General features: G+C 38.5%; 3 protein-coding genes and 4 long non-coding RNA genes across 60 annotated transcripts in view; 2 read left to right on the top strand and 5 right to left on the bottom strand.

The window, feature by feature from the left end:
* LOC135410610 (uncharacterized) overlaps nucleotides 1-5480 on the bottom strand; it is a 12491-nt gene extending 7011 nt beyond the window's left edge. Inside the window, exons 1-2 of the long non-coding RNA XR_010428780.1 lie at nucleotides 5236-5480; nucleotides 338-549 (exon numbers count right to left, since the gene is read on the bottom strand). This is a non-coding gene — a long non-coding RNA (uncharacterized LOC135410610). The remainder of the gene's footprint in view (nucleotides 1-337; nucleotides 550-5235) is intronic.
* A 48707-nt stretch (nucleotides 5481-54187) lies between these two features.
* On the bottom strand, nucleotides 54188-70066 carry OGFRL1 (opioid growth factor receptor like 1). Of its 2 annotated transcripts, none has more exons than XM_064650195.1 (7): nucleotides 69692-70066; nucleotides 68154-68240; nucleotides 67524-67602; nucleotides 63744-63822; nucleotides 63587-63653; nucleotides 63299-63444; nucleotides 54188-61311 (listed from the first exon to the last, which is right to left on the bottom strand). In XM_064650195.1, the coding sequence occupies exons 1-7, from the start codon at nucleotides 69938-69940 to the stop codon at nucleotides 60555-60557; spliced, it is 1464 nt and encodes a 487-aa protein (XP_064506265.1). In that variant the 5' UTR covers nucleotides 69941-70066; the 3' UTR covers nucleotides 54188-60554. The 2 variants fall into 2 exon arrangements, with proteins under 2 accessions (XP_064506265.1, XP_064506264.1); XM_064650194.1 differs by having other exon boundaries at nucleotides 67524-67605; nucleotides 69692-70065.
* A 75209-nt stretch (nucleotides 70067-145275) lies between these two features.
* On the top strand, nucleotides 145276-177611 carry LOC135411954 (uncharacterized). The gene is made up of 3 exons (XR_010429400.1): nucleotides 145276-145443; nucleotides 156104-156187; nucleotides 175432-177611. It is a non-coding gene; the product is annotated as an uncharacterized LOC135411954 (long non-coding RNA).
* On the bottom strand, nucleotides 151045-157727 carry LOC135411955 (uncharacterized). Its single transcript, XR_010429401.1, has 2 exons — nucleotides 156403-157727; nucleotides 151045-151854 (listed from the first exon to the last, which is right to left on the bottom strand). It is a non-coding gene; the product is annotated as an uncharacterized LOC135411955 (long non-coding RNA).
* ASRGL1 (asparaginase and isoaspartyl peptidase 1) lies at nucleotides 161765-183035 on the bottom strand. Of its 4 annotated transcripts, none has more exons than XM_064650200.1 (8): nucleotides 182927-183035; nucleotides 182096-182213; nucleotides 181428-181687; nucleotides 177605-177747; nucleotides 172476-172630; nucleotides 168123-168241; nucleotides 166062-166172; nucleotides 161765-163423 (listed from the first exon to the last, which is right to left on the bottom strand). In XM_064650200.1, the coding sequence occupies exons 3-8, from the start codon at nucleotides 181612-181614 to the stop codon at nucleotides 163188-163190; spliced, it is 951 nt and encodes a 316-aa protein (XP_064506270.1). In that variant the 5' UTR covers nucleotides 181615-181687; nucleotides 182096-182213; nucleotides 182927-183035; the 3' UTR covers nucleotides 161765-163187. The 4 variants fall into 4 exon arrangements, with proteins under 4 accessions (XP_064506270.1, XP_064506269.1, XP_064506272.1 ...); XM_064650199.1 differs by lacking the exon at nucleotides 182927-183035 and adding an exon at nucleotides 182732-182836; XM_064650202.1 differs by lacking the exon at nucleotides 182927-183035 and adding an exon at nucleotides 182732-182836 and having other exon boundaries at nucleotides 181428-181683.
* Nucleotides 183036-213004: 29969 nt separating this feature from the next.
* LOC135411946 (uncharacterized) lies at nucleotides 213005-258079 on the bottom strand. Its single transcript, XR_010429396.1, has 4 exons — nucleotides 257786-258079; nucleotides 252521-253912; nucleotides 220702-220840; nucleotides 213005-215843 (listed from the first exon to the last, which is right to left on the bottom strand). It is a non-coding gene; the product is annotated as an uncharacterized LOC135411946 (long non-coding RNA).
* On the top strand, nucleotides 256191-574393 carry RIMS1 (regulating synaptic membrane exocytosis 1). Of its 50 annotated transcripts, XM_064650188.1 has the most exons (36): nucleotides 256201-256698; nucleotides 376846-377059; nucleotides 378294-378305; nucleotides 401310-401363; nucleotides 404790-405133; nucleotides 407339-408210; nucleotides 438858-438925; nucleotides 439672-439782; nucleotides 441657-441756; nucleotides 446217-446340; nucleotides 452581-452627; nucleotides 453809-453921; nucleotides 454959-455089; nucleotides 455416-455587; nucleotides 455707-455863; nucleotides 457091-457162; nucleotides 463711-463867; nucleotides 464369-464494; nucleotides 468482-468544; nucleotides 471905-471982; nucleotides 472334-472447; nucleotides 472910-472999; nucleotides 478316-478399; nucleotides 482477-482554; nucleotides 484843-484914; nucleotides 488958-489140; nucleotides 490518-490630; nucleotides 496064-496093; nucleotides 504463-504575; nucleotides 512600-512766; nucleotides 533073-533305; nucleotides 563062-563203; nucleotides 568009-568121; nucleotides 570462-570563; nucleotides 571636-571775; nucleotides 572156-574393. In XM_064650188.1, the coding sequence occupies exons 1-36, from the start codon at nucleotides 256535-256537 to the stop codon at nucleotides 572372-572374; spliced, it is 5172 nt and encodes a 1723-aa protein (XP_064506258.1). In that variant the 5' UTR covers nucleotides 256201-256534; the 3' UTR covers nucleotides 572375-574393. The 50 variants fall into 50 exon arrangements, 49 of the variants coding, with proteins under 49 accessions (XP_064506258.1, XP_064506219.1, XP_064506211.1 ...); XM_064650163.1 differs by lacking the exon at nucleotides 401310-401363 and having other exon boundaries at nucleotides 256203-256698; nucleotides 407339-407832; XM_064650140.1 differs by lacking the exon at nucleotides 401310-401363 and having other exon boundaries at nucleotides 256203-256698; nucleotides 463714-463867.
* The last annotated feature ends 2323 nt before the right edge of the window (nucleotides 574394-576716 follow it).

Raw genomic sequence — 576716 nt, 5'->3', positions numbered from 1 at the left:
CTTCAGAACACCCAACCAGTACTATGCTTGTGTCAGTCCTGGGAACATGTTTCCAGGGTACCCTTGAGCCCAGAGCCTTGAGAACTACAGGCCTCGCCAGGGGACCACAGCTTCACCATGTCCTTTCAAAACAGCTGCAGCCTCACCATCCAAATCACCATGCGCTATCTATAGTGTTTACATAAAAAAAAATTTTAGAGTTATTTATTCCATAAGTTAAAATAAACAGAGAAAGGGGTTAGATCTTCTGCAAGAGATACACGTATGCACACAGAAATACAGATAGATAGATAGATACATATATGTAGCAAGTGAGATGATAAAAATTAAACCAAACCTTCAGCTATCAGCTTCAGCCTCAAGAAAAGGCAGATTAAGCTGTATGCCCAGTGGACTAGCACATCTCTCTTCTGGCAAAGTAGAGAGGGAGGGAACATTCTACAGCCAAAAACTCCTTGATTGGAATGGGATTTCAGGTTGCCTGGAGGTGTATCTGATACACAGCAAAATAGCAGCTCCTTGTGCAGATCTCTTCCAGGGCAATGTGGCCTAGGGAAAGCTATAAAAAAGAGGTTGCAAACTTTTTAGTACTTAATATATTAGCACAGTCACGTCAATTTCCAGGGAGTAGTCTGGAACACCTGGGGAATTCACAAGCACTGCTACTCCTGTCTGCCTGGCACTGTGGTGCACTAGGTGACAGGGCAGGCACAAGTTTGCTTTCATCTCTGGAAGGCAGCAAGGGATCACAAGAACTGGCTGCTGCAAGCCAGCTTCTGGTGGAGAAAATTGCAGATCACTGTGCTTTTGAGAGAGGACAAGTTGATTCTTCTGAATGTATAGTATATAGATGAAGAATTTGCTTTCCTAGGTACAACTTTTATTTGATATCATATAGAATGGCTTGGGTTGGAAGGGACCTTAAAGACCATCTAGTTCCAACAGTCCTGCCATGGGCAGGAACATCTTCCACCTAGACCAGGTGGCTCAGAGCCCCATCCAACCCAACCTGGAACATTTCAAGGGATGGGGCATCTAAAATTTCTCTGGGCAACCTGTTGCAGTGCCTCACCAGCCCGACAGTAAAGAATTTCTTCTGAGTATCTAATATATTGCAAAATGGTTTGTTGTTATTTACTGAATTACTTGGTCTGCTTGAGTTTCTTGCTGGAATCACCCACATTTTATTTTTAATTTGACTGTAGATAAAGTTTGATGCTCTGTCACAAAGTGGGAGTCCTGTGAGGTCTCCTACTGTTGTTTTGGACATCCAGGCCCTTTTTGTGCCAGGGACAGCATTACCAGCAAGCCAATTATCTGCAAAACTGTGCAATGGACATTCACACTTTGGTGGCTGCTTATACAGTTTTTAATAACCTTGTAATCTCAGCCAAGACTGTGCTTGGCAGGACAGAGTTTTGTCCTGTCTCTGGACTGTGCCTGGCCAGAAGTGCCTCTGCCAAGATGTAGCTCTAACAGGATTAGTCTGGAACAAGTAACGAAGCTGGGGAGTTGGTGTAATGAACAAAATATGACAATTTTTTTCCTTGATGTGATTAGCAGATGAAATAGGACTGGTTGACAGCACCAGATAAACATTCTATAGCACTCTTTAAATATTATAATGGACTGTTAGCAGTTCTAACAGGCATTAGTTCAACTCAGTTTTGTCTGGGTTGCTCTCAGCCCAACAGCTGCTCTCTAGCAGGAGCCTGGTAGCAGGGATCACATCATATATTTTCTGAAGAAAGCTTGTATCTCAGCCTTTCACAGTTACTAAGGCAAAGGCATTTTGAACTGGGCCCCTGAAAACCTTGTTTTGGGTAACATTTAGAGTCAGCAGGATTTCCAACACTGTCTTCACCAAGAGCCCTAAATCAAAGCATCTTTTGTTGGAATTCTGGTAATGATGTATCTGTTTGGAAAAGAATTAATTAGGATGAAAGACTATGGAGTACACATTTAAAAAAAGAGGCAGACTATGAGGAAAAGCTTCCCAAAATTCATACAATTGTAACAGTGAAAGAAACTTCAAAACAATTTGTCTTAGTTTAACAAGACACAAGTGTTTGCTAAGGATGGCAGGTTTAGGAAAAAAAAAAGAAATTAAACTCCTCCCTCTAAGTTGTTATAACCTTGAAATTAAGAGGCTTCAGGTGAAAGGTGTGGAAAAGGAAAATAACAGCTCTTTATTAACATATATACATATACATACATATATATAAAACAAACCCGAATAAGCAACACTGGTGCAACTACAACTTTCGAAACAAAATCCTGCTTCCCCAGGTGGCGGCTGCTGTTCCTCCCCGGGGCAGTCGGGGGCTGTCCGCAGGCTGTTCCGGCGGCTCAACAACTGCTCGCAGCCGTGTGATCCACGGCGGCCCCACGGCAAACAATGAAGGGGGGTTTCCCCCAGGTCCCACGGCTATGGGTGCGATCCTCGGCAACAGCTCCGGGCTCCCCAGCTTAGGAAATATCTGGCCGCAGCGGCGGGCTGGGGGCGGGCAGGCAGCTGCCGGAGGGAGATGCTCTGCTCTGCCGCAGCAGCACAAGGCGTGGGCTGGGGCAGGCACCTCGCTCCGAAACCTGCGGCGAGGGCTCTCCCGGGGCTTATCCCAGCGGCTGCTGTGATGGCCGGCAAAGGACTGGGGCCAGCTCCAGTGACAGGACAGCGGTGACAGGCGGGGGAAGGCTTCTTCTCGGAGGTTGAACAGGAGAACAAAAAGGTGGCTGCCGACTCCGTTGGGCGACGGGCAGGAAGACCCACAAACAAGGGTCCTGATGCGTGGTGCCGGCCGGTTTAAAAACAACTCGACCCCGCTCCCGCGCCCCTCTGCACGCCATCCGGCTCCTCCCCGCCTTCCCCTACCCCGGAGAAAGAGGGGGTGGGGGGTTGCGTTTCACTGTATGTGCACACTACCAAGAAATTGATATTGGGAAAAAATTCTCTTTTCAAACCTATAGCACAGCTCTAGAGCCAAACCCCTGCTTTAGAGCAGAACCAAGTATTTTAACACGACCCATGAAACATGTCTCTCTTCTTAAACCTCCAGTGAAGGCAATGTACAAACTTTCCTAAAAATTCCAGTGTCTTATTAGCCTGAGAAACCGATTAATAACATAGAACATAATTTTGTGTTATTACAAATTTAGCTATCCTCCTGTTGTCAACAGACAAGAAATCACTAGATAGTTAACCACTATCCAATTTTTCTTTGGCATTTAAGGGCTGTTATTATATTCCCTCTCTCTTCCATTTTCTAAAGAAAACAATCCATATATTTGAGCCTTTCCTTAGAAGTTAGGGTGTCTGAATTACATTGGGTTTTTTTGTGGATCCTCTTTTCTCAAAGGAGAGAATTAAAGCTGGACATAGTATTTCAGCAGCACTGAAAATTGCCAAATTATTAACTCCCACATCTTATCTAATGCTCCTGCCAATACATCTCACGACATTTTTCTTTTTGAACACCAGATTCCTACTTTTGACTCTTGTTAAGATGGTGATTCATTGTAATCCTAGATCCTTTTGTGCAGAGTAATCTCAGATCCTTCTCTCTCAGTGTTCCCAAGCTTGTATTTGTGCATTTGATTTTTTCTTTCCTTAGTGCGGTACTCTGAACTTGTCTTTATTTCAGTTCATCTTATTGATTTCAGGCCATTTCTCCAGTTTGTCAGGATCATTTCAAATTCTAAACGTTTTCTCCACAGGGTTTGCAACCCCTCCCAGCTTGGTGTCATTAGCAAATTAGTATACATGCTATTCCATCTTTTAAACAGCTAATGAAATTGTTGAACAGAACTGGCCCAAGAGAGCCCCCCACGGGAACCCATATAAAATGCTTCTCTGGTTTGATAGGGAGTGTTGATAAGAATGTGAATCAATCTGACTATATTTTTTCAAGCAACATGTCTGCTGGACAGTAATTTCAATAAGGACACCTCCCGCTGTACAATGAAATGCTGGAGTACACTATATAGAACTGTGTCAAAAGCCCTACTGAAGACATCACAGTGATGATTCTCTTATGCAGCAGGTGTGTCAAGAGAGGAAATCAGATAGGCTTGATATAATTTATTTTTCACAAATCCATGCTGGCTGTTTGTTATCACCTCATTATTTTCTAGGTGCTTATAATTCAATCATGTAATAATTTGTTCCTGGATCTTTTCAGGTAATGAAATTATGCTGACTTCTTCAAAATTCTCAAGGGCTTCCTTTATTCCATTTCTGAAGACAGAAGTCATGTCTATTGTATTTTGTCCTGTGAAATTTCTTCTGCACTTCAATGAGTTCACAAAGATAAACTTTTCAGATTGTCTCTGTTTGCTTCTTCAGGCTCAAATTCTCCCTGAAACACTCTCTCTGTGGCTCTGCAAATGTCCCCCACCCTCCAAGGCTGTCCATGGTCTTCCTCACTGCAGCCTCTGATGCCATGCACCATCTTGCAGACAAGGGAGACATCTCTAGCTTTCCTCCACCTTGAGCTGCTCCTTTCCCACAGGTCAGGGGCTCTCCCAGCAAGTCCGGCCCTGTGCCACCTGTCAGGGGCACTTCCACTCCAAGGAAGTAATTTAATATTAAGCAAATTAATTATTACAGACCTTAAATTCTGAGAGAGATGCTTTTAGTAAGAGAAAGTCTTGGTGTTTCTTGCGATCTATGATTCTATGTATGCAGCCTAGTGTGGTAGTCGGGTGAGTTCTTCAACATGAAATTAAAGCTTGAACTTGACTAATTATTATTCAAAATATTTTTTCCTTTGCTCAGTTTAGTATATCTTTTTGTTGTTGTTGTTGTTAGTATTAATATTTATTAGCTTCTAGAAACAATTGCATTTGTGAGAACCAGAGCCAAAAAAAGAAGAAAAAAGGCATTAATATATCAGCCTTCAATGTGGCATTTGTTACATGCTCTCCTTCTGTTATGTACAGCCTTTCTTTCACCTCCATCTGCCTTCTAATGAATTTGAAAGTAAAAAATAATAGTAAAGAGAACAAAATCCACATTTTTCTATTGCTTATTCTTTCAAAGTGCAATTCATTCAGATGGAGATAATTTTCCTGAAGAGCTGATAGAGTTTCTTGGGACAGTTACACCAGTAGTAGGAAAAACAGAGTAGGTGTCCTATAGAAAACTGTCTCTGTTGAGAGAGACAAGGTTACAATCTAATGTGAGTTCTCCTTTCCCCTCCAGTCTAAATTTTTATATGATTAAAAGAAGGAACATACCGGTAAAATCAGAATTTGGTTAATTAAGTCCTACTTCAGCTAAGGATCTTCATTTTCAGATGTAAACATCTTCATGCAGGGTTATTTCTGTCCTGAAGTCCTGCCATGGTGTTTCTCCTGCAACCAAAAGCTGACAAGTGTGTGCACTTGCAGCATGCCAGCTAGGCAGCACTGGGTGTTGGAAATGGGTGCTGGCTTAGCAGAGAGAAGAGCACAGTGCTCACTGTGAGACTGAGTCTGTGACACCCACCAGAAGGAAGAGGGAACAAGTTGGAGAGGAAACTGAAATGATGTGTACCATCCTCACATGTGGTGTTGATTACAGCCAAATCAACAACTTTCCATATTGGCTCTGTAGTAGACATGCCATTTTCAAGGTTCAATGCCAACTGCTTTTCCCCTGCATTTCTGTTTTCATGCTGAGAAGTGATCAGCATACTGATGCAAACCACATAGCTCCGCTTTTCCCCTAGCTTTGCACTGGATATTTGAAAGCTGGCAACCTGGAATCATAAGTGCAGGGAAGTGTCGCTTCCAGGAAGAATCTTTGCGCTTGACAGCCTTGACTGCAGATGTTTTTCTTTGTGAACTTCTCATTAACAGACTTCTATATACACCTATACACAGATTATAAGGTATTTAACCAATTTCCCGGGGAATCTGCACTTGATATAGTACACGAACGTAATACCTTTAGCTTTGGACATGACTTTCATTGCAGCTGAGCATGGATAGACCTCCAAGAAGCCACAGTTCTTCCTCAGCCAAGACCTCCAGCACATCTGCCACATAGAACTAAAAATAAACAGACTCTCTATTCCATTAGAAACACATGGAATTTTCCAAAGAGTTTTTTTCATTTTACACTAGGACGAAGAGTTGAACTGCAAAACAGAGGTGTGTCACCTAGAGAAATGGCCTGCAATATTTTATTATATGTTGCAAAAATACCATATCTTAAGCATAATCCTCTAGATGCTGTCTCACATTGCACATGTAGCTATGCACTGATTTCTTCTCAAACTACTGCCTTAGTGGCATCATTTATGTCATTTATATGACTGTGCAGTGATTTACCACTCTGTAGTAAATATTGTTTTTTGGTGGTGAACCCCAGGTCTCAAGAGTTTGTTTATCATGAAAATAGAAAAGTTTTCATCATTAAATTGTCAGAATTTGCAGGTTGTTACCTGTGTCTGTGCCTTTCTTCTCCAATATGACCTCAACAACTATAGGACAGAAATATTCAGAAAAGCTCCCCTGTTCTCTACAAACCTTACTTTTCTCCCTAGGAGAATTAATTTCTATTGAACAGGTGGAAACATTTATAAAATCCCACAGGGAAGTAAAAATAACATCGTTTCTGGCATCGACAAAGAACCCCCCCACGGCTTTCACAGGAGGATTTGCCCTAAGGAAATACTGCTGCAGCAAGTATAATTACAGCAGGGTAATACATACTGGAGAGCCAAGTTATAGCAGCTTTATCACAGACTGTCTTATATCACTAAATCAGTTTTACTACATGTTTAACGGAAGATTTTCCTTAGAAACTGAGGAGATTGTGACAGGGCTTCTTTCAACTAATCTCACTCCTATGGCCAACTCAATAGATTAGTATTGACTGTACAATTCTGATACCCTGGGAGATTTAAATGTATTCTTTAATATTGTCCAGGCTTCCCTTCTTTTTCTACCCATGTTTTTGTAAGACTCAAAACAGTCCATCCATATCATCATCCATTTGCTTACTCTCATCATTCTTACTGACACTATGTTGTTTTGTGCAGATGCTGGAAGTGGACAGTATTCTTTTTGCTTTGAGTTGTGGTATGCTTTCTTAGTTTTATCTTATCCTAGTTATACCTGGGATACTGCAGGGTTTTTCACCACCTCCTCCTGCCCAAGTCCTAGGTAATATCTGGGGGTAAATTTCCCTCTTTTTCCTCCCAAGTACATAGTGGAGTCTTAAAATGGCAACTTCCATCTGCTCTTCACCAAATGCTCTTCCAGTTCCTAGCATCTTCGTTTTAACAAAGTCCTGCAAGGATGAGCCACCTCTCTCCACCCACTTAAAGCACAAGTCTACATACTCCGCAACAAAGTGGAACTCTAATTTCTATCAAGACTATTGCATTTTATTTATAATCATTTGGAGCAACAAAATGTAAATCTCTTCATGGAGGAATGTGACTAGAGCCATGTTCCACATGCAGACAGGTGCACTGCGTGTGTGTAGCAATGGCTGTGTTCCCTTCTCACTCCTCTCAACCCCGTAGCAATGCCAGGACACCTTCCCTGTCCATGAGAAAGTGTGGCAGAAGCCCTCTCCTTTCCTTGTGCCATGAAGGGGCCCAAACAGACTTTTGCTATTAAATTCCTTTATCCTGTCCCCACTTTCACTGCACTGTGGACTTTTTGACTGAGGCCATGTGTATGCATTGTAAGAGGTTTAACCAAAAGCTTTCCACAGTCGGGTACTGCATCAAGTGGCTTTCAACTGAGCTGTCAGGTTTTATGGGCTGTTTCATTACAGGAAAGAACAGAACAGCATCTTTCCTTCCCCCCAGCTGTACATTTGGGAGTCCACTGTTGTCCAGCAGGTGCCCCTAGTGTCTGCAGTGCTGGGGAGAGCTGGGGAAGCAGTGTAAGAGGGAGGCTGAAAGCAAGTGCAGCAACAATGCCCAGAGCTCCCAGGAGGTTCCTTGCCCTGTGCATTGCTACTGCTTGCAGCTATAGGGACAAAGCACTTTTAAAGTAGGCAATTATCTAATTCCAAACTGTTGCAGTAATCAGAATCCAGGTTTTCCTAATCAAAGCAGGAAAAAAAAATAGTAATCACCTGTCTTACTCTGTTAGGCACAGAATGAAACTCCAGGAGACAGTTATCTTCCACATGGCACCCAGCTGGTAATGGGCAGAGAGCACCAAAGAGTATTTCTAAAATCCCAAGTTACAGTCCTCTAAGGCAATGAAAGGAGATTGGAAAAATATACAATATTGCTGAAGATTACAAGAGAGAGTAAAGAAGCACTGGTTACTATTGAATAACCCTTTGGGAACTGCTACCTTTTCATATATCTTTGGTTGGTTCATTGAAGGGTTTTTGTGTAGTAAGGCTGATTCAGGTGACAACTTGTGCTGGTTTGGGAAACGAGGCTTCTTTTCTCTATTTTCTTCCTACTAATTACGATGGTCTGTGTAAAAGCACTGCCCAGTCAAAGATCAAGGTCCAGCTGTGCTAAAGCTTTGCAGAAAGATTTTAAAAATGTCTTTCCTTTCCAGTGGAGAGGGGTTTTTTAACTCCAGGTGCAGTGGTTTATTATGATACAGATGATCAAAGAAGGACTAGCTGTCTCAGAAAAGGAAAACAAGTACCAGGGGCCCCAATCGTGTAGTTAATGAAGGGAAATGAATGGCCACTTTATATGTGGATGTTTTTTCAGGAGTCTTCTTCCAATTTGAAATCAGCGAGTTAATCCACTTTAACAAAAATCAGAATAGCTGTTCATGTATCCTGTCTCCAGCTACAGGTGAATGCCAGAGAATTTTCAGCTTGGAGACTCTTCTGAGCCTGATATGTTTTTCTGTATTGAGTGATCCAAAGTAGATCTCTCCTCCACATGCATTTGTCCAGCCTTCCCCTAAACCTATACAGACACTTTGCATTTACGGCTTCCGCTGACGGCAAGTGTCCCAAGCCTACTATCACTGTAGGAACAACTTTTCCTAGTTTTGTTTTGCACCAACTTCCTGTTAGCTGTATTTGTAGGCTCCTACATCTTGTACTGGAAGAAAAAATTGCTCCTTCTTCACTCTCTTTGCGCCATCATGACTTTATACATCCAGATTATTTCTGCTTACTCCTATCTTTTCAGATCTTGCCCCATTTGTTCTTTCAGCCAAAACTATGGGAGATTTCCCTAGATTTGATCCTCTGTTGTACTCTTCTCTGAACCTCTCCTCACATTTACAGGTCATTTTAGAGATTAAGCAACTTGGAACTGCACATGCTATTCAAGGAAAATTAGGTATCCCTTTCCTCTGGGGTTGAGCTGGAATACAACCGACATTGCTTATACATACAAGGAAAACTGGACCATCCATCTTCAAAGCAAATTGTGTTTTGCAGTGGCATCTCTGCTTCAGCGCAAGCCTGTTAGATGCTGAGAACTTCAAAATGCAAAGTGTCCTCCATTTTTCTTCAAGTTGTACAACTCCAAGTTGGTTTTGGTGGCTTTTTAATGCAATGGAAAAATTTTTGTTCCCTTTCCCTTTTCTTTTTACAGTGTGGCATTTTTTTGCAGGAGCACAGGGGCATATTAGTTTTCTTCTTAATGAAATTTCACTAACACTGTAATAACAAAGAGACACAATAATACATTATTTTAATATCTTCCCCTGTGCACCGATGATGCCTCTTTGTTGACGCCTCTTTGTTGACTGCTGATCTAGTTGTCATGACCTTAAGATAGACAAAGGATGCCTTGTCACACTAGGGAACAGCTAGGATGCTTAATTAAAAACAGTAAATCTAAGGTTTTAATGGTAGCTGGAGTAAATGACGAAGTTTTACTAAATCTTCTCTCTGAACTTTAACCTCATTTTTTATTTGAATTTACAAGTTGAAACATCATTGAATATAACTCCTGACTCTAATGCGCTTTATTAAAATATGCAGGCAGGTTTTTTCCAATGGGATAATCTACTCGGTAAGAAAAATCGAGCTGATTAAATGATGCTCACTTCATCCTCATTACAAAGCTCTTTCAGTATAATAAAATGCAGCCATGTCATGGCTCCTGGCTATTTGCAACACTCATTATTATCCTTTTTACACCTTTTCATAATTTGTCTCAAGCTTTTATTGACATTTATTAATGTATCTGTTCAGATTGCAAAGTGATCTTCTCAGGTTTTACAGCCAGCACAGGCTCAAGTAGGGTACCCAAACTCCTATATCAGGCATCTGACCTACACTTGTAGGTCAGGGAAAAGGCATCTACCATCTGACATTTTGACAATCCCATGGCTCAAAGCACCTTTCTGCTGTAGGTATAGTGCCATCCATGCCAGCAAAATCCTCCTGATGTGAGCACAGCTTCATATGGATAAAAAACCAACTTGGATATTTTTGCACATATAATTTTTTTGGTTCTTCAGTGTGATCTAAAACTGCTTCAGACCACCTTTGCCAATTGACTGAGCCTCTTCTAGAGCATGAGTTAATATCCATGGTATTTTTATGTTATTCAAATTCTGAAAAGCATACAACTATGTCTTAGGGGTCCTGAACACACATTTAGCTGATTAAGTCCCATTTCAGGTACTAAACCTTTTTCCCTGTCTCAAGGGGTGGTATGTTTATAGTTGGATTTTTAAAAATTGTTATTTATTTACAGGTATGAATGGAGCTTTTCTTGCCCAGTCATCTGCCTTGTGACAATTCTTCTCAAATTCTGCTCTCCCTCCTCCTTTCTCTCTCTTTCACTGGTGACCTGATCCCTTTAATGTAATTAGCAAGTTTTGTTCCTTACTTTAGACCTGCTCTGTTCCCATTTCAAGCCTGTCCTTCACCTCTATTATTATATTTCTTTCCTTGTGGGTTTATTAATTGGCTATGTAGTTGGACCACACAATTATTGTGAGAAACATTATCCAAAGGAAAGACTGTAAGAAGAATGTACAAGGGAATGGGTAGTTCCTTGTGATTTCCCAGTAGTTCCAGAAAATGTTACAGTCAAACAATAGAGTATTAGAAAAAAGCCTAGAAATAGTTGAAAACAATGATTGTGCACACACACATGCATGCATTCAGACAAGAGGGCAACTGGATCAAAAGTGTAAATAAAAAATAAAAGTCCTCAAAATTTAGTAAGAAAAGTAAAATCAAACATGGATCAATAAGTAGCCACTTAAAGTAAGGGCACCAGAGAGACGTTTTTTCAAACATGGCAAGAACAAAAGGAACAGTGATCTTTGTTCATTATTAACATTATTAAATCACTATTAAATAAGTAGCCATTTAGGAAGGATGTAACAAATAATACAAAGGAGAACAAAAATACCCTCAATGTATTTTGCTATGGGCAAGTGGAAGCAATGTTTCAACACAAAAGGAATATAGGATTGTGAGATTTATATAAGGAAGTCACACAAGTTCTGAAAAATGGGTTGTGATTGATAGCAAGTTGAGTGCAGGCCATGTCTATAGGTGTGGTACCAATACATACTTTGGACATAGAAAATGAGGCATAACAAGCAAAACTTTAAGAAATATATCTGACAGTAATGCAATTTCTTCTAGGCATCTCTATTTCAATAGAAACACTGACAAATTGGACATAACTAAAAGAAGAAAGTCCTGAGAATGATTAAAGGATTGAAAGATATGCCTTGTAGCAAGCCACTCAAAATGTCAATATATTTGGATTATCAAAGAGAAGGTTAAGGGAAAGTCTGTTTTCAGTTCAGAAGGATCTACAAAGGGAAGAAAATATTGCTAATGGAGGATCTTCAGAGTTAGTATAAGAAAACAGCTGAAAGTTGAGGTAAAAGAAATTCACACGAGAAATAAATTGAAAGCTTTATCAGGGAAGATAATGAGATCTGAAATAATACACAGAGATATTAAACCAGCACTACATGTGCCTTTCTAAAAAGGTAGGTCTTTACCAAATGATACGAGATGGAGAGAAGCACGAAATAGTAATGTGTTCTTGGAAATCCTCTTTATATTGTAGCAAGTCTGACTAGAAGGTCAAAATAATTTCTGATGGTTCTTGAAAATCAGTAGAAGAATTTTGAATTACTGAAATATAGATTTGTTTATGAAAATGCTACCTTTTTAGAATTTGGTCACAACCTTCTAAAATTCTCAAAACCAGTGGGCATTTTATTTTTGCCATGTTTCCATCAGAATCCCCCAAATTTTTCATTCATTATTTCTTCCATTAAACCCCAGAATCTCAATGATTACTTCCTTATATTTTCCATTTCTTATTTCCTTTTTATTCTAATATTCAACAGATTGTTTCAGGGAAAAGGGAAGTGAATTAATACTGACATCACAAATCATTGTCTAAAAAAAATGTCTCTAATTAAACTGAAATATATTTTACCTGTGGAGCTTTCTTTTTTTTTCATATTGAATGTAAATCATTACCTAGTATGTCTACCAATTGCTCATCTGATGAGCCTTGACCGGGAACTTTGCTGAAAGCGTTAAGGAATTTAATGAAACACAAAATTGATGCCAGGAATTAACCATTACACAGAGGAGGGAAAATGCAGATAGCAGTGCATAGTTCTCCATGTTACACTGCAGGAAAGTAATCTGGTTTTTAAATGACAGCTCAGCCACAGGATAATTGTACTCTTTAATACACAGAAACACAGTGCACCTTGCCTGGAAAGAGAAGATTTTATAACAGTTTAGTCATAGCTATTTTCAGTGACTCAGAGAGTTGCAATGACATCCGTAAAAACTCCCACAAGCTTGGAATTAGCTGTGGGGTTACTGATGAACCTAGTGATGAAGATTTTTGCCTCATTGTTACCTGTTTGCCTTGATACACCATGAAAATTCCTCCAGACTGTAAGAACACTAATATTCGTACTGTGAGCAGAATGACCCAGGTAATTATATGTGGGCTGAGCCTGACATTAATCTGAAAGCTGTTTGGGACTTACTACTTAAAGAATTAAATGTTGACAGCATAATTAATACTGGTAAAGCATGGAAAATAGATTTGGTCAAACACAAATAATTTCCTTTTTGATAAGTTTGCAAATTTAGTTATCAAAGATAACCACCTACCTTTAATCCATCCAGACTCCTTAATAAAAGACACCATTATGGTAATAAATATGGAGTGCAGTATCAGTAAAATACACCTTAGAAGGGATTCAATGTTGCCTAGCAATCCAATTTTAAACAATTTTCAGTGGGGAATCAGTAGCAAATATTCAGCAAGCATTGCCTGTAGACTGAATATTACCAAAAGTTTTGCAAAGATCTGGAAATAATCCAGAGCTCATTCCTGATAGAAACTTTGGATGATACTGGTCAAGTGGTAAATATTGAAGAAGGCTAGACAGTCTTCGGAGACATCTGAATAATTCAATATGTAAGCCTGTTCATACAGACAATATTTTCATACAGCTAACACATCCTAATATATGGGAAAAGAAATTTTAGCCCATACCAAGAGAATCGGTATTTATTGGCAGACCATGGACTCTTGAAAACTATTTGGGATTAGAAAGAGTGAAAAGGTGAAAGGAGGCCACTGTGAAGAAAAATGCCGATCTTCTCAGTAGTAAGAGAGGACACTGAGCAGGGGCAAAGAGATGCTTTTACCCTGGGGACAAGTGAGCCTGATACAGAACTGCTCCACATATTTTTAACAGCAACATGTTTTGGAACAATGTTGAAATATTAGAGAATGTGCATAAAAGATTCATGGAAATTATCTGAGAGTGGGAGCAAATGCTTCTCGGTAAAGAGATTTTCGGTATTTTACAGTCTAGTTACTGCACTGAGCTTTTTGTCACGGTTCCTGTTGCTTGACCTAATTCTTCAAAAGGTCTCTCTGTGTAGTGTATCAAAAGGGAGCTTGAAAGGCAAATTAACTGCAAAGTGTACACCCCTTAATGAGAAAAAATATTGGGGACTACATCTTCAGCCATTCTGGGAAAGTCCTGCTAGGAACCAAGGCAGGTAAACTTAAATGGGAAACAAGACACAGCTTCTTAATGATGAGTGTGCTTGGCCTTTGCTAAAAATTCACAGTGGTGGTTTTCCTCCTCTCATGGTATTCACATGAGGTCTTGAAGGCATTTAGGAATATCACTATATTAAAAATGAGCTATTTGGCTTACTGTAAAATGCAGGGGGGAGAATGCCTTCACTCTGGTTATACAGGAGGCCACTGTCTAACAATATAGTGCTTGCTCTGGCCTCAAATTCTGTAAAGTACTGCCATTGATTTAAGCTGTTTGAAAAAGGAGTGATCTGGATGCAGTATCAGAGAAATTGTGTTTTCCATGAAGGGCTAATGAGGATATAAAATTCCCCTGATCATTCCCTTGTGTTGTCAGACTGTTATGTCTAGCAGTTATTTTTGAACTCTTGCTAATAGACAAGAAAAGAGATAGGGGATTAATCAGAGGAAATTCAGGAGACTCTTATTTCCTCTTCTCTTTATTCCCATAGCAATGACAAAGATGAAGCATCCTCTATAAAAATGCCAGAACTGCTAAATCAGGACTCATCTGAACACATTTGTGTTTACTGCTGCCCTTGTGATTCTCATGCTGTTTATGTGGCTTTTATTATTAAAGTGATATTGTTGAAATCATACCTAGCACAAGAGCTCTGTATTTATTCTTCCCCCCCCCCCCCCCCCAAGACTTTGGTCTCAGTTTTCTTTGATAAATGATGTGAAGCAGTAAATTATCTTCCAGCTATGCAAACACTCATCCTTTCACACCTCGCCAGACACAGCTATTCACACCGTCCACAGAGCCCTGATCTTCTGTCATCACTTGTCTGCGTCATTAAAAGAAGAGGCAGATGCAGTGCCCAAATCAATGGGAGGAGTTCTGCAAATACAAGTGCATCAAATGACAGAATATTTTACAACAGAGCAGAAAGTGCTAATAGAGCTGTTTCAAGCCCTACCATGCTTTTTCTTCTCCATTTGCACATCTGGCAATCTGTGACTGCTTAAAGTCCATTTTCAGTCCATTTATTCTAGACTAGGACTTCATAGGTTGCATAAGTTCAAAATGCATTGAACTTGTGAAACCCTTTCCTCAAATAGCTGTCTCCATGTTTTCATATATAATTTCTGTCCTTTCTCCCACTTAGTGAAAGATATGGGAATGCACTGCTACCATCACTCAACCTTGCCATCCACATGACATTTTGCAGATGTTTACATGAAGGAAAATTAAAAAGTCTTACTCATGGTCACTCAGCATGTCAATGTCCAGGTTCAGTCAGGTAACCCTGAACTGGTGACACCCCAAAACCTCAGGCATGCAGTCTATCATGCACTTTTTTTCTATTCTTACTTTCCCATTCAAGTATTGCATAGAGCTCAGCTGGTGAGAAGTTTTTTTGAAGTTCAAATGAACTTCAGCACTGGTGTGTCCTGTTGCATTTCTGTCATCTTCTTTTCATGTCTGATTTTGACTATGGTCTGAGGTGACACAGGGTTTGATAGGCTGTATAAACATGAATATGATAGAAAGAAGTGAAGGTTCAGAGTGAGTCCAAATGTCCTCAATTTCCATTGAAATCAGTGATTCTCAGCATCTCACAAGAGTGGGTTCTATATTTCTACACTACATACCATAAATTATCATCCAAAATGTCAAATTAATCTTGGGCAGCAACGAATGACAATTTAGGTCAGAATTTGTATTTCATGCAGCGCTGGAGGCACACTTCTGCTGCAGAGAGGAATGTGCTCAGACAGCAATTAAGCAGGGAAAGGCACAAGGCAACTTTATTGCAACAGGTTACAGATATTTATACTTTTCATACAACACACATGTCAACCTGTTATTGGTACTTTCATGTAAACATACATCACACCATACGCATGTCAACCCACTATTGGTACTTCTGTTCACGTGTATAAACTCATCTTTTGATAGGTGGTCAACACTTCTTCATATGCTGGCAAATCTCAAAAACAGCACCTGTTATTTACAGCAGTTTTTCTCCTTATCTGCTTTCTCATTCTGGATTGTTTACATTCTTTGCAACTTCACAGCTGCAACTGCTTGAATTCAAGGCCTGAAATCCAGTTGTTTCCCACACAGTTCATTTCAGTAAATAACAGAGAAATGCAAACATATAAAAATTCAAACTTTCTGACATAAATAGAGGTTTGTAAAAAGACTATAGGAAGGAGTTTTCACTCTCATTTTTTTAATATGCAGTCTGTTTTATTTCTTTTGTGCCACACTTGATTTTTTGTTTGAATCACATCTTATTAAAGCGGTGCAGAAAGAAGAACTGCAGAGGATATTTAACAGACCTAATAATTGAAGTTACAGTGTTGGAATTAATAACCAGATTAAAAATATATATATAGTGCTTTATCAGGACCAAAATTTGCCAAACATTGTAGCATTCTCTTGTCCAGAACCTCTCTCTGATGGCAGTGTCATGCTGAGCTGATTTTCCTTGGCACATTAATTTCCATTTTGGTGAAAAGAAATATATTTATGGGCCTTGGATCCATCAGACTACTGACAATTAATGCTATTCTGAAAAAAATGATCAGAGTATGTCTGGTCTTTAACACAGCAGAAAAGGAAAACTTAGCTACTGTAAAAATATGTCTCCATTATCTTCAATAACAGGAATGTAACTATATCTTGAACACTTCTAGTGTATGAAATACATAATAAATGAGCACTGAGCAGGGCTTGTCACCAGGACAGTAAAGTACTTGAAAGGAAAAACTAGAAAAACAGATTTTTCCTAGTCTTTCCCCATAAACCCTCCCCTTAGCAGTGCTCTTTGATTGTGATTGGGATGTGGCACTTTTGTAAATGTTGTCTGTCAGATGAGATACGTGAGTCTTGACCAGCTGTATACAGGACTTGGCAAAGAAGTGAGAGGGACAGTTATTAGGCAGAAAATCAGGACAAATTCCATCTCTGCCTTCAGTAGTACCTTCAGGAAATGATGTTGGTCTTCTTCACTTTGTTCTAAAATAACAAACTACCTCTAAAAATTGTTGGTATGGAGCTGGATTGTGTTCCCCCAGAATAAGATTACTTTCCAACAATGGGTCCCCTGTATAAAGACAATTTAATGCATTTCCCACTTACCATTGAGTTTGTTACTGCTATGGCAGCCAGGCTGTGGTAATCACGATTGCTGTGATGTGCTCTGGATTGATCAGCAATGTGCTTTCCTAGTTCTGGGGTTTTACTCAGCATGGAGCAGCAGGCTGCCTTGTCCCCCTGCATTTACACATGCACCGGGTAAAGGCAACACTGAATGTAGGAATAAACACTGAATGTAGGAATTTCCTTCCTTCTGTGAGGAAGGAAATGTCATATTAGACCCATATTAGACCTGGCTTTTGATAGGAATGGACCATGAAAAATGATGTGAGAAATAAGGGAAGAATGACAGTGAAGAAAGGGGAAGTGAGAGAGGACTCAGGAGTGGGACAGGGTAAGGAAAAGCAGTGAAGCTGCTCCATCTCACATTGTGAGATGTGAGATGGAGGGGTTGCTCTAAAGGCTGAATGAAATTGCATCATGTTTTTTGAATGGCCACTGATTTTCCTTCTGCTCACTGTGGCAGTTTTGCAAGTATTATTACTACTTTGTACAACTATAAAAAGCTCAAAATGGAACCCTCGAAAGAATACCTTTACAGTGTAGTATCTAAGGCATTTTTGGAGCTTTTAAATTGAAGACTGCTACATTAAAAGTAGGTTATTGGCAATAATTGCATGTTAAAATCTTGCAAACCTCTGGTTTCTTCATTCCCATCACTAAGGCTTTTTATATCACAAGGTTTTATTCATTAAATTGTAGCCTTACATTAAACTTGTTCTGCATTGTATCTAGCTTTGGTTTCTGTAACAATAGCTTATCCTTTTAACTATGTAGCTTTCCAGTCCTTTTGTAGCATGACAGGAAGATGAAGATGCTGAGTTGATTCACAATAATTATATTGTTCCTTTGTAAAGAATCACAGAGCACTTTCCTTGAGTTCCTTAATAAAGACCTGCATGTAATTAAGCATTAGTAAGACCTATCAAAACAACCTACCTGGAAAGTTGATGTTTGCACAAAAATTCCTATCTTTGTCCTCCACTTTGATAATTGTTATATTAGAGGATTTTTATATGAATTAATTAAATTTTCTTTCTAAAATATTGTCCTCCCTTAAGCTTTCCATGATCAGCTAGAATTTTGACTTTCCAGCTGAATTCATTTTAGCCTTTTCTCTTAGCTCATTGTGATTCAAAACTGCTTCTTCATTTACCCATTTTCACCAAGCTCTGAAATTTGGCCAATATTCGACATCTTGGATATCTAATCATGGGCTTAACATAGAAAAACTAAAACTCATTCTCTTGCCTGTCAAATTCTCAAACTCTCTCATTCTCTGCAAATGCTGCTGCTGCACCGCCACTGTCCCTGTATTGCCCCGTACACTAGGTGGGTTCTGTTTTTCTCCTTTCTCCAGACATCCGGACCATGTTTAAATCCAGCAGAAACTCCTTCTAAAGCATATCACCATTGGTGTTTTGCACATTGCCATTCAGACCCTCCTCACCTCTCATAGCAGCAAAGCCCACAGTAGCACATTAGGTTCCTTTGCCTGTATTACTTTCAAACTATCAAAAGATAAGACAAAAGGCAATGTATTCCTGAGCCAGCAGCCCAGCTCTCCCACCCTGCTGAAAGTCTTCACGAGTTCCCCTTTTCTGCTGCTGAACTTGATATGTTACACTGAGGCTTTGTACAGTTTTACCTTGTCCTACTTTTCTGATTTTGTCTTAGAATATGTCATCTCTATGCCTTTCATTATCATGCTACCAGCGCTGAAGGTGTCCTCTTCTGTTTTGCTCACAAAAGACTGTAATCTTCTTCGCACATCACTCCTTGTACATGCTGTACTCGCCCTGCAGTGAGACCGTGATCCTGTTTAAAATCCTCCTCAAGAGCTCACTGCCTTCTGCAGCCTACATGTGCAGGCTCCAAGAAATTAGTCATCCATTGATACAGCCAGTGGACACTGAAGCTGATATTCTTGGGGTTTTCTTATACTATACTTACAGATTCAGACTTAGTTGCTTGTTGGAAGCACAGAGCTGTGTTTTATGTAACCACAGCATTGTGATTATTCAGCTCATCATTGTGCTTATCTTCCATCTGGTTCTTCATCCTTACAACTTGTTTTGAATTCCATTTTAAAGTTTTTGGGACACAGACAATGTCTTCCTGTGTATTCGCAGTCTTTCCAATCCCAGGAGACCTTGTTCTCAGTTGAAGTAAGATGTTGGATGCCATCATGTCTCAAATTACATTAAAAAACAACAGTAACAGTGATTATGTTCCAGAGTAAGAAAATAATGCAAAATTAATAGTACCAAACAGGATTGAAGTCTGAAGTGTGTTTCTGGATACATAGAAATAAAGCCAATTCCTAGTTTTCTTATTAATAGTTAATAAAAATATTCCAGGACAAGTGACATTCCACAGCTGTATTTTTACCAGTAGTCAGACAGACATATTGTGCAGTGGTCTTAAGGCTAAGCATATTGTAGTAGTGAATTTCCAAGTGAATTGTTCCAGTTATGATCATCTTTTCATACTTGTCAAGATACTTCAAATAAGTAGGCAGCTGAATTCTAGGAGACCAGACAATATTGAAGCTATGTATGCTATATTATGCTTAAAGGTATAGCATTTTTATGTATTTCTAAAAAAAGAAAACTGCTCTGACTAGGTTCTGTGTAGATCTGTTCACAAGAGTAGGCAACTTTTATAAAGAGAAATGTGCAGCCCTGTGTGGAGCTTGGTGTCCCCTGAGAGGGGACGTATTGTGAGCCAGTGGGATGTCCTGCGGCACTGAGGGAGCATGGTCTCGGGCAAAGAGCATCTCTCACAAATTTGTCTACTGGATATTTAAAGGAATAAAATAGTAGTGAAAAAGCACAACTGGGATCTAAATCTGTTATTTTTGCCTAGGCAGTAGCACAGCTGTAGCAGGTTGGAAAGGTAGCCTAGAATCATTCCACCATAACCAGATGGGCAGACACTTCATACAGGAAAGCCCATGCTGGCACGACAGTCAAATGCCAATGACTATTATAAAGGGCAGAAGATAAACAAATATGTCATTGAATGTGAGATACCAGTCTACTTTTCTTTCAGAAGAGATAGTGATGTCTGACAGTTTTAGGTTCTAAAGGCTCAGGCACATTGCTGCTAGAAGCTGGAGCAGAAGTCACATGTGTCATCACATGTGGTCCCCTGAATTGAGAGCTTGTCTGTCGTTAAGTTGAAGTATTAGAGTTACAGTTGAGAATGGTATTTAAATCATACTTTTCAAGGTATTATAAAAAGAAACAAAAGGTTTCATGTGGACTTTTGGCAAATGAGACTCTCTTTGAATTGGCACCAACATTAGGATTTAGTTTTGCCTTTTTACACAGCTGCTGTTGTCACAGGATGAAGACTTGTGAACATTTTCCCAAACGTATTATGCCTTATTAGAATATAGAATATGCTGAGTTGTAAGAGACCCATCAGGATTGTTGAGTCTAACTCCTGTCCCCGCACAGGGCACCTCACAAATCACACCATGCATCTGAGAGCGTTGTCCAAATGCTTCTTGAACTCAGACAGGATTGGTGCTGTGACCACTTGCCTGTTCCAGTGCTCAACCATCCTCTGAATGAAAAACCTTCGTCTGATATCCAACATAAACCTCCCCTGACTCAACTTCCTTTCATTTCCTCAAGTCATGTCACTGGTCACAAGAGTGAAGAGATTGGTACCTGCCCCTCCACTTCCCCTCATGAAGATGTTGAAGACCACAATGAGGTCTCCCCTCAATCTCTTCTCCAGGCTGAACAAACAAGGTGACTTCAGCTGTTCCTCATACACCTTCCCCTCCTGACCCTTCACCATCCTCATGGTACTCCTCTGAACGCTCTCTAACAGTTTAATGTCTTTTTTATATTTTGGTGCCCAAAACTGTACACAGTACTCAAAGTGAGGCTACATCAGTGCAAAGTAGAGTGAAAAGTATTCTTAAGTCTAATCCCTGTGCTTTTTCTTTCAATGAGTTTACATGTAAATGGTAAAGTAAACAGGGATTTTCAACCCTGTCTGTAATTAAGCAAAGCACAGTTTATAGGGAAACATCTCTTTTATTAGGGAAACTGATACAGTTGAAGAAGAATTAGCTGGACAAGCTTGGCAGTAAGTTTCAAGTAGTGAGGGGTTAGGGGATTCAGGGAATCCTGAAAGCAGAACTTGCCTAGCAAACTGCTTTGGAGAGGGTTTAGTGAGGCAAAAAATTCTGGAGATGTTATGAAAAGGAGCTGCTGTTTGTTCTTATTGTCCACACAATGAGCTCCTAAACCTCTCGAATCTTTCTATAGTGCAGATGCTGCTTTGAGAGATTTCTACTTTAACTATAGCCTGCTGATAATTTCTCCTGGTAGTTGCTCAGCTTGGTAAGGTTTGACCTTTTCTTGCAGATGAAAGCTGTAGACAATGTAATTTTAAAATCCTAGGGTCATTTACTTTAATGATACAACATACACCAGAAAATAATATCCTAACTAACCATATGTCAATAGAATGCAATTATTTAGGACAACTAAAATTATATTTTGAAGGCAGTCCAGAGTAAGTCTTCTTTATGAAAAAAAATTGTCTTGGTGTGTTCTGTTCTGAAATGTGTAATTTGTTCAAGTGTATCCCATCATTTGTTATGAAGTGAGTTAATTAGTAGAAGTGATAACTGTAAAAAAAGCAGCAAAATTGTTAGCCTATTGTTCCTAAGGACAATAATTCTTTTACATGGCTGTGCATAATGGGTGGAAATTTATTGTGCAATAGTAATGGGAGGTAAGGAGCAACTATTTTATAGTGTTACCTTTAAAATCCCCCTTACTCAGTATTTGCTGACATTGCATTATATCCCATAGATGTTTTGCATGTATTTGTAATAGAAGCAAAATCTTAAGAAGATAATAAATCACTGGTGTCCATGTTAAGAAATAGCTTTTTTGGGCATCATCAGAAAAAGTAGTAGTGATTTCAGTATCCCCTTTTATATGGATATGTGGGCTAGAATTTACTTTTAAATGATGGCAACTGTGGCAGCTCAGCTGGAATGCAGTAGTGGCATTCCTTTGAATGCAGTAAGTGAAGAGAAGCAAGAAGCCCAGTGAGCAAGTTCAGCTCTGACTGAGAGCCCCAGCTGGGCCACCTCCTGCCTCTGTACCAATGTGGGCATAGGCATCTGTTCCCATGCACGAGTCTTGCTTAACTATTCACATCTTCCTCTGTTGAGGGCTATTCACATGCCCTTTCTTCAAGGAAAATTCCTACAGTTCTCAACACACAGCTATCACCAGGTAAGATCATTCTTTTTGCTGCTAGTTGTTTTAGGATACACTCAGGAAGAGGCTTCAGCTAAAACCTGGCTCTACTGTGCAAAAATAGGAAATGTGCTTGCCTTCTCTAGCCTGAGACGTTCACAGCCTGACTAGCAATGTAGGACGCATTTACATTTCCCTAAAGAAATCCCTTTGCTCGTTGTGTCGGAGCTATTTCATCTCAGATGTGGAAGGATTACAGGCTCAGCTGGTTAAAAACCTCTCCCACAAGCCCAAACCATTTGAAGAGCTCTCTGTTCTTGCTGCACAACAGGACTAGTGGTCAAACTTGAGGGGAGTCCAGAAGATGCCCACAGGCCTCCTGCATGTTTCCCAGGAGTTGTACAAAACGAAACTCCATATTTTACTGCTATACAGGTGTAGATATAATTCAGATAGGAAGATTTCTCTCCAGAGATACCTTGTTCCAAAATTGATTATTTAGCTGCAAACTGACTAATTCTGCTGCTGTTGCTTCATCCAAACCCCAGCTGAACACAGAAGAAAGATGATTCTTTCTCTATTCTGTCCCTGGTGGACAATACCAAATTACCCTGTCCGGTATTTAGTTCTGCTACATTTTATTTTTTCTTGGGTAGCTGAATGGTGCAAATTAACCCTGCAAAAGGCGTGGAGTTACTCTGAGAGAAACAAACAGGGTACCTGGCTTGGCTGGGACGTTTCGCTTACCTCACACACTCCCCTTAGAGAAAGTAGCAGAAGCTGATGCAGAGACCCGTAGGTTTGGATCTCTTTGTGTGATTCCTGTATAATGGGAAGAAAAAGAGTTAAAAACAAGCCTGTGGAAGCTGCCCAGGTTGCTAAATTGTGCAGTGCCCAAGGCAGCACGGGGCTACCCAGTTGCAGAGCTGCTGCATGCACACTGCCTAAATCTGTGTTGGGTGGTCAGGCAATTGTGGAGGCAGCAGGCATGTGATCCTATTCCTCCTGCATCCCAAGCATGACAGTGGGTGTTCCACATGACTTAGCCGTGTTCCTCCCATTCTATTTTTTATTACTTTGGAGCTGGGAATGTTTCTGACCCTGTCTTTGTGCAACGCCTCTCTCTGTATGGGTCTCTCTCCTTGCAGCTGTCTCTGGAGAGATTGTACTTTTAATATATATAACAAGGACAGAAGTAGTTGGGTTTTTTTCCACATAATAGGAGAAAAAAATGTCAGATAGTAAATACTAAAATAGAAGGCTGCCCATCATTCCTATGTATTTCATTTTAGACTAGTATTTGTCATTTATAATAAAGCAGTAAAGTTTTATGAATTCTGGTGGTTTTGTTTCACTGCCTACTCAAACTTTTGAAATGGGGTTAGTAAAAAAAAGAAACAAAGAAGACAATAATCTATACAAGTGCTAGAAATGGGAGCACGGGGGAGCAGTTTGAAGCTGTACACCCAACTGTGCAAAAATGTGGTTTCTGATACTGTCTCAAGCTGGTCCTGGTTGTAGGGCTCAATTCACAGACAGGACCTGGATGCCAGTCCTGGTTTTCTAAACAATTTAAGTTTAACTCTCTTTTTCCTCTGCTCTTTTCATCTTTCCACTATCGTCAGTCAGCCTTGCTGTCTCCTCTTGTGCCCCCCATCCTCCCAACCATCTAGGACCATCTGTCCTTCTGCCCCAAACTGTTTTGTCAGATCTTCCAAATTTCTTTGGAAAAACTCTTTCTCAGTTCTGCCAAACCACTGTCTTAGCAGCAGCTCTTGTCCTTCCTGTATCCTCCACTCTTATCTCATAATCACCATCACTCACTGGGTCATGCCAAATATGGATGTAAGCTCTTCTAGGCACAAACTCTGTCCTTACATGTTTGTTCGAGGTGTGTAGGACATACTTGATAGCTTAAAAATAAAGCAGATGAGTCATATTAAGCTATCAAGGCACAGTTTTTAGAGAACTGAGGGTGGAAATTTCCCAAAAGCTCTGTGGATTTTACAGGTGATTCTCAACCATAAATCTCATACAGATCTCATGTGGATCTCACTCTGGGTCTGGGGCAGGATTGAGGAGGTAGCCCACAGGAAACCTACATTAAGGACTGGAGAGCTATGGGTTGGGTGCTAGGAGGAAACCCCTGCCATGTCAGGGAATTAATTTCGAAAAAGGCAGCTCTTGAAAACTACTTTTGAGACAGCCAAAGGCATGGGATTTCCTCCAGGTATTGACTCAGCAAGGCCAGGTGCCTCCACCAAAGGCTCTCATTGCTGTAAATCGTTCCCCAGGTATAATCAAAAAGTTTGGGCAAATCTGGAGTAGGATCTATTTTGGCAGAAACAAAGCAGTAACCTTGTAAAAGAAGTCTAGTTTTTACCATGAGTATGAAGACAGACTGTTGATGAACGTGGGGGGAAAGAGAAGGATGACATGCTGGATGGCAGTAGGGGATGTGCCTATGCTGATTAAGCAGCTAAAAAATGCTTTAAACCTTGTCAGCAAAGAGGTGAGGAATTTAATTAACAAACCCAAACCTATTACCTTGAGGCAGGGTTGAATCAGTGCATGTTTGATATTAAAAAGAGAAAAGTGCTTTAGCCTCTTTTGTACTTTTTTACCATACCAGAGAATATTTTGGTGCTTCAATTACCATAGTGGTATGTTTAAGGAAGCTGGAAGAATGAAAGATCAGTTACAGAATCAACATTTTGGTCCAAAACCTAATCCTTACCTTGTTTCTCTGTAACATCTAGGTGTCAAATGCAGTAGTTTGATGTTCACTCATCTCTGCTAACCATGCTCAAACACTTTCAGATTTAAAAAAGTACTGGTTTTTAATTTCTGTCAATCTTTGGATAAGCTCTGACAGATCCAAAGTGATTTCAAATTACAAAGATGATTCAAACTTTAAACATACTCTAAACTACACTGCAATAAATCATTCCATTTCCTCTCCTGATGCCCTAAGCCCCCAGGGCCTGTGCAATAACCATTCTTTTATCCAGTCTGCTTCATCCTTCAATGAAGCAGATTAATTTAATAATTTTAACATAGGGAATTTTGTTTCTCTCTAATCCCTACAAGTTGGAGTATATACCCTCGACACTGACAAATTGAAAGTCCATTCAAAACCAGAGCAATAGAAAGACCAAGGGAAATCATGACACCTATCAGTTCCTGTGGCAGCTCTGCTGCTGTCTGCACTCATCAGAGCAGACAGGGGGTAGGATCTGAAGGAATCACACTTTGAGACAGACTGAAATGTGCAGGGAAGCTGAAGACATTGAAGCACTGTGAACTCTTCCTTTGGATGTAATACTGTAAAGGGAAAATAATTGAATTAATCTGAGGCTTGGCTGATGTTGACATTTTCAGTGAGAGGAGTCAACTTATAAGCTTCTGCAGCCTTCTTGCTGACATGAAGTAATAGTTTGTTCCTTGCGATATCTTAGTCACTTAACATTTCAGATACACTGTTTGAAGTACATTGGGATGAAAACCACTCCCTAGATAAGCATAAGCTGCTAATATAGAAGGATACTACTTCTTTGTGATGCCTTTTCCTCTACTCTCACTTTAAAATGAGATTTCTGTTGGCAAAAATCCACCAGATTGACAGTTTTATAGACTGCAGCTCTTATGCACATGACAAGAATATTGCAAATTGCTGGACCCTAGTCAACCTTCTTGCCACACTATCCAAGCAAGTGCTTACCAGGAAGGAGCTGCCTCACTAGAGAAAAGTTCACTCACTGCAACACTCATTCAATTTATAACTGGTTTGTAAAAAGTGTTAATTGGTATTCTAAAGTAATCAACAAGTTACTTTGAGACTGGAGTTAGAGCATAAAAATGCTGAAGAAGGAAGCAACAACACAGTGTTTATCTCACCAACTTGAAATATCTTCACCATAGAGACAAGCTACTTGTCTAGTAGTCCTGCATACTATGGGGAAAGAAACAGGACTACCTAGGAGGATTTGTCCCAGTTAAACTGGATCTTACATGCCTTGTTTATATGCGGGTACCTACATTACAAGCACCTGAATTTGGACTGATGAATCCCATTCCAAATGACATTTAGATAGACAGAATTTTTTTTATTTTGCTAGTCTAGGTTCAAAGTTATGACTTCAAAGGAAGAAAAAAATACTATGCTGTGATTAAACTGTGATTTTGAAACATGGCATTAGTTTGCTTGGAGTACTAAGCTACCACTTCAGAATAGATAATAATAATAATAATAATAATAATAATAATAATAATAATAATAATAATGCTGCAAAAAATATTTTGGGGATAGAGTGACCTGTTTTCAGAATCTTAAAGTGGTATTAATATTATTTATTATTTTAAATTTACCTGCAGACTTCCAGAAAAGTTCATGCAACTTCACAGACAAATAAAGGTGACAGGTCTTGACTTCAGAGCTTAAAATATTAATGAAACTAAACATAGGAAGTGATGACAACAAGTGAAGGATAAAGTGGGACATGATAAAAATAGTTCACAACAGTATAACAGCAAGACAGAAGCACTTTGGGGTGGCTAGGCCTCTTTAATTCCTTTTTGGCTCCTCCAGCTACTCCTTTGTATATGTGAAGAGGGTGGTAGAGAAAAGTCGAAGAACTAGTCCAGGAAGAAAAAGTGACAGAACTGAGACTATAAACTTCAGGAGTTCACCAGTTCCACTTCAAGCCAGTGTACCAAATTACTCTCTGAAGAGCTCACAACAGTGGAACAAGTAAAAGTCTGAAAACATATTAAACAGTTTGCTATTCCACTCTTTATTGAAAGAGGTTAAAGCAACTTAAATAGAACTTCAATTAATCATTCCCATCCTGATGGACAAATTTCAGTCTAATGTAATTGGAAATGGCTGTTGAAACACCTTGATAAAAAGGTTTTAGATGAGAATGCTAACAAAGAACAGTAAAAACTGGCATGTCTAATGCAAGATTGTTTTTCCTCTTGTCCCCACAGTAATTTTCTAACCCAACTATTGAATTTCTCATAGTATCCGGAGGGATGCTGTGAAAGCTGCCATTCAGCTGCTCTAACGGAATCCTTATTGTCTGAATCAAGAAGACACATTCAGCTCATGAACCCAAACCAAGTTTCTTTTTTTTTGCTTCCAAGATTTTTTTGGACAATGCTTTCCTCGTATAATTCCAAATTATAGATCCAATTCACCTCAGGCTACAACAAACTATGTTTGGCGAATATTAGCGCTGAAAGAAATGAGGCTGCACACACAGAGTTCGATTTCGGGACTTGTCCGCCAATCTTTCCGGCGCTCCCCTTTTATTAGATTTCCTTTGTAAACAGCACCTGGTGTTTGTCTTTTAGTTAACTGAAATTCCCAAGATCATCCTAAACCTGTGCCTTGATCCCACACATTCACCTCACATCCGGTGGTGGCTGTATCCAGCCATGAGAGAAAAACACATGCTATCATGTGTTCAAAGTAGTTTTCCACTTTGAGAACACAGCACTCTCTTTGTCAAAAACACCAGTCAAGGCCAAAACACTCCTTTTTGATTCTAATTAAGTGAATGTAGCTGCTGTTGGCTTAACTTGTTCCCACAACTATGGTTTCAGAGTGTTCTGGGAGAAGATGATTGATTAGGTGCGTGACAGAACACATACTGAATTAAGCAGGGTCATCTAACCACTTCCCAGTTAATTACATCTTCTGGAATGACTTGTTAGTAGCTCCCCTCACACAGCGTGACAATCCTCTCCTCAAGTCTTTAAGATCATCAGCATTTGTGACCCTTCTGTACTGATATCCCTTGAAACGACCTAAGACCATTGTTAAGGAATCACACATATGACCTTCGACAAGGGTGACAGCATAGGGTTACAGGTATAGCTTCAATCCAAAGATGCGTTCTGGATCCCTTTCCCCCCATGGTGTGGGGCGGCCCAGTTCTAGTTCCATTTCCATCTGAGGAACCATTTCCGATGGCTTGAGGTGGATAGGGAAAGGGAACTCCAGCACCAGGGGTTTCTTCAGGTCCTGAGCCTGGAGGGGAGAGGTGCTCTCCCCTCCTTCCACCCACGTGGTCTCATGGCAGGCACAGAGACAGCACACCGGCGCGGAGAGGAGGCAAGAGAGAGTTTATTGTTGTGGGGGTTACATTTATAGGGTTTAGGAGGATTCACAGAGTAACCAATTAGAAGTCTCAAGGGGCTTACAGGAACACCCAATCACAGGAAGGGGTTAACAAGGTCCAATGAGAACACCTTAGGACATCTTGCCAGGACATTCCTGCATGGGATAACACTTGTCATGGGGGGTCTTGGGAAGAAGAAAGTATGAATTAGCAAAGAGACTACAAAAAGCCATTTTGAAACATGTTTAAACCACAGTTTTCTCATATACTGCAGATTTACTGCCACAATGCACAACAGCGTGTGTGATAAGCCAGAGTATTTATCTATAGCTTTATTAGCAAGACAGCCACAGTAAGTGGCAAAGAGGGCAATAGCTGCGTAGGAACTGGACATGTGCTGGTCGACAGATGACTAAACAAGAGCCAGCAGTGTGCTCAGGCAACCAAGAAGGCCAATGGCATCCTGGCCTGTATTAGAAGGACTAGGAAAGTGATTGTCCCTGTGTGCACTGGTGAGGCTGAACATCAAGTACTGTGTCCAGTTTTGGGCCCCTCACTGCAAGAAAGACTTTGAGGTGCTGGAACATGTCCAGAGACAGGCAATGAATCTGCTGAATTTCCTCTAGAGAGTAAATCATATGAGGAATGGCTGAGGGAGCTGGGGTTGTTTCGTCTGGAGAAAAGGGGGCTCAGGGGTGATCTTATTGCTCTCTACAACTACCCGAAAGGAGGGCGTAGCAAGATGGGAGTTGCTCTCCACCAAGGCAACAGGATGAAAGGACATAGCCTCAAGCTGTGCCAGGGGAGGTTTAGGTTGGACATCAGGAAGAATTTCTTCATAGAAAGAGTTATTAAGCATTTCAACAGACTTCCCAGGGAGGTGGCAGAGCCACCATCCCTGAATGTGTCCAAGAAATGAATGGATGTGGCACTTAATGACATGGTCTAGTTGACAAAGTGCCGATCAGTCAGAGGTTGGACTCGATGAACTTGGAGGTCTTTTCTGACCTAAACGATTCTGATTCTGTGATATGTGCAAACTGGGGATATGATATAGTGTGAAGATAGGTGACAAGAGAAATGGAACTAATGTGAATAAGGTATAAGGCATGTGTACATACTATGCTTCCATATACCACATAGAAAACTGATTATTTATGTGAAGTAGCAGAAATAATGACATCTACATCTTTTAATGAGTGAGTGAACTGGAATAATACAATGCTTTATACAATGAAGTCCTACAGCATATTACAGAGATTGTACCATCTGGAATTCTGTTTTTTCATACTTTATATGTTAAAATAAACACTAATCAGTGAAATCTGAAACCAAAGCAGTGCACACTGCACTGAATTTCTTGTTGCTAGGCATCTTTTGTTCATACTGTGATGCAAAGCGTTTTGTTTCTAGTGTCAAAAAAGGTGGTAAGATTTTCCCACCTTGTAAACATTTAATCAGGCAGTAGAATAGATAAGCAAGTGCTGAACAGAAGATTGACTAGATCCATCCTCCTTTTAAATTCCAAGTGAATACAATAATTCAATCCAGTGAAACCAACTGTTCCCTCTGGTCCTTCTCATGCCTTTATGCCACTGGCTTTGTTCTCAAGCTAGCAGGCTGGCTCCTATCCACTTAACCTTGTTTTGAGCCCAGTAGCTTGGATTTACCAGTAATATATTGACATGGTTTAATCCCAGACATAGCCACTTGCTTGCTCCCCCTCAGTGGGATGGGGGAGAGAATTGGAAGGGTAAAAGTGAGAAAATTCATGGGTTGAGATAAAGACAGTTTAATAGGTAAAGCTAAAACTGTGCACACAAGCAAAACAAAACAAGGAATTAATTCACCAATTCTGATGGGCAGGCAGGTGTTCACCTATCTCCAGGAAAGCAGGGCTCCATCATACGTAATGCTGACTTGGGAAGACAAACATCATCGCTCTGAAGGTCCCCCCCTTCTTTCTTGTTCTCCCAGACTGATACTGAGCATGAAACCATATGGTATGGGATAACCCTTTGATCAGCTGGGGTCAGCTGTCCTGGCTGTGTCGCCTCCCAGCCCCTTGTGCAACTCCAGCCTCCTCGCTGGTGGGGTGGGGTGAGGAGCAGAAAGGGACTTGACTCTGTCTAAGCATTGCTCAGCAATAACTGAAACATTCCTGTGTTATCAACACTGTTTTCAACACAAGTGCAAAACATAGCCCCATCTCAGCTACTTCGGAGTCTATTCCGGCCAAAACCAGCACCCATGTACTTCAGCAAGTCATTGAGTTCCAACATGAATGTGCCAAGAGGAGAAGCAACACTTTCCCTGAAAATTGTTCCCAAATTATTCACCTGGACTGCTTACAAGATGAATGTGACTGTGTCTAGGTTCCAGCTACCAGTTTCTTCTGTTTTCTCTTTTTTTATCAGTAAAGGATCTTACAGTATTTAATGTATTTCCTTATAAAATTACATTATAATCATCTTCTTTTGAGTGTCTGTTGGATAAACTAAATTCATCAAGATCTGTATGAATATCACTGGAAAGTCTTTTCCAGTAGATGCAAAATAGTTTTTGTATGATCTCCAGCATTTCAACATCCTTTAAAAAACGTGAACATCACAAGTAGAATTCAAATAATCTAAATTTAGTTGTCTAAAACACAGGTGTCTAGTCCAATATAGGTCTGGCTGCAGTTCTGGCTCTCTATCCAGTCAACAAAGAGAGACAGACAGTGACAGGAGGCAATTTATCCCACCTCTATCAGGTATCTAGGAAGGCTAGATGCCCTGCAAAGGTGCCTAATTGAATGAATGACACGTCTGAACAGTTAGCTTAGACTATATTCCTGCATTTTTAATCATGAGTGCTAGTTGAGATGTGTAGCACCGCAAAACTGTACAAATTCACATATCAATCAAAGAGGAAGATATCACCTCCCACTCATTCCTTACTTCTACTAGTAATACACCCATCAACAGAAGTAGCTTTTTCCACTTGGAATTTATATTCAGTTGCTCCTGAGCTACAAGCACAACATTCATTTTTAGAGTCACGTTTACAGCATACGTTCACACATTCTGTAAATAGGCCTGTGTACTCCCAGCTTCTGCATGTGTTTTTTTTTTTTTATTCAGTTGTTACAAAAATTCATGCTGAATAAAGAAGATCAGTTTATCAGACAGCTCCATCAAGACTCCCTTACCACTCTGTCCTTCTTATTGTCATACATGTTTAGCAACTCTTCATGCTGGTCTGGGCCCTATAAATGCATTATACACTAGGACCCAGGGTGCTGTCAATAACATTTACAATGATGTTCCTGCTTTGGAGAGATTACGAAGTAAAACAGTACATCTGTTTATCATTCCTTGCAAATGGTGTAATATCCCATATTGCTTGAGTTCTGAGGAGAAAGAAGGAAAGAAACAACCTCACAGTGAGCTTGAAACTTGTGTTACACAGTACTTGGAAAGGGACTGTTATGCCAAACCTATAAGAGAGGATATGATTGAGAAGGGGATGCAGTGGTCTCAGATCAGTTATAATAATGGCCACGGTACGATGGATTTTCTTAATCCAAAATTTTGTACAGCAAAATTGCAGTTGTTACAGTCTCACCCAGACAAAACAGCTGCTGAGATAACTCCAACTTCTTTCACATAATCCCAGCAGTTTAAGCATAAAATACCAGAAGCTGCTGCTGCTAAAAATATGCTCTGTATACAAATAAGCTGACTTGAAGAACTGTGACTCCCTTTACATTATATGGAGGACTAATAATAATCTGACTGCAGCTCCTCATAGATAATCCTGGAAAAGCTCTTACATTACCACACCAAATTGAAGCTCTCTTGATGGAAGAAATGTAACAAAAATCTGTAGAAATGCCACTTCTGAAGTCAATGTTCTCAGATATCTTCGTTGAGCATCACCACGCTCAGCGGTGACATTGTCAAAGCTTGAAAGAACACTGCTGAAGCGTTTTACACGATTTTCAAAAGCAGTTTCCTTCTCGCTGAAAGGATTAAAAGTATTTAGACAAATCATCTCTGTTGGAGCAAGAGAAAGGTCGCTATGTGTCTTACTTTTATTTACTGGATGGAGGACAGTTTTGTAGTATACTTCTCGACAGTAGCTCCTTTTCACTTTTAAGAAAACATCTTGTCTTTTGAAATCAAATTTGCCACTGGGGAAGTGTTTTGCTGTTGATTGGAAACCTACTGCTGGAGAGTTGAATTGAAACTGAATGTAGCTGAAAAGAATTCAGTTCCTGTGTCTTTTTTAATGGAGTCAGAAATACTATCGTTTATGTAAACTGCCAAACTAAGAACATAAAATACCTAGATGTCTGAGCTATAAAGTTTTAATCCACAGTTTGATATTGGGTTCAATTTTAGGACTCAGGAATAAAACGGACACTGCACTTTGTGATAATGTCTAACGGAAAGTGACTCTGGAAACATCCGATATTATTTCAGGCCCCAGTATCACAACCCTCAGCTCCCTGCTCCCCCTCCCATGGCAGAGATGGCTGAAAGAATATAGCCATTCCCCCTCATTCCTGTGCAAATTCTACATTTTTCATTACACATCAGATCAATCTGGTTTTGGATAATCTAGTTGATTTTATTTTAAAGTAAATTATATAATTTCTTACAGATTCTAAGTGGCTTCATGTGCCTTGGGAAAAGTATAATGGTCAAAGGAGGGAATCACAGCTTTTGTTGTGGTATGCCACTATCTGTCAAATCTTTGAGTGCTGTAAGTGGAAATGGCCCTACAGGCTACCGTTTAAACTATGCAGTGATTCTGCATCCATGTCTGTGCAGGACAGCAATTGCTCTTCTTTGATGTTGGTCTTCATAATCATGTCAATGATAGTAAATAATATTTTGTCCCAAAGCAGGGTGACATTGCCCAGTGTGGTGGGTTGACCCTGGATGGACATCAGGTGCTCACCAAAGCCACGCTATCACTTCCCTGGACAGGAGAAAGAAAATATAACAAAAGGTTTATGGGTCGAGATAAGGGTAGGGAGAGATCATTCATCACTAACTGTCACTGGCAAAACAGACTTGGCTTGGGGAAATTAATTTAATTTATTGCAAATCATATCTGCGTAGGATAATGAGAAATAAAACCAAATCTTAAAAAACACCTTCCTCTCCTCCTCCCCCATCTCTCCCTTATTCTCAGGTTCAGTTTTGTTCCTGATTTCTCTACCTCCTCCTTCCCAGTGGTGCAGGGGGTCAGGGAATGGGGGTTGAAGTCAGTTTATTACTCCTCAGTGGGAAGACTCCTCACATTTCCCCTCCTGCTCCAGCGTGGGGTCCTTCCCTTGGGAGACAGTCTTCCATGAAATTTCTCCAACATGAATCTTTCCTATAGGTTGCAGTTCTTCATTAATTACTTCAGTGTGGGTCCCTCACAGGATCACAAGTCCTGTCAGCAAACCTGCTTTAACATGGGCTCCTCTCTCCATGGGGTCACAGATTCTGCCAGGAGCCTGTTCCTGCATTGGTTTCCCATGGGGTTGCAGCCTCCTTCGGGCATCCACCTGCTCTGGAGTGGGGTCCTCCATGGGCTGCAGGTGGATTTCTGCTCCAGCATGGGTCTTCATGGGCTCCAGGGGGACAGCCTGCCCGATCATGGTCTTCACCATGGGCTGCAGGGGAATCTCTGCTCTGGCATCTGGAGAACCTCCTCCCCCTCTTTCACTGACCTTGGGGTCTACAGAGTTACTGCTCTCACATGTTCTTACTCCTATCTCTGACTGCAATTCTGCAGGAGTTTTTTTTGCCCCTGTTATGGGTTAGAAATCCGAGAGGGGGAATTTTTTCTTCCCCCTGCGCCCCACTGTAGGAAAGACGGAGTTTGAAAGGAAAGGAGGGCGATTAGCGTTACAAAGGACTTAGCTGGCAAAGCCGAATTCCTAGCTAATGGCCCATCAAGGCTGGAGTGGGGTGGGGGTGGGGGGAGTTTTTGAGATTTTGGTAGCTGGCCCAAGCTCAGGGGGGGAGTTGCTGGCCGCCCTCACACAGAACAGGTCAGTGTTGCTGGGTGCTCTCTGTCTGGAACAGAGACAGGGTCTGTGTGCAGGCATTTTTTAGAGAAAAAGTTTGGAAGCCAGGCTTTATGGCTTCTCGTCCTGGTGAAGCTGGATCACTGGTCTCGGCTGGCTTTGCAGACTGCCTCGTGACTCCAGCCGGAGCCTACTGTGTTTTCATCGGAGAGCTCTGTGCGCACCGAGGGAGAGAGAAGAAGAGCCTTGAGACACCGTCATCTGGGAACGACAGTGAGTTCCGTCGGGGGTGGACTACTTTCCTTTTCCCCTTTCTTCCACTGGGGAAGGGGTCCCCCATTTTCTTTATCGGCCTCTCCACGATCCCAGACCACCCCCAGACCCCCTTCCCGTGCGGTGACCCCAGAGCCCGACAGCGCCCCCTGCAGGCCAACACAGAGCACTGCAGGCTCTGCACCTCCAGCGATCCAACAGCGCCCCCTGCAGGCCACGATTAGGACTGCGCTGAAGGACAGAGAAGTATTCATTCAGTCTTTTTTTTTTTCTTTTGTTTGAAGGGCACTTTTTGGGTACAGGGCTATTGTCTAGGGGTTTTTTTGTGTTCTGTTACTGTTCTTGCCAACATACGTATATCTTTTAATAAAGGGTTGTTATTTCTTCTGTTTTTTCCACACTTCCTCGATTAAAGCCCCTTAATTTTGAATTCACAATTGCTGAGAGAGAAGAGTTTGGTTTGTCTCATAACTCATCCTCTTTAGCAAACTTTCCAGTCTCTTCAAACTGAGACAGCCCCTTATAAAATATCCTATTCCAGAGGTGCTATCATTGTCACTGATGGGCTTGATCTTGGTCAGCAGTGGGTCTGCCTTGGAGCTGGCTGCCACTGGCTCTTTCGGACATAGGGAAAAGTTTCTAGCAGCTTCTCACAGAAACCAACACTGTAGCACCCCTGCTACCAAGGCCTTACCATGCAAATGCAATATACCCAGAGTGCCCACTGGGAATCTGCCTGGGAATGTGCTGTCTGACATGAGCCCAAGCTATTCCATGAAGCATACTAAAAACAACAGAGACAGTCCCCCAGAAGATGTTCAATTCCCTTGTGTATGGCTGTGTCTGGCAGTGTAGGTGTAGCCTGAAGGACCTGAGAAGAAAAATTTTTCCCTGCTGATCAAAACTGGGTGAAAGAGCAAGTACATAACCTGTAACATGGTTACAGGTTAAGCAAATTTGGGTTCTAATTTTACTTCCATTAGGATCTGCTCAGACTTATACAGGACATGTTTTTCATTAAGCCATTTATTAATGTTAGTGATTTTGAAGTTCTTAGTTGTTTGTAAGTACTGTCTTAGCCTGTTCACAAATAACAGAGCCATATAGTGTTGTTCAACTACATATATGTTGAACCTTTATAGCTAGAGTACAGAGACTTTCAGGTTATATGAGTGGAGCTGCAGGGATGCTGAATAATGTTATCAGACAGTATCTACTCCTCTTGTTCTATACTCTAGGTGTGGAGCATGGGAGCTATATTTAATATTGATAACGTGGTATTAAAAAGACTGATTTTAGTGGCTTCAGCATGTGTTTCTTAAAATTTAAGTTATGTTTCTTTTTTAAGGGAACAACATAGAAATAGTGTGTGATGGTTTTGGCTGCAGTAGAGTTAATTTTCTTCTTAGTAGCTGAGATGGGGTTAGGTTTTGCATTTTTGCTGGGAACAGCGTTGATAACACAAGGATACTTTAGTTATCGCTGGGTAGTGCTTAGACAGAGCCAAGTCCCTTTCTGCTCCTCGCCCCACCCCACAGTGAGGAAACTGGGGGTGCACAACGGGTTAGGAGCGGACACAGCCAGAATAGCTGACCCCATCTCACCAAAGGGACGTTCCATACTATACGGCATCATACTCAATATATAAGGCTGTGAGAAGAAGGCAGGCAGGAACGTTCAGAGTGATGGTGATTGTTTTCCCAAGTCATTGTTATATGTGATGGAGCCCTGCTTTCCTGGAGATGGCTGAACATGCGCCTGCTGGTGGAAACTGGGGAATGAATTCCTTGGTTTGCTTTGCTTGCATGTGTGGCTTTTGCTTTACCTGTTAAACTGTTTTTATATCAACCCACGTCTGATCCTCTCCCCCATCCCACTGGGGGAAAGTGAGTAAGCAGATTGGGGCTTAGTTGCCAGCTGGAGTTACATCACAAAACAGTGACAAAGAAAATATCCCTTGGGAAGTATCTGCTTGAAATTCCAGATGGATCTAAGAAAGGCAAAATGCAGCTGTCCCAGTCCCAGACAAAGGGCTCTGATACGGCAACATATTCTCATCTTGGCAGATATTTCCAGACTTCAAGACTTCACTTTGTTCCCCTACATAGTTTGTTTCCCCTAGAAAGCACAGGCCTGGAGCAGAGTAGCTATTGTACCAACACAAAACAGAAAGACAGTGCTCATCCCAAGAGGTTGAAGATGAGATCTAAAATCTATACATCTAGTTCTTTAGGCAGAATGTAAAGAGGCAAACCACAGGTGCCCGCTTTTCTTTGCAAACACTCCCTTAGGGACCCAAAGCTGCCTGAGGCACACCTCTGACCTGTATTACGTGCTGTTACAAACAGTTTGATAGGTATCAACCACAGATACTCCAGCTCTTCTTTCTTGCTAGAGCTCCACACCAAAATTGGTTTTTTTTCTGCTCTTCAGCAGCTAATATACATTTCCCCCCCCCCCCCGTCCAAATTTGTCTGTACTCAGTTAGCTACTTTTATTATTAAAAGCAAAGGATGGTATTTTTTTCATGTTAAATCTTGTCAGGTGGATCAATAACAAAAGAAGGCTACACATGTACAATAATTAGTTAACACAGATGAGTCATGCCCTTAATTTACTTCTGAATCTAGATTTTTACTTCAAATATTTTGCTCAGGTTCCTTTTTGCTTTTTTTCTGCTACCTGCTGTAAGAGTTAAAAACTCAAATTTCCTGTGATTTAAACTGTAAACAGACGCTTTAGAATAAAGGAAAGCATTGGGAGACACCAAATGAGCCAGCTTTCTGTCACTCTTTTTAGGCTGATTACAAGTCTCACACTGTGCTATGCCCCCCTGGAGCATTCTACAAAAGATATAAAATCTGTTGAAAAGGTAAACGAAATTCATCCAGGAAAAAAAAAAAAAAGAAAAAGAAACGTTTTTCTGGCAGTCTTTGTTCTACCCAGATAAGGTACTGCTTTGGTATCATTTACAGTCCTATGCACAGCGAAGCATGCTGACATTCAGAATGGCTTTAATGCAGTATCACTGTACTTGGGAGACTTCCTAGCCTGCACCAGGTTTTGCCATGTTGGACTTGCCCTCCCCTCCAAATGGCTGTTGCTGTTTTATCAGAAAAAAAAAATTGCTTTCAGACTTCCCACAAAGCATGCTATAATGAGTCTCATTAAAAAAATAGGAATTTAACCATCTCCAGAGTTTAAGACTGAGAAATAACAGGAGTGCTACAAACTATGTTAATGTTATTTTAATCACTGGTTTCTTTTAATCTTCCACACATCAGGGGTAGAATAGTTTCTCTGAAGAACAAAGCATTCAAATACATATTTTCTGTTTTCCCTCACTGTGTTAATGAAACTGGGAAGGTTTTAGGGAAATTGAATTATCCTCCTTTTTAAATATTCATTAATTTAAACAGGAAGACTGGAAAATTGGTCACTAGCTATTCAGTAAATAGCACTCTCAAATTGGCTATGTTCTTGTAATTGCTATGATATTTTTTTAATAACATTGAGTTATTTATGCAGTGAAATAACATACATTCTAAACCATTAGTGTGGTTATTGTTCAGCTGTTTTCTGTAGGGCTCCTGCTTAAAGAAATGATATCTTGATATGACCTTGTACATACTTTGTGAAAGCATTGAGTAAAATTTCTCTATCAAGCCAGAAGCAAACCTCAGGGAGCCCACAGCCATAAACACCATAAAGCTCAAAACGAAAATTATGTAAGCACTTTGGGAAAATGCACACTAAATTCTATTTTGATGAAATTCTTGAATGTGGGATTCTTGAATATGGACGTTAGGCTGTTCTCAGCTTGCTCTTTAAAATGCAACTTATACTGAGTATACCTGTATTCCAGACTAGACATATTCCTGTCCCAGATTTCCTAGACAGAAGTTCATGAATGTGCCCACAGAGTTTGCAGTGGCCTGGGTGTACCCAGCCTGACACGCATCTGCTGCTCAAATGATGTGTTTGTAGAGTAAATCTGAGGTCTTCTCCGTGTGTTTGACTTACTGAGGAAGCACTGACTGTCTGTCCAACACACAAGCAGTACATCTGATTCCTCACCATTGAACTGTGTCCACCAAAGTGCTGAGCTGTATATGTGTAAGGGACATCTATTAGGAATTTGAGGAGAATGGGAGAGGTGCCTGTCCTTCAGTAATAGCTGGAGATCTGGAAATCCAGTTTATGTCTGGAGTCTTCTTTTCCCACTCATACTAAATTTTTTGGCTAGAAAAAGCAAATCTTGTGGAGAACCTTGATAAAAGCACTTTTAAGTACTGCAAGTAAAGTTGGGGAGCATTTGAGCTAAAAATGCAGGAGTCATTGATGTTCACCTTCACATCACATAGTGCCTGGTCAGGGACGATGCTGAGCACTACCAGGAATCCTATCCCCGATGTACAGTTAGTCTGTGCACTTTATCACTTAGTTGGGTCTTCATTTGTTGGTCACTGACTGCTTTCACACAATGATGAATGAAACTGCCCAATATGTTAAAGGAAAATTTCAGAAGACAAATGAGAAACACAGATATGGGCTACAAAAATAATCATACTTCCTAACCTTTACAGAAGCGCACTTCTTTACTAGTAAAAAGAAACAGGAATGTATACATTCCATTATTACAAAGTTTTCTATTCTATATACCATACATACTACAGCCAATTGCATCTATATACATCAGCTTATTCCAAATACTCCATAAGAATGTGAATCTTCTTCAACCACAACTTTGAAAAACTTTCCTGTTTCCAAGAGTCAAAAATACCAATTTTTTCTCACATCTTCTGAAGAATAAAGTTATTACTGACCTAGTAATGGTCAATGGTGAATAAAACCTGGTAATAAAACCAGGGGCTACATTTTTTTTTCTTTTGATTCTATATGTGTTCTTTACTGAAGTCTGTGCTATAGTAAATCTTTGGTTCAGGGCAGACAAAAAAGGTACAACAGTAACTCCTGAAATACAATTTTTGGAGAAAATATGGGAGCTTGGCCAAAGAGGCAGGGTATGTTACACACTGTTTAGAGGGGGTTTAGGCTCTTGTCTCACTCTTCTGTCTTTCTCAGCAGGGGATGGAAATTCTGCCTCAACTCACAGGGGGAGGTTGTTGGTCAGTGACCAAAGCCCTGGGACATAGGGACCCTGTTAGACACATGCGTGTGCTTAACTACAGCGGTGAAAGACTTTAGTGCCTGTGTAATCCCTCTGCCAGCCATCACCAGAAGCAAAAAGCTCCTGGTTCAAGTCTTACTGGCTTTCTTTCAAAGTTAATAAACAAATAATGATTTTTATCTAACTCTACCAACTTTGCCTACATGCTTATGTCCATGAAGGCAGTGGATCTATAAATATCAATTTCCTCTCTGTTCTTATTGTTTCGTAGATGAAGACACATAGCCTGGTAATGCTTTGAGCCCCCACTGTCTGCCTCATCTAGGGAGTACTGTGGCAAAGCAATGTAGAACCTGAAGGCAAAAGAAAGCTTCCCAGGTATCTGTGGAAACAGGCAAACCAAGGCGACAATTCATTGCCAGAAGCAAAGGGCAATTATCCAGGGCTGGAACTCGGGGAAATGTAGCAGGTTATGGCATTTTCTTCTGACACTTAACAAAAACTCTTGCTGCTAGAGACTTTCCATGTGATTGGCTGTCCATATGGCTCTAGATAATAGGCCATAGGAGTCTTTTAGGAGTCTGTGAAGATTTAGAATGCTGTATTTTTGTCATATCCAGCACAAGCATAGACTAGGAGATTTCTTTCCTCTTTGGAACTGTCCAAGCATAGTTTGAAGCATTTGCAGACTCCTACAATATTTTTTCATTCTATTTGTCTTCTTTCAGTTAACAATCTGAGTCTGTTTAATATTTCTTTCCAAGTCACACTTTTTAGCCATCTCAGCATTCTTGTTGCTCCACATCATCCTCAAAGCTGAGTACAAAACCTTGGATCGAGACCTCTAGGTTACGCCTTCAGCATTACTCAGCATTATTAAGTTACCATAGCTCTACAAATCTGTTCACACTACCTATCACTAAATTACCCATTCTCAGAGCTTCCTTCCTGCCTCTATGAAGGAAGATCTGCTTACTTTTGTTTGTCCTCATAGCACAGAATCATGGAATAATTCCATTTGGAAGGGACCTTGGGGCTGTTCAGCCTCTGCAAAGAGCCTGTCAATCTCTTGCTCACTCTTCCTGACAGGGTGCAGCTGCTAACCTCCTCTGCAATTCCTTTGCCTGCCAACAGCTCCCGCTGCACATGTCCCGCCACAAGGACATCATCACTGTCCCCTACCCAAGGCGAAGGAACCAGGCACTGCCTGGTGCCTGAGGTTTGTATAGTGGCATCCTCCCACAGAACTCTGTCTGGATCGAGGTTTCCAATATGCTGGCCCGGGTTTCCTCCCAGAAGGGAGACCACGTCCCATGGTGCCTCCCCACTGTCTCAGGTTTATGTATATAAACCCTTTCTTGTTTTAGCTATATATACACACCGTTCTTATATTTTGGTTCTTCCAGTTGTCTGAAGAAGGCTTTTTCTACTTCTTCCTGATCAGATGGTCTGTACCAGACACCCATCACCCATCATGACATTCATGATGATTTAGCCTCTAACCCTGACTCATAAGCTCTCAGCTGGCTTGTGACCCTTCCCAAAGCAGAGACGGCTGCATCCCCATTGCTCTCTCACATAAAGGCAACTCCCAGTTGTGCCAATTTCCCAAAAATGTATGTGGTCTTGCCTCATCATGCTGTCATGTAGGCTAACCCTTATTTGTGTGTGTACCCGTAGGATGGCCCCCTTTCTGCTCCTTTCTGCCTTACGTTGATTATAAGGTCTCTTGTCCATATCACCCCACACCCTTTCCTTGCCAATCAACTCCTCACTTCATTGTAGGTCATCATTATTTCTCCCCCCCATCACTTCCAGTGTAAAATTTCTCCTCACCAGGTTGGGCAGCATATTGGCAAAGACATTTTTTTATCCCTACTTGGTCACAGGGATCCAGTCACTTCCAAGAAGTTCTTGATCACCAGAAAGCCTTCCAAGGTCTTGAAGACAAATCTTTGTTATTGACACCAGCTATGCGATCCCTTGTTGACCTGTAGGATTTATCTAGTCTGCCTCAAGACCTTTCCCTCACTGACAGGACTGAGGAGACACTTCTTTGGTGCCTGTGCCCTTGGCTACCACTCTTGGATCCATGTAGTCATGCTTGATATGCTCCAGGTCTCCCCTGACATCACTGGTGCCTCCATGGAAGAGCAGCAGTGGGTAACAGTCCTGGAGCTCACAGAACTTGGTAGCATCTCCACAACCTCCTGGATCAAACCTCCCCAGAAAACCTCCTCTAATTAAGTTGCAGCTTTATCTCCAGAGATCTCCCAGGAGCATCCCTAAGAATCCAGAACTTCCCAGATCTCTCTGAGACTAACACCTGCTGCTGGTTCCCTCTGTTAGCTGTCCTGTTGGGTATCTCCTGCTTTGGCTCCCTGGCAGTGCTGTCCAAAGTGATGAAGGCAGGACATATCCACCTCTGAGGTCTCTGAGGCATTAAGAACCCTCAGGTGGGACAGACGGTGCTGAAGGTCTGTGTCCTCACAATGCGGCTCAGTTTTGGCTCCCCTGCTGGGCTGGCCCCATCTCTGCCCTACACCAGGGGAAAAGCCAGGCCCATGTGAAAGGAGAAGAATTGGGGTTTTTTAACTAGCCTCCTCTTTCATTTTTCATGACCTTTTTTGAATAAAAAGTTGTGGGAATTTTTCCCACTAATATTTTGTTTTGAACAGTTGGTTTTGTTGGTACTTGTCTTGTGGGGGTTTGACCCCACAAAAATCCAATCTCCAAGCTTCCCCCCCCCGCCCCCCCAGTTTACCTCAACAGCGAAGAGAAATTTTCAGGCAGGCATATCTCCATATGGGGAAATGGAATATATATATATTTATTACTATACAAAATAAATACTGTACAAATTAAAGCAATTATATATGCACAATATTAACACACTTCTATCACCCCTCGAGCCTCTCCCACAATCAGTTCAGGAGAAGCCCTCAGGCTGATAGGTAAGCAGTCTTTCTCTCATTGGGGTATCAGGGAAAAGAGTTCCTTCTAACCACCCCCCACCAGTCTCAGCTCTGTGCTGAAGTCTCCTCTTCATCACGAGGTCCAAGGAGATAGCTCTGAGTCCTTCCTCCTTGGTTTCATGAAGGCTTCCTCCCAGGAGTAAGATGCTGTTTTAAGTTCTTAAACTGGAACACGCCTGCTGCTAATTGGCTCTCTCACTCTTCTTCAGCTGCTGCAGCTCTCAATTTCGGTAGTCCACGTCCAAAACCGACATAGGCACCTCCGAGCCTGCTTGGCCCATCTCCAATTTCACCTGGAGTTCTTCTTCTCCTGGCACCAAGCTTCTTTCAGCCCGTCTCCTTGGCTCAGCTTAAAATACCGAACCTTAAAATCCACCCCATGCAGTGGGGGAAAAAAGCCCCCTAGCTGGCTACAGGCGTTCGGTCCAGTTATGAGCTGTCCTGAGCTCTGCAGTCTGGCTGGGGGGGGAAGAGGGCCTGGTTGAAGGCTTGCCTCTCTCCCTCTTACCTCAGCTGTTGTGAGTGTCTCTCTCACAACACACACACACTCCTACATGCTGCCTCCAGCCCCGGCCGAGCCAGGGCTGAGGGGCACAGGCCCACCCCCCCGTCAGTGAGGGGCCCCCATCCACCCCTCTGGCTTGTCTCTCTCTCACACTCTCACACGCACAGACTGACTGCCAACAGTTTCTGGTTGTTGTGTATATCTAATTTTCACAGGAGCGAACAAAAAGAGCTGGGATTGGCTCCTCAGGGGGAACTCTCCTGGGACCCAATCACCTCTAGGACCCTCAGCTCCCGGGGGAGGCAACTCAAACCAAGACATGCCTAAAGAAGGATACCCTGATGAGGAGGGGAAGTGCTTCAACAATAAGCTCGAGTACCATCATGCCCAACATGGCTTTTCATCTTGTACAAATTTAGGTGAGAAGCTGCTGCCTTCGAGGCCTGACTGAAATCAGACAGGAAAACCAATAAATTGTGAAGACTGTGACCTTTCTTTGTGACAGAATTGAAAGGACAGCTAAAGAAAAGATGCACAGCACAGTTCAAAGTTTTGAAAAGAAGAAAACAAACTGGAAAAATGTGGGGGAGAAAGTTCTGGATTCACTGCACTTAAGTACAGGCTTGATTTGGGATGTGTCAGTATCCCACTGATCTCAGAAGGTTTGTTTAGTGAAATGCAACACAGGCAGTCAAGTGCTTTGGCTTAGCCTCTGTATTTCTTAAAACACCAGGAGGTATCTCAAGCAGACCAAGATTCAATCAGTGGCTTTCCCTCAGCCCTGAACAAAGGTTTTTGAAAGGTGATGATTTTGAAAACCTGGATGTAGAAGGCCCTGGGCTGGCTGTTGTTTTGTGAGTGAGTTGTAATAGTATTGCCTGATTTAGACGTTAGCAGTTGAAGAGATGACCTTATTTTTACTTTGAAAAAATGTTATCAGATGTGACTAATTGGAGACTGGAGGCAGGGGAGAGCTTAGAGGCACAGTAATTGTTCTTGTCTGATCAGAAGGATCAAAAGAGAATCCCTTAGAGAGTTAAATTTAAAAATGAGATTCCTGTGGCATGTGGATCATAAGATTGATTTTTTTTCTGGACATGCCTGGACAAATAGAAAATCCTGAACATGTTTAAATACCATTTTGTTGCCAAGGAGCTGAAAGATTTGTTCTCTTTACTACATGTCTTGTTCTACATAATGATCACATTTCCATTAGTCTGCTGAACAAAAAAAAAAAAACCAACTTCTGTGCTTTCAGGAATAGAAATATCTGGCTGTGAAATATGTGTTTATAGGAATTTCAGTGTTGTGGATCTGAGTGAATGATTGCTAACAATGATTTTCAATCGAATAATTTTGTTTCGAGACCACATTGACCCTCTGTTTTATGGCTGAGGACACATAAAGACCTACTTACTCAGACACTGAGTCTCCTGTGGCATCAAGCCAAGTACTGAGGCTAAAGAATGGGAGACCTTTGAGAAGCCCAGCACAGCCAGCTGCTAGCACCAGCCTGCCCAGTTCATCCTCTGTGGCCTGTCACCCGTCAAGTCTTGGGCCTGGGGATGTCTGAGCTGTTGTTAGCAGTTGGTGCTCTGGGTGAGCATGTCTGACTATGAAAAATAGAGAAGATGCTGCTGTCCACTTTATCTTTCCCTCTGTCTGCACATGCCAGCATTTCTGAAACAGGACCTTTATTCCTCCTCCTGAATACTTCAAATCTTAATGCCACAAAATGCAATACAAAGTGAATAAATTTAAAGGTTTCTGGTGGAGCATTGTACAAAATGCCCTTGGGAAACTCATCATAAAGGAACTTCTATAGTATTATACAGCCTCATTCAGCAAAAGGCCTCTGGGAGAAGCAGATCGTGGTGCACACACATGGGGCATTCAGAGCAGAAGGTGTCCCATGCCCAGAAAGCGCAGCTGGGATTCCTTTCTTTAGAGTGTGCCTCAAGGTTTCCTATTTTTTCAGTTACAATGAGGTTTCACCACAGAGGAACATAAAAACTGGTAAAATGAATGAAGTCGATGTCAGGCTGAAAAATTCCCAGTCCTTTCTCTTGAAGTAGAAGAGCAATATTACTTGTTAAGGGAAGAAGAGAGATTTGAAAGTGAATTGTCTCTACAAGGTTTCCTTCCCAGCACTCCTGCTCTGTCAGGGCTCATCTATCACCTTGAGAAAGGGATGCACAATACATACATCCATGAGGCACTCATTTCAACAGATCATTTCTCTCTCACAATGGTTTTCAACTCTATCATGCAGGCAGCTGCTTTGAGTGGCTGAACCTGTCTGAACCTTGCTCAGGATCCACTCTTCTCCATTTGCCTTCACAGCTGCACAGATGCTTTTCAGTGGCAAACCCTGTTCTTGGAGAATGGAATGAGGCACTTCAGAGTGAGACCATTCCAGGCACATGTCTGCTTTGCTCTGGGGCTATTTGGAGAAACAAGCATGTTTCACACAGGCTTTGACTTCTGACCCTCTTGCTGTTTCTCTAGCTGAATTTTCCCTTTTCAATGGATGCACAGCCAGGTCACACCATACTAATGACAGAAATGGCTGAGTTTCCTTCTTTGCTTCTGGATTTATCTTCACCACAGGGCATGAGTTAGATACAAATAAGTTGGTCTCCTTCTCAATGTCCTCTTGACATGCTAGTCACAGAGCAGTCTCAATGTTGAAGATACTTCTGTTCCTGTTTCAGGCTTTTCTAGAGGGGTATCTTGTTAATGCCAGTGCCATATCTTGGCTTTCCTCTCTGCTGTTGGTTTTATTACCCATTCCTGCTAGCTAAGGACAGAAGAGCGAGTGCCATGCTCCCTGACTGCCCCTTCCCTTTTGAGGCATTGCACTCAGCGCAAGCAGGACATAGGGTGCATTTTTCTGTGCTGCCCAGCTAGGAACTTCATCTTCTCTGGCATTCATATCTCACTACATTTTTCTTCAGCCTAACTAGCAAGTTTTGTAAATTGATGTACTATGAATACTAGTGTTTTCAGCACTGGAGTGAATCCCAGAAAAGAGAACCAGCATTTTTTCCATTAAAAAAAAATAAAACTTGACTTTTAAATATGAAGAAAATAATGTAGAAAATATAGTACTAGAATAAAATGCTAATTTTTTTAATATTTTATGGCATGTATTTCCATGTTGCTTCAGTATTACAGTCAATAATCAAAAATAGGTCAGCTCCCAAATCATGTAGGACTGAAATGCATAAGAGAAAAGAAAAAGAAAGAAAAAGAAAGAAAGAAAGAGAGAAAGAAAGAGAGAAAGAAAGAGAGAAAGAAAGAAAGAAAGAAAGAAAGAAAGAAAGAAAGAAAGAAAGAAAGAAAGAAAGAAAGAAAGAAAGAAAGAAAGAAAGAAAGAAAGAAAGAAAGAAAGAAAGAAAGAAAGAAAGAAAGAAAGAAAGAAAGAAAGAAAGAAAGAAAGAAAGAAAAAGAAAGAAAGAAAGAAAGAGAGAAAGAGAGAAAGAGAGAAAGAAAGAAAGAAAAAGAAAGAAAGAAAGAAAGAAAGAAAGAAAGAAAGAAAGAAAGAAAGAAAGAAAGAAAGAAAGAAAGAAAGAAAGAAAGAAAGAAAGAAAGAAAGAAAGAAAGAAAGAAAGAAAGAAAGAAAGAAAGAAAGAAAGAAAGAAAGAAAGAAGGAAAGAAAGAAGGAAAGAAAGAAAGAAAGAAAAAGAAAGAAAAATACTGTTATTTCTCTTCCTTTGTAAGTCTGGTTTGATTAATCTCAGACTAAAAGTTTTAAGCTTTCCTAATGTCCCACTAGGAAAAGAAACATTTTAAAATAAAAGGAAGACAGGCTGAGCTTTCATATAATTACCAGATTGTGGTATCAGAAGAAGGATTTATCCTTTGGCTGATTTGAAAGAAGGAAAAAGTCATGTTATCCCATTTCACAGATGAAGAACAGAAACATAAAAGCCTAAACTCTTCCTGTCCCACTTTGAGCTTCCAACTGGGACAGCTGTGCTAGGAGCAGCAGTGTTCCCTTTGGCATTCATGGAGCGAAACAGGCACCTCAGAGATCAGTTTCCTAAGGCAGCACTCACACTACCTACATGAATATGCTCAACACTGACAACTCACTGCTTTCACAATCACACACTAGAATCCCAAAACCACAAACTGTCTCAAATCGGAAGACTTAAGAAAATGCACTCCAGGTGTTTTCCATTTTCTGTGGCTGTTAGGTAGAGGTGGCTCACAGTTTTTTCTTAACCATAAGACTCAAAAAGACTTTTTTCAAATGTAAGTGTAAGATTCTTGAGTAATCTGACATCTATTGTCAGATGTAAAGGTTTTCAGGAAGAAATGATGTGGCTCTCACAGGCTTCAGACTAAAGATGGAGAGACAGCAACATTCCATCTCCTCTCTCCAAATGATAGATTTGAAATGCCACTTTTTCAGCAGGGCTTCCCTTCCCTCTTCTGTTGCTGTTTCAAATAGCCAGCCCGACCAATGAAGTGGTAATTCATGGCTGGATGGCTGGTATCAGATGCTCCCCCTGCTATGTGTCCCTGCCAAGGCTCTGCATACAATTTGCTCTATTGAAAAGCCAACTCATTTCCACTTGCAGCCAGCTCTATTCATATTCCTCTCAGAGCTAGTGACAATAAATATTATAAAATCACACAAATCCAGATGGTGTGGGTTGGAGTTGCCAGCTGTTCTACCACTTGTGAATTGCCTCTCTTGTCCTGCAGCTTGGCTTCCACAGAAAGCATCTCATCAGTTTCCTACGGTCTCATTGCATTTCTTTACAAGCCATCCCCACCACGAGATATTTTCAGCTTTCACTGTAGATATATAAAGGAGAGAGAAGCAAAGCAAATTGGAGACAGAAAACCAAAGAATCTTTCACCTCAGAAATTGAGGATTATTTTTCAAATAGTGACCTTAACCTCCCAACAGCTTCCCAGTTTTCATTCCATGAAAAGAGACCACTTCAATGGCTCAGCTGATTTTTACTAATTCTCTTTCACAGGAGACTTATAGCTAAAGGAGAAGCAAAGGTTCTCCAATCTTGCAAAATCAGGAGGAAAACAGTGCCAAATGGACACAGAAATTGAAACGCTGTCATGACCTGTGCTAATAGTGCTGTGTAAATCCTAAATGTTGTGATGGTTACCTCGTTTTAGCTTTAAGTGTTTGCTCTGAGTTTTGACTCTATGAGCCTGGGGTGGTATCTGCAGCCTTCAGTCCAGTGAAGTTACCATTCAAAGGATTACCAGGATTAGGAGAAAGACTGTAACGCAGGTATGGTCAACAGGGTTGTCACTGACATAGACGTGAACATATGCGACTCCCACTAGTTTTGGTCCTCGTATTGACTTTCTTACGAGATTTTTTTGTTGAAAAAGAGTGCAGACGAGAGTGAGTGGGAGGCAAGGGAGGTGAGACAAGCCCAAAGTCAAGCAGCAAGAACAAGGAGAGAGAACTGGGAAAGCCTGAAGTTTCCCAGCAAGAACAGGGAAAGAAAGCCTGAGCGCAGAAGAGCAAGTAAAGTCACCAGCTGTGGGGCCATGCTGTAAGCCAGCAGGTTTTTGGGCTGTGGTGCCAGAAGGTAGCAGGCACCAGCAGTGAAGCAGATGCTCAGAGCTGGTGCCATGGTTTGTGGCCGTGGTGATGGGACAAGGGTGTTTGAGGAGGGAAGAATATCCTCAAGGGCTCTCCAGGCTGGTGTTTTGAGGCACAAGTGTTTTACCAGCAGTCTATCTCATTACATTTCCAGCAAAGACTATTCAATTTATTTAATCTACTCTTCCCCTGGTCTAGCTGCAAAATCAAAAAAATAATAATAACAAGGCAGGTCCAGACAAGCCATGAGTCAAGCCATCCAGCTGGGTTCAATGAGAAGCATGGTTGGGCACAGACACAGCTGCAGCATAGCTCAGGCAAAACCCAGGAATCTGGGCCTGAACTTAATCCCAACTGCAGTGGAGGCCCCCGGTGAAGGGTCTCATGGTTTTCTGTCACAGCTCATTTTGCAGCAGTGTGATCCCAGGTTACAGGGATGCACGAGATCAGGGCTCCATTTGAGCACAGACAGCCAAACTCTTCATGGAATATTGCAGAGCCTGTTGGTGCATTTAGGACCAAAGAAATTAGGAATCATAAGGATATTTGCTCCACTAGGGCCTACAAGGGTGATTGCTGGCCCTTGAGAAAATCCTGCTCAAGGTAGGCTCAGGACTTTTGAATAAACCTTTTAGTTCATGTTACAGGAAGGTAAAATTAGATTTGCAGATCCATAAATGCATCAAGACGTTGAATGCAACGTAAGTCTCTTTTGAAACATTCATTTCTACTTATCTCCAAGTCAGTGACATCCACTCAGTTCTGGATGAGAAAGAGAGTAGGAGAGGAGGGGAGTGCCCACCTCTGGTCTATACACAGCATCTCACAATGGCATGAGAGGTCCTCTTTTCATCCTCAAGCCATTACTTCAAAAATATCCTTGCGTCAGAAACTCTCCAATCCAATACACTCCTTTCTCTGTCTGTTCTCTCAGCATCCCTCTGTGAAAAACCCTTAATGTTTCATTAAGTCCCACCTGCCTCCTGATGCTGGAATTTTACCATCAGAGACTGCCCACAAGTGAGATATCAAGCACTTCAGAAACATTTGACTTAATAGGTAAGACAATTTAGGGCTAGGCAACCACTGAACTGGAGTTATCTGGTCACAAATTTCACATTTTTAAAATTTTATATTTTTATTTCATACCAAAGGATCCAGTTAGCAAAATCCTATCTTTACCTTTGATTTTAGACCACTCATACCAAAACACTAGGATTTATATAATTTCCCAAATTATTTCTGAAAAAAGTGGATGAAGCCTGCTGGTATTTACTCAGATGTCAGTGAGAGAGCTGTGTCTGGCACCGCTTTCATTCTGCACCTAATTTCAACAAACAGGTCCTAGAGGAGCCAGATTCTCTCCAGCAAAGATCCTTGAACTACAATTACTAGTGATTCTTACTATATAAATTTATCATTCTTCTGAGTTTATATTAAAAGATCTTTGTAAAGTTCTGTCCAAACTTTGCCTTGAGTTTACCTGGTAGGAGTCCCATTATCTCAGTAGCAGTGCAGCAAATGACTCAACGGAGAATGTGCCACTGGGTATGTTACTCAATCATCCACATCTGCTGTGACACATCTGAAATAGGCATCAGTGTTCCCAGTCGTGCCCCAGGGAGGTACTTATTCTAAGCGGGTGTGACTCAGCAACATTTCTTAATTATCTGATGGTTGCAGGAGACTTCAAGATTGAAATGTTGTCAGCAGCATTTTATCCAAAGTGGTGAAAAGCTTCTAAAAAGCACTACTGGGACATATTCTTGCTAGCTTTATGGCACTAGGCCTTCCTTACCATAAACAAACTCTGATATCTGAGTGTGGTCTTTTGAAAAATTTGATATAAAGCCACAGGAATAAGGCTCAGTGCAATCATCTACAGATGTGTCCTTAAAAGCAATGGTACTCCCCATGTAGGCTGGGCCTGAGCTGGGCTCTCCATTTCCCAAAGGATTGTGGCCTTCCTTGGCTGCTCCTCAATGTTGGCAATGCTGTGCTGCCTTGGCACAGAGGTCAGAGGTCACCATCCTTTTGGGTGAATGGAGCTTGGCACCAGGTATCTGCACAGTTTAGGGATGGGATAACAGCAAAAGCCTTGAAAATATGTGGTTGAGAAAAGAGGCCCTAAAATAGGTAACAATGGGCTGTTACCTATCATTAAAACAGGAAAACATGGAAAGCTGGGAAATGACTGCTTCTGCCTTGGGAAAGGGAGCAGCAGCTCAGCAAGGACAGAACAGTAAGCAGCAGGGTCAGGCACCTGCCACAGCCTGAAAAGTATTGTCCCCTCCAGGACTAGGCAGTGCGTAGCCTCGGGGGGAAGTCAAGGGCTGGGAATTGCCTCCAAATTCAGCCTTCTAAAAGGACCAGTGTGTGAGGCCATGAAAGACGATGGCCACCAGTGCTAGTTCCATGTGTCAGCTCCATGGTGTTGGGTACTCACAGCTCATCACCATCAAGATCACCAAGAAGTGCCAGTTCTGAGTATGTGATGGTGGTAACTGAGGAGGAGTAAGAATCGACCACCTGTGAGGGGGGTGTTGTTGATGCATGTCAGCATAACAAAGGTTTATTTCACAGTTTAAACCGTAAAAAAAGGTGCCATTATCACTGTGTCCTTATCATAAAAGAAAAAAGGAGAAAAATAGAAAGAAATCTATTTTTAAATGAAGAGTTAAAATAGAGGGTTTCATAATGATCTTTTCAAAACTGACTGAAGAACTGGACTGCTCCTGAGCTTCCTCTGGAAGCAGAGACCCTTCATAGGCTTCCTGAGAGCACTCACAGAGTATCAGCATTAGGCGCCTTGTTGTTTTGAACAATTCTATTACACTTCTGCATTTTCAGTTAACTAAGTACTACAGAGCTGCCTCCAATGGACTGAGGGTCCCATGTAGGGCTAAAGATCCGAAGTCCCGGTTCTCAGAAGTAATTCAAGGCTCTAATTTCAGCTGCCTTTTTGGAAGCTGAAAATTCAAAGCTTCCCTGTTTAAGCTTTCAGAGGAAATTGGAGAAGTGAAAATGTGAGGGGTTTTTTTTTCATTCTGAAATTTGAAACAGCTGTCACAAAATGTTTATAACCATACATAGTGCTCAATAAATGTCTAGACCTGGAAGGAACTATGCATGAGTTATGTCTGATTTATACATTAAATAAAAATAGAAAGAGCCAGTTGAATTTTAAATGTTTTCCCCACATTCAGTAAGACTTGAAATTACGATGTCTATAGAATATTGCCTGCATAAATGTCTAATGCATACTATATAAAAAATATTTTAAAAGCATTCTGAAAGTTTATCAGATAAGGTAAATACTTGGGCCTAATTAAAACTTCTTAAATTGGCTTTTCATAGTGAAAAATATTTTTAACCTCACCCCATAAAGCACAGACCAAGATTAACCATAAGGAAAGGTCTGAGCTGCTAGTAATTGCTGCAAATTATTGCTCTTGGGCAGGTCAATAAACCCACAGGGCACAAAATGTAGCCCTTCAGCAAGCAGACTCCAGCGGTGAGGCAGGACAACCCCCATCCCAGCTCTGGACCTTGACCAGATCCCAGGCCAGCTCTGAGAAGGCCACATCTTCAGCTCATCTCCTTATGGGGCAATGAAGTGTGTTTGATTACAGCATCTTTGGAGAGGCGGGAGCAGGGCCACGTTATGACCCTGACACTATATTCTGCTTGACTCTCTGTCCATGCCAGCCAGGAGCAACAGCCTTCCGAGCTGTGGATAAAACTGGGGACACCAGTGTTTCTGAACATCCAACCTACCTGCCCCCAATGAAGAGAGACACATTGTAAAGAACAGCCATCATGGAGCTGAAGTGCCACTTGCATATTGGGTACAAATGAGTCAATAAACTCATATTAGATTTTTGCCTACAATGTGATCCACCTCAGAAGATATGAATCTAACACCTAAAAAGCAGTGCCATTATATATCTTTGTTTAGTCACAAAATCCTTTTGGTAGATACTTCTGCTGCTTCTTTGGAGGATTATTTTTAAAGTGCAGATACTATCCAGTCACACTTCCTGATTTAACTTTGGACTGATTGACCCCAGGGAACGAAGATATTTTTCTCTTCCAGTTTATTACCCAACCCAGGCAAACAAAGCAAAAAGATCAATTAAAATGGAATTTTATGAAGAGTATTCCCAGGTTTGGTTAGCTAAATCACATTTTTGCAATTAAAGTGGTCTTTATAAACATTTTAGGCCTTGCTCAAGATCATCTGTGTATATGAACATAAAACATTCTTATCCCAGTTTTATGGCACAGCTCTGTTAGAAAAATATTTCAGCAAAACAATTTCAAAACAAAATCTTGTGGTTTAGCTCCCTAAACAACAGAGGTAGTTTAGATTTATTTTGGCTGTCTCCACTGCTGCTCTATGCATAATGAAAGTGCTTGCCAACTCACCCTGCACAAACTCAAGTGCTGCCACTTCAGTCCTTCCTTGCTGTGTGCCCTCCCCACCAGTGCACAAGTGTGCTCTGTGTGTCCCCATCACCCTGGCAGCCGAAAATTTCTTAGCTTTTACCCCCCCAAAATAAAGCAAAGTAGGCGAATGCATGCCCTGAGAGATACACGTGTATTTCCATCCACCATCATGTAACTGAATTTTCTGGGGAGACCAACACACTGACACCTCATGTTATTGCCTACCAGTTCAACTCCATCCCTGGGTGACCTGACAACATGGAAGTAGATTAGTAGAGCCATGGTAACACCAAGCTTGATTTGAGACACAGACCATGTGTGAAGTCCTCCTTTGTTGTAAGGAGCACCAGTTTCTCCTTACTTTGAGAAGAAACATGTGAGAATTGGAAACCCTTTCAAAACCTGCTGGGCCCTTTACAGAGCTACATATGTCTACAGTCCCATTGTGTAACAGTGCACTACAAAACCGGAGCTAAAGCCATTCAATCCTACAGTTTCAGCACAGAATAAATACAACCAGCAGGTCAAATGTTTCCCTGCTACGTTCAAGCAGCAGTAGCCAGTTTTTGGCACTGCTCCAGAGGGCTTATGCCTGCATGATCACAGTGGATATTTTACCCTTTAATGTTGAGTGCTTTCATGTTACATAATTTTCTTAAATTAAAAACCAAACCATGGGCTTTTAGTAAAGTTCACTCTGGGCCATCCCTTGTTCCTCTGCTATTCATGGTCGTTTTGCCACTGAAAACAAGAAAAGGAGGACCAGAGCCTTTAATGCCCTAATTTTAAGTGTTAATATATTTACAGAAGACTATACAAACAAGCACTGAACAGCAATTACACATTATTTGAGCTACACAATATTTGTACATGTTGCTAAAACAATTCTGCTAAATGAAAAAGCTTTATTAGTTCAGAGTTTTTGGCTGCTGTTATTAAAAATATATTTACCTGAAAGGAAATCCAAGTATTTCATTTTACAAACAATTTAAAATACAGCAGTAAGCAACATAAACTATTGCTTCTTATGTTTATACAATTTTTTTTGGCATAACACTGCCATACAGTTACAGAATTATAAAATATATCTTTATAGTGCATTACAAATCCAGAAACTGGTTACCACTCCTACCACATACATATGGTATTGGTACTACCAAACATGCACGGCATTCTGTAATTAAACATTGCAAAGGAATACAGAGAAGAGAGCAGGACCATTCACAGAAACTAACATATAGCTGTTCCATTTTGCAAGTAAAAATTGTTGGGCTTTGGCTTTTTTCTTTTTACTGCACTTCTTTCTTAGAATGCATTTGAACAATGAAATCTACAATATTTTCGAATTTTATCAGTGCAAAACTACACCTAATCACCTGTTGTCAAAAGCAAACTGCATAAAGGGCAAACAACCATGGAATACATTAGAACAGAGAAAAAAAAGCAACTAATGATTAGCAAACATGCTTGAGCAGATCCCAAAAATATAAATGCCATAACCTTTTTTACTGCAAAACAATAATTTTCACATGGTTAGCCACAGTAGTAAGTACATTCAGTATATTTCACAATAAACTTCAGGTGATGAATACGCCATTAAACTTGTAAACATGGTAAAATTAAAAGGTGCCAAGTTTCTAAGAAGAGAATTCTTTCAGAACAATTTGCCAATTCTTGCAATATTTTATTTTATAGCAAACAGTTTAATGCTTTTGTAAACAAAAATAAAGGTGATTACAAGTGTAAAGCCACAGGAGGTCTCTATTAAATTGATCTCTATAACTTTTGAACTACATTTTAGGAGTCCACTAGGTATGGCATATATTAAACCTATATGGCATATACTAAACCTATTCTTTAAAAAAAATTCTTGCTTTCTCCAATGGTCTTAAGTAAGTATACTTAAGAACACAGGCTGAAAAAGGAACACAGCTTTCAGGAAAAGAAACAGTTCATGGGCAATACAGAGCACAGACATATTACAGAAACACAATTTACATTCCCCTTGGAGAACTCCATTAAATATCCATTAATAGTGAATATATGTTTTTGACCATGATGTGAATGGAGGGGGGGTTGTCCATGCTTAGGCCTTTTTGACCTATCTTCCATTTTCAGACTTTGATGGCCATCAAAATTACCTTTTTAGCAGTTACTTCAATTGCAGTTGGATCTGGGGACACGTATCAAAACAATTACCAAAATGTGGAATAATGAGTATGGTTCTCAGCAAACCTAGACAGTACTTCCATGTTCTACATGACCACAATGTTAGACTCACTGATGCTGGTGTCTCCAAATCCAGAGGTGCCTCAGTCAGTTGCTGGCTAGGAAAGGGTTTTCCCTTTAACAGATTTTGCTTTTACACTGAAAAGGAAAAAAAAAACCCAACCCTGTTCTGCGGTTGGAATATGACTTTTAGTACTTCATACAGAAAGATTTATTTGTAAAAATTTATTCAGAAGGGACAAGTAAGGTAATATTTTCATCAACTTAGGACAAATTTCTGTTTAAGCAGGCATCTTCTGCCTAAGGACAGAAGAAATATGGGACATTTTCTGCCTAAGAAGGTATTTTGTCATTAGAATATCTTGCAGCATTTAAAAACTGAATTGAAGTGGATTACTGTTCATCTTACAGTACCTTTAGTACTGTGTTCAAATGCAGCAGCAGTCATTGAATAAACAGATCTGAGACAAACAAGAAATCACTTTCTCCACACAAAATATTTTTAAAACATAAAACTCACAGACACAAGGGATTGCAGAGGCTGAAAGAAACCACAAGTTCAAAACCAGAAAAATTCCTGGAGAAAAACGGGGTCACCTTATCTTTTCTTTATTTCACACCATCTGTTGGGCCATTGCTGGAGGCAGCACACAAGGCTAGAAATATCTTTGGTTCTGATCCATACTGGTAGTTCCTAGGACAATATCAATCCTAACATCGATCTGCATGATACTGTCACAATTTTTTAATGGTGAACCTTACTTCACATACTTGCATCTTATTAATAAATACAGCTTTTTTCAAGGAAATTCAATATGATATGTTACCTGTAAAACTACGGTGTAATAAAAGTTACATTTTCACTTAAACATACGTAACTTACTATAACTTGTGATGAGTACTGTCACAACTGTCAGAAAAAAAAAAGGTGCAAAACCGCTCCCCTCTATTAAACAGATATACATAAATTTTATTTAAAAACAAACAAGCTGTTTTCCATTTAAATCCAGTAAATGTTCCTTGACTTACCTTATTGGATCATCCATCAACATATACAAAACTTCTAAAGGTCTGTAAACTTTCTGGTTATAGTACAGCTATATGAAACTGCACATTATTAGAATTATCCTGGAATAATTCAAGGAGGCTTATACTAGATTATATCAAATATTAACTATGATTATACAGAGACCTAATACATTAGAGTGCTGCAATCTTAAAGCAGGAAACTGAGGAGCTAGCCCAAGCCACAGAACAGCTCTCAAAGGCTTACTGCAAATATTTTTAGCATCCTTCAGGATTTTATGCAAGCAATACGAACACCAAGATCTGAGATCTGCTCCTAGATGTGTGCACACAAGTAACTCTTCTGATCTGAATGGTCTGTGCTGCACATCTCACGTACCCAAGCTTTCAGTCTCTACACCGACACAGTATGAGGTACTGAGGCACAGTTGCATCGGGGATAGTAGGGCACAGAGCTGTAACTAATCTTAAAGTGCAATATTTTTGCGTGATTTGTACGATCGCCTTCAATTGCATCTGTGTAGTCAGTAATATTTATTCAAGTTGCACATTCATATCCCCTCACATATGATACTTAGAATCATATTCACAGGTGTGTGCATATACACACTACTCCTATTTAACAGCACGAAAGGCTACTCAGATGGACTTATTGGGAGGTTCTGTTCAATTAACATATGAATAGCTCAGATTCTAGGCAAACACTGGGCCAAAACACATTGCTGTAGTAAGGACACAGAAATCCCTGAATACTTAAGCATATAGCAAGAGAAAAAGAAGTTTAACAATGAGCAAATGACCCGACTTTCTTTGCACACCCTCAGTTCCTGAAGTAATCAATAAATAACTAAGTACTGGTGCTTATAACAATACAATCATTTCAACACATATTATAATGTAAACCTGAAAACCAATACTCAAAACTTCAAGCATGGGGTGCTATGGTTGCTAAGGCCATGATTCTGTAAAGAAATGCATACAGTGCACCCACCTCATCCTCACAAATCTCAAGAGGATGCTATGCTGTATGATTGCCCTGCAATGAATCCTTCAACGCTTGCAAAATCAGAAGAAACAATTCCTCTATGAAAAGAATGGTAAACCACCACATTTTACATAGAGCAGAATTTGTTAATTAAAGCTGAAGTGTCCCATAGAAGCAATTCAGTTGATAACACTGTAAAACAAGGATTAAGGAGGGCAGGAGCCCACCTGACACAAAAAATCCCTCACTTGCACAGTCCCCATGGTTCTTTGTAGGCAACTGATACGCCACTACTCTTTCATGAAAACTGAAACATACTGAGTTGTGGATTTTAAAAAAATAAATTAAAAACTGCAGAGTTAATAAGGATTTAAGTACCAAAGTTCTTGTCTACATTTTCAAATACACTGGTCCCTTAATGCAGGCATCTCTGCCAGATTAGAAGTATTTTAAGTACTTAATTAGGAATGGTGAACCAGTAAGCATGTATAGGTGAGAGCTGAGCCACAATAATGGAATAGTGCACTGCAGAGAAATCTTTTGGATGCACATTTCGAGAACTTTGTTTTAGATCAGAGCAAGATTTCTCTTTTTTTTGTTCAGTAGATACAAGATCTACTGAGGTCATTGATGTTCAATCAAATTACAGTATAAATATAATAACACCCCCAGCATCCCTTATTTCCCCTGAACACTATTAATTTGCTGTAAAGTGTTTAACATTAATACTAAAGTCCATACATTGAAGGCTCTGTATAACTACTTATGTAATAGTTATGTTCCTTATACACAAGGTATAAATCTTCCCTATGCCATTCAAGAAATAACTATGTAAAAACAATGCTATGAAGTTTGCATGGTTAGGCACTCAAGACTGAAAAAGTCACAGTCGGAACATGAAGTGTCCTCCCTGTGCACACACGGGGGGGGCAGCATCCTTAACTACGCAGACCAGTCTTATCACAGTTTTATTTCCTGCCCCCTTCTGTTCTGAAGGTCAGAGGTGAACATGAACATGGGGATCCCAGTTCAAGTCCAGGGAATCATGAAAGCCTTCTCAGGATCCTTCCAGCTTTAAAGAGGTGGTGGCTGCAGGAGGAATTCCTTGAGGCATTTCTGCTCAGACAGACTTAATGCCTACCGGAGTGATCTGGGTTAACCTTGGAAAAAAACCCCATGTATGTAAGTTCTTTTCCTCACAAGTCAGCACAGAAGAAGAGATACATTTTCCCTCTTCCCTGCTTCTTTGGGATGGAAAGATCCTAATCTTCGTCCATGAGTACCAAGACCCCTAACCGCCACTCTATTTGATCCCAAGAACCAATGCTACCCAGGGAAACCAATGGATGATGCACCACCATGATGGGCATTAGCAAAACAGAAAAGTACAAGACTTTTTGTCTATGCTCTGAAACCCCTGAAAACTTCACCATTTTGAGTTATAAGACCTGAATAAAGTCCCGTAGCACTCTGACACAAACTGCAGTCAGCCTCCTGCCTCATAACATTTCATCAGAAATATATTAAAGGCAGTGGATAACACATAGACTTTTAAATAGAAAATACATACAGAAGTTTTAGAATATTTTAGAACTGTAGGAAGTGTAAATTCCACCTGCATTATTTTTTTATTAGTATTCTGCACAATTAATTTGCCGGGCACTATCTTGTTTGACTGAATGGCAGGAAATCAGAAGCAGCTACTCAGAGAAAGCAGACAGTTCTTCAGTAAAATAAAGTTGAGAAACATCTTCATTGAGAAATTCCTGCTTGCTGGGCTCCAGCCAGACCAGAAGACTGGCCTGCTTCAGGTTTCCACTGACGACTGAAATAACATTAAACTGTGAGAGACTTCAGATAGCAAAAAGAGGAAACAGACAGCTGGAAGGAAGCATCAGGACCACCTTTCTCTCTCAGATCAGCAACAGGGGACTCAGCATTGTTCAGACCTTACCCAAAACTGGCCAAGAAACATCCAAGTTAAGGTAAGACCCAACCTAACAAGCCTAATGACATTTTCTCTGATGGCTCTGCTGATTAGGCAGTGCTTTGTGGTGAAGACACTGCTTTGCTTTTCAGCTGTTAGAGGCTTTCCAGGTGCTGAACCCAGCTGGGGGAGTTGTTTTATTACAGCTAATCAACAGCTTTCAAAATGAGACCAAATCTGAGTGATCAAAGAGATCCCTCCCCCCAGATTAGTAGTAAAAAATGAGCCAAGAGAAGGGAGAACTTAACAGGGACTAAAAGAAGTCTAAAGTGCAACTTCTCCTGTACCCAAAAGCTGAGGATAAAGTTTCACTGTAAGTTAAACTTTTATTCAATGTACAATGATACCCAGCTGTATAAGACATGACATATAATATCCATCATTGTGTCTCCAACAAATATGCTAATCTAAGGTAAAAGATGCTGTGCAAATACTGCCATTAAACATGAAAACACTTCCTAAAAAAAATAGACCCTAGGGTAAAAACTATGCTCTTGAAGTAATTTCTAGTAATCTCATAAACAGAAATCAAGACTTAAAGCATGTTAAAACTAATTTAAAAATTCTGATGTTCCAAGGCTTTTAGTGTTACACTTCATTTTTTTTTTTAATACTGGATGAATTTAATGGCAAAAAGTAGATAAGCTTTTCTATGCAATCTGTCTGGAAAAGATAATGAACTTCTTAGCTTTCAATATGCACAATTGTTTTAAAGAGCCACACCTGCTTTACTGCTGATAAACTGAGGTTGAAAAAAATAAAATTCGTTAATGTAACAGAAGTCTAATCTGATGAACTTGCAACAAGTGTAGTCTCATGAACATTTTATACTAAACTAGATGGAAATTCCAACCAAAATGAAGGAGCGATGAATAATTTGCTTCATTAAATATGAAACATAATGATTTTTAACCTCAGACTCATGCTTTGAGCTCATCCTTGGTTTTTGTGGTGGTCCCCCCTGAAAGCGTATCCTTATCAAGGTTATCTTGTAGATCTGCTGATGTGTTATTTGAAGAATTCTCAGTGTTACATAAATCTTTCTCTATAGTGCCTGGGTGACTTCCACAGTCATTGTTCAGATTTTCATTATCTTTTTTGGAATGAGAAGCATCCTCCTTTCTGTCTGAAGTATCATGAATTTCTTCTGATTTTGAAAGCTGACTGGCATCAGTGTCACTGTTCTTTTCACTGTTCTGCCTAACAGCATCAGAGTTCATTTCTTGTTCATCCTGATAATTTTCTTCCTCATTTTTTGTGAGTTCTACCTTTTTTTCTTCAGTTGTTTTACCAGCTGAGCTTCCACTTGCTGATGTATTCTTAGGTTCTTTGGGTTTCTTATGTTTAGAAATATGACTATTGGGAATAGAAATTGGAGATGCTGGCTTTTTATTTGTTTTGCTTCCCTCTGACTTTTGTTTTCTTGGAGGCCCCCAGATAAAATGCTCTGAGGGCGTATAATGTTGCTGGGCAAATCTCAGCAGTTTCCTTCTTTCTCTTCGGTCTCTAATAGTATACACAAAATATTCTAGAGCACTTTGCTTTATGTTGGGAATGGTATCTTCCACCAGAGCTTCATGCAGAATAAATTTTACCAAGGGAGATTTGAAACTCTCATATCCAAGTTCGCCAAGACTTTTCAGAATTCGAGTGATTCTCAAGTAGTTATGTTGAGACCTTTGAAAGAAATAGGTAAAAAAAAAAATCTATTGAATCAGGAAAAAAAAGCTTTACAAACACAGAACTGGATCTGCAATTCCTCAGTCCTTTTTATCACTCCAGGTGTGTACTTCAAGCTTCCTGTACTTTAAATTCTCACAGCTGCTGAAGCTTGCTAGCACCTCCTTTGCCAGGATGTTGTGAGTGAAAATTAGCGTTTGTAAAACGCACTGGGGGAGCAGGCTAGGAGAAAACAAAATCAACCATGTACTGATTTTGATTCCTTCTGCTGTAGGCTGTATGAGAAGGGCAACAAAGCTGGTGAAGGATCTAGAACATAAGTCCTATGAGGAGCAGCTGAAGGTAGTGGGGTTGTTTAGTCTAGAGGAAAGGCAGCTCAGAGGAGACCTTATCACTCCCTACAACTACTTGAAAGGAGGTTGTGGCTAGGTGGGGCGTTGGCCTCTTCTCCCAGGCAACCAGTGACAGGACAAGAGGAAACAGCCTCAAGTTGCACCAACCAAGGGGAGGTTAAGGTTCAGGCTGGATATTAGGAAACACTTCTTCACTGAAAGAGTGGTTAAGCATTGGAATGGGCTGCCCAGGGAAGTGGTGGACTCACCATCCCTTGATGTGTTCAAAAAATTAGTAGATGTGGCACTTAGTGCTATGGTTTAGTTGATATAGCAGTGTTCAGTCAAAGGTTGGACTCAATGGAGGTCTTTTCCAACCTTAATGATTCTATCCTGTTCTCTTTCTGAGGAGACAACCCAGTCAACTTTACAAAATTTAGGGTTTGTAGTGTATTTATAGTGTAGCTACAGAACAAGATCCATTGCACTTCACTCAAGCTATTTAAAAGCTGGGTCTCCAGTCCAGACTAGCTACCTGCACTTCTGATACAGTTCATGCCGGGGGAAAAACAGGCACCTCTGGAGAGTAAGTCCCAGTGTTGTAGTGGGATAAGTCTAAGATAAAATGAATTGTCTTCTGGAAGTGCTTGGGAAGAGCTCTTTCCCTCATAAAGTACACCTTGGTAAACAGTAAGACTTCTGAGTTTAAATTCTGGATGGCTAAAATTAGGTAAAGAGTCCCAATTCCTGACTTAAAACTGTAGCTACTCACTAGTAAGAACAGGATTAAAAACATGCAGTGAGTAACATCTGGGCTTCCTGAAACTGTTTTATCTGTGGCTCAAGTCTGAGCCCACACCCATATTGGCTCATACAATGTTTAAGTAAAATTATTAACAAATTATTCCCATTATTCACCCAGAATCATCCATCAGCATTTGTACCTACAAGCTTTCATTATGAGAGGAAAACAAAATTCTGTGAGAAAACAAGCTGCACCTCTAAGGTGAGAGGTATCGGGAAAGTGAGCATGAGATTTGAAAAGAGATTTTGATACAATTAATCCACGTGGGACAAAAGTCAGTACAAACTTAGGCTCCACAAAATGCCAATGAAAAGCAACAGATACAACTTGCTGAACATTGAGCCAAAGTTTGAATTAAAGCATGGCTAAACCTCTCCAGATAAGCACTGCAATTAAAAAGTATTAAATACACAGTATTTTGTGTTTGGAGGAGGAAGGAAAATCCTGGTATTCAGCTTTCATATAGGTATGGAGAATTTGATCTTTCTCAAAAAGAAATGTGAATACAAAGATAAGCCACTCATTTTCTTCCAGCTGAGAAGCAGCACTTTGGAATTGGGTGAAAATGCATTCAGTGGCAGGACAAATTAATTTGTAGCTGGGATATCCTTCAGCACCACCTCAAGTAGTATTTTCAGGGAATTCAGTGACGTCAGTCAAACTGGTAATGGGGGAGCAGCACAAAAAAAGGTGAAGGAGGAATGTACGCATACAGGCACAAATAAGGCATTGACTATTTTTCTCTTTTTTTCTGGCAATCTTTGTAAAACATATCTTCTTCTAGAAAACAAAAGGCTAAAGAGATTCTATGGCAATTCTAGCAACTGGAGTGCATGTCATTACTTACTCATTTAAATGTTGAAATCTTTCTTGCCAGTTAGCAGCTCGTGCTACATTTCCAGTTTTATCAATTAGTTTTATTCCAAAAAACTCCAACATCATTTTGTAAGCCAAAAGGAATCTTCTAATTGCTTCTTTTGTTTTCTTGAATTCCTAATAGACAAAGAATACGTCCAAAATTCTAAGTGGCACTAAAGCAAGTACTTCTGCATTGTGTAAGACAACTCTACATAACAAAAAGTAGTTATATACCAAAATTAATGTGATGGTTTGTATTCAACTCAATTTGTATTACCTCAATTTCATATGTAGTTAATTCTTTAGCATAAAAGTTCAGACCTTGTTCCCTCAGTGGGAAAAGCCTGTTAAAAAAAGAGGCACATTATAGCTCTGTATATGAACACTTAATCAAATTAATGCTTTAAAACAGAAATAGGTAATAAGAGACCAACCACTGTATGTAAGTGTGGTTATGTTCCAGTTTTTCATAGTCTCCTTTCCATTTATTTAGGACTTCTTCAATATAAACCCCTGCATAAAAATAATTTGAAAACTGTTAGGTAGCCATCAAAACCAGCACTCAGCTACATAAAGTACATACCATGTTAACATAATGATAGAATACATACTTTAATTCTCTTTCAAATACTATGTGAAATAAGATCTACTACAGCTATAAATAAATTCATTTTAATGTAAAATTAATTTAGTTACTAAAACGTAATTAAAAATAAGTTATTTATAAAATGTCAATATAAGAAAACCAACTGACTTATACTGAGTTACTAACAAGCAGAAGTATGTGACAATAACCTTTGTAAAATGTACTTCCCCCAAAGTTCTCATGTCCTATTTCCTTTATCGCACTGGTAATTAACAAATCACTTCCATAAACACTGCTTTGTGAATCACTCATCATTGCTTTTACTTGACAAAACCCTCTATCTACCTATCCATCTACCTATCTATCTACCTATCCATCTACCTATCCATCTACCTATCTATCTACCTATCTATCTACCTATCTATCTACCTATCCATCTACCTATCCATCTACCTATCTATCTACCTATCTATCTACCTATCTATCTACCTATCTATCTACCTATCTATCTACCTATCTATCCATGCATCTATCATTTGCAGAACAAAGCCTCAACTCCTTATGAAATCTCCCATAGCAGGAATCTCTCCAGCTGCAAATAACATTATGATTGGAAAATCTTTCTCAATTAGCTGTGGCCAGGCGTCACACAGAGACCATGCTCATGAAACGCAGTCATGGGCCAGGGCACTTTTCCAGGTACTGCATAAATATACAAAATACTTAACAGGATGCTCCTTGTTCCCAAACCTGTACAATATCTTTCCATGAATGAGCACTATGTTGCTCTGTTTCTATTCTGAAACCAACAACAGTTTTAGCACAGCCACATGGCCTCTTCCCAAGTCAAACAGCACAGAAGCAGCCTGAAAAGCCCAAAGTCTCACGTAGATAGTCTCCTATTATACATTTGAGATGTCTCTTCCCTGCAGTGAAAACTTCAAATTGGGTCTCAATGACAAAGGAGAACTCATTCGATACTTTTCCTCAAGAAACCAAGAAAGCAGCCAGTCAAAGGGGCGGCCAAGAACATGGGGTTTCCAGTGCAAGCAAGACTGGAAAGAACCTTGGAAAGAGGACCTTCCACCATCAACACACTGTATCCAACCTATATTTCAAGCATTGAAATAGTTCTGGTGCCTGCAGTATAAGAAGGACATGGAACTGTTGGAGCAAATCCAGAGGAGGGCCATGAAGCTTATAAGGGGACTGGAGCACAGAGCACCTCTCCTACAAACACAGGCTGAGAAAGTTGGGGCTGTTCAGCCTGGAGAAGAGAAGGCTGCATGGAGATCTCATAACAACCTTCCAGTATCTAGAGGTCTACAGGGAAGCAGGAGAGGGACTTTTCATCAGGAACTGTAGTGATAGTACAAGGAATAACAGGTGCAAACTGAAAGAGGGGAAATTTAGGTTAGATATTAGAAAGAAATTCTTAACTGTGAGGGTGGTGAGACGCTGGAAGGGGTTGCCCAGGGAGGCTGTAGATGCCCCAGCCTTGGCAGTGTTCAAGGCCAGGTTGGATAAGGCCTTGAGCAACCTGGTCTAGTGGGAGATGTCCTTAGCCATGGCAGGGGAAATTGGGACTAGATGATCCTTAAGGTCCCTTTCAACCCTTTAGCATTCTATGATTCTACTGGAAAACTTGCTGCTCAATTCCAGCACAGAGACAAACAGGTCAGCTCTGAGTCAGAACAACACGTTAAATCTGTAGGCCATGGAACTAAACTTCAAATCTAGTATTGCACTAGAACTGTATTTTTTTAAACAACATTCCCCAGCATTTCAGTCCCTTACATGCTAGCTAAGACTCCCTTTGAACACTCTCACAGATCCACAGACTCAAGTCAAGGTGGTGGCTACTCTTTCCCATTCTCAATACAAACTTCTACATAACCAGGGCTCACAGGCACCAAGGATTCAGCCTCCATGGTTTATCAGCTACCTTTGACACTCTTAATTGTGGTTTTCTCCTAAAATATTAAAATAAACGTTATTCTTTATAAATTTTAGGACAGGAGTCCTCCTGTAGCTTTCATGACTCTCTCTTCTTTTGGCTAATCCTCTTGAATTTCTCCTTCCTTTTGCACTTTAGAGGACTCCTCCCCCACAACCTTTTCTGGCTTTTACTTTCAGATCCACATGGTCCTCAGGTTCACACAGACCTCACTGTCCTTCTCTTTCTTTCAGTATCTGTTCTCTGTGTATTATTTTCTGAATTTGTTACTTTACTGGCAATTCACAGACCTATCTCTTCTGCCAGGCAAGCTAAAAACACAGCATGTGCCTATGGGTATCTAGATAAAGCTCAAGCTGGTTAAAGCAAAGGTCTTATCTTTCTTTCACAACCTGACTTGTTTTCTTACCTGCTGAGGATATTATGACTATCTTGTCTATAAACAGCTCTCATCTTCAACCTTCCTATATGTACATCTTTACATCCTGCCATATAACATTCCTTTCCATCCTGCTTCCTATCAGAACGCTGACATTTTGCATCTCAATATCCTTTTTCCTGATCTTAAAAAGTGCCTTCTTGTCATGCTTACATCTACCCTGAATGCTGCTGGTAAGATCATGTTTTTAGACTGCATCTTTTTATACTGCCTCTTTTTTTCTGCTGGGCATTTTTCCATTGCAAAGTCCTGTTCTGTAACTTCAAAAAAAAACCCCTATACACCTTCACTTCCAAAGCCTTTGTGACCTGTCCCTTACTACCTTATCACAACCCATTTGTTGCTATGAGACTGATCCTGCTTCTGACAGGATCCTGCCTCAGAGGCAGCCTACACATCTCACTCCTTCTGTACTCCAACATGCACTTCGCTATTTCCTACCAAGCTGCTCTCACACTGAGAGGATCTTTCTGCAAACACCTTCAAAGTAACTTGCTCATCATTCTTCTATAACTCTGAAAAGCTTATTTTTGGCCTTCAATTTGTCTTTTTTTGCTAATGGCTAAACTCTCATGTGCCGAGACTCCTGTCTATCATACTAACCAAGGCTGCTTTATTGCCTCCTCCTGCTTCCCCATCTGCCTCCTACCCTCTTGTCTCTCACACATCGACTGCAAACTCTCTAGAGCAGGGTTTGTCATCTTTCAGATTGTCCTGTGTTTGTACAGAGTGCTGCATATCAGGTTCCCGCTCCACTATGGGAACAACTAGGGACACGGAAAAATGACTTTATTATTGTTATTGTAATAATCTCACACAAGACTAAAACACATTCTTTTCCCCTTACACAGCTCTAAGGATAACACCCAGGTCCCTGCCACTCCTACTCAAGTAGCAACAATCTGTGCAATATAGTGGAACAGCTTTATCTTTGTTTAATAAAAGGTAGTGCCACTACTGTAAAAATGGTGGTACAAACAACGCCCTGTACTACATCATGCTGAAAACGTCTAAGAAAAGCACCACCTCCCTACAGCGAAAGCTATCTTTGTTTTAAGCATAACCCACTCGTGTTATGAATGTGCTACTCCAACATGGGAGCTTCACGTTATACAATATATACAAATACACCTTGAATTTGTCAGTGCCACAATTATCACGACTGTTTCAGCTTGCTACTATCATTAGTGAGCATTCTTTTGCTATCAGCATTATTGTTGCAGATTACTCACCGTCAGGTTTAAATGGGATTTTATTTTTGTAAAACCGGAGATTGCACAAGTCATTTTGATATCGAAGATCTTTAAAATTCTGCTAAAAGAAAGGAAATAGGACATCATTAGCCTACAAAAACCTATCAACACTATCCAGAAAGCGACACTGTGCTCTTTGAATAATTTAAGGACAGAAAAATTTCAGAGTTTTAGTAACCACAGAGTTTTACTCATGCACTTAAAGACTGAGATTAAGGATCAGCAAGTTCTCTCTGGCTGGTACCTTCTCCTACTGAGGCAGCAGCAAGCATAGCAGCGCCTTCACTTCAGACTCAAGGAACTTGAGAGACAAATAATAAGTCATCCAAACTTCTATAATCTACCCTCTTTAACATTCAAGGCACGAGCCTTTTCCTGGGCTCCTACCGCTGTTCCCATGCTTACACATCTTATGTGTTTGCGCTTATGCTCGGGATGAAAAGACATCGCACAGTTTCGCTCCTCTCCCACCAGCATACGCTGGGCCTCTGTACCAGCTTTTTGATTCCCATTTCTTATATTTATTAGGCAACACAAAGGTTTAGGAATGCTTGGGTTATATGCTGCCTTCTACTAAAGAGGCAATTTAAACCCCTAAAATATTCTTACTGGGTACTGGTGTCGGTACTTGTATAAATCTCTTGCTGCGTAGAAGCTTCTCTTTGGCTTGGCTGTCAGCTCAGTTCCATCACCATTCTGAAACAGTCAGAAAGCAGATAACCATCATACACAAACACACTAAATAGTGAATTTGTGTAATATTAAAATAATTACTTTTCATGATGGATTTCGGCAATGTAAACAAACACAAGTGCATGTATTTGCCGTCTGTTTGGTCAAACACTGAAAATCTCCCTACTCAGTACTTTACACTTTTAAGTGTAAACACCACACACTTTAAACCTAAATTAAAAAATTTAATACAAAATACAAAAGCAAGACTATGAAATATCCTTCCAACAAGGCTGAATCGGACTTAAATCAACAGGTTGACTGTAATTTCCAAATGCAAGACTTCAAAGTAACCTAGCAAGTGCTAGTACAAGATTAAATAAGTAACTGAACATGCAGAGACACTACTAGTTTTGAACAGGAAATCATACTATTTGTCATGTGTACATAGACTTACTTGCTATTATTGCACCCTGTGGAAGAAATGAAGAGTCACTGAAAAAAATTAATTCCACTCCTTGCAATACACATGCAATAGGTTAAAATCAAGCCTAAAAAGGGAATTTCCCTTTGGCTGCACTGGGAATTTGCCTTTATTGTTGCCAGTTCCATGGCTTATCAATTCCACATTAATGACAAACAAACATCTTTTTCCATTCTTCCTTTCGAAAGACCAGCTTTGACCTACCCTCAGGCAAAGTAAGCTTGCTTGAACAAGCAACACCCTTTGACACTCAGTTATTTAGCAGTAGTATTACCAGGTATCAAGCAGAAAAGGAAAGATGCTTATGCTTATTTAATTTTGCACATTTCTGAACCAAATATAAACACTATACATCTAGCAAGCTACAAAACCCGACCCAGCTGATCCACCCTGCATTGAGTTCTAAGTCGCATAAAATTACTGTCAAAGGAACACTTTATTTCTTTAGCGTCGGCATTTCCAAAGCTCCCTACAGAACAGAAACTTGCTCTAAAAATTCCTCACACTCTCCAAAGAGTCACAAATCCACTGCCACATACGATCCAATACTCAGATTTGTGTCCAGTTTAATTAAGAGGCCAAGTTACATACTACATTTAAGTCAGAACCTTCCCTGGAAAACAGCAGCAGCGGGAGTGACAACGACTTCAAGGCCTCAATTTTCTCCCAGTAATGACGGTGGGGATAAAAACGGGTGCATCCCTACTGGAGATGCACAGCTGGGTTATCTATCCCCAGCCGCTCCGTGCGATGGGCAGGTCCCGGGGCTCGCCAGTGCCGCAGGGCGGGGAAGACCGGGGCTGCCCGGCCCGGGGCTCGGCTCGGCTCGGCCCGGCCCGGCCCAGCCCCGCCCGTTCTCCGGCCCCGGGGCTCGGTACCGGGGCTGCCCGGCCCGGGGGCTCGGCTTGGCTCCGCCCGGCCCCACCGCCCCCCGTTCCGGCCGCAGGGCCCTGGGCAGGCGGGGCGGGGGCGCGCCCGGCGCTGACGGTACCTGCTCGGGGCCGGCGGCGTCCGGCTCTGCCTGCTCCCCGTCCTCCGGCGGGGGCGGCGGGGGCTCCCGGGGCCGGCAGTCGGCGGCGGGCGGCTCGGCCGGCTCTTCCCCGCCTCCCGCGGCGGCGCACACCCCCTCCTGCCGCCGCGGCTCCGCCGCCTCGGGCTCCGAGTCGGTCTCCCAGGTGGAGTCGCAGTCCTCCACCGTGGTGGGCTCCTTGAAGCTGACCCCGCTCAGCAGGCTGCCCATCGGCCCGGAGGCCGCGGAGGCCGAGGGCTGGGAGCGGCCGCGGGCTGCCTACGGCTGCGGCATGGCGGGGCGGGGCGGCGGCGGCCGGGGCTGCTCCCCCGCCCGGCCCCAGCCCACGGACACGCGCGGGGCGGAGCTGGAGGCGCCGGGATTTCCACAGGAGACACGCGCGCCCAGCCCTGGCGGCGGGCACCGGGCAGGGCCGGGCACCGGGCAGGGCCGGGCACCGGGCAGGGCCGGGCACCGCGGGACGGGCGGGGCCACCCAGCGTCTCCCCGGCACCGGGACACCCGCGCCCGGAGAGAGCGCGGGAGTCTCCCTCCGGGAGGTGCGCCCTACGGGGAGTTCTCTTCGCGGTGTCCCTTGAGGGTTGTGAGGAAAGCAAGTGAGTGCGGGTGTTCATCGAGAAGAGCGGGGATGGCGGCTGCCCCAGAGCAGTGAGGGGGGAGAAGAGGTGCTTGTTCGGTGATAGAAGCAGTCGTGTTACCTGCAGTGTGCGAGCACCGGCTGTCCAGTGGACACGGGAAGGGTTGCGGTGAGGTGGACATCAAGAAACATACACGTGCCACAGAGGGCAGGAATTGGAGGGGAGGCAATACCGTGGTAACCAGCCAATTTCAGGTGCTCCTGAGAGTTTGGGGATAAAACTGACATGATGTTCGGGGATGGATTTGTCAGTAGCAGTGGCAGTGTATTTTGTATGTGGCTAATGCATGCCTTTGGGACAGAAACACTGCCTGAAGACCTGATGAGCTAAAGGCTTAGCACATTGTTCTAGTGTCCGCTCTTGCCCTCCTGATTAAAAATGTGTTCCTCATTTCTAACCAGGATTGCTTTAGTTCACACTCAGGAATTTCTGCCTTTTCCTTAAAGACCATTATGTGGTGTCTGGTGACTGCTCCTAAAGATGCATATTATCATCAAGTCATCTCAGTCCTCTTCTTGGTAAACCAAACAGGTTGAGCTTCTTCAGCTTCTCGCCATAAATTACCTTTCACATTCCCTCACTCATTTTTGTGCCATTTTTTCTGCTGTTGCTTGGAAATGTTTTAGCATCCTCTTCAAGTGCAGGTACCAGCATTTTAACTGGATGTCAGGATCAGCAGTGTAGAGGTGATTTCATCTATATATCCTTGTTTCCCCATCCACTCTCTATCAACTGAAAGTTCATTTTAATTCAAGTTGCCACATTGTCATGCTTAGATGCACTCAATGTCACTCTCACACATAACCCTCCTTCAGATTCATTTGAAGTGTATGAGCTGTGCATACTGACACCGAGAACAAGAAATTACTGGGAATGCCCTGGTTTGTCAGACCTTGTTTCAGCAAACGTATTTGGAGATGCAGCTCACCTGGATGCAGCCACAGCTGTGTGGTTGAGCTGTGAGCCTGTCATATAGTTCAGTCTGCCTCTAGTGCCCATGCCTCTGCTACCTCCCACCATCACCTGCCTTGCCCTTCTCCTCCTTCATGGAGATTAATGAAGCCCATTCAGCCTTTCCAACACCCCTTAGTCACCATCATGCCAGCTGCTGCGCTCCTTAGGATCCAGCTACTCCCACTCAGTCCAAGATCAAAGCTGATGACCCAAGCCAAGAAACCCCTCTGCCCCCAACCCTGTAGGTGTTCAAGGTCTACTGGAACTTTTTTGAAATGTGATATTCAGGAAGGTCCAGCCTTGGTCTTGACAGTGTACATTGTTTTAATAAGGAATAAAAAATCCCCATCAAGAAAGCACAAGAAAGATTGTAAGAGGGCAAGCAGTAAGGCTGGATGCTAGAACTGCAGTTGGGGGAACAGAATCCTTTATAAAACTCATGTGTCACATTTTTTGATAGTTCCTTCTTCTTTGACCTTATTTGGAGGAAAGGCAGATTTGTTTCCTGCTTCTGCAGCATCTCCTCCCACGTTGTTGGCATAGTTTGAAGGAACTGACTTAAGAAATTGTGATGTCTGGAACACATTTGTCTTTACCTGCTGACTAGCTACTCCCATGGACCAACATCAACCAGTACAGACCAGCTTTGATTCCTCTCCCTGCTACAGCTTTTGTCAATGCTCCCTCACACTGATTGTGTTTATACTAGGGACAGTAGAGCCTCAAAAGCATGCCTTGAGCATGCATCAAAAAATCAGGTGAAGGTTTTGATGATATTCAGTTTGCATGGCAATTAATCCCACAAACTAAAGATCTTCGTGAAAGAAAGCTCAATTTCTTGTGCAAATAACTGCACCTTATAATAGAAAACTTGGTTTACCTGAAGAGCAAAGCTGTCAGCCAAGTCTCAAAGCTGCCAGCCAAATCTCATCACAGAACTTTAGGTGGATTTTTAAAAGATCTGGATCTCAGAACACTTGTAAGAACTGGGAGTCAAATCAACTGGTGGAAGAGCTCACCAAGCCACTCTCCATCATTTATCACCAATCATGGTTAACTGGGGAGGTCCCAGATGACTGGAGGTTGGCCTGTGTGATGCCCATCTACAGGAAGGGTTGGAAGGAAGATCCTGGGAACTACAGGCCTGTCAGCCTGACCTCAGTGCCAGGGAAAGTTACAGAGCAGTTTATCTTGAGTGCCATCACATAGCATGTACAGGACAACCAGGGGATCAGGCCCAGTCAGCATGGGTTTAGGAAAGGCAGGTCCTGCTTGACTAACCTGGCCTTGTTTTATGACCAGGTGACCCACGTAGTGATGAAGGCTGTGGATGGAGTCTACCTGGACTTCAGTAGAGCCATAAATACTGTCTCCCACAGCATTCTCCTGGAGAAGCTGGCAGCCCATGGCTTGGACAAGTGCACTCTTCACTGGGTCAAAAACTGTCTTGAACTTGATGATCTTGGGGATCTTTTTACACTTAATAGTTCTCTGATTCTGTGAATTGACTTGGTATTGCTATGGGAAACCAGTGCCAAAAGCAGGAGACTGCTTTGACTTACAGTAGTCTCTGCTGCTGAAGGGATGTGATGAAATTTCCTGAAGTACTGGAACATATTTTTGAAGTTTCTTAAGGGTCGGTAGCTAATTATACCATATTGCTTGCAATCTACGCAAGAAGTGGCAGAAATGAAGCCAGCTGAAACCTAATCCATTGGTGCAGGGTGGTTCAGGCTTTCTTGGCCAACCAGAAATGTTGCATGCTTTAGTCACTGCTTTAAAGGAGCTTATCATCAGCAGGTAGACTAGAAGTAGTCTCAAATTAGAAACTGAATTAACTGATTGTTGGTATGGAACTTTAAAGGCAGTGGCACCAGTGATGCAAGCCTTCACTGTGTCTCAAACACCCATACAAATAATTTCAGTTTTAGCTGGGGTCAGCTCTTATGCAATTGGTTTTCACCCTTTATCTTATCATTGGGCAGTGGCCAGTTTTGCTGAGGAAAGGAAGATTAAACAGCTCTTACGAATATCAACATGCAGCAAGAAGTGCTAGTTAGACATCCATGGGGCATCTGCTTTGTGCCTATTGAGACCTGTCAGCGCTCTTGTGCAGCTGAATGAGGAATGAGGAGTTCCTCCCCTGAAAATGTAATCTATTTTTGTCTTCAGTTACTTGCAACTCTTTCAGCTGCCCAGAAGGACACAGGTTGGACATTTTGGGATAAGAATACTCTAAACTTTGGATGTGGTGGGGTAGGTCTGTCCTTTGTCAGGTGTGTGCATTTTTCCCATGAACAATGTCTACTTTCACAGTTGCAGCTGTGTTAGTTCTCGTTGTGAACGAGAAGCGGTCAGGATTCATGCAGAGGCTCTAGCACCTTACATAGCTTCTTAGGGTGGTATTTGAGAGCTTGAACAGATTCCCACAAAATGTATCTTAATTAAAAAAAAAAAATCTCACAGTCATAACTGGTAGTCATTTTTGCAAAGGTAGTGAATTTTTGGCACTTGAGTTCACCAAAGTATTCCTGTGCAACAGAAAATGACTAAGTGCTAAAACCAAGATGACCTGATCAATCAAATAGTCTGACTGTCACATAACACAGGCCAGAGGTGAAGAACAACAGAAGACCTAGGGGACTGCAAACCACTGTACATCAAATACAGACTTTCATAATGCTTATAAAAAAATAAGCACTTAACTTCTGATTATGTACACTTATATACATTTTAAACAGCATGGATTAATCAAAACAACTTTTTTTTCTTTCATGAGGTCATTGTTTTATAAAGACTTCAAAGTGGAAACCACATTGCTTTCTCAAAGCTAATGCTGCATGTATATCTTGTGATAACTGTAAAAAAATTATTAAAAATTAAAAATTAGGTAATTGTAATACTTTATCATTATCTTGGGAGGATGCTTTGAATAGGATACCAGAGAGGTCAATTAACAACTGTGGAGAGACTTACCAACCTAATATTAAGGTGATATAAAGCTGGTAGGGATTATGCATCCTTAGAGGATATAGCAGACTACAAAACCACTTTGATAAATGACAGAGGAGGGTAAAATAAATAACGTTGGTAAAATGAAATTTAGTTGAGATAATGTAAAGCGATTCATAGTGGATACTTAAACATACAAAGGTACATTTAGAAAATGCAGAAAGGCAGCAATACAGCAGAAATATCTGGGAGCTACAGTATTATTTACGTACATTCAGGCAAGTGTCCAAAGTCATACAGGTATGACAATGTTTTGTATGCAATAGCTGTGGCTGACTGGTATTTTAGTGGGGTTTGTAACCTCACTGGCTTATTTTTGACTATGGTGAATTTTAATTCTCTTCTTTAGTTCAGTAATGCCCCAGATTGCTAAATGCCAAGCTTGATGTAGTAGCTATAGAAGGTGAATCTAATTTATAAAGTTCTCCATAATTTCTCTCTAGTGAATGTCATTGGAAATGATTAACTAACTGTAAACTCAGAAGTCAGGTTGCATATTTGCCTAAATTTGTTTCTGTTGAAATCTGAAATTAATTTGCAGAGAAGAAAAGGCTTCACATAAATCATGCTGGACATGACAGATCAGTGTATTAAGCTCACTAAAGCCAGTGGAAGTTCTTCCAATTTTTGCTGGGTTATGATTTCAACCCTGAACACCTTAACTAAAGCCCTGTTTATTGGAGTGTCTTGCACTAAGGGTCTGTAAAAGGTTACGGCCAAAGGAGTGTTTTACTTTAAGATTATCTGTGTAGGTGGTCAGAGAAGTAGTCTCAGTCTAGTCCTTAAGCCTTAAGATTCTGCTTGTTTTCCTCCCAGACTGGCCTTTCAAACACAGCATAAGACTGCAGCCAGTTTCTTGAGAGCAAATTGATCCAGTTGTAGGATGCAACATGGTCTAAATGAGATGCTGTGCAGCAACCCCTGATTTATAGCTAGGATCCTACACCATCCTTGTGATGGGCTGAAGCCAGTTGCCTGGGTTGGCACCATCAGCTTTCCTGCTGTGGGGCTTGTCTGCAGTGCATCAGCAGGTCAGCTGCCTGACATCACTGACAAGAAATAACATTTATTAACCAGAAATTCACACAGGGTTAAGTGATATCATTAGTTTTGCCGAAGGGTTCCTGGACTGCACCTGGCAAGCTAGTAATTTTGGCAATGGAACCTAGAAAGACAGTGTGATTCAGAAGCCCAAATGTGGCATCCAAGTGCCCTTGGAGATCCCTCAGTGTATCCGTGTTCTGCTGCAGGAGCGCACTGGTGCTCTATAGGCTCGGTAGGTCCCATGGTGTAGCTGCCAGCCCCATAAAGATGTATTGGCTACTCTAGGTCATCTCTAAGGGAATGATGCACCTACGAGGTCTATGCTTATCACATACAGGCATAGGCCAACTAAGCCTGGTTAGTTGGACTGTATTGACCACAGCTATGTTTATCTAATGGACTCTTTCACCCCTAGTTAGCTTTTGGCATACATCCCTGTGTAAACAACTAAATTTAGGTGTTTTCACAAACTCAATCCTGCCCCTAATCTCCCTGGGCATCCATATTCAGTTGGGAAGGTATACTACAGACTGCTTTCAGCAATAGATATGTAAATGGACACTTCTGACCTGACAGCACACGGGATCTCCTGTCTTCAACTTCCAGAATTTCTTAACGAGGCACTTTCTACCTGTGCCAGATGTAGGACCTGATTAAGTGTACTCAGAGTAGGCCCAACCCACCCAAAACTCTGTGATTGTCTTCTCTGAGACAAGAAACAGAGACACAGACTGATATCTTTCTGGAGCCTGAGCAGGCTTCTCATTTGGGGAATTTGTATGTCCTGAGGTATCTAACATGTAGATTCCTAAGCCTGAACTCATCACACCGCGGTCCTTTTGTAGTCAATAGAGGAAAAATGGGTACCTCCAAAGGATAATCCATATCATCCTAAAACAGGCATTTTAAATACGTAAGCTAAATCACTAGAGAGTTTTTTGTATCTACTGATTATAAAGGAAGCCAAGGTCTAGTCAAATTCAGGTTTAGACATCAGACTTTTAAACTGCAAAAATTACATTACATGACCCAGTCCCACATTCCTGAGGATTTCTGAAACTACTAAATTTTGAACAGAATATCCAGCTTCCATAGGAACAGAGAGGGCACCCAACGGAACTGGTGGTGAGCATCCCTTTCCCTGGCATACCACGTATTACACTTCCAGTGAGAGGCTGAGAGGACCCTTGCTTCAGAGTATCTGTTGCCAAATGTGTAGAACTCAAGAGCTCAAATCTTTTCAGGAAGAGACAGGGCTTTAACTTTCCTGTCACATCCTATTGAATTTCTTATACATAAGATCAAAAAGATATGGAGATGAACAAGAAAATTGCCTCTTCCCTGGTGTCTGAATGAATAGCCAGTCTTTGGCTCTATGACCAGCAGAGAAGTATGAAAGGGTAGAAGGAGATCATAGCATCATACAGCTCCAGTATGTCATTTGCTGTGCTCTGTATCCTCACGTAAACACAGCAGAAATTATGCAGAGCCCCTTTCCCATCCATCATGAGTAGGCAATACTGAATCCTGTTCTATTCTGCTTGCATTAAAAGGCCTTACTTTAAGGTGACATAAAGTCAGAACATCTGTGGGTGCAGCCAAGCGGTACCAACATAGAACCATCACCAGTTTGGCTTCCCTCTGCCAGCTGAATGAGGAGCATACACAAGCAGTAATACTTCTGTTTGACTAGACTAGGAGCTCATGCTGTAAAAGATATTGCCAAGAAACCACTATTTCAAGACCACAGACTCTGCTCGTTCTTTGTTAGCTGAGTTTTTATGTGACTGTGAATTTATGTAGTCAGGATGGTGCAGCATAGCTATTTCGAAGATCTAATTGACGTCAAGACTGATGTGATTCATGGGAGTCTTAGGATCCCTACCAGTGAAAAAAGTCCATGTTAAATGATATGCATTTGTGCAGTTTTGTAGTTTGCTTTTTGGTGGATGATTTTGGATTTCATATGCTTCATCAAGGATAATTTGAAAGTGCCTAAAATCACTGGTCTTTGACAAACTCCTCAGCAGTTAATTCCAGCCAGAGGCTGGCACAAAGCCAGATTACACAAGTGGGACAACTGCAGGCAGTGACTCTGCCAGCAGCTGCTTTTCTTCCTTTTCCATATCATGCCTTGTACGTCATCTGTAGAAAACCTATATAAATACATAAACTGGGGAACAAGTTCATCAGGGAAGCCATTTTTAATTAGGTCACTGATGCTCCACAGGGTTTTTAGCTGTAATTAATGCAAACATGCATAGACTGAGATACAAAAGCAAGAAAACAAACACAACAAGAAACAGAAACCACCAACAGTGCCCGTTTTCATGTACTTTTCACAGGCCCAGTGATTTTTACAACTATTTGGGCTAGTTCACTTAGTTAAACTGTTCCGTACGGCTTTAAAACACAGGTCCACATCAGCCCTGCCTGTTACTCTTTGATGGCACCTCTAAGCAATCCTTCCCCAAGCCTGCCAATCTCTGTGTGACTGCAGGATGGGCAGGCTGGAGGGAGATGACTGCAGAACTGAAGAATCCAATTGCTTTGGAGTGATGAGGAATAAGACATGGCCTACAGTCTGTGATTCGAGATGAGACTGAAGCATGTGATACTTCACACAATGTGAGATTCAAAGAAAACTCTGTCTGCAGTTGGTGCACACATATTCTGGAATGAAAGGAGTGATTTTGTTTTTAATCTATCTTGTTGCCCCTGTAATATTCCCTATCACAGACTTCCTTAGATCACCACAGGACAGCCTCACCATAATGCTATTGTGTTCTTCAGTTCTGAAGAAAACGTTAGTAGAGCCTGCAAAAGCTTCTCCCCCTTTACCTCTGTGGTGCCACCAGTACAGGATGGTAAGTTCAAACAGACGAAATTCTGCTTCTAGTGACATGGGAGAGCTAAGAAGGTATAGGGATGATCTTTTCCTGATATGGTGAATCTGAGTTATGTGGTAATAAATAACGATAACAAATGTTCACTTTAGGAATCTGATGCAATGAACAAAATTATCTGAACACAGTGAGCACATGCAGTAGTCCAGAATTAGCCCATTTCGTTTTGTAACATGCCCTATTACAGCGTGAAGCCGCCTAGCAGCTGGAATACAAGCAGCCTGTGATGTGCTCAGGAAAGAGGTTGCTATACTTTCATATTGTTTTTTGACCAGGCTGAATGAACCAGTGGCATCCAAATGGGCTGCATTAAGAAATGAGTAAATAAGCACATCATTGTCCTTTTGGATGTGGCAAAGTGGGTCAGCAAAATATTGGTGGTAATGTGCTAAAATACAATGGGTGCTTTTTACTTCTTCATTACATCATAACCAGGGGTTTGCTTGCAGCTGTGTTTGGGAGGAGTAAATTTTTTTCTAAAAAAAACCCACCTAAGTGAGCTGGGAAATTCCAATATTAGGAGATGAACAAGGAACTAAAAATTACACATTAATCAATAGCATTGTTAAGAAATACTAAAACTAAAAAAAGCCCACATTGTCACCATAATTACAGATAAATTCAGAACTAACAGTGGATAAAGCTGTTAAGATACTTTGTCAAACAAAGGTCATTACAAAGCAAAACACACACCAGGACACAGGCAAAAGAGCACAGCCAAATCCAGACTCAGGAGGCAGACCTGAGGACAGACACTAAAGTAAAGGACTGATCCAGACTAGGGATGGGAAGTAAGGAACAGTTTCCTGGGGGGGTAAATGCAGCTTGCTCAGGGGACAGAAGGATCCTTACCAAGAGGCTAAGAACAACTAAATAATACACTTGCATCATCACTGTCATAGCCAAAAAAAATTCCCACACTAGTCCTACAACAAATGTATAGCTAAAAAGAGGCAATTTTTCTTCTTGATATTAATATTGAAAAGGACAAAACCCAATTGTTTTTTCTTAACGCCATTAAAGCAATTCCTGGCATTTCCTGGATTGTGGTGTTTGTGGTAGTGTTTCTTTGTAGTTTAGAGGCTACAGGTTAAGATCAGGAGATAATGTTAACGCTGTATGGGACACAGGAGAAAAAACGCATGATGCATGTTTGTGCTCATTAAATGAATTCTTCAAAAGAATCAGAATAAAACAGAAAATAAAGATTGCTTGCCTTGCATGAGTAACAATATTGAGTGCTCTAGATTTTTTTTGGGGGGAGGAGCTGGCTGAAACTCTGACACAAACAATTCACTTTCATGCAGGTGCTTGCTGTTTCTAGAATGCAATGATCATCTCCCTGTTCTGCTTCAGATGAAAACAACTATTCATTTCTGTATTACATTTCTATGAAATTTGTCACCCTCTAACACCACTCACAGTCGTTCTTAAGCAGGGAAATACTTGACAGGTCTGAGGGCGTGCCAGAGTGAAAAATAAGGCACCTGCGGTAATGTAAACATTGTGTTAGGGCTAAAAAGATAGAATAGGAACAGCCCTTTTCAGCACCGTCGGTTTGAGCAGACACAGCGGTGGGACCTGTATCTAACTGCTTTGGTGTGTTCTTTCATTTACATTACAAAGGAATGTTTTTGGCAGGAAGTCAGTGTAAGCAGCATTCATTATTCCTTTAAGGGTCTTGATAATTCAGTATGTTAATATGCTGCAGGCTATCAATCCTGTTAACCATCCACCAAGACATAAATTAAACTTTGTTCCAGTGTCAGTATTTTTGTATGCAGTCCTGAGATTAAATGGGACTGGAGATCTGACCATGGGGAGAAAACCAGTGATGGTTGATATGTTTGTAAGACATTTTGGGCCAGGCAAAAAGCACCAGGACCTGAATAAAACATGTGAAAGTAGTCATCATTAGCACACTGGGTATGAAAATGACAGAAAATAAGACAAGTGACTCAATCGGACAAAAAAAACCCCAAACCAAACCAACTCTCAAGTATATCTATGAAGTCTAGATCAGACATGGAAAGAAGAAACAGGCTTCTCATGCAGTTTTGGGTATCTCTAAATGGTTGCTCAGAGTGCCCTCATGGTCAGGAACTTTAGGTCAGGAATCATTTAATCCAAAAAGAGACATTTAAACTAGGTCCGATGAAGTACCTCTGTCTACTTTATAAAGGGAGAGCAGCTGACTTACCTGCATGTAGACACCAACTCTGAAGATATCTAAAGTTACTGAAGACATATTTCAGTACCTAGACACATTTTATTTACATGAGCTTATTCTGCTTGGACATCTGATGAATGACTGACAAACTCAGCTGCTTTAAAGGACTCTTGCAAACCTTGGTCCTTCAGGAAAGCAGCTCCACACTGCAGTGGTGTTACGTGGAAGTCATAGCACAACTCTCAGCACCCAACTTTTCTGAAATGAAATAGCTGATGAGTTTCCACAGACTTGCTCTATGGGGAATGAAGAAAAAGGAAGACTGCCATAGCAAGAGATCTACAACTGTAATCTGACATTGGTGCTTTGAGGCTGCATCTATATTACTGTTTTAGCCTGGATCAGAAGAGATCTTCTAAAGCCAAGTTCCCAATCCTTCCGCCTTCTGGGCTTTGGTTTATATTATTCATTCACACAGTCTCTGAGAACATAAACTTTATTTTTTTTTTAGATATCATAAATATATAAATTAACTGGAAGATGGAATCCAGGAGTGTACCCAATACACTCCAGATGCAATGGGCATTCAGTCCATAGGACCAGATTAGGACTATTCTGAAGAAAAAAAAAATCACTTACAGTTTTATAGTGTTGTGTCAGGTTCTCAGCACTGACTGTTTTGCTCTTCACATCTGCCACTGGTTTGCACTACCTGCTAATGTGTCTTCCAGGAGGAAGAGTCCCTTGCTTCATTAACCACTAGAGGAGTTTAGGAAGATGAGATAGCTAAATTAGTGTGCTAAAAAGTGAATGAAACAAATAACTGCCAAATGGACGGTGGGCTAGATTTCAAAAATTCAGTATTTTAACAAAGGAAACATCCATTAATCAAAGGTAGAAACAAGTCTGGCACAAGGCATGAGGTAGTGAATTAACTGAGGTTGTAAAATACCTGTTGATTACCTCTATCTGTCTGATATGGCTGGTAAATTCAAAATACAAATTGAGCTTTTGTTTATAGCAGTAGCTTCAGGACTTCATCCAAGCATAAATTGTAGTAAACTAACCGAGACAGTATTACCTACCAGTTAACATGGCTGCAAAAGAACAAGGCAAACTGCAAAACAAAGCACCAAGACCATTTCTAGCAGTACTGACCTTGCTGCCTTATACATTGACTGGAATCCCTTAAAGTTTTACCTGCTCGAAGTGGAGCCTTTCTTATAAGCCACAGTTTCTTCAGGGGTATACCTACTGTGGCTTAGACTTATGCATGGTCACAGTCCCTTCAGAAGAAACCTGCTCCAACCTGTACTTGTGGCAGCAGTCCCTCCAGGGGTGTACCTTCTCTGTTGTGGGCTTATCCATGGCCACATGCTTTGAGGTGTTCCAGCATGACCTCTTGTACTGCTACCAATGCTTCAAAGTGTACCTGCTGTGGCCACCCAGGATCAGCTGCTTCAGGGCAGATCTCTGCGTCACATCTAGCTGCCCATACAAAAAGACAAAATCAGGTTCACAGCCCATATCTGTATGAGAGCTCTGATTGTGTAGGGAGGTTCAAGAAATACTTTAAGAAAGATATACTTTAAGAAAGAAATCTTGAAGGAGCAGGAGAGGCCTTCCCTGTGTACTGAAAGATGAGCTAGTGAGGAATACAACTTGTCTGGCTGAGCAGGGAGCTTTCATAGGAACTCAGGGAAAAAAAGAGGGTGTATCACTTTTGAAGAAAGAGGCAGGCAACTCAGGAAAGACATGCAGAAAGAAAATTAGAGAGGTGAAAGCTCAATTAGAACTTAATCTGGCCACTTCTGTAAAGGATAATGAAAAGTATTTTTATAAGCACATTAATAGTAAAAGGAGGGGCAAGGAAAACCTCCATTCTTTTTGTATTGGACACAGGAGGCAATATAGTCACCAAAAGAACGAGCGAAAGGCTGAGGTACTTAGCACCTTCTTTGCCTCGGTCTTCAAGAGTAAGACTGGTTATCCTCAGGATAACCAGCCTCCTGAGCTGGCAGACAGGGACGGGGAGGAGAATAGACCTCCTGTAATCCAGGAGGAAGCAGTTAGTGACCTGCTGAGCCACTTAGATGCTCACAAGTCTGTGGGACCTCTTGACTAATCTGATGTCCTTCTATGACCAGGTCATCTACCTCGTGGATAAGGGAAAGGCTGTGGATGTAGTAGATGTAGTCTACCTGGACTTCAACAAAGCCTTTGACACCATCTCCCATGGCATTCTCCTGGAAAAGCTGACAGCCCACAGCTTGGACAGGTGCACTCTGTGCTGGGTTAAGAACTGGCTGGATGGCCAGGCCTAGAGAGTGGTGGTGAACGGTGCTGCATCCAGTTGGCCTCTGGTCACTAGTGGTGTCCCCCAGGGATCAGTGTTGGGCCCAGTCCTGTTGAATATCTTTATTGATGATCTGGATGGGGGGATTGAGGGTACCATTAGCAAATTTGCAGATGACACGAGGTTAGGTCAGAGTGTCGATCTTGGTTGGAGGATAGGGAGACTCTGCAGAAGGACCTGGACAGGCTGGATAGATGGGCTGAGACCACCGGCACAAGGTTCAACAGGACAAGTGCCGCGTCCTACACTTTGGCCACAACAGCCCCATGCAGCACTACAGGCTTGGGGCAGAGTGGCTGGAAACTGGCCCAGCAGAAAAGGGGTGGTCAACAGCCACTGAACATGAGCCAGCAGTTCAGCCAGGTGGCAAAGATGGCCAACAGCATCCTGGCCTGTATCAGGAATAGTGTGGCCAGCAGGACCAGGGAAGCAGGACCCTGTACTCACCTCTGCTGAGGCCGTACCTCGAGTACTGTGTCCATTTCTGGACTCCTCAATTCAGGAAGGACATTGAGGTGCTGGAGTGTGTCTGGAGAAGGGCAATGAAGCTGGTGAAGGTGGGGGGTGTAAGTCTGTGAGGAGAGGCTGAGGGAGCTGGGGTTGTTTAGCCTGGAGAAAAGGAGGCTCAGGGGGACCTTACTGCTCTCCACAACTACCTGAAAGGGGGTGTAGCCAGGTGGGGGTCGGCCTCTTCTCCCAGGCAACCAGCAATAGGACAAGAGGAGGTAGTCTTAAGCTGCTTCAGGGAAGGTTGAGGTTGGACATTAGGAAAAAATTCTTTGCAGAAAGGGTTATTAGATATTGGAATGTGCTAGCCAGGGAGGTGGTGGAATGATCATTCCTGGAGGTGTTTAAGGAACATGTCTAGTTGACATGTTGGTGTTCAGTAATAAGTTGGACTCAGTGATCTTAGAGGTCTTTTCCAAGCTCATTGACTCTGTGATTCTGTGAAACCGATAAGATAGAAACATTCTAGCCTGAAGGAGAAGAAGGAGGTGCCATTCTTCACTCTCACCACAAAGCAGCTCCTAGAGGAGAGAAAGTGTAACTCCTGCTGTCTCCATAAAATGGTTCTCCAGAAACTGGGAGGCAGTGATGCAAGGGCCAAATACCAGACTTGGCTCCAGGACAGTGCTTTTATCATAGGTTTCTCAGGTAAGTCAAAACAAAATGATAAAAAACACAGGAAGCAGCAAAAGCCAAATGGAGCCATTAACAAGCTCTGGAATCCAATGTACAGCGACAAAGGGCAAAAGTAATGGAGCAGGTAAGGGGGCTAATAAGCCATCACTGAGGCTAACAACACCAAGTACCAGCCTGCCAAGTAACAGCTCAATATTTATAACAGCTGTAAACTCAGTCTAGCACACCCTGATCAAACCTGTCATCTTGAACCCCTTGAGCTCTCAGGTGCCAAAAAGGACTGTGGTGGGTTGGCCCTGGCCAGCAGTCAGACACTCACATAGCTGCTTGCTCCCTGTGTTTCCTGCTCCAGTGGAACACAGGGAGAAAATGAAGAACAGAACTGAGACAACTTTTGGACTGAGATAAAGATGGTTTAAAAGGTAAAGGAAAAAGAAAAAACCCAAGTAAACCAAAGGAAGTTAGTCTCTCACCACCTGCCATGGGCAGACTGATACGCAGCCAGTCTCTGAACACTGGCCACCTTGGAAGCCACCCCCCGGTCCTTTCTTCTTCCTGTATCCCAGTTTTTATTGCTAAGCATGATGGCATATGTGGAACATTCCTTTGGCTAGTTTGTGTCAGCTGTCCCTGCCAACTGCTTGTGTACCCCCACCTCCTCATTGATGGACAGAGTGGGATAAAAGAAAATCTTGATGCTGGCCAAGCACTGCTGATCCACTGATGTGTTACCAACGCTGTCTTAGCCACAAATCCAAAACATAGCACCATGTGGGCTGCTATGAATTAAGTTAATTCTATCGCAGCCAGACCACTATACTTTGGAGCTGCTGCTCCAAGTGATCATTACAAGAATTGCTTCACATGACATTATCTACGAGTGCCTTCATTGCTTCACAAGCTTTAAGGTCTTTCTCATGCAATTTACTTGCACACTTTCAGGGAAGTTACAAAAGCCTTTATCCTTCCTGTAAACAAGTGGACACTTTTATTCCCAGGAAGAAAAAAAATCATACTTAGCATACTTAGTTCTTTTAGCATCTTTGAACAGGCTGACCAGGGAAGTGGCTGAGTCACCATCCCTAGAGGTGTTTAAAAAATGTGTAGATGTGGCACTGAGGGACATGGTTTAATGGTGGACTTGGCATTCCTAGGTTAATGGTTGGACCTGATGATCTTAGAGGTCTTTTCCAATATATATGATTCTAATAATTCTGATTTAAAAAAAATAGATTTGCTGTGTTTTCATAGTTACATTGTTTTTTTTAAAGAGAAGTAAACTGTTTTGGTCCTTCATAGTTTAATCTGAATATGTGCACACACTGAGTTTTCCTGAGAAGGCTACTCAGAGTTAAATTCTATCAAAACTGCTACCAAAGGATCATAATATCGTTTATTAAAAAAACAAAACAAAACAAAACAAAAACCAAACCCACCCCAACCCAACCAAAAAAACCCCTGAAAAAAAGCCCAATATTTTTGAAGTATATTGTAACAAAGCTATCTCGTTAGTGGTTTGCTCTGTAAAACAGAGAAATATCTATAGGAAATATCTATAGGGAAAATATCTATAGAACAACTTTACCTCTATACCTATAAAATTCAAACTTTGTTGCACTGATTTTCTGAGATAGCATAAAAACACCAGAAAGGCTAAATGTAACATTCTGCAAGGAACCACAAAAATTTAATTTCTGCATACTCTGTACAAGACTAAATGGATACAATTCAATACATCTCTTAGTAGCTAATGTTCTTTAAAAAACAGAATTTAAAATCAATTCTTGAGATTTTTGTTCAAAGTATTCCTACTTTCCTCAAATATAATCAGACATTAATACAATTGTATTTTCTCTCCATGGTAGTACAGACAATTCTGGTCCTCCTTAGGTATCTTGGCTTATAATACACTTTACACACTAATGTAATGCTGCTTCTTCATTCTCTAACCCTTTCTATTCATTTGCAAAGGAAGTATACATTAAAACAACCACAAATTCTTCTACTAGAAGCGTTTACTTCACCCTAGAATGGAGACAGATAACAAAATTGATATAACAATTTAGAAAAATCATACAGCTTCAGCTGTGAACAAAAGTTACATTCTTCCTTATGCCTACTTTTCATAACAGCAGCATCACTCCCATTCTCCTTGTAAATGAACCAGTCATTGCTTGTATTAAACTAACATCCACAGGTCCCAGTCAAGGACTTAATGTGCCATGCCCCTGTACAAAGCCATGGCAGCTACTTCCCTAACCTTGCGTAACTCATTTGGGATCTCAGCTCATGTAGGCACTACTGCGAAAGTCACATAGCATATGGCAGTACAGCAGCACTGTTCACCTACAAAACCAGCTTGAAACTAAGACAAAATGCAACCAAGTGATGTGAAAATTGAACAGAAATAGCAAGGGAAGGTGGATGAGATGGGTAACACTGAGAAAGTGGTGTGCCTTCACTTTAGTGGGCTGCAAGCAGATGGTGCAAGACTGGGTTTCTTAGCCCCAAGGTTTTTGAATTCCCATCAGGCAAAAGTCATGAGATATAATCACCCATCCTGTGCAATGCTATTCCCCTGCAACACATGAAGTGCACATCAGCACCAGAGCCCTGTCCTGAGGGCACAGGCCACAGAGTTTGGCAGCAGAGCTGACCCTGCTTCTTCAGATGCAGGTGGACTTGCTTGCTGCTAAGGTAGAAGGTTTGCACCCAGGCTGACACCAGCACAGGCTACAGAAATGCCCACACCACTGCCCCCTGAGGGGTAGCTCCTGCTGCACCTCTTCCTTGCAAAGCTGAGTCACTGGATACAAAGACAGTGTTCAGCTTGATGTGACATACCCGGCTATGCATTCAAAACAAGAATAACACATTGACAGCTGTTGGAGTAAACAGTAACCTAAAGAATTTTACTGAGAACATGCTCTGTAAGGATCTCTGCCTACTCAGCCTAGGTAGCAAAAATCAGCTTTCTTCCACTCCCATATTGAGTTCTTTGTCCCTAGTGTGATGTTATATCTAGGCTGAGCATTCCTCCAACACTAAGCAAGAGCTAGTTACGAAGCCATTCTTTCAGCTGCTGTTCTTACACCAATGCTTGAGGTTACCTGAATGAAGATTGTACACCATGTTCATATGCTTCAGTGTTAGACAGCGGGGAAAGAGGCTGGGATTCAGGTGTGTGGTAACATCTGAGATGTCCAAGGGAATCCAACAAGGTATATCGCAGTCAATGACAACCTAACCAACACAGCTCAGGAAGCCTAAAAATTACTTGCCCTGCTGTAAAGTAGACACTTCATGGCTAGTTAGCTGAGGCCCTCTGTTATCTCACTGAAATGGGAGTATACAGCAGCAGCAAGGCTGTATACCTACTGTAAGGCATCATCCTCGCCTAGTTTTTACTTTCATGAGAGTGTAGTGGTTTGGAGGTAGGTTGTGGCAACTACAGCAGTGAGTTATTCACAGAAGAACCACATAGCAAATTGGTATCACCAAAAAAACCCCAAAACCCATCTTTCCTTACTTATTAGAAATGTTACAAAACATTCCTTCCTTTTATTTTATGACAGCACAATGACAGCATTTATGTCATATTTCTGTATTAAAATGATCCAAAGTCATAAAGCCTCAAAAATTCAACTGAAGTTAGACAGTTGCTAAGCTAAGGCTGGCATCATTGTGACCCAGGCTGACTGTATTCCCCCATGCATCTACACCCATCTGCTATTTTCCTTCTGTTATGCCAAGATTATCCATCATTTAGGGTAGGGGAATACCTTTTATTCTGTGTCTGTTCAGGACTAAGGAATATGTGCTACAAGAATACAAATCATCAGTACCACAGTGCCTGTGATGATTTATTCTCCCCTGCTAGCTTGCCTCCTCTGCAGGAAACCTGAAATCCTCCCATGCTTTTATAAAGGGGCATGTACTTTTTTAACACTTGCATCCCCAATAGCTGGAGAAAACAATTCAGGATAATCAATCTATTAAGACTTATGGCTGAGTGTCAACATAGCAGAAGCCAGAACCACTGGTTATTTTGTTTAGATTAGGAACAGGTGGTGTCAGGTGCTCCTGGCAACTAAAACCAGTAAAGGTGTGACAGGTATGTGACTGAGCAAACTAGGGGCAGGTTTTGTTCATAGCTTGAGCAGATATGCCAGGAAACAGGCTGAAGCCAGGAAAAGAAACTGGACTTCCATTGCAGAAGCTTTCTGCTGGTATTTGTAAAGTAATTACATCACTAATTCTGCAAGAAGGAATCTCTCAGAAATCTGCTTCTGCTCAGGAAAGTGCAGTAGCTATGGTTACCCAGCAAACAGGGAAAGAAGGCAAAGCTGAACCACTGCTCTGGGCACCAAATGCCATTTTTAACACCAAAAGCCTAGTTTTAGCTTTCCAAACAGAATGATGAGAACAGCCACCCACGTTCCCCATTAAAGTGTGTGTGTGGCTATGCATGTGTGGGTATCCATATAGATCTATAATAGGATGACAGGATGACAAAGAGAGCAAAAAAGGAGTCAGCTTTTAGATCACCATACAACTACGAAGTTCACAATGTTCACTCATAGGCAGCAATCTTGTACACTTGGTTAGTCAGCCCACGGTCAACACCATGGGACTTTCTCTAGGGAAGTTCTGATGCCACAAAGAGGAAAAGGGTGTCGTTATTGGCCTCTGAGGATTGCTCAAGAAGTACAGGCAGTTCCATGTAAAGGAACTATGTCTATATTGCAGGTTTAGTGCAGCTGTTTTAGAAAAATTTCAATTAACCTTAAGGCTAGCATGCATAAGTGCTGCTGTAGTGTAGCAGCAGCAGCAATGTAGAACTTGGCATATGCCATAACCCACCCTGAGAAACTGAGTAAATATTTAAGCAACTAATCCACACTGAATTTCACATAAAATGGCTTCACATAGTCATCGAGTTCATTAATGGGTGATTTTGAAACAGGTTGAGCATAGTTGAGTGGGCTGTAGCTCTGTCAGATAGTGGATTCCTGTCGCGGGTGGGAGTGGAAAGCTTGCACAGAGTTATTAAAAAGCTCTGCTGTTGAGTCACGAGGTGCAGAAAGGACTCCTTCTCAGAGAGGAGTCTAGGTGAGGCTGGATCCAATCTTAGCCTCGGATTATGTCAATAGTTTAAATTTAAGGAATTATAGAGGTGTGATTGAACCACTTTTGTCCTGCAGGTTTTAATGACTGGCCAAATGAGAATATTTATATAAAATGAATATTTTATTATTACAAATGATCAGACAAAAGATCTTAATCAGAACTATTTACTGCACAATACAAACACTAAAAATCTACCAGTAGAGTATAATATAAAGTAGTACAGTAAACTGTAACAAAGCAATTATTGAAGCAGTTATATCAAAGTTAGCAAAAATAAATAATTATTAAGTAGAGATTTGATGTAACTCACCCAACCAACACTCATGGGGAGATCTCTTTCTCTCAGCCTTGAGGAGTATCCTTGGAGGGCGTCTCCAGCCAAGAGAGGAATCTTCACACATACACCTCAAGAAGGTTTATGTCAGAATAACCTGACTGCATGAGAGGGGAGTGGACTTCTATAATATAAACTGATTGACTGCTAGTCCCACACTTGCAGGTCAGCTACCAGCTTATCTGTCAAATCAGACTTCTAAAAGCAGAATGTGTATTGGAAGTCTGGTGAACCAGGATGGTTTTAGCATAATTATCACCAAGACAACACCCTGGCTCCAGCAGTTGATCTTGCATGATAGCTTGATTGGATTTTAGGTCTTATCAGGGGGTGTCTATCCTGCCACAATTCCCCAGGCATGGATTCAGAGTCGGTATGCCTGCCTAGCTACCTTCACATCAACAGATAGAGCAGGGCCCTCTGCTTTGACACCAGCTTCTAGACAAAACAAACTGCTGAGAGACTCTTGAGTTCAGGAAGACTTGCAGATAGGACATGAGACTTCTGTGAGACCAGTGTCTTTTCGGAGTAGTAGCTAGGAACCAGGAGGACAGCACAAGGGCATCTTGGCTAGCACTGGACACCTAATCATGTCTATCTGTGAGCTGGGTGTGTGAACTACTTGTAAAGTCAAGGCAGACATTGTCAAAAGACCCTGGAGATTCAGCTTGATCCAGAACACCCAGCACAAGGCTGGTAGGTAGGACACAGGATTTAACAGAATCTTCTGGAGCAGCTGCTGGAGGCGAGGAAGGTATATAGTAAATAGCTGTGCTTGGGGATCTGAACTGAGCCCAGAGTAGCTACTACTGGAAAGTCAAAGTAATTTACAAGAAATTAAACCAGACTCTGTATCAACTTTCACCCACTCATTTCCAAGTAGTAGTAAAATTTAGTCTTCTATGTTTTTCTTCTCTGAAGTCTTTCTAGACTTTAGAGGTGGTCTTCAGTGTAGTTATGTCTACACAGGGCTGACCCATGTGACACTGGAGCCATGAGATACCAGTGCCCTTTTGGACCAGAAGCAAGAAGCCAGACAGACCAGGCACAGCAGTTGCCTGTGCTGGACAAGCAAGCCACATTTATGTCATGGGCAGGATGAACATGATTTTAATATTTATTTTAAAGACATGAGGCTTAAATTACTTCTAGTTGAAAATTTAGATGAAACAATGTACACCTAGTTTTAGGGCAGGAGGTTTTCGCAGAGGACTCCAGTCTCTTGCTTCTTTCAGCACAATCACAGGCTAAACTTAGTTGTAGTACAAACAAAATTATGGGAATTCAAGTCCTGCTTCTTTCCAACAATGAAAAGGCTTCCTATATCCACACAGTGGAGTATACAGACCCTCCTGCACTCATACAGAAAGGAAATTTTTTCTATGCTATAAGTAGTTTTAAATCAAACTGAAGATTTGAGAGGAGAATTCAGAGTAAAAAACACTACAGACACTGGTAAGGAGTTTCATTTTAACCAACAGAGCCCAAGAAAAATTAATCACAGGAACTCTCTCATCTTGAAAAATTTATGCATTCTATAATGCCCCAAGGAAACAATCACATCTGATAAAAATCTTTAAACCAAAATTAAAAAGTAAAAATAAAGCTGATGCTGACAGAACTGCCTGAAATACATATTTTAGCAGAGAGTTATTAGAAAGTCAGCATAAAGTGCCTCTTAATCATACTCATCATGCATCTATTGTCAGTAAATCCAAGGAACTGTAGTTTTATATATCTCTGTAGACTTTATTTTATTACTTACTTGCTTAGTAAATTTAAACTAGGTATATTGGCAATCTGTCAGAAGTGTCACCTGGAAAAGGTAAATTTCCATCACTCATTATGAGCCTGCTTTAAACTATACAGTGCTTGGAACCAAAGGCATGAGTTTGCAAAGCTGAATTATTGGTCAAACCATTAGAAAGATCCATGTCCAGAATATATTTTGGTCATGTTGGAGTCATCGTGGTAACTCTGTCTTGAAGTGCACTTGGAAGTTTCAACCAGTGGTAGTCAAGATCTTAGTGAGGAAGCAGTGATAAACCTCCAATCCTCACCACTACCACTTTTAATGTCAACAGAATATCTACAAATCTAAGCTAAACAGAAAATCTATATAGTCTACCAGATAATGACTTAGCAATTCTGTATGTAAAAACTGCAGTGAACAAATCAAATATGTAGCAATGTATTATTGAGCTAAGACATAAATTCTGTCAAATTCTAGTAATTACGTTTTTATTAACTTCTATGTAACTTTTTCAGGAGAGAATGCTGACTGAAAATCTCACTGAAGGATACATAGAATTATAGAATATCCTGAATTGGAAGGGACCCACAAGGATCAGCGAAGTTCCACTCCTGGCTCTGCACAGGACACCCCAAGAATCACACCATGTGCCTGAGAGCATTGTCCAAACACTTTTTGAACTCTGTCAGGCTTATGCTGTGACCACTTTCCTGGGGAGCCTGTTCCAGTGCCCAACCACTCTCTGAGTGAAGAACCTTTTCCTGATATCCAACCTAAATCTCCCCTGAGATGGCTTCATGCCCTTCCCTCAGGTCTTATCGCTGGTCACCTCAGAGAAAAGTGCCTCACCTGATTCTTCCCCTTGTGAGGAAGCTGTAGACTATGATGAGGTCTACCCTCAGTCTCCTCCAGGCTGAACAGACCAAGTGACCTCAGCTGCTCCTCCTACAGGTTCCCCTCAAGGCCCTTCACCATCTTTGTTGACCACCTTTGGACACTCTCTAATACCTTAGTATCTTTCTTATATTGCAGTGCCCAAAACTGCACTCACTGTTCAAGGTGAGGCCGCCGCAGAGCAGAGCAGGACAATCCCCTCCCTTGACTGGCTGGCGATGCTTTGCCTGATGCCCCCCAGGACACAGTTGGCCCTCCTGGCTGCCAGGGCACTGCTGACTCAGATTCAACTTGTCATCGACCAGGACTCCCAGGTCCCTTTCCATGGCACTGCTTTCCAGCATCTCATTCCCAGTCTGTACATACATCTGGAGTTGCCCCATTCCAGGTGCAGAATCCAGCAGTTTCCCTTGTTGAACTTCTATGGTTGGTGATTGCCCAGTCCTCTAATTTGTCCAGGTCTCTCTTCAGGGCCTCCCTGCCTTTGAGGGAGTCAACAGCCCCTCCCAGTTCTGTATGTTCTGCAAACTTACTTAGTATTCCTTCAAGTCCTGAATCCATTTGGTATACAAATTTTAAGTAAGAGGCTTTGCAAATATATTTAGTATATTAAACTTTTCAGTTACTAGCAATTCAAACAAATTCTTTAGAAGTTAAGAACCACTGAATCCTATAATCCCCTGGATCTTCCAGTTCCCTCAGGAATAGATGGATAAGCCTGGACTTCTCAGCCCAACTTGCTAAAGAATGAATAGCTTTAACATTGCCAGAGCAGAATGTGAGGAAACATGCAACACCTTCCATCAGGCATTATGAAATCCAGTGTCAGATGTCACAGAAGTTTCCAAGCTATTTCACAGTGTTTTAATAAGCAAAAAAAAAAAATTAATTCAGTGTTTAAAAATTAAACACTCAAGTTGTCATTTTAGTTAGTATTAAAACAGGATAGAGAATTTATGTACAGTCTGACAATAGGCTTTTGTATGCCAGCAACACAGAGTAAATTACCTTTAAAAGACAGTTATTATTTCAAATGTTCAAAAACTTCTGACAAGGGACTAATTAATAATATTGTATTACTGATCTTAGTAAAATGGACACTATTGTCTTCTAGAGCCTGTGAAATTATTGTGAAATCTCAGATGCATTATGTTGTCTGCTTTCAAATATATTTAACACTGCTTTGTTATTATACTTATTTGAAAATAAGATAACAAGAACTAAATTTATTTGGCCTAAAGGGAGAACAATTAAAGAAAAGAGCTAGATAATTATATAAATATTCACAGAAGAAAAATATTGAAGAGAAATATTTCCACTGAGATTGGTTGTATTCGTGTCAAGGGCTGAAACTGAAAAAAAAAATACCAGTTTAAGCTCTGTGTTAGGAAAAAGTGAATCAAAGGAGGGCAACAAAGACAGTGAAGGGCCTTGAGGGGAAGCCGTATGAGGAGCGGCTGAGGTCACTTGGTCTGATCAGCCTGGAGGAGACTGTGGGGAGACCTCATTGCAGTCTACAACTTCCTCATGAGGAGAAGAGGAGGGGCAGACACTGATCTCTTCTCTGAGGTGACAAGTGACAGGGCCCGAGGGAATGGCCTGAAGCTGTAACAGAGGAGGTTTAGGTTGGATATTAGAAACAGGTTCTTCGCCCAGAGGGTGGTTGGGCACTGGAACAGGGTCCCCAGGGAAGTGGTCACAGCACCAAGCCTGACAGAGTTCAAAAAGTGTTTGGACAATACTCTCAGGCACATGGTGTGACTCTTGGGGATGGTCCTGTGCCAGGCTAAGGGTTGGACTCGATGATCCTTGTGGGTCCCTTCCAATTCAGCATATTCTGTGATTCTGTGTAACTGATTCCCTTCCTTTCCTCCCTCCTAGGCAACTAGAGGGGTTTCTCAAAGACAAACAGTTGGTGCCTGTTATCTTTTCACAAGTCACTAAAATTACTTGAATTGTTGAAGGATCACAAAAAATTCTCAGGAGCTTCTCTCCTCCAGTTTCACCCACCTCATGGATACATTAACCAATGCAGAGAGGACATCCTACCTTCTAGATAACCTGCAGGAAGGTATGCAGTCAGATGAGGAAGGTAATGGAAACATTTGTGGTATCCACCAACATTCTTGGCCAGTGCAGGACTCTGAACCTACATGAGAGAAGGCACATAGTGTCCTGCACATTAGAGCCACTAAGGTGCTGTAGTGGGTTTCTGTGGCTAGATGTTGGTAGCCGGGGGCAGTGTGTGTTACAGGGGTGGCTTCTGTTAGAAGCTGCTAGAAGCTTCCCCCTCCCATGGAGCCAATGCCAGTTGGCTCCAGGATGGACTTCCTGCCACTGTCCAAGGCAAAGCCAATTAGGAGTGATAGTAACACCTATATGATAACATATTTAAGAACAGAAAGCTATTGCACAGTGAAGAATTCCAGCCAGGGAAGAGCAGAGTGAGAACATGGGAACAACGTAGACACCAAGGTCAGTGCAGAAGGAGGGCAGGAGGTGCTCCAGGTGCCGGAGCTGAGGCCCTGCAGCCCATGATGCAGACTATGGTGGAGCAGCTGTGCCCCTGCAGCCCATGGAGGACCATCGGGGTGCAGAGACCCACCTGCAGCCCATGGAGGAGCCCCTGCTGGAGCAGGTGGATGCATGAAGGAGGCTGTGATCCTGTGGGAGCCCCAAGATAGAGCAGGGTCCTGCCAGCGACCTGCAGCCTGTGGAGAGGGAAGCCCACGCTGGAGCAGATTTTTCCCGGGCAGGACTTGTGGCCCCTGTGGAGGACCCATGCCAGCACAGCTCATCTGTGAAGGACTGCACCCCATGGAGGAGTGACCCATGGGACAGTAGTTTGGGAAGAACTGTTGCCTGTGGGATGGATTCGTGCTGGAGAGGTTGATCAAGGACTGTCTCCTGTGGGAGGGACCCCACGGGAGCAGGGGAACGACTCCTCTCTGAGCAGTGGCAGAAGTAACAACTGAACCATAACCCCCATTCCCTGTCCCCCTGCACCACTGGGGGGAGAAGGGAGAACATGGAAGGAAGGAGGAGTGGGGGAAAGGTGTTTTTAAGATTATTTTACTTCTCACCTTTTGCTCTGACCCTGTTAGTAATAAATTCAATTAATATCTCCACTTTGAGTCTGTTTTGCCCATGATGGTGATCAGTCAGTGACCTTTCCCAGCTTTTATCTCAACTTATGAATCCCTCACTGTTTTTTTCCTCTCCTTTGTCCAGTTGCAGAGGAGAGTCAGAGAGCGGCTGTAGTGAGTACCTGACATGCAGCCAGGCTCAACCCACTACAGGTACTATCGTAGAGGAGGGTTTTGAGAAAACAAACAAACACTGGACATGACTATCAACTCAGTTGCTAAGTGGTGGGGAGGCATTTAAAATGGCACGATATACTAAAGAATTATGCTTTAGTTTATACAGAAAGACTCACAGCTATTCCTAAGGGCATTTGTTTTCATTTTCTGAGATGAAACAGGATTGTGTTTTCATATATGGCTACAAATTAGTAATTGGGTCATTCTCTCATAAACACAAAATAGTAAAATCTGTTATATTCATGTATTTGCTCGAATACCATATTAGTAGAAGGTCCATGGAGAAAACAAAAAACATACATAATGGCTTGATTTTTTTCTCTCTTTTCTGAGAGTGTCCTGATTTCAGGGGAAAAGAGAAAGGAAAAGAGAAACTGCAACTCCATGAAATCATACCTTGCATCCTTTGGCACTGTTTTGTTAAAATTGATGTTAGCTCTTAGGTAGACAGTGTCTTCTCTTAAGTCTGGTTTCAGCTGTGGTCAGATGCCCTTGCAACAGACTTCGCTACTGCTGTTGGCAGTGGGAGTTTGTGGGGTTTTTTTCTCTCTTTTCCTTTTTTTTTTTTTTTTTTTTTGTGTTGTTATGGTGACACTCCACACCCTGGCTGAAGGTTATCAGGTTATCACCTGGCACCAGTGGCCTGGCAGCACACTTGTGAGCACACGTTATCCTTGTATTCACTTTACTGCCTCGCACAGGTATCCAGATCTATCATAAATACTATTGAGGGCTGCTTAAAAGAAGTGGGTGCCTTATAAAATCTGCTGGGCTGGCTGAGGGACTGGCAGCAGTAACCTCCAGCAGCAGACAGGTAACAACCAATAAGTAGGCAAGGTGGATTTCAGCATCACAGCAATTTCCACACTGATTTGGATCATCACAGTCCCCATGTCCAAACAGAGGTATGTATTATCAGAAATCAGACTTGGAGACTCATGCAATTAATTAGTCAAACCCCTGTACACAGACAGAGAGCAAATCCACAACGAGTGTCTCGATTTTATGATCCATGTCTCCTGCTTCCTTAAGTACTCCAAGCATGATACTTTGCTTGGGTTTTTTTGGTTTGTTTCTTAAAGAACTTGTGCTTACCAATAAGCAGAGATGAGGACTGTGCAGCAAGTTGTTGTCTATTCATAGGAGAGAAGAGCAGGGTTCATTCAATAAAATGTGAAATTAAACCCCAATTCTGTTCCTCCATTAAAGTTATTAAATAAAACATTTGTTCTGAACTCTGACTTCTGACAAAAGAAGAATAAAACATCCTTCTTAATGGAACCAAAACATAGTTAAACAGTGGTTGGAGATAGAGCAATAAACATAGATTAAAGCAATAAATCAATTTTTATTCAAAATTCACCCCAGCTCTCCATCCTGCCCTTTAGAACAGCTAGACTGAACTGAACTGAAATCAGTGTGTGTTTTATGTATTCTCTAAAGACTTTGGAAGCCAAAAATCTAAACATCACCAAGCTTCCTAATAAATAGGCTTTTGGGGAGCACACTTGAAAGCTTTTTAGAATTACAAACAATTCACTACTTTCCATGAACTTTGGGTCAGGCCAAGACTACCTTGGCCAAGATGTGACACCAAATTACTTGGTTCCCAACACAATCTTATAGGAAGTACCACCAACAAGGATTTGCATCTAAACCCACACAGACTTCTGTGGCATGTGACATGATTGCTCCCACAGGGAGATGCTACTTCCAAGTTGCATTATCAAGAAATATTCCCTGCCTTTGGCATGATTGTTCAGTAATATGCATTTTGTGTATGGAATAAAACAGAAATGCTGATGGGCCAGCTTTTATGGCTGCTGACACAAACTTTCTGAGCGTAGCTGTGTAAGATCTGCTGACACAAACCTTCTCCTTGAGAACAGCTGCAATTGCCTGCTGCTTTGGGGAGCACGTGTGGGGGGATCTTTTCTCCCTTTTTCTGCTCCTGTGGTGAACTCCAACATGCTAGCTGAGCTGATAGGGCTGAAGTATCTACAAATACCTGGTTATGATACAGATGCAAACATATAAAAGACACAGTCAGTTCCCCTCCAGGCTTCATCCTCCATTTATCTTTCACATTATTTAATAATCCTACACTCAGCAGAATTTGAATAAGATGGACAGTTATCAAAAGTGCTCCAGTTAAAGTTGAATACAGCATTATGCCTGTTCTTCTAAACTGATAAGCACTTGGGATAGGCAAAATCCCCCAGAGTCAGATGTAAGGCACCAGTTACTTGAAGGTTAGTGAGCATACTCTCAGAGAACAAATGCAGCTAGAGAGAGGGTAAGGCAGCAGCTTCTCAGACCCTGCATTCCAGGGCACAGCTAGTGTTTTAAAAGATACTCAAGAAACCTTCCAGCTCCCTGATTCAGCACAGATAATTAAGAACTTATATCTCCCCTTCATCAACAACAAAGTGCTTAAGGATATGCCTGAAAGTGTTTTGCTGATTTAGTCTCAGCAACTTGTATGTGAGGATCTGAATGCCAACAACTCCCCCTTAAATGTAAAAGTGCATTGGGGTTCTGGAAGAGCTGATGTGTGCTGCAGTCTTTCCTAACAGTTGCCACCACAGAAGCCTCACTGCTTAATTTAGATATCCTACAGCAATTACTGCCAAGTCATGTCAGGGTTGATACAGCAAGCATTTTGAAATTCCAGATTTTCTTGAGTTGTGAATGCTGATTTTATGTTTGATCGTTTATCCCGAGCAGAAGCTTGGAGCCCCTGAAAGAGGAATTAAAAAAAACAAACCCAAACAAACAAAAAACCACCGTTGCACATTCATGAGTTACAATTAAAAAATAAATAAATCAGTACTTGTGCTGTAAGACCAGGGTGCTAAGCCTGAGTCAAGTGTGCTTTCCGACTTCCTGCCACAGTTGTGAGTCAGCAGACATGAGGCACACACTCAGAATGGCATTTCTCTCCCCTATTCATGTTATAAAGACAATCAGACCTTGAATGGTGTAGTATCTGTCCAGTGAAACTCCCCATGTTGCAAGAAGAAATCAACACAGTCACATTGTTTAACTCAGAAAACCTGGGCAGATGGATGAAATACTGACTGCAGTGACAGACAAGCCAGCACACTGCTTTCTTGTAACACAAATTTAACAAGCCTTGCCTGTTTCTGATCTATTCTTGTAAGAACTGTAAAAAGTGAAGCCACCCACAGGTCCCCAGCATTCTGTCTTTACTGCCCAATGAAAAACGAAAATGGGAAATAAACTCCCCTTGAAAGCCCTAGAGTTTAGAGTTATCCACCACCTTTCTTCAAAATAAAACATTTCTCTTTCCTGCATCAAAGGAATGATTTGGAGTCTCATACCATCCTTAAAAAGCCATCTCAGATGGTATAATGCTATCAGCTTGTCCTTTGCTGTCTTTCCTCAAAGATTTCTTTCAGAATATAGCAGGACGGAGAAGGTAGTACTCGTGGGGTGACAAAAATAAATTGAAAAAAGCAAACAAGATGTAAGATGTGACCATCACTGGCCTCTCCAGCTGTGCAGCTTGGAGCTGGAGCTTCATCTGAACAGTTCTGTGCTTCCACTAGGTTTGGAGGTCTTCCCTCTCCCTACCTCCAGAAACACGGATGTGACAGGCAAAAAAAAATAGTTTCTGACACCTACAAACCAAATAGCAGCAAGGCCAAGATACACAGATGCTGACAAATGGAAAAGAATTTTACAAAGGCAAATCCTGTCCTTCCTGGAAGCTGTTGTAAACATCTCTGCATCAAAACTCTTCAAAAATAGGCCAAATCTGCTAAAATTCATGGATAGCCTAGCTGCAAAAAAAATATTTCAGACTTCCTTAACTATCTATTGTCTAAATCCTAAACAAGCAAGGAGACAAAGCAGAGTACAACATTCACCTTGAAGCAAAGCAGGGAATCACTTTTCCTAACCTGAAACAGAAAACAGGAGTTATTAAGCTAGGCTATGTCCTCACTCATTAAAACCTGACTTTTATTACTAGATCATTACTTCCAATTATTCAGTTTCTCCTCACAGCAGTGTAAGGCAGTTACTCGATGTATTCGAGCTGGAGGATGAGTCCCTTGGCAGAGCAAGGTTGCGTGGTAGCTGGGGAGGCCAGCTAGCCCCGTGGCTTTGTACCACTGTCTGTCCAGACAACAGACCCCATGGACAACTGAGGAAATAATTTTATTTCTTTTAATTTTGTCGGCTGAAATTTTAGCTGAATGGAGAACAGAGTGCTGAAGAAAAAGAGCAAATTGCATCATACCAAAGCAGCATCAGTGCTGAAGACTGGTTTATTATTATTATTTTTTAACATTCCAGAGGCAGCAGAGACAGCCCCCACCTCTGTCAGTCCTGCAGCCTCCAGTGACAAAAAAAATCTTGAAATATAAATCCATGTTATTAAACTTGTTTGCTGCTCCGTTCTCAAAGCTCTGCCTCAGGTCCCTCACAGCAGCCACCCTGGGGACCAGCAGGGGCACAGCCAGCTCACGTTCTACACCACAGCAGTGGATGAACCTTATAGACACACAGAGTTACCTCCAAAATGCTGCTCCAAAGGAGGAAACATTTAAAGGCACAATATCAGAAGAGTATAGCCCTGTCTGCTGAATGTTGATCACTACAGGACTGTCAGCATCAGCAAGGATTAAGTTATACCTTTTGGCCCTTTGAAAAATGCTTCTCTATTTTGTGCATGATTAGACCTTGATAGATTCTTTTTCCTCAGACTTCTTTCCCCATATGAAAATTGTATCCCAAATGTAAGTGGATGTTTTTCTATTTAAAGAAATGAGAAATTAGGTTGATTTAATTTGAAAAATATACTCTCGAGAAGGCTGAATGTCAAGGTCTTCATAGTATACAACAACTATATTTAATTTCAAGATTTGCTTTCATTTGTGAATTAAGAGATGTGCAGACTATACTAAACTGGGAGGGGCTGCTGACTCCCTCAAAGGCAGGGAGGCCCTGAAGAGAGACCTGGACAAATTAGAGGACTGGGTAATCACCAACCATAGGAAGTTCAACCAGGGAAAGTGCTGGATTCTGTACCTGGGATGGGGCAACCCCAGATGTATGTACAGACTGGGAATTAGATGCTGGAAAGGAGTGCCATGGAAAGGGACCTGGGAGTCCTGGTTGATGGCAAGTTGAATCTGAGTCAGCAGTGCCCTGGCAGCCAGGAGGGCCAACCGTGTCCTGGGGGGCATCAGAAAAAGCATCACCAGCCAGTCAAGGGAGGGGATTGTCCTGCTCTGCTCTGCGGCGGCCTCACCTTGAACACTGAGTGCAGTTTTGGGCACCACAACGTAAGAAAGATATTAAGCTCTTAGAGAGTGTCCAAAGGTGGTCAACAAAGATGGTGAAGGGCCTTGAGGAGAAGCTGTATGAGGAGCGGCTGAGGTCATTTGGTCTGATCAGCCTGGAGGAGACTGAGGGGAGACCTCATTGCAGTCTACAACTTCCTCATGAGGAGGAAGAGTACACATTTCAGATGCAATGGATGATTTAAAAATGAAATTATTTTTATTATATCTGTTCTATTTACAGAAACGTGGGGGAAAGTTGTTCAGAATAAGTCCACATACAGGCAAGTCCCCAGAGCCAGGTAACAAAAAAACCAATGCTCCTTCTTGAAAAAGTGAAGCTCTTTCCCCTGCTCACCTTTCGAGGTCTCAGTTCCAACTCTCTTCAGAAGAGCAGACATTAAAAAACACCTTAGATTGCTAAGCCATGTGAACTAGCCTTATTGATGACAGCCATATGCATCTGTCCATCTTTCTGGTCAATCTGAAGAGAAATTAAACTGAACAGACCTGTGAAGTTTGTTTAAAGTTCAACACAGGAGCTTGGAGGGGAAGGCTTTGAGGAAGCAGAGCCCAGTCTACTGCCACTGCCCTGCCAGGATCTCACTCTGCACAAGCCTCAGAGCATGCAGTCTGTGACATCTCTCACATCCTGCAGAACTAATTGCTGGTTTAGTACCAGCCACAAAAGCCTGCAAAGGCCTCATCAAAAATCTCTGCACAGCACAGGAATCTTGACTCAGATGGACTGAAGCAAAATCCTTACTTCCTCTGCTTCACTAGACACAAAGACAGACTAGACAGAGAGGAAAGGAAGGGACTAAAACCAGCCTAATACTGCCTTAGATGATTTCAGCAACATCAAATATATCAAAAGAACAGCATTATCTACTCAAAAATAAAAATAAAAAAACACACCCAAAACACAAAAAAACCCACCCAAAAAAACCAAAACCACTCCCTATAGCAATCAAGAAATCACTGTGAACTTTTATGCACCTGAAATCCACATATATTTTTCAGATTGCACAAACTGGGAAATGATGACAGCATCAACTACCTTTCCTGTCATTTCAGATTAAGATGCAAAACAGAAATGGGATTTTTGTTAAAATACTCAAAATAAGTCTTGTTTTTAAAATTAAGTTGCAGACTACAATCTGAAGTGGGAAGTTCTATATTCCTTTATAGGTAGTTACCTTGCTTGCTGTAAAAAATGTATTTGTGTATATTCAGACATCATTTGAGCCTGCAGAAATACTCAAACAAACCAAATCCGGGTATACATATTTTCAAGTACTAAGCAACATTTTTAATCTCCCACCTCCGCATTTTTACAAATTTGCCCTACTGTACATACAAAAACCTTACACTTGCCCCGGAAAGACCTTAAAACAACTCAGTTCAATTCTCTGGGCCAGACCGCTTTCTTTTTCTGCCAAGAACCTGGAGTTTCTCTTCTGGCTGCCAATAATTATTCTGGTCCTGTAGACAGACATAAATCCACGCTATTGCCCATTCAGATTTGTCTTTAGAAATTCCTTGGAGACTTCGGGGGAAAATTTTCCATTCAGTTTGTCTCTAAGGTTTCCTGTACTGACAATTCAGACATCAATTTGTCTTTAATAGTCTTCATTTTTGATCCTTTTTGATCCCTACTTAGAGAAGCTCAGCAGTTCATAGAAAAATCTTACTAGATATTTTCCACCAAACTTCTTTTGTCCTCTGAGTTTCAGTCCTCCTCCTCTCCTATCCTAACCAAGCCATAGGATATGGCAAGTTCACATAGCTCTAACCAGATCTCCAAACTCAAGGACAGGAAGGTCTCACTGCAGAGCAGCTGGGCTAACAGATTCTCCCATCTCTGCAGGAGAGAAAAACATTTAAGTATAGGTGAAAACACACTGTCAGAATGAAGTTTGCCAATGGAAGTATCAAAAAACAGATCTTTGTTAGCCATTGAGCTTGCCTCCCAAGATACAGAATCACCAAGCTCCCCTCAGTGTAGTTACCTGCTGGGAGTTTTAGAGCATGCAAACTTCAACAAGGCTGATCACAAAAAGCACCTGATATTTCTCACTTTCAACAGGGAAAGTAGGTAATAAATACCTTCTGGAGAGCCCTTTCCTGGGGTTGGAGCGGAGGCACTGCAATCGTCATTAGAAGGGCCAGGGTCCCCAGACTGACACAGACTTCTAGCCATGAACATGAGTAGCTGTGGGACTTTTAATGAGTGTCACGACTTCAGTGAAGAACAGACAAGTTTGGTCATTCCTGTTTTTGCAACTCTATATGCTGTGACACACACCTACTCTGAGTGGCAACAGAGACTACTGGTTTTGTCATTTCTAATTTCAAAAGCTGTATGCTACGCGCAGTTACCCCAAGGCAATAAAACATGATCTATTTCAATTTAGATTTGATCTGCTCTTCCATGCAGGCAGCACAAAGCATATTGTAGCTTTTCATCAATTAGAATCAGAGGATCATTGAATTATTTAGGTTGGAAAGGAACTTAAGGATCAACAAGTCCAACCATAAACATAACGCTGCCAAGTCCACCACTAAACCATGTCTCTTAAGTGCCACATCTACACATCTTTTAATACCTCACATTAAACTGCACATAGTCAAGCTTCAAGATTTTAATTAGCAACTCCATTAATATCTATGCAGTGAGTATGGTCACTGGCAAGAAAAAAAAATCTACCACCATGCATATTTCATCTGCACTTGTGAACTAGTGGCATCCTAACATCCTTCAACAACTATTTGCAAGTTAGGCAATTTGCACAAAGTTCAACTACTTAGAAAGTTCATAGCTATACAGAGCCATCTATTTCTAGCCAAGAAACAGAACATGACTTTCACAGATCCTGAAATTATTTCATTTGTCAACATCGACCTATTCCTTGCCCATCAGAGCTGAGTTATTTTAGCAGCACTATTTTCAAAACACCTGAGCCAGCAGATGCTTTAGGCTATACAGAAACAACCAGAGAGGTGCAGCCTTCAAATGATGGAAAGCCCAGAAATCCCTGGTTGGTGACAATGCTCAGTGTACTTCTCCTGAACTAAATAATGAGAAAAGGTGAGCTGAACGCTCCTATAGCCTAAGAATATACCCAGGGTCTCAAAGCAGAGTGAGGATGGCTTGGAGCTGATTTTCATGCTGCTATAGCTGGGCAGCTCTCAATAACTCAGCAGCCTGAGTACAGCTATACAAACTGCGGGCTGCCCTGCAAGCACACACTTAAGACCACTAGCAGAAGTTCTGTATGCTGACTTGGCATCCATGGGAGGATGGCATCACAACAGAAGCACAAGGAGGAGCTCTCAGCAGCCTTTATGATAACCCTGCACATCCTTTTTGCTCCGCCAGCAATACAAGTGAGCAGTGTAATCTAAATCACAGTGAAAGGCTGGAACACAGTGAGATAAACCAGCTTGTGATGGTACGATTTTGGGAAATATGCTTCATTGCAATGAGTCTGATGAACAACAAGCCAGGATTAGAGCCTAGCTCTCTGAAGGATTATTTTAACAGTTTAATAACAGCACCAAGGCAGCAACCAAAAATTCCCTATTAACCGCAGGAACAAAAATGAACAGCACTGCATACATAAGGCTTACACAACACAGCCTCACTCTACCTTCTCCTTTGAAGAGTTAAATAAGGTGTAATTTAGCTATCATATTACACTATTTAAAATACACAAGCCCTCAGCTTTGCAGTTGTAGTCTGCACTGTTTAATTGAAGTCTGCACTGTTTAGTTGAAGTTTGCTTATTATATAAAGTGTTCGCTACAAAAGCCCATTTCCATTTAATTCATGCTAACATTCTTAAAAACAAAGGTCAAAAACAAGGAAACAAAAGCTTAACTGTAGTTAAGTAGGTCTTGGATGGAGCCCAGAGCTGATGAGAAGCGAAAGCTTCACATAAGAGTAACAGTAGCTTCAGTGTTTGCATTCTGTTTAATTAAACACGCTTTTTAAAAGAATCAGTTTACATTAAAAATTTTTTTAAAAACAGAACCTAATTTTGAATAAAACCTGAATCAATCAAAGTATTTGCTCAGATTTTAAGTTCATGTATTTTTAAACTGTAAAAAATGTTTGTTTGCATATGAATGAATATTTATACTGCAGATGTTTCACACCTGTTTGCATTTTGCAGGACAGTTGCTTTTAAATGTTTTTATCTCAATCACAGCACAGAGAAAATTCAAATTTAGAACTCCCTCTCTCATTTCAGGGGAATTATGACTGAAGTCCACATGATATGGTTTTCTTCTCCTTTTTCATTCAAAGCAAACTATTATTTTCTTTTTCAATTTAGGTATAGGTCTTCAAAGTAGAATAGCTTGTCATAGACTTTTGAATTCTCCTGTACTAAATTAGAATCAGTGACAGTGAGATTTACTGCATAAAACACCACTTGACTTTTGTAGGAGTATTAAGGAAAATTGCTGCTCTCTTTCATTGCATCATCAAGGAAGTGTTTACACTTAAAATCAACAGTACATTACTTTTCATTCTTTGGATGACAAGTCAGTGACCTCTCGTCCCCCTTTACCCCTCCTTTCCCTCACCAGCAGCTCTTTGAAACTTTTAATACAATGCTTTTCTAATATTTCACTTGTAAACCTCAAGGTTGCAATCTCCATACAAGTAACAGCTCTGCCCAAGTACTCCCATGCATTCTTTCCTCCCACAGTTGCTCCCTCTATTAGCAAAACTGGATGTTCAGCAATTACCTTGAGGGACCACATAATCAAAAATATAGCTAAAAAAAAAACCAAACGAAAAACAAAGAAGGGGAAAAAAAATCTACTTCATCTCTCTGTTAAGAGTTTAGAGGAAGAAAACCACAATACCTAAATTCAAGTTTAGATATAAGGAAACACAGGAACTATCCTCTTCTTCCTCATAACAAAAAATAACAGAAACACAATCACTGTATCATGTTGAGCTTAACATGCAAGAATAATATTGTTGTGGGTAGTGCCAAGAATCACTTGGAACAAGTCATTCTTGCATCTTGGCAGAATCACCCTTCAAGAAAAAAAAAAAGAACATGCCTACAATCGGGGATTTGCCACAGATGACTCGCTGTGGTAGCTATCCAGATTACCTGTCCATGGACCCAATCCAAAGCTCATTACTGGCAACAGGCTTTTGAAACAGCCCCATTCTGTTTTTTTCACAATGGAAAAGCTCTCTATTTAATTGATAGACTGGAAAGAATCTTAAACTCTTTGAAGTCTGAGTTTAACCAAAGAAAAGGACATAATGTTTGCCTCTGGCTTGGCAAGTGATACCTGGGGGAAAAAAAACCTGTGATCTAGAAATAATGCAATTTATACAGTGCTTAGTATGGTGCAAATACATCAGAGGAACCTTTAAATTAAAGGTCTGGACACAGCAAAGTAACCAGTTGCTCCCTATTACCAAAACAATTTAGTTATTAGACTTTACAAACAAATCTTTTGAAGAGAAGCATAAATGGTGTTCAAGAAATGAAACATTTTAATTAAAACAATTTTATCTGAATTTATTTTATCTCCATGCTTACAATTGTGTTTGGAGAGCATCAAAGAATAATTTAATATCAAATAAAATAGAAAAATATTAAAAATCCTGTAATTTTATCATTTTATTGTTTTAGGATTACATAATCTATTTAAAATAAACTCTGTTTTTCCTCTTCAGGAGGAAGGAACATTTGAACGAACTAGCATTTTCAGTAGCATTTCAGACCACAGCACAGTGGTGGAATAAGCCATTACTCAGCTGATCCACATAAAAGCTGTTTTGCTTATTAGTTTTCAGTGAATTAGCCTGCAGTTTAAACAAACATTAATGTCAGCACGAGGGCAGGAAAGTGTGGCCAAGGAAGAATGTACAAGAAAAACTGCAACAGTCCTGACTTACACTGATGAAACTGAAGATGGAATTACACTATTAAATGCACAAGGAGTGCTAAGTATAGAGCAGTTTCTTCAGTTTACACAAAATAATGATTCCAAACCCAAAGCAAATCTAAATAAAAATAATATACAAAACCACATCTCAGAAATTCAGGAAGTTCTCTTTCAGGAGGCTGTCTTTCCTCGACAGCATAGTCTACAACCAGTACTGTCATGCAGTGGAGGATGTAACTGTGCTCCATCACCCTCAGAAATATCTCTCTGCCAAGGGAACCATGTGCATTAGGAAATGCTACCCTCTATCGTTTGACTAGTCTGAACAGCTAATGTCTCCTTAAAAATGATCATTTTAAGAGGCTAACTTTGCTTTTTCTGGAAATTACTGTAGAAATCATGACTTAAAACCTGAAAAGCTGGTGTTTGTTACTACAAAGCCAGACCCTGACCTTCTTTTTACTCATCAACTTAGTCCTTGGCTACAGCACTCCAACGGGCCCTGTGACTCTGGCTTCCCCTCCAATTCCCTCCTTCCAAAACGAAGGCAAGCCAGAGACTGAAAAATAATTATTGCTTCAAATAACTGCCTTTTTTTAGTTCTGTATAACAGTTTGCATTCTTTTGAATTCTTTTTTGTCCATTTTGTATAAGTACTACTTCAAATCCTTACATGATCTTTTACCATTCTCCTGTTGTCTTTCCATTACCACCCCTTTCCAAACCTTTCTTACACTCTTGTAAGAGCCCTTATTTAGAAGATTTTATATTTAAAAACCTTTTCTAAAAAGCTGAAGCAGCAGGATCTGAAGACATAAGAATGCTATTGCAAAAGAACAGAAGGTGATCTTTGAATTCAACTGTATTATGAAAAATTTCTTAAAGAGCCCAAAAGGTGTGGTCCCCCCAAATAAATGAGAAAAAAGATAGAACAGGGGAACAATATTTTTCTGCCAAAGTCACTGCTTAAGAAAAGCTGCAAAACTCACTTTATGAATATTTAGACCATGTCAGCAGGATATTAGATTTAAAAGGAAATTTTTTTCCAGCTTATTCTACATTTAAACTGGGAAGTTCTATTTGGCCAACAGCAAACAGAATGAAAGAAACACAAGGAAGAGGAAGATTGCCAGGACAAAGTACAAAGAATCACACAGTCTGGGGACCAAGTGGCAGGGAACAGCATGTGGAAAACATACGGTAAATACCTCTGTATCTTTAATTAAGTTAATTTAGAGTTAATGTTGACATCTGAATTTCTTTGAAAAGAAACTGACATTTGAAGCCCCCTACAACTGTTTTGCCTTCTAACCTCTGTTTCTAGCTCTTTTGGGTAGAAAATGAGAATTGAGTAAATTTTAGAAACAATAACCAACCTTTTAATTTTGATTAAATACACTACTGATGTGTAAACCTGAGGATGTCCACACCGTGACTTTTATGTACCACCACCTATAGATAAACAGTGTTACAGGTCTGTTTTAATCACTGATTAAGAATGAAAGTATTGTAATGCATTATGGCTACTATTTAAGCTTCCCTCAAGCCAGCAGAGCAGCCAAAGCACATCATAAGGCCCTTCTGGTCAGAACACAAGACACTGATGACATGACATAATGCCATAATTCGTTTACTGACACCATAATGTAAAGTATGAAATACAGGTTGTCAGAAATACAATCAACACAGAGCTCACAATATTCCATCCTTGCCCTCTGGACGATTTCCAAGGCAGGAAGAGTAAACAGCCTTCTCCCAGCTTTCTTAGTTTCCACAGCTGAGAGTGTAGGATGTTTACAATACCTGTCACTCAGAGCTCTGGAAAACAGACCAAATGTCAGCAGACCTCATACTGACTCCTTCACTGACTGCTGGAAAGATGCAGATGTCAAGTGACAGGAAGAAAAAATCCATATCCATGACTATTGTATACCATATGAATCCAAATCAATGTTAAATCCTTTGTGGAAAAGTTGGAAGGTCTAAGAAAGAAGTTCAAAATAAAGCTGAGCTTCAGCATCTCCAGAGGACAGTCAGTGTCATTGCCACCACTGTATTGCAGGCTTACTGCCAGTTCACTCCAAAGTACTCCTGAATGTCTTGAAGTTGTGCCTGCAGAAAACAGAGAATTCACCATTTTAATGAGTGCACACAGAAAATCTAACAAACAAGCAGAAAAATGGTCTTTGCATTCCACAAGTAAAAGCCATCATTTAATTTCCAAAGGACTTGAAGCTTTTAAGACAATTTAAAAGCAATATCTGAAGTGCTGGCTTACAGGAGTGCCCACAATATCTAGCGTATTTTTAATTATCAGAAGAATGATGGTTCTGGGACACTTTGGAATACTATGAGGAAAAGAATACTTTTAAAGACATGGCTTGTTAAATTGAAGAGTTTGATTAAATAACAACAAATGACTGTTAACAGCAGTTTAGGTAGGTTTGAAAATGTATTTTCGTCTCAGAAAATGATTAAGTATTCAGTTTCCTTAAATGCATCACCTCTAAGGGAAAAAAACCCAAACGAAATAAAAAAGTAATAAAAACAATAAAAAAACCCAACCCAACCAACCAAACAAAAAACCCCAACCAACCAATCGAAAAAAAACCCCAAAAAATCCAACAGGAAAGAGGGGACTATGTAGCTGCACACCACACTTGACCGTGCATAAGAAGGCCTAGAGATTTGCAGGAGCCTGAAAAGTTGAAATAAATCTGAAGGTAGAGATCATGTTCACCTTCTAGTCTACTATAAAATATGGACTTCAATGGCAAAGGTGGCAAAAATTGAAAGAATCAAAAGTTTTCTTTCTCAAGCTGTCTGTCCTCAATAAATCATCTCTCTGGTCAGCAGTTAAACAACCTATGCTAGTTCTGTACTAAGATTCATTTCTCCTAAAACACTCCACCAATATTTCATGTCAATGGGGTCCATGGGTTGGATCTCTCTAAGGCATACAATAGAAGAGGAAAATCCCAGTCTTTAATAAAGCAGCCACACCAGTCAGAGTGCCAGGTAACTGCAAGAAACAGAAGAGCCTGGTGTTGGCTCAACAATGAATCCAGCTGTAGAAACAAAAGCATAAAGTGCAGAAAGAAAATCATGGAGCTGCTCTTTCAGAAAAGAAAAAGGAGTAAATCTCAGAATAACCCACTTGTGAATCTCAGGAAGTAATCTAGTTCCAGGCCTGGTGGAGGCAGGGCCAGTTTTGAAATCCCACATGAACTGCAGCTAGACACCTTACATTGCTCATTCAAGGTTTTCCAGTTTCTGTATGATGTGCAGAAGGCACTTCAACACTTTACAAAGTCGAAATACTGTGGTCGTCCCTGACTGAATTTACCACAGCACTCTCAATCTTTAGCTGACAGGCATCTAATATTTCTATTGCTAACAGATCCTATTTTGATCCTCTTATGGCTATGACAAATTTTTTTATATTACATGATCAATCATGATATCATCCTGATGTGCATCTTTTATTACTGTTGGTTAGAATCGCTATTTACGATTACTTTTCCTGTACAATTCAAATTTCAGGGCTTAAAATCAGACAGCTGACTTGGAAAATATTAACCTATGATAGACTCTAACACTAAAACAGTTTTTCCAAGTTTAATAAATGGAAAATAATGTAAACAAAAAAAATTACCCCTCTCCAGTATGTCCCAAAGACAAAAAAAACCACCCAACTATGCAAATTCAGAAAGCATGGGTATTATATTTGCTAAAAAGTAAGTAGCAAGAAAAAACCGCAAACTGTCTGGTTTGGGTTTTTTTCTATAGCAGGAAAAAATTCTGCTTTCAAACTAAGCCTATGAACCATTGGAGCTGTTGGCTTCATATGCAAGAAAACTTATGAGAGCCAGTGCAGTAACAGGCAACATACTGTCAGCACACAAAGGAAGAAGAGTTGTCAAGGCAAATGGTGTAGTGACAGGGAAATAAATACATGAAAGAAAAACAATCTGGAAATTCAGAACAAAAAAATCAGAATAAAAACTAAGCAATATATTATGGTCTCACAGAATCATAGAATCCCAAACACTTTTGCAACTTATTATATATTCTTCAGCTCCAGCATTTACTTGAATGACACATATGACACGGGACTTTAAAAGTCAGTTTTACATATATATTGCAGATGTGCTTCTGAAAGGTGCACCAGTCAGTCATAACTTCAAACAATTTAAGGAAATCTTCTGGCAAGAATTTCATTTATATTCAACATAGTAATTCCTATTCTGAAGGGCCTACAGTCAAAGCGAGCAACAGGAGAACATGACAGCAATTAAATGATGACTTCAAGCACAGGTTCACTGGTTTTCTACTGCTTCTCTACTGACTGCTTTTGACTTCCAAATCGTTTGAGGTAATTACTTTATTTTTATTAGTATTGATGAAGTCAAAGATGCATCTAAGGTGACATACTTGGGGAGGGGTAAGAAGTTACACACGTCACACCCCTTTGCCAAAATAGATGCCTACCACTTGCTAGGCACAGTTCCTCGTCTGTGTCTAGGTACCCAGACAGCAGCAACCCTCCTGTCTCAGCTTTCATTGCAAAGCACGTACTTCTACAGGTGTCTGAGAAGAAATAAAGCTTTTGATTTGCCAGCAAGTCCTGCACAAAGCTAGGCTAAAATCCTGCAGCTGAAAGATCTAAGGGCGGGCACTACCTGCACAGATAGCCACACAAGTGATTGTGGTCTCAGCAAAGCTATCACAATAGCAAGGATGAACTGCTGCTGCAAAAAAACCTTTCTCCCCCAGACTTCCAAGAGGCAAGGTGCTAGTGATACAGGTATCTACCCCATCTTAGAACCTGCTCTCCCTCCCTTGGCTTCACTGTCCTACACTTGAAGGACATGACTGTAAAATATAGTACAGAGAGTTATGAAAGAAGCAACTGCTAAAAGAATGTAGTGCAACATCTGGAAAGATGTAGTCCATCATCTGGAAAGAAGGGATCGTGAATTGTTCAATAAATGCCACACTATAGAGACTGCACTCGTTCATTCACTTTCATTTCACAAGAGGGCACAAAAGAGGGGGACTGAATAGAAAACCTGTCTCTTCCCTTTTTATCAAGTTAGGTATTTAATTTCTTGTAATGATAAGAAGTTGGGTGCCAACGTAAGCAAATTATTCACTTCTCACTTTACAGAATATTGTTGTAGTCTGAACCACTCAATTATATCACTCAACAGCAAATGACCAAAAAAAAAAAAAAAAGAAAAAGAACCCTGTTTGTAAACAGGGAGAAAATTATATATATGTTGTGAGGTCTAACACCTCTACAGCCTTGTCAGATGAGCAGACATTATGCTACTTTCTGTGACTTGTGGCCCTCTGAAACAGCTAATCTTTCTGCTACCTTTGCATCAGACACACCATTAAAATGACGGAAAGTATCACTGAACATTATGGATATCATGCCATTAGCAAAATTAATGAGGCACTATTTATATACTAAGCCCTCTTACACTGCCTTTTACAAAAGTTCAAAACAGTCTCCAAAAGCTTCTTCAAAATCTATAATGCACACAGGGAAGGCTAATCTACCTACGAAGAGACTACCTCATCCACCTGCAGTGACCTACTTGAGGGGCAAAATACTTGTGCTGAATGCCCCTTCCGAATACAGACAGCTTAAAAAGCAGTAGGCCCAGCGAAGACTGTAATGTATTTAAAACTCCTCCTTCCTTGCCTGGTGGAGTCCTGGAGTAAAGACTGTCTGATCTTAACATTTGGAGATATTCCCAAATTACCTCTTCCACTGAACAGCCACTCCTCTAGAAGCAGACAGTAACATCTATAGTACAACAGCCAGGTCAGTTTGAAGTAAGAGTTGAGATTTAGACTTGGGAAGGGGCAGGCAAAGTGGCAGGCATCCTTCAAAGCTTAGCTAGATCCCCCTTCATGTGTCTTCATTGTGTGGTAGCCGTGAAGACTAAAAGACTCCCACTTCTGCTGCCCTCCTTGTACACAAAGCAGCCTTTCCCTCAAAATTGCCGAGTTTACCTTCTCACCTGCCTGCTCCTGGAAGAGCACACAGCTTCAGTGAACAACTGGTCCAACTTTCTCCAAAAAACCCTGGCATGGTTCTAAGATTACTTCAAGCCCATGATGATGAATTCTGTTTTCTCCCATCCTGAATATTCTGTGTTCCATTGTGGAAACAATGGAATGTAAAGAGAATCTCAGAATGTTAAGAGGAACACCGGGGTCACTGTCTGATGGGGAAGACTTAGAAATGGAGGTGAATCTCGGTGCTCTTCTTTAGCAGCTGCATCTGCCATCAGCTTCAAAGAAAGAAACCTATCCCATTCATTGTCTTCATGAGCCTTGCAACTCTCTGAAGGGAGGGGAGAAAAAATAATAAAGTTTCCTTTTTCACACAAACACAAGAAAAAAAATCTGAAATCAAAGTCAGTATATGTTTAAACTGCGTAAAAGAGAGATTAGTTTCAACCATTTTAAACCTTTTTTTCCCTGAGAGTCAGAAGCAACACAGTGGGAGAAGAACAGCCACAACACAGAAGCCACAAAATACAGTGGAATAGATCAAAATACAAAAGCAAGCAGATTCTAGACATCTTTGAATAAAAAATATTTCAAATACCATACAAATATATAAACTACCACTAGATGTCAGTACAGCCTAGAGAATTACTAGTTCGACCCTCTGCTCAAGGCTGATAAAGGTATTAATTTAACATCTCCCACAACTGTCCAGGTACACAAATCCAGACCTGCCACCAGTCCTGAATGGAAAGAGTCACGTGAAATAGAAAGCCTCCCTTTCATACAGAGAAGCAGCCCCGAGGCTTGACATATCTCATTTGCATGTTATCAACATGAAATAAAAAACAAGCAACAAAGCTGTAAGAATAGACATAAATTTCTACTGCTGCAGGACATCAAGAACCAACTTGATACTAAATCTCTACGTAAGGTTCAATGCTTTCCTTCCTCATACTTGTCAGATTCTAACTATGGCATTCATCTTGGCCCCACAAATTCCCATTCCCTCTGTTCCCAAATAGCTTTAGTCTCCATAGATTATGCTGCAAAGTGTCAGGGAATATTTAGCAGTCAGGTTGCTAAGCTAAATAAAGCTTTTCTGCAAAACAAGCATTACCATCTCTGTCCTTGTGCTACAGCAGAGGCTCCCTCCACCTTCTCCCCATCTCTGATTTTTGACAAGAGCTGCAAAGGAAAGTGTCTCCAGAGCATCCCCAGATGAGGTGATTTTGCTTCGAAACTTCTAACAGCACCCTTTATCTCACTTCTTCATGCAAATAAATATCAAAATCTAAAATTTCTTGATGGCAGAAATTAGTTTCAGCATAAAAACATTTTTGCTGCTTCATGTCCAAATTCAGTTACACACCTGGCTACTGTTAACTAGAGAAGATTCACAGGCTACTTAAATAAAGAGCAGAACTTACTTTAGACCATTGGTGCAGAAATGAAAAACAGTCAAAAAAGGAAAGAAACCACTCCCCCATCCCAAACATAATCTACATTATTTAGTTTCAGCAAGTATTTTCAACTTTGCTAGTTTACAGATCGAGCTTTCTGTCCTACCACAATCAACAGGTCTGTCTTTGAAGCAAAAACATGTATTTAGAGAACACCAGAAATTGTAGAAATACCAGAAAAGAATCGCCAAGTGATTAAGAAACCTAACTTAAAATTTTTGCTTGACGTAGAACCAGTGGATGTTGGCGACATCTTGATTCCCATTTTGTGTGAAATATGCAGGTAAGCAAAGCAATATACATTGACCTATGGATATTTACATCATGAAAACTTCATTTGCATTTCTTAGGTATAAGACTAATGTAAGAAATCACGTTTATAATTTTAATTCTGCCTTGTTGCACAATCTTACAAAAATCTCTTGTATTTTCTTACCAAATGCAATCAACTCAGTGGTATATTCTTAGGTCCAATGTAAAGAACTTAAAAATAATATAATTAAAAGAAATGTGTTAAGTTAAAAACTGTGAACAGAAAATTAACGCTTTAGGCAGATGGTTAGGAAGAGAACTTACTGAAATATCTCTGTTGTGCTTTACGGGGTCGTTTTAGCACAGCTCTGAGGTTTCAGCTTCAGTATTAAACCAACCACACTCTTAGATTTCCTTTGCATGGTTTCATATCTCAGGCTGAATAAAATTGGAAGAGCAACAGAAGTACAGATACACAGAGGCTTTTTTTGAGCATTTCTTTTTTTTAACATAGACAGCTGGATAACTTGGGATATTCATATAAAAAGAGATATAAAAAGCAGAGAGACAGACAGCATCCTGGAAGATTTATCTCCCATAATTTGGAAGGGGATATGGAGTACAAAATACCTATAAATTGAGCAGCAGCAAATACAGAAAACTGAAGCTGAAGTACATCGCTTCGTGGGAAACCCCCAAACCACTTAAAATGGCATCCAAATTGTGTCCCAAGGAAGAGTGCCTCTAATTTCATCTAAACTAAGCCCTGAAACCTCCTTTCAATTCAGGTGAGCCACATAGTATCGGAAGTTTCTCTTGGAGGAATCTAATCACCAAAGAGGGAAGGCAAGTTTTGTTGCAAAGCAGATTAAGTGCTTAATTAAACATAAAAATTACAAGCGTGTTTCACCTTGCTTTTGAGTTTCATCAGGAAACCTTTCACAATTCCTATTTTGCTCCATACAACTGCAGGTCTTTGTCAGGTTAAAACAAGAGGTAATTTATGTGCACTCTCTAAATTGGATTTTTAATTCATGATCTTGGCTTTAATTGTAACAAAGGCCCTTGAGGCTCATAGTTTCTCTCTGTTAACCTCTCTCCCTCAAATTCTCTACACGTAAACACTTGTTTCTACAACAGCTCTTCTGCAAGTCATTTTTTCCCCACTTTATTCACATTTAGAACATGCAAAACCCAAACCCAAGCATCTAAGTTTTACACATGCCACTTGCTCATTCTGAATTCGCTATGTCCAGGTGACAAGTACTATTCCAGTCACACTCTATTTAGGAAATCTCAAGAACATTACATCAAGAGTACATGACTCAACAGCCAGCTTGCACGCTATGCCAGAATAATAGAATAGGTGGCTCCTTTCCCCTGGGAAATCTAGCTTCTTAAAAATCAAAGTTTTAAGAAGGTAAAGAAGAATTTCAGCTTCTGCAGGAGCAAAATTGCAAAGATGCACTTAAAAGTTACTGAAGAGTTCACATCAGCAGCAAAGTTTGAGTAGAAAGAAGCTTACAGTTACTTACTATTTAGCACAACCTAATTTCCTAAAATCTTTAAATTAAAAGTTCACCCTTGACTTTCAAAGGGGTTTTTGCATCCTTCTCTATATTACCTGAACTATGTTCAGCTAGCCTTTAACATTTCCTCTACACCCACCAAGTATTTAGGTCTGCTGCTGAATCAGCTGCAGCAAATGGCATTCAAGCTGTGAGACTTTGACAAAGGCTGGCATTTCAATAGTTACATGGCAGTATTCAATGACTGTGCAGATGGAGAATGGTGGATGCATCTTTTTTCCTCAATGAAAAAGGTTCTAGATAAAGATGCTTTTAATAAAGGGTATTTGCCAACCTGAAATGCTGTCATTTTTATACAGTCAAGTGGGAATAAGGTTTGGCAGAATGTTTGAAACACTTGTACATTCAAGTTTTCTTGCTGCTGTTGGTTTAAGAGTTCTATTAAATTCACAAAAAAGAATTAAGCAATGCAGAAAGCATTTCCTATTGCTAATAGCTTATAGTTCCTATAAGCAGGTTAAAATAGTTTTGTTGGTTGATTTGTTCTTAATGAAAATCCCTTTTCAAGGATTTACAAATAAGTTTTTATGGAAAAGTATGCACTATTAGGGAATTTTCATCCTTGAGCTATTTTCCTCACCCTAGATCACTCAATTCTTCACTAAACACCCAGATTTTCATTTCATCTCTAAGCATCTCATTTCATTTCATCTCTAAGCATCTCTAAGTAATTGCCTTAAATTTCAGTTTCCTATTTTCATCCTAGATCTTCTTCACGTTAACTTAGCTAACAGTGTTCTTGCCAAAGTCCAAAGATATTTGCCCTGTTCCATCCCTGTGTGTTTTTAGTTGTCAATCATCTTTTCTATGACAGTCCAGAACCAGCTCTTTTATTCTGCTACTCCTTCCTTCCCTATCAGAAGATATTCAATTTGTTTTTAAAGTGTAGATCTTTAAAAGCTCTACTGGAGCCCATTCAATCTCTGGAAGGTCTACTTTGCAGTTAAAAAAAACCAAACCTGCCCCCATTGTGAACATGGTCCAGAAAAATGCCTCTCCTCCAAATCTGTGTCCAATGGCACACATGCAATCTTTTTTCATCTCTCCATCACTTTGAGAAAAACATACCTGTCAACTCAAACACATCATTAATACTCGCAACTCCACAGACCCAGCCAAACACCTAGTTTTGCAGATTCTTTATGCATAAAATCTAAATTGCAGTCCTTTCAACTGATCCTTATCTTTCCATCTCATCACTCTTCCTCTTTTCAGGTTTGCTTTCACACAACATTCTCCAGTGAAGGAAAGGCAAAAATGTTGCTGTGACTACAGTACATTCAGAAACCTACTGCCAGAAAGAATACTCTAAGAAGTCATCTCTTTACATCCTCACAGGGCTACCTGCCCCTTTACAGCTGAATCAAACAGCTGCTACTATCATGGTTAAGGCCTATCAAGGCCTACAATCATCTTTGCCCTCAGTAAGACATCTTCTCTACCTCCAGTATCACATGAGGTTAGACTCTGTTGTCCATGTTACAGTTTCTGTTAAGGCTCATTTGTGCTTTTTCCTACCTTGTCTTAACAGAAATGCAATTTCTGAGTCCCCAGCCTTCCTCAGAGTCCTCCTGTTCACACTGCCTACACTAAAAGATTTAAGAAACAAACTGGTGTTACTGAGTTACCAGCTGCACCAGCGGTGCCTCACCTGACACTCCAACCATTCATGGATAGGTTAATCTACATGTATGGATCCAGAACTATTCCAGAGATTTCACAAAAACCATGGTGCTCGGCACCACAACATGCTACAGTCACACTGAACATTTGACTGACAACTTATGAAGTCACTTAGTCTCAGGCTGACAAATTAGCAACACCAAATAAAAATTTGAGAGCAGCAACAGTCATTATTTGAAGCAGCAATACTGAAACTGAAAAAACCCAAAACTTTTTCAGCAATAATTTCACCACTTGGCCATAAAGACAGCAAAAAAACCTCACCTGAACATACTTCCTTTTCTCCTAAATAGGCAGTAAACTTAAAACTTCTTTATTAGTATTTCAGTGAGGCTAATCACTATGGTATGTGAGCAACCGAAGAAGATCAAGTTGCTCATCTGTATTAAACAACAGCTGCTGCAGGTTGAAAACAAGCAGGGCTTCAGTTTTACAGAAACTCAGCTGAGGTTTCTGTTTAGCAAAGACATGTATTTGAAACAAGGCATGGATCCAGATCCCATTTGATATGGTTCTTCCCGATGCATAGATTTCAGGTAAATTCAATAGCTCCTCTCTCTCTCCTCGACATAAAAAGCTTTTCCCTCTGTGTGCTAACAGGATTAAGTGTCACATTTAAATTTTATCAAACTTCACTTTGTTTTCTCACCCCTTCCCTGAATTAGCAGATTACTGCTGAAGCAGGCAATGAACACACAGCTTCTCCCACTCGTTAACATCACGGACACGCTGTGGCACGGATCCAAGCCCTGTTTTCCTGCAGAGGATATAGCTTCTGTGGATGTGAACAATCTCCAGCAAAAGCTTAACACATCGTCCCATTTCCTCTGTTGGAAGGGAGTCTCCCAGCTTTTGCTCAGAACAAACAGAGTCCTGGAGCCAGCCCATGGACAGTGTTTACAGAAACAGCAATGTCACCAATAGAAGAGATTCGAATACTTTGGAACAAAAATAGTCTGAAGGAAAAAAGAAGCAGCAGTATTTTTTTTGCATGAAAAAGTAGTAAATTAAGCATTAGTCAAATGTTGATACAATTTTTTTAGCTATTTTATATGGAGGCTTCCTTAAAAACCATATCTATTTTACTGTGGTTAAGGTAAATCTTATGCTGAACAAAGGAACTGAAAGGTACCAATTTAGCAACAGTTCTGTATTTCCATCCCCACCTCTCCTCTTGCTGCCTAAGTTACACATGTACAAATAAGGGGCCCAAGTAGTGCCACTGTAAAAGAACACTTTTTTTGTAGTGGGATTTGCTTTAATTTTTTTAAACACACTGAAAAACTTAAGACTGCCCCAACTTTGTGAAAATATAAAGGGTAGCTGAAGTATTTATAAAGGTTCTGCACCATCTGTAATTCTTCATACATGCACTTTGACAAACTGATTTAATTAGTATCAACCTTTCACCACTTAGCATGCTGCTAAGTATTAGTCTATTTTTATTTTATTTATTTTAAGGAAGTGGAACAATACAGTGGTCATCAAAAATAGCACATCAAAATAGTACACCCTGTACCCTGTACTTAAACAAATAAATACAGAAAATTATAATCCAAGAGTAGGATATATAAATATAAACTCTAAGTTTCAAGAAGTTCATGAGAATTACAACTTTTAGAAAACCCAGTCCATCTGGTAATTGAAGTGGCTTCAATCTCACAGTTATTAACACAGGAACGGAGCAGAAAGCTACTCTCAGCATCCATTCCGCCTATGAATCAAACTTGTAACATCATATGGTCGAGGTATAAGACAAGGCAAGCAGACATCACATGTTTTTCTTGCTTTTACCTCACTTCCAGTCTACAATCTGCCTGAGGACTATGACAGACACAACTGGTAGGAAGCAAGAGGCAAAGAAGTGTCAGAGACAACGTGAATATCCAGGCTCCATCCAAGAAGCAGGAAGGAAGAAACTTTAGGGTCAGCAGCAGAAGATAAGGGCAGAGATAGGCTCTAGCATAAGACTTTTCATAAGTAAATGGCTTGGCAATAAAAATAATATTTTTTAAACTTTCCATGCCTCCTCCCACATTGAAGCTGCTAAATCTCATCCTGATGCCCTGTTCAGGGCTGTGAATCTTTATGCAAACATGAAATGGTGCTACTCACCTCCAGATGTTCTCTCTGTACAAAAATTAGCAGGCTACTTCTTACAAAATTAATTTGCAAGAAACCTCTTCTAGACCCAACCAAATAGCAGACAGAGGCTTCATTTTCTTTCCCAACTCTTAAAACACCAGGGAAGTTTGGAAAGAGCATAGGAAAAAAAAAAAGAAAATAATTTAAAAATAAATAAATAAAGCAAGGAAGCCAGCAACTGCCTACAGTTTGCCTGTGCCCTTTCTGGTTAAAGATGAGGGCAGGCAGCTAGTTATTTCAGATAGACCCCATTTAACTTCCTGGAATGAAAGTCTGCCAAGTATTAAAGGGAGAAGAAAGGGATATAAGCAGATTGTGTACTTCCTTTCTAGAGATATTTTTTACTAGCATTGCAATTCTACGGTTCTTACTAAGGGAACTGATGTGTTAGCCAGAGTTCAGCAACACGCTTCATTCAATCTCCACTTCCACAGTTGGTGGAAGTTATTAGTGTGGTGCTAATAACACCAAGGCTCTGGGTTCGATCCCCGTACAGGCCCTTCACTTAAGTCCAACTTAAGAGTTGGACTTGATCCTTGTGGGTCCCTTCCAATTCAGAATATTCTGTGACTCTGTGATTTATCACTTCAGAATGATGTTCAATTTTACATCATGTGTCTTCGACTTCTTTAGAAAGACAGAATGTTGACACAAGTTTGCTGCATTAGAATTTATGGCAACAACAGTTAATTTCTCTAACCAGATCAGAAAGCATACACCTTATTTTATTGTTTAAAGTGTCTGAAGGCCTAAAATATACTGAGAGCTGACACAAAATATAGTAAAAGCCTATAATATATACTAGCCTCCAAGTATGACTGCATTCAAGGTATATTAGTTACTTTTTTGGTCAGCTCAAAGAATCGTTCGTCCCGCCAGCTGATGTTTCTCTCCAAGGAGAAGAAAAATGGTTTCACGAATCAATTCCAGCAAATTAGAGTATTAGCAACGAGGCAAAATGCAATCAAATCAAAGTGATGATTTATTGCTTACAATGAAAACTAGAGAATTTATACCTTCCAATGTTCTTTTCAGTAATCAACTGATATTCTGTAAGACAGTTCAAGAAATTCAGTGCAAACTATTTCTTAATATATGATGCATGTCACAACCCTGATTTAGTTCATGATGCAATTTTAGCACATGCTGTTTCTGCTCATATACTTCACATGTCAGAACAGATTTGCTGCAGCCACAGAAACATCTTCGGAAAGTTAAAAATTACTTGCTTCTAAGGTAAAAATGCTTTATCTGTACATTACAAGTTGAATTGTACGTGTTTTATTAGGAGCTATTGAATCTCTAGGAGCAAACATGCCTCACCAGTATCCAAAACAGACAGCAGACGCTCTACAGATGCAGTTAGAAATGTTGGCTTGTTCTATAGCTCTCATGGAGGAGAATGTATATGACACTACCTTTAAGTCAGTACACCCAGCAAGTGCGGTCTGCCACCAGTTTAGAAAACTTCTCTGCAAGAGAAGCACTGACAATGATATGACCAAGTACAGTCACCCATGTCCTAAGACATCAGACAGTTAAAAGTCAGAAGCTTTAGGGACTTAAAGCACCAACATCTTTCCTAAAAACATTTTAAATCTGTTTAAGCTATGATGAATGAGTACATTTACATAGTCAAGAGGAGTTGTAGACAGTAAGCACTTCTGAACACAAGGCAAACCACACACACCTCAAGGTAAGTACCCAGGTAGGAATATCTAAGCTTCTGCCCCGCTGTGTGAGCACCTTCATAAACATCAAACATTAAGTTGGCAGTGGAAAAAAGACACATGTATAACCACAGAAAAGTAGTAGACAGGCTTAGAACTGGGTTCAGCTGACACCACTGCAAGGAAGATTATTTCCATACCTTTATTTTATGCTTGCAGCTTTTTGTCCGTGTCATAATAAGAAACAGTTATTCCTTCTTCCTCTCAACGTATGTCCACTCAGCAGTATAAGAGCTAAACCACTCTAACATCAGTGATACAGACAGAAGATCCAAATCATTCCAAAATAACACTGTTCTCACAAGCAGCAACTGCAAAATGCCTGAAGCAAAAATGTGTCAAGTGCCAAATTCTAGTTATTCAAATCCTGTCATGTTCTACTTTTCCTAAAGCTACCAATTTCATTCCATTTAACTAACATGTGAAAATCTTCTAATTCCATTTTACTAACATGTGGAGAACCTGAAGATCTTCCTTTTGAAGAGGAGAAATGCTCAGATTAGGAAACTTGCATGTTATTTTTCAGTATGAGTTCACATCTCGTTTACAATCGGATTCTCAGCTCAGCACACTGACATGGAAGGGAACGTAACAGAAAAATAAGATCTGTTAACAAAGCTGGTATCTGCTGTCAGTTCCTCAGGAATGAAACACCCAACTTTCCAGGACAGCACTAGATATATTCGTATAAAATATCTTTGCAACAGAAATGAACAAAAGAACAACAAGGCCTCTTTACAGATTTCCTTATACAAGACATAAAATCCTTCTGTGTAGATAGTTGCTATGGTGCAGACTTAAGGGGAAAAAGAGGGGAGATCAGACTTCTTGTTTACAGGTTTCCAATATGCTCCACTTGATCCATCTTGAAATTGAAACCCTTCAGCTTTCTGTCTTTAGGCTGTCAGATGATAGAGAACAAACACAGTGTTAGCAACTTTATAAAGCTCCCACATTTTCTGCACAGATTTAGAGAAAAACATCCACAGACAGCAGGGACAATCTAGTTTCAAAAAGAATAAAAGCCATGCTAAATCCTGAAAGACTTACTAAAGGGAAAAGAGACTTACTCTGGGAATGAAATGCCAGATTAGCTTTGAACACTGTCAACACTTCACCACAATGTAACACTGCATGGATCTATAAAAAAAATACGCTTGTTTTGACATTGTCAGGCAAAATCCTGATTCTTCTGAGAACTTCTTACACAGGTTTTATCCAAACAGGTATGCTCGTCTATTTACAGATTCAAGAAGAATAAGACAAAGACATTTACGGTAAGATTCAACTCTCTAAGACACCTACACCATATAAAGACACAGCTTCTGCTACAGTCAAAAAAGCCTACAGAAAGACTCAGCTTATCCTACAGCAGACACTTGGGGTTAGTTCAGGTACCTAGACACAGGTATGGGCTGTCAGTTTAAGTGCCTTGAGAGTTTCACCTCACTTCCAGTGGCCTTATGCAATTTTCACCAATGCTTTAGTGATCCTAATTGGCACTAGGTTTAGGTAGGGGACCAGAGGGCTACTATCCAGGCCCCACTGACTCTACCAAGGAAATTTTCACCAACTAGGAAGACAGAGAGCACAGAAACTTGGTGCAAAAGGATAAAACTTAAATGTTCTTCATCAGTCATGAACAGAATGCATCCTTTATCTTTTGACAATTGACAAGAACTTAGCTATCACTTTTAGAATACTCTTAGACTGTTCTTTATTGTGTTTCTGGTGCTATGTAAGAGTTTTGGCCTTTGCAGTCACTACTTTAGGGTCCCATTTTCTACAGAAGCAGCCAAATGTAATTTCTTCTCTAGATCCCTTATTCACTAGCCAGAAGATTAGTCTAGAACCTTTTTGCCAAGAACTTCTATATAACCTGGTCTGCATAAACTGTCTTAATCAACTTTTTTTTAGTACAGTGCATAAAACCCACTCATACAGAACAGGTTAGTTCTACCATTCAGTCAGTGACCAGTCTGGTTCTATCATACACTGTGCTTTTATTGAACATGCAGGGTGAGGTTAGAAATTACCACCTGATCTTACCCAATCCAGGACAATTCCAAGGTTTAGGAAATTAATGATGCAGTCTTCCTAAAACACGTACAAGTTCCCTGCATGAGGATGCCTTTAAAGACCTCCAGAGGGAGATGCTGTCCAATTTCTGGCATTTAAATTGTTTCAAACATCCATCTTAGGCATCATCACTGGCCACACCAGCATCTTGCTACAGCCTGCATATTCTACTCTGTCAGGTCAGGAATTCAAAACTCAAAAATAAATAGGAGAGGAAACAAGACACGTGACAACTTTCAAATTCTATGGCAGTTTTCTTGCACCCTTTAGAGTGTAACTTATTCATGCCCCAAATGCTATTGTTTGACATAATCTATTTATATTTCTTTACCTTTACTGTTTGAACAATGTGTAAAAATATTATTTTCCATATTGTCACATATGCCTAGAAAGCTTAAGTAATGCCCCAAACTGTTTACTCCCCACTGCTAGCAAACAGTTTACACTGAAACAGTAGCATCTAATGTCTACTTGTGCTACTACCAGCACTACAAGAAATCTGAAGAAGAAAAAACCAGTACACTGGAGGGTATTGGCATAGCCTTCTTTCCATCATTTTTTTGGTTCTTCAATCTTCTGGGATTTGTTTCCAAGAGAAGATCATTAATTTCCTGGCTGTTAACCCTGAACCACTCCTGACTGTGTTCTGCCTTCAGAAATCAGACCTTCACCAAGTCCGGACTGGGACAGAACAACCACTAACTTTTAAACACTAGGGAAAATACTGTCCCTTCACGTTTACAGGCATAAGTAGTTCTGCTTTCTTTACCATTTATTTAACAAGCACCGGAATGATTCTGCTAATGTAGCTATAACCCAGTTCTCATAGCTCAGAGATAAGGGACACTGTGCAAGGAAACCACCAGGCATCCCGTGCTTCTATAGCTATACTCATTACACACAATTCACCCAATAGTAGGGATATTTAAGAGAGTCACAAGGTTCCCATGGAGAGAGAGCTGAGATTTTGTCACATTTTATTCTAAATATACTGAAAACAGAAGAGCTTTTGCCCAGGCAATTCTGGTAAGTACTTCCAGCATTATCCTGGCTTGCCAAACTGCATTTAGATTTTGCTGGACTTATTTACTTGTTTAATATGCTTGGAGAAATAGAAACATTTGTTGCTGTAGAGAATTTGGCTTACTTTGAAGATCTGGAACAACACTTAAAGATGAATCAGAGACTGACTGACTTAGGAGTCTGATATATTAACCTCAGCTCATAGTGGTGTTGCATGCTGAAGTGCTAGAAGTAATCCATAGCACAGCTACTTCAGGTCTGAGACCAGACAACTCTCTGAACTCTCAAACGACAGTTTCATTGTGTTATTTTTATATAGCCAAGTTCTTGCCCCTTTCAAAAGTACTATCCAACACGAGCTGTAAGATGATCCTGAAGATCCACTTTAGGAGTCAAAACAGCACAACTATGTTTTAGGACAAACTCAGCATTCTTTGCTGATTGCATGGAAATAAATCCTAAAGGCTTGATTTTCAGAAGAGATTAAGCATTCAATCTCTCTCTCTCTTCCAAACACAAAGTTACAGCCCTTTAAGACCCCTTTAGTTAAAGGCTGATCCCTCCCACGCTGTTGTCCCTACCCTCACTCCCCACAGGGCCAGTCAGTGCTCTGCTTCCACCCTGTCAGTGAGGCACGCAGGAATGCTTTTGATCAGATGCATCAGAGGTGTGCTGGTGACATAGCTTGCCTGACAGAATCATGCTCTACGGTTTGACTCAAAACATGGAGTGAAAATACTGAAGTATTTCAAAAACATTATCTGCAGTTCTTGTTTTCAAGGTTTTGTTACTGTTTCTCCATTGTTTGTCCATTCCACATTTTCAGCTTTACTAGCTTGCTTTTTCTCCTTTTTTTTTTTTTTTTTCCTGGGCAAGGCCTTCCTTCTTCACGCTCTCTCCATTCCCCCATCTCCCGACATTACCTCACAAAAGACGAGCTTCGTACCTGGTCATAGCCATGGTCCAACTATCCTCAAAGCACATACTGCTAGAGAAAAATATGAAATACTGCTCAGGCTTACATAGTGTCATTTTTCTAGCTCCTGACTGTTATAATATAAATTCATCTTGGAGGCATAGCATTTCATATAATTCTTTCCTTTGCCTTTTAAAAGCACATATTCTTAAAACTCCTTTAACCCATTATTCAGTAGGCATCTATAATGTATCTTTCACAAACAGAAAAAATCAAGTATAAACATACCCTACATTTCTGGTTTCTAAATGTGTATACATACATATTTTGGTTGCATTCATGGTGAACAGTACCAACTTGCTTCCTAAGAGATACAGCTATGGATCTAGAGGAATACCTGTGGATTCCTCTAGATAAACCAACAAAAAAATAGAGAAGAGAAAGAATCAAAGCCTCTCCACTCCAGGGAAACATACCACTCAGTGATGATTCTTCACTGAGAGTTTTAAATCTGTTCACCAAATTATTATCCCTCAGATATGCTAATTTTATCAGGATGTTTGGGTTGCCATCTTCAATATCCTGAAAACCATCATAAAGGCTTGTATGAGGCTATTAATCTGCCTGATTTAACATGAAATAAAATAAAAAGACAACATAATAAATGAGTTTCATTTCCCAGCAGGACCTACTCCACTTATCTACTTTGGTCCAAGTCCTATTTCAGGATTTCTGTGCAAAACCATGTTAAGCTGACAGTCTATAAGCAATTGTACACTCTACTCACCCAGTTAAACCCTGGCACAACTTAGTTTCCATCTGTAATCTGAAGTACTCTAATTTTAGATTAGCAATCCACAGAGTTTCTTATATTACTCCTCTCGCATTCTTCGATACAAGTTACTGGCATCTTCTAAGCTATGTCCTATTTTAATAGCTGTTGTTAAACATCCCCCTGGCTGCTAAAGTGGAAAGAAAGCCATCAACATTTGCATCTGACTAAAATCCAGCTTTTTAACCACATACCTGACAAATCTATAGAATATAGTCTTCAGGCACTGCTCTATAATTTTGACTACTACCTGGTTGTGAAACACCAACATTAAAATTACTTTTGTTTCTAATAAAAATCTTTCTTTCTCTGACTGTCCAGCTGTCCTCCCTTCACCCATGTAATTTTCTTACTAATTTTATACGTTGCTTCATTATCTGCTAATTTATATTCATGGAATAAAAGCTGACAGACATCTATTTAGGGATTTCTTGTGCCAGGAGGAAGGGAAAGAATATTTTTAAGCGCCATTTCCACCTCTGTTCTCAGACATTTTTATCTTTGCTATCTCCCTTGATTGTGGATTCATCCACAACCAGTAAGATTTTTGTAAGCCATTCAAAAGCGTTACATTTTTTTCTGTTCATATTTCATCTTTCCCCTTGTGTTGTTAAAAGCTTTCTACCTTTCGAATTTCTTCCTTTGAGGAAACTGACCGCTATAAGCCATGATACCCACACCTGAAGTAGTTAACCTAGACTGAACTTTGAAGCTAAAGGAGAGAAATAAGCAGGGCAACTGGGGATAAATCATGCTATTCCTAAATTCATATAGAATTGTCCTGTAAAAGGGCCTCTCCTTACTCATTAAAAGCCTAAAACAGTCCAGCTCGGCCATATTTAACTACAGCACAGGTGTAATAAGTTCAGCAATATGAATCCATATTATAGGTATTTCCTACCAACTTTCATGAACAATTAGGATCCTCACAGAGGATTCAAAGGGAACGATAACCACACAAACACACTGTGGGACAGAGAAATCAGATATCCAGTGGTTTTCCACCTTAAGACACCACCATATTTATTTTCAGAATGTAATTTCTATTTGTTTCTTTGTGAAGAAGTTTAATTGCTCAGAAAATAAGCAAATAACCTTTTCTGAGGGACTTCACTGATTCACAGAGACCTGTATTAATGTGACCTGCCAAACGGCTGCTATACCATACCTAGAGCCACAGAGAACTCAGAACTGTACATCTGCAGGGTCACAGCCCTGGGCCTCATCTAACAAGCAGAATATATATAGCCATTTCAAATGGGTCTGACCTGTGTCTTTCAAGTATTTCTGAAGATGCTGCTGTACATGCAAGTTTCTCTAAGAAGAGCTGGAGGAGGTTTAGCAGGCAGAACATTGTGCCAACCCTGCTGAGCCATGTGAGTGCCACTTCACACTCTTTTCCCCACTGCTGCTAGTTGGGTCTTGCCCTTGCCCTGTAAGTCTAGGACCTAAGCTAGTTTCTTTCCTTTCACTGCTTTCCATGCATCACACAGAAGCTCCAATTACTGGCTGGAGCGTCTCAAGGGACATCACTACTCATAGGAAAGACCAAAAACCCTCATAGCAGGTACAATTTCAAGGAGATAGTAAGTAAATGTGTTTCACACAGGCTTTCTACTATTACACCATTGCTTAGTTTAAGCTGTCAAAAACCCCTCTGTATGTTTTGAAAACATTTCAGGATGCTACTGATGAACATTTATAGTTATAGAATTAATCACTGCTATGAATCCCAGAATCGCATCAGATATGTAGAAAAGCTTCAAAATTACATAGCTTTCAACAGCCAAAAGAGAGGAACTCCACAGCTCATTCTAGCCTCCATAAATTAGATTGCTGACACACTAGTAAAATCCTTGCTCTAAAGAGCAGCATTTTTACTTAATGTAAACAGACTAAGTATTCAGTTGCTTTAATTTTTTTTAAAGCCACTAATTTTTGAGCAAGAGCTTCAGATAAGCACATATTCCATGCAATAATATCATAAATAAACTACAAGCAGAACGCTTGAAACTAATTGTATAAAGAAATTCTAGAACGCAAGGCTGGTTTACTCTGCTCAGCATGCACATCTAGGCAATGACTGGAAAAACATGAGCCATTTGCAGAGCTTCCTTTGCCTCTTCTTCCCTGACACAGGTATGTGCATGTGTATACACATATGTACACACACACAAATAAAAATACAAGGCAGAGTATATCAGCCTTTTATAGTGAAATTTCTTAATACAATAACTTTCAAGTATATATATGTATATAAAAATATATAAAAAGGAACATAAAGGATAAACAAGTTATTATGCAGAATGCTGAGAACTTCTCTGGAGAAAGTAAAACATTTTAACTCTTCTGCACAGAACAAAGCAGACAACTTCCCCAGAAATAGCAGCACACATCAGAAATGCAGCTATCAACTCTGCAAAGTCAACACTGCAAAACGAAAATATTAAGCCTATTCTCAAAGTATACAGAAGGTGAGAAAGGCAAGAGGAAAAAAAAAGTACTATAAACATTATTGTAAGAAGATCTCTTAACAGGCTAGGGCCTTCAGCAGAGTGCAGAAACTCTTCCCAAAGCTTTTACTACAACAAAGTAGTTAAGAAAGGTTGTTGACTGATTAGCCTTTTATTTGTTAGATTGAGCAAAAAAAAAGTTTGAAAAAGATCAAAAAAGTTCAGGTCAGTAACAGAGAATAGCATTACAGGACAACTGGATGTGGGAGCTATTTCATACACAGGCTGCGATGGCCTTCAAGACAAAAGCAAGCAGTTTAAGTTGCATCTAGTGAATAAAGGTGAGTCAAGGGAAGGCAAGGAGATGAGTGATATGGTGAAAGCAAAGAGACAAGTGATCTCTACACAGCATCCTGGACAGCTAAATGCAAATCCTCTGTCCTTTACACAAGATGAAAAAAAAATTGAGTGCAATGAAGAGAACAGAACAGCTCAGAGCTCCTCCAGGTAAATGCTGAAGGACCAACTATTGACTGAAATACACTTGAATGCACAAAAGAGACTGCAAAAAAACTTCTATGACCAATATCCCTCTCTTCCACTGATATGTTGCCTTGCTATATGCAGAAACGCTTAAATTAATTTTCTATGCTCTGCATTGTGAAAGGAGGTATGTATTTAATCAAAGGGCATACAAGGGAGGGGGGAGGAAAAATACATCAGCAACATAAGACAAAGTTACAGAAAGTATTTCCAATTTACACACCAGAAAAATCAAGTGCCTATGACAGGAAGCCTGAATTAAAGCAAAATGCTGGCTATCCATATTAAATTAGGAGACGTATTGTTAAATAAAAGCAGATATATTTACATCCACAGTTAGAAAGATGCCTCAAGCTATCATCTGGCAAAACACTATGTCACTGCATTGCACGTGGCTTCCTTCTCATATCCTTTGTTCATTTATTTGTTTCATAATAACTATTTGAAGCTTCACAAAAAAAACCCCCAAAAAATCCCACCAAAACAAAACAGCCTGCATATATCAGTAGGGGAAAAAAAAAGGAGTGATTTCATGCATCTTGGTCTATAAATAACTGCTTAGAGGGAAAAGAGTTATATGCCTAATTCAACTCAGAAGAATCATACTTTCCAATTCAGATTTGTTGTAGGAGATACGGGATTAGTTCATCTTCTTTTACTCTGTTTTTAAACAAAACAAGCACATTGTTTAATGCCTATTTCACATAAAATTAACAAAGAAAACTTCCTAAGAAACATGGCTATTAAACAATGTCACTTTTCAAGCAGAGTTAAAGCACATATCTGAACAATACACATTTTTGAGTGCAGCTTGAGTAGGAACAGCAGCTCTGTACTGAAAGCTTTCCATTCACATCAACTGTATTCTCTTCATAACAAGTGCATATGTAGGCAGAGGGATTGTGCCTTTTCCAACAGCTGCCCCATCATTTTAAAGATGATTTCCATAAACATCATACACACATAAGTAGTGCTGGTCAACTTTCCTAACTTTCCTCCTTTCCTTCCCTCCTTCCTGGCCTGCAGACAGAACTTCCGCAGAGTCAAGCCCAATACCCCTCAGACAAGAACTGCTCTTCCCTTTCAAACAGGGTATATTCTTTTTAGATAGATTATGTTTTAAGAACATATCCATTAATTCAGTAGAGGGGTGAAGAGGGCTTGACTTGACCTACCCAAATCTGGAAGCCAGGGGCTGAAAGCAAACCCTGTCTTCCAAGGGGGACAGTGACTTCAACAGGCACCAGCATACATCAGCATTTAAGACAAAGCTAGCAGCCAGCTTCTACCCCAAGCAGAAAATGAGGACCACTGCTCCAACAATCTTGCATTGGGTTTGTGTGGTCAAGTTTTGGTAGCAGGGGTTGTGGTGGGGGGGTGGGCTACTGGAGTGGCTTCTGTGAGAAGCTGCTGGAAGCTTCCCCCCTGTCCAGCAGAGGCAATGCCAGCCAGCTTCAGGACAGATCTGCCACTGGTCAAGGCTGGGCCGGTCAGAGAAGGTAGTAGCGCTTCTGTGATAATATTTAAGAAGGAAAAAAAATTATTGTGCTTAAGTAATTTGGCTCAGAGAAGAGAAGAGTAAGAATATGTGAGAGGAACATCTACAGACACCAAGGTCAGTGGAAAAGGAGGGGGCGGGAGTGCTCTGGGCACCGGAGAGGTGATTCCCCTGCAGCCTGTGGGTGTGCAAAGATCCACCTAAAGCCTGTGCAAGAGACCCACACCAGAGCAGGTGGATGCCCAAAAGATGCTGTGACCCCGTTGGAAGCCCATGCTGGAGCAGGCTCCTGGCAGGGACCTGTCGACCTGCAGAGAGAGGAGCCCACACTAGAGCAGGTTTTCCTGGTAGGACTTGTGACCCTGGGGGTACCCACACTGGAACAGGCTGTTCTTCAAAGACAGTAAACCATGAAAAGGGACACATGCTGGAGTAGTTGTGAAGAACTGCAGCCTGTGGGAAGGACTCATGCTGGAGAATTTCATGGAGAACTGTCTCCCGTGGGAGGGACCCCACGGGAGCAGGGGAAGGACTCCTCTCCCTGAGCAGCTGCAGGAACAATCTGTGATGAACTGACTGTAACCCCCACTCCCCATCTCCCTTTGCCACTGGCAGGGAGGACACAAAGTCCAGGAAGAAGGAAGGGGTAGGGGGAGGTGTTTTTAAGGTTTGTTTTACTTCTCATTACCCTATGCTCAAATTTTGACTCAACTGATATCCCCAAGATAAGTCTGTTTTGTCCATGACAGTATTCGGTTTGTGATCTCCCATGGTCCATATCTCAACTCATGAACCTTTTGTTATATTTTCTCTCCCCTGTCCCGTTGCAGAAGGGAGTGACAGAGTGGCTTTGGTGGGTGCCTGGCATCCAGCCAGGGTCAAACCACCATAAATTCTTCTGAAGTTTAGCTCTAGCAGGTTTTAGGAGGTAGCTGGCAGAAGAGCAGGTTACATGTCTGAAGCTGTTTTTCTGGAAGAAAACTCTTTATATGCATATAGTGAGATTAGAGGCTGAAGAAAACAGTCCCAACATACTACTACATTTTCCAACAGGAAACGTGCTGAACTTTGAGACAGTACGTAATTCAGGAAGAAGAGTAATAGAATGGGTATTAAAAGAATTTCCTGCCAAAGCACAAATATTATCAATATGTAAATCTTCACAGGAGGTACTTAATGCTTTTGATATTAAATACTCTGCCTATGCAAGTCCTCTCCTATTGCTCAATCCTCTTCAAAACTATTGCAAAGCTTTCCAGATGAGAAGATTATGTCAAGAATCCTCTGTCTAGATGGCATTTCTCAAGTGCATCCAAGTCTCGTAAATTGCATTACGAGGTCACTTAGAAAGTTCTCTGAGTTGTCAACAAAACCAGTTTTAAGCCCAGAAAGGTTGCAGAAGCTCTAATCTAAACACTTGTTAATTGTTGAACCACAGCTCTGTTCGTTGCTGTCCTACTTTGTCAACAGTAACACCCACCTCTATCATCACAAATATACCCTGACTGTTGACAGTAATTCCAATTTTCTTTGTTATAAATACTCACAAAAAATTCAGCTACTTCTACAATGCATGTAAGCCATATCTCTAACAACTACCCTGGCTCTGAACTTGGCTGAACTTGCTCAGTACATCACTAAATTTGCAATTCTTTTAAGTCAAATGCTGTATTTGTTAACTTTTTCTGAGTTCACTACAAGATTTTCAGTATTTCTTAGAGTTCTGCAAGAAAAGGCTTTTGGAAACCTCTGTCCATTTCACCTGCTTCGCCTGCAGAGGAAAAAACAACCGACCACAAACTGCAGCTTCATCAGTGTCTGTCCTGACTTCCATACACCATCCAACTGAAATCCATATACCATCCAACTAAACCATCATCTTTCAAGATATTTGCAGCCAGATAAATAATGAGCCAAGAAGATATGTCTTCTGTCTTCCCACATCTTAATTAGCAAACAACTCAAAGCCACCTACAAATGCATGGACAGTTACTTCTCAGCCCATCCCCCTGTCCACCGGGTTTTTCTCTTGCTCTTTCCATTTGACCCCTGCCCACATCATCTGGATTCTCCTTTGATGCCACTGATCTTGAATCTCCTAAATCCTTTTTAGGAGAGCTTATACCTTACTACAAACAATAAAAGTGCAAATCCTAAGAGGAACCTTCAAGCTTTACTGAAACACAATATAATTTGAACCTATGGCAAATGTACAAATCTTCACTGAAAGCTATTTGCAAAACATGGATTAGTGAAGTTTCCTCAAATATAAAGCATGTTTTCTTGATATTGCAAATACTGTTTTAGCTACCTACATGGCAATAATGTTTATAAGAACACTGAGCAGGACATTAGTTTCTTTATAAAAAAGTCGGAAAGTGCAGAAAGTCTTTGGTTTTCTGTCTCTTACGTGGAATGTAAAGGGACAGATTAATGTTTAGATTATGTCCTCTTGTACTTTTACACAAACATGTCTACAAACATATTTGAGAAAAAAGGATACTGACAACAAGAAAAAACAAGTTAACAACAAAACTCTCCTTACCAAAGGCATAGGTATTTAACATACATACCAAGCAGACACATATCTTCTCTCAAGAGGGAATACACTAGTGCTTTCAGTATCAACTTAAATCAGTTATGTGCTACAACCTCACTGCTCTTTCTCTGGTATGATAGCAATGATGATTAAATACCGTCCCAATCACATAAACTGTTCTCTATGTCCTGGGGTCATATTTAAGCACTAGGGTCCACCCACACATAAACCTACTTGGCATGACCGGAGTCTTGAAATTGTCTCAAGTGACTTCTAGAAAAGCATGAATCAGCTTTTAGAACTTTCTCCTTTTTTTTTTTTTTTTTTTGAAAGGGAGGAAGGAAGGAGAAGGAAAGGGTGAAGGGTGAGAATAACTGAACCTCAAACAGCTGTTGTGATACGTCAGAGGTGAACCCGGCCACATGAAATCTCCCTGACGTCCCCATCATTGTGCAGGGTTGGGCCTCTTCCAAGAAAAATTAATTTTTTAATGTTTTGTTTTCTCCATGGTTTCTCTAATTGGTGCATTTCTAGTTTCCAGGACTCCTGTGATTGCTTCCGCCATGGCTTAGGATTTCAAATTCTAAATGAGCCACTGCAAAGATGATAAAGATGTGAAATAATCTTGTAAAAATTTTCTAGTGGAGTCTAGAAATGAAGCCAACCAACCTGTAGAACCAAGCAGCTCTGAAAACTTAGAACTGAATTTGCAGTTAAAAATATAACTGATTTCATTTTTGCTTTTTCCTATCAGAGATTGGATGACTTCTAGATATTCAGACACAGACATTACAAGAAATATTAAGCAGTAGGTAGAAAAGTTTGGCCTAATTCGTATGTCTGTGACAAACCAAATAGAAGTTTTAAACAGACAACTATGTTTTAGGTGTCAAACATTTCTTGACGTCTGTGGCAGTTGGCAGCTGCAAACATCCGACTGAAAGCCCCATCTGCTGCTTCACAGCTTCCAGTCGAGGATGTTTACAGTCGCTTACTGTCAACAGCAATACACATTCCTTGGCTGTTTATTTTATATTATTAACATGCAGAGGCCTCCAAGCAGGTTAGTTAAGATCACTACAACTTCTGTTGCTGTGTTGCTGCCCGCAGATGTACACGGGACTGTAAGTATTTACTTAATGAAATAAAGTACAATAGAGGAACATTTGCAAACAGCCAGGCGTATTTTCTGTTCAAGCATTACACTTCTAGAATTATGTTGATTATTTTAGATCCAGTAAGAATTAAATAACGGCGTATAAAAAGGGCAACTTGCTTCCACTGTTGCGTTTGTTTTGTTCTCCAAGAGACTTGAGCAATCCTGTCACATTCATACAAAAACTGCATTACTCTACAATAAAATTCACTTATCAGCACAGAAACTAAAGATAGTAACTGACTGGCATGAAAATAGAACCAAATCCTTCCTAAGGGTATTTCTCTACAGCATCTGGGATGGCTTCTGCCTCACAAAAAAGTGGGTGCGAGGGAATTATATGATATTAGAAGTTAGTTTATGCAGCATTTGCTTCAAAATAAAACCATGGAAAACCCCCCACCACCCAAGCCACTGAGGACTATGAGGAAGAGGCAAGAAGTTGCGTAGCAAGCTCTGCAAAGGCTCCAGTTAAGTTCAAATCTGCTAGGATTCTACAAATTCTCTGAGCTAATCATTTGCTGTTACACTTCATGTAGCTGACAGAATAGCACTTCTCACCAAAGAAAAAAAGCCAGAAAGATTTGGCTAAACAACATCTTGGTTGTACAGTTCTGCTGTTTGTTTTCCATTCCATCTCCCATTTCCTTCTTAAGTTAATGATGGGGAAAATTAAAGATTAATCACTCAACTATTTTTCTGAAGTCATATGAAACCGCAGCAGGCCAGCAGAGTGATTATATCACTCTAATTAGAAGGTGTTTTTCCTTGAAACTTTCTTGCCCCCAAATGAAATTACCACACTGTAAGCCGAGTAGATTATGAAAAGACTGGGATTCAGAAGTCTGTGGTGTATTTATTCAAACTGATAAATGTGAAGGATCTCTATAAATCACTTTCAAAACTCAGGATTATATTTTCTACACTAAGGTTAAGAAAGTTAATCTTTCAGGCAGCAGGTGAAAACATGCAGAATTATGTTGAGGCCTTTCCCTTTATTCAATACCAACTTTGAGCTATTAAAGCTTCCTAGGGAATCACATTTTCTCAATGGGTCAAGTCACTAAGGAAACAAAGCAAACTTTATCAGTGCTGCACAACTCTCCATTCCAGAAATTCCTGGCACTTGGCATCTATATACCACACCAGAGTCACAGGATCCACTCACTCTCCTTAGGAGAGCTACCATGACAAGCTATGAAACTCTCAGCAAGGTCCCCAACTTTCACAAAGTTTCACAATACAAGGAGGTACTGGACACTCCTGTGTGAGGTCTACTGAGGAACAGGATGGCAGGAAAATATATTTACTATAACAATACTTTTGAAAAAAAAAAAAGAAAAAGAGTTACTATTTTGGCAAGTTCTATATTATTTAGCTTAAGCCAGCTAAGAAAAACACTTGTCACCTTGTAAAACAACATGTACAAACTGTAACAAAAAAGGCCAACGAAAAAGTCCTCAAATGCAAAGCACTGACTGCAGAATGAAAATATTTCACCTTAATTACATCTAGTCATGAAACTGAAATTAGCCTTTTATTTGTAAATGTACTGGCCTAATATCCACAATTTTAAGGGGGACAAAATAGGGAGCCTATAAAATCCTAATACTTTTAATTAATTAGATGAAGGACATTATGTCAGGAACAATATGCAATTCCACTCCATGTATGGCTTCCTTTCCACTTTTAAAACACATCAAATAGATTATATCTGTATGAAAGTCAAAGCAAGGTCAATCTAAAATTGTGGCACTTTATCACATAGTAGGGACTGTTATGCAAGAGAATTCCATCAGTTATCTTTACTACACTGATTTTTAATTTGTAAAGTCTTCCATAACACCTCTATAAGAATAAAGTGTCCAAGACTTGAATAGCAAACAACAGGGCTTGATACATGCTTATCTTGATAAGGTTGTGAACAAACAAAGGTAAGACAAAAGGAACAACAGTCTGACTTTTCAATGTCTTCATGAATTTACAGTTCATGTCACAGAAGGAGCAAGGGGCGAACTGGTAGCACTTAAGCCTTCTTCGGTTTAAAAAAAAAAAGCTTTCAACTGTTTTTCTCTCACTCTTCAGAAATTTCCAAGCCAGATGAATGGATCATTGGTGACAAAGAAAAAAACAACAAAAACAAACCAACAAAAAAAGCAACTCAGCCAAAACTTTCCAAGTGTTCCTAGAATTCAAAACCAGGGCCTCTATATTTTCTGTTATCTTCCATATAAATATAGATGAGGTGATATAGAAACTCAGACAAGTAAATTAGTTTTTAACCATACCAGATTAAATCTGGAATACCAACAGATAAAAATGCAAATTCAAAGCTGCATAGAACTTGAAAAAACCTTAACTTTTGGAAATTATTTCCTAACTAGCTTTGTAGTCTACATTTTCTAATTTGCTTGTCAAAAACTTTAAGATCATTAAATATGGGAAAAATTACTCCTCCTCTTGCTGTCACTGACAGCACAGGAAGATTAAGCACACATTACTTATATGAACTCAAGTTCACAGCTGTTATGATACAGCATGAGTATCTCCAACTGCTGCAGATGAATCTGATTCTCCCAACTGCATTTGAACTCATTCTAAAATGCCTGAAGCAGGAGGCTCTCCCAGCGCTAAGAAGACAGTTACAGACAAGCAGTTGAAATTACGCACCAAAATGAGATACAAAATATCCAAATGTTTGGGAACGAGATGTCAGAACTATTGGTAAAATCAGGAACAACATGCAGTGCATTTTCTTGAGCCTCTTCCCAAAACTCAGTGTCTAATCATTAAGAATTTTAATCAGCTTTTAATCTATCCAAGTGAATGACTACTAAGGTGTACCTCACTAGCAATACGTCTGTAGAAAAAAACCCAAGAACTTACTTCTTGGATACCAGCTGATCCTACTTCAGTCTCCTTCATGAGAGATACCTGCACCTCTGGGGAGAATTACATTCTTCGTCTGCCAAAGACTGCTCCTTAGATTTCCAGGAATTCAAATCACATATGTGAACAGAAGTTATTGTAATTCCAGAAGTTCAGCAGCTCAGATCACATAGTTCTCACTGCAAGAAGTCAGATAGCTTTTAACAACCATTATTAAAACTATGCCTTTTTCTGGTACAGCCATTTAAAACTCAGAATGTGTTTAAAGTGACACATTACTCCTGAATGCAGCTGTCTCTCAATTAGAAGAGATAAAGGTCAACTGCTAAGGCAGCATTAAGTATTCAGAACCTATACTGAAGTAGTTAAATTTCCCAGAGGTAGGTATAACAACTTCTCTTATTTATTATGTTAAGAAACATACAGATTACACAACCAAAACTAACCATACAATAAATTTGAGATTGAGCATCACTTCAAAAAAGCAAAATCCCCACAGAGTCCTCTTAGTTATGCCTTTAAGATGGAGAACGAATTTATTCATGCAACCATTCTAGACAAAAAGGGACATACAGAAGCCCTTTGCAGAGGGATGGACAGACACACAAGACAGAACTAGATTATTAGGAGGAAACCAAAGAAATACAGAAATAGAGACTGAGAAGAGCATAGAAAGAACACAAGGGGAACTAAAGTATACCAGTCAAAAGTAGCAGGAGAACACTCACATGACAGTTCTGAAATCTAAGTTATGAGCACACAACAAAACCAAGAGAAGTGCAGGACGTAGGAGTTATTAACTCAAATGTATATACTCAAAGTTTATTATTTATCAATTTGCACTCATGATACCTTTGGAAGGTACTTCAACCTGCTCTGTATGTGACCACATGAAACAAGGATGCTTTTGATAAACACATCTTCTCCATCAATCAACGACCTGCAGCAACAAGTGAAGGCTAAGGAAGGATATCAGCACTACTTAGGCTTGCTACAGAATCAGCGAACAGTAGTACAGTGTTGTTTTCTGCTCTCCATTTCAGTGCCATGAGGGCATCGCTATGAATGCCACAAACCTTTAGTGGCCAGAAAGGAAGATGCAACAGGTTCAACTGTCCTCTCCTATGAGGTGGCAGAAGTAGGTGATGCCCAGGGGGTGCAGAGCATTGCTCTCCTTGCTGGCAGAACTAGCACCATGAGTGGAGCAGCGACCAGCCCGAAGCCGCGTTTAAGTACGCATCGCTGTGCCAGCTGCCACCACAGAACGGTTGACTTCATGGCTTCCTATTTCAGGCAAGTACAAAGACTATGTAGTGGGTCAAAACAAGAATAAAGAGCATATATTGAACCAGCAAACAGTCCCCAGTGGCAATAATTTCTTCTCATGGCTATTTGGGAGAAGCATTACTCAAGAGCACAACATTACAGATCCCAAGCTTAGCAGAGAACATTTATTTAGATTTGACAGCATGATCAAACTACCTATAGCACACAACTCATTCAGCTGTATTGTCCGTATTCAAAAGGAAGGCAAAACACAGCTGCAGTGGTAACAAGCCTCTGGCACAGGGGACACACTACAGGCATGGCACATATCAGAGATCCCTGCAGACAGGAGCAAACACGTTTGGGCTGACCAGAACCATCTTCAAACACAAAACTCTGCCCCAACATCCTCCTAGAATTTCTAGAATGCTTTCATCTTGTATTTTGCAAACTGTCTCCTAACTCACATTTCTTATGTCCTTTATTCAGGACATGTAATTTGTGCTGAAAATACGTTCTCTGGAGAACATATTCTATACCTTGCTGTACTCTTGGGAAAAGCACAGACTCGAACTCTGATCCTTTTGTTGGTCCAGTGACTCACACCTCACATGCTACACGTTTACCCTCATATTTCTGATTTCAGGGTCCGGTAATCAATGGAGGAGTCAGTTCTGCTTGCCCATAGCCAGGACACGGCACCCATCCCAAGTCCCCTGCAAATACAGGGAAGGCCATTTTTCTCTCCCATCACTCCTTCCCTTGTACAGAGCTCAAACACGCAACTGGGACATAAAGACTCTCAAAATAATTAATCCAATCATAATGTTTGTCCTTCATTTCCAGTAGATCAAAACAAATACAACTTCTGGCCACAACACTGTTTTCACTTAATGTGCTCCAAAGTGAACAAACCCCAGATGTTGCAGAAGAGTCTGCATGGCTTCAGCTCACACATCCTTACCTATGAGGTTGTGCTATGCATTGATTACTCTTGTCCCAAAAGTACTTGAACATTACCATAAATTAGTGCTAGATGCAAGAGAACTTCTGGGTACTACGTTAAGCAAAACATCCACTAAAAGTGTGTAGAAAGCAACTTCATTAACAACACTGTATGCTAAACTAATTTAAAAAATGCTTATTTATTCACAGCACTATGAAAGTAAAACATAACAGAAACATTTAAAGAATGAAACTAGAGTTCATACACAGCAAATGCATTAACCTCTGCACACATACAGACTAGGGCAATATATCTACTCAAGTCCCATTCTTCATTTATTTCCAACAGCCTCCCCTTTCCCTGGGTGTGACCAGGCTTATGGCATGCGGGAACAGAATGAGGCTGAACATCAGCCTCAAGGTAGCTAAACACTTGCTTGTTCCCACAGTTTGTAATTAAACAGTCTGACCTATCGGATAAAATGCTAACATCATACCGATAGGGCCACGAACCTGAATCTTGTTAATGTTAACCTGTATCTTCATCACCTTGAAAAGGTCTTCCCTCCCAACTTTCCAGTAGCAGAAGCTGCAAGAGACTAACATGCACATGGAAAAAAAAAAATCCATCAAGTTAAAAGAGAGGAACAATTCAGTCCTACAAAGTGAGGAGAAAGCATTAGACTGAGCAGTGAAGCAAGGGGAGAGAGGGCTTACCAGCATAAATGCATAAATGTTAAGACACTGTGGAAGCTCCAAAGTGCTCAAAAAACACAGTAATCAACACTGACATGCCAAAGAAAGCACACACTAGAAAGTTCTGTAAGAGGAAAAGGCAGAGTGAGCCCCACTGGAACAGCTAAAATAGAGCCACATGTGAGAAATGACAGGTAGGAAGAAGGCACAGAGAAGAAACCCTACTGTTAACTTCAGGCATCAGGAATTTATCCCAAAATTTCCAGTTTAAGTCACAAAAGTGCTGCACCCACACAGCCTTCCACAGATGCGAACAGGTCGTGTAACCGCATTTTGCTTCTGACAGCAGAAATAACTGCCCAGAGGTTAAAGAAAAGAAACAGATAAGGAAGCAGGAGGACACCTATAAAACGGCTTCCTACCAAAAAAACCTTTTTTTGATGGTTATTAGCAAGGAAAATCCCTGGTGGATAAATATAGCTTTTGTAGTCAGCTAAAAATTAGAGCTATTAGAATATCTCTTGACAGCTCCAATAACAGCTCTCAGTTGCTTAGACTCATTGAAAGTTTATAATCAACTTGCTGCAAAAGCTTTTATTTAGAACATGTGTCACTGAAGAAAAACACTGAAGGAAAACCTGATTTTATTTTTCAAATGTCTTAACAACTGATCCCCTTGGAATTATGTCAGGCATGTCACATTAGGATGGCTTGGGCTCACCTTGACCAGCAAGTATGTTAAAATGCAACTAAACCTGTCTACATTTGCACTCCCAGCACATGCTTCTAAAATTTCAAATGGTTACAGAGGAAAGGCATCTGTGGATCTAACACTGATCAAGACCACATTATCAATGTGTTTTACTTCAACATGAAGTGTTACAGGCAAAAGTAGTCTTAGAGAATAATGTAAAACTTATTTTCTACACACCTGAATTTAAAAGAGAAGGGAGAACTTTCCTGTGCAAAAATCTATTTGCTATGATAGGTTATGTTGTTATAAAAGGTACAATTATACAGTACCTGTTTTTGGTGTGAAGGGTTATATATGTAAATGGTTGAATTAATAAACCAGAGTTCAGAATGAGCTTTTCCTGTTCCTGTTAATTTATGGCCCGGTGTTACATTCCTTTCATGTAATGCCACAGTTTTCAGTGAATAACTTCACATTATCCTTCTCAGAGTGCAGATACAAAGAACATCAACCATCAGTTTCATAAGACTCTCCCTCTTAACCCTCAAGGGTTTAGGTGCCCGATAAAGTTTTAGATATTATTAAAACTTTAAACATCCGTGCTTGGCTGCTACTACTCTCTGAGCACACAACTTTCTGCCAGCGGGTACTTGTGCCAACACTGAAGCCTTCATAACACTGCTTGAACCAGCACCGCACGTCCAAACCACCACACGGTTCTCAAATTCCCTGCTTGCCCTCTCGCTCCTCAACTGCTGAAACGCAAGAACACATCTCTGGAAGTGCAACTTCCAGATCTGTCCTTCATCCCAATGAAATAAGGAGCTTGTGAATCAACCAGCTGCACCAGAAACCTTTTTGTACAACACAAACACTAGGTCAAGAAGCATTCCGGTTTAAATCCCTCTCTAGACCTGTCTCAGCCACAACCCAGAACCCAGCTTACATTACTCCAGTTGAATTCTTGTGACTGCGTGGTAATGCCATCCATGTTTCATCCAGAGCTTTCAACAGAAGAAGCTCAGCCCCGGAGCTTCTGCCACCCAGGAGGGCACCATATTCAAATCACTCTCCCAAATCAGCAATATGACCCAAAGAAGAACCTTCGGAAAAGGGGACCCTGCTCAGGCATTTCATTCCAGGACAATGTTTGTAACTGCAAACAATACAGATGGATTGACACCTTTACCTAGCTAGACCCAAGACATAAGCCTCTGTAAAAGTTAAGCTGCAGAGCAGATCTCTCTCTACATGTCCTACTGGCCCCTGAGACACTCTGATTGTTTTCCTCTGAGGGGTAGCCAGAGGACACCTTGCATGGCCTTTCCCTGCAGGTCACACAGGCAAAGCAGGGGCCAACTCTGGGCTACGGGCATCAGGGCAGCTGCAGGTCAAGCATCTGCACACTCTAGCCCTTAAGCTACCTTGGATGTTTTGCCTCCTCCTTCTGTCAACTGTACTGAAAGTACAGACATGCTGTTGGTCTGTTTATCTTCACTCAGCTTTCTAAAGAATCAGTGAAATGAATCACATGTGGCACTTGTAACTATTGTACTAAAATAAACAAAATTCAACCACAGGATCACTTTTTAGTATTCAAAGCACTTGCATGCTTTCAGTCCTGCTGAAAATACTCGCTCAGAGGACACCCTCTCCCTCCCTGGGCTTTAACAGCTCCCAACCCTATGCAGCGTCAGGGCAGTTACTTGGCTGCACAAGCAGCTTGAACATCACATCTGACTTCAGGGTTAGGGAAGGGGATTCCAGTACAAAAGCAGCATTGAGAAAACAGCTTAGAAAAGTACAGCAGCACTGCCAGGGCTTTAACTTTATAAGTAGATTTATAATTAAGAGTAAGAGCTATTAATTAGTTTTCAATGGTAACAGCAAAGAGCTAATGATCTATTAGGAATCACAGACACTGCATTTAACATTTAGTATTTCCCTCATTTCTCATGAGGCAAAAGACAGACTTATAAATTTAAGATACGACACAAGAGATCTCAACACATATAAACTATTGCCAACAACATTAACTTCAGCAGGAAGCCTATCCTATAGAAAGTGAACACAGCAGAAATTAATCTTTACCCAGATATTTTGACGGGGAGTTCACATGTAATGCTTCCATTCTTGGTATGAGTTTTAGTTACAACAAAGCTATGGACAACAGCCATAAAGCAGGTAGTACGTGTTTTAACATGGATGCATCAGGTTTGACTTCAAGAGCCAAATTTTTTTTTGAGGGGGGGTTGTATTTTTTGCAATCAAGCTTTTTAAACTCTGCCTTCTCCATCCAAACAGCTGGAGTATAGAAGAGCTTAAAACAAAAAAAAAAAGTGAAGTGCCCCATTGTGTTTTGACTCAAAGTAGATACAGCAGTAACCCTCAAGGTTACCTTGCCCTATGTGCGGCCTCGGGAAGGAAAAGAACACAGTTTCACCAAAGGAATTTCTTGCCTGGCTGGAGGCCGCACCCGCCACATCAACTGATGGCAGAAAAGCATTTAGATTCACAAGTCTACCCGTAGCACCCAGCCGGAGGCAAAGTAAAACTTTCTCATTTTCGGAGAAGAAAAGAAACTCTTGCTCAATAAGTAGCAATTATGCTGCAGAATTTATATGCTGAGCACGGCTGAATGTACGAACACCAGATCAGTCAACCATAGCTTTAGTGCTTTGAGTATGATTAACAGAATGAACTTTCAAAGGTCAATTAAATGTCAACACATTTTAAAGAGATATTCTTCTTAAGTTGGGTGATGTGTAACAGTACCTTCCAGAGCTGCTGTGCCACTTTCATCTTAAAATTTTACCCATCCAATACTTACACGTGCAGATATAAAGATGATAACTAATTAACTATTGATAGAAAATAATGGCTATTTAACTCCTGGCTTTTCTATTGCTAAGCTATCTTTATTACTTGTGTCTAACCAAGTACACAGGGACGCTTACCCTAAAATTTCATTTCAGCTGTTGAGGGTGAGAGCAAAGAGAGAAGAAAAGGAGCAAGAACAGTTTGAAAGTCTAATAATTTACTATATGAAAATGAGAAAAGGCTTTTGATATGCAATTGAGCTGCTTGGATATAAATCTGGAGGAGGAAGAGGGGGACAGCACTGTAACTGAATTAATTATGAACATGTTAATCATGACTTTAGGCAGCCCAGCAATTTATCTCTTCGCTTCTAAACATTTCTGGGAATTCAAACTTCAGCTAACTAGCTCAAGACATCTTAAAATTAATGCTAAAAAAACTGAACACTCAGTACAGATTCATTTAAATCACCTCTCCAACTGGATGATGAGATCATTAGTTTTTAAAAAAAAGGTCTCCATCTCAGTACAAACTAAAAGGATTAAAATCCTGACCAAGGCCTCACAACAGTACTATAATCATTCTGACACGAACAATATTTATTCAAGACCAGAGCTAAAGAATCATTTGAGAGTTGAGAAAAACCAGCAGAGAGCCGCACTCTGTGCAGACGCCAGAGGAAAACGGGCTGCAAAGTTTTCCTTCTATAAGGGCAGCGGTCCCGGCACCTCTCCACAGGTAGGCTTGTAACTCCACGCGATTTTAGGATGAGTTTTTCAGGAGGTTCCCGCTCCGGCCCTGGCAGCCCCGCTGCGTTTCGGGCCAGGTGCCGCGGGCAGCGGCGGCTCTGCCCAGATAGGGACTAGGGCGGACAACCTTCAAAGTTCCTAAAAAGTTCCCAGCCCCAGGGGCTGCCTGACCCCCGCCGGGCACGGCCGCCCCGTCCCGCCGCACCTGCGGCCCCGGCCGGCGCCCTTGGGCACAATCCGGGAGCTGCGGGCGGAGCGGGCACCCAGCCCAGCCCGGCCCGCAGGCGGCCCGGACCCCCGCCCGCTCCTTACCTGGCCGGGTCCCGCCGGGCCGCGCCCAACTTTCCCACTCCGGGCGAAACTTGCGGCAGGCAGTGGGCCCGCTCCCGACGTCCGCCTCCCGCCCAGCCCAGCCCAGCCTAGCCTAGCCTAGCCCAGCCCAGACCGTCCCGTCCCGTCCCGTCCCAGCCCAGCCCCCCGCCGGCCCAGCCACAGGGGCGGGGAAAGGGGGCGGGGGTAAGCGAGCCCGCCCCGCGCCGGGCATTGTACGCCCCCGGAGCGCCTTTCGCGGCAGAGGAGGCAACGCAGGCTCCTCCTCCCCTCGCCATGTTCTTTGTCTGTCTGGCTCTCCCCGGCCGCTCCTCCGGCGCCGCGGCCGCCCCGGCGGGGCCGGCGGAGCGCGGCCGGGCCGCCCCGGCCGCAGGTGACAGAGCGGCCACCCCCGCCCAGCACCGCCCCCCGCCGGCGGGATCTCGGCGCGCTCTGCCAATCGGCTCGGGGCAGAGAGGCAGCCTCGGCCAATCAGGCGCCGCGGAGCGCGGAGGGTGCCCCGGGTGAGCCAATGGGACGCGGAGCGGCGGGCGGGCCCGCCTCCCCCGCGCGGCGCGTGGAGCGGGGAAGCGGCGGGGCCCGCGGCGCGGGGCCTCTCGGGGCTCCTCGAGCTCCATGAGGGCAGCGCGTCCCGGCCCCGTGGGGTCCCACAGCGGCACGGCCGGCCCGGGCAGGCCTCGCCTGCCTCCGACGAGACTTGACTGGGGAGGCGGGAGGAGTCGAGGGCAAAAAGGGCTTGCGAAAAAGCAGAGTGACGTCCCTTCTGGGGGTCCGGAGAGAGGAGTTGGTAGAGACCGGAGCAGCCGCACAGTCTGAGAAGCGCTGTCTGTCTCTAGTGGTTGTTTCTTACGCGGCCAAAAGCCTCGTCTGATTTGCCCTTATGTCAGTTTTGTGTTGTAAGGAACACGAAGTCCCTTATATACCCAAGCAGTGAGCACTAGAAATAATAATAGCTCAGGGGCAAAAGCCACTACCGTGAGGTCTCACTGCCCTTCCCGTGGCTACCATAGAGTACTCAAGGTTGGAAGAGTCTTCAAGATCATCAAGTCCAGCCATCCACCAAGCACTACCGCTTGCAACCCCTAAATCACTAAACCACATCAGCCAGTGCCAGATCCAAATACCCCTTGAACACTTCCAGGGATGGTGACTCTAACACTTCCCTGGGCAACCTATTCCAGCCTGACCACCATAACACTGAAATTTTTTTTTCTAATATCTAATCTGAATCTCCCCTGTCTCCGCTTAAGGCCATTTCCTTGAGTCCTCTCACTATTGATGCTCATTTGACCCACAAGTATGTGCCACTCAATCCTACCTAGTAAGTCACAGTTACACACCTCAAACCTGATGTGTTTATGGTTTATTCCCAAAGTACATAATCTTGTTGCTTGGTGCTTGAACTTTGGTCATTATTCCAGTCCTCAAGTTCAGGCAAATCCTTTTTCAGGCTACCCTGACCTTTCTCCTGGCTGTCCCTCACAGCCCTGCCATCAGGAAATTTCACCAGTACACCTCATAAATTGGCATGTGGATGAACCTGTTAAAGTTTAGATAGTTATAATGCTTGGTCTTTCTGGAACATCTTTCTGTGAAGCATTTCCTCTCTGGCATTTCCCTTTAGCCAACTTCTTACCCACTCTGCAGCACCTCACCAAGCTTTCCATGAAATCATGTACCAAATGCTGACTGAGGTCTAGTCATGGCGGATCTCCTGCCTTCTCCTTATTCAAGAACCTCACTGCTCACAGAGGGTACTGGGTTTGCTTCACAAAATACACCTTTGGTAAAGTGCTGTTGTGTTTTATCCCACTTTACACTTCCTTGCACCTGTTTCATTACGTTCTCCTTACACATTTGCTCTCAATCTTTAGTGATTAATGGCGGTGGATAAGTAGTCAGCAGTTGTTGGTGCTGATTTTGAATGCTGGCAGTAAGAGCACGATGGTGGGTAGCCCATGTAGGCTTCCTCCTCCCTGGGGAAGAACATCTGACTCAAGAGGTGAAGATTGCCACGGTAGGAATCTCATGCCATAGATACAACAGTAATAGAAGCTAATTCCTTGTATGCCATAAAATATGTCTTGTGGCTGTGGAAGAGTCCTCAATATAACAATTAACAGAAATAGACTTGGCTAATTTGGATTTTTTTCCCCATATGTTGCATGGAAGTCCTTGTTTCTCAGCCTTTTGTCTTAAGAGCTGAATATCAGTGTGTAAGCATGTTGGTGCCAGCATCCTCTCCTGTGTATCTCAAAACAAAGCCTTGGGTTAGATTTTTTTGCTGAATTTCTGTTTCTCAATTAAGGTCTCACCTGCTGAGCTAACTTGGTACTTTTCTGGTGTCTGCAGGTTTTATCTGAGAAGTTCAGGCATTGTTATTGCTTGAAAGGCTTGCATTTCTGTCACAGCCAGGCATGAGTCCAGGGGCAGAGCCCAGGCATGTCATTGTGGTGTAAACGTCTTGCCAAAGATAAACCTACCCCCAAAAACCCACAGCTCAAGCTGGAAAAGATGTAAGAGATGTTGAAGGACCAATGACATCTAGTACTTATACAAGGAATATATCTAAGGATTCAGCCAAATCTTGGCAGCAGAGCAGGGCAAAAAATTTGGAATCGCTCATATCCATACTCCACAAATCTCTTCTGCAAAAGCCATGCCCAGCTTCCCGATATGTGGGTAAGACATCCATTGGTCACAGCAGATACATAGCGATTTGCAATGCCTTTATGAGCTGCCACTGATTGGCCTAGGGTAATTGGCCAGATTCCTACTTATAAGCTGTTTCAAATGTGAGAAAAACATTTCCTAAGAGACTTCCACAGGTGTGGAAGAGGTTGATGTTAGCATCTCATCTCACTTTTGTCATGGACTAAGAGCAGGGATGCGCCTTGTGGCTTGGCTGACCTTTGGTAACCCCATCACTGGTGAGCTCTCAGCAGCCTTTAACATCCAGATGGATCGGTCAGAAGGCTGGGTTAGCCCAGTCTTGCTGGCCTTCAGAGACCTGAATAGTACTGTTTTACAATTAAAATAGCTTGATAAACGTAGAAAGTTCAGTCATATATTAAAGGTGTGCAGGCCTATATTTATTATCTTTTTTCAGTCACAGTTTATTATTGTAATACCTGTGAGCGAAAGATATTAGACTCCGGCAAATGAAACGTTCTTTGAGTTAGAAAAAAATTGTGTCTACTTTGTTAGAGGCTTGTCTCTCAGAAACGTGGTAAGTCAATGGTGCCCTTGTAGTGATTAATAGAGAAGCCATTCAGAGTTCTTGGGGTGGAGGGGGTTGGGTTTTTTTTAATTACTGAGATAACTTCCTCATCAAATCCATTGCTCAAAGACAAAACAACTGTGTTTTACTCACTTTCACTGCTGTAGTGAGATGAAAAGTTGGTGATATATTCTCCCCAGAGGTCATCATAGCTACAAACAAGGTTGTGGCCCTAATATATACACACAGACTGGTGGACAAAGCCCAGTGTTTATTGTAGTATAAGAGAAACTGAACAGAAGGGAAGGAGGAGATTAAACAAGGCATTAGGAAAGAAGAGACACCTTCCCTACATGGCATCTAATGCTGGAGGCTGGAAGGAAGAAAAAGCACAGTCATTTAATTTTATTTTTTAATGAAGGACAAACACATGGCAACTTTAAGGGCAAACCCAGTAATATCTTCTTTCTTCTTCTGATCCAAACTCAAGAAATGTCTCAAACCCCTTTTGAACCAGTACTCATGGCCTCACAGATTATTTCCACCAAAAAAACCAAGTCAAGGGTAGAGTTGGAATTGGCAGTGACAAAGTTCTGCTTCCTTGAGGAAGAACATACCTTCTTCAATATTATTCAGTACTCCTAGCTTTCTTCCAGTGTATTTTCTACCAGAAAGATTCCTTGTGTCTCTCTCAGTCAGCATTTTCCACCCTTCCCTTGCAGCTGTGACCACTTGTCTCTGCCTCTTCTCTGGCTCTTTCCAGTCACAAACAAGCAACACATTCTGGCTGATGTTCTGATTCTTTGTAGCAGGGCCTATATAGTCTGAGCTTTTGTGTGAAATTAATATTACACCATTACATTACACTCTAAAAATGTTTGTACTAAAAAAGTTACAAAGTTAAGCACTCCTCCAAGCAACACACTTCAGCAATATAAAATGTTTTTCTGCATAATCCAACTTTAAGAACAGCTCTTGGTTTTATAATGTCTAGCACAAGAGGATCTGATGTTGGTTGGCTAATAGATACAGCCATAATGAAACTTCTTAATGAATAATACTGACTGGGCAGTTCTGCCACTTCATTTCTCACTGAAACAATAATTCAGAATTCACTGCTCAAAAATTTGTTTTTCATTGCAGTGACAGTTTCTCATCTGCAGGAGATATAATATGAATATATGACGTTCAGACAAGAGAGGTTACATCTTTGCCCTCTACTATTGTCTTCAGCGCTGAAGCACAGCAATGGTTTTCTTTGAAAGCACAGCAGACAGCTTTTTAAAGTGGCCTCACTGGCAAAGAAGACAGCAGCAGATGTCCAATTCAGTACTTCTATCATGCACTCAGTGAGTTACAATTAGAGAGAGGTATGTAGTCTTTAACCTTCAACAAACATGATCAGAGTAACTGGAATATTGTCTTGTATCTGAACTTCAAAGTAACTTAACCCAGCTTAGAAAATACCTAGAAAATACTATTTTAGAATTTAATCAAAAGTGATTTTTAGACTTCAGATCTCAACTTTAACAAAATATTATTCTTCACTGATAGGGTTCAATTTATGAATTGATATCCCTGCTATTACCAGTTACCCCCTTCTCTCTCCATAATTATTAATACCATAATTTACCTCCGTATAGCATAGTAAAAGCAGCATATGCTAACAAAAAATACCTGAGTTCCCTAACAAAATGACTAGATATGATGTATTGACCATGACAGCATACACTTGTCATTTCTGGTGAGATTCATGGGACAGTGCAATAGTTAATTCCAGAGAATTGCTGTGGTTGAAAAGATTAAATTAAAATACTATAGCCAATTTTCAAAAGAGGTGGAATCTCGCTCTGTTTTCAAGCCATTCTCAACTTACATTTGAAACAACAAAACCCTAAAGAGTAATGAGCAAATCAACGTACAGATAAACGCCTGATAGCTTCAATGCTTGTGTTTGCTTCACAGTAGGTATTATAGCTCTTCTTTTATCCTAACCTGGTAGCTTTGGAAGGAGGTAGGGATTTTTCCAGTCGTCATTTTGAATTGCATTCTGCTATTGTCTGATAGCATCACCAGCTGAAACCTTAGCCATGAAGTCAAAGTGAAGCCAGGCATGAGAAAATCTTTAGTACTGAAGGCCAACAATAAGGGCAGCATGACTTTGAATTGTTGTTTAAAGAACGAAGAGCCCAGTTTTGACATTCTGGTATCAAAGGAGTTTTCTCCTTAAGTTGTCTTGCTAAAGGCAACAGGACTATTTAGTTACTACCACCTGATATTAGTAAAAAGCGAAAGAATCCAGTATTAAGAGGCAAATGACTACATTATAACTAGAAATATTTCTAATAAATGTCTTTGAAGACAAAGACTGCAGTTGTCCTGGTACAAGATATTAGATAATGATTTAAATTTAAAGCAATTTATATTTGTAAGATTGTAAGAGAACAGTAAATATCTGTAGCTCTTTTTATCTTCCACCAGGAATAGACCAGAAAATATTAAGCATATAATTTCCTAACAAATTAAAATTTGAAGTAGAGGTGAATACAGAAACAAAAGAGGGGAGAACATGAAATACTGTATTGCAACAACGATTTACTCATTTTTGGATGGTTCTATGATGGTAAATGTTTGTAACATAAACAGACACACTGTTCATGAGCTTTTAAGGATCAGGACCTTGTTTACATTGGGGAAATGCGATCAAACAGCACAAACTAACAATTATGGTTTACAAGACAAGCTGCTTAGTATCGTATGAGTTTTGTAAGGCTCCTCTTCTCTAGCTGAATGTGTGGGACAACAAAGGAAAGTAATTAGTCAATATCCTTTGCTTTCTTTTGAGATAAATTTTTTTATCAGCTAAATGTCTTTTTTTTTCCCCTCAAAAGATACTTTCAAGCTTCAGGCTTTCTGTGCTGTTCAGTAAAGCAGTACAGTACAGTACAGTAACTACAGTATAAGGAGCAAACAAGTAATGCCACAGTATTTTATCACATTGTTACTTTGGTAATATTAAATCACTGAACATGTCATTCATGTTTAGTGTATTATTTTCTTTAGTAAATTACCAGTAAAGGAAAGCAGTAACAGTTTTCTTTGAAGTGTAGCAGGTGGACTGTAGTTAAAGTTTGTATCATGCAGGGACAAATAATTAAAGAGCGTAACTGTAATTCTTACATTTCATAATACGTGAGCGCTTGATTTCATGGCTTTCTTTTAATGTAGCTTTTACAAGTGATTTTCTTTAAAAATTGGAGGAGGGAACCCCCAAAGCACCATAGTCATACCTGTATGGCACATAGGGGCTGAAATGTTTAGGTTTCCTGTGGAAACCACAGCTGCTGAAAGCAGCATGTGCTTTCTTGTAGTGGTAGCTTATTCTCTGTAGGTAGACCAGCACAAGAACATGTCTGCTCGGTGTGTTTCAGCAGTAGCAGCAGCCACAGAGGATTCAGGGAGCTTGGATATCACTCCAGGACCTGCTACACTATGTTTTCACATGACAGCTCTTCCACCTGCTTGCCTCTTCTGAGGATGATCCACTGATCAACAGTGCTTCCCTACTCACTCGCTCCTGCCAACTGCCCAAAATCTGCCTCATTCCTTCCATTTATTTTCATTTTGTAAAGTTCTTGGAGATCTGCTGATGCAAAAGAGTACTGGAGAGGCAGGTGCTCTTCCCAAACACTGCCTGTGAAACAGATTGGAACAAAGGAAGAATGAACCAGAAATAGGACCAAATCTACCTGATCAAGTGACAAGCACCAAGAACAAGTGAAACCACAGATACAAGATCCATATCCTTCCATTGGGTAACTGGTAACAAACCTGTTTTTCAGGTCTGGGTAGTTGCAATGGTAGAGAAGCTGAGTTTCTGTGTGTCCTTCAGCTGTCCACAACACAAATAATACATTTTGGGGGTGATTACTCATTTTCAAGTTAATTATCAGGAGAGTTCTGGAGCACACTGTTGCTTTCCTGCAGAGATGCTTTTTAATTTAGTCATCCTGGTTGGTATCTGACAGCCCTCTAGCACTAAAGGGCCTAGAGACCCTCTGTGAAGGTACGAGGTTGTGTGTCTGTCCTGAGAGGAAGGATGCAACCAGTGTTGGGTGAAAGACCCCTTTCACACAAGCTGCATGTCTGTCCAGGCCTTCATCCCACCCTCATCTTTGCATCCTACCCTCATCTCCACGTCCCACCATGTCTCTGCATCCCACTTTTGTCTCTACATCCCACCCTTGTCTCTGCATCCTGCCCTCGTTCTCAGCCACTAAATTTTTCTTTTTGCTGGGGGTTTCCCCAGGAGCAACTCTTAAGATCCAGAATGATCTGCTTGGTTCTCATTATTGCCATAGTATTTTATAGCAAGTTTCAAAAGTGCACTGAACTGATAACACTGTTGTGCTGAAACAGGTAGAAAATTTCTATACTAAGGTATATAGCACTGCCTTAGCTTGCACTCCCATCTCCTAAAGCCAGAGTTTTGTTAAAACACACGACTGAAAAACTGAAGTCTAGAAACAGCATAGTACATATATTTGAATGGAATCTGCTTTTTTTTTGGGTTTTTTTTGGCAGCTGAATGATTTAATACATAAGTTTATTCAGCAAGTTTGGGAATAAGCTGCTGTGGCAGTAACTTAATGATGACAAGCTCTGACTGCCAGGCAGTGTTTTTTATTGCGGGTCATTGCTGTCTTCAGTGTTTGAGACAAATGTTGGATTCATTGGGGGATCTTTCAGCAGAAGGATAATATGTTGAAAAGCAGCTCTGTCAAAATTACTTTGCTGTTGAACATTTTCTAGTAATCACAGGATCTGAAGTCTGATTTATTAATTAAAACCTATCAGCACATGCTCTAAAGAAACCAGCATGGTTGAACTATGTCCTTGTTAAATGAGATTAAAGGACATGACAAAAGTTTGTATAGTATGCCTTAGCCCACATTTCCTGTAAAGGATACAGCTTGTTATTTTTCAAAATATGCTGAATATATTTTCTTTATATCTTGGTTTATTATGACTCGTGGGAGCAATCTTAAAACTGAAGCATACAAGAACTAAGCAGAAAAAAAAAATAACTGGACTGCACAGGAGGAGCTGGCATATCCCAACTGTATTATTCTCCTGTAAAGGAACAGAAAGGTATTTGGCCAGATTTTCTCCAAAAGGAACAAAAACTTTGAAAGAATCTTTGCTTAAACTTTTGTCAAGTAATTTTTCAAATAAATTTATTGAGCTATATGACACATAAAGAGAAATAAAGTATGCCTTAATATGAACAAAGGAAGACAGAATTAAAAACCCCTATTAATTAGCAACGTGTAGCTGAGAGTATCATCCTATGACACTTTTGTGGGATTGCTGTAAGTAGTGCCTACTTCCACAGCATGTGACAAACTTCTTGCAGTCTGCTCTGTTGGATTATTATAATGCACTGAGCCTGTATGTTCAAATTTGTCCTTGATAGGAAAACTATTCCCTGAGCCCCAGCAGGTAATGCCATAGCCAGAAGTGGGCAGCTTGCTGCCAGGCTCCCTAGCCATCTCTGCTCTTCCAAGACTCCAAGCCCCAGGCACACCTCTCTCTCTCGTCTTTCACTTTTTTGCGGCTGTTGTGTTTTTGCACCAGTCTGTGCTTCTTCCTGGAATCTGGGGTTAGTGTGCAGTGCTGCTTCCCCACTGGCAGACTTCGAGCCTTTGAAATTCAGTTGAATGCTTCATGTGCTGTCAGCAAGATACATGGATGGTGGTGGGCTGGTGGTGTCTGAGGGAACTGAAGTGTTGATCAAAGCTGCTTTTTCCCCTCACTGATCTGTATCTCCCTAAGCCCCCAGCTTGGCCACAGAGACATCTTCCATTGTGGAACAGACTGGGTGCTGGAGGGACCTCTGCTTTGCTCTGACTCTGCTGGGAGGGGAGTGCCCTTCCTGAGTGCCATGTTCTCCCAGGGCTCCCAGGAACCCTGTCCCCACCACAACTTCACTGTGTCCACTTCCATCCCAGAATCTTCCAGTGCCTTTCCAGTTTCACAGAGCCAGCAGCAGCTCTTACCCTCTGGCAGAGGTGACAGAGGGATTAGAAAGCGCTGCACACAGAGTAGTAACATGGAGATAGCTGAATAATTTCTGAATTACTCATACAGGCAGTGACAGATAATAAAATCAGCATTGTTTGGTAGTGCAGTAGTTTACTGGGTATTACTGTGTCGCCAGGGTACTGGCTACCTCAACTTTGACCCAGCCTATATAGTTACTGCTGGAAGGGGATTTGTGAGCAGCCCATTGCCATCCTTTGTCTGCTAGAGAGGATTTTCTGGGCTTCTCCTACACCTTTTTCTGATCCTTTTCTGCCACACCAGAAAAAAAATGCAGGGGCCTTTTTCTGAGTCCTTCCTTCTTATGCCAAGACACTGTCTAGGTGCACTCAGTTGCCTTTCGTTTCATCTCCACTGCTGTTCCAGGTCTGTTTCCAAGCTCTTCACACAGCTTGAGTAACGTGGTGCTTTGGGCTTATGGCATCACTTGCTAAGCCTCCTGATGGCAGTAAGCCCACCTCCATGTTGCACTGTGCTGAGGTGGTGCCATTGTAGCCATGATCCAGCTGCTGCTTGTTTGCTCCCCCATGGGAAGTATGGTCCTGGTTATCCTGCTCTCTGTTCCCTGTGCAGGACAGGTGTCTCATATCCAGAAAGACTCAAGGCAATTGTTCACCACAGTTATGTCTGTTTTGCTTCAGCTGCCTGTTTCTGGTCATGTCTGCCTGTGCTATGAGGGTGTAATCAAAAATTGGTTTGAATGTTACTCCCTTGGGCACGGAATCAATGGCAGAGGCTGCTGCCATATATCAATATCTCATCTGAGAACAGTCCATCCACATCCTTCCTTGAGCATTCTCGTGATAGTCCACCTTCAGAAACTACAGGAATATTGCAGAGCAATTGCATAACTCCTGGCATTAAATGTGAATGTGCTTGGTATGACATTTTGCCAAGAGCAGACTGGGATTTCATACAACATTTCACCACAGGTACTTACACACTCTGTTGGACATGAATGCTTAGTTAGACAGTACGTTTTACCTTGGAGTAACCGGCACAAAGCACTGATGTGCTAGTGCTTGTGGGAGCAGATGGCTTGCCTAGACTCTGAATCCATAACACATCTCTTCCCAAGATTCACAGAAAGCTGCAGAGGAACCGTCTCCTGTCAAATTTCTTCTCCTGCCTGGTGGGACCAACTCCAAACTCAGCTATTCACATTGCACTGTTTATTTCTGAAAACTTATACTCTAGAGTTTAAAACTAAGTGCTGAAAGTGGTGAGGAAAACCCAAGCAAACCACAGCATGTGTGACTAAAAGCAAGATGATAATAAGTGGTCCTTGAGACCTAGACAATCCCTTCTCTGTGAATCACCAGGGACTTGAATACAGGCCCTTTGGTGGGCAGCAAGGCAGCTGGTGTGGGCTGCGTATGGGTGGCCCACCATCACCAAATCTGGGGAGAACTCTAATACCAGAACTCTTCTTGAGTATCTGAAATTCAAGCCTGTCTCTTGCATGTTACAATACGGAAAGTATGCTGAAGGACCATTTCCAGCTCCGACAGGAATTTTCTCTGACCTTTTGACAACTACCTGTTGTATTGCCTCCCCAGCTGGAAAAATGGAGAGAATAGTTCCCTAACTCAATAGACAGCTCAGATTTAAATTTAGTAGGCACTTTTAGAAAATACTTCAGGATTCTTGGACAGGCAGCTTTGTGCAAGTACTTCTGGCTATCACTGCTGTCTCCTTAGGGATGAGAAAAGGATGTACCAAATACGATAAGAATAGCAACAGAGGACTGATACTGCTCGTTTCCAGGATGGGTGAGATGAATGCCATTTTCTTCTTATTTGCCTTCATAAATCATCTCCCTTTCACTTTTTTTTCCTTAGGAGTTTTCATAAGGAGTGTTGATTTCCACCTTATATGAAATGGGCAAAATGTCATCAGGGAGGTCCACCTATTAAAACAAACTGGTAAGAGTTTTCATGCCCTTATTTCCTGATGACAGAAAGGACTTTCGATTTTATGCATAACAAAAGTTTTGGTCCACAATGGCAAGAAAATTACTTATCTTCTATATATTTGTTTCTGTGGCATTAGGTAATTCTGTGTTCAAGAAACACTTTCCTGTACATATAAACACACCAAATCTCTAGTGGAGAACATCTAAAGAGAAATACGAACTTACCTTAATAAATAGGTACGATACATTGGCCGTTTGGCAGATCCTTGCCGAGCAGTGCAGGAACACTAGGGTGCTTGGAATTCAGTCCTATTGTCCCCAGGCTGAATTGCTTTGAAAAAGGTCACATGAGGAGGAAAGGAAGTTTTGACTTTCACATGCCTGTTATTGCTAAGGAAACCACTTCCTCGCTATTCACATATTCAGCATGTCTCCAGTATTGGCACTCTGACAAATGACATCGTGCTACTGCATCGAGTAACAAAGAAGGGTGGAGAAGGCTGTTAGACAACTTGAAGTGTTTGAAACGCTAGTACAGCTTTTGTAGGACTGTCAAACTTCAAGTGGGCTCTGTGAGAGTAAGCAGGGTCCTTTGTTAGCTGCAGATGGGATACCTGGAGTTTAAAAATGTGGAAAAAAGGTTCTGGGCTACACATCAGCAAGCTCAGGTAGCCTGGAGGTTTCCTGGGTTGTAGCAATGACAATATTCTTACACCTCTGTGGATACTGGGAGGCAAGTTTTCTGATACAAATATACCTGAGTTATTCTCTGTGCAGAATTTATTTCAGCTTTCAAGTACACACTTGCCTTTTCTTTGGCATTTGGATATCAGAAACTGAGTATGCTTGGTATGTGGTGATTTCATTAAAAGTACTTGGATTTGAATTTTGGGCCTGCAGGACTTTTCCCATTTTTCTGACTTCTTACTCAAGAAATTAGAAGGATTGACAAGCTACCGTTGGTCAGGACTGAGAATCTCTACCAATGTGGGGATATTTTAAAGAGGACTGAAGCAAAATTTCTTTGAGGTAACATATGTGCAAATCTCAATCTGACAAGAGCAAAATGTATCATAATTAGGCTTATTTCTACTCAGAGATCAAAAAAAAAAAGTCTAGTATGCTTCAGGATACAAGTGGGCTTCTCTGTAAATATACAATAGCTACTGACATTACTGGGACCAAGTGTGAGGCATGCACAAATCATAGGAATTGAACAGCTAAAGCTCTGCTCAATTTACTGGCAGGCTACTGAGCTTTTCATATGTCAAGATCTATTTGTCTAAACGTTATCTGCAAAGACAACATAATGTAGTGAACTGAGCCTGGGACTGCGGAGGCCAGAAATCAATATTCTAATCTTGGCCCTGCTTCAGATGCATCTGGTGGCTCCAGAGTAGTTGTTTAATCTCCCTGCATGCTTACCAGAGATAAAACAGTTCAAATATAATAAACTCCACTGAAGAGCTGCGCAGATCAGTTCACAGCTTCTGTACACTTCTTTGAAGACCTGAATTGTTATATAAATATTACTATTACATGCAGGACTTTGTCTCTAGGAAAATACATGCCGTGTATCTTAGGATTTGAAATGTCAGGTCTATTTTCTAGCAGATGCCCTTGCCCCATAGAGGCTTGATACACAGCCTGGTGGAAACCCAGAAGCCACAAGGATATCTGCCATGATACTATCTTTTTCCCTGCCTCCCCTCCTTTTTTTTTTTTTCCAATCTGTTAAAACAGAATTACTTAAAAAATGATTCAGCTGTTTTCTTTCAGAGAACATCGTCATTTTTATTCTGTTCATGGCAGGAGTAGACCACACCTCAACAGAAGTTATTTGCTTAATGCAGAAATAACAAGAGAAGGACCTACATATGGCCTGTTTATTAGGAAGAAAGATTAGAAAGTAGTTGTGATTTCTTCTGGGTTCAAAAACCCTTGAAAATGTGCTGGATTTCATGTTTCACTCATTTTCCCCAATATCATAGTTTCTGAGTAATCATCTTACTAGAGGCTTAGCTGAGCTGCACTCATTCCCAAGGATCTCAGAAGGGTTACCTGAGGTGAGACAAAAGATAAGTCACAATGACTTTCTTCAGCTTTTAAAAAACAAAACCAACAAACCAAAGAAATTAACCAATCAACACCAACCAACACAGATTACCTTCTATAATATAGGAAAGGAGAGAAATACTGGCTGTATTTCTCTTCCATGCAGCAAATGAGTTCCACCTACAGAGGACAAGAGTACCAGCTCTTGTCCAGCTCAAAAGAGCAGCAGTTTATGAATTGTTCTTGAAACTGTTTATGAGTGGACATTTTGAAATTGCTAAGAAAAAAGCAAGTGCTAAAACAATAGGGTCTACATTTACTGGTATGTATATTTGGTTTACAGTTATTAGTCCTTGCAGAAATGAGCCCAGTATCTCTAATGGTCCAGGGTTTTGTGTCCTGTACTAGTCAGCCCTCATGATGCTGTTATAATACAGTTGTTAGCATGGGCTGTAACTGGCAGGTGGTAGCAAGGTTTTGTGTAGCATCAGAAAAAGCTGGAAATATTTGATTTGGTGGGGAGGCAGCAGGGAAAGCAGTGCATGGGGGTGATACGCTCTCAGCAGCCGGGGTTGCTAAGCACACAGCCTGCTATGCCGCTAAGCAAGCAGGACCAGGCAGAGCCATTAAGTCTGGAACCAGCTGAGTATTTAATAAGCTGCATGCTACCATGCATTTACATAGCTTATGTTGTAGTAAAGCCCTAGGAGTAAAGGGTCAAAAGTGCAGGGCTGGAGGGCTAAAGCCCATGCAGACTGCATCAGTATCCTGCCCTCAGTGGAAAAAGGACCTGGGGAGGAACCATAAGAAAATGAGCCTCATTCCAACCAAGGAGAACTTAAAAGGCCAAAAGGCAAGAATGTAAAAAATGTAAATGTAAAAAATAATTGAAGTTATAGCACATGTGACGAGGTCTGGCAAAACTCAATTATACAAAGGTTGCAGGGTATCTACATGCCCCCAATAAACCAAGCGTAAGGAGTTCAGTGGAAAGGAAAACGAGACTCCCCTCCTTTGTGGTTTACATGTCTAAAACAAAATGACTCTGTGCTTGCCCTGTGTGCTTTTAAGATTCTGTCATGTGAATCATTTGACACTTATTTATTTCCCAGTGTGTATATTTAATTATATCCCTGGGCATCATCTTCACCCTGGAACTGCCAGCAACCAGAGTTCTGCCTCACGCAGGGACTCTCTTCAGCAGGCTCTCTGGCCTCTTCCTATTCTCCCCCTTGTTAGCAAAGGCTGTTTCAATACAGAGCTACCAACTTTGGACAGGCGAACCCATGTCTGATTTCACTTCCTCTAGCATAATCACAGACTTCAGTGACTGTGCTTTTTGCTTTTCATTTATACTGACGTAACTGAGATTGAAATCTGTCCCACAGCAAATATTTATCAGAGCATATCAAAGGAAAAGCAGACCAGAAGAGAAACAAGCAAAACAGTGAGTGCCATTAAACTTTGCCAAGTTAGATTTCAAAGTCAACGAAAACTACCCCGGAGACACAGAGATAAAATGTAGGACAAAGCAGAATGCTGAAAAAAAAAAAATTCCAAACACTGGTGTCCTACAGGACAGTTTTTAATTACTTGTAACTTGCAAAGATTAAGAAGCAAAACCCACACAGAACTAACAATACATGAACAAAGTCAATGATTACTGCTCTGATGGTTTTGTTAACGTCTTGGCTTTGATATGTATACCCATCATGGCCACCTGCACAGGTCAGGGACTCTTTTCTACAGAGTACTAAGAAAGAAACAGGACAACATCCACAACTGGCTTTCTAAATGATATAAAATAATGGTATGCCACACTTTAATTAGATAATTAAAACTGTTGCTGCTTTGCTAGATGCCAAGGACACCCAGTTTCTTGGCAACAGACCTCTAATTTTCCTTCTTTGATATCCAGGTCACAGCCATTCGGATTAGATGCTCATTTCCAGCAGCAGTGCACAGCAGGGGTACACAACTTCCCGTCCTGCTGTTGGTATCTCCCTTAAGTGCAGCATCTTGCAACTACATTTATAAAAGCTGTTGAATGTTAAAGCCCTTATAAAGGGTAATTTCTCAGTATTCACAAAGGTCAGGGGACACATAAGCATATTTAAAAATTAGGCAGTCCTGTGCAACACCAGCAACTTCTTACATCATGGCAACAAAGTCTCATCCTGTTCTAGCTAAAGAACGCGACTGAAAGGGTAAAGCAAGAGAGAGAAAAACTATTTCCATCCCCAGCTCTCCAGCTTCTTCAAAAATAAGGTCTACCCCATCCCTGACCATTTGCTATCGCTCCCCCTTACAAGGAAGAGAAGAGGTCTACCTGCTGTCCAGATTCGGTGAGGAAATCACATACCTTTACTGAGCAGCATTAATTTGGTCAGCTAGCTGGAAGAAAAACACGTAGCCCTGAACGCTGGTACCAGTGCTTTGCCTGAGCTGATGTCATTTGAACTGAGGAGCAAACTGCAGCCTAAGGATTATCAAATGTCATCAATTCATATGCAAGGCACAGTTCCTTGTTCCCAGTCCCACATGAACTGGAGAGGCGTAACAGCTCATGCATGTTTTTGAAAAACAGACCTTTTCATGCGAAAGGAATATAGAGCATGCTACCAAGGGGCAGGTTAGACAGAACAAATCATACAGACCAGAGGGTAGTCACACTGCTTAATGCACTGCTGGAAGGTGCCCAGCTAGTCTGGTGATAAGCAACAGAAGAACCTATAGAGGATAATGCTCTTTGTCAAGTGCCAGAAATTTATTACATTATATTCCTGAGAACAGCTAAGGTGAATTAACCACAGTAGACATTTACTACTCCTTCTGACATCCCTGAGATCCTGCCTGTAGTGCTGCTGTGGTTGCCGGTACCTTCTCGGCTGATGTGAACCTGTTCAAAGCTAACCAAAAGCCAACTGTCAGGGTTAGTGTAGTGCCAAGCCCTTGCCAATAAACCACCCAGCAGGTGTATTAGCTTATGCTTGATGCTACACTAACCATCACTTGGGTTTTGGTCAGCTTGGATTGTGACCAGAACAGGCTTACATCCACTAGGAAAACATAACAAATAAACAGAGCTTGACAAAGATGGTACAGCAGGTGTTACAGCAGTACTGGTTAAATGCTCCTCCCCCCAGCTACTTCAAGCAAAGGAAATGTTACTAGGTATGTGCCTTCTACAGAGAAGCTAATCTGACAAAGCTGGTATATGACAAGATACTTGTATTCTTGTGTACAGCCTGCATCCATGCCTATGTATCACCATTTAGCTCTACAAAGCATCCCTCAAGTTTGATTCTTTTTCATTTGAGCAATTTCATGAAAACAATGCTGAAAAGTGAATTTTGGCTGCACTCACGGAGATCATATTTTCTGTTACCTGTCCTGAATTTCATCTTCCACTATGGACAGGTGAGGTAAATATCACAAATATTTTGGACGTATTTTGGAAATGAAGCTATGCCAATACTGATAACTTAATTTTTACTCAAAGGAAGTAAAATACCAATAAGCACATCAGAAATACTGATACTGTTTTATTAACATCTGATGATCACATAGTAGCCATTTTCTACATGATCTTCTGTTGAACAAAGTACACGAATACTCCAAGGTTATGTTTTGCATGTGCCATCTTCTCTTGAACCATCACTGTCCATATTCAGTCATCTGCAACATCTAAGAAACCATGGATCAAAGTAGAGAGCACGTCAGACAGTCTTGGCAACCCTACCATTCTTTATGCGCTGACTCAGTAACATAGTTTATTGTAGTTAGGACAATAGTAGTTTAAAACCCTGATTTAAGATTTTTTTATGGGCTATCTTGTAAAGGAACAAACCACAGAATGATGGCATGCAATTCGAACATACAAATCTGCCCAGAGAGGAAACCTAGTCACCAGTTGAAATCCATAAAATTATTACAGTATTTAACAAAAAGAATTATATGGTTGAGTCAGAAAATAGAAAAAACCCCCCAAAATCCTAACAAAGAAACTGTATCAGAAGTAACGTAAAACATCAGTTCTTTTTAAAAAAGAAAATCTCTGCAGATGTTTCAGACTTCATACAAGAAGCTTGTTAAGAGGCAGTTTTGTTTGGTTTAGTACAGCTTGTCTTCATCACTTAGAGAATTATTTTTCCAGTTAATCAGCATCTCTCTGTCTCAGATTTACACTTAAAAGGTGCCTATCACCTTTGCATTTGAGTAGTAAAGACTGCTGTTATTTTTATTGAAATCATGACCTTCGTTATTACTACCCCAGATACTACATCAATATCTTTCCTGTTAACTATCCACATATACTTTGAAATATTGTAGCCTACTTTGTTGTGGTCTCTGGTCTGATGTCAGTGCACAGAATTACAGCTCCTTAGACTGCATCACATTTCCCTTTTCTGAGAAAAATTATTCTTTTTACTCCATTATTTTCCTTGACAGTTACTTCAAGCCTGTGACGATCACTGAGTCTTAACTCTTCACTGCTCTTGGGTGGTACGTCACTGACAGTTAGCAATCTGTTATCATGGGATGGCTGCTCAAAAGACTCTGGATTTTCAAAATTCGGTTTTTAATTAATAGGTATTCATCTCTCAAATCATCCTGGCAGCAGTCTCTGAAAATGGGCATGTAAAGGAGTTTCTCTAATACTGAAACTCAGGCTCCCTTTAATGTAGGATTACGGCATGCTACCCACAAAACCTACTGACCATTCTCTTTCTTTTCTAGAAAAGGAGGATCTCTTGACTTCACAAAGGTATTAAAAGATTACACATATATCCATGTCCACTAGAGAACTACATCTAGATTTTGTTTTGAATGTAAATGTGGCAATGCCACTCCACAAAGAAGTACAGATCTTTCAGAAGGACAAAATCAACTGTCATTGTCCTCCAGTGAAAACTGGAGATCTTCATTCCTCCTCAGCCAACATTTCTTCATGCTTACAGTCCCTCACTTGCAGATACAAGTGCTTCATCAAGAGATTTTACATGCTTCTCCCCAGCACAAATCCCATAATGCAGCTCATCATCCTTTACAGCAGCCCAGGACATTTGCTTGGTGGAGAACCTTGCTGCCCACTCTCCTGCCTTGCTGACAACAATGGCACCCCCCAGGCCCCCAACTCTTGTCTTCATGTAGTCTAATGCAGTGTCCGCTGCCACCTCTGGTGACATTCCTAAAAAGAAAAATAAGATCACTTCATGGCATCTGTCCTGACACTAGTTTTAAAACTCCAAGTTTTACCCCTCCCCACAGAGCCAGTCAAATCTAATTACTCTCTCAACTAAATCAGCAAGAAATTTCCAGTGTATCAAAGGAACCGTTTAAAGGAAGGCTCTGTACAGTTGCTAAGAGCTGCTGTGGTGTGGTGCTGCTGCAAATATTTATTTGAATAGCTTCAGATTTTAATTCCATTTCAGTGTTTGATACAAACTAACTCACCAACTCTATGTTCAAGAGACAATGTTTCTTATGCCATCCTTTGAAGGGAAAAATGCCAATTTGCAAGGTTTTCATCGCAGTTTTGTCACAAGCTAGGTCTAAAGCATTTACAATTTGAAAAATCCCACGTCAAAACAATCAAACATTTCAGTCATCATCTCTGTTCCAAGTCCACTGGCTGCAACAGAGCTCAAAGCACATTATTTCACATTGTCATAAGTTATCAAAACAAAAAATCAGCATTACTCTTCCTGAAGCTTCTGAAACTATCAGGCAAGATGAGGTCTCAATGTACTAGACATCAGACAAAGGACCAGCAAGGTAACTTCAGCTTTTCATTACTTGATTTGTATTAACAGGAATATTTTCTAAATAAATCAAATTGAATGTGAACGTCATACACACAGACCTGTAATAGCTGCAAGATACCTGTTCACTACCAGTTTAAATAAACATTCAGGAACGCAGTTGCCTTGGCCTAATTGCCCTAAGATATATTCCCTCAGTAATGTTATGCGGCTTAGGTTACAGAACAAAAACTGACCTTCATGCTTTCTTTCCCTGCAAATTTTGAGTTAAAACCAAATAAAACCATCAGAGTCAGGATTATTCACAGCACTGGTGACTGACAGGATAAAGCTCCTTTCTCTGACATACGGGTGACACTGTGACTATTCAAGTCAGTGGCACTGTCTTCAAAGGGTCAGTATTTCACTGTTTGATTTTTCACCAAGACAACAGCTGCCACCATAAGACAAAGATTCCAGCAGCTGCTAAGAATGGCAAAGCAATTCACTCCTAAAATATGAAAGTAAATTTTGCAGCATTCATCCAAAACAAGATATTTAGTAAGTGAATTACTGAATAGCTAAACAGAATTATGAGAGCTCTGTAGTTTTCTCGAATATGCAACTTCAGTTCAAGGACTCAAAAGTTACAATAACTTGAGGGTTTGTTTTCAGTGCCTTCATGGAAATGTTTCGGGGGGGGGCAGGGGGAGTCTATTGCTGACATATTTTCCTGGCAGCTGAGTTATACTTCTGGGCAGGATAAATGAAGGTAAAGCAAGCACTGGTAGGGTGAACAAGAGCAAATCAATTAGACATTAATACATATGGGTTCATTTTTTTTCTTTTTCTGTTTTTTTTCAATAAACTTTTTAATTTGATACTCATTTGCCTTTCATACTGATTAATCACAAGCCAGATAACTGCTGTCAATGCATAAGTTTTGCAATGCAGTTAACTTAAAGCCAGAGAAGAAACTGCTTTACACACTTTAGACTGAATAGAGCTTAGAAGGCTCTATTCACAAATTGAATAGTTAGGGACATAACATAGAGAGTAAGGGAGAGCATAATGTGTTAGAGTTTTGGGAAATAATCTGTAGGTTGTATTTTATGCTGAAACTGTCATATCAAAGATTTAGAGAAATGCACCCATTATATACAAACAGCTCTATAAAGCATAACAAAAATATTCTCAGCTGTTACTTGTCTCTCTACTTACTGCTTCTCCAATGAAAATGTAAATTGAACATTTTCCAATTATTTCCAGTTTGGTTGATCTCAAAGCAAGTTACACTGTACTGCCCCGAAGCTACAGCTTTCTAAAAATAATGGTGATATCTATATTAATGATTCTTGAACTGCATGCAATACAAGTATGTTGTCTGGCTATGTTTATAGGCTGTAACATAATCAAGGGTTTAGATGACAGACTAACTCAGGAAGGTAAAGCTCCAAAGGGTCATCCCACAGTCAGATTATATTACAGTCATATAAGACATACTGTGTCAGCTGTTTACCACATACCCACCCAGTCGGTTTAGTACATTTTCCAAAACAAAATGAAAATTGAAATCATGGTTAAAAAGTCTTAAAAGAATTTCTGTTGCTGTAATCAGAGTTGTTAAAATAAAGACCTTTATAGTTTATTAGAAAGGCAATATCCTATATCTTCTAATTTCAGTTCCAATTGTGTCGCTAGCGTTCCCCCTTACTGCTTCCTTAAATGTATCTTACTTTTACTTGTTTTCTATTTCCTGTTCACAAAATTTTAGTTTATAATTAGGAAAAAATATTAAAGAGAACTTCAGTTAAACAAAGTAGACAGTAATGTCTTTCAATGTACACTGATCTAAAGCATGATTAAATATCAGGCAGCAGAGATAATTCTGTCCAATTCAGCTAGTTTACCTTTATTAATACTTTAGTACTTCATTTTGTTTGTAAAGAGAGGTGACCCATCCGCATATCCCTGGGAGCAACTCTTCTGACACCTGTTCTAGCATGGTAGTAGATAAACTGAAACCTGTCATTATCAACGTTTCATATCTTCATTATTTTGGCTTTCAGGAAGTTTGGGATGTACCTTGCTCCATGTGATAGAGGATCAGTCGGGCTAAGACCACTTTCATAATGCTCTCCCCATGTCCTGTGGTTGAAGTGGCACCAGAATGATTATTAGCATAACCTCCACTTCCTTTTCAGAGGGAAAAAAAAAAAGAAAAAATTCTATATTATAATTCTATAATATAATTTACAAGCCCTTCATTGTTTTCACTGTTTAAAATAGGTACTGAACATTTCATCCTAAAGGTCCATTAGCTTTCTGCATTTCTGGGAGCAAAGTGTCATTAATGCTTCTTTCTCATTTCTGTCTGTTTGAAAAGTTAAATATATGAAAGAGATCAACAACTGTGGGAGCAAGTCAGCTGCCAAGTTGAGAGAGACTACTGATCTGCTTGTGGTACAAGAAGCAGAAGCAGGCCAACACTCCACAGGGATAAGCAAAAGTATTTTCCAGAACAGCAAGGGAGGGTATATTAAGGACCAGCAAGATAGTGATGGGATGCAGAATGCCAGGTCACACAACATTACCAACTGAGAAGATATGAAGGAAGATCTTGTGAGGACATTGGTGAACTGACCAAAGTTTGAGGGGAACTTACCCACAACAGCTTGTAAAAGATTTGAAGAGCCTAGGCTCTAGTGAAACCTCACAAAGCACCCCTGAAGAATCTTCAAAGTCCTCATCACAAGCAGAGTGGTTTTTTTGTTGAACTCCCCTTCCCCCCCTTTTTTCTGTCCCATCCTTGTTTTGCTGGCACATTCCACACCCTGTTGCTCTCCACCAAGCTTCTGCTTGCTCAATACCCATGTTTCTAGCACATCTCCTAAGAAAAATATTTCCCAGGAGCTAGAAAGAAACATACCACAGCATTATAAACAAGGTACTGGAGGACGGGAAAGAGCCTTAGAAGAGCAATGAAAGTTTCTTCCCTTATGTACTTCCGTGATCAGACCCTTTCAACGGACCCCGATTTACACATGGAAAAATACTGCCACAATCAGTCTGTCAAAAGCCCTTTACTAAACCTCTGATGTTTAAAAGCACAGCTTTTCTGTTTCCAAGCCTGCAGATGTCTAGTGAGACCAAAAGTTACAAGCAATATGCTCAACAGCGCCCAGTTTCACTTGTCCTTCATAGAACCATGTCCCAAACTACAGGAACCCTGAACATAACCTACAGAGAAGGATATTTGCAGTCAGAAAGCTGAAGCTAGAAATGAAGCTGAAAATATAGTCAAATACATTTTGACTATATAGTCAATAGTCAAAATGCAGAGGGTACCAAAACGTTAGCAACTTCATGTGCAAAATAAGTTTCTTCATAATCATATACTGCCAATAGTAGTGCTACTTGAGTTTGGAACATGTTTTACTAAAAATAATTATTTCCAAATCCCAGCTGTATGGTAGAACCCTAAAGCAATCAAATGACAAGTCTGTTCTATGAGAGGAAGAAGTCTGTGGAAAGGATTTTAAGTGTTTCTTTATACTTGGATAAGAGATCTCTTAAAATATTTCCTTTATTCCACAACACATCTATTAGGCTCTGAGGTAGTCTTATCAGGGCTCTCTAAGAACAGGAATTTACTCAAAGTTGCCAGTCACTTTATAATTCTCACTCACTGATAAAACAAATAGTAATTGCAATTATACCTACTTCCTTAAGTATCAAGAAAACAGCATCTTAATATACAGCAGGCTACATTTTTTGACTTAGTTGAAAGCACAGATGTAAAAACCCACAGCTTTATCAGAATCAACAGAAAGGAAACACAGGAAAAAACTGTTAACATTTATGAAAGAGCAGAAAGAAGAAATTTCCATCCACATTTTCCATACAAAAAAGTGTTGGATGACAATAATAATGACAGCACTACACCTCTACTCCCAATCCTTTCTTGCAATCTCCATACTGTAAGAAGCTTGAGCTTTTATACATCTGAATGTTAGATCTCCATTTCAGATGTACTGGTATTTATGTGCGTTTCACTAATGAAAAGGAGAGTGGTACAATACTTATTTTTCTTTCTTTAAATGAGATACCTCCAAAAAATGAAAGGTAAGATCCCACACCCCATACCTATGCATGGTGTGTCACCAACACGGCCAATCAGTTTATTAGAGAGTCCTCCAGTGGATGTTGCACAAGCTACATTGCCTTCACTGTCTATAGCAACAGCACCGACTGTTCCAAGGTCTCTGCCAAGAAAAACAGTTCACAAAATTAGATAGAATTAAAGCATACCTGCCAAAGCACGTTGCATTTATTTTCCAGGTAGCTTTAAAAAAAGATTACTACAAAAGAAGTACTGCTCATCATAAAGCTATTTTTGCTATGCTTCTCATTGCAAAAATAACAAGCAATATGTAACAATTCTCACTTTATATTTAACAGAGTAGAAAACACTCATTTTTTTTTTATCTCCCCCCATGACTTGTTTACCTTCATAGCATGGAAACTTCGACTTGGGGAGGAAAAAACCCACAAAGCAAAAGCAGACAGGGCAGAAATACTTCTAGTCATCATAGTTCTGGAGTAGTTTTTTGGCTGACAGACAAACTGACACACAACTTTCCCCTAAATGGCAACTCCAAGATGCAACAATTGGCTCCACTGTCTCAAGAGGAGGTTAACCGGAATTATTAATGACAATGTACGTAAATAAGTGAATACAGAAAAGGACAGTAATGTTATGCACGTACTGAATCATTTCCTTCCTGTTCCTCCTCTTTCCTCTTCCTTACTCCCCCTAATGTTTGAATGCTACAAAAAAAAAAAAAGGTTATTTATGTGCCTTTCAACTAGTACTGCTCACAATGCATCATTAATACATATTTTTGTCTTTGTACTCTGTAGCTAAGCAATCTTGAGGTTTAAATCACTTGGCCAGTAGAATCCGCTGAAACCGCACATCATTTTAAAAATCTTCATGCACTGAAGAAAACAGAAGTTTCAACTATTGCTTTATTTCTTCAGCACAGAAGAGACATATACGATAGGCTGCTCAAATCATACATGTGTAGTCATGTTCGAAGAAAAAAAAAAAGCCTGTTATAACATACTGTAACAGTTGCTACACTGAGAAGCAAGACACTAGTGAGAAGCAACAGTTTAAATATCCACATATTCCAGCATTTCACATAGGAACATAAACCACTATCTGGCTAGAAGCATACAAAAAAAAAAAAAAGCATAAAAATCTGCATCCTTCCACACAGGAAAAGAATTCGTAATAATCCTTCAAGGAACTAACTCAACAGGCAACTGGAACAGGAATATCTCGGGAAGTTGCCTGGACACTGGTGAGGGTTTCTCTATAGCTCCACAAAATCTCAGCTAATTAAGTCAGACAAAGTCCTTGTGTACCCTGAAACCCACAGTCACTTTCTCAGAAAACCAACTTCCTGTTCACTCCTGCTTATGTAAAATATCATACTGTCAGTCCCTACACTTCATTCACAGCAATTCAAAGTTGACTGATGAATCACAGGCCTTACAAACTGCTCTGACATTTCTGTGGATCTGGACCTCATCTCAAACTGATATGATGGTGCAGATGGGCTTCCCACCCATCCATCTGTTACAAATGATTTGCTGAAAAGAACATGAGTAAATTCAGTACTCTCTTGCACATTCATGCGGCACCCTTCAACCAACTAAAGTTAGATCCTCGTCAGAAGTTAAGAAAGGTACATCCAGATGTGTATATTTTTCTAGGTAAGTATTTATCTTAAGAAACTGTGAGAATAAAAACACACAGATTACACAGGCAGCAGCTATCTGTTTTGGCATGAGAGCACAACTGTTGGTAAATTCCAAAGTGAGTGTGTCCAACATACCTTATCTGCAGTGGAGCAAATAAACAACTATACTGTATTTCTTACTGCCCCTTTAAACTTTTTTATTGCTTCAGTGTAACCTTTTCTTTGTTCATCTTCAGAACAAAGGCAAAGAAGATATAAACAGGTTTTGTGCATGGATAGTTGACTCCAAAATATTACCAAGGCAGGCAAAACTGCCTAAGTAGAGATATCATACTATAATGCAATCTCTATTGTTAGTTATTGACAGTAGCAAAAACCTCAGCAAGTACCTCTGGTATACCAGAGGATGCTATTAGGGATTTCTTCAATCAAGAATTATTCTTATATACTGCATATACTGTGATACAAAATATATTAGTTGGATTTATTCATTCCCTCTTGTCTAAATCTTTCATTATCCAATATCCATGAAGTGACATGTACTTATTCTATCCCCATTCAACTAATAAGGTATCTGTTGTTTGTCTCTTAGCCCTGCATCAGTAGTAGGGTTTTCTGTTGATTGCTGTCAGGGCCCTTGTTATTTAACACCTCCTCGAGTTATTCATGCAGTGCGATTCACAGAGGGGCTAGGAGCCCATTTACTACAGGCACACTCAACTCCCTTTTTGTGGGGTTCTAAGGCAACCTCCAGTGATTCTTATCAAAGGTATGCCAGAGAGTCTCTGGAGTGAGAGACTGCAGATAAATCAAACCACACCTTGTTCTCAGCAAAAGGTGTGCAAGATGGAATGTCGTACATGCAACGGAATCCTAAGCTTTTAGCATAAATGAATGCAGGCTCCTAATCAGCAGAAGAGAAATGTATCTCTCATGGAGACACCAGGCTTTGCCTGGAAAGCCTATGAAATCCCATGGTTTCCAACACTGTGAGGACCAGAGCACTGGAAGTTAAGTACACATCAACCTTCAAATTCCCAGTATGATCTGGTATTATGTTGCCTCTGACTAACACTACTTCACCTTCTGTCTGTTTGCCTCAGGCAAGTTTCTGTGTAATCACTGTGGACATAACAGAGAAAAAGAACATTCCACATGTGATACAGAAGGAAATGAGCTTGCATAAAAAATGATCTGTTTTCAACTTTGTGAACTTGTGCTGATGTTTTGGGCACTGGTTTTCAGAAAAAGAACAGCGTGGCCAACACCAGAAAAAGTCTTGTGCCCTTCAGAGATACACAAGTTTTCTATTATCAGATATTCCAGAGCAAGACAATGCTGAAATTGAAGATGCCTAACACTGTTATCAGAAAAAAAACTTTTAAATTAAGCAGTTATGAAGAATGAATGAAGACTTAGATGCCATACCATTCCAACTGATGTGTAGGTGACCAAGTGGCAGCAGAGGTTACACCATCCTCAAAATTCTTCATAATGAATGGCAATACCACACAGTCCTTGGACAGACCATGTATCAAAAGAAAACTTCTTTTGTGTACAAGGTGAACTATGACTGAGACCTTATGGTCAAGGAACAACATCACTTTGTTTACAAGACCATATTTACACTTGCCTTATTAATTTCTTTTTCCTTCTAGCAATCTACTGAAAGTAACATACAGCTTGTAGTTTATAGCCTTGTTTCAAAGTCATAATTAACATGCCCACAGAAGAAATTTACTTCTTTTGATCTACAAATTTAGTTCTGCTTCTCTCATTACTACTATTTAAAAAAACCCAGATGACCAGCACATAGTACAGCACATATGTAATGTAATACAGCGCTTTCCTGCGCCACAATCACTGACATACAAATGGAAACTCAAAACAATTTGGTATTTATCCCTACCTCACAGGCATAAACCCCATTTTTGACACCTCATGTTTTTCATTCCTTTTCATGTCCACCTCACTTTCCCCTTCACTTTATACGAGACTGGCTTGTTTTTCAAGCGACGTTCGTTTTGCTGTTGGGCAATACCATCCAGTAGTATCTCACTTCATACCCACCACTGAACTTCTTGGTCATTTTTTTCATTCCTTTTCATAAACAACAGCCACAATCAGCACTCGGAAGGAGTTACTGGCCAAAATCTGATGTCATTTAACTACCTAGTCCAGTTTAAAGACAAATCTGATCATCTACTTAACCAAGATCAGCTTTCTTAAATTTTTTTCATGGACTTGTTTTGAAATGTGTCCTGGAGGTTTTCTAAAATCACAGTTCCTCCATGGAAAAGAACTATACAAAAGTACACATGCTGTTTTTTAAAGCTGCTCTATGCTCTTCTGTAACTGGCGATTTTAAGAGGAACAACGAGTTCTGATTTTGTAAAACCTATGCTATGTTAAAGTGACAAACAATCTCCTTAAGCAGCAACAAGTTTATTAGAGTTTGTTCCAATCATTTAAACTTGAGCAAATTCATTGAAAGCTTGATTTTCCAGTACTTTCACTGAAGACATACTGTAAAGACTGTATCAAACCATGTAACATTTGAAATACAGGCCTTCAAGGGGGTTTGTTTGGTTGGTTGGTTTTTTTGGTTTTGTATGTTTTTTCTTGGTTTGTTTAAGGGGTTTGGGTTGGTTTTTTTGGTTGTGGGTTGTGTTTTGGTAACCAGATGGCACAAATTAAATTACCTGAATTCAAGAAAAATTTTACCTACTTCTGAAAATCTTCAGGGTTGAAATCTGGTTCAAGGTTCTTCCTCCATCTCTCACGGGATCTCTCGGTTACTAGTTTCTCCCCTGGAATCTCAGGAATACCCATGGCCCGAGCAAACAGGTGTGCACCCTGATCAGTCAGCAGCATGTGCTTTGTCTGCAGAAGATAGACATGAGATTCACTGACAGTTCTTGTTTTGTCTTGTACTGAGCAGCTTTGTACAATCACTCTTTATTTTTAGATGTATTCACATAAAGAAAATTCCACATTTTATTTTTAAACTTTCTAGATTTCTATGTCCATATGCCCTTCCACTACAGCTGAAAAAAGTCAGCTCTCCAAAACACAGGTACAAACTTTCATCATTAGTAGAAAACTGCATTTATCTAGTGCACACTTCCTATAACGGGAGAAGAAAAATTGGTAAATTTGTTCTTTTGCTAATTTGTATGCAACTTCTTTGTATTGTTTCCAGTCAATCACCAAATCACTACATAACTAACTGTTTAGTCCAGTTAACTAAGGGATATAGAAGGATTTTACTTAGAGGAATGGTAAATAAACTCCTGTTCCATTTAAAGGCATTACACATAGTAAAATAACCAACAAATGTAAATATCATATACTGAAGTGCTTCTTAACATCAGCAGAACAATTTTATTTTAAACGTATCCTTCAACTAGCTGCTATTCTTATAGATTCAGAATTTCAAATTTAAGAACAGAAAACTGTTCTAATGGGCTCAACCAAAATACATTTGCCCTCTTCTAAGAACATCTGCAAGTTCTATTTGGATTCCTTTATTTACAGAGCACTTTGACCAGATTTTAATTCAACAACCTTAGTTAATTCCATGCTTCAAAATTTGTACAGCTGGGTTAATTAATATTTCAGAAAAACTTGCCAGATAAATTTATTTAATTAATCCTTAAACTTTAGTAGTAGCTCTAAAATCTGATTTCTTTTGTTTGTTTGGTTTCTTTTTTAAATCTATGTCAAAAAGTAAGCATCAACTTTTTGCACAACTGCACAGCTGTTAATCACTCATCAGAGCCTGGGAAGGTTTTGGAAGAGCAGTGGTCTGACTATACAGTATGGAGTAATTTCAGAGCACAGCACCTAACTTCAAGCAAGCTCTTATAACCATGCAGCAGCACAGCACACAGGCACCAGCTGAGGTCCAAAAAGTAGAACCAGTTAATGCTGGAGGCAGCAGGCCAGCAGAGCCTTGCAAAGCACCAAAGTGGCACATATGCAGCTCTCAGCCAGAAGCCAGGACGGCATTTCTGTGTCATGCTATATTCTGCAAGACATTTAGATCTCAAAGCTTTGCATTTTTACAATGTTGCAGAGCATCAACTTCTGTTGATTTCTAAAGCAATGACAAGTAATCACTATCATGACCAACCCATAGCACTGCATTGTTTATTAAAGGATTACAAACAAACATCTTCCCAAATCAGACACTGATCTCTACTTAAGCCTATCACAGCCTCTGCACTAACCCCTTTGGACAGTTACAGAGGAGGGAAACGTGGCTACACTTCAGAAACATTCCTGATGATGTGGCCCTGAATCAAACATTTTCTAAAATTTAAATGCCTTTTAATTAATCCTCAATTCGTGAGAGTATTGCTTTAGGGAACAAGAATAAAGGTTAAAAGGAATAAGTCCTCTGTATATGTGAAAGACTGGACATCAGGCTTACATGCTGAGTGACATTACTGGACCTACCTATTTCTAACAAAGCTGGTGAGTAGTGTTCTTTGACTTGAAAGCCAACTTCTTAGTGCAATACTGCCCCCCTCTGCCACTGCCACTAACCCAATCAGAAGTACACGATCCAAAATTCAAACTAGTTTTGGTTTTTATCTGTGAGTGTGGGGTTTTTTTGATTGGTAGAGTTTTTTTCAGGAAAGACACTGCAATTTTCTTTTGTCTTTATCTGTAGCAGGAGGATGTGTCCTCCATCACTTGATTTCTTCAGCAATTAAGGCTATATGGTCCTTTAAATAAGATTTTTAAAAAAACAGATTTTAACTGTATTTTACAGTGATAAATGGAAGCTATTTCTAAAAACTTTTTCCAAGTGTTCCCTCCCATATGCAGATTCAGATAACATACCTTCCTAAGCTGCACAAACAAGAAATACTTGCATAAAGAGGAGTAAGCTTCTATGATAGGCTTTTGTGGTTGTTTTCTTTTTTTTCTTTTTCAGTCCTTACTGGAAGAAGTTCTCTCCAACACATCTTGTCAATCAAAAGAGATGGTAGAACAACACAAAAGCACATTTTTCTCTCTCATCTGTCCACAGTTTCATGAATATGGTTGCTAACTTAGAGTGCCTAATTTTTCTGGGAGACGTTTATAAAAAGTAATTCAAAAGGACAAAAAAAAAAAAAAAAGGTGTTCCAGACATTTTACTAACAAGAAGAAATGCTGGCAAGTTTAGTTAATTTCATGGGAAATGGGGAAAATCTCCCAAACTTCTGCAGCTGACCTGAAATTCAGATCCTCACGGTTCTTTATTTGACAATTCTGGCAGCGCAGAGCACAGCAAAAATCCAGCCCTTTGCATTAAGAAGCCTGTGTTCTAAGCTAAATTCTCCTTTGTCTAATGTAAAGAGCTGCAAATATAGTAGGGGAACACATATGCAGTTCATGTATAGCAATAAATTAGTTCTCTAATGTTCATGAGAAGCCCATCTAATGAAGTGTTGGAGCTGGGAGGGGTTACACCCCCTATTTGAAAAAAAAAAAAAGTCATTTCAATGTATCATTCTATTTATGTTCACTACAAACAGGAATAATTCAACAAACATGTAACTGTTTTCTCAAGAATTTGTAACATCAGTGAACATAGTAAAAGACTTGCACCTCTAGAAGCTCTGTGATTGATAGCATGGTAAATGCTGAATAGAAATTATTGTGGTGTCCTCCTTTTTTCTACTTGACAGGTTTGGACAAGTTTAAGCCCAGTGGGAAACTGACATCACAAAGGGATAAATGTGTGCAAGAACAATCTCGAGGAGCTACTCTGGCCACCAGATGGAGCCCATACTGTTCCATAATATGATGGAAATACAATTACAAGCAGATGGGAGGGTGTTTTTGGTTGGTTGGTTTGTTTTCGGGAACTGCACGTTTCAAAATTCTTTATGGCACTGAGGCATCTCAAAAACACTGGAAAATAATTACACATGCTTAAGACCCCAGGAAAATTAGTCTTATTACCCACTGGTCACAAAGTTGAAAAAAATTTAATTATGCACAGTAAAACAAAACACACTATGAAATATACTGTGAAATAGCCTGGGTTGGTGTCCCAAAATTCCTGTCCAAGATGAACAGAAAAGCAGAATCAGTTGGTATTCCCATTTCTAATACCTGATGGAGAAGGAGCAGAAACTCATCTTGAGCTATATTAAGCAATTTAGGCTGTTTACATTTGAACTTTATCATCTACAGAGATTTTTTTTTTTGTATCTGGCCAAAAATGTTAAGGCTTTAGGACTACACCATTATACTTGCTCCTGTACACTAGAATTTATGATTTTGTTTCAAATTTAGCCTCAAAACTTTTGAACACCAGAAACAACACAATGACAAAAAGACCTTGTAAGAGACAAGATGGACAAAGGAGAGGGTTTTTTGTTTGCTGGTTTTTTTTTCTTTTTTTTGGTTTCTTTGATTTTTAAAACAGAATTTGTAAAGTTATGTTCTCAAAATCCAACAACATTGTGTTCACTTAAATAGGATTTTGTCATGGACAAGACAAGAAAATAAATCAGTGATTCTGGAATATGAAGTGAACAATGGGCATTAAAAGAAGTTCTCCAAGAATGAAATTAAGTGAAATACAACACATTAAAGACATCTCTCCCCCAACTCTTCACCTACATTCACAAATTTTGAAAAATTTGGTTTTGTGAAGCTGTCTACCACCTATACTTACTATTGTTCTAGCTGAATGACAAAATAAAAGCCAACTGAAGGAAAAAACCCTTATTCATCGCAAGTTTTAACATGATTGAAACGTATGTCTTCCAGAAAACAAAGTATTTATATTAAATGTATTAGTGAAATGTTCTGATTCTAAGAACAGGACTATCCTCCAATTATGGACGTGAAAAAATCCTATCTGCCTTGGAGGCCACTGAGGACAAATTAAATTTCAATCATCTTTAAAGATCACCAAAAGAGGCTTGGTTTCCTCAAAAGTCACTTTAAAAGGTTAAAGAAACATAAAAGTCTTCTTTGTTCACAAGTGAATATGAAACCCTTTTCAGCAACGGGGCAGCTGCGTGAGCAGGATGAAAAGTGTGAACTCCAAAGACAGTACAAACTCTTTGATCACTGCCAAGTAAAACAGATGCAAATATCACACAAATGATCTACTCCATCCTGACACACACCAGTAGCCACCATTTCTGAAAAATAAGAGAAGTCTGTTGTGGCAAATATTAGGTGGACTTCTTAGTGGAGTAATGTGGGACTGATCTTATGTAGAAGGTCAAGTAATAATCATTTTCCTGCCCTGATAAATTTGATTCTCTTGAAAAATCAGTCACCACCCAACAGAGCTACTGTTACCCTCTACTGCTAGAAGACTACAACTTTGCACCAGAGCTACCATCTGACAGGTCACAATGGAGAAGACTATCTGGAACAATGTAAGAATGCATTACATGGCCAAATATGTAATTGGGTCATTTAATCCAGTGCCTTATCACTGCAAAGTGAACAATGTATTATCCAACTTTAATCTTGCGAGATCAAGCAGAAGACTCAGTGACAGCATAAAAGCTCTTCAAAAAACAAGTGAACAAAATAAAGAAAATAAATATCTTGAACACCAGCTGTGGAACTACAGGAGACCAACATGCATATTTCAATTTCTCCTTGAGAAAGCAGAACTTATGTTTTCTTAGAATGTTATTTTTTTTTTATAAATATCTCTCAAAAACCCTTAAAATAAAAATGCTTCATGGTCATGACCATAGCTTCCAAACACTTTCATCCATTTCTCCCTTCTTTCCTGCCTTAAAGCACTACACAAATATCATCATTGATGTGTGTCAATATACTGGATGAAGTTCTAAGGAAAAACATGCTTTATAACCAGCATACCTTTTCCATAACAAGTCGAGCAAGTTTTATTGGGTTTGCTATGCATTTAACTGCAGATACTGCTCCAGAGTCTAAATTTTTTCCATCCATTATAATGGCATCCATTTCTACTTCACCTTTTTCATTTAGAACAGATCCACAACCTAAAGACAAAAGAAAAAAAATTAGGGAGGAAGACAAAGAGAAGAAAGTCATTAAGACCTAACCACCAGGTGATTCAATTATTAGCTCTTATCAAGCAACTTTTCTCTTTCCCAGTTTGCTGACTTACTGAAAGTATCTCAGCAGAAACACTGCTGAGTATAACCACAAAATCCAGCCATTAAGAGAAGTCTCACAGAGTACAGCATCTACTTTAAAATCAAGTTTTATTTTTTGTAAGATGAAAAACACTTCCAATCACATCCCAAATTATATACTTGGTCCAAAAGCTAAAACAACAATCATGAACAGAATTCTTTATTCCTCAGATCACTTTTGAGTGCACAAAAGTATTTTACCTTACAGTTCTTCCAAAGGAGGATACAACATAACCTAAAGAAATACTATAGCATTTGATCCTATCAACAGATTAGTGTCATACAGCACTCCAAGAAACCGCCAAAATAATGGAGCCGAATAAAAGCATCCACTCACTGCTGTAGCAAAAGCCTCAAATAAGTTCTTCATTACCAAATAAAAACAGTAAAGTAATTTAAAAAAATAAAAGTTAAGGAATAAAATGTTGGGTAGTTATTTTCTTCTATAATTATCAGTGCTATTACTAACCTAGTTGAAAATTAAAGAGATAAAAAAATGAGACAATGCAAATAGGGTGGGGTTTTTAAGTAATGCCAATAATTGTATCACAGGGGATTAACACGTTTTAAGTCATCAAATGCACAAGCCTTGCTAATAAGGATGGTGAAGACTAAACCTAAAAAGAAGCAAAAAGCCAAACGAAAACATGGCAGATTTACACATTAGCTCAGGTAGAAAGACCTGAACACTGCAGATAGCTAAAGCAATTTTTTTTTCTTTCTGTTAAACCAGTACTAAAGCAGGTCAGAAACCACTGTTAATAACTGACATAAGACTTCTATACCAGTGTACTTCAGACCTGAATATATGAAGTTAAATCCCCTGTAACAAGAGACAACAAAATCCTGTAATCCTCCTCCTGTAATCTCCAAAACTTCCCCTGCCACATACAGACACACTCCCCAAAAGCTATTTTTTGCCTGTCTGCGACTGCATAAGCTATTCCAGAGTTCAGCCCTGCATCATTCACAATGTGTTAATTTCTAGACTACACTGATCTGTAAAGACCTTACAGGTTAATTGCCTTGTGCCATCCGCTTTAACATAATTCTTCCAGCTCTTCCTTTATGCTGGTAAGGAGTCAGTACTCTTTGTTTACTTAGCTAAACCCTGCCATACTCTTTTATCTTCCTTTGACAAGGTAGGCTTTCTAGCCTATGACCTTGAAATTCCCACTAGAACTAGGAGATTCTTAAGTATCAGTGACCAGAACCACAATGCCAAGGGAAACTCTACCAGGCCCCTTCACCACTGCATTAATAGTATCGTATGTCTACTGGACATCTCTCATGGGATACAGTTTAGGATTTCCTAAAATTTCCTGAGCAGAAAACAGATGCAGACAGTTTCTTCAATCAAAGGCAGCTTCCTACAAAAGCCTCCTCTCACAGCTAGTGAAGAGAGACAGGTGCTCTCTAAGAACAATTCATCCCACTTGCCATAGAATCATAGAGAGGCCTGGTTTGGAAGGGACTCTTGCCATGGGCAGGGATGTCACCCACTATATCAGATTGCTCAGGGCCCCACCCAACCTAGCTTTGAACACTTCCAGGGATGGGGCATCCACTACTTCCACAATTCCTACATCTTAGCTGTATAGTCACCTTTTTCGTTCCACTGACCACCATGAAAGTCTGTACACTACAACAAAGCTAGATACTGAACTTCAGGTTATTTCAGGTAGGATGAGTAGGATGGTTACAGACTGCCTTTTCATCCATCTTTCAAAGCAATGGGTAGGGACTACCAGCCCCCAAGGGCATGGTATCCATTGGCAGCAGTGCTAAAAAAAAAAAAAAAAAAAAAAGTTTGGCTCACTTGTTAAGCAAAAGGCTGGGAAAAGAACAGAGACAACAGAAGACAGAAAATCTAAGGGGACATAAATAACGAACCTATGAGATTAGTCAAATCACACGTGGGGTACTGAGAGGAGTACTCCAGTTACCTCTGTCTACACATAGACAGATCTGTCCTGTGCCCTGCAAAGGCTACGGAAGAGTGTGCAGGGACCACTACAGTGTCAATTCATATATCTGCAGTACTCACACCAAGCTGATGAACACTGCTAGCCAAAGCAATCACATGAGGTAAATATAACCAAGCCCACTTCCTCATCACAAGCAGAACTGGATGACTTCATTACGCTGCACAAGTCACTAAAATGGTAGTTTTAGACAACAGTATAGCTTCTGAGCCCTTCTACCAAGCCAACATCGAGATGAACCTACGCAGAATGGCCACACCCTGTAATTCAAAAAAGGGCACAACCTGATCGTTATGCCCATTCTTCCCCATGTTTATTGTAGTCTCTTAGCAATGTCTGTGTTTTCCTAGAAAACATTACAGCAAACCGGATTTATTCTTTTATAAAGATAAATACCACACAGTGAGTTTTAAACAGCCACTCCAATCAGCATCCTCTTCACATAGCTTTCACCTCATTTTTGCCAGCTACCGTGAACAGCTGTATCTAAGGAGCGTTAAGACAATTAGATTTCTGTAAGTGATTACCAGACTATTTGCCACACTTAGATCAGCACAGCCAAACCTGAACAAGTGCTTAAGGCTAAAGTCCAGTTAAGTAAAAAGTAAATGAGAGAATGCCACCCTGATACTGTGTAATAGTACACACCGCACGTCTAAGTTTGCTTCATGATTTCAGCTTGGACGCTCTAAAAATCAAAATGTTCAGCCCAAGTCAGTAATAAAACACTGAAAGTTTCATACGAAATAAAAGCTCTCCCTTGCTCTCAATTGCAAGGTAAGCAGGAAAAAATGAACCTCTGCAAACTAACTGAGCATATAACTAATAGTTATGTTATCTAAAGCACTGATCACTGACAGGTCTTTCCTTCCATGTTTATTCCTGACATAGGTTGGTGAGAATGTTTGGGGTTTTTTTGCTGAAACTTATCAAAATCATAAACGAGTCATATCAAGAGGAGAAAATATTTGACAACTTCCATTAACTAATTTACGTTACTCATTAGAAAATCCAGTTATGAACTCTTTCTGCAGAGATTCACGACTCATATACCATTACTGCATTACTTCTGTAATGTTATTTACAAAATAACTAATTGTAAGCATTAATGAAGAGAAAAACACCTAAAATCCCCAAGAACAGCATTCCTCTGGTAAAGGACAAGCGTTAAGCCTTAAACAAATGCTGCAAGCTATATCCAAGTGCCTTGAAAATGAATGTTAATTAAACATATACTCCATAATAGAGTCCATGTCTTAAAACTGAATATAAATGACACAGTAATGAACAGCTCCACATGAATGAAATGGGAGAAGAATGAGAACAGAGTAACTCAATTTCCTCAGTGTACTCATGAGAAACTGCCACACACGCCATGCTGTTTTATACTGAGAAATCAACTGTTTTGTGACACTAGTATTTACTCCACTGCAATGTGCATAATTCAATAATAATGCAAGCCAGGATTTTCAGAAGCATCAGGGCAAAACACTTGAAATACAAGACGATTTTAAGCCCACTTAATTCTTGAAAAATTACCTGCATTAAAATGAGGATCATCTTCCATTGACTGTACTGCCTCCTCAACTGCATCTACGGCGCTGCCTCCCCGTTTCAGGACACCATAACCTTGCAGCGCAGCTCTGACAGTGCCAGCACGACATCCCTCTTCTCGGTCTTTGAAGATCCGTCCAGCTCCACCATGCACCACGATGACAGGCTTCATTCTGCCAAGTTCCTCCCAAGTTCCTCCACCTGTTAGTTGTTTGGAAGGAGTAGTCTGTAGCACGTGCTCCTTTCTACATGGAGAGAAGACTGCAGGTTAGTTAACAGATATAGGCAGTTTGATTGCAACCATTTTACCTTCCAGGAAGTGAAGTACTCACAAGGGAGCTCCTAATTCAGGTCTGGACAAGGCCCCAGGCAACTTGGTACAACTTTTAAGGCCAGCCCTGCTTTGAGCAAGGGATTGGGCCAGGTGGCACAGGAGGGGCCCTTTTCAGGCTAAGTTATGCTACAATCTCGTGATTTAGTATGAACCCTGTCTGGTGATAATACATTACAGACAAACAAGCATTTGAGGTCCTGCTAGCTGCTCTTTATTTTAGATGGGTAGCCCCACTGTCTGAGTAGAGTAATATATAACCGGCAACAAAAAAAAAAAAAAAAAAAAAAGGCAGCTGACCCGACCTGACTTAACAGCTTACCCAGCTCAACCACCTCGATCCCAGACCTCTGACCTCTTGCAAAACTTTGAACTTCGTGCAGGAAAACAAGGCGTTCACACCTGGCAGGCAACAGCTTGTTGTTACTGCTCACGGCCTCCTGAGAGCGAAAAGAGATTGTTGCTACGAATCTCCGATGATGCAAATCGCATTTTTGATTCTAGAATGAAGCAAAGAAGCAGCAGCAGCCTCATCTCCCACTGAAATCTAGGGCATCTCTCAGTGAAAATTCCCCACGTGGAAAGTTTCTCGGGGACAGCTATTTCTGGAGACTGTGAAGAACAAACTCTAACTCTCTCTCCCTCATCCTGCAGGCAAACCTTTCCGACAGAGACTCCCGCAGCCCAGTTGCTCTCTCTCCTGCTGCCCCAGGGCGGGGGGCCGCCGGACGGGATGGCAGCAGGCGTGGAGCCCAGCAAACCCCATCCTGGAACGCCGTGGGGCAAAACATCCCCTAAAGCGAGGCCGTGCAGGCTTCTATTTCAACCAGTAGCTACACTCTTCCCATGCTCTTCACGGGCTCCCCTCGGCCCCGCACCCAGCCGGGGCCCGCTGTACCGCCGGCCCGCTGCCAGCCCCCCGCCCCGCGCAGAGCGGCAGCGCGGCTCCGGACCCCACCTGCAGCCCTGGGCGCCGGCCCGGCGGGCGCAGCCGCAGAGCCCCGCGCCCCGCAGCCGCCCGTAACGGACATGGCGCCCCCCGCGCGCGCTGAAGCGTGCCCGCGGTTAAGATGGCGGCTGCTGCCACCCGTGCCCGGGCGGTCCCGCCCAGCACCCTGCAGGGGCCGGGCCGCTCCCCCCGGCCCTGGACTACCAGCAGTGGGTGCTGCCGCATCGTGCACCCCTGGGCGTGCTTCTCCCCTCAGCCGCGGTGCTCGCTGTCGCCGCGCTGTGCGAGGCCATAGTTGCAGTGTCGCATCAGCTCATCGCCTGCCACCGCCCGATTTCTCCTCCAGTTAAATTAGGAAAATGGCACACCCCCCGCTCCCCGAAAATCGATGCCTAGCAGCATTTCCCGTGTGCTCACTCTTCCCCTTCCCTCTGTCCAAGCCAGATTATTCCCGTTCCCAAAGCTCGGGCTGCCGGTGCAGTTGCGTAAACGAAAAAGGGTCTCCGGTCTGTGGGGAGCATCGTGCATCCCAGCCTGTGTCAGGTGGGCACAGGCCAGGTGTGGATAAGGTGTATGGGGCCCCACTGATGCAAAACTGACAGCAAAGACAAGGAATAAGATTGATGTTGATTTTAGTTTTAATTATAGGCTGCTGGTGGAAAAAATAGAGTTCGTTAAAAAAACCCACAATTCAGAATTTCCTTACCTTTGTAATTAGAAATGTAAACAAATAATTCTCAAAATTATACAAACTGTACCCAGCAAGCATTTGGACGCCTTCTCTGACCATTCCTGCTTAGTTCACCACCACTCTGCTTCTTTGTCTCTGTTGTGTTGCTGTCGTCCAGGCTGCAGGGAGACCAGTGGATGCAGCCTGCTGTGGCCATGCAGGGAGTCACTGATGTGGCGATGCAAAAGTCACTCAATTCAAGATCTATTTTGATCCTGAAGGTTGGTTGAAAATTAATTAGTGTGGTTTAATTGAAAGGAACTACTCCTGATGGTTTTTCATTGTCACTGATAGGATTAACAAAGAGGAATTTAAATTTCTTATGTGAATTATTTAAGAGTGTTCCCTGTTTTTATAGAATATTTATCTTGCTTTCAGGTAGTGTCAAAACAGGAAATGAATGCTAGTTAGATTAAACAGTTTAGAAGAATTATTTTGGTTCTTTGCATGGACGGCTGAACACTAAATTTATATAGTAACTTTAAGTTGAAATTTTAATATTAGTCTAATGTTACGATTCAACAAAACAAGCATGTCACTTGATAGAACTAGAATAATTTGTTTCTACATCTTTTTACCTGAAGCCCTCCTTGGCCACTGTCTTTCCATTGTTGTCAGATCATTTATGTGCTTTTTAAAATGCTGTAAAGCTTCTCAGAGCAGATGGGAAAGTATTACTTTTAGTTTTACAACTATTATTTAATTTTTTTTTTAAATCACCGCGTTGAATTGCACATCAGGAACCTGTCCTAAGGCTATGTAAATTGTTAGAATAAGTTTTAAATAATTACTGTAAAAATCTATTGGTTTTGTTCTTGCTAATTTTCATGACACCTTCGCAAAATACAACTGCTAGATAAATAAATTTTAAAATATACAGAATAAATTAGGGTTTTTGCATGTGTAGCCTTGTGAAGATTAGCTTTCCTGCTTGTCAGCTGATTGTGCTTTCCTTGAAAGAGTTGGGAATGTGTTACCACAGGTGAGTAAGGGCTAGAGGGCTAAAGCAGGGAAGTAAGAGATCTGGACACCTGTGTGAGGAACATGTGTGTGAAAATACTCTGATACTGCAGGGTCTGCTCTGCATTTCCAGTGACTAAAATACAGCTGTATTTGTGCCTTCTATTTTCCTGTGGAACCCGTAAATTGAGGACATGCCCTCCTACTTCTAGAGAAAGAATTCCCTTAGAATCTCACTGAAAATTTAATTTTAAGAACCAGCAAAGAAAGTAAAATATATTGTAAAAGTAACTGTTTTAACACATATTCATTAATAAATCTATTTTTTAAATAAATGTTTATGTAGCAACTTGTCTGTTTATCCATAACTATTTTAAAACCTTCATAGTATGATGTAGAACAGAAAGCAGTGCTCTCTATATTATTAATTGGATTGTAGGAGCATGCAGATTTGATCAAGGCTAAGGCTGCTTAAGCAAGTGCCATAAGCATGCAGAAGGGGAATCCTAATTCACAGAGTCTGCAAACATGGATCTTTTTGTATTAGGCAGAACTGTCTTGTGGAGATCACTGCAGCATTAGGATGCCCTGCAAAAACGTACACGTTTGATAACTTCATTAATGTGCACAATTTGATTAAATCTGTAAACTACTTCTTACCATATTTTTAGTGCAAAGTGTGTGCCACCATTTAGGGGAGCTGGAAAAAACAGTTCTTCTGAGAGTCAGTTTAATTTTTTCATGCAAAGTGCAGTATTTCTTAAACTTATGTTCAGGTAAGATCAGCAGTGAAATGTGCAGTATTAGGACAGTAAAGGGTAGATGAGTTATTCACTAAAATACAATTGTGGTCAACTCTAATTGATTAATGAGTTAGATGTTGAGTAGTTTAGCTGGAAATATTTTCCTGGGAGGAGGGACTAGACTCACCAGTGTCCATGATGTTTTCTCTCCTTCTGCCTGAAAGTGAGATTAAATTGGAGATGGGTTCCTTTTACTGCTTTGGGGAGATTTTAACCCCAGAACTCAGATGTCCTTAATAGGGCAGATTGTCCAAAATGAGAAGTTAAAAGCATCTTACTGCTCCCAGTATTTGAGTATTTCATATGCAGTGGGATGGTCCTAACAGAGAAACAGAAGTGGGCAACTCTCTTAGAAACCTGTGTACTGAGGAAGGAGGCAGAGCAGCATAGGATGCAGCACTAGTCATGGGAAATCTCAATTCAGATCCTAGGAGTGGGTTTGACCAGTTTTCAAAGCTAAAGTTTAAAAATGGTCCTAGTGGTTCCTGTGTCTCTGTCCTGTGTATTTACTGAAAATTTCTTAGTATTTATCAGCCTTGTGCTCTGCTGAAGGTGCATTCAAGGTGAGCGTCCTAGGTGGGAGGCAATCAGACTGAAACATGGATGACTGGCGGAGACTAAAATTAGAACTTTTTGTTTCCATATTCTTCCTGTTGTTATAACAGCCCTGAAAACATGTTGCATTTTTGTCACTGCACAGCTGAAAAAACATGTTCATCTATCACCTCTGTGCTTTTGAAGTCCCTCCCACAGCCTGTGAAGTCTAAAATCCCAGCCTGCTCCATTCTAATCACTTTAACTTCAAAGAAGGCAGATCAAGTTCAATTTTTTGAGATTATTTTCAATTCTCTGTTTATCCCAAGCTTTACATCCCCTCTGTAAAACTCTTTCAGACATTCCTGTTTTGGCTGATCTGCATAGGCAGATCATAGGCAGCACGTTGGAAAACTTGTCTGTATGTCTGACAGAAGCTTACAGTTTCCCAGCAAGTGCATGGGGCTTCTGGATCAACCCATTCAGAGAAAAGGGCACCTTCAGGCCTGCAAGAGTTTTAATTGCTTTGGCTCAACCCCACACCCCTATCCAAAAAAACTTGCAAACTCCAGAGGTAGCACAATTACAGGCAACTAAACCTGTGGAATTTAGGAAGTATTTCTCTTACGTGCCTCTCAAATATATTTTGTCTTATGTTTTGATTACATTAGGAAAAATGCAGTTCTCTTAGTTCTTAATGATATAAAATTAACGTGCTAAAGGCTATAATTAAAACAAAGGTTTTTATCTTAGCCCATGTTTTAGGCAAAACCATCATTACTTTTTAAGATACATTAGAACATGTTTGCTTAAATATTACTTGAGATAAGGCCTCAAGCTTCCAAAAACTCCAGCAATTTCCAGGCAAAATTATAATACACCACAGTAGTGATTAAGTCCCACTTCTAAGAATTTCGTCATGTGTGCAAGCTTACTGAGGCCAATAGATGTATCTACAGTAAAGGTTTTAAGTGGCCTTGTAAATATATAAAACACCTTTGGGAGAAAATTTCTCACAAAATAGTTTAAAGTAATTCATAGAAGATTTCCCTATGTCCTCATTGGAGCAGGATGAAAAACAACAAAATGACAAATGAAAATCTGTCAAAGTTTCTTACTCTGCAATTTCTTGTCACTCAAATGTATGGAGCTTTAATGAACCTAAACGCAGTATATCACAGAAGGCAGGAAATAAAAGAACATCAGCATGGCAGATACATACCAAGTGTATGTATGATACTTGAGATGCTTTTCATACTTGAGAGATGAAATAGGAATAAAATGAAACTAAGTTGGGGCACAGTCATGGAATTAAAATAATTACTTTTGAGTAACATTTTAAAGACAACCAAGTTGCCAGGCATTGAAGAGAATTACAGGGCTCTTGTATCAGATGGAATATTCCCTCTTGTGGTTTGAAATGGGGTTCAAATCATAAAAACTTAGTAAATGCAGCTCCAGGGTGTCATAATCATTAGTTGCAGACAACCCTGTGGAGGTGTTTACTTTTGCAGAAAGGTGGGCAGGGAAAAATTAAGCTTTGGAATTTTGCTGGGTGTGTGTTCTATTGGAGGTATGCTTATACATAGCAGTTGCCCTGTTACCAGGAGGATTATACAGACCATGCATGGCCATTAGAAAGAAAAATAAAGGCATGATACTTTTGCTTAGTTCATATGTTTGGTGTATTTATTAGAATTATGTTTGTTTTAATGAAGTAAAAAGCTAAGATGTAGCAGTAGAACCATGAAAATTTAAGTGACGACATAAGTTTAATGCAAATGGTTTATGTAGCCAATAAAAATATTTCATAATGTAGCGATTAACTTTAAGAAATGTTTAGAAAAAATGCATGCAATTTACATAAAACAAGATTCAAAAGGCATGTTTAGAAAAGTTACTCTCCAGAGTTCTTCCTCAATTTCTTTCTTAAGAAAATTGCATTGTTTTCCATAGATCTTATCTGCTGCCAGATTGTTTTTGAGCAAACATCTGTTTTTGTTTTTTAATAAGGAATTGGATTTATTTCCCTTCATTTCCACCTAAGTATAAATGTAACAATGTAACAGTGTAACAATGTAACAATGATAAAAAATGAAACTGGAAAAGCTTATAGTTAAGACATCACTGTGCTTGTAGTTTTTAATGTGAAAATAATTTCAAGGGAAATGTCAGGAACTAAGGGGTTTTACTTTGAAAACTTGACCTTCTATTTTATTTCTATCCCTATGTCAGAACCCCAGTTCTAATGAAGTAACTAAAACCTGTGTTGTAGTATATCAATCTAAAAGTCAGATTGAAGGGTGGATTTTTTTAAGGTCTTGATCAAATTATTTATAAAATGCAAGAATACTATAGAGAGTAGGCCAGAAATAGCATGATACAGAAAATTCTCCAGTGTAAATCAAAGAAGTCAGTCGTAAGGCTGGTGGCAGGGAAAAAAAATCAAGCGAGGAAAAGAGAGAAGGTGTATCTGAAAATGAGAATGCTAAATGAGATAGCCAATTGATGTCTGCCAGGCATAGACATAGATCTATTACAGAGAGAATTGATGTCAGATCTCTGTAAATGCAGTGTAACAGGTGATGAAATTTGTGTAAGATCTTGGGGTAAGCCATGCAAGGATCCTGGAAACAAAAAGAACTTTAAAATTGATTGTGATATGAATGGGGAACCAGTGGAGTTGGCTGAATGTGAGGGCAGTTTGTTGTTTTTCTCATCAATCATGGGAATGAAAGCAATGACGTTTGCCCTCAACTGTAGTACAGAAGGTGATAATTTCATGAGAGCTTGGAGAAGAATTCAAGACTGGATTTACAGAGAATTCCATAGCGTCACTTGTGCTGATCACGGGTGGGGAATATTGTTTATTTTGGTACCATTATCCTAATGCTGCTGAGACCAGCAAACTTCATTTGCCTTCTAGTAAGCAGAAATGTAGCTTACACATGCACACTGGATTGCTAGATGCCTGCAAAACTGGATATCTATGATTTTATCATGTTGCTGGTGCCAGCAAATTTCTAAACAATCTCATATGGAAAGAAAACTCAGGATTAGGTGCTAATCTAAGGTTACAGAAGGAGACAATTTGTCATCTGATCTTCAAGGAAAGATAAATGAATGGGAGTGGATTCACAGCGTATTTTACTGAATAGAATAAAACTATTGCAATGCTAACAACACACAAACAATTGAACAGATGTAATTAGGGCTGATTTAAGAAGAGTATCGAGTGTAGAAATGAGCATTGCTAAGGATCAAAATGTTGGTGCCACTCTACTATTTTCAGCACTGAAATATATGTAAAGAAATGAGGCGAATACAAACATGATACTGTGATTAAAGCTTTATTGTCCAGATTTGGGTGGAGTTGTAAGATGGAAATCAATTCTTTTATGAACCACAACGTCTTCTTTTTCTTTACTTCATGTACCTATGAACAGCCTCTGATGTTATCTCTTAAGTCCCTATTTTTATATTATTTTTTAATGTAGTCTTAATTTAAAGTGTTATTAAGAGAACTTTGAAAATCATCATGCATACCATTACATTCTGTAGCCACCTTCAGCTGGGTATGAATTGGTACAATATGAAACAGATGCTTTAAAGGTCATTCACACATTGAAGTTATATTGAAGGTTTTGGTGGTCTATGCAGGAAAGATTTATTTCTTCATCCAAATGTATGCACATCTAATAAACAACTTACCTGGTATGTATGTTCATAACAACAGATGATATTTTTTTCAAGGGCAAAATTTCATCCTGAAACTAAAATCTTAGTTCTGAGTGTCACATTTGTCCAGAGAACTGGAACAGGCTTTATGACCTATGTACTGAGATAAAGCCAAACAAAACAGCTCTGGTTTTGGATATTGAATAGTTCCTAGTGTTACAGGAAAGGAGAGGAGACTCTCAGGAATTGTGATTTTCTACAACTACTGGGTGTTTCATACAGGGGAGCTGAACTCTGATCAGTATTTGGAAACTATGAGGTTTGTGGCATGGACCTAAGGTAGCACACTGGTGAGCCTTGACAGTGCATGGGAGTCTCGGTATGGACAATGGAGCTTGTGTTCCTTCTTAGGCTGTTATGGCTAAAATGGTATCTGTGCTTTTTTAACTATACTTTGTGTTTGGTAATGCAAAGTAATTGGTTTGGTAATGCTGTAATCAGCAAGACATCATAAATTCCAAGACAACTGTCATTCTTGTCCTTTTCTTTCTTTCATCTTTTTCATCTTTCTCTCTCCTCCCTTCCTTCCCCGTCCAGGTTTCCTTTTGTGTACAGTGGGCTTCATGAAGAAACTGGCAATGCAGAATTGATATTTAAAGTTGATATATAAAATTCAAGAACCTAAGATAGTACCAGATTCACCATATTTGGTGAGCTGTTTCTGGAAGGGAATTCTGATGGATAAATAGTTAACATCTGGACATCAGTATCTCTAAAATTTTGAAGATATGTAGTTAGATCTATTATCTTTCTGCTGCTTTTGTTCCTATTCTAGCTTTTGCATTTTTAAAGACAGTATTTGAATACCATTTATTCATAAGTTATTAGAAGTCCCATTTTTCCCCTCATTTTTTAAGAAATGAAAGTTTTTATGATTACAACATTCTGGATGAACGATGTCTATAACCAGTAGAAATACTTCAAACCAGGTTGAAAGGAGGACGCTAGGCTTTCTGAAATGCTCTCTGATTGAATGTGAGATATGGGAGCATCCAACTTGTTTTAACAATGGAAACTCCTTTTTTTAGATCACAGTGCAGTGACCCTAGAGGGAGAGAAAGAATGAAAAAGATGTGTGTTTCGCTCAAAGTCCTGACTATATTGTTACAGACTATGTCAAAGGATGACAAATCCAAATTGCACTGCTTCCTGTGTTCTTTGAATCAGAGTTTGGTGTGTGCTACATTATTTTGACCTCTTCAGAATTTTGTAATTTAATTAGCAGATTCCTTTTTCCCTCTCTAGCCCGTTTTGAAGTGGAAAAAAAAAAGAATATATATATGTAGCACTGTGATAATACTTCATTCCTTTCTTAATTTAATTGCATATTTTGAATGGAATTTGTATAAAAGCATTCTTGTATGAATTTGAATCAGAAGGATATAAAAACAATAAGTGGTATTAACCAATGGGGATTAAAGACTACTTGAACTGACTAGAAAAAATTTACTGTCCAGTCACTAATTTATAGGCTTGGTGTTTCCTGGGGTATTTGCCCAGCTACGCCTGCCTTATCAACATGTTCAACTGTGGATTAGTTAGCACAAAAAGTTGGCAGGGGAATGAGGAATTTTTCACCTCAAGGTCAGAAACAAGGCAGGCTGATACTGATTTAATTCTCTTATGGTCTGGTAGTTCAGCATGAACATGTCTCTATATTGCCATCAGTTGACATGTGTCTACATTCAAAGAAACAGTTTTTTCTAACTGACATCCTTTTTGCAAGAACACTGAGTAGCAGGCACATGACATAGCTGGTAAAAAGTTAGGTGTCCTGGCTAAGCTGGATGTCTAGGCTTCCTCTGTAACTGTGGGGAGAGGGATTTTCAGAGTGATTCATACTGTTCTAAGATATGTGTCTAAAATAGATGAGATGACTCATCCTCTGGAAGTACCTGCCACTCTACTGACGACAGAGGGAGACCTAGATGACTAACTTACCCTAGATAGCTAAATTCTGGACTGGTAGTTAATATGAGAGAGAACTCAGTGCTGATGTCTTTTAATGAAAAGAGGCTCGAGTATGCAGTCATTGTGAAAAAGTCTGTATAACCATTGATCATGCAGTATCTGCTGAAAAAGAGATGGACCTGCATTGCTGTTCTTCTGTATCTTTCAAAAATATGTTGATTTTATTTTTTGCTAAATAATCTATATCAAGATGAGAAAAAGAAGGTGTTTCTTCACCTTAAAAATTCCACTGGGAAGGGATAACTGTTATTTACATTACACAAATATATGAAGCAATGAGCATGATATTTATTCTGCATCAGTTTCCATTATTGATTTGTATTGATACCAGTGATACTGGATGTAAAATCCATTATGCTTGGTATTTATATACTAAAAGGTTGTTAGCATGTACATGCTTAAATATAGCATGAAGATCTGCAATCTGCCGGGGACATCTGCACATGACATTAACTTCACTGTCCACTGGTTACTGCTTCAGGTGCACCTTTTTTTCAGAATTTACAAAAATTAAGCTTTAAACTAATTAATATTTAATTGAAACCCATCATATGGCCAATTTGAAAATTATAAGGTCTTAGTGAATATTCAGGAATTATTCACCACGTCTGATTTTAGATAGCAAATTAAGCTTCTAAGCGAGAGTCTAGGCACCTTCTGTAATCAGTAGGTGTAGAGTTGGCACCTCCAGGGAACACTTCAAAGCAGATAATGGAAGCAGGGAGGTAGTGCTCTGGTTGCCCTCCAGAGGGCTTCTGCTCCTGCTTAGCTTGAATCCTCTGAAATAATCTCTGAGGTGCTTATCCCTCAGTATTTACTGTGGAGGAAGCCTAGCCTGGTTTTGTAGGCTGTTAAAGTGGGCAACATGAATATTTGTCTTATTGTTTCCTATCATAATTCTTGGGTCACTAATACCTCATCAATTCAGAGTGGAATTCTTTTCTAAATTTATTTAGAATATGTTTCTGAATGTCAGGTTTAGCTTGCATTAGAAGTGCCTGCTGCATGGTTAATGTATGCAGTATGCTCAGCAATGTTAATGTAGTAGTATGCAATGTAATGTAGTAGTAGTATGTATGTATGTAGTGTGTGTAATATGCTCAATTTTAAACTTTTTTCCTCTTGTAACTTAATTAACAGAGCACCCCCTGAATGTGCAGAATAATCAGCAAAATCCCTTTGGTTTTCTCAAAAAGTTTGCCTTCATTTTGGGTGCTCTCTGATTGAATCATAAACAATTCTAATCTCTCCTGTGACTGCAAGGCCTTGAGTACCGAGCTGCTGCCTGGCACAGACACCATAAGGCACTCTTCCATTTGCCATTGCATTCAGAGTGTCAGGCTGCAGTGCTTTGTATCAAAGAGCACAATGAATTTTTGTGTTCTTTTGTTGGTCAGCAACTGTTTTACCTAAAGCACTACAGTCCTACTGTAGCACTGAAAGTATAATAGCTGGTTATATATTGCTTTATGCAGATTGTACAGAGCTTCGCAATTCAGGGTGTTAATTGTTTTGCTGTGGTTTGAAAAGTCATCTGCAGAATTTAGGAACATATTGCCATGGTAAATCGAAATCCTTGGATTTTCCTTTCTGTTAATGTGGAAGTCCAAGTTTATGGATAAAGCACAAAATCAGCAAAGGGTGAAGAGAAGTCAGGAACACAGATCAGCCTTGCTCAGTCAGTTACACACCGGGAGAAAACAGCACAATATAGATATTATGTTATCTCATGGGGAAAGAGGATTTTCCAGACTTTCAGGAAGAAAAGGAGGCATATTACAAAAGACAAGCAACAACTATAAGTGCTCTACCCTGGGCGTTGTCTCAGAGTGAAGGAGTTTAGGTGACAAAATTACTTTAATATGGTAACTGTAAGAAATAGTGAATGTGTCCACTAGAGATAATAAACAACCTTGAATCTGGTGGATAAGTTCAAATTCTACTCTTTGGTAATTCTTCTTTTAAAGACAAAGGAAGGTAAAATTGCAAAGGACACAAGGGTGTATCCAGGGGAACAAGAACATCATTTATAGTCACCAGAGTTGTTTGATGAGTCTCACTTGCTAGATACCTGATAACAAGGAAAGCCAATCTGTCACTGTATGGTTCCATAAAGAAGATTTGTCTATAATAGGGAGCATTAAACAGGGTAATGGAAATTACTTGAGCAGCTACTGAATTAATTTTCATTTTAAACATACTCTAAAGATAACTGGCTGGACAGCATGGCAAGTTCTGTATCTGAATGCATCTGTTAAAAAAGGACTGTGAGAAGTTTGCTGGTTTTGAATATAAACCTGGCTGTGCTGTCAGCTAATATCTCCCTTACCTGGGTCAAAACTTTAAATGATGCATGATACAGATAGGACTCCGTTGCAGACTCTTGGAATCATTACCTCATACAAACTGGTATTTAATAGAGAAATGTAATTGTTTCTCTAGAGGGTGATGGATGTGATTCATTATATTTGATCTTTTTCATACCAGAAGAATACTGCTGGTGCTAGCTCAGAAGACTTTTTGGCAAATCAAAAGGAGACTGCTAGTTTGGAGCATTTCTCTGTCAGTTTGAAATCCCCAGGCTGTAGCTTCAAGCTCAGCAGTGAGTGCTTTGCAGTAGTACGAAGAGAGCTGAAATAATCAACAATAGAAACCTTTTATCTCATGTCTGAAATCCATAGATAGAAAGAGAATATATATATAAATATTTCTCTTTAATATTTCACACCATGCTTCCACTTAAGAAGTTTAAAGTTCTTTCACCGAGAGTGGACATAAGCCAAACCAAGCTACAGGATTAATCATAAATAATTTACATTAAATCCCTCTACTAAGATGTCCCACAATTTCATAAAGAATGAACACATGTTCTGAGAATACATAAGGATTGCTAAAATTAGCTTGCTTTAACACGCCTGGGAACAACACATGAAGCTGCTGTTGCAGTTTTTCTGACATGGGTGGTCATGTTGCTCACTGTTCACAGAAATTAAATGCTCTTTTTTCCTGTGCATTTTTTTTTTCCTTAGAATTGCATCCAGATTAAGAAAAAAAAAAATCTGCTAAAAATTCTGAACAATGTTGACTGGTAAAGGCTGTAGAACAACTATTGCTGCAATAAACAGGATTAGTTTTGGATTACTTTCTCTACAAAGACTCTGCAGCAGTGCCTTACTCCTCCTTGCTGAGAAACGTCAACCCCTTCAGATCTCCATGGTTATCTCACAGAATGAAAAGTAAAAGCATTCTGGGATGATTATATAAAAACTTGTAAAGGGTAAGTGCAAACTAAAAAACAGTGTTTGAAGACTAAACAGCACATTTTCAGATGATTAAGTCTGTGTGTGTGTATGGTTGAAGAGATGAAGAGAAGCCTTAAACTGTGCAGCATGGGATGAACCTTGGTTTGGGGGAGATACAGAAGAGGCCTTACTGATTTATTAGGGTGTCTTTTGAACACATACTTACCAATTTGATTAAAGAAATAAGAAATTATTATTAGCTGGATTGTATTTGGAAACAGTGGATTAATTATTAAATTTAAAAATTACTAAAGTACAAAATATTCAATATTCCTCAACACCTGTAGAAAGAGATTTAAGAGCATAGTTAAGGCTAGGCTTGCATATGGATGTGCATACCATTTAAGCTGGGGAAGTGTGGATTTCTGCCATGTTCTGTAAACGCAAGATACATAAATTAGAATTGCTTAGGGATACTGTTGCTTACATGAATCGCTTCTCCAATTTTTTAATTTATGAATAAATGTCTTGATGTAACTACTCTTGTCTCACACTGATCTCAAATGGCAGAAAATATCCCGTATGCAATGGCTTGCAAATATATAGTATCCATGAGCTATGTTTCTCAATATTGATTACAGTTATTTTATGTTTACAGAAAATTCAAAGCTGGGAGGAATGAAATACACCCAAGAGAGGTTTAATACTGATATAGAAAAATAGTCTGAGAAAATCAGGATGCAGTTCAGGGACAAATTCAAAGTACTGTTCTATTTAGATGGTATTTCTTATCTAAAATGTAGTATGAGGAATGGACGGTGGTACTTAGGTTGAGCATGAGTCAACAGTGTTGTGTTACTATAAAAAAGTAAACGTGCTGGGAAAACATGACACATATCAAATATTTAAAAGACTTGAAAGTAAAAAGAGAATAAGCTATGCTGTGGGCTAATGGGAGTAGGAAAATATAAAATAGGCTTAAATCATAGGAAAATTTCAGACTAAATATTATTGTAACATTATTTTTGCTAGGCATATTGAAAGCACAGGGACTGTAGAGGCTTCCCTGCCTGCTTGTTTATGAGCTGGTCAGACAAATATCTGTCAGAGATAATAGATACTGCCTTGGGACTAGATACATCATTTGGTTCCTACCAGCTCTGAACTCTATTATTCAATATGGTAATAAAACTTTATAAGTAGTTTCATGCAAATATGTATAAAGATACAATTCAAAGGAAGTATAAAGCCTTTGACACTAAGCACTGCACGAGATACACAATTTTCTTCCAACATAATATCTACTTCTGTTTCAGTTAAATAAATAGTCAAGCTTCTAATTTAGCTTTATTTTTATATTGTCATCTCAATGTCACTGCTTCTTTACAATTTCTCATCCAACCCACAGAACTCTTTATCAGAATAATACGTTTGCCAAGTTCCTCCTCAGTAGTTTTGGACTGCACAGAAAAGGAAACAGAAACCACCATGGACAGCAAATTCAGTTCAAGTTGACAATATAATGCTGCTGATGAAAAGCCAAAGCTTATTCTGTGGTGCATTAAATAAATATCATATGTAAAGCACTGGAGGTAGACGATCTACCCTACATGGCATCGGCTGAGCTACTACAGGGCAACACACCATTAGAGAGAATCCAGAGAACAACAACAAATACAAATGTCTTAGAAAACACAACCTGTAAGAGAGAGCAGAATGCAGTGTAGAAATGGGGAGTGGAGAACACTTCCTCTAATTTAGGTGTCTGACTCACACTTTAGCTATATGTGTTTAGTGAGAAGTATTTAGTGTTTAATGAGATGTATATGTACATATCTATGTGTATAAAGAATCTCTTAAGGGAAACTCGTTAACTCTCCCAGTCTGTAAAAAGCTGTTACAAAGGCAGGAGCTGTCACTCAAGCAAGAAGATACCAATTTCATTTTTTATCAAAACCTGTATTTAAGAAAGCCTTCTGTCTAAAGCAAGACAAGCTCTATTATGTTGCTGTTTCTTTAATATTTCTGTGGGAAAATTTTAGAAATAGTTTACCCAAATATTTTTTAGGGCTGACCTTGATATGCTGAATTTTCTTCTCAATAGATCCACCCCCATTTTTGGACACTAGCAAACCTAGATCTCTGTGATTTCTATTATTTATTAGGGTTTGCTCATGGTATTTGTAATCAACTCTTTTTTCCTTCCTGTTTTCATTCTGCCACTGTGTTTAGAGTATCAAAGGCAGTAGAAAAGAAGCATCCAGAAGGTCAGTGCTAACACTGCTCTTGTACTTGATTGCTATCAGAAAACATAGCAGACAGGTTTTGCGGAAGAGCTTTCTTGACAGAATGCCATATGCTGATATGATTAGGTCTGTCTGGACATGTGCAGTGTTTTCTTCATGTAGGACTTTGTGAGGCGTTGTTGGCCCTGATACACACTTACCAGGAGGTTTCATAAGGCAGTTGGATTCTTTCGTTTATGGCCTCAGCATGCCTAAGATTAGACTGTAAAATGAGAACAGACACGAAATATGTACTTTTACACTAGTTCATTCATCCAAAATACTTTTCCCAATCCACAGTCTAGATGAAAAAGAACATGAGATACAATGTAAAGAGAGGCCGTTTAAGGGAGATTAATCATAGAATCATAAAATCAGCTGGGTTGGAAGGGACCTCAGAGATCATCAAGTCCAACCCTTGATTCACTACTGCTGCGGTTACTAGACCATGGCACTCAGTGCCACATCCAGTCTCTTAAAAACCTCCAGGGATGGAGAATCCACTACTTCCCTGGGCAGCCCATTCCAATGTCTGATTACCCTCTCTGTAAAGAAATTCTTTCTAATATCTAACCTAAACTTCCCCTGGCACAACCTGAGACCATGCCCTCTTGTCTTGCTGATAGTTGCCTGGGAAAAGAGACCAACACCCACCTGGCTACAACCTCCTTTCAGGTAGTTGTGTTTTATTTTATATTGTGATATCTTTGATCAGTATAGGCTGCATTTTGCTGGGTATCATACAAGCACGAAAGTCTAAATTTCCACCTTGAAGTGCTTCAGTTTGTCTGACTCCAACCTCTACTTATCTGATGATAATGGCATTTGCTAAAATGAAAGATACCGAGAAATGCCTGTTTTGTGACATACACCTACATAAATACAGAGGGGTCGCAGTGTAGAAGGTGTCTCCAAACAAAAAGTCACAGAATTGATCTCCTATGATCTCTCAGATGTAATATCTTCAGATATGTTACACCAATAACACTGCCTTAAACCACTGGGTAAAGATCTTTCCATACTGAAGTGACTCAGAATTTTGCACAGCCATTCAGTGAAAGCAAAGGACTTTCAAGAGCGCTGGAAAGCAGAAACCACTGCAGAATGGACATTTTAGGTAAATAGTATAATACAGTTTGGGGAGCAGGTTTTCAGGCTTGCTTTTTATTTATTTGAGGAGTTTTTTTATTATACATAAACTATATCTCCTAACATCTGCTATTTATTTTTTTAAGATTATTTTGCCAGCATATATATTAAGAAGGTAGAAATTGAATTTGCAACCTTTATTAAGGAGTGACTTTGATTTAACAAACTGATGCTGCTAAAGTGACCCCAGTCTATTTTAAGCAGTGCAGAGATTCTTTCTGTTTGTGCAGCAGTATACCAAGTAACTCTTTTGTACACGGACTATCTATTTGAATTAAAGGCTGAAGTATGTGAAGTATGTGCAGTCAGTAATGTCTGCAAAACAATATTGGAAACCCATCACTAGTAAAAAGCTTTCAAATTTGAGAAATTTAATTGCTTTTTCAATTTCCTGTGAGACAAAATGTGAGATATTTTCCCCATTATGTGTAGGTGACAGCAGATTCATCTGTTAATCATCAATTTCCTCATTACAAGTTCTTAGCTGTTTTTTTTTATAGTATTCTTCTAAAATATAACTTCTATTCTATTGAACAGTAGATTTCCTTGAAATAATTACACTCTGACAGAACTTATTTCCCTCTTTCTTACCTAATCTATCAAGAAGCATCTTTCCATTCTTCTTACTCTCAATTTCATGTCTTTTAGTATCAGAACAATAATAATATTGTAAAAAATCACTCTTGTTAACTTTAAGTAACTGTTGTGTGATATCTGAAGATACAAAAAAAATCTGCAAATAAATTTCTAAATCTAGTTTCTGGAGGTTATTCCTTTTTATTTTACGGACCATCAATGGCTCTGTTTGAAAGAACATAAAGCCTTTGTGTCAAAAATCTATTATGGTCCATTACCTTAATTCAAATTTTAAAATTAACTGGAAAGCTTAGTATGATTAACTGTTTGTGCAGTCACAGTAGTATCTAGTTTAAAGCAACTTATTTTGTACAGAATGCTTGTTAATACTTGAGAGACCAAGTAAAGGAAACCGTAGAGGATCTAGTTATAATCTGTGATTCGTAAATTGTGAAAAAATTAGGCTTTGATTGTGCATAGCTTTATAAACCTCCATTCAATATATTTTCTAAAGGAAAATGAGATCTGTATTTTCTCAGTGTCCTCTCAACTTTCTTTTTTGGTTTTCTGCCTCATGCCTACTCCTTCAAAAACTTTTGAATCTAGTGCCCCGTTTCAACCAAATTTGAGAAGGGACAAAACTTTGAGGTGATTTTGTGCAAGTTTCATGAATAAAGATGTTCAAAGAAGAGAGGTGCCTTGAGCAGTTTTGAAGGAAAGGTTGTGTATAAAACATTCTTTATTGAAAAGCCCTCAAAGAAGCCATATTGCAATTCAAACCTGAGAGGTATATCTATAGGATTCTAGATTTTAAATAGATTCCAATAAATTTCTTGCCATGGTTATTTATTTCAGTGAGAGTATTCAAATGTTTGAAAGTCAAAATTCCAAATAATCTATAAGTGAGTACACTGTAAAATAATATGAACCTGTGGAAAAGTCTCTAACAAAGATTGTGATGCAACTTGTAAGTTCTCCAATAATTTATGTATTATATTGAACTAGTGCACTAATGCTAAAAGGACAGTAGAAATAAATAGGGATAAGTCATCAGTGGCTTACAAGGGTGGAAATTAAATGGAAATGAGAAGTGCTGAGTCGTAGTTAAAATTTGCATTGATGGAATATGGATTTCTGTAGTTCTCTCAAATTTTAAATTAATCTGGTGAATGTTGAAAAATATATTGCAATATTGCCATTAATTCATTTAACAGGTAAGAAAAAATCTGTCAAATTTTCTAAATGTGTTCACCTGCAGAGGACTTTCAAGTGACAGATTTTAGGAGTTCCTTATCCATGGCCTGGAGCCACGAAATTTAATGTAAGTATTTTTGCTCTTGGTTTATGAGGATGGGAGTATTGATCCAAGATGGAAACCCTTGTGACATACAGCCAAATTCAGTGAAAGTTGTTGCAGGAATCTGGAAACTACTTCATGGATATGAGGAAAGAGCAGTTGAAGAGTTCTGTGGGGCTGGTGGTATATCTGGACATGATGTAGTGTGTTTCAGTCTGGATGAGTCAGTGTCCTGAAGGGCTTGACAAGTCAGCGGGTACACAATAAGTGCAATAAAAACATCTTGGAAGTGGAAGAGAGAAAGGGGAAGACTGAACTTGAATCACTTGGCTACATGATAGCCAAAACTCTACAAAGGCACAATAACAATTTATATATGCTTAAATAGCGTACAGAAAGAGAGGAAAATTACACAGTTCAATGAGTAGGCTAGAGAAATGAGAGTGAAATGAAGAAAAATTAAATTTAGCAGTTCTAGAACTGAGTTCCTGTGATGTTAAATTTCCTCCTTGCAACAACCCCCTCAAGAGAAGAGAAGGAAGCCTCCTTTTATGGGAAAACAGTAAATGGCTGTTAATGAACAATCCCGTACAGATATACGGTGGTCATGCTAGGTTAATGGTTGGACTTAATGATCTTAGAGATCTTTTCCAACCTTAACAATTCTATATTTCTATGATTCTTAGATGTAACTCATGGCAAATTCCTGGTTTAACGTTATATGACCCTGAAGGAACTAATGTGACCGTATTGTGACCTATTCTGTAGTGGACAGGACATTTTTGAATCTATTCCTGATTGAACTATATTTCCTTCTTGTCCATTGCATATGGTTGGTTGCACCCTTGGTGTCCAGGTCATTATGCAATTTTTTTCTTTCAGCAGCAAAACAAAGCTAGAAGATAGACAGTTTGAGAGCATGGATGTGAGCCCTGTACTTTTGAGGGAGGAAAAGGAGGGGAAGCAGAAGAATTTGGAAAATATTGTATTTTTTCTTTCTGCTTGTTTGCTCCCTCTATACGGTTTGTTTTGGTTCTGAACACATCATATAAAAAAAATCTATACATATTTGTGCCTCAGGACTAGTGGAAGATGGTTATTCTCTTACTGCTGGAGAGAAAGCATTTAAAGAAACTCCATACATCTTGAATACATTTTCAGAATGAAAAATGAAAATTAAGAAAAGATTACCAATTTCCATGTAGTCACAGACCTGGCTGTGGCAACAACTGAATGAGAAGCAAAAGCAGAGCAGACCCTCTGTAATATAGAACTCAAAATTTCTTCTGCGATATAATTTTTTTGTGAAGTTTAAAATCACAAACAGATTCATATGTTGTTTTCCCACAAAATATATTCTCTCCATCCTAATTGTAATTCAATTTTGTGTCTCATTAGACCTAATCTGGAGCTGCATTGGCCTAGACCTTGGTGCTCAATTCCACTGTATTTGTGATACATATATTTTCTTGAACCCAGTCTTCATCTTTCCCTCCTTTAAGAGGCCTCTGAAGAACACTGCTGTAGTAGTTATGAAAAATTACCCCAGCAATAGTAGCTAAGTTGTTTAACAATAGATGCACCTTTTTGAAAACCTTTTAAGCTGTTCATGAACTGTCCAATTTATGGGCATATATCTTTTTAACCATTTTCGCCCCATGTCAGCTTACTGATAGCACACACCTGTGGCTCCTGTTTCAAACTAAGCTTCATCATGGAATTTTACATGTGTAAAGATGCAGAGTCCTGCAGTAATGCTTACATGTAGACTGTGTGAATGCTGAGGCTTGACTGAGAGGCTCTCTGAAGTCCCAGGTGAAATTTGCAAAAGAAGGTTTCAGGATTGAAAACAGAGATAATTATTTGAAGTAAAGGCTCCAAACACCATGTGTTTGCGCAGCATCCAGCATGGTATCACCTTTGTTATGCCCCAAACCCTTGAGTATGTGACAATCCCAGGTTGCATTATTTTATATATTTATAAACTATATGTTTTTCCCTTTTTTTGCCATGAACATGTTTTATCTTTCCTCAACCTAGTTAAAATTTGTTTCCCCTTTCACTAATATTCATCTTCCTATCTGTCATATATTAATTTGGAAAAGAAAAAGATCATTTTACAGAGTTAAATAAACAATAGGCCCTACTTTTAAACCAACAAAGTCATAATACTCAGTATTCCAGGGTTGAACCCAACAATTCATTCTCTGTGGCTCCCAGGACTTACACCAGCTCTAAAATAAATGAGCACAGTCCCAAATACTGAGGCTGACTTGTTATCTCTATATGTACTTTTCAGATAACAGACATTAAATAATTCAGTATACCAAGTCTTATTCTAATTAAAATGGTAAAACTGATAAAGAAGTTTTCTTTACTTTTGGGAACAGATCTCTGGCTTGTAATTGCATTAATTACAAATACACACAGTTGAAAAGTTATTCAAATGCAAATTTTCTTAATGAGAAGAAAGCAACTGGGAGTATAATTTTTAGTTGTTGCAGTTAATGAAAGTATTTGATTTTGTTTTAATTGCACTTTTAATAAAATAAAGTGCTCTTACAGTGATGAGATTTCACTAATACAGCATCATCTAACAGCAGTGCCAGAACTCCTGAAAGTTGCTGATGATGGATAGATCAGCTGGTGCTGGGCCCTCAGTGGAGATAAGTGAAGCAAACAACCCTCGCTCCTGGGCAGGGCTGTTCTCTGGCTGACTGAAGTGCACTAAAGAATGTCACCAAAGCGAAGCACCGGGCAGACAAGTCATGTCTTAAAAATACAAGGAGAGGAGTAAATAGAGTAATGTCCAGGCTCCACTGTTTTCATAACTTCAGATCACAGAGGGCCCTTTGGAGAATCTCTGCTCCAGCGTGTCTCCACTCTTTTTGGTGCAAGAATCATTATGAACATATCCACACACAAGCTTCTGTAAGTGTGACCAAGTTTTAATTAAAAACCAAATAAAAATGAATTTTAAATTGGAAACCCTATTTACCTTATTTTGTTTGCTTGCTTGTTTTGAAATGTGTTTATGGATTGCAAGAAAGTGATTTCAGAGAGAGTGGCATGTGTGCTCTCTTACAAGCAGCTAGTGTTCCCTGATCTTGTGTTGAGGAATTCCAACCTAGTCTACCCTCTGCACAGGAAGCAGAGTCAGCTAAACCTCAGTCATTCCTTACAAAAAGTTTGTTCTACCTTATCTTTAGAAACCTCTGCTGATGGTGGCCTTCCAGACACAGACTGAAGCTTGGTCCCCTCCCATTATTGTGATGCAAGAAGCAAGGAAAAGGAATGCCTTCTAAGACACTTTCCAACCTCACAGAAAGATTTTGCATTTCTTAGGCTATGGTAGCCAAAACTAAGGACTTTTTAATTTGTTTTTTTCTTTGAAAGATGTTATTTTGAGTTTTTTCAACCTTCCAGTGGTTGGTACCATAGAAGGACTTGGACTTCCCTAAAAGATATTTTGTGTAGCACTCATAAGGAGTGGCAGTAAGTTCTCTTCAAAAGGATTGATGTCAAAATGGATTTACCTCTTTCCCCAAAGTTTCTTCCCTCAATTTCCTTTCTATTCTAATTTATTATTAAAAATAACCAATTATATAAATATTAGTGGGTTACCAGCTGGGGAAACTGGAAGCAATAGCCTGGTGGCTCTGCGACTGCATCCTGCCCCTCTTCACCCTTCAGTCTGGGAGTGTTGGGAAAAAAAGGACAGCAAATCCTGTCGCCAGGAGAGCCTCTTGGTACACGAGGAGCTGTGTCTAAACCCCCCTCGGTTACATTTCCTCAGCTATGAATTCAGAATGCCAAGTTCTCAAGGTGGTTTTACAATGTAAAGCAAGAGGGAGTTCTGGTTCTAATTGCAGCCAACTTAGAAACAGCAAAAAGACAAAATGAATCAAATAAATAGGAATATTTTCATGTAACTCTAATTATAATTGATACAGCTGAAGGTGTGATAAAAGATTCCCAGAATAAATCTCAGCTGTTTGCATCATATAATGAAGGAATCTAGTTATTTTTAGCATTTTAACAGAATATCATTTGGTATAGAAAGAGTGTTAATTTTATATTTTTTTTCAAATAAGCAAGTGTTTAAGAGTTACCTATATGGTTCATAGATATTATGCATAAATTAAATGTAGGGGGAAATATGCATATCTTAAATTGAATAGATTCACCATAGAATCCTGATAAGCTTTCACCTGCTGTTAATTTTCCTCTGAGATGAAAACACTATCAAGCAACAACAACGGATGTCTAAGCACATCTTCGCTGGGTGAAAAAGAGGGTTTTGAGATTAAAACTTCCAACAAATTTTGATCCAAAGCAACAATCTGTAGAAGCCCATAGAGATCTCTCAGATGTGTTTAACAGAATCCAATATGTAAGGCCACTCATGTGAAAATGTTGGTGTTTTACAAAGGAAAGGTAAGGGTTGCAAGAGCGAAGTAAAGGGTGAGGCAAGAGTGGGAATGAAAAGATATCATCCTGGTAAAGGAAAGGTAGTATAGTGAAGTTCAGGTCAGAGAGGAATGAAAGGATAAAGCAGCAAGATGTTCAGTCTTCCCCACTTACCCGTTTTCTTCCATTGTGTGTGAATGAGGGATATCTCCTAGTTAGTGCTAAGCATTTCACCTTTCTTCCACAGAACCTCCTGGTAAGGGGCTATCTCAGACCTCCTCCACCCACCCTGGGCAACATGGCCAGAGTTGATTTTTTTTTTCATGTTGTTTCTGCTCCAGGAATACCTGCACTCATTTAACAGCATTTGGATGAATGACCCAGAGAACTTTTTCATGTGTAAAGGATAGCTGGTTTAAGCACTCTAAAATCTGTATGTTTACTCAATTTTGAGTGCACTGTAGTCATGAAGGTCCAGAGATATGTTTTGGGGAATTTGTGACCTTGAACTCTCCAGAGATAGCCTTTGGAGAAAGCAAGAGCAAGGTTTTCTAACAACTGTGAGAATGTTTTTTGCTTCTTAAATACCGTTGCTGTAATGGGAACAGGATCTGGATGGCCAGGATGGTGGGTATAACTTTAGCATGAGGAAATGGGGAAACAAATGATGACAGAGGGAGACATCAGCTTGCTTTTAAAGTGCTTACTATTACTGTAACCATCATGTCATGAAAGGTCAGTGACATCATCAGCTATAGAACCAAGTTTATTTTCTGTTTTCAAATACAGTATTTCAGACACAACCATAATCTCCATTGTGCTATAAGAAACCAGAAGTTTAGGGATGAGGACTGGACATTTCTGTTACCTGTGCAGCTAATGGAGAGAAGACTGATGTGGGATCCCTAGAGCAGCCTTCCACCTTCGGAGGATACTTGTGTCTGTACCCTGTGAATTGACTCTTTCTTTCTCTATGCAATAATGGCAGCGGTGTTTCCTCCTCCAGTAAGTGCCAAAAAAAACATTGTCTGGTTTTTGCATACCTGAACTGCATCACTCTAACCATGTGTTAAATGGATATCTGCAGCTGCTTTGAAGTCCACTGGCATGTACTAAAGTGATTGTAAATGCATTATCTTCAAGAAAGAAAGTAATTCACTGCTGCAAAATTCTGCTAAGGCAGTAAATGCATCTCAGGCGTATCTTGTACCCTTTCAGAATGAGAAAGTCAACAATTATTAGTCTTCTAGGAAACGATGAAATGAAGAGTTATTTTAAGTTCTCAAATAACCTTAATTCTGCTTTATTTGAAAAATGACCCAATAAACATACAACTTCTCTCTTTCTGTCTCAAAAACTGTACTGAAAGAGAAACTGCTTATGTTTTCTCTTATGTTTTCATGCTTGCCCTGATCCAAAAAAAGTACACCTCACCTGCTATATTTTACATCTTCCTCACCCATCTCTTCCCACCCCTTTATCTGGATGCAAATGTACAATGTAACACTGATTTTTTTTTCTTTTTTTTTTTTCCCATTAGTGTCTACACAAATTATATTATTCTCCACCTTCAATACTGACAAACTTTACAACAAAAATACCTGTAAGATGACTATACCCACTTTTCTCCATTAAATTGCTAAAATTTATAGAATAATTAAGACTGGAAAGGACCTCTGAGATCGTTGAGTCAAACCATTAAGCTTGCACCTCCATGCTCACCAGTAAACCATGTCCTCAAGCGCCACATACACACACCTTTGGAACAATTCCAGGGATGGCTGTTTCATCACTTCCCTGGGTAGCTTGTTCCAATGCATGACCACCCTTCCACTGCAGAAATTTTTCAAAATATCTAATCTAAACCTCCCCTACCACAACTTGAGGCAATTTCCTCTTATCTTGTCACTTGTTACCTGGGAGTAGTAGCCAACCCTCCCTTGCTACAACCTCCTTTCAGGTAGTTGTAGAGAGTGGTATGGTCCCTCCTGAGCCTTCTTTTCTCCAGGCTAAATAATCCCAAATATGGTTTATTATATGTCTTAAGGCACTGGCACATCACTTTTTTCTTTGGTCACATGGCAAGGTCTGATAGGGCCCTTTTTCTTACACAGAAAATGCCCTGATGCCTCATCTCGGACCCACAGCTCACCCACGCTGCTCTTGTCACATGCTGCAGTTACTGGCACTGGGAGGACACTGGGCTTTTTCCCAGCCTTCCCAGGGCTACTCTTCCCAAGGGAAGAAGAGGCATAATTCAGAATTCAATTTATCTGTATTTAATAAGCTTTCTTACAAGTTTGGGTTTTGCTGAATTTGAAATTATACAAAGGTGGTGTCAGGTGTCCTTAGTTATTCTCAGTAAATTGTTAAGTAAACACATTAAATTACTTGTCATCACAAACAGTGACTCAAGGCAAAAGAAGGAATAAAACCTCAGTTTTAGTTTTTTGTCCTGTTTATCAAAATATCTCATTTGCGTAGCTCAAGTGACTGATGGTTTTTCGTCTTAAACTCCTAGTAAGTTTGGCTTTACAATACCCTTAGTTATATGAGGTGGTAGAGATCCGGCTTTTCCATGGTGTGAACTTCCAGCATATCAGTGGAAGTGAGTTGCCTTAAATGGGGCCCAGTCTACGCCTCTGAAATTTAAGGGACAGGAGACACCTGCAGACATCATGCAGTCCATTTTTCTATGAAGACACAAGACTTAATGCTGATTTATGCAGGCCATCATGGTCCATAGCAGCAGCAAAAAGGCTCAGAGCAGCTGGGTGATCCCATCCAGCCCAGCGTCTACTGCTGTCACCTTGTGTGCAAGGGTGAGTGAGAAAAACAGCTGTTCCTGGCCACACATGAGGGCCTGGAGTGGCCAGAAGGGCTCTGGCCGTCTCCATATGCCCACACGTGCATTCTTGCAGTCTGCTGACATGCTTACATGGGCACTGCTTTCTGTGGGAAGAGGAGTATTATAGCTCTGCTTGTGACCTACCCAGCTACCCCAGACTATAATTCAAGCCAAAGATTTGGACAAAGGGGACCTTGCTGGCACTGACACTGATGGGTAAGTTATGCATGTGCTTAATGTGGTCTTGCACTGGGATGGCAGGGATTCCAGCACCTCCCTAGCTAATCCTTTTTAAGGCTTATAATTAGAAGACAAACTGTTGATAAACATTCCCTTAAGCATGATTCAAAAATCATGCTTACTGAAAAGTAATTGTATAGTATTTTCATCTTTTCAATAGAAAGGAGTCATCTTGCCTAAGGGTAAATATCTGAAAGTTGGTTGTCGATGTCTAGACTCATCAACCTAGATTCCCTTTTTAGCCAGCTGAAAGAAACAGGCACCTCCAGGGCATGATTCATCTGTCTGTCTTAGAAGAAATGGTAAGTGGAGAAGGATTGCTTTCTGAAATACATGCCTCAGAAATGGTTAAAATTGTACAGGAAATGGTTTTCATATTATGTGGGAAATGGATTTAAAGAACTTGTTTTCTTCTCTACTAGAATAAAGAAAAAAACTTTCAAGAAATTTTCAAGAAAATTACTTATTTAAAAATTTATTCTTGCTCAGTAAAATGAAGGGTTTATTTTCTTATGTTTTCTTCTTTTATGTTTTATAATTCATAATGGAAAAATTGCATTTGGAAATGAAGAGAAGTTTTAATGAGAAAAACTGAAACTTGATGAGATCAAAGTGGAATATTTTGATCTCACTGGTATCCTTCAATTTGGATTGTTCTTTTCTCATGAAAGGTCACCAAAACTGGTCCATTCCTACAGAAAGTTTTGATTTCCATGGAATGATATTTTTATAGAAAGATGTGACAACAGAATTTTTTCAAACAACTATAGAAGTTAGGTGTGAGTGGTAAGAACTGTGTACAAATAACCGCTTTTAATCTCAAGATCCTCTTTATAAAAATATTCTGCTTTCAATTAGCAAAGGTATTTCAACTTTTCTTAGCCTAACAAGTATTTCTCACTTAAGAAAGGGCTAACTGTGACATAGTTCTAAGAAATGTCTTAAAAAGGCAAGCTTCTAATAGAGGTAAAATAATTAGGCATATGATATTACTTTGGGCTAATTTGTTGTCACAATATTCTTGAAGGACATGACCAGTGGACTGAACTATCATATAGTTCCTACTTTCATGTGGCCAAGTGCAAATAAAGAAAATAAGCAGAATGATTCCATAATAAGAAGAATTTGTCTTGGTTCCCCTGTAAAAAATTAGCCAGGGATTTGAGTTTTGTATTATAAATGATTGATGGCTATCAAGCTGTCTGAGATTGCAAAGCTAATACATTGAGCTACAGTATGATAATAACAAGCTGTGACAGTCTGACTGAGTAAGGGAAAGTTTCACAGAACAGAGTGTCTGGGAGGAAGACATCAAAGTTGACAAATGACTTCTAGCTAACTTCCTTCCTTCTGCAAGGCATGTTCCAGTGATGCTGAGGGACAAATGTTAAATGGAGCTAGACAGAACTGAACACACTTCAGTAAATATCTTGCTGATAGGATGATTTACACACCAAAAAGAGGGAACCAACATTTTTAGGAAAATCTGAGTGATATCTTAGACTTTGTTCAGACATACAACGTGGGATTCATTTTACCTGATGGTGAGAATTGTCTATTCACAGTATTTATACTGGAGAGTAGCCAACACACTTTATAGTCCGTGGAGAGAAGTACATATTTATAGGTTACATTTTAGATAGAAACTTTAGGATGAACACACCTAAAAAGCATATATTTGTATCTCCAGATTTAAAAGGAAGTCTAGGGTAACTAGATTAGATGCAAGTCCTTATTATGAACCAGTCAGAGATCTTCAAGGAAGTCTCATGATTTGATAAATTAAACCACTGCTTACAGCACATTCTAGAATTAATGTTTCATGTTTACTATATTGCTTTTTATAATCAGCTGCTTGGATTTTATTCACTGCCTGATGTTTTCTATAAACTAATTAGCTAGTTGTTTGAGGCACTAATGAAAGAAAGCTGCAATATATACGTAATATTCTAGTTTGGAAGAATCTGACCACTATGCATTTAAACTGACGAGAAGAGGAAGAAGTCTTATCAGCTTGTAAGCTCTATTAACCAGGATAAAAAGAAATCGTCAACAAGAACACACTAATTAAATAAAAAAGTTTTTGGCTTATAGTTCCTAGCATGATACTGTATTATTATTCCCCTATGACTCTCCCTTTCTCATGTATAGTACTGCAATATTCACTGGGCATGAGGTTAACTCGATGCCTGATCTGCAGTGCCAGAGATCTGAGCATACGAACAGCCAGGTGTGTTTCAGGTCCTGAGGGAGGGCACCTGCTGGTGAGGGCACAGCCTATGCTGGAGTCACCTTCCCTCAGCTACTTCCCTGAGGGAGCAGCCAACCTCTTGCTGCTCCCCAACATATTGTCTTCTTCAGTGTCCTCTGAGAGGCTAAAACATTGCCAGTCACTGCTTGCCATTGATACATGTAAGCTGTTTGTACAAGCACGGGCTGGTCTTCTCTTTCTGGACAAATACACAGTTGGAGTATTTTCACCTGAAATGGCAAAAGAGCTCTCACAAGTCCAGGCTAGGACTTGCTCTCAATTTCCTAGGCTATTTGAAACAGCTCTTCACTGGAATGACATCAGAGATACCTGAAAAGTGTGGACAAAGAGGTTAGAGGAGCACTGGGTGCTAGTGCACATGCAAGTTTTGGGAGAGTGGTATACCTGTAGATATGAGTTAGATCCTGGCCTTAGCCATATCCCTGTGCCTCCCAGAAGGGGACAGAGCTGCAGGCACACTGCCACGCCCTTGATGGTCGGCATGAATTGGCCACACCGAGTACCATGGAGACTTCAGAGAGATGTGACTTCCAGAAGGTAGAGATTGTACAGCAAAAGTAATAAAGACCCTTGCTTTTGCACCACAGCTGACAAAGTATGAACCTCTTCCCTAGAATTTTCAAAATATACAAAAAAACCAACATGGCAGAACCACTGTGGCACAGCTATGGTAGAAACAGCAGTGTTACTGAATAAGTAAGTCAAATGCAAGGAAACTACTGAATCAACACCAAAAATGCTGAATAGATAATACGGAAAAGAAATTATTCTGATGAAGAAAAAAGAAGGTATCAGAAAGGAGTGTATAAATGGAATTACGTTTTCAAGACCTTTGACTAGAAGGTTTAAACAAGAGAACACATGGTAGCATGGCAATGAGAGACAAGTTTCTCAACTGAGGAGGAAGAGCTTAGACTAGAAAAACATAAAACCAGGCATAGTATGACTGGCCAAAGCTCACCCTGACTACATTTCATGTATCCAACAGCAGCCATAAGCAAATAGAGAAAAACATAAGGGCAGGGCAAGTACTTACACCTGATGCTCTACCAGCCTCTAGCCATCTTCATCTTGGGGGCTTCCTATCTCCATATGATTTCTGCCTATTGTAACCTTCAGAGTATTTATTTGCGATTAACTTATAGTGGCCCTTTGAATTAATGGGAACATTCAGACCTTTTTGGCAAAGCAATGCCTACCTGGGGCTTTCTTGCACCAAAACAAACCCTCCGTGTTTTGTTTTGAACCAGGTTCTTATTGTCTTCATTTAAAGTTCTAGTCTCGTCTTGGAAAACATATTGAACAGTCCATCAGAGATGAAGTGAATGTCTGTAGATATGACTGTTTAATGAGATAAGATTGCCTTCTGAAAAGTGTTCACTGAAAACCCAACTTTGTAAACAATTTGGACAGCCAGTTTTAAATATTTGGACATGACCATGCTTTCAATGTCATTGTTTTTCTTCTTTAAAAGTATCTTATTTCAGCGTTTCAGAAAGAGGACACAATTCTTAGCACACCTTAGTCCAGTCTAGATAAATCTTAGACACCTATGTCATACAAGAGTTTTGTCAGTCACTTCTAGCTTATTTTTATTTCCTCTTCCTGGTTTTCTTTCTTTTCCAATGAGAGCTGGCTTAGATAAAATAACTCTTTCTTAGGTAACACTGTTATTATGTAGCAACCTTTGGGTTTCAAGCAATGCATTGATCAGTTGGTATTTCAGAATGACCAGAAACTTCAGATGCCGTCTATAATATTTTCCATCAATGAATTGGATAGTGCCAAGGAGAAACCAAAACTGCATTTTGGCTTTATATGTGATTCATTTAAAAGATAACCTAGTCAGTTTTAAACATTTAAATGCTTCTTTCTATGTAAATGGGTAATATAAATCTAATAATCCAGAAAGTAAACTTGTTTGAATACATCCAACAAGAAAATAATATGGAAGTACTAAAAATGAAGTAATATTTGTTTACAGTAAATAATTTTATTATTTATTCTTTCTCATTTCCATATTTGCTGATGAGTTAAAAGCACTAGGTAAAGCGGTCTTTGTAACAAAGTTATCCAAACATAACGTGACAACAGATCTCCTCTGTTTAGCATAACTGAAAAAAGCAAATGTGCAGCTTTGCTTTTGTTGGGCTCAAAATACCCTTTACCAAGGCAAGACTTCCAGTTTGTTTCCATGACAATATGTGTGACTTATGAAAGCTGTGGATCTTTTTGCCTAAGAGATGTGACTAAAGCAGCAACATTTCACTTGCCTATAAGTCTGCTTTTTTCTTCTCAGGCACGAGAAGACTATATTTAAGACGTTTATTTCCAAGAAGTTCTGCAGTCTGAACTTCCATATTTGCTTCTCTTACCTAATTTTCAGCATCCTCTGTGTAGTAATGTCCTCTTCTATTTCTATAGTATTTAATCTAATCCTCCTCTGTTTTCTTAATCTTAACACTACATACTTTCCTTGTCTTTAGCCAGAATAATTTTCTTCCATTTCAATCCTTTAGTGCTTCATTGCCTGATCACCATGTACATTGAAGATTCCCCTCTCGTCTTGTCTGAGTTACATAAACATAAAAGGACCTGTTTCTTAATACTTGTCTTCACTCTCTGTATTATCATTCTCTAATTAGCCCTTTCTTGATCAGTTAACAAATTTTTTCCTAATACAGGGTCTGTCTTCAAGCTTTTTTCTTTTTTTTTTTTCATACATAATGTTATTACTTTTGCCCCATCTGATTTTTTGAGTAATACTTTTGAAAAATATGTTCTCTTCTTATAACCTAGTATAAATTTCCATATAAATAGATGTTTGGTCACGTGAAAACCAAAGTCACTGAAATAATAATTTCTTTACAAATTATTTTGAGACAATATATTTTTCTTCTTTTTAGCTTCCATTTCTTTTCTTGTTTCATACTTTTCATTCTTCCCTTTTTCTATCAATAAAATGTTCTTATTGCTTCAGCAAAATAGCTTACCAAAGTCTTTGAAATTGTAATTTGCTACAATTTCATATTTGTAAAGGATGACTAGAAGGGGAACCCATTAATGTACTTCCACATACGGAAAATTAGTCCACTGAAGTTACTGCTTCAAAACAATGGCTTCAAGATCTCACCAAAATTCAAAAACTTCTGATAACTGAACAGAAATAATTGTACTATAAAGTCTAGAAATTTTCACATTCCAGTGAGAAAACCTTCTGACTGCTATTTAGAAGAGATACCAAGAAAAAGGATTTTTTTTTTCTTTATATTTCAGTGTTCCTAGCTGTTTCACAGAATCACAGATTTTGGTCATCCAAGGAATTTTCATCAGGCTCTGAAGCTTTGCTTGTTACTAGTGACTTGTTAAGCCACTGTTCTGACACAGGAAGGTCTTTTTATATTTGCTTTTTTTGCAGTTGAAGGAAAATTCTTCAAAGCTGAGAGCGGAATATTTGTATCAGCTTTTTAAAATGTAAGGGCATCACCCATTTTAAACTGACGACTACAAAATAGGCTAAATTTTATGTCATTTGGTGTATAATATTTATTTCTGCTCATCTAATTCATCCTTGCCATTTTGAAAAATTAATTAAAATGCATTTTTCATGGCATAAGTGAAGTACACATACTTAAGTATTTTTGTATTATTTATGCTTTGATTTTTGTATTGCTGCCTACTCTGTCTCAAAAGGCTAACTTCTTACAGAGACATATACTGGGAAGGATGGAAAAAACATAAAATGAATTGGATCTAGTTCAAGTAGAAATGTCAGCTGTGATAAAAATGGTGTATCTTGAATCAGCAGCAAGTAACTACAGCTACTATGATGATACAATGGAGACTAACAACCGGACCTTTGCCTTTTGGAGTGATTGGCAGACATGAAAATGTTTCATCTAGATGTCCTACTATCCTCTCTCACACCTTGTGAACACTGAACACCACAGATCTCCTCCTACAGATACATAGATTTGTAGAGATAGGTTCTGTATGGTGAAGACGCCCTTCCTTTCCAGCAGCCTCTGGCAAAGATACCATCAACATCTATGAATGGGCTGATGTGATGCCAGAGATTTAGGTTAAAAGTATTTCAGTAAAATAAGGGAAATTGAATTTCTGTGTTGTGCCACATCCTGCACAGAAGTACTAATTTCTAGAGTCTTCTGATGCATGTCATGGCCATGAAGGTGGCTTGCTTTAGACTCAGCATTTTCTCCTGTCCACCTCAGCACTGGGGTTTCTGTGAAGGGGAGCTCTTCTCTGGTGGCTAATCAAATCTCTGTTCCATACACAAGAAAATAAGTTTTATTCAGTTGTCATTATTATCCTTTATTATTTGCACTTAGTATACACAGTGCAATATCAAAAACCCCTGAGGAGGGCACCAGCAGCATCACTTGGGATGCAAAGTGTGTGTAATTGGCTGCATTTCTAACTCCTGATCAGGCCAGCGTGTACTGGACATCATCTATAACAGTTCCATTTAGTTTTGAAAGGAGATGTGGTCATTGTATAGATCCTAGATAAAAAGAATATAACCTTCTTGCCTACATCTCTGGAAAGATCTCCACCAACCTCGGTTTCTCTGATCTGCAAATATGAATGCAAGTTTAGAATACTTTGGTGAGTTTTGATGCAGGAGACTTTATGCAGCCCTGTTCATCCATGCGCAAAAAGGGAAGCCGGAATGCATTTTTTAAAGGGTTAACATGGCAATTAGGGTGATGGAGAGCCTATGGGAGATTGGCTCTCAGTACGCTAAATTAAGAGCTGGAAGAAGAAATGATCACTGCCTATAAATATAAAAATCAATGTAGGAGTAGAGCTGTTTAAACTAAGGGGCAGCAGTACAGCATAGATTAAGAGAATTTGGCATGAATTAATTCCAGGCTTGAAACTCAAAGAAGCATTTGTGTACTCAAAACATTCAGGTTCTGGAACAATCTTCTAAAAGTAATAAAGTGAAAATGTGATAGCTTGGTGCTTAACTGAATTATGAAAGAGATTGTGTTATATGATTGCTTGAGGCAGTTGCAGTTGAATTTGTCACCCAGGAAGTTCTTCTCAGTTTTACTTCCTATACTTCTGCTCTGTTTTTTGGTCCTCTCCTTTAACAGATTTGAAGTGTGGGAAAGCAGTACCCATAACAGCTGTGTGACTGTTTCATGAAAAAAGCCATTGAGAGTGAGGAATTTTCATAAGAATCTTCTTGTTCTCTGAGGAGAATAATTCAGCCCATGGCCTGTTGGACAGCAATAGTGAGACTTATTGTAGACATGCATATAATTTGCTATCTTGGCTGCCACATAAAGGGACGCTCTTAACTAAACAAGGAAAAAAAATCAAGTTGGTGTTTCCGAACACTGAGTCCATATTGAGTAATATGAAAAGAGGTTGCTGCTTTGCTGCAGATGGTCACTGACCTTACAGCTTTGAAGGTGTTAGGTCACCAAAGGACAATCTCATTTCGACCTGCTGAGGGAGTATTTTGGTAAAATGAGGGAAATTGAATTTCGTTCAAGTGCAAGAGATTTCACCTGGCAGAGCTGAAGCACTCTACTGTGGAGAAAGATGGGTCTCGTCTCATCTAACTTTAGGCATCTACAATAGAGCCACTTACTGCTGTGCTAATCACCCTGAGTTCCCTTTTTATCAGTGGGGAAGAAATAAGTATTTATTATATGTAAGAGGGGGGAAAAAAATCAAGGCACAGTACACCCTCTAATTCTGTGGCCTTTATTTTCAAATGGCAGTATTCCAAGCATCATAAATTGAAAAGCGTGTTAACTGAGGGGTTTAGAATTCCTTTTTAGTTAGATTATTTCTCAACCTCCTTGAAGCAATGGAGAAGACAGCAAGAGATGAAAGAACTAGTAATGTTATTGCTACTAAGAAACAAATAAGACAATTAAAATACATACCCATGCAGAGTTGCTATGCTACATCGACAGCATTTTGGAAGTTTAGCTGCTCTAAAGATATTTATACACAAACTTTCTTGTAATGCTCCAAGAATTTAGAATTGGAAATTGTGGATGCCAAGTTATCAAGGGTGACTTCAATCTGTAAAAAAAAAGCAAGATGATCTGAAAATAGCTAACAGTGAGAGCCAAATAAACAACTTATTTTATTTTTAAGTTTGAGCTTGAAGACGTGAAGAGCTACAGTCACCCAGGTTATTTTCACATCATGACACGCCAGTGAAATTGGTATTGTTTTCAGTTCAATTAAGCTAATAATATGGGATGAAATCTTGTCCCCTTTCTCTGCAGCTCAAAAAGGGTCCTGGTCTACAGCAGAACACCTGTGTATCTTGAGTCCACAAGACTTCTTCCCTTCTGTATTTTGACAATCTCAGATGGATTTTTATAATTTAGTTTTTCTAGGAGAAGAAATAAGAGACAGACCAAAAATGGGGATTTTTAAAAGTGGGGAGAAGGGAAGGCTGTTTGCAGGGGGAGAGAAGATTTTGATAGCAGTGCTGTTGGGCAAAGGAATGCTTAAACCTTTGACATGTGCCCTTCAGGACTTGCATGGGAAGCGCACCAAAGGCAAAATCTGCTGCTAAACAGAGGAAAAAAAACCCTACCATTTTGACAACCAAAATTGTTCTTTGTATGCCATTTTCTCTGCTGGCTAAAGAGATGATATACCTGCCAGAAGTGCTGTGAATATTTATGATTCTTTTGAACAGTGAGTGTATACATTACAATACCGATATTGTTCCTTTTGAGGTCTATGGAAAATCCTTGATAACTTCAGAGGGTCCAAGAACACAGAAACCCACCAAATGATCCCAGATAAACACTTTTCAAAGATTTAAATGTTAAGATACCTTTAAAACCACAATTTTTACCCACTTACAGGGCTAGTTAGCAGGGGGTTTACCATGTTTGTCCCTTTACAGTGAAAATTGATGTTAAATATCTGTCAACTTTCAGGCTCAATTTTCTGATAAACAAAAGGGTTGCCTTATCCAGAGAGGTATTGCATTCAATATATTTATTAATGGAAAAAAGTTGGTGTGGCAGTGCACGAGTAAGCCAGGTTGCAGTAGCTGTGTTTGTACACAGCATTGTCTAGCTCAATCTAAATTGCAAAAGCTAGTGGACAGAGAAGTGTGACAAGTAAGTGTCAGCTGGGCCTCATTTCCTGATTTAAACAATTACATAGCTAAATAACCCATACTTAAAACCCACAAAACCTAATGAATAAGCAATAAGACTATCTGACCTACATTCAAAGCAATTGTGAGCTTCCATCCTCTGTATTTGAGTTCTGTCTCCTTCAGCTTTATCAGAGGAGGATGCTTTCTGAAGCAGCCAGTTCTGCTCAACAGACACAGTTGTCTCTCCATGATAACCTCTTATAGCAGCAGGGGAGAGCACAACATCCTTGCCACCTCTGTTCTGCTAGTTTAGGATACGCATTTTGCAAAAAAAATCCTCTAACACTGAAAAATTGAAGTAATTTTTTGTTGCAACAAAATAATGTAAAAAATACTGTTTGCCTTCTTTGTCTGCTGAGACTTCCTGACTGTGACAAGTTTTATCCTAAACATGTATGCTTGGTCTCTTTTCAACCTGACCAGTGTCCAAGGGAGCAGTAAAACAGACATTCAGATGTGAAATACTTGTTTCTCTCCTTTCCATGTTTTTATCTTCTAAGTGCCATCACCTTAAAACAATAGGCCCACCAGCTGTACAGTGATTTTGAGGAGAATCACAAAAAAGGCTGATACAGAATGCAATCCACAAGGAATTAAATTAAGATGTTTAATTAATGACAATCAACATGGCTCTGTTGACTGTGTCTTACCAAAAACATCTGATGTTGCTTATAGTTGGATTAAAAGCTTGGTTAAAATAAGTAACTGGTGTAATAGCTTTAGATTTATGACATTCTGATAAAAATTAAGAGTATACAAAATCAATACAGCCTAGTTCAAGCAAGTTAAAAGCTAGCCAATTAATATATTGCAATATGTAATTATGTGTGTAAATTGCAAATCATCCATTGGGGTGTTTTTAGCAGGTCCTCCAGAGATCTGCTCTTTGCCTAATCTTGTTCAATGGTTTTATTAAAACTGGAAGAAAGTATAGTATCAGTCAATGTGGTGGATGCAATCCCTGCAAGACTGAGGGGCTGAAAGGATCCAAAGAACCTAAAATATCCCACCAAGTGAGAGACTATTCCAATACATAAACTGTTACAGGCTGGGAATCATATTGGTTACAGTGACCCTGCGATTGTAGGGTTTAAAAATCCTGAGAGAAACGAGGAAGACAAATATTAGAATTATAACCATGAACATTTTGAGAACAGATTTTGGCTTATTCCGAGATCTTCTTGACAGTGTCCAGTGGGGAGCAGCCACAGAGGACCAGGGTACAGGAGAGCTGGTTGAACTTCCTCGGAGAATAAAATAGATCTATTCATATGTGCAGGAAGGTGATCAAGTGTGGCAGAAGATCAGAATGGCTTAACAGGGAACTCCTGAATGAGCTTAAACACCAAAAAGAAGTACATGAAATGAGGAAGGAGGAATGGACTTCCCAGAAGGAAGATAGAGATGGTGCCAAAAGATGAGAAAGTCAAAGCTCACCCGCAGCTGGGACCAGCAGTGAATGTGAAGGACAAAACAAAGGACTTCTCTAAGGACATCAAAATGAAGCAAAATGAAGGCAGAGAAAAATTATTTATGTGAGTTTTAAGTAGTTAAATCCCAGCACTAGCAATTTTTAGATGGATCTGCTGATTTTTAAGTGGATCTGGCCCATTTTTTATTATAAATGTTGCAGTGATTATAACGATACAGTAAGCAATATCGTGAGTACTGGAATATCTCTTTCTGTCTTTGGACAAATAAAGCTATCAACAAAAAGTACACAGTCCTGGTAGCAGTTCCCAGGGTACTCTAATACATGGATGAAATCTGCCTACCAATACATACTTCACATACTTTAAAGATACAAACTGATCCATCCTCCAGCAGTGTAAAGCGTGAGGCCAACTCTAAATTTTTCAGGCATCTTTTTCCTCCTGGTATTGAGAAATCCCTAAAAACAACCACAAAACAGCAAGCAGGTCCCCTAAGGAGAGCAGAATGACTACAATTCTTCACCCTCCAAATCTGGTAGACAGACAAATACAACACAGTGAAACAAACACCAAATTTTGATAATGGACTAGATTATATAGAAAAAATAATACCCATAAAAGTTATTAAAAATCTATAGACTTTGGCACTAATCTTTTCAGATAATTTTTAAAAATTATTTTTACAAACTAAAGATCAAGAAACAACCTTCTAAGTTGCTAGGTCTGGCACAAAAATATTAAAATGTGGTCGCTGCATCCAAGAGGTTACTGGCAAAGTTTCAGAAAAGAAAATAGAAAAGCCTAAGAAAACAATGAGATGATTTGTCAAGGGCCATGGATTGCCTAGCTATTACTGAATTTCTCCATAGACAATCTAACAGGAAAAGAAGGATTTGTAGAACTATAATTCACGTTATCTTCTTTTTCCATCTTATTTATTCCCGAGCTGACAGGAATCCATAGGAGTCATGCAGTATGCTGTTCAGCTGGAAAATAGGTAAAGAAATACAGATTTAAGCATGTAGCATTAAAAACTGTACTAAATTTTTCCTTTATGAGATCTAAGGGACAAAAATTACTACGGAAAGGTCAAAATAAGCTAACAGCTAAAATTAGATAATGAGAAGTAAAAAGCCTGATTCTAGGGAAGAGACTTTTTGTATTTAGGTAGAAATCAGCATCAGAAATGTCCTTCCATTTCAGTTTGAACTCTGATCCTTCCAGAGCAGCAATAGAGTAGAGCACTCCCTTCCTGCTAGAACAAGAGTAAAGAGAAGAAATTTCTTTTCTTCTGCCAACAGAAAATATCTCATGAGTGAAGAAATAAATATATGAGTAACAGACCAAAACAGTTTCAGTGAGGTAGAAAAAACAGAAGATTTTGAGAAATGATGCAATGGAGGCAGATGGAAGCAGTGAAACAAGATAAATAATAGAAAAGTTGGAACAAACCATTAGAAAAAAACTTTAAAACCCCACAACAAACTAGCATGGACAAAAGAGGAGTGACTAAAGTGAAAGATAAAAAAGGAACAAGAACATGCACTTTATATAGCAGTAGAGACAATCTGGTACAAATTCTGAATTCTAATAATTGATAACATTTCTGGGGAAATCATGAGACAAAACTGAGTGAACAGGAAAGTGCTCAGAGTATCTGGCTTTAGATCGGACCTCCATGTCTGATATGCTCATGGGACAGCTGTGGGAGAACACTGTTAGTGATGGTGCTTGCAGTTCTGAGTAACACTTGCTTTTTTATAAAACTTTATTTGGTTATGCTAATTCATAGAAAAATGTCAGAGGAATATATTTTTCCAACTCCAGACTTGAAAATTTTCTAAAAAGATAGACATTACACCAGAAATTTTTGAATATTCTGGAATTTGTAATTTTCCTTTTTTACTTTTTCATCAGCTGAAGTCCATCTTTTTCAGGTGAGTGAAAATAATAACCTCTGTGGAGTCATTTTATCTATTCTGCTACCCACAGCACATTCCATTGTGCATACACCAAGGTCCCTGCTGACCTGACAAGGGTTTGTTAAGGGCAAGTGCTCTTTTCAGAAACCTCCTCTTGACTTTCATTCCTGCTGTTTGTATATCTTTCCATTTTCTTCCAGCATAATAATGCAATGCTCAGAGAAACAACACAGGTGAAAGACAGAGTAGATGTAAATCTGCCATCTAAATTTTAACCATAGACTGAGATTCAGACACCCCCCAAAAAATCTGTTGAGTCTATGATGAGCCCTTTTACACAGAGCAAGTCAAGAACTGCAAAGTTTCATTTGATTAGCTTCTAGCTGCCATTTTCTCACCTTTCATTATCATTGTGTCCCTTCAGTTTGATGCTGTGGTTGAAGCTGCTTCATGTCAACATCGACAGGAGGTGGTGTGAAAGTGCTCCTGTTTACTCCACCATGTAAGGCCCAGATTGAAAACAGAGGTCTTGCATTTCTGCATAACAGCAAAGTGGAAGGAAAGAAAAAATGAAGGCTTCTATAATGAAAGGCAAACCTCTTGCTGGAGGAGGAAGCATAGACAATTTCTTACAAATATGCTATCTGAAGACCTATGATAACTGAAAAGCCCCACTGGTATAAAAAGAAGACTTGGTTATCGTAAGATTCAGCTTCTTGACTGAAATTGAATAAATCCAAAGGCTGACAAGTGTAAAGCAATAAAACTTTTTACAGGTGTCAAAATGACAAGAAGTAAAGAAATATTTTTTTTATAGAATATAGTTACGTTCTCTATTAGGTACCTAATTTCAGCATGATTTCATTAAAAATGTAGGCACTTTGAGTGCGTGAGAACGTGATCTCTGCTTAACTGCCTATATTACTGAAACAGTGGGGATTTGAACATCTCAGCCAGGAAGTCTAGTCATCAGCTAAAATTACAGTAAAACAAGTTACTAAATTCATAAAGATAATAATTTGCAATGTTGTTTTGTCAAAGTCTTCACTTTCTAAAGAAACCACGGACTGCCTTTGGACAAAAGCCTTTGACTTTTGCATAGAGGTATGTTTCCACAGGAGCTATGCTAATCATCAAAATTTTCCTGCTATACCTCTGTCTTTAACTACTGACAATTTATCTATTTACCCATTTAAGTCATGACAGGAAAATCAAAGCTTTGGAAGGTCCATTTAAAAATCAAGTGTTTGTTTGGTTGTTTTTTTTTTTTTTTGAGAATCAAAGTGGAGCTGAGGGAGGAGAGAAAACTAGAAATTTTACTTCATAATTTTCAAGGATGCTACCAGTGTATTTTTCTACTTGAACACTTCCAGAACCTGGACGAAGTTTACTTTCTTACAGTCTATTCATATCCTGTCTTTTACAGGGAACACTGAGAAACACTGAACACTGCATATTTTTGAAAAGCTGTTCCAGAGCTTTAGAACATCCTGTGTTAATGGAGGTACTCGATGTTCTGACATTTTTTTTTCTCAACCTATTCACTCCCCAACAATCTTTTCACTAAAACAAATTGCTATGATGAAAACAAGAAAAAACAATTGTACTCTATAAAATATTCTGTAGGAATGTCTGACATATGGGTGTCTGGACACAAATGACTTGTTACATGCTTAATCATTGTACTCTGAATACAAAAATGACAGAAATTGCTCTTATATAAGCATATTTGGTCCTAGTACAATTCAGTTTTCCAGGTTTGGGTGCAACAGACTCATATAAAGATAAAGATGTTTAAAAGTGGTAGCAGTGATGGAAATCTGATTATATTGCCTATGAAGAAGTGATGTGATTTGACTCTGCATCTTCTATGTAATAGTCAACTTCAGTGCAATCTCAATCTTATAATAGAACATACAAATATCTATAGATAACACGTAATATGCTTTTTGTAGGATAATGCTAGTGGACAATGATGGACACCCCTGTTGTAATGAGACATTAGTTTGGTCTGTTTATGACACAAATTCTATTAATGAATATTTAAACAGCAGTTAATTTTTAATTCATCCACTGCAAACTAAAAAACCTTGTTAAAGTCATACAATTCACCAGAAGCAGAATTTTGGATGCATGATAGAAAATAGTTACCTTTTTTCCCCCTTGTATTAAAGACAGAAGAAACATTGAGGCTTTTTAGTTTGCTTGATGTGATTTCATTTTGTATGTGAAAAAAGCAATAGGTGGATATTGATAAGTTATTTTTATTAGTCTGCTTGTTTGGAAGGAGGTTGATTGACTTGTTAGTAGACTATTGTCCATGAATATAATGAAGAATATATGGATGTCATCATACATATGACATTTATGTTCATGTAAGTCTGGATTTATGCATCTGAAATTAATGGAGCTGCACTGATATCAATCCCATGCAAAATAGGTCAAAGAAATCCCAAAAGGTAAGCAAAGCTGCACCAAGCCAGTCTCTGATACATGAAATGAGTCTAAAAACAAAGTGGAATTATGGATCTGGCATTTGCAATTTTGCCAGTTCCAGGTTAACCTAGCTAGCACAAATAGTAACTGTGAAGATAAAATATCATGGTCTTCCATGCAGTCTCGTACCTACAGCACAGATTCTCTCCATATCGTGGGTGCATGTTTGAAAGTTTGTAGTGCTGCAAGTTCTTTGCAACAGTTAGATTGATCTAAGAGAGATTTTCTGCCACATGCTATATTCATATCTGTTATCAAGAATACCCATGCTTCTTAAGAGGTCTGTCTTATCAGTGGTGAAAGACACCTAATTTCCAAATCTTTTGAGTCTTTACAGATTTTCATGTCTGAAAATCAGTAAAGTAGCATTCTACATTTTCTTTGCACATCTGCAAGTAATTATTCAACGCACAATGCAGGGGCAATTCAATCAAAGAGGACAACAAATGAATTTTATCCTCATTATCCTTCAACTTTAAATCTGTGCTTTAAATCTGAAATGAGTCCATGAGACCTTGTGGAACCAGGGCAAATGAAAATAATGCATTTTTTTTGATCTCAGATGCAGTGAACCAAACATCCCTTTCTCTAGTCCTTAGGGGGCACTTTCTTTCATATAAAAAGACTACTGAGCCCTGCTCAACACATTGATCTCTTCCAAAGCTAGTTTCTTTAGCTCAGATATGACATTATATGCAGGGTATAAATGCCATTTTGGTAGTCAGGGGCTTGCAAAGGTGGCCTCTGTTGGAGTAAGTCAGAGACTGCCCTGTGCCAGGCATGGATGGTTCAAGCCAGCTCAGCAATGGATCCACTGCCAAAGCTAAAGTAAATCAGAGGAATTTGTAGTGCCTCTGTGAGGATGTATTTAAGAAAAGGCAGAAGACACCAAGGGAAATGGAACAAGTGAACAACAGAGGGAACAATAAGGCCACAGCACTAGGAAGTACTCCACAGTAAAGCTGGTGTCATGGTTAAAGGAGATTTTGTATTTTATTCCCTTTTTCCAACATTGTTTTGGAGAGACTGCCTCTTAAGGATGAACACACACACACATCCACCCCCATACCCTTCCCCCTCACAGGACCAGGTGGGGAGGGGAAGAAAAAAACACGTGGGGGAAGCAGAATTCTTCTCTGCTGGTGCCTGCAGAGTTCACGTGGCACTATCCTCTACTGGAGCTCCTGCCACCACCATCTGGATCACTCCTGGTGTGGAGAGTGGAGATTCGGAAGCAGGAAGGAGAGGTGTCTGGATTGAAGTTGAACCTGGGAAGTGGGACAAAAAAGGTGTCTTCCCTACGTGTTTAGATGTTTGTCATCTTTGTTTCCCAATACCCAAATAAATAATTAAGTATTTTAAACTAAATTCCCCAAATTGAGCCTTTATGACAACTTCAGTAACTGGTGAATGATCTTTGTTTTGATACATGAGCATAGGGAAAGAAAGTTAAATGCAGAAGATTTATTTGAGGAGAAAAAAGAGTTTTGCTTAAGGAGGTTTTTGCTGCTGGGAAAACTAGGCCTGGGAAAAACCTGTTGTGGGAGAAAATTCTTTCCCATGAATAGTGCTGCCTATTTTCTGCTTGTCTGTTTTGAGAAGTTAACTCCCTTCTTGCAAGACGAGAGTAAACTTCTCATAGACATGCTTTTTGTTTGTTTGGCTTAGCAGTGTATTCAGGGCTTCCAACCTCAGAATAAGCTTTTCCTTAATACCTTAGCTGTGGTTTGGTCATCTGGGTTTACCTGTGTGTGTATCACTTTTTACAATGAGTTCTTGTTCTTCCTATTTTCTTCCCATTCCCACTGTGAGAAGGCAAAGGAGGGAAGAGTGAACGCAAGGCTCTCTGGATGTTTGGCTGCTGTTCGAGGCCATCCCACCACACACCAGACTTGGCAATGCATCCTGTCAATGATGGCTACCAGCAGGACAAGGTTTTCACTTGCAGTTTGTTGTTTGCAATTTGACTGCATGGACTGTACACCTACGCATCTTTAATGACTTCAAAACACAAGTCTCTCACTTTGTCCATCATTACTATGACTTCTCTACGGAAGATAATCAAAGTAATCCACCGAATGTTACAAAAGAAAGGGTTTTGTTCCGAGAAGCAATAAGGCCTGCAGGAGGAGGAGTGGGAAGCCCGGAGAGCCGTGCAGGAGGCTGACGCTGGCCATGGTGCTGAAAGGACCCCAGCGCGGGTCCTGTCGGAAGTAACTTCCGTGGGAGTAGCTGGTAGCTGAAAGCCCGAACACTTTCGAACTTTAAAAATGTACGATATACTTAGATGAAGTAGTACAAGAACCCTTACAGTATCATCTATGAATAAATGATTTCCCCCCTCCTCTTTATACTCAACAATCCATATTAATGTGCTTTCACATGGATATCGTCATCTGCCCACTCATCTCAGGGTGATGTAAATATAAACATTTACACTTAATATTTGCAGATTTTCTATAATAACTAATATTTTTTCCATTTGAAAGTGCCAGCGCTTTTTGGAAAGAAATGGGATTAATACTTACCACAATTAAATCTATTTTTGGAACAACCAAATGAAGATGGGAGAAAACAAATTCATCTGCATATCATAGATTCATGGTGTTTAGCATCAGAAAGGATGCTTAATTACTCAGCCTGTCACTCTGCCTTTCATAAATCCTCACATTTTACCCATTTACCCCTTACTTGATTTCAGACATTTCTGTGATTAAAACTGCCTTGTGAAAGGAAGATAGACCTGAATTAAAAAAAAAAAAAAAATCCCTTCTCCCAGTATTATTGCTTTCTCTCCTAGGGAAGATAAGTTGGTATTTTCTTTATAAAGAAAATATATTCAAGTCACTTCATAATATCCTCCTTGCTAAAAATAAGTGCTGAGCTCTTTATGTCTTTATTATATATTTGCAGTTCTTTTCTGCCCTTCCCTCTAATTTTTCAGCACTAGTTTTAAGATGTATGTACCACACCTGGAGGTGGCACGCTGGTGTCACCAATACCACATGCAGAGTAAAAAATATTTCCCTGTTTCTATTCACTATTTGTTTGTTCATTCACAGTTTTTTCTACCTCTTTGTGCCACAGCATCACAATGAGAAATCAGATTCTTGTCCACTGTGACTCCACAATTTATTTTAAACTCCCTATTCTTCAGTTGAGAATTCAATATCCTGCAGGGATAGATGTGTCTTGCTGAATTAAATTAGTGTGTTTGAATAGACAAGTCTACCAACTGACCCAAATCACACTAATTTATCTATATTCACTGTTAGTTACCACTCTGGCAATCCTCATGTCATATGCGGCTTTTATTAATACTTATTTTATATTTACTTTTAAGTCACTAAGGAGAATGTTGAATACTGGGAAATTTAGTCATAAGGAAATCCATCACAGTGTCTCTACACACTACCCTAGGATGATTCCATATTGACAGACAGTGTTGCAGACTGTAACTTCTGAGTCCCCTTATTATGCACTTTGCAGGTATTGTGTGGTCCTAAGTCATACTCTTTACTAAAACCTGAGTTAAATTATCTCAGTTCCTTTAGCAAAGGAATTCTTATGTCAAAGAGGTAACATTACCTATTTTTGTGTTAACTGAAATTTATATCTTCCTGCCTTTTAATTCCCATTAAAACTGTTTATCAAATATTTCATTGTAAATACTGTGTGGTTTTATTCCGCACTCTATCACACTAAATTGGCATTGTAAAATATTCTTCCACTCTTATTTTCACTATATATTCCCATGATTTAACATTTCCTTTAAGCAAATATCGTACAATATCCTTTTTATTGTGATGGGCTATCTTCTACACCGTATTATTCAGAGCAGACGAAGCTGACTCACAAAAGATTCATTATTTGTTGTCCCATAACTGCTGCTATTTACATACATTTCCTATGGGATGTTTTGCTCTTCAAACCACAGAGAACTTAGAGACTGTAAGTGCAAACTGGATACTAAAATACAAGAGGTGAAATAAGGACTGTAGTGTTACAATCATTAAGAAAGTCACATCTAGAGGTCTGTATTAGTAGGGAGTAAAGCAAGAAAAAGATTTAGGCAAGGAAGTTAATAATGCTTAGACTGCAATATTAGAATACAAACGTTTCTTTTTAGTTCTGAATGTCAAGGAGTTGCTTGGTTTTGTCTGGTAGAAATGAAGCTCTGTATTTCAGGCCAAAATTATACATGCTGTAGCATTTTAAAACTGAACATGAATATTTACAGTTTAAAAATTCTAATTTAGATGTGAAACAGTAAATCAAGGACATTTTGAGAAAAAGCAACCAGTCAATCTTGAATAAGCTCCTGAACAACCAGAGACTTTTTTCAGCACATATGGTTGTCTAACAGGGTGCCTCAGAACAGTGGGTGATATTATATGCCATATGTGCTGCTATACCAAAGAATGATTTGGTTTCTGGTAATACTAAAACCAAAGACTAAATTCTAAAATTACCTAGCTCTTCTTAATTAATATCATCATCTTGTTATTCCACCTATAGTTAATTGCATTCTTAGTGGGCTGAAGGAATACCTTTTACCTTTCAGCAGAAAATATGAGGAGGAATGATTTACCTAAATAAGACAAAAATTTCTAAGTGGATTATTATCTTGCTATTAATTCGATTATTAGAAATACTTAAGTGGGAAAAAAATAAAAAAAGTGACTAATAAAGCAAACAATGTGGAGGTTATGATATTTTGTCTCATAAATTTAATAGAAAGGCCTAGAATTTAGCTGCAATACCCATAAATGTGTGATAATATGGTAAGTAATATTTTCCTCACCAAAACTTATTTGGAATCTTACATTTAGAAATCCATACATTCATAGAGCTCCTAATTCCACTATGTCTCTAAAACACCTTAGCAATAATGAACTTTGAATCACACAATCATTAAGTTTGGAAAAGATCTCTAAGACCCTTGAGTCCAACCATTAATCCAGCACCACCATGTTCATCACTAAACCGTATCCCCTAAGAGCCACATCCACCCACCTTTGAACACTTCCAGGGATGGTGATTCCACTATTTCCCTGGGAAACCTGTTCCAAAACCTGACCACCCTTTCAGTGAAGAAATTTTTCCTAAAATCCAGTCTAAACCTTGCCTGTTGCAACTTGAGGCCACTTCCTCTTGGTCTCTCACTTGTTACCTGGGAAAAGACACTGACCCCTACCTCACTACAACCTCCTTTCTTGTAGTTGTAGGGAGTGGTAAGGTCACCTCTGAACCTCCTTTTCTCCAGGCTAAACACCCCCAGCTCCCTCAATGTTCTTCACAAGACTTCACCAGCTTCATTGTCCTTCGCTGGACATGCTCCAGCACCACAATATCCTTCTTATAGTGAGGGGCCCAAAAACTGAACACAGGAGTTGAGGTGTGGCCTCACCAGTGCCAAGTACAGTTGGACAATCACTGCTCTGGTCCTGCTGGCCACACTGGCCACACTAATATAGCCCAGGAGGCCATTTGCCTTCTTATCCACCTGGGCACACTGCTGGCTATTATTCAGTGGCTGTTGACCCCCCAGGACCTCTCCTGCTGAGCAGCTTTCCAGCCACCTGCCCCCAGCCTGTAGTGCTGCATGGGGCTGTTGTAACTGAAGTATTTGCCTGATGTACAGTACTCTGCCTTATTGAACCTCATACTGTTGGCCTCAGCCCACCAATTCAGCCAGTCCAGATCCCTCCGCAGAGCCTTCCTGCTAGATCAACACTGCCTAATTTGGTGTCATCTGCAAAGTTACTGTTCAGATCGTTAATAAAGATATTAAAGAGAACTAGCCCCAATAGTGAGCCCTAGGTAACCCCACTTGTGACTGGATGTCAATGGGATTTAACTCTATTCACCATCACTCTATGGGTCCATCCATAACTTCATTGCATGTAATGCAATATACATTTAATACTTAGATTAAAATTTCAAAAAGTCATTTGGTTTGTGTACTTAATTCAAAATAACTTGTGGAAACTAATTTCCAAAAAGCAAGTATTCAATCACTGTGAAATTGAAAACTGTTTGAGGCATCTTAGTTTGAATACTTTAAGGTGAAACACCTACATCACCAGTCACTGTTCAAAATGTAGAGTCGGGAGTTTTTAAAGGCTAGTGCTAGTACTTCTTAACTCAATACTTGCTATTGCAGTTGTCTCCACTGCAAGCAATTTCATTTATTTTCACTTACAAAGAAGTATACTCTCCCCGAATAATCTTCATTACTTCTCCATAAATTTTTAGGAACTCTTCAGGCAGATTTGAACTTTAGCTGTCAGAAGCAGACAAAATTCTACTGGATAACAAAATTCTGCTAAAGATTTGGCTCCCCTGCCATACAGAGAAATCCATGAGATTTCCTGAACTGAGTGCAATATTTAAAGTAAACACATTAATGCAAGTGTGCCATCATATCTGCACTCTTCATCATCTTCTCCTTTAAAAAATAAAATATTCTCTACACAAATGTGCTTTACAGACTAAGCTCTAAGAAAAAGTAGGATGTTATAGAAAAGATTTGAAAATGTAACAAAAGGCTCTGAATGTCAGAGGACAGTATAGGGTGGGTCTTTGTAGGTGTTGGTGTATCCTTTGCTGTCAAGCAGCTATGCTAGTAAAATGAAGAGGTCACAACCTCACCCCCTTCAGCTGGCACATCAGAAGACCAAAGGAAGAACAGTCCTCATGAAATGATCTAACATGAAAAGTGCTACACTGTCCCTGACTCTGACAGGTCCTATCAGATTAGCTTTGCTTTTTTTCTAGCTCCCAGCAGCTGCTGGTGTTTGGTTATTCAAATGTGCTTATTCAAATCCAGCACCAGTTACAATCACAAGCAAGATAACTTAGATCTCTTGCTTTTCTAGAAACCTCATTGCAATATTCATGCACTGTCATAAGGGTGTCCAGCAATTGTTAGACAATTTTGTCATGAGGTAAGATCTCTTCTGGGAGCCACCAGCTTTCATTAGTTTCACCTAATGTATTTCCCAATGCACATTACCTTTTGGGAAATGCATGTGTTTTTGGTTTGTGAGGTAATCTGGTCAAAAGATTTGTTTTACTCCTACTTACATTGTAGTAGGATTTTATAACTATAGCATCACATTATTAAAATTGTGAATAATTAAAAAACATATTAAGGAAGATCTTGAAACATTGTAAAAAGAGAGTTCTACATACACTTAATGAAAAACTCTGCCACTTCAAGAAAAGTAACAATAGCAATGCCTAAAATTCCTCTTTATAGACATAAGGAACAGGAAATACAGTGCATTCCCTGAATGCACCAATTAGCATTGATTGCCCTGAGAATATCTGGGACTTCCATCTCTACATCCTCCACCTCTGGTCCACTAGCTCCTTTTAAGCCCAGGCTCAGGCCCTAGTCCTTGCCTGAACTACACTGTAAGTAGACCTGTATCAAGCTCTGTTTCTTGATGATCCTGACTTGCTGACTGGACTTCCAGGATTGACCCCAAACCTAACATATCTCTTTGAATGTGTCTGATCACTGGACTATTGTCTGAGCCTGTTGCTGTTGTCAACCTTGCTCTGTTTGTCTTGCTTGGACAGTGTGGGACTGTACCTTTTTCAGTGTGGTCCTTGCTTCTACCTACCTGCATTGTGGTCAGCTCCTCATATTCTTTCACCAAGTGGGCTCTTTCTTGTTGCTCCTTGCCATAGCATATAGTTTACTAACTAAAGCACAGGTCTAGGAATCATGATTTTTAGCCTGTTCACAATTTGACCTCAATTTTCAAGGCAGTCAATCTCTGAGCTTTTAGTCTTTGGCTATATAAACATGTGTTGTATTTAGCTACTAACTTCTTTAAATTTTATGATTTTCAAGGGAGGGTGCAGTGTAGGAAGCTTTAACCAGTTTGCTTTCTGGATTAGAGATCTAAACCAAATGTCTAACAGGTTGAGGCTTAATTATTCAGTATGCAGCATACTTCAAAATGATTCAACATTCATACTAGAAAAAAGATACTGGTAGTCTTCTGTCAAATCTTATCCAACTTCAGCCAATTTTTTACCACCTGAAATGCCAAAGTGAGATACTGTGCAAAGCAGGTTGCAATCCTTTTTCAGATCCCCTTTGCTGAACATCCAATGCGTTGTCGAAATTAAAGTGCAGGCCCAATAGCTGTATCTCTAGGTGCTAAAGGCTAAATTAAGACTGGGTAAAGAAGGTATCCAAGCCATAATTTTGCTCTTACCTCTTGCTTTCACAGTGAAAAATGTGAAACCTGGAAACATGAAAGGTCTTCTGAGCTAGGACATATCATCCAGCAGAGAAAGACACAGTGCCATTTCAAGTCTGGAAGAAGCCTCTTGGTCCTTGTCAGATCAGACTGGCTTCTGCAGTTAGGAGCTGTGACTTGTGAAGACAAGAAGTCATAAGGGTTTCTTTAGGTACACTTACTCCATATGGATAGTCTAACAGAGAGAAGTTCTGTATTGGGACCCTCAGACCAGCCAGAGCTGTTTGGCTCAGTCGACACTTTTTAAGCACTTTTAGCCTTCAAACTAACATGGGATTATTTATATTCTTTGTAGGAACTGACTGGCTTGTGCTGTATGGAACCAAGAAAAAGAATTGTTTGGCAGAGATGATAGCCAGTGTAGGATAAAACCTTGCTGCAAACTAAAAGTAGATACAACTGATCTCTAATGTCTATGTTCATTTTGTGATATTCTAACTTATTGATACAAACACAGCTTATGATGCCAGTCAGATACACTTTAGACTTAGTTATACTCATTGGATCTTCTGGCTTAGTGGGTCAGAATGAGCAAAAATATGTCAGGCAAAATAAACAGGCATTCTCTTCTGGGTAACATCTTACAATACTGAAAATAGGTGCCAATCATAAGCTTGTGTTGGTACTAGCAATGTGAATTTCCATCTTCCACAAGCAGTGGAAAGGTTACAATGTAATCATAGAATCACAGAGTCACAGAATATGCTGAGTTGGAAGGGACATAAAAGGATCATCAAGCCCAACTCTTAATCCTGCACAGGACGACAAGAGTCACACCAGGTGCCTGAGATTATCACACAAATGTTTCTTGAACTCTGTCAGGCTTGGTGATGTGACCACTTCCCTGAGGAGCCTGTTCCAGTGCCCAACCACACTCTGGGTGAAGAACATTTTTCTAATATCCAACCTAAACCTCCCATGACACAACTTCAGGCCATTCCCTTGGGTCCTGTCACTGGTCACAACCCCTCCTCTTCCCCTCACAAGAAGTTGTAGACTGCAACGAGGTCTCCCCTCAGTCTCCTCTTCTCCAGGCTGAACAGACCAAGTGACCTCAGACACTCCTCATAGGGCTTCCCCTCAAAGCCCTTCACCATCTTCATTGCCCTCCTTTGGACACTCTCTAAGAGATTAATATCTTTCTTATATTGCAGTGCCCAAAAGTGCCACAATATTCAAGGTGAGGCTGCACCAGTACAGAGCAGAGCAGGACAATCCCCTCCCTTGACTGGCTGGTGATGCTTTGCCTGATGCCCCCCAGGACACGGTTGGCCCTCCTGGCTGCCAGGGCACTGCTGACTCAGATTCAACTTGTCATCAACCAGGACTCCCAGGTCCCTTTCCATGGCACTGCTTTCCAGCATCTCATTCCCAGTCTGTACGTACATCTGGGATTGCCCCATCCCAAGTACAGAATCCAGCACTTTCCCTGGTTGAACTTCCTGTGGTTGGTGATTGCCCAGTCCTCTAATTTGTCCAGGTCTCTCTGCAGGGCATCGCTGCCTTTGAGGGAGTCAGCAGTTCCTCCCAGTTTTGTGTCATCTGCAAAATCACTTAGTATCCCTTCCAGTCCTGAGTCCAAGTCATTTATGAACATGTTGAAGAGCACAGGGCCTAAGATCGAGCCCTGTGGAACCCCATTAGTGACAAGTCACCAGTCTGATGTTACCCCATTCACTCTTACCCTCTGGGCTCAACCCATGAGCCAATTGCTCACCCACCACATGATGTGTTTATCCAGCTGTGTTCTGGACATTTTGAGAGGCAGTATCAAAAGCTTTATTGAAATCTAAAAAAATTACATCACTGACTTCCTTTGATCATCTAGGTGGGTTACCTTGTGATAATAGAGCAGAATTCAGATTTATAAACAAATTCATGTAATGTCAATTAGATGTCATGGAATATTCTACTTGGGGTCCTATAAGCCCTTTAGTCATGTCTGTCAAGCCCGCACAAGTGTCTGCAGCACCTACAAGCTTGCAAATGGTTCTAGGTTCCTCTGTTTACATAGTTAATCTGTTTTAATTGTATTAGCACTGTTGATTATCATTATGATATAAATGTGACTGTTCACACTTCTCAGATCTATGTTCTTGGATCTCTGCAAGCAACTCCAAGGATTACCTGATGTAAGTCTTGTTTGTCAACAACCTATTTTAGGGCACTGATTGATGCTTAATACAAACTATTATTTGGCTGGAAATTGATAAACCTTAAAACACAAGACCAGCTAAGTAGTTTTGGATTTTTTTTTGTCACAACTATTGTAATTAAATGTATTCTGCTTGGTCACTAATGCCATGTTTATGTATAAATACTACTGAACAATTTCAGTGATAATGGCCATCTTTACACTTTCATTTAATATTGAAACATGAATGACTGTAGTTTTCCTAGCTCAAGACAGTGCCAGGCACAACAAAACCTTGACAATCTGTGCAAGTTTAAATCGATACAAAATCAAGCATACATTCTTCCCTGATAGCAGTCTGTCATAATGCAGGGGTTAAGACTTCTCATGTCATTAGCTGTTCCTGGGGTTTTTGTTCCAATTAAGATTGCTAGGAACTGGTTAATATTTGGAGAACTCCATAGTAGCATGTTACAGACTTGTTTCCCAAATAATGTAAGCTCACACATGCAATTCCTAGCCTTTAATGGGTTAGTGGATGTCAGATGACCTGTAGCAATTCTACAGCAACTGTGTACATGTTTGAAGATCTGGATTCATAAGCTGATGGGAGGTTAATTCCTCTGAAATCACTAACTAAGCTCAGTGCGGCTCAGGAGAGCAATTTTAAAAGCATTTCCATTTAGTTTGATTATTCTTCTCTGCAAACTGAAACACTAAAGGTGTATTGCCCCACATTCATTGAAGGTTAAAACTGTGCATATTGGTAGTACCTGATAAGGAGAAATGGTTGAATCATGGCAACTGCACTGTGAGCTACAGGCCTATCAACTCCAGGACTTTGAATTGCACTGAGATACTGCTGTGTTATTTGTAACCGTTAAGATCAGGCTTTTATTGACATAGACAAGAATTGATAACAGCATGACCACTAGAAAGATAATGTTATTTTGCAAGATATTTGCTAACATATTAGAAAAGTCATTCAATAAAATATAATTATCACTATTAAAACTATAAAGATTTTTTTCCATATTTTTTCATTGTTGGTGTTCACCTTTGTTAATTTATGCTATTCATTGACTGCCACCAGTATTGAGTAAGGTAAACCAGTTTACTTGCATTTAAAAATATTTTTGCATCTGCATGCTTCACTTTTCTAACTACTCTCAGTTTTTTTTTAAGTACTCCTTAGGAGATACCAGGTCAAGCAACTCCTGCACTTACCTTTTCACACTATTTTGTCTTTGTCCAGTGAGAATGTCGTCACTGCCATAGAGACCACTAGAAATGGGGCAGAATGTTTCACACTGCCATTCCAAATAAAGTCTCCTTTGATAGAGGTACTAAAAAAAATCAAATCCCTGATACCCAATCTGACCAGCTTTTGCTTCCCAACCTCTGTTTCCATGGCATTCTCAGCTGGTAGAAGGCAGAGATCTAGTACAGTAAAAAGAAGGCAGACCAGCTTATGCAGCAACACCTACAGCCTGTAGGATCCTGTTGTGTTAACTTTAACAGAAATAGAAACAGAATCTCTTTCTACCTTTTTTTACTTTTTCTCTTTGAAGGGTATAAATGGAGGAGAGATTGAATGGACCCTAGCAATTGCTGACCTTTGCATTTGTAGTACTACAGCAGAGTGGTAACCTACAGCAGCAAGACAGGGCCCTGATCTAATAGGCTGCATTTGTAATCATAATGAGAAACAAATATCTCATCAGGATCCTAATCTATCCTAGTTTTGAGTGAAATTCATAACTATCTAGTTTTTGCTCATGTGTCACTCTAAAGCATTATTCTAACACTTGGCTTTTTTTAAGAATTATTTGGTTTATGTATAAGAAATTTCTTATGCATTATTTTTTTAGGTAACAGTTATAAGAATTTTTTATAATAGTAATTCTTGTAGCATTATATTTAAATGATACTTAATTCAGTGGGGCTACTTCAGTTGTAAATCAGCATTCCTAAAGACTCTGAAATGGACAGTGCAGATAAATCATTGCACCTCCATGAGGTGAGGTCCTATTAGATTCCTCTTAGTTCCATCAACACAGATCAGACTGTGATACAAAGGATCTAAAATCATAATCTGAATGCACTTCTCAAAACCAAAGTATGTCTAAATACCATCATGATATTAGGATACTGAATCTATGTTCTAGGAAATGTGAAATGAGAAACTGAACAAGTACAGTTGTTGTAGGCTGTTTCATTTGCCCATGACTTTCCTGTACCTTTCTCTCACGTTATTCAAAAGATTTGTGTAGCCACTTCCCTCATGATAGCATTAAGAATAAAATTTACACATTTTAGGAGAGAATACTGAGCAATGATGTGATAGAAATCTTCAGATGTGTTAAAGGCTCTGTGAAAGGGATGAGAATGTCCCCTGGGTTAAAATTGCAGTAGATTTAGATTTGACTTTAGGTGTAGCTTGCTAAGAGATACACAGTCTCTGGGATAGTTTAGCTGCCCTGAAGAACAGGGTAGACAAATGTCTACCAGCAATGATGATTGATCATAAATGATCCTACTTTGAGTGGGAGGATAGACCAGATGACTTCCTGAAGCCTCTTCTCACTTGGTTTTTTGTGGTTCTATATACTTAAGATACTAAAGGAACCGATATTTGCCACACTTAACACTTGTCAAACCACTTAAAATAGGCAAAACAGAAAGCCTGTAAGAAATGGTGATACATTAATTACTCTGTTTAGGTATTTATTCCAACCCTACCTCTTTTTCAGCCCTCTGTTCACATTAGACACAGTTCATACAGTAGTCACATTAGACACTTTATCCACTTATACAGAGTTAACCATCTTTTCTCCTCTTCTCATACTCTTGCAAGTCTGATACTCCAATACTCAAATGGAAGACAAGAGGCTTGGCAAAGGAATCTCTGCTTCTCCTCACTATCATATTTGACCTCCTGTGAGATCTCAAAGGATGGCTGACAGACATGCATAAGCATAATTCTGAGCATGTACCCCAATCCAGTGGTTTTCTCTTTCCTCCACTCTTATTACAGCCAATCTCTAGGTGAATATAAGACTGCAAAACCAACATAGCAACACTTCTGCATTTTGTACATTTTTTATGATAGGAGCTGTGTTTTGAAAACATGGAAGCTGATTATTCAATTAGTTTAAAGTATCCAGACAGATTAATTTGCTCATCTTTGGGACCTCCAGTCTGTTTACACAGAGTTTAGAAGATGTATGTTTAAGAACATTCAATGAACAGATTCACAGATATGTACTCAAGCAAGCCCTACTTATATCTTATTACCAATATTCGGAAAGAATGAAATCTTTCCATTAGGTCATTCAGTTCACTGGTCACAGGCTCTGTGAATGCCATCTAAGAGAATAAGGGTTAAAAGAAAGCTCTGAAGCCTCTTAGCTGCTGGCTACAAGAGTATAGGGGAGCCAAAGGTGTGCTGTCTTGTTACCTTGTCTTATGTGAAACTTTAAAATACAGGAAGATTTCCAGGGGGAAAAAATATTGTAAATTGATCTTTTTAATGTTTTGAGGCATAACAATAATGTTTCATTTAATTTGGCAACTTCCAACAAAAGATACTAGCCTATGTCTTCCAAATAGCTGGGACTCAGCCTTTCTTTTTCTTTTTTTCCCCCCTATTCCATCAATTTGCGAGTTTCTACTTTCTATCTATTAAATTAAAACAAAACGCAAACCACAAAAAATCAAGCCACAAAAAAACCCCTAAACATCACCTCTGGTTTCTCATCCTTCCTGCCCTTCGCACCAAGGGAAGATGCTGTAAATAGCTACAAAGCTACCTCATTAACTCCTTTTCAGTATCTCCTTACACTCTCCTTTGCCACATCATCAGCAGTCCTTGGCTGAGACTATCACCTCTCATGCTGATAGATACAGTTTCTTGATATGCTCCCTCTCCTGGTACACTCTAGCTGTATGCTTAAATGTCACACTCTTCAGACAAGAAATTAACTTCTGAATGGTTTATGTGAGATGTGGCACTAACCGTGGTTCAACGGCAGTGCTCAATGCTGTAAATCAGTCTTAAGCTTCAGATAAAGCACTCTTCTGAGGTCTGAAGAGATGGAGTCTTTGTGAGCCAAGATGAAGTAAGGATCTAAACAAAATAATAGGATCTCTGAGCCTGATGGGATGCATGCCAGGGGTATTTCACTTCAAAGACTGCCAACAGAGAGAAGAGTCAGGAAGAAACATGTTTCTGACTTCTGAGGAAAACCACTAGGAAGTCTAGACAGAGATCTTTACTATTCGTTAGTTCAGCAATATAGTATTCATCCTTTCTTCAGCTTGTAGCACTGCTGTTTGCAGGGCAGAGACTGCCATTAATGCTGAACTCCCCAGGGTTTGTGCTACTATCCCTAACAAAGCAAACCTATCCAGGCCTGCCAGCTGCAAAGCCAGTGCTACAGCTGGAGATCAAGCACCCAGAAAGTAGCTTGCTACCATGGCTGTCTGTCAGTATGCTCCTGAGGGCGGCATGAAGGGGCTCTACCCCTGCAATTCAAGCACCATGTCTCTGAGGAAACTCTAGCTGCTGCCAGATAACCAGCAAGCTACTGACCTGCAAATTGCCATTTGCAGCTTCTGGGGCAAGAACTCTCACAGAACTTTAGGTGTACTTCCAGGATTTAGCCATAATCACACTTCAGGAAGTCGGTAGACTTAGCAGGGTGTTCTAAGGACACAAAGCTGTGCGAGAAACATGTGAACTAAATCACCACTATGCCTGAAGAAATTCAGCTGGTGTGCTGCATCTCTGGGGATGCTCCCTTCTGCAGCAGCACCTCTGTTGGAGCTGTTGCCTCTACAAGAACACCTAAGCAGAAAAATCCCCTTGCTAGGGTGCACTACTATAGAATGAAAAAACTATTTCAAACAAACACTTATAGTTAAATTGAGTTGCAGCAGATGCAATGCCTGCCCTTCCCTGAAAGGCAAATATATTGTAATAATGTGATTTATAACATAAAGCAGTATACTGTAAGTTACAATGCACCACATCCATATGTTACATCTCTTCTACAGGTTTGCTCCAGAACAGCTACATAAATTAAGCTACAGTGGTGGGTAGTTATTAATACTGAGAGGGCTTTAGTATAATCTCTATGATTTCCTTGGGCCTCTCTCCATTATCGCCAATACTTTTCTGGTTTGTGATGCCTCTGAGCATTAGAAAAATTCCTTGAGGACAGCTGAGGCTGTCAACTCTCACAACACAAATGGATTTACCTTTCCTTTGACAACCATCTCTGGCCCTCAGAAAGAAGTTATTTTATTTTGAAGTTTAATAGCTTTGACTTCTGGTTTCTTGATTTTTCCTTTGTGGTACAGCCACTAGACTGAAAACAATGTGGGTTTTTAAATCAAAGTGGAAAAAATATAGATTCCCTAACACAAAATGAGAAGGCCAGCAATAATCCTTTCCAAGTAACTGAAATTTGTATTTGCTGTCTCGTTGACCAAAGCTTTTCTTTAAAACAAGTCTCTCATCAGCCTACCTGTGTCCTATAGTATCACCAGTTAAAAGACAAAGATCTATATGTGCCTCTTTACCCCATTCCATAGCAAAGTATAAGGAGCTATTCAGTCTGACATCCATTTTGTTAGTTTTTACCAGCAGCAGCTGGCAGATTTCTCTGGGGCTTTCTTCAGAGCATCTGGCTTGGGTCAGGTCACTATAAAAAATTTATTAAACATCCTTTACAGGACTGGCTTGAGCTTTTTTAAATAAGGAAATCTCATATATCTCCAATCTTACAAAGGTTTTGTTTCCGTTCTGTCAACACAGAAGATATATTAAGCATTGCATTTAATGAGATATTGAACATCTCTTTGTTCTGAGTGTATACTAGAGCAGGCTGTGCTTAGAAAACACATCATTTGGGTTTGTTTTATTCTGTTGTTGGAGTAAAAGTTGTTCTGTTGTGATAAAATATGTATTTCTTCATTTTGGAAAGCAATAAAATGGACTAGACTCTAGGCTACATCTCAGCTGATATTGGAATGGAGCAAGACAGGCTGGGGAATGCATAAGCCCTGAAATGTAAGGCTAATTATGAGGATGATTATTTTTAAAAAAACCAACAATAAAAACAAGTAGGAGGAACATAAAAACTGCCATACTGATTCAAAACAAACATCCCTCTGTCTCTAAAAGTGATAATAAGTTCATGTTTAGGGAAGAATAAGAACAATGTAAGTATATGTGGATTTCACCTCTAATACTCTTCCAGCTTCTTACAGTTTTAATCTTAGAAGATTTCCTGAGACTTTTATAGTTTGTTTATTTAACAACTCTTCATGAATCATTCTTCAAAGTACTTCTCTCCCTGAACTTATATAACCTTCTTCCATTACTATATATTCTGCAAGGATTTCCACAGGTCTGGGACCTGAAGTGTGAGGAACCATCATCACAGATTTTATTTGATGACTCCTAATATCCCTGGAAGGGACAGTAGGTAGTTGATCTCTATCCATTTCAGTCGTGCTACTTACAGTTTTGAAGATCTCTGTCACATTCCCACAAATCACCTTTTTTTTTTGCAGAATTCCAGCCCCTCTAATCATCCATTGTACAGAAGCCATTCTGTACTATTTGATCATCAAATATGTCCTTCTCTGAATTTCTTTTAAGCTTTAATGTGTCCTCTCTAAAATGAGGAGATCAAAACTGCAGGTTGTATTCAAAGTACAAGAAGAATGCATTAATCCAGACACATGTTTTCTGTCTTGTTCTTTACTCCTTTCCTAATAGTTCCCAGTGCTGCGGCCTCAGCCCAGCCCCAGAACGCGTACTTCGCGGAGCTGCAGCCCGGCCGGCCCTGGGTGTGTGCATGTGGCCCAGCCCCAGGTGCTCAGGCCCGGCCCTGGGCACGGAAAGGAGCGAGAGAGTGGGAGCTTTGCCGGTGCGGACTGTGCCATCGTGGGAGATGAGAAGGGGAGCCCAGAGCACACAGAAGAGAAGGACAACTCTAAACCAGGGCAGATGGAGCTTGTTCAGCCCTGTAAGGCAATCCAGCTAAGAGAAGGTCACTCTAATTAAACCTACGTCCTGAGGACCTCGCTGCCACTGTCCAAGCTCGCTCGGCCCTGGCAGATGAACCTTAGGATTAAAGGGTGGGTTCAGTTCAGCGCATGCTGTGTCTCACCTAAAAAATCCATTGCTCAGGCTCGAAGGCTTTATCCACATGCAAAAAGCCCTGTATTGACATGTTCTACAAATGAAGTCGCACAAAGATCAAAAGACAAAGGCATATACACCTGCCTCCAAAGGTGTACCCAAATTAACTCTAGCATGCTGGAACGTCAGAACCATGCTTGATTCTGAGGATAGCGGACATCCCGAGCACCAGTCTGCCCTGATTGCCCATGAACTGTCACGTCTCAACATCGACATTGCTGCTCTCAGCAAAGTTTGCCTTCACGAGGAAGGCAGCCTCAGAGAACATGGTGCCGGTTACACCCTCTTTTGGTCAGGTAAGCCCAGAACCGAAAAACATATCTCAGGAGTCGGCTTCATGATCAAAAACTCTATTGTTCCTAAACTCGAAAATCTGCTGACAGATCATTCTGACTGAATTATCTCCCTACGCCTCCCACTACACAACAAGCAACATGTTGTCCTCTTTAGTATATATGCCCCAACTCTCCAAGCTGACCCTGCCGAAAAAGATATATTTTACACTGATCTGTGCCGCCTTACCCAAAAGGTGCCTGCAGACGATAAGATCATTATCCTTCGTGATTTCAACTCCAGAGTAGGAAAGAATTTTGAAGCCTGGAAAGGAATATTAGGCAAGCATGGTGTTGGAAGCTGCAACGATAATGGTCGACTTCTGCTAGAATTCTGTGCGGAGCAACAGCTCACCATCACTAACACTATCTTTCAGCAGAAAAATAGTCTGGATACAACATGGATGCATCCCAGATCCAAACATTGGCACCTCATCAATTATGTCTTGGTGCGTCAGAGAGATGTCCACAATGTCCACCACACCCATGTGATGCCCAGCACAGAATGCCAAACAGACCATCGACTGGTGCTCTGTAAGCTTAACCGCAATCTTAAATTCAAACCTAAAAGGGGCAGTACCCCAAGGAGGAGACTCCAAGTTAACAATCTCCAATCAGCCACAATGAGAGACAAATTCCAGGCTAATTTTCAAACTAGGCTTGATAACCATTCCACAAATTCTACAGATACCTCTCCTGTAACATTCTGGCACCACATTAAAAACAGCATTCTGTAGTCCTCTGTAGAAACCTTGGGGTTCTCCCTGAAGAAGAACAAGGACTGGTTTGATGAAAACAATCAAGAGATCCAGGAATTGTTGAGGAAGAAGAGAACCGCCCACCAAGCACACCTTGCACTGCCATCCTGTCACATAAGAAAAACAGCCTTTCATCTAGCATGCAGCAAGCTCCAACAGAAACTCTGTGACATCCAGAACAAGTGGTGGATCAATCTAGCTGAAAAAACACAATTATGGGCAGACACAGGTGATCACAGAGGATTCTATGAAGCCCTGAAAACAGCACACGGGCCTACATACCAAGCTCAAAGTCCTCTACTCAGCACTGATGGTCAAACAGTTCTGACAGATAAAACCTCCATTCTGAATCGATGGTCTGAACATTTTCAGACCCTTTTCAATACCAACCGTGTAGTCCAAGACACAGCCATTCAGTCCATCACACAACAACCGGTGAAGTATGAATTGGATACTGCCCTCACTTTAGGAGAAACCCTCAAGGCCATACAGCAGGTGAAAATTGGCAAGGCAGCTGGGGTTGATGGAATTCCACCCGAAGTCTGGAAACATGGGGGCCTTGCACTCCATGCTAAATTTCACGAGTTTGTGGTGCGCTGTTGGGAACTAGGTGAACTACCATCAGACCTTCATGATGCAGTCATCATCACCCTTTATAAGAAGAAAGGAATTAAATCAGACTGCTCAAATTACCGTGGTATTACCCTGCTCTCCATTGCTGGCAAAATCCTGGTAAGAATACTGTTGAACAGACTAATACCCACCATAGCAGAAGGAATTCTACCTGAAAGCCAATGTGGTTTCAGAGCAAACAGGAGTACCACAGACATGGTATTTGTTCTCAGATAACTGCAAGAGAAGTGTCGGGAACAGAACAAAGGTCTCTATGTAACTTTTGTTGATCTCACCAAGGCTTTCGATACTGTGAGCAGAAAAGGTCTATGGCAGATTTTGGAATGCTTAGGTTGTCCCCCCAAGTTCCTTAAAATGATCAGCTCACTCCATGAGGATCAACACGGCCAAGTCAGATGTGGCAATGCACTTTCTGAGCCCTTTCTGATAACTAATGGTGTGAAACAAGGCTGCATTCTTGCACCAACTCTATTCACAATCTTTTTCAGCATGATGCTCCAAAGGGCCACGGCAGACCTGGATGATCAGGACGGTATCTACATCTGATATCGTACTGATGGAAGCCTATTCAATCTAAGGTGACTGAAGGCCTACACCAAGACCTTAAACCATTTTGTCTGGGAACTGCTCTATGCTGATGATGCTGCCCTTGTTGCCCACACAGAAGCAGCTCTGCAGCGTCTAACATCCTGCTTTGCAGATGCTGCTGAGCTCTTTGGGCTGGAAGTCAGCTTAAAGAAGACAGAAGTTCTCCATCAACCTGCACCTCAGGAAGTCTTCCATCATCCCCATATCACCATTGGCAAATCAGAGCTCAAATCAGTCCAGCAGTTTAATTACCTAGGTAGCCTCATCTCCTCGGATGGTAAGATTGACGGGGAGATAGACAACAGGTTAGCAAAGGCATAGAGAGCTTTTGGAAAGCGTCATAAAAGAGTTTGGTGAAGTAAACACTTGAAGAAAAGTACCGAGATCAGTGTTTACAGAGCCATAGTGCTGTCCACTCTCTTATACGGATCTGAATCATGGGTCATCTACCGCCACCACCTGTGTCTCCTAGAACGCTTCCATCAACACTGCTTCCGTACAATCCTAAACATCCACTGGTCAGATTATGTGACCAATACATCTATTCTAGAACAAGCAACAGTCACAAGTATTGAGGCCATGCTGCTGAGAACACAGCTGTGCTGGGCAGGGCACATCTCCAGGATGAAGGACCATCACCTCCCTAAGATCCTGCTTTATGGTGAACTTGCCACTGGCTGCTGCATGAGAGGAGCCCCAAACAGAAGATACAAGGACTCCCTGAAACAACATCTCAGCCTTGGCCATATTGATCAACATAACTGGTCTACTCTGGCCTCAAATCGGGAGGTCTGGAGACACACCATCTATAAAGCTGCTGATGCTTTTGAGAAAGCACGCAGGATCACTCTTGAGGAAAAAAGACAACGCAGAAAGAATCGTGCCCTGCAGAATTCACCACCTAAGGAGTCTTTCTGCTGTGCCTTTTGCAATCGGACATGCCTGTCTCATATTGGCCTTTTGAGCCACCAACATGCTTGTAGCAAACGTGGGTAGAGATCTTCCCAAATCTTTGTTCGCGAAGCCTGGCCATGAATAGTTCCCAGCATTTGATTTTTTATTTTTTTTTTGACTGCTGCTGAGCACTGAGAGAGTGTTTTCCTGAAACTATTTATCCCAACCCTGAAGTCTCTCTCGCTTCTGGGTGGTAATGGTCAGGTCACAGTCTACAATTTGATATATGAAGATAAGATTGTTTTTCACCACAGCATTTCACAAAATATTTTATTGCTCTGTCATGAAGGCTCAGCCCTTGTTCTTATTACATTCATAACTGTATCATCAGGAAACTTTGGAATCTCACTGCTCATCCTCTTTTCCAGGTCATTCATAGCTTTGCTAAAGTATTCAGGTCCCTGCACAGAATTCTGTCAAACTCCTCTTCCTCTACTGAGAATTTTGACTGTTAGTTCCTACTGTGTTTTACTTATAGCTGTGTTTGTTTGGCTTGAAGAGAAGGCTTAAGGAAAATCTAATTGCTTTGTTTGTCTTCTTAAAATGAGATTATAGAGAACACAGAGGTAAACTCTTCTCATAGGTTCACAATGAATGGAGAAGAGGTGATAGATACAAGTTGCTGCAAGGGACATTCTGGTTAGAAATAAGAAAGACTTTCTTGACAGTGCATCAAGACACCCAAAGAGCTTGTGGCCCTTTTATCCTTCAGGATACTCAAAGTTTAACTGCTCATGACCCCAAGCCACCTCATTTCAGGTGTAGGTGGGCATTACTTTGAGCAGGATGTTGGACTACATTATCTTCAAAAGTCCAGTAAAACCTAAATAATTACAGGATTCTATGCATTTAAGACAGAATTTTCCCTCTTCTCCAATGATTGTTCGGTGTCCTTTCTTGAAGGACATTATCAAGGTCTTTTGGAATTCCCAGTGAACTATATCAACAGGATCACACAAAGCTTCTTATTTATTGGTCGTATCAGAGAATTCCAAGTTTACAAGGCAGAGCTGTGTTTTCTCTTTTCAAGATCATAGTCATCATCAGATGTGAATACACATTGCCACAAGTCATTAATCTATTTTTTCTTTAAGTTTTTAGGTGTATACCACTTGGCCTTGGTATTTGCTACTTTTCACTGTATTTTTTTGAATCATAATCCCTTCCAAAATCGCTTCAATTTTCAGACAGATGGTTTGCTGAGTTCCCCTTATAAAATGAGGCCTGTGTTGTAATGTCTCATCTTTTCTATAATGAATTTGAGTGCTAATAATCTATTTCACTTCTTTGCCATGGTCTTGTCCTTCTGACTGCTGCTTTTCCATTCCAGTTAAGGAAGTGCTACAAAATGCTTGCCACACATTTTTCTCCCAATATTTTAAGAGGAGAATGTAGTACTAATTTTAGCTCCTTTAGGAAACTACTCCTCCAATTCTTTTTTGGTCTGCTTGATTATATCTTCACATTCCATCTACCCAAAGCTATGCTCCTTTTTTTTTTTTTTTCATACAACTTCAGATTTTTGAATGATCCTTTCTTAATTCTGAATTCCTGGCTTAACTATTACATCTTCCTTTTGCCAGTTTCCAAACTTCTCCTAATACACATACAGTAAGCAGAGTTATTGTGCTTCCACTCTGGTGTCCTTCAACTTCTAAACCACCTGTAAATTAATTCTCTATTGCCTAATTGATGGCACAACTGTGGTAAAGTTTTTGCCTTTTGCTCTTTTTGTATCACGGATGCTGGATCTGAGTTATGATTATTGTTAGAATTGTGCTTCCAGAGGAAAGTTTAGAACAAATCTTTGTCATTATCTTGTCAAGGGCTTAATTTCCTCTTGTGGGGTTGCTAGCCAGCTGATCCATGAAAGAGTCATTGACAATTTCATCTATGGTTTATGTCCCTGACTGAAGTTTCTCTCTTCTACACAGAGATAACTGAAGTGACTTTTTGTCCTTACCAACCCTCTGACTTCAGAATCACAGAATCATTCAGGTTGGAAAAGACCTCTAAGATCATCAGAGTTCAGCTGTTAATCAAATACTGCTGTGGACACCACTAAACCGTATCCCCAGGTGCCATAGCCACACATCTTTTGAACACTTCCAGGGATGGTAATTCCACCATGGATGGTATTTCCACAAAATAAGATGGAAAACAACTCATAGGTTGAGATAAGGCAATTTAGTAAAGCAAAAGCGAAAGGTTGCATGAACATAAGCAAAGACAAAAAAAAGGTTTATTCTGTACTTCCCATCAGCAAATGATGGTCGGACACTTCCCAGGAAGCAGAGCTTCAGCACACATAGCAGTTGCTTAGGAAGGCAAACATTGTAAATAATGAATGCTCCCCCTTCCTCTTCCCTTTCTTAGCTTTTATATCTGAGCTGAAGTCATATGGTATGTAATATAATTTTGGTTAATTTGGGTGAGCTGGCCTAGTTTTTTCCCTTCCCAGAATCTTGTTCAGTTCCAGCCCCTGTATGAAGTGGGGGGAAATGTTGAGAGACAGTGCTGATGCTGTGCCTGTGCTTCTCAGCAGTAGCCAAAACACTGGTGTGTTATCAACACTTCTCTAGCTACCAATGCAAAGCACAGAACTGTGAGGGCTGCTATGGGAAAATGAACTCCAGCTCAGCCAGACCCAATACACCTTGCTACCTGGGAGAAGAGATGAGCCCCACCTGGCTACCACCTCTTTTCTGGTAGTTGCAGAGAGCAATGAGGTCCCCCCATGAGCCTCCTTTTCTCCAGGCTAAACAACCCCAGCTCCCTCAGCCAACTCTTACAAGACTTGTGCTTCAGACCCTTCACCACCTTTGTTGCCCTTCTCTGGACATGTTCCAGAACCTCAAGGGTTTTTTTGTAGTGAAAGGGACCAGAACTCAGACAGTACTCAAGGTGTAGCCTAATAAGTGCCAAGTACAAAGCCACTTCCCTAGTCCTGCTGGCCACACTATTTCTGACACAAACCAGGATGTCATTGACCTTCTTGGCCACCTGGGCACACTGTTGGCTCTTGTTCAAAAGGCTGTGGACCAGACTTCTCACAGTTTAATTCAGCCTGTCTCAGCTCCTGGTTGGGAGGCTGATAGTGTTGACCCCATTCTATAGTCTTCCTCTTTGGGTCTGGCACTTCAATCCAGCCTCTGTGCCTCTTTTTAAGAGGGTTAGTTTAATTCCAAGCTCTAACTAAACATATAATTCTACTGTAGCAGTAGCACAGTATACTTTTTTCATCCCTTTATATTTTGTACATTAGTACTACAGCATCCCACTGGCTACCTTTGTTCCATCAGGACGAAACGAGGAATTGAAACAGTTGTAATTGGTAACTGTTCAATCACATTACCAGTTGTTTTGGTCCAATTCTTTTGCTTTCAGGACTGGAGCAGATCTTATGCTGTTGTGTTTTGACTCTGGAGCCTGCTACTCTCACTCTACTAATACCAACATCTGAGGTCCATCTTCTGTTTCTCTACTACTCTGCTGAGACCAAATATTTTCACCTTCATTGCAAATTCATTAATTCTAGTTCATTTTCCTCATCCTGATAATCTTCTGTTGTGGCACTTTGATTTTGTTTTTAGCCCAGAGGGCAACAGCATTAACTGTAACTGAAGAAATTCTTCTACTTGTAAAAATCTTCTCCTCTTTAATTATGCCTTGACCACAAAAAGTGTTTCAAAATATATAATTCCAACTCTATTTTTAACATAAGACTACATTTATATAAATATTCCTTTCCATGTTGAATCTGAGGTATTGACCAGAGATCATAGACCTCTCTTTATAAGTTCAGTATATAATTTCATACACCTGGAGAAGTGGAAAAAAACCTAGGTAGAGTTTTATCTTTGCTTTCAGCATTTCAGTTTTTAAAGGTGACTTGCAAAGTAATCTGTGAATATAATTATTTGGCAACAAAATAACTATTGGAGACCAATGGGAAGTAATTTTCAGATATAATCTCCAGGCATCAGGGAATTATTCACTTCAAACTTCATAAATTTTATATTTAGGAAACATGGAATTTTATATAAACTGTTGTATGGTATTGTTTGAATGTTGAAACAAGATTATTCAGGGCAAAGCTTTTGACTGGGACACACTGATTTAGATGCCACCACGGTTCTGAATTTCCTCCCTCTTCACAGTTTGCTACTTCCTTATGCATAAAAATATCTGTGATCTGTGTAGCTAAAGACTCAGAACAAATAGAGAGGATTATATATATATAAAAGAGATATTTAACACATAAGTAAGAATATTATATATTATGTTGCAGCTTTTTGGTAACAAAAATAATATTTTTTGAAAGAGGAAAGGAAACAGCTGGTTTCTAGATCAATATTGAAACAAATACTTTAGATTGCCTGTTTAAGCTTGCCTGGTTTACTCTGTATTATGAACTACAGGTCTTAGTTGTAACTCGGATGACAGTAACTAAAGAAAGGTTAAGAGAAGTAACTATGTAGATTATTCAGCCTGACTGTAAGAGCACCCTAGGATGCGGGATGCAAATGAATAGTTAGACCTCAGGAATTGCAAGTGACCCTTTGCAATTTTCTTCTCATTTCCAGTGACTCACTTGATGACTTAGATAGTGTCACTTAATCCATGCCTCAGCTTCCCCACTTATAAAGATGGTACAACTGGCTGAGAAGAGCATTATCTCTGTGGTGATTTTTTTTCTTTTTTCAGAAAAAAAGAAAAATTTCTGTACTGAATCAGAACAGCAAGAATCAAAATTATTTGAAAAACAAATATTCCTCAAAATGTTCTTTTGGGATTTTCACAACTTCGTTTTTAGTGCTTTTTCTGTAATACATCTGTGCCCCTTATACTGAAGTGTTTGACTTCTTAAATACAATATATATGTCACATCTTTTTCATCAGTGGCTGTTCTTTCAAGAATTTATTATAATATAAAGTTCAAACACAATGAATCAAAATTAAGAAATTCTACACCACAGAAACAAAACGTTTTTTCTTCAGTTGAACAATGCAGTAGATACTGACACATTCCTGACAAATACTTTCATTTTGATGAAACTACATTTTGTTTGAAGACATCAACTCAGTGTGCATATTGGTTTTACGACATCTGGTTGTTCTTGCTTCTCATCTGACATCTCCTTTCACAGGCAATAATTATCTTTCTGTCTGTCTTTCCTTCTCTTTTCCACAAATGCTTTACTTCTCTTACAAATATCCTTCCTATTTGTCATATTTCAAGCACTCTTTTTCTCATGTTATCTAGCTGATAAAATAATAAAGTTCAAAGCAACTTTTCCCAGGCTGTGTTTCGCTTGAATTTTGCTGTTTCTTTTTGAATGTAAAAGGGCTCCTGTGCCTTAAAGTTTGTTCATCTTCTTTAATTATATCCACTAGATAATTAAAGATACTTTCTCCTATAAACTTTGCCCCACTACTTCTTAAGGCAAACTGTTCCATCAAGACTCTTGTGCCTGTTTTAGTAATAACACTGACTTTTAAAGTAACTTGCAATTTATGAATAGAAATGGATGAGATTATGATAAGGCTGCAGTAGATTGTAAAGCAAAACTTGCCATAGTACATCCTTCACTGTATAAACAGCTCTGCAAAATGATACCTTTCTCCCCTCACTGCAATCCTCTTACCTCCTGTCTAGGAAATCAGATGTTTACTGCCAATTAGGCTTGATAAAACTCCAGGAGATTCTTATATTCTCTTGACAATAGTATTTCTGGGCTGCTGGCAGGTTTTGGAGGGCTTCTGACTACATATACAGCAAGAACCCTTAGTGTACTTTAGCACTTTGTTTATTTGATGATTAGGTCATTTAGATCTTACTCTTACTGCACTATCTACTACTGTCATAGCATAAAACATTCAAGATTTTATTAAAGATTTTCTTTTGGAGCAAAAATAATGTGAAGATACTTCAAATGGCAGCAAATAGACTTTAAAAAAACCCAACAACTTTATTTATTATAATGAAAAGTATATATTGATTATATTTATAGGCAACTTCACTAATTATATAGTAATATATAATAATATATAATAATATATAATAATGTACAATGTTCGCCAAAACCACTAGAGCAACAATAAAACTCTTATTCCAAAAATATATGGTTCACAATTATAGAAAACATTGTGTTACTTCAATGCTCAAGCGGAGTAATTTTCCAACTTTTCCAACTTCCAGATTGCTGACTAAAAGTATTGTGCTTCCGTTTCTTCTGTCTGAGGCATAACACTTCTCAGCCTTTCTGACAGATGTAAAAAACACATTGCAAACTTAGGGTCTTTCTGTGCAATGGCCTAATCAGAGTTCCCCCGAACTAAATGGGGTTGAATTTGTCTGCACTATCAGCTTACACAAGAGGTCCAGAAGAGAACCAAAAAGTAGATGATGATTTTCAGGATGGAGGGTGGTATCAGTTACCTCACTTTCACCCTTTCTTCTAGTTAAAGGGGAAAAAATGGAAACTGACCTTAGTATTTTGAAAATGATGTTGAACTTAAAACCTTGTTAGTATTTCTGATTTAAAAAATAATTATTTAACAAACATATTTGGAAAGAGACTGGCTGAAATAAGAATCAGCTCATAACAGATTCAGATCAGATAGGAGTTTGCAAATGCACTGTTGCACCTAAAAGGGTATGATTTGAAGCTGCATGTACAGAAGCATCATGTTGAGGAGGAGGAAGGTGACAGTTCCTGTTTGTGCAGTTTTGGCAAGCTGCACCTGAAGGATGGGATGATTTTCTGGAAACTGTCATGCCAGAAATTCACAGCTAAACAGGAGGAAACTGAGAAGAGCAAAAGGGAATAATTAGAGACCTATGGGGGTGGGACAGGGTTTCTAGTCTATTTTTTTTAAGGAAACCAAACTATGTAATTGCACTGCTTTTCTGTCAGTGCTCCAGCAATAACATATGAATCTCTTGACCAATTTGAAATAAGCCTGACAAAAATGGAGAGGTTTAAAAACATTGAACTCCTGTGGGTTTTATAAAAATCAGCATCCAGATAGAGGAGACTCAAATTTGTGTGCCTAGTAAAACAGGTGGAACTGTGAACTCAGCTGCATTATTTGACACAAGAAAATCCAAAGCTGTCATCCAAAAGCAAGCTCCATAAGGTTTGCTGTCAATGGAACTCCTCAGGTTTTTTTTAGAGATAGGAGTTTGTTTGTTTGTTTATTTTGGTGGTTTTTTTTAAAAAATAAAATATATTTAAGAGAAGACCAAGACTTCTGCCTTAGAGAATTTTTAAGATGTTAGTTGCTGCAGGGTGTAGGCATTCATTATAAAATTATGCATAATCACAGATCTTGTCTAGAACAGGCCCTGATATCCCTACCTGAAATGAAATCCCTTTGGGACAGTGCTTTCTGTCTGCCTTGAAAAGGACTGTTTTCATTTCTTCTCAAGCTAGAGCTGCTCAGACTTTCTTCTCTCTCTGAAAATACTGTGGTACCACCAAACTTAAAGAAATGAGAAATCATGAGTCGGATTCCAAAACAAAAATGGCTCTCAAAAATCTTTATATGTTGACATTTTATTTTGAATTTGGTCTGTCCTTGAAATGTTTAAAATCCTTCGACTTCTTGAGTGAAGGAGAAGTCACAGTGTGCCACTTCTATTAACTTATTGTGAAAAATTACTTTGAGCCCTTGATGCTACAGGATATTTCATCCTTCATGGCTGCCCCTCAAATGGCAAACCCACTCACTGAAAACTCCTCCCAGTCTTCTATCATTCCTCTAGGCAAGGAACCTACAGGAAAAATCCTCTAAATTGTTTGTTTCTTCTTTCAGTTTGCCTCAAGCAAGAAAACAAACAATCATGACTGTTCACAGCTAGTGAAAAGTGAGTATTGGTGGAATTGAGAAAATCAGAATGTGGCATTTGGTCAATCCAAAAGGAAGATATGGGGAAGATGGAAGGTTCCTAAGATTGAGGGAAGGTCTACAATAATAAAGAAATATGCATGTGTCATTTATAGGACATACGTGAATACTTGTTGTTATGAACTGAGAAGAAAAAGCCATGGGTTCCATTATAATACCTGGTTTCTCAAGTTTAAGAAAGTAATTTACCTGATATGTTGCAATAGCTATATTGATATTCCATTTCTAGATTTCACAGCAGTCTCCTGTAGATAGGACTTCAGAGAAATGGATTTAATAGGATGCCTGTCAGTGATGAGATTTTGGATGTCTGTCACGTTAAAAGGGGCAGAAAAGAAGATTTTTCTGTCCAACCTGTATTATTTTATTTTTTGTCTATCAGTGTCCCTGCTCCAGGAGATCAAAGTCTTTTAATGTCCAAAAAGTTCTGTTAGCATCTCACCTAATGAGACCCTTCACTTAAAAGATTTGCTGAGATGGACAGGACATTTGATACCTTTTATATATAGGAACTGCACTTAATAGCAGTAGAAAAACTCCTCAGCAGGTTTCTTCTATGAGTTATTTCGCCATCAATGAAACTTTCAGCACCTAAAAATGGACTCACTCTAACAGTTCCTTAATGCAAATTTGTGAAAATTTATGGGGTTCACTGTGTCTGGAATAGGGTCTAACTGTAAAAAATCACACAAACTATGTTGTAATAATAATAATAGTGCAAAGCATAGACACACGCTAAAGCAAAAGCAACTTAAAAATAAGTAAAACAACTTACAAAGAATAAGTAAAGCAAAAAGCTTAAGTATACACTATAAAGCAAAAGCAACTTACAACAAAGTAATAAGTAAAAATGTTAAAGTACTATGGAGCAAAAGTAAAATTAGTATATATGTATAAAGCAATTGCTCACCCTGCGGCATCCCAAGAAGCTGGAGGGAGAAAAGGCAGCCCGTTGGTTACCTCTGCAGAGTTGATGGAACTTCTTCCCGATATTTCCTTGGGTCCCATCTCTTTTTGTACCTTTTTCTTCAAGCAGTTTGAGTGGCTGTAGTCAATAAGCTAATTTTGGGGTGATTGACAGATGAAATAGGCCCAAGGGTCCACTTCCCGAGTAGGAAAGGCCGTGTTATCTCCATATCACTCCTTTCTTCATCTTAATCCTTTTATAAGTTTCTGGGAATGTCTCCCAATGTGCTGGGGTTTTTCAGGAAGCCATCAGGAGAGTTTTTTTCTTCTTTTGTGTGGCCTTATGTATCACCTTGCAGTGTTACTAAGCAGGGGTAATTCTTACTAACCACACAATGAAATTCTCTTCAAGGCTCTCATGTATCATTCTAACTTTGGGATATAATGTATTGAACTAGACTGGGCTTTCCACAGGTTGGTTGGCCAACAGTGTCAGGTATTCCATCTTTACAAAGCAAATGTGTGCAAATCAGAAAACGACCAATAAAGGTTGGAAATGATGACAATAAGAGCTAAGTCTTCTCACGTAGCCCTATCAAAAATGAAATTACTTTTATGGTTTCTTCTTTATTTCTCTCTAGTAAATTCTACTGTTTTTGTACAAAAATAATGTAAAATCATTTGCTGTGTCTAAGACTTCGTAGGCATTAGGAAAAGCATTGCAAAAAGCCTGAGAGAGGTGAACCTTCCCATCTATTAAGCACTGGCAAAGCCACATCTGGAGTGCCAATTCTAGTTTGTGGCTTCCCAGCACAAGAAAATCATGGGCATAGACAGCAGGTCAAGTAAAGGGCAATGAAAATTGTTTAGGGATTGGAGCATGTCATATGAGGAAAGGCTGAGAGATGGAACTAGTTAGCCTAGAGAAGAGAAGCCTCAGACAGATCTTATAGGTGTGAATAAATATCTGATGGGAGGGTGTAAGCAAGACTGAGTCAGGCTCTTTTCAGTGGTGCCTAGTGATAGAGCAATAGGCAGAACCTGAAATATGGGGGGGTCTTTTCTGAACATGAGAAAACCCTTCTCTACTGTGCAGGTGACTGAGCACTGGCATAGGTTTCCAGGCTGTGGAGTCCCCATCCTTTGGAGAGACTCAAAGCCATCTGGATGCAGTCCTGAGCAGCCTGCTCTAGCTGACCCTGCTTGACCAGGGAGGCTGGACCAGATGTCCTCCAGGGGTGCCTTCCAACCTGAATGATTCTGTGATTATGTGTTTTTTAGCAACACAGTTTGAGTCACAGTATTGGCTTAGCACAAGTCCACACTCCAACTTCCATCATTTTTCTTCATCCTTATTCTGCCAGAGCTTTCAGCATTCCCTCTAAGTTATAAGAAACTGTATATAAAAGTTATAAGAAGCTATATGTAAAATCTTATGGTCTTTGTATTCATTTTGTATTTTACATAGAGCAGTAAGAATTCACATGCTTGACCCAGTATAAAGCAAGTAACACAAATACAGAACAGATATAAATGACTGTCAGTAAATAATAAGCAGAAAGGTGAGTAGGTAACTTAACCTCATGTCATATTTTCTTCATCAAATTATCTTAGAGACACTTGGACCTTATGGTCTTAGACCTTTTATATTTTGTTTAGTTTGGGCTTAAATCTGCAACTCTTGAATACTAAGGCCACTGCTCTAATGAATTAATACTTGCAGTTACTTGAGCTACATCTTTTACTTGGCATATGCAGGCCCACTCAAATTATCTGAAGGATTGATTGTGGACTACCTATAAATAGCTGTAACAACATAATCATGGTGTCTAGTATTAACATTCCAGTCATGTAATGTTTTAGTTGTTTCTGATACTAAACATATGGTGGTACCTCACCTTCTTCTCATCATCTTATTTTTTTCAGTCCTGCTTCCTTCAGTTTTGAAGCAGCTGCCTGTTTTACCTTCTTGGTAAAGAATGGATAAATTCTTTAGTACCAGACTGCTACACGAAGGCTATCTTCCCTTTTGGTCACAGATGGCGGGAAGTGATTTTATTGATTTGTTAATACTTAGCTAGAAGGATTACATCTAGCGGTAATAATGTGGCCAGGCCCTGGGACAAATCACCTCACAAGTTAGCGGAGTGTTTGTGTCTTTAACTGAGTGTGACATTATTATATTTACCAGCCTTTCACAGTACTTTGCTTATTAACACCACTTTAATCTCTTCTGAGCCATCTGTTGGTCATTCACGTTTCTGTTTCTGTCATGTGCTGGAAGAGTTAGGAGACTTCAGCTGCTGAGCTGAACTTGAACCATGCAGAAGTTCTGGTGGTAACAGTAGTGCTTATTATGTTTTTGTTTTTTTTTCTTTTTAATTTGTATTGTCAAGTTGTGCCCTGCAGAAAATCTCTTGGGGCAACACAAGCAGATGGCCACAGTAATTCCTCTCAAATTCAAAGGGTCATGAAGGTTCACGGCTCTCAGAATTTGTGAGAGGTATTAGTGTGGCTGGCTGAAAGCTGGTCCCTCTCCCTGTTTCAAACGTGGCAAATTTGGCAGCAAGAAGCATCGAACACTGCCAGCATAGACTTTTTCCCCTTTGAGTTGTGCCCATCAGATGATCTCTTTAGAAACCAGAGGTCTTTCCATGCTACGACCTCAGCAGAAGTGTGACAGAGGTCGTGTCAGTGTGTGCTAGTGGTAGTTCACCTTTTTTTTGAAAGCGTAGTTTTCTCTGTATTTTAGCTTTGCATTTCTAAGTAGCCTGAATGATTTCGTTCACTGATAGGCACATGTGTGAGCAGGGGACACTTCAGAGCTGTAGGCATGAGCTCCTGGCCAGTGGATTACATGCAGATCATCTCCTGTAGAGAAGGACAGTCACATGCATTACTGGCTCCCCAAACTGAAGTTGCTCAGAGCTGGTAGATCAGAAATTGATGTGAAAGCGATCTGTGTCTGGACATGACATTTTGTTTCATTGTGTGCTATCCCCTCGGTTGAGCAGTTGGCAATGTGACATGTTTCGCGGCTAGTTTTGGTGGGTCACAATAGTTAAAGAAAGGGTCTGATAGATAAGAGCACTCGCCACCCCCGTGGGAGATGTGTGGGGACCACGGCATTGGGTACCACTAATGCGGTGTAAGAAGCATATGAAGGAAAGTGCTGAAGAGTGGGACCCTCAGGAAGGGGTGGTTGAGCGGTGAGAGAGCTGGCTTATGGCAAGGGGGCTGCAGCTGGGGCGAGCACGGCTCACGCCCGAGGGAGCAGCCCAAGGCTTCGCGGCGCCTCTGGCAGCCCCGCAGCAAGCCCGCACCCTCCCACGGGTGGCCCTGCCTCGGGCGAGCCGGCAGCCCTGGCGGGAACCCAGGCGAGCACCTGCGGTGAGGAAGCCTCGAGAACGTGAGGAGGATGGCGGTGCCGGGGCCCACGCCGCGCCCGTGCGGCCGCGGGACGAGCCCGGGGGGGGGCGGCGGGGACAGGCGCGGGCGGCCCGGGTGCCCGGCGCGGGCAGGGGCAGCGGCGCCGCGCCTCGGACTCCGCCTCACCGGCACCGAGCTCCCCCTCCCTGCCTCGCTCCCTCCCTCCTCCAGCGCCAGGCTCGCAGCGGCGGAGCATCTCGGCGGCGGCGGCAGCACCCGCCCTTCCCGGCCGGCCGGCGGCGCGCACCGCCCCCCCGCTCCCGCACGCACCCGCCGGCGGCGATCCGAAGCCCTCCGCGCCACCGCACCCCCGCCCCGCACGCCCACCGCCGGGAGGATGGGCTGCGGGCGGCGGCGCGGCAGCCCCTGAGCTCCCCAAAGCCACGGAAACAAAGGGAGCGAGCAGCGGCAGCACCGGGCCGGGGTGGATGCAAGCAACCATGAAAGGCTGGGTCTCCGCCTCCTCCGCTGCTGCCAGAGAGCTGCCGGCTGCCGCTGCTCGGAGGACTACCCTGTGAAGGGGGCGGAGGAGAGGCTGGCTGGGTTCGCCGTGCAAAGGTAGAAGGTGTAAGGCAGAGGCGGAAAGAAAATGTCTTCTTCGGTGGGGCCCCGCGGCCCTCGCCCGCCCACGGTGCCCCCGCCGATGCAGGAGCTGCCCGACCTGAGCCACCTGACAGAGGAGGAGAGGAACATCATCATGGCAGTGATGGACCGGCAGAAAGAGGAGGAAGAAAAAGAAGAGGCCATGCTCAAGTAAGCAGACGCCAGTCATTCATTCATTCAGCCACTCATTCATGCGCCGATCGCCGGCGGGCGGAGCGGGCGCTGCCACAGCGGGAGCCGGCCGGTGCCCGGAGCCGGCCGGCTTCGCCCTGCTCGGCGGGGCTGGCGCCGCGGAGCCCCGGTCCCGCTCCGCTCCCGGCCCGTAACTTCCTCCTCCCCCACCCCGGGCAGCTCCTCCCGAGGTAGCACCGCCGGAGGAGCCAGGCACGGCGGGACAGAGCGGGACAGCGGCCCTCCCCGCCCCGAGGGAGCCGACGGCGCAGGGCGGGCGGAAACCCCGACATGGGGATGAGGGGCGAGGTGGGATTCCTTTGGGGTCCCCAAAACCCCGCCTCTGCCAGGAGGGGCCGCTGGGTGGGGTTTCCCTCCGTGCGGGAGCCTCCGCGGCTGCCGTGCTGCCCCCGCCTGGCTCGGCCCCCTCTGCCGCTCGCCGCGGGGCTGGGGCGGCTGTCCCCGGCCGCCGCCCGGCACACCCCCCGCGCCCCCCGTGCCGTGCCGTGTCGTCGGCCCCGGCCCGCCTGCTGCCTGCTCCAGCGAGGGCAGCGGCGGGAAGCAGCGCGCCGTGGGGCGGCAGGGCGTTCGTAATTAGGAAATAGATGGAATTAGTCGCACTGCTCATTCCAGCGGGGAGGCAGGCGGGCGGGCGTGCGTGGTGGCGGGACGGCGGGGGAGTGGGTTTATCTCGCTGACGGCGACACGAAAAGGGGTGCGGGGAGCGCGGGGTGTGGGTAGGTGCCATGTTTGGAAAACAGATCCCCAGAACCTCTTTTGAACCTTTTCTCTCTCACCCCCTCGTCCCTGCCAAACAGTGCGTGTGACCACATTTTCTATCCTCCTCCATCAATCGGAGGCTTCAAACGTAACGTTACTGAATCGCCTGCTTCGAACGATGACAATAGACAGATTGGAGCTGTGGCCTGTGGAGGAGAATCAGGGTTTCTCCTCTTCTGACTGCCCATCAGGCCTGTTCGCTCTGGGGGGGGGGAAGTGGGAGAGGTGACTGGAACAGTGTGAACCTCTGATGCCACCCAGACCCTCCTTGCCACAGGATCCTTACCTCACTGTCGCCGGATTGTGTACACCTGTGCTCGGAGGGGATGCGCTGAAGGTGTGACGTGATCTGGGTGTTTCTTTTGGCTGCATCGGAAATACCCACTCGAGCGATGCAGGTGCCAGCTCTTCTCCACAGCTGTCTCTGCCCGATGGAGAGACTAAATGCCTGCAGGCTCCCAACTTTGGCCCCTTGTACTGTGTGTGGTGAAGCTGGGAGAGCCTTTTAGTATATTGTCCCTTCCTATGCGTGCTTGACTCTGAATTTTTTAAGGGGCTACTAGACTTGATTGCAATGGTGAGTACTGAGGCCCAGCTGCTAGTGTTATGTTATTGGCGAGGAGCTGTCCGGGAGCGTGGTGCTTGGATCTCAGAAGAGTTCAGTTCTGTTGCAGTTCATTGTGCTTGGGGTGTGCCTAGCTTTGGAGATGGGGTGATTGGAATGCAAAATGTTTTGTGAAAAGGCATTTTTTTAGTCAGTGTGGGGAAATGTAAGTGCAGGATTCCTCCTCAGTTTCTATTTACCAGAAGAAAATTAAATAAAGCTCCGAGGCTCTAAACTACATGTATCCTTGTGTTCCTTGTCCTCCAGCACAGCTACTTCTCTATAAATGTTTAGTTTTTATTCCATGAAGAAGATTACTGGTTCTGTGACGATGTTGTACAGGAATACTATAAATCTTACAGTCACTGCGAGAATTAACTTCTCTTAGTAGAGATGGTATTTTCTCAGCCCTACTCGTGTTAATATTGGGTGGAGGGTAAATTTTCCTCCTTTTTTGCCTCCCTTCTGTTTTTCTTCTGCTCTTCTTTTGCACTGGTACTTTAGAATTCTGGACTGATAGTTCCTATTCTGCAAGATTATGGCAATCTTCAGCAGTTTTACTAAATCAATTTAGGGCACTTTAAATATAAGTTTTATAAGAGATTAAAAATTATGCTTTGTGAATTCAACTTGAAATTACTTTATATTATGTTCAAATATTTGTGATACCCAAACTTAAAAGTTTATTTCCCTACAAAAGTTCTTTCAAATCATGAGAGTAACAGTCTAGGGTTTCCATTGGCCTTAGAAATTGTGATTTTAAATAGATTTATAGATTTCTGTCTTTATTTAAAGAGCCAGAAATTAAGAGAAAATACATTGGAAAACTTACAAATGTATGTACTCACTTTAGCTATTTCATTAGGCTTAAAAAATCAGGTCACAGCAAATAGTTTTCTTATGGGTTATGATTCAACCCTTACAGAAAGCCACTAGATTTTCTGAGATAATTTGGCTTTTCTGTATGCTGAGCACTTACTTCCTTTTTGGGATAAGAGTTTGACATACCTTTCCAGAGAGTAACTTTCTCAAGACTGGAATATTGACGAGAATTTACTGCCATAATTTTTTAAAGGTTTGTTGCAAATACACAATGGTGCTATCAGATGACACAGCTATATTATAAAAGTCAGATATCATTACCATCCCTGTTATCTTCATTAAAAGATTTTCTGATTATCCAAATGTCTCAACAAAAGTGCCACCAGTTTTCATTTAAAACCACCTGATGGAGAAATGTTTCTGTCTGTAACACCCACATGCAAATCTGTAATTTTCCCTGAAAGTGAAGCTGAGAATCGGTGCTGCAAACTAGGCTACCTTCAATCCTGGGCTGATCAGAGGCCGGATATGTGCTGTCTCATGAATCATAAGGGCTAAAAAGGGTGCAGCATTTCTCTCCTGTTCTGGATGTCCTGATACCAATGAAAGTTCTAAAACTGTACTTGTAATTTTCCTTTCTAGCACTCCTCATAGGAGAAAACTGGAGGAAGAATTATTGGTTAAACAACTGTATTCTTCACATGGTCATCATAAAACTGTGGATCCAGGGGAATTTGAAGTGTTTCTGTGAGCAGACTGTATGAATTTCAGAAGTGTAGGCAACTAGGGTCGTTGGTAAAGAGGCTGTATCCCTCTTCTCTGAGTCTGTACCTCTCTGTCTTCCTGATCCCTGTTTCTGAGCTAAAAGCCTTCTTGTAAACGCTCTCTGCCAGTTCATGCTGACATCAGCACGTACTGCAGTGTGCTAGCCTGCGAACAGGGCGCTGTTACAGGGAGCAGGACTATGGACAGCGAGCTGCTTTCACTGCTTGCGCTGGAGAATGACAGAAGTGCAGTGCTTCGGTTTGAGGCCACCTGCTCATCACTTTCCAGGAACTCCCCTATCTGTCAGTTTGTTGGCCTGCTGAGTTTCCTTCAGCAGTCTGGGGTTAACAGAGCTTGTCACCTCCTTGGGATAAAGGCACTCAACTTGTATTGGCTGGTATGACTTCCTTTTTCTAGGTATACCTGGTCAGTGGCAGAGACCTCATCCTCCCTGCACCCTTCCGATATCAGATTTCCCACTGTTGTGGGTGGTGTTTGCGGAAGGGGAATGCTTTTCTATCCTCTGACCTGTTGAATACCTTGGAACAATGAGTTGAGGAGTTTGGGCTTTTGTGAAGGTTCCTTCTTTTGCTTCTTTTGCGAACAGGTGTACCCTGGCTTGAGGATCACTTATAATGTTAGCTGATTGCCTTGAAATTGCCTTCACATCCCAAGACATGTTCTGCGTTCCTTCTGTAATAGAGGCAGTGCCACTAGGTACTCCTGAGACCATATCTATGCTTTCATGCAGTGAAGTGCAGTCCCAGTATGGCACTGAAGACTCAAATCCACATAAGCACTTCGGTGCTTGCCTGGCACTAAGTACAAACTGAGGCCCCTTGAAAGTAGTCCATAAAGTCTTTCCATAATGGTGCACTTGTTCCTCTGTGTCCAGGGCATATAGCACCAGAGCATGTGAGCGCCTCGGCTGCTGAATTGCTTGCAGTCTGTCTTATAGCTAAACTTGTCTGAGAGTCGCAACTACGTAGTCATCTGCCTAAGTTCTCTGAAAGACCTGACATGACCTCTGCGTTGCGTATCGATGCTCAAAGTGCTGCTGTCACAGCAATGGCCGCTTTCCTAACGTGAAGGGGGCAGGCAGTGTTACTGCTTCCAACTACCTTAGGCTATTAATCTGGTGGTTAGGAAGTGATTATCTACGCCCGGTACACTTACCAACTTGAAGAAATTGTGTCCTAGACAAGTGCCGTTGCATGATAATTTTGTGGAAACAGTTTGGATTCCCAAAGCATATGGGCCCAGGAGCATAACTCAATGTCAAACCCAATAGGAAGAGCTCTCCTTGAAGAGGAGCTGCCTTGCTCTCCTGCTGAGTGCTTCTGATTACACAGGGCTATTAATGGAGCCTTTTTTTAAAAGAGTTAGAGAAATTTAAAAGGTCTGGGAGTAGGAAGCAAGTCCTCCATCTTCTCCAGTCTTGGGGCTTCAGAGCTTTGTGGTTTGTTCCTCTGTGGTTGGGAGAGCATTGCCTTCCTCCATGCCACGCCTTTGACAGCAACATGGAGAGCAGGCTGTTGAGTAGGTGGGGCTTTACCATAGTAGACTCAACTCTCATCCACGCTTGTTTTCCTGTTTCACACTGACTGCAAGATTTTGTGCGTATCTCTGAAGACTATAGTCTCTATCAACTCTTTTAATTGGAACTTGGCCTTCGACACCCAAGCTTCTGCTGTTCCTATACGAGTAAATGTTTGCATAGGACAGTAGTAAAATGTGCCATGGCCTCCTCTGCAGACTAATTCACATCGGAGGCATTTTTTGCTGTTTTACTTGGTAGATACTCCTGTAGCTGGAAGGGAAGAAGTTCATGTTGAGTGGCTGATGTCTAGCCTGAAGTCCAGATGTTGCCCAACAGGTGACTGATGTGACTAAAAAATTTTGAAGAAGCATGAGAGGGTAAGTTTTCAATGAGACTGAAGAGAGAAACAAACCATCATTCACAAAAATGGGGGGAAAGTTAAAAGAAAAATAGTTTAAAAGTTTAAAGTGTACATTCAAACACTAGATAGCCTGAGACAACTATATTGTTTATGGGCATAAAGTGCCTTGAAGTGAAACAACCACAGTTAATATACAGCAAATTTCAATCATAGACAAATCACAGAATTGTATATGTGTATATACTTAAGATGAAGTTTGTTTATATGTGGTTGTGTGCCTTATCTCCTTGAGTTAGTCAAGTACTAAGTGTAAACTATGGCAGCTGTGAACACAGCTAGTTGAGTTCCATTCAAATTTTGGTCAGAAATTAGAAGGTGATTCCTAATTACCATGGCTTTCATTTACTGGAGCAAATTTAAGTGGGGCCAAAAGCTCTTACTGCACTTCTGATGGGATTTTAAAAGGCTATGAGATTGTTGGCCAAGGTAGTGGCAATAGTAGGAAAGTTAACTCAGACGTGGGAGGTTCTTCGCAGTTTTATAACTCTATTTGAGTAGCTTCAGTAGACAGGGTAGCAGGTACTTGAAACCTTCCCAGCTCTAGAGTTATCTCAAGATTTTTCATGGCAGTTAGTAATTAGGGAGAAGTTGATCCTAACACCCTATTTTGACTCTCTAGTATGGTACACAAACTTGATTTTAGTGGAACTCAGGTCTTTTAAATTAACAGGGATATTGCAGCTGCTCACATTTCAGGGCTGCCAAATCCTGAAGTCACTTGCAATTGGTGAGAATATCTATTGCAAGATAACCCCTATATAATTTCCTGTGGGCAGCTGGAAGCTTCCAGCCTGCACTACTTATTGCCTAATTGGAGTTTAACCAATTGACCAGGAGGCTAGTGCTCTTAACCAGTTTCCTGGAGACAATTTCTTTCCCTCTTCATTTCTACCACTTGGACTACACCTAACATTGTCAGAAAACGTTGAATACTGCTCAAATCACAGTGGCAGCTGCTGGCACCCTCATTTTGTATAGTACTTATGTGCAACATAGGGAAGTAGGGTTCCCAGACCTTCTTAGCCTGTATGCTGTAAATCCTCTGATGGTAATTGCCCTTCCATAAACAGTAGGGAAGGAAGAGGTAGGATCATTCTGTCTCCTTTCTGGTGAAACTGGGCCACTTTGCAGAAATAAAAGCAAGAGTCAAGAGGCCATCATGAAGAAGTCTATCTTCATCTTATCTTCAAGATAAAGGATCTAAAGCTTGTCTTAAATCCCACTGAGAAACAGCGGGGGAATTGAGTTCTGGGAACTGGTTGTGCAGTTGGCACAAAGGAATTAAAGGATAAAATAGATAAACAATAGCAAGATTCTCTCCTCTGATTCAGACTACCTCTTATTCTTTCCATGGTCACATGAATCTCACTTTCTGTGCAGTGGAGCAGGAGGAATGGAGGCTACTGCTTGAGAGCCTTTGTTTCTTCCCTTGTACTTAAAGGAGTTCGGAACCACCACGTTTCAGACCCTGTGCTGGTGCAGGGAGCAGAGTGCAGGTTGGTTACTATGTGCCTGAGTGTTTTAAACCCCTAGAATCACCTAGACAGATTGTTCAAATATTGCCTTGCACCCCCCCCTGGCAGTGCCAATGCCGATACTGATACTTGAATGTAAAAATCCATGGTGAAACAATGTTACTCCTGGAGGTCTGTAGGAGCGTGGAGATTGTCTAGTCCAGCCCCCTACTGAGAGCAGGGCCACTTGTAGCAGGTAGCCCAGGACCATGTGCAGGTGGCTTTTGACTATCTCCAAGGATAGAGACTCCACAGCCTCCCTGGACAGCTCTTTCAGTGTTCACCTACCCTCACAGTAAAAAGTGTTTCCTATTGTTCAGATGGAACCTCCTGTGTTTCAGTTTGTGTGCGTTGCTTCTGGTCCTGTTACTGGGCTCTTCTGGGAAGAGTTTGGCTCTGTCTTCTTTAGTCCTTACCGCTGGGGATCTGTACACGTTAAGATCCTTCTGAATCTTCTTTCCTCAGGCTGAACAGTCCCCACCCTCACAGCCTTTCCTCATGTCGTGTTCTTGAGTCCCTTAGCTGTCTTTATGGCTCCTTGCTGCACCGGCTCCAGCACATCTTTCTTGTACCAAGGAGCCCAGTAGTAGATTTAGCATCCAGATATGGCTTAACCAGGGCTGTAGCAGAGAGGAAAGATCACCTCTTTCAGTCTGCTGGCAATGCTTTTCCAGTGCAGCCCAGGATGGCATTGGCCTTCTTTGCTGCAAGTGTACGTTGTTGGTTCATGCTCAACTTGGTGTGGACTGGGAATTCTCAGTTGCCTCTCTGCAGAACTTCTTTCCAGCTGGTTGGCCCCCAGCATGTACTGCTGCATGGGATTATTCTTTTTTTGCAGGACTTACGCTGAATGTTTTAAAGCTTACAAGAGAGACCAGTATCTAACATATTCTCAAATAATTCAAAGGGAGGATTGCTTGCAGTCATTGCTTTTGGCCCCTTTCTCTTTGCTGTCCAAGGCCTTTACTCAGACAGAAAGGGAGAGAATTGAACAGTGCAGAAACTGTTGTGGTCTTTTGGCCAATGGAAACATCAGAAAAGATTTAGCAACATCTGAGTCTTCAAGTTTTCATCACTCTCAGAGGGTAGGTGTGGCCATAAATGTGTTCTAATAAAGGAGACAACTTGTGGTGACCTCAGAATTGCAAGGAGTGTTTTCATGACTTTCAGGGAATTTCAGAGAATTGGTAGTGTTTTTTTCACAGAAAGGTGGACCGAGTAGTCTAAGGAGACTACTATATACAGTTAAAGTGTATTCACAACCGCACACAGTCATGCAGCAAGGCAATTATGAGACAGCTGTTGACTGTTCTCCTGAGTGCCCATCTCACCACCAAGGGAGGAGCAGAAGACTGTCAGCAGACAATAGCAGATTGATAGGCATTTTCTTAAAAGCTATAGAAGAATAGGTGATAGGGGATGACAGGCAGTAGTAACCATCCCTACTGTGTTCTGTACATCGACTTCAGATTGGCATATGTTGAACTTTTGGAAGCTCTGAGCTGCAAACCGTTGTCCAGAGCTCTTTTCTGACCCCCGTTTAAGTGGTTTTATTGAAATGCACAGGGCATTATCTCTGTGCATGCGTCTTCCCACATGATTCTCCACTTGATACAAGAAGCTGCCAAAGCTTCATTCCTGGCTTTGTCTGACATTGCACTAATACTTTCTGACTAAGAAGTCTGTCATTCTCCAAATTCATAGTCATTATCTGTGCCCTGCAGAAGGGTGAAGACAAAGACTGGGTGAAAGAACATAATCTCTGCGCAGAAACTTTTCAAAGTACAGAGTTGTTATAAACCTTATCTTAAAAGGAATTATGCAGAAGAGGCTTCTTCTCTAGAGAGGGATGGTAGTGTCCTGTTGTTTATTTTTCTGGAAAGCAGCAGAGAGAGAACAACATTAAAAGAGATTTGCAATTCTCAGTCTTGTCAATACCCTTTTATTTCTGACGACTCATATGAAGAATTTTTTGCATCCTTGGATAGGAAAGCAACTAACAAAGACGTAATGTGCTTCCTTCATCAAGCAGTTACTAAGCATTTTAAGACTTGAACTTAATGCCTTAAACAAAAGGCTATTTAAAAATACTGCTGCCCTTGTGTTCAGACTTGTAGGGATGCAGGCATTATTGAAGGTGGAAAATGACAAAACTGAAATTCTATTTTAGGTTGCCAATAGTTAGAGCCAATTATAATTTCTAGCCTATTTTACCTTCTCCTTCACTCTACCCACTGGTGACCGATGCATTTGTCTTCTCCCCTGGGCCTACCAGTTTTAATTAATAGATGCTGACATGCAATTACGTTTTGGGGGAAAAAGCTTGGGTACCTATAGCCTTGCTTTAGTTCCCAGCAGTGATAAAACATGTAAGAAAATCTTATGCTGTCCATTACAAACACAGAGTAGTTTCATTCTGCTTTTTTGGAAATACCTGCATAAATTTACAATTACTGGAATGATTTACACCTTACCAGGTCTATATGATTTACCTCAGTCAAATTCATGTATTGGATCTGTAAGGATGCAGATACTTTTTAAGATCTCTACATCTGCCAAGAGTTACAACTGTTTTATCTCTTCTTTTATCCTTCATAGATCTGGTTAAATATTATGCAATGTTTATGGTGTTTCCTAGTTTTGGAGTCTAGGCAGTAAATGTTAGTCAGAGTTATTTTTGGTATTCACAACAAGCAGCAGAAAATATACCACTATAGTTTTGATTTAATAGTTTCTTAGGTAAGACAATTGATAGGATAACATTGTAATTCTTTGTACTTATAACTGAAGTAATCATCCTCAAAATTTGAATGTATGTCAGCTACTTATGTCCAGAGAGAGTTTTAAACAAGAAAGCCATGTTCCAAATATAGTTTTCGGCACTTTTACAGAAGCAAGAAGAGCTAGTTGCAATTTTCAGAATAATGACATACACAAAACCATTCATACTTGCCACTTCAGAGGCATGAAGCGACATGACATGATGAATAGCCGTTTCCAGACAGTTCTAGATTGAATTAGAACACCTATGTGGGCACTAATTTCTGCGTTTGTTCACATCGAATGTGTCTCATTTTCAGTCTCAGGACTTCATGCACTTTGCTTATGTTAATACCATTGAAGATAGAGGAATGCATCTATCTGTATATGGGGATTTTTCAGGTATCTGTAATAAAAATTTGTAGTGTTTGAGATCTCCTAATGTCTTTAATCTCTGTCTTTCCTATATTAACCCCTCCTGGAGTCACTGAAGGTTGGTATATGCCCTGAGAGTTGCTTTTTGTTCAGGGGTGAACCTAGCAGATAAAGCTACACTTTTTAGTGATGATGGTGGTGGATCTAGGAAATCAACTGTTTCAAAATTTGAGGATCTGGGGTGTAACCTGAGAATAATTTTCTATGTGTTTTGGGCATTAGATAAACATTAGATTCTAATTAGAATGGTTGTTTAAATGCCTTGCATGAAAATACAGTTATTTACCCTTAATAAAGAGCTATTTTTTAAAACTTCGTTATGTGAAATTTATGAGGAATTTCTCATGAATGGAACACAGCCCAACCACACTATTTTAGTGTAAGTCCTATTATATTGCAGAGAAAAAGCAAGAAATAGAGCACTCTGTTTGTTCTGAAAATTGCTAATGAAAGTCTTCACATGCTTGAATGACCTAAGTGTGAAGTGTCTTCTTAAGTGTTTCTCTTGGTTACCAATACTGCATACTGTGAGTTGATCAAAGTATTTATGTATCCAAAACTCTGTTTCCATCTTATGCTACCAGGTCTAATAAAAGATGCTATATTTTGTGCAAACCTTGTTTGGCCTATGAGCTAGAGCACATTAAAAATTTTGTAGCCACTGCTCATGAAGGTTTTTTTAGCATTTTCTTAAAATATATATTAATTCTAAAGTTTTTCAATATACTGTGAAGGGTTCAAAACCATATCCATAAACTAGGATTTTGTAATACTTATATTGATACATCATCCTCTTTCCAGATATTTAGAAAACTTGCAATCCTATACTGTACAAACAATTCAAAGTTTTGGCTGTGGACTATTTGCACCTGTGTGTATTAATCACATTAAAATATTCTACAGATCAAATTTTTTAGTAATAGGACTTTTAAGAGAAATGACAATGAAGCAGTTTATGTAAGAAAAGGCCATTTGGGAACTGGGTGGTTGAATATGTTTAGTTGTGTTTGGAGCCATAGTCTGTTAGTGTATCTGTTTTCTTTTGACAATTCAATTGGTCTTGGGAAAAGCATCAAGAGCTATGCAAAACCAGATGTAATAGCTGTCTGAGCTTTCTAATCTCTTGTCTTTACACAATTTCTTTAATACTTGCATGTTCTAAGAAAGCAGAGTAATTTTTCTTTTATATTTATTATTCCCTCGGTTTTTAATTAGCCTTTCATATAAAGTTATTTTCAAAATAAAGTCATTACACTTTAGTGTCGCGAGGTATCTATCGTAGTAGTTAGGTTTGGCCGAAAGAAAAGCACACACACACACGCACACAAGGAGTTGAGACAAGAGCTGTCTGCTGTGTCAGCACAGCAGCATCCTTTATTGGGACAGCTAGCCCACATTTTCTCACACACTTTCTGTAAATAACATAATTTCTACAAAACACCAGCACTATGCACCTGCACCATGAACACAGCCAACATTCTTGTCCTTGTACATTTTATCTTCCCTAAACCTACTTATTACCTTTCCAGTTAACTCCCATCTTCTCAAGGCTGCACTGTTCATGGGAATGGTTAATCAGGGAATGGTCTTATGCCATCCAATATATTATGTTTGTCTAGGGGTTCAGCCTCTAGGGGCTTAGCGGGCCTGCCGCTTCCCCCCACACTTTAGCATATTTGCAATCTTACCTTTAGAATAATTTTGACATTTGACATCAGGAGACTAACTTCTGTACTGATTACATGATATTGCACAGATGTAGATGAAAAAATGTGAAAGCTGGAGCAGTAAAAGCATGTGAAAAATCTATGAGAGTTTTGGTTGCTTTGGGTGGTAAGTCTCCTTGGTACTGTTATTTATGGTAAAAACTATGACATTGCTTGACAAACTTCAGCTGTACAGTTTACCAGTCTGTTGGCCATGTGTTTTTAGCTATAGGAAGGCTGATGGAGCGCATGGAGCACGAGGCTAGGCATTTAAGAAGAAAGGACAGAATTTATGAGGGCTCTAGATCATCCTAGTTTATTGATTTTGGCCCAGGGTGCTACCTGCAAAGTATCAGGATAATGAGTTTGCACTTTATGGATGAGAGTTAAAAGAGGTTTTATATGTGTATATGTATCTGTGCCTAAGAATATGGAACCAGGCTGTACAGAAATATGTACAAGTTGTTTTATAGGTGTTAATTGCAACATTACGTTGCTTAGCATTGCTGAAAACATGCAGAGTGCATTGGTGAAAGTTGTTCAGGAGATGAAAATTAGGAACAATTTTACCTGCAGTCATATCAGAGGGACAAGTGACACAGTTCCTGCCATGGACCAGCAAAACACTTTAATGCTGTGGTCCTGTGCCTCTCCTAAGTTTGATTAACTGTGGTGACTTTCTGCCTTGGAACAAGTGTCACTGGAAGCACATCTGTTAACTGGAATAAGACTGAAGTGTTGTTCAGTCTGTTTAAATGGGATACATCCGTGTAAGTCTTGAATTTTGCAGAATAAAGACATTTTTCTCAAATGCATCCAGTAATTGTTCAATTACTACATAGAAAGTAAACTTAAGAAGAGTGAAACCAAGGCATTGCTACCCACATTTCTGAAAAAAAAAAGCCCCAGTTTATTTATCACTGTTCGAAAGTGTTTGTGTATTTTTTTAATTACTTTGTGGTCTGCATACCCCTAATTTCATGCAGTCTTAATTGTGTATTTTGTTTTCCTTTGCTTTCTCCAAAAAGCTGTTTTTCAATACACTCATAGAAAGGAACTGTATTTACTCAAAGCTGGAAATTACAGAATTATATGGATTGATTCTGCCCGTGTACATGTAAAAAGTGTGTAAATTCCTTTGAGATTAAATGCACAGTACATTTTTCTTGTATTTCAGAGCAAAATTAGATATTGACTTTTTAATGAGAAATCTATTCTGAGAATATAGAACGCCACTAATATATTATGATTCTTGTATTTTGTGTTTTTAGATGATTTGATATTGGTGGTAGTTTTTAAATTTAAAAGTTCTCACTTTTATAGGCAAAATACCTTCATAATTTATTTTGCAAAGTTGTTTGGTTTTTTTTTTAACTACATTAGCTTAAAGCAAAACATCACCCCTTAAAAAAGTTTTTTTCTAAAAATTATGATGCTCACCGTAAAATAACTGTCAACCAGAGCTGTCTGGACTCGACTGACCAGTTCAGGGATTCAGCAGGAATTTACAGATTTGTTCACTTGTAACATCCCTTTTTCTAGTGGGGATATTTCCAGTTCTAAGCTTGTCTCTGTCTGAACAGGTTTAAACAGTCCGTGTAGAAAGTAGCTGGGGAGTTCTGGTTACATGGCCAGTGAGTCAGTGCTCTGTCTTTCTACCAGCCAAGGTGATCCAATTCTTTCTTTCTGGATATTTACTCTGTATGGGATCAAAAGTAAAAAAGCTGAGGTTTCCATGAGGTAAAGTAAAATTAATGACATGAACAACATGAGGGAAGAATCTTGAGGAGAATAGCAGCAACAGGAGTGCTTCCTATTGTGGAGGAGGTTTGCCCTCATATTTTTTGCAGAGTTTGTAGTTAGGAGTGCTTTCAGCTCTCCCCTTGGTGAATTAATGGTCAAGTGTGCTTTTTTTCTGTCTGCATTTAAGTATTTGCTGTATTTCTCTGAAATCAAGACCTTTACAGAGCGATTCATGGTTTTTGTCACATTCTGTTGGATTACTGCAACATTTGCAATCCCATTTTACATGGGATTACCCTTGAAGCGTTGTGTTGATCTCATACTGTGTGTTTTTGCTTTTCCTTCTGCTTCCTATTGCATGTATTTAATCTCAAAGCAGAGCTTTCCTTCCTGTGTACTGGTAGGAGAATGGAGGTCAGCTGAGACCACAGAAGAAAGCCTTCCTAAAGCAGAAAAGACAGGGAACTTTCACATGTATCTTTAGTGAACAGGCCCTAAATTTGAGAGCTTTCCATGAAAGCCAAAGTTTGATGAACTTTTTGTGAGGGCAACTCACTTGTTATGTGAAAGTTGCAGAGGTGGAAAGGAACTAATCTTTCTAGCAATTTACTTAATGGTGTGAAATACTAGGTGTTAAAATTTGAAGACAGGCACTTGCATGTCTGGCATTCATAAATAAAGCAAGAAAATCAATAAGTGACTTCGGCAACTGCCACTCTTTTGACTTCTTTGTCAGAGGCCAGGAACTGAATGAACAAGAAAATTAAAAGTGTTTTCCCTGAAGGAAAAGGAAAAGTACATTTTCCTCCAGGCTAAAGCTGAGGCCACAGAGAGTACAGGAAAGCTTTTATTGCTGTGTGCTGTGCTGGGTTCACTCTGGCCGGCTGCCAGGTGCCCACCAAAGCTGCTCTGTCTTTCCTCTCCTTAGATGGACAGGGGAGATAAAATATAACAAAAGGCTGGTGGATCCAGCCAAGGGCAGGGAGAAATCACTCACCAGTTATTGTCAAAAGCAAGACAGACTCAACTTGGGGAAATTAATTTACTTATTGCAAATCAAAATCAGAGTAGGCTAATGAGAAATAAACCCAAATCTTAAAATACCTTCTCCCTATCCTTCCCTTCTTCTCGGGCTCAACTTTTCACTCTTGATTTTCCTTATCTCCTCTCCCAGAGGAGCACTGGGGGTTGGGAAATGGGGGCTACAGTCAGTTCGTCACACGTCGTCTCTGCCACTCCTTTCTCCTCAGTGGAGGACTCCTCACACTGTTCCCCTGCTCCAGTATGAGTCCCTCCACAGGAGACAGTCCTCCACAAACTTCTCCAAAAAGAGTCCTTCCCAAAGGCTGCAGTTCTTTGTGAACTGCTCCAGCACGAGTCTCTTCCAAACGGTAGAGTCCTTCAGGATCAGACTGCTCCAGCTTGGGTCCCTCATGGGGTCACAAGTCCTGCCAACGAACCCATGTCAGCATGGGCTCCACTTTTCACAGGGCCACAGGTACTGCCAAGACTGTTCCTGCATGGGCTTCCCACAGGGTCACAACCTCCTTTGGGTATCTACCTATTAACCAATGTGAAACCCATCTACTAGAAGGGTCAGAAGAGGATCTGTGGAACTACAGGCCTGTCAGCCTGACCTCAGTGCTGGGGAAGGTTATAGAACAGGTTATCTTGAGTGCCATCATGCAGCATGTACAGGACAACCAGGGAATCAGGCCCAGCCAGAAGGGAGTTTAGGAAAGGCAGGTCCTGCTTCACCAACCTGATCTCCTTAAATGACCAGGTGAGCTGCCTAGTGGATGAGGGAAAGGTTGTGGATGTAGTTACATGGACTTCAGTAAAGCCTTTGATACTGACTTCCCCTGGACAAGCTAGCAGCCCACAGCCTGGACAAGTGCGCTCTTTGCTGGGTTAAAACCTGGCTGGATGGCCAGGCCCAGAGAGTGGTGGTGAATGGTGCTGCATCCAGCTGGTGGCTGGTCACTAACAGTCTTCCCCAGGGCTTAGTGTTGGGGCCAGTCCTGCTTAATGTCTTTATCCATGATCTGGAGGAGGGATTGAGTGCACCCTCAGTAAGTTTGAAGACAACACCAAGTTGGTCAGGAGTGTTGATCTCCTGGAGGATGGGAAGTCTCTGCAGGGGAATCTGGACAGGCTGGATTAATGGTCCAGGGCCAGCAGTGTGAGGTTCAACAAGGCAAAGTGCTGGATCCTGCACTTGGGTCACAACAATCCCATGCAACACTACAGACTGGGGGAAGAGTGGGTGGAAAGATGCCTGGTAAAAAAGGACCTGGTGTGCTGGTCAACAGACATCTGAATATGAGCCAGCAGTGTGCCCAGGTGGACAAGAAGTCAATGGCATCCTGGGCTGTATCAAGAATAGCGTGACCAGCAGGACTAGGGCAGCGATTGTCCCCCTGTACTCAGGACTGGTGAGGCTGCACCTCAGGTGCTGTGTCAAGTTCTGGGCCCCTCACCTCAAGAAAGACATTGAAGTGCTGGAGTGTGTCCAGAGGAAGGCAGTGAAGCTGGTGAAGGGTCTGGAGAGAAAGTTGTATGAGGAGTGGCTGAGAGAGCTGGGGTTGTTTAGCCTGGAGGAAAGGAGGCTCAGGGGAGACCTTATCACTCTCTACAACTACCTAAAAGGGGGTTGTAGTGAGGTGGAAATCGGGCTCTTCTCCCAGGGAACTAGTGATGGAACAAGAGGAAACAGCCTCAAGCTGCCCCAAGGCAGGTTCAGGTTGGACATCAGAAAGAACTTCTTCACTGAAAGACCAGTTATACATTGGAATGGGCTGCCTGGGGAAGTGGTTGAGTCACCATCCTTGGAAGTGTTCAAGAAATGACTGAGTGTTGCATTTAGTGCTAGGGTTTAATTGACAGGGGGGTGTTTGGTCAAAGATTGGACTCAGTGATCTTGGTGATCTTTTCCAACCTTAATGATTCTCTAATTCTGTTATTATCCCAGCAGCTATACCACCATCACTGATGAGCTTGGTCTTGGCAGGTGGCAGGTCCATCTTGGGAGGCAGCTGGCGTTGGCTGTGTTGGACATGGGGGAAGCTTCTAGCACCTTCTTACAGGAGCCACTCTGTAGACCCTCTGCTACCAAAACCTTATAATGCAAACCCTATGCAGTTACCATTGTTCATTGGAGTCTAGCAGTCTGCAGGGTTTTTTATACTGTGAAGTTGTGCCTTTCTTATTTGATATCAAAATGTTTGTCCTTCAGAGAGCTGCATCCCAGGGTTATCAACCTCGATTTTTATTAGTTCCCAAAATACGTTTTGTTACCTTTTTTAAGCCTGAAAAGTACTACTAGTGTCTGTTCACTGGAAGACCATTCAAATTGTGCCCTATACTGGTATGGTCCTTCCCAGCTGAATTCAGAAACAGTTTACAAAGGTGCATGTGTCTTTATCTCATAATATATTTTCCATTAAGGCTTTCAACTTTCCTTGCTTTCCAGACGTTTAAATCATGGTGGTTATGTGGATGTATGTTACATGTGTATCTTACCTATTATATACATTGTACCTAGTACATCAGAGTTCAGTCTGTAATATTTTAGGAATATGTACAGTTTTTCCTTTTCCTCATTCCAGGCGTTATAATTATGTTTTCATAAAATAAAATCTTAGCCAAATAAAGGTGAGTTAAAGAGCCATTCTGAACATATTAAATTGCATTTCTGTTTAAGATGAGCTTCCTGCAAAACTTCCTGTTCAGTAAAAATGTCATTCCTAGTCCATAAAAAGTCACTGAGAGGACAAACTGCATTCGATGTTTAGAGATACAAAGCACTGTCCAGTGATGACTGAGGGTACGTCTGTGCTGTCCCCAGAGGTGTGGTGACAGCATAGAAGCTGTGCTAGTGTCTGCCAGGAGGAGATTTTGTTGTCTAAACACAAGTGTCAGCTAGTATTTGAGATGTCCAGTGGTGCTTCTCCTTGATTTCAGGAGTGAGGAATGGGTGGGAAGCCAGTCACTAAACCAGGTTTTGGATCTGTGGGTAGCAGGGAGAGGAGGGAGCCCGGGAGCAGGCTGTGGTTTCTGTAACTGACCAGCATGGAGCTTCCTTGAGCACATCCTGGGTAAATATTTCCTCTACTAGAAGTGGTCCCCAGGCCCTCCGGGTTTCATTGGTGAACACGGAGAACAATGGTAAAGGTTTTAGCTCAGTCAACGATTATGACTGTGTTTTCAGAGCTGTGTAGCAGCATGCCACTTTCTTCAGGTCCCTCCTGTGTGATTTTTCAGATTGCTATCCTTCCTTTGGGGATCTTTCATTTCTCAAATAATATTATGGCTGTTAAGAGCATATTTCCTTCCATATGAGAAGCAGTACCATTTGAATGTGAATTATCATTAGTGAAACTGAGATACTTTTTTGATAAAATCCCTATTTTATTTTATTAAACTTAAGCTTCATGTTAGCTAAGGTACTTTAAATGCCCTCACAAGGTAACCACCAGATTAATGAGAAAAGACTGCAAAATAGTCAGCATTTTACATTGTGCTGGCAAGGCTATTCACTAGAAAAGCTGTGGTTGCTTAGTTGCAGTGGGAGAGGAGAAATTAGGAGAGAGGATGAAATGGCAGAGTATGGCCTTGTGAGGGACAGCAGGAAAGGGGAGAGCACATGGCAAGTGAGTGGAAATCTGTAAGAATGTACATGTCCCTTAAAGCATAAAAAGTTGGACTCAGAGGGCATTACAGGAAGGGCTGCGGGGATCAGAGAGAGGTGGAATATATGACAGGAGGGAGATGTGAGGGGAAGGCTGGAATTAGTTGGGATAGGAGTCTGGAAGTAGGCTGTGAGTGATGCAGCTGCCTATTCATCTAGTACAGAACAAGTGTAAAATAGCACTTCTGCACACTGAGAATTGGGTAATGAAAAGTGATGGATTCTTTGGTAGCAGACCTGAGACTTGCTTATTTATGTGTCTGTTTCACTTTGGACTTGAACTGGAGATGGTTAAGCTCACAAATCAGGAGGAGGTGAACATTTATTTTCAGTGTGATAATAAATAAATTAGAAGGCAAGTAGAAAACACAAAGATTCAGAAATGCTCAGAGTGTAAGCCAGCCTCATGACTGTGAAGGGTCTGAGTCATTAGGTTCAGGCACTTGGGGTTTGGCAGAGCTGCTTTCACAGATCTCAGCAGGCTTGGATAGTACAGCGAGAGCATCCAGAAACATAGGGTAGCTTGACTGAAGAAGGAAATGCACACCTCGGTTCATTTGAATTCAATGTTCCCAGAAAATCAGCATTTTATAGTAGTTAGATAATACTTTGGCTGCCCCTAACCTTCTCAGTGAAAGGTGGATCCATGTAAGAGGTCTAGTCTGGTTTAAAAAGGGGGTGGTTAGGTTTCCTTGTTTGTAGCAGAGGACTTGGAAACCCAGACCAGCCACAACTTTGAGTTCCTAAACCTGATCGTAGTAATCCACATTATTATTTTTCAAAACAATTTGCTGTGTTAATTCAGTCTCTGAATTTTGGGGCTTTTATGGTTTTGAATTCTTGGAATTTGCTTTAATCTTTTTATTTTTAAGTAGAATGCTTCCTCTGTTTAGAAAAGGGCCCCTGCTGTCACAGGAACTGTATGATGGAGGGTTGTAGAAATGCCCCACACCAGGAGTTTATCTTCCTAACGGAGCAAGCAGAGAGAAGGGAGATGAGGTTTAAAGAGCACAAGTAGATCAGCTGTAAGGCAGCTCTAAATGTTTTGTTTGTCTCAGAGTTTATAGGCAGGGTGCCACGTCCCCTGCATTTGTCCAGCCTTGTCATCTCAAACCTGAATATTGGAGGTTGTGGGCATGTACATATTAGTCTGTGGAGGCTTGGTGCCTGAGGGAATGGTGTGTGTTTGTGTGTTTTTGTTTTTAATTAAAGGTGGCATCTCTGCTTTTTTTGGGTGGGTGAAGAATGGAGCTAAAAGGAATTGGCTAAATGGAAAGAAAAAGGAGTAAAGAACATTGACGTTTGAAGTGAGGATGCAAGTATAGCTAAAAGACTGAGCAGGTAAGAATAAAGGTGAATAACTGGGGCCAGAGAGATCGCTGTACAGTAGAGATCTTAATCAAAATCATATAAAGTGCTCTGAATGTGTAAAGGTCCCTGCTTTGCTGAATCAGCGGCTGCTCTTGACTCGAAAAACTCCCTGGTACTTTTCTGTAGTTTTTCCCCAGTACTGCACTCTAGCAGGTAGGGATAATTCTTTGGTCACCAGGCAGTGTGGAGGTCTTCCTGGTGTGTGTGTGTGTGGCTATGCATATGCATATCATATATAGTAGTTTGGGAGACAGCATTAGGAAGCTTTGCTCCAGTTTTTAAGATAAAACACATAGGTGCATAATCTCATAGGCTGCATAGTGTATTTGGGATGAACAAGTATGATGTTAGGCAGTCATATTTTACTCCCTCTTTGCTAGGGGCCTGATTGGATGCTTCTAGCATTGATCCCACCATCTGGAACATCTGGCTGTTCCTCTCTTCATTTTCACCAGTGGTACAATGGAAAGGGAGGCGAGAGAGGAAACAGCATCTAAATCCTATAGAGGTGGCAGAGAAGTCTCTGCCTTGATCCTGCACTGTGTGATCCATCCTCTGAAACAGCTGGAAAGGGGAAGAGGAGCATTTCCAACTTTTTATTGCCTTTTTTTCCCCAGCGTAGAAGACCTCATTTGGCTAGAATATGGATTTCATTTCACAATTAAAGATTGTCACAAATTAACATTGTGGTTAACACAGAACTAAACCTTGACTTTTCTGGGCTGGTCTAGCTTTTTCTTTTCTAGATGTTGGAGAAAGTAGTGATATTTCCAAAGTGATGAAAAACAGATAAGTAGTAGTTATATTGTGTAGCCAGAAGATGGATATGAAAGAGGCAAAGTATATCAGTGCTACATTTGGGAGGGCTGACTGCAGGAGACAGTCTTGCACTAAACTTAAGTTTTGGCTGTTTTGGATGAAGGATTAAGGATTGAAGGATGTGCACTTTAATGTGGAAGAGGTGTCTGTCCCAATGTACTTGATAAGGGATGCACAATGAAATCTCGAACTGGAATACATGTAACCATGTCTTCACGGCTACACAAAAAAATGCTACTGTTCACAGACTGCTCCTGACCACAAATGTGCACACTAAAAGGCAGCAGCCCATACCCCCCAAAAAACCCTTACTCCTCATTATGATGTTGATTAGACCCAACAAAAAACAACCAAACAAAACAAAAAAAAAAGGAGAAGATAGGGGAGAGATATAAAAGTAAGTTAATCTTCTGGGAAAGTAGGTTGAGGGACCTAGGACATCTTGAGGGTTGTACTAAGGAAAGAAGGAAAGGAATGGGTATTTCTAATCTGTGATATGTTGTAGCTTGGGAGTGACAATTTTGTATTTCTTACCCACATTACAGAATAAGCACTTTAATAGAAACAATATTTTGACATCAGCTACTTCATTTATCAGTGATAAATGTACCAATATGTGTCTACTAATTTTGAATTTGTAATTTCAAGAAGTCAAGATATGGGAATAATGCTAGGACTACTCACATATCTTGGAATCATAGAATCATAGAACATAAAATGGCTTGGGTTGGAAGGGACCTTAAAGATCATCAAGTTCCAAGCTCCTTGCTGTGGACAGGGATACCTTCCATTAGACTGGGTTGCTCAAAGCCCGTCCAATCTGGTCCTGAACACTTCCAAGGATGGGGCATCCACAACTTGTCTGGTCAACCTGTGCCAGTGCTTCACCACCCTCACAATAAAGAATTTCTTCCTACCATCTAATCTAAATCTACTTTCTTTCAGTTTGAACCTATTCCCCCTTGTCCTATCATGATATGCTCTTGTAAAAAGTCCCTTTCCTGTTTTTTTATAGGCTCCCCTTTGGATACTGGAAGACTGCAATTAGAACACCCCAAAGCCTTCTCTTTTCCAGGCTGAACAGTCTCAATTCTCCTGGTCTTTCCTCAAAGGAGAGATGCTCTATCCCTCTAATCAACTTTCTCCGGACTCACTCCAACAGGTCGATGTCCTTCCTGGGGATCCCAGAGCTGGATGCAGCAGTCAAGGTGGGGTTCTCAAGAGCAGAGTACAATCACCTCCCTTGACCTGCTGGGCAGGCTGCTTTTGATGCAGCCCAGGATACAATTGGCTTTCTAGGCTGCAAGTGCACATTGCCAGCTCATGTCCAGCCTGTCATCCACCAGCAAACCTAAATCCTTCTCAACAGGGCTGTTCTCAATCTCTTCATCCCCCAGCCTGTATTGATACCACAGATTGCCCCGACCCAGGTGCAGCACCTTGTCCTTGGTCTTGTTAAACCTTTTGAGCTTCCCATGGGCCCACTTCTTGAGCTTGCTCAGGTCACTCTGGATAGCATCTCATCCTACAGGTGTGTCAACCTCACCACTCAGCTTGGTGTCATCTGCAAATATGCTGAGGGTGCACTCGATCCCATTGTCTATGTCATTTATGAAGATATTAAATAACAATAGTTCCAGTCTTGACCCCTGGATGGTCATTCATCGCAAGAGCAAGGTGATACTAGTCTTCTGAAAACATATGTTTTTCTTTCATTTAATTAATGTTAAATACCTGAAAGGTAGCAGCCCTTGATATTGAGTTGTCTAACCACAACTGATAAGCAATAACTGGAGTGCGTGCTGGGATCCAGCTGTTCTGAAGGGGTCACTTTAAGACAATTTAATGATTCGTTTCCCACATCTTGAGTACTTTTGGTGGAACTTTGAGGGTAGGGATTTGCCAGAAGTGCAAACTGTGATGGTCTTTTGCTAATTCAGCTGCTTGTTTGCCAGAAATTACAATCAAGAATATCTGATTTTTTGCAAAGGTGTGCTGTGCTGCCATGATACTGAGTATAACTTGTAGCTATAAGACTTCTAGCAAGCCTGTAACAAGTGTCAGGAGCAATTATCAGTCATTGTGATCCAGAAAATTTGTCATTGTTCTGCTAGTGCTACTCTGAGGTTCATACTTCTTGATTTCACTTCAGGAAAGAATCAATCTGAAGTTAAATTATAGGACAGAGACTTGAGATACAATTAACCTTTGTGTGCTGCCACCCTAGAGAAGCTGGAATCTGCCTGTACCTCAGGTCTGCTTTTGCTGTATTGGGATAATGCTTTTCTCTTCCCTTCAGTTGTCCATCTCCTTTCTTCAGATCATTTCTTGTCTCAGTGGCACTAGTTTCCTATGTGTTTGGATAATCTCTAGGCTTTGCTCCTAAGAATCCATGGTCTCAGCAGAGGTCTCAGGGCACAGTGCTGCAAGGCAAAACAATAATAATAAATCCAAATAACCAGCTTGGTTGATTTCTGCAGCTGGGTCTGACTTCAGTTTCTGTACCAAAATTTGAACTGTGTTTGGGGTTCTATAAGGCCTGCTGCCTCTTGGATAGCAAAGTCTCATGTTTTGTTCAAGGTGATAATTTCTTTTGAATTAGATATAAATACAAATAATTTTGCCTAAAACCCATATAAATCTATTGTATATAATACATAGTATAAGGAACTATTTTTTTACAGTGGTAGTTTAACAGCAAGTTCAAAACTATGTGCTCATGAGAAAGGTTCATGCTTGCTGCTTTTAAACTGAGATATTTAATGTAGTTAACTCAGTTACCTAGCTCAGTTAGGTACATTATCTACATAGGCACAGCTTTGCCATTTACCAGTATGTTTTGCTGAGAATATCCTTGAATCTCTCCACTTCCTTTTTTCTGTCCAAAGCTGGCCATGCATGCTTTTTTAATAAAGAGGCAAAGATCCCATGGTGTGGATTTGATGTGCAGGATCCCTGTACATTGTGAAGTTATTTCAGACTACATACAGATTTGAAACAGTTAGTGACCAGCATTTTTACTTATGTTGAAATTTCATGCTTTGGTGTTTGATGACAGGGAATATTGTTCACTGCATGAGCAGGGGACATGTTTAACAAAACTCTATTTGCATGAAAATGCCCTCCACAAGAAGATTATAGAATCACAGAATCATTGGGATTGGAAAAGGTCTTTAAGATCATTGAGTCCAACTGTTAACCCAACACTGCCAAGTCCACCATTAAACCATGTCTCTAAGTGGCATGTCTACCACACATCTTTTAAATACCTCCAGGGATATGAGGGTGACTCCACCACTGGAAGTGGAATGGAAGTCCCTCTTGCACTGGTGGAAGGATGATGAATTTGCCTTTGGGGACTCTATCTACACAAAAATGTTATCTGAAAAGCAGTGTCAAGGTGGCTGCATAGTTCTTCTGATAAAAGCGTCCTTTGTTCAGCTCCCCTTCCAAAATCTTCTCTTTAAGCATGTTTTTTATTTTCTTGGATATAATTTAATTTTTAGGTCATCAAAAATATTGAAGGGAGTTATTACAAACCTTTTTTACTGACTTTTATATAAACAAATTTAATGAATATACAGAAAAGAAGTGATTTTAGTATCTTTTTTTTTTTTTTTAAATTAGCCAGCACAGGATCTGCAGACAACACTAAAAATAAATGCTGCTCCAACTTTAATAAAAGAGATTTAAAAAATTCTATTGACATCTTCTGTTAATTTTCTCTATTGTTTTAGTTCACTGAATGCTTGAAACCAAGGCCACACTTCTTCATGAGGGATTTAATATAAAGATCTTTTTTTGTCTGCTTATGAAGGAAAACTAAAATAGTTCTTCAAAGGGATCTTCTGATTTTTAACATTCTTTTTCTGTGAGCCTTGCTACTTAATGTAAAGCTGTATTAAAATCAGATTCTTGCTAATGTAGAATTCAAATTATATTAGAATGAAGAGTTTCACTACTTTCTAGACCTTATTTGGCCCTTAATTGGACACCATAAACCTCGATTTAGTGTATGATAAAGTGCAGACTCCAAAATACAATTTTCTTTCCAAGTAGAGCAGTTTCAGTCTTCTGTGCCCTGAAGTACAAGAAGCTACTGAAATATTAGTGGCTGTTCTAGAAGCCGTAGGCCCTAAGTAGTAGTATGCTTTTGGTAGTGTAACAAGTGTCTCAGTAGTTTAAAAAATGTTGCCTGCAAAAAATTTCTTCCTCATAGCCAGTGATAATATATGAGTTGCATGTTCTGCACACATGAAGGAATTTTCTTCATTTTTCTATTTAAACTCAGCAGGGAGGGTGTGCTGCAGATTAACAAATATACATTGAGTTGCACTCTGCTAGGGTATATATATATATATGTTTTTATATTGACAGTTATATATGTTTTTATATTGACAATTTATTTTGACAATAATGGCAACTTGTGACTAACTGTCCCATTTTAAAAGTTAAAAAACTTGAGTTCCTCAGAGCTCCTATAAGGAACCCTGGGACTGTGTCAGCTTTTGGAAGGAATTACTTAGCAGTGTCCAGAGAACTTAATGCCCAGAAGAACAGAAAAGTGCATGAGAAAGTAATAGAAGCATTAGGCAAAATATTTAAGCTGTGAGAAAGATACCAGTTTGTGACTGTGGCAATGGCCTTTTACAGGACCCAGAGAGTTCTCACTCCCTTTAGTCCCTCATTTTTGGCTCCACTGTCAAGTTATGCCACTCACACTTTCCCTTTTGTGTCTGTTTTATTCTGCAGTGAAAATGAAGTATTTAGTGTCTGTAGATGGCTTAGTAAGTGAAGAGATTTAATTAGAAATATATCTAGAACATTAGATAATACCAGAAATTGAAGTTTTTTTCTTTTTAAAGCACAGTGTGGTGTTAGAGCAGAACCTTATGATTGTAATTACTGATCTCTTAGTTTTAGATAGTCTATGGTAGTGTATGTGTAAATGTGTTTAGAGGTGTAAGTTTGTCTTTTAAAACACATTTTGTAGCAGCTAACACATGGGGTTTCTTGCAGTGAGTAAGATAGCATGGGTAGCTGTTTTGGTGTATTGGAAATTTGTACGAGGAGCAGGAAAATTGGATTTTGCAATCTAGTCACTTGTTCCATTACTGTTTGCATACATTCTTACAAGCGTAAGAAGCAGAGATAAGACTGGATGATGTGGTAGTGAGGGAATGAGGAATGTTATGGAAATCGGAACAGTTTGGGCCTTTTAATAGCTTCTGTCCAGATTTTTTTTTCTTACATTGGTCTATTTTAGCATGAAGATTTATATAAAAATACAGCATTTTAAGACTTGCTAGGTGGAGTATTCTGAAAGTCCTTCACAATTTGCTTAATATTTTAGAGTACTGTTTGTTCAGCAATTTCCCCTGATTTTTAATACACTACCAAATTGTCCTTTAGGCTGGCATGGAAAATATGCATAGGAGTGTCCATTTTCTATAAGCTCAGAGGGCACAGCAAGCTGCTGTTTTCAAGTGAATGTGTCTGAGGTGGAAGCTTGGTAACACATGGCGGAGAGAACAGATGAATGGGGAAACCTTTATCTGTGTATTTACATGTGTTATCATGCATTTTTCTGAATGTATGTGTGTATATATATCATATATAAAACATATGTATATATGATATGTATATGACTCTATAGCTAGAAGCCTTGTATTATTAATGGTTTCTGGCACAGATATAAGCTGTGCTACACTCCTGCTTACCATCTGTCATCTAACCTCATCTTTCATCATATGTTGTCTCTGTGCTCTTGTTCTTCTCCATTTGCTTCTCTTCACATCCACCTTCATGTCCTCTCTTCTCCACAGCCTCAGCGCACTGGTTCTGACAATTTCTGAGTTTGTTTGTGTAGTTCCAGCTCCTCTGAGGAACAGTCCATTAGAGCCTGAGAAAGCAACACCTCACATTTGGCTGAGGCAAGTAGCCGTGTGTAACACTGTACATGCTTTAACAGCACACATCATTCTGTTTCAACTGTGTGCAAAAGAAACAGCTGTGTCCTTGTATTCCCAAAAATATCCCCTTTCCAAAGATGCTGAAAAGTATTTTGTTTATAGTGAAACAAATGTGGAATTTGTTAGTCAATTTTTAATGAAGATAAAAGAACTAAACCACTTAGAAATAGCTTTGAAAAGTCATGTCAGGATAACATGAGAGTTATTTAGATCAGATCTTTATGTTTGGCCAAGCTGTGATCAGAACAGGACCCAAAATGTGATGTTTTTTTTTTCCTGGAGTGTGTTAGAGAGCCTATAGCTGGTAACAGACCTATGAACTTTTTATTGCTGGAGAACTGACAGTCAAGACTCAATGCTCCAGTTTCTCTCAATCACTTTATATTCCTTATTATAAAAGAGAGGTTGGATATAGCTGAATATTCGCATTTTCTGAGCTTTTTTAAATCTACTCTTTTAACTTTGAAGTTGGACTGTTTGGTTGTTTTTTTCTTTTAAATTCCTGAATTTTGCACGAAATGAATGCAGTATACCTGTTACTAATATATTTTTTAATAATTTAGTGGAATTAGTCCCAACGATGCCTGTCTTGTAGAAGAAAATTGAGAAGGGAAGTAGATGAAGAGCACCCTGATACACAGCTCTAGAAGTATTCTTGTATATTTATGTAGGCTTACATGCAGTGATCAGTTAGACATGACCTGGGAAGGAAAGGTGTCCTTGAAGTCTCCAAGGTGCACAGTCCCAGATGGTGCGTCAGAAGTGACTGTGTTTGCTTCCCAGACATACCTCCCAAGGAATATAGTTTGGATAAGGAGAGTTATGTCTATCAAAATGCTAATTGCACTGAAGACACAATGATGTGTTACTGTGACCCTCTATGCTATTTTTCTAGCAGCCAGGATACTTGTTGGAATTCCGAGAAGGATTAAATACCTAGACAAATATATGCATAGGTACATATAAACTAGTTGGAAGTTACAGAGAAAAACAATTCTGTTTTGAAGAGTGTATTTTTTTATCTTCTTAACAAACCCCCTGCCCCTTTCTTTTTTTTTTATTTTTTTCTTTACTTTTTTTTTAAGCTTTAAGTGATGACTCTATTTTATGTTAAGACAGAATGAGAATTTTCAAATCAAGATGTTTCAGAGTTTTATCTTAAATTAAAATATCACTGTACTACGGGTATGTTTTTTATGATTTAGGAACGGATTGCAGAGAGAGCCGATGTACTTATCAACTTATATGTTTTCCTTCTGATGTACTTATCAACATATATGGAGACCCTCAGGTCTTCCACTCCAATCAAAATTGGTGGAGACTGGAGTCACACGTCCTGTGTGCTGTTGTGAAATGAAAGAAAGACAACACATTAATAAGAAGTGATATTTGTTTAGGCTTCTTTTAAAGGACTTTCTAATGATTTTCATTTGTTAACTGTATTTCTGTATATCTGAAAAATCTAATCCTGAATAAATGGTGGAAGTTTGCCTTGTAATATGTCATGACAAATATGAAGTGATACTCTATAAAGAGTGTTAAGTGTGATACTCTCTGTAAAGACTCATGGTGGTATCTTTCCTCACTGAAATCAATAGGTATTCTCTCTGCTGGCTTTGGTGCAGATGTGGTGTTTTTGAAAGAGAGCTGAAATGCTGAATATATTCAATGCCTCTGCTTATACTGGTATGGTAATGGTAATGGTAAGCTAAGCATACGCTTTAGCTCTGATGGAGCCACCATTGTACTGAATTGCGGGAGGCTGCTGTGCTTTGCAAACACACAAGTAAGCCTGGCTTTTTTGCCTTCATTTTTTGAAGAACTCTATACCAGTGCTCTCATCCAGCAAACCAAATTCTTGTGAAATCATATTTGTGTTGATGCCTGAAAGAAAGCTGAACACTCCTGAACACAGTTTGCTCTACTGCGTTTCATGGTCCGTGTAGACTAGAAAAAGTAAGACACACTCTCTAGTCAGTACTGTTATGTGTGTGCTGATACTATTTTTTGGGATGTAGCCCTAAAGTGGAAAAAGAGAAAATTAGGATACACAGTGACCAAAAATGGTGTATTTTAAATTGTGCTTAATCAGAAAATTCTAACTCATTTCCCCTCTGGGGAAAAAAAACCAAACCACCAAAAACCCACAGTCAAAGCCAAAGAACAAACTCCCCAAATCATTCTGTGTATTTTGAAAATCTTTATTGGATTAGAAAGTCAGGTTTCTTTTCTAAGTGTATGTCTTAACTAGTGAGCTGGGAAGGCAATTTGGTAATTTTTAATACACTGAGTCACTAAGTAGTTCAGTGTTTTTTGTATCAGATGCATAAGCTGTGGGAGAGAATATATCCAAATACTCTGGATCCTGACGGCTAAGACTTTTCAATGAAGAATGCAAATTTGAATCCTAAAAACTGTTTTTGAAGCAAAATGTACCACCTCACAGGCAAGGGTCTTGACCACTTGTTACTGGCAGTTTATGCAGTCTTTCTGTGATATGTTTAAAAGTGTTTTATGTAATGCTTATATAGGTATACGTATTTGTGTGTGCATCCACCAGAGTATTTGTTATAAATCAGTTCAAAAATGTGTGTGAATTTAGGTCATTGGATGAGATTCTGTGATGCAGAGAAGATAATTTGCATATAAAAAGGAAGGGAATTAATAAAGCTTTATGTCAGCATTGCACCTGTGCAGTTCTGGGCTGTTTCAGACATTGTGATCAACTCTACAGGTGTGACATTGACAGTCAGAACTACAGAGATTTGTCCTCAGCTGCCACCATCCTGAGTCTTCTGCAGTGTCATACCCTGAGGATTTCACCTCTTACCAAGGGAGCTGTGTGTTGGAAATGAAATACCAGTAGGTAAAAGTGTGCAAAATTCAATCCTCTGCCCTCAGTTCCCTGTCTACATTCCTTGGAGTAATGCTTTGCTTCATGAGACCATGACTTTTGCATTCCTGAAGCCTTATAATGTGTCACACACTGGTGGAGACTGCTATTTTGATTCCCCAGTGGGCAAACAGTCCTAGCAAATGTGCTTTTTCTTTCTTATTTATTTATTTCCTTAATTTTGAACTGTATCTTCTTACAGTAGATTGTGGAAGGAAAAGGATAAATTTCTTTGCAAGAAATGAGAAAGGATACAGTAATCCAAAGATATGTGTTTATGGACGAGGGAAGCATAATGGGTGGATGAATCTGCCATTTCCAGAAGAGTTGTTTTAAATACAGCCATCTGCAGATACTGTGCTCTCAAGTGCTTTTCCTGCCAAGTGCCATAAGACCTATGGAAGCGTACCTGGAGATGTGGTGATGTGAATGTCCTGCTTGTACAATTTGGGTCCTGTGTGCCTCCAGGTGCGGGTTCCAGCTGTGCATGAACCCATGCCTGCAGATCTGCTCTTTTCAGACCTTCAGACTTTTGTTGTGAATACAGCCATGGACATATAAAGGCCTCGAAGATACCTTCAGTGAAAGATAGACACAAATCTGTGCAAGCGTTAACCTCCGAGCAAAGTAGGGACTCATCTTTAGAAGATTTTGGCCTCTGAGTGCTTTGAGATTCTTGGATGAAAAATGCTAAGGAAGTGTGAAGTATTGCAACCAGGGATCAGATAATGGTTTCTTCACATGCAATTTTGTTAGTATCTTTATTATGTGTATGGTAAATTGCTCCATGTGCCTTCAAGCAATCTTAATTTATTGCAGTAATGACTTTGAGTGATTGAAGATCTAATAAACTCCATCCACCACTTCTCATCCTCTAGCTTAAGAATGATGAACCTGTAGTACCCCTCTTCCCATTCTTCCTTGCACTACAGCTCCCCAGGAATGTGGACCCTCAAAGTATAATCACACTGTTAGTGCTTGCATATGCAAAGGCCACAGCTCAGGTAGCATTTGGAAAAAATTGTTGTGTTGGTCTGTTTTTTTTTTAAATTCATGCAGGAAGGAATGAATCAGAGCAGGTGTTTTAATCATTTAGTAGGAGCTAAAACAAGTATCACATGTTTTTCTTTGGGTTAGGGCTTATGTGACACTGACCCATAACAGCAAAACTTGGAAAGGATCTAGAAGAGTTGAACGAATTGATCTTTCCAAGAGGAGATTTCAAGAACTTAGGAATTGCATCTGTATAAGTTATTTTCTTGCCAAATATAAGCTTGTTTTATCCAGTAACATGCATATCTATGTAATTACACATCTTCTCACTCTGCCACATGCATGCATTCACACACAGAGTCATATCTTTCATACTTACATCTGTCATTTGAGTATGTTAAAGATTCTTTTAAAAAACTCATCTCAGTCTTTCAGAGTAAGAGTTTTATTTCAGTCATAGAATGGTAGAAGGGCTTGGGTTGGAAGGGACCTTAAAGATCACCTAGTTCTAACCCCCTTGCTGGACAGGGACACCTTGCACTAGATCAGGTTGCTCAAAGCCCCATCCAACCTGGCCTTGAACACTTCCAGGGATGGGACATTTACAACTTCTTGGTCAACCTGTGCCAGTGCCTCACCACCCTCACAGTAAGGCATTTCTTCCTAACATCTAATCTAAACCTACTTTCTTTCAATTTAAAGCCATTCTCTTTTGTCCTATCACTACATGCCCTTGTAAAAAGTCCCTCTCCATCTTTCTGGTAGGCTCCGCTTTAGGTGCTGGAAGGCCAGACTGAACAGTCCCACTTCTCTTAGCCTTTTCTCACAGGAGAGGTGCTCCATCCCTCTAATTGTCTTTTTGGCTTACTCTGGACTCACTCCAGCAGGTTCTTCCTGTGCTAAGGACCCCAGAGCTGGATGCAGCACTCCAGGTGGGGTCTCACAAGAGCAGAGTAGAGGGGCAGAATCACCTCCCTTGACCTGCTGGCCACACTGCTTTTGATGCAGCCCAGGATACAATTGGCTTTCTGGGCTGCAAGTACACATTACTGGCTCAGGTCCAGCCTCTCATCCACCAGCACCCCCAAGGCCTTCTCAGCAGGGCTGAGAAGGTTTGTTCATCAGCCTATATTGATACCAGGGGTTGTCCTGACCTAGGTGCAGCACCTTGTCCTTGGTCTTGTTAAACTTTATGAGATTCCAATGGGCTCACTTCTTGAGTTTTTCCAGGTCCCTCTGGATGGCATCCCATCCTTCAGGTGTGTCAACCTCACCACTCAGCTTGGCATCATCTGTGAATTTGTGGAGGGTGCACTCGATCCCTTTGTCTATGTTATTAATGAAGATATCAAATAACACTGGTCTTAATATGGACCCTTGAGGGGTACCATTTATCACTGATGTCCCTCAGGACTCTAAACCATTGACCACTATCCTCTGGATGCAATCATCCAATTGATGCTTCATTCACCTAACAGTCCACCCATCGAATCAATCTCTCTTCAATTTAGAGAGAAGGATGCTGTGGGGAATTGTGTCAAAGGCTGTAGCCCTTTCCTTGTCCACTGATGTAATCACTCCACCGTAGAAGGCCACGAGGCTGGTCAGGCAGGACTTGCCCTTGCTGAAGATGTACTGTCTGTCCCAAATCACCTCCCTGTCTGCCATGTGCCTTAACATAGCATCTAGGAGGATCTGTTCCATGGTCTTCCAAGGCACGGAGGTGAGGCTGACAGGTCAGTCATTCCCAGGGTACCATGTTTCCCTTTTTCCAGTCACCTAGGACTTCACCTGACTGCCATGACTTTTCAAGTATCCTGGAGAGCGTCTTGGCAACTACATCAGCCAATTCTCTCAGGGCTCTGGGATGCATCTAATCGGTCCCATAGACTTATGTACATTCAGGTTCCTCAGGTGGTCATGAACCTGAACTTTATTTACAGTGGGAAGCACTTTTCTCCCTCTATCCCCATCCACTTGAGAGGCATGGGAAGAGAGGTTGCCATTAAATACTGAGGCAAAAAAGTTGTTGAGTACTTCAGCCTTCTCCTCATCCATTGTTACCAGTTTTCCAGCATTGTTTATTGGGTGGTACACCTTCTTTGACCTTCCTTTTCTGGTTAGCATACTGTAGAAGGACTTTGTGTTATTCTTTGCATCCCTTGACAAGTTCAGTTCCTGCTTCATCTTGGCCTTCCTCATCCTGTCCCTACACAACCGAACTTCATCTCTATACTCTTCCCAGGCTACCTGTCCTTGTTTCCACTGCCTGTGAATTTACTTCTTTCCATTTAGTTTGAAGAGCAGTTTCAAACTATCCTGTGATTTTGGTTTTGGTTTTTTTTTTTCCTCTCAGAGAGTCTTTTTTTAATGTCTTCTTGACACAGAAGAAAAAGAAACACCTTTCAGCAATTCCATCAGTGCTTACTGAGAGTTTAAAAGCTGCATTTGTGTAACTCCTGGTATGCATAATGAAAAAAAGAATAAAGATACTTGAAATGGAAGCATGGAAGGGCAAAACAGCTTTTTCTGAACAAAAGGAAATCAAACTGTGGCAAACTTGCATAAAATTGGCCATGTGCATCCAAGTAAAAATTGCAAAATTTCCTATATTTTATGTTTCATCAATGATGTATGCTTCAACTGTTAAAAAGAAAAAAATTGGTGAAGGACATTTTTTAATTTTACCAAATTAGTTGATTAAATGAGACAATAGGAATACAATCCAAAAGTTTAAATTCTGGTCTCAAATTTTAAATTTATCCTATCTGAGATGAAATATATATATATATATATATATAAATGTAAAATTATTGTATGTTTAGTCTACATGCAACCTATCCTGCTTCTACATTGGACCTGTCCTGTACAGTTATTACTAAACATAAGCCAGCGCAAATTTCATTTTTTTACTTGTTAAGCACTTTCTGAGAGTCTTGGATATCTTTTACATTTGTTGAGGAGAGATACCAACATGAGAATGTACACTTCAACGAGACACAGTGTTAGGCCTTGACAAAGATCTGCTGCTAACAGAACTATATGGTTGGCAGCAGGCAAGGTATTTTACATCATGGAATGTGGAGGTTTTCACAGCAACTGAGTTGGATATTTTTGTTCTGGCATATTCTCTTCTTGCCCCTCTGAGCTCTGTTGGTGACTCAGGTCATTGCCAACAGTGGAAATAGCAAAGCACATGTGCTGGGTTGCTGCATTCTGATGTGCTCTCGCCAGCGCTGCCTACTGGAAGATGAGGTATTCTGATCATGTAAGAATCATGGTGGCAATTTGACAAGTTCTGAATATTATTTTTTGACAAATATTTTAAGTGTTATAGAAATATTTTCATGCAATATTAACATTATTGTAACACCAGTATAGAAGCATAAATTACCAGATGAGTCAGAATTATGGCCCTTTTCCTGCTGTGTGTGGGCAGACCCCTGCATCTGCGCTCATTACAGGTTTGGGACCTAAATGCATTGGAGGAGTACTGGAAGAAATGAGTCTGCAAAGTATTTTAATAGAAGGATTACATTGCTCTTGGTTGTGAAGAAAGAAAATCCTCTAAAGATGGAGATGTTCTTGTGCATCACTTCAAAAAAGACAAGTACGTTAATATGGAAATGTCTCTGGAAATTCTTGTACAGTTAATGACAAAACTGAAAAAAAATGTAAAACGTCTCAAAGAAATGTCTTGAAAGAAAAGCAGAGGTGTAGAAATTCCAGACAGGATTTGTGTAAATGGACACTATTGTTGGTCCAGTATTTCTGTAAAGTATATTTGTAGGTAACGTAATAATATCTCACACAGTGTGGTAATATCATTAACTCTTTGTGACAGCAGTTTTTCTGATGTCAGGAACTGTAATTTTGTTGTCTGCCTCTTCTCAGGGGAACACTGAAAATACTAATAGGGATCTCTCCTTTCATCTGACACCTTTCCTCAAACAACAGCTTGCAGGTTATTGAGGAAGACATCCCCTTGCTTGGGATCTTGAGATTTGTCTTTGTTTTTAAGTACTTCAAAGATTTCTGTGTGCAGAACTACTTTGTTTGTTTTTTCTGCCTCTGAGAAAGTGGTATGTTCCATATCTGTCATCTGGTTTGGCTTTGTACGCTGAGAAACAGCAGTAAATATTTCAGAAAAGCAACTGGTTGTGCTTTTGCTCAGAAAAGTGGAAACTACAAGAGAAAAGCATCAAAGTCAGAAGAGGCAAATGAGGAGAAAGATTTAATTTCTCGTAGCTGAGACTGCTCAAGTGGGCACTGCCTTGACTTCTAGAGTGAGCATGTTCCGTGTAGTAGGATTAGAAATTTCTCTTCCCTGATTTAGGTAAAAAATCTGATGATTCCCAACTTCTGAAATGCTTCATGCTCCTTCTTTCCTCAGACATTAGTTTGTGCTCTTTCTTCCTCCTATTTCTAGGTCTCCCCAAGTAAAGGAAAAAGTAACTCCTCCTTTCCCTTTTGCTGCCTCCAGGGTAGATTAAAAATCCAATGCCACTGAGAATTCAGCTTTACCAATCCTAAGGGTCATCTTGAGACTAGAGTTTTCAAGTTAACATTCAGAGCAGTTAGAGGGATCCCTGCTTCTTCCTTTTTTCCTATTAATCAATTTAGGAAAATTTTATTAGCTCTGGTTGTTTGTGAGAATACAGATCAACCCCCTTTCTCTTTTCAGATAACCAGAATCTAGGTTGTTCTCTGAGATGCCCAGACCTTGTGACATGCAGATTTCTTTCCCTTGGACAAATTTTCATCTAGTCAATTGAATTATAATTTCATCTAACTCTCCTTCTTTCTCTGAAAGTATGACCTTCATTGTGAGCTTTTTCTTGGCTCTGTAATAACATTCAGCTTGAGTATCAGAAAAAAAATAGTACTTGGAAAATATTTTGATAGTCTTACAAATCAAGGTATGTTGTCAGATCTCTCTAGCGACCACACATAGTATAAGAGCAACATATATAATTAACTTGGCATGGGTCGGAGTAGGATAGGGAAATTGTCTCCATTACCTCCCTTCTTTGGTTTTGAAATCTCATGCTCTTGTATGATATGCTTGGGAAATTACAGACTGTGAGTGGGATTCATATGGCAAAATGTAGACATCTACATCTGAGTTAGTCACCCAAGGCTCCCTGTGTGGGGAATGGAGAGAAGCAGGACAGATGAATCACACCCTTGAAGAACCTATTTTTTTTTTTTACTTTTATGCTAAGACAAAATGACTCATAGCCTGAAAGTGCCCGTTTGACTAGTAGAGGAGGTTGGGGTAACAACTGTGATGTGATGGCTGCATTCTGCACTCCAAAAACTACATGAGATGTACAGGGCACTTTGTGGCTCTGGTGCATATCCCTGTGCTCGGGTGTACGTTTTTATTTGTCAGACTATGGAAGTGTTCAGTCCTAGGAAAAAACCTCTGGTTTTCCACATAGAAATTTCTTGATAAACTAAAGACAACTTCAGGTTTTCGTGTTTGAGAACTCAGAAATCAAGAAATGTGTAACCTGAATTAGTGTGTTTCTCCTGTATGTACATTTCTCAATATGCATCAGCAAATTATAAAAAACCCGTAATATGTAAGTTTTGAAAACTTTGTGAGCATATCAGTGTAGTAGCAGAGAGGTAGCTTAAATGATGCCCCTGTTTGTTTAGTCACCTATGGAAATCGTGTGTCCTCTGCTTTTAGGGAGACATGCAGATGCTTTCCAGGTGTTGTAGGGAGCTGTGAGTTCTTTGTGCTACATCTAAGGTAGTTTCTTCTGTCTCCCTTAAATTGTCTTTGTCTTCAATCAGCAATAAGTGAATATGTGAAGATCTTGCATTGCTACTTGGAGAAAGGAAATCTGTCTTCCTGTGTTTGCTTTTCAATATATCATCAGCAAGAGTGTGCAGGGTGTGAGCCAGGGTGGGCTCAGCAGCAAGTTGTGTTCACAGTGGTGCTGGTGCCACTAAACATCAGCTGAAAGCACTGGTGAAATATATACCATCTTCCCACAAAGAGGTGAACAATATTAAAATAGAAGTGGCCAATGAAACAAGATGAATAATGATAGCCATGTAACATAGCATTTACGGTTTCTTTTCATCTTCTGTTTTGTATGCATAGATATGCATGATTGATGGACACAAATGAAACTGGGGAACATCTATTTGATCTTATAATGGAGGAATAAACTTGTTTGGCTTAGATCTGTAGTTAGAGTATGTCCAGAAAGATGGCTTTTGGTAGAAATGGAGCTTTTGCACCCCCTAAATCTAGGCATCTGGCCTGAGGAGCATGATCCAGCAAGTAGATTCCAGCACACCAGTTCCCATGTAGTGAATGTACATAGATAACCTGAAAGGGGTAACATGACACAGGGGTCACATCTTCTTCTCTGGAGTTCCTAGCTGCAAACTAGAACTTACTCAAGATTCAGACCCTGGAGATATATTCTAGGTAGCTGGGTAAATCACAGCTGCTTTTCAGGTACAAGTGAAGCCACAGTGTACTGGAAGCAATGCATCTAGATTCTTCTGTGTGAAATTCACAGATCAGATCCTAATTCCCAGAAAGTCCTTCTCTGCCAGGTCACACTAGGTTTAGAAGGCACATTGTTGGTCCCTTTTAAATGGGACAGTTTTGAAGGCACATGTGCAAGATTTCAGTCAATGATAAGACGTGGCCTGACTGTAGCCTAACAGTGACACAGAATGATGGACAGTCACTGGATTCAACACCTTCCTAATTCCAGAAAAAACCATCATTTCCATCCTCTCCCTGGCAAAAAAGAAAAAGAAAAAAGCCCTCAGAAAAGAGCAGTGGCTGTGTTATGGTACCGTTATGAAATCTATGTTTGAAGTACCCAATGAATCAAGGGCAGAGTTCAGTCAAAGTAGTGCCTCCATTGGCTTTTGATCTGGCTAGATCAGTTCAACATCATGCTGTAGGTTAAATTACTGTAATAGTGGACGTAGCTGAGAACTGGCTACTGCACTGAATTTCTCCCAGCTGCTAGGGTTTTGTCAGCACACTGATTTGTGCTCAAGTGATTGGGTCAGAATCATCACCAGCAAGCAGCAGGCTAATTCTGGCTTTTCAACTTATCTCTCAGCCAAAGGCAGGCAGATCCAGAACAGCAGCCTTATGTGGGAGCTGCTCTGGAGAGCTGTGTGCTGGCTTGCAGAACTAAGTGGCTCAAATCAGTGTGTCAACGACTGCCTACAGAAGCAGGGCTGGAGTTCCTCCAGTCCCTGTAAAGCTGTTGTGCCTCTCCCAGCTGAGAACCACTGCACTAAACATCAGATAATCAATGTGGATGCTGCCCACCTGTCTGTGCTAGTTTGAGGAAAGACTCCTTTATATGACAATATCTTCCTAGAGTAGCTCCCACTGTATAGCAGCTGAACTACTTGCTGGTCTTTCAAGTCTTTATCTGAAGGAAAATCATGTATATGTGTATACGCACACATATACACACATAAATGAAATTTGTTTTGAAAGATACTTGTCAAATTTCCTAGATTTAAAATTCCTACTTTTATATATTGGTGGTTCATTATTTGAACTGTATCTACTTCAGCATACTGCTTTTATGTGATAAAATTGCTTTTAGAAGCAGCTTCCCTTATAATTCAGGTATTATGACAGTAGAAAATAGTTCACATAACCGATAAAAATATCTGCTCATGATTTTATGTGTTCTTGCACTTTAAAGGATCAGCAATGAAAAGATGATAACACATCTGAATCAGAAGGATAATATTTATATCTAAATTGAGTAACCATATAATTCTGTTGGTGTTTCCCATACTCTGTCTGTCCTCCTCCTCTTGCATGCTAGAGCCTGATTCAGATCTTCTGTGCAGTGTTTATTACCTGACCTGAAATGCTAAATCTAAATATTTGGTGTCTTCATTGATGTTCCCAGTGTACTTCTGGCTGCTTATGTATTTGTGGAAGAGTAAAATATAAGAGGCTGGCCATTCTGGTAGCTCTGTAACTTTTATTTTTGATATTCACAGGATGCTTTTAGAGACTGGTTAAAACTTACATTTCCCAGAGTTCAGCTGCAGAGGAGGGCTCGGTATTTTCAGATGTGTTGAGTGATGCTTGTTGTACACATAGGTGTAACTATTCAGATCTCTGCAAGAGTTCCTCTGTCACAAGGCCTCCTAATGCTGGCTAGAAGAGATCAATCCTCAGTTCTGACCTGTTAATTAGATATTATAAATTTCAGGCTGAATTTATTTTCTAGTTAGTGTATATGTATTTTTTACTGTTCAGCTCTGCTGCTCTGCTCATGTAATTAAAGCAGGCTGTGTTACATTCTTGCAAGATTTGTTTGGGTGACTAAATGAACTCTTCTGGTCTGCTTTGCTCGAGGAAGGCTTCATTCCCAGGTCATCCTGGTAGCCTTTTTACCTAGCAGAATGTTCCAAGAGGCTTTCCTTTCCTCTCCTCCTACAAACGGAGAAGGAGGTTGGCCAGAACCCTAATTAATTCTTAAAACTCAAGAATTGTCAGTGGGTGGCTACCATGATAGGCAACTTACAGACAGGCTCACCATTTGAGTTAGGCTGAAATAATTGCTGCAGCTGGGAAGGCTCTCGAGGTGGTAGGGAAGTTCATTCCTCTTATGCTTTTCCTCTGGTCATTCCAGTGGTGCCTTTCATTTCTTTTCATTCTAGTTTTATATTGTGCCCTTATACATTTACCTGATGTATTTTTTTCATTACATTTTTCAAGCCCATAAATCCTTGAATTCTTAAGGGCTGACCAAAAGTATATATTGCTAATTACTGATTATTACTTGTTATTGATATGTGGAGATAATAAAGTAAGGGGGACCTTCCTGTACCGCTTCTACAGCAAAACATCACAGGCCACTGTTTCCTGCTCTCTCACTAATTAATTTCCTGTCTTTGTTTAATACATCTTGCATTAATGAGAGTTTAGAAGGCCTTTAGGTGCAACTTTATTATGTACATAATTAGAATACAAATATGAATTATTCAAGGTAACAATATATGCAACATTGCCAGAAATCTTTAACAAGAAGTCCAGTAAAGTTTTGTAGGACATCCTTGGCCACCTGTTTCTATAACATTTTACAAAAGCCTAACATATAAAGCTGGCTACATTATTAGGCTTTCTCTGGGTTTTCCACAGCATTTCTCAGTACAGATGAGGTTTTGAGAGAGCTTTTACAGTGGTAGAGTTCTCGCATCTCCATCAGTAATGCACTATATTTACCATAATCTGGGGTTGCATTTGTTGTTCAGAGCCATGCTGTGATGAATGAGCAGACTTGGGCTGGTTGGTCTCTCTCTCTTTCCTCACTCGTTTCCAGGTAATGAACTCGTAGCTTGTAATAGATGCTATTAATCTGTAGCTGCCTGACATTACATTTTGTACTACTGAGTGTAATCTTATTGTGCTACTCAAGGTCATTTGACTTTTTGTACAGTTCAATCTTTCCTTTAATTGTCCTTACCTCCAGAATTTGTATCACGAGAAAATTTCTTTATCACAATTATACCTATTCTGCAAATGCTATTGAGATAAATGATAAATACAGGCAATCCTAATCCCAATTTTGTAAAATTTGATTAGTCATCCTCCCTTTGGCTGGTACTACCCTTCTCAGATAAATGTTTTCTTGCCTTTTTTTCAGCTTAGTTGCTGAAGAAACCTTCTTTGGTTTAACTAGTGATTTCCCATTTGACTCTGTATCAAAAGCTTTACTGAAATAAAGATCAAGTGTCTAAACAAAGTCACCCCTTTGTTTAGAAGGAGTGACTTGCATTTTCTTAAATTCTTAAATTTTTCTTTCTTTTAAATTTTCTTAAATTTACCTCCATCTTTGATAGTCATTTCCTTCAAAAGCATGGAATAACTGAGGCCTGGATTAAGTCACATGTACTCTGTAGATCATAATGAAGCATTGGATGCCCAGGCTACTGAGTGTTTTAATCACCCTTCTACAACCAGTTGCAAGTTTTGTTTGTCTTTGTTATATGACTGTCCCCTGCTGGACCTGCAGTTATACCTGGAATTTCATGTGCCAGCTCTTTTGACACATGGACCAATACTGACTCATTCATTCCTTCTGCTCTCCCATCTGTCAGTGTCCGTGTGTTGTGGTGTTCCCTGTACTTGGATAATCAGCTGTCAGGGGCTGTGCTTTTGTGACTGCACAACACTAGAGAACCCAGCATCCAGGGCATCCACAGCTTTGTCTAAAATGTTACAATCAATAAGATTTGTCAGATTTTGACTTTTTGGGGGGGGGTTTGCTTTTCTTTGGAGAAGCTTTTCCTTGCTTTAGTTGCTCCTTCTAAAGCTGGCAGAAGCTTGTTCTTAGTGTTTGAGTCACCTGTCTTAGGAGAACAGTGTATGGAGTTGTGTTCTGTCTCCTTTCAAGCACTCATTGTCTCTGAGCTCTACAAAGAGTGGAAGGAGATAACCTTTAATATCCAGAAGCTTTGTGGTTTTTACCTGAGAAAGATTGATCTGGATAAAAGAAAACCCACAATAACAAAAGGTTCACCAGCACGAACAAACTGTAGTTTTTCCATATTCTCTGAAACACATATGTTTGCTGCACAGCGAATGAGACTCGTGCAAAATCTGAATGCTTTTGAAAGTGCAGAGTCAGCAAGGAGGTTTGTTCTGTAGTCATACAGAGTCACTACCCAGGAAGTTCCCATTTTGCAAACCTGTACTTGAGAATATGCCAATCTCTGCCAACTGAGACTGTTTTTCAGATGCTCTTTGATGCTGAATTCTCTGCAGCCAATAGCACCTCTCTCAGTATAGAAAATCTGGTAAGTGGGAGTTAGGTGTAAGGACAAAATGTGTGTTTGCTTAAAATTAGAAGATACATAGTGCTAAAAAGTTTTGTAATGTCTTAACCTAACTGTGCATCTCTTTATCAGCTATGTATTTGAAACTGCTGTACCATACTAGTATGTCATTAATCAGTGAGTTGAAAAACAGTGGTTTAGAATTTAAAATAAGTTAAAGAGGGACATAAATCAGGATGAATAATCCTTTGCCCATCTTTTTAAGTGTAACTGTTATTTAGCTACTGTAAATGCAATTCAGTAGCATGCTGACGTTGTATGTTTCCCATTTTTGCTGTTTACCATTATGTATTTGAAATAGGATGTTACTGTGTTTGCTCCCAGTTGAAACATGCCTCTGTTTTTAGCATGGTAGGTTTAATTTTCATGTGGTTCACTACATATTTTAAGTATCTGTTCAAGATAATTGGTTTTAATGTTTCCTCACATTCCTTTAGCACTCTCCAGACCAGAATATCATAGTTTTTCATCAATATTGAAAAAAATTCTGCCTATTAAACATGACCATGGTTTTAAAAACTGCCATTGAAATATGATAGTTGTTAGATGAAACACCTTAGAGGATTTTCAAGGTTGTCACTGTTTGAAAACCTGTTCCTTTTTAAAGGAAGGCCTACTTTGGTACCCCAATTCCCTAGTTACATGAAAAGACAGTGTCATAAATAAACCTATCCATTTTGCTTCACTGCTGGGAAATAGGATTAAATAGATAATCTTTTTGACTCTTGATTCAAATGACAATAAAATCAAAATATTTACTAACATTGAAGTACTAAATTAGCTGTCATAAGTAAGCAGGGAAAAATCAGTCTGCCTGTTTTGTGTTTGTATTTACAAAAGCATGCCCTGACAGTTAAGCCACTTAAGCCATGCAAGTCAACCTGGGCTACATGTAGAGTGGCATCTCAGCATCTCATGCATGCTGGCCCTGGCTGTTGTCAATAATCCTGAGTTTTAAAACTCTGGAGTTGTGAAGTGACTGACAGGAGTGAATAATAAAGAATTGGCTCCATTGCATTGAACTCCAGCTGCTTCCCAGTTCAGTTTTTGGTCCCCTGCTCTTCATTGCAGTGTCCTGTATGGTGACAGGGATGGTGCTATATGACGTATGCAGATGTGGCCCATAGTGTCATGGCTTAGTGGTGGATTTGGCAGTGCTGAGTTAACAGCTGGACTTGATGACCTCTTAGAGGTCTTTTCCAACCCAAGTGATTCTGTGATCCTATGAGGCCTTCCTTGCTTTGTAAGCAGCATAAGCAAAGTGCTTCTGGTGAGCTTCATGGTTGTGATGCTGTTCTGGGTGCAGGTTCAAAGCCTTGAACAAATTGTCTAAAATATTCAAAAGTCTGAAGGGCTAGTAACAACCATTCAACTGCTTGAAAAGGGTCAGTTTCTGTGCACTGGCTCATGCTTGGTGAGTGTTAGAAGCCAGTGACTGCAGTGAAATTTTACTCTTTGTTTTAATGTGCCGTGCAGAGGTAGCATGCTTTTGGCTTCTGAAGAATGAATAAAAACCCCTGTGGCCACCAGATTGTTTACAGATGAGTAATGTACATATGTATTATGTGTTAAATGTAAGTAACTTAGTTCTTCAATGAACCTCCTTGCTTTGCCCCCAATTTATTTCAGCCCAATTAAAAGAGAAAACAACCCCCCCAAGACAGTAAACTTAGTGACTTTGTTAGTAGAAATAAAAATATATTATTGGATTGAGATATATTTTTATGTCTTCACATTTGATGAAACTTATGAAATCATGATTCTTTAGATACTCTGTAAGATGATAGGCCAATGGCAATGAATTTAAGCTCAGTCAGGAGAACAGTATGTCACTACCCTCAGGAGAAAAAGGGCAGTATTAACTTAGTTTATGTGGTATGAATAATATTGGATTCAAAATTATTGCTAAATAATATTTTTTAAAGGACTTTCCTGTATTCAGTCACAGAATCTGTTCCTACAGATCATTGAATTAAATGAAAAGATTGTGAATGTTATTCATTACCAGTGCAGTTAGTATTGATGGGTTATGATGCAGGTCAATGAACCAAACTATGTAAATTACTTACATATTTCTAATCAGTCTAGAAAAAAAAAATTGATACCATTTTCTGTAGATTTTTCTCCACTTTTTCTCCACACCTGCAATTATGTTAAATTGAGCAAAAGAATATTTAAACCTCAAGCACGTGTTGCATGATCTGTCCTGCTTGCGATGTCGACAAAAGCTCCAGCTGATTTCAGTGGGATTTTGATCACACAAATTGCAGAAAGATTTCCCTCAAATTTCGTACACTATCTTAATCTCTTAATTTTCAACGCTTACTTGAATACTCAATGCTTGAGAATACTTTGTCTGAAACAGAGACTCTTACTCACAAAAGTGCTCGCTGCAGTACTCTGTGTAAAATTACTTGACAGAAAGTCACTTGACACTTGGACAACAAATGCAAAAACATTCCATCAAACCAATCGTAGTGTCAGATATCATAGCTTTTTACTAAAACTAGACTCCTTCAAGGTAATATTTCAGTGTTATTGTTCATGCCTATTTAATTGCTAGTGATTGTGATAATACTTTCATATATTATTACTTTAATAGATATTCTTTTTTAATTTTGAATTCAATGATATAAACGATAAAATCAAAATACACATAGACTGTTATAATGCAACTTACATTGGCCATTTTTTTAAGAAAGCAATTGAAAAGTTAAAAGCACGTCAGGAGACTGATCACATTAATGCATTCAGTTTTGAGGTACTGTAGTTATCACAGAAATATTAATGACTTTACTCTAATGAAAGGAAATAAGGTTTTACCTACCACTGTGTCTGAAACTATTAGGTTTCAGACACAGTGTGACAATTCTGAAGTAAGCTTTTATGCTATAATATAATTTGAAATTTAAAATTTAGTTTTACTCTGCTATTGCCATTTATTCCATAGGATGTAAAACTGAATATCTTGATCCACTGAGGTCAAATCATGGTCTTCTGACATTTTTTGCAAATACACAAAATATAACCAAGAAAGAACTTGAAATCAGCATTTAAATCACTTAAATTTTGATGTCACAGTCACAGAGTATTCTGAGTTGGAAGGGACCCACAAGGATCATTGAGTCCAGCTCTAAAGTGAACGACCTCTACGGGGATCAAACCCACGACCTTGGCATCAGTAGCACTGTGCTCTAACCAGCTGAGCAATGTGGGGACAGCATTGCCCACAGAGTGCTGTCTGTATTTCAAATGCAGAATTTTATGGCTGGTTTTAACTTTTAGGGTAACTATTCCTTTAAAGTCAGTATTAGCATCTGTAGGTACAGAATGTAGGATAGCATTTACAGGAGAAGGAATATTTATGTAGCTCATAACCCTTTTGCGTTTTGCACTTGGAATACTGAAATAGTGTTACATTCTTACCTGTTTCAAATGCACTTCTTCACTGAACATCTGCTGAGTGCCCTGAGATCTAGAAAAAGAGTGAAACATCTTCAACACATTTTCATCACCATTTAAAACCAAATTAAATTTTCATTGTATTTATAAACATTTTATTTTTGCTTTCTGTGCACCTCTACTTACGGGATTCTTTGGACAGCCTGCATATTTAAAGAAATGCATATTTAAAGAAATGCTTACAAATGTTTGATGCAGTTATTTAATGTGAATTTATCACAATTGTTTGCGCTGCAGCCCTGCCTTAGAGATTTATATTCATTCAGTGAGGGAGCAGAAGTGTGTCATGCATCCTAATCATTCACATAACTCAAATTTAAGATAATTAGTATTTTGAAAGCTTTGTTTGAAGTGAAAATTACTTTCAGATCTTTCAATGTGAATAATTTTCAGTAACAAAAGGTTTTAAATGAGAGTTTTGATATTTTGGTTAGAGTTTGGGATGAGCAAAAATAGAGGAATACATTCAAGCCAGTATAGAGATTGTATCAGGTGTAACAAATACAATTTTTTGTTTTTACCATTACAAAGTACTGCCTCTTAAAACTTGTCTTATGACTCTTCAGCAGTGCTTTGAGTGCTTGGTTAATACGTTTTAGGTATGAGGCCATTTTAAAAGGATCTTTCTGTTATATGAGTAAGTCTCCATAAATAATAAATCTGCTGTTAAAGCAGTAGCAGAGTTCCGTTAATTCTGCAGCTGTAGGTTGGTATTATATCTAGTTTTAAACCACCCACATTTCCACAGCATCCACCCAGTCATGTGTTAAATGGCACGATTAACATCTGTCTTGTGTGCTTCACTGTCAGCCTTAGAAAACTGGGTACGTAGGATAATAATTTATTTTAGTAGAGGTCATTTTAATTGCATTTCTGTATGTTTGAATTAGAAAGGGCAGACCTGGAGATACGTCCTCAAAGCAGAGGCAATGATGGTGTATGTAACTTGTGAGACTTAAAGTCCTTATTTCAACTGCTCTGTGAGAAAGCTACCTCTGCCAACTGGAGTTTTCCTTTTGAAGTGTAAGATTCCTTGTGATCTACAGAAGGCTCCACGGATGGAAATGGTAGCCAGCAGTCAATGGTGGTTGTTGGGCATCATTTCCAACCGTGGGTCTTTCTGGAGGTCATGGACCTTTAAAGACCCTGGAAATGAGATGTGGGTGAGAGGATGACACAGGTAATGACTGGATAGCTACTTCAGTAGGTTCGGTTTCCTGTCTGAATTTCAACTCTATACTTACAAAATATCTGATGCTGGCATCTCTTAATTTCAGTTCCAAGTGGTGGGAAATTCACAAGATCAGTTGTTTTTCTCAAATGTTGCCATCTTGGCCTGAACTCAAATGACAGCAGCTGTTCTCATGAGATTTCAATTGCAGCCAACTGAAAAAACAGCCTTTTCCTTTTCAGATCTAACCAGCTAGTGATGGTGGCAGTGACTTCAGTGCACAATGTTAGGAATCCATACATCCCCTCCCTCATGCCATGTACACGTGAAGAATAAAATGGAGGTGGACTCCAGTGTGCTATGTATTTATCATTTTCGCTGAATGGAGTTGTGTATTTTGTATGTGGAAAAACATAGCCCAGTCCTCCAGTGTCCAGCATTTATGTTTAGTATATTATATATTCACTAAGGATTTATGTGTAAGATCTTTAAAAGGAGGAACTTTCCTCTAGGAAAGTGCGGACTGGGAATGCCTTCCACCTTTAGTCGCATGCAATGGCATTGAAATACCAACTCCTTCTGCTTGATCTCTGCCAGTGTTCACTTGCCCTTCTTCCTCTCCAGCTTTCAGCAGCATATGAAGCATCAACAGACTCGTGGGCAGCTTGGCTTGACCTGAAAAAATCAGTAAAGCAGTACTGATTTTAAAAATAGGGTGCTGAAGCTAAAGGCATATTGTGCTTCTGTCTCACAAGAACAGAAGGAGTGGCGGAAGTCAAAGGGGACTTCGCATGTTTGTTGAAAGGATTAGGACCAGGCAAGAAGGGAAGAAAATAGGGTCAAACTTCTCCTCCCCTCTCTTACACATGTGTTTGTTCCCTGAGTGCGTCATGGGACTATTTCCTCTACGGTCCCTGATGGAAGGTGGGAAAAGTGCTTTCTTTCCCTGGAGTGCCAGCACTGCTTCCACACTGTTTCCAGTTGTCTCTAACTGATGGGCTTTCAGTTCCTGCCTGCTCTTCTGGAGTATCCTGTTGTCAGGCACCTTTTTCCTCACCTCCATACAGGGTAGGCACCCGGTGGTCCAAATGACTAGGAAGATGTCATGAATATATGTCTTCACTGCCCCAAGGCAGAAGATTATAGTTTGGAATAATGCAGATTTGATTCAATGTAGACAATAGGAAAGGGAGAAACCACTGAGAGCTTACCATCCTAGTGAATAACCAGTTAAATGAGAGTTTTGGGTTTTCTCAGTCTTTCTCTCATCTGAATTCAGAGATGAACTCCTGATGGTCAGCTTGGAAACTGTTTGTTGATCAGGCTTCTTGTCGTGTTATTTAAAGGAAAGTCTAAAACTTTCTGTCTAAGAGTTTATTTAATCCAGGGATTTTTATTTCCCAGCCAGATTGATAGGAGAGTAAATCCTGATTGTAGGCTAAAAAACTGAGTGATACCTTTGAAAGTTTATCTTAGAAGTGAGGTGTCAAAGGGAGAATGTCTTTTCCAGGCTGGTGCAATGCAGGTTGTCTTACTTAAACCTTACCGTGCTGAAAGGAATTAGATGATCACAGTTACATAGGTAATGTTGAATGTCAAGCTCTCCTGTGTGTATACTGCAATCCTCTGGCTGTTCAGACACCATAAAAGAAGAAAATCTGGCCCCAAATACTCTTGGTATGTTGTCTGTGCCACATCCAAATCTAAAGCTCTGCTAGTATGTGCTCATGTAGAAACCATTGATGGGATTCAGCTTAACAAATATAAATGCATGTCTGTACCTAAAATCTTCAGACAGGTTTGTAGTCTGAAATTTTCCTTAGTAGTCATTGGAGAGGAATGGGTACTTGTAGGGTACTATTCATCTCATCCTACAGTCAATGTTTCTCTGTGCCGACTATTAAAGGAGCCTGGAGGGAGTAACTCAGCTAGTGATACCATTTTTTTTGGTAGGTGTGTGTGAAGGTAGGTAAGATGAACCTCACTCCTTATGTCACTGAGGCAACATGGAGCTGCTTGCCAGCAACTATGTGTCAGAGCTAATTCCTTTTTCTCAGGATCAGGAAGCTGGAAGCAGTTCCTGGATGCCTGTCCTGTGCATCAGAGAGTTATAGCACAGGAGGGATCTTGCTCCAAAATCTGTGTTAATGAACACTTAAAGAAAACATAAAAATAACCCTCAGGGAAGCATTCACATTTGCAGTCAGGGCTGTGGATACAGAGCTGGCAAAGGCTGCCTGGAATTGGATGTGATGTTATAATGAAAAGAAACATGAACTATCAATAAACGCTAAGGTAACCCATGCCTCAAACTAACAGACCTGGGACTAAAAACTCATAAGATTCTCCAGTGTCTTACTGGGTGACCTGGAAAATATTTTTTCTTCTTGCTGTAGCTCTAGTTCTCAGTAAGTCTAGTGTGGACAAGGCATTGATTTCCTGAAAAACCCTTTGTAAGGCCCAATGATGAAGTTCTATGTAAGTGCTGAAGTGTTTTCTTCAATAACTAGAGTATTTTGGAACTCCAAAAAGTTTCGTTGATAATTTTAGTCAATAGGTTTTAAAATAAGAAAGTATTAGGAATAGATGCGACAACTTAACCAAATACAAGAAAAAAGTATATAGCTGGTGTAGACGAAATGTAGCTTTAATTGTGCTGGAGATGAGATGATTTAAAGTAGTCGTAAATAATCCATGCTTTCAATATGCAGAGGTCAAGAAACAAGCTTGATCATAAATAGAAAATAGATATGCTCATCTTTCATAGGAAAAGATGATTTTATAAAAGAAACAGATATATTCTTCTACATAAAAATAAATAAAACATAGTGATTATGATACACAACTGTTTTCTAATGAAGAAGGTTTCCTTTGGAACTGAATCAGTATTCATCCTTGACTTCTTACCTGACAGAGACCAAGAAACCTTCTTTGATTATGTGATTTTTGATTATTTTGATTATGGTAAGATTTCTTCCATTTGCTGTATATGAATTCTGTTTAAATCACAAAACTTGAGCTTTTAATTTAACGGTTCTTCTACATTTTATGTTTTTCCATTTTTTATAACCTCCATAAGAACATCGTGCTTTCCCTGTTAGTGTCACAAATGAGTTCTCCATGTCTAAGCCATATAGAAATAGTGTTTTACCTGCTCTATTGCTCTGACCGCAGTGTCATAGGGTATAAGAATGACTTGTCCAAGTTTTTTTCAGGACACCAAATTACATTGCCTTGCCAAGACATAGAGGGAGGGATGTTTACTGTGAGAATCTTGCTGTAGCTTGGGAGTAGAGGAGCTGTGTGATTGCAGCAATTTCCAGCATGAACTGATCTAAAGCAGCACTGGTGTTTTTCAATTGAGCGAGACCAGGAGCAGTCATATGATCCACGATGATGTCTGGAGGCAGAAATGAATACAGTTAGTCGATGCTGAAGTAAACTGCTGTAATGAGGTCTGCAAAAAAGTATGTTGTGTCTGCAGCCCTAGTCAAGAGAAGTGAATTACATAAGGCAGTCTTGAGCAGAATGACTGTGAGGAGCAGGACTCGTTTGTTTACTGTGTCCAACTGACAAGTGCTGTTATTAAAAATGGTGAGAATACCACTAAAGTGCACCACAGTTGCCTTGAATGTAGTTACATTTTTGACTTTTGAAACATTCAGTTGTGAATAGTTTTCAACAAATCAGATGGAACATGCAGAAAAAAAGTTCAATAATAAATTTTGTTAGCATATGCTTTTCTCAAAGCACTTTTATTTTTGTCATCACATTGATTTTGAGTTCTCTTTAAAAACAATGAAGAGAAACTTTAATGTTTGGGTTTTTTAAAAAATTCATATAACACTTTTTTTGCCATTCTAAAATAAGTATAATTTATTTGCAGCATAATTATTCAAAGGATTTGTGCCTGATATATATATTAAAATATTTGGGACTGTATTTACATATTTGAAAGCATATACTGCCTTGCATGTCTAACCACACAGGTACAGCAATTTAACATACATCATACTGATGTGAGTCCACACACACAATATTTGTTACCCAAGTTTATATTTTTCTTCCTACGTAGAAAAATGAAATCCAGTACATTACTCCTCAGTAGCTGTTCAATGCCAGCAGAAGGTCACAGTCAGCCACTGAGCTGCCTTAGTGGATTGTGTTTGCTGTCATGTCCTTCCATACAAAGTCAGTTGAGTTAACTTGTGCCTTGGCTGTTGGTGCATGTAGTTGTACAGTCCCTCATGCAAAACAACTATAGGAACTTGCTCCTAAACTGTTGTAGCTGTTTCCAAACTTTTACCAGCTCTGTAGGTCTCTAGTACAATGCTGAGTGCAGACTAGGGCTTTTAAATGTTCAAAGTACCACAAGCCATCTTAACAACAGTGGGGAATGTTTTAGAACCATTTTTGTCCAGAGGCAATTCCTTGCAAAATGAGGGCTTCCTAATAATGAATTTATAAGAATAAAACTTGTAAAGTGTATTTGACAGTGTTTAGCAGCTGCAGAATCCTGTCATTTGTTCCGTGATTTCATGCTGTCAAATTTGACAATGTAGACTAGTGTCAATCTTCACTTTGGAAGACAATTTCCTTTTTGTAAAAATTCTAATTATTAAAGCTAAATTTGGATTTCATTAAAAGGAAGTTGTTAGTCCTTTATATTTGTCAAATAGCTCTCAAGAACTACATTGGTTCTACCTTTGACAATTTGTCACAACGATATTTACTGAAAACCATAAATTACATGTTGTTTCTACTTTCTGCTACCAATGGATGAAGTTGGTGACAGTGGCAGGGAAGACACTGGTATTTTTGATAAACTTAAAAATGTGGTTGTCAATTGTGTAGAAGTCTGGATTTATTACCTGTTTTCAGACATGCTTAGTTGGGTGTGCTTAGACAGTTTTAAACTTATTGTACTATACTGCTGTAGGTCTAGGCTGATTCTATAAGAAATAATGAAGCATATGTATTAAAAATAAAGAGAAAAATCTTAGTGTGGTGCAAAATATTGTGGAACACATACTTACAAGGCACCCCAGTGCACACAGACTCGCAGAATAGTTAAGATTGGAAGGAACCTCTGGAGATTGTCTAGACCAGCTCCCATGCTCAAGCAGGATCAGTTGAAGCAGATTACTCAGGGCCATGTTCAGTCAGATTTTGAGTATCTCCAGGCATGAAGACTCCACAGTCTCTGTAGGAAACCTGTGTTCAATCAACCTCTTGATTAAAAAAAACAACAACTTTTTCTTATGTTTTAAAGGAATTTTTTGTACTTCAGTTTGTGACAGTTGGCCCCTGCCCATTCACTGGCTCCCACAGAGAAGAGCATGGCTCTGTCTCCTTTGCACCCTCCCATCATGTATTTATACATATTGATAAGGTGCCCCCAAGCCTTCTGTTCTCCAGGCTGAACAGTGCCCAGCTCTCTCAGCCTCCTCTTGTATGATCCTCACTTGTCTTTGTGGTCCTATGCAGAAACTGCTCCAGTAGGTCCATGTCTCTTTTGTACTGGGAAGCCCAGAACTGGACACAGCACTCCAGATGTGCCCTCACCAGGCCTGAGTAGAGGGGCAGGACTACCTCCCTTGACCTGCTGGCAATGCTCCCACCTCATGCAGATCAGGATGGTGTTGACCTTCTTTGTGAAGCTTATATGGTCTAGTATTGTGTGGCAGGCTTCACTAGAGTGAAATAAAATTTTAGAAGTCAACTAACTTGAATTAAATTTTGAAATGGCAAAATAAAGCTTCATTGAGAAACTGGCAATCTGGGAATGAAGCAACTGCCTGCAGAGGCTTCAGTGATCAACAAAAGCAACTTAAAGAGTAGGGTGTATTTCTTGGGATACCTCTTGGCCTGGGGATATGCTGTGGGTTGGCACTGAGCAATGGCTTGGGCATCTGACAGGCTACAAAGCTACTTAATAATATCCTGCAGTCTGCAGGAGGTCTCTGTATAAGCTTCATTTCTGTGTAACTATCTTCTTTTTAGAGTTTGATGACATATCTAAAATATTCCTGGCTGCTAAATTTGTGTAAAGCCAGTAGTAAGGAATCTTTAAGAGGGAATCTTCAAGGGAGAATCTTCATGTTTTCCCTCTCCCTTGCTTCCAGTTAATCAGTCGTGAGAATATGATGGGGAATTGTTCTGATTTTTTTTTCCACATGCTGGGTGATCAAGGACCTGAGTGCTCAAGACCCACTTTCCCCTTCCTTAAGCATCATTTTGTCTTCTGCCCAATTTGCAATATGTTTTTAAGGCCCTGCTGGAGCTCATAAAACATTTATATCCGTGGTTACATGGTACATTTTGTAAGCACTTGTACTCTGGTATTACTTTTTTGTCTGTAGCCACACAACATCCTTGTCTCTAAACTGAGAGACATGGATTTGACTGATGGACCACTAAGTGAACAAGGAATTGGCTGCATGGGCACACTCAAAGAGTTGTGGTCAATGGCTCAATGTCCAAGTGGAGACCAGTGACAAGTGATGTTCCTCAGGGGCTGGTATTTAACATTTTAGTTGGTGACATGGGATCAAGTGCATCCTCACAAGTTTGCCAATGACACCAAGCTATGCTGAAGGGAAGAGATGCCATCCAGGGGGACCGTGACAGGCTTGAGAGGTGTTCCTGTGTAAATCTCATGAAGCTCAACAAGGTCAAGTGCAAGGTTCTACAGAAAGGTCAGGTCAATCCCAAGCACCAGTACAGGCTGGGTGAAGAATGGATTGAGAGCAGCCCTGAGGAGAAGAACTTGGTGGGTGTTGGTGAATGAGAAGCTCAATGTGACCTGGCAATATGCACTTGCAGCCCAGAAAGCCAAACGCATCCTGTGTTTGGCTGTGTCAAAAGAAGTGTGGCTAGTAGGTCAAGGGAGGTGATTCTTCCCATTCTGCTCCACTGTGGCGAGACCCCACCTGGAGTACTGCATCCAGGTCTGGGCCCCCAACATAAGAATGATATGGGCCTACTGGAGTGAGTCCAGAGGAGGGCCATGAAGATGATCAGAGGGTTGGACCACCTCTCCTGTGAAGACAGGTTGAGAAAGTTGGGGTTGTTCAGCCTAGAGAAAAGAAGGCTTCAGAAAAACTTACAGCAGCCTTCCAGTACCAAAAGGGGGCCTACAAGAAAGCTAGAGAGGGACATTTTACAGGGGCATGTAGTGATAGGACAAAAGAGAATGACTTTAAACTGAAAGAGTGTAAGTTTCAATGAGATACTAGGAATAAGTTCTTTATTGTGAGGGTGGTGAGGCACTGGAACAGGCTGCCCAGAGAAGTTGTGGATGCCCTATCCCAGGAGGTATTCAAGACCAGGTTGGATGGGGCTTGGAGAAACCTGGTATTGTGGAAGATGTCCCTGCCCATAGCAGGGGGATTGGAACTAAATGATCTTTAATATCTCTTCAAACCCAAACCTTTTTATGATTCTGTGATATCTGAGATGCTGTTTACATGAATTATGGACCTAGATGTTCTGCCTAAATCATGTATGAAAGCAAATTTTTCCTCTGCTTTCTTCCTCACCCAGCATCATACCTGTTCATGATTATTTGTTGTCTGAAGTTTATGTCTGGCCTTAGTAATGCTCTTTTATTTCATGGTGGTCTTATTTCTTGTCTCAGACCTTCAATACTGAATCTGCACTTGGAGGTTCATTCTGATCTGCCAAAAGTAAAGAAATGAGTATCCATAAACATTAGGGAATTGGAAAGAATGACTGCACTAGTTTCTTGTTCTTCAATATATTGCAATCTTATTTGGGTTCTAATTTGAAACATAATTGAAAAATTAAAAAGAAATCTTGTAATCTTCATAAAATCTCTCAGATGAGGAGCCTTGTCATCTATCTTAAAAAAAACCATGAAATGTGTTACCTGCAGGCCCCAGTTCCTCTGTGGCTGCCATTGCAGTGAAGAAGCTCTTCCTCATGCAGCACGTGGCCAAAAATCACTTCAGGTACCTATCCACATGTTCCAGGAGGGTTCCAGTGGTTAAAAAGGTACTAATTTTCTGACTGTGCCGAAGTTTTCAGTTTAAGAGAATGCTGAAAAACAACTTACAAGTTCACCTGAGTGCTCTGGTTAGATGGATTAATTTTCAGGCCATTTTGTGGGTGTTGAAGGAAACATCATAACCTGAAGGAAAAGGTTTTTGCAGCCCATCTGCTTGATGGGTTGGGACAGCCCAAGGAAGCAGTTCAATGGTAGGAGAGCCCCTGTGGAAGAAGCCATCTCATGTTAGCCTCCGGGACAGCAAGCTCACTGACTGGGGCATTTGGAGGTGGTGGCTATGTCTGCTGGAGGTATGTGCTGGATGGGAAGTTGTGGCCAAGTTATGGAACTGTAGGAGGAGAGGAGCAGACTATATGTATGGTATCAGGGAATATGGAAAAGGGATTGAGGGTGTTTTCATAGAGACCCTGCAGAGATGAGAACTTGAATCTCCTGACTGTGCAAAATGGGACAGTCAGAGCCTGTGGGCAATTGTGAGCTGACCCAGCTGTGAGCAGTTGGTTGGACTAGATCGTGTCCAGAGATCCCTTTCAACCTCAAATATCCCTTTCAACCTCCCTTTCAACCTCTGTCCTGTGATCCTGTATGTGTAGGAGTATGCAAGTATAGATGATGTACAGAATGAGCTCTGTGAAGATCATATATGGAATATGTCTTCACAGAGGATATAGAGCCCACAAAAATGGTTAACTATTGATAAGTAATGTATAGATTTTTTCCATAAGGAATACTTGGATTTCCATGAAGAGAAATAAAAAAAAAAAGTTACTGTATCTGCTTTCTCTGCTTCCCCAATTCTTCATAGCTCTTATTTTAGCCTAGAACCAGGAAGGTCTGAAATATCACCATATTCATGCACACATCCCTTGCCTGATTTCGTATTGGATATATGTCTGTGAAAGATTTACTAAATTACTTCCACTTACATAATTTATGTAGTGAATAGAACATGAGAAGTGGAAAAAACAGCTTTCAGAATATCAGTGTAGCTGTTTTATTTGGAGACAACCCTTCAAATACCTGAATTATTACATGTTCAATAAAGTAAAGACATGGAGTAAGGGTAATATATGTATTCTAGGTAAAAACCATGCTGGTGTTTGACAGTTTGCAAATAATTCATAAAATAAATGTCCCCTACTGTAGTCTAAATGTATCTTTCAGCTATTTCCAACTAGGCAGCCTAGATGTAATCAAGAATAATTGAAGAGCTGATTTTGTGCTATGTTAACATAACTGTCTTCCTGAATATGTTACGATGCCTAACATGTTGGCTTTCTCCGTGATCATATAACAAAAGTTTTTTGAAATGGATATGAAAGAATGGTTAGTACTGTTTAGTCATAATCTGTCATAAGAATCTTAAATAGCTTAGAAAAAAATCCTTAATTATGTCCTAAAGACTGATGGTATTTCAGATCTTGCAGTGATAAAGGTTTTTTGGTCTCGCCTCAGTATTACTTTCAGACAAAGAAGTATGCTCTCAACCTAATCATGTTAGCATCAGAACACCTGCAAAAATAGATCAAAAGAAAAAGTGGAATTACTGAAATTTGCTTGCCATGAATAGCACTAGTGTCAATGTGTTAAGCAATCATGTTGACTGTTCTGAAAATGCAACATATCCAGGGGAGCAAATACAAATGAAAACAGATTTGGGAACATAACTATTTCAAATAGCAATTTTGTCTGGTTTCATCCCCAGCCCTTTTGTTTGCTCCTTTCTGTGGGGTAGTGAGTGAAACACCTGTGGGGATATTCGGATGCGCCTCAGGATGGAGGATGACCATGAGAACTGCAAAACTGAGTAATGCTATTCTCGTGTGGAAAATATTGGGGTTTCTTGTGATAAAAGCAAAAATCTTACTTGACCACAGGAGCCTTAATGGTTGATCAACTTCCCTGGGTGCCTGGCCTAGAAACCAGCCAGTGGAAAGTGATCAGCTCTCAAAAACTATGCACGGCAAACATCAAGGAGGGAACATACTTTGTTTACAGATGGATGTCAGTGTGGTGGGATGGGAAAGGCACCAAGCTTGAAACAGGGTTAGAGACTTCAAAGGCTGTATCTACAACTATCTCCTTCCACTTTTTTAATAGCAGTTTTGTGGTAGCTTGTGATAGTGTAATGATGTAAGTAAGCATGGCAAAATTCATAGGAAGAGGTGATCCTCGTAAGACTACTTAATACTGCTGGAGATGGCAAACAAACTAATTGGGTAAGAATGTGCTCATCTTCAGGCCTCCTTCACTGCTATTCCTTTGTAGCCATTTGATCTTCCTTAAGTAGAGACATTTATTCTGTTTCTTTGGCTTTGTAATTTTATTTGTTTTGCAAGAAGGCTTAAAAAAACCCCAAAACCCAAAAAAACCCAAACCACAGCAAAATAAATTGCTGCTAAAGGTTAGTTTTAATACTTTTACTCAGGACACAAAGGAAATGTTAACTCTGTCCTCCCTTTCACACTGGTTTACATGTCCTGTGTTTATCAGCATTTGCTGGGATTTGGAGAGATTGAAATAGTTTGCTTTAGGACACAGTACCTAAAGAGGAGTTCACTAAAACCTTTTGATACATTTTTGATGATTTCACGGGTCTCATCTCATGTTAAGCCCTTGACATAGATGTTGAAATATTTCTGTCGCTACATACATTACTAGTTACATTTTTTCTTTGTGCTCAGATGAGCAGAGCATGAGTAGGAGCTTCATTTAGCCCAGTTCAGTTAGAGAAAGTGTATGGACAATGGGATATGCAACCCATGTACTGTTATCTGGTTATCAACACATTTATATTAAGAATACTTATTAGTGAATTAAACGACTTAAATTTGCTGATATTTTAAAGATATATACAAGGTCCCTTTATGTCCCATGTCCCTCCCACCATGCCCCAGCCTTTACCTTTGATTCATGATCATTATTTAGCAATAATTATGCTGAAATATGGCGTATAAGTTTCCAGTGTGTTATATTTCATTTTCAAGTCTGTTCTTGATAATTGTTGCACATTAGAACATGAGCTCAAGCTTCAGTATGAGCTGCTTCTGAAATTTTTTTCATGCACTCAAAATGATGAGTTGTATTCTAGATGGTAATTCAGTGTTCTCAGATCTCTTCAAGCCTTCATTGTTTTAGCTGAATTGAGCTTAAGGCAGGCAAACAACATCAAACATTTCCTCTTCTGACAACTCTTTCTATGTTTCTGTTCTAGATTGTGTATATTTGTCCTGACTGAATAATCCTTGGTGAAGGCACTTCTGTACCTGTGCCGCTTTCATATTTCTGAGTGTGCTAATTGCAACCTGCTCATCTTCACTCTTCTTCACATGTTCCAAACACCTCTGTTTTCCTTTCTAGAAAACAGGAGATACAAAGCTCTGTTATTTGCTGTTGCAGTTGCTACCAAGTGAAACCAAGCAGAAGGCAGGCCAAGGGAAATTCAGAAAAAGCAGGCCTGACAAGCCTTGGTCCTGAAGACTTGGAGACTCAGTGCAAAGCCTGTGGCTTCTTCCTGGCAGTGGCAATGCTGGCTGCAGGGTTGCAAGAACTGAAAGGGCATCTTAAGAAGTATGCAATAGAGCATGCCTCGCTTTTTATTATTTTATTTTATTTTATTTTATTTTTATTTTACTTTATTTTCAGTTATCACTGAGTCATTTCAGAACATATAGAGAGCTACTTCTTGAGTTACATTTGGCCTTAGTAACTAACTTGTAATAAAAAGGTTTCTCCTATGTGGGTTTTTACCCTCTGCTTACAGTCACAGATTTGGATTGACTAGGCTATGATGGTAGCTACAGTGACATTTAATGTTCTTTACCGGCCATTCTCATTGTAATAAACAAGCAAAATAGTAACGATTGTTTTCATGTATCCATTAAATTAAGAAGTTAGTGGTATAGAAGTAACTACCTTCTGGATAGAAAGTATCTTTATGTTGAATCCTCAGCATATAGTATTGCAAAACAACAAAAAGATTTTTATGTTTTGGCTCCAGATAAATCTCAGTTTGCTGGAAGTAGGTGAGGGCTCTTTAATTCCAGTTTTGCTGTTCGCTGTTGAAGCAGTGAAGCATTCAGAAAAAGACAATTTCACTTTGATTAAATGCCTAAAAAGTTATCTGGTTGATAAAAAAATAAAAAAAAGGGGAAAAAAAAGAGAGAAAAAGGATGTTGCATAAGCTTTTAATATTTAATTTCTATACTCTAAGTATCCGGAAGAACATTTAGTTCCTGTTTTGAAAGATGAATGCCGTATGTGTACTGAAGGCTCATTTGCAGTCACGGAGCTTGTTTGCTTCTCTAGTATGTACGTGCAGGGAAGAGTAGAAAGGGTTGAGTGGGCAGTTGGCAGTCATTCATTGTCAGTGATTGCTAGTCATTCATAAAAAACTGCAGAGCTGAGAGGTGGAGCCAGCAGCAGCAGCAGCCGCCTTTCAGGCCGTTGCAGAAGACGTGTTTGTGCAATCACAAGTGATTTGAGAAGCTGCTCAAATATAACATGATGAATGTAATGAGAAGATGTGTGCTAAATGCATCTAATTAAAAGGAGATGCTTAGAATAAAGTAAAATGTTTTAATTCTTTTCTTCTAAAGCCCACAACAATGAACATGGAGATCTAATGGTTCTATGTTCAGGTAAAGGCAATAAATCACTTTCAAAGAGTGTCCTCTAGTTTATGATACCATCTGGAATATGTCCTTTGTCTTTAAAACAAGCAGTTTTAGGAAATTAATTGGTCTGGATCCACACATAAAAGGGAAATTTTTAGGTGAGTAGGGAATATATTCTTGTACTGCATATTTTTAATACATAAATGACAGCAAAAGTTGAATTTCAAGAAGAAAGTGTGTCAGGAGCAGCAAACTATCCTTTGTGTTCCCACTCTAAAAATTGCTGCATCTATATTTTTCCCCTCATTGCAATGACTGCCAATCTAATAGATGGTCTCAACAAGATTTTATTTCGTCTTTATATCCGAAGTGGGGAAGTTACAGCAGCTTGAAAGACTTCTGTTTTTAATTTATAAATATGACTTATTCAAAACTGGGTGTGAATAAATGCTATTGTGTTAGCTGTTCCATTTATTCTAGTTTGGCCTGTATAGTTCCCTGCTTCTCAGAAAGCTGCAGACCTGTCACTTCAGGCTGATCTGTGACTGGCTGGGACATCGTCTTTTAGTCTGAGTTTATGTCCAGGCTCTCATTACATTTGAATTTAAGGCATTCACTAGAAAATGGAAGGTTTTTGGTTGTTAAGTTGGGGCTTAGGATCCTAAACTACAAAACACTATCCCCTCACCAAAACAAAAATGTCCACTGAGAAGTGGAATAATCAGTCTTGACTTTCCTGTGTTTGACCTGTTTGCAGATGGACTTCTGGGTCCAGTACTGCTCTAAGCATGGTCTGGAAGAACATAATGCTGAGCTAGAAGATTTCATTTTAAATGAAGGTCTGGAGCACTGTCTGTGTATGGTTTGGAAAGCACCTTGGACTGAATGTGCTTGTTCCTTGTCAGATGGCAGAATTTCAAAGTGATCCCAGTCTCTCTCTAACAAATTGCTAATTAAATTGTACACTGTAGGCTCTTTGAAGAAGAGCTTTTTCAGAAGCTCTGATTAAAATATATATAAGCCAAACATCACTATGGCAATGTTCCAATAAAAGTGCATGTGTACTTTATACCCTTTTGAGGAGGTTTCATGGTGTAGTTCAGGCAGCTCAAACTATGGCAGTCAGTATTGCTTTCAGTAGGAGTGAGTGCATACCCTTCGGGGCTCTGTTTTCCCTTTGTTCTCAAGAGATTCTTGGTGCTTTCATTAGTATTAACAAATGTATTATATGTACATCAAAGAAAAATACACAATTAAAAAAAGAAAGAATATTCTGTGTGACCTCCTGAGAGATTAGTGTATGTGAGGTCAGCCTGGAGGTGTGACTCTCCCAGGTGTGGTACTGTTTCTCATGGAGCTGAACTGGCAGTATCTCATGCGCCAATAAATGCACCTTCCGGCAGTAGACTGGTTTCCTCTCTTGAGATGGAGAAGTTACCAGGTGCTCAAATCCAGAAGCATGCAAGGTGTTTAAAGCCTTTCTTATCCATATGTTCATGTGCAGTTAATTCACTGTATGCAAGTGAAGTGATTAACAGGTGCCTAGAAAACATCTAAGTTTATAAGTTATGTGGGTGTTGAAAGAGTGTACTTGCATTTTGAAAAATGAAGTGCTCTACAAATAATATTTTTAAAACCATCTCTCTTCCTTTTTAAGATACATTTCACAACAGAGAGAAGAAATCAAATGTGAATTTGCTTTCCACCTGCATGATATTTCATCTTTCATAAGTTTCAAGTAATGTATAGTCTGTTTATTTTAAGGCCATTCATCTGGGTAATTTTTGGATGCTGGCTTGAAGTCCTTGTCTATTACTGGAGAGCAGCTGATATCAGAGACGAGTCGTACATAGCTGTTTATATACAGCTCTAAACATATAGGGGAATATGATGCCTTAAAAGCAAACTCAAACCCATGCAGACTACTCCCACTTTAGTAATTGAGCGCCCAGCTGTTGGAGATACCTTTTTAGATTTCTATCTCTTTTACTGCAACAGTCAGAAAGTAGAAAAGCAGCAGCAGCAGCATATTCATCACAGTGCTTTCTGCTGACCTACTGCTGATGAGTACATATATTGAAATGCACTGGGTTGCTTTTAATTTCTTTCTGCAGTCAGCACTGCAGGTTTTGGTGTTCTGAAATAGGTAACATTTTACAATATTGGGGATTTTTTTAAGGGATTCATCCTTTTAAATAAAAGCCAGTCCATCAATGAAATGCATCTCACAGCTGTAGTCAGATTGGTAGTTTCTATTTTTAACTTGGCAACTTCCCCATATAACAGGCTACAGCTTTCAGTGACATTTCAAATATAGCTAATATCCTCTCAAGTTTTTGGGGGGCCCATCTTATTCTGCATCCCCCAGACAACAGCAATGGACGCTTGTGGAAAATAAGGGGAAAGGGCTAAACAAAGCTGTGCAACTCATGTGCTCTCCTTGTCTAGCCTTGTCTACCATCTTTTATTGGAGCCAAAATATAGGATTGAATGGACCATTTGCCCGATCTAGTATTTTTTTGTGCTCATATGTTATTTCTTAGACTATAGTGTTAACAACTATATACAGAAATAGTTTAGTTGATCAGAAAAATTGTAATCCCATATTTGATTCTTTGTCTTTAAACATTTCAAAAAACAAAAACCATATAAATACCTCTGTGACAGAAGAGCCATGGCTGTTCCAAGGATGAGTGACATACCTGCGGAAACATTTCCCCATGTTTTGTCTCTGCTGGCAATACACATTCTAGCCAATACTTCTCACAGTGCTGCTTTTTACACAAATTGCTTCTACCTACTACTCTGGTTTTCTGCTTGCTTCTGTGTGAAAGTGGGAAAATGTGAAACAGCCAATAGTACTGGCTAACTGACTAGTTGCCCTCCAGGCAGCTAAAGTAGAATGCATCAGACTACACATAAACACCTGCAACATCACTGGCATCTTGTAGGGTAGTTGGTTATGAAAAAAAATACTGGTTAATTGAAAGGAATAGGAACCTCTGTATATAAACTCCATATGGCTCAGTCCAAATTAAATATAGAAAATGAATGAGATGTTCCTAAATGTGCCTTTTTTCTTCTGGCTATGAAAAAAACACAGGGTGACTGATGTGGATGACTAAAGTCATAGGAGTCAAGTCTCTCTATGTAAGGAAAAAATTTCTGATATACAGCAGTAAAGTTTATTTCCTAAGCTAAGTAACTTACCTTTTCAGGTGTGTTCTGTCATTTCTTGGAGCCTAGATACAAGGACAAAAGGCTGGACGTTGTTTAAGAACTTAAAAACTCAGGTAGACTCCTTACTGAAATCTCTCTTGTGCCTGATGAGACTTCATCAGCCCACTCAAAAATCTGCTTTTTAAGCTTGACAACTTTCAAAAATCATTCCCAAAGGACCTGTTTCTGTGTGAAGACTGTATGTGTTTATGCACGTTTCTCCTTGTAGATCTGTCTTGTATGGCTGTAATGGAGACTTCCAGAAAAAGTGTATCTGGATGCTTTCAGGAGAACCATAAGGAAACCCTCCACAGTAAGGGCTATTTTCTTAGCTTATTCTATTGGAACTTCCATGGAGTCTGGTTCAGAATCCTTTATTCTTGGAAAACTGCCCCTTTCTTCTTGTGTTACAGTGGAGTAGATAGAGTTTAAGACAACTAATATCTCCTTGTGTGGTTTTATGGAGAGTATTGGAGACTATTGCAGTAAACTATCTAGCTGCCTGTTTTTGATTTGGAGAGTCTGATCCTGGAAGTTACTGCAGAATTGTCTTTAGTAGAACTGAGATGGGAAGGAATTTCTGACCAGGACAAGGGAGCGCCTGAATTTGCTGGCTGAGAGCAGCACTGTGTATGCCATGGCAATGTTCCCTAGCCTGCTTCTAGCACCCAGCCCTCTCTGATGGTTCAGAGGATGGAAAAGGTGGATGTTGCCCTCCTTGAGACTCAGAAATTAGACGCTGACCTCGTATGCACCCTATAAGCACCTTTTCCATTTTGAGTTTGTATGAACTAGTGTCAGACAGGCCAAATCCTGCATCCTTTTGAAGTAGTTACTGTTTATATTTACTATTTAATATAATCTGACAAGCATAGAGCTTAGTCTTTCAGCAATGTGTGGGTTTTGGGAAACCTATATCTGCTTTTCTGCAAATGTACAGAGCTGGAGTGATAGCCAGGCTTTCTTCACAGTGTGAGTGACATAAGCATAAGCCACAGTCCTGTCAGATGATGGAGGGGAAGATGATAATGCTGTCTGATCCAAGAGAACTTTGATAAACATAAAGTACAAAAATGTCTATTCTGTTCATGTACTCTAAGTCAATGTCGAAGACTGGGCTTGTTGTAGGAAGTATTGCAGTCTTGATAGTTCTTCGCTACAGAGAAAAAAATTAATAACCAAAAAAACAAAAAGCTGATTTAGATGCAGGAAAAATGTATTTGCTGCATTATAAAGAGTAATTTTGAATGCCCAGGGAAAATAGAAAAAGGATGAAAAGGAAAGGGAGTAGGAAGAATGAAGGCATATACTGTGTGAATGGAAGTCTGCATGCTTTCTAACTCCTTGAACCACAGAGTACATAGATTTAGGCAGTTTCTTGGAAAGTAAAAATCTAACAATCTGTGAAAAATCTGCAAAAACAATGTTCAATTCAGTGTCATGGCTACTTTTTAATTCTAAACTGGGTAGAAGGGAAAAGATGTAATCAGTATAAATACACTTTTTATAAAATTTTTCTAACAATTTATAGCTCAAATATTTTCAAGTTTTGAAGAAAATAATGTATGCTTTAGATTCTTAGCTGCCTAAATCATGTATAAAAGTGGGCCCTCGTGCTTCTGCAAATCCTGTTTCATAATCCTTCAATCTACTGGGAGTAAAGTTAATTTGCATGAATTTATCATCTAGAAACTGAAACTGAGTCAGTGGGTTCCCCAGACGATGGGTTCACCTGTATGTGAAGGCTCTGTGCATCTGTGGATGAAATATTTTTTTTGATAAATCATTTATTGTCATTATACCATGATTTATGATCTCAGACCTGATGTGCCAGGGGTTTTACTGAGAGTTAGACTGTTCCAGACCTGAAGAATTTTAAATGTAAACCCTGGGTTTAAATCCTGCATTACCAGAAGTTTTCTTATGACAATGGTGTGATCTGTTGGCACAACTCTGTTTGATGTGAAAGGGTTTAAAAAAACCCATCCACCTTTCCCCCTCTAGTTTTATCCTTCCTGATAAACAGAAACCATCCTTTTCATCCTTTTTTTTCAGTTGATTGCTTAGATGTAATATTACAAAACTTCATCCAGGTTGGGGTTGAGGTGGGGAGGGAAGGAACTGGCAGTTTTTCCTGGGATGTCTGTGGGACTGCTGCTCTTCTGGCTGGACTGCTCTGAGATATCTGGAAATCCCAGACAAATAACTACTATGTGTTAGCAATCAGCCAGATGCCCACTTAGAGTGTAGGGATGTTTCATACTTACGGTGAAGTCAGTGCAGACTGTGCAGCAGAGTACACACATGAGCAGTGTACGTGTGCAATGAATCATCTGATATGACTTCCCACACCTGCTCTGGCCATCTGAGGCATTTAGATTCAATGGTCTTACTTCACATGTTGTTTGAGGCATGCATCCATATTTCTGCATGGGACTTTGTAGATAGAAAAGTGAAGCCATTGCTGCTCCACAGGGAGATGAAGAGCAGAAAACCTCTGCTGTAGTTATAGCTAAGGTCGCCCAAATAATATCTCGCTGTCATCACTGAGACCAAAAATCTGGAAGTAACAAAACACAGGACTTGTTGAATTTATAATCAGTGATGCTGCTTCAGTGCACTGAAAAACTGAAACTTCTGGGTAAAAATCCAGTGTAGCTTTCATCCCAGCCCCTGGGACAAAATAATATCATTTTACTTATGTGTGGTTTTATATATATATTTGTATAAAATATAGTGCATATTATACATATAAAATAATAAAAATTAAAAAATAATAAAGATTAATTAATGTCTGTTTGCTCCCTGTGATTTTTGATTTAATGAGTTAAATGAAAGTAAAGTGACTGCAATATCTTCTTTTTGTCATCTCTTCAATTTTTGGAGGTATCAGTCACCAATTCAAAAAACAAATCCTCTCAGAAGATGGCCCATATTCTAGAGCCTTTTCTTTCTAGTGGCTTGTACACAAAATGAACCTGAGTACACTGAGATGTAAAACCAAAGGCCAGGGTCAATTTAGAGCAGTTTAGACTACCCTAGAGTTCAGATAAAATATAGTACCAGGCAATCTAAGACATCCTCCCTGAACAGCCGGTTACTGACTCAGAATTCAGTATCTTGTTAGCCCATTTCTAAAACAAGCTTTTTGTTCCAGGCTTTTTCATGGGACAATGAAAGCATCTGCCATCCAGACAGATTTCTGAATACATCTCTTCTAAATGCACCAAAATATGGTATTATGAACAATGGTGGTTTTCTCTTGCTCTTAAATTATTAAGTTTATCCATGGAGTCTATGCCCAAATCACTTCTTCTCCTGCCACATTTATCTCCATCTTGTTTTCGGTATGGTGAAAGAGATGGTGGGAGAGATCTGTTTTTTAATTCTTCTACATAATAAACCTTTACATTTTTTTCCCAATTGAAGGTAAATTTTTGGAGTATGTAGGACCTCATGAAAAAACACTCCTCACTTTATCCTGCATACCATTTTAGTCCAGGTTTTCTTTCTGGGTTTGAGGGTATCCCCATTTCTATACCTTGTTGCTTTTCTCTTTTCTTTGACTTTGCCTTTTTCCAGGACACATTTATTGAGTATTAAATTATTAGCACAAGGAAAGGAAGAATATTAAGTCACTAGTACAAGCAACAACAAAAGAAGGAAGAATTAAGTCTCAGAAAGGACAGATAATACCGAATTAATACATTAATACTGCACAGTTAAGGTTGGTGGGAATCAGGCTTCTGCATCTCATTGGAATCCAGTTCTTATTGGAATATCAGCTGCTCTTTTTTCCATGGTCTGGCAGCCATCACTCCACACTTCAATCCCCTATGCTTCAGTTTATGTTCTTTTTGCTCATAGCTATAACGCTCAAGAGCTGTCCCAAAGGCCTTTTATCTAAAGCCTTGTCCGTTGCATCAGCTGGCGGGAAATCGGAAGATGACCCAAGAGGTTCCCCAGGCACCTGAAAGGAGGGCACTGCCAGCAATACACATATGGCTCTCGTGCCCTCCAAGAACTGGAGTCAATAGATGCTCTGAGGTGGAGGAGTCCAAAGCTCTGGAAGGGCTGCTGCTCCACCAGAGCAAAACAGATGTGGATGGAGAAGATCATATTCCTCCAGAATGACTGGGAAAATGTCTTCAACGGCTCTTAGTTCTTTCTAGTTTTCTTCTCTGTTCATTTTGACTTGTATTTTTTTCTTTTTCAGACAGGCTAGAGTAGAGAGTGTGGTTTGGGTTTCTCTTCCTGGTCACTGCAACATTTCTCTGGAGCACAGATGAGGTCATGCTTTGGTGAGGGCCTCGAGAGGAATGCTCCTGGCCATGCCTCAGTGGAGGGTAACTTGCAAATTCCTTTGTGGTAGCTAATGAACTCCTTGAGTTTGGGTTCTATGGAAAGAGTGGTGTGTGAAGGTCTTGGCACTGGGAGATGGAAAGACCAGTGAAGCATCTCTGAACTGTAGGTTTGCATTTTCTTTTGTCTACAGATAGCCATACCCATGAGAGGTTTGCATGTGTCCAGCTAGCAGATGCCAGGCTAACTTTGATCTCCCTTTTCCAGAGTCAGAGTTCAGAGTAAGATGGATGAGGGAATCTGTCACATTTGGACTTGGTGGACCCTAGAGAACCAACTAAGGACCACACTGGACACGCAGGTTGTGTCTGAGATGTACTAATCCACTTTTGGCATTATAGAAGGGCTCATGTGTGATGCAATTGTTGGTGGCCATCTTGGGCATAGTGATCTTGAAATAATACAGTTTTCAATTCTTGGAAAAGTAAGGAGTGGAGTCAGCAGAACTGCTACATTGTACTCCTGGAGGGCAGAATATGGCCTGTTTAGGAGCCTGGTCAAAGAGTCCTTGGGAGGCAAAGGAGTTGAGGAAGGCTGTACATCCTTCAAGAAGGAAATCTTAAAGGTGCAAGAGCAGGCTGTGTCCATGTGCCCAAAGACAGATGGCAGGTAAGAAGAGCTTTAGCTAGAACTTGGGAACAAAAGAGAGTGCTTATGACCTCTGGAAGAAGACAGCCAACTCAGGATGACTACAAGGATGTCATGAGGTTATGCAGCTAGACAATTAGAAGGGCCAAAGCCCAAGCAGAACTTAATCTGGCTGTACCATAAAATACAGTAAAAAAAGTTTCTATAAGTAAATCAGCAATAAAAGGAGCCCCATGGAGATTCTCCAGCCTTTACTGGATGCGGGGGCAGACATAGTGACAAAGGATGAGGAAAATGCCTCAGTTTTTAATAGTGAGAACAATTGTTCTCTGGGTACCCAGCCCCCTGAGATGGAAGACAGGGTTGGGGAGCAGAATGATACTCCCATAATCCAAGAATAAATTATCAGTGAGCTTCTACACCACTTAGTCTATGGGCCCTGATGGGATCCACCTGAGGGTACTGAGGGAGCTGGCAAAAGTGCTCACTGGGCTACTTTCCATTATTTACCAGGAGTTCTGGATAAGCAGAGAGGTCCCAGCTGACTGAAAGATGGCAAATGTGACATCTATCTACAAGAAGGGTTGAAAGGAGGATTTGTGGAAATACAGGCCTGTCAGCCTTACCTCGGTGCCAGAGAAGGTCATGGAGCAGATCATCCTGAGTGCCATCACACAGCATATGCAGGACATCCAAGGGATCAGGCCCAGACTGCATGAGTTTAAGAAAGGTGTGTCCTTCTATGACCAAGAGATATGCTTAGTGGATGAGGGAAAGGCTGTGAATGTAGCCTACCTATACTTTAGTAAACAGCCTTTGGTACTTTGCCCCACAGGATTCTTGTGGATAGACTGGTTACTCATGGCTTGGACAGGTGCACTCTGTGCTGGGTAAAAACTGACTGGATGGCTGGGCCCAGAAAGTGGTGGTGAATGGAGTTAAATCCAGTTGGTGGTTGGTCACTAGTGGGATTCCCCAGGGGTCAGTGTTGGGACCAGCCCTGTTTAATGTCTTTATTGATGGATGAGGGAATTGAGTGTGCCTTCAGTGGGTTTGTGGACACCACCAAATTGGGTGAGTGTTGATCATCTGGAGCATAGGAAGGCTCTGCAGAAGGATCTGGACAGCCTAGATCGATGGGCTGGGGTGACGGTAAGAGGTTCAATAAGGCCAAGTGCTAGGTCCTGCACTTGAGTCAGAACAATCCCATGCAGCACTAAGGGCTGGTGGAGGAGTGGCTGGACAGGTGCCCAGCAGAAAAAGACCTGGGGCGCTGGTCAACAGCTGGCTGGATATGAGCCAGCAGTGTGCCCAAGAGGCCAAGAAGGCCAATGGCATCCTGGCCAGCAAAAATAGTATGGCCAGAAGGACCAGGGAAGTGATTGTCCCTGTGTACTTGGCACTGGAGAAGCCGCACCTTGAATCCTGTGGTCCATTTTGGGCCCCTCACTTATAAGAAAGACATTGAGATGATGGAGCCTGTCCAGCAAAGAGCAATGAAGCTGATGAAGGGTCTGGAGCACAAATCCTATGAGAAGTAACTGAGGGAGTTGAGGGTGTTTAACCTGGAGAAAAGGCTCAGGGGAGACCTTATCTCTCTCAGTGACCTTAAGGGTCTTTCCCAAACCAAACAATTTGATGATTCTGTGATTTTTCTGTACCAAGTAGATATATCTGTTGATTTACAGCATACCAAAAAGCCCTAAGAAAGACCTTACTGCAAATCTACCATGTTATTTGGCAACTCTAGAGTCAAATGCAGAGGCTCTGTAATTGTGAGGGACCTAGACAGGAGAATGGAAAGCTGCTTACAAGCTTTCTGGAGAGCTTCATCTGGTGTTGAGTCTGATACCATAGACACCATAATTCTGAGGAGGCTCTTCTATGGATTTCCCGACAGGGATTTACTGGTTTGCGTCCTTGATCTGATATATGGCATCTACAATGTGATGTAGGTCAGCTGCCAAACCTCAGATGCTTTCTGTAGTATTTACTTCATAAAGCTATAAAGTTGGAAATTTCTTCAGAAAGGAGCAGGCTATACAGTGTAATTTCTTTGGGGGTGCCTTCAGAAATTAAAAGCTGGCTTCTCATTTACATCCTTTATGAACTGGGAAGCTCCCTTTTTAAGTAGCTTGATTGTCTTTTACAGCAGACTGTTGTGAAGCTCTGTGAGCATTGCTTACTATGGAAGCACTTCTGTACCTCCTATATTCTAAAAACAGTTTATTTCCTGGAATAATTTTTTTTGGTCATATGAGTCTGTGAAAAGATAGTTCATCTTGACTATTTGCAACAAAAATAAGTCATTCCACATGCTTCTCCAGGGCCCAGTTATCTGACTAAAAGTTTGTCATGCTGAAAGAAAATCAAATGAGAAGAATAGTAACATTATGCTCTGGTCTAAAAGAAGAGTTACTGGCTTATAAGCAATTTATTTTTCTCTTGTTTTCTCAGCTTGGATACCTGTGGAATTAGTGACCCTTCTAGACATGATTTCAAAACCACTTCAAGGGATAAAACTGCTTTCAGTTGGTCAGACAGTTCTGTCTTAAAACAATGGTGATATGTTAAAATGCATTGTTACTGCAGTTTAAATTATTTTGGTTTTTAATACTTTCAAACTTTACTGCAGGTGATGATGATAATAACTTGCTTTTCAAATGTGTGCAAGTTGCCCATCTTCATGAAGTAGATCATTAAGACCAGGGGGGGCAGCAATCCTGAATAAGTGTACAAAAAATCCCCATCCATCAGTTAGAGTAGCTAGGGAGGCATGAATGAGAGAAAATATTTCACATGGAATACTTATGCTATTCTGAATATTTTTAAGTCTTAGTATGATAACACCCAAAACTGCATTTTGGTTAGTATTTAAAGAGTAGGAATTTGCTGATTTAGAAGATCAATGAAATAAAAAGATAAGCTGCAGTGAAGTGACAGGCTTGGAACAGTCTGCCAACACTTGTTCGCAGGAAAGGAAAACAACTTAAAATACAAATTTTACCAAAAGAAATAGTTAACACCAGAAGGTTGTGAATTTTTTTTTAAAATGTAGGAGTATTCAAATGAAGTCTTGCAGTATTTGAGCTGTGATTCGTAGATGATTTCTAAATCTTTTAATTTCAGTAGCAACCATATTTTCGCTTTTGTATGTATGTTCAGACAGAACACATTTGAATTCTGAATTGGAAAGCACTTTGAAATGAAATGTACCTTAAGTCTAAGAGTGGGCTTACTGCTGATCAGGTCTGTTACTGAGAAGGTTTTAGAGTTGATGGAGGAGAGATAGCCTTCAATTACCATATTACCATAAGGATCTGCATACAGTAAGGACCTAAACAGAGAAGGAGACCATTTGTTTGGAGTTATCTGGGATTGAAGCTGTGTTGGGATATGCCATGTTGTTCTTTTGTAATTTTCTTTCTTTGTGCTTATAAGACACTTATCATTATGGCATTTTACTAGATTTAAAAATAGAAATAGTGATAGCAATTTGTGGGATTTTTTTTATCATTTTTGGGAGAAACAGGTTGCTTAGTTCATAGGTGTGGGTCATATACAACAGATAAGCAGGTATGCTGTGTAAAGCTACTCTTAAATCTTTCATTAAGATTTATTTTGAAAAAATTTATGTTTTTCAGTGACGTAAATCTGTGAATATCACCTGATATTCAGGGATTATTTTTTTCAACCAAAAGAGACAGGAGTACCCACAAGCCAAACTGTTTCAGAAGTCAGGCAGAAAAAATGATTAAGTTTGGCTATGATGCCTTAGACCCCATTTTGGTTTTACATTTCTGTACTTGTAGTCCTTAGTGAAGTAAGGTGTCTGGGCAGATACATCTGACTGAACTTACCACGGCCAGGAGTACATGTCCACAGTGTACCAGCTCCCCTTAAAGAGGCCATGTTGGAAAAATCATACAATAACAGAGCTCAAGAGGAAGGGTGTGTACTCCCACTATATGTGTGTTGGTCAGGAAGGCTATTCGAGAAGATTCCTTTGTGAATCTTTCCTGCAGGAGGAGTGTTGCCTTCAGTGAATGAACAGAGGCACTTTGTCTTGATGGAGTGACTTGTAGTACAGGAAAATTCTCTCGAATGTCACTTCACTACTTCTCCAGCAAACGAATGATGACCTCTCCTTCTGAATTTCCAGGGCAGTAAAGGAGATGAGAAGGTGTTGTGTGTGTTTGATATTGTCTGCATCTGATAATGTTTCCTAGGACCACAATATTTTCTTTCTATTATCTGAGAAAGCCGAGAGATCTGTCTAGCCAGTAGAATGGGAGAGAATGCTTCAGTAATTGCTCTGCTTCTTAGTGTCTAGAGAATTTTTTTAGGTTGCCTTTATCACCATCTTTCTGTCATGTCTTGATGTAATTTGATATTTTTAAATTATTTTTTTAGCCTGAACCTTGCAATTTCGGAGAGATAGTTCAGTGAGTTTGCCATGTTATGATAGAAGCCAGGAGAGATGCTTCTTAAAGATAAAAAATCCAGTTAATTTTTTTACTAGACTACAAATACAAAAAATGAGTTAATCATATGATTGTCACCTATTGTCTTCAGTGGTTGATGCTATTCTGGGTGCCCTGACTGGTCATTTCAACCCATAAGATGTAATAAGTTTTTTTCAAATTTAACCATTATTCCATTTTTTTTTCATGCTAGGAACAGCTAAAGGGAGACTTGAAATGTCACTGTAATGTATTTTTTAAATTATATAATTGACATGTGCTTAGTTCTGAACTGTTTTAACATCAGTTTTTGTAGCAGAATTTACACAGCATGTAATTTTATCCATATACTGCATTATCTATATTCTAGCTACTCACCCAATTAAGAAAAGTGGGAAAGAATACTTAGTCAATTAAATGAGCAAATTGACTGTTCTGAGGGCCTATTTAACCATTTCTTTTACATCAAAACCTACAGATATTAATCTAATGGAGAATTTCTTTGGTTCTGACAAAAATGACAGCCTGTTACACAAATGTGCTGGAAATGTACACTGTTTCATCAAAATACTGTTGCAGTTGACCAACAAAATATTCCAGTCCTCTGTGGACAAAAGAGCTAAGAAATGTACAAAACTATCTTTATAAGCCACAATCGTCTTTTTGGAGTGCAAGATAACTATTACTTGATTTGAGGGTTTTCAGTATTTAATAGAGAGAACAGTTCAAAAGTGTTAAACCACTTTACCACCACCCTGTGGCAAAGAAAACAGTCAGCATTTAAGAAAAAAAAAATCTGTAGAATATTAGCATTTTTATTGAATTAAAAACATTAGGCAACATTTTATCAGCTTGTGACCAGTATCGCAGGAGCAACTCATTGACAAACAGTGTTCTGGGTAAGTAAGCACACTTTAAAATTTTGTCTCTCAGTGTTAAATGCATGCGTAACTTTAAAATACAGTGTTAGTTTAAACCCCTGCCTCCATATTACTAGCATTTAAAACAAAAAAGCTAATTAGTAATTCTAATTTACTTACAGCTGTGTTAATTAGAATCAGTCCCAAAATATAAGTGATTTATCATCTATCATGAGTATAAAGTGTTGGAAGGACAAATAATCATTTAAACAATTATGTCTATTTTTACTCCATTAGTTTGTCAACTTGATATGCCTTTTATGAGCATCCACAGTAAACAGTAGGTGGGTGAGAAATTAATTTCCTAAAATTCTGTATTTTCTCATGGTGGTAATAGGAAGTCAATATTCTACAGAGGCAAAGTAGATCTGGCATAGATAAGTGTTTACTGTTGCATGGATGATGTTAAATGTAATTCCAAAGTGGAAGTATAAATAGCTATTATAATATATTTATTAATCTAAACTTCAGGAAAGTCAGACAGGAAAGATCAAGTCTGTAATAGGCTGTCACTTTGAATCACATGATAAAATAAAGCAGAATTAAAAATGTATCAGTAAAAGAAATCAATGAAACTAAATATGCCCGTTAATATATAAATAGTGTTTTGGAAACAAGATCTGAATCTGTGTTTTAAATTATAAGTAAAACTCAACCTTCATATAGGAAGGAGAAATGCTCTGTAATGAATTGATCATTTAATAAATTTCATTAGTTATTAAATCAAATTTAGTGCTTTCAAAGTATTTCCTATTAGCGTGTCGCACTACTTGTACAGTACAAGCATAGGACTAACGCTGAAGCAAGAGAGCAGATCTGGAAAAGAATTAAGACGAAGGAGATGTCTGCTATATAAGGCCTGCAAATGTCAGTAATTTTGCTTCCGACATGTCTTTGCAATATGTCCTTCTGCATTTCTGTGTTGTTATTTAGAAATCTCTTAGAGTCATTGTACAAGCAAAAAAGCTTTAGCTACGTTTAGTTCAGCTTGCTTTAGTGGAGTATTCACTCCAACAACCAAACACACTATAAAACATATCTTGAGAATTAAACCTGCATCATTGCTGCATCCATTTTAGGAAAGGATGATAATTAAGTTGTTCAGAATGGCTGAAAGGCAAGAATCAAATATTGCTTGACTGCCTCTGGAGGGTGAATGATTACATATTGTGATTTAAAGTGAGAGATTACTGTTTTCCCTTCATTATGGACTTTTTGATTTGAGTTTGGGAGGTTTGGTTCTGGCATATCTCAGATTTTTCCTACTTTGGTAAACCTGGATTGATTCTCATCTTCCAGCCATGAGGAACCTGGTGACACTCCTGTCAGCATTTGCCTGTCTGAAGTAGAAGAAAGGGTTAGATTAAGTATTGACAATCCTTTCCTTTTTTTCTTTAATGCTGTTTGCTAAGCATAGGTTGCAATTTAAAGCATATATAAGCATGCCATTCACATCTTTGATTTGGAAATCTTGTCTTCTGGCATTGAGGAGAAGCAATTGTTTTGTCATCCTTTTCCTTAAAGTGATGTATCTCAATAGGAGTTGCTAGAATTAACTCTGAAGCTGCTTTGGGACCTCCGTCCAGACGAGGAAATGTGCAGGAATGGTGGCCAGGATGGATGGGGCTGGCTGAGTACAGAACAGTGTCCTCTTAAAGGATTACAGAGTGAGAAATTACACCATCCGTTTTTTTTTCTTTTAGAGAGGTAAACTACATAATCAAACCAAGCCAAGATATCAAACAGCAGATTTTAGTGATACCCAAGAGAGTGGGGTTCTGAAGGTACTCTAAGGCATAAGTAATCAAGAAGGAAGATTTTTCTTCATTTTATCTTGTTATACTCTGATACTGTAAACTTTCTATTTTAATGCTTGCTTCTTGTCTAGATGATAAACCCTGCACAAAGAAGAATGGAGTAGTTTCTGTTAGTTCAGAACTTTGTATAGCCTTGAGCTAAAGCTAATGCCGATCATACGTTGTTAAAAAATATACCTTTTGAGCTGTTAAATTTAATTTAAATATTTTGTTTGAGATTTTCAGTATTTGGAATAAATGCTTTAAGAATTTCTGGGGTTTGCCTATTATAATTTCAAGAATGTTTTAAAAATATAAGTTTTTAAGCTTAAGATATTTACTTCACTCTTTTTCTTATGCATGTCAGAGTGGTATACTGTAATAGATATATTTCATAATACCACCCCACATAAATATTCAGAAAAAGTAAGTATTTAAAATTACCTAAGTAAAATTTAATCAGAAAGCAATATTTCTTTTAAGTCACTGGCATAGCTTTTTGCAAGAAGTGGAGAATGTTTCATCAGCTAAAATGGCAACCTACCCTAAGCCAATTATGTGGTGTGCCCATTAGATCATGCTCCATTCAACATCAGCTTAGCAGTAGTATGGCTACCAATGCCATATGTGTTTTAAAATGTGCTGTACATGCAATCTGATTTCATGTTCTGCTTGCTTTTCTCTACTGTGGTCTTCCAGCAAAGCGAGCAGCAACACTGCAGAAGAGAGGAAGACAATCCCAAGGACAGTGTCTTTATATAGAGTACTCTCCCATTTCCTGAGATGATACCAGGCTGTTTTTTATTTGTTAACTGTCCAGGTATACACATTGAATTATTTTTATTACTGTGGACTGTAGCACCCTTATCAATAAAATGGAGATAATTCTACTTTTTATTTAAATTTAAATACACCATGTTGAGATCTGTCAGCTGAAATAAGAGCCATTTGCAATAGTGAATAGCTTCCTTCCTTCCTTCCTTCCTTCCTTATTTCTCAGTATGGTTAATTATCTTTTATTATCTTGTAGAATGTGGTCTATCTGAGTCTTTGTCTTTCTTTTGAGCATCTTGATAAATCTTGAAAGGACTAATTTAAACTCTTTACAGGTGCTGAAATTTTAATAAGATTACTTGGTCTGATAACATACTTCTCTCTCCCATTAGAGTATATGTTTCAGGTAAATTTAATTACCTCTTTAAACTACATGCATCTTCCGAAATTATCTTAAAGTAATTTGGATTTATTTTGCTTTACCATAAGTCAAAGGATTTTTTTTTAAGCCTTAAGCGTAGTGTGTGGCAACACAAATTACAAGCCTTGGTAGCTTGTTTTTTTGATGTAGATAATTTTGAACCAAATCATGGGTTGATTCTGATGGCAGAAGATTGTAGCTAGAGCTGGATTTTTTTTTGTTGCCTTTAAGTTAAAAATTTGATAAAGATGCTGAATGTAAAAACTATTTTCAATGAAGTGATAACAGCAAAATAGAAAAGCAGTAAAAGATATTTTTTTCCTGGACCACTTTCCCACCATCCTATCTGTGTGAAGTGAGGGCTTGCCAGCCTTCCAGCGTGGTGTGGGCTGTGCAGTGCTGAGCACTGTTTCTCTCCCTTGTTGGTAACCGCATAGTGTGTGGCACATATGTTTTTCGAGGACAGCTGGCTGTCTCAGCTACTAAAGAATGAAAAAACCTTCAAATGAATACAGCAAGTCAGACTAAATGCCTATTAACTTTACGTCGTTTGAAGTTCATGAAGTTTCCATCATTGGAGATAAACAAGAACTTGATTGGACATGGTCCCAGGCAACCTGCTGTAGCAGACCGTGCTTGAGCAGGATGGGGTTAGATGAGGGACCTCAAGCAGTCCTTCTGAAGCTCAAGGATGCCATGATTCTATAAAATTAAATTCAACAGAAAAATTGCATACAAACAGGGACATGTCTCTGTATGTTAGATTTCCTAGGTCTCTGTCTTCTTAAATGAGGAATTCATCATGATATTGTCAGAATAATTTCCTGGATTTTTATTTTGATTCAGTTTGAGTTCTTGTATCATCAGGATAACAATATTTTAAATGTTATAGTTCTGTGTAGATATTTTGACATGCTCATAATTTTAATGCTTCAGTATCATGTATGCAGAATGCTTTGTTTCTTGGGAACTTCCATTAGTATCTCTTATAGCCCTGTTAAACCCTTTGAATTCACATAATGCATAATCAGATTACTCAGTCATCTTCACATTCAGCCAGAGGTTCATAAACTGCTTTGCTGTTGACTGGATGTCACAGTCAACAGTGGCAAAAGTGACAGACACCATCATTAGCAGTAGTGTTGACATCCAGTAACATTGTTGGCATGGGAAGTGATTGTCTCTGTGTCGAGCTGCTTTCCAGTCTGAAGTCATTAATGGTACTTGTACACAGAATGGCTGCTCTAATGGCCTTTTCTTAGGGTCTGCATTATGGTAAGTCCTGTTGCTGTAATTCCAGTCCTCCTACCAGACCTGCTGACTGGCAGAACTTGGACCATAGTACAAAGGTAAGTTTTGGCTTCAAATGTTAGTTTCTTTTTAAGATAAATGCTTTAATAATGCAAACCATTTTTACTTTCATTATTACCGTCATAGATTTTATTATATGAATCCAGCATATTTTAGGGGGACCTTAACTGCCCTTAGAAGCTTTCATCTTTTTGAAGTTATAGCAAATAAAGCACTTACCATTTCTGAAACCACATGTATAGATAGATCTCTGTTTCTGCTTCTAGCATAACATGACAGGCAATGCAAGAAAAAGTCAGCATCTGAAAACCGTTAAATCTGCAGGTGGTTTGGAGTGAGATTCTTCTCATCTACATTTTCTTGTCAGTGCTGTTAAAAAGTACTTTCTTGTATACTGAGAAAAGTGTCATTAAGTTGAATGGTAATCCATCCATTTGTTTCTTCTTTTCTCACCATTAACTGTTGAGAGACTGCAGGTGGATAGTTCCTTGTTTTTGGAAAACACAATTATTTCAGAATAACCTAATCACTATTTCTCCCCCAAATGACAGGGCTTTAAGAAACTTCTGGATATTAGGACTGAGAGCTGCTATGTTTTTGTAGCATCTCACGTTGCATCTTTGTTGCATCTTTCTCTCTCTATCTCAAGCGGAGAATTGAAATGAAAATACCATTAGAAGTAGGGAACCTCCACCAGTTGACTCAATTCAGAGTTAAGTCTTTTATTGGAGGTACCCAGCTTACTTCTTCAAGCTGAACAAACTAAGTTATAGCAGAAACCTAGCAATTAGCTACATTTATGTTTAACTAGAACACACTCAAAGAATCTAAAATAACTGTTTAACTAGGGGAAACTCTAATCTTCTACGTGAATCTCATTATTTGAACCTCTTGAAAAGGAGGAATTGGTCCAGCTTCAGTTTCCCTGAGCCATGCAAACTCCATGCAGTTTCCTATGGTCTCCAGAGCAGTGCTCTTCTAGTCCATCAGCAATTTGCCTTGAAAGTCTCCCTGGCAGCTTTTCAAATTTAGGCTTCTTCAGTGCCCTCCATTTTTGATGGACTGCTGAGGAGCAAAGCAGTCTCTTGTTTGGCCCCAGGGAAGTAGACAGGGCAATGCAATAGGTTGGCCTTCCTCTTTTTCTTCACTTGCTTCCTTTCTGGGTTAAACATATATAAAGTAGGTACATGATAAACTGAAAACAAACTAAATAATTCTACCATCTGTTACAAGCCATCAAAACAGAAGTAGGCTAAAATATGAATTCATAATAACTTTTAAAATACAGTGCAATTTGGAGAGAAAGCAGGTGAATGTTTATGTAACATAGCTTGCCATGGGAAAACGAAATAATGCATTTTTTACATGTTAATGATTTTACAGCTTCTTAAATAGAATCAGAGAAATTTATCCAGATACCATTTCAAAGAGTCATCATAGAGCTAGGTACCTTCCTTCCCAAATAGATGGACAAATACAACTTACATAATTTGCAGCATATAGGTATTGCTGGCCTCTTTTCTTTCATAAATTAGTGGGTTTAATTAATCTGTTTGTTTCTGGTCGAATTGCTTCTCTTTTGGCTGACTTCACCCCCTGTAGGAACCATTCTGTCCAGTGGTGCAGAAAACTATATCTGTGACAAGAAGCTTGATGAATCCCAAACAGGCATAATTTATACAGAGAATTTGTTCTTGTGTTATACAGGATATGCAAATGAAATGGCCATGGGACAAAGATTTTTTTAGCAGGCCTTAGAACAGACTTACCTCTGAGATCTGAAGATCAAGCACGTGATCTACAGTAGTGGGGGAAGACTGAATTTTTGATTGTTTACTTTTGATAAGCTTGGTTATCTTTTAGAATGTTTCAAAGAGACTAAGGGTATTTATGAGCAGTATAGTAGTCAAAGAGCTGGCTATTCACCAAAATCTTCCACATTCCTTTTTAAAAAAATTTATTTTACAGGACAATGATTTTTGTTTTTTTTTTTTGAAATTTTTGCTTTTGTGTGTAAAAAAAGCATATTGCAGAACTCCAAAGTTCTTTGAATTACTTCTGAATAAACCAGAAATTTAAGCAAAGAAAAACTTTAAAAGGTTTCCTTAGCTAAAAGATTAGGATAAATAGTGTTGATCCAGAGAGAATGACAAAAAGCATCTATTCTTCAGGACTAAAAGCTGTTCTTCACAATACGAGAGTTTTCTATGAGCTTTGCCTATAGAGTGTGAGATGTTTCTGGAATTCAGACCATGGTTTCACAGTAGGCGAGAATAGGATGAGGAGAATTCTTGATCTTAAGTCATTGCATTAATACAAATTGATGTGGAAATTGGTTCCTTTGTATTACAGCATAATTTCAGAATCAGTAGCTTATGGAATGTACTTACTAAATAATGTCTGTCTAATTGAATAAATTTAATTGTGCTTCACTGGAGAGTATGTAACACTCTCTAAGGATTTCTTTCTTATTGATACCATTTGTATTTAGAAATATGTCTATGTGCAAAAAAATTAAACTAATATCCTAAACTGCTAACCTAAAATTAAGAATGTGAATCTTGAAAAAAAATTATTTCATACACTACATTAGATGGGCTATTTATTGCATTATGATAATTAAGCACATCTTTTTAATGAATTAAAAACCATTTTGAGAAAAAGAGGTGGTGCTAAAGTTGGGACTGTGTCAAGAGGCATCACATTTGCAAATGAGGGAAGTGGTGATGAGTAACACAATATGCTGTTGGTAAGAATTGTTGACCCAATCTGCTCTACGCTCTTCAAGTCATCCATTAGATCTTCAAACATGTATCTCTTACAAAGCATAAACTCTGTTTCTTGCTTGTTAACTGTCTGTTAATGAAGAATAAGAGTCTCATGGGATGAGCCTAGAATGATGCCCTTTCTCATGATTTCAAGAAAAGGCTTTTTTAGTTTACCCAAACTGAAGGAACTTCTTTCTTGTCCTGGATGGAGATGGCTTGTCCTGCAAGGTTGTGTGTCCTGGACAGAAGGAGTTACGGGTGTGTTGAAGCTGGCCTTCAGTTCTACCACATTCAGCAGTCAACTGGAAGGATGGACACAAAGTTTATGCACTTGGGGACATGTGAGAGAAGCATAGTGTTTTCGCTGTGCACAGCTCTCCTTTGGGATGTGTGGTATATTGGAGAACTGCCTGCTGCACTTTAGAGCAGAGTTCAGTCTTTTGAGCTATTTTACAAAGAAAATGCCAGCCTATTAAGCAGTTTCATTGCAATGTGCAGTATAGAAAACTGAGTGTTGGTGTTAATAAATGTTGCCTGTCAGCCTCAGCAGTCCTATACTGTCAGTGTTCTAGCAAACAGGAACTCATTATGAATGATACTTAGGTTATTTTAAGCTAACTTGTTCAGCCAAGCTAATGAGCAGTTAACCTTATGGTATTTTTTGTGTCTCCCAAGTAGTTACTATTGCTTGTGTTCAGTGGTGTTTTTTAGTGCACTGGAATGAATTTCATACTGTGATGCATATTTAGCCACATATATAGTTGCTGCATACAACTTTAATGAGCATGAGGAAGAACTTCTTTACTGTGCAGGTGACCATGTACTGGAGCAGATTGCCCAGAGAGGTTGTGGAGTCTTCCACACTGGAGATACTCAAGAACTGTCTGGATGCAATCCTGTGCCATGTGCTCTAGGATGATCCTGCTTGAGCAGATAGGTTGGTTAAGATGACCCACTGGGGTCCTTCCAATGTTTCTCATTCTAAGATTTTGTTATTCTGTGGTGCTGTATGCATGTTCCATGAATTCTTCAAAGTTAGAGGTGAATGGTAACATCTCATTTCCTTTCTGGATGTTTCTGATTCTCCTTAACCAACAATTTCAAAGATCCTGTCAGGAGTTGCAGTGTTGAAATGACTTAAAAAACAAAATTAAAAGCTCCAGATAAACATAGTTCTCAGAATTGGATGTCCATAAGTCCATGGAACCTGATGGGATGCACTCACAAGTGCTGAGGGAACTGACTGATGTCATTGCAAGACTATTCTCAATTGTCTTTGAAAGATCTTGGTGATTGGGAGAGAATGGAGGAAAATGCCTCTCCTGTCTTTGAAGGTGGCAAGAAGGAACTACGGGTCAGTCACCTTATGGGGTAATTAATCCTGGAAATGATTTCAAACAAATGAAGGACAAGAAGGTGATTATGAGTAGGCACCATGCACTTACTGACCCTGCTTGAGCAGCAAAGTTGGACATCAAGATGTCAAGATGACCCTACCAAACAAAATGGTTTATGAGAACCAGACTTATTGCACATACTGTTGAAGCGATACCATCCAGAGACAGAGAAATAACAGAGAATGAAAGGGAAATATTGCAGATTTTATCTTCATGAGCATTTTATATTTCCTGTTTGGTAAAATGGAAGCTTTGAAGCTGACTTTCTTTCTGCCCAGGCACTCCTGGAATCTTTTGCCTTTTCTTGCTTGTATTTTCTCTGTCCAGGGGTTTCTTGCAAATACCGGTGCAACCATCCTTTCTCAGGACCTATGCATCAAGTTTTCTTCAGCAGGCAATTTATTCTCATGATATCAGACTTCGTTGGCTTTTGGGTTTTGATGGGAGTTTCTAGATTCTATTTCTTTATTTAGTTAACCTGCTTTTTGATTCTAAACAGCTTAACAAAGTTACTGTAATAAACTGACAGGGGCAGTTGTGACTCTCTCTTGACCTTCCAGCTTTATGTTTTTTACCTTCCTGGTCCTGATATTTTTCCCACTCTGTGATGGGAGACCTGACAGAATTGAAAGAAGATATCTTTGGGGTGATAGAAGGAAGTGCAAAGAAAGGGAGACTGGGACAGAGTGACTTGAAAGGCAAATGGACTTAGAAGAAGGGGAAATGAAATTAGTGGAATTTATTAATGGAATACACAAGAGGGAGACAGACATGTTGTGCTAGTCCGTAGGATTAGGGAAGATGTAGCAAGGTAGAATTGTGGGATATTTGTATTTCCATAACATTGTTGTATGTAATTTTATGCAAGTTTTCTCTCAGACTTTGCAATGGTTTTATAAGAGTAGGTGTATCCTACAACCCTACTAAGAATAGGCAGGGAATCTTTAGAATATCAAGGTTTAAAAAAAATAAGTGGGAAAGAGAGTGGAAACATTAAATAGAAAGTGAAAAAGCATAGCAGAATAAGCAATAGGGAAGAAACAGCACAACTGAAAATCAAAGGGATAATTAATGGAGGAAGAAGATGGCAGTAGTTGTGTAAAGTGTGGGAAAGAACTAGAAAAAAGCATCTGCCATCTCTGTCAGTGAGGAAATCATGTTGAAAACTGCTCAACAATGTGCCAGTTATGTGACTGCTGTTCCTCACTGGAAACATTTTCTGAAAAAAAATTGCCACTCACAACATTTTAGACAGTGCTATGAAAGACTGTTCTATTTAGAAAAAAGAATTAAAAAAATAGCGGCAAAGTTTCCTGATTTATTTCAATTGACAAAGATTAGTCAGCTTTGAATGTGTGATCTAGATGTACTCAATACCCAAAAAAATAATAGTCATTGACAACAAATTCTTTTTTAGATATTTATTTACACTACTGTGTTCTCTTCCACTTGGGTGCTGGAACATGCTGATTTTCCCTGGGGAGAGACTGCCCTAGTGAGGTGAGAAAACTGGCTTTTTGTATTAAAAAATAAATAAATAAAGTTTGTAAGCCTCTTTTTTTTTTCTGTTTGTAACAATCTCAATAGCAAGAAGCTAGTGTTTAACTCTTTAATATGTAAAGTGACCTGGATAAAGAGTAATGTTGCTTTTCCCAGAGCAACTACATTTAAGTTCAGTGCACATTTTCTTTAAGAATACTCTTAATAATTGATCATGCATATGCTGATCAATGTGAAGAATTCTGTATTGATGTTAATTTCAAATGAGATTATTCCTTTTATTTTTCTTGCTTTTTAGATGTGACAAATTGCCAAACTTTGTTATGAGTGTACTGATGTCCTGAATATTTTTCTAACTTTCATGAGGTTTTCTTAGTGAGCCGATGTAGATCCTTGTTAACAGGAAAACATTTAAATCCTTGAGGAGAATTTAGTTTCTTAGGATAACCATGGAAATCTGGTGTGATCTAGTGCCACTGTTGGCATCCACTTGTATTTTCCCATCACCAATTTATCTCGTCATCATATATTTTCTCATCATCAGTTGGTGATGATACACTGTGTGGTAGATAGTAGGGCGCTAAATTTTTCTATGCAAAGTTGAGAAAAGTGAAAAACAAGTGAACTCTTAGTTTTTAGCTGATATTATTACTGAGAATTTTTTGATACCTTCAGAGAGAAGATGCTCAAGAAAAGCAACACATAAATGGTGTAATGTTTATTTCCACTAGCATTGCTTATATTTTTGGAAACACTGCAGGTCTCATAGAACTCATGTTACAGTAAAAAAAAAAATGAGAGAAGCTGCAAGGAGTGGGGAAATAATTTGTATTTTTTATCTCCTCACATCCTGGTTTTAAAATTAGACTTCTAAGGAGTCTTTTAAAAAGCAGCCACTGGGGGACATGTTCATTATATCTGCTCTTCTTCTTGCTCATTGAGCCTTAAGTTAGATGATTGAAGTTGGGACAGCAGTTGCAAACAATTTAATTGATGACTTGGAAGAAAAGCTAGCAGGTGAATTCAGCGGGGTGTTCTTTTTGGGATGTAGTTCCTTGATTGCCAAGAAAACAGTGCATCACATTTTTGCAGATAGTCGATCCAAGTAGTAATATAAGCCCCACCTCTAGCCCATTAAACAGTAATAAATCTAAAGCTGCAAGTGCATGGGGAGTGGAAGCAGCTAGATGATGCTGTGCTCCTCAGGAATTTGATTTACAGGCTAGGAATGTGATGCAGGAGTGGAGTTGGTAGTTTGATTATGTCTATGGTATTGACTATTCAATTTTCATAAAATTATCAATTCTATAATACTTAGAAAATAAAATACAAAAGAAGCTCTTGTCTTCCAGCCTGCTTCTTGACCCATCAGCCCACATAAATAATTTTGGATAGAATTAATAATGTAGATATTTGATATTTGAAAAGAGAAGATGTATGCTGTGAATTAAAAAAATAGGGAGGTAGTTATGTCAAAATAGGATGTTCACACAAGAGAAAATTTTGTTTCTTTTCAGAGAAAAGAGGAGTTGCTACTGTTTTATAAATAATAAAACATTCTGTTTGCCAGAAATCATCATATGTAAGTAGGCATAGCTTTTCTGTGTATGGAATCAGATATATTTTTGGTTTTTAAGTATCACTGTTGTTAGTGAAAGTAATTTCACGTCTTTCCAATGCAGTTTGGGTAGTGTAAGAACATCAGACTCTAGGCATTTCTATTTATGTTTACGCACACAATGAAATCAAGAAGTGGTGGATGTATACGAGTAGCATCAGTGCTGTGATGAAGTGCTCTTAAAATAAGTACATCCAAGTAGAAGTGTCTGGAGATATAAAATATTCAGAGGGTTGAATTAATGACCGAGAAAGACGGTTTGATGTTTTGAAAGTTTCTTTTTCAAAAAAGCATCAATTATAGATTAATATAAAGCTGTTTGATTAGCTGGCGGCAGCGGGTGTTGTCTCTGTGATGGTAAGGAAAGGAGCTGGTATGAGGCGCCAGTGGTGTGACCTGAGGGCATCGTGGCTGTGCCGGCTTAGCCCAAGGCTGGGACATGGTACTGGCATCTCCTCGGGGTGTGTGGTCAGACGGAGGCATAAGGAGGGCATCTCCTATGCTGCAGCCCAGGGGACTCTCCTGAGACTGGGGTGCAGGCAGCTTTGATGTAGGCAGTGCTGGGATTCCTTGAGGCTGACTGCAAGGAGGAGTTTTCCTGCTGGCCTAAAGCTGCCGAGTCCTCCTTCACTGTGACCTCTGAGGTGCACTGCATGCGTAAAGATAGAATTGTGTGTTGTGATTTAAAAGTAGCTTCTATTAGGCAAAATTTTTTAAAATAGATTTTGAAGGAAGTAAAAGTGATCAGTCATCAAAAATGATCTGTAATAGAAGATGTTGTGACATTCATTTCTAAATGCTTTAGAACGACTTTTTCTGCAAGTTCATATGAACCCCCATCTTTCCCAAAGTTCATTGTATAATACATCCTTAGCCAAAAGAAACTTTCCATATGTTTCTCTGCATGCCTGTGTATACATATAGCTAGTTAATGGGCTGTATAAATAAGGATTGCACTTCTTGTCTACATGATCCATCTTGCTGATACTGCTGTAGAGACTATCCGTTGTTACCAGAGCTGAGCTCTGGAGGCTGGATGCTCATTTTGGTGAAATCTCAACTGTCTCTTTTTTTTATACATTTTTTCTCCTTGTGGCAGAACCCAGATCACACTTACAGTTTCAGTAAAAAAATCACAAAGTCGGTGTTAATGTGTGTTTCTCTCACATGAGTCTGAATATGGTTTCCCTTTTCTTTGGTTTCTGTATTTAAGACTAGTCTCAGAGAATGGTCTAAATATAGGACTAAGGATCACAGAGTTGTGCATTAGCAGTGTCACTTAAAGCCCCTCTAAAGTTCTGATCTTTCTGGGATGTGTATGTGAAATTAAAGTGTGAATTTCTGGATTACATTTTTTTAAACATAAAAAGGGATTATTCCTTTAGTTTTAATTTTCTCTCTGGAAGCTACCATTTTATTGATGCCATTTAGCGGAGGGCCCAGTTTACTGCAGCATGCTGAGAAGTTGTTTGTTAGAGAACGCTGCAAATTAGAACATTTCAAGTTGTGAAACATCCTGATAACTTTATTTTCTAATAAAATCATTAAAGGTTTCTGTACTAACCATAATAGGTATCAAGTTTGCAACATGGAACTTCAATATTCCAGCTTTTTATTAAGACTACATGCATGCCAGCTTACAAAGATTGTTCAACGCTGGCAGGATAGTTTAGATCAACCACCGCTTCAAATCAGGGTTTCTTCACTGGTTTTTTATAGGGTGATAGTGAATAAACTGAAACAATATCTTTGGAGTATGTCTGGTATCTGCTCCTTTTATTTTTTGTAGCAGCTATTCAACCTAGTGAAGAAACACAGGATTTAAGGCTTACCTTTCTTGTCTCTAACAATATCATGGGATTTTTGTGCAAAGTTTGGTTTTTTAATACTGCTGTCCCACAAATGGTGCAGGCACTGCTCGTATGCTTCTCTAGCCTTTTTCACCATGGGGTTGAGAACACTTTTAAAATCCATATTGATCATTAGGCAGATCAAATAGATTGAAATGTGTTTAATATTCTGTAGTGGATGTGTATTGTCCTACTGACCTTAGGCTAACTTCTTCTGCATACTGAAGGCATGTAATTATCCTTCAAAACTATGGTCTTGGTGTCAAGAGTCAAGCACATAAAATTCAGGACAGAACTGTTCTCTCGACATGTTAGAGGAAAATGGTGAAAATGGACATGCTGTAAGGACTGCCTGCAGAAGGATATTTGCAACCCCTTCCTAAAAGTGAGGGAAGATACAGTCAGACCTTGAGGTTTTCTGGCAGTACTGGCCTCTGTTCATAGTTCAGCCCATGTTCTTTGTGTTCTCTTCCCTCCCTCTTCCCACCCCATTTTTAGTAGGATCAGATATTTTCAGCAGTTCCAACTTAAAAACTTTAGTCTTTTTGATTGATACATACCACCCGGAATTTCTGTTTTAGTTGAAGATATGCATCTGCCAGACATCCAAGGGTACTTCTTTTGTGACTTCCCAAAACAAAGCAGGGGAAAAGATGCTTTCCTTGAAATTCTTGCATGCTGTAGTGAAGAGTAAATGTCAGTCTAAAGATACCCCTTAGCTGTGTCTCAGCAACTGATTAAGGGTGACCCAAAAAAACAACTCTCCTGGTGTAGTGATGGTGCCTGACACTCGGGCAAAGAGATGTGAAAAAACAGCAGGTGAACTGCCCCCTCCTTCCTCCATTTCTGCAGGGCTTCTGTCCAGAAGACAGCTGCAGGGTTTCTGTATCTTCGTTTCTCCCTCCTGACAAGTCTTAGGCAGTGGGATCAGAAGACAATAAAGTATCAACTCCACTTAATTGTTAGGGCTGTCACAAATCTGAATTTTAAGCTAAATAAAAGTAATGTGATTATCAAATAATGTATAAAGTATACAGTTGTGTGAAAGTGTAAAAACTGGGTAGTATGATTTAGTTTTTTGCTAAGTATTTTTACAACAGTGGGTAACTGAACAAAGATGCCTTCTATAATAATCACAATCATGTTCTCTGAGATGTATTTTGATTCATTTATGTAAAAACATGATTATCTGCTGAAAAGTAAGTGGGAAACTTGGCAAAAAACAACAATATTATCTGTTTCTTGGTTATTAATTTTTAAGATTCAGTCTGTAGTTCTGATTCAGGAGGGTGATATGGGGAAAAATGGGATGTAAGAAAATGATAGAAATTTTAGAGGTATTTTCAGGAAATGGACTTTGTGGAGCAATGTCATGAATATTTTCTTGAAAATTGCTTTTTTGACAATTTTTGATTTCTTAAAATTAATTTTATAGGGTGTATAATGCTTTTAGTCAGTCAAGTAAAAATATTTTTTTAGTTTGGGAAAGAACTCTCTTCAAGTATTCAAGTGTTTCTTTGGCTCATTTCCTAGCTGCTAAATGCTTCCTCTCTGGGTACAACCTTTCAAAGATCAGCAAAGGAAATACTAATAAGCCATGAGACTGTTGCTGCCAGTCTAATGTAATTCCCTTTGTAGTGAAGGCAGAGAGAAGCAGAAAACTGCAGCCAATTCTCCATGGGATGGAGAGAATGCCTATGTCCTGGCTGCAGTAAAATGGAAAAAATTATGGAATAGAATTAACTGATTATCTGACGAAGGTACTGTATCTTACTGAAATTCCATTATGTGAAAGAACACAGGAACTTGATCCCAGAGACCGGGCATGGAGCATTTCCCCTGAATATGCAAAAGATGTTCACTGCAAGTGGCTAAATAAGCTAGAAGATGCATGTATGACTGGAGAGCATTCTGCACACACATACATGCATTAACCAGATCTGAGGTACCAGAAGATGTCTTTCTGCCATGCAGTAACAGAAAATATCTTTTAAGCCAGCTTTACCAACTTTGCAGGGATGGCTTTGGCATTGGAGAAAACTTGTTTGACAACAAATGTAATTTATTAAACTCGAAGGGATCTTGTTTAGATGACAGAAAGAATCCTTTTCCTTGGTCCGAGGGGACTTTTCAAATGCTGTTGGTAGATCAAATGTTAATCTGTAGAGAATTAATAGGATTTTAAAGACTCTAATGGCATGTGAAAATGTCATTTACTGGACCCCGGGTCAGATCCAATCTGTGCAACATATGGGCTTGATGTAAAATTTTGTTAGATATAGAACATATTTTAGGAAGCATCTAAGCAAATTTTTGCAGTTGTTCCTACAAATCTTGGTACAGATCCATCTAAGATTGTGGAGGAACCTGCACATATAAGAATACTGCTTTTTGTTATCTGGCAATCAGGAGAGATCCCTGGTGATTGGATAAATATAAGCATTGCACCTCTCTTAAAGAAAAACAATACCTACAGGGTTTGTTGGTCTGTCCACAGCATTTGGGAAGATTATGGAACAAATTTTTCTAGAACCCAGTTCTGAGCACATGAAACACCAGAGGATGATTGAGAACAGCTAGCATAGCATTACCAATGACAAATAATGCCTGACCAACCTATTTGCGTTCTACAAATGACTGGCTCTGTAAACAAGAGAAGTGTAATGAACGTTGCTTGAAATGTACTTCAGCAAATTCTCAAAAAAATTCTTCAGTAGCATCCTCATAGACAGCTTGAAGATTTATAAGTATTGGTTGGATTGCTGTGTTCCAAGGTTGGTGATCTGCATCCAAGATAGAATTGGCAACTGGCTACTGGTGATTTTCCTTAGGAACTGATGGTAGGGGACAATGGTGTTTGATGGGCTGTCCTTCATTACTACAGACTTACCTGGCAATCAATGGACTCTTGTCTGAGCTTGGCTACCATCACTGTACATGTTTTGCTCTCCACATTTGGACTCAGGGACTGGCTGCCTGAATTCTGACTGCCTGTCAGTGAGTTTACTGCCTCTGCCTGCCTAGTGGCTGGCTGCCCTTGCTTTGCAGAGGTACTCTTGCTGCTCACAGACAGCAGTGCATCTTCAAAAACCATGCTGTTCTGAGCAGGGTGTTGGACTAGATGAAGTCCAGAGACCCCCTCCATCCTACATGGTGAAATGTGCCTGTGCTTCAGCTCACCTTTCTTACAGCAGTCATGGTGCTTTAGATCATATCGACTATTTTGCAAGTTGTTGGTATTTAGTTATTTTTGTTGAAATAGATATAGACTATCAGTCAACCATTTGTTGAGATAAATTGAAAAAGGTGAACTTCATTCTACTTTCACTCATCATGAGATGTAGACATAGAGAGGGGGCAGATGGCTGGAGTTCTTCAGCAGATTTCAACAGCGATGCCTAGAGAACTGCTAAAGGGACAGCCTCCCTCTCTGCCGGAGCTGCAAGGACAGTAGTCTGCAAACTATACTGAGTTGATGTCTCTGTCATGATTGCTGCTTCACTCACTACAGCTTCCTTTCCACAACACCTGTCTTCTGGTGTGGCAGAGGAACAAGTGAGGTTTGCCATACATTTTACACCTTGTGATGTGGTGATGGTTGTGCAGCTGTCCCAAGGGAATAACTGCAAACAGGCTCAGTGAAGTTCTGTTCAGCTGTTAGCTGTGCTCACAGTGGGAGAGGATGAGAAAGAGCATGTGCTACCTAACCTGCTTCCCACATCTTCCAGCATCTCAGAGAAAAGGTGCCTTCAGCCAAGGAGGTGTTTCCCCTAATGTCAAACCCACCCGTTGTTTGTGCGTGGCACAGCAGGTTGGTTGCTGTTGCTTCTGGAAGCCAGGCATTCTCAGAGTGAAAGTGTCTGTGACACCTTTGTGCCCTACTGGGCTCTGCAACTGGGGGACTGAGGCATCACCCTCTGCTCTCTCCTCCTGGAGCCACTTCTACTGGCTTGCGCTGGAAATGAAAGCACATGTGGCAAGGAGAAAATAATTAGATGCTATTAGCTGTTTTACTGCTGGCACTAGTCATGCCAGGCAGGGAAGAATTGTTATGCATTTTGCTGTGTTACCTTAATTCTACTCCTACACAGTGCTAATTATAATACTGATATGATCTAATTAAAAAACTCCCCACCACTCTCTATACTGCCTGATCGATTCTATAGCCATGAAACAGTGAAAGCTGGGCAGGCTTAGGAACTCAGGAGGATCCCTGCTGCAAACTCTGACACATACTTCGTGAATCCTGGGAGGAGACTGTCTAAGAATAAATTGGGTTGATAATTATGAATATTGTCAGTAAAATCTCAATATTAAAAAGTATGCTTCCCAGATAATTTTTATGAATAAGTAGATGTGCACGTGCTGGTCTGTACACAAATAGGCAACTGTAGGTAATTTTGGGGGGAAGATGACTATTTGTGGAGCCATTTTTGTACGTGAAGTGGTTCTGAGTAGGGAGTCACTTCATTTGTATTATGGTTTCTAAATCCGACTCTCCCACTAAAACCCAGTGTGATTTTAATGGTTTTTAATCTACATTTGAATATTGCATGCTTATTTGTTTTCACCAGAGATTTGCTATTGATTGAATTCTTAAATGGTGTCCCTGCTGGCAGAATTGCTTCCTACCAGTTAGCATCTGTCTGCTGGATCAGGGGCTCTGGGTTCATATCCTTGCTTTCACTGACACAAATAGGATGGCTTAGCACATCTTTCTTTTTTTGTCTCTCCTTCTTTATTTGTAGTTCTCCACCTCCGTAAATCCTTCTGCCTTTTCTCTTTCTTCTTTCCTCTTAACTTCTCACGTAGTGAAGCTAACAGAGGAGGGTGTGTGGGATGAGGAGTAGAAAAGGGGGAGAGAAAGTGAGAGGGAGAGTGAGGGAGACAAAAGGGAGAATGTGAGAGGTGAGGAGGAGGTGGTAATGAAGGCGGAAAATAGAACAAAGAAGGAGGGGGAGAGGGTGAGTGGAAAGGGGAATTAAGTAAGGAGGGCATGCGAGGGGGAGAGACTCTGCTCCTAAATTTTTAACCAAAGATGGGGCAGCCTTTTTTTTCCTGCTTACAGGAGGAATAATTAGAGCAAATGTTGGTCCTGAACATCTGCCAGGCAGTTAATTTTCCAAAACCCTGAATGCATCAGCTTTATTTTATTTCTATCTGTAGATGTACAAATAACCTAGAGCTATTAAATGTGTCAAGCTAGTCTACTCAGTGGTCAACATGGGACAGTGGCTCCAGGGACTCTTACTTTCCCAGTTGATCTATGGACAGTTTTTTGGCAATAAAGATCCAGTTTTAGCAACATGAATCTAAGAGAGTGTTTGTGTTCTTGTTACCTAACCGTGGATCTGCTCTTATTAGGTGAGATTTAACTTCTGGAGATTCTCTAAATCATTGCCTGCTGGAAGTAAACTTTGAGGTCAACACAGATATAACTTCCCTGCTGCTTCACTGTCCTACACAGTCCACCTTATGCTTTATTTTGTGAGTGTTTTCCATACTATCTCTTTCTCTGGTATGAAAAAGTAGAAGGAAATCAGTGTTTCTCCCACCAACAGACTAGAGATGATGGGTAGGACAGTTCACAGACTGTTCTTTCCCTGTTTAAGACTACATCTTTTTGACCTTTTGGTCAGGAAGGCTTAGCACTGATAACTGTGCTTGTGAAGAAGGATAGAGATGGCAGGCAATAACTTGCGGAATGACTCTGCCCATCATCGCTGAGGCATCTTCGTGCATTTTCCATTTCTTCGTTCTATATTGTGCAGCAACAGAGACATACAACTCATCATTTACTGCTGGTATTCTGTCCATTAATAGAGACTGTTGATTTCATTTGCTTATAGTGAGGATTTATTTGAATACATGCACCAAACAGTTATTGACCACCAACCTTCCCTACATGACTTTATGGTGCTGAGCAATTACAAATTAAAATGAAAAGTGTGCTTTGGTGCTTTGCTTTTCTGTAGTTGCAATGATGTCTAGGGAAGTACTGCAATGGAGAAATTCTGTGTTGAGGTAATTCTAGAAATCATGTTCACATTAGAAATCCCCAAACTGTACTTTATTTTAAAATGTTTTAATGAGCTACCATATTCAGTGCATTAATCTGTCAAAGAAAAGTGCATGGGAATACATTCCAAATCCCAGAGTCTAATTGAGGGAACGTGTTAGAGATGAAATCCCAAGTTTTTGTGGTAGAAGGTATGGGTTTGTTCCCTCATACCTTTCCCAATATTAACTTGTGGTGGGAAGCCATTGCAGATTTTATTGTGGTGGAATAAAAATAAATGAAGATCTTAAATAGGATAGTAATTTTGATATTCTTTAGCAATCACAGAAATGTCTTCCTTTTATACTGCTTTGTAAGATACTGCAGCAAAAGAGACTTGTGGATAACCCGTAGTGTTTTTCCTTCATGAACAGAAGCATAGAACTGGAAAAGGGTTTGAATAAAATGCATGCCCATCATTTCATCAATTATGTCTTCAATTTAACCTAGTCTCGTCTTCCCTTTTTTTTAATGGTATTCTTTCTTCACAGACACTTGACACGATGTTTTTTTTCTGTGGTGTAGTAAATCACAGGTTGTCGACTACAAATTCTCTCAGAGTATGGACTTTGTGTGGGTGATGGCATCTCTTTGGTTTCTGACCTTATGTTCCTTGGTAGTAACTTGTAACATTGCAATCCTGTGGTGTGTTCAGAATGGAATTTTAGTTGCTTTAAAAATATCACATGCTAGAAAGTACTGAGTAGGTGAAAAGATCCTCTGTGAATATTTACAATGACCAAGAGCAAGAAAAAGGATAAAAGATATGTTTTGAAGATTATAATTTTAAACAATAATATTAAGGAGAGATAAAGTAAAGAAGAATATGTTAAAAAGCACTCTTAGAGCGTGAGCAAAATCCAAATATTACTCTTTAAACTTGGTTAATTTTAAGTTCCCTAATGAAAGGTATTAGAGAACAGCAGTTTGGGAAAGACAGAGGAATTGCCTGATCCTGTAGGTTTGATCTTGATGGTTTGTATGACTCTGGATAGCATGAGGCTGAGAAGTAAAAGACTGTAAAACAGCAGGACCCACAAAAAGAGAAAATTAATGCATGTGTAAGAAGCATGCAGCCAAGAGCAATAAGGTGTTCAGACTCCTTAGGTCAGCTTCTGCTAAGTAGGCATTGCTTCACCAAAATTCTAGGCACCTGTTCTTGGAATTCCACTTATATCCATACAGGTGATATGTTCATCTAATTCCTCATATAAGGAATGGAGAAGAGAATTTCAGAAGATGACCTACTCTGACTGATACCTTCATCTTTTAATTAAAGGAGGGTAGACATTTTAAGGTTTGTATATTTTTGTATAGTAGAAGAAGTGAAATCAAATTTAGTTGAAAAACTCTGAGAGGAGTCTAGACATTGTCAGTCTCCAAGTAGAAAGAAGTAACACATTATTTTAAAAATTCAGAAGAAAATTAGGGCTTCATAAAAAATGACAGAATTACATTTAAGTGATTAATGCAACATATAAAAAAAAAAGAACAACTAAGTAAAAAGCCCTGAAAATGATGTCCACAGCTTATTTTAATTTTGAGTTTAAATTTGTTACACGTTCCTGATAGTATGATTATGAACTCCATGTAGTGTGATATATGATTATCTAAAATAATCATGCAGTTTGTGGTAATAGTGATATGTTATTGGAAGGAAAATTAAAACTTCTGAAAGATTGTTACCAATGATGTTTTGTTAAACATGGAAGATGTTACTTTGCTTTTTTTCTATGGGATGTCAATACAGGACAAGAAAAGCAATTTATATACCAATGTATTTTTTCCCCCTCATTACATTTTTAAGTTTTGACACCTTGCCCACTGTCTAAATCCACTCTGCTCTGCTGGAGGAGTTACCTGGTTTTAAACTCCATCTAGCTGGAGCCTCTTGTCTCATCTTAGATGAGTTTCCTGCATATGTTTGTATTTGTGTCAGTCCTTTTTACTTTTATATTAGTAAAATATTTTCACTGCAAACTAAATTTTGAGGAATATAAACTCACTCATCAACTCTTTAGTATCCACCTTTTCCCCTCCCACTCCCTCCAGTGCAACAGTCAGCCTTGAAGGTACCTCTTGTTCTTCTTGTACCTGCAAGACACAACTTGTATTAATGTGGCTCAGCAGCAAATCAAAAACCATCCTCCCCTTGACTGTGGACACACTTGCCCCCTCTTCACCTCCATCTTTTAAGGTACTTAGCTGTATGGTTAAGAACAAAGATGGTAGCTATTTGCTAGGCTGTGGATTCCTGTGCTGAAGAAATAATTAAGAATAGTGGTAAGACCATCCATACTTCAAGTAGCATTCTTGGTTCTGGCTTTGGATGCTGTGTGAATATGAGGAAAATATTGTAATTTTAAATCCTTAGCATATGCTACTGTAATGAAAATCCATAGGACAAAAGATCTTGAAGAACAAAATACATGGATGTTTTTAATTCAGGAAATTGTGACAACCCTGTTTTCCTTTTCATCTGAATCAGGTATTTTGTTAGTTTTGACTTCCTTACTTACAGTTACTTTTTCGTATCTCAAGAAGAGAATTTGTTCATCTGCAAATTGAGAATGTTCATATATGTAAGACCTCAAATGAGGGAATAAAAGAGGAATGTATAATTGCCTGGTTTGTACAAATACAGCCATATCTAGTCAGATTGGTTTTGCTCATTTATGTGATCAAGTGCTTGAAATATATTGGACATACATACATTCTGTACATATGTTGCCTAAAATTTTCACATACAATATCCTAAAAGACAGCATAAGCACATGGAATTTATAAAGTAGAAAGTGGTAGATGTATTTTTATTTCATTAACTCAATGCATGAAACATATTAGAGTGAAAAATATTTCAGCATGGATAAACCACACTCCTTTATTACTAAGAGTTACTATAAAATTTGAAGGATGGTGTGATATATGATTGTTATTAAAGCATAACGAGAAAGATATTATTTAGATTGAGCGTGGCTTTGTGCCTTATAAATGTGAATTTAGGTATTTCAGAAAAATACTACAAATTTGATAACAGGTACTGTTTAGGTTGCAGTTGCACAAATGTTATTACTCTGGTTTTTCTTTTCTGAAATGTGGAAGCGATTTTTTTAAAAGTGCTGATACAATTTATGTATCTGAACTAAACATCCATCCATGCTCTTCCTTTTCAAAAGAGGAACTCTTTCCCTGAATGCACTACCATAATTCAAATGTCCATCAAGGCAGGAGCTGGGGACATTTTTAGCTGTGTGTGTTTTCTTTTTTTTTTGGGGGGGCATGGGGAGAGGGAAGGGGATGTGTGTGTGTGTGTGTTCTGTCTCTATGTGCATGGGAGAGGTGTTTGGTTTTTCTTCCCCAGAAAAAGTGACTTTCTAAACCAGCATAACAGGTGTCTGCCTTGTCTTGTTAAAAACAATAGTTATTTTGACTTTGCTTTCAGAACTGAAACTAAAGCAGCTCAGGCAGGGCCAAGGTAATCAAAAGCAAATTTCTACTTTAGTATGAGGCAATGACACTGTAGACTCCATTGACTGTAAGTAGCAGCAGGATTCTGTTGCCTGACTGGGGGAATCTAGCACATCTATTTGAGATGCTATCTGGGACTTCTTTGGGGAACATCTATGTTGATGGGGCTCATGGTTTTAAGGAGCAGAGTTAAACAGCTGTTGTTTGGTTTGTTTATACAGTTGCCAATCTCTAAAAAAAAAATCTTTTAAATTATTCTGTCTCTAAATGGTCTAATACTCAGATCTAGAAACAGAAAATATCTTACTTATTAATCCTCTTGGCTTCATAATTTCAGCTAACGAATAAGGAAGGAAGTAAAAGAAATACACCAATACTGGTTTGCCATAGTGGAAGCCTGCTACTTTTCCAAGTAGTGAAGAAGAAGGGTATATTTACAAGATTCGGAAAGTGCTAAAAATGAATAAGTGGCAGAAGTTGTCTAACACTGTACTTTAACTTTTTTTTTTTTTCTGGAGCAGCATTTTATTGTCATCTCCTATTCCCTTTTTGTTTTGAGCATTTGCAAAGATTTAATCTGGAAATTTTATCTTTTTTCTCTCAGCTCTTGTCACTATAAATGTCTCTTGTTTAGATCCATCTTTGCTCTCCTTACAAATAAAATGCAAATCATATCCTTGACAGAGATAAAGAGTTATCTAAGTAAAATTAGAATAAATACTCAGAGGTTAAAACTGAGATTCACTCTGAGAAAATCACAGAATGCTACATTAATTTTTGGTGTCTAAAAATGTATATAAAAATGTCAGAACTTCAGCTCAAAGGAATATCCTTTTTCTCAATTAGGCTCTTTAGATGCTTTCCGTAGTGGTCATTTCAGGTCACAGGAGTTTACAAATTATTGAACAGCAGATACTCAGGATTTTTTTTCTTATGGTAACATGTTGGACTGTATAGGAGATGAATATATATGATTTAAGATGAAGGATCAAAACCACCAGCAGTGGCAGCATGAACTCTGCAAGGCACATGAGAAGCTTCCTGACAATGCCAGTCGCGATAGCAGAGCTGACAAGGGGACGGCGGTGCTGCACCACCTCTAAAGAGCATGCACGAGGAGAAGCAGGAGAGCTATTCATAGCGTTGGCAGCAAGGACACCACAAGCAATAAGCAAGAGTGTTCCACTTCAGTCAAGAATTCAAAAGCTTTTTCATGAACTTAATTAAGAACTTTTCTGACAGCGTGGAATACTAATTGGCTGTTGCAACCTCGAAGAAGAAAATCAAAGGAGGTCTGCTCAAATTCAGGATTTGCAAGAAATCAACTTTCCTACCTGCCAATATCTGATATCTAAAAATAGGAAGACGGATGAAGGAAGGATTTCAGAATTGTTTCTAAGGAATTTCCCCTGACTGAAGACTTTCAAATTTAGCTAAGGGACATTTGTAGAAGGAAATAAGATACAACACACTGAAGTATTTTGCTGCAATTAATAGATATGTTTTTTTGTGAAGGTAAATAAGTCAACATTTTTAATTCTACTGTGATTCACATTATCTAGAGTTTTTGACAGGAGAGGTGGAGAATAGTTATGTTAGAATAGTGAGAGCTTTTTTTCTTAAGCAGGGACAGTTGACTTTTTTTCACGACAAGAAGCTGTTTTCTATGACTTGGAAAATTTTTCACTAGTACAAATTATCAATGAAAAAGCATACACTTGAGTGGCCAAGAAAACAAAGTGGTTTTCTTCCATAAGAAATTGATTGCCATTTTTCATTGTCCATTTTTTCATTTTTATTTTCATTTTCATTAAATAATCATCTGTAAGTTCTGTGCATCATAAAAATACAAATTAATTTTTGTACTTTAAAAATTTCAAACGTGCTGGCTAGGAACTGCAGGGAAGATTTTATGTAATTCTTTGTAGACACTACATAGAAGAAAATAGGACAATATTTTTGGTATTTTTTACAGAGACGAAAATACTAATGTGAGACTTTGAAACTTTCATTTACTTGCATTCGACAGTATCCTGTCAAGTTTAATATGGAATATCTTCCAGGGAATGTGATATTTTAACTAAGTTGCTACCAGAGTAACTTAGAAATGATGCAGTGCCCGCTTCTTTTACTCATCTGTCTTAATTCCTTATAAACACAAACTTTTTAGAATGATAAGCTATGAAATACAGGGAGTTGGTAAGGGATATGAAATAAATAAGGAAAAAATCCAGATATGCAGGTAGAAAGAGGCTGCTCAGAAGACAGAAGACACCCTAAGGAAGATACTGGCTCCTTTTTCAGATCACAGAATCACAGAATATGCTGAGTTGGAACCGACCCACAGGGATTATCGAGTCCAACTCTTAACCCTGCACAGAACCATCCCCAAAAGTCACACCATGTACCTGAGAGTATCATCCAAACACTTGAACTCTGTCAGACTTGGTGCTGTGACCACTTCCCTGGGGAGCCTGTTCCAGTGGCCAGCCACCCTCTGGGCAAAGAACCTTTTTCTAATATCCAACCTAAGCCTCCCTGACACAACTTCAGACCATTCCCTCATGTTCTGTCACTGGCCACCACAGAGAAAAGATCAGTGCCTGTCCCTCCTCTTCCCTTCCTGAAGAAGCTGTAGACTGCAAGGAGGTCTCCCCTCAGTCTCCTCCAGGCTGAACTGACCAAATGCCCTCCGCTGTTCCTCATACGGCTTCCCCTCAAGGCTCTTCACCATCTTTGTTACCCTCCTTTGGACATTCTCTAAGAACTTACTATCTTTCTTATATTATGGTACCCCAAACTGCACACAATATTTAAGGTGAGGGTGCCCCAGTGCAGAGCAGAGCAGGACAATCCCCTCCCTCGACCGGCTGGCGATGCTTTGCCTGATGCCCCTCGGACATGGTTGGCCCTCCTGGCTGCCAGGGCACTGCTGACTCAGATTCAACTTGACCAGGACTCCCAACTCCCTTTCCCTGGCACTGCTTTCCAGCACCTCATTCCCAGTCTGTACATACATCCAGGGTTGCCCCATCCCAGGTGCAGAATCCAGTGCTTTCCCTTGTTGAACTTCATATGGTTGGTGATTGCCCAGTCCTCTAATTTGTCCAGGTCTCTCTGCAGGGCGTCGCTGCCTTTGAGGGAGTCAGCAGTTCCTCCCAGTTTTGTGTCTGCGAAATCACTTAGTATCCCTTCCAGTCCTGAGTCCAAGTAATTTAGGAAGATGCTGAAGAGCACAGGGCCAAAAATGGAGCCCTGTGGAATACCACCAGTGACAGGTTGCCAGTCTGATGTCACCCCATTCACCCTCTGTGCTCAACCTGGGAGCCAATTACTCACCCACCATATGATGGGTTTATCCAGCTGTGCGCTGGACATTTTGTCCAGAAGGAGCCTGCGAGAGACTGTATCAAGAGCTTTACTGAAATCCAAAAAGATTGCATCAGCTGGCTTCCCTTGATCAACTAGGTGGGTTACCTTGTCATAAAAGGAAATCAGATTTGAAATTCAGGACTTTTCTCTCATGAAGCTGTGCTGGCTGTGACTGAGGACAGTGTTGCCTTTCAGGTGTTTTTCAATACCTCTCAGCATAATACTAATACTAATAATATGTACAAAATCTAACTAAATTTTTCTGTTTGTACATGGGGGGAGAAAATGGAGAAAAATATTTGCATCCTGTGAGGACAAGAAGTCGTTTCTGACTTTGATAGTAACCAATGAAAGCTTGAGAAACATCTGCTTTGGATAAATATCTAAAAATAATTGAGCCTTAATTATTTGTGCTGAAGAAGACTGAAAGACCAGGATGCAGAAGTGTTTGGTTGGCTGATGTTCTTTTTTCCTTTATTAAATTTAGGGCATTAGGTAAATTCTGCAAATTTATGAGACTCCTGATGTAGAGACAGAATTCAAAAAGGGCACTCAGATGACCAAAGAGGCTGTTGGGCCATTAAGCCTGACATTCACCCTTGGCATTTGAATTGCTGCATTTGGAAAACGGGTAAAGGAAGGACACAATTCTTAGGGCATTATGTTTTTAAAGCTTGTTGAAAGGTTGCAAAAGGTTCGGTTAAGAGCTACAATAATGTTTCAGATTCTGGAGAAACTACTTTGCAGTGGAGGATTTAGAGATTTCAATCTATTTAGTTTGTCGCACAGGAGATCAAGAGGTGACTTGATTATAAAGTGTAAACACTTTCATACATGCACAGTATTCACCACTAAAAGCTTTTTAATCTAGTGGTGAAAAGCACTGAGGGATGGGAGTTGAAGTGACTGTCCTTGGAAGCAGGGCATGCATTTTTAATGATGAGTGTGATTCACCTAGGAGGTGGTGATCTCGCAGTATTCTCTGAACAAGTCTTGTTTCTTATCTGAAAGTGAATGCATTATACAGCTTCAGATCCCATCAACACAATGTTACGGACTTCTTGAACTCCAGAACTTTGATAATTTGGGGTTTTTTCATTTTCTTTTCTTTCTTTTTTTTTTTTTTTTTTCTTCCTACAGTGTTAGAAATGGCATTTCACATGGTGCAATCCTAGCAGGATGTTTTTTGAATATACACATAATATTGGACATACCAGGATATTATTTTGATAATCTTGGCAATTTATTGAGAGAAAGAAAAGGTGAGAATTGTTCCTACCCATGGATACTTACTTCTTGCCTGTATTCAGGTAGGAAAAATACTACCTTTCATCAGGCAAGGCGGATTTGTTTTGCCCCATCATTAAACATGGCAAATTTGTCTGGCAAATTGTACGTAACTTCCTACTTTTCAGGAAGTTGGCAGATATGAGACCACATCAGTGACATGGTTAGATGATGTCAGTGTTCTGTGCCCACCTCACCTCTTTACTGTCCTGGCTGTAGACCAAAGCGTGGCGCAATGCACAGATGGCTTGGTAGGTGATTTTCTTTGAAACATAGTAAAAGTCTCAGTATTTGTACTGTTGGCCAGCTCCAGGAATTTTCCTGAAGCCTCTAGATTTTCCCTTCTACTTCAGAAATGCACTGATGTCTCTTTGGATTATAGCTTGGATATAGAAAGAAATTTTTAGTTGTTCCAACTGAGTGGAGAGAGCTGATAAGGAATCATCATCAGATGTTTTGAAGGATCTCACTCGAGGTACCCATACAGCTTCACTCTTCATTCTGTTCACCTTTTGGAGAAAAGCTTTTTATCCAATGGTGTGATGTTTAACAAACCAGGTCCTAGGTCCTGCACTTTGGCCACAACAATCTCCTGCAGCACTACAGGCTGGGGACAAAGCTGCTGGAGAGTGACCAGATGGAGAGGGACCAGGGGGTTCTAATCAACAGGAAGCTGAACACCTTGAGTACTGTGTCCGGTTCTGGGCGCCTCAGTTTAGGAAGGACACTGAGGTGCTGGAGAGTGTCCAAAGAAGGGCAACGAGGCTGGTGAAGGGACCAGAAATTTTTTTACGGAGAGAGTAATCAGACACTGGAATGGGCTGCCCATGGAGGTGGTGGATTCACTGTCCCTGGAGGTTTTTAAGATGGGACTGGATGTGGCACTTAGTGCCATGGTTTAGTAGCCACGGCGGTGTTGGATCAAGGGTTGGACTTGATCTCAGAGGTCTTTTCCAACCTAGTTGATTCTATGATTCTGTGATTCTATGAATATTCTAGAATGTGCTGGATAAAAATGTCCCTTAAGCAGTCTTGACACACAGCTTTGGATTTTACATCATATACCCCAAATAAAGGGAATGAGTGCCTTTTCAAAAACATGGCACAGAACAAGACTGCAAAATAGTGATCCCATTCTATGACTGTTCCATGTCATTGTGAAAAAATCTGTGAATTTGGCAGAAGGAAAAGTTAGCAATCATCAAAAACGACAAGAACTCTGCTTAGATGAGGAGAGACTTCTGGCTCAAGCAATAAGAAATCTTTATGTAAAAGAATGAGATTCTTCCTTTACATCTAGCTCCATCTGGAAATCCATTTTTAGGTTAAGAAAATACTGAGTTATGACAGGAGCTAAATCTTTAGAGCTTTGGCTCTGTAAAGGGTTATCCAAGGGTAATGAAATATCTTTTCCTTCTAGAGAATAGGTAGGAGACTAATGCTATGGTTAGATCCAAGTATTCTGGAACAAATTATGACTTGGTCACTTGAAAATTTTCAGTGCTTTTTCTATGGACACAATTACACTGGAGATTTATACCTGGAACCTTCTAAGCCACTGAACCAAATCTTCTGAAGGTCTGAGCTTATAGCACATGATGGGTCACCAGCCTGTGGACTCCTGTGGAGGTCCAAAATGACAAGGGAGTCTGAATCTCTGTGGCTGCACACTACTTAATGGCCTGTTGTGAGAACCACTGCAGAACAGTAGAAAAATATTAACCAAGGAAAACCTTTGGAGACACATCTCTCTACCAAATTTATGGGTACTTCAGAGTAGCAGGCAGAATCATAAAACAAGTTAGTAGGCTTTGCGCAGTGTTTCCCAAAGGACAATCACTGCTGTTATTTAAGACATTATTGGTTTAAAATGAGCCCTAGGGGTTTTCTGTCAGGACTGAAATGGGAAATGGGTTGGCAGAAGCTTTTCTTCTCTTAAAATCATACCTATGACGAGTGTGGCTCCTCAGGAGAGAAACTCAGTGAGTCTGCTAGATGTGATGAATGAGCACGTGGTTACTGAAGCATCTCTTGATGTGTTTCTGCTGTGTTGTCCATATGACAATTTTCCGATACACATTATTACAGGAATAAAATCCATATTTTGATATATGAGCAGTCTGTAACTATGTGGACTAAATTTCTTTATGGGAATGTCTTTTTGGAAGAGTTTGGGCATAAAAAGTAGGCTTGGGAATTAATCAAACTGTTGATAGATACAGGAAGAAGAGGAGAAGAAAACCTGAAATTGGATGTCATGTTTTTCTATAGGTCTTGCTATGGAGATTTAGATCAAAGGAAAAATAGTTTACACTAATTTCACTTTCTGCTCAACAACTTCATCAGATAAGAGAGTTTTGCAGAAAAATTCTTTGCTAACACTGATTTAATTCTTAGCTTGTACAATCTTAGTGAGCATCAAGAAGCAAGGACGCTCACCACAAAAGAGGATCCATTTTTCTACTGAGAACAATTTCAAACTAAAGACAATTTTCTTAAAACAGTTATGAGCAATGATATTCTGGAGAAAAAATAGGTAATAAAAATGTAGAGAGCATGCTATTGGTTTTCTTTCACAAATAATATTCTTGAGAACATTTAACTTCAATAGGGACTACATTAAAAGAAGGAATGAAAATAAATCATAAATATAAAGAGCCTTGACATTTTTAATTTTACCATGTGCTATGCTTAAAACATAAAATAAACCAGTTAATGTTCTCCTTTTCTAATTTTCTAATTCACTAAGATGCCATATGCTTTTCATTTGTGTTTACGTTGGCATCCAGAAGAATGAAGAGAATTAAATAATGCTGGAGACAAGCTTAATCATTATCTGGTATTCAAGCACTTTGATGGTATATTTAAAATAGATGTGTGAGCCTTTTTTGTTCCTTGTAATATGGAAATTATAAAGGAAGGTGAACAGGATGATAAATTAGAGATGCTCTCAGTGAGGCTGTTAAATTATTTTTAGGTAGAAGACATACTGTACACACTGAGCCTCAGCTGAATATAATTAATTTGAAACGTTATCACTGTTGTGCTTGCAGTCCTATTGTAATTTTTTCTCAGCTCTGCATTTTGCTGGCTCCTATCGCACCCCTCACTGTGAGATCTTTTCCTGTTTTGCACGTGTCCTGTTTGTTACCACCATATGGCAGTCAGAATTTCAGAAGCTTTGCTCTGTTTACAGACCACTGTGCTTTGTCATATTTTTGCTGCTCACCCTGTATTGCCATCTGATACCTATCATCTGTTTAACACATTGGATGCCAAAAATACTCAGATTTCTTTTTTTTCAAATGCACATGTGAGAAAGACTGTTTCAGAAAACTGTTTTAATAAACATTGCTCCAAAGTAATTTCCTGTTATGTTGAACTGGTACCCACACCTCTCAACTTTCCAAGCTTTTTACCAGGCATCAGCTGACCGAAGGGATATACTCCAGCACTGGGGATTTAATTTTTTTACCTTATGTGCATTTCCCTGTTCATAGCAGACCATAGAGTGTTTAAGCATCTTTTCCCACTGTGTGAGTGTAACAAAACCGATATTGCCAGAGTATTGCAGGGTCTGTTCTTACCCTGGTTGCTAATTTCAGCTTAGCTGGGGTTGCATTAAGGAACTGTTTTTGAAACTGCTTTCGCAGATAAAATACATCTTGATTTGCAAGTGTTTGGACTAGTGATGGCTGATGCTGTCTTAATCCAGCATTTCAATCTCTCATGGTATTGACAACAAAAAAAAAATCACTTCCCCAACTGTCATAATGTAATTAAACTTGGGGGTCAGGGTAAGAGACAGTATGAAAAAATGATTGTATTACTGAATTAGAAGTAGAGGAGCCTGCAGCAATATTTGTGGTATTAGCCATGATGAGTTTTTTATTCAATAGTATTTTAAGATGCCAAAATCTTGACTTGCCAGGCATTGTTAAGCTTAAACTTTAGAAGACATGCCTCTGTTTCTTATGACTTCTTGAAGCAGGCATAGAAAAACAGCAATACACAGTTGTGTATATATAGCGAGGACATATAATCACGTGCTCATCTTCTGCCAGCTTTCCTGGATATTGCTGGACACGAGGTTTTCAAAAAAGACTTAACATCTTAATAGTGCAAGGCTATACAGGACCAACTGCCTGTAAACAGTGTCTGGTCTCTTAAGACGTCGAGTGGTCCCCTCTAATGGGAGGTTGTTCTGCTCTCCCCGGGCTTGGACTGACTCTGCTGTAGGTAGGTCGGTTGATCAGAACAGCTTCTGCCTGGGTGATGTGATTCAGCCAGATGAACTTAGCGGTGCTACCAATTAAGATTGTTCAGTTGTATAAATAGGCTTCTCTTTAATTTTCTTTCTTTCTCATTAAAATGTCTAGTAGTTAGTAGTTCTGTATTCAGAATTAGAGACTCCAGTAGTGGTTCCTGTGTGTGTGATTTTGTGTAGGTGCAAATCTATACCTTACTTTTAAAAGCTCTTCCTTAAGATTTTCATTAATCTTCTTCCTCCCTCTCCAGTCCTTAAATAGAGTTTTTCTACTGTAACAGCCTGCTTCCCCACCTCCTGCCCCACTGCTTTCAGGCTGTTCACACTTTGTTTTACGTGACTTTTGGTTATTCTCCATTTTATGGCCAGTTGGTTACTATGTGATAACCATCCTTAGGAAAAAACCCATGCCCATGATAGCATATTGTGTGATCTAATAAATTAAATAAAAAAATTGAAGAGATTACTATTTAATTCTCTTTTGCTTCACTCTGAAAACAGATTAGGTTTTACATGTTCACAAAAATTTGATTGTGGTGAAGTTTAGCTTAAATAAATTATATTTGTATTCCATAATAAAATGAAACTGATGTTTTTGAAGAAAAATAAATCAAGTTATTCTTTACTCATCTATTTAATATATTTTAAGGGACATTTACTAGCAGAGCCACTTCACAAAATAGTATTTTACTAGAAAAATTTGCTGTGGGGCTCAGAGAGTACTGCTTCAAGGATCATTCAGTGGCATTAAAGCATCATTATGCCATCACAAGCCAACATAGGTCAGCTCACTTGATAGACAAGCTTTGTGTGTCTTTTATACAACATGGGAAAGAGACGGGGGTGATGGGTTAGATTCAGTAATATTTAAGTAAATGAGGAAAATGAAGACAAATCTTAGTCAGTTGTTAGGGAAACTTTTTTTTAAGGAACTTTCCATCATTTTTTTAGAAAGGTTTATAAAAAAAACTTCTGTCTAACTATGTGTGGCTTGTTTTTTTAAATAAGCAACGTGTATGAAAATTACCTGTATTTGCAAATGCAGTGATGTTAAAGGAAATGCCCTGTAATTGTTCAAATGGTACTAGGATGGTTGGATGTCTCTGGGATCTTTGTTTTCTGTTGTTTTCTGTGATACACCTGTACTAAAACAGTTCATCTGCTCTGCTGTATAAAGAAAACACAGAATGAAAACATTTCACTGAAAGAACAAAGACAACTATTAACTCTATTTAACTGCCTTTAATATTTTTATCAGCCTTCTCTTGGTGTCAGAGTAAGCCTTGATTTCATAATTGAAGTAAGCTTTGCATAAACCTCATTTTTATATATATATATATATATTTATATATATATATATATATGTAAATTTATTGGTGAATAGATGCTTATCTCTGAAGTAGCTGGGAAAAGAAGAGAGGAAGATCTTACCTCCCAGTTTAGTAGGGGCTAAATTGTAAGGGTGTTTTGGATTGAAGAGATGCTGGAAGATGGTCTCCTTGTTGTGGTTTGATAATGTGATTAGGTAGGAGAAAATTTCATAGGCCTCTTTTTACAGTGGGTCTTATGGAAACTGTTAATCTGAAAAATTTTAGAGAAGTGAAATTCAGTTTTAAAACAATCTCTGTAATAAATTGTGTTATTTTAACTTTCAATAAGAAAAGCCTTTCTTCTAAGAGGCATATATTCCTGTTAAGGTCACATCATGACTAGGCTTCGCGAACGAAGATTTAGGAAGGCTCTATCCGCATTTGTTACAAGCACACTGGTGGCTAATGAGGCCAGTACGAGATAGACATATCCGATTGCAAAAGGCACAGCTGAAAGACTCCTTAGGTGGTCTATTCTGCAAGACACAATTCTTTCTGTGTTGTCTTTTCTCCTCGAGAGTGATCCTGCGTGCGTTCTCAAAGGAAACAGCAGCGTTATAGATGGTGTGTCTCCAAACCTCCCAATTGGAGACCAGAGTAGACCAGTTATGTTGATCAATATGGCCGAGGCTGAGATGTTGTTTCAGGGAGTCCTTGTATCTTTTCTTAGGGGCTCCTGTCTTGCAGCAGCCAGCGGCAAGTTCACCATAAAGCAAGATCTTAGGGAGGCGGTGGTCCTTCATCCTCGAGATGTGCCCTGCCCAACACAGCTGTGTTCTCAACAACATGGCCTCAATACTTGTGACTGCTGCTTGTTCTAGAACAGATGTATTAATCACATAATCAGACCAGTGGATGTTTAGGATTGTATGGAGGTAGTGTTGATGGAAGCGTTCTAGGAGACACAGGTGGTGGCGGTAGATGACCCATGATTCGGAACCATATAAGAGAGTAGACAGCACAATGGCTTTGTAAACACTGATCTTTGTACTTTTCTTCAAGTGTTTATTACGCCATACTCTTTTATGGAGTTTTCCAAAAGCACTATATGCCATTGCTAACCTGTTGTCTATCTCCCCGTCAGTCTTACCATCCGAGATGAGGCTACCTAGGTAATTAAACTGCTGGACTGATTTGAGCTCTGATTTGCCAATGGTGATATGGGGATGACGGAAGACTTCCTGAGGAGCCGGTTGATAGAGAACTTCTGTCTTCTTTAAGCTGACTTCCAGCCCAAAGAGCTCAGCAGCGTCTGCAAAGCAGGATGTTAAACGCTGCAGAACTGCTTCTGTGTGGGCAACAAGGGCGGCATCATCAGCATAGAGCAGCTCCCAGACAAAATGGTTTAAGGTCTTAGTGTGGGCCTTCAGTCGCCTTAGGTTGAATAGGCTTCCATCAGTACGATATCAGATGTAGATACCGTCCTGATCATCGAGGTCTGCCGTGGCCCTTTGGAGCATCATGCTGAAAAAGACTGTGAATAGGGTTGGTGCAAGAACGCAGCCTTGTTTCACACCATTAGTTATCAGAAAGGGCTCAGAAAGTGCATTGCCACATCTGACTTGGCCATGTTGATCCTCATGGAGTGAGCTGATCATTTTAAGGAACTTGGGGGGACAACCTAAGCATTCCAAAATCTGCCACAGACCTTTTCTGCTCACAGTATTGAAAGCCTTGGTGAGATCAACAAAGGTTACATAGAGACCTTTGTTCTGTTCCCTACACTTCTCTTGCAGTTATCTGAGAACAAACACCATGTCTGTGGTACTCCTGTTGGCTCTGAAACCACATTGGCTTTCAGGTAGAATTCCTTCTGCTATGGTGGGTATTAGTCTGTTCAAGAGTATTCTTGCCAGGATTTTGCCAGCAATGGAGAGCAGAGTAATACCATGGTAATTTGAGCAATCTGATTTAATTCCTTTCTTCTTATACAAAGTGATAATGACTGCATCTCGAAGGTCTGATGGTAGTTCGCCGAGTTCCCAACAGCGCACCACGAACTCGTGAAATTTAGCATGGAGTGCAAGGCCCCCATGTTTCCAGAACAATATTAAGTCAATATTTGCACCTTGAAATATGCTAGAACTTTATTTCTTAAAATGCCTAGGTTTGACAGTGCAGTTGCAAGAGATGCTCAAGCTCACACTTCTGCTGCAGTCAATGGTTTTATCACCCTCTTCCTCAGCTTCTGATTCTGTTGGTTTTTTGGTTTTTTTTGTGGTTTTTCTTTTTTGTGTATGTGTTTTTCTTTTTTTTTTTTAATACATAAGCATTAATGCAACTGTGTGGGCTCAGACTGTCTTTCTTTCAGTCATGTCTAACCCCAATTCAGTATCCTGGAATGTCTGACCGTCGTTGTGTGGGTATTGCTGCCCCTAGGTCATTACGGCTGGTTTTCCTGCAGCAGGTATTGCATGAAAGTGGAAAGTAAAATAATATAGTCATTTACCGCTGCGGTTTTGATGCATGCGTACTTCCAGCAATCTTTAAAAAGTTGAATATGTTTATAGGCCCTGTGTTTATTAGGTAGATAATGCTTGGCCCTGAATGTGTGTTTTAATGCTTCAGTAAGAGTGGGACTGTGACATAGTGATAGTTCTATAACTTTTTAAGTGGTTGTTGCGTTACGGATTAAGCTATAAACTGCCCAGAGTGGTTACACTTTTATTTAAGACTTTTTAAAAGCCTTTTGGTTTGTTATAACCCCAAATTAGTGTCTGGAGAAAGAATCACACACTCTTCTCTAAGAGAAATTCTTTTTAATTTAGTGAGAAAAAGAAGATATTTTGGCAAAAGGTTTTTAGAGGAGTAAAATACAACCAAGAAAAAAGCATTTCACTAAAACATTCAGCACAAAGACCCATTCCACAGGAAACACCCACTAAAATCAATCCATATACCAGCTTTAGTAAAACACTGTTCATCGGTTTTAAGTTACCCACAAGAGCAGGAAAAGAATAAAAGAAAACAGATTAAAAGGGGTAAAGAAAGAGAGAAGAAACAGAGAGGAAAGGAAAAAAAAATGGTTACCAACAAGATTTGATGATTCACATGGTGTCACCTGGGGAGGGAAAAGAGGGAGAGAAAAAAGAGGGAGACCACATGGAGTGTCGTGTATTTATAGAGTTCAGTTTTCCCTCCCAGGCAGGATATCCTGTCAGTGCCTTTAGGCCAGAGTGAGTTGTGCTGTAGCAGTCACAGGCTCCAGGGGCATAGTGTAGTCAGGCTGCCTTGACTGACAGCCTGGCTACAAAGCCTTCAGCTCTGCCGTTTGCTCTGCATGGGCTGTAGGTCTCGCCTCCAGCTCTGCCCTGTGCCCTCAGCACAGACCTGATGTGCAGGTCTTACCATGTGCCCGCAGGTCCAGGCCCAGCCCTTCCCCACAAGCACACACACTCTCAGTGAGTTGGTTCCGACCCATACCAATAATTCAGTGAGAATTGGATCCAGGATCTCACAGTCGTTATATTTGGTAAAGTTCAGCCTGCTCATGGCACTGTGTGTATGAACTCATGAAACTTTTTGAACTCTGTCACTTGGCATTGGTGACAACTCTTCAGAGCAAACCAGCTGCTCTCCTGCTGCATTGTCTGTGTTGGGAGAGCTGAGTGGTGAAGCAATTAAAAGGGAAAATACAGCAGAGCTGTGATGATTACGTGGGATGACTAATGTTGGTGAGGTTGTTCACAGAAGTAAGAGGTATAAAAATGCTCATACTGGTTAAGACCAAAGGACAAGGCATTGATACATTGTGATATGTTCTCACCACCCTTCTACTGGCCCCAGTCAAACTGTCAATGTACAGCATTGGGAAAAGGAAGAAGTCTACCAGAGAGGATCCCAGTGATTTTGGGGTCTCCAGCATCCTACTAGGTCTCTGGGTAGAATACCGTTTCCATAGCCTGCTGACTCTGTGGAGGTCTTTAAGGTGCTCTGCTTGCTGTCCCTTGCAATTAACTGCCTTCATAGTTGATGCTTTTTCTCTCTCTTAACCCCCTCTACCTCTCCCTCTGTTTTTTTTTCTTTTTAAACAAATTCTTTGACTCCAATGTTTGTTTTTCCAGTTTCATGGTAATGTTGACAGTCTTGAGCTCCGTCTTCCTTCCTTAAGATCATGTTACGGCTCAAGACAGTGGCCTGTTGGGGCTGCTCAGGGAAGTGTAAAAGTATAAGGCAAGTGGATAGACATGTCTCCTCTCTGTATGATACCACTTCATGTACTTTTATATTCTAGCAAACTGCTGATTTGACTGTATTAAGGCACAGGAATCTGCTCACCTAGGAAGCTGACAGTAGTGGGATGAGAGTATAGTCTAATCTGTGGGACTGATAATGAGTAAGTGAAATTCAAACAATAGCTGGAAGGGCAGCTACTATAGCTAAAATAGGATGGTAAAAGAAGTAGAAGGGTTGAACATTTAGCAAATATGGTGTGGCTTCTGCAGTGCAGAATGGAGTTATATGCTTCCCTAAGGCACAGAGGTAGCCTGTATGCTAAAAGGGTGCTGGACTCTGTTCCACAAGACCAAAGTTAATTTGTGTAGTACCACAACTTGTAATTTCCTTGTTTTCAAAAGCTTTGAATCTGATATTCAGATGAAACTATTGAGGACTGTGGTTGTTGCTTGCTGTTTTTAAAACAGGTGTTTCTGATGGGCTTAGGTACAAATGTTTATGAATATTGTTTTGGTGTCGAACTATGTGCAGGCTCACTTACTGGAGAAGACTTCATATTATATTAAGCTCTGTGTCACTGAATTTATGCAGTGCAATTATTTGTGGTCAGTGTAATTATTTGTGGTCAATTTAATGACAAATTTTACTTGGTTAATACTAAAAAATTGTTAAATTAGTGGAGCTATATCCTTTTCCTGTCCATGGAAGATAGGGAAATGGGTAGCTCCTTGCAAGTATATCCCACTCACCATCTTATTCTATGACATTTTCAAAATCATTAATGCCAATTCTGTTTGTACTTACATCATAAGCTTACTTGAGGGGCTTTATGTGAAACCTGGTCTCATGTCTGGCTTGAAATCCTGGACTTCTGTTGCTGTGACCTTTTCTGACAAAGCTTTCATTCTCTAGGACAGACAGCTGGAGTCTCTTCCACCCTGGTGTAATTTCCCACACTAACAGTTCCCTCTCCATCTTGGACAGATAGGTCATGTCTTTTATCTGTTTTTCTTGTATTCTGGATTTGTGTTGCCCTTTAAAGCTTTTCCATTGTTGTGCTGTGACCTAGAGATGTTCTTCCTGGCTTTTGTGCAAGCCATCTGGGACATGATGAGTAAGGTAAATGCCCTGCCCTAGAAGAGTGTTTCCAGATCGCAGCTCGTAACAGGTGGAAGGGTTTGTACCTACTTAAAAAGGCCAAGGAAGGGCCACAGAGGTTCCCAAAAGAGCAAGGGCTCTAGGTCCTGAGATGAAGCTGGGATGAAGCAGTACTGGGTGGAAAGTTGTTAACTCCCTCCCTCAGTCTTGTTTAATTTTTTTTTCTTACCTTTTAAAACCTTTATAGTCCAAATAATTCTTCAGAGTTGAAATGTAACGAATATCACTCCAAAACCCCCATGAAACCCTTCGTAATGCTACAGAAACACTTTTCATGCAAAAGAAAGACTTTAATTTTTGGACAATTGGCTTTTTCTGCACACTACCTTAAAGCATAGGAGCTATACTCTTATTTGAGGCAGTAGAAATAGTCATATGAGGAGAATGGAACATCTTTTTAGTGCCAGTATTGGTTTTCATATTTTTATTAACTCTGAATATGAAAAAAGAAAAACAGTTGATTTAAATTATTTGAATTTTTCATAAAAGCCATGGCATAAGAATGTATGTTTTCAAACAAAGAAGGGATAATCATTAATTTTTTTTTTCAGCAGAAGTCATTGATTCCTTCAGTACTAAATATGTCTCAGCATGTAAGTGTGTGGCAGTTTGAGCCACATTTGAGCTTTTTAATACAAAACATGCAGTTTCTTTCTGGATTCCTCAGCTATTAAGCCTTTTTTAGTACTATTATGAGTTGTTTTCTTCGTTATCTAGTTTCTCTTTTATACCTCAGAAAGCATAATGGTCATTTGGGAGGAACTGTGGGAAGATGGTATGTAAATTCCTTATTGTAAATATTGCACATTTTTGACTCACAGTTCTTCAGTTGTGTCAGGAAGGAGTCTGCTTATGGGCTGCAGTAATTTAAAAAACCCCAAACAAATATTTATGAAAATAAAGTTTTCCGGTAATCTATGTTAGGAAATCTTCCAGGAAGCTGAAAAATTGCATTTTAAGCAAGTTATTTAATGAGGTCATTTATATGCTCGCAGAAAACCTGCCTTTAGTGAAATGTTAGATTGCAAATGACTGTTACTGCTGGTGAAAAGGCACCAGATAAGAGCCCCGGAAATAAAGCTGCAGTCCATGCTACTTTGCTGGTGTATCTCTGCTCCAGTGTACTGAGGAGAGCCACTTTCTAACCAAGGTGTGGGACTTTTTTGCCTCAGCCTGTATAGAGTCTTGTGAGGATGCTGCCAGTTAGTATGCTCTTGATAATAGATTATAGGATGGAATTGGAAGTAGGATAGCTTGTACAGAGGGTGAAAGTATCTGTTACATGTGAACAACTTTTGTTTCCAGTGGTGGTGGCCACTTTCACCACAAAGATGAAACGTTTATCTTGGCCAAGCCTGAACTTTATCATGAGTTTCACAACCAAATTGTCCGCCATGTCATGGGGAAAAACATGAGGGTTGGAAAACAAAAAGTAAATTATTAGAATCATAAAATGATGAAAAAAAATTAAAAATATTATCTTCATGAATTTCTGAATCATATTAGGAGATTGGTGTTACCATATTGCCTGGAAGCACTCATCATGGACTATAACCCTTCTGAGTGAGTGTTTTTACACATGTAGGAAGAAAGGCAATCTTTGCCACAGGGGCAGTCTGCACTGTAAGTATTAGGCAAATAATAAAATAATGAGGGAATCTGTATTGTCTAGCCTGATAAGTAAAAGTTTTAACATACATAATTTTTGTCCAGATCTTTGTAGGCATGAAGATGAAGGAGAGTTTTAAGGAGCATAATGGGATGGTGGTGCTGCTAATACTCCCATGAGAGGCAACAAGGGAAAGTCCTCAAAGACTGTATTGGATGGGACTTAAAGCAACCCGCTCTAGTGGGTGCTGTCCCTGCCTGTGGCAGGGGGCTTGATACTAGATGATCTTTAAGGTCCTTTCCAACTCAAACCATTCTGTGATTCTTGCTTGAAACTTTAAATTGAGCAGAAGCGTCTCAGTACTGAATGAGAAATGATAGGCAATATGGAAATAGGCTGTCAAAGTCTTTGGAGGTGAAGATAAACCATTTATGTTTTATGCAGTAGAAAAGCAGATTCATCAGAGGAATACAAAGAGAGAGGTAAAATAAATTAAATTATATTTGTTGCAGAATTGTGATTAGACTATCAGCAGGGCAGGCATACACTGGCAAGAAAAGGCATTGAGGGATGAGCTGGTGATTGCTGACTCTAGGCTGGATGGATATGAAATTAGTTAAACTTTGTTTGTTTTGTTTTGTTTTGTTTTTTTCTTGTTTTGTTTTGTTTAGTTTAAGGTTTTGTTTTTTTTTTTTGGTTTGGTTTTAATTTGCAAAATTAGTCTCCACAACTTATAACATTTTAAGTGAAGGTCTAAATAGGTCTGAGTCCAGTGTGTAGCATAGTGGTTATTGGTTCCGAGAGGAAAGCAGAATGGAGAGAGTGATAAGGTTTACTGGAGGTGCAAGGAAATCTCTATTTCAGTTTATGAAGTTTGATGTACAGGTCAACTATGACAGGAGTCAGTAATCTATGCCAAACATTTCAGTTTGGATGGAAGGAGACAAATGTGAGGTAGAGAGACTGACCTGTGAGATTTGTGTTTGCACCGATAAAACAGAGAGGAAGAAGAGATCTTGGCATGTGGAGGAGAAAAGGCTGATGCCCAGCAGGAGTCAGATGATTGCTGGTGAGGTGAAAAATGTCATGGGCAGCAGATGAAGACCAAATTAAGAGAATAATAGAATTGAATGAAGAAACCTTCAGGCCAGGTACAATCTGAGATTTTGAGGAATATTTGTTATTTTTATTATAGGATATAGTACATGCTATAATATATGTTGTACATAATAGTCATTATGATATATTTATTAAAAAATGTGTAGGAGGGAGAGATGAGACCTACAGGAAATATGAATAGCGAAAGGTCAAACGTGTGGTAAGTCACAGAAAAGTGATGAGTTGGAAAACAGGTAATAGCAAAGGGGCTACAAACAGACAGTTTGTGCAGGAGAAAATATGGATATGGAAGCCATTAACTCTTTCATTTGCAGTCCTTTGATTAATGCTTGTACTTTTCTTAAAGAAATATAACCTTTTTTGCTCTGAAGATTAGTTGATTGGTTGTTGTCCTACCTGTTTCAAAACTTATAGAGAACCACTTCTTGCTTGCCTTGGACAAGCATTTTTTTACAGACAAATACTATACTTTGCTCTTAAAATGGCAGTTCACACTGAATAAAAAAGTACAGTAATAGCAATAATAAAGAAATATTAGCATCCAAATTCACTCACAAGTCTAATATTTTGCAATATGAGCACATTCAGCAGTTATTTGATCTTTATGAAATAACCAAACCAAGTATTATCCGTGCTAAAAAAGCAGCATACCCCAAAAAATTAAAAAATATACTGAACTTCAAATATGCTAACAGAATAATATTGCTGCATCAAGCATGTGGGAGCGGGAAGAGTTAGATATGTTTGTTTACTATTTACCCTTAATTTGTCCTATTTTGCAGAGGGTATAAATTTTAGTAACAGATTTATATGTCATGTGATGATTCATGAAGTAACCAGAAAATATATCTAGACTTCTGTGTACAACTTCAGTGTTCTTCTAGTCAACTGTGCAGATGCCTCATAAACTCCTCGTTTTCCTTTACTCAGACAAAACTATCCACAGCAGCTCGCTAAAGTTTTCTGTCTTGGCTTTGTTGTTTAAAGCATGTATTACTGTAAAGCATGACAAGATGACAGCTTTTCCCAGCTAAGGTGCTAGTGGGGTTGAGGCAAAAGCTAGATGCCACACTGCTCCCTCTGGGAACACCTCTGTGAGATTAGTACCTTCAGTGCTGGAAGGCATTCGGTGAGACTGAGCTAATTCTAGCTTTACAGAGCAGCTGAACAGTGTTTTTTCAGGTCACAGCTTCAATGTTGCTGCCTAAAATTTGCCAACAGGTTTTTAGATGTAGCTGTTGCCCTCCTGGGCATACTAAATATTATTGCTTGCATTTTTTAAAATTTATCATAAAAAGAAAGAATGCTAAGAACAGAAATTGGTAAGAGCCCCGCTTATCTTATGGACAAACTTGTTTGAGCTCTGTGTGATAATGTGTCTGTGGCATGGGACAAAATACTGCATTTTACTAAGCTTTTTTCATACATGCAGTAGCTACCGGTAGATAGTTACTTAAGGCTGTGTCATTTAGAAGGTGGGACTTTTTCTACTAACATGAACTCATGACAGGGCATAATATTTTTATAACATTACATCAGGTGTTCAATTTCAAGACTGAATCTAGTTGAACTCGGAGAGTGAAAATGCGATCTGCAGTGCCATCTGCTGGATTTCTAAGGAAGTGAAAAGTGTAGTTCCATACTACGTTTAAAAATCATTTTAAATGTAACTGCACATAAAAGAGACCCAAATCTTTGTCATTTTTATAAAATCTCTACAGACAGAGCATAAATATGCAAATTCACGGTTCTGTAACTTTCTACTCTTCAGCATATATCTGCAAATATTTCAGATAGATATTTAAAACATTTAAAACGTAGGAATTTAAAACAGGAAAAAAAGCAATAACATAGTATCTTGAAAATATTACACTGTTGGATTTCAGTTTTAATATCTGCTTAGTGGAGATGACTGCAGAGTATAGATATACATCTTGGTCCATCTCCACAGAACCCAACAACAGAAATGATAACTTCTGTGTGGCTTGATACACCCCTTTCTAGTCAGCCAATATTATGAATGGCCTCAGTGTCCATTGTTTGTCCTCCTAATTATATCAGTGAACTGTCTGAAAGGTTTAGGTTGTGTAAGATGAGTGTCCTCCAAGGCTTGCAGGTTTTGAGAAGTATATGAAGATATGAGTAAAGCTTTGCAGAATTGCCTATCAGCATTTTTTTTAGTAGTTTACACTGTCAAAGTAAAATACTGAATATGCAGATTAAAATATGGTACGTGTATGACACATAGCTAAAGCCGATTTTTTGTGCAATGTCTTTGAAGAAAAAGGGAGGAGGAAGCCACCGTGTTTTCTTGCGGAAAAAACTCTAGAAACCTTAACATATATTGAGTTATGTGTGTGCAGTAAAGGTGAACAGGTTAAGTCTTTCACTGTACACATAAAAACTGCATATTTTTTTTTGTGCACTATGGTAGTGATGCCAACCTCTCATGTATGTTTGGGAAGGTCCTTAGGCTGATGTGCCTCTCCAAGCAGCTTAGTCTCTTCCAGAATTTGAGCAACAGATTTGTTTTAGTCATGAGATTTGATGTACCCGAAGATTCTCCCATAGTATGACCTTTGTTTTTGATCATACATATGTGTCATGCCTGTGAATGTGAAATAGCAGGCACCCTCCCCAGCCAAGCCAGCTTATGTGGATGCAGCTGTTTTGTTGGAAGCGGTGCGAGGTCTGCACAAGTGGCAACAGTGTCATCAGAGTAAACTTATCCTTCAAGTGCCATTGAGCTTAGTAGTAGAACCAGATGAATTTTAGGGTGTATAAAAAAAATTGTGTGGATATATGCATATATTCCTCTTATATAGTAGCCTGGTTGCTCCTTCTGTCAGAGGAGATTGGATTGGTATCTGCCTCAAGGGTCTGCCAAGCCACTGTATCATATGGTGTTATTAAGTCTTTAGCCTAACCTTTAGGTGCTTGTCTACACTAAGGAATATTTAATAAAATTACATTTTCCTTGCATCTGATGAAAATTTGCTCTATAGCCTGAAAGTCAAGGAGCAAACTTGCAAAACATCCACCTGTATTTTAGTGCTTGCTTAATACTTAATATACTTCTGTATAAGGCAAAACTGTTGCGAGGGATTTACTGCTGCTGTTAGAGAATAGCCAGAGATACAGAAACCTAGCCTTTTCCTCAAAAAGGTAGAAAAAGTAGTTAAAAAAGAACTAATTGAATGAGACCTGCTGTGAGCTGGGTAAGATTCTTTCTGCTCTCTGAAATCTGCATTCATTCCCTCTGTTCTATAAAATATTAGAGTTTACTCAGTAGTGCCGTGTATGTCATGCAGGATAAAGGTTTTGAACCCCTCATGGTAAAAAGGGTCTTACACGGATGTAGAAATTAACAAATCTCTAAATAAGTGATACTTATTTATAAAGAACTGAAATCTCATCTCACTTAAGTTTTGCCTAGTTGCTACTGTGTTCATCTACCCCTTGGTGCACATAGAAGGACAAAACATCATCGTATTAATGCAATTCCTAAGCTTCATATGAGATAGAAAAAATTCAAATGTAGATGGTCTAAATGGAAAAGAACAGGAAAAGGGGCAGTGCTTACTGTTATCTTGCCTTTTCACGTTTGCAAGCAGCCAGGGCTTTTGGTTTTGCTTTCATGGATGAGAACTGAATTTAGTTTCCATGGTTCCATTTTTTAATAGAATATTTGATGTAATAGGAAATTTACCTACAGACCTTTCCGTTATTTAATTGCATTCTTTAAGCTAAATATTATACAAATTTCTGAATGTCTTTGTTTCTATGCATAAGTAAGTAGTTGTGTAAGATAATTCATATGTGTAATCCAGTTATATGTCCAAAAGTACTAAGTGTCTCCAGTATTTTGCCTAATTCTTTGACCTACTTTTCTCATCTTATTCAATACTGCAAAGGTTTTTAAAGTAGATTAGTAAAAAAAAAAAAAAAAGACAAAAATCCCCTTTGCTACTCCTGCGAAATTTTTTATTAATATAAAGCATTAAGTATAATGCATCATGTTTGTAGTGAGGGAGAATAGATTATTTTGCTGCTTAGCTTTTGCTGTTGCTGCATCCTCACTAGAATGTGCCCATGTGAAGTCACTGGTTTTAGTGTGAGTGCTGGTTAATTTATGTAGTTACAAGCATTGATATTCCTGTCCAACTGAATTATGTCTACTTTACAATGATTCCTCTGAGTCAAGTTAAATTGTAATTTTTAGGCTTGAGTATCATGTTAAAGTAAAAATATCCACTTCACTAAAACAGTATTTCATACAAAAAACACTGATTACTTGCATCTTAAAAGTCCAGACAAGTTCACCACACCACACCCCCCAAAAGCCCACAGAAACATGAAATTGTGTCACTAAAAGTGCATTGGTTAAATGGTGTGAGTCTCAGTGCTAATTAAGGAAGTGGGTAGCTCAAAGCAGGTAGTGGAGATAAAAGATATCACCAACACCTTTCTAGATAACGCACCTACTGTTTCCATTTATTAAACTTTAGATTCCCTGTTTCTCTTAATAATCAACGTAGCTGCTCATGATTTTTTAAAATGTTGTCTGTGGAGATCTAGATTTAAAGCAACATCTGGAAAAGTGGGTAAAAAGCCTGGGTTCCACATAGGACGGTGAAAAACCTGGTTGTTCCGAGTACCCTACTGGACTTCCTCTTGGGCTGCCTGAGGTCTTTGCCCAAGCTCATGACAGGTCAGGAGTTGCAGTGCTGTCCTGTTGCACCTAAATAAATTTTTCTTTCTTGTATGATTTGATGACTAATAAGATAGTTAACAGCTAAAATATCATCCTTTTAAATTAAACTTCATGTTGGATGAAGTAAACTAAGCTTCATGACAGCTGAGCTTGCTGCTTTAAAAAGGGTGATCCTGCCCTTTAGAGGTCCCTTTAATTTCTGGATTCAGGAGCTCATGTCCTACATTCATCCTGGGTCTCCAGTTTCCTACTCAGAGCAGAGCAAATCCATAAGCAAAATGATGCAATTTCTGGTTTGGGGTTTTATTTGGGTAGGAGAATTAATTTTATGTTGATTCAGGTTCATGGGTTAGCTCACTGAGAGGGATCTGGTGAACATCGAATTCAGTGCTGTAGTGGGTTTCCCCTGGCCAAATGCTGGGTACCCACTAAAGCCACTCCCTCACTCTCCGTCCACAACTGGACAGAGGAGAGAGAAGAAAAAAAAAAACCAGCAAAGAATTTGTGACTTGAGGTAACAGCTGGGAGAGGTCACTTACTGATTACCTTCACAGGCAAAACAGACTCAAAGTGGGGATATTACTTAAATTTATTACTAACAGGATAAAAGCCAAAGAGTGAGAAATAAAACAGTCTTAAAAACACCTTCTCCCCACTCCTCCTTCTTTCCATGTTCTCCCTCCTCCCCCCCTGTGGTGCAGGGGGACGGGAATGGGAGTTAATGTTCAGTTGTGGTTTCTGCTGCTGCTCAGAGAAAGGAGTCCTTCCCCTGCTCCCGTGGAGTCCCTCCCACAGGAGACAGTCCTTGATGGACCTCTCCAGCATGAGTCCATCCCTTGGGCAGTAGTTCTTCCCAAACTGCTGTCCTGTGGGTGACTCCTCCATGGGGTGCAGTCCTTCACAAATGAGCTGTACCAGCATGGGTCCCCAACAGGGGCCACAAGTCCTACCCAGGAAAAAGCTGCTCCAGTGTGAGTTTCTCTCTCCATGGGCTGCAGGTCTATAGCAGGACCCTGCTCCATCTTGGCCCCCCCACACCCATGCGGTCACAGTCTCCTTCATGCATCCACCTGCTCCAGCATGGGCTCCTCCATGGGCTGCAGGTGGGTCTCTGCACCCTGATGGTCCTCCATGGGCTGCAGGGGCACAGCTGCTCCACCATGGTCTGCACCACGGGCTGCAGGGCCTCAGCTCCGGCACCTGGAGCACCTCCTGCCCCTCCTTCTGCACTGACCTTAGAGTCTACGTTGTTATTCCCATGTTCTCACTCTGCTTTTCCTGACTGGAATTCTTTCTGTGCAGCAACCTTCTGTTCTTAAATATATAATCACAGAGGCGTTACTATTGCTCCTAATTGTCTCGGCCTTGGCCAGCGGCAGGAAGCCTGTCCTGGAGCCGGCTGGCATTGGCTCCATGGGACAGGGGAAGCTTCTAGCAGCTTCTAACAGAAGCCACCCCTGTAGCCCCCTCGCTACAAAAACTCAGCCACAGAAACCCACTACAGATGCCTAAAGAACAGTTGCAGTATGCAGCCAGGTTCAGGAGAAGACCTGGATTAGACCTTTAGCTGGTTCCCCTATGCAATGTCATCTTTGCCAGCAAAATCTCATAGAAACAAACCAGAGAACATTTTTTTCCTCAGGGATAATGTAACTATGATAAGAAAGATTTTATCACTAAGTATATTGTTGTTATTATTATTATTATTATTATTATTATTATTATTATTATTATTATTATTATTATTATTATTATTCCTGAGTTATAGAAAGGGAAGTGAAGGCTAGAGGGCCGAGTTCTATTCTCTGAGCTGGTGGTTAGGAGCTGGGTCATTTGTGTAGCAACATGCTTAACAAATTGGTGGGCATAGTGTCAAGGTGTTTGTTATTTGGGGCAGCTGGAAGAGAAGAGGTACTTCTTTAGAAACCAATCTTCATCTTAGGAATCTCTATATCTGCTAATACTTCTGTATACTTCTGCAGCTAAGCTGGAAGAAATGTCTGTAATTAGGGATAGAGAACCTTAAGTAGTCTCCCATACTTAACAAGAGAAAACACAACAGGTTGTTAATATATAGATTTGAAATAAAAAAGATGTTCTCATATTCTTATAAAGTCTGTGATTGTAGAGTGTTTTGAAATAGTTGTTATATGTGTTAGTAATTTAGATTTTGAAAACACTGTAACTGAAGATTGATTTACATATTTTTATTACACCTACTGTATAAATAAAGTTGGTTACAAAGCAATTCAAATTTCTGCAGCCAATTATTTCTTTTATTCAGTAAATGGTAGACAGTCTTGTTTAGCGCTATGCATTTGCATCAATTTCTGGTCAAGTGAAATGATTTGCTCGTGAGCTTTGAAGTAAACCTATAAGAATAAATATGTCTTTTTTTTTCCTTTAGACTGACCTATACATTCTTTCATGTGCAGAGTCTATTTGATATGAGGTACATTTAGTGTTGTGAACATGCCAAGAATATTAGGTAGTGTTGCAAACTGAAAGAAAGAAATACACAGTAGTGGTCTTTCCTCCTATTCTTGCTATATAAACTTTTTTCTCATCTATGCAGGAGGTTGCATCAACAATTTGAAAGCTATAAAGAGCAAGTAAGAAAGATAGGGGAAGAAGCCCGCCGTTACCAGGGAGAGCACAAGGATGATGCTCCAACATGTGGAATCTGTCATAAAACAAAATTTGCAGATGGTTGTGGCCATTTATGCTCTTATTGCCGGACCAAGTTTTGTGCTCGATGTGGAGGTCGTGTCTCTCTGCGATCAAACAATGTAAGTCTCCTGATGTGCACTCTTAAGAAAAAGCCTCCTTGACATTGTCGTGCTGCAGATTGTTCACCTTAAGTTTGGCATTTCATGCTTCATTTTACTTAAATGTTTCATTTATTGCTTCATTATGAGGTGTGTATAATGTAAAATAATGTATTTAATGATTGTGGAGCTACTTGGGATTCACAGAGTTAATTAAAACAAAAAATAATAGTAGTGTATAGTTCTACTGAGTGATGGCTTGAAAACAATATACTTGTTTTTCATAGAATGAAAGAAGAAACCCTTTTGCTCAGGCACAACTCCACATTAATAACTTTTTATTGACCTCTTATTTAATTTTACATTTTTTTTTGTAGAGCTTTTCATATACATTTGTAGATTTCTTTTACATAAAGTCAGTCAATTTTTGGTTAGAAGAAAGTCTCAACCACTTTTCTTAGCACACTGAAAGTGTTATGTCAATTTATTTTAAATTTATTTATAAAATAAACTATAGATTAATCTGGGTTAAGTATTCTACTTTCAGGCAGGTGACTAAATCTTTCTCCCTCTGATCTGCATGTGGTTACCTGCAGTAGCTGTTCATAAAACTGAAGGGTATCTGAGATTACCCTCAAAAAAATGCATTTCAGGTTTATTTTAGAAGTTTTCCATAGCCTCGATGTACTTGTTAGTTCATTAAATTAAATTCACATTCTGAAAAAAACTATATAGGTGAATTGGACAAAAATTTGCATATCTATATGTGAAAACTTCCAATATTATTATAAATAGATGCATTACATTGCATCACCTGCAGGTGGTGTCATTAGAGCAACTCTCTGAAAATATAGTTTACTTTAATACATCACATTATACTATTAATTAGAATGCATGTGATACAGCTTATCTTTACTCAGAAAAAAAATTGAATATATTTTAATTATTTTTCACCCATTGTTTCAAATCACAGAAACGGAAGAGTGTCCATTCATTTGTAACTTGCCTTTTGTTTGTTACATTGTTTATGCTTCTGTGGGTCAGGGTGGGAAAACATGTTTACAACATATGCAGTAATGTCATCTTTTTATTTAAAGCTCTTTTTTTTTAATTTTATATTTTTATCTCTTCATAGAGAGTTACTAGAATTGCATTTCTTTGAAATCTGTCTATTAATACTTGCCTATTTTATTCTTTTTCTCTTCTTTTTTTTCTTTTCTCTTTTTATTCTGCTTCCTTGGATGCTTTCCCAAAGGAGGACAAAGTGGTTAGAATACATGCTTTTTATAATTTATTATTATAATGTTGTTAGTTAACTGGGATACATATTAATGTGAAAAACTGAACTGAAATTTTAAAATCATCCACAGGGGAGGGGGGAAAAACAGAAATCCTAATACCCAGGCCCTGCCCATCCTTAGCTGAACATAGGCTTTAAAGATAGCTCAACAAGGAAACTCAAGACTATTGTCAAAATTATAACAACAAAAGAAATTAAGAACTGAGAAATATTTGTTATTTTTAGGCTAGGAAGTAGAGGAGGCAGTAAAGACTAGTAAAATTTTATTTAGTTAACAATTTTAGTTAACAATTTTGACGTTTTGCATACAAGATCCTTCCATCAGCTTCAGGAAATCCAATTTAGTATTTTAATTGTAATTTTACATTGTTTTACATGGTTTGCTGTGTTTCACTTCTGACTGTGGCAGAAATTCAGGGAATTCTTGTGAAATCGTTTTTTTTTATTTACGTTTGCATTAATATGTATAGGTAAAGTAAAACCTCTTCAAACTGGCCATAAGTGTAGTGAGCAAGGTGGAGTGCATTCTTTTTGAATGCATAGTTACCATTTCAAAAACCTGCAGAACTTTTAGGATCAAGTGCAGGCATATTCACTACTAATGCCTGTGCCTTATTTGAAATAGGTGAAACAACTATTTGAAATAGTTCCCTGTTCATCTCTGCACCCTCTGCATAGCAAAAAGGTGGGAGTACTTGAGCAGAACAGTGCAGTCCATTTACCACCTCTTGGGCAGCTCTGCAAAAGGTGGTATTCCAGATTTTAATTTGGATCATTAAGTAATGTGAATTAGCCAGCTTTGCTGGCACCTTAGCTGAAACAAGTGTAAATTTAGTGCTATGTAACATCCAGAGAAAATTATTTCTATCACACCTGCATATTGCAGTAGGTTTTTTCTGTGGCAGTAGTGTTCTGAGAGCATGGATGTTTTTCCAATGGCTATGAAATAGAACTTGATATGGCTTCATTCCCCCGTTTTCTGTGTGGTACTCTGAATAAACTGCTGAAATAATCCAGGAGTTCCCGATCTTTTCTATTCTATTCATCTAAATGGCTTAGGATAGTGTGAGAGAAGTTTCAGCTTGATACTGATTTTTTTATTAAAGCAGTGCATCACTGATGCATCTGCTGGGGTGCATTAAAACACTAGTGCACTTGCAACAGAGTCCTCTTTAGGGTCAGAAACAGCAAGAGTCTCAAATCCCGTAAGTGCCACTTAGGTACAATTTAGCCACCTAAGTTTTGGAAAGCAATTCAGATGAACCTCACCTGACCTTATATGCTTTAGGCATCGTTCACCCTTCAGTTTGGAACACAAACTTTCCTAAATAACTGAAATTGTTATAGTGTCTGCATGCAGGAGAGATTGTGTTTTTGATGAGAGGACAGTTTAGGTGTTCATCTTTGAAATATATCATTGGAATCCAGAAAGCAGACTCCATTGCACTAAAGAGCTCTGAAGATGTGTTCTGAAGGCATACCTGACTCATTTGGATTGTCCTAAGTCCACTTAAATACATCCTTATTGTTTGCACTTGTCTTGGTTTAGGTTTTCTTGTGTTGAACTCCAAGCTTCCATGTGCCAAGAAAATGGCCTAATAATAATACTGTATATGAAAGTATCTTCTATGGTGTGATAAGCTACATCTCTTTAACAGCTGAAAAGTTAATGGTAGTCAGAGGGAGAGTATCCACTAATTAGTTCAGTTTTGTAAGGAACGTGGGGAGCAATTCTATAAAGCGCCATTGTTTTAGCAGTGCCTGTCTCTGAAAGATAATGGAATATATATTAATTAATTCCAAAATATTAATATATACCTAGCAAATAGCATGTTTTATAAGCAGAACAGTTGGTATAATTAATATAGAGCAACATGAGAAAGATATTATTTGTTAATTATTTTCAGTGGCTCAACACTCCTGACTAATCTACATATTAGGAACAAACTACCAAAAAAAATTAGCTGGCAAGTTTCATATTAGTAAAAACTTTTTCAACATATTTATCCTTGTTGTCTCCATGTGAATTATTACCACAATAAATTGTATTAATACAAAACACATGCACCAAGTTCCTAGAAGTTAGGGGTGCATTAGGATGATGAAGTGTGACTTACCAAAGTGCCAAGCTCAGGAAAAGTCAAATGCTATCGTAGTTTCTAAGTATCTCCTGCAGAGCTGGAGAATTTATGATACCTCGCCTGGGATGTTTTGTACCACGTGTTACCCATTTTTGACAAATACTAACTGATAGGCACAAAAAAAGTCAAACAGAGGATGATCCAAGAAATGGAAACATAGTCATGTGAGAGAAAGTTAGAGAGATTAGGGGGACAAAAGATAAAGCAATTATAGTTGATATCTAGCATATGGAATTGATATGTAGAAATGTAGAAATTTTAAAGAATAATGTTCAAACTAGAGGACAGTGAATACATAAGACTGCATGGGTGTAACTTGGCCCTAAACGTTCCTGGCCTGGAGAAAGACAACTGCAATCCTTAGAGTAAAGCCTTGGGAATCTATTTCATTTTATTTATTGGAAGGAAAAATAACCCAATAAAATGTTAAAACTGGAGCTTTCACTGTAATCACTGAGCATTTGTATATACTTTTAAAGAAAGCAGAATATTATTAGTGCAGGATGTTATGTGAGATAGCATTTCAGAAAGAAATCAGGCAGGTGCTTAAGAAAAAGCTGACAAGAGTGACCACTTGCTTCTAATTTGGCACAATGTTCTAGGTAGTTTTAGTTCCTTGTAGAGTGTCTACACTTTCACTCTGTATGTATTCTAGTTATGTTCCGTATACCAGCATCTTAATTTCCAAAATGGTAACGGGTGTAAGTTACTTCTCTCTATTCCATTTGCTCTCCCGTGTGATGTGAAATATTGTGGTTGTTAGGGCAGTGGACAAGTCAGGAAAATGTTCAGCTAGTGCTTCTCCATGGTTTGGCAAGGTGTGGGCAGAACCCTGCCTCAGTCTTCCTGCTGGCCTGGCTGCCACTGTTCTTCCCTCCAGCGGTACCACAGCCTTGTAGAGCAAAAAACCACCTGAAAATACAACTTCTTCCCTTGCATCATTCCTGTAAAACTTTTCCCCGGTGTTTGGCTAGATCATGCAAAAAGATGTATTTCCTTTGTAAACACCTGATACATGAAGTTGTACAGCTCTGTTTCTTTCTCTTTATAGAAATGAGATACATTTTAGGCTACAAAAATGATCTTGAATGAGCAAATGTATTTTTTTTGGTCAAAATTTAAATATTTTGTGAGGTGCTGGGGGTGTTTTGAGCGAAGCGAAATTTGTATGACATTGAAAGAATTAGTGGAAGGTCTGTGTTCCAGATCAAGCCATATATTTATCCATAGCAATCAGTCTACCATTCTACAGTTTTCATTAGGGTTACAATTTTTGATCAAATTTAAAGTGAAAAGAATTGGGAGCAAATGATGAAAAAAATTTTGTCACCATTTTCCTGTGTGTTTTCCAGATATGTTAGTTGTGCAGAGTAGAGGAGTTTGCTACTCATTTTTCTGTTTACACAAGTAAAAGAAAACTGGTAGGAAATCAGGATGTAAAATGCATTATAAATATATGAGAATTGATTTCACCAAACTTAGTACTATGTGATTGCAGAAAATAATGTCGATAATCAGTGCTGAAGAAAGTCACATTTCTAATCTAGCATTCACTGAAATTGTTTTCATTTTAGTATAATGTCAGTGATTTATACTTGAAAAGAAAGACAACTTGGAAACATTTCCCTAATTGGATGTCAGTTGTTTTTACAGGGTGTTTGTCATTTAGTTCCTTTAAATTATGCTTAAAATTTGCTTACATAATGGCTTGCTAATTTAAGCCTTACCAACTTGAGTACATATGCCATGCAATTCAACTGTGTACTAATGCTACAACAGAAGTTGGTAGTATTGTCAGAACAAAATGTCTGGATTGCCAGGATCATTTTTACATCCCTTTCACTGAACTCTTAGGTCAAATTGTCCATTAAAAGGCTAATTTATGTACATTCTGACTAACACAGCTGTAGAACAAAAAAAAAAAATCCAACAGAAGGACATAAAATTACATAGCAAATTTCAAATGGATAGCAGATAAATTCTCTCTCTCTCTGTAGCATTCAACGTAATTTGTTCCCTAAAAGATATAGAGTTTATATGCATCAGGAAAGAAGCACTGCTTTTCAGTAATCCCTCCCTAGAACTGCTGCTTCCAGCAGAAAAAAAAAACAGCAAGAAACTGAGGCATTCTATTTCAAGTTAGATGTGGAGCACTTCATTCTGGTTTTTGGGAAGCTAGTTCACTTTCAAACAAGTGTGAGAGTATAGATTTTTTAAGCAAATCCTTAAATTAGCTTGCTTTTCACCAAGTTTGCTGAAGAAACGTTTGCCTTTAACATCTTTTTTTTATTTATTTTCCAGCTAACAAAAATGATCGATTACTTCTTATTCACAAAAAAAGGCAGGCAGGTGATGCTAATGCTCTGAAGTTAACCAGATCAGAGCTTCTTCATTTAAGGATTGAACTGTAGAAGAGTCACTAGACAGCTGAAGTTTTATTCCACTATAGCTTTAAATCATCAGTAAATCAGTAACCACTTGGTTAAGCTCTTCGATTTACTCAGATTTAGTTTACCTGTTTGCAAAACTCTTAAACTGCAACTTGTCATGCAGTTCTACAGTTGATGACCAAGAAAATATATTGCTACTGCAATACTTCTTTCTTAACCTGTGATAAAGTCTCCTGAATCCTTCATGTCTGTTCTTGCTGTTGGCATGCAAGCTGGGTAACAGTGATCCATGGAGACTATACCTAAAAAATACTGGAAGCTTCCTTCATATAATACATTATAAACAAAAACCCCCTGAACTTGCAATCTCCCACATTGTTACTACTTGCTATGTTATCCTATTTTTAGTCTTGTATTTTCAGTACCTTTGTTTCAATTTAACTGATTCAAGAATATGGGAATTAATTTTAATTGGGGTTTTTAGTTAAGAAAATGTCAGCAATATCTATGAGTGTAATAATTCCTTCAACTGCAAAAACAAAAATTAATTAGACTTTTCAGGAGAAGCTTTATTGCACCTCCTCTTGCCTAATGTCATGTATGTATATATAATATATGTATGTATAAGCATATATTGAACAGACTTTTTGGTAAGTGAATGTACATGCATACTATATATATGCATCCTATATGTAGTCTAATGGAGGAAGTACAGGGCAGAAGAAAGCTTTTAAGAACCACTTTTTTGACCTCTGAAATCTGTAAATGATTCAAGGTATTTAAATCAATTGAGGAATTATTATTTATGTGCCCATTTATGTTGACAAAAAGAGATGTTATGCCATAGCAGTCACAGAATCCCAAGACAGCTGAAGTTGGAGGGAGATTCTGGAGGTCATCTGATCTAAAGGCCCTTGCTGAAGCTGGGCTACCTAAAGGAACTTGCTCCTTACAGTTTGGCATATCCATGTGTCTTTTGACTTGCATGGCGAATAACGAAAGAGTCAAGGATAATTCATGTCATTTTTGTTACTTTTTGCTTATTGTAACTACACATATTATAAGCATACAGAAAATCCCCTTAAGTTCTGCTAGGGAATTATTCTGTTCGGACAAATGAATTTTAGAATTTCACAGAATCCTTCAGAAAAGCCACCAACAAGTATGATGGTTTTTTCAGCTCAGCGTTCAGAGAGAAAGAAAAAACAAAGCTACCTGATTAAGCTTTTAATTTCTTTCATTGCAGTATATTTTTCATTTTAACAGTATTCTATCTGGTCCAATTAAGTTGGTGGTATAAAGCTGAGGAGCAGGATCAGGAGCAGGAGAGCCTTCGAGTGATTTTCCCAGCGATGTCGTCTATCCTACTGGCTCAGATACTGTCTGAGGTGTGGGAAATCATTGTTGAACTCCATGGTGGCAAAGTTGCTTTCCCAGATGCGAATACATTGCTGTCAGTACTGAAGAGGAATATCTTCTTACATGCCTTGGGTCAGTCTCACTGCAAAGTCAGAATAAGAAATATCGAAATTATTTTTCTGTTTTTTTTCTTTGTTTGTTTGTTTGTTTTTTTTCCAGAAGTATATATTGAGTTAGGATTTGGACTTGACTTTGCTGAAAATTTTTTTATTACATTTTTCTAATAAATTACCCTCTTTTACTTTTACAAGTATGCTTTCATGGGAAAAGATACTAGCAAATTTAGTTCTGACATACTAGATCTACTTAAATGCAAGCTTTAAAAATAATAGGAAAGAACTAATGTTTCTTCCCGGTGAGTGAAGTCTGTGATTTTTTAAATTGTTATTTCAAACAAAATCACATATGCTGAATACATAAGTAAAGCTAGAGAAAAAAAAGACACAAACTCAGCTACTGACATCTTTCATGCATTAAACCAAAATGCTACAGATACCTGATCACAGTGGCTGCTCCATGGTGTTGCTGATAGTTGTCTTACAACTATGTTCTGTAGGAACTTGTTCTACAATGATAAGATTATCTACGTTTGCTGGGAGAAGACTTTCAGTTTCTTCTGATTTTTCAGTATCTGTTTAATAAGGTGTTTTCAGTTGAAGAAGAGAAACTTTTTCCCAGGATGATGATATTCCTCAGGTGTGTGTTATTTTGTAGTAATAAAGGGTTAAGAGTATTCTTAAGTGTGAATTTTATGAAGTGTCATGCAATATTCAAAACTTCTGGTTTTGAATACTTTCCCTTAAAAATTTTTGATTCCTCATCTTGTGATTAAAATAATATTAGTAGCTGCTTGATTTTTTAAAGTTGCAAATGCTCATGTTGTCAGCAGGTGTTAGCCTTTTTATCCTTCTGTTACCTTAGTGAGTAGTAAGCAATGTTGACTGGAGTCTTGCACCTGTTGATTCATTAGAATTTGAAACTTCTAAGAGGAGATGATACTAGGGAATTAAGAAATAATGCTTTTTCAGAAAATGCAAAAATATAGAAATATTTCTGTTCACTTTTCTGTCAAATATATATTCATCTACGCCCTAAAGATCTGTAAGTTAAGAAGTGGGATCAGGGTCTTGTGTAAAGGAAGATAGTTTTAGTTAATTAGTTTCAACTGCAGATACATATTGAAAAGACGAGTAAATGAAACAAGTTATAACAATTGAAATCTGATATTTTTTCATATGTGGTACATCTTAAGAAGAAAGAGGATAATGATGAAAGAAAATGCTAGCAGTGCAACACAATATTAAGGAGTCATGAGAAGGGCCTGGTTTCTTTTTGGTGTGTTCATATACCTAATGTAATCAACATGATCCTATAAACTGTAACTTTATAGTAGATTCTGATCCTTGTCCATTCAGTGCACACAGTTTTGAAAATTAACAAGTATGACCTTATGGATTTAATATGATAATGTATGTATATCTGGTATAAGGCAAAAGCTAAAACCAAACAGTTTACATCAGATGCAATTCTGATTATTCCTGACTAGTCAAAATATGAATATAATTTTACAAAGTGAGGAGAAAAAAATCAATCAATTAAAAAAATTGCTAAAATGATGTGTTCGTATGCATGAAATCAAATTTTCTTTCTGCATCTTATCACTTATTAATTCTGATAGATTGGAATTACATTAATAGTATTTGATACCCTTTTGCTTGCAACTGTGCCATCAAAAAGTTCTGTAGACGGCTGCAATAATAGTGACGCATGTAATTAAAATCCTAATTTTAAAGGGAACATTTCTTTTTTAATAAGGGTTTTCTCTTGTAGCAGGAACTTTTTATTATTATAAAAAAATTATTATTGCTGAATCATTATTAACATTCTCAAAAATACTAAGGCTTATACTTACAAATATTTAAGGATTATAGAGTAAATATTTCAGGTTTATATATTTTTCCAGATTTTTCTGACAGAAGAGGTGTTTGGCTACTGGTAGGAATCTGTGTAGATTGGTCTGTATAGATGATCATTTTCAAATCATAGTCACCCCAGAAATCTGTTTATGGCTCCTCCAGTTCTTCATTACTTCAACATGTTTCTGGTAATGTTAGTATCAGTAAAAAGCAAACTCAGCCTTAATTCCATGCCAAACGTGTATGTAGCATGCTGCAGTTTCAGCTGAGAGATCACTGTACTTGTTTGGAACTCTTCTTGTATCTTTTCAGAGTGTTATGCACATTTAATTGTCTTAACTTTCTACAACATTCTACTTTTTCAAGTCCTTTAATTCATTATATGAATTGCTTTGAATTTATTGTTACCTCTTGTTAGCGAGGCAAATCCAATCTTACTACTATTGATACCAGATTATTACTTTTATGGTATCTTGAAGTCCAAAACTCCTTTTCATTGCCACATCAAATTTGCAGTTGTTATTTCTGAATTCAGTTTGCCCAATTGCATTTCAAATTAAGCAAAAAATTTTCTTTTTAAGGATAGTATATTTGCTGTGTTTTTATCTTCATTTCTGTAATGGAATAATATGTTACTTGTTGGCACTGCAGAAATCGTAGAATTATTAGAGATCTCTAAACCACTATTTAGAGATCTCTAAACATACTATTATTTTTTCTGCTATGGAATATGGAACTAATACACTATGTTAATAAAAATATATATAGAAAAAGTACCTTAATGATATTAGCTTGAAAATTAAAAAATTTAAAAATGTGTTTTCCTATAACATTTAGCTTTCTTAGTTGTGCTGCACAGTATCTTTTTTCAGTCTGAAAAAAAGTCATCTTGGAGTATTAAAAGCATAAGTTTAGAAGAGATGGCTAATCCAGAGGCTGTGACTGGTATAGGTAAATTTATTTTGTACATGCAAAAAAACTAATCTGGAACTGTAAACTTTTGTGGAGGGCTGAAGAAAAGGGATTACTTTACAAAGACATACCAGGCAGGCCAACATTTCACACCATCTAAACTTTCATCTAATTCACACAGACGAAAGGAACCTAGATATCTCTTGATATCTCTTCTGATTGATGTTTAAGGAAAGTTCAGCTTTAGAGATTGGAGATACTTTCTTTTCCTCCCTCAAAAACATTGAGGGAAAACTGAATAGTAAACGTACAGGAGGTGCCCAGGGATATCTTTAGGCTTGAAGGAGTGTGTTGCTCTGTGAGATGCCTGAGGGAATATGGTACACCAGCAGAGCTGACTCCTGATGTTCAAGCAAAGCTCAGTCAGAGCTAGTTGTCCCGTGGCAGCACCTGATGGAACTTGTTTTTATCTGAGCAATACACCTTCAGTTTTTCCAGCAGTGCTCTGATTTCTAGATATAATTAGGTTTTATTGCTATAACTCAATCTAGCATATCCCTTAGTTCTGATACCAGCTGTGGTATCAGTAAACAGTTCTTCTGTGAAGGGATGCCATCAAGTGGAAGATTTCTCCTGATCATGCATTGCCCTTCCTTAAAACACTTTAGGTTTTGGCAACTGAACTAACTGAATCCCCTTGTTCAGTCTCTGGGTGCCTCTGGATACTTCTGTTCCATGTGGTCACTACACGCTGCCAGTTGCCAGGCACATGAGAGTGCTCTCATTTAAGCACAGGCTGAGTCAACAGTCCAGAGTGTGTCCCTTAACCTCAACAAATTCTTTTCTTGGTCTATTTATTTCTTCTTGGAATTTGTATCTTTCAGCTTGAGTCATTGTAGCCCTTATTCATGTAAGATTCTTTCATGTGATAGGATTTTTAGTGTGGTATGTAGGGTTTTGGACTAAATGACTTCTAATCTTTAAAATGTTCATAATTATATACACTGCTGGGGCACAATTATTTGGTTTTAGTAATAACAAAATAACACATAAATGCTAAATAGAACTAAATTTAGTAAACTGGATTCTGGGGCTATTTTGGCACCCCAAAACCAGAGAGGTTTTAGCTAAAAAGAGATCTTGCTGCAAAAAGAGTTTTAGTAAGATTTATGACCTGTTAGGCATTATGAGAAACCAACAAGTAGTTGAAAAAATTTCAAGAGAACAAACTAATTATGAGGACTAGATGTAATCTGTGCTCTCTTGCTATTTCTCTTTTTATCGTAAGTAACCTTAATCCTCATCCAGGATTAAAATTCAGTGTATTTTTAGCCATGCAATGTCCTAGATAAAAGATACTTCCATCTATGTTTTTACATTTTTTGAATTCTGGGGCATTTTGTAATTTTACCTAACAGATGGATGCTTCTGTCTGTAGATCTCCAGTGCTGCAATCAGTGAGGGCTTAGGATAGTTTGTCATACAAATACCTGAGGTACATGAGTTTATTAGGCATAATATGTGAGTTTGAGTGTAGAGCAGTATTTGTCAAGCAAGCAAATCTGTAGACAAAGTTTCTGTAACATTTTGTGAGGGTTTTTTTGATTCCATTAATGTAAGAACCCATTTGCAAGTCAGCCTTTCTATGGAGATAAATCAAATCTCTCCCCAAAACTAATCATAAAATGGTATAAAGTATCTGTTACCACTGTTCAGTGACTGGTAAGAGCTTAAGTGAAGATCTGCATGAAATGTAATCTCCATTTCCTTAAAGAGCACATAAAACCTAATAATATTTTTTAATCCAGACTGAGATTTCCAAAAAACTGTACCCCATTTAGGCTGAAGTTTAATCATGTGCTCTGCAATTTCAGTGTTCCAGCTAAAATACCTGTCAACAAACTTATATGCAACGGGTCTACAGAAGATTTGGAATTAAATATTATTTTCTCAATAATCTATTATATTTGTATTTAACTTGTCCATAAAAAGCAGACTCCTATAGCAAACCCCTTTGTAGTGGTAAGTTTTGGGAAAATTATTTGGGATATTGCATTCTAAAAAGTTGAGTATTACTGAGAAGTACAGATTAATCATAGAGATGAGCAGATGTTGCTGAGACTCTATAAATAGATAAGCATGCATATGATGGTTGTGTTGTCATGAATGGAGGAAATGTGTGTATGTTCCTGGGATATTAGTGTAACTTGCATCTCTGCAATGTGGTAAGTGATCAAAGCTCATACCTATGCATGCATCAGCAAAGTTAATTTTTCTCTCTGATTTTTCCTTCTCTGACCATTCTGCTTCTACAAATGGCAGTTGAAGGTTCATCCAGCAAACTGCTCTCAAGACCTTTGTCAGCCTGACAGCTTTACCCTTCAGGATTATTTGGATCAGTTCTTTTAGCTGTAAAGAAACCTGCTTTTCTAGCTTATTTCAGGGACTGATGTCACTGCCTTTGTGGGTGGGTAAAGAGACCACAGAGACAAGTTCTTGCCCATATAAGTGCAGTGCAGCAGAAAAGGCAACAAGAGGATTAAATGGAGGAAGATTTCATCCACCTGATTTTTTTTTTTACCCCTAAGCTTTCATCAGAGATACAACCTTACTCTTGCATATCTGTTAATATCCTGTGTTGCAGGTTGTATCCCTTTCTTTTATATATAGCTTATGTGTTCCTAATCAACAAGCGAGTCTTTAGTAGAGCCTATTGCTCATTTTAGAGGAGCTGCCCTCTTGGTCACTTCTGTAGAGCATTAAAGAGGAGACTGGCGAGGTATCCAAGAGTGATTAAGACAATACATTTACCTGTCAGACTAGGTAGGAATCAGTTCCAGATGAGAACTCCACATTATATATGAGCTGGATTTATGCTTTCATTATAATTACTGGGGGAGATCAGAGCTTCAGCTTACCCTGAATTAGACTGAATTGGCTCTGAATATTTCTCAACTATTGTTCCTGTTTAGGGAAATAGAGCCCCAAGTCATCTAGTGTCATATAAGGTACAGCAGAGTTTCACTGTAGCTTCTGGCACTACCCCAGTGAGAGTGGCTTTCAGGTAAAACCCATGTCCTACCTCACAGCTGCACACTCATATTTTGGAAATGTTAAGGCATTGCAGGTAGAACTAAATGCAGTTAAATCCTACAACAGATTCTTGTTAGTTACAGTAGGAAATCAGACAGCAGCGATGGCCTGTAGACACATTTAGAAACCTATATTTAGTCTTATTTCAAATAAGACTTTACATGGTCGATCTGATTCTTCTGTGCAAACCTACGCCTTCTCTCTCCTGCATGCAACCTGACAATTCATGCACCAGCAGATAATTCTTTTAGCCTTTTGTCTCCTACATGAATTGACCTCCTTAAAACAGGGTATTTGGGCTTATGCAGTCTGTGATATTGTGGAAAGTTGTGAATATATTCTGCTGTAGAGAGTTCAGTTTGGCTTTTTCCCCCCACATTAAAGACAGTCACAGACAAGAAAATGTTATGTATTACTGAAAATTGTACTAACCCACAGTTAAATTTTCAATATTTTATTTAGGATATTTTTATTAGTATTGGTAAATTCTTTTCCATTTCTTGAGTATAATTCATAGACCTATGAAGACCAAAAATCTTTTTTTAACTCTATGGCCATGCAATGAGACAGTCATAGACTCTTGCTGAAAATTTGCTATACATAATTTTCAGATAGTGAGAATGATATAGTTCAACAAAGTATTCAGCTTCATAAAGATCAATAATCAGCTAAGGGACTTAAAAGCCTTAATCTAGGATAGAATGTTTTAGCTTCCTTGAGGGTAAGATGGTGACTGGAGAAAACCCAGGTTGATTTGGTTGACTTAGGAGAAACTTCTTCTTTTTATAAAAAGAAGCTGGATGACAGATTTGGGATACAAAAGGCAGATGCAGTTAGCCATACAGGCTGTTTCTCCCAGGTCAAGGAGCAAGTCTTATACTTCAAGCTACAGAAGTTCCAGGCAGCCTTACCAGGCAGTCTTATGCTAACATATTATGTGCTTCTCAGAAACCACGCTCCTTTTGTAATGAGAGAAAACTAACTGTAGGAAGAGCTTTTTGGGGTCTCAACATCTGTTGCATACTGTTAGGTACAGTTCTCTCCAGACTGCCTGCCTAAATTTCCATGTTATCCATTGGAAAGAGAGTCTTTCTATTTTAGTCTCAGAAGGACTAGATCTGGGTTTTAGCAATTTTAACATTTGCTTTTAAAAGCCACTCTTTTAAATTATAATTTAGCCACTCTGCGAAACTATGGCAAGAAGAGCTTCCTGATGTCCAACACCTTATACTTCTTGTAAGCTGGCTGTTTTCTCAAAACTTCTCACGTGTGTGCCCTTTCACTTGGTTAAGGACTTTGGTTTGTTTGGTAGCAATCTGCATTTTAGTGTTTTATTTTAGAGCTGTTCATTGTCAACTAAGAACTCTATTTTTTGCCATATCTATGTTATAAATGTAGCTACCACAATGTTTATGTGCTAAGAAAATCACCTTTTCCTCCTTGCTTCTATTCTTGGTTTTATTTTTCTATCCTTTTAAGTATATAACCTGTCCAGCATATATTTTAACAGTAATCGCTATTTCTTAGCAGTTTATCATACTGAATAGCTGAAAGGTATGTACTTTCTTAATCTTTTTTCCTTCTTTATGTCTGATAGCTTTCTGGATGGCTGACTTTAGATGCCCAGTAATTTCCTTTCCCAATTTAAATGTCACATATTATTCTATTAAAATGAGTGCAAAGAACTTAGATTCTGTATCATAAACATTTCTGGATGGCTAAGCATAGCAAATACCATAAATGTTCCAAACAGAAAAGTTCCTTTGGCTTGCATGCCAAGTGACATGGCATAGTCTCAGCAACTCTTTCAAACAAAATGCTTAAATCTCACTATATAGTAGAGAGGAGGAGAAGTAAACACATGTAGTTTTACAAACTGAAGAGTCACTTCTGCTTTGATTTAATTTGAAAGATAGCCATTAAAATAATACAGAACATTTGGTACTATAGTCTGACTTATGCAGACCATGACATTCAGTGCAAACCTTAAATCTTTCAGTTCTGTCATACTCTGCAAGCAGCAAATTCTTATATGGCTACCAATACTCTGATCACCGGTGCTCAGGGCAAAAAAAATGAAGGTCTCTGCTAGTGGTTCAAAGTTAAACTTCAGAATAATTTGTTTCTTTAAAATAGGGAAGAAAAAAAAAAAATGAAGGATTTGCAAATAAAAGAAATGCCATATGATTATTGCAAAAGCTGCTGGATGTGCTCTGTTTGCATTTAGAGCTTTAGTGTCTCACATTCAATCTGCCACTATTTCCTGCTGTGTACTAAGAGTCCTGGTGAGCTCATTTGTTAGGTGGTTTGTCATAGTGCACATGTATGTTTGTGTAGGCTTGGTAATGTCTTCTGCTGATTATGCCTGCAGAGATATAAAGCTCTCCTAAAAGCATTTTTCTTAGAAGAGAAAGAAAATCCCAAGTCCCCAAATGCCTTCTTTCTTTTCTGAAGAAAAAAAAACAAACTGAAAGAAAAAAACCAAAACAAGAAAAGGAAGTAGAGTTTTCTCCGAAGTAAGTTTTATTTTCTGTGTGTCTTCTGTGTTCAAAATGCAGTAACTTTGATATGTGACAAGAAGACAATCCAATTTTGTTGCCCTTCCAGCACACTAGTTTCCTCATAATTCCTAATATTAGTCCTACTTTCTCCCTACTATCCCTTTCTAAAATTTTCTCTTCAACTTGTTGTTGCCTCTCTACCTTTTCTCTTCACCTGACTTTGAACCTTTCTACCTGTTTGCCCATGTCCTGTTGGATATTTGTTCTTCTTGGCCACCCATCTCACAAGTCTTCCCTCTTTCCCTGTGTTCTTCTATATAAAGGACTGAAGTGGTTAAGAGAAAGTTATTAAAGACAACAGGGTCAGAAGGATCTGACCTCGCATAAACCAGTCGTATTTAAGCTGGGATAAACCGCTGGTTTTAGTATAATCACCTAAAACTTAGAGACAACTGGAATAAAACAGTACCATCCTTATTAATACATAGTCTACTGACACATTTTCAGTGTAAAGTTAAAATTAATTATAATCTAGAGAGAAATACAGAGAAGAGATTAAACTCAGATTCTAGAAATAACAGATATTACTAAAATAGAATCTTCTAGAAAGCCTCTCATAAAACCCTGTTGCTCTGGATGAAGGTGGAATTGTCTGATTTGTCTATTATGTCTGATTTGGATTTAAATAACTGAGGTTGATTTGTTTGGCTGGGTTCATTCTGTCAGCTGTATTACATAACCTGAATTAAAAAAAAGCTCAAAGATGGATTCACGAGAATATGCAGGGATCAAATTGAGACTAAGAGGAACAGTACTGTGCATGGAATGTTTATCAGACAGGTTGGTCAAAATGATCCTTTCAGTTCACAAGATGGTCACACGCTTGCTGGCCATTAAATTTCTTTTAGCTCCCAACACACACGTAAACCTGCAACATAAAAATCAGTTACCTGGTGAAAAACTTTGCTTGCTTCTGTTGAACAAGCATGTAAGCACAAGTGTATATATATAGGCTCATGGTCCCTATATTTGTACCACCTTGGAGTATACAACCCTCTATTTCTGATAAGAAAGAGGCAGAATATCCTTAACTGTTGCCTCTTTCCCACATAGCCTTAAGTCATCACTGCACTGTAAGTCTTTTATTTGTTTAGGAAATACAAAGCCTCATTAGATATCTGTGAATATACAGGTAAGTGCAGAAGATCAGAATGATTGTCTCCTCATCTAGCAAAGTTCTGATCTCAATTTCTGAACCTGTTTTTGTAACAGTAGCTTCATCAGATAATGAAATATCATTACTGTTGAACTTCCTGACTGTATGGTTCTGCACTGCTTTACATCATCTTACCTAATTGAAACTTTCCCTGTGAGATCTGCCAGTAGTATTGCAAATTCAGGATAGTAGATGTCTGATATTAATACTGGGTATGGTCTGTGAATTGGCTGTCAACTGTGTGCTGTTTAGATTAGTTAAAAAATTTGTAATATTCTTACACTGGCACAAAATTCCTACTGCATTTTCCTGCCCCATTTCCCTTTTCCTTACCTTTTAAATCTTACATATTCAAACTCACAGTTGTTTAACCCTTTCTCAGTCCCCATGTAGTCTTTACTTTCCTAAAAATCTACACTTTCTCTTACCAAAAATACGTTGTTTTCCCCATTTTTTTTTAATATATCTTAACTATCCACTCAAATTTGTTGTAGAACACTGATATTCTCTCTTCCCCTTCCTCAAATCTTCCATCCCAGATTTACTGAGATTCCTTTGTGCTCGAGCTTGATAGCACAGATAGCACAGACTTAATCAACTTAGCCTCAGACTCTGCACCTGGAGCGAGAGGTGGGAGAATTAAAAGAAAGGACCATGGACACCTCAGAAGGTAGGCTCAACAAAGGTGAAATTAAAAAAATAAAACAAAACAACGAAAAAACCCCCAACAAACCTGTGACATCCTTTTCATAAGGGAATAACTGCAAATCAGATGTTGAGCCAGCTCTTGTAGTTTGTTGTGGTTCCTCAGGATAGTCTGGTAGCTTTTTCAGAAGAGGAGGTCAGATTGCTGATCTGTGTAAGGTAGAATGTTACACAAAGAAAGTATATGTTTGTTTTCAAAGCAGCTGTTTTAAACTTTTAAGAAGTTGCTGTGATGATAGAAAGGTGGGAAAAATCTGCTTTCTGTAAATATAAACGTACCATGCATTTACATTCATAACAAAAATCATGCTTAAGTATTTCTAATTGTGTAAAGAAAGTTATGAACTTAAGGGTCAGTCTGGGATAGACGGTGAAACATGAATGTAAATAACATGTATAGGGCATAATCTTATTTGGTGCTTTGCTAAAACCCTTACTGGGCAGTACAAATTGTTGAAAAATACTCATTTATAAGTAGGTACTATATGATGCTTAGCATCCTACAAGCATGAAAAGTTCTGTCCAGCTACATTTACACCATGGTGTGCATTTTTTTTTTTTAATTCTGAAAACTAAATAGTACGAAAATAATGTGCAATCATTTGTAAATTTTAATCTTTCACTGAGAGTCCTTGCTTTTGTTTGCTTAAGGAAAATTAAAACATGCAGGATAAAGGTGGCAGAGGTTTGTAATGATTTTGTTTATTTAAGCTTACATTTCTAGGTTTATCTGGATTGTGTTTAGAACTATATCTGTATGTGATACAAAAAAGTATCTGTAACAGATTAGAGACCATTTCACGTCTTTATGCTCAGTCTTAGAAGGGCAGGGGCAAGGGCACTGACTGTCCCAGACAGCAGTAGTGAGCCAGGGCTGTGTGTGGAGCTACACAGGCACAGGAGGAAGCATACCTTGGTGCCACGCTCTCCCTCTCTGAATCACTCACAAAGTAGATGACTAATTTCAGAGTCTGGTTATAAGGCTCTGGCAGCCTTATTCTAGGCTTTATGTGGACTTGGGGGCGTGGAAGCTCTAGGCAAAACTTAGAAGCCAGAGCTTCCCAGCATAGGACTTGATGGGGAACAGAGGAAAATTCTGTGTAAGCAGAGCTGATAGTCCTAAAGTATGATTGTATGCAAGTGGTAAGATGATCAAACCCAGTGGTCCAAGGAGACCTTTGTGAAGCTTCACAGCAGAGATCACTGCAATGAGATCATCCTGAAATATATCAAAAATAATGCTTTTTCTGCTCCAAAACAGAGGATTTTGGGCATTTGTTTGAACTGACAGATCTGAATGTGCTGCATATGCTCCCATACATTCCCTTGGAATGTTGTTATGTCATTCATAAAAATCTTTGTCCTAACATGATTCTCACTCTGCTGTATATTCCCACTAGGAATAATCCTGAACTGCCAGCTATTCTCTGCCTTCTATCCCAATTTACACAGCCAGTGATAATTCTCCTCCTCCTAGCAGCCCCTGGGTTTTTGCCTCGTTGTCTCATAGTGCCATGTTAGTCTCAGCTCCACAGTCTCTTCCTATGGATCCAAGCAGTCCCTGTAAGCTTTGCTTGTTTCCTGTGTCCATTTTCCTTTTCCCTGAATCGCCTCTGCAGGCAGAGGTGCCCAGAACGGATCTCCTGGTGACCCCACGCTCCTAGTGTCTGTCAAGGCCAGCATGTGCCTCTGGTTAACTTAACAGTGATATGCATTTTACAGGTTGGGAATCTCAAATATATGTTTTAGGCAGACAGTATCTGAAAACTAGAGGGGACACCATCAGTTATATATAGTATATATATTTATATATACTATATATATTTATATATATGTATACTATAAATATAAGACAACTTGGTTCTCACTAACTCATATTGGAAGCTTTCAAGCACTCAGTCACTCCACCAGCTTTTGGTGGAAATAATCTTAAGCTCTTGGATAGCTGAGGAAGTAGCTATGTTCATAGCTACGTTCACGCATCATGGTGTATAATCTGGGAAGAAAATGGGTCAATATGCTGTGGGCTTTCCATAGTCCCTTGTGTGAGTACAGTGCCTCTCCACTCAGAACTTTTCAACTTTTATGTACTGTTTGCTTAAGGGCAGAAAGCTGTGTAGATAGTGAGACAAAACCAGACAGACCTTCTAGCAGTAAACATAGTTGAAGAACAATACGGCCATTTCTGAGTGCTTTATTCCATAGAGAATCACAGAGTGGTTGATGTTTGAAGGGGTCTCTGGAGATCATCTAGTCCAACTCCTTTCTTAAAGCAAATTCAAATAGATCAGATTGCCAGAGCTGTATCCCATTGGGGTTTGAATGTCTCCAAATATGGAGAGTTCATAACACTATTTTTAATATTTTGTGTGTGTGTGTTTGAGAATACAGTATCAGAATTAGTTCATGCCTATCAACTCCCCTATGGCCTTCACCAGTTGACCCACTTACTTTTCTTTCCATGAACTTTTATTTTATTTTAAGAATTCAACTCTGCAGTTTTAACTTTCGGGTTAACTTTAGGGTTTTGACTTTCATTGTAAATTATTTTCCAACCTATACCCCAAAATCCTCTCTTGCCTCTTCACTACATCTGTTTTGACATAGTTTGTATTAAATATATATAAAAGAAGAGTATAAAAAGGTAAATAATGGTATTATAGTGCAAGTTCCAACAGAAATGATGTGCACACTCATCCACTATTAAAGACACTCTTGTTTGGAGCATTTGTGTATTTTTACTGCAGTTTGTGAATATATAAGCATATAAATTGAGTGGAAAGCTTCTGACGAGTTCTCTGTTTTTTGAATGACAACTAAAACTTTGTCAGTCCTGACTATACAGCTGTTTTGTGCCATTTACCTTATTTTGTAAGACTTCTGCAATTTAAAAAAAAATATACGTTCCATGTATATCTGTAACTGTGGAAACTATGAAGTGATTAAGAAGAGTACAGTCGATGCTTCTGTAGCTCATCAAGACAGCCAAATGTTCAAATAGTTAGAGAAAACTTTTTAGGTTTTTTTAAAGAAGGTTAGAAGGATACACAAAAATTATCTATGAGATAATGATTTCTAAGGTAGCTTAACATTCTATGAGAAATGGAGATTGATGTTACAGAAAATGGGGAAATGAGGCTAGCAATTCATGGTTAATATATCAGAAGAAACTGAAGGAAATTCAAGGAAGAGAAATAAAGTTGCCAAAGGAACTGATCTAGGAGGAAAGAGTAAGATCAAAGCTATAGTTGTGCTTTAGAAGATCATAGCTGCAACTATGACAGTGAAATTTTTTTTGTACTATATTTTAGTGGTGTGCATTAATTAATTTATTTGTGTAGCAGACTTAGGAAAGAACTTACAGGGAAGAATATTTCAAATTACTGTATGTAATTATGCTGGTGTGAATTTTTAGACAAAACTCCTGCCTTCACTTCTAGTGATTTTGCTTTCTTCCTTGAACTCCAAAGGTATTCTTGAAGAAGTACATTCTGATAGTCCCAAATCTTCGTTCACGAAGCCTAGCCATGACATTCTGATAGTGGCTGGAACCTGGCTGTGTGCTGTTTTAGAGATGATATTTCATATTATTACTTTATAGTTGCCTGAGTTTTTTGCTTCCACGCTCATTTTGCTGCAGGATTATTCTAGATAGTGTTTAATTTTTGTGGAAGTTGTTGGCAGCTTTCTGAAAGATTGGCAACTGTAACTGAGAGATTTTGGCAGAAGGGCATGAGAAGAAAGTCAGTTGTTTTTTGTTTTATTTTTATCTTAATATGACTAGTAACACTGTTGCTAACAGCAGTGTAAACAAAACCCTTTTGATGGTAACTCCATGAAACATTGCTTCACCATATCTTTTCCTCCTGGTTCCATAGGCAGTTTGTAGTTGGTTTAGAAACTTGGGGTGGGAGTAAGACTAGGATCAATGTGTGACCTGTCTGCTCAGTTGCCTAAAGGTAGACATCTGATGCAATATTTGGATGCCCTATGGTACATGAGACACATACACATGGCTGGCAGATGTAACCTAACTCTTACGACAGGCTTATGCCCTCCTAAGTGGCATGTGGCAGCAAGATGGGATATGCTGATTTATTGCTAATGGCACTAGCCTATCCTTAGACGTAGGATTTCATTTTATTTTGCTATGTCTACTTGAAAGTGATTCTCTTTGTCTGGAATCTTAAATACCTGCCATGATTATGGTCATTTCTGACCATTTCTGACCAAAAATTTAAGCATCTTACTTGTGTCCTTATTTGTACACATGGAATCTCATTTGAAAAGATAACATCTCAGTTAACTGTGAAAGGCAAGCAGAAAAAGACTAGGAAATGCAGTGTCTAGTGCAAGAGGAAAATTCTAGTAAAGGCAGACTTTTAAACATCCATCCTGGAAGCTCTCAGTCAAACCTGTAAATGGCACCACAGGCTTTAAGGGGACATGTAATTCTGTGAGCAGTGCAGCCTATGAGCATGTCTTGTGGTTGAATTGCTATGTCAATACTGTAATGACAAAAAAAATTGCACCAATTAAATATTTATAGGGCTTTTATACAACTGCCTGTTTCATGTAACTTTTAAGAATATAATCACTTGAAATCTTTCATACCTGTGCAAAATTTTATTGCATTTGTCCAGTGGGTTAAAACATTATTGTAGGGTGTGGGGAGAAAAGGGGGAAGAACCCAATCAGCTGTCAGCAAAATCCTTCTTTTCTTGGCAAACTAGGGTAAAAATATCAAGCTAATAACCTAAGTTTTGAAGAAAATCTGCTCTGCACAATAATAGAAGATCAGAGACCTAAGATGGCTTTAATGTCACAGTCCTAAAGTGGCTGAGCCGTGTATGTCTGATGAACATCAGCATGGGAAAAGTAGTCCTCCCTGCTTGGAGGGGTGGACGGCAGAGAATTGCATGGTCCTTTTGAAGCCTTCAGTCTAGAGGAGAATCTAGATGAGAATCTAGACTCCTAGCTACTTCTTTACTAACAAATTAAACCTAATCTGGGACTATTCCTAGATTTTAGAGTATTTATACAAACAAAGTGACACAAAGCTTCTTGGCACAGTCTTGGTCTTTTCCCCTTAGCACTTTCTTATCTTTTTTTCCTGGTAGTTTCGGAGTTGGGATGTTCTGTGGTGCACCTGCAGGAAGCAATTTACATGCAACCACCTTGCTTTGAAGTAGAGCAGAGTTCCTAGCATAGATGCAGTTTATTTTGTGTCATTTGGCTTCAGTGCTCAAAAGGGTTTCTGTGAAAGTCTAGTGTGCTAGTATTGGTGTTATTACAAGATGTAATTTAGCAGGAGACAGTGAGACAATGCTGTAGGCAAAAAATCCCCTTATCCCCCTTTGCCTCTGTTTCTCGCTGCATGATTTCACTACTTGTCATACCCTCCATAAGAAAAATGGATGTGACAAAAAATGAAAGCAGTTTAAAAAATACAGATTAATTTCTATAGTGTTTTTAAATACAAGTGGCTCCTGGGAGAATGTGACAGTCAAGGAATGGGATACAAGCGAGTGTGTGGCACAGGGAACCTGGAGCAAGAAAGAGAAAGGACAAAGCCTGATAGGAAGAAAGAAGAGCAAAAGAGGAGCGAGTTGGGGAGAAGACCTTCCCTTTTGCTGAGCAGGAGCTGTTGGATGAACTCAGCTGTCTGTACTAGTTTGAAAAATATATTTAATGAAAGCTTGGATTCACAAGCCGACTTTCACCAGAAAGGCAGAGTTTTTTACTTATTAGGTATTCAAGTAGAATTCCAGCTTCATTTATTTATATTTTAACAGAGTGAAGCAGTCGTGGCACTTTACCTAGGATTTTATTACAGAAATCATTGAGATAAATGCAATGCTGTATACTAATTTCATGGTTTGCTGCATGTTTTTGTGTTGTCTCCGAAACATTAAGTGATACATAATCTAACTTAATTTTGTGAATGAATAGTTTTGTAAGAGCAAATTGTTAACATTTCTTCCCTCTGACTTTCAAGACTTGTAGGGTGGTGGCAGAGCTCTGCTGAAGCTAATGGTGCCTCAGGCAGAGAAGAGGGTCTGCCTAATTAGATCTGTCTGAGATAACTAGTGTCTTCTAAAATTGCATAGGAGGAACGTTAACAAAACCAAGAACCTGAAAAAATGTTGTGTGTACACCCTTCAGAATAATTAAGATAGTGAGAAGGTTCAGTAAAGAGTAGCCTGTGGCCTCATATTAAGACACTTGTTCCCTAATTTACCACACAGAGATGGAGCAGGATATGTGGGAGTCAGCCTAACTGTGGGTTTGCAATTTCTAAACTTCTGAAGTGTAAAGGAGTGTGCTCCTTAGGGAGCCTCCTCAGAATCTGGCCTTGGGTGAAGGATTTAGGGAACTTGCTCTCAGTTTGAGTTTTGTCTGGCATGTTTTGCCTGGCATATATACACAAATTTGGTATAATTCTTGTGCTCCCCACAATGTGGCTTTAGTCTTCCAGTGCATGTTTGGAAGTTTCCAAATTTATATTTGAAAAAAAAACACCTTTATTTTTTTTTCATTCTACAGTGCAGGTTTGAAATATTTAATTATGAAGAATTGTTCTTATTTTTGTAACTGAAAATGCTCATTTTCTGTGTGTATAGTTGTATATATTATTTACTATGGGCTCTTTCAAGTTGGAATTTCATGTTGTGTTAGTACAGGAATACTGTTCCTCCTCATTGTGGATCACATTCATCAGTACCTGTAAGAGTAAGTTTGAGGAATAATTTTTCTGTGAATGAAATACCCTGTATTCCACATGAAGGCAAGCATGGGATCCTTCTAGCATGTTTTCACACAGCCTGTAAAGTTTTCACGTGAATCTTCTGTGGGAACCGTTGACCCACCTCTGCTGAGTCCCCTGTGTGCCACTGTTTTGTTGGTTGTTTTTTTTTTTATATAGCAGTAAAGCCCAGAACCCTTTGCTATGCTACGAAAATGCACATTTTTCCAGAGCCATGCATATGAATCCTTTGAATGAAGAACACTTTACTGGTTGTCTTTAATAGCTTTGTGTGTGGAATTGCATTGGCATACACAAGGATGCAATAAACCAGAAACAAACCCAACAACAAAAACCAGATGCTGGGTGTCTTCAATGACTTACTGTAGTACTGCATCAGAGCTCACTGTCCAGAGGAGAGTAAACAGAAACTATTTTTGAAGTGATAGGACAGAGTAAAATTGTCTAATGCTCTTCATTTTACTGATGCATCGCGTGGAGGTCTAGAAGCCACATTAGAGAACTGTAATCCTTCATCAGAGCATTTGTTTGGTTGCCTAACATCTGTGGATTGTCAAGATAAGTTATTACACAGACCTGCTTTAGTTTAGATTAGTTTGGACCACATCCCAGTATACTCAATCAGGATATAATTCCTGCATGCCGCTAAATTGCTTGCTCCACATACTTCTCTAAAAATGTTTTTCAATATACAGTTTCGTCACTGAAACTCTTCTGTCACCTCAAGTTTTGATTGCTTTTTCCTCTTAAAGAAAAGTTGTTTTTTTTTTCCTTTTGGACCGAATATATCTCAAGGCAACCATAGCATTTGTTACTCCTGAAGAGATTCCTAAGCAGGGATGGTAGTATAGCTTCTGTGTGAGTATAATGGAGATTTCTTACATGTATAATCTATGGTGATTGGTTTGTATTGTGTCCAAACTGCAGAGTTTAAAGCCCACTGTAAGCAAATGGTTTTGTATTTACATGTCTAGTATTTCTTCTGTCAGTATTCTGTATTTTTTGGTGTCTATTTGTGCATTAGCTATTCCTATTTGTTTGCACCTTGTAAATTTTTGCATAAAAGTAATTACAGTATCAAAGCTGATTATGTAAATTAACAGTAATTTATTGAATTTTATTACATACTTTATACATATTTTATGTTATCAGATAGATACATTAAATTGCAAATTAAGTATGTTACCATCTTTATGCATTTAAATGGGCTTGCATACATACACACATGTGTAATTTAATTGGAACATTTAAATTTTACTTTAGTATTCCTTATCCTTCCTTTAAACAAACTCTAGTTGATTAATTTTTTTATTAATAGTACTTTCAACTTTTCTTGGAAACCGATAAAATACAGGTAATGATATTTTTTGTTATTGACCTTGGTTTATAGCACTGACATAGATTTTATACACGAATAAGTGTGCATGCACTCTCTTGCTGTCTAATAAGATAACAATTGTGTCAGATTCTATACAGGCATTATAAAATGTGGGTTTTTTTTCCTTTTAGTTTTGGTGGTTTGTTTGAATACCTGTAAAAATAATCAGATAGACTAAAAGTCTATTCTGTTCAGAACAGATAGTCTGATAAACTGAATCTCTGGTTCATGAGGAGTACTAGATGGAGGAAATTAGATATTTTGGAATCAAAGGATTTTTTTTTTTTTTGTTGAAGTATTAGTATTTATTTTTGTCAAAATTACTGTTCCTATTATCCTACTGAGGGCTATCTGTTTTTATCATAACATATGTAGCTTTTGATTAAGGTTGGTGTTTTTCTAATTAATATATTATTAAACATATCATTATCCTTCTTAAATAGAAGAAATATAACAGTCATCTTTTGATAAAGGTGCAATCTGGATCCAGAGTTGGATCCAGAATTGGATGTCTTTTCTGTGCAGTTTGGTCAAACAGTGCAGACGTGCATTTGGAAGTTCTGATGTAGTTTTCAAATCTAAACAGATAGTCTGTGCTGGGGTGTTTTAAATAAATCTCAATTATTTTAAATATGAAAAATGCCTAAAGTTTTCATGGCCTTGTAAGCCATGCACTTCCTCCCCAGGCCAGAGAATAAGAGAGCTTTGTACCAGATGTTTGTCCTGTTGCAATTTCTTCCATGAAGTGATTTTTTTTTCTCTTCTTTTTAATTTTCAGGTGTTATATAATTTTGTGAATGTTACATCATTCCTGTGTTTACACAAAATAATTTAAGAATATTTTGCCTTCTAACTTGGGTTATCTTTCTTACCTTCATTACAATTTTACTCATTCTTTTATTCTTTCCATATGAAATGAAAACATTTTTATTATGATTTTCCTTATTAATGATCAGCTTTGTTTCCTCTTATCTCTGTTTTTATTTCTCTCTTGTGTATTCTTCATGCATTTTGCCTTTTTTGTTCTGCCTCAAAACTCTTTTTGTCTTTGTCTCAATTTTTTCTTAAATTTTCACACACTTTAGAGTCTTGATTAACTTTTTATTTTTCTCTGGTGAGTTGATCCTATACATTAGACTGTCTTGTACTATATATAGACTTGAAATATAGAGTCTTGCTTTCATGTATGTGCTCCTGTTTATTTGTGTATAAGGAATTAAAAAAACCCCAAAATTAAAAAAATCCTAAGCACAACTGTCTATGTACACAGCTTAATTGTGATTTCTAGGGACATGTTTGTTTATTTGTTAATTATGACTGTAACTTAAAGAGATGGTAAATGAGAATTTCCAAGTAGTACAAAATATGGGACTTCTGTATTCATTTCCTTGGTGTATTTAGTTTGCTGTTAGTAGATTTCTTTAGATCTTACTTTACACCTCTGGTAAGTAGTTGCTATAGATGTAGCTAAAACTATGCACAATACATGAATTTTTTTTCAGGATAACATTGAGTTATGTTATGTGAGAAAATTTATTTGAAGGGAAATACTCTGTCGGTCTTCTGTGGAGGTTGAGTTGGCTGGGCAGGACTCCACTAATTGAGGTCCGAGTCCTGTTTGCAGTCTGGTGGGCTTGTCTGTCCCGACAACGATTAACACCAATGAAAACAACCCAACCCACCCCCCAAGCTGCACCAACACCAGCAGCAAGCATTGGTCATGTTGTTGGTGTCTGTTTAGAAGAGAGCTAGGGCTGGGCTGAGGGAGCATTGTTACAGGTAGGACTGATGTATATTGACAACACATTTTGGAGAAGCTTGCATAGCATGTGCCTGTAGGATGCTTGGCTCTAGCCAGTGCAGTCAGTGCTTGGAGAAGCATGTTCTGGGTCCTGTCATGAGCACCAGCCTCACTAGTTCAGAGAGTGAGAGATCGTACCTGCTCTGTGATAGTGAGCATGCATTTCAGGGTTGAGAGGTAGTTGCGCTGACTCTTCTTGTTGTCTTCAACTAGGTTATGTGGGTATGCAATTTATGTCGAAAGCAACAAGAAATCCTAACGAAATCTGGAGCGTGGTTTTTTGGAAGTGGACCACAGCCTTCACCCAGCCAGGACGGAACACTGAGTGATACAGCAACTGGTGGAAGATCGGATGCACCGAGAGAAAAGAAAGCAAGACTTCAAGAGCGATCGAGATCACAGACTCCCTTAAGTACAGCAGCTGCCTCATCACAGGAAATCTCTTCTTCCAGTGTACACTCTGACCGTAGGAAAGGAGCAGAAGTATCACAGCCAGCTATGGGCCTGGACCAAAAGCAAGCTTCATCAAGATCTAGAAGTGAACCTCCAAAAGAGAGGTAATGCTTTCTGTCTTGATAGAGCCTCAAAATTATAAATTCTAGTTCAGCTGGGCCTTGTGTGTGTTTAGAACTGTGCAAAAACAAAGAGTAAATTGATTTACTGACCAGGGAAAATTAATTTTTGGTAGAAAATACATTATCTGATTTGGTCTGTGCAAGAGAAATGATGGGAAAAAAGTATTTTAGGGGTATTCCCATGTACTTCAATGCATTTGGGTGTACACTTTTAAAATAGAATTGTAGGTTGCTTTTACATTTTAAGTTTGGCACGTATTTTAGTTATTAAACAAAGAGCAAGCCTTTAACTTTACTTGAATTTTTAAGGCCAACACTCCCCTGAAAAATCCCCACCTAAACAATCAAAAACCAAAACCCGTGGAGTTCTATCAGTTATCCTCATGTGTTATCTTTTTATCAATGATAGTTCCAGTTTTACTATTAAAAATAATATAATTAAAATAGCTCATTTACACTTGTGAAGTTACATTTCATAAAGAACAGCAATAATACCATCTTGAATTCAGAACAAGTTGTATGCAAGAATAAAGCCAACCAGAAGCAAACTATTATATATGAGTAAATGAGTTAATTCTTGAGCTGCATTCACTGTGATGAATGGGTTGAGGAGCAGCAAATCAAGAGAGGCTAATGTGATGAAGCAGTTGTTGTTCTTTTGGCTGCTGACAGGCAGATGGCAGAGCAGTTGAGTTGTGGCAACAAAATGAGTCTGCCATAGAAGATCCTCCCTTGGCCAGAATGGTTGATGATTTTTTTTCGTAGCTATTGCAGCTGAAAATGGATGATGAGCAGTGGCTGGTAACTTACTGTTGAAATGAGATCTGTCTCTGGGTGAGATCTGTCTAGGTTTAACTGTATCAAAATTCAGGTTAGTATTATGTATATGTATGATGTAAACAAACACATGGTACTCTCCCATAATTCAGTTGACTTTTTTCCACCATGACACTGGGAAGACCCCCAGAGCAGTTGCCACTTTTAGGGTAGCAAAATGCTTTCTATTTTTGCTTTGCTGTCCTAAAGTTAGATGGTTATTTTAATTATACAAAAAATAGTGTTCTCTACTTGTCATTGAGTGTTCCAAATGAAGTCCTATGAAATACCTATCTATAGTAAGCTCAGGTCTCATTTATTGCAAAAGACTCAGGAGGAACAGGAGATGGGAAAAATCTGTTCTGTCAGATGCTTCTGTGAGGATCTCTGTCACGATCTTTGATATGTAATCCAAAGACATATTAGTTGTGGAAGGGAAGATTCAGTGCCACAAACCAAATCCTAGTGACTTTGTCCTGGTGTGCGTTAATCTCAAATATACTTTATAGCTGTGTTCATCCTTATTCAAAATCAGTGGATTCATATGTGAACTGGTAAACAAAAGAGCAACTCAAAAGATGAGAGAAATAAAAATATCCAGCATAAGGGGATTTTATGATTCTTTGCCTTGCTTATTTTCCAAAAACAGAATATGAAAGAGGAGAGAAAAGTATTTTCATGCGGCTTCATTATTCATTTCTTTATACTTTGTCTGTATAGAGAAATAAAATTTTCATCCTCTTTTATTATTAGAGAAAGGAATTCCATTAATTTATCTCAAGGAATCAATTTGCTTTTCTTTATATGCTTATAAAATGGGCACTTTTTTAGAGTTTTAATAAGATAAAGAAAACTAGGTCAAATACTGTTTCTGGATATATTATCTTTTATATTTTTTTATATCCATATTACTTCTTTCTGTAATATTTGGTAGATACTCCATTTAGTGGTATTTATATTTGTGCTGTAAGGGCACTCAAATTGTGCAGTTAGTCTGTAACTCTCATATTTGCTGCCAGAAAAATGGAGAATATACTCCAGTACTTTGTCATAGTGCTGCAGTTACTACAAAGACAACTTTGAGTATTCCTACTTACAAGGGTAAATTCTCTTTATTTGTATTTGTCTATGTTAATAGTCTTTTTTATTTTAGTCATTAATTGGACAATACATAATTTATGGGGTTTTTTGCTATTAGACAATAAAAGTAAGTTGGAGGGATTAATAGGTTTGAATCATGCTAATGGATCCAGTACTTTTCTGTTTTGCCGTGGTTTATCTTGATTTATAATCTGTTTTCCATAACTGTGTATGCAAGTATTTCTATTTTCCAGTCAATCCTTCATATTACTGTACTCCTTTTCATTGTAGGAAGAAGGCAATATTGGTTTCAGACCAGAATGGCAAAGGTTTAAAGAGTGAGCGTAAGCGTGTGCCAAAATCCTCACTTCAAAAAGAAGGACCAACAGACGACAAGGAGCGCAAAGAGCGGCATGAAGGCAGAAGGCTGGAGAAAGGCAAGTCACAGGACTACCCAGACTTGCCAGAGAAACTTGAGGAAGGCAAAGTGCCTGATGATGAAAAACAAAGGAAGGAAGATGAATATCATACCCGCTACAGGAGTGACCCCAATCTGGCAAGATATCCCGTAAAACCACATCCTGAGGAACAGCAGATGCGCATGCATGCGAAAGTTTCTAAAGTACGACACGAGAGAAGACACAGTGATGTAGCTTTGCCACACACAGAAATGGAGGAAGCGGAGGTACCTGAGAATAAATTAGGAAAACGCTCACAATTACAGGGAACTCAGGACAGAAAATCTCTTGTGGAAACTCAGAGGTCGTACTCTATAGACAGAACAGGTGATGTAAGAATTTCTGTTTCTAAACAATTAACTAATCATAGCCCACCAACTCCCAGGCATAGTCCAGTTCCTATAGAACACGTAGAATACAAGAACCACGATTCCTTTATAAAACAGAGCCGCCTTGATCCTAGCTCTGCTATTCTCATGCGAAAAGCAAAGCGGGAGAAAATGGAGACCATGCTAAGGAATGATTCCCTTAGCTCTGACCAGTCGGAATCAGTGCGGCCATCCCCTCCAAAGCCTCATAGAGCAAAAAGAGGCGGAAAGAAAAGGCAGATGTCAGTTAGTAGCTCAGAGGAAGAAGGGGCATCAACACCAGAATATACTAGCTGTGAAGATGTGGAGATAGAAAGTGAAAGTGTCAGTGAAAAAGGTAAGGACTTTTCTGTATATTATGCACATGGCCATGGTTTGGGGAAAAAAAAAATCTGTATTTTTCTTTCTCTTTTGCTTCTTTTTTAATCATATACCTTTCTATTTCCCCTTGCCTTTCTTTTTCCCAACTGAGAAGTGTCTTACACCTGATTACATTTGCTTTACGATGTTTCCTTCTGCATTCTTAGATGAGGTGGTTACAGGTAGCATCAGTTGATGAGTTTCTTCTTCATTCTCTTCCCTCTTTTTGCATAGAACTGACAGAATTTAAGGGTTCCAGTTTACTTTCTCAATGATATCTGTACTTCTTTGGGCATTGCTTCATTCTGTTGTCTGTATGTAGAATAGTTTTCTATAAGATTTATTGAAATGAAGAGTGAGTTCTGTAACAATCAGAAAGACCATTTTAAAGCATCTAATCTTACTGACACCTCAGTTTTAAGAAATGCAAATTTTTACTACATTCAGTAAAATACCAAAAATCTGCCAGAGTTCATTGTTAATAAGGACAAGATATGGGGCAATGGGACTGTTATGTAGGAAAGAAATGAGAATTAACAAAGTTGTCTAGATGAATGTTCTGAGCTAAAAAGTGTGTTTAAAATCTGTTATTTGAATTTGTCTTGCTCTGTTGATGGGAACACTCAGCAGTAAGAAACAAGTTGTAGTACACTGTGTGCTTTTAAACAAAGCCTTTCTTCTGGCTGAAGAAGGGAATCAAAATCATGAAGGGCGAACAGATAAAATAAGCATTGTCAGAAAAGACTGTAATAGAACTGATAGAACTTAACAACTGTCTTATAACCCTACATTGTCTTTAAGTGGCACTACAGTGAGCTGAAAGCTTTCTGTGTCTTTGGAAGTAGCTTTTAGCTCTCAATTTAATTACCTGTGTTTGTAAGTTGAAAGTTTTCTGTTGCTATTCATAATGAAAATGCCAAAGGTTTGTCTGCATTGCCTTTTAGTTCCTGGCACTTTCCTGACATGTCTTTAATTCATATATGCTGACCTGTCTGTCTGTCTTTATCTGATGTTGTGGTCTCCTAGCATTCCCTAAAGTTCCAGGTATACAAATAAAAGAGATGACATTTCTCTCCTATCCCATCTGAATAGCTTGTTTTAACTTTCTAAGCATTCCATTTAAAATATGGAAGCTTGCTTTTCTGTTCATTTTTAAGGAGGGATGAAGATCATGCCCTGAAATCTTATTCCAGATTCCACTAAGACATAAAAAAACTCTCCCTTTTTTTGACTGTGAGTTTTGTCAAATAGTGGAATGTATCACACAGAGATGTTGCACAGAGATGCTTGAAACCTAAATGAAGAAGGCCCTGCATAATCTGCTCTGCTGACACAACTTTTGAGGAAGGGGGTTTGAACTAGTGACCTACAGAGGTCCCTTCCAGTCTCTTTCTAAGAGAACACATCTCTTTTCCTTATTTTGTGACAATATTTTATGCTGACATTTGGATTTGTGTAATTTTCTCTGACTCCCTTGGTTGGTAGTAACAGTGTAATATAGCATTTATTTTGTATCTTTGTCTTTTGCTTTCATTATGTTTATCAATTTGAGGTTGCTTACAAAGTAGAAAGGATTTTACATATTCAGTGTAGGTTATCATTTTAAACTGCAAGGTCATTGTTGTGAAAGTCAAGTCCAGGATGAAAGTTACTGATATCAATATGTTGATATAGTTTGTTTTATAACAGTCCTTTGTAAGTTAAACCTTTCAATAGTTGCTTTCAGGATTTCAAATGTTGCTAAAGGCTTAAGGTTTTAATAACTGAATCAAGTTCTTGGTTACCTCTGAGACAGATATTTCAGCTCCTCTTTAGACAGTGGAGACCTTGGTTTGTGTCATATCAGAGTGATACCTCACTATATTTGAATAAAAATGATTAATAGGAATGTTAGGGACCTGTCTGACCACTGCCGACTCAATACTTGGTTAACATTGTTGAGCATTCCTTGAGAACTTTTATCTAATTGTTAGGAAGCTAGCACTGTGTTATTAATCAGATTATAAATATATATATATATATATAAATGTATATATATGAGGAGGTATGCGATGCCTTAAATGCATTAATTACAGAAATATATTTTTTAGTTTAGTAACTGTGAGATGTAGCTGTTAATTTTTTTGCCTGATTTTCAGTATGACTTTTCCCATGACAAGGATTATAAGTGAAAAGCCTTTGGAACTGTGGGGGGTATAGTACATAAAAAGGAGCTAGGAAATGTGAATACAAATGAGAAAGCAGAAGCATTTTTGATGGCAAAGTATCCAATTATATTTACAATTACATTTTCATCAGTACTTGAATTAATATGTTGTATTTCATAAGAATAGATGGGAAGGCAAGGAATTTTATCACCTGAGAAAATATTTTAGAAATCCTCCAATATTCTAAAAGAAAATACGCTACAGTAAAAAGATTTAGTTAAAAAAAAGTAAATAATTTAAAAAATACCCCTATTGTAACCACAGTCATAATACCATTCTTTGCAATTTAGCAGCATTGTTACAAACAGAATTTCACCTACCATTTCTTCAGTTATAATGCTTTAGTTTATAAGCACAGGAGGACCTGGAATCCATCCTCTCTTATCTAAATATCAGCTCTGTCAGAAACCAGATACCAAAGTAATACAGATGGAGCTGGAAAGATAGAATTATAGCAAATAAAATTTTTTCAACTTCGAATGGCCCCATCAAAAAACCGCAAGATCTTAAAAGTAATGTTTGCATTTGGTGAGTTCCAATATAAAGCAATCTGCAACTAGGTAATAAAGATGTACTATTTTCAGTTCTATCTTGAACAAATAAAATGGCAGTTACTATGAAAAAAAGATTACGAAGATGTTTAAAAGAAAATGATACCCCATAGAAATATAAGGCATAGATAAAGCAATTAAGATTGTATTGAAAATCAGTAGCCAAAAATATCTTATGAAGTAAATATTGTGCAAATGTTACTTTTAAACCTTTTCATTTCTTAGAAACAGTTTAGTATTGCATTACCTTGTCTTCTGAGCATAAGAAGCCTTAAAAAAAGCAAGTTACTTTAGCTAGTACATTCCCTGCTATTTCCTGTAACCATTTAATTTATTCAAAATTATTAAAAATAAGTTCACAAGCCCTTGAAAATACTTTCTCTCCAAAAATTAATGTCTTTTGCAACCCACCAGGATTTTACTTCTGTGGTGGAGGAACCAAAGATTTACGTCAAGTTGTTTCCATTTTGGAGTAAATCTAGAGAAAGAACTGTTTAGCAGTGTCCAAAAAGGGCATAACAAATTTCTTTTAAAAAAATCTGCACCCTTTACAAGGAACTACTACTGATTGCTGATAATCATTTTCATCATATTATTAATTGAGGCTGCAGGACCCCTTATTCTGAAATCTGTAATAGTTGAACAATAGGTAGACTGAGTTTCCAGTGAAGTCCTGGCAAGGCAAAAGGAGTCCTCAGAGAAAGCATAAATTACATTCATACTTGCTTTAAAGACATACTAAGATAACATAAACCATACTATTAAAAATGAAATCCAGACCTCATTTTAAAACTGAGAACAGCTTCTGCCTACTGCCATCCAGTGAAGAATGCAAATTGTATTTGGAGTAAGTTTGTCAAAAAATATTTTCTTTAAAGTTGAAAAAGAAGAATTTGTATAAAACTAGTATATATGTGCCCAGATAACTTTGTAAAAAATTTATTTTATCCCATGGTAGATACAAGAGATATTCTAGAATTCTGTCATGGAGTCTTTGAAACTGAAAGATGAAATAATGTTGGAAATTGGAGCAATGTGAAGAGGTACTAAAAGCTGCTTCTGTACTTTTATGTACATAGATGTGCTAATGGTTTTACATTTTACATACTTATTGTTTGTATTTGCCTAAATGTGTATTTTGTTCACACTGTGTAGGCTAGAAAATGTGAGTAACATTCACATACTGTCAGCAAAATGTTGAAAAGCTAAGTAAAACTCACTCTATATACTTGCTAATGGGTTTATTTGGGAGTGAGGAGAGCATGATAGAGTTGGCGCCTTGTTTGAAAAATAACCTCCTGAGATGACTTTCTGGTTTCTTTCAGTGAAGACGTGATTGTTTCATTCATAGTGTGTTTTGCGTGGTACTGTGAGGAACAGGGCGACCCAATTTCATTTCTTTTCATTCTTATGACGTTAACTTCTGGTTAGAAAATATTAGGGGCAAGGATCTTGCTATTTTCTTGGTTTATGCCCAGGTGTGAGGCAGGGGGGTTGTGAGCAGGAGGAGAGGACAGGGAGGTCAGGAGTAGAGGTTTGCAGACAAATGTGTTGGTGCTGGCTCAGCTCCAGGAGGAGAGGATCTGGTCTCTTCCTCCATCCTCTTCTGGTGTTCCTAGTGTCACTTTGGGCGCTTGTGCTTAGGGGTGCTGCCAGGGGAAGGAAAGCATATATGAAATCTTTCCCCCAGTGATTTATTCCAAATTCTGTAAGCATTGTTGGCAAGGAAGGTAGCCTGTGGGCTAAGACACAAACCACACACATGCATTAGTGTCTGCAAAGGGACCAAAAGAAAACATCAGGAAAAGACTATAGAGAAGAGGAGGCTGGTTTTAAATGTTTTTTAGTTAAACTTTTTCACTAAGGTATTTTCAATTTGGAGTGTAGGCAAGTCAAGTTGTACTGTAACATCTGCTAGGATATTTTAACATCTGTTTGCATAGACTTGGGCATGGAGTTTTAAAACTGGAGCTGAATTTGTTTAAAAGTGTGACTGAGCTTCAACTTAGTGTAAAATAAAATCCACTTGCTAGGAAACTTGTTAGTTCTTAGAAATTAGTTCCAATTTATCTTCTGGTCCTTGTGCAGTAATTTAGATCTACATCTGATTTATATTTTAATGGAAATATAAGCTAAAATGGATCTAGTTTCAGAATTTTGGTCAGAGCTAACATTAATCAATACTATCAGTATTCAGTGCTTTTGAGCAGCTGAAATTATTTACAGTGCTTGTTAAATTAGTGTTGGGCTTGTTAAATTAGTGTTGGGCATTAAGAAATCTGTTTTTTGTATATGAAATTATTTAAAATGCATGAATTTGCAAATGAGATAAGCTAAACACAAGCGAGGAAAAAAGTCATACTGTTGCCAAGATATCCAGCACTTCAGTGAGATAAGTAACCATATAAATGAGGACGTCATGGAAGATGTGACTGAATTTTCCTTTAAAATCCTAATAAAGCCCTTTTTCTAGTTTACTTTAAGGTTGTGAATGTGCTGTAGGGAATTCACGGAAAACGAGCACAGTGTCACCAAGATCTATAAAACATGATATATAAGGAAAGGTGGGGTGGATTGGGGTTGAATAGCCTAGAAAAGAAACAGGGGAAAAAAAGGCAAACAGAAAGAAGCTGGAGAGGACGAGGTTGAGTGAGTGCTCTACTCTTCCCTTGGAGGGTTAAGTTACTGCTAGGGAGGTTGAAACTTGCTGCCTGAAACCATGTTAACTCTGAGGACAGATAAACAAAGTTAAGGATAATTGTAATCATAATTTCTTACTCAGTTGAGAGAGGATTCCTGAAAATAAAAATCAGTTTCTTCATAGCCTGCAGTGACCTTGCTCTGTGTTAGAAATACTGCTGCTTTTCCTATGACAGGCTCTGAGACAAGTTGGTAACATGTGGAGCTAAATCCACAGTATTCCTATCTGTACCATATTCTTTTTTGTTACTCTTTAAATGACATTTGATAGCCATTTCCAGTACAAATTTATATAATAGCAATCTGGTTTTTGAAAAGGAAAAAAAAATGTACATTTTGACTTACCAAGAGGATGTCACAAACTGTTAAATCTTGATTTCTTTCTTACATCTATTGCAATTGCTAAGGCCTTTCATTACTATTAACATGCTCTGTCCTCTGCATTGCTTAATTTTTCACATGTTCATGGTTTTATTAATTGCTTGTTCCTCATCACTTACCTTTGTTCTGCACATTTAATTCATGAAATATCAAGAAATTTGTCCTAATAGTATTTTTTCCAGTAGTAAGATGATTATTTTCATTACAAAAGGGCAGACACTAAAGCATGGACAGATTGAAGTCATATGTTAAAAAAGACTTAATGCTTAACAACTGGAGTACCTTTAATTTCAGGAGCTACGAGAGTGCCTGGACCAGTAGAGAAATCCAGAACTTCTCTAGGTTTCTCCATGAAAGATCAATTCTCAAAAGCATTCAGCAGTCAGTTTTTTTCTGTACAGAAACCATTGGAGGTAACAGATGCAAGAGATAAGCAGTGGGAGCTCTTGGTCATGGAACACTTTGTAAGGGTCTAAGAGGGAGCTGAAAAAGCTTCTGAAAAACTTGCCCTAATTTTAGCTGCTGAGCACTTTTCAAAGTACAGCTATGCAGTAAACTGGAGTTAAAGCTCAGGTAGTCTGAAACATGGTATGGTGTTATAGCCAGAGGATGATTCCTTCCTCTGCTCCTTCTATTCAGCATTTTTTATATGCATATATTTTTTTGCATACCATAAAGGTTATGTGCACTCAGGATTTACTGTTACTCTTTGATCTGAGAGCTTCGAGGAAAAGGTGAACTGTGAAGGATGAACCAAACTGTGTTTGGTACATCTGCCCAACTGTGGCTGGCCTGTGCAGCATATTAAAGGATGAGGTTAAGTCTTGGGACTGAAATCCAAACCTTTGCTTTTTTCCATCTGTATGGGAAATCTGCCCCACTTTGGGTGAAAAATGAAAGCTTGTGAAAGAAAAAGCTAAATTAATTATTGGCTTCCAGAATAATTGACTTTAATTTTAGATAATTACAGAGTTAGCTAGGAACAAACAAGCATCTGATTCTGTTATTTTCTGAAGACATTCATTCTGTGTCCTTTTCTTAGTGTATTCATTCTGATCGTCCTATTGAGTTCAAACATAGGGTTTTACCATGTGGTACTGGGTATTATTGGTTAGTATGTTGGGCTAACATTTCTCTGATATTTTTTGTTATATTGTTTTGCTTACAATAATGCACTTAATGACTGTAACACATAGGAACCAGTTTCTTCCTTTAAGCACAATTTTGAGTAGATAGACTGGCCTATTTAGTTTTCTAAAATCAGTATGCTAATAAGTCATCTCTAGGAAAAACTTGATTGTGTCAGAAAGAAGGTAATGATTATGAGATGTCTGTGTTTCCTTTGACTAAATATGCATGATTTCATTCTGTTCCTGTCCATTCTGAATGTCCCTGTGAAAACTATTTTCCCACATTTGCTCATTGTTTTTGTATTCCTCTTACAGTTTCTTTGTTCCTTCTTTCTCTTTCTGTACAACATATGAGCTTCAAAATTAGGGACTCCCCACCTACACTTTGGAATCTCTGAAGCTGATTCTTGTCTCCATTTTCCCCGTGATGCCAAGCTCATGTGTTATGGTTTCAAATATGCCCATCTCATACGGTCTCAGTGGTGATATTTACTGTACTAGTGAATTTAAGAGCCATTCTTGACATTTTTGGCCAAGTAATGAAACATGGCACATTTCCATACAATGAAGCTCTTACATTCCTCAAGGGAGGGACTGCATGGAAGCTGTCTATTGGGGTTTATTCTTGGCTTGTTTCCTGCCTAGCAGTGAACAGAGAGTACCAGCTGAACCAGGGCACAACTGTTCCAGGGATTATTTAAGGACACAGTATGAATGACAGTCCATTTGACACTGTTTAATACTCTGCTGTAAGTGTAGACACTGTTCCTTATTTGTTTGTCTGCTGTTTTCTTGCCTGGCATTTATTTTGCAAGTTCAGTGGAGTCCAGAGTTTCTTTTTATGTTTGTACATTGCCTAATCTTGTGAGATTTCAGTACATGACTCCAACTTGCCTTGATGGTAATAAAATATATGCTTATTAAATGCATGGACATATTATTACTCAGTACCTTTTTCTTCCATTTATCATGCCCTTGACTTACTGGAAAAATTATTTATGAGGAGCTTTCTAATTGTTAAACAATTTCAACCTTTGAGGTATTTTGTAAGAGTATAAGTCTTGGAAATACTGTGATGCTATGCAGTAGATGCATGCCTACAGCAATATTGTTTTAGACCTTCAGTATTAAAATATTTTATTGCACGTTCTTTCAAGCCACGAAGGCACTTCTAATAAAACATTTTACTTAGAATAATTTCTTTTCATATTTGCTTCCTATCTGTAAACATGACCTTTTTTGTTTTAGAAAAGCAAATATCATCATTCTTTACTTTGTGACCTGTGGCTTTGCTGTACCTTATATGCAAATTGGACAAAGTCTAACTTGGTCCATTGAGCAAGTTGAGAAATGAATGTTGTACAGTTCACTTGGGCCATACCGACCATGGGATTATTTTGCAATTTTAAATGCAGATCTGCAAAGAATTTAAGTTTAAATTCCATTACATGGAGGTTTTTACTGCATATAGGGTCCTAACTTAATCTATCTATGAAGTTAGCTGTGGCAACTATGTGTGGTAAAGTAATAAGTAAAATGGTTATATTCATAGACTTATAGAGTGGCTTGGGTTGGAAGCGACCTTAAAGATCACCTAACTCCAATCTCCCTGGCATAGGCAGGGACATCTTCCACTAGACCAGGTTACTCAAAGCCCCATCCAACTTGGCCTTGAACACTTCCAGGGATGGGGCATCCACGACTTCTCTGGCCAACCTGTTCCAATGCCTCACTACTCTCTGAGTAATGTAATATCTAATCTAAATCTTTTCTCTTTTAGTTGAAAACCATTCCTCCTTGTTCTACCGCTATCTGCCCATGTTAAAAGTTGTTCTCCTTCTATTTTATATTCCTTGCCTACCTCTCATTCATATGCGTAACTCAAGACAAAATGTCTTCAGACATGTAGCAAGTGGAAATGAAGCACATCACATATTTGTCTGATTTTAACTTGCACGTGGTTTATTATTTAATAATATACATTAATTTCTAGAATTTAAAGTTCCAGTTTTTGTAACCAAGTCCTCAATTTGGTAATTCTTTCCTTTGCAATATGAGCTTCAGTTCTAATTAGTTACTCTCAAAATTATTGTTGGAAAAAGTGTTCTGTTTAAAGCAACTTAGTCATGTTAATATATTAGTTTTCCAAAGGATCCAAGTTCTTAGTAATTTTTAGAATAGCCATGGAATAGACTTAGACTTCAGGGCAGATACTTCTTTTTCCCACTAAAACTCAGTGCTTAGGAATTGTCATTCACAGAGTAGAAGTCACTTTCTGAATCAGACATAAGCTTTTAAAATTACTTCTTATAGTTAAGAGTCAGTGTATATGTTTTAATATTTGACTTGTTATTAATTTCATTCTAGTGAAAATTTCATTTTAGTGAAAACCTAAGATGTATTTTCACTGGAAATGTGAACTCAAATATAAGTGTAACTTACTGTAAATTCAAAAGAAATATTTCTAAAATTTTGCTGGCCTTAATAAAGTTAATTAACAAAATAGCATAAATAAGCTAATGAATAGGAATAATCTACAAATATAAAAGAGAATTAAATTAAAGTTTAAAGTTAGGTTCATGAAAGTAGGTAAATATTTTTACATTTTTATATTATGCTATTAAAATATCTAGGTGCTAAGAGTTTGTTTTGTCTTGCTCACAGAAAACAAAAACTCCACATTTGTCCCTTTTTAACCCATTAGGCCACATGTTCTGCTTAATGAGCCACTAGATGGAGCAGTCAAATCTCACTTTTATCTATTGGCCTCTCTGCAAGACACTTTCTCTCAGCACAGAGAGAATCTGGAAATGCAGGCACACTTTGCTGCTTAAACCAGCAATTTTAAGAAACTTTTTCAGATCTTATCTCCATGTGCTTTTTTTTCCACAGGCAGATTTGCATTGTCCTGTAGCTTAAGTGTTGCAGATGGTGTATGGGGTTTATTCTGGAAATGGAAATTACACTGACGAGTACAGCTCTATGGAAGCAGTTATTCCTTTACTTAAATAAGTCCTATCCTCAGAAAAAAACAACCAACCAACCAAAACATAACAAGGAAAAGGTACTCTTATTTGAGGATCACGAGACAGATTTTCAAAATTTTGTGAAGTTTAGAGTTACACTTAAGCCTCTGGGTTTAAGCAATCTTGCTGATACTTTTGGTGAAGTTGCATATTTTCTTCCTACTTACCCAAAGTATATTTCCTTCCAACCTAATTTTTTTCTGTGACCTAATGCTTAAGAAACGCCTATTTAATGAGAGCACATTGTCTGCTTTCGGGGTGCTGCAGTAAAGTTGGTTCAGGAGAAAAAGAAAATATACAGTAATGTATATGAATGTTTTCATATTCTCTGTTTTATTGTAGTTTCATAACATTGCTAAGGCAAGAGTTTTTTGGGGAGGCATACATGCTTGTGATATAAATATAGATGTTTATATCAAATAGAATGTATGTGTGCTATTAGAAGGCACACATGTGCTCCAGTGCTTCTGTTGCAGTTAAATACTACAGGGATCATGATGTGTAGTTACACGGCATCATCCCAGAGTGATGTTAAGTCAGTGAATGGAGCTATGTGTGAATATAAAATCCTGCAGATTTCTGTTTTATTCTTTGCCTTTGTCAAGTCTTTGAAAGTCAGAGTGTTCTGCATTAAAGATTATCAGCAGGTGTTACAAGAAGAAATGTCATTCTGAAGCAGCTGGACACAGTCCTTGGAGTGCCTCAGCCCTGCTCTCACATCTAAGGTGGGCATTGCAGATCCTGGTATTGGTCCCCTGTCGGTTTTGGGTAGCAGTGACACATAGCTTTGCAGAGCAGGAAGCTCATGCTGTGCAAAGCAGTGCTCCCCAGCTGACCCGTGTGCGGTTTATTCATACGGTTCTCAGCTGAATTGTGAGAATAAGAAAAAACTTCTGATTGGCAGTGAATACTAATCAGCTGAGGGCTAGTGAACAGCCATTTTTTTTCAATTCCCCAAAATCCTTGAGACTCACTCAGAGATATAATGTCAGTTCTTGCCTGTCATGCTTTGGAGGTCTGCCACAGTAAATTAGTGTAAGTTTACATTTAAATACATGGTATGACAGGTAACTTCTGTTACCTCTGCCAGCTCATATTTTACTTAAAATATGGTATAAAAGGGACTTGAACTTACAGATAAAATTGGACTTCACAAAGGAACTCACAAATACCGGTTTAAATAGATGTAGACAGATGTAGATTCTCAAAACTTTCCGGTGTGGTATGTAACACACTGAACCTTGTCTGTGTTCCCAGGTAGGTTCAGTTATCTCTCATGAGACAGACATTACGAATTCGCCAGTAGTGGAGTTGTCATTGTCGTTAGGCAGAGACTGTCTGGGACAGGGCAAAGCAGCCCCTTGTGAATGGGAATGGAACTGAATGCTTAGAAATAAATCCAGTTGTGCTGCTGCTGGCTCTTTTCCACAGAAAAGTTGCTCTGAAGTCAGTTATAAAACAAGTTGGTTAATCTGTTCCTGTTACCAAGTTTTAAATCTCACTGCTAAGAAAATCTTAGGGAATGACTATTCCTAAAAGCCACTGGAAGGAGACATTTAGGAAGGTATTAATTTTCTGCCAGTGAACAGGGTTTTTCTTTTAAACAAATTTACCATTTAAATTTTGACTACTCTTCAAATGTATCCTTTAAAATTCTAATCTATCAACATCACTTCCCTTAAAAAAAAAAGCTACAACAACAAATATAGATTAGGCATGTTGCCATCATAGCATCAGCTCTCTGTGCTGTTGTGGACCTAATCTTACTTTGCCCTAGAAAATTATTATAAGGATTAGGAATGAATTTTATGGCAATGTTTAAACAGCATGGTGACCATTAAACCTTGCTCTTAGATGTGTGGCTTTAGTATATTTTTTGTTTGTTTGGAAGGTATATAACATTTTAAAGTAATAGAAAATACTACTTAATAGAGATTCCTTTAGAAGTGGTTATTACGTATGGTACTGCTGCTTTAATTTCTATGTTTAAATCTGACATTTTTAGAATTAAAGGGTCTGGGAGGAATCCGAATTGTAAAAGGATTCAGAAATTAAACCATGTCCACGCAGACTTAGGCAGTAAGGAAAAGAAAAAAAAAGAGTGTGCGTTAAGTTGTCAAATGTGTCCTGAAATAGAGAAACAGAATAAAATAGTGACACAGAAATGTCTATCACCCTTGGCTGTATAACCTTTCAATCACAGCCTATACAAGAATTAGTTCAGAACATGCATTGTCTTTTGGCTTATATTGTGTAATGGGGGTGGATCGGTTTTGAAGGGAAAAAAAAAAATTCGTTTTAAGGAATTTTGGTAAGGTCATGTGTCTGAATTAAATAAGCTGTAATGACATTGTCACTGTAGGTTGATTCTCCTGTTTTTGCTGTAGTCCATGTTTGAAGATGATACTTTTTGCTTGGCTTCTCTTTTGGCAGCAAAACTCAGGTACAGGTTAGATGCCTGCAGTCTCTTCCTAAAGACAGTAACACTGAATTGATTGTAGGAGTTTAGTGCTGTGAGTTCAAGCCTATACCAGACCATGGCTGTCAAAGGAAGTGCTGACACACCACCACTTCATACAGCTTACCCTTCAACAGGCAGGGAAGGGACTTTGAATATGGGCCTTCCATATCCAGCATGTGGATTATGAAAGTTGGGAGAAATCTGTCTCTATGGAGACAATGACACAACAACTAGAAATAATAGCTGAAGCTGGGAACAAAAAGAATATTTTGATGCCATTGATCAATAAATTGGAAAGTCAGTGCCTAAATGTTGGTCCCCATTTAACTGAAAACATCTGGCTTTGTGTTATTCAGACAGATGACAAGTTACTTCACTTGGAATTGATTGGCTCAGATCAAGGTTTGAATTGAAAATTGTGGAGTAATGGCAGCATGACGTTAATTTAACCCTTAATAATTAATAAGCTAAATATAAGATCAAACTTGTTAGCTCCAGCTCTGTTGATGCAACAACCTAATTTCTGCTTTGGTGTTTATTTTATTTTTAGTTATGTTAAACATCTGCTACTGTCCCCTTGCCTGCACATCCAGAAACTGTATTGGTCAAGGATGATTTGCTCTTGGTAAAGCTATGCTGATGGTTCCCAGTCATGTCCTTGGCCTTCATGAGCTCAGGACTGCATTCCAGAAGGATTTGCCCCATTACCCTCCCAGTATATAGTTTCCCGGGTCCTTTTTCTTGCCCTTCTTAGAGGGGTGTGCTGTTTGACTTGTCTAGTCACTGTTAATCTCCCACAATAGCCACGACCTTTTGAAGCAGATCAGACAGGGCTACAGAACAAAATGTCAAACTAAATACCTAATACTGTATCTAAGACTCCTGCATTTGTATTAGAATATCTTCTCCATTGTAACTTGGCTTTGCAATCTGGAGACTTTAACATGGATCTTTTTCTGTTGTTTCTCTTGTTTCCTAAATTAAATTCCAACTTAAAGTATAGCTGTTTCTTTCATTAAATTGTTCTTTGTGTGCTTCTGAATTAAGCTTAGGACCATTCTTTGGCTTTTTTCTTTGCAAAAAAGTGTTGTAAAACTTTTGATTTAGAGGAAAGTTGCTTTTTCAGGTATAAAGCTGAATAATATTCTTAATGCTTTGAGTTTGTTCTCTTAAAACTTCAATAATGGTAGGGTTGTGTGAGATTGTTCAGTCTCCTGCTTTTCTAATGATCTCAGAAAGTTTTATAAATGCAGGAATATCATGTATGGATTATAATTTAGAACAACTATTAGCAGGAAGATTATGAAGAGCTCAAACATGATGGTCAAGATGTGAGTATCAGATGCAGTGTAGTTTGCCTCAGAAGATAGTGGCAGTAAAATACTCTGGAAGGGTAAAACCTCCTGAGATAACAAAGACAGTGCTATCCAAAGCAAAGATTGAAAGTGTGCTATAACTTAATGATGTATTTTTACTAGGACAGTGGGATGGTATCCAGATTTCTAGTTAGTTTCCTACTGCTTTGATACTTTTAATGGATGTAAAAGTAAATAAGCTAACTATTAGCACTTGGTTGTCAAGCTGTCAGATGAGCCTTTGGGACAGCCAGAAAGGCTCCATGTGACTGGGGCTGGGAGGAATGAAATCCACCTTTAGGGATGTGCAATGCACACTGGAGTTGGTGGCACTGTCCTTTTCTGCAAAATGTCCTTTCTGACTTCAAAACACTCTTCTGTTGCTCTGCTCTTCCCTTGCTTTTCAGTGAATACTTGCAGACACCTCTACCATCTGAAGCTGTTAGACTGGGCTACTTAGTCAGAGCTTGGGTGGATCTCATGGCTAAGGATAGCAGTGGCTAAAACAGGTGTTGAGGACTGCCTCCTAGAGGCTGGAGGAGCAGAGAGGGGTTGGCATGTAGAGGAATGGGAGACAGTGAGAACCCTAACAACACCATGGTGAACAAACAACCTTTTTAAATGCATTTGGGAAAATGGTTCATTATTCTTTTTCACAGACGCATTCCATGGGAATGACAGGAACACTTTAAATCAGTCAGAAAACAAGCCCATACAGTTCAGTCTCATTTACAAATTCTGAGGCTGTAAGAATTTTTCGTCTGTTGAGTTGCATTGTAGCAAAATCCCCTGCCTTGTTTAATGTGTGCTTTAAGGTGAGGTGAACATTCAGGATCCATGTGTAGTATATTCTGAGAGTGAAGCAAAGCCCTAAATGCCTGACCTGGCAAAAGAGGAGGTCTTCCTTCAAGGAGTAATGCAGAAGGGTCAGTGGATGAACTGTGAAAGCATCAGGCATTTGGCATACTCTGTCTTTTGTTGCTTTTGCAAGAAATGTTTCTGGCTTAAGGAGAAAGCTGGGTCTGTGTTCCCTGGTCAGTAGCAAATGGTCACTGTCTCTTGAAATATATAAAGCCTGGACATTGTCCACCTCCAAAAAATTATCTCCTAACAAGGACATGTCCATGAAAAAAGCAGAATTAGACATTTGTGTTGTCTTCCTGCTAATACAATGCTACTGGGGACACTGAGTGTCAGCAGTGGTCAAGGATCTCAACTGTAGCTTTTGCTGATGACTGACATGCAGGTTTGTGAAAGACAGTGTTCAGTACCTTGGCTTTGATCCAGAATTACAGAGAAACAAATTGATTAAGTGTATTTTCATTATTACTAATAGGTCTATATGTTGTTAAATATGAAAGAGCTGTAAGCTCTCATTAGCTTAATTATTTATATTTTATCCCTTCTAAGCTTCTTTTTGTTTGCTTTGCTTCCTTACATTTTAGTTTCTAAACAGCAGAGGTTTTGTACTTTGGATGTCCTGCATTGTATTTTGGAAGTCCTGCAGTATCTAGATATGCTGCAGAGAAACATCTATTTGTACAGAGGAAGACTATCTCTGCCAAAGAAACAGTTTTATTGTTATATGGTTTGGATATGATTCAATTAGATTAAATACTTTAGCAAATTCTATTAGCTGTAATTCTCTAATCATCTGGCTTTCCCAAATATGCTGGTATATAGATTCTGCTTTTCTCTTTTACCTTGAATACATAATTTGGAATACAAAATATTCCTAGTTTTTTTATTTGGAACATATTTTTCTTATATAAAATTGTGTTTCCCTTCACACATCTATTATATACAAAAAGAATGAAATTATCCTATTAATTTGTAAAAAATGGTAAGTTTTTTCAAGGACCATTGTGTTTTTGGTATGCTAGAAGTAAATCTACAGCTTGGGATGTTTTACATAAATTAAAAGAGCCACATTTGCTTTACACAGTTTCTTCATCTATGCAGTTCATTAAACTTGCTTAGTGCACCACTGCTGAATATAAATAATAACTGCAGCAGTGGTATTGATTACTTAGGTACCTGAGCTTATGTCTACTGTTGGCTTTAAAGCACTAAGAAACTTCTTTCCCGTTCTGTCCAGTTAGGAAGGAGCATTTTTTCCCCTATCTTGTTTCCTGAGGATTGTTAATTCTGGATTCCTAAAATCATTAACTCCTAGAGACTGAAACTCCTTGTCATTGCAGCAGCCGTGTATGAACTAATGCAGTAATCGATGCTTGCACTACACTGCAGAGATTTGTTTTGATGACAAGAACTCTCGTTAGCCCTGTTTGGTGTCAGTGGTGTCGAATGTTTGACACTGCAGAATAATTTGGCTTAGAATCAGGACGCAAGGACCTTATGACTTCTTTTACATCGTCTCCTTCACACTGAAGTGGATTTTTGCTTGCATTACGGTTTTGCTACAGTTGCAGGCTGGAATTCATCAACCTACTAGATGCCAGTTGTGCTTTAACCATTCTGTTGCTGATGCTGCTATGTTTGCTGGGTTTCTTCAGTTTCTGCTCCATACGCTTCATTCAGGTACAGGTAAATAAGGAGCTGAGGTTTTAGTTATATTTTTATATTTCATATTTTTTTAAAATATTTTTAATGTCTATTTCTAACTGTGCAGCTTGAGTGATGTTCTGTCCTCAGAATGTAAAGTATTAATTGTAGCAAATATTCATCCCAAGTAGGGAATAAAGAACCATTTTGCTTTTAAGTCTGTGTTTTAGTTACGTTTATATTTTGAAAGTGTCAAATATATTTTGACGTTAGTGATGTTATGTGGAATGAGCTTTAGAAAAAGATCTGTATTTTGAAAGTAGATGTCAAAATGTAAATGTGTTTCTGAAAAGTAATAATAATATTCCTAATGCATTATGACTTCTGCATTTTTGGAGGAGTCATGGATAAAAAATATAAAAATTTATTTCAGGAAGCAAATAAACACTTCTGTATATAATTTCTCTTTGGCAGAAGACAATTGATATGTCCTCAATCTCCTATATTGTGCTATTGTTAGGAGCTTTAAGAAGTTTAGAACAGTGTGATTCTGTTACTTTTATTTTTGCATATTATTTAGAGGCAAAAATCATTAAACCCATGTATATAGAATAAAAATATAGTTCTTTGGCATAATATACAATTATGGTTATAATAATATATGGGTTATAAAAAATGTACAGTTCTGGTTATTTTGTACATTTTTTCTGCATGATCATATTGATTCATTGCACCTTCTGATAGGGGAAGGACATCAGTATTTTCCTTTTATATCTGAAACAAGGTCCTCATCTAAATCAGTAAAGGATCACAGGGGAAAGTGAGAGGAAGGACTCACCATTCCAAGTTCTTTGGGATTAGGCAGTTTGTTGAGGATAACAAATACCTCTAAAATCCTATATCCAGGTAGTTGATGGCACTGCCTATAAAAGTTGGTTTTGAAAAGTAATTTTTTCATTAGAAGAATTAATCCTAAACATTTATGATAGAATAAGTAATGAAAGAGGTTTTATCCTCTTGAAAATAACATCTGTGTTAGATAAAGTATATTAAGATATCCATGTGTGAAATTAATTTAATTCAGCAAAGTTTAGGGGATAATTAGAGTTCACTGAAGGCAGAATATGGAGGGACGCATTGGAGAAAATGGGGTTGAACAGCAATCAAAACAGAGATGGAACAGAAACAGCAGCAGGAATATCAGGAAGACAAAACATTTCTATGGCTGGGAAGAGAGAATAGTCAGCCTTAGCTCTGGATAGAATTCAAAGGATAAGACTGGAGGAAACCTTTGGCTAAGATCAAAGTCTTGCATTCTCTCACAGTTAATATATTGTGTGTAGCTACATAAAGAAGGTAAATCCCTGTTTCTTCTTCAAGCTACTCACTGTGGTAGACAGCCTTGAGCTGCATTCTAGTGACCTCTTGCACATCTTGGCAAAAGTAGATGAAGAAAGTGAAGTGGGGTTGGGATTGAAAAATATAGAGGTGTGACACCCTGTGTTGTGATGATTCAAGGCTGTACTGTGGGCAATAGGCAAACAGCAGCATGTTTCCAGCCTTTGCAACAGCATGGAATTGGGAGATCTAGAAGATACTTTAAAATCACTTAGCACCACATCCCCTGGCCCAGTATCAGTCTCTCTTGAAAGCATTTGATTCTTTTGTGTAGTAGACTATAGAGATATAAAGGACTATTAAACCAGGCTATCTATAGCTCTCTGGACATTAGATTTAGCTCATCTCTCTCTCATAACTACACTTCAGTATGCTAAATATTCCACTTTGAAAACTGAACTGTGTGCTGCAAGGAGAGAATCTGAGAGACTGAGCTGTCATCAAGGTCACTGTCATGTCGAGGTGTTGGTTAGGTGCACAGGTGCCCAAAAGAAAAATCATGTTGCAGAGTAAAGCAAAACCAAAAAAACCCCTAACAACAAAACCTTAAGTTCCTCACTAGTTTGACCTCTTGAGGTATTTAGTTACAAAAGTAGGCAAGGCAACCAGAGCCTGATCTCTGGCCAACCCGACTAATACCCAAAATGAAAGGTTAATGGTTTTCAAACAGTAGCCAGGCTTTTATGCTATCCTCTCCTGTTATCATTGTGATAGATTATATCCATCTCATCATCTTCTGCACAGCTAATTCTCAACTGCTGGGTTTCTCCCTGTTTCTACACTTGTTTATCCTGGTCTGAGTGTGGAGCCATTTCCTTGTTGACTCTGAACTGGGTCCTCTTTTTCCAGGTTGTTTTTCTAGTTTGTCAGGATAGCTTTGAAGTCCAGTTCTGACCTCCTATAAAATAGCCATTTTTTTCTCCTTGGCGTCAACTCCAATATGCTTCTGATTCATTGCCTACAGCAGTAGTGTGAGTATTGACTATTACTAGAGTGGCTGCCACTGGAATAGGCTCCCCAGGGAAGTGGTCACAGCACCGAGACTGCCAGAGTTCAAGAAGTGTTTGGATGATACTTTCAGGCACATGGTGTGATCTTGAGTATGGACCTGTGCAGGGCTAAGGGCCTTGGACTTGATGATCCTTGTGGGTCCCTTCCAACTGAGCATATTCTGTGATTCAGGGATACTATATTCCAGACAAAGACTACAGACCCTGCTTAATGAATACTTGGGAGGATATTTGTTACGAATTTTAGCTGTTAGAATATGATTTTCTACATAGTTTTTCATCTTATGCAAGTTTTATTTAGACACTTTCTCCAGTGTGACTCTTATCATGACATCTCATAAAAAAGACTCCTTCTCATTGGAACATATTTGACATCTGCTGTTACACGTAATTTGCTGATAGAGCCAAATGGTAGCAGACTCTTACCATGGTATTCTAGACTGGCAAGTACTTCGTACTAGGTACTACTACTAGGGACTAAATAGTTCCAGAATAATCTCAATTGCTTTTGCATACTTTCCTGTTTGCACTGAATTGCGTGTGTTTCTAATTTTGTTTTGTGTGCTTCCTGGTACTTGATGACTGCACGTTACTCGCTCATAGGCAACTTTCAATCGATTCTTCCAGAAAATGAAACATTTATGACTTAGCTGGTCAGTCTTTGACTGCATTTCTCCTTCTTCTGTATTGGGCTGGGGGTTTTTTATGTTGGTATTATTTCCTCATATGCTTCCACTTTTGCTGTCATGGTTGCTTCCTTATTTTCTGTAACGTTGGATGTTTTGGTTTTGATTTGGTTCAGTTTTTTGGTGGTTGTTTGTTTTGAGTTTGGGGGATTTTTGTTACATTTTTTTAGACAGATTTTTGATTTTTCTTCTGCTCAGCTTCCTTCCCTTCCCAAGTTTGTTAATTTTCACATTATTAGCTCTTTCCTCTTTACTGGTGGAAAGCAAAGCTCCAAAGGTCCTTTGCTGGTTGTTGTACTAGTCTATGATCGCTTACAGTACACTGGAAGGATTCTTCCTGCAATATTGCCCTCCAAACTGGAGAAACAAAACCTGTCATTATCTTTTAATGCAGCATAAATGCAGGTTCTCGTGAATGTTAATTAAAAAAAAACCAAACACGACCAAACAAAAAGCCCCCAACTGAACCAAAACAAACAAAAAACCCCCCAGACCCTCATCAGGCTCATCTTGGTGCTCTGGAGTGTGTCCCCATCATGGTACTACTGAGGTGCTTTTGTCTTTAATCAGAGAATTTCATCTGCTGTATTTCCTTCTACAGGCCTGAAGCTCAGAAAAACTAGTTTGTTTTTTTTTTCCCTCCTCAGACTTTCCTTTTCATTTGAATATTAATTATCTCTCCCAGTTTTCATGAAAATTCAATAATAACTTTGATTATGAAATACAATCTTATTTCTCGAGTAACTTGTTCAGGTTTGCATGATGGACTCGGTGTGCGTATGCTGGACAATCAACAGAAAGGCTCACTGTCTTTCTCCCTTCCCCGGGTCCTGTGGATAATAAGAAGCCTTGCTTTCAGTTGCTCCTGTTTCTATCAGCATGTTTATAAACACTGTGCGTTCTTCTGTATCTGAGCAGAAATGCCTTTATTCTTTCCACACAGTAGTAGAAAATGTGCATGCAAATAAGTCTCTCTGGGCATTGCCTGTTTTCATAACCTTATTTAGCTACCAGGGCACTGATACCTTACTGGGCATTGTTTCCATGGGACTTCTAATGCCTGACATTGGTTTGCTAATCCTTCTTAAAATTTCTAGCTATTGGCAGTATAGAAACACCCTGGGGTTTGAGGAGAATTTATTTTCAGCTTTGATTTTCAATTATAATTTGTTAATAAATCAGTCTTTAACAAATACTAAGATAAAAAATATGCAATTGAAAATTTTTTAAATTCTCAGGGGAAAAATACCAGAAGAGACCAAAATGGAAATATTACCTTTTTTATTTTTTTTTGCAATTAACACCTACTCAGTTGGTTTTAAATGTATACAGGAGAGAGAAAAAAAAACAACCCCCAGGAAAGAAAAATTGTGCTAGGCTGAAGAAAACAATAGGATATTTGAAGTGCTGGGAATTCCTTTGTAACAGCAGAAAAGTTTTTAAGAACTGTTCAGGCTTTTCAACTATAGGATAGCTGTGTATCTGTGTCTCCAAAATTACGAGACCATGTGACTTTTTGAGATAACTTGTTATACATTTTTCAAGTTTCATCATATGCTGAACAAAAATATTATGAAGAAATCATACCAAAGCTAAAAGTGTTAATTATATGAAACAAGAACTCAATAAAAGTGTTAATACAGTTAGTATCAATATTGAATTGGAATTAAATAGCAATTATAAATTCATTCAGAGAAGCTCTAAATTTCAGAAAGGAAATCTCCTTCCATCCATCTACAGAATTATCTTCCACTCAAGAGAGCAATCACGGTCAGCAAAATCAGCACTCAGAGCTAGCCCTAAGATAACAAATTTTCCTTGTCTTTAGATGCCACAGTATCAAAAATCAATTAAAATGTTTGCTTGCTGATTTGAAGTTCCTGATGCTAACCACTTTTCTAGTATTCTCAAGAAAATATTTGTAATAAACCTTTCAAAAGAACTTCTCAGATTAATGGAAGTTCATGTATCTTGCTTAGTATTTTACGTTTCTAAGTCTTTCACACTTTTTGATGACCATACAGAATATGCTTCTGTGGACTATCCCTGTGTGAATCATATATATTCTTGGACTCACATGCTTGCAATAAGACTTATGCATCCTCAAAATAGCAGTTTAGATGGTCTCTGAGATAAAAATAAGTAGCTAGCTAGAAAGGGTTGATGAACTCTTGAAGACTCTTAGTGTTTGAGTGAAGGAACTAAGTAACTGGCTGAAGGATTCTCATAAGCAGACTCCCTAGAGATTTGGGAAACTTAGAACTTTTTCCTTGTTATGCTCCTTGTGTCCATGTTAAAAATTTTAGAGACATTCAAAAATCCTCAGTTTGTTGCTTGACTAGATAGGTTGTGCCTTTTTGGCTTTAAGCTTCTATTGGCAAGATTAGTAATCTTTGCTTTCAGTAGTTTATAAAACCTTGCCACAACACTGAAATAATTCAGGTAGGATGTCCATTTTGTGAAACATACAAATGGGCCCTGTTGTTTTTGTGTTGGAAGGTCTTTTGCAAGTGTATCTTTTGAGAAACCTTCAGCCATCAGTGAACACAAGTGCAATGCTTTCTTATAAAAAAGTATATGTCTAAACTGTACACCTAGTTAAAAGAAAATCACAATCTTTGAAATGAAAAGTCTTTGTTAAATAAATATCTGGATAACAAACTCATGTTATAATTTAAATAGTCTGCAGAACATTCACCTTGCACCCAGATAAAGAAAGTATATTGAAAGACTTTTTCATAATCAGCAACTGACTTTTTCCTTTGCAAAATTGAAAATAATTGTGAATTTGCAAACTCTTGTAAAGAAACAACTTTGCAATAGTAACTAAGGGAGAAGTCAAATGGATTTTCCTTTTCACTAGATTTTAGCTTAGTATTAGTGCCCTTAGCAATGTAGATGGTATTTAATGACTTCACTACTTCCTTGCTTAATTATTTATGTATTTCTTTTTTGCGAATATCAATTCAGCATTACAACTTCTTCTGTGTTCACAATGTAGCTACCACTTTAAAAAAGATTTTTAAACTAAGGAGTTTGTTTCAAAATAAAATGCTGAAGTGTTCATTTTGTATGAGAAAGAGTATGAAATGTCCTTATCTTCTAAACACAAAAGTAAGGAATAACCATTTATTTTTAGTTTGTACTGAATAAGCCTAGGTTGTCAGTTATCTAAATCTGAAAGCTTAGTGCTTGATAAAGCTCTATAGACCCTTTTCCAATTATTTTTTTGTTACTCAGAAATTTAATTAAGATATAGAAGAACAATTCTATATCTCATCATTCCATTAAAATACCTAAATAAATATTGAATTGAGGGAGCAATCCGAGAGGCTGGTTCTAGCTTTGGGAGCTATAGGGACCACAGTCATGTGCGCCAGATCTGTACCTGAAATAGGAGTACTGTATGTATAAATTGTCACTGGTATGGAGTACTAGTCTTTATTTTAACTTTGGAGTCTTACAGTATGTCAGTATTCAGTGCTTAGGACATATGCCAGCAGGGAACTCAAATCCAATGCAACTGTATATTTTCAGTATAAAAGCAAACCTAAATTGCATAGCCTTGTAGTGCATTCTTCCCACATACTGCATGATCCAACCTGTCCTTGAACTGCATAGATTGTAAAACACAGACCTTTTTCTGCAAGGATTTAAGTTCTAAACTGTAGACGTCTAAAATGGGTTGGTTTGAATCTAAGGAGATAAAGAGCATTTTTGTGAAGCTTTGTATATAATTAGGCAATAGGTAGCTTTTGAATTCTCTGCTTGCCACATAAGTGCCAGGATTGCTGGTGAAGCCAGGGTACTCATGTTTTCTCTCTATGTGGTTACTTAGCAGCTTGAACTAGAATGATTTAAGCGTATGTTGTGTATACAATGAATTATTTTTCTGACATGATAAAATGATTAGAATTTTTTTTCCTGTATGTGGAAGTACTTCCTTCCTTAACAATATGACCTATCACATCTGTAACAGCAACTAGATGTTTTTGATGGTGGGAATGGTATGCTGGACATTTACCAGTAGCATGCAGAGTTGTTTTCCAACTCATGAAAACTCAGGCTATGAAGAAGAAAGGCAATCAAGTTAATGTATGGAGTGTTTTTACATTTTTTGTAACTTTCTGTAGGCTGGTATGTGGCTTCTGTTGATTTTTACCTTGGGAAACAATTGTTCATTCCCATGAGATATTGATCTAGTTCCATGGGAACTTCCACAACAGAGGATGTTCCAGGTCTTTCACAAACTTTATTGCTGTTTAATGCAGGGTATATTTAATTCCAAAAATTAACAAAAGTAAATACATAAATGGCATGTTGTCCATGTTGTCTTGGCTACAGTGACCATGAAATGGTGGAGTTCAAGATTATTAGGGCAATGAGGAGGCCATACAGCAAGCCTCAGGACCTCAGGAAACCAGAATTAGGCCTCTTCAGGGATCTTCTTGGTAGAGTACCAAGGGATAAAGGCCTGGAGGGAAGAGGAACCTAAGAAAAATGGCTTCTCCAATCTCAGGAGCCGTGAATCCCAACAAAGAGGAAGTCAGGCAAAAAACTCAAACACAGAAAGGAAACCTACAGAGGGTGGAAGCAAGGATGGATAGCTTGGGAGGAATACAGAGAGATTGCCTGAGCAGACAGGGATCAGGTTAGGAAAGCTAAAGCCTTGATAGAATTAAATCTGGCCAGGGACATCAAGGGCAACAAAGAAGGCTGAGAGAAAAATATGTCAGTGATAAAAAGAAGACTAGGGAAAATGTAGGCCCTTTCGGGAAGGAAAAAGGAGACCTGAAGGCTGAGGTACTGAATTACTTTTTTGCCTCAGTCTTCACTGATGAGTGCTCCAGCCACACTGCACAGGTTGCAGAAGGCAAACGCAGGGACTGGGAGAATGAAAAGGTGCCCACTGGAGGAGATCAGGTTTGAAAAAATGTAAGGAACATGAGAGGGCACAAGTCCATGGGGCCTGATGCGATGCTTCTGCAGTTCCTGAGGAAACTGGCAGATGAAGTGGCTAAGCCACTATCCATCATATTTGAAAAGTTGTGGCAGTCTGGTGAGGTTCCCTCCAACTGGAAAAGGGAACCATTTTTAAAAAGGGAAAAAAAGAAGATTCAGGGAACTACAGGCCAGTCAGTCTGACCTTTGTGCCCAGCAAGATCATGGAGCAGATCCTCCTGAAAACTATGCACATGGAAAATAAGGAGGATATTGGTGACAGCCAACATGGCTTCACTAAGGGCAAATAATGCCTGACAAATTTGGTGGCCTTCTACACTGGGGTTACAGCATTGGTGGATAAAGAAAGAGTGACTGACATCAGCTACCTGGACTTGTGCAAAGCATTCAGCCCTGTTCTTCATGACATCCTTGTCTCTAAACTGGAGATATATGGATTTTATGAACAGACCACTTGGTGGATAAAGAATTCGCTGGAAGTTCACACTCAAAGAGTTGTGGTCAGTGGCTCCATGTACAAGTGGAGACCAGTGATGAGTGGTATTCCTCAGGGATCGATGTTGGGACTGGTGCTGTTTAACATCTTTTTAGGCAACAGGAACAATGGGATCAAGTGCACCCTCAGAAAGTTTGCCAATGACACAAGTTTTGCAGCGTGGCCAACATGCTGGAGGGAAGGGATGCCATACAGAGGGACCTTGACAGGCTTGAGAGGTGGGCCTGTGTGAACCTCATGAAGTTCACAAGGCCAGATGCAAGATACTACAGATGGGTCAGGGCAAACCCAAGCACAACTACAAGCTGGGCAGAGAATGAATTGAGAGCAGCCCTGAAGAGAAGGACTTGGGGGTGTTGGTGGATGAAAAGCTCAACATGAACTGGCAATATGCTCTTGCAGCTCAGAAAGCCAAACACGTCTTGGGCTGCATCAAAAGAGGTGTGACCAGAAGGTTTAGGGGGGTGATTCTCTCCTTCTACTCTACTGTGGTGAGACCTCACCTGGAGTACTGCATCCAGGTCTGGGCTCCCAACATAAGAAGGACACAGACCTGTTGGAGTGAGTCCAGAGGAAGGCCATGAAGATGATCAGAGGATGGGAGCATCTCTGCTATGAAGACAGGCTAAGAGAATTGAGGTTGTTTAGCATGAAGAAGAGGAGGCTCTGGGGAGACCTTCTAGGACCCCTCCACCACCTAAAGGAGGACTACAGAAAAGCTGCAGAAAGACTTTTTACAGGGGCATGTAGTGTTAGGACAAAGGAGAATGTCTTCAAGCTGAAAAGAGAGTAGATTTAGATTAGATATTAGGAATAACTTCTTTACTGTGAGGGTGGTGAGGCACTGGAACAGGTTGCCCAGAGAGATTGTGGATGTCCCATCTGGATAGGGCTCTGAGCAGCCTGGTCTAATGGAAGGTGTCCCTGGCCACAGCAATGAGGGGGTTGGAACTAAATGATCTTTAAGGTCCCTTCCAAGTCAAGCCATTCTATGATTCTATGATTTTATGATTCTATGTATTAATTAGAGAGACCAAGTCTGACTATTCAGTTTGTTAAGTAATTTTAGATGCAGTCTCTGAAAATTATTTGTCTAAGGTTCTAGTTACCTGATAGAATTGCTGTATTAATTAACAGCTACATTTTAGGGTCAATTAAATGCCTAACATGGGCTCACTGACTCTTATAATAAAACTCTGCTTCTTGCCTTAAGTATCTGCTGAGAATCTAGTGTGCCTGGATTTGAGTAAAACACTGAAGTGCATTCTTTGCTGAATATCAGTAGTCTGGATGGATTTGGGGAAACATCTCAGGGTATTTTATCTCCAGTATTCAAGACTCTTTGGAAATCAGCATGACTGGTCATACACGATAACAGATTCTCTCCTATTTTGTGCTTGTTTTGGCTTTGTAAGAGAGACAAGGCTGTAGTTTCCAGCACTTCTCAGCTTTTCAGGATCTCACTTGAAATCACGGTATCCCAGTGTTAGCTTTTGGTATGGATAGTGCTGCCGAAGATGAAGTATTTTAGAGAAAAGGTTTTTTTGGTGGTGTGAATTTTGCTTTCCCTTTGTGTTGAAAGCATACATGTTGCAGATATAAAACCTTCGGTAATTTATTAAGGGTTTTACTCTCTGACTTGAAATTCAATTGAAGACTGTGAAAGACTTCTCACAGAAAAAAAACTTGGCAAATTTATGTCTTGTAAGATATTATTATATCCCTCTGGATCCAAGAGTAAAGTAATCGAACAGCAGCATATTAATAGGAAAAATATTTAATTGCTGTCAGGATACAACTTTTGAATTATTCCCTCAGGAAAATACGTTTTTGCAAATATCTACTCTGTTTCACTCTTTTGTTCTTAAGTAAATAACACATTAAAACTGCAAATGTGTTTTTAATAATATGCTTTAAGTTGAAATGCATTTTTTATATGTTTTAGATATATATCAAGAATGTAAAAAAATAATAATACAGTATATGTGTATTTTCATAGGGGCTTATTTTTAAGTTGTTCTTGTTTTAAAATTTAAAGAATAATTTTTAAAGTGTTTAAAAGCAGCTTAATCCTATAAATGAATTATTTACTCCTTATAAAAGTAGTTTTTTCCGCTCTATGATGTCTTAATTTTTTCTTATTTTACTAGTTATTTTTTATGACTTTTAGCAGTGGAGAGAGTTCTCTGTGTGTAGGGGGTTTTTGTTTTCAGTTTTGGTGGATTTTTTTGAGAAAATCTGAAATTTTGAAGCTATGCTCTTAGATCACAAGTTTTTGCAAGTTATTTACGTATTCGCAGATCTCTATAATACTAATACACACTAATTTAGTGTAATTAAACAAATAGTGAGTTCTGGAGTATGGCAGTGCAAGAAGGGCATAGATAGGTATCAGGTAAAGAAGCAACAGTTACATAGGATAATCAAGGAGAAATTATTTTTAAAGATATAACAGAGTACTGAATCCAGATGTCTCTAATGTCAATGTTGCTGGCATAAAGTATTTTTTGAGCTTATTTGGGGAGTTTGTTAATTTATGTCTTAATTTTTATGTTCTAGATTAAATGTTAGATTAACTAATATTTTTCATTATAAACCCCTTTTTTACAGTTGTAAATTCATCCAGAAATTTGTGTGCCAGTAGTCTGTATCATAATGAATTTTAACAGGAATTTTAATATTGCCATTTTTCATACTGTGTACTTTTCCCAATTCATTCATTTTTTCAGCTTTTAAAATATTCACCAAATTATGGGCTTACAGCTTTCAGTGACTTTCAGTCAAGATGTTTGATTTGATAGCTACCTTTAGAGCTTCTCAGTGTATCATCCATGTTCCAGCTCAGTAGAGCTGCATTTGCAGTGCACTTCCTGCTCTCAGCTTCTGAGAGCAGAGGGTGAAAGAATTGGTGTCGTGGCCAGCTGCTGTGGATGTAGCTCATGGCCTGGAATTTAACAAAGCATGGGACGAAGAGGAAGGTGAAAGGGATAGACTCTTTAAGACTTAGATGTGGGGAGGAGCACATGGGAATGTAGCTTAGTATCAAAGGGTTTGAGGTTAAGGAGGAGTTAAAATATGCAACCTAAAGAAAGGACACCAAAGCCAGAAGCAGAAGGAAACAGAAGATGGATGATAACAAATAATGGGCAGGGAAAAAAGGCAGCAAAGGGTAGGTAGATGGTGAGAATAGGAAAATCAGCAGGTTAGCCAAGACAGGTGTATGAGAGGATCTTGCTACAGCAGGAGCTTGGTGGAGAAGGATGCATGAATTAAGTGGATATGAAATAACAAGGAGGAAGACCATCAAGGAAACTAGGGGCAAGAAGCTGAAACTGGGAAGGAACACAGGAAAAGAAAGTAGAGAACAATGTGGATGAACAGAAATGTTTTTGAGCACTTGTATACACGTCTGCATGCTGGAGCTGATGTTTATTCCCACCTGAACAATTCTCTATTGCTGAGCAAACAGCTGTGAAACGTGGAGGCAAAGTGCGTTGTGTTTTGCCTGTGGTGGGCCAGCACACACAGGAGAGTTGCTTTTTGGCGTTACTGTTGAGTCCATTACTGAAAATTGGAGAGCTCTGTACCATGGATCCCAGCTTATTGCCAGCTCTTCTGCTGGTGGCAGTGTTGTTCATGGATTTGTTGCTGTTCTTGTTGCAATTTTGAAGGTTATACAGGTGTAAGGAAGGATGCTAAAAATAAAACCAAAAGATCTTTAATGTGAAGATAAGCTTTCTAAACTTAAAGAACTGCAGTAGCTAACGAAACTGCAAACTGTCTCATGTGGTTATGCATATGATAATAATATGCTGTTTAAAAAGAGCTTCTGCATATGATCCTGTAGATGGTAAGCTATTAAAGATTTTATGAATTAGAGAGTGGTACAACTTGTATTTCGTAATCAGCATCTAAATATTTGTAGAAAAAGAGTAAAAAATAATCTCTTCTTGTAAATGTATCCTTTTCTTCCTTGGGTTCTTTGTTGCTTCTATTAGATCACTACTCTTACTAGCACACAGGCATCTGACAGTATTATTATAGAGATGTGTTTTATAAAGTAAGATAGTGAAGATGTATTTCCTGAAGTGTACATAAAAAAATATGTTTTCTAAAAATATATAGGATATCTAAGTGTAGAGAGGATTGGCAATAAATATCTGATTTTAATGATAAATTAGGATTTTCACCTGGTAACTTTGAAATGTCTTATAGAGTTTGTAGGAATGTTGTTAGGAAAGTGTATTAAGAGTTGTTCCATTAAAAAACCCTTATTCTGGGCCCTAATCCTTTAAAGACTTGAAAAAAATCACTTGTACACTCAGAAAGCAGTATTAGCAAACTGTTCCACTAATGTATTTTAGGTGCCCAAGTGAGAGTGAAAAATGCCTAAAGTGCAGCTATGGGTATAAACCTCATTGAGAGGTGACTATTTCCTTCAAGATCTAAAACTAAGCTCGGAAGTGATAGTTTGGATTTTGGTTTGGTGAGGGTTTTGTCTCCCTGTTTAAAGGCAGTGTAAGCTAAATGACAGGATGATCTACTTTTTTTTTCAGATAAAATTTAAAAATATCTCTTGTTTATTTTAGATCAAGTGTTTATATACTTCTATTGTTGCAAAAGAACATTGGGAAAAGTTTTTCTCTTTTCTAATGACACTATTGCATTTTTATTAATACACTATGACAATGCCCAAAAGGACGAAAAAAAACCCAAGGTTCAGAGCTTACGAATATGTTCTGTTAAACTAGTGTTAGCACAGAAGTATTTCAGCCTTATTCCTACTGTATCTGTCTCATGTCTAGCCTACATCATTCTCTTATGTCCCTCCAAATACCACCTGTATGCTTCCTCTTTATAAAGAAAACTGTGCTCCAAAATGCACTGCCCATCATTCTTTCTATTGCAATTCCTGCCTTGTCCTTTTTCTCCTTGGAGTACACAGTTACATCAGTCCTCTATCACAGAAAACTGCCAGTGAAGTTGGTAGTTTTCTGCTACCAAGTCAGCCCTCTACAGCTGTAGTATATTTAATCAAACTGTGGTGGTTTCCTTAGCTTTCCTTAAATTCGTATGCTCTGATGCCTTTTCTCCCAAATCCTACCCACAGTGCCCTCCTTGACCCAATAGGCTGATGTAATTCATGGGCTTATTCTTGATGTACATAGTATAAATGTTTGTCCCAAGTGAAATAGAAGATTGCAGCCTTGTACCTGCTGTTGATACTATTTGCTCTATTTGTGTGGCTGTTTTCCCTGGTGCTCTGTTATCCGTTACCGGCTCCCGTGCCTCTCTGTCTGTACAGTACGTGTTATCATCGTATCGATCTTTGCAGATTCTAGAGTGTGCTTTACTGTTCTGTCCTTAACTGTAGCCTATTTTGTGGAGTATTCTCTCTTGTGAGCATTTGCTATGGAGATAGTGGGGAATAGGAGAGCTGTGAATGCAGTGCTTTGGGGTCCGTTCTTGGAGGATGACTGGGCAAAGAAAAAAATAGACAGTGCGTACAACGAATTTCTGAGGTGCAATTCCTGAAAAAGCAGAGGTCCAAATAAATGCATTATTATGTGGTTTTCTTTTTATATTAATAGGCCACATTGTTTTCAGATTGAGATGTTAATTTGAATCATAGTAAAGGTTTTGTATTTGGTTCATCAAACTACTGCACTTGAAAATTCATACATGCAGAAGTAACCATTCATATGACTTTCTCTGCTTGAGAGATTACACATTTCTTTCTATTCATATTCTTCCAGGTGACTTGGATTATTACTGGCTGGATCCTGCCACGTGGCACAGCAGGGAGACGTCCCCTATTAGTTCGGTAAGAAATAGAAAAAAAGAGGTTCATAAGTATGAATTAAAATGTTTACTAATTATTTCAGTTCAGCATAGTTATCTGGCTGTAAAGAAGTATTCTATACAAATTATATGAAAACTTGGTTTAGAGGACCATGGAAATGGAAATCAAAAAGAAATTTTCATCAAAGTGTATATTTGTAGAATTGCCTGAATTTTAACTTGAATTTAATTCTTTCATAGTCATGACACTAGAGTTCACTACAAACCACAAAAAAAGCAGTTGTGAGTGTAATGCTGATCTGGGAGAGATTGGTGATTTTTTCTATTGACCTGGAGTTGGAAAGGATCATTTTGATTTTATTATAGAGTGAACATCCATATGGTAGAACTGCATAACGTGTATTATTCTAAAGAATAGAATTTCCGAATGCACTTTTCAGGGTCATGTAATTTAAAAGTAAATGTTTAATTTTATTACTTAGAGTGTGTTTTGAATGTTTAATTCTATTGAACTTTAAAATGTATTATAATTCTACCTGCAGACTTAGTGCTGAGATTTTCTTCCTGAGGGTGTAAATGTTTAATGTTGCCAAAGTCCAACAGCTATAATAATAGAAAGCTTGGGTGCAATATGTAACACATCTGAAGGATGTTCGTGTCTACTGTGACACAATGATATAGAAATTGTATTGTTTTACACATGTGCATTTAAGTACTGGAAGACGTTCACACTTCTTTAATTCCACTGCTTGGGATTTTTTTTAACAGCATCCTGTAACGTGGCAGCCTTCCAAAGAGGGAGATCGCTTAATTGGGCGTGTTATTCTTAATAAGAGAACAACTATGCCAAAAGAATCAGGTGCATTACTGGGGCTAAAAGTAAGTATTACGTGGTTTGTCTGCTAAATGAAAGAAAGCTCCACTGACCTTAGACATAGAGGTCTAACACACTAAATCAGAGGACGCTCCAATCACATGGTCTTTTGACAAAAAAATGGATTCCTCTTTTTGAGTAACTTTTGAAAGCTATATATATAACTTATGAATGTAAATACATTTGCTCCTTCTATGCACTCTTCCGGTCATCCATGACAAAAGAGCTGAACTGTTTTGATTAAAAAGGGTATGTTTGTTCAGCTTCCTGTCTGCAAGACATATATTGCCCATTGCAATACACTAGTGGAGTCCTGCCTTTTCTAGCTCTCCTGTTTGCAATTCAGTCAAGTAATACATTTTATAATCCACACACATAAATATCATATGAATGAAAATGTTTACAAGGTCATTTTTTAAAATCCACACAGCCATTGGAAAATTGAAATTTCGTAGAAAGAAACTAAAAATTTACACAAAAATTTGCAAAAAACCCTCTTAAATCATAGCAGAGGTTAAATTAAATGTAATTCCTTAATCCAGTGCCCTAAAACCGAGACATTGGCAGCACTGTTCAATTGATTTAAATCCCTAACTTGGTCATTTGTAGCAGATTTTAGATTCATATCTCTAACTTACAAGAACACTTGAAATAGAGAGAGTAATACTTTTGAAACTGGTGGAGAGTACAGTTCAAGCATTTCTCTCTGACTGAGAGAGTTTAATTTGGGTGTCTTTCTGCACTAAGAACAACAGAAGCAATGCAACATCTGAAATATTCCCACTGTGACATGAGATAGTGTGGCATGGTAAAACAAAAGATGAAAACAGCTTCACTCTACTTCATGTTTAGTGGTTTATAGCACAAGGCTGATTTGTGCTGGTGGCAAGCAATTCTATTTGAATATGTGAGAAAAAAAGGTTGGTCCTAGTAGGAAATTTAGTAAGTAGAGTTTGTCTTTGATTTTTCAAGTTTTGTCAGTTTTGTGTAATATGAACTAAGGCCCTCACTGATAAATTTTACACATTATCATGTGATAACTTTGGCAGGTAGGCTTCTGGATCTTTTTTGATATTAATGCTCCTACTAGTTATTGTGATTGCATCATAGGGAACTTACTGAACCAACATTCCACTGTTTTTATTACAAAACTCCTGCCAGGATATTCTTGGGGAAAAAAACAACAAAAAAACCCCATCTGAGTGGGGAGAGTAAGACAGCTAAAGAGAATAGGAGGTCAGCAAGGCTGCATTTTCTTTGTTTATATTTTATTTAAAATCTGACCCCTTGAGAGCACTTTTTTTTTTTTTGATGTTCCTGTATCTTGTACTCCTCTTCAAAAACAGATATGTTCAGTTATGTTTAACAAAAACCAGAAGTCAGTGGTTTGTCCTGTCATATGCTTGGATGAGAGGGCCTGGGTTCATATGCTTTTGAACTGGTTGCCCATGTTTCATAGCAGTATATTTACTTAGTTTTCAATTGTTGTACCAATTGCATTTTGTGATTTCATACACTTGATTTGATGCACACTTGCAATTTAAATTTGAGCACATGACAGACAATTATTTGTAAAAAGTGCATTTGCTTGGTTATTAATTAAGACACGCTCTTTCTGCAACAGATGCAGATACTTAGCAAACTTCATAAGATTGATTAGTCAAACACATTTAAAGGAATATTGATTTTATTCATTCTGTGTTAGCTTTACTTCTTTTTGTCTTTGGGCCTCTGTAAAACCCAAATTGACAATAGATTTGCTTATGCATATTTCAGGTTTAATTTTAAAAAAAATGTGAAAACTGATCTGTCTATATGTTTATGCATGATATGATGTCTGATTTGTGGCTTGGAGACTCACAAATTTATGATTAACCAGGTTGTTGGAGGAAAAATGACAGAATTAGGTCGACTTGGTGCCTTCATTACCAAAGTGAAGAAAGGTAGCTTGGCTGATGTGGTGGGGCATCTCAGAGCAGGTAAATCAATCAGTTGCATATAAAATATATTGTCTTTTAATAATGGCCTATCAAATGCAAATTTTAATTTATATTAACATTCATCATGTGATATGCTAATATTTTTAAAATACAATGCTGTAATGTTATTATGGAATGCCACTGTAATGTATTATGGAATACCGTGGTTGCCTACATTTCTTATTTATTATTAGCTCCAATTGCTTGGATGTATTAGCAAAATAAAAGAAACTCCTCAGTAATTCTGGTGTCAGGACTGAGTATCACTGGTAAATTTCTGTTTGCTAGCTCAGGAACTGCTTGTTACACTCTACAGGAGCCATGCAAACATTTTTTTAAACTGATTGTGACAAACAAAACTCACTACAGTTATTTTATCTGTACTATAGTGTCACCTGAAGGATGACACACTGCATACACAGTGGATTTTATTAGTGCTTCTTTCAGTGTGAATTGTTACAAATAAAAATGGAAAACAAGCCAAGAAAATGGTCCTGAAATATTTCATTTCTGTAAGATATATATATTGCATTTACAAATAACTGGATGTGCTGTTGGCACTTTTTAAGCTTCTAAATGAAATGAGAATTATGCACAGCAGTTGGTTTTCAAAGTAACTTCTTGGTGGTTTATATTTTTATCATGGCTCTAAGCAAGAGCTTTCCAAATGTTGTCTTTGCAAACCAAAGCTGGTGCAGCATCCCAGGAACCCAGATGTTCCATGTCAACCTGTATAAATTTAGGATAATTGCATGAAGCAGATAGTAATACAGAAGTAGAAAGGATGATGAATCTCTAAAAATATCCTACTTTGTTTTGGCATTTGTTAATTTTTTTTTTACTGAGTCAATATACTTGGGATTGATAGCACCCACTATTATAGTTGCATATAGACTTTAAATGCAGCTTATAGTTAAAGAAAATAAGTTCCTCTCTGCTAATCTTGAACTATTTGGACTGAAATAATAAATTTCTAATGTCTAGTCTAGAGATTTTTTTTAAAATCAAGGCTATTTTTAATTTCTAAAAATAGTTTTATAGCCAGAATCATTTCATGGAGAAAATACATTGTTTTGCACATATTTTCAATCCATGAAAGGCTGTTCGTCCTATTGTATGGGAATAAAACACACAAAAAAGGTGTAGACAAGTCCTTGCTGTTAGGAAAATGCTCTTTTACCCTTACAGAAAACCTCCAAAATTTGTCTAGTTGATAAATCTTTGAGTAATTATACAAACCTCTTAAATTTTAATAACAGCAAATATGAAGTCTTGCATGAGGAACAGAACATCACAGTAATCACTAGGAGCCAATCAACTAGAGAGCAGCTTGGCAAAGAAGTGTCTGAAGGTGCTGGAGGACAGTCAGTTGAACATAAGTCAGCAAAGCGCCCTTGGAGCAAGTGCCAGTCATGCAGAGGACTGTATTAACACAGTTGTAGCCAGCAGATTGAGAGGTGATTGTTGCTCTTATTCAGTGCTTATAAGACCATGTCTGGTGTCCTGTGTCCAGTTTGGGCTTGTCTAGTACAAAAGAGGTACTGTCAGACTGGACTAGGTTGGGCAGAGGGACAGAAAATTAATTAAGCATGTGAGATACAAGAAGCTGAGAAAAATGTTTTTGTTCAGACTGGCAATAAAAAGACTATTGGAGGGTCTAATTCTTGTTTTTACCTGGCTAGTGGGAGGCAATAGAAACCCCAGAGCTGGAAGTGTTCTTAAAGGTGCTCACACAAGATCACACTGATCACACAAGAACCAACATGCACAAGCTGGAATGAGGGATATCCTCTTTGTGAAAACCCTTTTTCTTGTAACCAGAGAGGTCAGTTAAGACTTGGAAGAGGTTACCCATGGGAGGCATATCCTTCCTTTGAGAGACTCAAATCTCATCTGGTCAAATTCCTGAGCAACATGGTCTATCCTTTGATGGTGGCCCTACTTTGAGTGGAGGTTTGAACTAGCTGACCCCCAGAGGTATCTCCCAATCCAAGTTACTATTTCAGAAATCAATATTTCAAAAAAGCCCAGAGATTTTCAGCGTAAGTCTGAAAACTATCACTGCTGAACATGAATCAGTAAGTGGGGGTAGAATGAAAGATCCATTAATATTCCTTCCTAGAGGCATCTTAGATATCCTGGGATATATGCCTCACCTGCAGAAGTGCCTCCATAAGAGTGCAAGTGTCTTGTAGGTCTGCCAGCTGGCTTTGTGCAGATATTTTGGTTGTCCTAAACATCTGCAGTGTAAGGTGTTAAACAGCTGCTTCACTGACTGACTTCCAACTCTGAGCTACTACAGTGGGATGCAGGACCAGGGAGTTTATCTCACCTGAAACTGTAGCAGTGCATCACAGGATCGTAGAATGGTTGAGGTGGATAGGGACCTCTTGGCATCCCTAGTCCAGCCCCACTGCTTAAGCAGAGTCAGCTAGAGCAGCTTGCACAGGACTGTGTCAGGTATATGTCTGAGTTTTGACTATCTGAATGGTGTTTTACTGTTCCATTACTGTTACTGAGAGCAGAAATCAGATCGTAAGTCTTATATACATCATCTTAGGTGAAAGAGACAATGTAAAAGGGCTTGGCTGGTCAAAAAGATAAGAACTGAGTAAAAGATGAATGGTGGCGATTTGATTATTATTAGCAGAGGTGTCATTTCACTCAAATCTCCATTTGGATCTAGTTTTCAGAAAGAGTAATTGGAATCAGTTCTGTTAATTTAGCATTCTGACTATGATGATCTAATGTTTAATCATCTGGGTATTTTTTTTATTTATTTTGATCTCCTAATGGCTCTCAAAAGTAAAAAAGCTTCTTAAGTCCTCTAAATAGTCGTACAGACACCTTACATGTTCCTCTTTAAGATTCTTAATCATGTTGTATATAGTTTGTCTTCTTCAAAATATGATATATTCATTCCTGTGTAAATTAGGTTTAAATCCTCATTTTTTAGTGTTACAAATTTCACATATGCCCCCGTTGGGTTTTTTTTTGCCCTTAAAATTGTAGCTATTGCAAAGCCAGCCGCCTCTTGTTCCTTTTCATGACTGGGATGCTTTTATCTCTAAAGTTATCTCTGAAGAAATTAGATTTTATTTTAGGGGGAAAAAGAAGTGTTAGTTTATAACAGTTGTTAGCTTTAAAATTGAGTCAGAATTGCAGAAGAAACTGAGTCTGTTTTCACTAGGTTGTATATATTTTAAAGGAAATTCCTAGGCAGTATCTAATTCTTGTTTCCCCCCCCCCAACAGAATGTTATGTAATAAATATCGGAAGTATTTTAAAACATATTATCTAAACAGCGTGGTAGAAAATTAAACTTAAGTCAACAAACATTTGTTAAATCTGTCATTAGCAAGCACTCATGTTTTAAAGAATGCTTTGAAAGCCAGTGGAATAGTGTGGATATTCCTGTGGATATATCCTGTAGAGTACTTTCTTAAAATACCAAAATATAGACTGTTTTGGAAAAAGGACTGACAATCGCTGAACAGAAGGAGAAATTGAAGCAATATGTTTTATTAGATAGGACTTAAGTTAGGATAGTTTTTCTTGACTTCTTAGCAAGTGCAAGTTTGATCATTTGGCTTGCGTCTCCTCAGAAAGGAGCAGAGCCAGAATGTGAAGGGTTTTTCCTGACTGAATCTGATAAAGTCATTGTCATAAAAGCCATTGTCAATAAAGACAATAAATTTAATAAAATACTTTGGCATGAGAGAGTGGTTATGAATTTTTGGCTGCTGCGTATGATGGGGTGTAAGAGATAAAACGTACCCTACGGTTCCTGTAGCCTAATTGTATATACTGATCTTTCTTCAGGAAAAATACTTCAAGATTTTCACCTTTTTATAAAAAGGCCAAATTACAATGTAATGTACATACCGTTTAAATTTTAGAAATGGCAGACTGAAAAAAGAAGATTATCTAAATGACTTTCAGTTCATGTTTTCCTTTGTGTCCCCCCCAGCATCCTCAGGAGATAGAGGCTTGCTCATTGCTTTTATTTTTGATTTGTTTGACATAGATTGTGAAGGCTGTCCTTTCTGTAGGGAAATCAAGATGTAGAGTATGTAAATTGTAATAAAACATTGTGATTTTTAAAGGCTTAATAGTAGGTATTTATGGTTTTATTTTTTGAAGATTAACCTATTTTCCAGGTTCATTACAGCTACTTCGTAGAGGCTCTTTTAAAAATAATTTCATTTCATAGCACAATAATAGGTCCTGTATTATTTTGGAAATACTTAATGCATTTGCACAAGTGGTTTCTTTAATATGTTTTGTGTTTACAAAGTGCAGCTGTGTTCAGAGAAGGAAGCCTTGATAGTGTCTCAAAACCCTTTTTTTTTGTTTCAGCACAGCTTTTTAAATTATTTCAGGCAATGTTACTTGCTAATATAAATTTCATTCTTTGTAAAAGAATATGAAAATGAAATAAACTTCTCTTTAAATTCAAGGGGATGAAGTTCTAGAATGGAATGGTAAACCGTTGCCTGGAGCTACAAATGAAGAAGTTTACAACATTATTTTAGAATCAAAATCAGAACCTCAAGTTGAAATTATTGTTTCAAGGCCTATTGGGTAAGGCTAAAGACTTGTTTCTTAAGCACAGTTATTACTTCTGCTAATTGGTCTTCTAAAGGGATTATTTGTGAGTTCATTATTTTTCATTGCTTAATAATGGAATATGATTCACTTTCTATTACTGACATTCAATATATTCCATTTTCTTCACTACCATTTGCAATCTTGGATCTTTGCAGTGACAAATGTATAATATATGTATATATAAGTATAAATGTTGTTCTCTGTGTGGTCAAAGGAATATGATGGTGTTTGCCAGGTGGCAAAGGAAAATTGGTGAATTAAGTACGCCTCTGCTTTTCAGCATGGTTTTCAGGCTTTCAGCTTCACTAGATCAGAATAAATTATACAAGTCTTCATGAGTTATAGAGAAGCATTTCAGGTTCCTAAGAAGTCAATGCTAGTAGGATTTTAAACAGGCCTTCTTTGAAGAGCTTAAAAAATGAAACATAACACTAAATTGAAAATACTGTATTTATCCTTAAATGATTGTCATCAAAGTCAAAAATGGAAATAAAAGATTTCATCAAAAATTAGCATTAACATTTTATGTTTATAATCTTTATTTTCATTTATTATGAATCAAGGTTCATAACAATTCTTATATTCTTGATAGCCCAAATAGAGCTTAGAAAGAAAATAAAATCTGTTTGAATTGCTAGGATTAGTGGGGTTGGCCCTGCAATTGTCATAGTTGTTTTATTGATATCAAGAATGTTTTGAACTGTGTTACTGGAGTGAATATGAATCATATATTTTAAATTCACATTTATATTGCAGAACAGAGTCATGTGATTAACAATAAAAAGTGAGTCTTGGCTAGTTAAAAAAAATTCAAATTAAAAGGATTTAAATCTTCTTATAGTTTGTCACCTTCTCTGATTTCATGTGCACTCACTGTATATTTCTAAATAACACTGCCCTATAGGTAGATGATAAACTGTTTCCTCCTTACACGTGATTATTTCATTTTGAATTTACTAATTATAATTTTTGCGTGTCTCAGATGATATATTTTCAGCTTTAGAAACAAAAAACTATTCGTTTTCTTTCTGATTAAAACATTCTTCTTTTACATTTTGATTTTTGATTTTGTCTATACTCTGTGTGTGTAGCTATATTTTGCAAATAAATTCTGCCTTTGAGTGATACTGCACAGATGAAGACTGTGGGGGGAATAGAAACCTTATTTTACATTTTTTGAGTAAGATAAACGAGCAGACGTTCTAGACTGAAAATTGCAAATTCAATCCTACATCTTTGTAATTTAAAATAAAATGCCTTAAAAGAATTTTTGAAGTCGAGGTTTTATGATCAAATGATCAAAAAAGAGATATGTTGATACTGGACATGACTTAATTCCATGTCTCAATGGAAGAAAACCTGGAAAATTATTTGTACAACTGATATAAAAGCAAAGTTCTAGATTAGTATTTTAAATAATTTGGACAATATAATTGCAAATGTTATGTGTCAAACTTTAAAGTATTAAAACTTTTTTTAGTATTTCAATACTAAGCCAGTTGAATTATTTTAGTTTACATATTTGATAAATCTAATAATTTTGAAAAATGAAGTACAAGGGGACCTCATTCCAGTGACATATTCCTGAAAAAAACTGAAAGAACATACTACACTTTTTGGAAGTGTGTTTAAAATCAAAGAATGTTCCTGAATATAACCAGTGGATTTTACACTTAAAAAATGCACCCAGAAATAGTACCAATAAAATGTAAAGTTTTGCTTTGGCTGATGCATGCATAGTTTTTCCATATATAGTAAAAATAAAGCACATCAGATTGTGCTTTTATTTTGAGATAAATGGAGTCTTGGCATGGAGGTTTTTTATGTAATGTAACACTATTCATGTAAAGCTGTGTCTCAATTTTTTTTCTTTTGCTTGAGGGTTGGGTTGTTTTGGGCTTTTTTAATGAGAAGAACAAATGAATATCCCAAAGTGACTAGAACATATAACTTTGAAATTTACAGATAGTTCTTTTTTTTCCAGCAGTAATAAGTCAAAGCCCTGTTGTTTTGTATCAGATTTGGATTTACCTGTCTGTTGTCTTAAAATAAACAAAAATTTCAGACATACAACAAAGGAAATTCTGATATTATTAAACAAAAAGAAAGAGCATACTGCACAGGCTTTTTTTTTTTTTATTAATAATCTATGTAAATTGTGTTGTATAATGGGAAATTATACAACAAATCTGCATTAACAGATTACTTTGATTTTCTCCCTACCTTCACCTTATCTTGTTTACCAAACTATGACATTGTTTCAAGCTCGTGACCAGGAATTTTATTTCATCCCATCCAGCAAATTTGGTATATCAAAGTTCTGGTGGCTACTTTAGGCGCTGACTCAGCAAAATTGAAGCTGCTTCATACAGCATGAAGTGATAATCCATTACAGCTTAAATTCCTGTGAGGGAATAGGTTCCCGAAAGGCTCAAAAAATGTTATTTTGTCTGCATAATTTAAGTGTTTTCGTCTCTCAGTATTAATAATGCAAATAATGTGGCAGAACAGTTAATGGTCTTGATTTAAAAATTCCTAGCATATTAGGTCTAAAAAGCCAAAATATAACACAGCTTGTCTTAAGTGAATAATGGAAGGACTGTAAGCACACAAATTAGACTGCCCGCAAATTAGAATGCCAGTTACAAAATTGCTGTCCAAACAATTTGCTCAGTCTTGTAAATTTGGATTTCTGTGTCTACCAGCAAATGTAATTTTGAGTAATGGATGATTGTAGGATGTTTATTAGAGAAAAATGTGAAGCACATAACACTATTAGCAGATGAAGGCATAACAATAATAAACAATATAACCACAATAGAACCATGAAAACTGCATAGAAGCTAATTGGCACTAGTGCTAATGACTGCAACACAAGGTAGATAAGAAACCTATAAAAAGTAGAATTATTGGGTTGGCTATCTAAATATGAGGGGAAGAATTACCTATGAATATGCATACAATGTGAGAGGTGGTTAACATGGGACAGCATAGAAAATCCTCTGGCAGTGTGCTTTTTGGAGAAGAAACGTGGCATGGTAACTAGCTGTCTCTTGTGTGCTTGGATGAGCTCTATGGGATAGTGCAGGTAAAACAAATGTTTTTTTTCCTTTGCCTTTCTTTGCTTTGTCGGATGCTAGCTATCTTTGCTTCGATTTCCAAAACTGCTGAAAGTGTTGTTTTTCTGGTGTGATTCAGCTCCTCTATGTGGGCACCATTGCTGTGCTCTAGGTCCCTGCAAGGGGGCTGAACCTCCATCATAAACCAGGCAGTACTGAACGCCAGAGAGCTTCTCAAGTGTTGCAATTAGTGCATATTGCAGATTGATCTACAGGTTCTGATGGGAGGGAATGGTTTTGGAAATAGCAGAGTGAGCATCGGGGAGAGGTACTCAGAAACTCTTTAAAACTCTCTAGGGTGAAGAAGATGATACGTCTGTTCCTAGAGCAACCTGAAAAAGTGTGGGTTACAGCCACATTTGAATTAGGTTTGCCTTCTGACTATATCAGTCAGAGAAATTATAGCTGTTCCTGTGTTTTACAAAATATATGTCTCACAGACCGTATATCTGCACAGAGTAGTTTCAACCTAAGGCATTTGGTGTAATTTATGTATTCATTGAGGTGTGAAAGGATCAGACATAAGATAATAACGTGTAATATCACATAAACCACAAAGTACCTTAGGTACCAAGGTAGAGATAGAAAGACAAAGTTTGATGTTGGGAGCTCTTTACTGGATGCGTGTCTCACACTACTTTTCTCACATTCATATTACTCCAAAAGGGGAGTGAAATTACAGTTGTGCAACTTTTCCCTTTGTTTTTATAATTTTCTTTGACTAGTCTAATTTTGAGTATTTTAAGTCATGAGCTAGTGCTTCTTCTGAAGAGCTTTTTGTAAATCATACTGTCAGAATATTTTCTGCAATCCAAAATTAAAAGCTGGCTAGATAAGACCAATTTTTTTTACATAAAAAGTTTTAGGTTATAGTTTCCTTTTAGAATTTTCATTCTTTAATAAAATGCTAACATTAAAAAAAATACCACTCACATATTTGATAGTCTAGTACTCCAGTTACCTTTCTTTTGTGCATCTAATATTTAAGAAATTATTATGTTAACTGGATTATTGAATTTGTAAGAAATTCACATATAGATAGAAGGATAGGTATACTTGAGTACATTTTGAAATCAACAACAGAAAGCAGAACTGTTACAGAGCTTATTAGAATACTCTGACATAAGTTTGGTGATCAGTGCTATACTGCATACTTTTTTTCCTTATCTATTTTTTTATTTTATTTTTGTGCCTTGCACTGTGAAGCTCTACTTAAACAAGATAAATATATTAGGGAAGAGATTTTCTGGCAATAATTTATATATACATACACACACATGCACATGCATAATATCTCTCTATATATACAAATATATATCTAAATACTATGTCTTTTATATATATAAATTATATGTATATATATTTTTTAAAACTTGTCCATTGTACTGTTAAGTTTTAGAGATTTCAAATAACATTTCTATTGAACCATGTATTTTGTCTGGAATTGAAATTTATGTTCTGCCTCATATTTTTTCTGTCAAGGAATCAAAGAGTTTAGACAAATGCATTTTTAAAATTGTATTTTCAATTATTTTCTGTCTGATAAGTAAAGTGTTAGGAAAGGTGTGATTGTTTTTGTCATTTACCAGTACTGCAGATGAGAGTGTTCATATTCTAGCATAAGAAAACATTGCAAACTTAACATTGTATTGAACAGAAAAATCTGTTTGAGTATGGTAAGTAAATATTTCAGGTGGGGAAAAATACCCTCAAAATACTCCTCTGCAAAGAGAGAAAATGTTACGAGGAAGAAGTCTGCATAGCAGCTCTGCTGTGCATCAGGTCATTAATCTGTTCATATGTTTGTAAAGTAGTGCCGTGCCATGTCAATTCAGTTATATTTCCATGAGTTTGAGGAAACCACATTACCCTTGTCTTACAAAGTCAAGACAAGGAGAAGCATATTCTTGTTTAGTGATATGAAATGTAAGCTAATGTGAGACATTAACTCAGAGCTGAAATAGTCTGTTTTAAAACACAGGCACCATAAGTTTAAAATGCAGGACATGAAAAGTGAATTTAAGATTGATTGGGCACTGCGACATTCCTTTTCTGATACAAGTGTCTGTTTCTTTTTCATAAGTGACTTTTATATACATAGGAGTCTTAATTTTATTGACTTCCAAGTCAGTAAAATAATGTTTCACTGAACAGACAAATGCCTGAATGCCTTTAAAATGCTCAGCTATAGACTTAAAAAATCTTGTAAATCTTCTTCAGAAATGTTATTGTAGTTCCAATTTTGGATTAGTTTGTTTGGATGAAAATTTTTTGGAGTAATTCACCGAAGAGATTTGTTTCCATTTTCCTGCTCATCTGCTTTGCTAAGATTTATAAAATAGCAGTTGTTTCTTGCTCTTGCAATGCATTTTCAATGATGGCTAGGAATAGAAGAGAACCAGAAGCTAGCGTCATCCACATTTGGATAGAAGAGTAAATTTGTTGATGGCAAAATTTGATACATATTTATGCACTTAACCAGTTTGATTTTGCTTATTGCCTGTATATGTGCTGGGTATGTGTATGTTGAAAAATGTCCATACCCAACTGTAAAATAGTTTGATTTTTTTTTTTAATCTTTTGGAAAAATGCATTATCCTGTTTGTCTAACATTGCTAATGTCATTTGTTTTTCTTTTTTATTATTTTAAGACATTTTCATCAGTTTCATTCTTTGAACTCCTTGAGACGTTTATATAAAAATTACTAGTGAGTTAATCTTTGTCTTATTTTTTTGATTTTTATTCCTCAAAAAAATAGTTGAACATCCATAGCTGTACTTCGTTTTGCCACCTTTCTCTTTCTAAAAGCTCTCTTACTTTATTCTGGTTGTAAAAGTGTCATGTAACCCATCCACAATATTAACATTGCAGTGCTCATATTGGTACATATGATAGTTCCTTAACCCAAAAGAAGTAGTTTGCATTAGTAAGATTTTTGTGAATGCTCGTGGAAAGCATGATTTTAGATATTTCCTCTTTCTTTCCTTGTAACCCATTAGAACAGAAACAGATCCTAAAACTGTTCCAGAAGTGTATTTGTCACAGCTGAAGTTGATCACTGTTGTTTCTAATTACTACATGTTCACATTTTAGTGATATTCCACGGATTCCTGAGACTTCTCACCCCCCATTAGAGTCTAGTGAGTACAATCCTTGTTCTGTCTTCTAAGCATGATAATGTACCTAGCACAATTGTTTCAGCTATAAATTTTCTTGAATTTTTTGAAATTCTATGAATTTATATGAAAGATGATCACTGGAAATCACATTGGTGCTGAGATTTTTGTGTGACAAAATTCGGTGGGTTTTGGTCTTGTGTGTTAAATGTGAAGCAATACAGATTTTAATAGAGCTATACAGATTTCAAATGTTAGCATAATTTCCTTATTTTCTTCTATACCTTTTGTTGTTAGTACCCTACTTGTATATATGCTATGGGCCAAAACAGTCATTTACTTGCCCTAACAAAACAGACAAAACAGGTATAAGAGATTGCCAAAAGTAAAAATGGTGTTGGGATTTCACCTCCTGCACCATTCAGCATAAGCCCAGTGTTCTTGCTTCTCTTTTTCTTGACAGTGTTCTTAGATAAGTGTTGGTTAGGTGAATTTTTTGTGTGTCATGCTTCAAAAGAAGGGTGTTCTTTTCAGCTCTGCCATTGGAACGTAGTTAGCTTGAGTATGTGAGGGTCATGGCTCCCACTCCTTTGTCATCTGAGCCTTTTCTGAGATGCAACCAGAAATGCTCCCTGGGACAGGGACTCGTGCAGTCAACAAGTGCTGTTAAACCTGTCATGAGCTCATATCATTACTGAGGGCTCTGTTTCACTGGTGGAAAATTGATAATGTTCAGCACTTGCAGGAACACCCTGCATGCCAGATGCATGTGCTGCACAGCTTCCTATTAAAATTTCAGAGGCTACCAGAAAAATAAACCATAAAACTGATATGGTTTATTCATCAAAGATTTGAGATCATACAGCAGAATAGTTTGGGTGGGAAGGAAGATGTATATTTCTATCAGAGAACAATATTTTATTTACAACACTTGCTATGGTTTGTCAATGATATATGAGGAGCACTTTTTTATATGTTACTTCAAATAACACAAAAAAGGACAGGTTTAATCTGGGGTAAGGGTAAGCAGGCAGTCTTTTCACCATGCTGTCTACATCAGTTTAAAATCTTTCTGCCTATTAATCCAGTTATAGCGTGTATAAGTACAAACTTTATACAATTCAAACAAAAAGCAATTCATAAGTTATCCAAATTTGCTTCCAAGTTTGGAATGGTAACTTCACTTGTTTCTCACTTGGTTTTAGGTTCAAGTTCTTTTGAATCTCAGAAGATGGAAAGGCCTTCTATTTCTGTTATATCTCCGACCAGCCCTGGAGCTCTACGGGATGCGCCACAAGTCCTACCAGGCCAGCTTTCTGTGAGCATATTTTGTTTCTTGAGTTGTTAATTGAAATTTATGAAGTGCTGGTCCTCAGCCCTGCACATTCCCAAGGTCTGTTGGAAGATCAAGAGAAATGTCTGTTGCTGCTAAAGACTAACATCTTTCAAATGGTTTTAACACCTTCTTTATGCACTCACAAACCAGTACTGTAATCATAGTGGAAGTAAGGAATTGTCTTAATACCTAAAGAGCACAGGAATTTACCTTGAAAGGAGCCCATAAAAGTGTCTTGGAACTTGGCATCTTGGGGCCCCTGCACTGAAAATGGTGACTTTTCTGTACCTGCCCAGTAATCTGCAGATAATAAGCCTAAGTATCACTTTATCCTCTTTAAGGGGGCAGTTAAAGAGCTGTGTATTTGTTAAGCATTTGTTAAGCGTTGTTAATGCATTCAGTAGTGCATTTTAATTTAGATACACAGTACATCCTGGAACTGTCTATAATACTAATTGAAGTTCTTCTTATTAAATATACTGTAAGTACTTAGACTTTGTTTTGTACATTCTTACATTTTTATATTGATCGTATTAATTTCTAAGTATACAACAGGCTCAAAAATTTCATAATATTATGATTCTCTTAAGAAATTATTTAGCTTTATATTATATTTTTCATAAGAACATTTGAAAGGGTTACAAATTTGAGTACATAGATTTCAACTATGTCTTGAGTTTAGCTGCATTCAGGGCTTACTGTTTAATGTAGTTTTAAGCTTCAGAGCTAAGACATATGATGGTTTAAATGCACTCACAGATACAAGATTATGCAGTGAGTATAGTAAATAACGTAAGTATAATCAGGCACCACCATTTTATTCAGATGTGGTAAATAAAAAAGTCAGGTATACACCATCATCTTTTTCATCAAAGTTAAATATTAAGGGATTTGAAATAAAAACATCTTATTGTCTCTTAGAAAAAAGCAATGGTTACTTTTACATTGTGGTTATTGTGATGCATTCTGAAAATTCTGTTTTTTCTTCATTTTCAGTAATGTTAACTTGATTCTTCTAGGTTAAACTCTGGTATGACAAAGTGGGACATCAGTTAATAGTAAATGTTCTGCAAGCAACAGATTTGCCACCAAGAGTAGATGGACGCCCCAGAAATCCCTATGTAAAAATGTATTTTCTTCCAGACAGAAGGTAGTAGAATTTCAGTTTAGAAAATTATGTTGTAATTTACCATGTATTGCATTAACTTTTAATGAATGATTATGAAGTAAAGAACTCCTTTTTACAACTTTTTACAGCTAGATAATTTATAACAAAAAACTGCGCTTCAATCATGCAAGTCAGTATCAAGTTAACTTTGTGGACTTTTGTATGAATGCAATTCACTGTACAGCAAATGCTTTTTTCATGTAGGCATTATCAGATCAGAAAGAATGAAAACAGTTGAGTGCTAATGAGTAGATGGCATTTTGCAATTTATCTCTACAGACAATTTACAATCACTATTTATGTTTCAGTGATAAGAGTAAAAGAAGGACCAAAACAGTAAAGAAAAGTCTAGAGCCAAAATGGAACCAAACTTTTCTCTACTCACATGTACATCGTAGAGATTTTAGAGAACGAATGCTTGAAATAACTGTATGGGACCAGCCAAGAGTACAAGAAGAAGAGAGTGAATTTCTTGGAGAGGTGATACATGCAATCATATTTCTTTTGAGTTCATTGAATACATATATATATGTATATTTTATATGTTTCTGTGTGTGCCTTCAAAAAGTAAAATTAAAACCTGATGATTTTTATACTAGATTCTTATAGAGCTGGAGACAGCACTTTTAGATGATGAACCACATTGGTATAAGCTACAGACACATGATGAATCTTCACTACCTCTGCCTCAGCCATCACCTTTCATGCCAAGAAGACATGTTCATGGTGGAGAAAGCACTAGCAAAAAATTACAAAGTAGGTCCAAATTCCATTAAACTCTTTTAAATTTTAAATGCTATATATGGTATAAGGGTATTCAAATTCCTTATACAAGATAAAAATACTATATCATAGTCTTAAAAAATAATGAAAATGTGTGGCAGAAAGGAGATGTAAATTATGACATTATGACATGCCAGCCTTATGCTTGCAATGTATAGCTTTCAAGTAGGTGAAAACTGCTGCAATTGATTGGTCTTCTATGGCAGAACAAAATTGTTCAGAGGTTTTTTTGCATAAATTTCCTTTTAAATAGAAAGGTCATAATTATTGGATACTTTTTTTAATAAATAAAAGCATTTTATTTTAAAACAAGGAAGCCCTTAAAGACTTACAAGGCTTAAAAACACTTTATGCATAAAGTTAGTCTCAACCTCTGGTATGGTCATTATACAATCAGACAAGATATGTACTGTGGCAGCAAAGAGAAATTGTATGCATGTGTTTGGGAAGTACAGTTGTTTTCATGAGTCTGATTTCAGGTTTGTGTGAGACACGTTAAAAGAAGGAATTTATTGAAATATTTGAATACTGTAGCTTCTCTGTTAATTTAAATTAATTTAAGATTTATTTAGGTATATGAAGGGTGTAGGGCATTATTTTAAAATACATTTCCAAGCTATTTTCTGATCTTTTTGAAACATGGAAGTCATTCACTCCAACCAATGTGTAGGAAATTGGTGAACACTCAGGAATAAATTATAAATATGTCATACTGCTGTAATTGCTGCATACATGCCCAAACAGAGGATATGTATAGACAGAGCAAATTAAAGGTTAGTTTTCATGAGATATTTGAGCTTTTCTGAAAGCTGGCAGTGCTGTTTCCGCTTCCCCTCTCTCACCATATGCTGCCTCATCTCCCTTCCTGTTCAGCAAGCTGATTCAGCTTATTCACAGAAATAGCACAAGAGATTTTTTGCCTTTATTTGAGTTTCACTTTCTTCAGGCTTAGTGAGATAAACTATTCTAGTAGAGGATTACTGAGGAATTGAGAGAAAGGGAAAGGAGGCTGCAGCAGCTGTAAGATGTTAAACTGGCACAGCTGTCTTGTGAAATGTCAATTAGTCATTGCAGTTTAGTTCTCTATTGTTTTCACTTAAAATCATCTTTTTAGTTTCAGTAGTATGTTAAATGAACATATTCTTACATTTTATAACACAACCAGATGTTCAGGTATTTGTTTACCTTACTGTTGTACAGGATCTCGGCCAATCAGTGATAGTGACATCTCAGATTATGATGTTGATGATGGTATTGGAGTTGTTCCTCCAGGTGCGTGGGTGAAGAGCATGGTCCTGCTTTCTTCTTCTACTTCTTTTTTGCTTGTTTGTTTTTGTTTCTTTACAACATTTTGGAATATTGAGGATGCTGGTTTCAGAGAGTACATTGTGAAAAGAAACAGTTTTCCTGATTATTCCATGGTACTTGTACTAAATTGTGGAGAATTAAAAGATTCTACTATTCATTCATTTATATTTCTTTTACATATCATGCTTTTTATGTGAACCACTGGTTCATTCAAATTGTTTAATTGTTTACTGCATAATGCTCCAAGCATTATTTAAAATATAAATTAAATTTTAAAAATCCACGCATTTTAAAATAGTAATTAATATTTCAGTGTTTATTGAAAGTGTATTTTGTTATTTTGCTTTTTGCTTGAAATTTAGATATAATGCAGTCTCCCATGGACTTTATTGATAATGCATGGCTGTAGATTAAGATGCATGTAGCATGGCTATATCTTTTATAGTTTTCGTAAGCCTTCATGAACTATCATTACCCTAAATGTTCATAAATATATACTTTTAGAGATTGTCATGGTTTGACTTTTAATTCAGCATTCCTTACATACTGAAAATCTTGAGAATTATCTTGGATACAACATTTTTCTAGTTCTATTTGACTGTTGCCACATGCTACATAAATATGTTTCCCAATTGCCCCAAGCTAATTGAAGAGACACTATGCCATTGCTAGCACTAAATCAGTTTCTGTGGACCTTCCTGATGAAAATCACTGAATTGAATCATGGTGACATTTGGAAAACTCTCTATCTGTGTTTAAAATAATGTCACAATTTATTTATCCACTATATAAACAGACAAATAAATCACATATTTTTTAATGCAGTATCATTTTGATGTTTACTGAGCCAAATTCTCCTTCCTTTGATGCTGATTGGGTTCTTTCATTAATTTAATACATTTAGCACCTGAGTTGCTAAGAGAGAAATTTGCTCATGTATGTCTAGTTATGATATTTGCTTTGATATTTTTGCATCAGCAGAGAGAGTGAACATTTAAAACAAAAATAAATGATAGGTTCTAGATATTTTTCCTGTCTATTACTTCTTTTCTTTTTTTTTTTTTCTGTAGTTGACAATGTAGTCTATCTATGGCATATCTTTGTAGACTTACTTGTATTTAAGATTTTAGTGTATTAAAAACAGGCATTTTTTCAACTGCCGGTCCTTCAGTAGATCCATTTGAAAGGAATAATTTTCCATTTGACAGAAAACATTCAAAATGGTTCAGCTGAATATATTGGACTTTGTTCACTGGGTCAACATTTGAGTAACTGATTCTTACTGAAATTTCTTGGGACTTCATGCTCAGGTGTGCCTGTGAAGAATGCATGTCTTCAAGCTTTCTCAGAGATCATTGCAGAAAAGAGCAGGATTTAATCTTTAGAATTGGATTTACAATGAGCTGAGAGTCTCCAAACTGAAAATCGAAGGGTCTAGTGAGGAAACTCCTTCTGAAGTCCACCTAATTTGAAACATTCTATTAGTTGACCTGACTAAGCACAAATTTGTCCATTTTGAGTTTAATGGATACATTTGTTCAGCAATTGTAAGTGGAGTTCATGTGTTTGTGATTCCTATGTAAAGTGGATATGCATATGAGTGTGGGAGTTTTGTTTGCCAATGCACCTTGAGTTCTTAAAAGGGTGTTAAACTTTAGGCACACAGGGCCAAAGAAAATTTGAGTCATCAGCCACAAATATACAACAGCCAAGATGGCATATATAAATGTATTTTGCAGTAAGACCTAGAAAAGGTTGCTAGTCCCACTGTCTGTTGAATTGCTTGAAAATCTTAGGTGCAGATTCGCAAAGTTGACTGGAGATCAAGTTTATATATGCATTTCTACCCTCCTGTCCAACCTTCCTTATTTATCACACTGCTAAATCATCTAAGACTTTGGACTGCTACCTTCATTTGCACTGAATGAGTAATACAGTATCTTCTCCATTTAATAGTTTCCTCTGTTAAAACTAAGTTCCATGCAAGTTCCTTGTCATGTTGCAGGGCTTTTACCCCCGCTTTTCTACTGTCCTTCAGAACCATGGTCCTCACCAGACTATACCCCAGCTCTTCTCTGGTTCAGATTTCCCATGCATCCTCTTGCAAGGTATGCATGTAGGAAGGAAGAGTGAGTATCCACATTGTAGTACGGTGACACACCATTTTGGCATAGCCTCTATTGGCCTCAACTAGATTAGTCTAGGATTAAGATGTTCCTTCTCAACAGAAGTATGGATATCAAATTTGAGTTTACAAAATGTGACACAAAAGAAAATATTTCCCTTTAAATATTTCCCTTTTCCTTCCTTTATCACTTTTTTTGTCGATGTTACCCACCAATATGCTTATATATGATAAATAAGCTCTGTCGTTATTAAAGATATTATGCCTAGAATTGTCGAAACATTAAGGTTGGAAAAGGCCTCTAAGATCATGTAGCCCAACTGTTAACCCAGCACCGCTGTGTTCACCACTAAACCATGTCCTCAGTGACACATCCACATGCTTTTTGAACAGTTCCAGGGATGATGATCCACCACTTCCCTGGGAAGCCTGTTCTAGTGCTCAACAACCTTTTCAGGGAAAAAAATTTTCCTAATATCTAGTCTAAACCTACCCTAGCACAAATTGAGTCCATTTCCTCTTATCCTGTCACTTGTTACCTGTGAGAAGAGGCCAGTCCCCACCTCAACACAACCTCCTTTCTGGTAGTTGTAGAGAGCAGTAAGGCCACTCTGAGCCTCCTTTTCTCCAGACTAAACATTCCCAGCTCCCTCAGCTGCTCCTCATAGGACTTACTCTCTAGACCCTTCAGCTTCGTTACCCTTCTCTGGACACACTCCAGCACCTCATTATCTTGTAGTGAGGGGCTCAAATCTGAAGAGAGGATTTGAGGTGCTGCCTCACCAGTGATGAGTGCAGGCGGACACTTACTGCCCTGGTCCCACTGGCCACACTATTTCTGATACAGGCTGGGATACCATTGTCCTTCTTGGCTGCCTGTGCACTCTGCTGGCTCATGTTAAACTGGCTGTTGACCAGACCCCCAGGTCCTTTTCTGCTGAGCTGCTTTGCAGCCACTTTGCCCCACGCCTGTAGTGCTGCATGGGGCTGTTGTGACCCAGGTGCACTTGGCCTTGTGTAACCTCATACTGTTGGCTTTGGTCCGTGGATCCAGCCTGTCCTCTGCAGAGCCTTCCTGCCCTCCAGGAATCAACACTCACCCAGCTTGGTGTTATCTGCAAACTGACTGAGGGTGTACTCGATCCCCTTGTCCAGATCATTAATAAAGACATAAAACTGGGCTGGCCCCAACACTAGGCCTTGGGGAACCCCACTAGTGGCCGTCCACCACCTGGATACAACTCCATTCACCACCATTCTCTAAGCCCTGCCTGCCAGCCAGTTTTTTGCCCAATGAACAGTGCATTTGTCCAAGCCATGAGCTGCCAGACTCTGTGGGAGAATCCTGTGGGAAACAGTGTCAAACACTTTACTAAAGTCTAGGTAGACTACATCCACAGCTTTGTCCTCATCCACTAAGAGGGTGACCTTGTCATAAAAGGTGATCAGGTTAGTCAGGCAGAATCTGCCTTAAAGTTGTTAATTTATACATTTTCCTGAAATATTGAGAAAAGAAGGAAGTTATTTTGCCCCTTAATTTCTCAAGATTTTCACAAAGGTTATTGCTCATTTTCTAAAAAACTAACACATAACTACAAAATTTCATTTCATCTCCAGGAAAACTAAAGAAATGAATGATAAAAATATTTTGGCTAGTTTAACTAACATTGGAAATTCCTGAAACAATAGTTTCAAGTGTTTTATGAATTGCTAAAGTAAATGCAGTATTAGAATTTAGTAATAACAAAGAAAACTATTTTTCTAGAGGTTTCAGCAGCTGCAAAGAATCATTGCTTATAAATGGAAGTAAAGACTGCTATGTCAAAGATAGTGGCACTTTGATAACTTCTAGAATATTTGAAGAAAAGTATTTTTCCCTTGTCTTATCAAAAATACATCTTATCTTTCATGTAATTGTACCATCCTCATTTATTATTAGTATCTTGCAGTGATATATGTATCATTTTTTAATCAGCTCATAGAACTGTTCATAAAAGGAGTTTATATCAATAGCTGAAAGTAACTTTAATTTGAAGTTCTGCTTTAAAAAAAGTGATTTTGACAGGTTTTTCTGGTATGCCAACCCCTACTTACATGAAGAAAATATTATTTTAAATCTCTCAACCTCTTCTTATATGAGAGACACTCATATAAGAGCGTCTGAAGGATCTTTGTGATCCTGAGCTGGTCTTACACCAGTCACTCTGCACCTGTATTGCACTGGGAAGCCCAATACTCCAGAAGGATCAATAAAAGATTTAATATAACCCAAACCTGTTTCGAGGCCCATCTGTTTAACCAGAACTTTAGTAGCTTTCTTAATTAAAATTAAAAAAATCTGATATCCAGCTGGCAGTATCCCAAGGAGTATTTCTAGTAAGGTGTCTTGCTTATATTATGGATAACTCTTCAGAATAGTTTATTTTTCTATCATATATTACCTGTATAAACAGTTGGATTATATTTACCTGCCTCCTGTAGCAGCAGGGTGATATTAACACAATACCTTGTTGTTGTCTGTATTATCTGTAAGAAAATTAAAATAGTTCTGGTATCAAACATATGCTAGAACCATTTTCATCATCCATCATGTATTCATTTCCTATCACACCTGACAGTTTCCCATGAGCAACTGAGAAACTTCTTCTGCATAAACTACCATAAGCTTGATTGCTGCTGTCATGCTGGTCCATGCAAAATTTTTCTCTGCTCACCCTGAAGAGCACAGAGCTTTTATATGAGGAGATGTTACTGTTGCTGTCACTGTCATGGTCACTGTGAAAGTATGGATGTGATTTGACCAACCTGGCAATGCTTGAGCTAGTACTTAGGATAAGTATGAATCACTGTTGCTCTGTCTGTTCTGTAAGCTTTGTGTACACACACTGCATAAGTTTGGGATATTGTTCCCTAGATAGCTTGGCTACGAAGAGTGTATAGCATAAAATCATCTTGGTATACCATATTTTTAAGTACATAGGATAATCCTAGGTGTAATTTTTTAGGAAGACTAGAAATACTCTAAAAATACTCAATGTGTTAAATTGAAATCTGTATGTATTTTTTTTATATTTAAATTATATGTGTTTCAGTACAATCTCCAAAAGCTTGGAAAGAAATTTTGGATTTCTTTAATTTTAGTGTTGAACAAATGTAAACTACTTTTCCTTCTGATAGAGATGACAGGATTTTCTCTAACATTAGGTTTTTTTGAAAATGAAATATCTTTTAGCACATACAACACACATTTAGTCATCCTAGGAAAGGGAACACATCCAGCTTTTGTCGTATGTAGTCATTTTTCCTCTGACAGAAAACCCTGACATTTTTTTCAGCAATCTTAGTACATGAGATGAGGGAATCTCCGTTGAAGTCCTGATAGATTCACTTTTTTGCTTCAATATTTGCACCCAAACCTTGTCCTGAAATCAGGGAGATCCTCATGTTCATATACTGGCCATGACATTCTATGGTGTGAAATATCCCTTTGGTCAGTTCAGGTCAGCTGTTCCAGCTGTGCTACCTCCCAGTTTCTTATGAGTACTTCCTCACTGGCAGAGTATGAGACAAGAAAATAAGTCCTTGACTTAGGAAAAACACAACTTAAGAAAAAACCAAAACATCAGTGTGTTACCAACACCATTCTCATTCCAAATGCAAAACACAGCACTGGAACAGCTACTGAGAAGAAATTAACCCACCAGAGTTGATATCAGGACAATCCTATGTAAAAATGAACTACGAGAAATTTTGCCGCTTATTAATAATATTTGGAAAAAATATTTGCAAAGTATGCAACACCCAATATTCTGTACAATATACTCTAAATGCTAGTAGTTTTTTTAGATGGGTGGCTTTGGCCAAGTTCAGTAGGAGAACATCTTTGTATTTAACTGAAATAAGAGGCAGAAAGATGAGATATATGTATATATATATATATATGTAATATATGGGTAGTCTTGTATGAGTCTGTGCTGTCATATGCAAGTGTGCTTTTTCCATTTTTTGGATGAGGCAAACCTATATCGTTTAGATTCCTTTCAAATATTTGCTACATATAAACTAGCTATATATATAAACTGTATGACACTTTTGAACTACAAGGTACCTAGGGTAGTCTTCCCCAAGTCAGAAAACTATTTCAATTCCCTCCTCCACATCTTCCAGTACATAATAAAAATATCTCAGTTTTTCAGTCTCTGTACATGTAGACATTTAAAGGTAATGCTAGTAGTTTATCCTGCATGATACATCGGGATGAACAATAGCTGAATGATGACTTGAAAGTTGTGTAAGCATTTAGATAATGTGCTCCTGGAAGACTATCTGAATTCTTTCCAAACCCAGACCTTTATTGCCTCATTTCCTTTTGTTATCCTCTTGCCAGTAGGTTATAGATCTAGTACTAGAGAAAGTAAATCCACGACGCTAACTGTGCCAGAGCAGCAAAGAACAACACATCATCGTTCACGTTCTGTGTCTCCTCACCGTGGCGACGATCAGGGCAGGCCCCGTTCACGTTTACCAAATGTGCCATTACAGAGGTAGGCATCACAAGTTAATAAAATACTAGATGGTTGGAAGCTTGTATGATCTGTCATTATTAAATTTTGTCTTGTTCAGCAATTTTTCACTATTTTAAAGCTTATTTTGTATCTGAATTAAATAGTGCACTATTTGAACTTGATATATGTTTTTATTAATTATTCAAGGGCACTCATGGGGTGAATCATAACTTTGTAAGACTTACCTCTTCTTACTGATATTTACTCTGTGATTTGTCACCTCTGTACCATAACTAATACATAGGTTTGGAAATTTCTTTTCAGTGAGTGGCTGAATCTTGTATGAAGCTGCTTAAATATATTTGTAGGATAATAAATAATGGTGTGTACAAATGGTATAATTTTTAATAGCATTCTTTTAGAAATCATGTATTAACAATTTAATGATTAAAACCTTTCTTCAATCAACCTGTACTGCAATCCATTAAGCTGTGTTATTCATGCAAAAAAAAGATGATCATACATATTTCTGCCTTTCAGGAGTTTAGATGAAATTCATCAAATGAGAAGATCACGTTCTCCAACTAGACACCATGATGCCTCCAGAACTCCAGTTGATTACAGATCTAGAGAGTTGGATAGTCAGTATTTGTCGGATCAAGAAAGGTACACTGTCAGCCTGAACTTGGAAAAAATTTTACAAATGTCTTTGTTGGTTTTCCTAATTGTCAGGTTTTCATTAGAAGGGGAAGGGAGAGAATTCATCCTAACTGATAGATGTAGTGCTGTGGTTAAACTACCTATACCTTTTTTTTTGTAAAGTTGCGCACTGGGTCGACAATAATAGCAAGTATCTAGAATAATGATCCTTGGGTGTTTGTCCTGGTATTCTGCTGCTTTTTCATGAATGAAGCCTAGAGATTTTTGCTAGAAAGCCATAAGTCTACATGTATGCCCTAGGTATTCTTGTAATATATCAGACTTTACCAGTTTTGGCAGCCAGCAAAATACCAGGCATGCTTTCTTACTAGTTGGGAGCTGCATGTGCTCTGATTTGCATCCATATGCTTATAGATTCTGAACATCTACGTATGCAGTCTCACAACATTTTAGGTAACATTCTGGTGAACTTTGTACAGTACCCAAGCATAGCAAGGATAGTTGCAGTGCTGGGTGTAATTTGGAAAAATTTCCAGTCTAAAATGCGTGAGACATAAAGATCTCTCCCTGGAAAACATTGAGTGGCTACACTCCTCAGAGAATACTTGGTCTCTCATAGTAGGCACTATTTTCTGATATCTAGGAATAATATTCTGATAAAATGGAAGAAATGAGAATTTAAGTTTAGTTTATAGCTGAAAAAAGTTTAAAAACGTATTTCAGCTCAGTATCTGTGAAACAATAGATTATCAATGGTTGAGGGTTCTTGTTTACTTTTAAAAAATTCATTTAGCTAGACTATAATGGCAAATTTTGCCATTCTTATAAGATCAATTATCCTAGTACAATGTTTGATTTTTTTTCTTGGCGGTAAGCAACTACTTTTTATAACTGATGACAAAACCTTTCCAAATGATCCAGTAAAGTCAATACAGAACATAGTGATGTGAAAACGTGTAAACAGTAAATCATAAAAATCTCTGGAAATCTTTGTCCAGTTTTCAAGTAACATAGAGATCGAATAACAGGTGGCTTTTGCATCTAAACTAGTTCAGTTTTCTATGTGATCTTGCCTGCTTTCCTTTTGTAGTATGGTAGCATATGTATAGGAATTCATTTGTTATTTGGAACATTTAAAAATTCAACTTTATAGGCACAGAATTGACTAAGTTGGATTATTATACTGAATTTCCTTTCAGAGGTGAATTTAAATGCTTTTTAAATATGGTAGTAAGATTTCTTGTCAGACTAATTCAAGTAATGTCCACTTGTCACAAATGTTTTCTCTTATTATTTAGGTAGTCATATAGTCAAGAGATTCCTGATGATATTTAATGAATAGATTTCTTATTCAGCAGATTAGGGGAGGAAGAGGCTTTAAAACGTAGCTGTTGTCAGTATAAATATAGACAGTTAACTGTTTAGAATTTTTTCTTTCGGTAAAGCCTCAAACCATGACTTAACTGGTGGTATATGCATGAATTATGATTGGAGAGGAGCAGGCCTTACACTGAAGCTTTCTTGGGGATGAGCCATCAAACCAGAGCTACAGCAGCAATGGGCTGCTGGATTTGTTCAGAGAAGTGAGACACTCTTCAGTTCTTTTCAGTGTTTAGAAAACTTTTTTCAGAAGTTTAAAGATCAGGCATAAGGATGTACATGGCTTATTTGCAAGATTTAAAGATGTACTTGCTCTCCTTGAATAATAATCTTGTCTACAATGGTCTCCTCTTTGCCATTTTCTTTTTCGTCTTTTCCCCATATTTCTTCAGTTGTGGAGGCTGTTTAACTCTTGCAGGTTTGGCTGGCTTTCAGTACATAAGAGTAGCATCATAGCAAAGATCAAAACCAGATAGTTGATGAAGATTCTCTGTCACATCTAAGAATTTAAAAAAAAATCTTAGTTAAGTATTATATATTAGTATCCAGGGTAGTATAAGTATTATATGTTGTCCATCTACTGAACTCTTCATCTAAACAAGTACATTCATGTAGATACCTACATAAATTTGGTTTCAAAGTTTAGTGATTACCCAGGAGTTACATGGCAGAAATTACAATTGTTGGCTAATTTTGATAATTTTCTCAGTGACCTCTTATTGATCCAAAATGAATATTGACTATTAATATATTCTGTATTAATAGAGATATTTGTAAAAAACAGTTATTATCACTCTCTTGCAAATGCATCTCTTGTGATAAATTTCCAGTGAAACTGATTTGTCCACTTTAACTTTTTTATATGTGTTCGTATGCACATGTACACACATATATGTGTACAGATATAAACTGTTAGGAAAAGCTTTTTATTAGGATATCTAGCTAGACACTTTGTTCAGAACTTAGGATCATTGTCCAATTTCCAAGAGCATGGTACTTTTTTTGTTTGTTTGTTTTAATATTTCTTTTATTCTTAAGCAAAATCTATTAATGTGAGTACTAAAATCCTCACATAAGAAAACACTTGGTTTAGAATAATAATCTTTATTTTAAATGCCTCCCAAACCAACTTAATTTATTAGAGAACTGTGAGCATCTTCTCACATTATTGGTGATCTTCTGTGACAGATTCTTTTGCTTTGTTTTTTTAATTAGAAGATTTCATGGTGGATTTGCTATTTTGTATCACTTTTCTGAATGAATTTTATATTACTGTTTACTGTGGGCCAATTACAATAGATATTCTTTTTTTCTTAACAAAGTGCCGTATGATTTAATGTAGACTTCGCATCTACTTTACAACTCTTAAGAAAAAAGTAGGTTTTTTTCCTAAAAGGCATATTTGTTTGTAATTTGGAACCTGCTTGTAAATTCTATCTGTCCTCTAAGCTTATGAACAGAAATTTTGCTTAAAAAGAAAATTAAAAAATTCAGTTTAACTTTAGTTCATTTTGTTGCATCAAAATGAGGCTAGTGGCTTCAGATGCAATTAAATCTCACACATGACTCACAAGCCATTATTTCAAGCTGCCCAGTTTAGAATTTTAGACAAATATTACCTGTACTGCATCAATGCAATGGAACATTTTATAATGGCAGGAAGCATAAAACACATTGAACGACTACTGCTTTATCTGTTTTTTAATCTTTTCTCTCTTCTTTTTGCCATAGTACTTCATAGGATACCCTGCTGCTTTTAAATTAGCATATTTCCAGGAAGTTTAATTTCATATTTATGATAATTAGGAGGTTTGGAGCTTGGTCTTTCTGATTGTGTTGAAGTGTATAAATCTGCAAGATTAATTCGACAGCTATTTCATATCATAGTCATATTTACCACAGGCATAAGTATGTATTAATTTTACCATCTTGCTGGGTGTAGTATTTGTTTGGTTACAGTAAATGAAAAATAGAATAGACAGTTGATTTTCCACAATTTGAAACAATAAGAAACAAAAAGTCTCATGGCTGATTAGCTTTTTTTTTGTTTCTTTGGGATTGCATTACAAAATCAAGAGTATAAGTCAGAATTTATGTTTGGCCAAACACATTATTTCCAGCGAACACATATGTTTGGTTTTCCCAAAAGGGTGACTGGCTACTCTTCCCATAAACCCATCCCTGCTTTTTCATGTATGATTTTGTGGCTTAGAAAGCCACAAAACCCAACACAAAACAAACAACAAGCGTCTTTCCTTTTTTCCCTAAAGTATATCCTCATGAGACAGGAGGTTGTTAAAAAACTGTAACCTTATTATGTATTTATTACATCATGAAGAGCTCGGAAAAAGTAATTCTGAATTTTAAAGAGAAATCTCATAAAAATAGGTGCCACACTAAAAGGAATTTGTTGAAAATGTAGTTATTACAGGCATTTTTGGCTAATATTCTTTAAGAAGTGCAGTTGGAGTTTGAATGTTATCAGACTATCTATCTGGGTGGTTGCTTCTTGTTTCTTTTTATGTTTTCATTTGCGTATCATTGGCATAACCCATGTCATCTAATGCTTCATAATTATATCTGTTTCACTCACCACCCATCCTGTCTGTGCAGTGAGCTTCTTATGCTGCCCAGAGCAAAACGAGGAAGAAGTGCTGAGTGCCTACATACCATCAGGTAAATACAGGAATTTGGTGATCATGAACACATCTGGTTAGTTGTCTATACTTTGTGCACCCAAATTGTTTTCCATGGTGGTATTTAGTCCAGTAAATAAAAAACTTCCAAGTACCTTGTGATCCACATGTCAATTGATCTTGTTTGTTTGTTTTAACTCAGATTGAGACATGTATATGTGCTTGTGAACCTCAGTAGTAAGGATTAAAGCAGTTGAAGAAATTTTGGTTTTGCAGTTATATTTTGTGGTGGATATTCGGTGTAGTCACAAAAGTCCTGAACTCCCAATGCATGACAGCATTGTTATTTCAAACATTCATTTTCAGTTATTTTTATGTTTTCTTTTATTTGCATTTTTGTCTTTATATTACAGCCACACACAATTCAACAACCTTTACTTGTTGTGACACCTAATCTCATGCTGATTTAGTCACATGTAGAGGAAAAAACATTGATTTGCAGGGCCTTACTGGGAATCTCAGCTTTGAGAAGTCTTGTATTACTTGGTTTTGCATCTAAAAATTTTTCTATAAATTGGATCCAGATGTAAACTTTGCAGTTTGGGCTCATCTTCAGTCTTCATTAATGTCTTGATCCAAGGCTCAGAGCTCCGTGTCTCACCGTTTCCCAAATTGTGAAACTAAACAGGAATGAAATATCTTCATCTAAAAAACCAAATTCTGCTCCCCCACCATTTTTTTCATCATGTCTGATACACTTATTAAAAACTGGATAGAATATTTTCCATTTAGAATCAGTAAAAATGCAAGTTGAATTTAAAGTAATTAACTCCTTCAACCAGGTAGTTATCCATTTGTCTGTTCAAGATCTGGGTGTTGCTAAAAGCTTTACATCAGTGCATATGTTTAAAATCATCAAACTTAAAACCATATTGTCTAGTGCCATTATTCATTTACTTAATGTAGGATTTTCCCTTCCAAAGTAGTGCTTATTTTGTTTTAATATGCCTTGGCTTACTTTAATTTTTGTCACCAAATTTGAAACAGTATTGAAGATGCTCTGGTAGGATTCTGTTAGAAGGCACAGTAGTATAAAGCTAAAATAATAAATATGAACCTTTTCAGTGAGATCTGTTCATCAGTGAAGGTGTTAAATTAAAATTTAAGTGTTTATTATCAGTAGAAAGATTTTCATTCTTATACTTCAGCTAAAAAGGCTTTTTCCTCAAGATTTTAGGCTTTATTTTTAAAAATTTATTTAATTCCCTGTTATTTTATATATGTTTATTGTCATATAATAGCAGTTTTTCCTGCCTCCTTCCTGTGTCCTTTCTGATGATATTCTATAGCTTCACCCCCCTCCTGCCCCCAGCCCTGAGCTTTCTCCTTTCCCTCTTAGAGATTACAATTGCCATTAGAATTTTTCAGTCACAATTCTTAAATTCTCAATTAATTAATATTTCATTATGAACTTTTGATGCACTTTGATCAACCATTATAGCTTTCCAATAGTTTTACAAATCTACTTAACAATTCTGGGCAGTTAACCAGCTAAAAGTTGTGCATGGGCAGCAACAGAGTTAGGTACGAGCGACACTGAATTCAGAGAGTATAGCCTGTTCTTGCATTTCTCCTTATTCCATTTGTTGCTGGTTTTTTTAAGGATCAAAAAAACTAACAAATTCACCCTTTTAAAGTAATAGGAATGGTATACTATAAAACAGAATGGTACTTATAATAATGTATTGAAGATGAATATAAAGGCAATAGAAGACAATACATTGATTTTTTTTTTTTAAATTTTGACTGAATACTTTTAAAAACAGTTTCAGCAAAAATTTGTTCTATGCCATCTTTTATCCTTGCTTATTTCTAGCAGCCTGACATTTAATTCATGTCAGAAACTTTATAAGGCTTTATCCTTGTTTCCTAGACAGCTTGCTGGATAATGTCTTGATTAGTAGTCAAGATATCTTCAGCATCAAAAAGGAAAGAAACGTTAATGGTTTCGTATTAAATGAAAGAAATTAGGTAGTCCAAGCTACACAGTTAAGATAATATGATGAGTTTAATACACCAGCTAGGAATAATACTAGTCCAAACTGTCCATCCTGTCCATCTGTTTGCAGTTATTGACTTACAGTAGAAATGGTGGAAAGGTCTATACCTTTACTATAGACCATTGATTGTCACATTCCATGCCTCAAGTCACTCTTACTTTGATTGGTAGTATCTGCTCCTATGCCATAATTGACCTGATGGACAACCATTGCTTTGCTCCTCCTTCGCAACGCTACAGTCACCTTTGACAGAGACATCACCAGTGGTGGCCACTAAACTCAGACAAGAAGGGTCAAAGCTCCACTATTAAATCCCTCAGAGTTTTACAAACACTAGGATTTCCAGGCAGAGAGTTGATTCATCTGTCTGTGACACAGCCAGGTTTGTAATGCTCATCTGCTGTGTCGAGTTTCAAGCCTTAACAGTAAAGAAAATATCCTATTAGGACAGACTGTTCTTGATGCTGCAAAATCCTCAAGGCTGCTGGTTCTTCTCCTAATAGCTCTGCACCTGTGTCCTGGTAGGGAATGTAGAAAGTTGTTAGAATTTTCTTATTAACCCCTAACCATTAAATGGCCATAATTCCCATTCAGCAACCATTGTCCACCTTTAAATTTCCACCTTGTTCATTGGGTATAGCTGGATGGTACAGTAAAACATTTCCTGTTCTAAAATCTATGATGATCTTAGACAGTTGTCATGTAACACCTCAGTGCTGCTGTGCTGGCTGATGTAGTAGATCTCCTAAGGTTTTTTTTTAGTTTATTATTAATAACATTCAATTACTGTTAAATTTTGAAATTAAACTTTCAAAAGACTTCCACATTCAAAAAGTCAGGCGCTAATACATCTCTAGTTAAATTTGTAATATTGTATATCCCTGTGTTAGCAAGATTTGCATGTTTAGATACTGGAGAGGTTAAAGTCTGTAGGTCTAAGTAAGGCATCTCTTAGAGAAATAAAGAGCAAATTTAATATCAACTTAATCCTTCACAACAGCCTGTATATTTTAATTTAAAGTATCTATAAATGGAATTTAGATTACCTTCATTTCAAGAAAACATCTCATCTGTACTAGTATTACCATGAGTTCATCCACTGTATTAAGAAAAGTGTAGATACAAAAATTTGTCCCCGGTTAGCTGTCACAGTAGTTGAGAAAAACAGATACTGAGAAATCTACTCATACAGCTATAAATACAGAATATTATATAATACAGAATATTATGCATGCATTTGTTTTACATTCTGGTCAGTCTTGGCTTGCCTTTATCTGTCTTTTTATTTCTGGCATATTTTTTTTTTGTTCTGTTTTCTTTTCTGTCCCACCACATTCAAGAAGTTCTGTTAGGCACTATAAAACATTACCACCCAAGATGCCTTTACTAGAAAATGGTACTCATTGGAACCTGTACAGGTAAGAAGTGTTTAGAGTCCCCTTTAAACTCCTATAGAGTTCAAAGCTCCTTTTATAAAAAATGAATAGACTTATTAAATAATAAAAAACCCCAAACATAAAATGTTTCATATATTTTTATAACTGAAACATAAGGGATCAAATCCTAAAATCACATCATATAATTGTTTAAATTAATGCCTACATTACAAAAAATCCAAACCAAGCTACTTTGTATTAGGTGAAGTTGTCTTCACTGTTAAAATTTTATGTTGCATGGTTTTCTTTCCTACATTCTTTTGTTTATGTATGAAATTTCTGTTACATGTCCAATTTACTTTCATTTTGTTTAAATAATTTTAATTTACAAAGCTCAACTCTTCCTGCATGTGCTAAGACCAAATCCGTGATTAGACAGGATATTTCACTCCTTCATGATTGCCTTAATTCACGAATATCGAAAGTTGGAGATGATCTACCGGTTAGGTAAGAAACTGAGGATTAATCCCCCCCCTTGTTTGGTATCTAATATGGATTTGCAGAATAAATAAGCTTCACTCTAAAGGGATTTCACATGACATATAGTGTATCACATTCTTTTATGTTGGCTTAATATTTACTGCTGTTAATAAGGATTTAAATTTATTGTTTGGTATTTCTCATTCCACTTTTCTTACAAGTGGATGCTGTTCTGTCTTATTCAGTTTTAAACATTTCAACAATCTCTGCAAAAAATTTCTAGCAGTCTTTTGTTTGCTTTTGTTTTCTAAACAAATCTTGACACTATCATCCAGTCAGCTTTTTTATGTTTTCCTTAATTAAATCATTGTGATCCTACATTTTCTGTAAAGAGAGCATTATTTTATAAGTTAATATCTAACATTGTATTCCTTTCTTTGTTTTCTTTTTCTTTCTCTTCTACCATTGGATGCAATGCACTGGCACTAGTGAACTGCAGCCCTCCCTTGACAGGGCTAGGAGTGCTAGTACCAACTGCTTGAGACCAGATACTAGTTTGCATTCACCAGAACGAGAAAGGTATAAAATAAAAACTTATGGATTTCTTGTCATCTGTGCTGGTGATCTTTATCAGTTTTGTTTTTCTTCATATGAGTACTCTACATTCTCGTACATTCTTGTCTGCTTTGGTATTTGTATACATTTTTGCTCCTATATTCATGTATGTCATGTAAATTGTGTGTTGGAGTTTATAACTGCTTCTGGCTACTTTCCTTGTTTTGGTTCAAGCTGATGTTCATTGTTTACAAAAGTCCTCAGTATGCTGATAATAGCATTGCAGTGTTAAGTATTTTGAAACTTACCACCTGGTTGTGAATCTTCATCATCATTTGCTAAAAAGTTTTATATTTGTTTCTTGATTGTTCTGTGGACTGCTAATAAAGCAGTGGCATAAATTATAAATTATTATAAAACTCTCATATTTCAAACCAGAGCTGCAGTTTGTTTAGTGATATATTTTTTACAAAACAGCCAAACTTCATTGCTTTCCTAATCTAATCTGCTGCTTCTGCTTTTGCGATTACAAGGCAAATCACTGCATTAAGTTTTTTTTCACTCTATGACATTATATTAACGTTCACAGAAGTCTTAAGAAGACATGTTTGCAATTTATATGAAATATTGTTGTGTCACATATATTGTGCAGGCATGCTTTCTGTATTTTTACTATTACAATAGCTTGGTTCAAAATTTTAGGTGAATCAAATAATGCTCGTGTAGTTGACAGGTGAAATGATTCCACAAGGGAACTTTTCATAATCACCTGTGTTTTTAGCTAAGAGTTATATCATTTTAGAGTGAGATTTTATGTTCACTAAGGGCTATAATAGGCTCCCTTTGAGTGGAAATAGGATGGAATTATAATTTCATCTGTGCAATACATATTTAACTAATGTGGCAGTTGATAATGTTTTGCCAGTCAACCCACGGTATGATGGTTGTAACAGTTACATCATTTTCTTTATTGTGGGAGAAGACATGTGAAGAAAGGCACTAAGAACGCACTTTTCTCTTTGAGATAGGGTTTCTCCTTTTTTTATTTGAAATTTCCCTTTCCTTTCTCCACACTTCCCACTGCTCCTCGGCTGGAACTGTGCTCTTTTCAAGTTGTACCTTTGTTGCAGAGGAGTGACTAATGCTCTGCTGAGATATCTCTGATGGATCTACAGTAGTTCATTCCTTTTTAAGACTGAGCTCAAGACACTATAGGAACATCGTTATTAAAAAAACAACGAAAAAGTTCAGCTGAAGTAAAACCACTCAGATTGAAATACAGGATATTGTTCTAGATTTTTTTTTTTTAAATTGTATCATCATATTAATATGATGTAGATATATACAGCTGCATTCATCTACAACAAGTTATTTAATGTAATAATATATGGACATGAGTAGTATGTTTTGTGCTTATTTCAAGATGCCACCCATCAAGTTGAATATTCAATGAAGCAGTAACTGGCAATTATAAACTATCTAGTTAGAATCTTATACTCAAAACTACATCTGTCATTGATGTTAACTAGTTCTGTTATGTCTTTTTAATTCATGTGCAGCAACCTCTGTCCAATAGCACTGTGAAGAATCTGAAACATTTTTCATGAGCTCTTTGTAATGAAAAGTGTTTAGTCTCTATTAATGGCCTCTATTGCTACTAAATGTGGTTTTGCCAAATCATCAGTGGACCTGATCCAGAAAACTTGCCCATCACTATGAAAGTTTTTCTTAGCATTTAGGAGTCCTAAATAGGTGCTTTTGACTTGGGATCCTTCATCAGATCTTTTTTGGTAAATTCATATTCAGATTTTTTTTTATGGTTTCACTGAAAATAATAAAATCTGTGTGGCTTTGGCAGAGGATTTAAGACATACATCTTTTCCTTTTTTCTAACATAGAAGATGTGCTTCCAATACAGCCCTAACATGAGGTTAGGCATCAGTTGCGTGTAATGATAGAGGAGTCTTTAGTTTGAAGAACAGAATTAAGTTCAGGATAGAAAGCATTTTGGTTTTGTGCTGGACAAGATGAGAACAGAAGACTTAAAATACAGTAAAACAAGTTCTTAAGCCCTAGGAAACCTTTTCTGAAAGCAGGTATGATGAAACACTGTAATATATGATATGGCAAAGGTTGTCTTCATCACTGGAAACTAAGAAAAGAATGAGACAGCCATCAGGTGTGTAGCACTGGTCCTGCTTGGATCAAAGAGAAACACTGTATGGTTTTGTGAACTCCAATCTACAGCACCATTTATCATTATATTTGAGGGAGCAGTGTTGAAGGTATTGTTAGTTGTTTGCATGATATTTCTTCTCCTCTCTCCCCTTCATGAATGTCATTGTAGATTTTGTTTAAAAGTTTAGACATTTATACCTCAAAATACAAACTTCTAAATATGGCTTTATATATTTTCTTCAACAAAATTAGGAGTATGTTCACTAATGGAATAGGTGGAATATTTCTACTTATTCCCCCTAACCTTTTGTCTCAGAGGGTATAAATTAGATTGTATTTGAAATCAAGAGCTAAAATGGACCACTTCATCCTTTTTTAACAGAATGGTTAAGTTGATTGTGTGTAACCAATGGACAGTAGAGCCCTATTTCTCTGTGTCAGTGGTTTGTGGAAACGGTTTTGATCCTTGAACTCTCTACAATGTCATTCATGTAATTTGGAAGGGTCAAAGTAGTTACTGGTTTTTAAGATGCTGCTTTGCCAGTAAAAGTAATTTTATTGACTAGTAATTTACTATTGACTAGTAATTTATACTAGTAGAAAAATACTTCCAGCTGTACATATGAATTTGTGATATACAAGTCTTGTTAGTTGCACTAAACCAGAACCAAAGCAATAACAGCAAATTTCCTTTTCTACTTCTTTAAGTTCCATCATTTGAGGAAGTAATGTCCATACAACTTGCATGGCAAACTGACCTTGCCTTAACAGGGGCTGCTAAAAGTTTTTTGGTAAATGAACTGGTCTGGTAGAGAGCTTAATCCTTCATGTACTTCTCTTTTGCACTCTCTTTTTGTACTCTAGGACACTAAAAAATATCCAGTCCCTACAAATACCACTGTACCCTTGCACCACGACTGCCTTTTTTTTTCTCTCTTCCTACCTCCCATCCCCTATCCCCCTATTTATTCCAAGCTGTTTTGTTTGGGTTTTTTGATTGTGTTGTTCAAGATCCTATGATGAACTGCAGTGCTTATTTAAATTTGTAATATAGTCATAAATGTCCTCTAATGCCATTAAAAATGTTCTTCCTGCTACTACTTCCTTTAGTATCTTTTTTTTTTTACTGTTTTTTTCACTGTGTCTCGAAATTTCTGCTTTTTTTTCCTTGTAAATCGAGTGCTATTTCTTTAGAATGGAGAAATTTGTTTTCAACATCCAGTCAGGAAAGCACCTAGGCATGAGGTTTAAGGGCAGAATCTGAACTCATTCAGCAATGGCTTGTCATTATAATAGCATCTTCCCCAGACTGATTTAAGATTGCAGCCAGTGGTAGTCACTTAATAATATATAGTATGGCTTTTATTTACCATCTACATTTCTTATGTTACAATCAATTGTTGTGTGTATTAGCAGCTGGAAAAAGAGCAGTTGTATAGACTGGTAGTTTTTGTATGCTTTTGGCCTGAGAGGTTAGCTAGTGGAGATCTGAGCAAATAAAACCAAGGAGCACAGCCCAGGGGTTAGTTCATGTACAACAGGGTCAGCATACTTGCCCCAGAGCTGTGTTAGATTTGTTCTGAGGTGCTTCACTGCAGTAGGAATCAAAACAGTATGTTTGCTATCATCTGGTCACTGCCACCTGAACAAGAGACAAAGCTCAACAGTTATCTATGACCTCATCATAAATAGATCACAGAGAAGTTGGAGCTACCACTTGATCCAATTAAGGCCTGTCCTGATTTCGTGTTGATTTTTATGGTGCATGCCTTTCACAGTTGTGTTGAATATCTCCATTTACATTTAAAATAATGTACAGTGTAATAACTGCATTAGGTCTGCCTTATATTGTGTTTCCAATTCTTTTCAACCATGTAAAGAAGTAAGTTATTACATGTTTGTGTTGTACTGTGGCTCACAGTCACTCAACATTTAGTGAAAGGCAACATGTTCTCAAAGCTCATACTCAATGACCCAGTTAATTCTATCAAATGCTCTTTAATATTTGTAGAAGATATCAGCATATTAAGGGCTTTGACTGAGTGCACTGATGCATTAACATTTTCTTTAACCCTTGCTTTGGAGAGAAAAAGAAACTGACTACTAACAACCTATTTGCTCTTAAAGCTTCTGAAAGGCCTACCTAACTGTTCAGATAATGCTAATGTCCCTGAAATTTTTGTTATTTGCATGTTCCATAAATAAAACCCTTTTCCTTATTGCATGGACGGGAAAAATACCTCAGAAAGGGAAATATTAGATAGTTGTGCAGAGTTTGTGTAAACATTTTGCTATTCACCACTAAAACATATTTTAAGATTGTTGTGTTACAGTTGTACTATTACGATTACAAAACATCCCAATAAAATAAGCAACACGAGTCGAGTCTGTAATATAGTATATATAATTCTAAATTAAATGAGCTTTTTCAAGAAAAAAAAACATATGATACACCAATTTTCATTCTCAGTTCAGGTCCTTTTTGTTAAATTTAATTATGTAACATAATGGCATGTACTATGGGGATAAAGAGAAATGAACAGAAGAGGAAGTTGGCTGCACACGCTTTCTATATATATTTTCAAATGATAAAAGATTGCCCAAGTACTTGTACACAAATGTGTGTAGCTTAGTTGTAGCTAAATAATTTACCTCTACTCTTTCACTGCATTCCAGAAAAGGTGACTTTATGCCCTGGAATTTTTCTTATAGTTCATAGTTCTACATATTTACTGAGATTACATTTTTTCTGTGCAAAGAGCTAGGAGCGATGGGCTTAGCGAAACGACGAGAAAATGACCACCATATTGTTTTGAAAAGCTCTTCTAGTTTGGAATTGCACATTTGTATGCAAATGACAGGCTTTTAGATAGTCTAGTATTTGAGAATATTTCAAAACTTAATTGTACACTATGTAGAAGATTTATATTGGTCTAAATTCTGCATCTTTGAGCATACGTTCTCTTTGTTTCAGATGTAATGTTTCTGTTGTAAGCGACCTTAAGAAAAGTATACTTGGGTATGAGAAAACTGTTAAAAAAATTGAATTACAGACTTTTATTACTTTTTGGGGTATTTTTCCAGTCCCAAATCCCATATATTTAATTTTATCACAAACTAAATATTGTATTTTTTTTCCTGTTTTATTGAATGGGCAAACAGGGGTAGATTGTCCCCCTCCCTAGAGAGGAGACGACCTACTAGTCCCAGGATTCATATCCAGCATGCATCTCCGGAGGATGACAGGTACTAGTCAGCTCCTCCCAGTTGAAAAATGGCTTACTGCATCTTGCACTCTCAGAGGAGTACACTGAAATTTAGAAGTATGCATATATGCGGAGAAAGAATTACAACCTCCAGAAGCCCAAAATAAAGCAGCAGTTTAGACATCATCTCTGCATTTTGTTGAACTGTTATAAAGCACCTAGGAATTAACATCTTTTCAAGTTCTTTGTTTGCCTGAATGGGCATAAGCCATGAAATAATATGTCTGATACAACAGAACATCATCTGTGTTAATGTTCTTTAGTCTGTTTTGACCTGCTTCTGTAAATGGTGGTGGTGCTTTCACTGTGGTGCTTTATAATACTATAAATATTTGTTGTAGAGCATATTCTCGTATATATGTTTATATTTATTGGTTTTGGTTTTTCTTTTCTTAACAAACTGTTCCTAATGGGGGAAAAAACCCACAACCTGGAAGTCTTGTTAACATTTTCTAGTTAATGTATGTAAAAATTGGCACTGTTTGTAAATTCTGTCCAAATCAGGATGGTCTCCATGGAGCAGGTGTTCCTAATAAGGTAGGTTTTGGTTAAGACTATCAGGGTTTTAAAGAAATTTTTATGCTGAATATCCCCTACGATTGATGAAAGCACCTTTGTTTTTTACTTCTCATGAGCTTTCTAATCAGATCAGTTTGTGGTTCTCATTACTTTGGCAGTAGTAATTTTTTGGTATTTTTGTGCCAGCTAGATCTGGGGTTGTTTTAAGCAGATATTATAATTACTATTGAGATGCAAATTAAAAATTTTTCCTTTAAATCTTTTGTACTACAGTAAGTGACAGGATACAGATGGTTCATGTAAATAATCTGTACATGCTATTATGAAGTTGCACTTGAAGCTCTAAGACTGGTATACTGATAAAACTCAGTTACTGTGGTGCCAGTTCTCACCTTCTGTTAAAGTCTATCCACATTACTAATATTTATACTATGATTTATCTTGTTTGCTTGATGCAAACAAATTGGTGAAACATTATTTCAAAGTTGTCCCCCTTACAGATACTGCATTTCCAGAAATTTTTCCAACACATCCATTTCATGGGACAGCTATTAATAGTTTGAAAATGTAGTTTAGGACTTTTAGGGATTTTTAAGTAATTTTTCTTCTAATTTTTTGAGTTGATGGAAAGATTGCCTTTGACTTCAGAGTATCAGACGATGAAATATTGTGATCAGCAATTTAAATTAAATCATAATCATATCACGTTTCAGTGAAATGAGGTTTTCATCTAAATTCTGCACTTTTCAATGCAAAATTGTAGGCCTTTTTATGTCAGTTGAAATTTTGTGGAGAAAGACTGAAATAATCTAAAACCAGTTAGCAAGCATTTTATAGTAAAGCTTCTGTAGGATATAGAATCTGTTATGGGAAGGATTTCGAGTTGGACAAGCAGCAATCTAATTTTCCAAGTGAAGTCGGTGCCTTATTGTGTTTGTAAGTCTTGCATGTGATCTGGTCTCCAAATCTCAGCAAGAAGGTCACTGATGAACCTAGAAGGGGTTTAGCTTGACCTCAATCCTGATGAATGTTTTCAACCTACCAGTTCTGGGATCTTTCTCCCAGATTAAAAGAAATTCTGAGGACATTGGACTCTTTGAATTGCACATCCAGTACAAAATAGTAGCCCACCTTGTCTGCAGACAGAGTAATAGTGAGGGAATCAAAGGTACTTTTACCTTCTTTTTCTACTCTTTTAGTTTTCATTTGTTCTGATTATTTCCCATATTTATTGCAGTGGGCCAACACTAGTCAGTTCTATGATTTTTTTATGGTTTTTTTAAGATATGCTTGTAACAACTTGAAAAGTGAAGCAGTGGGTGTTGGGGAATGACTGTCTGATGGATCAGCAGGGCTAACTAACTAACTACTTATCACCACTTGCAAATAATATTTCACAGATTAATTGTCTTTGACAGGTGTCATCTTACTCTTCATTTGAGTACATTACAGATTTATCCTACAAATTGGCCAAATTTGTATATAGGGTGCTGTCAAGATCTATTTATGAATACAGTTCTTAAATGCCTATGACATGCATTATGTCCAATTTTGATAATTTTTTGCAACATTTTATTTGTTGATAATGATTTCTAAAATAAATTTTAATAAAAGTCCTTGCAAGATTATTGTTATTCTGGACTTTGTTCATTTGCTGTATCAGAAAGAAGTGACTCTTTCATTACATTGACAAGTTGAGACATGAGTTATGTATTATTTCAGTGTTAAGAATTAACAAATGTTTGGTTATATCATATATTTCTGTAAGATATTTTAAAAAACATAATAGCTTCGTTGCTGGAAGTTTTTTAGGTTTGTTTCTTTTGTACTGGAAATTAGAATTAGAAGGTTTAAATGTCTAATGCCTACAGCATAGACAGACTGGTATCTGGAGAACTGTGAAACTGAAATTGTAAGTGATGATAAAAACAAGGGAAATGAAAGCTGAGAATTTAATGGTAGGTGGAAATTTTATTCAGACTGTTCTTTTTGAGAGGTCTGCATATACTGTCAGCATATGCTGACAAGAGTGGATAAAAAAAGCCTGTAAAAAATTAATTATCAAATACTTTCAGTTAAGAGAAGTAGCTTTTGTCAGTCATGTGTGCATCTATAAGAATGCTTATCCAAGAGTCATCCTGAATCCAGCTGTAGAGCAAGTGCCCCTTTGGTACTTTCATGACTCTGCTTTGCTGTGCTGTTCACTGCCAGTAAAAGAGCAATTTGGTCTGTTTGCTCCTTTCCCATTTTTCGGCAACCACCATGTGACTTGATCAGGGAAGCAGTTTTTCAAGACATGAACTGAACTGCTAAGAATGAGCGTGAGCAGGTGGCAAGCCTTCAGAATATTTGTGGTATGTTCACATACCATGTAGATCCAGCCTTTTAGAAAACATCAGTAAAAATCAGGAAGTATTGAACATGACATTCTTGATGGCTTTAAGGCTACATAAAGTAGCAGACTCACTGTAAAACACTGAGGTCTCTTGTGCAAGCCAGTAATAAATAATTTTTAAAAGTTAGACACTTAATTGTATTATAATGTTGTCACTTTAAGAATAGTAATTCTTAATTTTGATAGGAATATTGTCATATTTCTCTTTATAGATTTTGTTTACACTCAACAGTGTTAAATATTTTGAGGCACGTAGGTATTTGGAACATGAACTTGAATGGTTTGTATTTAAAATAATATAAAGTGCCTGTCTATATATGATACCCATAGATCACTGATTTGGTGTCACAGTTGGTAGATTTATGATCCAAAAGAGAAATCTTAGCATTTCCTCACTTTATTGTAGGTATAGATGCAAATATATTATTGCATTAGCTAGATTAGTAGTGGACTGCAAATTGTCCTGAGTTTTATCTTTAAAATCCAAATTTGATATTTGGAAATTCAGAAATAGTCTGATCTTCATTTGTTTTTTGGGGTTTTTTTGTTTGTTTGTTTGTTTTGTTTTTGTTTTTAAAGAAAGCTCCGTCAGTTATTCTACTTTGCTATTAAATTATTGTTAATTATTACTGTAGCAGATTGACTGGTAACAAAATAAGAACTTCCCATCAAAATATATGAAATTATGAAATTTACTTGTATTTTCAGGAGAATTTCACAGTATAATGACAAAATACACATCTTTGTAAGGGAAGATGTTCCGTATAGGTTTATATATTAATCTAATGAACGATAGCATGGATTAATTCTGGAGAAGGATAATAGCACCTATTAGACTACAGTGCTGCCATTCAACATGTAGAATATAAAGGTTTTTTAAAACATTGTTGTGACTTTCATTCTATAGTTTATTACATCTTAGACTGTTGATATTGCATCTAAAAATTTTAACATTTCCCTACAGTCTTTGGATTAAATCAGTGGATGGGCGAATAAGAAATATAGCCTTTTTCAACAGATAGCACCTTAATGCTTTTGGTTTATGTATTTGACTGCATGTGTCCACCTTCACTGCATGTGACCATCTCTTTGTTTCTGCTCATTCTGTCCAAATACACATCCATGTTTCCAAATATTGTGAAGAACAAGGACGCTGGAGTCTTGCATTCCAAAACAGGACAGTGTAGACCACCTAAGTGCTAAACCTGGAGCAGCACAGAGGTATCCTTATTTACTCAAATCATAGATAAATGAGGTATTGGTGATAGTATATTCTTCATATGCTCTGCATACTTTCACATGTTTTCTTTCTTTTTCGGGTTTTATGTACAAGTACATATATGCATGTATTGCTCATGGATAATATTTATCCTCCTTAAAGATACGTTTAAGAGGTAAATTTGAGTATGACATGAGTGTTCTTACCCCAGCACACTCTTTGTACACTGTACGTGAGCACAAAAGGACACCTACTTCTAAATGCCCACGTGCCAATGCCTGCTCGAGCTGAGCCAGGACTCTAAGCACTGTAGTAGGCTGTTGAGCCATATGGAAATGTATACAGCATCATCTTAGCAAGAGGAAGAAAACAGAAAGGAAACTGATTTTATAAAATTTCTAGTATGGGCTGCTCCCAAGGACAGCACTGAGAGCAGAGAACTAAGTATATTCAGCTCATTAGGGCTATGTATTATTTTGTTACTTTTCATAGGAAAGCGTGTCCTACTCTCAGCTTTTCCATTCTACTACTAAAAGTAGTCACTATGTGCTCTTTTTCTCCATTGCATGTAACATCACAATCTAAGCAAGTGACACAAGGAGTAAGAGAAAAAGTAGCCCCAATCAACCAAGTAAACAGAAAATGAAGAGGGTGACATAATTTGAATGATAATGCTGCTGCATACAGTGGATCTAGCCCTAACTTTGAATGCTTTGCTAACCGTAGGTTTTATGTAAAGCTGCAGCATTTAATATGTGTGATTTCCTGTGCACCTACCTTATATTTGTCCTGGTAAAGGAATAGAATTGAAAAGTAATGAGAATATACAAAGAATAAATCTGAAAAAAAAATAGCTTGAGGACAAAAGGGATTTTAATTTTTAATCTGAAATATTATTTTTTTGTAAGAAAATAGATTCTTTCAAAACCCAGAAAGCTTCAGGTAATGACCTCTTGTTATGCAGAAAGCATTTTGTATTTTACTGCAATGTTTTCTTTGTTGTGGAGTATACTGCATCACAATATAATGCTCATCAAATATTGCAGTGGGTACAAATAATGAAAATCCACTGTGATAATGTTCTTTGGGTATAATTTAGTGTCACAGCTGTGTAGGTATCTTCCAGGTCAGACATTGGATTACTCTTTATAACCACAAAGGTTTAAAGGAGAACATATTACTTTAAATATTATTTTTATCTATATGTTTTGCCCCCAGTAATTCTTATATAGCTTAATACATGACATTGATTGTATCATTACAAGATCTTACAAGTGTTAAAGTTTGTCAAAGTTTCTGGTCTATGAACGAATAATCATTGCTCCCTGGTTTTGACCTCTCCTGTGGGTTTTCACCACTAAAAGACTAGTATATATTGATGATTTTTAGAAGTTTAAAGTTGTAAATCCTACATTGTAAATGCTCACATTACTATGGATAGTACAGAAAATTTTGGAACACAAGATTTGCAGAGATTTGCATAGTATGTTTATAGTCCTGGGTAGTAATGATGAAATATGACTTTACCTTTCTTCTTACATGTATCGACTCATATTGCTGTTCATTGTTCTTATTTACTATCAAAGTAAGTTCTTAGACTGTCAGAGGTAACTAGTGCCTCACTGTCCAAATGTCAGATGGATTCTGTAAAAGATTTTTGTAGAAATGGAGTGAGGGAATGAAATAAATTTCTATCTTATCTATATTGACTAGAAAAAAAAATAGAATCAGTTTAAACTGCTTCTCAAAACTTTAACAAGTTTTAATAGGCTGAGAATTTTAAAAGCCAGGTTTTTATTAATATAGTGACACCCTTATTTAAATCTGTTATGATGCAGTATTTGTTTTGCTTTCAAAATTTAGATTCAAAACAATTTTAAAATTTACGTTTGAATAGTATTTTCTGATACTTTCTGCAACACTTTATTCCTACTTTCTACTCTGAATTTGTTTTTCATGCTGTTAAGAGTTGACTTATAGCCTTTGAGGAGGCATTGTTTTAATCAAATACAGACTGTGAAGGGGGAACTAGTTGCAGGCTCAGTCAGGATTAATGTTTTTTTTCCTGTTTTGGTACCTCATAACTCTCCCACCATGAGCCTTAATCAAACCTATCAGTGCAATGCCTCTTAAATCTCAAATTCATCAGCCTGTTCATGATGATCATTGTCACTTTCTTATCTGTCAACCATTTCTGTTATTACCCTTATAATACATGAATAAATAATCTTCATATTTCTGTATTCTTTTTGTTCTTTGTTTATTTCTTTTCTGACATGTCATTTCACAGGCAGTCCAGAAAAGTGGAAAGATATAGCAGCCAAAAACAAACTAGGAAAGGCTCCGCAACTGAAACGGAAAGGTAGGATTGTTGATCGATGTGTAAACAGCTCCTATTATCAGTCTGATTCCAGTTTGTTGAATATACCTCTGATACAACTTTTTTAAAACACCTGTGACAGTACCCAAAGCAATGTTGTTGTAATTGACAGTATTATTTACTTTGTATCTCTATTATTAGCACTGTATTGCATACGTATGGAATTTTTCTGGCATTCATTATTGCAGATAAATTCAATGGTAAAGACTAGCAGTTAATTTCTGCACTTAACCACTGATTTTTTCAAAAAATCTTTATTTTACAATAATTTTGAGGATGATAAAATATAATAGATTAGATAGACAGATATAATAGATTATTAGTTCAAAATGTCTGTGATCAAGTTAATTTCGCTTTAAAATATAACGAAGTTAAGTTACACATTTAAATATGTATAGAAAATTTCAACATCTATCATTATATAGAGTTAATATAAACACTGAAACTTTAACTTTTGTATTTATTGAATTTTCCTGAACTTGTATTATCATCATAACTTTTAACTTTGATGCTACAGTGGTATGGGGTTACATATTCAAATTTTTAAGAAAAAGTGAAGAAAACAAAGATATATACTGAATCATAAGAATATCTAGTAAAATTTTAAACCCTGTGTCTTGCTAAAATAAGAGCAGTGAGGAGGGGTGAGATCCTTCCTCTGTCAGAAATAGATTTATGTTACCTTGATGAGCAGAGGTGGAATGTACATCTGTTTACATTGTGAGAGCTGAAAATCTTCCATGAACAACACAGACATCTGTTTTCAATGAAAACACACATTACATAGCAAAACTTCAGAGCTTTTATTTTGTTTTACTGCTTCAAGTCCCAGATTATGGTTCTTGATGAAAAAGCAATGGTTACATTTTTCTTGAGTTTGATTTTTCTGTTGTCACAACAACCCAGTTTCCTTTTCAGTTTGAATAAGAGAAATTACGTAAATGATGGCTGAAATCCTTGCTATGATTGAATCAGGGACTATTTTGCCACAGAGATCACTAAAGCCATTTTTTAACCTGTTTTTTCTAACTCCTGAAGAGTTAGAAAGGGGTTTGGTTCTTGGTAACCATTCAGCAATGAGCCCAGTGAACAAGAGCACAGGGAAACATCAATTGTGCTGCTTCTTTTTACATCTCCATGGCACATACTGTAGGTTTTTGTTTCCCTAAAATGATTCGCGGTGGTAGATGTGAGACAAAATGTCTAAATAAGTCTGGGCGCTGTAGTTCAGTATTTCTTCATAGATATAACATTGCACTAGTGCCAAAAAGTTTTGATAATAGGGTAGGCAATTAATTTTCTTATAAAATATAATTCAAGACTCTTTCTTCTTCAAATATCTATTTTTTCCTAAGAATTGCTCTTTATTTTACAATTTGCAAACCTTGTCTATTTGTTAAGCAGATTAGTGGAATAACCTATCAGCATGCTGTCAGCTTCTCTATAAAGCATTTCAGCATTTTATGTAAGATTAAATTTTCTATGTATTGTGATAGCTTAGGAAATGTACATAAAAGGGAAAAGGCCAACCTTTTCAGGGTAATTTACAGAACCTAAACCTTCTCTTAATTCAATGAGATAAGCCTTCAAGATGGAATTCAGTAAAATGTTCAGATGGACTGAGATTACATGAAAATCCAGCATTTTCTGTTCTTGTCTGAATGAGCAAAACTTGTAAAATTTGGTTCATCCCAATCCTAAAATGTTTTCTTTCGGCCCTAACTAAACATTCCAGAAATGCCAGATGTGACGTTACCTGTCATATATGCTAGGATACATACAGTTTTTAACTGTATTTTCTATATTTTACATAGGACACGATACCAGCGGTGCACTGGATTGGTGATGCTGTCTTATTCTTAGGATTTTTTTATAGTTTCTTAGGTGGCAGCATGTTTTATTTAATATGTGTCACTCAGGCGCCTGTCTGAAGAGAAAGAAATTTGAGTTTTCTGGTATGCTGGCAGAGGTGGAACCTGTAGGATTCCTCTGTAGACCATTGCCAGCTGAATTAATAAGTTTTCTCCTTGCAGTGTTCCCACCTTCTGTGAGGAACCTGGAGATGAGATACACATGTTATGTGCTCATTGCAGTCTCATTTCTCACCAGGTATCATTTTTTCCCCAAATTCCTCTCCTCTTCATACTTCTTATCTCAGTTCTGTCTCATTTTCTCACTACCTTATTGTCTCCCATGCTTGTTTCTTGTTCCTTTTTGTCTCATTCTAGAGATCAGCCATTTGCAGGCTTCTTCCTTCCAGCAACAGATCTTTCTCCTAGACCAGCAAGTCCTTAAATCCATTCTAGTTATTCTTCAGTTGCCTTTTAGCTCTCTTTTCATTTGCACCCCAGGTAGCATATTCATCTCATTGTAATAACCCAGCTAATGCAAATCTTGGGCCTTATTTATCTTCGAGTTAAGTAGATCCTCTGTCTTTCTCTTGGAAGGGGACATGTCTGTAAAAAGAGTATTACTGGAGAAGGAGATAAGTTTCTGAGTTGCAGGTAAGTCCTGTCCTGTTCTGTAATGGCAGGACAAACTCACAGTGTTTCAGTAGGCTCTCAAATAAATTCCAGGATATTTAGCCTCTAAAATTAAAAATATCAGAACTGAGGACATGATGACTTTTTTAGATTGAAGCATTTATTCATAGTAAAAGCAAACAAGAAGTTTCTGATACTGAGTGGGATCCATATTTACCTTATGGATGTTATGATGTTTAGACATCTGATAAAACAGATGCTTAAAAGCTGGTTATGTGCAACAGTTAGGATAGATTACTTTTACATTCAGCATGGAGCAACAGGCATTTTCAGAAACTCAGCTCATCTTCGTTATCATAAGCATCTTTCAGAATCAGCAGATTCAGTCTCTTCAAGAATGTCATTGTTATCACCAGGGCAAGCCAGGAGTTAAGCTGAAGAAGTGTTAGGGTTTAAGAGAGAATATAAGCAATGGCAACAGAATCTTGAATTTTTTGCATTGTGACTGGTCTTCCACATAAACTGTTACTGATGAAATGGTTTTGAATCAAAACCTGTTTGTTATCCTTGGTAGGCATCTGCATGTAATTTCATATATAGGGTTTTTTTTAGGATAACTTCTTAGTGTATGATAGTCATATGAACCAGACAGTTCCTTGGTTACTTTGACTGTATTTTGTGGGAAAGTTATTCTGGGTGTGTGAGTCTACAGAAATTAAAAAGAACCCAAGCAAAACCACCCCACAACGAAATAATGTCACAAGCCGTTGAAATTTCTGAAATAACAGCAGATATAGTAGTACCATTTACAAAATGCTGCACTGTTGGAAAGCCAGGGAAGAGTAAAAAGGCACATTTAGAATACTTTGGCACTCTACAAACCTGAAATGTTTCAGCTTATCCTTTACTTGCAGTCTGTGCAATTACTGAACTAGTATTAATTATGCTTTATTATGCTAACATGATTAATCATTTTACTGCATAATATAATTTATTTTCATTATAGTTCCTTCAGAACCATATTTCTGTTTTAGTACTTACAGATACTTAAATAGATTTCTTATTTCAAACTGTTGGGGAAACAGGGAATTACGTATGTGCCTCCATATTGTCCTTTTTTAGGACACTAATTGAAATGCAGTTAGTATTTTTAATAAAGGTAAAAGGTATGTTTTAGAAACAGAAATGCTTTGTGATAAAACTAGGTATTCACAGCCTACTCTGGTCTAGTCCTTACGTCATATGTGTTGTTAGCTTGTGTTTGCTGTGTTTAAGGTGCAGCTAGAGTTTTTGGCCAACTTTCTGCTATAAGCAGTGCAGTTCAACAGTTCCAAAATTAGGGTCATGTGTATCTGCGGTGGTGAGTGTTCTGCAGTTTGTCATTTTGAAAACAGATTTGCATTCATAATTAATAACTTCTATCTGAAACGTCAGTCCTGGTCCTACAGCCAGGATTTGCAATGTTCTTTGATGGAGGGGGGCAGGGGAAGATGTGCCTGGAGCTAACAACTGAACAGTTTCTTTTTGGCACTGATGTTTTAGGGGTCTGCTACCATGTCTTTCTAGAAGGGGACTTCCAACCCCACGAACAACTGAACAGCCAGTCATTAGGGGAAAACATCACACTCGCTCAAGGTCGAGTGAGCAGTCTAGTATCAAACCCTTATGCTCTGTACATCACCTAGCATCCGGAGGGTCGGCGCCACCTTCTCCACTTCTGACAAGGTTCCTATTATGTGTACAGCATAGCCTTCATGTTCTGCCTCCCAGGTTTCAGTGTGGTGTTGTACTTTTCTGAGCATACTTGGCACGTTCACTCATTCTGGCACTATAGATTATCCTCTTCTCATATCCTTTATGCCATCTATCTTCACCATCCAGATGGTATTTCTTGCTGTTGAATTTAAGTAGTTATGCTAAGTAAAAGGTTTGCTGTGTTATGTCCCTCCATTGTTGTGTTTTGTTCTGTATCCATCTGAAAATTATCAAAATACTTTTCTTAAACACTGTGCAGAAAATCATGTGCTGTTCACACAGCTAACTGATCTTACAAGCTGATGTTACAAGTCAGTTGATCTATGTGGTGAAAGCCAACAGTATTTTGAATTTGCACAAATGTGTTACTTAAAATTATAAATTATCTACTTCCAACCCTAGTGTAGTAGATGAACAGTGCTTATCCACTATAGTGAATCTGATATTACTGTAACTGGCAAGGACATTTCATAGTAGGCTCTCCTCAGTGGTCAGCTGCTTCGCATCTTTGTTTTACTTTTTTAGACCTTTTCCCCATAGTTATTATAGGTGCCCATACTTACTTTAAATGCCAGCATTCTGAAGGTGTTTGATGTGTTAAACTCAGAAGCTGCATCTATATGTAAGAAATCAAGTAGCCACGTTGTTCTGAAATAGTGCTAGTTAGAATTCAACAAAGAAGTTTAGGATATTCACTTAGGTATAAATATTAAAACTCTAATACATGCTTTGCATGACACACAGATACACTCACACACACACCCCACACACCCCAATACCAAGGTTAAAGGTTTTTTTCCTTTGAGTTCAAAGAAAAGCCACATGCTATCCTATGGGAATCGATACTTGCTGTCCAGTTCTCTGTGGCCTTGAGCAATTATTGCATCAGCACAAAGGGAATACTGAACTTAATGAGACACAGAGGTGGCATTTTGTATTGCCCTTGAACCAGTGCAGAAGAATGTATAAATTGTGAGTCATAATCATAAATACTTCTAGTGCTTTTCATTCAACGGTTTTTGACTAGTACTTTATCTAAAAAAGAAAAAAAGGAAATAAAAGAAAAACACAACAAAAAACCCCCCACAAACAAATAAATTTTAAAAAAACCCCAAATCAATCAAAGGAAGTAATTTCTTCTTAGTGAAAGGTACTTAGAGAAATTAAATGTGATGCCTTATAAGTTTACCAGATATCTAGACCTGGGTATATGCATATGGCATAGACCAAATGCAGACTTTTTCACACCCATCTTCAGTATCTGCAACTTAATATGTGTTTAAAATTCAGAATATAAAAAGTCTCTTCATTTGACTGATTTCACTTTTATCTTAATTTCATTTGCAGAACACATCAACAAGGAAGTCCCACACAGTCTCCTCCTGCAGACACATCCTTCAGCAGTCGTAGGGGAAGACAACTACCGCAAGTTCCAGTAAGAAGTGGCAGTATAGAGCAAGGTATCAAATAATGAGCTTATGACAGCTCAAACTCTTTGATTTCTTACCTTTCTTTACTCAGTCTACTTGCATACCTATGTGCCCAATGCCGTATTTCTATCAATAAAGCAATAGAAGAGAATGAAAGCATATTTTTAGTTTGGGAAATCTAGTGGAGTTTGACTGGTGGGTTATTGTTACATATGGTTTAATTGCCTTAATTTTCTAGTACCATTTTATGTTTAAAATTTCTATTAGTCATGGTAGTTTCCAACACATATCTCATATGTTATCAGCTAAAAAAAACAGCAACATTTTGACAGTCTTTCTCATTTCTTATTTTGTGGTTTATATTTATTGTTGTGCATTATTAACATAGATTATTAATAAATATCACAAATCTGGTTTTTGTCTGGAGTTCATACTTCAGTGAGTAAAGAATAAAAATAATCACCATGGGAAATGTTAAAGTACAGGTCACGAGCCCTTTCCTGCTTAAGAATAAACTGATCAGGCAAAGACCGCTGTTTTTATGAAAAAGACAATATAGACCTAATGGTTGTAGAAGATGTGTTTTACATACTCATATCAAATAATATGTACATCGCTGTTTCCTTTTCTAGCAACATACAGAGTATGAATTATTATGGTAAAATGAAGTGGCGCAATGTCTAATATTTGCACATCCATGTTTTCTTCTCTGTTTTAAAAACCCTGTTTTCACATTGACTGCAAACAACTGCTTGGTTGCCACATACCACAAGGTTTTCTTTTATGTGGAAATTAAAGAAATGCTTCTAATGAAATATTGTAGTGCTTTACAGAACTGTGTATTAATCACACTCTTGGATAGATGATGTTGCCTGACCATGATGGCCTTATCATGACAGATTACCACTGGGGTTTTCGTGTATGATGGCTTGCATTAACACAGAATCAGTTTGCATTAATATTATGGTGATGACATACTAAACCTTCAATTAGCACATATAAAACGTACTCGTTTTATAAATGTATTTATTTTGAATTATAAATATGCTAATATAAGTGGCTTTTAATAACCTTAAACTTTACATTCGGGTCCTTTTGTAGTGAATCTAAAACTGTCTGAATTATAAACTAATTACAAACTACATTTGCAGTTTCTGCGTATTAGCAAGTTGAGTGCTTTTTAGGGAAATGTAATAAGTAATGAATTTCAATTTTCATGTTTCTTCTTCAATTTCAGAACTTGGTGCAATATATAATGATGAATCAGCTCTTAAGTTAATTTTAAGTTGGCTTTTATTTGGATACTCATATATCATCTTTGTGCTGTTCTTGATAGCCGATGTGAGAGTGAAATACGAGTTTGTTGTTTTGTTGAAGGCATTGGAAATACATGTAGAACTTAACGTGAAACTGAGTAGAGATGGGATGTGTACAGAAGAGGAAAGAAAAAAAGAAAGTTGAGCAGAAGACTAAAGCTTCTCTGAGTTTAGAAAGTTGTCGATACTGTGAACACGTGTAAAGTAATGCTGTTTCAGTGAACTCTTGCTTACACTTGTGGTTGATAAGCTTGTGTCTTATACATAAAATACATGAGTAGGATGCGTCATATTGTTTGCTTTGTTGTTATATATCATACCACCGGTGTCATATGGCTGTAATACAACAAATGGATTTAAAGGTTAAAGAGATTTCCTTCTCTACACAGTACTTTGATTTTTTCTAAGTGACTGACTTGTGCTTCTGAAAGGGAGGTTTTCTGATTTTACCCACATTTAATACTCTGTTCAGGCTCAGAATGTATTTGCAGAGAAGTAGTAAATTGAATAAGTTTTATAAAAGGTTTCTAAATAGTTTTGTTAGTATCTGCTGAACTAAATATGCTAGTATGTCTAACTTTATACTACTGTAAGAAATTAAATTCAGTGAGGCATTGAGACCACGGTATTTACTCAAATTTTAATATTAGTTTCATCTCTTTAATCCCTGTCAAATGAATATCAGTGTCAAATGTAGTGACTAGAAGTGATCTGACCTTAATATAGGACTGAATCCAAAGTATTCTGAGTTCTGTAAAAGATTTACATTAACTGTACTTGAAACTGCATTGTGTCTTTATTGGTTTAAATTCACAGTCACCATAGATAGAGATGATGTCAAAATGTAGTGCTATATACAAATGTCATAGGAAATATTTCAAAATGTGTTTTCTTCCTTTACAAATGAAACTACATTTTGATGGTCAGTATTGACATCCTGCGTTTCCAGGAAAACCTGTATGATATTCTATAAAGTATCGTTTTTATAGTAAAGTACTTCTTTACACTCTATACAAATCCTGTTGTTCGGTGAGGGTTGAATATACATCTAAATAGATACATCTATGAATCTAAGTCTGTTATACAAGTCAGTGATTGCTGTAAAAAGATTATGTGTCTGTATATCAAGGATGGTCTCCTTATTTGCTCTTTGCATATTCAGGAGACATAGAAGAATCCAGGAAAGTAATTTTATTACTCTTTAAAGCTCTCATTATGGAATAATGAGAGTTAATGAAGGAGCAAGAGACTGGTAGCGGTTTTCATCTGGAGAAACAGAGCGATATTTTGACTCTTAATCTTTACCTATCATGTCAAATGATCATATTCATGCTAATAAGGCTTCTTTAAGGACTGACATTGCATCTCAGACATTCCATTTTGTTGTCAAATTTAGAACTAAAAAAAGATTGTTTCCTTGTCTCTACCAGATGATGTTGTCTTAGTTACTACTCTGGCTGGCAGCTTGAAAATCATAAAATTTCAACTTATGAGAACATAAGATAGTTTTACAAGGTACTTTATTTAAAATAAAAACCACAGAAGTAGTTGGTACAGAGAAGACGAAAGTAGTGCTCCCTATGCCATTATAGAAATAGAGTTGGTACTGCTGATCAGGAACAGAGAAAAAAATGTAGAGAAAAATCCAGTTTAAGGACTAAAACCTCAAAACAGCACTATTATGCACACTGGCAAAAAAAGAAAAGGCTTCTTGGTATTATGTTTTAAAAGGGAGAACAGCTTTGTGTAGCTTTGGAATAGAGGAGGGGCATAGTTATTTTCATTTGAGACAATTCCAACTAAATATTTTTAGCAACTCCAGCGCGCGCAGACATTTTAAAGTGGTTGCAGTTAGGATTGTAGGCTTTTGTAATTTTTAGGCAATATGATTTTTATTTTCCTTACAGTAGTATTCAAGGAAGTCATAGTTGTATTTCTTTCCTTTACAACCCTGTCAACAGTATTTCTTAGAGTCCGAGACACATTGGGATATTATTGCATCTAAAAGACTTGAGATGCTTTAATATTGGAAGTTGGTCATGTATAGATGAGTCTGTGTGTGTTTTCAAGACATCACAATTTAATAGTCATTACCCTATCTTATGTTACTGAAGAAGTGGTTTTGATTTTTTTTGTGTTAACTGATAATTTTATGAAAGGACCTAATGCTATGAAGATGTTTTGGCTCAGTGACTAAAGCAGTGAAATTCTAAGCCGTGGTAAAGACAATGGTGTATTCTCAATATGTCATTCTGTGCTGAGCTGTAAGAGATTTGCTTCACTGGTTTTTTTTATTTGCATCATGTTTGAGTGGAACTGTGCAAATTGTTAAGGGGGTGGGGATTCTGGGTTGACTTTGTTTTTCAGCTGTTTCTAAAACAACTTTGTGATGTAGTTGCGTTGTGTTTAAATGATACTTCTTTATAAAGCACACCTCTGTGATCTTTACTCAGTCTGTCCTCTGTCATTGCAGCTATCAAACATCATAGGGATTCTTGCTTGAATAGATTTGAGGGTGGGTCTCTGCACTTTTGTATAATGGTTAATCATTGTATTGATCAAGAAAATTAATACACCCTGAAGATCTGGAACTTTTTCCTTCACTTCTTTTTACCTGTAGTAGATAACAGTAGGAATTATAGTAGGAAATCTAGCAAGTAAATAACAAAAAAATACTCTTTACTATTGAAATTTATGGACCAACAATATAAATACAATGATTGTAGTATAGAAACAGTCTTTCAAGGCTAATTCTTGCAAAACAGGTCTTTCTCCCTCTGTCTGCTTCTATTTGGGTCTTCACAGCGTGGTTTCTTTTTTAATAGCTTCAACAATGTAGTTTCCTATTTCAGAAGTCCTATAATGAGAGTAAGGTTTGTGATAATTAATAGTCTTTTTAAACGTAAAGAACATCTACAAACATAACTGAAGTAGGGTGTTTGTGTGTGTTTCCAGTGGCAATAGGCCTTATGGAGTGACACTGAGAAAAGCAGAAGTGCGTCCAGCATTAGGTATTGCTGTATATTGGCTTATGTTGGAAAAGGCTGCACAAGCTTTGTACATAGCTTGTATACAGGGTGAAGTGCATGTGTGCTACTGTTGTTACATGAGGAAAAACTACATGAACATTCTGCTGGTGCTGAACGGGGATTACACGTATAAAGTTCATATGTGTAATATATATACAATGGGAGTCATGTCTCAGAGGAATTGTTTTGATGCCCTGTATTTCCTTTTTAATGAATAAGAATGATAACTTTGTACAGAAAATCAGTATGTTGTCAAATAGTACATTGAGTTGCAAGTATCTTTTTATATTTAACCAATTTAAGATCCTAAAAAAACCCCAAAAACCGAGTTGCTAGTGAAAACTGTTCCGTTTATATGTACTTGATCATTGAAATGTCATTGCAGTGAGAGTATGGTTGGGGTAAAGGTAAAAGATCAAACCTTTTCAGTTAAAATCTTTTTTCTGGTCTATCCATATAAGAAAAAGAAAAAGTCACCTCAGTTTTAGATTTCAGACTTTCAGTGTTGTTTGTTTTGTCTTCATATATCTGGTTTTATTTTTAAATTAATAGGTGGCACTTCATATTTGAGGCAGCTTGTGGAATCTTTACTCACATTGGAGAGCATTCTTTTTAGCATTGCTAACTCTTGCAAATAAGTACAAGCCTCATAGTCTTGTATATTTGCCTGAAAAACTGATTTTCAGTAGTCCAGTGGTTATTGAGCATTATAGATTTCAATTAATAGAAAATAAATTTGTAACACTCATTATTGCAGAAAAGGCTTCAGAATTGAAAATAGTACTGTGTAGTTCAGGGACAATGATACTTAAAGCAATTTTAAGATTTTTATGTCATTCTTAAATTTGGGTATGATGGTACTGCTCTAGCAGAATACTTAAAGACTCCACAATCTGGTTCTCTGTAACTTCATTGTTCCTCTTAATTTTAAAGAAAAAGTCATAGGCTTTATTATTTTTCATGGTTTATCATTTTAATTTTCTACATTACTTTTACATATGCTGGAGTACTGCCTACTGTACGTGCCATTGTCACATGTAACACATTTTGTTATCTAACTTTAAATTTGCTGATTTCTTTTTCTGTTTCCATCATTCCGTGCATTTAATTCATTGAAGAGCAAGCGACTTTTAACTCTCCCACAAAAGGTAAATATTTATGTAATTTTTTACAAATGTTTGGCAACTGTTGATACTCTCTTTTCCCTCAATATATGCCACGTCAGTATGTAATATTTAGTTAACAGTGTTTGGCATGTGAAAAAGTTCTTTCTCAAATATCTCTTTGCTAATCTGATGCCCCTCGTTAAAATCTGAAAATGGTTTCTCTTGTGATTTTTCATGTTCCTATTGAAATGCAATATACTGGATTTAACAGGAGTAGTTATGATATTTTACAAGGCTCAGAAGGTACTTGATTGAGGTAAAGTTCACACAAAGAATTAAGATTTTTCCTCAACTGTTCTTGTGCACAGTATCTGCTTCTAATGATGCAGCCATGGCCCTTGATATCTGTGAAGAATGTTTCGCAGATGTGCATCTAGGATCAGTTGGAGGTGACAATGACAGAAACTATCCTTTATATGTAGAGAGATTCTGAGCTATGTTCTATTTGCATGTCAATCCCATGACACTCAGAAAGTAAATCCTGATGTAGGACAAGTTTCTAGGGGCAGACATACGGTGCTCACCTCCTATGAATTTGACCTCCTGTCAGTTCTCCATGTCTGTGCTGATACCAGTGAATCAAACAACAGGTATCTAAGGCTGTCCCTTGAAATGCAAAGCATAGTCTGTCATGTCTTTAAAGGCCACATTGCAGAGATATCCTATTTTTTTTCCTTTTAGCTGAAAGTAGAATTTATATGAAAATCCAAATGAAGTTTGGAGAGAAAAAAAAAGAAAAAAACCCCAACCTTTTAATTTAAAAAGCAAAATACTATGCTGCACAAACATTAATAATGCAGATTAACCTTTTCTAACTTTTATTCCTGAGTCCTGCACATCTTAGGAAATTCTGATCTGAATACAGGCTTTGGTGGGTCAAAGCCAAACTGTGAGTTGAACTTGATTCAAGGAATTTCCTTCTACTTTTTGCTTTCTGAAAGGGTGAATGCTTAGGTAAAAATACAGCAGCTGCTCTACTAGCTATACATTCCAACCCCGATGCCAAGCATACACGAATATGTTTTCACAATAATGCTAGAAAAAAGATGAAAAAGAAATAATATTTAATTTAGGCATTAGCAATCACAGGTTGTTTTTGCAGGTTTAGGAGTATACTATGAAATGTCGTAAGAAAGTGCTAAGAGTGGTTGTTTTTACAAATTATTTCTGTCATTTTTGCTTTCTTCAATATTTGTATTTTTCTCAAACAGAACAGTACAAATCAATCTTACCTGTTTGTTGATTATGCCTCTTTCAAGTTCACAAACCTTGTCCTGTGATTTGGGCTGCAGTGGATGGTGTTTTGTTTAAAACAATGGACTTTATGCAGACAAACTAGACTGCCTGTAACAGGTTTGTAAAAAAACTTGTTTCCACAAGATTTGGATGGATCTGGCCCAAGATTTGGGCGTGTATAGAAGGTGGTGGCATATTTGCATGCAGATTCCTCTGGTTCAAGGATTGCAGATGCAACCCAGAGGCAGAAAAGAGCTGAGCAAAAGAAGAGAAGAGGGAAGAGGCAGAGTGCTGGCAGTTCTGGGGGACCATGAACATCTTAAATTGAGCTGACTTACACTAGTAGCCCAGTGTCACTTCTGATAAGAGGTTAAAAGAATAGACAGTAGGTGAATGGGAGATGAGAATGGGGCAATTACAGGATATTATGTGAGAAGAGACAGAAATATGAGGGAAAGCATATACTACAGATGTGAACAACACTGACCAGATAAATCTGCAACAAAGCAATCAAGCATCTGTCCCACGTTATCAATGGGAAAGGTTGAAAGTCTTCAGCAGATTATGAAAATGCTGACTAGGTTTGATGTCAAAACCAGTGGTTTACTTTTTTTCCCAAATTTTAAGAGATTTGTGTTTGTTTTCATGTTGTTTCATTTTAAATGGAAACTTCTGTGTGGATCATCCTTGAAAATGTTTGAGGAAGAACTGAATGTTGCCAGTTCAGGTTTTTATTTTGGCTTATCTTCCCTCTGGAGTCAGTTCTGAAACTCAAGATGGCCACCATGCCTCTGTGTGTACTGGGAGATCCAAGCTCATTTCCCAGCTTGGAAGTCTGACTATGTGCTTTGGTCATGCCTTAATTCTGACTGGGAGGAGGTCCAGAGCAGTATCAGCTCCCATGGAAAGGAAATCCGTGTGCACAAGCTTAAAGGAGACACAGCAGCTCTAGTCAGGTAGAGGGACCAGGGCTGCAGAGCAGGCTTCAGAGCCATCTCCCTTAATATCTGCACGTTGACATGAAGTACTCTTCAAAGTTGTTTATGCAAAGAAGCTGTAACAAGTTCTTTATCTTAGCAACAAATTGATTTTTCAGTGTTACTAACCTTACGTTTCAAAACATTTATCTGCTCATGATTCCAAAATTTTGTATGCTTTTTCAATTTCATGGTAGACTTTGCTCTGAATTTTTATAGTTGTGAAACCTGTCACAAGGATATTTTGTGCCTGCATATTGCAAAACTCACCTTGAAGGATGACCAGAAATAAACTGAAGACTCTGTGTTATTTCTGAAATGGATCATCCTGGTCCAACACTAGTGTGAATTCTCTTTTCTATGCCACACAGCCAGCTCTACACTAGGGGATTCTCCCATCCAAATCACACCATGGCTTTTTTCCCCTGCCTTTGTTATGGACATAAGTTCTGCCTAGTTTCTTCTTCAGCTGCCACTTCTCAGTTCCTCAAACCAGATAGTTTTTTCCCCCTGATTCCTATCCACAGAGCATCTAAGTAGCACAGACAGATGAAGCTCCTGGCTTTTGCTGAGTAGAAAGGCTAAGTGTACATGCTTCTAGGCTGCATTATGGCTGTAGCTGTTTGTCACTGTTCAGCTTTTTTACTGATTATGAAGATTGAAACTAAAGAATAGGTCAGACCTCTGTTGGCTTCTGGGATAAGTGCAATTCTCTGTTTCCCTGCTAGAACATGCTGGTTTTGCCCCAGAAACACTGTTACTATAAAATAGTCTTTATGAGATAAATTTTCACTTTAACTTACTTCTCAGTAGCTTCCTTATCCAAGCACTCTTTCTGTCATTTTACACTTCTAAACTTTTTCCTTTGAAGTTTGCATCATAAAGGATGTGTGATATGTTCTGGAAAGAGTTACAGCTATCTTAAATCTTGATGCAAATTTCTTCTTGTTATGTAGCTTACTCAAACATTTAATAGTGCAGTTAAGACTTGGAGGTTTCCCGAGTTGTGCTGTTTGCCTACACCTCCTCTTTCTGTCTTGGTCATCTTCAGCAGAAACAAGGAGTGGCTCAAGAGAAAATTCTGTATTTGTTGTAGACTCTACCATTACAGAAAATGGTACAGCCAGTGCTGAGGCATCAATAGGTTTTCTGTAGTCTAGAAAAGACAAGTATGATTATCAGTTTTAATCACAGACCAGATAGTGTCACCAGTCATTCTGGCATTAAGCCCATGCTTGGGTTTGAACACGAGTGTCCTTTTAGACACTTTCACTTAATACTGCAAGTGATGGAAAACTGTTCCTATGCTTAACCACCTGACTTTTTAAACGTATGTGTTAATACTTATCTGACTTTACCAACCTTTTTTGTCAAGTGTATGAGTGGGTTCTTTTTAGATGTTTTTTATTGACAAGAGTCACTGTTTTCCAAAGTCTGCAGAATGTAGAGTCTTTTTGATGATTGTTGTAATATGAAAGAGGTGGATACCTAAACAGTTGAAGCACAGGAATTAAAAACTAGAGCTAGAAAGGCAGGTATAGGATTTTTACTGTTGCTTGCTAGTTCAGTATTCCTGCCTGTGTACAATCCTTATTTAAATGATCCCACATAGTTTCCATACATTATGCTATCAGCTTAATGGATGGTTGTTTATAGCATCATGACATTTAAGAAATTTTGTAATTTCTTAAAGTTTAGACCCCCTTTCAAACCTTAGATAGAGAAGTTTAGGCCTTAAAAATACTTCAGTTTCTTTTGTGCTGGTTGCTGTTGTTAGTGCTGCTTTTTAGTTCTCACTAATTTTCATAGAATTGGTCTGTTGTTGATGCCAATGCAAATTTAATTTCTTTTAAAATCACATTTCTTGAATGGTTTGATTCACATTCTGTGGATAGCAGAAATGTGCCATATGATACATTCTGTCTACAATAGTTTTATTAAAAAAAAAGAAAAATGTTATCTGCCCTACTACATTTAATACATCAGTATAGTATATTGTTTTTGTAGTATTATTGTTGTGTTATTTTGTACATAATTGAAAAGGTGGCATGTATTCTGAACAGTTAGGATTCTAGCCAGGTCTAACTTCTCTATCAGTTAAACAGCAGATAGGGGTTGAAACATGCCCATACTAGTTTTCTGAGGATAGGAATAAAAATGAGGGCTGTCAACTAGTTGATGCCTTCAGATGTAACTATAAATCTTACCATAGTGCTCACATATTAAAAGGAGTATTACTAGTACATAAAGTCTTAGTAAACAGATAAAGTGTTAAAAAGATTAAGTGTCTCTCTCCTTTAAGAAAAAACAACTGTTAGCTAGTCCTAATTTTCTCTGAGGGTAGATAGTAGGCTGAAAATGAGATCTGTAGCTATTTTCTTTAGTTTATTCCCTACTTCTTTTAAGTAGTGTATTATGGACTTGCATATTGTATATTACCCCCAGTTTTCTTGCTGATGATGATGCTATATGACATGGAACGTCCCTTTGGTCAGTTAGGGTCAGCTGTCCCACCTGTCTCCTCTCACAGCCTACTTGGGGCTGTGGGGAGCCTGGATGGTATGGTGGGTTGCAGCATGAGAAATAGAATAGGCTTTGGTGCTATGCAAGCCCTGTTCAGGAATTGCTGAAACATCAGTGTGTTATCAACACTTAGTCGCAACTCTAAACCTTGGCACCACGCAGGCAGCTGTGAAGCAAATTGCCTCCATCCCAGTCAGACCCAGTACACCTGGGATTACAGGAGTCAGACTGGTTTATAAATAAATTAATGGAATTCAAATACAACATGTTGATTCCATTCCTATGTCTGTCTTTTCTCTCCTGCATGGCTTGATTCTTTATGTACATTATTGTCTTACAAACTTCGCGTGATTTAACAGTAGTAAAATCTTTGGCTATAAACTCTGACCCCTTATTTAAGTGGTCTGATCAATGAGCACTCTTTTTTCAATTACTTCTTTTACTGATTGATCTCACATCTGAATCATCAGCTCTTGAAAAGGTCAGAGTTATAGCTCTTTGCAGCATAACTTCTGACACCAGAGATTAAGATGCTGATGAAACTGTAGTAGTTGTAGTTACACCATTAATTTGAGACCCTTATGGTAAATCTCCATGTTTGTAATTTCTATGGCCACTGTACAATTTAAAGGTTTTAGGATTACAGTGCTTTGATCTGTAAATTAATGTGTAGTCTTACCTCTAAAGACCTCTAGGAAAAGCACTCTGTAAATACTGATGCTCTAAAAGAAAGTATACCCTATTTTTCTAAGAGGCAGGCTAAGTTCCTGAAGTATTTTTTGTGTCAAGTTTTTGTTACCTGTGGTAACCAGCTGTGTTCCAAGAAAGTAATGTGATCATATGGTGTTGTTACCTATGGTTGTTACAGTTTTCCTATTGTGCTTTTGCTACCGTGTTAGATTTTTTTCTGCTTCTTGTGATTAACATGTAAAGGTTATACTGGGCTACTTGTCAGGCAGATGAAATTTTCCATCACAGAACTGAGCTACAACATATGCTCAGATGTACTTGGTAAACAAAGCTAAAAAGAACACAGCTGTATTTTCTAGAGCAGACTTAATGTTTCGTATAATTACATGCTTAGAAATAAATTAACAGCCAATTGGTGCTAAATTCCATTTTATTCCATGCACAAACCCAAATTTCTCCATTAGAGAATTTAGATTTACTTCACAGTCCCCATTAATTTGTTCTCATGTTATTTTATATAATGATATCTAACAATGAAAACCAGAACATAAATGTGTTAAGATTGAGGATTTAAACATAACAAAAAATCAAGAATTACAGAATTAAAGTTGATTTACCCAATCTTGACTTCATTAATAATCTCTGAAACAGCATTTCATCACATAATAGAATATTCTTTCTCAGGCATCATAACTAATACAGACTAACATTATATCATACACATTCTTTAGTATAACATACAGTTGACAGGGTAAAGCACCTAAAATTCACACAATGAAAGAGTGATTTTTTTAGAGTAACTCTGATCTGTGCACCATACACAAATAGGGCTAAATTTTTAAAGGGGTCTCATTTTTCCCTCTGATTTCATATCCTCAGTCTATTTCGTGCATGTATGACAGGATTAAGATATCAAATTTTTTACTCCACTCCCTAATTGATATATCTTAATCCTTTCATATCTGTCCTTAAAATACGAGGCCATCTTTAAAAATTTCACCTAAAGTGCTCAATTTTGCCTTCAGATACCTCCATGCAACTTCCATTGAAGTAATTGGAGCTGTGCCTGCATATCTGATGGTGGAACTGGACTCATTGCAATTAAGGTACACATTTACTGACATAATTAGTCATCTGGAATAATTGCTGGGCCCAGTGTGACATTCTGCATGTGCAGAATTTGATAGATTAAACTCTGCGTGTGGGAGATTGAGGATTATGATAACTTTATTCCATGCCTTAAATTTGCACTTGTAGCAGAATTTTAATGTAAATTGATGTATTTAATTTTCCTATTTTTAAATAAGAAATGTGGAAGGAGGATGTGAAAGCAACATACTTTTCACAGTGATGGCTCTGTATATTCTTTCATACCGAACCAGCACATAGATATTCTGTTATTTCCACATTTACAGATGGTAAATGTGCACACAATCATGATTTGGGCAGTGACATACAGTTTAAAATATCCAATCCTGAGCTGACTGCTTTTTTGTATCTTTGTGCTTGCAAAGCACAAACAAAAAAATAAGTGTGTAAAGAATGCCACATTAACTAACAGCATAAAAGCCGCATATGAGAAGTTCAGTACCTCTTAATTCCAAATACAGATCTTTAACAAATGTGATACAGTACTTATTTTCCACTATTTTAAAATTCTCTGCATTTTGTGATTGCAAGTTGATTCCATGCAGTTTTTAAATTGCTGTCTCTCTCCCATCATTGGTCTGGGGCAGGCTGTTTGACTTTCAAAAGTAGTTGTTTTGGAGAGAGTAATATAAATCCGTGATTGACCCAAAAGCAGAAGATTTTGTGGAGGTTTTCCCAAATAAAAATGTGACCACAAATGCCAGCTTAAAAACTGTTAAACCACAATGAACATAGTGAGTACTCCTGTGATTTAGTTATTGACGAATATTCGGGTCTAGTTCCAGAACTGTTAAAAAGAGCCAGTTCTCATGGTATTGTAGTTCCAGTATTGCTTTGCATTTACAGTGTTCCAAATTTAAGAATACATAGTCCCCTCTGAAATTTATTCACTATCACAAAGGTTAACTTATTTTAAGGAATCCTTAGCCCAGAGGCTTTTGCACTACTCTCTCTGTTAGTGCAAGGTCATCTACCTGTGGCAGGCACAGTCAATATTAATTGAAAATTAATTAATTAATTGAGTTAATTAATTAACTTGTTCGAATTGAAGAAAATGCTCTTTATAGCCCCCCGGCTTCTTGAAAGCTTAAGATAAGACTTCTGTTTTTAATAAAACACTGCTATAGGAAAATTTAAAACATAAGAAAAAATAAATTATTTGAAATAAAGGTGAACCTTTGAAAGCAAAGTAGTGATTTTAGAGGACTTTTTGTTTAAAAAAAAAAAGCTACAAAAATACTGTTTTTTTGATATGACTGGTTGAATGAAGATATTATTCCTCTCAAATAGTCTGTAGCTATGGCAAGCAGTTATGTTTCAAGATAGTAGTAGGAGTTAATTACTTTAAAAATAAATTTTAATACCTGTTCCATGGATTAGTGCTTGGAATGCCATTGTAATATTTTATACATTTAAGCAAATACATTGTTAGATGATCATGGATTTATGTCCCCTGCATCCAGAATATTTAACAGGTTTATAATTCAGCCTATCCGCTAAATTCTTTCACTCTTTTCATATTTGTTGCACCAGCTTGATTATGTGTAGGAATTGGGATGTCTGCCCATTTTCAGGTAAAGACTCTCGCAATGGAAATGGTTGATTTCTTGACATTAGTGTTCCCTTGTTCTGTGCTTACACCCTGCTTGTTCTACATGTTTGTACATTTCTTTGTTTCGTGGAAATGGAAATAAGCTAAAATTGTTGCTAAACCATTTGTTCTTTTCCAAAAATTTTTCACTATTTTTAATTGATCTTCATTGTGTGTTTTTGCAGCAAGCTTAGTAGTGGAAGAGCGAACGAGACAGATGAAAATGAAAGTGCACCGTTATAATCAGACATCAGGGTCTGGTTCTAGCCAAGAACATGAGCGTGAGCAATATACCAAGGTAAAGTCAGTAGTAATGGAATGATACTTTGGCCTGAAAATTGAGGGCATAAACCTGTTTATTTAAAATATTATATAACCTTCAAGAACACTGTGTTTTAAAGCCTGGCAGAAATGTCTTCAAGTAATAGCTTTTTAACATCATTTTTGCCCCCCTCTGATGTGCATTAAACTTAGTCCTTGATGTCACCTAAAAGGAACCTGTAGATAACAAAACGCTTCAAACTTAATTCAAGGAAGAAAGATCCTTCAATAGCTGTTAAACAAAGCCATGTCACCTCTAGTTTAGGAAGGCCCTGGCCTGCAAATCCCTTGAGGCTGGAAAAGCAGGCCACGAAAGTATCATGGTATGTTGGCCCTACTCTAGGCCCTTGCTGATATCTGATGTGTAGAGAGCTAGGCAGAATTAGATCCAATCCCATGCAGCTGTTCTCATATTTCTATAATTTTTTGCATCCTAATAATATCATAGATGAAGTATTTCCTTTCTTGAAACACATACTGATTAATTTGATCTCCTTTTGTAATAAAAGTGTAAAGATTTTTTGTGATAATGAATTATACTTAAAATTATGTTAATGATGTTATATAAAGGATTTTTTTTCTTGATAATGCTAAAATGATTATTCTATAACCTTGTAAATTTAAACTGTATAGGCTTCTAAACAAATTGCTGTAAATGTCTTGCACATCCGCTCTGCTGCTTAGGAATCAAACTGTGAGGAACTGGATGTTGCTGGAGGCACAGGTTAAAATAATGGATAAGTGAGGTACTCAGCTGAAACAAAATCAGAAATTTATTTTGGAATTGTTAAATAGGAAATTGGGCATCTAACTTGTAATATGTAATAAATTTCAAAGTTTGGTTAAAAAACTTACTGCAGTTAAGTATGCAGACAACTTTAGTACAAATGTTTCTGTTTTGACACCACCTCATTGTGAACATAAAACTTCCTCAAAAGGAAGAGAAACAGGAGAAACAAGGCTTTAGGTCCTCAATTGCCAAATTGTGGGGTATGAGTGCTATTAAAATACCTCAATATTTGGGATGGAAACTTCCAGTGAGATCCTTTATCAGAAGCAAGAATTTGTATAATTAGAACAGCTCATTTGATGGTTGGGCGTTACCTTCAGAAGAAGTCCACTCAGGGCAAAAAGGTGAGATGTGCTGTCCCTGCAGTACTTCCCAACCAATAAACATGTTAGAAAAAACAGTAAAACTGGGGTTGATAAAGTTTGCTGGAGAGAAAGGTAATATGTAATCTGAGGACTTTTACCAGGATTTGACCAGAGATGTTTGTTTAGAGTCAAAGGCCAGTTTTCTCATTTGGATTGTATGGGTTAACCAATGTATGGTTAAATACCTGTTGGAAAACATCAACCTTCAATGTTACAGTTTTCTCTTATCCTTTAGAATCTTGAGTTTTCTAGTATCTTCTTTTGTTTTTAAGTATGTGTGGAAGTTAAATCAAAATTAAAAGTGGGATTAGTACTAAATAAAAAGAACACTGAAAATTCTTTTATTCAGAATTTTTTTCCAAGAGTATGAGGACAACTTTGAGGAAGCAAATTCTCTGTCAGTTGTTATAAGAAAAATATTTTTTGAGCACCTGATGTTCTGACAGGCATGTACTCTTTTTAATGCTAAAACAGTAGTAAGGAGAATAAATTAGTTGCCCTGGAGTTTAAATCTTTAACTTTTCATGTATTTTCTACATGATAATGCTTCAGTCCTAGAGTGGATGGTCCAAACTAGAATGAATTTCAAGTGCTGAGAAGAAATTATATTAGCCCATTCGAACACTCTTTATTATATTCAGTGATGTAGCTATTTGCTTCATATCACTATGGTGATAGTCATTCTTTTAAAAATGTTACCAAAGCAAACCTTATGCTACTGTCTTTACCCTGAGAAAATGCTGAAAGAGTCAAGAAAATAACCCAAACAGATGAAGAGTTAGGCAGCTCTAATGAAAAGGTAGTAAGGTGGTGCGGTAATGCTGATGACTGAGACTTCTAAGAACTGAAGACTATATCTAGTTTCTGCTGCCAAAATCTGTGAAAAGTCTTTGAAAGCTGCAGAAGAAGAGTTACTTTAAATAAAAAAACAAACAAACAACAACAACAACAAAAAAACCCCAAAACAAAACAAAACACAAAACTTAAGTGGTATAGGGAAAAATAAATATTAACTGACTAGTAAAGTAATGGCCATTGAAAGCAGAGTTTGTCCCTTTTTAACAGAAACACTTCTTTCTTTCCCAAGTATCAGTGTTTGCCCATTGCTTCAGAAAATAAATATATTCATTAGAGAAATTATGCTGAGCTGCATATTGATAAAATATTCCCTTCTCTGTTTCAGAGCAATCAGCTCACATGGATTTGATTCTTCCACTATTTTAGCATTTGCAAATATACTTGTTTTATTTACATATAAAATTCTCTAAACCTCTCAAAAATTTTCCCTCAGTATGGACTGGATGACATTTGCAATAGTTAATTATGCATATACAAAATAATTCCTTAGCTTTTCTGTTGTATTTAAACAAGAAGGTTTTTTCCAGAGGTATTGTAACCTGGCCTTTGCAATTTCCAGTCCATTTCTGGTGCATTTCTTCCATTTTTGTAACTTTTCCCACTCAATTTCTCAGTCTTCTAGTCTCAGTAAGCAAACAATAGTTTTCCAAGCATGCACCATGGAAGTTGTGTTTAAACATCCATTAATGGATTTTGAATAGGTAAATGTCTGCTCTGCAACATCTGTATATGTCTTCTGGCACTCTGTGGATTTAGTCCCGTACTGGTTGGAGTTCACAAAATTCAGTGGGGTCCATTCATTCAACTCATGGGCTTCACTGGAGTTTCCTCATAGTTTGACTTGCCCATATTTACTGTTCCCTGTTAGGAAGCTGAGTAGTGTTCATAGTAGTTTAGTTGGATACAATTATGAGAATAGTTATTTAGAATCACTGATGCTTAGTAGGCTCTCGAGCATTACGTGAGCTGCTCCTAAGACAGATGCTGTTGGAGTCAGTGATGAGTCCTGAACATACCAAGGTGCTGACTGCTGGGCTGTGATTCCTGGCAGCATTCAGAGGAACCCTATGTGAGCAGTAATACAACTCAAGGTCGTTTGTATGAGTCAGTGTTTTCTGACAAAATTCCTTGTTAGAGTAAGGTGCCTCAAAAGATAGCTGTGATCTCAAGAGTTGCATGAACCTCTGGCTGAATCTAGACCTTAATGTATCTGGTCTGGTTTTCTCTTTCCTCATGTTAATGTCCTCATTTTAATGCCCATTTAATTTTCTCATTTAATTCCCTCATTTTAAGCACATAATGAGGTATACGTTTGTAGAGGTTAGTTATCTGGGGCTTTTTTTGTAGTCAAAGGAGGGCACACTCCTTCAATTTTCAAAGCTGTGAACTCTTGCATTCTTCATTGTTTTGGGAGATAAATGTAGAAATATAAATACTTATTAATATGGAAGATAATTTAATTATAATGGACTATTAAATTACTTCCAAAATGTGCCTTATAATCAATAAGATTGCAAACATTGTTAGTTGTTAAGGAGCTGTAAAAGTGTTTGTGAAGTGCCCTCTTTTGGTTTATGTCTATGTTCTTCCCATTGATGCTAACACATCTGCAGTTCATCATACCTCTTTTTCTCCTTTTTGATGCTGTAGAAGAAGCAACAGCTCCACAGGTGGTAAAGTGAATGGAAGAACTGAATGTCAACTGTTTATAGACTACTGTCTTTGTAATGCAGACACAGAGAGTGCAGATAGTTTGGGCATTTGAAACTAGCTGCTATTAATGTTTATAACCCCAGACCTAATCTTTAGTAATTGCTATCAAAGTTACTGCAAACTTCAGCAACTCTCCTAATGTGATCAATAATGCACCTTGGAACAGAAATATTTCATAAGCTTTAAGATCGAGAGTTGAAAGAGAAGTGATTACACGGAACATATATTTTATTTTGAAGCTTAAAAATTATATAGTATTTAAATATAACATGTCAGGGAAATTTATTGCAAATAGAAATCTATAAAGAGCAGCAGTTTTCTGCTTTGCAGTAGAACTGTATCATATTACTTTTGAGCCCAGGTGGAAACCTGAACGCATTACTTCACTGCAGATACCAAATAAGAGGATCTTAGCCCATGATATTTTTTTCTGAATGATAAGTTCAGGTGTATTGCAACAGTAAAATATTCTCATTTTAGAGATCACTGCTTTGTGGAAGAGTACTATTTACTTCTCTTTATATTTTAAGGGGAAAAGTATTAACTTCAAAATTGCTTTAATTTCATTCATCTGTTAGCTGAGATGACTGATTATCAGACTGTATGAGGTATGGGTAGGAAATCAGTAGGAAAAGTGTATGCCCCCTGTAGAAGTTGGTGAATTGATTAGAAGCAGCAGCTAAGGGAAGGGAGAGGTAAATCCCAAAGAAGTAGTAGCAAAATGTAAACATTGTAGCACTCTGCATTAACTTCCATCATCGCCACTTTTTGTCCTAATCTCTATTTCTGTGAAGGGAAAGGTTTTCAGTTTCTGAGGGAATTACAGCCCTCATATGCAGTATAAAGGGGTAGGAAAAGCTCAGTTATGCCACGAAAATCTCATTTAGGAAGGGATGTTCCATGTTTTCTCCACTAGCTGTATGATTGCAATACAAAGGCAAGTAGAAGACATGGATTCAGTTTTTTCTTTGTCTCCTATCTCACCACAAAACTCTCTTTACCAACACATGAAAAACTGTCTTTTAAGCCAGTCTGATAGCTACAAAACAATTCCATTTTTTACAGACTGCTGGACTATAGGGAGCCAGACAGGGTGATGATACCTATATAGCCCTCACTTACAGTAAATGGTTTCATATTGATACTGAACAGTCATTCATGAGGCTTAATTGCTAAACCGCAACTAACTGGGACCTCTAATTTTCCTCTTAGTGTCCTAACCACTAAGCTGCATGACTGTGCTTGATGCTTTCTCTCTCTCCCTCCTCCCCATCTTTCCCAGCCCATGAAAGGTGGAGCAAATTCAGCACAAGTGAAACAGAGAGTCTTCTTCCTGACTGAAGTCCTGACATAGTCCACTGAGTTCAACTTTGTTATTTTGCTGTTGAATCATAAGTTGAGTGCTAAACAAACAGCCAGATTCAGGTGTGGTTTGGGACAAAGGCCAGCAGCCTACACCTCCCTCAGTACTTAGAAAGAAGACAGGCTTCTAGCAGGAAAGAGGAAGTCGCTGCATCTGGACTTGATGGTTCCCTTGATGGGAGAGTCAGCCTTCTCCAGCAGCATGTCATGATTGCTCAGGGACCACATGAGTCTTCTACCATTGCAGATTCACTGTATGCACTCTCAAACTCAGAGGCACAAAGAGAATATGGACTTTTTGGTGAGGAAGAAAAGCAACTGAGCATTACAAAGGTAGAGGGGAGAAGTCACTTTGTCTTCAGCAAATACAAATAAAACATTGAAGTATTTCTGAGACAGTCTCTTACCATGCATAAACCCCATGCGTTTGAGAGAGATTGCTTGGTTATATTTAAAAAAAACCAGTTTTTAAAACCTGACCTACAGAGGAACAATTTCTAGATATAATTTAAATATAGAGGATGGGTAAAATACCTATTTCACTGAAGTCAACATATATTTTATTACTTAATGGGATGATGATTTCTTTTGCGGATTGCAATTCTGTTTAGCTCAATGGAAAGCCAGATCTTTCTATTTGTTCAGATGTTTTTCATATTTTTAGATGTCTCATTTTTGGAGTAACTTGAAGGATTCTTTAGGAATTTTTTAGGTATTCTTCATTAAACATCAAAGCTGTCTCAGGAGTGGGGCAGTTTAACTTAAACTGGAAACAGTTAACCATTCAGATTTCCAGCCTCTGAAGGTTTATGATTAGCTTAAGTAAAAAGTTTTCATAGCTTTTATTCTTGCTTTGAATTTTCTCTTGGACTTTATAAGAAAAAGATGACAACTTATTATGAGATAGACCTGGTAAGAATTAGTATACTTTGTGTCCATTTTGGAGAGGTTATTTTGCAATCTGAAAGACAACAAGCAACAAAATTGTTTAACAGACTCTACAAGCTGCTTCCAAAAGCTGATCTGAATAAACATGTCGGCGTAGTCTCACCTGAATCCCATTGGTCATTTATGCTCAGCTAAATCACACCAAGTCACTTGGAAAGAAAACCTCCTGATAAATTCTTGCTGTAGTTGAAAATATTTTTGAATATAGAAGTTCTTGTTACCTCTGTTACCCACTTTCTGTTCTCTGTTACCCACTTTATTAAATCAGAGTTCTGCTGCATCTGTTTCCATGTCAATGCCTGTTAGACAAGTTATTTGAGCTCAAAGTTATCATGCTCCAAGCTATTCTGAAATCATCTGCAGAGTTTCATTTAGTATTTGAAGCTGAAAATTTACCTTTAGTAAAGCAGAGCTTTATCTCCTGCAGTTGTTTTTATTCAGTCAACCAATGCAAGGCCCTTATAGGGTACTGCTAAAAGTTTTTGCTAAAGAGTGTGCTAATACACACCTGAAAAACACACCGAGATAGTTAATTTGTATAATCTCTATTTCTTCTGCAGATTTCTATATTTACAGTTGGTGCTTAAAATCATCTTTATTCCTTCCCTTTCTCTACTCCTAGTAACTTCCTCATTTTATCTTCAATATTTTACCAAGAGGTTTCCAAGTGTGCTGTGGAGACCTCAAAAATAGTTGCTGAAAGGCACTGGAGCAGGAGAAGATAAACCTGGTTTGAGGACAGGAGACCTGATACATTCATCTGTACAAACTCAAGCTTATGTTTGCCAGAGTTTTAAAGTTAAGTCATGGCATTTCCTGACTGACTCAGTCTGCAACCCAGTGCCTAGTTGGAATTTGGATATTCACAGACTGTCATAGATTTGTGTATGATTCATAAACAAACTTTTATGTCTTGCGATTTTACAGAGCACAGATCTGGAAAATGAACTCCCTAGAGTGTCATGTCAAAAACTGCCTAGTTCTCCTCCATGTTAATAGTTTTCCCATAACATACCCTGGGAAGTATGCCATTGATTAAGTTGCTTTCCAGCCAAGAGTACCTTGCTCTCTAATGATAGTGGGTTTTTGTTCTGTGAACCTGAGAATTATTTGATCCACATGTATATGTGAGTGAAAATTTAGGTAAGGGTGGCATTGCTAGGATTTAAGCCTCCTTTTATATCTGTCTAACTGATGTTATCAGCAATAAGAGCATTATCTAATAGGCAGTGTGGTGTCACAGTTGATTTTAACTAATCAAGCTTCAGCTGTTAGCAAAGGTAAAATAACTTCTGTCCACATATTCCTCCTGCTGAGTCTTCTGCTAGTTCTAACGTGTGTGGATGTAAAAGCAACTAGATCAGGGAACTCATCTGCCTGAAAACAAATACTATATTTGCTGAGTTACCTTTCTGCCTAGCTAGTCCTCTAGTATCACAATGCAAAGAGATATTTTGAGACAGAAAATGTACTTTTTCAAATTTTTTCATAGAACTTAGGAACTGAAATCAGTTCCCAATATCAGCTTCTTGTAGCATTACATTTCATTCAGGCTTATATGCAATTCTGTTCCAAACTAACTCTGTACAGGTATTTCATAGCATATATTTTTAATATTTTAAAAATTTAAAAAAGAGTCTGTAGTCAAATAGATGGTATGCATGTGCTTGAGATGTCTGTCCACTGCATAAATATTTCATTATTGTAGTTCCAGTGTATTTAGCAGCTTATTTAATTTCCAATGCTGTATTTTATTCCAAGTATCTTCTTTAGTCCATAAATAATGTTTGATTTCCACACTAGACATAAAGGCATTATTTAATGCAGGCAATTCTTTGAATTTCATACAATTTTCTTAGATCTAAAAGCAGTTAGAGAGAATTGTCATACTTAGGTCATTTGTTGTCTCAATAAATGTGTTATGTTCTGATGAGACTCCTCACCCTTTCTTTTCTTGATCTCTAGTATAATATACAAACAGATCAGTACAGAAGTTGTGATAACGTCTCTGCCAAATCATCAGATAGTGATGTCAGTGATGTGTCAGCCATTTCCAGAACCAGCAGTGCCTCACGCCTCAGCAGCACAAGTTTTATGTCAGAGCAATCTGAGCGCCCTCGGGGCAGGATCAGGTGAGTTCTCCATGCAGCTTCAATTATATCACACTCCCTCTTTCATTTAGTGCCAAAATATAACCATAAATCCTTGAAACTAGATAACCACAACATAAGAATTTATGAGAAATGTTATGCACATATTAACTTCTTCTATTTCTGGCCTAAAATGACAATATTTTTGCAGTTGTCCATCTAAAACAGAAAGCAAACTTCCCATCAGGAGATAACAGATTAATGCAAGTATTTATGGCAAGTTGAACTTGACCACAGGCTATGATCTCATTGTTGCCCAAGAATCAGTGTAATCAATATCTCAGTAAGCTATTACAGGAGAAATATTACTAGATTTTTTTATTTAAACAATTTTTTCTCATAAAAGCTTGGTTTCTCTTTCTCTCAGTCTATTTATTTTTCCCTACCTACCTGCTTTTATTTTGCTATTTTCATGTATATGATAAATTCCAAGATTTGAAACAAGTATTCGTATAGTAATTTTGATATCTCCTGTTCAAAAGTCGATTAATTCATTTGCATTATCAATAATCAAATATATCTTCCATCCTTGATGCTAATCTATTCTGGGTTTAGTAATTTTTTTAGATGCATAGATTACTTTTTGTTTTCACTTAACTTGATGACAAAACTCCCAGCAGCTACAACAGCCGAAAGATTGGCTTGGTAGTCTTTGATTACATCTGCCAATTTCTAAACTCGCAAAAATTTGACTTGAAGTGTTATAAGACACAAGAAGGATTAGAAACTAAAAGAAATTATCCTTATGAGGAAATCAGTCTGATAAAAGTCCAAAAGGCATCATTTAGCACCTCAGAACGCTCCTAGATAGACTCAATATCTGAGAAGCTCAACTGCAGACTTTTTGATCTGTTTATGCAATGGGAAGGGATGCTAGGGAAACTCAGAAACTGGCCTCTATGTTTGAGCTAGGTCCATCTCATTTTCTTTTTAAGGAATGTTCAAAGTCATGTTTCAGATTGGTGAAGGTATAACCTGACCTCTGCAGTAATCCACAATCCAGCAGAATGCTGCAGTGGAACTGTAAATGTATTTAAAGTCATTTCAATTCATGTCCTTAAATGCTGACTTCATTGTGTCCTAGCTTTTCAATGTTTGTCTCTTAAAAAAAGGTTTATTCATACCAAAATACCTCTATTTTCTTGATATTGAATTTTCTCAGCTAAACCTCTCACAATATCTTTGGCAGGTTCAACAAAATCAGGTTTTTTTCCTATAAATGTCACAGATTTTATCAGAAATTTTCCTTGAGTTCAGGATTCCAGAATATCAGAACCAGGAGAACCAGTAACCTCATGTGAGCCTGGAAGGGGTGAAACCTAGGGTCAAATCCTCAAATCTTCCATTCTTATGAGTAGCAGAGCACCTTGGGTACAGGATTAGCTGACCTAGTGTACAAAACGAAGTGTCTGCAATGGTAGCTCCAGTTCAGCTTCACTCTAGACCAGTAAAGTGAGCTGTAATTGGAATTCAAATGTCTTCCCTTTCTGATGCTGTCCACAGAATCCTTACTTTAGAAACTAGGCACTTTCTTCTTGCTTGCTTGCTTTAATCTTCTCTAAATTCAGGTATTACAGCAAACAAAATGTATAGTGCCATTCCTTCAGTAGAAATAGGAGGAGAAAACTGACAGATTCATAAATTAAACATGACTAGCAATAACTTTCTTCTAAGCCATCTGTGGTTCTGCTCCCCTGAAAGACCTGTTAAAATAAGTGGGACATGTCTAATGTACTATCTTTGCAATTAGCCTATTTCAACCATTAAGTGCGGTGGAGTGAAATTTAAAATAATTTTGATGTTATTTTGGAAAACATTGTATCCATCTGATTAACGTCATGTTCAAAATTTTCCATTTGAGTTGTCCACACTTATTTTCTGATGTTTTCCTATCATAACTATAAAAAGGTCAAAGTCTTTAGAGACCTGCAAAAATGTTTTATCATGGGAATAAGATATGAAGACAGATCAGAATGGAAGGAAGTTGGATGTTGAAGAAAAAAGAGGGCATTTTGCTCATGATCTTAGCCAAAGTCAGCTTCTTACACTCCCATGTCTGTACTGGTAGCCTCTATCACATAGTCCTCAGTCAATTCTTTCTGCTGCTTGCTTATTACAAGAGAACGAAGAGTTAATTTTGGGAGGTGATTGATTGTATTAGGAACAATTTTTTGCTACTTGAGATTCATTCTATTTAACTTCAGCCTGAAAGACTACGTGGGATTCACATAAAAAATAGGTTTTTGTTTAATTATTTGTCTAACTTGCCTAAGCCATCATTAAAAAGAAGAAAACACCTATCATGTTGTTATTCACCTCATCTTCAGATGAATGTCAAAGACAGGTCCTTTTCTAGCATGAATTGTTGAAGGAACCCTAGATGGCTGGTTTAGATTGGTTGCTTTATTTTCTGACATCTAAAATTGAGTTAAATGGATTCTTTCACTCAATTACTATTACTTCTTTACGGTCAAGGAATTAGAAATTTGAAGTTCAAGCTTGATTAGTAGTTTGAAGTTCAAATTTTAGTTTTGCGTTCAAAGAACCTGATGTTAACATGTATCAAGCAGGATGGGAAAGGATGGGATGGGATGGGATGAGATGGGATGGGATGGGATGGGATGGGATGGTTGAGTGGGAGCAAGATTCCTGGTCTGCATCAGCTTTGGAAAGGGTGTCTGTATCTCTTTCTCCATTGAACAGAGAAAAATTAATCCTAGGGCTATTGACCAGCAAGCTGAGTTAATAAAATTAAATGGAGAAACGTGACTGGATAGTAGTCTGGGTTCAGATTAGTAACCTGGGTGAAACTGTGCTCTTTTAACATTTTTACATGAGCTAAAAAACACTAGCTATTCATATTGAGAGCTGTAGTGCCAAATTTCTGAATGTGAAATGTACCAGTTTAAGACAGCAGTGTTTTACTTAATGTTGGTAGTTAGTATAATCCCATCATTGCCAAGACTAGATAACTATTTTTAAGGCTAATTTCTCCCTGCATTAAGAATATTACTGGTATTCCTCATTTGAAATTTGAAAACCACATCTTTATTAAGAATTATATTTAGTATCTTAATAAATGTGTGGTAAAGCACCATTATGTCTGTGCCAGATTTTAATCTGATTTTACATGATTTGCTTAATTGAATGCTAAAGTTTAATTAAAATATTTTAAATGAGCTTATCAAGGAAAGAGGATAATGTAATGGGTTGTAACAGTGGACTTAAACCAGTCCTAATTTATTGCACTTATGCCACTGAATGGCTTGTATCACAAACTCATATATGCTTCCTGGGATTTCTGTTCTTGGTATGTAATTGAAGAAAAAGAATTTTTTTGATTCATACTGTCAGGCTCTATGTGGGAAACCTTTTCTTCCCTGATTTCCAGAACAGCGTGTGCAACTTGCATGTAGCTGTTGCTTTTTCAGTACACTAACACTTAGCACTAATGATGGAAGAGAGAAATGATGATACGTGATCAAGTGGGGAGTGACGGAAACAGGCAGGACATCATAGACAACAAAACAGGACAAGAAGGAGCCACCCAAAGTGTATGCACATGTATAAGGGTATGATTGAGAGGAGAGCATTCGAGGGAAGCTCTCATACCTTTTCTGGGAGATCAGCACAAGTGGGTGACTCTCCAAATGGCTTGTGCTCTAATGCGTGGGGAACATACAAAAGGACTTAGAGGTTTGTTGTGCAGCTTGCAGGCTTGTGATCTCATCATGATCACATAGATGTGGTGGGATAGTGCACGACTGGAGCACTGCAATCCGTGGAAGCACAGGCCTGAATGGAAAGGAAGGGATGTAGCTCTTTGTCTGAGAGATAGCAGAGTATGCAGGGAGCTCTGCCAAGAGATGGGTGATGAACCAGCTGAGAGTTTATGGGTTAGGATTAGAGGCCCAAACAATGTCATGGTATTGTGGGTGTCTCCTATAGACTTCCTAATCAGGAAGAAGAATTAAATGAAGCCTTCTTTCAATCACAGACTCTGGTTTTGATGGGGAACTTAAACCATCCTGGTATCTGCTGTTTGAACAATACAGTAAGGCACAAGCAATCCAGGGGGTTTCTGTAGTGTTTTTAGTTAGGGTTTTTCACAATCCAGAGGGAAAGTGAAGCAAGGACTCAGCAGAGAATGGTCAGATCAGGGAACATTTAAACAAGCTGGACATGTAGAAGTTTTTGACAAAATGTACCCATGAGTACTAAGTAAGCTGGTGTTACCTCATGTCATTGCAAGGTCACTGAATAATCTTTGGAACATCATGGCAGTTAGGGAATGTTCTTGAAGACTGGAAGAAAAACTATCATCACTACTATTTCAAGAAGAACAAGGAATCTGGGAAACTATAGCCCAGTTAACCTCAGTTCAATCTCTGGTTAGGCAATGATGCAAATAATCCTGGAAACCATTTTCAAACACACAGAACAAGAGGATGATTGTGAATAGTCAGCATGAATTTACAAAGGCAATAGCCTTTTTTCATTAGTTGACCAACTTGATGGATGAGGGGAGAAGAGCAGATGGTCTCTAAATTGTCTCTACTAAGGACTTCAGCACCATCCTCTGAAACACTCTTGTAGGCAAAGTGAGGAAGCACAGCCTAGGAAATTGAACAGTGAGGCAGATTGAAAACTGGCTGAATGCTAGGCTCAGGTTATTGTGATCTGTGACACAAAGTCTATCTGGAGGCAAGTTACCTGTGGTATACACCTAGGATTAATATCATGGGAGTACTGTTTGACATCTTCGTTAGTGATTAGAATGATGGAACAGAACACACCCTTGTCAGGTTTGCAGACAACAGAAATCTGATAGGAATAGTTGATACAGCAGGTGGATGCGACACTGTTCAGAGCGATTTTACAGGATGCAGAAATAGGTCAATAGGAACCTCATTAAATTCAACAAGGGAAATGCAAAATCCTGCGACTGCAGAGGAATAACCCCATGTGCCACTACACACTGGGGGCTTACAGCTGGAAAGCACCTTTGCAGCTGGAAAGAAGCTTTGCAGGAAAGACCCTAGGATCTTTGTGGATGCTAAGTTGCACCTGAGCCAGCAATGCCTCCTTTCCCTAAAGAATATTACCACCATCCTAGACTGCATTAGGAATAGTATTTCCAGCAGGTTGAGGAACATGATCCTTCCCCCTCAGTATAGCTGAGTAGCTCGAGTGAGACACATCTGGAGTGCTGAGTCAAGTGCTGGGCTCCCCAGTACGAGAGACACAGAGCTACTGGAGCAAGTCCAGCAAAGGGCAACAGAGATGATGAAGGGATTAGAGTATCTGTCATGGAGAGGCCAAGAGAGCTGGGAGTGTTCTTCCTGGTGAAGAGAAAGCTCAAGGGGGATCTTAACAATCTGCATAAATACCTGCTGAAAGTAGAGAAGAAAAAGCCAGGTTCCTCTCAGTGAGAGGATGAGAGGCAATGAGCACAAACTGAAATAAGGCAAATCCCACATAAACATGAGAAAAACCTTTTTTCTGCAAAACTTATTGAACACTGGGACAGGTAGCTCAGAGGTGTTGTGCAGCCTCAGTGTCTGGGAATATTGAAAACCCAACTGGATATGGCTCTGAGCAACCTGCTCTTGTCAACCATGCAGTAAGCAGGAGGGTTGGACTAAACAATCTCCAAAGGTGTCCTCCAGCCTTAACTATTCTGTGACTCTCTTTTCAGATTTTCATTTCATGCGGATTATTATGCTGTTCCCTTGCATAAAATGCTCGGTGTCATTAGTTTGGAGCCAAGTGGGGTAACTTGAGGTTTGTCATCTCATTTAAGACAAATAGCCCCATTGATCTGCAGAAGATCTGTCAAGGTGATGTAGCCAGAGGTCACTCTCTGGACTGGAAATAGATTTTCTCCCATTGGTTTTCCATCCTCCCACATAGTACATTGGAGTTAATTTTATACAATTTATAGTGATGAGGGGGAATGAAGTAGAGAGGGTCTGAAAGATCTTCTGACCTCTTCTCAGGCTTCCCTAAAGTGCTGCCTATTACATCATAAATGTATATGATGTGACTTGTGAAATACAGTTGTTCAGTCCTTCCCCCACCCTCTCTTTAGACTAGGGCTGCATCCATCCTTGTCAGCACACTGATTCACTGCACTGCAGAGCCAGCTGAGCAAAGTTTAAGTTCATGTCATCACAGCCAAGGAAAACAATACACTGAGGCTTTTCATGCACATGATGAGGCTGAGGTCTGTATTGAAATAAAGAAACCCACTCATTTCATATTAATTACAAAGTAATTAAAATCTGTATATTGAATTTGAGCTAGTGCACAGGATGTAGTCACGATACTTTACTCATGGAAAAAGCAAAATGTAAAATCTTTTAATTATTACTATAGATATTGCAAACAGAACTAGTGGAGGCAACAATAGAACACTGAAGGTTATTCATCAATAAAAGTAAATCACATGGAAAATGGGAACAAATTCATGAGTAGTTTCAGACTGGCTTTGTGTGAGATATTCACTGTGCCACACGCATGTTCTAAACCAAGGAGAAGATCCTGAAAATATGTGGAGTATAACAGATTTTTTTGTACCTTGCATATGATTGATAGCATATTTCTTATACAAACTGGTGTAAGGGCAAATTCATGTTTTATGAAGAAAGGATTGAGCTATATAGAATTGCAGTGAAATATGCAGTCCTGGAGCCTAGCATAAGAGGGATCTAATTGGGTACACTAGGTAAAATTGGATATTCCTGGGGTTTATAGCTCTCATTAGTGGTATTCTGTATAAAGATAAATGTTATTTTAATTGTGCAAGGTGCTATCACCCCAGATCCTTGTCTGGCAAAGGAGATGTTGTCATGTACTTGGAATCATGGTGGTTCCTCATTCTAGTATTTTGAGGGCCTTCAGGGTGCCATACTAGAAGACACAGTAGATTCATCTTGTGTACTATGTGTGCTGTGGCACTGCCAAGCAGATTAAAAAAAAATAATCTTATTACTTGCATAGCTTGTGCATGCCTAGCTGTATGCCATCAGGTGTTAATGTGCTCTGATCTGGGTCTCTTGCTCAGAAGTAGGTGCTACTAATATATAAAGAGCTAGATATTAATGACCACAAGTCTCCACAGCTACACAAAAAACAGCAGTGTAGCAATATTAGCCCGCATCACTTTGAAAATCTGGTCCTTAAACAGCATTTTCAAAGGGATGTTTCCTGCTTTTGTTGTTAAATTCTGCATGTGCAGCATTTCAATGCATTGCAGTGGAAGGGCTGTTTCAGGTTTCTCAGGCCTAAAGCATCACACAGTCAATTACATAACTGCAACCATGGCAGAAATGACAAATTCTGCTGCATATGTATTCACATATGAATCAGATCAACCTTTTTAGTTGTACTTTTTCTAAAGAGTCTTGGACTAAGTTCTCATTTGCTAATTATCTTCCATATTATACCTGCTTCAAAGCCTGCATAGCTAAGGCCTTGCAAATTTATAGATGGCTACAGCTGTAACTTATCATTTGGACCACAGATTACCACAATCCATGCTTCAATATGGGGTTTTTTTTAATCAGCTGTCAAAGGCCAAGTGCAATGGTGCCCGTTCAAAAGTTACTCGTTTTCATTCTTAATGTGAACTGGCATGGCTTTAGGGACATATTACTGAAGTTGTCCTCTTTTCTGAAGTTTTCGTTTTTAATGGTAAAAATTATGAGAGAGTTTCCAGTTTGTTTTTCAAATTTTATCTCTACAAATTTGACTTGATTAAAGAGTATTTATTGACCTGGGTATTTCTTTCTCATGACAGACTGTAGATCCTGCAATTTTCAAGTGCAAATTTTTTTAATGTAATTCATATATTTATAATGCAATATATTTGTGTTAAATATTTGTGTTAAAATGTACAAATAACAGAAAAATTGTCAAAATAAGTAGTTTTTCCTGCTAAGTTTTTAGAGAAAATTTGCAGAGGCAGATCACACATCTAGCTCAGAGAGTCATCAAGACAGAAACAATGAGTTACTGGCCCAGTTTGACCTACTGTTGAGGCCAGCTTCCTCTTCATGGAAGAAAGGAAGTTTTGGTTCAAGGCACTATTACTGAGCTCACATTGCTGTGATTCCCTGGTGAATATCATCAGTGAACATCACCACGGGATAGCCAGCAGAGCACTGTGGTCTGATTCTTCATTGGGAGGTACCTCTGTTGTCTTGACGTTTGTACTAAGAGGGATATATGGGAGGGAATTTGCAGGGAATTGAACATTTGAAGTGTATCTTTATGTCAGCAAGCTTAGCTGTGTGTGGTGAGGCAAGACTAAATGAAAAGAAGATTAATAGCATTTTCTGTTGCACAACAGTAACACGCAGGAGTGAGTGGCCATAAACATTAAGGCATGAAGCTGAGTCAGGGGAGATTTAGTTTGGATACCAGGAAAAGGTTCTTCACCTAGGAGGTGATTGGGCACTGGAACAGGTTCCCTAGGTCTCTCTGCAGGATGGATACTCAGATTCAGTGCAGTATGTAGCCTTTTCTGTGCCACACGTGCTTTGCTGAAAAGAAAAATATTCAAGTCCGTGGCAGCACTTTGCTGAGTCCAGATATTAAACACTTGTTTGTATGTTTTATTCTGGCTGGCTGGACTTCTGCATTGCCTTAAGGGCTTGCATTGCATTGTCAAGCACTTTTCCATTAGCTTCAGGAATTGGACTCTGTCAGCACTTGTATTAGCAAGCTACTTAAGCACACGGTAATAGTGACCATATGCTTTGATTTTCCTCTTTTTTTTTAAATTATGTATTTACAATTTTTAAATACGATGTATTAAAGTCAGTATTAGAAATAAGATATTTTACTGCTTTAACTTTTATTCAAATGACTAAAACAGTAATGGAATTTCAGTTTGATACAAAAAAAAAAGACTGCTATAAATATCAAAAGAAAACTTCTATATTTATGACATTTATTATATTGTTAGTAATTTCCTGTGTATGACTATTTCCTTGTAGTCAAGGTTTCTGCTCTAAACAAGACATTTAGGGTCACTAAGTAGAGACTAATTTTCTTATATAATGGAATAAGTAATGTTTATTGTGCAATGGCTTCAGTGGTTTATAGTTCTGTGGTTAAATAGTGAGATTAGTTAGCTGATATTGCAATGGAGAACATCTCCCCTCCCATAACTAGAATGGGAGCATCCATAATATAGCCAATACTGCTGGCAGACTGAAGACTTTCCATGAGTCTTACTATTAAAACCAAACAATCAAAGCCCTCTTTGGATTCCTAGCCATGTGTCTGCTATGTTTTCAGAAGATTTCTTTTCAACTGTAATTTTCCATCGTAAGATCTTTATTTAACAATAGAATTTTTACATTAACATTTTACTATGTGACTGATATTAGTGTTTATTCAATCCAAAGAGGATCTCAATAATGCAGAGAATAGCATATGGCATAACATTATAAGAAGCAGTATTGTCAAAGCATAGGATGCTTTAAAATCATCAGCAAAACTGATGCACTCCATAGTTGCTAATCAAACTCCTACTGCAAGAATAGAATGAGGTGAAATCAAGACCATTAATAGTGGGTACTAGATTGAATATTTTTTTTGGTGTAGGCTTTCCACATTTAGTATGGTTATTTGCCCTGTCTCTTGTATCCCACAGTACATGTGTCTCTAATACCTGTTTGCTTTAGTGCTCTGATCACAAAAGGTATACAGCTATTAACTACAACATGGAGGGTAGATAACTCAACTTTAATATTTAGTGAAAATATTAATTAATATTGCAGTGAAAAGTCTGTGCATACAAGATATTTTTGAGCAACTCAATTAGTGCACTGTCACAACCTAGCAGACCACATTGCAGTCGTCTCCCTCCTCTGCTCTGTCTCCATGATCTTCGCCTATCCAAATGTCCAAATGGCAGAACAAAGAGAATAGAGCAGTACTGAGATCATATAGCAACCTTTCTTCAGAAGGGCACCTTATTCAGTGTATCTTTTATCTTCCTGGTTATCAGGCTTTGCAAAGCTTCCAAAACCTTGATATCTCCGTAAGCCAGTAGGGGAATGAGTGATAGAAACCATAAGGATTTGCATAATGAGCAAAGGAAACAAGGCTAAAAGCTCAGAAATCTCGTATCTGAATCAAAAAATGAAGTTCAGTAATTTTTGTCTTTTTTTTTTTTTTCTGAATTGGAAGTTTATAAGGCAAACGAGGGGTGAACTATAGAAAGAGAAGGGATGGTCTTCTGGCTCACTAAGTTAATTACTGCTCTGGGAAATCAATTTCTTCAGGTCCCTGCCTGATATTTTCATGTGAGGCTTGACAAGTCATTCAGACATGTCTTTGTTGGTGATCATATGCTGCCTGTTGTGTGTGTTTATTCTGTTTTGATGCTATGGATGCAATCCCCTCAGCATGTGGAAGGTTTGGAGCAAAACCCATACGTGATTCTTTAACGTTCTGGTTTGTTTAACCCAGTGAGATACTAAAAGATCACACAGTTTGCGTGGTTGCTGGGTTCATCATGCAAAATGGTATGAATGGCACACGAAAAAGCAGTGTGCTTTCTCTGCAAAAGCAAGGGGATAGTGAATGTTTTGTGACTACAAAAAATAAACTGACCATCTCATGGGAGGGTCATAATATAATAAGTACTTATGATGGTATACTGGAAAGACATTTTTTGTTCAGTGTCAGGAATTTTAGGAATTGTTGGTTAGAACATGGTGCTAGTAACTTCAAGGGTTATTATTCTGGGTTTGATCCCTGTGTGGGCCATTCACTTAACAATTGGACTTGTTGATCCTTGTGGGTCCCTTCCAACTTAGAATATTCTGTTATTCTGACTCAACTTTGTAATTATGTGATTCTGTTTTCAGAAAGAGCGATAAAAAGAATTTATTCCTCAAGTTTTCTTATTCTCTTCCTACTTCAGTATCATGATGAACCACTCTCTTTCCTTCCAGGGATTATTGTCCATCTTGCTTTCTTGCACTCCAGTCAGATGACTTTGTCATGCATCATGCCTGATGGCCAACAAAGAGGAAGCCTCCCTGCATCCTGGACAGTTTATCTAATTTTCCCAGATGCAGAATAACCAAGAGATGCAATTCCTGGGAAATACTGACTTTCTGCCTCTGATCTTGAGGCAAAATAATAATATTTAGGAAATGTACAGTTTTTTTAGCAATAGGACCTGTGAGTGAGTGCAATGTTGCTTTGTGACAAGAAAATCTCCTGGTATCTTAAGAGTTGATCTCTGAGGCCTCCTAGTATGAGAGTTATGACTTAAAGATGTTTTACCAAATTCACAAATACTCAAAAGAAACATTTTGTGCCAAATAGAAGGATCACCTCATTGGAATCTTTCAGTCAGGCTCTAGCCATAAGTACTTCTCAAAGCAAAGTGAATTTATTTATTTGTTTATTACACGACAGTACGATATGGATTATTTTTTTCTTTTCGTTTCCCTTAAAAGGACCAGACAATCTGTCATGTTATTTCAGCTGGAACTTAGAATAAAAAAAAAAGAAGACATTCAACCTTGGGCAGAAACCAGGCATGGGAAATTTCTACCTAAATTCGTCATGTTTGACAAACAGAATAGATATAAGTAACAGGCAAGGCATTTTGTATCTAAAATCTCCACAATGTAAGCATGCACTGCCACGGTCCAAGCGGGGAGGGGAATGGGGCCGTGACACAGCACGGATGGATTCAGGGACAAGGTAGAGGTACAAAATGGGATCCTTTATTGAGGTGTGTCAGGGTTTTATGAGTTTTAGGTGGGGAAAGGGCCAGGACATGAGACAGACAAACGGGGAAACAAATCAGGGTAGGGACGCAGGCAAAAGGGGGAGGAAAAGGGCAAATGGTAACTGTCTCCTCTCTGCAGCTTCTTCAGCCTATCAGAGAAGGGAGCGGGGGAGCAGGGAGCAGGCAAACTTGTGGGGAGCCCAAGCATGCCTAGGCTATGCACTTTGTAGTGTGGATACAATGAAATCACAAAATAACAGTAAAGTCCATATAATAACTGTAAAGTCCATATAATAAAGTCCTGTCAATTGCCATATGTTTTTCTCCACGCCTGGAACTGTTCCCATCCTGAATCTTGCTCCTTCACAATGCACTGCAATACTTGAAGTAAGTTGCCAATCCTACTTTTTTTCTGACCATTCTAATCACTGCACTCAAAACTGAACACCAAAACTGTTTAATTACCTAGTACACTTCCCAGTTGCATTAAGGAGAGAAAGATATTGAGCATGTACAGTGATAAATTAATATTGCTGCTCAGATGATCTCTCTTAGGGCAAGGGCAGGCACTCTGATGTGACCTGAGTCACAACTCTTGCTTTTTGTGGGGGGAAATAAAGAGCAATAGCCTTCAAATTATTATCATGAGGGCAAGATATATGAAAACATTTAAGATAAGCTGCTTAAAAAATATAATGTATCCTCTTTACCCCCAAAGAGTATATTACAGATATTACTTCTTGTTCTGAGGTCATTTATGTACAAAACCAAGGTGAAGCCAGAGTAATTAATGTTCTAATTATTCATTATCTAAAGATAATGGTTTTTGCAAATCCATCATTATAAACTGCTTTATGTGTCTGTCAGAGAGGGAGGGCGATGGAGTCTTTAATCCCTTCAGAACATCTGTACATGAAATATGTACTATGGAGCATTGCTTCCACATTTTTAATTGTCTAATTACATTTCCTCTTTCAAAGAAACTGTCACATTACCAGCAGTCTTCCTTAATGATTAGAAAAAGACTGAAAAATTATTTTAATTGATTTTTCATTTAATTATTGCAGTTGATTAAGACAAAATATAATCCAGAAACTTTTAGTGTAAGAACATTATGCTAATATTTCAAACAGGCAGTACATGTTATTTTTAGATAAAAGAAACATAGGAAAATAGTTTTAGGCATGACTCAGACCTCAGAGTAGGTCTAACTTGCCTTACCTTCATCTCAGTTTACTATATTTTTAAAAATTTTATCTATATTTTCTTTGTCAGTCCTGACCTTGCAGTCTTCCATTTAACTTTTTGTGGCTATTGCCTGTTGCTATTTGTATTTCCTATCACTTTTGTAAAGGAGCAGCGAGCAATCTATTTAATATCAAAGATGTAGCCTTTTTTCATGAAGAGAGATCACAGGATTTCCGTAGATCATGGTTTGGAGGGAAAAAAAGCAACGCAACATGTAACAGGGAAAATAATATGTTATTCCTGAATGTCATGCAAAGAAAGAAAAACTGATGAATTCAGCTTTCTCGATACTGAGGCAAGTTTACTTCGTTCAGAGTTGAGCTACACATTTTTGTATTTGTTATACACTCTGCCCCCCCGCCCCCTTTTTCTTGAAATAGACTTAAGGCTTAGGTGCTTGCTTGTGTTTAGTACACTTAACATATTTGTGGCTATATGCGGTCAAGTTTGGGTCATTGGAGCTGTTTGCCCTTTGTTTCACATCAGCCTGTCCACCTAAGCATTAATAGCTATAGTTAACCCCAAGCAGCACCCCTGGGATAAGAAACTGCTTTTGTGTTGGTTTCATTTTATGGTTCATGCCATTAGTTGGCTTCAGGCTGACAGTGCCTTCAGTATGAGCAGGCAGACACACAGGCTCCTGTATACAGAGGCAATTGGTCTGCTTGTTTCAGAGAATATGAGCAGGCAGACACACAGGCTCCCACATACAGAGGCAATTGGTCTGCTTGTTTCAGAGAATATAAATTAACTTGAAATGTTCATGGCAAATAATAAAAATCTGCTTATCTTTTGCTTGAAAAATATTTAAAATCTGCTTATCTTTTGTAATGCTCAGACTTTCTGAATTGTTATTATTTCATTTCATGGAGAAATACAAGTTTTAAAGTTGAAAAAGCAGAAATCTGTCAGAGCTGTGACAATTGCATGATTCACTTGTCACTGTACTACTCAGAAAAGCATTTTCAAAACAAAAATTCTGATACTGTATACCAACATGGAAATCTCCTGATCTTCCAAAGTAGGATTTTAACCAGTTAAACTCACAGAGGAGACTTCTGTAATGAAATCTTCCCCAACCCTCACCTCAGTGAGATTTTACACTCTGAGCACAGTGGGGCTGGGACAGTGTCATTCCAGAGGAAGTATCTGTGTCACTGAGGAGCACTTTTATATAATCTAGGAATATTGCCAAGAACAGATATAACTTACAAATTACTGGTTTTCAGCTATCTAAGTACACCAATAGGACTCTAATATGGTGACTTTACAGGAAAAGCAAGGAGGGGGGGTTGTGATTCTAATAGCTATTTCATAGATTTAATATATGATCAATGGGCATGTTAAATCAATATGTACCTTCAGTTGGTACAGACTGTACAAAATTATTATTTGATTAAATCAACTAACTTTTTTGTGGTCTAAAAAATTCTCTTGTCTAACTAGAGAGAATTATAATATTGGATATGTGTTTGTCCTTTGGTTTGTAAAGCACCATGTTTGAATTAATTTATTAATGCTAATAAATATTTATTAAAACTTGTACAGTAATTAATATTGCAGCAGATGTTATATGTCATATGTAAATATAAATGTATTTTCTTAAAATGACAGGGCAATTGATAGATAAGTAATTAAGTGTTCGGATTTATTGATTATATATCATTATTACTAATAACATTACATTTTATTGTTAGAAACGTAATGTTTCTTATTATAAAGGAGTGCTCGTCTTCCCTTTGGTCCACAACTATTACATGTTTAGGAGGTTATTAGTATTCACGAGCTACCTCATCACAAAAAGGTGCCACAGGGGCTGTGAACTAGTACGTGATGCTGCATTCAGCAGGAGAGAGGGGAAGTGCACCACCTCATGCCAGTGGAGGCCAGGGATTCTGTTGAAAGATTCAAGTTACTGCAACTGTGTGCAAAGAACTCACTATAATATCATCTATACAGCAAAGAATACAGGGGATTATTTATTTATTCATGGCTCGCATTACTGGAAAAATGAATGGAGTAAAAATGAGTGATCATGAAAATAAACAGCTAAAGTATTTTTTTTTACATCATCAGTAAATCTAAGAGAATGAAGGAAATGCTGTAATTTTAGCAATGACTAATCACTTCAGCTTTTTCCCCTGAAAGGATATACTTCCAGATATTACATAGGTGAGTTTATGAGCAATATTTTTTCTAGCTTCCTGTGTCTTGCTGTATTTCTTTTTCAGGTGGAATATGCAGGTATTTTATGTAAGTACTGAGAAATATTGAGTGTATATCTAAATACTGATTTTCTCAACTCAAAGGATTTTTCTGGTATACTTTTATGGATCTTCAATGTATATATACTAGATATCTGCATATAAAAAGTTATATAATAGTTTAATACAAAAACTTGGCTTTGTTTCAGTTCTATATAGTAGTGTGTGCTGTAGTTTAATATAAGCAAGTATAATCCACAATGCCCTTGCAGTGTGTTCATTTTATAGAATTTGCCTCAGAGTTGATTTTTGTGATAGCTTGTAACTCAGACTCCTCTTTGAATAAGTTTTTTATCTTAGTAGCTCATTCTTCATTCCCACAGATACAACTTTCTGGTAGGAGCAGCTTGCAACACTGAATGTGCTGCTTTTTTTCACAGCCCTGATGGCTGATGTATGAACACAGTCTTGATTTTGCCTTCTGTAGTTCAGATACCACTTTTGATGGGATCCATGTCAACTGCATAAGTTTTGGCAGGAAATGTAAGCATTTTTCTCTTGGTAAAGAGAGTGGTGTCTTCCCAGCTGATGCAGGGACCTGGGGGTAATGTGTGACCCCAGTGCTGAGGAGGCAGCTCTGCTCTTGCTGGGGTCAAAGGGGGGTTTGCTTTAGTGGTTTACTTCATTAAAAAAAAAAAAATTCAGTGACTCTTTTTCCATGCCAAATATCTGTGAAGTACTACAGAGCAAATACTGATTGTCTGTAACCATTCTTAATATGCACATCAATTATGTTGTTTTGACAGTAATTAGAAATTATTACAAATAGCATAAGATTTTTTCTGAACTAGTCATTGCTAAAGATCAAAATATAATTTTAAATAAAAATGTGGTGAATTATTTAATTTATGACTGAATGGACTATACTTATAAATATGTTACTCTTCATTACCCTGATACTGAAAACTGTATTTATTAATTGTGTTATGATAACTGGGTTTAAATATAATTTAATAATTTACAAATTTTAGCCACAAGCCTGCAAAACTTTGCATCTGCATTTAAATGAATTTTAAATATGTGTTAATACTCCCAGCTAGTCCAGTAAAGAAAAACGAAATTTTATTGATGTTATTATCAGAACAGTTAAGTGCAAAGAGATATGTGTAAACTCACACAGGTCCTTTTCGTCTTTGTGCTTCATAGATTAACAGTACTGAAGAAAGTAACAGTGTGAGCTAGAAGTTTTTCTTCAAGTGATAGACAGTAATGTAATGGAAAAATATTGTGTTCTAAGGGTGCTCAATTACATGATATAAGAAGAGTGAGTTTTAAATGTTCGTTCTTTTGAGCTTGTTCCAATTAAAGACAAATAACAAACTAGCCCAGGGATTAGATGACAAGGGAATCTTAATCTGTTTGCTTTGTTATGACAAGGGAAAGTATTGGACAGCTGTAGGATCCTTGGTCCTATCCCATTAAACCCGTTTCTAGCAAATTAATAGCTAGTTTGTACTAGTACACTAGAACATATTTCCTAGGAAAGTAGAACTTCATATTTGCAAGGTAAAAACAAGTACAAGATTAATCTAAATTCTAAATTTCTCAGGTTTTTTTATTAAGGTGAATCTTCTAGTTCCTTCTTCCTGTCACAAAGAATCAAACATGAAATTTATATGGGTCTTTGAAGAATGCAAATTTTCTATTGATGAGAAAGTATCCATAGTCCCTGAATTAGGGAATTCATACAGCAAAAATTTTTTTTTCCAAAGGTTGCCATACTATCTATTCTTATTTCTCAGCTGATGGACATCTCTGTCTCCTAAATTCATATTAAATAATGTGAAATTACAGCATTTCAGGTCCTTTGTAAAAAAAAAACAAACAAACAAACAAACAAAAAAGGTGAAGACTGGCATAAAAACTTCATTATTTTAGAATTTATTACATTCAAAAACACCTGAAATTCAGTAGAGCATATTCCATAATATCCTAAACAATTCTTTAATTGCATAGCAGATTTTATAGTCCATTAAACTTTATTGTTGGAAATTATAGGTTTATAGATTAGTATGTGAGAAAAGTACATGTCAATAAAGCTCGAATGTCAAGAGATGCTCTCAAAAGAAGTATTTTCAGTTTCTTTCCTCTCTTACTGACGTACCAATGCATAAACTCAAGAACTGACAACTTCATGGCTCAAAATCCAGTTTCAAATGCTAGGGGAAAGGAATTATCCAGGTGAAAAGGAATTGTCCATGTCTAATCAAAGTAGGAAGTAGAACCCCTGAAAATGGAACCTGTGTGATTTTTCTCCCTCCAAGTGTCACACTCTACCTTTGCTCTGCCCTCTGCTTGAAATGGCCTTGTCTCCTCCTCCAGAGAACCAAGCCAGTTAATGGTGTTGCCTTGTAGCTCCCTATGGGCAGGACTTTGGGCCCTTACCTCCTCGGCAGAGGAGGAAAAGAGACTCAACATTGCAAACTGGCTGGTGTAGGAATGTTGTTGGCAGCCCTGATACACTGATTTGGGATTGAAGATTACAGGGATTGTGTGACAGCATTCTGAACTAGCAATGCAGATTGGTTGCATATTCAGACACTATTATCACACTGTACATTTAATCTCTAGTTTAAGGTTTTCTTGATAAGTGTACAAGTTAGTAACATCACTTATTAAAGAGAAGACATTTGTTAAGATTCTCTGGTCATAGCCCAAGTGTGTGCTAGAGCTATGAGCCAATATCCAGCTCCAAAATTAACAAAGAAAAATTTCACTAAATCTTCTCAAATTGTAAAAAAAATATGTTTACCAAAAATTTCAGCATGTGTTTTTTGATTTTTGCCACTGCTTTTTAAAATTAATTTGCAGTTTGAAATCTATGTGGCAATCCCAATGAATATTTTTTCATGTGACAGTGTTTGTGGAAAGGTAAAGAAAAGACTGTGTTACTTGAAAGAAAAGTAGCTGCTGGGTTACATACTAGGTTAGATATTTTGTAAAGTTGAGGTTATTGCATTCTGTGAGCAACAGTAAAAATATAATCATTTAGAGATCATTGCAACTTTAGAAAGCAGCAGTATATGTAGCGTATGAAGTAAACACCTGTACTATATTAGGTACACAGTTTATATTAAAGCAAAGAATTAGTCTCCCTCAAAAAAATCAGTCTGTTTTGAAAATGGGAAATATTTTAGGACTTTTTTTTTAGCTTGATATTATTTTTAATTGAACAGAACTAGTTTGCCTTACACAAAACCTTTTCCTTGATATTTATGGAAGATGGTCTTTTTTGAGTTTGCTTTCTCTTCCAGTTAAAATTCTTCTTAGAATGATTGAATATGTATGTCTGTGCTCACATACTTGTGAGAGACTGTGTGCTGGGGGAGACCTGTGATAAAATACAAAGGAATTCTATGGAGAAGCATCAAAATACATGTGTCTTATTGTTTTTGCCATGCAAACCCAAAAGCCAGTTACTAAAGTTGCAGTGGGATAGGAGGGAACAAGATAGAACCTATTTTAAGTTCAGTCTGCCTCAGGTGGTCCACTAAAATTTGTTCTTGAGTACTTCAGTGCATCACAGCACCGTGTTCTGTTTGATTAGTAGCTATTTTTTTATCTGAACTTAATAGGAGCAGATCCTAAGTGCTGAGTATAGTTAAAAGCCTGTGCAGAGGTTGATAGTGATCTCTCTATTAAGTTTTATCTGTTCAAAAACTTTACTTTTCCAGCTTCTTCTTCAAAAAATACTGTCTATTTTTATCTGCTTTTACCTATGGTCACACATTACTAACTCTTGGTAACTGTCAGTAAAACATAATTTAGGTATACATTATTTTATACTTTCCTGGATCTGTCTTTGAGCAGGACTGATTTAAACTTTAGCAGGGCTCATATCTGTAGAAGTCAAAAGATGTAATCTCTTCTCTCACAGACCCCTTCATTTCTCCCTGGTCTGATTTTTTACCTGTCTGAAACTTCTAGCCCTTCTAACCCTTCTCTTCCTTATTTTGTGGGGTAATGGTGTTGGGGTTGAGGGACAAGATTAGACCATCACATCTGTTGGGAAGAGGACCTGCTGGAAGGGACAGCAGGACTGTTTGTCAACAAATAATTTGACTTCAAAATACAGAATTACTGAAAAAACCCCAGCTGATCTACTAATCAGCAATACAAGATCAAGGAATTGCCTATGTGCCTGGTTGATTTAACAACTACATCTGAAGTGAGTCTAGCTGCAGCTTAAATTTCTGTGTCTCTACAGAGTGACAACTAACTTTATATTGCCATTAGAGCTAGGGCATTGCTTGGTCATAATGGAGTTAGGTCTATGTATTAGTATGTCCTGTGTGTATTTGAAATTGTTTTCTAGACCCTGTTTCCGAATACTTTATCCTGCATCTTTGTGCAGGAGCAGAAAAAAAATTTGTATGGAAACATTCAAATGCAATGCAATAGCTAAAGGAAATCAAACAGAACTGACAGAGTGATTAATCTTTCTGTCAATGAAAGTTCTAGTGGATTATCAGGGATTTTGCCTCAAAATTATTTTGCATTCATACTGTGATTATTGCACTTGCCTTGAAGTGAGAGAGTGAAGACCTAAAAAATACTGCATTCTGTATTATCTCTGTGAAGTATGAAAATATAGGTGATGATATCTTCATTTCTGTTAGGATTTTGGTGAATAGTACCGATACGACACGTGTTAAACTATTGGTCCATGTTAGTCTTTTTTGGTTGTAAAATTGCTGTTTTATTTCTTTGTATATTCTGGGAATATAGACAGGAAGGCTTCACATAACCTTTAAACCTTGCATGTCTCTCTTTCTGTCACTCAAAAACATAGGAAAGTGTTCATCTTATTTATTTCCCTCAAAGAAGCAAAGAAGAAATTATAGTACTGGAAATATGTACTCGGAGCAGCATCAAATTAAGCTTTTATTGCTGAACCAAATAAATGAAAATATATCAAGAATTAAAATTAATTTAGTAATTAAAAAAAAAGGCTTTTGGAAATGCTCTTTCACAGACAAATTAATATGTTTGTTTTTACTTTGTAACTGTAGTACATTTACTCCTAAAATGCAAGGCAGACGGATGGGGACTTCAGGGAGAATCACTAAGAGCACAAGTGTGAGCGGAGAGATGTATAAGCTGGAGCACATTGACGGGAGTCAGTCGGACACGGCTGTCGGCATGGTTGGAACAGGTGGGAAGAAAAGGCGTTCCAGCTTTAGTGCCAAAGTGGTTGCCATAGTGTCTCGAAGGAGCAGAAGCACATCTCAACTTAGTCAAACAGGTGAGTGAGACACACACTCTTTGGAAACAGGACTCTTACCAAATATGGTTTACCATTATTTCCTCTATGGCATCTGTGTTACATGTATATGAATATAGACCACTCAAGAGAGAAGATTTTCCAACTGTAAATAAATTTCTGTTATATTAATTTTCTTTGATCATTAAACATCTGCAAGAAACAATATACAAATGCCTTTTAGAATACATACTTTCTGTCCTATTTACATGTAGGCAAGAAAATGCACAGAGATATATATGGGTATCAGCAGTGGATAATGGTTTGGCTTAGAGGACCTTTTTATGTATAGGAAATTTCTTCTAGCAGCAGAGTTGAGTATGAATGTAAGAACTGGAATTTGAGCAAATAAATGGCAGTTATGCAACTCGGATGAAAGATTGTACCTGTAGTGGCATAAAATATGTTTTTAAAAACTACCTTTTATTTCTTAGTTGAGTAAATCCGGTTGTGTGTTTTTTTTAAATAACACTGGGAATTTGGGGCAGTGATTTCAGATAAATTAGATGACAGCATGATGCTCCATTAGGAACATAAGATTTCCAACTATTACAACTTTAGAAATCTTAAAAGCTTCATATCTGCATAGCCTGGAGGGGCAAAAGCTCGTACAGAAAGATACTAAAGGAAAGAAAAATGTTTTAAAGTCCCTGTCCTGCTCCTGAACCCCAGTGAAGACTTTTGTTCATCTTCAGTGGGAGCAGGACCTGACCCTAAGGGTTCTTTCTTACTAAAAGAAGGAAAAGAAAGAAGAAGGGCTTCAGCCTAGCATAAGATGCACTCATATTGCAGCATTCCTCTCACATAGTCAGGGTAATCTAAATTAAGGTAAGTAAGAGTATTGTTTATTTATATCATCAAATATCTCATCCCTTTCCCATGGTTTTCTTTTATTGCCAGATGAGCAGTAGAAGTGATTCTTTCACTTGGTAAGCTTTAGCAAAAAGATTGTAATGCTTTTCTACACTACCCATGAATTTTAAGTCAGAAAGTATCTAATCGTGCAGTTGGATTAAATGACAAATGTAGTAGGTGTATTTGAAGCCCAGATTGCAATTAATGTTGTGTTGCTCAAAAATACACTCTGAGACTATAGATGCTTGTATACAGTAAGTTGTTATTTTAAATATATCATAATCTCTGAAAGTAATAAATAGTATTGTATCATAGAAAGGATTTTTAGGTTGATGTTTTACTCCACTTAATATAAAGAACATAATTTATTAAGTATTTTACAGAATGTGCATTTTTTGTTTGATCTGGCGTTCCTTTCTAGCTCCTAAATCTCGCTGAAATATGAATTGCTGTGACAGACCAGATCTTTGTTAAATCTTACTCAGTAGTCCAGCTCTGACTGGGAACAAGGACTATATGCCTAAGGGGAAGGCACATAGGGCTGCCAAGCGTAGGATGACTTGCATTGAATAAACCCTAACTCACTCTTGTCAATGAAGTTAGTAATAACTTAAAATCTGAACTATGACTTCCAAAGACTTCTCAGCATTATCTGTTTAAAGCTCAGATTTTCCCATTCTTCATAGAAAGATACTACAGCTCTCCAAATTTTTCTTGGTGTATTTTTTTCAAATTTCAAAACAATAGGAATTTTGCAAGGACTGGAACATATGAAGTTGTAATGGAACTCAAAGAACAAATCAAATATGAAAAATATGATTATGTATTATTCATGTTTGTAAAACAGTTCAGAATCATATTTACTTTGTCTTGCTGTGGCTCAGGCTAACAGTACTATCTTTGACATAAGCAGAGCAAGTAAAATGTCATGTTTTGTCATTACATTATTTTTTAAGTTAAATTTTATCAGAAATCAGTGCATTAAACTAGTGCATTTTTTTTAGAACAATATGCACATGAGACTTGATAGATTTTTCAAATTCCATTGTTGGAGACTAAATACTCATGTATTCCTGTAATTATTCTTGTAAATAAGTGGTTTTCTATATGTTCTTTTGAACTAAGTTCCAAATTCCCAATTTCAGATAAGATACTGTCATCTAAGTGAGGAAATTGTCAATAAACAGTGAAGTCCTGATAATCACAGAATCACAGATTATGCTGAGTTGGAAGGAACCCACAAGGATCATCAAGTCCAACCCTTAGCATTCCATGGGACCATCTCCAGGAGTCACACCACGTGCCTGAGAGTATCATCCAAACACTTCCTGATCAGGCTTGGTGCTGTGACCACTTCCCAGGGGAGCTTGTTCCAGTGCCCAGCCACCCTCTGGGTGAAGAACCTCTTTCTAACATCCAACCTAAACCTCCCCTGACACAACTTTAGGACATTCCCTTATGTTCTGTCATTGGTCACCACAGAGAAAATATCAGTGCCTGCTGCTCCTCTTTCCCTCACAGGGAAGTTGTAGACTGCAATGAAGTCTCCCCTCGGTCTCCTCTTCTCCAGGCTGAACAGACCAAGTGACCTCAACCACTCCTCATACGGCTGCCCCTCAAGGTCCTTCACCATCTCCATTGCCCTCCTTTGGACCCTCTCTAAGAACTTAATATCTTTCTTACATTGTGGTGCCCAAACTGCACACAATATTCAAGGTGAGGCTGCACCAGTGCAGAGCAGAGCAGGACAATCCCCTCCCTGGACTGGCTGGCAATGCTTTGCCTGATGCCCTCCAGGACATGGTTGGCCCTCCTGGCTGCCAGGGCACTGCTGACTCAGATTCAACTTGTTACAGACCAGGACCTCCAGGTCCCTTTCCCTGATGCTCCTTTCCAGCATCCCATTCTCAGTTCGTACATACATCCAGGTTGCCCCATCCCAGGTGCAGAATCTGGCCCTTCCCCTTGTTGAACTTCATATGGTTGGTGATTGCCCAGTCCTCTAATTTATTGAGGTCTCTCTGCAGGGCGTCCCTGCCTTCAAGTGAGTCAACAGCTCCTTCCCGTTTTGTGTCTTCTGTAAACTTGCTTAGCATCCCTTCCAGTCCTGCGTCCAAGTCATTTATGAAGATGTTGAAGAGCACAGGGCCCAAGATGGAGCCTTGTGGAACCCCACTAGTGACAGGTCACCAGTCTGATGTTACCCCATTCACTATTACCCTCTGTGCTTGACCCATGAGCCAATTGCTCACCCACCACATGATGTGTTTATCCAGCTGTGTGCTGGACATTTTGTCCAGAAGGACCCTGTGAGAGACGGTATCGAAAACTTTACTGAAATCCAAAAAGATTGCATCAGCTGGCTTCCCTTGATCAACTAGGTGGGTTACCTTGTCATAGAAGGAAATCAGGTTTGATAAGCAGGACTTTCCTCTCAGGAAGCCATGCCGGCTGTGAAATATCTGTGCTTCTTTTGTGAGCTCAGTTCAGCTTTAAGAACCCTTCTTCATCCGATTGACTGTCCCACATTTCACCTTCTAAAACTGATCTGAAGAGGGCTTTCTCTCATTATCGAATGACTGAAGTTTAGGTAAAGGTTTAGAAAAGAAAACTCCATCCGTTATGCAAAATGTCCTCTGGTGGTGGAGAATATGATGGTTCCCTGGAGGTACTTAGTGACTCTTAACGAGCATCACTATGCTGTGTTAAAAATAACCCTGCCTAGGAAATATGGAAATTAAGCAAAGCAAAGCAGCTTTCCAGGCTACATCATTTTGAAGTAGACATTACTAGGAAAAAAAAAATCTGTTTTTAATTTTCTCAGTTGTTTTTAGGTAATGTCAGTAGGACTAATTTTCTGTCCATCCTTGTAATAATTTTATGATACAATGAGAGATTTTGTACAGGTCTAGATAGGATGGACAGATAAAGCAGGTAATAAATCAGAAATAAAATATGCTAGATGATGAAGGCCTTAGGGATAAGGATGGGTTGTTTGTTGTCTTTCTTGAGAATACCATTGCTTCTTTCCATATTTTTGTTACTTTTCCTCTTAATGTCATGACAACCTTTTTGTGCACTGGTCAGGCTTTTTTTTCTTTTTTCCAAAAATTTAATTTTGATTGATTGAGTCTCAGTTATAAACAGTGACAAGGATGCATTTCTGAGCATGCTTCTTTTACCTCATCTTTTACCTTTTCATCACCGTAGTGAAAGAAATTGTGATAGTTTGATAAGAAGTCTGAGTGCTAGACAAAAGTTCAAAATACTCATTTTATCTAGGATTCAATAAATGATCTGTTATTATTAGACTGGATAGAAAGCATCAGTAAGGAATACTGGGTGTCAGGAAGAAACTAATTAAGAGGGAGGCATCAGCTGATTTTATTAAAACAAGAGCCAGAGACTGCTTACTGGTTGAGTTTCCTTGATAAAAAAGAATAGGCAGATCCTGTTAATATTTTGATGAGAGCTAGTGTGTATGCTGCTAGAATACGCTGATGATACTGATTTAGAAAGTATGTCAGTTCCAGGTAATAGAGAGGAAGGGCTGATGAACTTGAGGACTAGAATAGTAGAATTTGGAAAAGTTGTGACCACGCAGATCACAAGGTCATTCCTTTCAGAATGACTAATGAAAATCTCTACATGAAATCTGGGAAATCTGTCAGCTACAAAAATAGAAGGAGGAAGATATAAAGAGGATAGGATAAAAGGAGGGCATAATAAAATAAGGATGGTATAATGAAAAGCCACATGAATGTAAGCTGTATAAAAATATATAAGATATGGCCTGGGAAAAGACAAATGCTATCCTGGGTGTATGAGGCAAGGTGATTCCTTGGAGAGCCAAGAACATGCTCATATCATTGAATGAGGCACAGCTGATGGCTCATCTGGAATACTGGTCCCTCAGCATTCAAGAAAAGGAATACTGAATGTTTGTGAAATCGAGACCTTGAGGATGGTTTATTGTCTGATTTGTTCAGTCTATAAAAATGAGGATTGAGCGGGGATATTATTGTTCTGTAAGAATGCAATGAGAATAAACGTACAAAAAAAAGGCAGAAGAGCTTTTGAATCTAAAAGACACCACTATCAGAAGCTGTGCTGTAATAACAAACAGATATAAATCAGTTACAAATAACTTTTATATCTGTATTAAAATTACAATAAAGTAACAGTCAGAACAGAGAGAAAGGTGATCTTAAACCTCTCAAAGCATTTAGCACAATAGGGAAACAGCCTTTTTTTGGTTTTGTTTCTTGTCTAGCATAATATCCCTTTGCTGTTTTCAGGGGATTTATTTTCCGATATTACTTTTTTGTATTGCCATCTCCTGTTCATCCAGGTGGAATACTATTGGATACCAGATTTTCTAAAGACAGATTCTGAGAATTATCTTGGAATTCAGAATTACCATGGTTCTTACAGCTATACAGTTTCCCACAGGTTTAATTTATTCTTCTGTAATTCACGTGCCTTAGATGAGCATTTACTTGAGTTAGGCATTTTTCTGTGCAAGAATGTGCATTTACATATGAACTTCCTTACCTACAGATAGCTCTATTCTGTTATCTTAAGATTGCATGGTTTGCAAATCTTTTCCTTGAGTTTAGACTGTGTATACTTGAAAAGTAACTTTCTGCAGCCTAGCAGAAACGTGGTGGTCTGTCCTGCAGCTTCCTTATTAGCCTTGTTTGGCTGTTCAGTATTATCTCTGTGAGAGTCTTTTCTATCTGGGTTGTTGTATTTTTCCAGAGCAGGCCCTGAGAGCTTACTCTGCATAGTTGTGGTGATCTATGAGGACAATGGCTGTGTTGCACTAAAGGAAGAATGGAGGGAGATTGACATTAAGAGAAGTTTCTCTTTTCAGCCAATCTAAAAAAAGTCTGTAAGGAGGCAGCGGGGATGGTCATGGTGCCTCAGGGAAGGTGACAGGTTCTGAACTTTAAACCTGACACCCAGCAGCAAAGAGCACTCCCCTGAACCCTGCAAAAACTTTGTGCAATCCTGCACCCAGATGTTTCTGCAGCAAGGTGGAGGGTGGGGAAAGGGCGGAGTGTGACGAGCAAATGGATGAAGAATAATACTGAAAACAAAGAAAAAGACGTGATTATTTTTGTAAGAGGAACTCTTTGTTCTAGAAACGATACTTAATTCTTTTAAACTATTGAGTGAATGTAAGCATGTTCTCTTTTATTTACTGTTGCCGTCTTGCTGAGGAATTCACTACCCTTAATAGAAACATAATTCACTTTCAGTTACTCATCTTCCAAAAGATTTCCTAATAAGGGCTAGTATTTTCAAACAAAGTTCTACCCCTCTGTTGAGTTAGTGTTACATGTGGCTCTTTTCCTTTTCCCTGAAATATAAATTGTGACTTTGTCTCCTGTTATGTAGATCTTTAACTCAAAAGTATTCCTTACTTTTCTATTTGCAACTTCTTCCTAGATCTTTAATAGAGATATTATTGCAGCAATAACTGTACTTTGGGCTATTTCCAACATGTAAGTAGTGTGGGGTTTAGGAAAATTTATTGCTTTCCACAAGTATAATCTTGACTATGGCTAAACTATGACATGTATGTCTTGTATAGTTTCAACATATGACAAATTTATTAAGTATGGTTTCACTCATGTTTATATTGTATTTTCTTATGGGATGTTTTATAGAAAGGCCTAATTATAATTCTGATTATATTTAACTGAGTTCTGTTTAAAGAGGATTTTTATTTGCTTTGTCATCTGATTCACAGTGTGTTCACAAGCTTTACTTTGTGCAAGTATAAACATAGAGTTGAAATACTATCAAAATTATGACACAAAAAGGAAATAGAGTGATGCTAAAGGACTATCAAGAGGGGAAAAATTCTACTATCTTCATATTAAAAATGTCTTTGTAAATGACTCTCTGTAAGAGAATGTCCATCTTAAAGTTGAATTTTATTACTCTTCATATACTTCTTGCCTGATCAGGTCCATAGTTTGTGGCATTCTGGAACTTGTGGGATTTTGTAGAAAAGTTTAGAGTACCAGTTGTCATTCAGAAGAAAAATACTCTCCCTAGTGTCACAGAAATTAATTCCTTTCTCACAGAATAATAAAATTCCTTTTGTTTAGAGTCAGATGATCAAGCTTAATTTTGATAGACCTGAATTTATTTTCCTTTCAAAAGCAGTCCTTTTCCTATCGAACATAAACCTTGATTTTTATTTGAATGAAATAGCCTCATTATTTAGTTCTGAAATTATTTAGTTCTGTATCTTTTAGAAAATAAAACTGACTTTTTAAAATCTTTGCTCAAATTTTTGTTTATTTGTTCATTTGTTTATAAGACATTTTTAAAAATGTGTTGTAATCATAGGTTTGATGATAAGATATTGGTGGGCTGAGTTTTAGAAAGGGTGCATTTAACTGAATCCAAAGATGCATTAGATTCAGAGACATTATTTTAATCTTATTTATCACTTTTACATGTGAATAAGAACTTTGAAGGTTTTTTCAGTAATTTTTTTTTAGCTAGGAATAGAACTATTAGCAACAGAATCCAAATGAAAAGCAGTAAACCTAACCTAGGACAAAAAAGATTATCAGCAATCGTTTTTAAGGGATTTTCAAGGAAAATAATAATTATGATGATGGTAATAATAATAATAATAATAATAATAATAATAATAGTAAAGCATCTTGCTGCTTTTACTGCAGCTGACTGTGTTAGTGTATTTATAAAATAAGCTGTATACATATCTATAACATAATTCATCATCTGCAATGCATATAATGGCTCTTAGGTACTCAGAATTGTGTATAATAAGTAATGAAATATTCAGAACTCAGGAAAATTATAAAAAAATATTCATATAATTTTAAAAAAGTTCAGGCAAGTTATTAAGCTGCATGAAAAATTATTGCCAGTCTAACAGCTTATGATATCCATCTTGAAAGGACACAACTTAGCTTGAGTATTTCTTAAAATATGAATAACTAATGAATGACATTTTTAAATAAAATGCTAAGAGTGTTAGAGCAGGTATCAGTTCAAAAAACATTTCAATGTTGCTGAATCTTTTTCTTTTCCCTTAAAAAAAGTATTCAGCTGAAAACTTTCTCCCAGCTTAGCAAAGCTCTCTTTGTACATAATTTCTCCATGTAGGAGCTCTGCATATGAATAGGAAAGAGTGTGAGCACTCCTGTACCTTTTAGGTATGGTTCTAAAAGCAACTCCATTCTCCAGTACTTTTTACAGATCGAGAAGGGAGATTGGGTTCAGCTGGCGGAGACCTGCAGCATTGCAGGACAGGAGAGGACAGATGATAAACAAGGACAGTCACTGGCATCAGTCAGGCAGTGTATCTGCTAGTTAGGGCTGTTGATCGGTCCAATGTTGACTTAGTTTCCAAGCAGAGAAGGAGCAGCAGTCTAATGTAAATTGTGTGACAAAGGAATTAGATCTCTGATTGCATAACTTTTATTGCCCAGAGTTGTCCTCCTAATTTAGACGGCATATAAATTAAATTAACATAACCATTTGACAAGTCTTAAAGTAAAACAAAGATAGAAGAGATGAAAACAAGCGCCTCATATTACTTGTGAGTACCAACTTGCTTCCTGACAACCAATCTGATACACAAAGAGAAGGGAAAAAGGAGATTGAGGCACTCAATGACTTTCTTCTTCTTCAGAACAAAGCTTGGCTCTTCAGTGGCATCTGCTTGCACTTCATGTGTAAACGCTGCTGATGAGCAGTAGCTTTTATCCCCTGGAAATGTCTCGTCCCTGTGCATGCGAATGGCTTTCATCAAAACATACCAGATGTGATTGCTTTTTCAGCAAATCAATCAGAGACTAGTGAGAATTTAACAGAGGTTTACATTTGAATATGTTCTTTAATTTTTACACTATCTTTTTCTTGTACGTATACTGGTATTTAAAGTGTTTAAATTACACTTTGAGTGATTTGTAACCATTCCATTTGACTAGCTAGTTTATTGCATCTGTTAAATTTTCTTTAAATTACCAAGAAAAGACAAAAAAACACCCCAGGAAGTTAGAGATGATGGGATCTCTAAGTCACTGGCATGTTGTCAAAGTACGAATATTTTTTATCAACTGTGGCATATTTTTACCATTGGGCTTTTGAATGTTGTGCCAGCTTTGCTTTACTTTGATAAGCATGGAATTTTTGGATTGGGAGGGCCATATAACTTCCAAAAGGGGACCAATAGTGAAAAGTGATAAGTTTGTTTAAATCTATATTGATTTCTGCTGTGTTGTTAGGTGCTAGATTTGGTATATCTGAGTACAGCATGAAAATACTGTGCAATATTGAAGCTGAATTACTGTTTCCTCTCCTATGGGTCTCAATCTAGTTACTTAGACCTCAGTAACAATAGATGTGGCTTCTGTGTGTCCTCAGGTCTCTATTAGAAGGTTCATCCCTGAACTTGCTTGAATATACTGAAATTTGACAATCTGTTTAGATTTTCAGACAGAGGTCTACAAATATTTAACTGCGGTGTCATAGACTTAAGACACTCAAAAGTCTGAAAGAATAAACTGCAGTGTTTTTTTCGATGAACTGTTGGGGTTTTACCTTTGTAAGTTACCTAAGAATTGCTTTGAAATTACTTAGTATTTATAAAAGTCCTTGATGCTCACAGACAGATACTGATGTATAGTTTACTTTATTTTCCCATATAGCCATTTTTGATATTGCAAAAATTCAGTTTCTGGTGCCTAATCACTTCAAAAGCATTGCTTTACCAGGAATCCTAAAAATATGATGTTTTTCTTCTGGGAAGCTCTAGATGTCTGACAGTCTCAGCAGAAATTCTCTATGTAATGGAGGCTTGACTATGCTTTGGGTCAAGCTGGGTCAATGCTAAGCCTAGTGGAGGCAGTTGTCTTTCTTCTTTAGTTCTGTGATCTGTGAAGCACAGAAGTTTTGCAGTTAGATAAGATAGGGGGGCTGCTCAAAACAGTTCCTGTCTTTGAAACTTGGGTTAACTGGGTAACTTACTTCTATTTTACATGGTGCTTACAATCTACTGAAAGTTGATTTTTTTAATGGTGAGGTTTGTGTCTTTGGGATCAAAATTGGTGTCTTGTGAAGCCATTTATTTTTAATGATTTCTCTGGTCTCAGTACAAACTTTTCAGATTGACAAGTTATCTTAAGGCAGGTATATGAAAATGGATTTCCTGTTTATAAAGCATGTTAAAATATCCAAAAGCTCTTCCCAGCAAGATTCTCAGGTCTGCTGTTTTGATTAGTTTTGCTTTCATATGGCTCTTGATGGCTTTGTTTATAGCTCTACCATTTGATTAGATCTGATGATGTGAAGTGTTCTCTCTCAGATAATAGACTTAAACACTGAATTAATTGGGTATAGATGTGACCTAGGATTTAAGTATAAAAATAAATAACTTCTAGCCATTACTCTCCCTTTGGAAATTATCCTACTAAAGATCTTCTGCATGAAGAACTCTTTTCTAGATTTCATGCTCAGGACAGGGTGAGGGGATTTCTTTGACAAGGCTTATCTGCTTTCTTCTGGGGAAGATGTTCAAGGGGCATTGAAAACATATAAAACATATATAAACATGGTTTATATATGCAGTAGGGTTGGTTTGCTTTTTGCATAATGAAAATTTAGTATTTTTTGAGAGGAAGTATGTATTGAGATGAAGTTTAGTATTTATTAGAAAGGAAAGGAATAATTTACCAGGAAAACATTTTGAGGGAGTTAGTTTTCTTTAACTTAGAGGCATACCACGTTAAGAACCAGATTTTTCTGCCTAGGGAGAGGTACTCCACAGCACTGTGAAGTGGTCACTTCGGAAAGGTTGCACACAGGATCCAGTCTAGTAACCAAACTTTCTCTTGAGTCTCAGTAACGACCCCTGTGAGGAACAACTACCCCAAGAGCTGGGTGTGACGGAACTGAGTTGCATTTGTATTGCACCTGTTTCTCCTCAGATGTGAAAAAATTCACAGCTCCAGCAACATATTACAGCAAGGAGAGAGCTATCATCTCTAGCATATGTTGGAACAGGCAACATTAATGTACTTATGCAAGAATTGTAGTCAGAGGTCAGGAGTTACTCTTAACAGGTGACTTGGGGAATCCAGGAGAAAACGTGACTGAGAAGGTGACATAAAAACTGTCATGGGTTTGAGTAGCAGTTTACATTTTTACTTTAACAGCATTTACATGGTTGCAAATACAATTTTATTTATTTTTGCTTAGGCAGGATTTTTATGATTCACGCCTGGGTATGGGATTTTATCCTATACTCTGCTTCAAGGGGATAGCCATGTTTATGACCAATTTGGGAACAGTGTCAAGGAATTTTATGGGATCCCCTTTTAGCCAAGGTGCACGATCTCCCAGTCTGCCTCACAGTAGTTTCTGTCCAAAGTTTGCCCATGGCCAAAATCCCAAGAGAGTGACTTTTCCCAGCTATCACCTTCAGATTGTAACAGGCTACTGCAATACCACTTAAAGTTTACTGATTTGGACAGGGAGATACTCTGTAAAGGTCAAAAAACCCCTCTCCTCTCCTAGTCATTATGGTCCAGAAATAAATCTTTCTGTGCAAATGCTGGTGAGTGAATATTTGAAATCATGGATGGTTTCATTTATAATTTAAAAAATTAAAAAAACAAGGTTGCATCTGGAAAGACTTGAGCACAAGTCTCCCAGCCAGTAAATCCCACTGCTTAGCTCTTCAAGGAATCCTGTGAATCAATGTCTCTAACATAGTATTTTTTTCAATACACCTACATGGTACCAGCTGTGCTTCAGGAACTGGAGAGGGATTGTGGGATATAGAATGTGAACCCTGCTCTTGACAACTAGAAAGGCACCATTCTTCAAAGAAGTGGACCAGGAGCTGTACTCAGAAAATGTGGGGTTAGTCTGAGCAAGTGTAGGTGACCACAACGTAGCTGTCAGTTCACCACTGCAGGCTTTCTTCCTAGCCAGCAGAGAGAAATGTTCACTTTTTCTCATGGCTTATCCATCCTCAAGTATATATTTGAAATAGTAAAAATTAACTGCACCCTAAAATTTCTGGTTTTCTCTACATGCTCTGAAAGGAGTCTGGCATGACTAGCTCCAGTACAACATCTTTAGACACCCTGAGTGAGCTGAGTCTTGCTTAGCCTGTGCCCAGCCCCCTGTCTTTCTGTTCCCAGCCCTTTCTTTGGTTCCCCTTCAGAAGCAAGGGCATCAGCTGCTGCAATCCTTCACCTCCTGTAGCTGAATCCTATGAGGGTTTCTGTTGCCCATCTTGCAGAAAGGAGAGGCACAGAGCAGAGTTGCCTGGATAGAAGAGACTTTAAGAAATAAACCACCTCTGGGATACACAAAGCGGCTACTTTCTTGTTCTTGTAGCTGGTTGTGCAATAAGCAAACTGTGCCACAAAACTTGGCATGAACCTGATTTTGCTGCATGATAGCAAAGTTCAAATTACAAATACAAGAGTGCCTTTGGCACACTTATTTTTCATTGGTACAACTGTCTTAAGTTTTCTGATTCTGTTTTTGTAGATTAGATAATGATCTTGATGAGATGCAGTAATTCTCTGCCTCATAAGTGGTGTCTATCATTTGCTCTGCTGATTGCTCAGCATCCGTAAGAGCAGCAGCATTTTGTTGCAGGTGTAAAGTCCATTTTCTAAGTCTCTGTATGAATGCTAATCAAGAGGTACACTTATGTGTGTCTGTTTCGTATTTTTGTATCGATAGTTTGCACGAGGGGAACCATTACTATGTTTATGTAAAAGGAAATGAGATTGTCAGCCTCAGAGGTACTGCCATGAAAAACCTTTAAATCCATTGGTTAATGTTTTAAATGTGATCAAATCAGAAGAAATAAGGGAAAGCAGTTTTATGTCTGATGATCTACTTAAATACCTTGCCTTTTCTGATAAGCACATGTCATCATCAAAACTAACACTTTGTAATTGCAATAAATCTTTCTAGGCAAAACAAAAACTGAGTAACCATGTAGATGGAAATGATGCAGTGATTCAGTCAAGCAGAATATGTAATGACAGAAACATCCTGTGATTCAATGATCATGATGAAAATTCAAGTACTCTAAAAATATTCTTTCTTTTTTTTTTTTTTTTTTTTTTTTTGGTGTGTGTACCATTAATAAAAATAGTACTTTTTTCTACTATATGGCTCTGCAAGCTGGGAATATGATAATGTTTTTAGTCTTCAAAGGGCATTTGGAGAACACAGCAAGCTGCAATGTGCTGTTACTCATCTAGTGCTGCCATGTGTTTGATGATGGTATAATGAGCAGTAAATATGCTATCTTAGTTTTACTCAGGGAAAGATAACTTCTGTGTATTAATGCTTTTGTTAATGCTATGGGGGGGGGGGTTAGTATTGTTTAAATATTACTTTTTGCTTATAATTGCAAATGGTTTATTGCTGAAAGAGCAAAAAATATGTGGACAACATGAATTTTAGTTGAGTTAAAAAGTGAGGAAGAGAAACAGTGACACAAATCAAATGTCCAGTTGGATCAGTGATAGATCCCAAAAGGAATGATGGTAGAGAAGAGAAAACTGAGAGGGGGTCTTTTCAATAAATATAAATATCTCAGAGGCGGGTGTCAAGAGGATGGTGCCAGACTCTTTTCAGTGGTGCCCAGTGACAGGACAAGGAGTAATGGCTAAAAACTAAGACATAAGGAGTTCCACCTCAACATGAGGAAGAACTTTACATTGAGGGTGTCACAGCACTGGAACAGGCTGCCCAGGGAGGTTGTGGAATATCCCTCTCTGGAGACAATCAAAACTGGACGTGTTCCTGTGTAACCTGTTCTAGGTGACCCTGCCTTGAGAGGTGGGTTGGACTAGATGGAGATCATGTAGTCCAACCCCATCTACTCTGTGATTCTGTGATTTTGTGATGTCAGTTTAGGATGACAGATATGCCATTTCTTGACTTTATTCTCAGCTTTTACTATTTATCGATGTTCATGTGGTGCCTATGACTACAATATTGGCAGAAGCCATGTGCTGTAGAGAAGTAGGATCATCAGTGCTTTGTAAAAGGACTGTGAATGAAATGAAGCTGCAAAATTAAGAAGTGAACCTTGATGCTTCACATTTTCATGTTTGTCTTTCACTTAAAGACCTTCCAGCAAGCATGTTAGCCAACATTACATATGCAGGTAGTTTCTCTTTATGCATAAAAAGTTCTCCTTGCTGGTAGGATATATAATTATTTTTAAGAAATCAATTCCTTTTGAGAGCTTGGTGCTGAAAAATTCCATTGATTTCAAGGCTTAAGAATTTGGTAACGCAAGAAGACTTCTGTAGAATAAATGGATGACCCTGTGCAGATATTTTTTTTCTGTTTGTTGTCCAAAGTTTTCTATCTTATTAGAGTTGTAGTAGCACTATAACAATCATTTTGCAATCCCAACTGGAGCAAGAACTGCAATGGCTACTCTGCAAACATATACTGTTGAACTTTGCTCTGTAGTGCAATTTATTTAATGTGCTCTTAATTTATGTTCTGACTTTTATAATTCATGTCAGACCTCCTTAATAGTAGCGATGGTTCTTTGTTCTTCGCATTGTTGGCACCATAGAACTTAAAAGCATTTTACGAAGGAATGGTAAGCGTCATTGTCCCATTTTATTGAGAAGCAAACTCCAGGACTGGAAGTGACCTACTGAAAATGTCACAGTCTGCAAAAGAACCAAGACTTCCTAAAAAACTTACTACTGTAATTGCCAGATTAAAAAGTACTTGTGACTGTTTGTGTACCTAGGAGCATATAATAAGAGAAATAGTAATCTCGGTAATGTAGTGGGCATGTATGTGTGTAAATACATGTGTGTAATCTTTATGCGGGGCATTGTTTTAAGGAAAGAGTCCATGGGACCTTAAATTTCTGTACTTTAAAGCATGTCTAAACATCACTCACATATTAAAAATGTTTAATAATGTTTACAATATAAACTGGGACAGTGTTAACTTTCTTGAAATCGGAATCTGTGCCTGAAAGCAATACATTGTTTGACCGCCTAAAACATGTAAAATTAGGACTCAGCTCTGTGCTGCTGGAAGATCATGTAGTTTGTGGATGCATTTATTCTCAGCTTCATTTAATGTCTTCATTTCTTGTGTCCTCCTAGCAAGAATGTTTCTATTTTGGGGATTTAATTAATTACTTTTTAAAGGTTACTTGCTTTAAAGGTCAATACAATAGATTATTCCCTGCAGTGTACGATTAGCTAAATAAGCAAGTAATGGTACCTGACTAGTTGATGTATTTTAGTGATATTAGTATAAAAGGTATGTTGACCACAAACTGACTCAGGACTTGACTGTAAGAAGATCCCTAAAATCTTTTAAGCTGTAAACTTAGTTGAACTGTGAAGAAATGCATAAGATATGTGAACAGCTCATTAACTAAATTAAAAAAGATTCATCCATCACTGGGTCGTCTTTCAAATGTGTATGTTTATACTCACATCCCTTTGACCGTTCTTTGAGCTCATGTTTTGTACTTCAGAACATAGCATGGTGACGTTTGTTATCTTACTTGATGGCACAGTGCTGGACTCTCTGTTACAAGATCTTTTCATTCAGATTGCTAGTTTTTCTAGAAAATAATAGCTTCTCACTGTCATAAGTTATCTTTACAAAATACCTGAAAATACTGTGGTTACCTGCCTTGCTGACAAGAGATCACTTAAGTGTGTGCAAGATATTCTCTTTCCTTTGTAATTCTGAAGAAAAGCAGACCAGAATGTCACCACGATTCTGGATTGGTTCTTTATTTATTATTGTGTTCTTGGGATAAATAGAACAGAACATAATATCAACTCGTGGACTGAGAGTTGTATTAAAAACATAAAACTGTTTTATATAAATCATATCCTAGTAGCAAGGTAATTGTAATAAATTTCAAATTTTCGGGCAACTGTGCCAGAACAGGAATTTATGGGAAAGTTGACTTTGGTTTCTGAAGTGTATAATTTTCCTCACTGTTGAAACAAATAATGTCACATTAGAAACGTATTGTAAGTTTATTTAAATATGATTCATCAAGTATCCAGGTGATGGTGAGGTCCAGTCCTATGTGTGCTTCACAGGGAATAGTCCCATGAAAATCGACACATGATGAAGTTGGACCTTGTTGAAAATTCTGCATGCTTTTGTGAATATATAACACATTAAAAAAACCTCCCACTTCTTGAAGATATAGGGGAAAAGAAAATATTCACTAGCACCATGCACTTTGTTTTAAATTACCCATGCTTTTATATTTAGTTCGATATAGTTAATGAGCCTGTGTATCCCAAAGTTCCTTTGAGGATGATGGAAAAATGTACAGAGAAGGCCTTTGAAAAAGTTTTGGTCTTCACTGTGTGTCTTCCCCTTTCCCAGTCTGGCATACACATAATGCAGTCTTCAGAGAAAGACCACCACTGGACAAGAGTGTCCAATCAAGGGTAGAAAAATTGATTTTACTTAAATATTTCAATGGAAGAAAACATAAAATATTCTAAGAACTTTTCTGATAATATATTGGAAGTTCTTGACTTGAGAGAAATGCTTTCAATTTTCCTCTAGAATATGTTCTTTTTGTTAAAAATTAAATACATATATTAAAAGCTGAGGAAAATGGAAGATACCATGAATATATATATTCTTTTGAAAACAGTATGCAATCAGGCACATTGTGTGAAAGAATTATTAAGTAAAATAAATTTTAGATTTGAGTAATCTTTCAGTGACATTGGCTCCTGTTGCCACTGAAATGCACATTAAAGCTCACTTCAATAGAAAGTGAGATTGTCTTCATTATCTATATTCAGTGCTGCATCACTAATAGGGTAAAACTTGTGATTGCAGACATCTTTTCAAAAATATCATCCTTCTATTACCTGACATATTAGTTTGGGTATTTTTCATAGTCTAAAGATGGTGTATTTAATAACATATAATTATTATGATTTAAAGACTATGAAATTGTTATTATACTATCTGTGTATGTTACTTAAGCTTAATCAAAGTCATTCTATACTGTTTCTTATTCTGGCAGTAGCTATATCATTTAATTTATCAAGAAGTTTCTCAAACTTTCTCTTTTGTGATATTCATATGCTCTTGATGCCATTTTTCATTGTGATTTTATTAGAAGTTGCTTGCCAATTAGCTACTTTTATTACATCCTTCCAGTCCTTACAAATTCTGGAGGTCAGTAATACCAACTTTATATAAATAAGCCAGGGTTTATGCACATTTTATTGTTTGTTGTTTTCTCTCCAATCTTCTGTAATGTTAGATATTGTTGTAGTCATAGAGTTTTAAAATCTGATCTATTATAGAGGCTATGATAACAAAACTGTTTCCTTAATGTTTCCTTAAAGAGTATTTCCTAGTAATAGAGCAAGACTGTGTTTAAATGTTACCTCTTGTGATTTTGATTTATAGTGTACATAGAAATCTTTTTTTCTGTGCATATATTGTGTTTAATCCTTATATGACAACATCTTACCTGCGTAGAATTTGTCTTATTTTTGTCTACTATTTAACTGGACATTGATGTTTTTATAGCAACCAGTATTCAATAACAACTACCCTCTCATGCTTCAACCGCACACAGAAAAGAAGCACTCTCATTAATGATCACAATAATCCTGAGCAGCAAATAGAGCTTTATCTGTCAGTTCCAAGAAAAAATACTATCTGAAATAATTTGTGTAATATAGAGATAATGAGAGATTAGTGCATCTGTTCCAAAGAACCTGACCTTCAAAACATTAGCTCTGCAATATTCAAGCACCATGGTGTAACGCTGCTATAAAAGGCAAGTTTGTTTTACTTTTGTATTTTATGATCTTCATCCATGAGCTAATATATATTGAAATCCCTGGAAAGATGTAGTACTACTTGGTATGAGTTACAGAGACTAAAATTACTGTAAAAGGCATGTTTGTGTTTAACCAAAAGTAAGTCCAGGAACATGAAAATAAGGTTTGTTCATTATATTTTAATATTGTGCCATGTACTCTCACGAGCCATCTTTTTATATGCCATCTGCAAGTAAATTTGGAATTTGAAATCTGTGGTTCAGACTGGCTGATTGACTATTGCAGATTTTCATGTTTGTTATTATGATGTGCAATTTTCTGCCGCCCTTTCTCATTTTCTTTTGTGCTGATGTTGATATGCAATTTTTGTTTTCCAGATTATTTTAAATGAGTGTCATTTCTTCATCTGTAGTAGGTTTGTCAGTGCCCTCTATATTAATACAGCAAGAAAATTTAATGCTCAATCTTAGCCTCTGGTTTTGAATAATTTATGGAGAGGAAAATGGCTTATTAAATAGTTCAGAAGTAGTGAAATTAGCTTCGTATTGTACTGTATTTTTTGTTACTAGCATATATGGAAAAAACGTTTGTGAATATTGTATTAGTTCAAGACAAGTGCTTTTGTTCCTTAAACTTATTAATATGCATGCACTGTTGCATTAAAACCTGTATTTCAGGTAACCTTGTGGTTTAGTTGGAATAGCAGTTTTTAAGTGTTTTCACTTCAGAAATAACTAGAAGTTTGGGAGGGAGTCAGTTTTTTCTGTAGACACAGGCTGTATTAGCACCATTTAGTATTTTTTTCCCATTTTCTCCCTGCTTGAAAGGGCTTTAAAATTTTGTAAACACTCGCTGTCTGCTTATATTTGTTGGCTGTAATTCAAATGCTCTCAATATTAATTTATAAAAAATGGCTAATTCTCCCTTGTGCTTATATTTTTCTTAGCTTTTTATCATGTTTGTAACAGATTAATTGTATGATAAATCTATTATAAAACAAACTAACAGTCACAATAAAAAAATATTGCTTTGTAATAAAAATTTAGTGTAATTTACCAGGGAAAACACAGAACAACTCTTCCCATATTGGTGTGCTTTTTGCCTCGTGTCTGTTGACTGTTGTTTCATCTGCTTTCCCTTTGAGAAAGGCAAGTGCTTCCTTGTTAAGCAAGGTTTGTAACCCAGAGATGAGAATAAGTGGCCATAGGGACCTGCAAAAATAACCTGGAATCATTTTTGATGTCAAAATGCAAGGTGTTACAGAAAATCCTGCTGTCTCACATTGCTCCCTACCTTGCCCAGACATTAAAGCAATAGTGATGCTGTGACAGTTTTTTTGTGCTGGTGTCTCTCTGTGGCACAGTTGAACTTTTAGATCTTGTCAGTACTGTTTTCCTCAGTGCATATTTGATAATGGACATAAGCCAGCAATACTGGATGCAAACCTTAGTATTTCATAGCAGAGTTGTGCTGGAGCATTCATTTGAGAAGTTTGGCTGAACCATCTGTCTCTAAACTAAGTCTTCGTGTGCAGTTGTCCACTTTTGATAATATAAACACAAAGGGAACAATTATATGTTACAGTTATGCAGTGTTTATCTAGCAGAGATCCGCTGCCCAAGTCTGTAGGTGTTTTTACATACTGATTGATGTAACTAATGCAATTCATTCTGAATGTAATGCCACAAACAGCTGTTTTAAAACAGAAACATTCAGTGACTGTCACTACTTACCTGTTTGAACTACTACTGTGAATAAAAAGCTGATTCAAAAGATAAATTTTGCCCCGGGACCACCATTAGCTGGACTTGAACTCTAGCTGACCAAAAGAAGGAGCCTCTCCTGAGTTTTTAGCTTCCCTTCTGGCAGTCTGACCTCAAAAGTTTGAGGTTGCAAAAAGAAAGTGTAAAATTTTTTTTAAATTTGTAGAAAGCTTAAAGGAAAGTTTGTTTGAGGTGTGGTACTTTGGAGGCTGCCCAGAAAAATTCACTTTGTAGAGAGCATGAGACTAATATTTCAGGATGTAGTGGTGAAGAAACAAGGCAAGTTTTTGGTCAGCCTTTCTGTTACAGATCCAGAAGAGAAAGTCAAACAGTTTTAGTCCTGTAAAGGGGGTTTGATCATACAAGTAAGAAATATAAGGAATGATTTTTCCTGGAACTAGGAGGAATGTAAAGGAGGAAGGGCTGTTACTGAAGTCAAGGATTTTGTTTTTTTTTATTTCAGTTTTAAACTTCTTTTGAGTTTCCCTGAGCAAGAACCTGAGTGGGAGGGAACTTCTGTACACTTGGCACGAGTGCAGCACTTTGTGTAAAACTGCTCAACATGGCAGACTGGTCCTGAAGCCTTTGCCATCCACATGCTGAAGGCACGTCTTGCAGGGTGACATGCATCCATTAGCAACTACCAAAATCAGCTTCTCATTCCTACCATGGCATTGTACTTATATTTGGAAGACAAATCTTTCTATTTAATTGTATTCTGCTTTTTTAGTGTAACATGCACTATGAGAGAATTGAATACCATACAGCTATGTATTTTTGAAAAAGGTGATAAGCAATCCTCTCTGTGGTTTTCTGAGCATCATTTCTAAATATATCAAGAAGATCCAGACTACTTCAACCATTGCACTAAGCAGGAAATCTATGCCTAAGCAATGAAAATAGGTGGACATCTCAGCATAGGAGCAGCATAAGATATACTGTGTCACTACTGCAGAGGATTTTGAGTATGTCACCTCTACAATATTTGCAATCATAAATCCTGTTATCTGTTTATTAACTGTAATGAACAACATAATTTGTGGCATTTTTCTCCTTAATCACTTTAAATAATCAGAACTTTACCATAACTTGAACATCTACTAGACGGAAATTTATTGTGCACATTTTAATTTTTTTTCCCTGTTATAATTCTGTTTGAAATAGTTCTTTTATTTTTACTTGACAAATGCCAAATCATTTCCTTTCTCTTTTCTGTCTTTTATCACCCTGATATCAAAATCCGCTATGTACATTAGGTTGGGTACCTCCTTTCTTTGTGAGAGCAAGTGAGAGAAAGCACACTGGTCCTGCACATTGGTCCCTACAATTTTGAATGCCAAGTTGATAAAGGTGTGTTAAATTAATTGATTCTTAAATAATGCAAAAGGAAAGCTTAATACATTTTCAGAAGAGAGTATTAGAAAAACTAAAAGACTTGACATGGAAACACATATGGCAAAGTTTGTTTCCTCAAAAGGAAGTTCGAAGATGAAAGGAGTAATTAAAAAATGAAATTCTGTTCTCAAAATGCACATGGGCATTTCAGAGACAGTGAAACTTTAACTCTGTTGTGCTCGAGTCCCTCTAGGACAGTAACATCATTTAGACTTTTCTGTAGCATAACTGTAATTTAGTAGCTAATGCTAATTTGATGCTTTCTCAGGTTTACAATGTTTCAGGTGTGTTTGTACCAAAATTCATGCAAAATGAGTCAAAATCATCAGGATAGAGAAATGTGTTTCAGTGTTTATCTGACTCTCCTCATCAAGTTCTAAACAGCAGCATTAAAAAAATGCATCTACCAAAGTTGCCAAGAATATTTTGAGCTCTTCTCTGCTTGCACACACTGCTGACTGAATTTTTTAACCTTTTGGCAATAAATTATGAAGTGCTAGCTGGTAGGTAGTTCAGTACTTTTTTTCACTGCAAGGCCTTATAATGTAATCACAGTTGTAAAAGGAACTCGTGAGTGAAGCAACTTGATCATTCCTCGCAGTGCTGCGGTGCCAAGTGGTTACAGGATAAGGAGGGAGAGGCAACGACAGGACCCCAAAGATTTATTCTACCCAGAAACAGCACAGGTTATTTAAACAAAGGTGAAGCTGCTTTAGTTGCTGGCTGCTTGTTAAGGATTATATCATAGCTAATGTTTAATTTTGCTTAAACTAAAGGTAAGTCTGGAATTTCTGCGTGTTATTGTGATGAGCCTACTCGTGAGTCTGATTTTTTGCAATGTACGATAGTCTGTAGTTATAACTTTGCAATGCTACAGTCACTAAGAGAAACCTGAGTCGGTGTGATACTTTGATCTGATACATTAGAAATGATCTCTTAAAGTCAGGTTAGTAACCTTTTTAAAGGGAAATGTGATACCCACCTGGGACGTGCTGGTAGTGGTAAAATGAAACTTCAAGGGCTTGAAAGTTACAGTCAGAGCACATCAAACTACAGAAAAGATAGAGCATTTTCAGATCAATTCACAGATTGGTAATTGTGACAAAAAGGAAGGGACTGTTTCTGAAGCTGTAATGCCTCCTGATTAGTGTGCTGTGCCATTAAATTAGGGTTGAGCTATTATTCAGAAACTTTTCAACTGTACAGAAAGGCATGTAACATCTTTTTGCTAGAAGATACTTTGGCACCAGTGTTTTTGAGAGTGTTTAAATTTACACTTCAATTTACAGGTTTTTTCAGAGATTATTAAAATAATTAGACTTTGGATTGCCATTTTGTAGAGTACATAGGTCTCAGGAAACTTTGTGAAGATGCACAGCAGTAGTGAGTTTTTATCACTGATGTCTTATAAATTGTCTCCTTGGTGATATCATGTTGTAAAATATTGTCTTTTAGTAGTCATACTGTCATTCTATGTTTTTAATAATAAATACTGAAGTATTTGTAATTGTGAAGACTTACTTAAAAACAATCTCAAATTGACTAAAATTGTTATGGCTGCCTATATCCAAAAAAGTCATCAAGTTACTTAAATATGTATAAATTTCTAATGAAATGAAATACTGGTTTAGTTTATCTGAAGGATCTTCTCAATTTTTTTTCTGCATTGCATTTTGTTTTCCCCTCCTGTATGAACTGCAAGCTGTATCCCAGCACCCTTTCATTGGACAAATGTTATTTGGGTTGACTGGTAATAAACAATTCTTATAGGGCTGTGTTTTTATGGAAAAATGTTACTGTTGAAGAGCAGACAGCTCTTCTGAGCTCCTTATTTTCTTCTGCCTCATGTTCTCCTCCAGTCTCACAAAAAAAGCAAAAGAGTATATGAGAAAGTGAGTGCTTGATATTTTATAAACTGTTTATGTAGTAAATAATTTGCTGGAAACATGACTTTGTTGATTTACTAATTGAACATCACTGATAGAGGCGTTAAGAGTTAAAGAACATGGCATGTAGACCTATTATCAGTTTCACTGACATGTTCTGCTTTTATATAGTTCTTTGTGTATGTGTGAACAAGATCATTAATATGCTTTAATATCTGTATGTTTATAAAGCACGCTTAGCACAATCCCAGCAGTAAAAACTCATTGCTATATATCATCTTTGATTGCCTCATTTTGGCTGACACAGTGGCTCTTTTCTCTTCATTGCAAGTATGTGAACAAAACTATTTATCTTTATAAAGGAATTTCAGAAGCCATAACTGATCTTTTTCTGACCAGATAACCCTTGTTTTTCCTTAAAATACATGTGTCCTAGTTAGACACAGGTTTTCTTCCCTGACATGAAAAAATCACAAGTATCATGATAAACATAAAAAACCACATGCTTGTTTTTACATTTAAGGGGTTTTTTTGTGGGTTTGTTTTGGGTTTTTTTAATGAAATGTGTCTAAGACCATCTTTTCTACAGGGGATATGATTTGTAAAAGGAGTTGCTCAAAGTTTTGAGGCCATTGTCAGGTAGTAGACAATGGTCTGATTTTCCACTTCTTGTTTACTTTTGTTTTGAACATGGACATATTCCTGTCATTTGTTCTCAAAGTGGTACTTCAGCTTCATGCAAGTCACTAGGAGCTGTTGGATAAGTAAAATTGCTGTCCTTTGAAATCTAAAACTGTTAAGAGTCTGAGTCTGCAAGTTTTCAGTGAAAAATACATTCAAAAGCTGAGATTCTGCAGTATGCTGGCTAAAATGCCATCAAATCATTGATACAACCATTAATAGCACTTCACTGAAGTCTCCTTTTGTTAGGATTGGTGCTTTTTGTTCCTTTGCTCTATGTATGTCAGAAAAAAATATTGTGTGTATTAATGGACTAATCGCATTTTCAATTTTTGTTAGTTTCTGAAAATATTTATTGGGAATGAAAGTGGTTTACCAGATGAGTATGTAAACTTATAAATATAGCTGTGAGATGATAGTTTTTTTCCAAAATTCTGATAAAATTTCTTCTTAATAAATTATCCCAGCTGAAAAGGTGAATATTCTTTCTAGAAGGTTTTGTTATTTATATTAATATAAATGTTGTTCGTGGATTTGTTTTAATAAATAGAAATGGGAAGAAGTACATGATAGTTTATATTTGGATTTTAAACCTCAGAATCTAACACTAAAGAATATAAACAGCGTTCTCCTTTCTTTGATATGTGTGTGATAGTTGGAAGAAACATTTAAAAGACCATTACTGCAATATTCCACATCTTTTTGTAAACAGCATTATGTTCAGAAGAGGATAGCACAATACACAGAATGGAAAATACAGAGGAGTATTGCAGAGTATAAAGTCTAGAAACATTTGTATTTAAATGTTGTATTTTTTACCATTTATCTCTGTCCATAGTCACTATGTAGTTTCAGCCTTAGAGATCAATATGCTGCTGAGTTCATACGAAAGATGTACACATATACAAAAAACAAATGCTCTTTGAACCATTTCTGCTTTTATTTTTCCCTCTGATTTGGGATTATAAGCCAAGGGGCACTTTGTCAGATATATGTAAATATATTTGTAAATATATTTTATTGTTGTTTAAAAGTGCTACATGCAAAGTGAGAGGGATGCTGCAGAACTTGTAACTCAGCAGGTCTCCAAGCATTTCAGGTTGTAAAAATCACTAACATATCAGAAAGAAACAGAAAAAAATATTCCCCTTGGCTTTTCTTTTTATAGTTCTTTGAATTGAAGTTGACCCTAACTATTGCAGTTGGCATAACCTTGTTGGTGTCTCACACAGTCATTGTGCAAACCAACCATACGGTCACAGTCCTGACAGGTGTCAGTCATAGCTGGCTCAAAGCTTTTAGGCTTTCTTTGGATAAACATACTTGATACCATGAATAATTTGCCCTTGAGTCATGCAATGACATTGAGTATTATCACTCTTCTTATGATCCCTTTCATTGTGGATTTAGTAGTGGTATATGCTTTGTTCTCTGGTGTGTTCTTTTGAAATTATCATGAATTTTCCATACCACATACCCAGGTGCTGCATGTGTGTGAAATTGCTTCTTTTTATGATTCTGGGCAATGCTCATTAAGGCACCTTTCCCTATAGACAGTACACAGAGGGTCATGTTAGCATTTTCTTCTGCCCTACAGCAGTCTTTAACACTGTCCTATTGACTAAATTGCCAAGCTCATGTCCTTGCATATTCTCATATTCTTATATTCTTGTCCCCTAGGCTTGTTCAATGGCATGTAATATGCACCTTGGCACCTTACATAAAAGCTTTACTCCAGCAGCCCCTCCTGATATTTCAGACTTCCTATACTGAAATGAGCAAAATGTAATAGCTGATTCCAGGCACCACATGAAGCACAAAGGAAAAGCCAGGCAAACAGTGATGCCATGTGCAGTCATGGCTTTGCTAAGCAGGGGGCTGGGAGGGAGGAATGTTCTGGCATTGTCTCCTCTGAATTGGATGCCTTAGAGATGTAAAGCTAGCCTTGAGGTATCTGTAGTAGGACATCTTATACCTCTAGATACTATCACTGACCCTTTCTTGATAATATAATTCTGTTGTCAATAGTTCCTGGCTTCTATACTTGAAAGCAATTAGGAAGTATAGAAATTGGAGACACATCAATTGCATTGTAATTGCAAATGTAAGATAGTGCATATTTGCTTTTTGCACTGCTTGGTCTGTTAAGTTAATTTTGTCTAGGAAAACCAAAATCGGGGACTAGTTTCTTGTCAAACCAAAGAGGAATTACTATAGGCTACATTTATAATAAGTAGATGGAAATAGCACATTGCACACACTCATCAGTGTAGCAGGAGTGCTACAACAAGCCTATTGATAAATTGCAAAATGCTTACATGCTGTGTATATTTTGTAGCTGCTTTATGATCCTTTGCCATCAATTATTAAATCTGCAAAAATATTCATCACAATTGCTCTGTAATAGTTTTTCTCTGACTTGTACCTGTTAAGCCAGGTGTTTCCATGTAATATATGCACATCAATCCACATTGCTGCATGCAGAAAGCCTTACACAACTGACACAGCAGACAGAAGCATACAGAAGCATACAGGAGTAAATTTTACCTCTAAATGGTATTCAGTATAGAGTCTGCTTATCTTCAGTCTGCACAATGAATACAGTGTAATTTACACAGGGCAGGCAAATGACTGTAACATATTGTAAAATTTAATTGTACATATCAAACTAATAAAAATTGGGAGCAGGACCAAGCATTCTCCAGTAGATATCCAGATGAGCAGAAGATCTTCTCAGTATATCATAGCATAGATATTGAACCTGAATATTTTATGAACCTGTATTGTTCATATAAAGACAGCATTCCAAAGATATATGCAAAGATATATGTTAGATTAAATGTAATGCAAGATGAAAATAAAAGTTTAAAAAAATGTAATATAAATATCAGGAGAAATGCTTGTGGTTGTTTGGATCCTGTACTTCATTGTGCTGTCAAGGCAGGACTTGACAGTCCTTCCCCCCCCTTCCCCTTCCCCTTCCCAGGGAAGTTGTAACCCAGAGTGAGTTCATGTTGCTGGGGTACCTTTAGAAGTAGCAGCAGTTCCCAAATCAGCAGTATGCTAAGCACCTCCCTCCCAGAACTAGATTTTACTGAGAAGTTTGCAGGAGTACACTAACAAGATAAACTAGCTCTTTACTTTTTTGATATAAGTGGACAGAAATGAGATGCGTAAAACTTCCAAAACCTGTGAAAGATGTATTTTGTTTCTTAGCCATGGGCAAAAGCAATTTCCTCTATGTCATAAACTCTTTGTTGTAGTTTATCATTCCGTTGGGTTACTTTTATGTTATATTTCTCATTGTACTGCAGAATATTAAGACTGAGATTATAAAATAAAATATATAGGAGGACTCTAGTTTTCCCAGGAAACATTGTGGGTATTAGTAGCACTTATAAGAGGAGACAAAAGGATGCTTTTTAATCTTCAACCTGAGAAAAAATGTTGATGAGAAAAGAAAAAGAAGTGGAACCAGCGCTGTAAGACAGAGAGCAGTGATGTGAAAAGTATTTGGAAAAAGACAATCTGTTATTTGCAGCACAGTGAGACAAGATTTTGAACTTGCTTATGGCCATGCACAAGGATTCCTACTGCATGGTCTGTGCATTTAAAATCTATGGAGCAAAATGTGTTCAAGCAGCAATATTGATGTTATCCATGACAATGTAATATTAGTCTTAAAAAAAAAAATAATTTCATTTGCTATTTTCAATCTCTACTGTGGCTCAAAGCTAAAATATTAGTTTTTGTGATCTAGCCAATGGATATTTTTCATAGTGATTATTTTTATGACGATGTTCATTATGTTGTCCCAACAGCCTCGCTCTAATCCCTAAGTTTCAGCACCCACCATGTTTTCTAGGGGGTCCATAACAACACCTCTTTACCGATTTGTGCCATGCTGGTCTTGTAGCTAACTCTAGAATCTCATAATTTCCCTTTCCTGAGCCCTGAATACTCACAAGCAACCTTATTCAGCTGAATACATTTCAGGTTCTACCATATTAAATCCTTCTGGTTATGCTGCCTGATCTGGCTGGCTCCAGAAAAGAAGACAGGGGTAAACCACATAATCTCACACACTTTCTAGGAGCAAATGGAAACAGAGACACTTTCAGACAGGTCTTGGCAAGACAGAGAGAGATTAAAAACAGTATTGGTGGGTAAATGCATGTTTACAGAAAGTGTGAATCCTATTTTGGAGTACAATGCTGTATATGGCTTATACTTTCTAGGCTGCCTTTTGATTAATTTTTGATGCTCAGCCTACCTTTCAGTGTTGGTATGCTGAACACACTCTCTGTTTTTAAAGAGAAAGTTCAGGACAAAACATTTGGTTTTCTACATATGGAGTCACTGAAGCTCCAGCAAATACCTTCTGCACCAGCACTGTGTAAGAGTGGAACCCGGTCTGCCTGGTGTACCTTGCCTACCCTACTCTCCATCCTATTCAGCAGCACTGAATAACCAAGGACTGGGAATTTGGATGAGTTGTGGTGGTCCACAGGAAAACCTCAGAGCTGTTGGCCTCAGAAGGGAGTAAAGGATCTGTGGAAGTAGCTGATCTCTTCCACTCAGAGGCATTTGTTTGTCTGTTTCTGGGTGGCCATAGATAAACAACCCTCATCCAGAAAGCTTAAGAGTGAAACCACAGCCTCTTTCACTGTGATCATGTCCCCTCTGAGGCCAATATACAAACTCTTTCCTTTTCTCTGTGGCCATGTTTTCTATTTCTCTGCTAGCTCCAAAGAGGTTACTCTGGTAGCTGTGTGGTGTGATTTCTCCTTGCCCTCCACGAGCTCTGCAGACCAAAAGAGCAAGGGCCAGCCCTTCTTGACAGCGTGTTTAAACACCCTGAGCAATGGGCAGACCACGTGGGCGCTACCAAAGACTTGAATTTTATGTGACGAAAGGTCACGATCTGTCGGTTTCAAACATCAACAATGTCCCACTTAAAGAGGGAGCTGAAAAAACCTTTAAGAGCAATTCAGTCTCCACAGCAGATGGAGATGGAAGAAACATTCGCTTTTTCAGATATTCCCCTGAGCAGATGATGAAAAGGAAGTACAAACTTTGCAAAGAGCAAGTGAAGGAGCACCAAAATGAAGAGGCAAATGCAGAAGAATGTTTTTGCATGTACTTACATGAAACTTTGTCAAATTTACTACTTTCTGAAAGAAAGTAATGGTACCCATTGAATTTTGAGTACCCATTTTGAACTAAATGAAAAAGAACAGGATACTGAATTTGAAGACAACACACGTTATTACATCACATGGAGACTTTGGTGAAAGTAATTTAGTTAAAGATTGTTCAGAACAACAATCATCATCTAGAAGTATAATTTCTGCCATGAAACAGCAGAATTCATTGTAGATCAGCCATAATCTGAAAAGGATCTGTAAAGGACTGGAAGCTCTCTTGCTCAAGGGAAATATGAAACCTTCCAGGTGGAAATCAAATTGCATTTTAAAGAATGTGTGATAGAAGCTTTTCCAAATGGAAATTCCCCAAGATTTACATTACTTTCTAATGTTCAGTTGCAAGCCTAGATTGTGACTGCCCAGAAGGGTTGTGGAGTCTCCCTTACTGGAGATATTCAAGAACTGTCTGAATGCAAGCCCGTACAATGTGCTCTAGCAGACCCTGCTTGAGCAGGGATGTTGGACCAGATGACCCAGATGTGGTCCCATCCAGCTTTAACTATTCTTTGATCTCCCAAACATATTCTCCAAGAGTTATTTCTGCTGAGGAAATACTGAGCTCATAAGTTCTATAAAGTTCACTATTTACTTTGAAGATGTTTTGTGGTGAAAAGTAAGATTTTGCCAAGTCAAAGCGTGTTATTATATTTTTGATACTAAGTATCTTAATACTTAACATTTTTCTGTGGAATGCATGAAGGATTTTTTCCATCTTTTTTTTTCTGTGAGAGTTGTAACTTCTTTTGCCATCACCCAGCCAACTAACAAGGTGTCTAGAAGCACATTACTGAGTATGTGGTTAGCAAACACTATCAGAACTGGCTACATTCCAACTGTGCAAATGTTATTAAAAAGATATCAAGTTTCCAGCAGTTTGCCCTAATGAAGATCTTCAGCTTTCAGCTCTTTTGAAGAGAAGCTATTTCCAGTTTGCAACTGGGGAAGAGAGACTGCTTTTTCAATCAGAATAGTCTTTTTATGATATTAAATATAAATGATTAAGTCAGATCACTGTTAGTGAGGGGAAACTGCAAGGAAACACTTTGCCCTAAGTTGTCATTCTAATTGTCGCTTCTTTTTCTCTGCTTTCAGAGGGTGGCAGCAAGAAGCTAAAGAGCACAATACAGAGAAGCACAGAAACAGGAATGGCAGCAGAGATGAGAAGTCGTATGGTTCGACAGCCAAGTCGGGAATCCACTGATGGCAGCATAAATAGTTATAGCTCTGAGGGCAAGTAAGTGGCATTAAAAATATGAGAAATGTAGGAGAAGTTTCTAATGAGGGAGAAGTTTCTTTCCCAAGTTACTTGGGATGTCCCAAGCTCTAGCTGAAGGGGATGGCTCTGTGTACAGATTCTTCCTCTTGAAACATTTGAAAAATTGCAATATTTTAGGCGCATAACATAAATTTCTCAGAAATTGAAATCAGGAGAGGATTCCTTAAGAATTCTTATTTTCTAGCATCCAGCAAGGCATTTTGTTCATCAAAAGACAACTAAATTCAGACTGCATTATTCAAAGCAAAACATAGGGGTACTTTTCTTTAAGTTATGTTTGGATTACCTCAGAGTTAAACTTCAGACATCATATGTGAATCCCTGTGATATGAAACTGTTCAGTAATACTATATACAAAGAAAGTTTAGTTTGGAGTTGGTCCAAGTCTCTTATTGAGAATTGTAAACGCAAAGTCCAGCTGCCCCATCAGCTAAGTCAGGCAGACAGCTGTGGGGAATGGGGTAGCTGTTTTCATTCACTGCAAAACAACTCAATATGTAGGAAAGGAGAACAAAGGCAGTTCTGACATGAAAGAATGCATGAATACTCCAGCCTCCTCACAGTTCTCAGTGGGACTCTACCGTGTGTACCAATGCACAGCGGTCACTAGGGAATTCTTAGAAGATAACTCCCCACAGAAAGGGAAAATGGGGGTAAGCAAATGCACTCTATAGACTTGGAAACAAAATGAGAGATTTGGACTTCTTTGGCTTCGTCTTTTTATATGCTTACTGTGTTACCACTGTTCTGCCCGAAGAAGTTGTGGATTGGCTCATCATTGGAAGTATTCACCGCCAGGTTGGATGGGGCTTTGAGTCACCTGATCTAGTGAAAGATGTCCTTGAGCATTGCAGAGGCATCAAAACTAGATGATTTTTAAGGTCTCTTCCAACCCTAACCATCCCCTGATTCTGTGACAATGCTAAGAATTTTAAGAGCCAAGAAAGAAAAACAGGCTACATCATGAATAATTCAAAACCAATTCAGATAAAGCTCAAGTGAAGAATAAGGGACTGGTTTTCATCATTATGATTCCTTGATGGGGCATTACTTTTACCCTTTCAACACTACATTCTGCCTGTCCTCCTTCCTCTCTATGCTGGAGTGTCAATCTGTAAGGCATCACTCTCTCCCCTCGGTAATAAAGGGCCCAATAAACTGGACCCTGCTAAGGAGGAGCTGTGGGAGCCTGTTTTCCTGATTAGCAGTGGAGGGGAGGGGTGGGAGCCAGCACTAGGGGTGAGGAAATTTTTAGGGGAACAGCTAAATCTTCTGTTCCACCTCCATTGTGTGTAAACAGATTTGTCAAGGCTAGGACAGCCAAGGTCCGGATCTGGAGGTCACAGCAGGCATCTAGAGGACAAAAAGGTAGAGCCTTAAACTGTTGATTTCAGAATCAGCTTCTGAGTAAGGCAGTGAGGAGAGCAAGCCTGGTAAGTAAACAGAGTGCTTGCTTTTTACTGGGACATATAGCAGGCTGGGTGTGCGCAGTGCGACGTAGTTTGAAAATTGTCCTTTAGAACTAGGCACATCTCCAAGCTATCATAAGTTGGTAGTCACACTATCTGCATTTCATGTCTTGTTTCTGTCTCCTCAGCACCTGTGCCTGCTCCCCATCTCTTGCTGCACTAGCATCAGCTCTGCCTCTGATAATTCTCCTTACCTCTCAGATCTCTCATGCAATAGCTATCTTCACATCTGACCATGTTTGTCCTGCTTCTTTGATCCATTCTTTTGGCACCCTAACTTTTCACTATGTTTTGGTTTGATAGTTCTTCTGGTTGATTTCTGATTCTCAGTATACCTTAGCTTTATTTCATGACTCCAAACCCACTTTGTACTTGACCTTAGCTTTAAGGATTGTTCTCTCTGAGCTCCACATCTGTATTCCAATCTCTGGCAAGACTAAAGAAACAGTGAGTTCAGTGAAGTGAAAACACCACTGAAATCTAACAGGTGACTCTGAAGGGAAGCCTGGAAGAATGGGTCAAAGGAGGGAGACAACAAAACTCAGGTGAAAAAGTTAAATATATCTTGCTGAAAGGAGAGAAGAGAAATATTCTTTAAACAGCACACAATGCCATAGGCAAAAGGGATGCCAGAGGGCTCTGTTCAATGGGGTGCTGCACTTTGTGGCTTAGAAAACCTCTGTGAAGTCTTCTGTTTTTCTGTGATTCTGTGATTTAGCTATGGATCAAATCCTCAGTTGTTTTCAAATTTGTATGAGTTCCATAGAATAATATTAGTTTACAGCAGCTCTGGGTTTAGACCACAGTGAAAGAAGAAAGTTAAATGGTAAGAAAGATGACCAATAAAAGAAGTTTCTACTGTTTAATTACTTCCCCCACGTGCATCACTGGCTTATTTGTAGAACATTACTTCAACACAATCTCAGTGGAGGGGAAACCACACAGCTCTGTTATATAATCAGGGTGCAGGCACTGTCCCAGCTGATCCTAAAATCATCTCCCTCTCTCCCTTCCTGGGCCTGCTTTTTAACATTAGAAGAGTCAGCTTTAACTTCAGATGTTATGTCTAGTGTGAACATTGAATCAGCTTTTGACAGCACCTTGTATTCAGAATAGTGGGGCTGCTTGCAACATTTTTTTCTCTTGTTTTGTCTGAAGTTCACTCTTGACATTACTGTAGGGAGATAATGATGACAATTAGGAAGTGCTTAAGTTAATTTTGCATGGGATTCTTGTCCTTCCTTGTGTGTGTGACCCTGACTTTACTTCTAGGATCACATAATTTATTGACAGTAACATTCCTCATGTTGCATTTCTTAAGACCAATCAGATACGTAGCTCAGCTATTCCTACAGTAGGTACCCCAAGTACTTGCTTGGCCCTTAATTGGGGTTTAATGAACTAGAATTAATATACATTAAGATGAGTGTGTACTTCTCAACCTTCATTATTATATGTATAGCTGGACATGTGGTCTCAAGTGAATATTTTCTGTGTTAGTCAACTTGTGACAAAATGTGACACATCTTGGGAAAAAAGCCAAAGAAAAAAGCAAGAAACTTTTCATAGCAGAAGCAAGAGTGAAAGGATAATGACACTGGGGTGAGAAGCAGATTGTGTCTGTCAAAAGGGCTGGGCTTGAAGCTGCATCTCAAGGTTAGGCGAATGCTCTAAGTGGTGGGCTGATGGTTGAACTGGAGACCTTGAGATTCTTTTCCTCCTCCATCTAAAGAAAACTTATTTTTTAAAAAAGACAGATTTTAAAACTAAACGCTTGGAAAAAGAGTTTTCTAATGAGAAGCACTGTGCTGAGGGAATGGTATGAGGATGTGTCAGGGGAGGTTTAGGTTGGACATTAGGAAAAGGTTCTTCACCCAGAGGGTGGTTGGGCACTGGAACAGGCTCCCCAGGGAAGTGATCACAGCACCAAGCCTGACAGAGTTCAAGAAGCATTTGGACAATAATCTTGGGTGCATGGTGTGACTCTTGGGCACGATCCTGTGCAGGGCCAGGAGTTAGACTTTGATGACTCTTGTGGGTCCCTTCCAATTCAATATATTCTATGATTCTATGATATTTTCTGGCCAATTTTTGTCACAGACAATCTATATGTTTATGCAGGCATAGTAAGAGCAGTTAGTTTTCAAGAGAGAAATGGGCTTTTTCTATGCAACTTATGGGTTTGTAAAGAGTTTTCAGTGTGAATTGAATGGCTGGAGCACATAAGCCTGATGTGAAGAAATCAAAGCTTTTCACACTACATGTTTTTATTAGGAAGTTTTTTTATTATTTATTGCAGTCTATTAGGGAATTTTCTTTGAAGGAGAAGCAGATATAGAGTGGTGGATGGCCTGCTGGGTAAGATGTTATCTAGACTTAGTTCAAACTCTGTTCCTTTATTCCTCATAACTGTGATGAGGAAGTCAAAGCTGAGTCTTCCCACCATGGGTCATTCTTTCTCTCCTTCTCTTTTTTTTTGTTTGTTTCTCTTGTTATTGTTTGAAGACTCTGTCTCTAATAAAAATAAAGTGGAGACTCTGGAATATAAGAAAGTAGCTTGGAAAAGCAGATATCATAGCATCATAGAATAGTTTGAGTTGGAAGGGACCTGTATAGATCTAGTCCAACCCCTCTGCCCTCAGCAGGCACATCTTCAACTGCACCAGGTTGCTTAAAGCCCCATCTAACCTGGCCTTGAATGTTTCCATATAATCTGTGCCTATGTATGTGTTCAATCTGTATCTTGAAAGAGGGGTAGGTACCAACTGTAGATCCAGTTTGTCTACCAGAATATTTTGGCTAGGCAGTGGTATGAGGTTTAACTCTAATCACCACTAGTACTACCTGCCAGTTTACTGCTTCATTAAACAGCTGCAGCAATCAGATTAATTTAGTGTATACATCTGGTTTTCCTGTTAGCTCTAACTGATGCAGGTGGGGTTTGGATCTAAGTTAGTCAAACATTCAAAAATGAAGGACAGGCTATTAAATTTCTTGAAGCTTTTATGTTTTCTCATACAAGGTCACTCACAGTTTATTCACCTGTCAGACTCTTCACTGCTCCTGAAGAACTGCTTAGCAAGACCTGTTTTATGGACTATTTTGTGTCTGTGTGCAGAATTTCACTACACTGCTTTGGAGTCCATGGGAAACAGCTCATTCCTGATGGTGCAGAATTGTGGTTGTCCATCCTGAGCTGCTTGCCTTATATCAGTAGTACTTTTGAGGTAAATGCAGTAGGACAATAGAAATGAATCCTGATCTTATGCTTAACCAGCTTTTATTTTGTTTCAGCTTAATATTTCCTGGAGTACGGCTGGGCGCTGACAGTCAGTTTAGTGATTTCCTTGATGGACTTGGACCTGCACAGTTAGTAGGCCGACAAACACTGGCAACCCCTGCCATGGGTAAGAATAATATGTTCTACTCTGTTAAGGGACTAATAAGACAATTAACTAAGGCACACACTGCCAGACTACTGCACCAAAAAGACTTACAAAGTGTCTTCCTTCACTGTAAACATGAAGGTCCTATATGCAGTCACTGGTGTTTCTAGCATGCTGGCATCAAAAATGGGGTGAGAAACAGTATTTTCTCCATTTAAGGTGTTGGCTATCTTATTTGCCATTTGAATATAGGGGTTTTACTTCCCACTCAAAATTATTTTGGCTTCTCCAAAAGTGGCTCTCTGCAAAATTTCAGCTGTCCAGAATTTATATTCGCTTGACACAGGTTATATTGCATGTGACAGAGGGTTTCTGACCAAACTACATTTTTCCAAGTTAATGTAATCCCAGAATGTGAAACTTCTGCCCACATTTGCAATGCCTATTTATCGGTTGCTGATAAAGCCAGTGTTTGCCATGAGAGACACAAAGCTCTTTTCCACAACTGCTGCCTGAGGCTACCTGTGATCTTCTCTATGTTACAGCCCTGTCTGTAATTTCCTATAGTAGCATTAGCTGTATCTTCTTCATATGAACAGAGTGGGAGTTGTACAAGGAGTGCAACAGTACAGGGCTGTGCAGGTCTGTGTAAGTATCTTCGGAAAGGCTTGGGGTTTTTTGTTGTTGTTGTTTTTTGCTTATATATGAGCAGTTCGTAGACATGCTTTAGGATGCTGAGTAAGGAGTCCTTGATCCACTAGTGTAATGATACTTCTGCTAGAAATTATAAATGGCCAATGCTTCAGTACAACTGTCTTAGGAAAATCAGTTATAGGAAGGGGTACTGAGACACATCTGAAAAAGTGGAGAGAAACAGAAAGAAAAATTGTGGAAGAGAGTTTTTTCTTCCCAACACATTAGAAGAAGGAAAACTATCCTGAGAATGCTCTGAGTACCCTCTAAGGCAAGACTTGCTGTATAAATCCAAATGACTGCTACTAAAGCATTAATAATCACCAACTTTATTAAATTAATATTTTTATTGTTATTTTGAAAGAAAATATATTTGTGAGATTGTTTGCCCAATAAATATCTAAGTGGCTTTATTGGTATGAATGTAAGGGTCTAGATTTCTTCCGTCTCTTTATTTTAATCTTGTTTTTTGACTAAAGATTTTTCTGCAGATAACTTGACTAATACATTTATTTTAAATTCTTAGAACTACTTTATTTACTAAAGGCTCAAGTTTTGCCTGTCCCAAAAACACTTCATCATGCTTTTTAACAACCTTCAGAATACCTTCTCTGTGGTATCCTTTCACAAGTGACAATTTGAAAATGTTTGTATTATTGCTCCCCCTTCTGGTTCCCTGACGTGTGTTTTGTTTTGGATGTGTGATACAGAGATGTGCTCTTAAAAAAGGCTTGTTGGAATTTTCCTCACCTATTTTTAGTGTAACACAGAGCTATGTTTATTCAAGCAAAGTTTGATTGATAAAAAAATTTTTCCTGCTGCTCTGTCATGCTTCACATACCAAGCTATAAATACTACTTTAATATGCTGTTAGAGAAACGTGAAAATCTCATGCCCAGTTAATTTCAAAATGCTGTTTCTCTAAATCCAGACCCCAATTTCTATAGTTTGAGACTATCTGTTGTGAATTTGTTTTTTTAGACAATCACAGTTTACATGTCAAATATATACATACTCATGTGTTTCGTGAATTTGTTTATTTGCCCAAGTGTCACATAGCTACCCGTGTCATACTGTTCATTTTTTATTCTAGGTGGCCTGTTAGACTTCTACCCAGCTGATTCCATGATATATGAAACCACAGAGATATAATGCCTTGAGCATCAGCTCACAGTTGACTTCCCTTGTATTTTGTTGATCTAGATGAGAACATGCTTCGTCTCAGACTAAGCAGTTTACATTTTTTTCTGCAGGAAATGTCATTTGTCAAAACTCAGGCAGGAAAATGAGTTTGCCTATTTAGAAACAAAAGCAGTTTATTTTTTTAACATGCTGCAATATTTTATTCGTACCAAAAATGGGTGTGTGGAATATTGATAAAAACAGGAACATTATCACCCTTATGCTTGTTGCAGACTTTTGAAGGAAAAACATCTATTTTGGTCTGGTAAAAACTGTACACCAAGAGAGGGCACCCTGCTCCCTAATTATATATCATTTAGTCCTTGGTTAAGGATGGAGAAATTAAAGGAATCAGGGGGAGAGGCAACAAGCATAATGAGGCAGAAGAATAATATCAAGCTAGTCTTTCTGTTTCTCACTCTTATACCCTATTTCCTGAGCTGTACTGCTTCTCTAAAATGTGTACTTCCTTCTTCTCCCTCTCAGGTGACATCCAGATTGGAATGGTAGACAAAAAAGGCCAGTTAGAAGTAGAAGTCATTAGAGCCCGTGGCCTCACACAAAAACCTGGCTCCAAATCTACCCCAGGTATGGAAAAAGATAGACAATATATGAACAGAAAACAACAATATGAAATACATTAATGAACTGGGGATTGGAGCTTTTTGAGCTCCTTGTTGGCTGTCACTATATTTGCATTTGTTTGGTTTGCTTTTCAACAAGGAGTGTGTGCATGGATATATCCTTGCTACCAGTGTACCACCTCACATCTACCAGTTGCATGTCACCTTTCAAGGAATGACTTTCAGCAACTCAACATCTGTTCTGGAAGGAACATTTGCAGAAATATTTCTGTGTATCTTAGGCAAGTCATATATCTAAGAGGGACTTTGTCAATATAGATGACATCCTTTGTGTTTGTTCTCCATGAAAAGAGATGAAGAATGGATGAAAGTGCTTTGAACAAACAAATTAACAAACTCACATGCCAGGGTCTTCTGTACGCAACTGTGCTTCAAGAAGACAGCAGCTTGTGCTAGTGCTAGTGTCAATAATTTATATAATGAATGAGATTTAATATTGTATCATTTTATAAGGACATTTGTTGAAGTTCAAGTTATTTATAGAAATGTCTGTTAGAGGAGATTTAGAATCAATACCACAAAGACTGCTTACTGTAACAACTGTAACAGTTGTTTTAGATAACATTTAGCCAAAGTGGTACTTTGCAACTTCTCTAGGAGCTGAAGATGAACTAGCAATTAATGTCTGTGTTATTGGAATGGTGTAGTTTTAAATATTTCTTTTGTTTTGAACTATCTCTGACCCCTAAGCATAATAGAGACTCCAGAATAGCTGTCAGTGACGGTTAATTCCTGGAAAAATAAAGCATTTTTAAAATTACAGACATGAAGTGTAATTGTTGTTAGTAACATCTTACATCATTGTATTCCAAGTTTATAAAAATTAAATTGATTTCTTATGGACCATGTAATTTATTTTACGAATATAATTGTATTCAGATTATACAATTATGAAGATACAGTGAAGATAACGTTTGTCATTTTCTTTCCACTCGGTTTCCTTTTAAGGCATTTGTCTTGCATCTCAGATGTGCACTTTAAGTCCAAATATAACATTCATAATGTTCTGTTTGCAGCTCCATATGTCAAAGTGTATTTACTGGAAAATGGAGCATGTATAGCTAAGAAGAAGACAAGAATTGCAAGGAAGACCCTTGATCCTTTGTACCAACAGACACTGGTTTTTGAAGAAAGTCCACAGGGTAAAGTCCTTCAGGTCAGTTGCTTCTTAATCCCATTTTAAGCTGTCATTTGGAGAAGCACTTGCATGTTTACTTAAATTTAACCAGTATGCGTAAAGCCATTCCAACTCATAAGCATTTAATTTTATAACTATCAGCAAACACATCCTTGTGGCTTGTGGTTTCAGGCTTGCAAAATGTCTGAGATGTGAGACATTTCTCTTTTGTTGCCTCACTCCCGTCCTGCCATAAGGTTTTCCCACAAAAGGGAAGCAGTCATTCACACTTGAGAGTAACATTTTCCTTATCCTACACATAACAGGAGTGCACATGTATAAGCACAGGTATAAGTACATAATCCCATATAAACACGGATTTGGGAACAATGTTGAACCTTAATTTTATGTTCTTCCAGGTAATAGTCTGGGGAGACTATGGCCGAATGGACCACAAATGCTTCATGGGAGTTGCCCAGATCCTTCTGGAGGAACTAGATCTGTCCAGTGTGGTAATAGGCTGGTATAAATTATTTCCACCTTCATCGCTAGTGGATCCAACATTGACTCCCCTGACACGCAGGGCTTCCCAATCATCTCTGGAAAGTTCAACTGGGCCTCCCTGCATTAGATCGTAGTAGCAGGTGCTGTCTAATAAAAACATCACCCAGGATAACAATTGGAACCAGATATTCACATAATCAAAAAACACTGTTGGAGAGAGACAATCACTTCTGTTTTCACTTGTAGTAGTTATCCAAATGTATGTCTGTTTGTTAAGAGATAGCTTAAATTGACAGAACAAAGGTATATCACATATGGCTAATCTCTTAGCGGCTATCACTGATGCTTATAATGATCAAAAAAAAAAAAAAGAAAAAAGGGAAAAAAGAAAAAGGGGAGGGACTTTTAGATTTGATCTAAGTCAAAGGTGACCCAAACTGGAAGCTCTCACTCTGTTAACAATGTTGCATTTTTCACATTTTGACAGAGCCCTCAAGCAGTGTTACCTTCCTGGTGTTTCAACAGTTTTTCTGTACTTCACTTCCACCAGTTTTTTGCCACATGATTCTGCTAGTTTCATAGAAGTCCTCACACTGCTAACAGAGACCCTTCCTTTCTTTTTCTAAACCAAACAAAAAAGGGCTGAAGCATATCTCTGTAAGCATCGTTAAAATGTTCAACAGCCACAGTTACAATTCCAGCGAGTTCAAATCGTTTCTCGGTTCTGGTACTTACAAGTCTCTCACATGGGAACCCAGAACAAATGACCAATCTTAGTTATCTTCCTAAAAATAAATAATCATCACAGTGCCACTTTTTCTTTGTAAAAAGCAGATATGTTTGCATTATATATATAATAACTTTTATGTTTATGATGTTTTGCATGGAAGAATTTTGAAGAATTCTGCAACTACTGCTGGGGACTGGTATAAAGCAGCTTTAGTCTTAATTTTGACATTGAATATGTTACTGGTAATGCAATTTTCCTCCTAGAAATGGAGAGGAAATACTTACGTTTCTGTGTATAAATGTATATTTGACTTCCCAAAATGTTGACCAGGAATGAATTGAGCATATGACACTTTCAGCTGTACCCGGGCTTCTCTGATGTGTGTCGCTTCAGACGCACCTGTCTGCCCTGGATAGAGCATGGTATGAGTTGTTCAATGTTTCGCTGGAAATTCCAGTTGAAATATTCTGCACTTACTAATGTTTTTATCAAATTTTAGTTTACATTTCTTTGAGATTGATGCAAGCACAAGGCTTGATTTTTTAACGCAAGATATCTTACTTTTTGGAGAAAAAAAAAAAAAGAAAAGTCAAATTTCAATTTGCTTTTTATTCATTTGAGTTCTTCTTGGCCTTGAAATCCCTTGTGATATTCTGTATATGTGCGAAGTACTGCAGATTCCTGCAGGTGCATTGATATGTTTCCCCTCCTTTACAGGCCATTCAATTTTGTGATCACAAAAATAGAGCAGCATGACTTGGAACTGTTCAAAGCTGCATGCACGTTTTGTAAAAAGAGATGACAAAGGTTATTTAATAATGTATGTTAGTTCCACATAGGCCAGCTTGTATGTTGCATGTACTTGTACAGTTTGCTCGTAATTACTATACTGAAGTAACCAAGAAATCTAAGCCATCCATTTTTCTTATAGACATTTTGCAGGTTTTAGCCAGGCTAGATATGTAGGTCTGGTGCTAAATGTCTATAGATGGACTTTATTTTTTACCCTATGGAAAACGTGATGTAGTACGGACCAAATTCCTTCTAATAACTATTTTGGTGTAGATTCCTACTGTGGGGCTGTAACACATGTAGAAACTGTGTACACACTAGGTTTTAATTCATAGACATACTGCCTGCACCAAGTGAACTATTTATTATTACTCAACACATGGGAATTATTCTGCCCATCTTTCCATAGGGCATAAATTGGTTACTGCTCGACCTGCTGAGCAGGAAGAACTCAAGCGTTGGTGCACTACTACTAGATCCTGCTCTGTCTTAGTGGCCAAACACCAACTAGTTATAATTCAATAGTATCTTTCTATTTTGACCACTTGTCTTAACACTCCCCTGTGCTTTTAAATGAACTTCCAACTCATGTTATGTAAACATGTTTAATAAAATTTCCTTTTCATGTCCAGTGTAGTAGTTGTGCTCTCTGTATGTTCTAGGGTTCATCTGTGATTCTGCTTGCTGCAGGACTGTGTGAAATGTGTAAGGAACAGTAAAATGATAAGTAATTTCTATGGTTCTTTTGATTGCTGTAATAGTATATGTTGAAATCTGGGGCCAAAAACTGAGGCCTGGTGAAAGTCATGTTTGGTTGGCTTCCTTTTCCCTGAGAAAGGAGCCAAATTGTGCTCTCATTACTTGAAGCAGGCAAATTGAAGTAAACAAAAATTTATCTGAATTACCATCTGGTGAAATCAAATCAGTTTGTTGTAGAGGAGCGATGCTGTGACTGCTTGCAGTAGGCCAGGAGGGCAATATGTGTTAGAGCCAGACACCAGCTCTCTGTTTGCTGTGTGTAGAGCCTTTGAGATGTGAGAACAGCTACTGATCTTTGGCACTTTTTAAAATATGCCCTATGTTGTTACGGACAATGCTGTATAGACATTTACCTGAGAGCAGAATTTGGCACTAAATTTTACTAGAGAAGCAAAGGTTATGTACTTTGGTTGATTTTTAGTTTTCCATGTCCCACAGATACCTGATCACAATTTAAAAATAACATAAAGACAGTATTGTCTCAATTTGAACACTTTTGTTTATTACTTTATTTAACTGAATACATGGTTAAGCTACTGAAAAAATGACTAATTAAACATGGTAAATCTCAACAAAAGTCATGTTATTCTGTGTGGTGAGAGTGATTTGCTTAAAAACAGAATTTATTACACTGTTGCAAAAAGCCCTCAATTTCATTAATCTCATGGCTTTGAATATTGTATCCAACACTAGGATATCTTTCCATTTCTGATCTTGAGAAATAAATAAAGTCCAGAATTTCTGATCTCCCCCTAGAGCACAGAAAATATGGCAGCAAAAGAACACACTGAACTATTTCATTTATGGTCTTTCTGATGAACAGGGATCATATATGCCAAGACTTCAGGAATGAAGTAGTAGACTGTACTAAGTCAGATAAGTTGTGTGCTGGCCTCCTTTCCCAGGTGCTGTTGCCTTTTAAAAACTCATTGCTGAATGTTGGGATTATAATACACAAATAAATCAGCTTTAGTTTCCTCTTGGTTTCCTTTGAGAATGCACTGCTGCCTTATATATATGTCATACACAGGGGAAAAGCAAAGATTGTTAAACTCATAATCCCTGTCCTATAATCAGTTATTTTCTTCATGATGAGTAAATATTCTAAATTTTATATTGAAATGCAAATTTATGTCCCTATTTCTGGCTAGAGAAAAGGGTTTGGCCTTGACCTTTGTGTTTGAGAGGCATCAGAACTGCTGAGAGTGGTTTAGCCAAGCCAGAGCTTCTTGATCTCATGTCTTTGTAATTCAAAGAGAAATGACATGCACTTTCATAGCCTGTTTGCACAAACAAATGATGGTCTCAAAAGTCAGATTCAGCCCAGATATGATATGCTATACACAGAAGACAAGTTCAGAGTGGACCTTCAGTGGCTGTTCTGTGTACTCCAAGGTTTTACTTATAGCCTGTTACTTGTCCTCTATGAAGTTGGCCGTTTGCTGTTCCTGTGTTGTCATTATTCTACTGTCCATAGGCCATTTAACTCTAGAAAAAAGGATTATGGGACTTGTAATCTTCTTTTTCCTTAAAAGAAGAAAGTCGTGGCAGTCTTGCTCTAAAGCCCCAAATGTTCACTCCATGTTACCCTACTATAGTTCTGCAAAAATAGCAGAAAGCAATCTGCAAGAAAGCAGACTGTTGTTGAAGTATATGATTTCTCACATCAGGTAATGAGTATTCTGGCCATCTTGAATGCTAAAAACTATCAAGAACTCCATTTCCAGCCTGTCCACTTCTCTCTAGGGGAAAAAGAAAATGCATAGGTTATGTATGAATTGTCTCAGTGTCTGCAGGGATGACCATATGTGCTGGTAGTTAAATACCATGGTTATGAAAGAGGTTATGTGTGGCAGGCATGTCACGTAGATCAAATGTTCTTCCGAGTTCTGTTGTCCAAATTCCTCTTCCCTGAGGTGCTGGAGACAGGGGAGGAAGCTGCCTTCACTCCTTCTTGAGTCTAAGTGATGATAACAATTCAGCTGCACAGGCTGGTCTAATGAAATGCTCCTTGGTTAGGTAGGTACTTTATAGTTGTTGGTATGATTCGAATCCGTAGTTGTGCATTGGAACATAAAACCTTAGACATTCCATCATCGAGTCAAAGTGTCTTAATGCTCAACACTAGTAGGAACTGAGAGAAAGGGTAAAAAGTTTTCAGAATCTGTAGACTACAGTGATCAATACAGAAATTC

The sequence above is a fragment of the Pseudopipra pipra genome, chromosome 3, assembly GCF_036250125.1.
Source record: "Pseudopipra pipra isolate bDixPip1 chromosome 3, bDixPip1.hap1, whole genome shotgun sequence".
In the NCBI taxonomy this organism is placed as follows: Eukaryota; Metazoa; Chordata; class Aves; order Passeriformes; family Pipridae; genus Pseudopipra; species Pseudopipra pipra.
This window is presented reverse-complemented; position numbering and strand designations above follow the sequence as displayed.

Bases quoted from the DNA above. Each gene is read 5' to 3' on its own strand.
- RIMS1 (XM_064650188.1), top strand. From the start codon at position 256,535: ATGTCTTCTTCGGTGGGGCCCCGCGGCCCTCGCCCGCCCACGGTGCCC. The intron at 463,868-464,368 runs GTAGGCATCACA...TCTGCCTTTCAG, and splicing joins CCAAATGTGCCATTACAGAG to GAGTTTAGATGAAATTCATC. The intron at 478,400-482,476 runs GTACTAGTCAGC...AATATTGTGAAG, and splicing joins GCATCTCCGGAGGATGACAG to AACAAGGACGCTGGAGTCTT.
- OGFRL1 (XM_064650194.1), bottom strand. From the start codon at position 69,940: ATGGGCAGCCTGCTGAGCGGGGTCAGCTTCAAGGAGCCCACCACGGTG. The intron at 67,606-68,153 runs GTAAGAATATTT...CCTTTCTTTTAG, and splicing joins AGTACCGACACCAGTACCCA to CAGAATTTTAAAGATCTTCG. The intron at 61,312-63,298 runs GTAAGTAATGAC...TTTCTTTCAAAG, and splicing joins AGATTTCAACATTTAAATGA to GTCTCAACATAACTACTTGA.
- ASRGL1 (XM_064650200.1), bottom strand. From the start codon at position 181,614: ATGAAGCCTGTCATCGTGGTGCATGGTGGAGCTGGACGGATCTTCAAA. The intron at 168,242-172,475 runs GTAGGTAAAATT...TTTTCTTGGCAG, and splicing joins AACCCTGAAGATTTTCAGAA to AGACCTTGGAACAGTCGGTG. The intron at 163,424-166,061 runs GTACATCCCAAA...TTTTCTTTTTAG, and splicing joins CCTCTATCACATGGAGCAAG to GAATGTCACCAGAGGTGGCA.